The sequence below is a fragment of the Carassius carassius genome, chromosome 27, assembly GCF_963082965.1.
Source record: "Carassius carassius chromosome 27, fCarCar2.1, whole genome shotgun sequence".
NCBI classification, from domain to species: domain Eukaryota; kingdom Metazoa; phylum Chordata; class Actinopteri; order Cypriniformes; family Cyprinidae; genus Carassius; species Carassius carassius.
The window spans coordinates 24,689,089-25,265,804 of NC_081781.1; the positions used below are offsets into that span (position 1 = coordinate 24,689,089).

The 576,716-nt window shown below is 39.0% G+C and overlaps 13 protein-coding genes, 1 non-coding gene and 1 pseudogene across 27 annotated transcripts; 4 read left to right on the forward strand and 11 right to left on the reverse strand.

Moving 5' to 3' along the window:
- Positions 1-11,140: 11,140 nt before the first annotated feature.
- On the reverse strand, positions 11,141-33,435 carry LOC132107064 (poly(A) polymerase type 3-like). 5 transcript variants are annotated; one of them, XM_059513216.1, is made up of 23 exons: positions 33,275-33,435; positions 32,199-32,369; positions 30,888-30,954; positions 30,711-30,792; positions 30,505-30,614; positions 30,354-30,407; positions 30,135-30,246; positions 29,006-29,095; positions 28,494-28,632; positions 28,299-28,371; positions 27,601-27,721; positions 26,021-26,105; positions 24,412-24,465; positions 24,183-24,302; positions 23,948-24,057; positions 23,698-23,822; positions 22,142-22,275; positions 21,923-21,999; positions 16,374-16,600; positions 16,177-16,239; positions 16,015-16,071; positions 15,885-15,920; positions 11,141-12,421 (listed from the first exon to the last, which is right to left on the reverse strand). In XM_059513216.1, exons 1-23 carry the CDS (start codon positions 33,280-33,282, stop codon positions 12,326-12,328), a joined length of 2,211 nt encoding a protein of 736 aa, XP_059369199.1. In that variant the 5' UTR covers positions 33,283-33,435; the 3' UTR covers positions 11,141-12,325. The 5 variants fall into 5 exon arrangements, with proteins under 5 accessions (XP_059369199.1, XP_059369197.1, XP_059369196.1 ...); XM_059513214.1 differs by having other exon boundaries at positions 16,374-16,603; XM_059513213.1 differs by having other exon boundaries at positions 21,920-21,999.
- A 38-nt stretch (positions 33,436-33,473) lies between these two features.
- Positions 33,474-40,368, reverse strand: LOC132107162 (adenylate kinase 7-like; annotated as a pseudogene).
- A 104-nt stretch (positions 40,369-40,472) lies between these two features.
- Positions 40,473-50,708, reverse strand: galca (galactosylceramidase a). Its single transcript, XM_059513218.1, has 17 exons — positions 50,267-50,708; positions 50,106-50,174; positions 49,944-50,007; positions 46,617-46,730; positions 46,370-46,509; positions 46,244-46,282; positions 46,041-46,168; positions 45,791-45,946; positions 45,581-45,705; positions 43,166-43,293; positions 42,984-43,073; positions 42,811-42,900; positions 42,572-42,716; positions 42,308-42,488; positions 42,041-42,204; positions 41,009-41,085; positions 40,473-40,932 (listed from the first exon to the last, which is right to left on the reverse strand). Exons 1-17 carry the CDS (start codon positions 50,393-50,395, stop codon positions 40,789-40,791), a joined length of 1,983 nt encoding a protein of 660 aa, XP_059369201.1. The 5' UTR covers positions 50,396-50,708; the 3' UTR covers positions 40,473-40,788.
- Positions 50,709-50,846: 138 nt separating this feature from the next.
- LOC132107066 (galectin-8-like) lies at positions 50,847-57,104 on the forward strand. 2 transcript variants are annotated; one of them, XM_059513219.1, is made up of 9 exons: positions 50,847-50,974; positions 51,143-51,231; positions 52,537-52,747; positions 53,719-53,847; positions 54,196-54,246; positions 54,447-54,473; positions 55,930-56,018; positions 56,149-56,314; positions 56,834-57,104. In XM_059513219.1, exons 1-9 carry the CDS (start codon positions 50,936-50,938, stop codon positions 56,981-56,983), a joined length of 951 nt encoding a protein of 316 aa, XP_059369202.1. In that variant the 5' UTR covers positions 50,847-50,935; the 3' UTR covers positions 56,984-57,104. The 2 variants fall into 2 exon arrangements, with proteins under 2 accessions (XP_059369202.1, XP_059369203.1); XM_059513220.1 differs by having other exon boundaries at positions 56,782-57,001.
- Positions 57,105-60,333: 3,229 nt separating this feature from the next.
- On the reverse strand, positions 60,334-96,484 carry LOC132107076 (palmitoyltransferase ZDHHC14-like). Its single transcript, XM_059513236.1, has 9 exons — positions 95,436-96,484; positions 89,469-89,629; positions 80,396-80,554; positions 80,171-80,308; positions 67,630-67,678; positions 65,938-66,040; positions 64,826-64,935; positions 62,759-62,861; positions 60,334-60,985 (listed from the first exon to the last, which is right to left on the reverse strand). Exons 1-9 carry the CDS (start codon positions 95,687-95,689, stop codon positions 60,569-60,571), a joined length of 1,494 nt encoding a protein of 497 aa, XP_059369219.1. The 5' UTR covers positions 95,690-96,484; the 3' UTR covers positions 60,334-60,568.
- Positions 96,485-108,280: 11,796 nt separating this feature from the next.
- LOC132107067 (AT-rich interactive domain-containing protein 1B-like) lies at positions 108,281-192,315 on the reverse strand. 6 transcript variants are annotated; one of them, XM_059513222.1, is made up of 22 exons: positions 191,113-192,315; positions 186,978-187,166; positions 170,774-170,911; positions 164,636-164,734; positions 141,105-141,348; positions 137,668-137,757; positions 137,101-137,271; positions 130,182-130,524; positions 129,449-129,589; positions 128,024-128,151; positions 125,482-125,573; positions 124,065-124,205; positions 119,250-119,459; positions 115,926-116,139; positions 112,866-113,004; positions 112,598-112,749; positions 111,894-112,026; positions 111,694-111,813; positions 111,531-111,609; positions 110,649-111,417; positions 110,440-110,570; positions 108,281-110,268 (listed from the first exon to the last, which is right to left on the reverse strand). In XM_059513222.1, the coding sequence occupies exons 1-22, from the start codon at positions 192,103-192,105 to the stop codon at positions 108,517-108,519; spliced, it is 6,468 nt and encodes a 2,155-aa protein (XP_059369205.1). In that variant the 5' UTR covers positions 192,106-192,315; the 3' UTR covers positions 108,281-108,516. The 6 variants fall into 6 exon arrangements, with proteins under 6 accessions (XP_059369205.1, XP_059369206.1, XP_059369204.1 ...); XM_059513223.1 differs by having other exon boundaries at positions 164,636-164,731; positions 170,774-170,914; XM_059513221.1 differs by having other exon boundaries at positions 170,774-170,914; positions 191,113-192,314.
- Positions 192,316-198,666: 6,351 nt separating this feature from the next.
- Positions 198,667-204,965, forward strand: LOC132107069 (cyclin-K-like). Of its 2 annotated transcripts, none has more exons than XM_059513227.1 (11): positions 198,667-198,820; positions 199,523-199,792; positions 199,896-199,977; positions 200,517-200,648; positions 200,724-200,829; positions 201,376-201,433; positions 201,849-202,018; positions 202,162-202,352; positions 203,097-203,130; positions 203,235-203,303; positions 203,924-204,965. In XM_059513227.1, exons 2-11 carry the CDS (start codon positions 199,590-199,592, stop codon positions 204,490-204,492), a joined length of 1,614 nt encoding a protein of 537 aa, XP_059369210.1. In that variant the 5' UTR covers positions 198,667-198,820; positions 199,523-199,589; the 3' UTR covers positions 204,493-204,965. The 2 variants fall into 2 exon arrangements, with proteins under 2 accessions (XP_059369210.1, XP_059369211.1); XM_059513228.1 differs by having other exon boundaries at positions 198,669-198,820; positions 199,538-199,792.
- Positions 204,966-209,371: 4,406 nt separating this feature from the next.
- LOC132107075 (coiled-coil domain-containing protein 85C-B) lies at positions 209,372-249,234 on the reverse strand. 2 transcript variants are annotated; one of them, XM_059513234.1, is made up of 7 exons: positions 248,003-249,234; positions 222,645-222,724; positions 218,937-218,975; positions 216,196-216,297; positions 211,072-211,164; positions 210,290-210,388; positions 209,372-209,521 (listed from the first exon to the last, which is right to left on the reverse strand). In XM_059513234.1, exons 1-7 carry the CDS (start codon positions 248,700-248,702, stop codon positions 209,432-209,434), a joined length of 1,203 nt encoding a protein of 400 aa, XP_059369217.1. In that variant the 5' UTR covers positions 248,703-249,234; the 3' UTR covers positions 209,372-209,431. The 2 variants fall into 2 exon arrangements, with proteins under 2 accessions (XP_059369217.1, XP_059369218.1); XM_059513235.1 differs by lacking the exon at positions 218,937-218,975.
- Positions 249,235-251,081: 1,847 nt separating this feature from the next.
- On the forward strand, positions 251,082-251,154 carry trnat-ugu (transfer RNA threonine (anticodon UGU)). Its single transcript has one exon. It is a non-coding gene; the product is annotated as a tRNA-Thr (tRNA).
- Positions 251,155-251,261: 107 nt separating this feature from the next.
- Positions 251,262-273,809, reverse strand: LOC132107073 (cholesterol 24-hydroxylase-like). Of its 2 annotated transcripts, XR_009424221.1 has the most exons (16): positions 273,639-273,809; positions 273,419-273,496; positions 272,986-273,067; positions 272,789-272,862; positions 256,712-256,798; positions 256,499-256,637; positions 256,290-256,403; positions 256,063-256,219; positions 253,334-253,405; positions 253,189-253,261; positions 253,013-253,097; positions 252,808-252,918; positions 252,474-252,562; positions 251,983-252,049; positions 251,423-251,789; positions 251,262-251,379 (listed from the first exon to the last, which is right to left on the reverse strand). XR_009424221.1 is itself a non-coding variant. In XM_059513233.1 (15 exons), the coding sequence occupies exons 1-15, from the start codon at positions 273,770-273,772 to the stop codon at positions 251,649-251,651; spliced, it is 1,503 nt and encodes a 500-aa protein (XP_059369216.1). In that variant the 5' UTR covers positions 273,773-273,809; the 3' UTR covers positions 251,262-251,648. The 2 variants fall into 2 exon arrangements, 1 of the variants encoding a protein (XP_059369216.1); XM_059513233.1 differs by having other exon boundaries at positions 251,262-251,789.
- A 21,230-nt stretch (positions 273,810-295,039) lies between these two features.
- Positions 295,040-315,969, reverse strand: LOC132107072 (cholesterol 24-hydroxylase-like). The gene is made up of 15 exons (XM_059513232.1): positions 315,748-315,969; positions 315,529-315,606; positions 314,897-314,978; positions 314,223-314,296; positions 305,257-305,343; positions 305,044-305,182; positions 304,835-304,948; positions 304,575-304,731; positions 304,066-304,137; positions 303,921-303,993; positions 303,748-303,832; positions 303,542-303,652; positions 295,800-295,888; positions 295,367-295,433; positions 295,040-295,186 (listed from the first exon to the last, which is right to left on the reverse strand). The coding sequence occupies exons 1-15, from the start codon at positions 315,879-315,881 to the stop codon at positions 295,046-295,048; spliced, it is 1,503 nt and encodes a 500-aa protein (XP_059369215.1). The 5' UTR covers positions 315,882-315,969; the 3' UTR covers positions 295,040-295,045.
- Positions 315,970-327,636: 11,667 nt separating this feature from the next.
- LOC132107336 (isthmin-2-like) lies at positions 327,637-336,803 on the reverse strand. The gene is made up of 6 exons (XM_059513569.1): positions 336,193-336,803; positions 332,603-332,785; positions 331,834-332,134; positions 329,700-329,837; positions 329,523-329,591; positions 327,637-328,687 (listed from the first exon to the last, which is right to left on the reverse strand). The coding sequence occupies exons 1-6, from the start codon at positions 336,313-336,315 to the stop codon at positions 328,170-328,172; spliced, it is 1,332 nt and encodes a 443-aa protein (XP_059369552.1). The 5' UTR covers positions 336,316-336,803; the 3' UTR covers positions 327,637-328,169.
- Positions 336,804-339,352: 2,549 nt separating this feature from the next.
- On the reverse strand, positions 339,353-354,282 carry sptlc2b (serine palmitoyltransferase, long chain base subunit 2b). Its single transcript, XM_059513230.1, has 12 exons — positions 354,060-354,282; positions 351,269-351,460; positions 350,176-350,330; positions 348,454-348,602; positions 347,940-348,064; positions 345,589-345,682; positions 345,163-345,268; positions 344,267-344,486; positions 343,864-343,990; positions 340,370-340,505; positions 340,075-340,204; positions 339,353-339,712 (listed from the first exon to the last, which is right to left on the reverse strand). Exons 1-12 carry the CDS (start codon positions 354,198-354,200, stop codon positions 339,596-339,598), a joined length of 1,692 nt encoding a protein of 563 aa, XP_059369213.1. The 5' UTR covers positions 354,201-354,282; the 3' UTR covers positions 339,353-339,595.
- An 8,496-nt stretch (positions 354,283-362,778) lies between these two features.
- snw1 (SNW domain containing 1) lies at positions 362,779-369,116 on the reverse strand. Its single transcript, XM_059513231.1, has 14 exons — positions 368,994-369,116; positions 368,286-368,439; positions 367,807-367,968; positions 367,608-367,703; positions 367,190-367,296; positions 366,607-366,711; positions 366,458-366,527; positions 366,238-366,303; positions 366,019-366,135; positions 365,481-365,622; positions 364,658-364,760; positions 364,172-364,289; positions 363,368-363,531; positions 362,779-363,176 (listed from the first exon to the last, which is right to left on the reverse strand). Exons 1-14 carry the CDS (start codon positions 369,110-369,112, stop codon positions 362,984-362,986), a joined length of 1,716 nt encoding a protein of 571 aa, XP_059369214.1. The 5' UTR covers positions 369,113-369,116; the 3' UTR covers positions 362,779-362,983.
- Positions 369,117-433,377: 64,261 nt separating this feature from the next.
- Positions 433,378-435,726, forward strand: LOC132107369 (uncharacterized). Its single transcript, XM_059513593.1, has 7 exons — positions 433,378-433,605; positions 433,696-433,779; positions 433,900-433,962; positions 434,042-434,182; positions 434,265-434,601; positions 434,713-434,998; positions 435,485-435,726. Exons 1-7 carry the CDS (start codon positions 433,556-433,558, stop codon positions 435,724-435,726), a joined length of 1,203 nt encoding a protein of 400 aa, XP_059369576.1. The 5' UTR covers positions 433,378-433,555.
- Positions 435,727-576,716: the final 140,990 nt, after the last annotated feature.

Sequence of the window (576,716 nt, forward strand, 5' to 3'; positions counted from 1 at the left end):
TATCTCTTAAATTGTGTAGTTGCATCTGCAATTTTATTCTTTAGCTTGGGTTAAACTAATTTTACTTTGTTGGATCAACAGCTATGCTAATGATGTCTCTATTTGTTTCTATGTTTTGCTAGGATTAACTAGGATTCACACAAGCTCCAGTCTGGATCCAGAACACCTGAGAAGAGATGATGCTGACCCTCAGAGGACCTCAGATGATCCTAACCCTGAATCAACAAACAGAACTAACAATTATTGCTACATGTGTGACTGCATCATATAATTACTATTAATTAATAATATTGATAGTTCATCGTCTAGCTGACTACGTCTTGTATTATTATTATTATTATTTTATTTTTTCTAAAATCCTGTCAAACGTGCACAAACTACTAGCTACTACTAAATATTGTAGAAACATAATTTTCTAAGTTGCTTTGTAACGATTTGTATTGTAAAAAGCGCTTATACAAATAAACTTGAATTGAATTGAATTGAATCGTGCAAAAGCGAATAGGTTTTCAAATACCAATGCAATTGCAGAAACACTTTATTGACACTCAGCTGTGATTAATTTGTTCCACGGATGAAATTGGATAATAACAGGGCAGTTACTTAGATAAAGCAAGTCACTGGACATGTCAAGTCAACATGGTGGCCCTAATGGCTTAATGTAAATGCAACTGATACCATCTCGCGCCTTAGATATCAGTTGTATTGAAAATTAAACTGGAGGACTTCGGTGTTAATATTACTGTAATTGTTTTAGTGTAGTGAGTTTTTCTTTGCAGGAGCTTTGAGTTACAAGTGAGTGAACTCAAATCAGTATTTTGTTTCCTGTTAGGTTACTTATGTGGCAAGAAAACATGTAATAAATGGAATAATGTGCAGCCAGATGGTTTTTATCACAAAATAAACCCCTTCAGGGCCATACAAGATCCTGATCACCCTATCTAGGTTTATTTTGCAATAACGCCTGGACGGTTGTACATTGTCCCTCATATGCCTGCTTTATGTGATAAAGTAGAACAGTAAACGGGTAGTTGATACAACAGAAATATTTCATCTGAAACTATCGTACATACAGGTTTTATGACCTCATATTTGTTGCGAGGCTTCATTTAATGTTTGTCGCAAGATGAAATTCATGTCACACTAAAACTGAACCTAATATTTATGCCCATCTTATTTGACACCTACCACAAAACAAACTCTGGATAATGAGAACTGCATGTATTATATCACAGTGTGTAATTACATAGTAATATGTTTTATTCCAATATTATTTCAAGACTGTCAACAGTACAACATAGAAACAAACAAGCCCTTTATAATCATAAAGGGATTAAAATCAGCCCATAACACTTTAATAATCCAAAGCTTTGCAAGGGCAAGGATTATAACTCTTAACAAAGTACATTAATGAAAAGTGAAAAATACCAGATTTGAATGGAAGAATACAGTACAAACAGAGCCTAAGATTAATATGTGTTTGAAGTGTTTTGCAATCATTTGAAAATTCCTCAGTCCCAAAGGGTTTAGCATATTTACAATGCAAGTCTTTACATTTAAACACTTAACGTTTGAATGCTTCAGTGTTAAGAGCTGTACATGGCATTATTATTGATTGTGGGGCCCACTGTCAAGTGCTGAGGAAGCTTCTCGTCTGTGGTCTGAATAGTGACCATCATTATTCTGTCTACAAGCCTTGTGAAAGGCTGCATACCTTAGCATATGCAAATCTGCAACCCTGAGATTTCAGACTTTTCTATTGGCTATTGAAATCTCTAAGCAAATATTATAGAAGGAAAACGGTCAAATGATTTTTTTATGTGACCTTCTGATCTGTCTTTAAAAAAATGCCGCATTTGTCAGACCAGCTGATCCAAAACATTTCAAAAAGTCACTTTGTTCAACAAAACATTTGTGTCCCATCGTTATTTTTCAAATGCAAAAATAAGTTGCTAATTTTGTCAGTGCTCTTTCTAGACAGTGCAGGTTTAATTGCTAATTGTTAACTGGGAATGAATGCATTTGCATATTAATTAGGAAGGCCATTTACATTTTTAATTTGCTGCCTTCAAAGGGGGTGAGATAAAAGGTCGCACAATTTTAAATAATTTATGCTTCACTGCTGAAAAGAATCTGAAAAGAAGTGCTCAGCTGATTTTAACCCCTGAGAGCTTTTACAGAATAAAGCTCTCCAAAAATTGTTTTTACAAATCTAATTAAACGGAAGAAAGCTCTGAGCGGACAGGAACAGAGAGATGCCCAGCAAGAGCAGGACAGTGTGCATTTAAGATCTCTGTCTTTTATTTGTAGGACCTTTTATTTATTTCGGTTTACTTAGATGTGTGGAAAGTGTGCAGTCACTTTAAATCTCACAGACCAGTACAAATATGCCTGACAGATTTTAATGTAGGAAAGAATTAAATACAAGTCGTAACAGACAAATGTAATGCTTGAAAAATATGTAATGTAACAGTAATAGCACGTGTTAAACATCTCTGAATTTTATAGTTTTTGTACTATTATGCAATATTTAGTTGTTAACATGCACAACAATCTCCTGCATTACACTGATATAAAAGGAGTTAAATAAGGAAATGTTAATCAGCTGATAAGACCAGTTCTTTTTAGTTTGAAGATTTAGTTTCAGTTCAGTCACACATTTTTAAGTTTTAAGTTTCATAACATGTTGAAACTACTCCTGACCTCATGTGGTAGCAAGTGTTTGCATGCTGCATTAATGTTCAATCATCAGCAACCTAGACATAACATAGATATTAGTTTAAAATCAAAAGCGTCAAAGCTGCACAGTACTTCGCAGAAACATGTAATACCTCACAACCGATACGTGGAAATGTATCAAAGTGAAATGATCACACTTGATGTGCTGAATAAATGTCATCTCACTTAACTTATTTGTGATTGAAAAACTTTAGCAGTTGCCCTTTTCTTGTTTTTCCAAACTTGCTCAAGTACAATTGCAGTTACATGATGAAGTGTGTTTGCTTCTTAATATCAAATACAAACGTGAACCTAAACAAGCGCCGTCAGATCATGAAGATATGCTGTTTCCAAGACTACCTCTAATGTAATCATTTTTTTTTTCAACTATATTCAAATTCACTGGATTTTCTATGTGTGCATTTAATGGGCCAGGTTTTAACTCAACCACTTTATCTGCGACGCTAACCTCAGCGGCCCGCAGCGGGTTCACATCCTTTCATTTGCCCTGATCATGTGTCTAAAGCACATTGTGATTTTTTGACTCTTTTCTGTAACACTGAGCCTAATTACACACCCCAAACGAACCGAGAGCGGCTACATTTAAAGCCGAACACATCGTCATTGTCTGTTTGGCATTTGGTCTTTTGTGCCTATGCACTTAAATTACATCCTGACAATCCCAGCATGCATTAGAGGACAGAGAGAGAGAGAGAGAGAATGTGTGCAAGAAAGTGTAACTTGTCTGACATCCCTCCAACACGCTTACTCGCGTTTAAAAAACGTCCTGTTCACTGATCGTGTGAATAAAAAAAGTTAACATTCCATTGAACGTCTGAAATTAAAGGTCTCTGCAGTCAGGCTTATTCTCTGAGGACCTGAAATCAAGTGAACCAACTCCTTTAAGCCACTATTGAATAGAGTGAAGGAAGGGTACCCTCTTGATTGAATAATTGATTTTCTGGCACGCTCTATGTTTAAGAAGGATATAACCACATCCTTTGGCTGTAATGATTGTTATTACTGCAATGACTGGTCATGTCAAATATGACTTTGAAAGGACTGTTATTAACCTTTATTATCCAGCAAGAGAAATTTGAAAAAGGCGACAAGAGGCTTCGGCTTCGGCCCACCACAGCTAAACGCATGGATGAACTGATCCGAGATCAGCTCCCTGTTGCAGCTGGTTAATTGACTGTGTAGTCTGATTCACTGAGCTATTGATTCTTAATGCTCTCTTCGTCCTTTAATCAAGCGTCATCGACATTCGGCCGGGCAGAGTTTCAGGAACGAGTTCACTATGATTCAGACGTCAATATGTTCCGATATTTATTTGAACAGAGAGGTCTGGTGACGTGGCTGCATGTCAAATAAAACAAATAAATCTACAGATTTTTATGTCAGGGGGAACTTTTGAGTCACAAATACTAATAAAATACTAATTTGAATTACATGACACTCAATATTAGACCAAAAGAATACGCCCAAATGTTGACCCAATCTGTCAGTCTGAAAAAAAAGATATATATTTTAACTAAGTTGTGGATCATCCAGGAAACAACACACAGTATTAAGTATGTCGACTTTTGAATGGGGTCATTTTTATAAATTGAGTTTTTTCTTGTGAAGTACATGTAAACATCTGACATCTGTTACATATGTGAAATAGCTTGTTCAGGACAGTGCTAAATAAAAATAAAAAATAACATACAACTTTCATGATCCCTCATATTTTGTTTCAATTATTAACATTTTGCACATTCTGCAAGGGGTGTGTAAACTTATGAGCACAGCTGTATATTATATATTATATATGCATACGATTTAATTAAATATATAGAATATGTAAAGAATATATTGAATATAGAAAAACTTAAATAGTATTTTCCTGAAAAATTATAATATTATTTACAACTTGTAAAAGGTGTGTACATATATATTAAATTCATTGTGATACCGAATAGTTTTTGTCAACCCAAAAATCTGAATAGAATTTGAAGTTTTCTTAATTTTATTTATATATATTTTTAAAGCTGTTTCACCACTGAACCAAAGCACCATTTGAACTCCTGACGCATTTCAGTAAAAAAGTGCCACGCTTTGACAGCTGTGCTTATTTGCATATTCAGCCACTAATTAGCCCTTTGAGCAGAGAGCGACCGGGGGGCATTGGGCTGGGCACTCATCCAGAAATGGGTTGTGGGTAAGGTGGGTCAGAGTATTGTGTAACTTAACAAATATGTCTGTTTTGCAATGGAAGGATCTACAATTATAAAAAGATACAGTCAAGCTCAGGCTTAAATGTAATTAATTAGGCTACAATTTCTTTATTTGCACCAGTGTTCCCCAAACTGGGGTTTGTGAAAGACTAAAGGGGGTATATGAGTTTACAGGAAAGTTATTAAATGCAAAAAGAAATAAAAAATCTATAGCTAAAACAATTAAAAAAATAACAATTAGCAAAATGTGTGTGTGTGTGTGTGTGTGTGTGTGTGTGTGTGTGTGTGTGTGTGTGTGTGTGTGTGTGTGTGTGTGTGTGTGTGTGTGTGTGTGTGTGTAAAATGTTAACCTGCATGAATCTTCACTGACATCAGAGAGATGTGAGCAAATGTGTTGTTAAATTATTGAAATATTAACTTAATATCTCAGGGGTATTGCAAGTATTTTAGACCAATGACAAAAAGTTTGGGAAAACCTGATTTATACAATGACAAGAAAAATGAAAATAAAGAACTCAAGTTATCCATTGTTTGGTGAGAGTTTGTCATTTGCATGTCCATTTTAATTTTGATATTTATTAATAATTTCTTGACATTTTCAAATTCTAATTTCTGTCATTTTGTCAAATGCATTAGTTTGAAAATCCTACAAATCAGTTCAAGCAATATTTCCAAGAAATCATGTTTTGTTTGAAGCACTTCAGTTAGAAAAGGAACCAGTGAAGACATGCCTGGGTTATGTTTTAATAAACTGGGGAAATGGCAACATCTGCTAAAATCAGAATGATTTAAAATTCACCCCCGTGTTTAATTAATTGGATTTTCTCATAAAAAAAAATGTATATCATGCCTATCTTTATAAAATGTGGCTTTATTCAGTAGTTATGCCTAGCTACTGGGGTATGAACAAGTACAGCATGGCGAAAATGACCCAGGTAAAATCAAAAAGGTGCCATAAACAGTACTTTCATTGCAGTCAATACATATGAATTCAGTGCAGCAAGGCTTGGCACACATGCCATTTTTAATTGACAAACAAACACTTTGAGAAGAGTTGATTCTGCAGCAGTGGCAGTGGAGGTTTGGTAAACCAGACTAGTGGTGTTTCTGGGGTGTTTTTGTGCCAAAAACTCTAATTATTCTTCCTCATAAAGCCCTGCCATGCACAGAAACACCTGAAGAGCAGACGTCACCACACTCAGGATATTGTTATTCAAATGATTCCTCATCAGCAGCTAACAAAGGCCAATTCGCATGTCATTTTTAAATAATATCCAGCACTTAGCAGGTGCTTGCCACTAACAGAAAACCACTCAAAAAGCAAACGTCTAGTCATTTTTGGTTACTAGGAATTATTTAGGTGTTATAAACATTGTTTAATTTATTAAAGATATAGAACGTCCATTTTTCTTTTGAATTTCACGTGAACTTGAAAAGGGCGCATTGCCTGAGGATAAAAAAAAGCAGTACCTCAACAAAACTGACTATGAGAACAACAGCGACACCTACCGGTTATTTTGTTAAAACACGGCCAGTGCACACTGATCGCTAATCAATAAAACGATCATTTTATCGATCTATCCAGCACTGTGAGCTAGTAGAGCTGCTGAAATGATAAAGAAAAGAAAAACCTCGTAGTAACGTAAAGTATCAGTTCATGAAAATAAATAAATACGGCTATAGCCACCTCATTTTGTTCCAACTTTCTTTCCACGCTTTCTTCTGTGGTGAAGAAGTCTGACGTGTCTTCATCCGGCCTTTTGAACAAAAACGAAATGGCTCGTTTTTGACTCGTGTTTAATTTTGAGTGAACTATTCTACAGATAAAGCGGTATAAACACAGCATTTGAACCAATTCACAACTTTATGTTTAGTTAAAGAGCGATTCTGAAAATCAGTGATAGCATGCATTTATCTAAACAACACAAAATTGAGCTAAATGTAAAAAAAAATATCTCCACATAGAGGCCTTTGTTGGAGTAACTTAATCAAACGAGTCCTTCCTCTACCCATAGTGCTTTGCTCTCATTACAAGCCTGGATGTCTCAGTGAAATGATAACTCCAATGTGTTTTTAACTTCTGAAGGTTTTGATCTGAATGAGACCGTCAGACAGCCCTTTCATTTCATGAACATGGCATCGCACTTTGAACATAGCAATGTTTTAGCGTGAGTACTTCATTAACGTGAAGGTTATGCTTTTATCACCTCCGCTGGAGCCGTCAGCGAAGAACAGAACAATAGCGTAGATATAGACAGCCTTACTGAAAAAGGAAACAACAAAACAGCAAGCAGCAGACAGAGTGAAGCATTGAGGCTCATAACAACTCTTCAGAGGATGAGAACGAAAGCATGGGATTACAAGAACACACACATCCCACGCATGAGTTGGTCCTGCTGTATAATATAGCCTATATACTACTAAAAAGCATTGTCTCATTGGGTCGATCAGTGAAGATCCTATCTGTTTTGTTGACCGCTGGATAGTAACTACATGACTTAAAGAGCTAGTAGTCGAGCAAACTGCCCTCAATCTACTGTACATCTAGGCTATAGATAATATTATTAGGCCTAATAGTTAATAGGGCAAATAAATTGTTCCAATTGATTTGTTTTTATTTCCTTATAAAATTATATTAAATACTACACCAAAGCCTAACATTAAATTGATCGTAAGCACATGTTGCTAATTACTTATTTGTGTAATTTTACCAAATTGTGAGCAATTTAAACATTTCCACTGCCCAGAACAAAAAGTACAATTAATTCAACAAACCATGGGTCCAATACGAACTCGAAACGGAAAAAAAAGGCAACATATTTAATGTTTATTAGTTTTAGTGAACCAGGTGTGAATTTAGAAAGATAGGATTGAATATACCAGAATTTCCTTAATGTTCTGTGATGATAATTTAATGAAGGTAGAAATTAAAATCATTGACAATATTTTTACACTGAAAGTTCATTTAATCTCTAAAAAGTTAAAGAAATTTAATAAAATTAAAGAAATTAAAAATACAAATGATTAAATAATAAGATATATATATGTTACAGCTTACAGTATATTGCATAGACCACTCAGATTCACACACAATGGAAATGGTATTTGGTTTTTAACAGAAATTCATCACAGACATGTCAAACGTTCAAATAATCTCAAATGATTAATGAAATTTCATAAAATGTCTTACATTTACCCTTTCAGAATGCTTTCAATTCCATTATATATAATAGTATTATTCAATAAAGCTTAAGATGCTTTTTCTATCAAGTGACATATGAATGTAGAGTATGATTGGACATAAATATGGGAAACATATTGTGCTGGACACAAAGGTTTGGTTTAAGTTTTAAAAGCAGGATAAGAGACAAACTCATCCTTCTCTGGTTCAAGAACACTTGTAGACAAATACACACTGAGAAAGGATCGCAACGCTTTCTGTTTTTGTAGAATAGGTAAGCCATCATCATTACGCTCAGCTGACCACAATGATTACTGATCAATCAACAACAAGAGCTGAACAAAGTGAAGTGTGTAACTGGGTACTTGTACTTCCAAATAACAATTAAGAAAATGAGAAAAAAATGTGCCTGAATCTTCCTGTTGTAGCAATTTATTGAACTGGCTAGCAATCAAAAAACAATGAAAGCGAACTAAAAAATACGGTCACATTTTATTTTTATGTACAATTCTTGCTATTAACAAACCATTGACTGTGACTTTTGCCTCAATAAATTTCTAATTTGGTGCTTATTAACAGTTAGTATGGTAGTTGTTAAGTTGAAGTATTGGGTTGGATTATGTGCTTTTAAAAGCTCTGGCAGCTGTGGCCTAATGGTTAGAGTTGAGCTAGTTACCAGAAGGTTGCAGGTTCGAGTCTCGGTGCTGGCAGGAGTTGTAGGTGGAGGGGAGTGAATGAACAGCGCTCTCTTCCTCCCTCAATACCCATGACTGAAGTGCCCTTGAGCAAGGCACTGAACCCCCAGTTGCTCCCCGGGCGCTGGATCTATAGCTGCCCACTGCTCTGGGTGTGTGTTCACGGTGTGTGTGTGTTCACTGCTCCGGGGGTGTGTTCACGGTGTGTTCACTTCTCACTGCTGTGTGTGTGCACTTGGATGGGTTAAATGCAGAGCACCAATTCTAAATATGGGCTACTGTACTTTCAAAAGTATGAATAAACAGCCAATATGTTTATAATATGCATGCTAATAAGCAAGATAATAGTGAGAATTGGTCTCACTTTTATGCATTGAAAACATTTGACATGCTTAGGACTTTAAGATAATCTGATTTATTCAATATATCTTAATATATTCAATATATATCTTAGTTTAACAGTTATGAGCCATTGGGAATCTACTTGTTTGAACTTCTGGTTAGACCATCAGCATGAATTTGCGGCAATACTTACTGTTTGTTGAATGACTAAACAGTGGGAAAAGTTTGGGAAACAGATTGCGTAGTGAAGCATCACTGCATTGCTCATACCATCTTTTGAAGAAGCACAGTAGATCCCAGAAATCGAGAAGTTTTGCAGTGCATGGGATAAAACAGAGTATGCCTGTCAGGACCATTGGTGTTCAAGTGGTTTACTTCAATCAACTAAAGTTAAAGATTATTTGTGTAGAAAACATTTTTATTTTTTTTTATTTTGAGTATTTGTAAAAGTCAGTCACTAATTATAAGTAATATATAGGCAGTATACACTTGACTAAAAAGACTTTATTTGAATGTGTCCTGTGTAGTAATAAGATTAAATTATGCATAATTACAAGCAAATAACACTACACCAAACCCTAACCTTAAATAAAAAATAAGGTCATGTTGCTAATTACCGCTGTGCTTTAGTTATTTGTGTAATTACACTGTAATAACAAAAGAATGGAACCAAAAACTTGTTTGAACATTTCGACAAAAGGTTCAGTTAATTCAACAAACCTTGGTCCAAAATGAACACCTGTCAAGCAAGCAAAGTGAAGACTGACAATTAAATGATATAAATACGTAGCCTGATTTGCTGTCCAAATTCACACACCATGCCTGTATGAGAGCATACTGATATAACAATACCTTTGTCTGAAATATTAGCTAAGAAAACTGAATATAAGCACTATCAGTATGACATGGTTAAAATGTATAAATACTGTCAGAGCAGAAGGCCTCGTGTGCAGCACCATACAGTGCCATTGTGTTTCGGGCGTCACGAGTTCGAGTCCCGGCTCGCACACCTTTCATGATCTCATCCCCCTCTCTCTCACCCACATCGCTTCCTGTCAATCTATACTGTCCTATCCAAATTAAGGCATGAAACGCCATAAATCTTTAAAGTGTTTATATTGTCTTTTTAAATATGCCAATTTAATGTGTGGTTGGTCTATTTAAGGGCTTTCAGATAAATTGAATTTTTTTTTTGTAAAAAATCTTGTTTTTTTTTTTGTTATTTATCTTCATGTTTATTTTACTTTCTTTCATGTAAAGCACTTTGAACTACCATTGTGTATGAAATATGCTATATAAAAAAACTTGCCTTGCATTAAATTACAACACATACACACACACACAGATATCCCAGCTGAAGACCTTTTAAATGCAGACTTTGAGCCAAAAACTCATCACCAAACTCTAATGACTTGTACATACACTATATTTGGACAAAAGTATTGGGACACACCCTTCTTTAGAACAGAAAAGGGTACTTCCAAAACTGTGGCAACAAAGATGGAAACAATTCACGCGTTTAAAAAAACAAATACAAAATCTCTGTTGCAAACAGTTCTGGAAGAGTCTAAAATGACTGTACCCATCTGTACAAGTCACTGGTATTTGGTGATGGTTTTTTGGCTCAAGATCTGTATTTAAATTCACACCAGTCCAGTCCAGTCCAGTTCTTTCACTCGGAATCATTTCTTTTTGAAACTTACCTTAATTCACAGAGAATAGAAAATGGTCCCGTCCTAACAACTGAAATAAAATTAGAAGCACACAATTCCCCAGAATATCGTTATATGCTTTAACATTACGATTTGTATAGTAATGTGGAAATTAGTAAAGTAGTCAAACCTGTTCATTACAAGGGGGGTGTCCCAATACTTCTGCCCATATTGTGATTTTTTTTATTTTACGCGTGTAATGTGAAGAATAAACCACTGCATCAGAACAATGATGCTGCTGTTAAGAGATGACTCGAATAAACCAATCAGTGATTTCTCTTTGCAACAATGTAGACTTTTATTTGTGAAAAAGTACAATACCTTGTCCTTACAAATAAGCGTATGAAAGAACTGAAAGGACATCGCAAGGCCATAGGAGGCGTTTGACAGGAGTGAATCTGTGCGGTGACAACAGTGCTCCTGGGGTGGAAGCTTTACCGTGACACGAATCCACAGTCAACACAAAACACAGTAAGAAACGTTTGTACAGATTTCAAAAATGAACAAAATCACTCTCCTGCCCAGATAAACCATCATTCGTTTGAAACTCAAATCAATCTTTTATATTTTCACATCCGCATCCACAAAATCAGATCAACAGCGACAAGCTGACCAATAGTCATTCGAAACGCAACTTAGGAAAATCCCAGCATATAATAGGAAAACTAAGCTGCTCAAAGCAAATAAAAGTTTCAATATTGTAGTCTGTATATATCTATATATATATACACAAACACACACACACACACATGGTAAAACAATCCTAAATGAACTGCTAGCACTGGTCTCCTCAGAGCATGCTGGGAATACAAGCTACTCCACTCCTAATAACACCCATAATTAATGCCCTGCGAAGACGGCGGAGCAAAACGAGGGTGTTTACACTAATCTGAGACTGATTTGGTTCAATTACAGCTGCATTAGTGAGCTCGAATCATCTGGATGAGCTAGCCATGTCCTCCGCTGTGCATTTTCCATGTCAGATTAGTACTGTCATTAGCTCACGTGGATTCAGTGCATCTCCAACTACTGAGCACGCTTAGATGCTCATCTACACCTTCAGCTCTGTACAATATGGTGGACTGGTCTGCAACGGACCAACTGTACCCTGGAATACAATTACATGCCTCTTTACTGATTTACAAAGAAGAAAAAAAAAAGAACAAAAAGAGAAAAGGAAAAAAAAAAAGCATAAAGCGTCACTGTCTTTCAGGTCAAAACAGAAGGATGTGATGAGATTCACCAAATCACACGAACACATTAAATCACATTGAGGTTTTTGGGTATGACATCTCGTTTTTTTTGTTGGTTTTTTTTGCATTGTAGGGAGGGAAAGGGCACAGGGAAGTTTGTGGAAGAACAGAGCTGCCCCCTTGTGGAGAGCCGTGTTGCACATGGGCAGGAAACGAAGGGACTTTGACCTCCTGAGTACGAGACTGGCCAAAGACTGAGCCGCTTCTACCTGCTGAGTCTCAGCTTGATCGAGTTCTTGACCACGGCGATGGGGTTGGTCGGGAGGAGCGGGACATCCGACAGATCGGCGTTAGACATTTTCTGCAGAACATAAGACAGAACATCAGATTGATGAGATGAATGGGAATAATCTTGAGCGTGTCCTAACCAAGTGATACAAACTAATAAATCATCTCTTCTATGATAAGTGTTTCTGTTTGAACAAGCTGTGACTGCAAAGATATTAAAGATATACGCTGCACAGCCCTGGGCAATTTCACTGGAATAAAATTCACCACAGACTAAGTAGAATATGACCTAATTACCTAAATATGTGTTCCTTCATTTGCATTTTGGTTTTTTATAGATTACTTTCTGCAACACCTATATCAGGGCATACTGAAACTAAATAGATGCACCTACTTTTTTTTTAAACTTAAGACTTCTCTAATCAAAGTATAGTTGGGCCATTTAAGCTAAATTTAAACAGTAAATCTAAAAAAAAAATGTTTTAAATCAGACCATTGTTTTGGCTTATATATAAATGGCCTGGCTTGTGTACAATACAATAACTTTTACACAGACTTTTGTGAAAATGTTTTCCACAACTGAAAATGTATTAAAGGGTTAGTTCACCCAAAAATGAAAATGTCGTCATTAACAACTCACCCTCATGTCGTTCCAAACCAGTGAGACCTCTGTTCATCTTCAGGACACAGTTTAAGATATTTTAGATTTAATCCGAGAGCTCTCAGTCCCTCCATTGAAACTGTGTGTACGGTATACTGTCCATGTCCAGAAAGGTAAGAACAACATCATCAAAGTAGTCCATGTGACATCAGAGGGTCAGTTAGAATATTTTGAAGCATCGAAAATACATTTTGGTCCAAAAATAACAAAAACTACGACTTTATTCAGCATTGTCTTCTCTTCCATGTCTGTTGTGAGAGAGAGTTAAAATAAAAGCAGTTTGTGATATTCAGTTCGCGAACGAATCATTCGATGTAACCGGATCTTCTTGAACCAGTTCACCAAATCGAACTGAATCGTTTTAAACTGTAAGCGTCTCCAATACGCATTAATCCACAAATGACTTAAGCTGTTAATTTGTTTAATGTGGCTGACACTCCCTCTGAGTTAAAACAAACCAATATCCCGGAGTAATTCATTTACTCAAACAGTACACTGACTGAACTGCTGTGAAGAGAGAGATGAAGATGAACAGCGAGCCGAGCCAAATAACGAACGAACGATTGACTCGATCATTCCCGAGTCAAGATCTGGTTGCATCGTTTTTTGGGATCACCAGTAGTGATGGGAAGTTAGGTTCTTTTCTGCGAATCAGTTCTCTCTGACAGTTCGATTCAATAAACCGGTTGAAGAAAACGGTTCACCTGTTCTTTTGCGCTCGACGTAATGGCGTCATTGGCGATGATTGCCCTTGATTCAAGCCTTCGGGTTACCTGGGCTCATAAGATTAGCACAGAATCAGTTCAGAATCAATCACCAAAAGAACCAGTTCGGTTCAGACGCTCTGTGACCAAATAATCGGTCTGCTTCACCCTGAATCACACATGCGCAGTATCATCAGCTCCTTGGTTCTCAAATCGGATGTGTCTGACAGAAACGGTGCTTGACTCGAGAACAAGTCAGTCTGTTGTTCGTTATCTGGCCCGGTGTTCATCTTCAGTTCTCTCTTCACAGCAGTTCAGTCAGTGTACTGTTTGAGTAAATGAATTACTCCGGGATATTGGTTTGTTTTGGTTTGTTTGTCAGTGTCAGCCACATTAAAAAAGTTAACAGCTTAAGTCATTTGTGGATTAATGCTTATGCGAACCGTTTCAAATGATTCAGTTCGATTCGGTGAACTGGTTGAAGAAGATCCGGTTACATCGAGTGATTCGTTCGAGAACCAGATATCACTAAACTGCAGTGAATGTGCTCACAACAGACACGGAAGAGAAGACAATGCTGAATAAAGTCGTAGTTTTTGCTATTTTTGGACCAAAATGTATTTTCGATGCTTCAAAAAATTCTAACTGACCCTCTGATGTCACATGGACTACTTTGATGATGTTTTTCTTACCTTTCTGGACATGGACAGTATACCGTACACACAGCTTCAATGGAGGGACTGAGAGCTCTCGGACTAAATATAAAATATCTTAAACTGTGTCCCGAAGATAAACGGAGGTCTCATGGGTTTGGAACGACATGGGGGTGAATTATTAATGAAATAATTTTCCTTTTTGGCTGAACTAACCCTTTAATCCAAGGAAATGGCCACCATACATTTATTCATTGGCCATTTTGATAGTATTTAGTAGAGCTGAATGGAAATTTCTATTTCAAATACAACATTGATTATCAAATGAATGATATTTGGAATAAACTTTCATATAGACTGTTTCAACGGCAAAAACATAAACGTTACTTTGCATGCGCGCTTTTGTGGACCTAACTTAACTTCCGGTAGACTTCCAAATAGTAACAACTCAATAACAACAGCCAAGTCCCTCTAGAGTAGATATTTTTTGATAAACAAACAAAATATGTTTGCTGCGTGGATCAGGCCGACTTAATGAAAATGCAAATTCATTCTTTGCCAGCAGGAGATGTTTTAAAGCATAGACATAAAGCGTGAGAAATAGAGGTTTCCCCAGTACAGCTGTAAACAAAGCAGAGCTGGTACGCTCACAGGCTGCTTTATCAGGCATATAACATGCAAGTCTTCCTTCAGAAATACAGCGATATAAAAACACCTGTGCCTCGTTTTGATATTTAAACATATAAATGTAAGGAATTATTATTATTAAACGTGCAGTACATAACGTTACTCATGTTTATTCAACGAAGCCTTTTTGAAAATCGATCAGTTTTAAAATTGTGGCGAGTCTCCAAAAATAAATAAATGTATGGGAAACACATCCCGCAGCACAACCACCTGACCCCAACTTCAGTCTACTCATCACATTGACTTTAACTGCGTTTGTAGAAGGCACTGCAGCCAGACCGATATACACAACACAGACCGGAAGTTAACTTAGGTCCAAGGCGTGTGCGCCCGATGAAACCATCTATACACAATTATATATTAAAGCCTAACATCAGTTCTTCAAACACCTTAGACACTGATTGAATCTGTAAAAAAAATAAAAAGGTAAAAAGCTCTTGAAATCATAATTAGCTACTACTCAAATATTTAGTCTAAAATTTTTTGGTTTCTGAAAAGCCATGAAGTCAACCAAGACTGCACTTAATCAAAGACACAGTAAAAACTGTGATTTTGAGAGACATCACAATTTAAAGTTACTTTTCTATTATATTTTAAAATGCAATTAAAAGCAGCATCATTTTTCCAGTCTTCAGTGTCACATGATTCTTCAAAAATCATTCTAATATGCTGATTTGGTTCTTATTAAATATTTCTTAGCAATGTTGAAAACAGTTGTGCTGCTGAAAATAGAGCTATTTTATTAAAACAACAGAGATTAGAAATAGAAATTGACTTGCACATGAATATGATAAAGATTACGGTGTAATTTTCAATTGCTCATGTCCTTACCCGGGCAGGCGGGATCACCTCTGCTGTATCCACCACCTGAGAATGACGGGAAACATCAGCATTTTGCCTTCTCACATATTTCCTCCATTTATCATTATAACTAGCATACCCTTTTTCACCATTGGTTTACCGTTAATTCTGTCTCTGTTTTAGATTCACCCTCTGAAGGAACCACTTCAACGCTCGGCTGGGAAAAAAACATGACAAAAACAATGAAATTGAGTGAACAACTACAACATGAAGATTACTGCCTCTTCTAGTTCAGGGGATGGATGCAAAGAAAGATTTTTACCGCTGGATCCACAGCTACTCGACTGTCAGTTTCACCTGAGGACTCTGCTTCTGGGCTTGAGAGCTGGAAGAGACACCATCCACACTTAATATGTAACGTTAATGATTGGATTGAATAAGGTGCACAAGACAAAATTAAAAAACCTGAAAATAAAGACTGAAAAAAAAAGCATCTGACATGAAAGTGTTTTCTTTTACCTCCTCTGCTTTGGCTTTCTTGGACATCTCATTCTCAAGGGGTGAGGCAGGTCTTTTTATGGCAGGGTCAGCAGGACTGGGAAGAGGGTTCTGTTGTACACAGTCCACTTTGGCTTTCTTCTCCGAGTCATGCTGAACGGGTGAGGTGGGCCGCTTTATTGGAGAGGCACCCTTTTGCGAGGCATTGTTGCTGGAAGTCCCAACAGTATCTGGCTTAGTGGTGTCCACTGCAATGATTAGAAAACAAAAACAATATAAGCATTAAGCAGCACTAAAAACAAACTAATTAAATACACTTTAAAAGTTATTTTTAAAATACAAAAAAGGAAAGGTCTGTCATCACACACTGCCCCTCATGTTGTTTCAAACCCATATAACTTTTTTTTTTTCCCGGTGGAACACAAAAGGGAAAATTTTGAAGAATGTTCAAGCTGTTCTTTTTGATTGTGTCATTTAAATTACTTTTCTTTTGCCATGTAACACCAGGGGCCGGATTCACAAAACATTCTTAGTTTTTAACTTAAAAAGTTAATAATATTAAAAGTCTTGAATATAATCTTAAAAATTCATAGTAAATGTTCTTAAAGTTAGGATAGCCCCAGACTTGTCTTAAAGTGCCTCTATTATGGATTTTAAAAAATCCCTTTCATGCAGTGTGTAACACAGCTCTTAAGTGAATGAAAACATCCTGCAAAGTTTTACATCTGAAAGTGCAACGTGTATAAAATCATTGTCTCTCAAAAGAAAGTAGACTCTGAATCATTGAAAGGAGTCGTTTTTAAAACGAATCCCAAGCCGTTTCATGTTGACGTCAACATGAAACATTAGCATATTGCCCGCCCACTTGATGGTCTTTTTGCTTTGATGTGAAAGGAAATGTAAAATCATTCTTTGCCACTAGGTGCCACTGTTGGAGCAGAAAAAATAGCTGTTTCCCTGGTAACGCTGTACACAAAGTAGCACTGGCTTTAGGCTCATGATGAAATGAAAATAAGACCAATCAGACCAATTACCGCAGATTAGCATCAGGCAAAAGAGGGGTTTGGAACAATGAATCGTTAAACGTTTGAGCAAATATGTAAAAATAAACGCATATTATAAGTGTTACGTCCGGAGACGAAGTCTTTATTGATATATAGTTTCTCTTAATGTGTGTTTTCTTTCCATGTTTTTTCTTGACCTCTCCTACTCAAACTGTCTGGCAGGTAGTTGATTGCACCCAGCTGTACCTGTCCTGCCTACCAATCAAGAGTGAGTCCGAATAAAAGCAGAGCTCCAGCTACCAGAGAGGAGAGGACGTTTCCCCAAGAGCTTTCTCCAGAGCGTTGCCTGTGTTCTGCCCAGCCTGTTGGTGGTTGTTGAGCTGCTTTGTGTTCTGCTTTGGTATCGTAGTAGTTTTGTTTCTTTATTCATTCTGATATTCTTTAATACTTACCTTTTGTTATTTTAGTTTAAGAGATTTGTATTATCCTTCACTTTTTAGTTTGTTGCTTAGTTGGTAGCTGCTATTATTAACATCTCTCTTAGTGGCTACTTTAATATTTGCCTACTTGTGTTTTGTCTACTATTTTTGATTTGGAAGCTGTAGGGAGGTGGATGCCATTTCTGTTTTCGGGCTAGGAAGGGAGCTAGGGTACAAACCTGTTATTTTTCTCTTTCTTTGTTAGTATAGTTATAGGTCACTAATTCCAGTTAGCTTGTTTTGTTTGTTGTTTTGGCCTTATCCTCTCCTGAAGTTAATGCTTCCTTTTTTTTTTTGTACGTGTTCCACGAGCTGTAAAATAATAAAACCTTTTTCTGGACAACTGGTTGCTTGTGGTGCTGTGGCAGGACTCAGAGCAACAATTTAATAGGGATGTCCATTTTGACCAGTCAAGCGGCCATTAAGAATTTTGACTGATTGAAACAATCAATTAAACGGTTTAAAAAAAATGATATTCATTAATTTATCAAAATATTTATTTTAACTGCATTGTTACAATATGCTACACGTATTTGAAAAAAAAACTGCTTTTTAGAGAGAGAATAAAAACATAAGTCATTTCATACAGAAATAGGCCCAATGCCGCAAAATCCTTATAAACATTATAACACTGTAAACATAGCTAGGCTATTTTAGTTCCTCTCACTCCACAACAAATCCTGTCAATGAACAATATTTAGAAAAGAACAAGAATTAAAAATAGGCATTTAAGAAGTTCATTCCTTTAAGAACAAATTAATTTAGGCTAAAACAAAACTGAAACCAACTTTGGGTCTCTAAAGCCCTATTCGGACGGGACTAGTTTTCACAGGGGGTCGTTAGAGAAATCGGTGTTTCACAGACGTACTTGGTGATTTTAATCCCGTCCGAATCTGCCACGTCTGTGTTTTTCTCACACAACCAGAGAAAATTACCTACTGTTTTTCAGCAAACTCAGTGATCCTCTGAGAAAACTAATCCTGTCCGAATGCGAATGTCTGTGATTGCCGGCGATATTTTATTTCACAACGTGTATCCTTGTGTGTTTTGGCCAAAGTGAATTACCGCGCGCATGTTTGATATATTTGCTTCCTGGCAAAGAAATAATAAATATTAAAAAATAATAACAATAAAATCAAGAGCCAGATCACGTAAACTGTTAATTCTGGCTATTGTAATATCAGCATCAGGTAAGATTACTCATTCATTTATTCACTCAGTTACATAATGTTTTAATTGCAGATGTACCTTTATGAAAATTAAACATGGGTTTAGCCTACTACTAAAAAAATTAAAAAATATACTCAAGTTATTGGTATTTAGTATTTGTGTAATAATACTAATGGTAATCAATCCGAATGACTATATGCAATGCACGAATACAGAGCGCGTGATCTCTGTGCAGTGTTGGGAAGGTTACTTTGGAAATGTAATAGGTTACAGATTACAAGTTACCCTGTTTAAAATGTAATAGTAGTGTAACTTTTTCAATTACTTTATTAAAGTAATGTAACTAATTACTTTTGAGTACTTTTTGATTACTTTTCTAAATTTGTGAAAATTAAAGAATAATAAATAAAAGCATATACATCAACTTAAATACAGTTATCTAATAAGCATGTGACGTATTCTGTGTACTAAACTCCTGAAACATTGGTGTTTTTTTGAAACTGATGTCTCTGTATATGATGATAGTTTTCTCAAAATAAGTAAAATGCACATGAAGTGACACAGAGCAGTTCTAGAAATTATGTTTATGTGCTCGTGTACTCCTATATTGAGGCGGCAGGGGTTGAAAACACTGCGAGCTTCAGTAGGCCTATGTGTAGTAAATGAAACCATGTCTTTGCCATTAATTTACAGGAGGGGCGGACTGGGAAAAAAATCAGACTGGAAAATTCAAACTCATACAAACAAATTCATGGACAAAACTATTTTTTGTATGGACCTGACATAAAAAAGGTTTAAATCTTTAATTTGGGGACATGCTAAATAATTAAAAGTTCTCTCCTGAACTGCACCTTCACTTCCATTTTTCTCTTCAGTCTCTTTATTTTGCCCTGTTATCCATCTCTCTCAAGATTGAACAAAACTATACTTTACAATACAATACTCTACAATACTACAATATCTTTATAGAAAAATCCTAATACTGTACACGAGTCATATTTTTCCCTTACAAAAGTTAAACATGCTTTTATTAGCCTATATAAAAGTCAAATAACCTTTTTTTTGCAAATGGATTTGTATTTATTTTAAAATAAATACATTCGTAAAATAATTTTACATTTTTGGTTACCACAGTTAAACAATAGTAACCATTTTCTCTGGATTTATAGTTAAATATTAAAATGTTAATTTTCGTAAGGGTTGTGTTGTTGTCTGTCGTAGCTCCCCCTAAACCTATGAAAAAATCGGATTTTTTTTCAGCTAAATTCCTACTGTAACATTACAACAGATAATAATGATGTCCTTTATATAGTATTTTGAGTGATGACTGATGAGCAACGTGCTGCTGCTTGATTAAATAAATAAAAAAACAAAGACAAAAAAGCATCTTTACAGATGAAACTGACCTGAAACCCTGAACAGTAGTTCTGCTTCTCTGCTCCAGCTGTCCACTCTATTTTCTTTCTTTCTTTCTCTTTCTCTTTCTCTTTCTCTTTCTCTCTCTCTCTCTCTCTCTCTCTCTCTCTCGCATTGATTACTCTGAGTCTGATCCAAACCGTTTGGCGGAGGCGCGGAGAGCGCGCGAGTCATAACTAACAATTCATGACTTATTAGAGATTTAATTATCAAATGGCGGATTCGCAAATGATCGCTTTAGTACATTCGGCAGGCAATTATACAATAATTATATTAAATAGTGGGGCAAAATCTGCTGCGAGGTCACCGGGAATTGTCCTGGTTCTCCCGGTGTCCAGTCCGCGCCTGATTTCCACAGACACGCAGAACGTGCAGGAGTCATATATTGCATTTTTGGGGCTTAATATTCACAGACACTAGTCGATGTCATGTTTTGATTCAAGTGTACTGACCTACTTTTGATTTAGTCATCCAAAATGTGGCATATTCCGTCCGCGTTAGGCATTCCGTTTTTATGACTGGATTCTACGAACCAGACTGTATTTCCGCATCCCGGAAATTATTAGGGCGGTATGTCTCAGAATAGTCAGTGCAATCTGGGAAAGAAATCAGTTAAACCTGTATGTGGATGTGTGTAAATATTCAAATGTAATCCCCTTTGTAATCGTTAAAATTTTCATAAGTAACTGTAATTTAATTACTCATTTTTTCTTAGTAACTGTAACTAATTACAGTTACAATAATTTTGTAATTAAATTACGTAACGCCGTTACATGTAACTAGTTACTCCCCAACACTGTCTCTGTGTCACCCAGATGCACAAAACAGACCCTCCCACCTCTGTAATAAACACGGAGATGTTAGTCAAGTCCGAATTGGTACATGAAAAAAAATCACAGACGTCAGGTGGTAAGAATTGAAACTCAAACGTAGTTTAGAAAACTAGTCACGTCCGAATAGGGCTTAATAAAACACAAAATCAAATGTTTCCATTTCGCAATGCATTTGAATGCCTAATTAATATTTAGCATAGTTTATCCAATATCCATGTAAAACAAAATGTTTCGCATATCACGACGGTACGGTGATGACAGATTTCATTACAAAAACACAGAATAAATGTCATTCAACAGATCGCTGCAGCTTGAGACAGGCTCTTTAAAAGTAACTGTTCAAAAACACGGCACATTAAAAACGTGAAGCCAAGTGCCAGTCAAGCTGATCACGTCAAAAATAGTGCACGCTTATTATGATTATTTGGCGTAAAAAGAGGCCTGGATATGACTTATGAAAAATTAAAAATATTTTGGGAAAAAAAAAAAACAGCATCAACATCCTTCAAAACAATCTTTTAGTGTCATAGAAAGTCATACAAGTTTGGAACGATGAGGTAAGAGATTAACAAAAATTTTAATTCAATGAACCATTCCATCAAATGACAAAATTACGGAATAAAAATATGTACTTTAAAGTGACTTAATGACCCCAGTAGACATACCACCTGCCAGGAGCGAGCTTCCTCTTGAAGTGTCTGTTTTTCCCTGCAAATCTGAGGTGTTTGTAGCAGTCCCAGTGGAGCTACAGTCAGAGAGAGAGGAGGGGAGGGAAAAGGAAGAAAAAGACATGTGTACCAGTACTCCAAAAAGATATGAATTACAGAAAGTTAAGCAAATAACATTAGGGCAACAGGTGACCAGGTGAAAATAGTTTTATTTTTTACCCCTGAGGGCTGGGGGCACGGGCGACCTTTGCAGCTGAAGGGCCCGTGGGGGACGGCACTGACATGCTGTTGTCACTGTCAACTGATAGGTCGAGACTGCCATCATTCATCGCACGGAGACCATCAGATGAAAGCTACAGGATAACAGAGACAAAAACAAGACCGTTAACAAAATAGGTCACTATCGAGGCCCCGTTTACCCGACAACGATGTAGTCAAAAACTTTTTTTCAAGGTTTCACGCATACACTACAACGTTTTCAAAGCGATTCATGTTAAACATCCGCAAAAACGGACAACAGCGCTGTATTACGTAAGGCCATTAGTTGGAGCTGTCACCTTGTTAGTAAAACACGCCTGTAGGGAAGTGATGATTGTATGATGCGTCTCCGCTGTTGGTTGTAATATTGGTGAAGTAAATCTACACTTTGCTGAAGAAGCGTTAAACTCAAACAGCAAAAACAACAGTACTGTACTCCGCCATTGTTGTGTATGTTTGTTCGCGCTTGCCTTTAAAATTAACACGTATTGCACATGTCTACATACCGAACACGTACTACGCACATGCATGACGTCACCGTTTTCAAAGATTTCCGTATTGGGTGTTTACATGAAAATGATAACGGTGACGTTTTCATAAACATGCACTTTGAAACTAGTCTTCAGTCCCCAAAACGCCTTTGCCATGTAAACAAACAGGCAAAACCCATAAAAAGCCCCCCTTTTTTGGCTGAAAACGTTGTTGTGTAAACATGCCCCGAGTGAGAAAGTTCTCATTATTGATGTTGCTAGTCACTACAATGATGAAATGTCTAAATATCAATAAAACTTTGTTGGGATAATGTATTCAAAATTAAAAAGGTAAAATAAGTAAATAAATAATAAAGCACTTAAAACACTGGTCCTAAACTTCACCACATAAAGTATTTAAATATTAAGAAAGAAAACAAAATGTAAAAACAAAAATTCATATGAACGGAGATCCATCAATAACTACTGTTTTTTGTTTGTATAGTGACAGAGAATATTCTATAAATCAGTGGATAAGACACATGCCTTTGGTGTGAGAGACCCGGGTTCGAATCCACTGTGAGACACCAATGAGTCCCTGAGCAAGACACTTAACCCCTAGTTACTCGAGAGGCATGCGACCTCCGACATATATAGCAACTGTAAGTCATTTGCGTCAGCTAAATGAATAATGTAATGTAAATATCAACTGTCCGAGTTTATTTTTTTGATATATAACAAATATGGGGGCCTTCAAATATTGTGTTGGGAATCAAAAAGTGTCAACAACCCGTGTAGTCCTTCAACAGTTTGTGTCAAGGTCAATACATTTACGGATGTCAAATGACAAAACTTTAAAACCTTTAAAAAAATAACTGGAAAATAATTTGCAAGACATTCTCTAGACACATTGAAAACAATGTATTACTTGAAATCTCTTCCAAAAATACATTAAAATACAATATTTTTTATGAACCTGGCACATGCATTTTTAACTACATTATGAAATAGTTCAGTGTGTTTGCAAAGTAACAGATGAACGCTTGCCTTTCTCTTGCTCCTCTGAATGGTCATTTTGGGCAGCAGTTGTTGCAGTTGCTTCCTCTTCACGTGCATGGCTGTGATTTTCATATCTTGCTCAAACATTTTACTAGAGATCGCCTGCCGGTAAACTACAGCCATTCAGAGAACACATGTTGATTACTGAGAGAAGTTTAATCATAGCACAACGTCCAGAGAACCAAAGCAATGCCGACACTTCCTGTGTGTGCTCTTCCCGAGATAAACCAAATCGTACCTGTATCTGTGAAGGTCTGGATGTCAAACGTCAGATCCACGTTAAGATTTTCTGATCCCTCCATTTTTTTGAACACAATACCTATTACCCACATTGTGCTGAACTCCTCCCTGTTCGTACACAAAGGAAAGAGCGAGTAAAGAGTCTTCCTATCGCCATCCCTTCATTTCTTAGGACGGTTTCAGGCCTTTGTTAAAGTTGAGTGAAAGAAAGGACAAAAGCATTTGAAACTCACTTGTCAGTTCCCTCTTTTGGTCCCGGGAATGACTGTGGATTCACATGAGCGAGTGTGATAAACTCATTCTTCTCCAGGTTTCCCACCAGGATTCGGATCTTTGATTCCACGAGGCCCACCCTTTAAGCCAAACAGCATATTTAGTCCTAGTCCACAACGTTTTTAAACAGATGCAGGGGACATGAGCAGAACATGGGTCCGATAAAGCGTGTGACAGTGCTGTACTCACCACTCTAAGTGCTGCTTCTCTGCCTGTGCGCTTGCTAGCAACACTATATAATGCCTTGGGACATAAAAGACAGAACAATGCCATTACATCCTTTAGACGAAGTGTTGTTCAACCAAACCCGGCAAAACCTACAGGGCCGCACCGATATCACTGACACTTCTCTCCAAAGACAAATACATCTTCCCACAACATAGCAGGGATCACTCGTGTCCAGCCAAAAACACACTTCACACTCTACAACACGTTTGCAACTTCAACAGCATCGAAACAAGATCGAAATGCTGATCACATATATCAATCAAGCTGAAAAATAATGTTCGCACAAAAATAAAAACTTTGTTATTTAATCTCCTCTTACTTACTTGAGGGTAAGTACATGAATTTTGTTTTTTTTTCGGTTAACTAGCCCATCTTTAGTCCCACTAAAACTTTACAAAATCCATTTATTTGAAACATAACTGCGTAACTTTGTCCTATAAAAGTGACTCAATACTGGTTACTTGTTATTTGAATAGATGGTCTTTCTGTGGAAAATCTCATATCTCAAATAAATAGAGACCAAAGCAAAAGCGAGATATTCTGTATTTTGCCATTTAAAAGTTAATCATGTTTGTGGATGGATTCTTTGTATTTTTCTGCAAAGCAACACACTTTGGACATTTTTCCCACTCTGATTACATATTAGCGGCTTGTGTCAGACAGAACATAATGAGATAATGCAAATCAATCATAATCTCTTCTTTGAAACCCGCTAATTGCTACATTGTTTTGAAGGAAGAAATAATGCTGATTATGAATTGAGCACCATATTGAAGCGTCGCTGCATTCTCATGTGGGGTGAGAAGATCGTCGTACAGTGAAAGGTTTTCAGACAGGTTCAAATAAGATAAAATAGGTAAGAATCTGACCCACTAAAACCCCCACTAACAAAAAAACCTGTTGACCGAAATAAAGCAATGTGTGGCTTTAGACCGCTATTAACCATTTAAAATATCCAAAAGTCTTATTTCTTTAGTTTGAATTTGGTTTCTTTTGACTGAAACATTGACTTTAAGCCATTAGGATGAACCTCACACCACACTAATAAAAATAAAACAAGCACAGACGAGGCTAAATGCTAAACATTGACGGAAATCGCAAGCAAAACTAGAAAAATTTGAAACACTATGAAAACACAGACTAACAAGAAATACATTGTACAAATTGTGAACTAAAACATTTTATTTTTGAATTGTATACAAATTAATATAGCACAAGAAAACCAGTAAAACTTTTTTTTTCTTAAATAGAAAAGCATTTTAAACTTAAAATACCTACCTTTTAAAAATATATCTCTAAAAAAAAAGTTGCTTACATTTCAGGCATGCTCTACAATCGTAATGTTTACACATTTTAATTGTCAAAAATGTTGGCGTACCATGAAAGCCACTGTGTGCATAAACTGATAGTAAGCAAAATTCTTTTATTTCAAACTGATGACACATTACATAAAATAATAATTGTGAAAGGGCTATGAATGTGTGTGGGTGCAGTTTTGAGAAATAAATCTTTATTGAAATGATTAAATCTCACCATGAGTGTCCAACAGGATAAGCAGCTTAATACATACTTGTATTTCTGAAAGAAGTTTGGTGCTTCAAATAGTTTGGACCAATCTGCTTTATTCTGCAATATTTCATCCGTGATCGCAAGACCTGTGAGGAGTTAAACAATTGAAATGCGGGTCAAACACGTGTAATATCAGTATCAAACATACCACGCAAACAAAAATGAAATTTCCATCATTATTCCAATGCTGCCTGACTTGGTTTTTAATCAGTGGAACTCAAAAGGAGATGTTGAAATAAAACCGCACCATGAAAGAAGTTTATACACCCCTTAGATCCATGTTTGGATGTACCCGAACACAAATGAGATTTAAGAGCTTTTGCAGAGGAGAGGATTCTCAGCCAATTTAAATGTTGGTCTGTTCCTCACACAAAGCGTCAGAAGACTTAAATATAGTTAGATAATAAGTAATATAGACTTAAGTTATACATAATATTCATAGTCCTTTTTAATGGTCATTTTGGGGGAACTTCAGACCACGTATCCACTCACTTTCACAGTCTTGAAAAATTTAAGAAGACCTATGTAAAATGTTTTATTTTGTGTTAGGGCTGCACGATAGGGTTGTGCCGATAGACGATAGTATCATGTATCGAGAACAGTAGATATATATGTCGAGCGTCAAGCTGATATTAGGCTCATTCTCCTATTAACGTATTAAATTATAATAATAATAATTTGTATTTCTATTGGGCAGCCTATTATAATTTGGCTATCAAATTGCCCAGCTATTTCACTTCAGCACCGCATTTCACACACACATGCACGCACTCACGTCCGACAATATATGAACTAGCGGATATAAATACTGCATTTTTATATTTAACATTAGTTTATCAGTATGTTTGAAAGTATATTTTTTCTATTATTGGTGATTCCATAGGCTCTCTCTCGCGCACATGCGCGGTTTAAGACACTAAATAGTTATGCTATGAAAAGAACAGAGTCTCTCTCTTGCTCCACACATGCACGATAATATCGTGTATCGTCGATCTCACGGGCTGACGATATGACATATCGCCCATATCTGCACGATTATGACAAAAATCATAATTGACAATTCCCCTGAAATTGTAATTGCGACTAATTATGATCACAATTTACACTGAATGATGTTTATACCTTTGTTTGACGCAACGCCATGCCGTATTTTTATATGAATATAAACAAACTGAAAACACTTAACTGAAAAACGTTGTGCTTTTCTATAGTATTAAGCCTTAAATGTCAACTATACATCGGATTGCTTTCTTTAAATTATAAAAAAGCAAAAATATGAATGGTATTATAATGTTATACTAAAAATAAAAATAAAATGAGAAAAACCTTTAAGATAACGTAGAAAGAAAAAAAATCTTGAGCACACCGAATAACATAAGTGGACTTTGAACGATTACGTAATTGTGGCATCCATAATTGTAAAGACAATTGGAAATTTGATTAATTGTGCAGCCCTATTTTGTGTTACACTGCAGAAAGTCAGTCATGCAAGATGAGAAAATTTAGACATTTCAATTTTGAAATGATTATTTTCATTATTCTATGAGAATATTTCTAGGAATCTTCAGAACGGAGACTGACCCCGCTTGAACTCTTCCACCATGATGGCCCGAGTAGAAGCGGACACATTGTAAGTGGAGTTTTGTTGAGGGTAAGCTGGTGTGATGATCGGCATGAGGTGGTACCGGTCACTGGGGGTTACCTAGGAGGAAAAAGACAAACATTAGCAGTGCAATAGATCCCAACTCATTCACATAGCCTGAAGTGAATAATCTGAGACAGCACAGGAAAATCATTGTACCTTTTAAATTAAAATTAAAAATTAAATGTATGCATTTAGCAGACGCTTTTGTCCAAAGCGACTTACAGTGCATTCAGGCTATCAATTTTTATCTATCATGTGTTCCCGGGGAATCGAACCCCCCAACCTTGCGCTTGATATGCAATGCTCTACCACTTGAGCTACAGGAACACTCATTTTATTTTAGTAAAATACATGCTAAATGTGACGTCTGTGTAGAGAGTTTGAAAATATTTTGCAATATTACGAACATTTACAATATATTTAATATTATTTTCATACAAAATTACCCAGCACCATGAATATATATTTATGCATTGCATGGATATGCCTTGATTATTCGAACTACATTATTTGAACTTCTAACAATTGATTTTTTGGTTTAAATGTTTAATCTTGGCAATAAAAATACTCAATGCTCTCAAAATATATTTTAATATCATAGACTCATAACATAAATCAATCAATGAATAAGTACCCTGGGATCCCAAACTGGGAGGTTGAGATTACAGTCTTCAGGCTGCTTCAGAAGGACTGGGTTTGGCCATTCCCTGAAAACACAAAATAACTAATAAATTAATCTAAAGAGAACGAATCTCTGAAAACAAAGACCATAGGTTTGTATTCATATTCTCATTGACCAGTGGTGTCGAGAGCAGTTTGAAAAACTCACCACTTTGAGAAAACCAAGAAGAACTTATGGACCAGTGTGGATGCCACAGCATTGGGGTAGAGTTGGCAGGTTCTTGCAACCAACATGGCCCACGATACGCCCCCCAGAAAACCCAGGATATTTGAGTAGATGTTATGACCTGTTAAGAGATTCAAATAATCACATTTATTTCTTAATTTCTGTAAAACTTCGACTGGAGTAAAGATGCGAATTTTGTAACATCCTGACTAAGTTCAAAGGAAGCAATATAAAAGCCAAATGGCAATCAAGGATTGACTGTTTTTCAGTAAAGTGCAAACATGAGCATGTACTGGTTGTTAGGCAGCAAATGCAAGCCAAACGAATCTCCTGAGGAACAATGCTGCAGTGTTGCTTTTCACTGACTGCACTAAAACCCACAAACACAACAGGTCATTTAAGGTCAGAGTGGGGTTGGTTTTCACATGAGACCAGCTGTGACATGTTCCACAAACAGAGTACAATGCAAAGCTGACACACAAGCAACTACTCACGTTTGGCCCACATTTTGATGGCTCTAAGAGTCAGTCTGAAATTCTCTATGTTGGGCACCAAGTGAAGAATTTCATCAGTAACTCTGCAACCTGTAAATCAGCAGATTGTTTAAAAAAATAAAAATACAGAAATCAAGATTACCAAGTGAAACCTTAAACAAGCAAACAAAACTTGGGGCTGGGTCGACAATATCAATTAATCAACTTTAATCAACCTTCATTTTGATGAACTGATACAGATTCTTAAATTCCAAAATCAATCTTTTTGTCTCTGCTGTTTTCTGTTGATGCGTGGTTTACTAAACATTACTTGTAGTGCAGAGTGCAACTAAAAGTCACAATCTTTGCAAATTACTACTTTTGACAGAAAAAAAGACTCAGCTTTGAAACAGGCAATTATTATTATTTTTTTTTTGCAAAATGCAAACAATCCTCTTCTCGTTCTCTTTACTATTAGTTATAGCACAAAATAAACATGAATGAACATCAGGTGTTCTATCTATCATGTTTTGTGAAATCACTCAATGTTTCAACTGCGGAAAGACGTCAATAAATTAGCTTGTAAACAATATCATGTAAGATATTTTTACCTCAGGAAAGACATTTAAGGTTCATATCTAAAAAAAAAAAAAAAGGTTTTTGCTAGACATGCACCAGCTTACTGTACATTATAAAATTACATTATTACTTTACCTGCAAAGGACCTCTCATATATTGTGTTTATATTAACCTGTGATAAAAGAATTAATAAATATAATTTAAATGTATGTATTTCTACAATAATTTAGGGTAGAACAATTACCGGTACATCATTAAAGTTTTACAAACTGCCTTTTGAGCAATTTAAATGTTTGCGTGCAACTTTAAGTGTTTATTATATCTAAAAATGAACAGAAACTATTTGTTGGACTCTGTGATTAACTTTTAAAATAAGGTCATGTATAAACTGACAGGGTTCCCTCTACAGTGTACAGATTTGTTGAGAGATTTTTTCTTTAGATAAACTGACGTGATATAATATATCCAAACAATTTGATATTGAATCAAAATCAAGATCTTGTGAATCAGAATCAATTCTGAAGATGTCGATACTCAGCCCCAACATAATTAATCAATTATGACCAACTACCGTTCAAACTCCGGATGCAGCGAATGTCAAGGTTCTTCAGCAAGCCATCATCTCGCAAATCCAGGTTCTCTGGAATGGCTTGTAGCGCCAGTCGGGCAAATAGTATGTCAATCTAGAATCAAAAGATTATACTTAAAACAACATTAAGAGGAAAAAAAAAATAGCAATTTTGGCATGAACTATTCCTTTATATCTAAGGACATTAAAAAGAATAATAACCTCAATCCCATCAAAAGACAGCTTTATCACTGGCACAAACGCTTCCTCCACCGCCTAAAGAAGGCAGATGCAAAAATCAATCATTAAGCCTAACAGATACTGCAGGGAAGATGTATACCGTCTATGTACACCAATCATATAAGCAGGATACCCTTAGGTCTTTGACTTCCTCCTGCTCCTTTAATTTCTCATAGAACGAGGAGAAGAAGTCTGATCTCTCCACATGACGGGGCACAACGCAGAGAGCATCAATATCAGCACCTACACAATTAGGTTAGTGAATGAGATATTGCAGACACACAGAGACCATGTGAAGTACACGTGTCAATCGATCTAGAACTAGTGTAGAAAATATACCCTTAGTATGAACTCCAAGTCTGTAGGATCCAAACGTGAAGATTTTTCCACCAACATTATCAATCACTGATGCTGGAATATTCTGTAATTATATGAAAATATATAACGGTTAGAATCTGTGAGCAGTTATTCAGAGATTTGTGTGCGTGTATAATAATTAAAAGGCCAATAGGATACCTTAACTTCACTGACTTCACGGATCCACACCTTAACCAACGTATTTAGCTTCCCAAGCACTAGGATTCTGTGGGCAAAAGAAACATCTTAAAACAAAAGCAAGATGACAAAGACTAAAGCTGTGTCAAGAGTATGCTGTACACATTTATGGAAAAGTGTGTCCTGAAAAATATATTAAACAAAAAAAACTTGGGATTTATGAAATTTCATATTAAGTGAACATACACAGAAGTTTCAAAAGTTAAAAGGCCAGTCAGGTCTTTAAAATTTTAGAAATAAGTATTTTATGCTTATTTATTTAATGAAAATACAATAAAAACTAAATATTATTTGAAGTACAACAGTTAAATAATGTTAATCAAATAACTTCTTTTTTAATAGATTTTTTTTTTTTTTTTCGAGTCTTCAGTGTCACATGTCAAGAATAATAATTTATTACAATCATGGCTAAAAAACAGTTAGACTGCTTAATATTGTTTGTGGAAACATTTTGTGATAAACTTTTAACACCAATCTTTGATGAATGTCTATTCATTTATTTCAAATAGATTTTTTGTAACACTGTAATATGTCTCTCTGCTGTCACTTTTGAGCTAAATGTATCCTTGTTATTTTTTTACTGATAAAATTAACAACCCCAAACTTTTGAACAGAAGTCAGAGTTAATCATTTTTCTACTTTGTTTTCAGTGTCTGTTGCCATTGGATACTGCGGTAACTTCTAATATCACCTGGTAAAATACAATTATTTTAATTGTTTCGTCATTTTGTAATGTTTCAAACAAAACATACTTTCTTGGTAACGCTGTTACAATTACCAAATATTTAGTGACATCAATTTGGTGGGAAAACCCAAGAAATGGATTTGATGAACTTTGTGCATGTTCTTTGGCGTATATAGTCAGTCGGATTGATTACCATTTGTATTATATCACACAAATACCATGGTGAAGCTAAACGGCTAGTATAGCAAAACCATGTTAATGTGTGGCTAGTTTAGTTTAACTTTTTTTTAATTATTTGTAGTAAACCAATGTTTAATTTTCATAAAGGTACATCTGTAATCAAAACAGCAATTTAGAGTTTTTGGATGCAGCCATTCGCATTCGGACGGGATTAAAATCACCAAGTATGTCTGTGGAACAAATTTCTCTAATGACCCCCTGTAAAACTAGTCCAGTCCGAATAGGGCTTAAAGTCTCAAAATGCATAGAACACATAAGCCCTATTCAGACGGGACTAGTTTAGAGATATCAATATATATATATATTTTTTTTTTTTACCAAGCCTTAGTGAATAGAATCTCATTCACCTCCGCTGCAGCTCCAGCTCCTCCTCAAAGACGCCGAAAGGTCGGAGCGTCTCGGTCAGCTTCCGCGTGAGAACCAGATCGGCCTCTTTAGGCTGCGCCAAGCTGATAGGAGACGTGATCCCATAATGCTTTGGGGTCTGCTGGGCTGGTTGCACCTGACTGGTAATTGGGCTGTGAAAAGGTCAAACATGAATTGTCAGACTCAACAGAAACATAACGTGATCACAGGAGCTATTCACTTCCCTGTCATCTCAATTATTATTACTATTATAAATGACTGGGATGTTATGAAAACACCGCATTCAAACATCTGACCACGGTGACGTAAAAAAATACAAAAATCATTTAAAATAAGGAAAAGAAAGTTAGGAAGCTACCTTTACACATACTATGAATTCTTTAACACTTTGCAAGAGAATGTAGAAATCCATTTGTTTTGATTTCTGTATTCAAAACTCCGTTTGGTGGAGACATTTCCACGTGAACGAGCACTTTGCGAGTACTAAGTGAACAGAGCATGACAAATATTTTTAATAACAGATTGTATGACCGTTGTCTTTTGGGCGTTCACACGTGACGAGTCAAATTTTAATTGTGTCACGCCTCGCGGTTTTTCTTAGGATAGCGCGCAATCCGCGTCCGCCAGATCATGATATAAAGTGGTTCAGCTTTAATAAACGCTTTTGCTGTGCCTCGTCTAATGTTAATTGCTCAGTACGTCTTCTATGAACGCCTCCTTGAAGGGTATTAGTATGTGCTAAGTCATATATCAGAACAAAGTTCAGCAACCACTCAATGTTACAGATTTAAAGTCCATAACGTACAAACAAACCGGCGGGCTTACTATGAGCCCGATTTCTATTTCTGATAGCCCGTTGATCGTTTTATCTCATTACCTGCTGCTCACTGACGAGTTAATTTCGAAATGAATGCAATGTAAACTAGTTCAACCACTAAACAGTATCATTACGTGGTTTGATAAACGTGTCGAGTTTGCGACTGATTCGTGACATAGGGCCCAGGACCTCGCGTTTGCTTTGATCACGCTTCTCTTCAAACTCCGACGAGATACTTACAAAGGCATTATGAAAATCTCCGGCTTATGATAAGCTGAGAAGCAGGTTATATTCCGCCATTGCGTTCCAGCCCGTCATGAACTGTTATGAAGGCAATGAAGTTTCTTTTGTTTGAACCAACATGGCGCTCCGGCAACAGTAACTGCGAATTGGAACGGGAAGTGACGCCATGACGCATTGCACGCTGACGCTGGTTGACCTAACCTATTTTGAGAAATTTATGTTTAAAGGGACAGCAACTAGCTAAAATCTTATATATATATTTTCCAATAACATTATCACGAACACTTCGAAACATTTCTCCATTAAATTACATTTAATATTTTATTCCTTATAGCATAGCTGAACCTTAAACTATTTTAATGCTTTTCATGATTTATTCATAAGACATCAGTTTGAAAGGGAAAATAACTATTTTTATACAGCATACCATTTAAGCATTAAGTGTTTCCACTGTTTCACGTATTATTATGTTTTTGCAATACTTTCTATATTAGTGATGTCAAACGATTAATCGCAATTAATAACATCCAAAATAAAAGTTTTTGTTTACATAATGTGTGTACTGTATACATTTATTATTTATATAAATATACATATATTATGTATATAAAGTCATGACGTATTTCATTAGGTAGTGTCTCTAATAGCTCAATTTCCTGCTTCTTCACCTCAGCCATGTCTCTGTTCTGAAAATATATATCAACAGACTGAACAATGTATTCGTTACTTCGGTAACAGAAGACTATTGCTTGTGTGAGGTCAGATTTATTTATTTATTTTTTTGAATAAATTAATAATTTTATTTAGCAAGGATGCATTAAATGAATCAAAAAAATTACAGAAAATACTTTTACATTGTTACAAATATATAAAATACATTTCAATAAAATATATTTCAAATGAACGTTGTTCTTTTTAACTTTCTATTTATCAAAGAATCCTGAAAAAAAAGCATCCGTTTCCCTGAACCCTAAAATAAATGCATCATGGTTTCACCCAAAAACAGTTAAGCAACACAAGTTTCACTGAAAATAGTAAGACATGTTTTTGAGCAATGAATCAGCATATTAAAATGATTTCAAGAATTATGTGATACTGAAGACTGGACTAAATAGTCTCAAATTTAGCTTTGCATTAGGAATAAATTACATTTTAAAAGTTATTAAAATAAAAATGTATTTTAAATTGTAGTAATATTTCACAATATTACTTTTTTATTGTTTTAAATTAATTAATTAAAGCCAATGTGAGCATAAGAGACTTTGCTCCAAAACATTATAGCTTTTCCCACTTTTCTACTATATTTGTGGGTCACCTGTAGCGTTAGGGTGAGAGCAAAGGATTGATGTTTTGTTTTAACATTAGGTCAAATTTACCCATTCCTCCAAAAGAGCAGTCATTTTATCTTTCTCCAATCTCTGCCTGAGTTCCTTCTCCACTTCCTCCTGTTTCAGTTGCAGATGCTGTTCATCTTCTTTCCTCTTCCTCTCTTACCGTAGTTCTTTGGACGCCTCACTGTCTTAATGATCTTCTCCACTGCATTCACATTCTCACAGTCTGAAAATGACAATATGAAAATACTATTCTCAATAACAATAGCGCCCTGCTTCATAACAATCAGCTTATCTGTCAGTGCATTTAACAATTTGATACAGTACTATTTTCTGATGTGAGAACAAAAGGAAGTGTGATAGTTTGGGTTCTAACCAATGTGTTCAGGGTGGATTTCCAGGTAATCGAAACAATCAAGCACGGACTCATCCTCTGCCAAAGTCTCCCTAAATTTGGCAAAACTCTCTGTAAACTCATCTTGAGTGTAATGCATCTCTTCTGCCACATTCTGTGGAAAAATCTGAACATAATCAGAAACTCAGCAGTGGCATCCAGTGAGATGACGAACACTGTAGGTGAAAAGACCTGTGGTTGTTAAGTAGTTGTTAAGCTTTCTAACCTGGAACCAACTCTTTGCGATTGGGTTTTTGTTTCAAAGAATATAGCTGACCATGGAAAAGCTCTTTAGCCTGTGTGTAGGTCTTTGGGTAACCATCCAGTACAAATCCTTGACTTCTGCAAGGCTTTGAGTTTAGCTTCTCTCTTATGATATGCATCACATGTTGACCGTCCAACTGGCCTGTCAGAAAACATAATAAAAACTGGAATAAGTAACCCTGGCTATATCTCAGATTTACTTCATATATGTCCTTTAGAGTTTTAAGCTGTGCTTCAGCACCATGGAGCATTTCCTCGTTCTCACTTGTCTTCTCATTTCCCTCAAGCAATTCCTCCTGAAAAACACATACTGTACACTCAGAAGACAGCTTCATAGACGGGGGCCAAAAGGTTTGTGCTAGTGCAGATAGTTCTGTTTTCGACAAAGCATTTTTAAGTCCTGCAACTGTCGAACAATATTTTTAATACAATATACACTACTGTTCAAAAGCTTTTTAAATGTTTTTGCAAAGAAGTCTCTTAAGCTCATAAAGGCAGCATTTATTTGATTAACAATACAAGTAAAATCAGTAAAACTGTTAAATATTACTCAAATTGGAAACATATGATTTCTATTTTAACATATTTAAAGATGCAATTCTTCACTGTCACTTGATTTTTCAGAAATCTTTCTAATATGCGTTTATAAATATTTTGTGCTCAAGAAGTCCTTGTTATTATCAATAAAATCACTTGAAATCAGAAATCAGTCATTATCAATTGAAAACACATCTAAACAAACCTTTATGCGTACTTGTTGAATAGAAAATCTTCCAGAGCCCAATTTTGAAAGGTTATGCAGATGTCACTCACCAACTGTCTGACTTTCTCATTGATGGTTTCACTGACTTCAATATGATGAAGTTTGTAATATCTGCACAACTTTACTGCAACATACAGTATCTTTACCCAACAGCAGGGGGCCCAAGAAGACAGCTTTTTATTGGCTGAAGAAATTCAATGCAAAATAGATGTAAGAATGTTTTGTAAACCTATATAAAAAAAGTGGACGTTTAATCTGTCCTTTAAGAAAACAGACTCAGGTTGACACTGAGGTAAATCAGGTCAGTTACCTGTGAAAGTACAGAGTAATCTGATATATTACCTTCGTACATTATTTTATGACATGGGATGTTTTCTGTTTTTCCAGACCCCGGGGTAGAAGCAATGGCCTAAGGAAATAGACAGCTGCATGTTTACGAATAATTTTCAGTACTGTTTTCTCAAAACTAAGTGAGAGCATTACATTCAGTATAACAGAATGCAATCACACAGACGTAAAGATGTGTGATGAATTATTACTTTCACGATGTCTTCAGACGTGTTCTTGGGATCATCCACAGCGATTAAATAATCTGTTTTTGGTTTGTGATCAATGATGTTTTGGACCACTCTAAAAATGACAAATGATGACAAAATATAGGATGGAAATGAAACTAAAAATTTAAAGGAAAAACACCAATCAATCAACAACAATTTTTCAAACCTAGCAAGGACGTGGATGTGAATGGAAGGGATGACATCTGTCCCAGGCCCAAAAACAGGAATGCTGCTAAGCTCTCCGAGCCAAGTCGTCTCGAGGGAAATGAAGACGTTTTAAATTAAATAGTTCAAACAAAAATTTAAATTTGGTACAAATTTACTGAACCCCAGGCCAAGACGTAAATGAGTTTGTTTCTTTTTCGAAATGTAGCATTACATCACTTGCTCACCAGTGGATCCTCTGCAGTGAATGGGTGCCGTCTGCAGTGAATGGGTGAGAGTCCAAACAGCTGATTAAAACATCACAAAAATCCTCACGTTTTCCAGCAATCCAAACAATTCCAGCAAGGTGTCTTCGTTTTAAACCCTTGCTTCTGGCCAAAATATATAAAGTTAAGGATAATCGTTTTTGTAACACGGTTTAAGATATTTTGGATGAAAACTGGGAGGCTTGTGACTGTCCCATAGACTAATACACCAATACAGTGAAATACACTGTCAAGGTCCAGAAAATATGAAAAGCATCATTCAGCAGATAATCTCCAAAATGGCACTACGATGATGTGGAGAAACACAGATGAGACAAATTGTTGAATAAAGCCATTATATTTGTTTTCTTCGCATACAGACAGTATTCTCGTCACTTCATAACATTACGGTTGAACCACTGATGGCAGATGGACTATTCTGACGCATCCAAAATATAAAGTGATTAATGACCAACTTGTCATTTTTTTTGGGTGGAGTAAGCCTTTAAATATATTCCATTATCCATAACAATACTTCCTTCTGTAAAAATGTACATCCAATGTTGTCTTCTTACATCTAAATTCATATATATATATATTTGTTTGGAACTATTTTGGACTATGTTTGCATGTAAATGGTGCTTGATTTGAGCATATTGTTCTCCCGATTCAACTTTTTCGCTGGAGAAAGCAACATTATGGAAAGAGAGATTGTATTTTTGGCTAAAAGAATCTTAATTGTGCATTTGTTTAGTACAAACAGGCAGATTTCTCTTCGCAAGATGTTAATTGATAGATTGGAGTTGTGTGTATTACTTGGGGATTTTTGTGGTGTTTTTATCAGCTATTTGGACTCTCAGTCTGACGGCACCCATTCATCGCAGAGGGTCCATTGGTGAGCTAGTGATTTAATTAGTTTCTGAAAATCGGTTTTGATGAAGAAACAAACTAATCTAAATCATGGATCACCTGAGGGTGAGTATTCATTTCTGGGTAACCTTTTTCTTAAAACTTTATTTTAAATTCATATAGTCAATCAAGCTGCTCTCTTATATAGGATTTCAGTACTTTAAAGAAGAATTGGAAGATGTTACAACATAAGTAGCCAGCTTTAATTTTTTCTGAGAATAAATAAATAAAAGACAATGAAGTTTGTTTCATATGTTAAGCTAGGCTAAGTTTGTTTCATATAATATATGATATGCTTCATCAGTTTAAGCACTAGTTTCTCTGTGCTGGTGAGTTCCTTAAAGTTTGGATGTGGTCTTCTTCTTTTGTAGTCATCTTTAGTCCAAGGGATGTCAGGCTCATCCTTAAGATAAAACCAGAAAATGTAACAAGAGCATGATGTCTGGTAACTGTAATAGTCCAGGATAGATTGAGCTAGTATAATGTTTCTACTTTTGATTGTTTTCTAATACAAATCTTTTGCGTTCCAATTGATAATATCAGCATAATGATTTTTAAGTAATGAGCTGAACTGAATTATTAAGTATTCTGTGCTATCATTTTTTGTTTACTGATTTTTTTTCTGTATGTTCAAGATTCAAGATTTTTATGCATCACATACAAAATTATATATAGCATATATAACCAGCAGTGAAATGTGAGTCAGGTCAGCTCCATGGACAGTGCAATTATTAAAGAAAACAACAGATGAAAATATACATAAATATAGCTATGTAAGAATGAAATAAAAGTAAACAATCAAAATATATGAATAAAATATAAAAAAGATGTATATTGTAGTATTAAATATAGAACGCAAAATAATGTGCATGAAAGTAAACTGTAGTCTTAAATATTAAGATATGCACAATGTGCATATGTGCATTTTACTGTAGTCCTAAATATTAAGATACACAGGAATGTACAAGAGGCAAATGTGCAAACACGGTGACACTGTCAGTGTGTCTATGTGAGGTAGTGAATGATGAATATCTTACTGATAAAGTGAACATTAAGTGGAGACATGAAGATGTTAAGAGGCTGGTTTTGAGTTTAGGAGCCTGATGGCCTGAGGGAAGAAACTCCTCCTGAGTCTCTCGGTTTTTGCCATCAGTTTACGGAACCACTTACCAGATGGCAGCAAAGTGAAAAGATGGTTACTGGGGTGGATAGAGTCCTTGATGATTTTAACAGCTCTACTTCCGCAGCGTATGTATGTTGTATGTCGTGTATGTTGGTCACACCACATGACTTTGATTTGGTAGACTAAAGTTTTTCAAATATTCATAATTGTTTAACAAAACTGCTTAAGGCCACAGTTTATTTCTTATGTTCTACTAACGTTAAATAAAACATATAAATAAAAAGATACCAAAAGTAGCCTTCTTTAAATGATTTGTCTTCAGTGTTACGCTTCCAATAATATCAAAATGAATTTTAAAATGAGTTTTAGTTCAGAAATTAAAAACACACACCAATTATACAAAAAAATGATAAATTATAAACTAACCCAATATTCATCAGATGCGAAACATAGTTTTTTTTGCATCTTTATTCGTGGATGTTCCTACTCTCTGAAAGCGAGTTCGTGTTTGTCCTCCTCCTCTCCATCATCAAGTGACTCTCCGACGACACAAGAGGACAAGAACTAAACAAAGCCACATTAAACCACACCGTTTATGATAATCAATGCAACTCATCTAACAGACTAGTAGTCTCTATTACCTGGGCGATATAATTGGAAGAAAATGAGTCTATGTTCTTGAGAAAGACTTTTGTTAAATTTCATAAATATTTGAATCATAGGCTCCACAGCGTCTTAAAAAAATTGTGTCATACTTAAAACGAAATACATGTTTTTAAACAACTGTAACTGATATGTTTACAATTTACTTCTAAGATATTTCACAACTAACCTAATTTAATGATTGTTTCGGATATTTTTAATAATTATATGCAATAGTTTATGTTTTGAGTTTGGGGATACGTGTAATTTTGGATATTCCCTTATACAATTATAAACTAGTTTCTTCTTGTACTTTACATCCACTGATCCATTAACAAAGCTCCGAGTGTAATTTCTGAATCTGAGAATGACTGACAGTTCTTGCAAGCCTGAATATATCATTCAGAGCTATTCATTTGGTGAGGGTCTCCAGGAAGAACCAGGGCTGGAGTCTAAAAATACATTTCAGTAATATTTTACATCATTAAAATGTATTCCCAGTGTCAGCACTGTATCTTATTTCTATTATCAGCTTCAATTCACAAATTTGAGCATTGGAAAGAGTAATGCAAGTAAGCTGTTATTTCACAAATAGAGAAGTCAGCACTCAGCAGGTATGTGTTTGTTATTTGATAAATGCTTATTTATGATTAAAGATCATTAAGAATCAGTATTTTTTTTTTAGTTACGGTATGCATGAAATTTTCAGTGTTAGGTTGAAGATACTTTTTGAAATATCATCTAGAACATTGATGTTTCTATGCATTAAAACAGTATTGAAGGAGTCATTTCTATTCATTCATTATTTCTCACAACTTTAGCTCTGTTTATTATTAAACAATTTCATATAAAACATTAACTCCATCAAATATGTCCAAACTGGTAGTTTGTCTTTAATTTTTTCCTTCACAAACAGCCCAGTTACAGTAATTGGCATAAAGCATCCCTTTTTGAAGAAGATAAACATTTCAGACTTACACTCCTTAATCATAAACCCCAAAGTAAAGTAAAAAAAAAAAACGGTAAAAAGACCAATGATCAAATTAAAATAAAACATCCATCACAGTATGTTTCTTCTGCATTAAAAAAGACATTATGAAACGGTTGAAAGGCATAAATTATTCGGCATTCAATTGAAAATTATCAAACTGTGCGTATTCATAAGAGAGAGTTCCTAGTGCAGTCCAGCCATTCTTGGGTTGAAGAACAACAGCGTTCTTCCACAGCGGAAAGCCATTCAGCTTCCCAGAGGCAAAATATCCCTGCAGACCAAAACATGCCCATTTAAAACCAAAGACAACTGATAGTTAAAAAGATACCATTTAATGTATATGTTACCTTGACTCTAAGGGTTAAGGTATACCATACACCTTCCCTCGTTCCTGACAGTCCTTCAGCAAGAACTCTGTGTCCACCTTTAATATGAAAAAAGATTTGTCATAATACAATAAAAATAGTTCATTGAGGTATGTACTAAAAGATTGGAATCAGATAAAAAAGGACTTCTCATATCCCCGAAAATTCCCAGCCCACAACTATTACATGGTCCAACAGCAGATCCAATCTAACAGTTGGCTAGTAGTTTCAAAGCAGCAGAACAAACTCCATCTTGGCCAGGTTTAGTTTGAACGTACAAAGCAATTTATTTTATCACTAAAATGCCTGACTACTGTAAAATTTACTCGGTCCTGGAGTGGATGCAGAGTTTAGCTCCAACTCCAATTAAATACACCTGAACTAGCTAATAAAGGTCTTACTAGGTATACTTGAAACTTCCATACAGTAGTGCTGGACCCGGGCCCTCCAGGATCAGGTTTGGTGACCCCTGATCTAGTTTATGTCTGATATTTTGGTTTTAACTTCTAAAGTATACAAATTTGGCATAATTTGGTTTATAATGGTATGTGACCCTGGATCACATAACTTCTTAATTGTACATTTTTCGAAATTTAGATGTATACATAATCTGACAGCTGAATAAATTAGCTTTATTAGGATCCGACAACATTTGGCCGAGATACAACTATTTGAAAATCTGGAATCTGAGGGTGCAAAAAATCTAAATACTGAGAAAATCGCCTTTGAAGATGTCCAAACAAATTCTTAGCTATGCATATTACTAATCAAAAATTAAGTTGACATATTTACAGTAGGGAATTTACAAAATATCTTCATGGAACATGATCTTTACTTAATATCCTAATGATTTTTGGCATAAAAGACAAATCAATCATTTTGACCCATACAATGTTTTTTTTGGGCTATTGCTACAAATATACCCCAGAGACTCAAGACTGGTTTTGTGGTCCAGGGTCACATTTAACGCAACATGAACAAATTGTTTAAAAAATATATATATAAAATGGTTACCTATATCATTTGTCACTTTATAGGTTCCATTTGCATAAATCCAATAAAAGACACCCTTTGCTTCTCTGACGGACTCTCCACCTTGATCAACCCGGGCCGCCAGGAACACTCCTCCAGTGACGGGAGTTTCGATTAGGACGTCACAGGACACACTGAGGTCGGTCCTAGTTTTTTTTACATGTGATTAATTGTGAGACAGAATATAATTTACTGTAAGTATTGATTAAAACATCTCTGCAAAATGTATGTTTTCCAATATATTGCTACCAGCTGTGGTCTCCTATGATGCTGATGGTCTGGTCGGCATCTCTAGCCCAGGTGACCGGCCGTTCGGTGACCACCTGTCGTAATGTAAAGGCATGCAAACCATTATCGGTGCTATTTCTGAAGTACTCAAACACACCGGTTTGATCAGCAAAATACGGGGCCTCAGAGAACGGAGGGTTATCTAAGAATGAGAAGAAATGCCACTGTGAACATCATTTGAGTCAGTGCTTCCGATAGTTTCCTGTTGACACTAATATCCATTACCGATAGTGAAGTCATCGGAGTAATTTTTTGGAAATGGCTGGGACTTGGGGGGCTCTGGGTAGGCGCCTTTTTGTCCAGTGTTGACTGTTGTGATTGTGTAAACCTCATCGACATCTAGTTTTAAAGTGAACGAACCATTATAGACCTGTGTGGAAATGGGAAGGTTCCTTTACTGCCTATTCCTTCCACAGTGTGTACAGACAAGAAATATGGAGTGGACTGATTGAAATATACTGGACCTTAATAGGACTGCTCCGCTGAAACAGTGTATCATTTTTGGTCTCAAAATCCAATTTTGAATACCACACTTGAAGGTCAGTGAGATGTGCCTGGAAAAAAGATAAATTCACAAGCAAGATAATATTAAGCCTTAAGTATAAGAAATAGCAAGTACAGAAAGAACTGCACTTACAAAAGAACCTTTGAGTTGAAATGTGGCTTTCTGAGGGGAGACGTCAAAATGCGGCAGAGGAGGCCGAATGCATTGAGAGTGACTGTGTTTCTATAAAAAAAGGAAGGAAGGAGTGTTCATAGTCTGCACAGAGATCAAAATCAATGATTCACTAAAACTTGTGACATTCACAAGACACCCACCATGGTTTGAATAACAACTGTGAGGTTCCCTTTACGATCCGTTAAAGCAACATAACTTCCACCATGGGTGAGATTCCCTACAGTCTGCAGATAAAACCAGCCTGGCTGTGTAAATTGAGTAGTGTGTGCTACAAGAAAAAGAAATACAATTTATCAACATTCATTAAATAACTTGCATTCATTCGCTCATTGACTACAACAACCATTCTCATTCCAACATGCTAGCTTGACACGTGAGAACCAATGAGGTTTGTTCTCGCATCAAGCCTGTGTGCCTGATGTTCCATTTACCATATTTAATGTGCTTGATGTACACAGTGTTCCAAATTATTATGCAAGTGACAATAGGATTTTAGTACGATAAAGAGTCATTTTTCACATCATTTCAGGTTACTGGTATCAATCTCAGACTGGTTTGGTCAATAGTTTGCCAGGTCTTCTTAAGTAAACCCTACTTAAAGTGGTTGTTCTACATTATGAAGCAAGTAACAGTTTTCATGAAATATGGTGAGGAAGAAAGATCTTTCTGAAGATGAAAAGTATGAAACAATGCAATGTCTTGCAAAATGCATTAAAACAATATTTTGCTAAAAACAAATAGAGATTATTGAATCGTCAAAAGATTTGTGAGTGACTTACAGCACACAAGATCTTGGTCAGATGAAGATTTTTTTTAAGGAAATTTCTGTCAAACAAATGAACTGTGTTGTAATGCCAGATGTTAAAAAGCCACTGCTGAGCAGCAGACAGGTGTTTGAAGCCACTGGAGTCTCAAGATCCTCTGCATGCAGACTGGCAGTTGTGTGTAAAGAAAAACCTGCACAGTGGCTGTAGAAACACATGAAGACTTGTTTTTAAATAGTTTTATTCACTTACGAATGCTTCAGTACAACGATGGTCAGAATAAATGGATTTCTAATAGTTGATGAATGGCCATCCTATTCCAGTGAGACTGCAACATCAGCAAGGAGTCGGTGGGTGTTGATTTGGGTTGGAATCTGGGACGTAAGATGTAAGGTCATTTTAGGGCATCAAAATGACTTCTGCAAGATATGTGGAGTTCATAAATGACCATTTTCTGCTGTGGTATAAAATGAAGAATAGCGTTCTCGGAAATAAAAGATTTTCATGCAGGATAACACACTATCTCATGCTGCATAAATACTGTGGTGCTAAACAGTTTAAAAATGTATTTCTACAGCCACTGTGCAGGTTTCTCTTTGTGAGCTTTGGTTAGCAGTGACTAAAACACAGCTTTACACATAACTGTGAGTCTGAATGTAAAGGATCTTGAGACTCCAGTGGCTTCAAACATCTGTCTGCTGCTCAGCAGTGGCTTTTTTACAGCTGGCATTACAATATATTAGCAAAATAGTGTTTGTTTTGATGCCTTTTGCAAGACATTGCATTGTTTCATACTTTTCATCTTCAGAAAGATCTTTCTTCCTGACCATATTTAATCAGAACTGGGACTTGCTTAATAATGTGGAACAACCTCTTTAACTAGGGTTTCCATTTAACTAAGAGGACCTGGCAATATTGACCAAACTAGTCTGAGATTTATACCAGTAACCTGAAATGATGTTGGAAAACAACACAAACTAAAATCTGACTCTTTATTGTACCGTAATCCTATAGATATGTCACTTGGATAATAATTTGTAACACGGTGTATTTGCATTGATCAATCTTGTCATTGATCATTGATCAAAACAAATATAATTTATTCATCATATAACACAAATGCATCACTCGAGAAGGCTTGTTGTATTAAACAGCTTAATTCATACAGAATGGACTTTAAATGAAGGGAAAGAAATATCAATAAGATTTCTTGTTTCAATAAGAACTTTTTCCATTTGTGTTTTGAAGACAAAGTCAATCTGTTATCTGGAATAATATGAGGGTGAGTCAATGGAGACATAATTTTCCTTTCGGGTGAACTATTCCTTTAAAATGTTTAAAGAAACGAATAAAAGTCTATTTCTGCTTAATTCATACTGTATATCTACTGTATATTATAATTGGAAAAGAAAGCAAGATGGCAAGAGGCAGTAATTTAGATGCCTAAAAATTGGTAATATACCTAGTAATTGGTACATCAAGAAACATAATCTGCAAACAGTAGGGCAAAAAAAAAAAAAGGAAAATCTAAAATTGAAGTAGAAGCTTTGAAAGGTTGACTGCAAAACTCAGTAGCCCCGTTATGCAGAACACAAGATCCAGGGGGAGTGGTTGGATCCATATCTACGGGTGGAGATTGGTAGATTTAGAGGGGGAGCTCTGTGAGATGGGTGGGTTTAGGGATCTGGGGGTGGAGATGGGTAGGTTTATGTATATGAAAGGTGGGAGGATCTTGTGTTCTGCAGTGTGGACCATCTCCCAAAACTGGCCAGACTGTTAGGAACATGTTACCGGTCATCCATATTGGAGATTCCACTACATAATGTCCACTCCAGGGCTCATCAGCTGTCATCAGGCCATCTCCACCAAAGGACAGATTCTCATAGTAACTTGCTATCAAATTCCAGGATATAGTCCTAAAAGAAAGCAGTCCTACTCTGAGCACATTAGCATAAGGATGTATATTGCAGAGAAAGTGACAGGTGTCTGTAAACAGCTCACGAGGTCATTCTGCCGTTCACGTAGTTCTGGTTTAAGATACGAGCCCAGCATCCGGCGCCGATGTCATCATTGAAGGTGCTGTAATCTTCAGACGACCAAAGCTTCTTCTCCGTTAAAAGAGCTTCTTTCACTGTTTTGGTGCCTGGGTAGTGGACACTGTAAAGACTTTAAACTCTTAACTATACTTTAGTTCACACAGGAATTTGGTTAATTATATGGGTTTTAAGGGCAAAGAAAGCAAACTGCTCACCCTATCACCTGAACAGCATCATTCAGATATGGATCGTCCAGCATGGCTGCTGCAATGGACCAGTCTCCATCTGCAGCAATGATGCCAACATTTGTATAACCAACTCTGTCCAAAGTTTCTCTCAGCACCTAGGTAAAGGACAGACAAACACATCTTATCTAGTTAGCTGTTTAAAATGAAGATGACAGAATTAACTCATTTACCTTAATGTATACTGGATCATATTTTCTTTCATTCCATATCTGAAAAAAAATGAAAAAGAGAAGTTCAAATAAAGTTTCCCTCTTAAACATCATAATTATTTGCACTATTAGCTAGTGCATACATACTCCAATATAATCAATGTCAAGGTTATGATGCTGCTTTGCTCCATAGATCCATGTAACAACATAGTCGGCAGTAACATTTGGAAAGAAGTAAGGCCATTGGGTTCCTACTCCAACCCATCCCGGAAATGCCCAGGGAAGACCTTCAAAATCAAAGCTTTGAATCAAGTCAAATATCTGTCATCGTCTCTAGATTATTTCTGTCATTCAATATATAAATGGCAAATGGAGTGTGGAACAAACCAATTACCAATCAGCTTGATGTCTGGATTTCTCTTCTTGGCTTCTTTCATAAGCCACCACTCATATCCACGGAAAAAATTGCCATCATCCTTACTGTGCATGTGAGAGGGTTCTGTGCCATCTGTCAAAAATACAAGTAAATAACCTTTAGTAACCAGTAGCAACCCAATTTTTTTAAAAATAAGTTTTATAGTTAATACATATTATTTCTGGGAAATTTAAATTGCTTAGACTGGTCACTTTAAAACTGGTCTAAAATATTTTTAATTTAAATATAAAAATATCTTTTTTTGCATTATATTTGTTTGTATTTTTCTATTTTAATGTTTTATTTTACATTAATAACTCCCACACTACTATACAAATGGAGAAGGACCTCACAAGTTCCAGGGGGCGTGGTTGGATCCAGATTCAACTCCTTTCACCTTACATACTTAAACCTACCAATCTCCACCCCTGATCGCTAAACCCACCCATCTCCACCCCTAAACCTATGCGTCTCCACCTCTGATCGCTAAACCCACCCATCTCCACCCCTAAACCTATGCGTCTCCACCTCTGATCGCTAAACCCACCCATCTCCACCCATAAGCCTACCTGTCTCCACCCCTGATCGCTAAACCCACCCATCTCCACCCATAAGCCTACCTGTCTCCACCCCTGATCGCTAAACCCACCAATCTCCATCCCTAAACTTACCCGTCTCCACCCCCGATCACTAAAAGTGCATTCAACTTGAAGAACGGCTACAGATGGCGGTCAACGAGAGCAGCCCCTTGCAGCTGGGGGCGGAGTTGAAAACAAACAAGTCAAGCCGGACACTTTCTTGTCCCATTAGTGACACTCATGCGGTGTTTGCATACTTTACCACAGATGAAGTTAATTTAATACAATATATGTCAAATACACAGACGTTTTAGAAACGTTTTCATGATGCTACACGAGATGTCATGTGGCGTCGGTGCCGTCCCAAATCGGACAAAATTTCTAACTGGCATGCACTGCATCAAGTCAGATTGCGATCTTTTTGTGCGCTGCTGCATGAAGTCGAAGACACCTTATACCTACACGTCTCCACCCCATGATCCCTAAACATACCCGTCACCACGCCTTGATCCTGAAACCTACCTGTCTCCACCCCCTGATCACTAAACCTACCAGTCTCCACCCCGGTTGCTAAAACCAACCCAACTTCACCCCAAACCTACCCGTCTCCAACACCTGATCCCTAAAACCAACCCAATTTTACCCCTAAACCAATCCAACTTCACCCCTAAACTTACCCAACTCCACCACTAAACCTACCGTCTCCAACCCTTGATCCCTAAACCTAGCTGTCTCCACCGCTAAACCTACTAGTCTCCACACCCCGATCCCTAAACCCACCCAACACCACCCCTAAACCTACCCATCTCCACCACGTGATCCCTAAACCTACCTGTCTCCACCACGTGATCCCTAAACCTACCTGTCTCCACCCCTGATCCCTAAATCCCCAACTCCACCTCTAAACCTACCTAATCTCCAACCCCGGATCCCTAAAACCAACCAAATTCTACCCTTAAAACAATCCAACTTCACCTCTAAACCTACCCATCTCCACCCCTAAACCCACCCATCTCCACCCCTTGATCCCTAAACCTACCCGTCTCCACCCCTTGATCCCTAAACCTACCCGTCTCCACCCCTTGATCCCTAAACCTACCCGTCTCCACCCCTTGATCCCTAAACCTACCTGTCTCCACCCCTGATCCCAAAATCCCCCCAACTCCACCTCTAAACCTACCCGTCTCCACCCCCTGATCCCTAAAACCAACCCAATTCTACCCCTAAACCCTCCCAACTCCACCCCTGAACCTACCCGTCTCCACCCCCTGATCACTAAAACCAACACAATTCTACCCCTAAACCCACCCAACTCCACCCCTAAACTTTCCCGTCTTCACCCCCGATCCCTAAACCCACCCAACTCCACTCCCAAACCTACCAATCGCCACCCCCTATATGTGTATCCAACCACGCCTCCTGGATCTTGTGTTCTGCAGTGAGGGGTTGCTGTAAAAATAGGTTGACACTGCTAGTGATTCGCTATGACAGCAAGCTGACAGCTTTTTTTTTCTCTATGAGTTGGCAATCTCCTGGAACATGAGGATCAGCTATTGTTGGCAATGTTTCATATTTGCACAGAGCTCAACTTTATGCAAATGATTGGCTACTACCAATGGTCCACCACAGGATACATTAAGATAATGTGGCAAAGCAACTGGCAGACCACCTACTAGAAGACCACATTTAGAGACTTGCGACCTCAAGTAATTTAATCAATGTCGGTATGAATATTAATACTGTCCAAAATACATATTACATATACACAAGGGGGAAAATCAGTCATACGTAAAGCAGAGGGTATTTTTTGTGAAAACAGCTGTATTTTCTTTTTCTTTAAGTGTAAGAAGTGTTAAATACAATTTGTTCCTCAATATAAAATGCAATAGTAGGAATATATGAACCCCTAAAGCCCACCTACTCCTAACCCTAAACATACTGAACCTGCTTATCTGTAAAGAATCCTTGAAGTTCTGAGACAAAACACACAGTTTTGAATGTTTATGCACATGTTGTTTTCCCATTTTTGGAATACTGTTTTCATTTTCTCTCCTGCTCCTGTTACAGGATGGGCTTCTTTTGTAAGTTCGCTTGGCTCAGCTAAACAATGGTGGAGTTTATGTAAAACGCCTTTGCCCACAATGCTATTTGCACTTCCTGTAAACAGACACTTCTTAAAAAGTGTACACATCAAAAAAAAATTTTTTCACATTTTTAAGTAAAACAAGGATTTTGCAATTATTAATTATTATTTCATTTGAGGTTTTCGGGGAGTCACACCACATTAAATTTTACAGTCTGAATTAACCTTGTCTTGTCATTAAAAGGTAACATAAATTAGATTTCTTGGGATTGAAGAGGTCATCTTTACAATATCTCTTCCTGTGTTTTAAAATGTGTGTATCACATGACTCACACCATGCGACTCTTGATTCCAGAATTTTTTTTTTTTAAATAACCAGTGAACAGGTTTTGTTAAACTATTGTTTTCTATGAAATACTATGCAATCTTTTCAGGCATATATTTATTTTGGTAAGGATTTCTTTGAATGAGAATTTTTTTTTTTTTTTTACTTTATCTGAATTAAATGTTATTAATTCAGAAACATCTTAGAAGGGTGTATTGAATGTATTAACTGCGTTTGAATGTATTAGTAAATATATGAATAGATGCAGACAATATAGACAGACGCAGAAAAGAAAGAGAAACAAAGTCACTTAGCATTACCTGTGGTTTGAGAATCGCCTCCTATTTCTACTTTTAGGATGTGCAATGAAGCTCCGAAGTTGGGCTAAATAAAACCAAAGCCACATTATAACAACACATCCGCTTATTCAACGCATGTCCATAATTAAAAGCCACACATCTTAAACTCATGTGACCCAATACCTTGAACAAGAAATCCAATATCTGACTCCGATACGGTTCTTCATAGTTGACGAGAAGTCGTGAAGTGGCCTGTGAACGCAAGCAAGTTAGTCACCCGCAACCACCGACACAACTTTTGACAGTTTGCAAACAGTAAAATTGAAAAAGTTAACATAACTTACTCCTCCTCCACTTAATCCACCTATTCCATCATATTCTCTCCCTAACCCAAACCGATCATCTATAACATAAAACTCAGCAGAGCACCCGAGCAAGCAGCAGATCGTGCACAGCAGATTGTGTGTTAGCATGTTCAGATGGGTGTTTGTATGAACGACTGATGATAAAGTTTGTCATGGGTATGTTTAGAATTTGCAGATAACGTTAACGTTACTTCCGCGTCATGTGCTCCGATTCAACTTCACGTGAAACACGTATTAATCTGTCACTATATCATTAAATCCTCTCTTCTTTATAAAACATGCAAGAGGTAAAAAGTTATATCATTCATTCAAGAACTACGCATGCAAACATTTACAAATATTAAATTTCTATTACGTATTCACTGCATTTCTCTCATTCCTGCTAAAGATATCTTCCATCTTCGAATGAAAAACAGTACAAAACGTCACTATACAAATAGCGCCGTGATAGGTCAGTAAATACATAGCGCTCTGATTGGCCAAAGTGTCACGCGTCGCGCTCATGTAGCGCATTGATTGGTTTGGTTATTGAATGCGTCATTCTCGCATGCGGAAGCGAAATTACTTGAAAGCGTTTATATTTTCTTCCTAAACTGGTGATTAACTCGTAATAACATATTAAAAGATTTAATTTACAGCACCGCCAATATGTCTGTCGGAAACCCGAAACAAACAATAATGAATCCAGTAAGATTTATTCTATTTACACTTGTTTGTAATGGGACAGTGCTTCTAGTACATAGACTGTCACTGACAAGTTCAGTGAAGACTTCACCTGTTTCTCTGTTAATGCTTTATCTGTTTTGCGGAGATTGAAAGCGTAAGTGGTCTCATGGTTGTATTTTCTGCCCGTAGACGGTTCCTTATGCTGGGACCATCCTGGGAGGACTTCATCCCGGAGAGATGGTGCTCATCCAGGGCAGTGTTCCCACTGATTCAGACAGGTGAGTCAGGTTTGATTTGCTTTCATATTAGAATCATCATTTCCACCTTAAAATGTCACGGCATTCCCCAGACAGGTAACATTACTGTAACATCTGAGGTCAAGTCACCCCTTTTTCTATAGCGCTTTAAACAATACAAGTTGAGTCAAACAAAGCATGGAGATAAACAGGAAAACATCAGGATCAGTTAAGGAAACAGACTGTAAGCAGCTTTAAAAGACAATAGTGTCATTATTTGGCTCAAGTCAACTCAATGTTGGTTCAAGGAAGAGATCATGATCATGGGAAGCGGAAGAAATCATTTCAATAACAAGCCAGTTTCAGCCTTACATAAACATGAAGGAATTACTCAAGCAGGAAATATGATATCAATAGAATAAAAAAATGATAGAATAATCAGACTTTCTTTATGGGCAATCTTGACCCTTAAAACACTATTGGCATACACATTAGTAGTAATAAAAAAAAAGTGTCTACTTACAGTGTTTTGCAGTACACATAAATGCATCACCAGAATTGTCTTTTCTTTTTCTTTTTTTTGGAACATGATGAAAACAACAAATTGACCATTTTTCTCAAAACTCAAATTATACATTTCTTAATTTTTTTTTATCTGTAATGTTTACAAACATTTAAACATTTTATAATAAAGTTTCTCATTTGCCTAATTCATGTCTAACATTTTATGTATCTTAAATATAGACAATTAGATAATATTATGTTTATATTAACTTTCCACTTTTTGCATGACTTAAAGATATGTATTAAAATATGTATTATTATTATTATTATTATTAACAAACACAGTTTTATTTTCTTCATACAATATATGTCTGATTTCCCATCTCCAGCATGATCATCTTTAGTAGTGTGGTCTCTCTGTTAACCAAACAAAATACTATTTGTGAAATGCTTGTCAAAATTGTTACAGTAAATTAGGACAGTAAACATTTTGCGAAAATTGAAAATAATTTTCACACACAAATACATAAAATAAGTTTCTTTCAATCTTTGTTTAGATCATTCACGGATAAAGGACAAAAACAAAAAACTGCCTTACTGCCTTAAACCTTTAAAAGTAAAAGTTGCAAAAATAAAAATGAATGAAGGCATGGTGAAAAATTGCAAGATGGTTAGCAACCCCATAACAAAAACAATAGATGAAAGTGAAAAGATGAAATGTGTTTCATGAAAGATGAAATGTGTTAGTGTAAGTTGAAGAAACACCCTGCTCTATATTTATATCACATTGAAATATGTCCCTCATCCAGTCCGGACAGTGAGAAACAGTAAAGTGTCTTGTAGATTTCAGGTTGACCTGACCTGCGGGAGCAGCATGAAGCCTCGGGCAGACGTGGCCTTTCACTTCAATCCTCGCTTCAAGCGCTCTCCCTACATCACCTGTAACACACTGCAGAAGGAGCGCTGGGGCAAAGAGGAGACACACTACCTGATGCCCTTCAGACACGGAGCTGCCTTCGAGATCATCTTACTCGTGCAGAAAGATGTGTTCAAGGTTATAAACAACTTCTATCAGTCTGGCTCTTGTTTATTAGCATCTATCACCGTTGTCAACTTGAATCTCATTCTCTTGCTTAAAATGATACAACATAAGTGATGTTATGTAAGCATCTTTATTTTTTTAGTTAAAGGTGAAGTGTGTAATTTTTTGGATGTTGAAATAATTTCAGTTTAATATGCTGTAAGCATGCTGCACTCAGGGGAGGAATCGAAGAAAACAAAAAACTTCATTGTATAGAGATCCAAGCAGATATTTCATTTATGTTCTTTTTTTTTTTTTGCAGATGATATAGATGCATTTGAAAAACTGCTGCTTTTGTACCTAATGCAGTGTAAGCAATATTTCATCCCAAGGATGTGAAGGAGTTTAACTCTGTAATGATCTTGATCTTGAATCATGTCTTGACCATTATTTTGTTTCCAAAATATGATGCACAATTGCGTTCTTGCATACGAAAACAAAACTGGTGTTGGAGCTTGGAGAAGAAAATCGGTTTCAGTGTTTTTGTGGGCTCTCAGGGGAACACAATACTTTTGTGAGAGAGCATAAAAGGTTTGTGAGCCAGTGCAGTGTTTCTTGAGGAAGTGTTGAAGTATAATGTTTCCCATTATCTTATATTTTGTCCATCAATTTGTCCCTGTAGGTACTAAAGATAAATAGATTTAGTTTTAAGAACAAAATGTTAGTGAGATCTGTGATGTCAGGAAGTCATTTCCCACTGTCTTTTTAATGCACATGCTTTTAGTTGAAGCCACATTAAGCATGAGTTGGTCTGAGTTTATCCATTAAATGCACACAAGAGCAAGTGCTCTGAAAAAAAGGTTTGCAAATCTGTTTCTTGATGCAGCTTGGAGCAGAAATTACACACTCTGACTTCAGTTGATCCTCCAAGTTTGGATCATTTCATAAGATACTTCCTCTTGTTGTTATACTGTGTAAGATATAGATTGTTTTACTCCCTCCAGGTGGCGGTGAATGGTTCTCACCTGCTGGAGTACAGGCACAGGATCGAGCTCAAGAAGGTGGACACACTGGCCATATCAGGGAAGGTTCAGATTCAAGCCATTGGGTTCATTCCCAGTTCAGTGAGCAAGGTAACTGTTCATCTATTAAATGTTTAAAACATGTTAAGCACGATATTGGATTTGCATTTAAATGTAAAAAGTAGCCTGAAACTGAATCTTTAACGGGACTGACAGATATATGTATAAAAACTGTCAATATAGGAAAGGTATATGTAGGGATCAATTGTTTTACAGGTCAGAGGTTTACAGTACATGATCAGGGCTGTGTTTCCGAAGAGATTAAGTACATTGTAGACCCATTAGAACCAATGGAGGTACAATCAACTGATGATGCTTTTGGGAAACGCAGCCCAGTATGTTTACTTTTTGTTATTATGCATTTTGTGAGACAAACGTTTTCATCTGATATTTTTTTAGTGCTCCATAACGCCTTCGAATGCAGTTGCAAGCAAAAGATCACAGCCTTATGTAAGTGACTATTCTGAGATTGCTTTTTCTATATTCAGTATACGCATACTATTATTGACTATATGAAAAATACAGTTCTGTTCAAAATGTTTACCATTCAGAATTATATATATTGTTAGCGAACTGATGTGTATCTATATTTTGCAGTAAAATAGATAAAGCTGTTTAATTATAACATTGCTTCCTCTTTCGTTTACTAGTCAGTCATGTCGGAGTCAGGTGACATGGTGAGTACATGAACAATTTCCTAAAGGGCAAACATGGGTCAACTGTTTTCAAATGCGACACCAGTTTTTTTTTTTTTGTGGCAGCATTACTTTTAACTGCAGATAATATTGCTGGATAACTCGATTTCAGAATCATTTAAATCAAATTGACGTGGGTGCCTCACAGTCTGGACAGAAACCAGGACAGACATTGGCATTATTTGGTCACTTTGACCCATAAATCAGGTCTTTACAGCAAGCACCTTACTGATTAGAGACCTGTAGGTATAGACTACAAGAAGAAATAGTGTATAGTATAAGTACATATTAGTATAAAGTACCCTGATTTATTTCCCTGTTAATTTCTTCTTTGAAACATAAAAGAAGATATTTTAAGAATATATCTCAGTGTTTATTTTATCTATACATTGAAAGTCAATGGTAATCGAACCTATTGGTTTCCAACCTTCTTCTTTTGTGTTATGCAGAGGAAAGTCTTGTTAGCAGTGTTGGGCAGTGACACATTACTTAGTAATGCGTTACTGTAATTTGATTAATTTTTTAGTAACAGAGTAGTTTAACGTGTTACGCGAATCGTTTTCGCAGCAGCCTGTGTTTGCTTTAGTTAAAATAACAGTGTTTTGTGAATGTTGATGCTTTAATAACGAATATTTATCAGGAGCATTTATGTTGTTGGGATTTCATGGAGGCAGCCACAGAAAAAGTACCGTAACTAGTAATGTAACTAATTACTTTTGAAATAAAGTAATCTGATCAGTGGCTTAGTTACATCGTTTCTCTGGGTTTATTCACTTGTTATAAAATCCTTATCTGACTACTCTAACAAGCAGCTAACAATGCCCTGGGAGCCACCTCTAACACCCTAACAGCTGGCTTAGCAACACCTTGGCAATCATACTGTAGTGCTATGCATTCGGAGCACCTTAATGCTGGAATACACCTCACAACTTTTGCACAGATTTTTGCCCTGATTTGCCATCTGGATGAGTCGATGTCAAATTTGGGCAGTTGGAGCTTGACAGATTTCACAGAAAATGACATTGTGTATGATTGGCACAGACTCAGCCTGTGATTCTATCCAGTTGGAGGATTTCAAGTATGTTTGATATTTTAAGTCAATTTTAGAACAAACATTGTTTTCATTTTTTTTTTCATGCATCTCCTAGTAACGAGTTGCACAATTTTTTTTTTTTTCCCCTTCAGGAATGATTTGAAAAGTCTGTTAGTGTGTGATCCTCAGTCATTTAGTGTGTAATGCCCAGATTTTCTTTGTAACCATTTACAGAGTCAGCAAGTGCCTGATGCCTAGTGGTTTAAAATCTGTCCCGATTTAAAAAGACGTGTAGTGTATACCAGCCTTAAATGACTGCATAGCAGTACCATAGCTGGGAATTATTATTGTGGTTGTCGTGCTGAATTTGAAACCATTGTCAGATGGGTTTCTTTTTCATTCCAGAGTCTTCCATTTAAGAGCAAACTTGCAAAAGGATTGATTCCAGGAGATTCCATTATGGTGAAGGGGCAGATCTCTGGTTCCCCAGAGAGGTAAGAGAAGAAAACAACCATCAGGAATACCACTGGAATATTCTAGATATATAAAACACAATGCTTTTTGTCATTTTTAACCCTATTAATAATGTATTGATGTCTTTAATGTCTTCCTTTATCCCCACAGTTTCGCTGTAAACCTGCGCATCAGTAACTCGGAGGATATTGCTTTTCACTTAAACACTCGTTTCAAAACAGCTTCCATCGTTAGAAACTCTTTCCTGTCTGGTTGTTGGGGGGATCAGGAGACCTCCGTCCACAGCTTTCCATTTTCACCCGGGCAATACTTTGAGGTACAGTTGACACTAAATGAGAGCATTTGTTGAAATTTAAAGTCAACATGAAATCGTATTTCCTTAATTCCATTAATTTTAATGTAAAATGTTAATTAATTACAGTAATAGAAGTGTATGTTACAGCATTGTTAGATTTACTTCGTATCATGCTGTAAAAAATATCCAGTGGTTATTTTATTGGTTTTAACAAGGAATGTTTCAGGAATGCTCGATTTTTACTGATTCAAATTAGTAATACCTGGTGTGGAGACCAGAATAACCATTTTAATTGGCAGCTTTTAAATATTTTGATTAAAACTGAGCCTATGTCAATTAAGTGAAATGGCTTACAAATGCAGATTCATGTTGACTTTAGAGAACGATGGCTTGGTTTTAGTGCGTTTCTCTAAAGATTCAGGATGGAGGACAAGATTGGGTTGAATATTTCATCAGTTCCTGCATGTGCATCTAATTCATTCTTGCAGTGTTTTCGAGTGGTATCTGCTGTGACCTCTGACCTCATGTTTTCCATGGCAGATGATCTTCCTGTGTGAGGCTCAGGAGTATAAAGTGGCAGTAAACGGGTTCCATCAGCTGAATTACAAGCACCGTGCGCAGGATCTAAGTTGTGTGGATGTGATAGAGATTGTGGGAGATCTAGAGCTTAAGGATGTGAAGATTTGGTGAGCAGCTCCAGCTTGATGACCATTCCCAACGCGTTTCCTCCAACCAAGTATATTTAATCAACCCGAGACTCCTGCAGCTGCAAGCAAATCGGAACTATTTTTACTTACTCAAGTTCTCATTTGAATTTGGACTGAAATGCTAGACCTGGTGTGGCATTATACTCCTCCATTTTTTCTAACAGTTAGCACATTTAAACTTTTATTCTGTTGTGTTTGGGTGTTAAATCTCAGTTTATTATAATATTGATAAGGTATGATCTGAATGAAAAGTTCCACTGCATATGTAGGCAGAAGTTACCCATGATGACTAAGATAAATCCCATTTGCTGATTATTAGATGAGGAGATCTGGAGATGATTTGAACTTAAACCTCCATGACTTCTTGTGTGGAACATGAAAACTAAACATGGTTGCAATGGGTCAAAATAGGCTGCAGACCCCAGACATAACAGATGGCAGGATGTTAATGGACGTGCAACAGTAATTGTACTGTCTGTCTAGCCATTTGTTTTCCCAATCATCCCAAGCTAATTCCAGGCATTTGGAAAATTACATATTGCTGCAGATTCAATTTGACACTTAGGGCAAAAACAGGGCTGAAAAACATACCCATCCATGAACCATCTCAATAATGAGGATAATAACTGAAGTTGAGTTTCTTAAAACAATTCAATTTCCTTTCTGCAGGAGATGTAATGTTCACATCAGACAAGCAAATGACTTGCTAATGCAAGGCCTGCACTATTGCATTTGACTTGGCATGATAGCCTTATAGGAATAGCAAATCAATAACAATGTTCACCACTAATGATAAGCACTTTTTTGTTTGTTTATATTTATGGTTAACGACAGAACTATGCAACATTCTGTAGCCTTCTACTTTTAAGAATTATCTGGTAATTTGTGATATATATATATTATTTGTGTTTTGTTCCTCTGATATCTGTTGATCAATGCATTAAAATTAGCAATATATCATTCACATTGTCTAATAATTATGGTTGTGTTTTGTGAGTTATTATCATTTATACATTACATTGAAAGGTAACACTTTCCAATAATACTTTAGTTAACATGAACTAAGAATAAGCAATAGTTCTTCAGGACTCGTTAAGCTTAATGTTAATTTCTAACATTTACTAATGCATTATTAAAATCAACAGTTGTGCACTCTGAATTAACATGAACAACTATTATTATTAACTAATATTAAAATAAGATTAATAAATACTGCATTAAATGAGTTGTTCATTGTTTAGTACATTATAAATTAAAATAACTAAAACATTTATTTTATCTTTTATGAATTTTAATGACACTTAAACAAAGACAATCATAAAGAGCTTTTTTAAAAAGTTGTGAATTTATTAACATCCACAATTAATCCACTTTGTTTTTTGTTTTTTTTACCAGTAAACTGCTTTTTGGCACAATCACATGACCATAATGTGTTGGCACCTGGTTTAAATTTGATGCAATATATAACCAAAGCATAATTATCATAGATAATACCAGTAATATCATCGACATAACCCCCAGAGAGAGAGATAAAGGCAGTGACGTCGCATTAAAGTGTTCTGTCTCTATCACTGTATGAGCACACATGTCAGACTTTGGGACAGATGAGTTTGTGAGAGTCTGAATCGCAGGCTGTACAAACAGACGAACACTGAACTGATTTTCTGTCATCTCACCAGCTCAGCTAATACGACTGGAGGTCAACAAATGAACACTGTTCATATGAAATGATCCCATTTATTGGCTGACTGACAGCTTAAAAAAAAAAACCAAAGCCCACTTCTAGAGCACAACAGTCAGCTTCCATAAGTAAAACTCCCATTTACTTTCTCCAAAGATTAATTGAATTTTAACCCCAATAGCTTCTAAACCTTTTAAGAGGCTTCTGAACTTTGAGACGATATGTGCTGCTGTAGAAACCATTAAGTTTGTGATTTCAAGGTCTTTTTTAAAATATATTTTTAATAGCTGAATTCTCCTACACCATAATCTCAACTATAAAGAAACAAGAGGACTTGTTACTATGGAAACATAAATCACTGCAAAAGAGCTCAGCTATGACCGACCACTGCAATGCAGCACTGTGAATGACACAGTCACAATATTTTGTAATATAAATAAAACATTTAGTTTTATATTGAGCTGTAGTTTCTTATTTGATAGCGTCATTCACAGTGCTTCACTGGATGAGCAGTTCATGTCTTATATTTTTTTCTTCAAATCTGAGTTTATGATGATTCATATTAGAGCTGGTTGGTTCGGTTTAAGGCTTTGATTTCTTTACTGGAGAACATTTATGAAATCTTTATGGAGAAATAAAATCCTTGGCCACTGTTGTGCTCTATAGAGCTGCTTTTAAGAAAGGTAATTGTGACTTTCTATCTTACAATTGCGAGTTCATATCTCATAATACTAATTTAGAATTCAGAATTACAAATTTATATCTGAAAATTCTACCTTTTTAAAGAATTGTTAGTTATAGACTAGCAATTGTGAGTTTATATCTCACAAGTCTGACTTTATTTTGAAAATGTCAGTTTATATCTGACACTTCTTTTTTTTTTTTTTTTTTGAATTGTGAGATTATCTCATAATTTGAGATTTTTCTTAGAATTGTTAGTTATAAACTTGCAATAGTGAGTTTACATCACACAATTTTATTTTTCCCCCTAGAATTAAAAGTTCAAATCTCACAATTTTGTATTTATTCTAAGAATTGTGTTATAAATTTGCAATTGTGAGTTTATACCTGACACTTATGACTTTTTTTTTTAATATGCAAGATTATATCTCATAATTCCGAGTTTTTTCTAAGAATTGTTAGTTATAAACTTGCAATTGTGAGCTTACATCTCACAATTGAGATTTTTTTTTTTCTAGAATTACAAGTTTAAAACTTACAATTCTAGTTTTTTTCCTCAGAATTCTGAGCTTGTATCTTGACTTTTTTTCTTAGAATTGTGAATTACACATTGGCAGTTGTGATTTGTATCTCACAAATCTGACCATTCTTCTCAGAATTCTGATTTAGTACTTCACAATTCTATATACTCTAATTCTATACTCCATAGTTCTGATTTTTCTCCATAGGATTGAGTTACAAACTTACAATTATGAGTTTATATCTCACATTTCTGACCTTTTTCTTTCTTTCTCTGAATTCTGAGTTTACATCTTTACAGTTTTTTTTCACCTGGCCTGACCTGACAACATGCACATGCAGAATTCTGAGGGGGAAAAAGTCAGAATTGTGAGATCTATTCTCGCAATTGCAAAATATAAAAAAGCAATTCTGAGAAAACAATTCCTAATTGTGAGATACAAATTCTCAATCGCAGTTACCTTTTTTAAATATTTTTAATCCGTAGTGGAAACAAGCTTGCATAAAAGAAAAAAATATATAGCTTGGGTAATAACAGAGCTGGGAGACTAGCTTTGGTCCCTAACCTGGTACTCCAGAAACTGTTCGGGGCAGCTGCCTCCATTAAATATCAGCAGAGGCTGTTATATGTGTGTAAAGTACCGAATGGCTTATGGTCCAGTTCAGCAGGACGGCACTAAAAACAGCTCACACTGAACTCAGCTTCACCAAACCCCGCACAGAGTCTTCATGGAGCGAGTCCTGGCTGGCGGGGTTGAAGAGCTGCGCCGGGTGAACGTTGTGACCCAGGTGGGTGGCGCAGGGCAGGGCTGCAGGCGGGGAGGGCGTCTCTTCAGGACTGATGAAATGTTGATGGTGTAGGTGATGGTGACAGTGGATCTCAGAGTCTCGCAGGGCCATCAGCTCTCCTCCGCAGCTGAGGCCAGGGATAGAGGAGGGCAGCGAGGCCTGAGAGGGGCCCAGAGTGGAGCACGGCCCACCCAGAGAGGTCTTGGCCTGGAGGGGAGCGCCTCCGCCCAGAATGATGGGCTGACTGTGGAGCAGCGGGTTGGTGGCGGCCTGCAAAACGAATTTGGTGCTCTGAATGCACTGGTCTTGAGCACACTGGGTTGAAGGATGAAGGACAGAGAGAAAAGGGAAAGCCAGGAAGAAGTCAGACCCAACAAAGAATCAAATGTTACAGAAAAACACGTCACAGGGCTCCAAACTGCTGATGACTGTTGTGCTTGCTTGTGATTACTACAGTTTTCACCTGGCAGTTGACAGAGTATCATCGGTCACCAGCATATGTTGTGTTTTAGATGCTGGCATGGTCATGTCAAGCAACCTGCCCATGTTGGCATCTGTGTTATTTAAAAACTTTCTAAGTGACAAATGAATTTGCGCAAAAATGGGCATCTATGTACTAATGGCAATTGCATTTTGAATTCTTGTCACAAATGTGTAGGGTTTTATGTTGTTTTGGAGCCCTGGTTTAGATGAGACCAGTGTCTGTCGGTTAGAATGACAAAACAATTATTAGAAGGTTATGATTATAAAGATTAGAGAGTGTGTTGATCAAAAGAATAAAGAAAGACAGAAAAAGAAGTTAGGCGTTAATAATATCTGGGTAAATGTCACCAAACCTGTAAAGAACGTGTTGAGGACATATTTCACTTTTCTTAATGGAAAAAGCCATTCTTGGACTATTGAGATGAATGTTTTTTCATTAAGCACCCCCATTCTCATATTGTAAAACAATATGTAATTTAATTTTTTAAGCTGTGAAATATAACTAAATATTATTATTGTCAAAATAACTTTGAATTTATTGTAATATATATTAAAATGTAATTTATTCCTGAGATGGAAGAACTGAATTTCTTCAGTGTCACATGAATCTTCAGAAATCATTGACTCATGTAATATTCCTTATCAATGTTTTTGTTTTTTGATGAAAATACATTTCTAAAGAACAGAACAAAAGTCTCCACTGCCATTTTTGACCAATCTAATGCAATATCATTATAGATTTAAAAATGAATATAAAAATATGAATTCAATGCATAATTATTATGAAAAAAAAAAAAGAATGGTCCATACTTTGGCTTTGTTTTCATTCTTCATGTATGCATGCATGTATTTGTTCACTTGTTTAAGGTGAAATGTGACCTGGATACTTCTGTGTGAGATTCATCCATTTAACCTAATGGATTGGTGAATCGAAATATTATGTTAAGTAATGCCACAAAGATTTTAAAACCTATTTGAAAGCTTACATAACACAATCATCACTAAAAAACATCTGGATCCCTTAAGGGACTGAATAATTGGCATCAAATCAGCGGCTGATGTGTTTCGCTGAATCCAGACAGTGTGCATCAGTATTCATGATCTGATCATGAGCTGATTTGTTCACACAGCCCACGCCGTCTGCCAATCACACCAATGACATCACTGACCACGTCTGTCCAATTATATTTCACAAGATTTTCACCAGTTTATACTGGTTTTTTGATCAAATAAATCTGGCTTTGGGGAGTATGAGACTTATCTTACTTGAGATATCTTACCCACCCCCAAACATTTGAATGGTATTGTACTTTTTTTCATTATTTAAAAATAGAATATGTATTTTTATTGCGTCCTCCTTTACCGACAGCAGCATTCCGTCTGGGAAATGTGTCTAAAACTCTGAATTCCGGATTTGCAGTGTGTGTCGCAGACTTCTGGACTCCACTATATAGCTCAAATCACTGTTTAACCTTGAAGTGCTTTGAACATAAATGGCTTCATTACAATGGCTCAAGCACAACAGACTGGACACACACACACACACACACACACACACACACACACACAGACAGTCGGTGAGAGGACAGAGTACGGCCGTCTTACCATGTGACTCTGGACTTGATTGGAGGGGCAGGCGCCGGTGCCGTTTGTCTGGGCTGCAGGCTGCGGAGTGTCTGGTTGGACAAAACCTCTTCTGTCAATCAAACTGCAAAGAGAAAGAAGTGGATGATAGATTCCAACCATGAGTCAGGGAATGTAGGTGAGGGAGGCGGAGAGAAGAGGATCTGTGTGTGTGTGTGTGTGTGTGTGTGTGCACGGAGTCCTCCTCCAACTCAACATGCCCACACACAGAGCAGATGGCAGCCAGTGATGCTGTTCCTGCTTCTGCTTTGTGTTCCTGGCTCCGTGAGAAAGTCATTAATGGCGTGCTGAACTCTTGTGTGAGTGTGTAAGCAGGTTTTGACGTCAGCAAGCCTCCTCTGAAGCGATTCAGGAATGTTCCTCCGTTATCTAAGATACTCCCGGAGTGAGAACGCTGATTGGTTTTTGCCTGAATGAGTGAGAAACCTGCTGAGATCGCCAATCTTTCTACAAGATCAGCATGAATCTCTTGGCTGATAACGTGCCTGGATAATGATTTTTCAAGGAAGCTGATTCATATCTTATTTGAAATGGACTTTTTATGTAGACTGGAATTAAATTCTCTGATTCGGAGTTATGAATGATGTAAAGGACAAAGCTTTGTTGGGCAAACAGAGGCTAATTGTTTTCTCATTTTTGCTGGAGGTTTAGATTTACTTTTCTGTATGCATATAAGATAACCTGCTACATTTGCCAACAAGAGCAGACTACATGAGATTATTTGCTTAAATTGAGTAACCAATTTAAGTGAGATTAACATATTTAATATTTCTGCTAGAGACATGAAAGGAACAGTTCACCCAAAAAAGACAATTCTGTCATCATTCACTCACCCTCGTATCATCCCAAACCCATAAAATTTGAATTCATCTTCAAAACAGAAATTCAAATATTTTGAATGAAACCTGAAGGACTTCTGTTCCTCTGATGAGAGTCCATAATAAAGACATTGTAGAAGTAATTTATTCATGTAACCTCACTGGTTCTTACATGTCCAGCAAGCATATTTGAGCCTCTGTTCTAACCCTTAAATCACACATCATGAGTGTTGAGGAAAAAGCGTGCAATGGCTTTTTGGATTTTTTGAACTTTGACTTGGTTGACAAAAAAACTGGCAAAACAGACTTGCATTCAAGAACTTGAGGTACATCTGAGCCAAGTCTTAAAGGTGGCCTCTTTTAACACGGTGGGCCTGAAAGCAGCCATCCGGAACATCCTAGAAACCAATCAGCAAAGTCCTGGCAAGCATCTATAACAACATAATTTTGCATTATGGCGGTGAGTTTTGAACAAGAAAAACCATTCAAATTCCCTAACAATTTATCATCATTTAAAAAAAGTATTAAAACTGTTACATTTGGGGATCCAATGATTTAAAAATTCCAACAAGCCAATAATTACATGTACATTTAGTCATTTAGCAGATTATTTTTTCCAAACCGACTTACAAATGAGGACAATAGAAGCAATCAAAATCAACAAAAGAGCAATGATATACAAGTGCTATAACAAGCCTCAGTTAGCTTACGGCAGTACACATAGCAAGGTTTTTTTTATTATGTAACATATAAAAAGAAAACAGATAGAATAGAAAAAGAATAGCACAAGCTAGTTTTAGAGGATTTTTTTGCTAATTGTATAATAAATAAAAAGACTAAGTCTAAAAGGGGCCCTTTTTTAAGAATAGAATTAGAATAGAGATTGCTAGAGTTAGATGGTCAAATAAAGATGGAAGAGATGAGTTTTAAGCCGATTCTTGAAGATGGCTAGCACTCAGCTGCTCGGATTGAGGTCATTCGTGGAGGGAACATTTCATTTAAAAGCAACATTATGGCCGATAACAAATATTTGTCCAATATTAAAAGGTTTTGGTAAAAATTAAAATAGCCTAAAGTCTGATTGAGAAGTTTGTCCCATTTAAATAAAGGTAGTACTCCGTATACAGTACATACTGTGCAGTATGCAGCACTGCGTTCAATCTGAACAGACACTGAACATAAGACACAACCATCAATGTGCTGCACTCACCTCGGCGGCAGAGGTCCACACAGTGCAGCGCAGCAGTTGGTGAGGAAGTTTCCGTAGCTGTAGGGGTTAAAGTTGCCTTTGCCTCGTTTGGATGACCATGAACCTTTGATCTGAAACAGTGATGTGACCGTTGAGAACTACAGTAGCTGAGAGGGACAAGCTGCCAACATCAACGAGACGCTCAGAGACGACAGGCTGCCTTAATAAACCCAGTGATGAACCAGGGTCACGGGGAAGAGAGTTATAGCCTGATTCTGTTTTGCGTTACGGTGAGAAACACCTGCAAACATACTGACCTTCAAAGCCAGTCTTTTGAAGTGCTCATTAATTGTCCTCCTGTTATGACTTGTCGTACTTTCCGAGTGTCTCTTTTGATCTTGGCTCACAGTCTTGACCCGAGGGACAAATTTAAATCAACTTTGTGTGCAGGGTGCAAAATTAACCTGCGGTCGGGTGATTTGAGGAAATTTACTGCTCGTAAAGATTTCTTAATGGCCGTGAAATATATATTTTTGTTCTTTTAAAAATGGGATTACATACTGTATCGGTTTCTTCCTTGCATATTTATAAAAGCAAAAAATATTCTATATACTGAGCTGATATTCAGATTTTCTGAAAAAAATAAAATGTTTCATATGCATTCAAATGCTTAGGGGTCGGTAATATGATTATTATTATTATTATTATATATTTATTTCCAAAAATATTTTTATTCAGCAAAAATTCATTGGATTGGTCAAAAGTGACTCAATTGTGTTTTCAATAAAATAAGTTCTCGTGAATTTATAATAATCTATGAAAAATAATCCTGAACAACAACAATTAAGCAGAACAAGCATCTTCAACTGTGATAACTAGAATGAATGTTTCTTGAGCACATCACAGGAATTCATTATATTTTAAAATATAGCATTGGTAAGCATAAAAGACTTCTCAAAAATATTCTCAACCCTAAACCTTTGAAGGGTAGTGTGCATAGAGTATTACATACAGTCCTGGGTGAATTTGTATAAAACACTGTTAATTACCACATCACGTCACTTTCATTAATTAAAGAATATTGTGTTCATATTCTAAGAGTTAGATTTTAATATTGAAAGGGAGGTACTCACGTCTTCATTGGTGGTCTGATTGGAGCTGATCAGGTAGGTATGGAATCCAGACAGTCCCACGATGGACCAGACGGAGAAAAAGCACACCACCACTTCCAGAACAGTACGACCGTCAAGGAAAATAGAAATCTGTACATGTATTACTGCATCCACTTATTATAAGAGCTGCCTGACAGCTTCAGAAAAAGGACTCAAGTATGCTAGTGTTACGATCATCAGCTGGAGTGCCCATGAACTCTTATATAGGGCATTCCTATTTCCATCAACCAACAGATGTCACCATATAATCACTTGGACACTAGCACCTTTCATTCTGTTACACCACACCCGAACTACATTCCCCATGAGTCACTGCATCACAATCTCCTTGCCACACCTGCACCTCATTCATCTGCCAATTAGACACACACACCTGCAGCTAATACAGAGACACATATTTAAGCAGCACAATCACTCTCACTCACTGCGAAGTCTTGTTTAGACCCGTCTAGCATTTCAGAGCGTTTTCCCTGTGTTTGTTCTTCCTGTGATTGATCTTGGATTGTTTAAACTGACTCTGATTCTCTGCTGCCTGCCCTGACCTCTGCTTGTTACCGTTTATGATTCTGGATATCCCTGACACCGTTCCTGATTTCTGCCTGTCTGACCATTCTCTTAATAAAGTTCTGCACATGGATCTGAACACCTCCGACTCCTCGTTACAGCTAGAGTTAAATCACTTTTTTATGCTTTTTGCATCATTCCAGCACTGCAATACAGACACCAGACTCTCATCTTTAAAATGCTGAAAGTGTGCTCGACTACACCGCACTTCTGGTTATGTGCCTGGTTAAAGCTCTGTTCTTTGTCATTTGTTGAATCACGGCTGCCAGAAAATTAATAAAAAACGTACACAAACCTTTAATAGACAAAAATCTGCTAACTGCCGGCTTTCCGCAAGTGCTAATAACAAACAGCGCTGATTTTAGTCAATAAGGCGCATCTGCGATGAGTTTAATTTATACTGCCATTCAAAAACCCGGGGTCGATATGATTTTTCATTATCATATCATTTGCAAATATATGAATTTAAAAGTACTTTTTTTGACTCACTTAAATTGGACTTAATATCTTTATATGTAATTTCTGTCTTATGCTTAAAGCAAAGGTTACTGTTAAATGTATACTTGCAAGCATTTACGATAAATTAAAATTAACTATTTTATGCAATTTGGCTGCACAACTCAAAGTCAAAAATACTGATTAAGAAAACAATTTGCAGTTTGTACCTTGCAAAGCGGGTTTTTGCTGGCACTAGCATGTGTTGACTTGCTTATGGGAGTAAGCCTATCATGAAGCAATAAATGATGCATGACAAGCTTATAATTGACCGTGAGCAGGAAGCCGGTCTCACTAATGAACACAACAGTGAATACAAATCACTCTTCTGCATATTTGTGCAGTCAGACAGAAGATCTTTCCTCGCTGTTTTCCTTTTCAAGCCAATCTCAGATATGCAAAGACTTCCCACAGTCCATATTTAATAACATACTTCTTTCCATTGAAAAGAGAGGGGTACAGACACATAGCAATGAAGATGTAGAGAAAGTCAGTGTGGGCTGCTTTTCTGCAATTGTGTTCCAGAGGTTAGAAAACCAGAAATAGACTCCTATTGCACCGCCTCTTCCCACACACACTTTAGTGAAAGGATATCTGGCAGGGCTGTCTTTGAGAGCATTAAGAAAGCCAGTCCTGTTGGATCCTGCAGGAAAAGCACTGGTTATGTAACAAAGAAATGCTGTCACAGAAAAATGAAACACAAGTCTCAAATGAAAAAGCAGGAAGCATATTGAGCAAAGAATCACTGGAATAAGAAATTAGCCAGCTGCTGTCTTACAGATGTTTACAGGCACTCGAAATCCTAGAGTTTTATGGAATTCATGGATGCCAACATTAGCAGATATTTGTTAATTAAAAAAAAAAACAGGCGAGCATTCCTTGTATCTTTGTTTAAAGAGTATACTTATTATGGAAATAGTATACTCTAAAATAATATACTTTAGTGTAAACTGAATGTAGTGTTTTTGGACACTGCACTGCATGTTATGTAAAATTTAATTATATAATTAAAATAGACTTTTCATAACACACATAATTAACTTAAGCAATTTTTTGACTCAGTTTAAACTGAACTACATCTTTATACGTAACTTCATATTTACTTCTCTCGTATGCTTAAAGTATACTGTTAAAAGTACTTAAAAGCATTTACATTAAATTAAAATAAACTTGTATGTCATGTATTTACATGTGTTTGTAATTACACATTTGTGATGAAGTTGCAGTTTAGTATATTTAATATTTAATTTAAACTTTAAATGCAATATTAAATAAATATTTCATATTAAATACAAAATGTATAGTATATATATATTTATATATATCTAAGTCACCTTTCAAGTCAAGTCAACTTTATTTAAATAGTGCTTTTAACAATACAGATTGTGTCAAAACAGCTTTACAGTATTAAACAAGAAAATTGTGTGTCGTTAACGCAAGAGGACGATAGTAAACACTCAATTTTCAGTTAAAGACTTAAAAGTTCATTATTAATTCAGTTATGTCATCATCTATGGAATGATATTGCGGACTTTATTCAAAAGGTATTGCAAATTGTATTTGCAATTGCGTTTTCAATTTGTGGACGCATAAAATGTGACATAATCCAAACGCAAATGCAAATCGCGCATTACCGTTTTCATTTTCGATTAAGTGAACGCACAGTGTCTGCCAAATTTAAAATGGAAATGCAAAGTCCGTTTGCAATTGTGTTTCCCATATCTTACGAGCTTTGAGCCTGTCATATTTAAATAGCAATATTAATTACCACATTTGCCTTTTCACTCTCTCTGCACTGTGCATGTAAACTGCCAAAACTCAAATGGAATCGCAATACCTTTTGCATTTGAATTTCCAACGTCTACACGGAAACCTGTCAATCAAGTGACAGGGTGGGGCCATTTTATTGGGCGTGTTTGCATTGGGAAGTGAAGATCGTACTTAAATGTACCATGTTTTTACTAGGGTAAATATGAGTTAACGATAGTGTTTATAATTAAGCCACAGTAGCCACAAATGTATTACAGTTGTCTGAGACGTTATGAAATGTTCTTTAACATCATGAACCATAAAATGTAGTCAGTGTTCTGCTATTGTTTATTTTCATAATAGGTAAACACAGGCCACAAGTTAACACGGTCACATTTCCTCAAGCAGCTGCACGATGTAAGGCCGAGAGTCCTGTCTTGAATCTAGAAATCTGGTGCTGATTCAGTGTAGCTTTGTAGCTCAGTGGTTAGTGACTGTTATCTCTCACGGCATACTGTCTTTTAGCGCGTGTTCGAAACCTGGGCCAACACAGACGTTCTTTATTTTTTTGTTTATCCTACTAACTTCAGCCGCCAAACGGGCGATCATACAGTGAGGAAAATTGCAGTAGTCAAGGCGAGCTGACATGTTAGTAGGATAAACAAAAAAATAAAGAACGTCTGTGTTGGCCCAGGTTTCGAACACGCGCTAAAAGACGGTATGCCGTGAGAGATAACAGTCACTAACCACTGAGCTACCAAGCTACACTGAATCAGCACCAGATCTCTAGATTCAAGACAGGACTCTCGGCCTTACATCGTTCAGCTGCTAAATCAAGGAAATGTGACCGTGTTAACTTGTGGCCTGTGTTTACCTATTATGAAAATAAACAATAGCAGAACACTGACTACATTTTATGGTTCATGATGTTAAAGAACATTTCATAACGTCTCAGACAACTGTACATTTGTGGCTACTGTGGCTTAATTATAAACACTATCGTTAACTCATATTTACCCTAGTAAAAACATGGTACATTTTAGTACGATCGTCACTTCCCAATGCAAACACGCCCAATAAAATGGCCCCACCCTGTCACTTGATTGACAGGTTTCCGTGTAGACGTTGGAAATTCAAATGCAAAAGGTATTGCGATTCCATTTGAGTTTTGGCAGTTTACATGCACAGTGCAGAGAGAGTGAAAAGGCAAATGTGGTAATTAATATTGCTATTTAAATATGACAGGCTCATAGCTCGTAAGATATGGGAAACACAATTGCAAACGGACTTTGCATTTCCATTTTAAATTTGGCAGACACTGTGCGTTCACTTAATCGAAAATGAAAACGGTAATGCGCGATTTGCATTTGCGTTTGGATTATGTCACATTTTACACATCAAATACAATTTGCAATGCCTTTTGAATAAAGTCCGCAATATCATTCCATAATCATCCAGCTCAGTTCAGTTCAAATAGTATCTGTGCAATCAAGTTGACAAAAATGCCAGAATTTAAGTTTTACTTTAGTATTGTCAGTCAACACAATCAAAATAAGGGCCAGATTTACTAAACCAGGCAAACTAGCATTAGAGCACAAATCCATAAAATTCTGCGGGTGATTTACTGACAACGTGCACATTATGACCATAATGACCAGCGCAATCTACCAAGAGCAGCGCAAATTACAGCCTGCTTTAAGATATGTTTTTTGGGCATTAAATAATGATGCAAATACCAGTAATTTGATGAGCGCATATGTTTTGTGATTAATTTTAATACTCTCCTCCCATAAACTTTGTGTCTGAAAGGAAGTCGCAAAAATAACTGTGATCACGCCTTTTCAGCACTAATTCTTCACTGCAATTCTTCACTAAATCCTGACAGTACTATTTAAATGCCAAAAGATGGTTTGCGCTGGTGCAAGATGTTAGTAAATCTGGCCCCAAGTGTCTTTTAAAAAATTAAAAAATTAAGTCATTGTCATGAAAGTGTACTTTCTGTAAGTGGCATTTATTTTATTAATATTATATTATCTGCAAGCACACGTAATATTTGTAAATATTCTTTTTAGAATTGACGTTCTCAATTGCACAATAAGTGTCACAAGCTTCCAGTAAACAGAGACAACAACAACACACAGATAGTAAAAATAAGAAATGAATAAAATACACATATATAAATATAATGTGTATATAATATTTATAATATTCTAGTATATGTATATATACAGTACAGACCAAAAGTTTGGACACACCTTCTCAATCAAAGGGTTTTCTTTATTTTCATGACTATGAAAATTGTAGGCTATTTGACCAAGAAGGAGAGTGATGGGGTGCTGCGCCAGATGACCTGGCCTCCACAGTCACCGGACCTGAACCCAATCGAGATGGTTTAGGGGTGAGCTGGACCGCAGACAGAAGGCAAAAGGGCCAACAAGTGCTAAGCATCTCTCGGGGAACTCCTTCAAGACTGTTGGAAGACCATTTCAGGTGACTACCTCTTGAAGCTCATCAAGAGAATGCCAAGAGTGTGCAAAGCAGTAATCAAAGCAAAAGGTGGCTACTTTGAAAAACTCTTTAAATGAGAAGGTGTATATATATTTGTATGTACAGGTGTGCTATAAATAAAATAGAGCAGGGATAGAATAAAAAATAAGTTGTAGGGATGTACGAGGATGTAGGGTGATAAATAAGGTTATTGCACATACTTTTATTGCACAATGGGAGAACATTTAACTGTTCATGAGTTAGATTGCCAGGGGAAAGACACTGTTCTTGTGCCTGGCAATAATCCTTTCAGTGGTCCAAACCATTCTCTGTAGTTTTCTGATTTTGTAGCTGAACCAAACCAGACAGTTATTGAAGTGCACAGGACAGACTCAGTGACGGCTGAGTAGAACTGTTTCAGCAGCTCCTGTGGCAGGTTGAATTTCCTCAGCTGGCGTAGGTAGTACAACCTCTGCTGGGCCTTTTTCACAATGGAGTTGCTGGATTGTCCCACTTCAGGTCCTGAGAGATGGTGGTGCAGGAATCTGAATGACTCCACTGCAGTCACAGTGCTGTTCATGATGGTGAGTGAGGGGAGAGCAGGGGGGTTTCTCCTTAAGTCCACTGTCATCGCCACTGTTTTGAGCGTGTTCAGCTCCAGATTGTTGTGAATGCAGTAGACAGCAAGCTCTTTAACCTCCTGTCTGTAAGCTGGCTTTTTGCCATCCTGGATGAGGCCGATGACTGTAGTGTTGTCTGCAAACTACAGGAGCTTGACAGACGGGTCTTTAGATGTGCAGTCGTTGGTGTACAGGGAGAAGAGCAGTGGAAAGAGAACACACCCCTGAGGGGCACCAGTGCTGGTGGTGCGGCTGATGGATGTCAATACACCAGTTGTCTCTAGCTGTTGCCCATCTATCAGAAAGCTGGTGATCCATTGACAGATAGAGCTAAGGACAGAGAGCAGGATTAGTTTGGTCTTGTTGGGATGATGGTGTTGAAAGCAGAGCTAAAGTGCACAAACAGGATCCTCACATAAGTCCCAGATGTTGCAGGATGAAGTGCAGTCCCATGTCCATCCACGGACCTGTTTGCTCGATAAGCAAACTTCAAGGGGTCCAGTGATGTCCTTCAGATACGCTAACACCAGCTTCTCAAATGTCTTCATGACCATAGACCTTAGAGCCACTGGTAGAGCGTTTGAAGCAGACAGGGAGTTTGCACAGCTCCAGTGATATGAAGATCTGTAGAAGAAGGGGGCCAGCTGGTCAGCACTGGTTTTCAGACATACTGGTGTCACACCGTCAGGGCCTGATACCTTTGTTCTTTATGAAGACCTGCCACACATCATCTTCACTGAACTGAAGTGCAAGAGTTGGGGAGAGGGGGGTTGCAGGAGGTGTTGATGGCTGTGTGGAGAGATGTTCGGAGCGGTTGTAGAGTGTTAGACTGGGAGTTTCAAATCTACAGTAAAACTCATGTAGGTCTTCAGCAAGTTGTTGGTAAGCCTGGCCTCAGTGCAGGGGGATGGTATCTTGCAGTTGATGGTGTCTTTCAGTCCTTTCCACACTGATGCAGGGTCATTGGCAGTAGGGATGCACCGAATATTCGCCCACCGAAAATTTTTCGGCCGATAGACTTTTATGAAGTGAAGTGACATTCAGCCAAGTATGGTGACCCATACTCGGAATTTGTGCTCTGCGTTTAACCCATCCAAAGTGCACACACACAGAGCAGTGAACACACACACACACTGTGAGCACACACCCGGAGCAGTGGGCAGCCATTTTATGCTGCGGCGCCCGGGGAGCAGTTGGGGGTTCGATGCCTTGCTCAAGGGCACCTAAGTCATGGTATTGAGGGCCGTGTTGTTATCACCGAAACAACACGGCCGAAATGTTGTGATGACGCAAACAGAAACCGCGACCTGCACGTGCACCTGCATAGCGCAGACCACGAGCTCCCCGCGACATTCACTTCACACCAGTGAGAACATTCTCTCTCTTCTTATTCCTTTATTCGCAGCACTAAAGCATCTCCTAACAAAGAGATTAAGACGGACCATGAAGTGAAAACAAAGAAAAGTACAGTCTGTTAGCACACGTCTCACTGAGATCTTTTCGGATCCTCTGCACTTCATCGCGAATGTGCTTGATCCACGTTATAAAGACCATTACTTGGATGCGGAAATAAGGCAGCGCGCACGAGAAATGATCCAGGCCGCGCTGGATGCGGAGAACCCGCGTGGAGACCGAGAAGCGCCAAGCGCCGGAGACTGAGATCAGAGCGCAGAAAAAAAGACTCTCGTGTCTGCACCAGATGAGGCGCATGCACCCTCGTTGTCTGATATGTTCAGTGGAATTCTGCAAGAAAGTGCCTCAAATAATAATAATACGTTGGCTATTTTGTTCTTAGGCTACTATATATGTGACATTATATATATATATATATATATATATGCACACACACACACACACACACACACACATACATATTATCAGATTGTAGCCATTTTTCTGCTAGATGTTCTGCTAAATTTCTGCTTTAATTTGAAAAAATTGTTTATTCATGCCCTGGCCCTATTTAAATACACTCTTTCAAATATTTCTTAAATGTCAGGTAGATGACAAGCTCAACTGCTCAACAGCTAGATGGTTATCTGTCTGAAGTCCCCATCCCCAGAAGTGATAACAGTCTTGCCTACTGGAGAAGTAATGCACTTCCTAGTCCTACAGAGAAAAATTTCAAATGCACTTCACCTAAATGCACTTTGTTTTTATGAGAGAACAGTTAATTTTAAAACCTTTCTGCAGGCCAGTAGGCCTGTACATTATTATTTAATATACACATGAGTGGGATAAATTTTTTAGTTTGAATTTTATTTTAATACTGTGCATTGTTGCAATGTGCTTAATAAATATTTGCATAATTTGTAATTATGTATTTTTATGTTTTTTTTTAAATAATTTATGTAATTGTAATTATCTTTGAAACTTTAATATTAATTTATGCAATTGCAATGTCTTAATTTGCAATGTCTTAATTTTAGTGAAGTTAGTACACGGTCATAGCAATAAATGCAATGGTACCAATAATTGGCATAATTTCTTTCGGTGTTTCGGCCTTGGTTTTCTCTTTTTCGGTTTTCGGTTTCGGCCAAGAATTTTCATTTCAGTGCATCCCTAATTGGCAGAAAACTGGAGTTCTAGCTTTTTAGTGTAGTTCCTCTTAGCCACTCTAATCAAATTTTTCTGTGTGCTTCTGGCCTGATTGTACAAGACTCTGTCCCCCTTTCTGTAGGCGTCCTCAATGAAACACATAGCAGTAGAGTGTGAAAAATCCTTATTTGTCCAGGAGAGCAGAAGCAGTTCGTCCGTTTTGTTATGTAGAGTGCGGAGATTCGCCAGATGGATGCTAGGCAGCACCATTCTAAATCTGCGCTGTCTAAGCTTCAGAAGCACGCCGGCTCGCTTCACCCATCTGCGTGTCCTAAAGCGTTTGATCAACATCGCTGCTCCACCAACTACTATATTCAGCAAAACGTCCGAATAATGAATGATGTGTACTGCCGAATGTTCAGCACTTCATCCCTGGTAAAACTGATTGTGTTTGGGAAACAAACAACAACAAACAAAAAAACAGGAAAAAAAAAATCTGTACAAAAACTGGAGAGCCAAAAACTGAGGCAGCCGTCTGTGGCTAGGGTTGGGTATCGAGAATCGAGTATCGAGTGGAACCGGGACTAGCTTTGCGATTTTCCCGGTATCGTTCAAAAGTTTTAATTTCGATTCCTAGTTTCGATTCCTAAAGCTTAAAAGAAAGAGAAAAAAAAGTTTTGATTCACAGTCGCCCGGCGCTGACCGGAAGAAGAAACCGCTTAACACCAACGAAGTAGCGTCCACCGGAAGTTTTGGTATAACCAGCGATCGAACATGGACAGCGTGCGTCGGCGGTCCAAAGTGTGGCTTCACTTTTCAAAACAAAACGAAATCTCGGCAAATTGCAACATTTGCAGCAAGATTGTTTCGTGCATAGGAGGGTGCACGTCAAACATGATAAAGCACCTCCGATGTCATGGAGAGCAAGTAAATGTGTGCCCTGTATTTGACGCGCTGCGTGTACCTGCTGCTAATCTGGACTGAGTTTAAAAGTTGTCTCTAATAGTTTATTTTCTGTTCTGCACCAGGTTAGCCCATCAGTGGGAGCAAGGTAATGTTTAAGTAACTGCAGTATCATACACTTACATGTGTAAATGTTTGTGAGGTTTTCAAAAATAAAGCTCTCTTGAGGAAAGTGTACCCCTGTGAAAATATATTCATAATTAATAATATTTATATAATATTCAAGTTCATAGATTTGATATTTATATTGTAGTTGAAAACAGCCCTGTGAGAAATTCATAGTAAAGTTAATAAAAAGTAAAAAGTTCATAGAATTCAAATTGATGAAGAAGGTCAGACTATTTTCTTCAGAAAGAAAGTTGGTTAGCTAAGCTCATTTAAAATATTTAATTTAAAAAGTTTAATACTTAAACTTTTTTTGACCCTGCCTCTTAAAAGAATCGTAATCAAGAATCGTTGGGAACCGGAATCGAAACAAGGAATCGGAATCGGACTCGGAATCGTTCAAATTTAAACGATACCCAACCCTATCTGTGGCGCCATCTTGTTCTATTAAAAACATAATACACACATTCATAAGACACACTGTTGAGACGCATGTTACTACCAAGTATAAATGCTGATCTGTTTCAGCTGACCACTTGTGATCAGATCACCCAAGAAGATATTAACATCCACTGTTGGGAAGGTCAGGATCGAGATGATGACCTCTCAAAGACTTCCATATTTATGCTCATACAATGGTCTAGTTATGAAACTGCTATGGAAAGTTTTCAGATTTTAAAAGAGTGACTTATTTGCTTGTGATTGTGTGGGTTCAATTCTTGAATGTGTTATTTTGCTTTAAAATGCGCCAGATCACAACTCACAACACTGCATTCTCAGCACTGAACAAGAACACCACAAGAAGCACAGTGACGGTTAACACAAACTGACTTTTATGGTCTTTTTTCTCTTTCAGGTCTACTACTGTGATGGCTGAGCAGCAGTTGAAAGATTATCTTCAAAATGTTGCTCTGCTATGTCAGTAGTTGACCTTTACGTAACAAAGTGTTTATGTAACTTGCTTACTTGTTCATCTTTTATATTCTTAAGTTCTCTTAAACTTAAAGTTACGGTCAGCATGTTTATAGCTAGCTACCTGAATCATAATGCATCAAGTTTAATGACACTGATATTAAGGGTACTCTATCGCCCCCTTGATTACTGGAGTATGTCAATGATACGCAAAAACGCACATTAAATGTGTACGTCAACATTGTTTGTAATGCATTAGCCAAACATTCGCATCAGTGTCTTCCCTTGTGAAAAATTCTGTTTAGTTGAACTGAATGTGCACTTAAAATCTCAACAATAATTAAAACAAATATACTTTCAGATAGTGTAATAGTAAGGAAATAAAAAGCCACTTAGTGTACTTAAAGAGAGTACACTTTCATTACTATGTTTCTTAACATACCTAAGCACACTCTGTAATAATGTCAAATTTTTTACATTTTAAAACGTCTTTAAATTTAAAACAATTTTAAACCATTGTTTAATAATCTTTTATCATAATATTCATCAAGTCCACTTAATTTGTTTACTAAAATACTAAATCCACGTAAAGTACTTGATTATAATATTAACTGTAGAGTGTTATTCAGTTCATATAGTACAACTTCATTGTTTCAAATATGTAATTGCAAATCTATTTTAATACATGACATACACATCTTAAAGTATATTTTAGTTAAGATGTTTGTCAGTACTTTCGGCAGTACACTTGAACCATACTTCGAAAACAATAGAATTTATTATGAAATTACAAATGATGAAAGATGATGAACTAAAAGATCTATTTACGCTTACTTGAGTTGGCCAAAACAATATTTTTAATAATAAATTTTAATTTAATTGTAATTACCATGCAATTAAATATTAAAAAACATTATATTCAATGCACTACTGTCACTATCCCATGATGCACCAATCCCCAAACCACTGTCCTGACACTCTCAATGCAATCACCTTCTGGACTGCTTCAAAGTCAGCCACTGTGTTTATGGCTAATGGTTTCTGGAGGGCATCTGAGGAGAGATTCACGGGTAAATAAAGCCGCACTGAGTGTGCCCTGTCCAATAAACATCTTACAGGAGCCATTTGTCACTGCAGCAACCCCAGAGTGCCCCTGCCCTCACGGCCCGATTGATCAGTTCTGTTCAGTAAACAGCGCTGAGCTCTCCATCACTTCGCCCAGGGAGCAAACTGCTTTGTCAGCAGCCTCATGGTTTCCTCCTGCCAGTCAACAGCTGAGAGGAGCTGAACCATACAGTGATGAACTAAGTCTTAAAGGTGCAATTCTGAAATGTTTTATAAGAGAAACAAGTTGAATATGACCAGTTTTGGGGAAGTTACTTTTAAAAGTAATGCATTACAATATTGTGTTACTCCCTACAAAGTAACTAATTGTGATTTTTTTATAGAAGGCAATGTGTTATGTTGCTTTTTCTCATGTGGGCTGACCTTCAAAGTTTTTTGTTGAAGGTCAGCACTAAAGACTTAAAGTTATTTACCGTATTTAATTATTTCTCGTAATGCATTACTCCCAACACTTAATATGACTGTTACATGGGAATCTGACCTTTAAAAGTTCTTTCTAGAAATAATTATTATATTTGATTATGTAAATAAACTTCATTTTGCCTAGTTGCACTGAGAAGACAAAAACTGCTGCCAGCCATATAAAATAAGCAAAAGGTTCTGCAATATGATCAAAATCTTGAGCCCTATATCATAATTGTCCCTACACCAAATCACAATCTCACAGGTTTCATCATTTTCAATATCATAACATAACAAATTAATAATTTAGTAAAGAAATTAATAATTAATAACAATTTATATAACTGCTTTAAGCATATCCAACCTTACCCAGATACATCCAGTTCACTTTCAGTACAGTAAAAGCTTCATGTTTTATATCATTGACAAATGTAACTATATTACTGCCCAACAATATATATATATATATATATATATATATATTATTATTATTATTATTATTATTATATATATATATATATATATATATATATATATATATATATATATATATATATATATATATTAAAAGTTATTGTTAAAGTTAAAGTTGGATACATAGTGCATCCTATTTTTCCTGTATTAATACAGTATACTCAGATAAAAGCAATGTATACTATACATCAAATCTAAGCTGCATGATTGTTTACATCGCTACGTATGATATCTCTGCTATGATATATAAAATTGCATACATATTTTATCCAACTTAACTTGTGTACTAAAATAAAGCAATGAATATTACAACTGGCAAATTTTTTATTATATAATTATATCCAACTTTATATGTAAACAGACAGTATGCCCAACATGTCCCATATAGCACATCTCAACAGCTTGATTAACGGTCACAAAATGCTAACTACTTTAACCAGCTAAATGCAACTATAATACATGAAGATATTAAGATATTATGAACAGTAAATTCCAGGGGTGACACCGAATAGTCGTTGATTCGATGCTTTGATTCGAGGAGCCTGATTCGACTACCAATCTAACAGCCGAATACTCGTGGGGTGTTATTGATTATGACATTCTGACTATATGGGGGAGCTCAAGTGTCTGATTACACATAGAACTACCGGTTTTATCCCAATTAGTTAATATGCAGCCTATTATGATAAAGCCGTGAATAACAATCTGAAAAGAAAGAAGCTTCAAATTAATATTTTAAAGTGCGTGAATAAAACCAACCACCCCTATAGATTTATTTTTCACTTTCCATAATCCGTGACCGACAGAGGAGCATCTTAGCGGCAGGGAATTAAAACTTTACCAAGACTCAAACTGACACAGAGCTGGATTTTTTCGAACAGGTAGGGCACAAGTGATTTCAAATCATTTCAGTCGGTGTATATGTATTGTGGATATAATATTTACCTGATATAAGATGCATTTGGTTTTGAGTCAAGCGCTTCATTGTAGTACTACGGTGATATCTATGACTTGGACTGTCATACACATACCATTATAATTAGAACACCATTATAATAAAACGATGTGAACGTTGTTGTGTGAAGAACGCGTCCACAAAATGAGTTCATTCAGACCCACGCAGACACGGTTATGTGCAGTCCGCCCCTTTTTGTAGATAGCTTATAATAAGTCCTAATATTAACGTTATGTAGTATAAATAACGAAGTGTATTCTATATGAAATTATGAGTTTAATCCCATTGATTAAAAACGTGCTATCAAATGCGCCACTCTACTGGTCATCTTCAGCTCACTCAGCTCAACAGAACAGAACATTAATAACTACTGTCATATAAGCTAACGTTGTAATAAGAGCGCTATTGAAAAAAAAATGTTGTGACGTTCAGTGTTAACTATCTTTTAATCAACACATAAAACACTATTTACCCCGTTTGTATCTGCAAGGTGTTCGTTACACATTTTCCCTGTGGGTTAACATCAGTAATTATGTTAGTCGAATGTCTGACTTCACTCTTGGTAATGTATTTTGCCCCTCCCCCAAACACATGATTCGACTATCAAATTCAGATTCGACTATGAAATCCTTAGTCGTGTACACCCCTACTAAAATAATGACTTTCTTTTAAAGCTGCTTTGAAACAATGTGTATGAAAAAATAAAAGAACACTGTTAAATAAGACCAGGTACGATAAGATCTGTCATGTGTTTGGGGACTGAAGGGTGAAGTTATATAAGACAGTAGGCGATCGGCACTCTTACTCAGTATTACGTGCGTGATGACGAAGGCGAAGATGAAGATGGTGAGGAAGGAGAGTGAGAGGATGAAGAGGTAGAAGAAGCGATAGTTCCTCCTCCCCACACAGTTGCCCACCCACGGGCAGTGATGATCAAATCTCTCTGAGGAGAAAATCATATGTTAACTCTTCTGTACATGATGCTGCTGACTATTATATAAACGTATTTGCAGTATACACAGACGCTTACCCACGCAGTTGTCACACAGGCTGCAGTGTGAGGCCCGCGGCGGTCGGAAGATCTTGCAGGTGAAACAGTATTTTAGTTTGACTGTTTGACCATTAATGACCACCTCTCTGGTCCGAGGGGGTGGTCTGTACCCTGGGCCGCTCGGGCCGTTGGTTGCATCTGTGAAATCAGAACAGACCGATTCAGACATCCAATCTTGCAGAAAATTGAAAACCAGATGGAAAAGGATGTCAGTTTAAAGATCTGTGTCATGCTGTTGTTTACAACAGAAAATAATGTAGACGTGTGCTTCAGTTTGTAAAAACAAAATCGGTATTTACAGAAGAGCACTTGCAATGGAAGAAGGCGTTTCAGAGGGTTTAAATGCTAGATGAGTTGTCTAAATCCTATTACTATATGCAAATATGTGTACAGCGTATGAGTGTGCATATAACTTGTGCATATGATGTTTTGTGGCTGTACTTTCAAAAAAGCAACATTTACCAATTGGCCTATAGAAATCCATTATACATGCATTAATATACATTATTGTTTGTACTAAATGAAGAATCAATTGGCAGCACGTCACAGATACTGAAACGGAACAATTCGCCTATTATTAACATTTTAGTTTTTTATTAGTACTTATTAAGCACATATTCTGCATGAGCATATTCTACATCCCTAAAACCTAAACTTAACAACTGCCTCACTAACTATTAATAAGCAGCAAATTAGGAGTTTATTGAGGTTTAGTTAATGGTTTGTTAATTGTGATAACTGGACCTTAAAGTGTGACCAAAATCCTGACCTGACCTTTGTCCAAACCGAAACAAAAACATATTAGACACAAAATGAAATAAAAAAAATTCAGTGTTAATGAATTATAAAACTATCAAAAGTAAGTTTTATAAAGCAAAAAAAAAAAAAGATAGCTTTGAGTTAAAAAAGATACTGTAGTTATTCACTGAAAATCTGAACTGCAGCTGTTTCATCAAGTATTGATTAACTTCATCAAAAGAGACAGAAACGTCTTTTGCATTGCTACAAAAAATATATATCTCAAATAGATCCTGAAAAAAAAGTTTCAGTTTTCACAAAAATATTAAGCAGCACAACTGCTTTCACCAATAATAATAAGAAGAAGAAGAAATGTGACCACCAAATCAGCATATTACAATCATTCCTGAACACCGAAGACTAGACTAATAACTGCTGAAAATCCAGCTTTGCCACTACAGGAATAAATATAACTATAAATAACAGTTATTTAACATTGTAACAATATTTTACAATATTACTGTTTTAACTGTACTTCTAATCAAATAAATACAGCCTTGGTGAGCATGATAGACTTATTTCAAAATATTAAAAAAAAGTATTTTAAACAGTAGTAAATGCATTATTGATGGCAATGATGTTTGGTCACAAGATACAAAAGAAGCAATGGAATTTGGCTTCAGTGGTGTCAATTTTTGCGGCCAGGAGGAAGCTGAAAAATATGAATATCCCATATTTCACTATGGGAATCGCTTTGGGCGTGACCAACTACGGAAGCTCCTATGCCACCACGTCTGTCTTTGACAGACAGGTCGACCTGAGATCAGGCTCCGCCCCCACCTATATTACTCAGGTCGACCCCTACGAAGTCATTCAGAGAGATTTCTTCCCGTTCCTATGCAAGGAGGGAAGTGTTGGTGAAACACCTCACTCTGTTATCAAAGAACCCGGGATTACGTTAAGTAACCCATCGTTCTTTTTCTAACTTCGCTCGGTGTTTCACTATGGGAGATATAGACCACTCCCGGATTGCAACGTACGCTATACCAATCATATGAGACTCAACGTGCTGGCTCCTAACACTGTATGAGCTAAGGATGGCTCAGACACATTCAGTCTATAAAATCGCACAAAAGTTTGTGGTGTGGCCCAGCTTGCTGCAGCACAGATCTCCTGGACCGAAACGCCCCTAAGTAAGGCCCATGACGTCGCCATGCCCCTAGTGGAGTGGGCCCTTAAGCCCTCGGGAGGTCGGGAACCTCTGCATTCATATGCTAAGGAAATAGCTTCTACAATCCAATGGGACAGTCGCTGACGTGACAATGGCTTCCCTTTGTGAGGAGTAGCCCATGACACAAACAGCTGATCATTTTTCCTGAAACCTGCTGTCCTTTCTACGTACACACGAAGTGCCCGTACAGGACACAAGGCATTCAACCTCCTATCCTCCGGAGAAGAGAATGGAGGAGGGTGAAAAGCTGCAAGATCCGTAATCTGACATCTATATGACGAATCCACTACTTTAGGTACGAAAGCAGGGTTAGGGTGAAAGGAAACCCTTGTCAACCCTGTAGAAAACTGCAGACAAGACGGGCTGACCGACAGCGCCTGTAAGTCACTCACCCTCTTAGCTGACACCAGCGCTAACAGTAGTGCTGTCTTAAGAGAGAGAAGCTTTAACCCTATAGCTTCCAACGGCTCAAAAGGGTGTTGAGAAAGGGCCTCTAAGACTGTAGACAAATCCCACAATGGGACCATTCGCCTGGCCACTGGCCTCTTACGTCGTGCCCCCTTCATAAATCGACTTATTAAAGGGTGCTGACCTGCTGTCTTGTCACCAAACCCCACATGACAAGCAGATATAGCCGCTAAGTATACCTTTATCGTAGAAAAGGCTTTCCCTTTATCTAACAGATCCTGCAGGAAACATAATATGTCCCTCACTGAACATTGAAAAGGGACAATATGACTCCGTCCACACCATTCTTCAAAGACTCGCCATTTATTACTATACAGTGAACGAGTGGAAGAGGCTCTTGCACTCTGTATAGTGTGTATTAGGGATGTCCAGATCCGATCACGTGATCGGAAATCGGGCCCGATCGCGTGGTTTCAGACTCGATCGGAATCGGACGTTACCTCCCGATCAGGACTCGGATATATATATATATATATATATATATTCTCATTAATTTTTAACACATCTTTTGTTATGCGGTGGCACAGAGTTAGACCCTTTTGACTCCACACAGAAACAGCGACGCGTGCGGCATGACATCACTTTGTTTTCAAGAGCTGGTGTGAATAAATATAGATTAAAAAACTCAAAGAGACATGATAGTTTGCGCATGACCTGATATTTCATTCGGACTCAGGATACAGCGAGATGAACATCACAGAGCGCTAAACTCTCATGCAGTGTGTGTTTCATTCATACTCGAAGCCGGAGCGCGCTCTCGCGCTGATATCAGGAAACTCCTAATATGGACAAAAGCATCCAGCTATCGCTGTGGTTTTCACAGGAAAACAGAAACTTATGCAAACACGAAGACGTTAATATACGATCACGACAATAAATTGTTCTTCAAGTCATCTCCAGCAGGTGATAAATAAAGTATGAGCAATGCAGTGCTGATTGACATAGTATTTATTACAGTATAGAAACTATTCTGCATTATTATGTGATAAACAGTGTTTGTAGTATATAAACAAATCATTATTATTTGTTATTGTCCAGCATTTATAGATTTCTAAGCCAATTAAAAGCTAGAAATTAGAGAAAAAATAAAGTTGCCTATACCACCAGTCACAAGTTTTTGAACAGTAAGCTTGTTAATGTTTTTTTTTTTTAAGAAGTCCCTTCTATTCACCAAGCCTGCATTTATTTGATCCAAAGTACAGCAAAACAGTAAGATTTTGAAATATTTATACTAGCCTATTAAAAATAGCTGTTTTATATTTGAATATATTTCAAAATGTAATTTATTGAACATCCTGGATCTGTTTTTTCGCTCTTCTTTATTCTTTTTTTATGTATTATAGAAGTATCGGATCGGGACTCGGTATCGGCAGATACTCAAAATCAAATGACTCGGACTCGAGGACAAAAAAACCTGATCGGGACATCCCTAGTGTGTATGTCTGATGGGGCCAGGCCTGCTGCATTTAAATTCCACCTCTCACGGGCCAGGCCCAGAGAGCTATCCTGTCTGGGTGAGGATGGTAGATTTCCCCCCCCGCTTGAGACAGGAGGTCCCTCCAGGGAGGGAGGGGCCACGGCTGACCCGATAGTAGTTGAACTATCTCGGCCACCCAAGGTCTGGATGGCCAACGCGGGGCTACCAGTATCAGTGACAATCCCATTTCCCTCACTCTGGCTAGAGTGGGTGAAATCAGGCTCAGAGGGGGAAATGCATACAGCAGAACATTTGGCCATGGGTGGGCTAAAGCATCCACACCCAACGGTGCATTTCCGTCTGCCAGAGAGAAGTACAGAGGACGTGGAGCGTTTTCCTCCGAGGCGAAGAGATCTACGATCGCCTGGCCGTATCTCTGCCATATCTGCTTCACCACCTGAGGATGAAGTTTCCACTCTCCGTATAGAGGATTTCCTCTGGACAATAAATCCGCCCCCCTGTTCAATATCCCTGGAACATGGGTTGCCCTGATGGATAAAAGCCTTATGTCGCACCACACAATTAGCTCTTTTGCCAGCTGGTGCAGCTGAAGGGAGCGTGTGCCTCCCTGTCGGTTGATATAAGCAACCACTGTGGAATTGTCTGTTTTCACTAAAACATGCTGACCCCTGATGAAGCTCAGAAAATGTTTCAGCGCTAGAAACACTGCCAATAATTCCAAGTAATTTATGTGTTTGTGAATCAGCTGAGGAGACCAAACACCGTTCACAGCTCTGCCCATCAGCGTCGCTCCCCAGCCCTTTAATGATGCGTCCGTCGTCATAGTGACTCTTGACGACACTGCCCTCAAGGGAATCCCCGATCTGAGGGTCGCGGGGCTTTCCCAATGTCTGAGCGCTCTGACGCACGCATAAGTCACTCTCATCTGTCGGCTGAGATGACGCTGAGAACACAGACGCAGACGCGCGACCCAGCGCCGAAAGTCTCTCATTATTAGTAGTCCCAGCCGTACTACAGATATCACTGAAGCCATTAAACCCAGGATTCGTAGGCACAGTCTGAACGGGACAATTTTCCCCGTCTGAAAACGGGAGAGACACTGAGTGAATGACGCGTTCCTCCTCTCTGTCAGAGTGACTCGATACGAGAGGGAGTTTATACTGAGCCCTAGATATTCTGTGTGCTGAGCTGGCTCTAAGCGGCTCTTTTCCATGTTTATTCTGAATCCCAAGCTGTCGAGATGCGATAACACCATGTCTGCGTCTTTGATTGCTTGCTCTTTTGACGAGGCGCATATCAGATAATCGTCTATGTACGACAGTATTCTTATCCCCTTGTTTCTCAACAGGAAAAGTGCTGCTTCCACACATTTGCTGAATACTCTTGGCGCTAGAGACAGACCAAAGGGCATCGTCTGAAATTCGTAAGCAGTGCCTCGAAAAGCAAACCTGAGATACTTCCTGTGAGACGGGTAAACATCTATGTGAAAATACGCGTCTGACAGGTCGACCGTCACAAACCAGTCGTTCTGGCGGATGGATCGACAAAGTGTTTTGTGTGTCAACATTTTGAATTAATATTTCCGTAGGTGCTTGTTTAACACACGTAGATCTGGAATTGGGCGCAGAGATGTGCTCCCCTTCTTTGGGATCACAAAGTAACGGGAATAAAAGCCCTGACAGCTCACTTCCTTTGGCACTACTCTGATGGCTCGTTTGTCTAAAAGAGTGTCTATCTCGGCCGTCAGGACGCGAGCTGATTCTCCCTTGGCCACTGAGGCTATTATACCATTGAATCTGGGTGGTTTCATGGCAAATTGAAGCCTGTATCCCCGTGAAATCGTGTTTACAACCCACGGATGAGCTGCGCATGTGCGCCAACTGAGTATGCGAGCCGAGAGAGGTCCCCTGTATACTTCCCCAACACAGGCGCGCTTTGATGACGTCATTACCGTCTCCGCGCTGACCCCTTCTTGAGACGCGCGCGCTCCCTCCAGCGGAGAGGCTAGGGATACACATCCCAATGTTTGGATTTTTTTGCAATCTATCGCCCTCGGCTGTCTGCCTGGCTGCGATAGTGAAACATTTATTGTGTTTAATGAGTTGGGGGAGCATATCGCCCTCAGCCTGTGGCCTGGATGCGATAATGCATTTTTTATTAAACATTCCCCTGAACTGATGGGCGTTTGAAAACCCTGTGTGAGTGCTTGGTGACACTAGAGAACATTTCGAACTTGATTGCTTATAGCTGGAGCCCTTACTGAACTGAGAACAACAGGGCTGGACCTCCTCTTTCTCTTTGCGGGCGGAGAGAGAAGTGAAGGGGAACATTTGTGTGTCAGGTCGCATGCCTTTTCTTCCAATACTCGGGGTGGGGTGGGCGGTTTCTCGCCGCGGCGGCCGCAAATGAATGTTTCCCCCAGGGTCCGGAGCCATCAGATCTCGGACGATAGCCAGATTGTTGTCCGCTGGGAGGCGGTCTCACACTCTTAGCTCCCGTCTGTCTCCCTCTCGCCGCAGCGGCTGCTGCAAAGCCTTGCCGTGCTGGCTGAGAGGGTGGTCGCGGTGTTTGTTTGCGCGGTAAACAGAGGTTAAAAGCCTCGTCCTCCTGTTTCCTGAGGGTGGTGGTTTCTCTCATTTTCTCGAGAGCTGGTCCGAAAAGGCCCTTAGTTGGGTCGAACGCAGCGTCCATCACCTCAGCTTTTTGAGCGTCACTTAATCCAGACAGGTTCAGCCATAACGCTCTCTCACCCGAAACAGCCAAGCCCATAACACGGCCACAGCCCTGAACAGCGCCACGAGAAGAGCGGAGAATCAGGTCGTTTACCACACATATCTCGTCCCAGAGAGCTGGGTTCGGCACTCCCGTATCTAATTGTCGCCCCATCTCCTCCAAAATCTCCGCCTGGTACGCTGACAGTAAAGTCACCACGTTCAGCGAGCACACTGACTGTGCCGCATACTTGTACATCCTCTGATAGACGGACGCGGTCAGACGCTCCATTTTGTTCGGCAGTGAAATTTGGGAAGAGGCAGAAATAGATCGGCGATTCGGATGGAGGTGATAGGCCACTGAAGACTCTATCGCTGGGGGTCCGGCCAGCCCCAGCTCTCCCATCCCTTGAATCTCAAGTTTAGAGCATCCCTTGGTTGGCAGTTTGCTCTTAAAGGGGCTACCCCAATGGCGGGACATCTCCTTCATGCACGCCGGCGCGGCGGGTAGGAGTTGTCTCGTTGTGGTTTGAGCAGGCGGAAGCCTTTTCCCGTCATAAAGGTCCCTCTCTGCTCCTTCTGAATCCTGGGCCGCAGGCCACGCTAGGCCCAGTTTAGCCGCGGCTCGCTTGCATACCTCGTGCAGGTTACTGTCTGCCTGAGAGCCAGCGTCAGTCGCGCTAGGAGGTCTCGACTGCTGGACGGGGAAGAGAGCGTTGTCTTCCTCCTCTTCTTCGTCCATGTCCAAGTCGAGAAGGTCAGAGTTAGCATCGCCCTCTGCGTCCTCGTCTCCCGGCTCCTCCTCCTCGTGTGCGAGAAGGCCATCGAACAGAGGAGGCATATCCGGGGATTCGGCTTCCATCATCTCAGCCCAGCTCGTCGTGGTAGCTCGCTGATGATCGTTAGCCTTAGTTTTCGCGATGGCTCCAGTCAGACATGGGACCTGCTGGCTAGCCACCACCACTCTCAACCTTCTCTCTAAAATTTTAACCGGCAATGACGCACAGTGAACGCACGTTTGTGGGTCCGCAAGCGACGTTTGAGCGTGCTTAGCGCCCATGCACACGATGCACATGGGATGGGGATCCCTGCCCGAGATGGTTGCTCCACATGATGATGGACACGGGCGGGTGCGGGTTCCTTCTTCGACTCATTCCCTTTGACGGGGGTAATGACTGTCTACATGATGGCTGGAGAGAGAAGGAGTGATTCGAAGACTCATCACAACACGTTAGTCCGATTGATGGCTTGACACCACTGAAAATCCTATCGTCGTGATAACACGCGATATTCCGAACAGAATAGCTCGCCTTGACGCGGACACTATTCGGTGTGACACTCAACACAGTCCCAATCCAATCCACTGATGTCGCGTTCGGTGGCGAAAACCAATGACGGCCCGCCTGTTGAACAGTTAAGCGAAATCAGCGACAAGGTCGGACGTGCTGAGAGAGCTTGTAGTCCCTCACGGGAAGAAAGCGAGAATGACTTCGTAGGGGTCGACCTGAGTAATATAGGTGGGGGCGGAGCCTGATCTCAGGTCGACCTGTCTGTCAGAGACAGACGTGGTGGCATAGGAGCTTCCGTAGTTGGTCACGCCCAAAGCGATTGCTTTGACACAATGCCATCATATGTCTTCAGAAGACTTGAAGACGACAGAATTTTCATTTTGAGTAAACTATTGTTTTAATGGGTTGACCCTCAACACGCTATGCATCTTCTAAGCAGCACACAGTGCCGCTGGGCCTCACAGCAGTGTTTACTTGCTACTGCATTATTCATACGAACAGCAGGGACACATAACTCCAAATCCCAAGCAGACAAACCTGAGCTAAAGGCCACTTCCTGGCTCAGGACCAGTCATTTCAATTTCTCACCAGTGGAGTCCACTAAATTCAGCCTCAATGAGAGACCAGAAAACTCATAGCAGTGACTCCATTCAATTATAACCAGCAAATTTATACGCGAGCGAATTAAATCAACATGCACATGTCCATGGAAAATGTCCACTAATTTGTAGTGTTATGACATAAAATGGCTTGGCCTGCAGTGATTTCACCGTTAAATTCTGAATGTAGTAAGAAATTGCTGTTAAATCTTAGGGTGCGTTCCTTGCTGGCCCTCTAATAATATCCAAACCAACCTATGAACAACCATTAACTCGTGACTGATTAAACTATCAGACAGCATAACATGAACAAATACTCTGAGAGACCGTGAATCTTTGCTAGGGATGAATATTTCAGCAGATTTGATATTACTCTGGGCAGACGGCAAACCTGAGAGAGCGAGCATGCATTATTCATGTCAGACGAGAGGAGAGAATAACATTGAATGTTCTCGGTCTCCTTTTACTCAGAGAATTCTCTGTCCCGCACTCCACAGACCTGCAACTGGAGGCTGCATATTCAGCTCAATGTGAAAAGAACAGAACGAGGAAAGTTCCATCTTGGCAGTTCCTCCCACCTATCTGCCTCTCAGTGTCGGCTGCTTCCTCTGGTGTGGCCCTGGGCAGGACGCCCGGGTCGCTGAAGCTCGCCCGGAGCAGCATTCCCATCACGAAGACGAATAGCACTCCTCCGATGGCCGGAATAGCAGGGGTCAGGTTTGATGCCAGGAATGGGCAGCTGGAAAAGAGGGAGTGAAGGTCATGTTGTGTAGCTAGTAAATCCCACCAGAAGTAAATACATGAGATATGAAGGGCTCATCGTCATGTAAAACTTTTATCATCCTGTCTTTTGGCTGTAGCAAAAACAAAAGCATTTACAGTCAGTCTGCTATGTAATGATTATACAAATGTTATTACAATGTAATACTTTAGTTGTGATGTATTGTAGATATATATGTAGATGTATTGTATAGTTGAGTGTTAGCTTCACCAAAACAGCACTGCAAAAAATAATGAAAGATTCAAAAATAGGAAACCTATTCTTCCCGTGTCTATACTGCAAGGCTGCTTCGAAACAATCTGTATTGTTATAAATAAAGGTGACTTGACTCTGCAAGTAGTTTGCTCACATATGCCCGATATACAAACCGGATTCCAAAAAAGTTGGGACACTGTACAAATTGTGAGTAAAAAGGAATGGAATAATTTACAAATCTCATAAACTCATATTTTATTCACAACAGAATATAGAAAACATATCAAATGTTGAAAGTGAGACATTTTGAAATGTCATGCCAAATATTGGCTATTTTGGATATCATGAGAGCTACACATTCCAAAAAAGTTGGGACAGGTAGCTATAAGAGGCCGGAAAAGTTAAATGTACATATAAGGAACAGCTGGAGGACCAATTTGCAACTTATTAGGTCAATTGGCAACATGATTGGGTATAAAAAGAGCCTCTCAGAGTGGCAGTGTCTCTCAGAAGTCAAGATGGGCAGAGGATCACCAATTCCCCCAATGCTGCGGCGAAAAATAATGGAGCAATATCAGAAAGGAGTTTCTCAGAGAAAAATTGCAAAGAGTTTGAAGTTTTCATCATCTACAGTGCATAGTATCATCCAAAGATTCAGAGAATCTGAAACAATCTCTGTGCGTAAGGGTCAAGTCCAGAAAACCTTACTGGATGCCCGTTATCTTCTGGTCCTTAGACGGCATTGCATCACATACAGGAATGCTGCTGTAATGAAGACAATCCACCATGCCATTCACCGTTGCCGGCTAAAAATCTATAGGTCAAAAAAGAAGCCATATCTAAACATGATCCAGAAGCGCAGGCGTTTTCTCTGGGCCAAGGCTCATTTAAAATGGACTGTGGCAAAGTGAAAAAAACTGTTCTGTGGTCAGACGAATCAAAATTTTAAGTTCTTTTTGGAAAACTGGGACGCCATGTCATCCAGAGTAAAGAGGACAAGGACAACCCAAGATGTTATCAGCGCTCAGTTCAGAAGCCTGCATCTCTGATGGTATGGGGTTGCATGAGTGTGTGTTGCATGGGCAGCTTACACATCTGGAAAGGCACCATCAATGCTGAAAGGTATATGCAAGTTCTAGAACAACATATGCTCCCATCCAGATGTCGTCTTTTTCAGGGAAGACCTTGCATTTTCCAACATGACAATGCCAGACCACATAATGCATCAATTACAACATCATGGCTGCGTAGAAGAAGGATCCAGGTACAGAAATGGCCTTCCTGTCTAGATCTTTCACCCATAGAAAACATTTGGTACATCATAAAGACGAAGATGTGACAAAGAAGACCTAAGACAGTTGAGCAACTAGAAGCCTGTATTAGACAAGAATGTAACAACATTCCTATTCCTAAACTTGAGCAACTTGTCTCCTCAGTCCCCAGACGTTTGCAGACTGTTATAAAAGGAATAGGGGATGCCACACAGTGGTAAACATGGCCTTGTCCCAACTTTTTTGAGATGTGTTGATGCCATGAAATTTAAAATCAACTTCTTTTTTCTCTTAAAATGTTACATTTGCTCAGTTTAAAAATTTGATATGTCATCTATGTTGTATTCTGAATAAAATATTGATATTTGAAACTTCCACATACTTGCATTCTGTTTTTATTCACAATTTGTACAGTGTCCCAACTTTTTTGGAATCGGGTTTGTATATGAGATACAGGCTAATGCAGTTTATTAAAACAATTGAGACTCATAGTTACAAACATTTTTATCTTACTTGTCTTGTCTTAAGACTGTTTTTCTGAAACATCACCAAAAATTTTCAAACAGAAATTGTGTGATTTATTAATTTACAAAACTGTTGGTAGATTCTGGATCTGACACAAAGAAAATCCAATGCCAATTTAAAACCAGCTGAGCAAACACTGTTTTTAGCCAATACTGATCATATAAAATTGGCCAAATATGGGCAGATTTATTACTCTGGCCAATATCATTAACACTAATTAAAATCATATTCGATTAAGCAAATGCATTCTTCACCTATAAATGTAGTCTTGGATGTGTACAGTTATTTTAATAGTTGTGCCGGGTGCCGTGGACATGAACATCTGTTGGCCACGCTTTATTTTAAGTAGCTCTGTCAAGCGATTAATCACGATTTGTCCAAAAATAAACGTTTTTGTTTACATTATATATGTAGGTGTGCCGTGTATATTTATTATGTATATATAAATACACACACATACAGTATATATTTCAAAAATATTTAAATTTATATATTCATTCTTATATTTTATATTATATAAATAATTATACTTAATATATAAACAACATATTTTTCTTAAATGCAAACATGCATGTGTTTGTATTTATACACAGTACATTTTTACAGTGTAATTACAAAATTAAGTACTGGTACTGAGGTCAGAAATAAATATCTGGGGCTCGGGGCCACCTAAATGAATAAAAACACCTCCCAAATTCAAGATAATGTCATTAATCAACCACATGTACTTATATAGGGTTAAGGTAATGCTTAGGGTTAGTTACTTGTAATTCTGCATAATTTACTGTTATAATAAAGGTAAGTGCATGTAACATGTAACTACGTCACTTTAAAATAAACGGTTACCCATATGTTATATAATAAATTATAAGACAATACATTTGCATTTATGCATTTAGCAGACGCTTTTATCCAAAGTGACAGTCAAACACAGGAGTGATAAAATAACAGGGTGTGAATATCACCAACGAATAAGCCACATGATAATAATCTAAACTGAATGCATTTTTGGTGGATTTGGGATAAAAATATAAAAAATTTAATCCAGATTGGCTGTTCTGTACACTTAAAAGTTAATGAAATGTACCACCATCTGTATCGAAGCTTAAGCAAATGGTCTGTGGTACAAGGCCCACAATCTGTCTGCCACAATGTCTAATGATATTCAGACTCCAAAACATAAACATTTAAAAATGGTCAGCACTGCAACCTGATGGCTGCTAGTTGGCTAAGCACAACTAAGAGCAACTGAATTAGCCAAAATGGTCAGACGCTATCGACTATAGCATGTTCAAATAGCCATCCCCTGAGGGACCTTATAAGAATACTATATTGTGTTTAGCACTGCTTCTATATCACTGTTCGCTTTACAGCTCTAAAGATTCCTTGTGAAGGGGTCTCCAAGGAACAGTTTTGAGGTTGTTATGACAGACTGAGAGGTTACAGGGTCGCTGCATCCTGACACACAAGGACTTTCACCACGGCAAGAGTTGCAGTCTATTATCAAGTCACATTGTATAAATGGAGACTGAGCTTTCTGAACTCCAAAGTCTGAAGTCTAGACTAAAGAAACTGTGCTGCTGAATTTAGAGATGTCAAGAAACTCAAAACTGATCTGTCTATCCATTTTCACATTGTTTGTTCTAGATGTATTTTATCTGCTTGTTTATCAAGAGACAAATGGGCAGATGATTACATAATATTTTCTCTTTAAAGGAATGTTCATGCATTTGAGATATTGATTACAACTTCTGTTACTACTGACAATGGAACAAACCGTTACACTGGGATAAAGAAAACAAAACTGCACATTTTTTTAAAGTATAGCCACATGACTAAAACATTATGCATTACTGTTCAAAAGTTTGGAATCTGTAAGTTATTTATTTATTTTTTTTTATCTATCCATCCATCCATCCATCATTTGTTTGATCAAAAATAGTCAAAAACCGTAATATTATTAAATATTATTTACATTTTAAATAACCATTTATACATTTTACAATGTAATTTATTCCTGTGATGCAAAGCTGAATTTCCAGCATAATTACTTTAGTCTTCAGTGTCACATGCTCAAAAAACATATCTTATTGTTATCAAATTTGAAAATTTTTCAGGATTATTGAACGAATACAAAGTTTACAAAGAGATTTACAAAGTTTACCTCTTTTTAATGTAATTTTGTATCATTTTAATGCATCTTGCTGAATAAAAGCATAAATGTCCTTTCAACTAATTTACATATAAGGCTAGTTTGATCAAATCGCTCAACTAATTGCTTGTACTGAAAAGTTATATATGAAATTTTCAACTTCATGAACATGTTAAGCTGGTAAACATGATAATTTTATGATGCATTTTATTAGCAGGGATACCAGAAAGAGACGTGATATAACTACCTGCAAAGTACAGTTTAAACTGCATACTGCTTTCATTTCAGTTAGTTCAGTTCTTTGCTTGTTCCTGCTTATGATACACGAGCTGAATGCATTCAAAAAGGTGCTTTGCATTCAATCTAACCATCATTCTTTGCTTGATATGATTTACGAGTAAACATTTTGTGCTGAACTGCGCAACAAACCAACTGCCTTTCACCAGCACGGTTAATGTGTTTCCGTCTGTGGTTTCAGCTATCCGTGTTTAATGGATCCCAAAACCTCTGTAATGACTTTATAATCATTTCAAAAAGCATGACAAGGCTAACCCTAGAGCAAAGAAAATACAACTGTGGGCTGGGTCCCCGTGCTGTTTCCTAGGAGACACGGGCTGTTCCAAAAGAACACAAAGATCGGGAAAGGGAAACCGTCGCCATGGAAACAGGGCCGCACCACGATGATGTTTTGGAAGTTGTGGTATGGAATGTATGGGGCTTGGTGATGGGGGATGGGACACTGGAAAACCTCCGCTCCACACGTCCCCTTCTCCAAAGAGATTCTCTTAACAACCAGTGGAGGCTTACGGGCAAACATGCTTCGAGTAATGCATTGCGTTTTTAACCCTGAAAACAAGGCTCTCTTGTCTGAAGCACCTTTCACAGCTTGTGTTTGTATATTTACACCATTAATGTCTAGTGTCTTTCATGAAAGTGGGATAGAGGTCATACAATTTTGAAAGCACTACCCACTTTTGGACTTTATCATCAGTAATCATAATGATCACTCCAAACTCAAAAACAAAACAGTACTGTGGTGTACAGTGATGGTATCAGTTGGTAATATTGGTATTGAATCATTTCTGTATTCATACCATGGTATTGCTCTGAGGTGCTGTCAAAAATACTAGGTATTTTCTCATGGGACACTTCTTTTTCACAGCTATGCCATCAAATAATGTTTTTTGGGCTCCCCAAGGAACGATATCTTGTTAGTGTGAAGAACTTTTAATAACCTTTTTTTCCACTTGTTCAATGCAAAGGCTCCATGGTTCTTCAAGGTTCTTCATTATTCCATACACTCTTAAAAATAAAGGTGCTTCACAATGCCATAGAAGAACTTTTTTTGTCTAAATGGTTCCATAAAGAACCTTTAACAGCTGAAGAACCTTTCTGTTTCTTTGTGGTGAAAAAAGGTTCTTCAGATTATAAAAGGTAAGAAAGAGGGGGTTCTTCAAAGAACCTTTGACTGAATGGTTCTTTGTGGAACCCAAAAATGGTTCTTCTATTGTATCTCTGTGAAGAACCCTTTAAGCACCTTTATTTTTAAGAGTGTACAAACGTTTCTGCTAATGTCTGGAGTAGAGAGAAGACACTGAATCTAGTGGTTCAATGTACTTACTCAAAGGCAAAGAAGAGGCCACTGGTCACCAAAATGAGAACCGTTGTAAGATAGAAGACCCCGGTCTGCTTTGCCATCATGATCCTGCCGTTGCAGTAAAACTTATTTCGGCCAGGAAAAACCTGCCATTTCCTTTTGATCTTCTTCTTCTTGGTGTGTGGAGTGTCCATGGGTGAGGAGTTGTGTGTGCAGATCTGATTGTACTGGCACTCTCGGATGGGCTCCTCTACTCCGAGATGCATGTTGCCTGTCATCTACCCACCAGTAATAAAACACAACTTTAAAGCAACACAAGTGAATCAGAATTCAAAAGTCCTCAAGGAACTAACGAGACAGCTGGATCTTGAAGAAACATCTCTGATCTGATGAAGGAAGCATTACATAGCCCAGTCAAAGAAAATTGTGGCACTGTAACCAAGAAACCATTTTCTTATCTCCATGTTTTCCATTGAAATCTTCAATGTTTTAAATGCATTGCTAATATGTGCATCCGAAACGATGGGAAAGAAATAAGATCCGCGTGTTTGGTTTACATGTTTGTTTGGAGAACTCCTTCATTGCAGATGTCTATCCTCAACACAACAGGATGCGCTCCAGGACACAGGGGCATGTGGACATCATGCCCAGAAATGTCGCTTTGTCCGCGGGCGTCTTGAAGCTTGTAACTCCGTTAATGCGATTCAGAAGCAACCAAATCCACTCCAAACATTTGGAACATAACGTTAAGAGCGTCCTTCCGATGTCCTCGTAAACCCGTTCACTGGGAGGTTTCTAAGCACGATACAAATCTAGTTCTGACGCCGCATGCACAATATCGCAACAGCAAACAAACAGAGGCGTCAGTTTAATCATCTGTATCGATGATGATGATGATGAAGGAGAGAGAGAGGAAGGATCGCTGTGCGCTGAATGTGGATGGAATGGATCCCAGCGTGAATAACACACGATGACCCTATAAACAGCGGCGCCGTCTCAAATCATAGCCAGCTGTCTACGTAGACAGCATATCTGGGTGTTACGGTTTAAAACCTAGTGATGTGTCAGTACAGCATTTCGAGTATGTGCCTTAAAACCCAGTGTGCTGCAAGACTAGACCACGTTTTTTGAGCATTTTTGAGCATGTCTCAAAAGAGTGAATTGCCATTATAGGCTACAAGCATAGGCTACACTCCTTTTAGGGGCATGTCACTCGGTTTTAAACATAGCCGATCTGAATCTCAGTCCTCCTCTCGTCGACACATATCTAGTTCCATCAAATTTCCCTTTATTATGAGTTTGAAGATGTCGTGTTGTCATGATGAAAAATAAAACACAATACAGAACTGCGGATATCCGCACAACACAAATCCTTACAGTCCTGTTGTTACTCTGCCATTATTTGAATTTAGTTTAATTTCATTCTTATAATCATGTCTCAATTATAAATACACTTTAAGAGTAAGAATATAACAGCAGGCACGCTTATAATGCTTATGCCCAGTGAAAGCTGTACGTCATTTCCACAATTTCTCTCTGTATTTTGAAACGTTCCGCCTGACGTGTTTCCGCCGGAAGTCTGTGTGAGTCGGACCCACTGATCGATCGATCTATCTATCTATCTATCTATCTATCTATCTATCTATCTATCTATCTATCTATCTATCTATCTATCTATCTATCTATCTATACTCGTTTGACGTGTTTTGATTGCATATTCGACCATTGGCGTTTATGAATGAAGCTTTAGGAATTATCTGTCAATATCACTCATTTGGATAACCGACCTTATTCTGATTAATCATACATTAAAGCAGAAACCTAGACCTAAATGTTAAAACCAGTCATACATTTTAATTGAGCTGAATAAATAAGATTTGCATTGATGTATAGTTTGTTAGGATAGGACAATATTTGGCTTAGATAACATTAACCATTTGAATGTCTGGAGTCGGAGGGTGATAAAAAAATACATAAATATTGAGAAAATCGCCTTTAAAGCTGTCCAAATACAGTTCCAAATGTCCTGGAGATACGATTGAGTTAAGATAACAAATTAAACATTTTCAATGAAATCAACGTTTTTTTGTGTGTATGTTGCTGCTGGCAGTTATGGAATGCCAAAGCTGCCAATTTTAAAAATAAATAAATACATAAATACATATACAAATAAATGTAAATAAGAATAAATAAATACATAAATATATAAATAAATATACATAGAAAAGCAAAAAAACGAAAATAAATAATTATTTATACATTTATTTCCATATTTATGTATATATTTATTTTTTTCCATATTTATTTATTTATTCTTTTATTTATTTATACATATATTCATTTCTACATTTATTTATTTATACATTTATTTATTTTTACATTTATTTATTTATACATTTATTTATTTCTTCATTTATTTCTTCCTACATTTCTTCCGTAGGGTAATGAGGAGGGCGTGGTTTACCTCAGACATAGCAATCGAGCTCAGAGTAAGCGAAGGCGAAGGGTTGAGGCCACAGTGACGCCTATTGTGTGGCGAAATTAGTATAGCTCACTGACGTTGATACGGTCTGTGACTGCGAGGTATATGGTCAAAATCCTAAATCTTACTGTGTGACATGGATAGGCTACTCTTTATTCCGGACATGGCCGTAGAACATCATTTGGTCTGGATTTGTAAAATGTCCTGGGCTAACAAACATGAAACAGGGACTCTGCAGTGCTTAATTTGTAAATTGCGAGGTCCCGGAACAAAGCAGGGTAACGGATGCCGGATGCATGTGATTACAGGACGGAGAGGTGACGGAGCACTCGCCCAATCACATTGGTCAGCAGTTTAAGTGATTGACTGCATGCATCAGTTGCTTTTAGGGTCTGTATGTTCATGAATAACATGGAAATGCCATGCAATTTTAAAACAACAATTTCTAGGCCTAAAAACGTTTTGAAAAAAGTTGTGGAATTTTATTTTACAAATCTCTGTATAATAGATTCTTAAATTTCGGTGGGGGACTGTGTAGCTATGCCGCATGGTTTTAATAATTCTCGCAGCTTTCAAGTTTATAATGAGGAAAATTCCTGCATTTATTCAACATAGCTTGTAGGTTTGAATAATAAAATTAATCCATGCAAAATGTAAGATTAAATAATTCATTCGAAACCAGTCTTCAAATCCATGAACTCTCTCGCGCGCTTCTCATCAGCGCATCTCGTCTGCACAGTGACCTGCAGCACGCGCCGACACAAGACTTCACTCGCATCTCGGGACAGCTGACAGAACAGTCACTTGACTAATCGGGTCATTGTTGCATTGTCACAAAAATGTATAATTTGCACACATTTTTAAGTATTTTAAGCCATGGTACTCGCGCGCTCCGAAGGCTGTATTATGTGCCCTCACAGTCACATCCAAAGTTCACGCGTATAAAGCCGCCTCGCGAGTAGCCTATTATATGAGTTATTTTTCGTAGTTTGTTGAGCTTAAGCAATCAAATACACACAATATGATGTCTGTTGTGGGTGTTGAAAAACAAAACAATTTCATGGCACACTCTATAGGCTACTTAAACACATGGGGAAAAAATAAAGAAAAGGGGAAAAAAAATCAATAATTAAACAACACTGAGTCGTCAGTGTTGGTATTGTATCGGACACTTGCACTTAACATGAGGCTATATGAAAAACAAGCTCAAATGGAGTAAACAGGTTTTTGCTGGCGAATGAGGAGATCGCATCTGAGGCAAGTGCATCGCATTATACGCTTTCATCAACTCTTACAGGTTATATAACATGTATTGTTGCTGCCATAGTTTGACCAAACTCCCCGCCACAATCATTCCCTTTAAATAGACTCCATAATGGTTTGCCAGCTGATGATGATGATGATAACAATAGCCTAATAATAATAATAATAATAATAATAAAAAGAAAGAAGAATAATAATAATAAAAAATTTAAAAGTTATGTAGGCTACTAGCTATTTTTTAGTTATGTTTTTGGCAGTTTTTGGCCTACAGAAATTTTTACAAAATTTAACAATAAATAGCTTCGATATTTGATCACTATGGTTGGTTACCAAGACTTTACTATTCTGAAAATAATAACGAGATACAAACCTGTAAATATTCAATCGACTTTTCTTAAATTCAAAACAAAATATTAATGCATTCGTTATTTCCATTTCTGAATAGTTGCTATATGGTCACGCAGGTTTGCGCATTAAACTCATGTCCCCGAAAAATAGTCTATCAACAATTATGTTGTTTCCCTGAACATGACCCATCTCTGCCAACTTTTTGAACATTTGGTCATTTATTTATTATTATTATTATTATTATTTAAATAACGCATAGGCCTAAATAGAAATGATCAGAAACAAATCCAAAGCTGATCCGCTTCAACACGTCGAGTTGTTTTTGATTCGGTGTATTTTAAGGAATCAAACGAGTGGATTGAACGCACGCATTAAGACAGTGTCTTTCTGCCACCTGGTGTCTGTTTTAGTTTCATATTAAACGTAGGCCTATCACTTCATTGATTCCATCATGTCATATTTATGTCTTCAAAATGTAAAACACTTCATAATATTTCTATGCACTTGTAGGCTAATTGCTGTGTAAATGCATTAAGATCTCTTCTGTATTGATGGCTCTGATGAAGCTCTGGTTGGATTTTAGTGGTAGGCTAACTGCCCTACATTCTTATCCTCTAACTGAATTTATCGATGTGGATTAACGTGACGTTCATACATTTAATAAGGTTGCCCCTGGACATGAGTTTATGGAGGTAGGCTAAAGATTACCACCGCTTAATAGAATAAAAAATTTTTTCAAAAGCATTGGTCAGCATGCTAGCGTCGACTTCACTGTAGCCTAAATCTGCCCTGCTTCCTTTCCGTGAGTTCTGACCGAAAAATGGAAAATATCAAGCGCTTCAGTCTCAGAGTCCCAGGGCTTAATTTGTGTGTTTGAAGACTGGTTTTTCGCAAGCCAATATAGCCTACTTTTGTACGTTTTAAATGTCCTGGGGTGCGTTCTCCTATAACGTTGTCTCTTAGCGCGCTACGAATACTCAAAAGGTACACCTTAACTACAGGTATACCTTTGCTACGTGTGTTCTCCGAACTATACCTTAGGATGTAGCTTAAGGTAAACCTTCTTAAGTTCGACCTTAGCAGTTGCTGTCCATGGTGGAGGCGCTGAATAGGTTGATATCGACACCTCGATGATCGATTGTGCGCTCTTTCCTTCACAGCGGTATAGGTAAAGTATTGAGAAAACAATGTTCTTTATAAAGAAGCGTTTTAGAAATAGTACAAACTGCATTTATCGGGGCTTATTGAAATACGTACATGCAGAAATAAATATGAGTATGTGTTTATAATTTAGCAAGTGTACAATCCCAAACCCTCACGGCCATAAGTGTGTTAATGTTCTCCACAACGTATGCTGATTATCCACCAGCCGTATCACATTATTGGCGTAAATCGCTCATTTGTGTAATTGGATGATTTCCTCAATAAAAGCGCAAACATGAGAGACATACCGACATTCACTATGTCGGGGAAAAAAGTCCGCAAAAAGAGATCGCCCAGCCACACTGAGGTCTTACTCAGCCCATATCCATCCCCAACAACGTCCAGAAAACTCCCCACAGCATAAAAACGAAGAGCCGCCAGCAGCTGAATTTCGGGGCTGAGGGGGTAGCTCCGTCGAGTTTGTCTTGACAAATCTGGGCCAACAAGATGCAAGAGCTGCAGAATTTGCTCCCGTGGCAGGCAAATTTTTTTTACAATGGTCTCTTCTGACGTGGTAGTCAGTGGACTAAAATGTTCTCTTATAAAGTAGTTGACATACACTAACTGGCTCCGCGGACGCCGCCGTCTTTGATTTAAAACAAGTACTCGCTGTCTCGCTGCCATAGCTATAAAGTTTGTGTAAACTCATCTTTCTTTATATAGACTCCTAAGCCTTTTCTGTCAAATGGTTCGCCAGCTGATGTGCCTTAGGATAGTAATTAAAAAAGCTAACAACCATTAGTGTATGGAAACTTTATTAATGAAAACACTTCCATACACTGGGTGTAGGCTATAACAACTTAAGTATTTTATGTGTATAATTTTAAAGTAAAGTAAAAATGTAATTTTAATTCTAAATCAGATTTTATATTAAAAGTTCATATAAAATTTTCTATGTGTAATTAAACTGCGATGTAAAAAATCTTTTTGCGTAGTGGTGGCCACTAGCGGTATGAACCGTAAGCAGCGATAAGGTATAGCTAAGAGTGCTCCAGACCAACCTTACGAACGCATGACTTACAGAAGGTATACTTAACTAAGAAGGTTTCGGAAACCACGTATTAACGATAAGGTACTTCTTAAGGTACAACTTAAGAACGACGTAGCGTTAAGGTAGTTTCGGAGAACGCACCCCTGTGCATAAACGCTTAATCGTTTATATCATGAGATTTTGGCCAAGTGAATTAAACAACAAGAAAAACAAATCGCCCATATATCAACAATACATGTTATATAACCTGTAAGAGTTGATGAAAGCGTATAATGCGATGCACTTGCCTCAGATGCGATCTCCTCATTCGCCAGCAAAAACCTGTTTACTCCATTTGAGCTTGTTTTTCATATAGCCTCATGTTAAGTGCAAGTGTCCGATACAATACCAACACTGACGACTCAGTGTTGTTTAATTATTGATTTTTTTTCCCCTTTTCTTTATTTTTTCCCCATGTGTTTAAGTAGCCTATAGAGTGTGCCATGAAATTGTTTTGTTTTTCAACACCCACAACAGACATCATATTGTGTGTATTTGATTGCTTAAGCTCAACAAACTACGAAAAATAACTCATATAATAGGCTACTCGCGAGGCGGCTTTATACGCGTGAACTTTGGATGTGACTGTGAGGGCACATAATACAGCCTTCGGAGCGCGCGAGTACCATGGCTTAAAATACTTAAAAATGTGTGCAAATTATACATTTTTGTGACAATGCAACAATGACCCGATTAGTCAAGTGACAGTTCTGTCAGCTGTCCCGAGATGCGAGTGAAGTCTTGTGTCGGCGCGTGCTGCAGGTCACTGTGCAGACGAGATGCGCTGATGAGAAGCGCGCGAGAGAGTTCATGGATTTGAAGACTGGTTTCGAATGAATTATTTAATCTTACATTTTGCGTGGATTAATTTTATTATTCAAACCTACAAGCTATGAATAAATGCAGGAATTTTCCTCATTATAAACTTGAAAGCTGCGAGAATTATTAAAACCATGCGGCATAGCTACACAGTCCCCCACCGAAATTTAAGAATCTATTATACAGAGATTTGTAAAATAAAATTCCACAACTTTTTCAAAACGTTTTTAGGCCTAGAAATTGTTGTTTTAAAATTTCATGGCATTTCCATGTTATTCATGAACATACAGACCCTAAAAGCAACTGATGCATGCAGTCAATCACTTAAACTGCTGACCAATGTGATTGGGCGAGTGCTCCGTCACCTCTCCGTCCTGTAATCACATGCATCCGGCATCCGTTACCCTGCTTTGTTCCGGGACCTCGCAATTTACAAATTAAGCACTGCAGAGTCCCTGTTTCATGTTTGTTAGCCCAGGACATTTTACAAATCCAGACCAAACGATGTTCTACGGCCATGTCCCGAATAAAGAGTAGCCTATCCATGTCACACAGTAAGATTTAGGATTTTGACCATATACCTCGCAGTCACAGACCGTATCAACGTCAGTGAGCTATACTAATTATATTTCGCCACACAATAGGCGTCACTGTGGCCTCAACCCTTCGCCTTCGCTTACTCTGAGCTCGATTGCTATGTCTGAGGTAAACCACGCCCTCCTCATTACCCTACGGAAGAAATGTAGGAAGAAATAAATGAAGAAATAAATAAATGTATAAATAAATAAATGTAAAAATAAATAAATGTATAAATAAATGTAGAAATGAATAAATAAATAAAAGAATAAATAAATAAATATGGAAATAAATAAATATATACATAAATATGGAAATAAATGTATAAATAATTATTTTCATTTTTTTGCTTTTCTATGTATATTTATTTATATATTTATGTATTTATTTATTCTTGTTTACATTTATATGTATATTTATTTATGTATTTATTTATTTTTAAAATTGGCAGCTTTGGCATTCCATAGGCAGTAACGATAATATATATATATATATATATATATAATTTGCATTTAGGTATTGCATTCATGAGGGCATTTTTATCCATTTAAAATGGTTTATTATCAGAATATTTGTAATTAATTCCTACAATGTTATATTGTTTGTATTATGTAAAATTCTAATGAATTCCAGGTAGGATTTTCAGTGCCTTGTTTAGTAAATTGTTGAATTGTTGACTTTTGGAAATGGCAATGCTTTTTAATTTATATATATATATATATATATATATATATATATATATATATATATATATATATATATATATATATATATATATATATATATATATATATATATATATATATATATAATTTAAAGTACACTCTTAACATCAGTCAATGAAGCATTATTATATGATAATCAAGTATCATTTAATGATAAAACTTTAGTAATTAGAATGCTAATATAATTAATGCATTACAACTACATTTATAATGCATTGTACTTAAAGGCTTTAAGTAAAGTGTTACCATCCTTTATTTTTATTATTATTATTTTTTATATCATCAAAGTCAATATTCAACTCAATAGTGTTCTAAAAAATAAAAATTATCCTGACACAGTGTCCTATTATTATTATTATTGGAGTAAGGAACCCTATTACTGTATTATTATTTGTATCATAATCATCTATAATATTCAACTTAACTATGACTAATACTAATAATTATATAAAACCCCTAATAATTATCATTATGATCAACAACAGTAGTAAATAATGCTACAAAAATGTACATGTGAAATGAAAAGTGACCGTCATGATTAAGTGGAGCAAAAAATCCCTTTCAGTTGCAGTGTGAATGGACAGAAAACTGTGATCTAAAACTCAGCTCAGAATGTGAGCAAATGTTTTTGTTGTTGTTTTCTTCAGTCCTATTTAGTTTGTTATATTAGTCCTAGTCCTTAAACATTTTGAAAATGTGACATCATCTTGCTCCTCTGCTTCCAGAACTCTTCTTCTTTCTTGGAAGCTGTTTTTGCTCTGGTTCTTCATCTAATCAGTAGAGCATTTCACAGAATTAGACATTGCGTAGATGCTGACATCGATTCCGTTTTATGACTTGTTTTGAACATAAACTCAGAAATAGAGGCCCCTTTGTTTTGTCTTTTTTTTTGCATTCCTATTTTTAGACCACTGTCTCAGATCAGTAAACACACGTCTTGCCAAAAATGCTTTTAAGGTGTCTAAATTCAGTACGAGGTCAGTGACGCGACGGATCATGTGTCCTGCCCGGTTGGTTCCATTAATGACTATTTAAATTATGATTGTATCAGTGTCTTTAGTTGTCATTTTTATAATTGTTCAACAAAAACGCTAAAATGTTTCTAGGGCACGTTCCTCGATGGCTGCACCATGCTCCGCTCTAATAACAGCAAATCTAATATGTAGAGCACTAAAAACAGTGAATTCGATGAAATCAGTTAATGTCATTAGCGATGGCTGCATACAAACCACTTAGACATGAAGTCAATATGGTCCTTGTTTAGTTTCTTAATAAATGATGTTCCTGGTCTTATTTTGCTCTTTATCATCTGAAACATGCTGCTGAACAAATAGTTTGACTCTCTGTACAATAGTTTGGCATTTATAATTAATGTTGTTTGTGATGAATCCCAGAATTAGGCTACGTTTGTTTTAGACCTACACTATATTTTTATATCTCTTCTGAATACTGTTGCATTTAAATTGTTGTGGAGCTCAAGTGTTTATATTTTTGATAATGTTTTTGCTTTATTTCAGAATATAATTAAATACAAACCTGTATGAGATACTTGATCTGTTTTTTCCCTCTCTAAAGAAACTTGTTTATTTTTTGGGCGGGGGAATATTAAGAGCGGTTTCAGATGTGTTTAATGCTTTTTACTCCTGAAATCTGAGAAATAACGGGGTTTTGTGAAGCTCCACCCTTTAAAGTCGAGATTAAACAAAACTGAACCCCATTTACTTTCTAATGGTGGTTTGGTTGTAAAAATTAAAACGATGTCTGTTATTGTAGCAAATTTTTTTTTAAATAAATAACATTATGATATACATTATTAGCTTATAAGCATAAGAATACTGAACACAATACCAGCTCTGCAGTACAATGTTTCGATGCGTTCAGGGTGTGATGGGAACTGCTGCGGTCCCAGAAAGCGGCGCGTCGTTAGCATCGCGGGCGTTGGGATGGAGTTCACTTTACGCCTGGTGTGGAGTCGGCCCAGGCTGTCCACAGCGTACATACCTGCTTAAAGTGATGCTTTTAAATACCATGTGCCCACTTTCATCTTTTTCTCACTCCAATCTGCAACTACTGTTTGATATATATGTGTAATTTCTCTATGGCAGCTGAAGGAATTTCGTCAGAAATTGCAGCCCATTTTCCCCGCCAAATGAAGAGAATTCCGTTCCAAGTCAAAATGAGAAGAATTTACTGTCTATTTTCAAAAATGGACCTCTTCAACTGACTGTCTGGGAAGAATATTTTTCATCTATTCAGCTTGGTCAAGTGTGAGCCAAATTCAGCCATTTAAGATCCAGCAACAAGTATCAAGTTTGTGGTCACAGCGCTGGAGAAAGCCTCATTGAAGGCCGTAAAGACTCAACTTGGTTGACTTCTTGTGCCATACTGGAATTGTGTATGTGCAGTCACAAGTGTGGAAGTATTATGTTTGTACACACTGTACTATCTGTTATTTCATTTATTTAACTTTTTTATTATTATTATTATTATTTTTGGTAACCATACATTTTGGACATTTGTGTGGGCTTAGTAAAGTGAAAGTGAAGTGACATTCAGCCAAGTATGGTGACCCATACTCAGAATTTGTGCTCTGCATTTAACCCATCCGAAATGCACACACACAGAGCAGTGAACACACACACACACTGTGAGCATACACCCGGAGCAGTGTGTGTGCTCTGTAAATAATAAGTGATAAATAATATCACTGCCTTTAGCTGGTGGTGTTTATACATTAAATATCTAACTAAAACAGTTATTGTGTTAAATTGTCATCATGTGATGACAAGGTCTAATAAAAGCATCTTGTAATACTCTGGAAGTTGTTTTCAAGATGTTCCTGAAAAACTGTTTACTAAAAAGAAAAAGGGACTGAGGATGAAAAGCGTGCCCTGAAGTGTCTAAAGAAAAGCTAGAGAACGACAGTGTGTGTCAGTGTTGGTGTTTTCTGTGCATTGAGAGTCATGTAATCTGGTTAAACTGTAGATGTGACAAGCAGCAGACAGAAAAAAAGTTACTGATCATCTTTAACTGTCAGTAAATTAACTTTTTTGCTTTTAAATAATACTATATTGAGGATATACATGGTTCGGTATTTTTTTGTAGGGCACACTAAAATAACACAACACTGAAAAACTACATTCACAGTGCTCGACCAAATTTCATGTACATTTACTTTTAACATGTGGAACATGTATAAAGACTTTATACTGAATAAACAATGGTCATCAAATCATATGGAGCAAAAAGAGCTTACATAACGAGTAGTACATATTTTCTGTTAAAATAGTCATTTTGGGGTAACTTTCACACTGAATTACATTTATGCCATCGGACTTCTTTCAGTTAGCCTGTATTATCCAAAATCTAAGGCCATTAGAGGGAGCCATTGCTATCTCTGTCTCACAGAACTCCATTATAGGACACACAGGAAAGTCTTCGGGGGGGCATTCACACAGGACAAATTCTTGCAACAGGTTACCATATACAGTTGCGTATATACATGCTTGATCCACTGGAGATGCTTTTCCAGCACCCGAATTCATCTGACTGGTCCACTGTTGTAAAACTGACATGTTTTCTGCACTGCAGTGTTTCAAAATATGCATTTCACCTTCAACGGCATCTTGTAAGACACCAAAAACAGCAAGGTGCATCACAAACACCCAGTAATATCTGTTGTGCACATATGACCAACAATTAAAATAGCGCAGGTCAAATGCAAGAACCCACCCTGTGTGAACGGCCCCTTACACGTTTTAAGACTCGCCTGAAAACAATGACTCACTTAGTATAATACCACATCTCTTGGAGGGGAAAAATAAAAATGTCAAAAAGGGGCCCATTTAATGTACAGTTCCTATATACAAATCGACCCGTGGATATAGAATAGAGAAGAGGGGTAACCGAAGCACTTTGAGTTCGCCGTCAGAGAGAGGCCCTCTGTGACTGCACTAATATGGAAGCAAGTCAGTTTAGACCCAACACTCGCTTGACCCTCAGATACTGGTGTGGTGAAACAGTGCAACACTGGGGGTCAGATCAGAACATCGCCTGTGGTCATTCACATTTCATCATCTCCCCTCTGAGCCAACTAAATCTATTGCACAATGCTTTTTTTCAGAGCTGTATACATGTATGTCTTAAAATCTGTGTATTTTTTTTCCCTTTTTTCTTCTTTTATCGCAACACATTGCAAGAGAAATTCTATCTACAACATGTCTCACAATTTAAATAAATCTGCATTCCCCGAATAAACAAAGTCCCACAAGAAAACAAACGAAACACTGCATCAAAACAATTCAAAACAGCCTGAGAGCAAAATACTCTAAAAACTAACGGTATCAGATGCCAACTTTGGTTAAAACAAACGAAAGAAAATACACAGATGAAACAAAACGAAACGTGAAAAAAAAAAAAGACCAAGTATTAAATATCCGTATTAAAATCATTTAAAAATCCAAAATGAAAACTGGGAAATGGGGCAGAGGAGCTATATATATTCTCTATATATTCATTTGTATGTAAAAACGATTTTTGTTTGTCTTTTTCCTTAAATAAAAATATAACACCAACAGTTCTGTGTGATCTCTGTGGCTCAGCTCAGCCGTACTGTACGTTCCCATGATGGCACTCTAGGCTCCCGCTCTTTTGTGCCTGTCACGAGCGGCCGAGTTTAAACAGTACCTCACACAAGATGGCCGCCACGCCAGAGTTCAGCGCGGAGGACAGCGAGATATCAAGAAGCCTGCTCTCGTAGAGCACAAACTCAGGCCTGTTCTCCTCCACTTGGGCCATGGCCAGCAGGGCTTTGGCGGCCCGGCACATCATGTTGATGCTAGGCGGCTCGGGATGGGTGGAGTGTCCCATGTGCAAGAGACTGTGAGGGCTCTGCTGATACTGTGCCATTGCAACACTGTCCTCTAGGAAGCTTATCAAGGCTCCGACGCTGCCCTTGTGCAGGGCAACGGCTCGGGCAGCTGTGGGGTCACCCTGTGCAAGATTGGAGAGAACGGCTACGGCCATCTCGCGGCACACCTGACTCTTTCGCTCACCGACATGCCGCACTAATGTGGCAAAGAGGTGCTCCTGTCTGCTAAAAGGAGGCGTGGCCAGCAGAAGGTCAACGTTTGAGTCTTGGATACTCAGTTTGCACAGACACTCCAGCACCAGCCTCTGCGGTGTGAGCGAAGAGAAGCCATTTGCTGTGCAAAAGGGGTCCTGGGCCTCCGCCGAAGGGCACACCATCCAGTGGAGAAGCCCGTCCAGAATTGGAAGGCAGATACTTTCTGGATAGATGGACAGGTCTAGCTGTCCTGAAATGTTGGCAAGGGTGACCAAGGTGTTCTCACGCAAGGCACCAAGGCAGTCCCACCACCATTCGTCCTTGCTGCAAGCCAGTCCTCGCTCTTCCTCTCGCTGGTAGGTAGGTGGCATCCTTTTCCTTTTAGGGTGCTCATGATGCAGAAGCACAAGTTTTCCGAGAATGAGCACTAAACCTGGGTGCCGAGCCATTTCGCTGTCATTGCCCGGGACGAACGAGAGTCCACGAATGATATTGGACACACAGATGCAGCGCTTTGCCAACTCATCCTGCCAGCCCTCGGCGACCGAAAGAGGTGCTTCATCCCAGCATCGGGGCTCATCCTCCAGCAAGGTAATGCTGCTCTGGTTCTCTCTGTTGCAGAAGGAGAATGATGTCTGAGTTTCACCTCCTGATAAGGTCCCTGGACGAGAACTTAGCATGTCATCCACAGTGGCTGTCAAGTTCTCCTCTGAGGGCCCTGGAAGCTCTCTTTTCAGTTCCTCTTCCCTCCCTTGCTCCTTTTCAACCGTTTCTTGTCCTGGTGCCTGTGCACCTTCTTTAATCTCTGAGGGCTTCTCTTCTTCTTCTTCTTCCCTACGTCTCTCGAAATGGGTCTGGATGTGGGCAGTGGAGTCCCCTCCACCAGCCGTCCAATGCAGAAGCCCGCTGGTGAAATCCCCGGCCAGGCCTAGCAGCTCTGATTGATCCTCCACACAATCAGCCACAGCCTCTCTCTCTTCAACTTTCACTGGGAGTTTGTCATACTTGCTGGCTTGCTTGGGTCTGGGCTCCACTGGTGGACATGGTTCTTTACCAGTGTCGACCTTACCCTCTGCAGAGTCTTCCCTTTTCTCCATATTGAGTGCTGCTTCTGAGCTGCTTGGCTGAGGTTTCTCAGGCTCCACATCTAATCTCTCCACCTGTTCTGAACTGGATTGGCTTTTTAAGTCTTGATTGGAAGGTTGCTCTGTTTCTGTGGGCTCCGAAGATGGACCAAGAAGAGTTTTCTGACCTTCTGTTCCAACTTCATATTCTTCAAGGATCCCAAAGATCTCTATTAAGCACCTTCTGAAATATTCAACAATGAGCTCCAAGAAACCGGGCATCTTGAAAAGGAAAGGAAAAGACACAAAATCCAATACATTCATTATCAAAGTATTTACACCTATCATTTCTTAGAAACCGCTGTTTAATAAGGCCAAAATAAGACTTTTGTTATCATTTCCTAACCTCTGAACACAAGCCTTACAGCCCATTAGTGCCTGGTACACACTTACCTGAGATAGGCCAAAGGAAGACACGGTGTTGTCATCATAAAGCAGGATGTTTATAGTATCCAGGGCCCATGTGCTCTCAGCAAGCAAACCAGACTTCAGGGACATCATCACACGCCAAGCCTCTGGTGTGCCTTAAGATACACAATCATGGTTAAAACCTTGTCAAAAACATTCCATTCAAAAGTTATTACAGGAAGAGGGTTTCTCACCAATTTCTTTGGATGTTAACCTTCGGCGAGGTTTAAGCTGAGGCTGCGTAGCTTCCACAGAGTCCAGTGGGTAAGTGACTTCCCGATGGATTGTCGGGAAGCCTTGCCCAGGAAGACCACTACTTTGAGAGTTTGGCATCAACCCTGGGCCACCTGGCTTTTGCATCTGCTTCATAGAGGCCATCATATGAGCCTTATTGGGTGACATAGAGCCCCCCACAGACCGAGGGAATGGTGAAGGGCTTGGGACTCGAGAGATATGGTTTGGCATCGCTGGAGGAGATTGATAGGAAGAAGGTGGTTGCCGGCTAGCCATGGGGGTTATGGAGCTGGAAGAGGACGAAGAGTGTGGTGGTGGGTAGGGGGATTGACGCTGACCAGGCCACTGACTGTCCTGACTGGCCCTGACTTCTGGATCATCTCCACGGCTCATGGAGGGGTAGGGCGCCCCATGAGCCTGCCGGCCGGGGTAAGGGTAGCTCATGTCATGCCTGGTGTGCCACATGTTCCCTTGAGGACCACCGCTGGAGTTGGAGGATGGAGGTGTTCCACCACTCATCATGCTGTGCTGAGGAGGTCCCTGCCCACCTGGCTGCATGCGATCGCGTCCATATGGATAGGGGAAAGGGCTTTGCATGGGTCTGCGCTCTGGGTAACCATATTGGCTATACATGTCAGGCTGCTGGCCACCAAACTGCAAACCATAGGCTTCACTCTCATGGCGCTTAGCAGGAGGGCCATACATCCCTTCCCCAGGCCGCTTATAACCCTGTAAAAATAGATAAATAAGGTGTCTAAAGTTTGAATTACAGCGGTAAACACAAATATAAACTACAATATTATCACAAAAGGGATGGAATTCGATCACATTTGATGACTGACCTGCTGTTGGGGATACATCCCATGTGCACTATATGGCATACTGTGAGGGTACTGCTGTCCATAGCCGTCATGTCCATGTCTACAGGAAAACGGAAATTACTGTACTCTAGCTCCACACACCAAATACATTCATATACACTTGTCAACTACAATCACTTTATACCTTTGATGAGAAGCGTATCTATTGCCTGAGAACATGCTGGGATCACTATTGGAAGGCACCATGCTGTTCTGATTTCCAGGGGGAACAATTCCCCCCTCTGGACCCATGACATGGTCCGGCCTGTGAACATAAACATTAAATAATGTTAACATGTTGATTTTTTTGAGTTCATGAACTGATGTTAAAGTGTTCTGGCCTACCTCCTCTCAAAGCCAGGGTTGTAGGGGTACTGGGGTCGTGGGCCCATCCCCATCCCTGAGGGCGGTCCACGTGGATACATCTCCTGCATGCCACTGCCTGGCATCTGCCCTGGAATGAAGGGCTCAGAGCCACCTGAAAACAAATTACATTACAAACTTAACAAAAGAAAAAGGATTTGAGTCATGGTATAAATGTATTCGTTTTTTTAAAGTAGAACAGATTAAAGAGTAAATGCATTCATTTATTCAATTTAAACATATTTAAATGTATCAAATTAATAATGTTAGTCGTAAAATACTAAAATTAAGATAAATATACTAACAAAAATGTGACTGACTAAACTAACTCATAGTGAAAAGAAATGTAAGATAAAGTAGCAATAAAAGCTCAATTAAATATTACAAATTTAATCCAGCTCAATTTTGGAGGTGATCAAAATTTTGACCTAGGATTCAGGTCATATTTCCCTGGAATTATTTTCACTGATGACTTGATAATTCTAGCAACATGCATTATAAAGACCATAAACTAGGTCAATTTTGATTTCATGCTGGCTTCAACCTGCAGACACTAGATGGCAGCAGTGTCCAAGCAAATAATTTATATGCACCTCTAAAAAAAAGAAGACACAAGGAGGCAGCAGTGAGCAGACAGAGGAAACGTGGAACCAGCACCATATGGGGTAATTCTTATAGCAACACACCTTTCCTAGCAGCTCCATAGGGATCCTTACTGGTGTCAAACTGCATTCTAGAGGAGGCATCTCCACTGCTTCCCCCATGCATGGGGCCCCGCTTTTGAAAGGCTGGGTCACTGCTTTCAGAGAACGGGTCTTGCACACTAACACCACTGTTTCTAAAGATGTGGGGTAAAACAAGGACAACAAATTAATACAGACACACACACTTACATGAGTAAGGGACACTAAAATACAATGCATCTTCTATATAATATAATGCAATTCAGCCCACCTGCCAGTTTGCTGAGGGGTCACTTGTCCGTGGGGTGTGGACGCTGGTGTTGGTGGCTTTATGTCCCCTGGCATCTCTGTCATAGTGCTGCTGCCTGTAGATTGAGGTGTCTGTGGCCCTTGAAGAGAGCCTGAGTTTGCTGTTGAACAGAGCAAAAATGGAGTACATTACATGAAGGAATTATTATATGCAAAAAATGTGGATGAACTTCTGGGGTGAAAAGTAAGGCTTGGAAAAAAGCTTTTAGCATATTGATGCTTTCTTAATGTTGCAATGCAATAAATTCATATACAGATTTTCATTGAACAGTAAATTGAGATGCACTGAAAACATTTGTAACTGCTTTGCAAAATCAAAACTGATTCTTAGTGATACAATGAACTGCATATTGCCTCAATTTAAATAATGTAAAAGCCTCATTAAAACATAAAACAGCTCATGTGCTATTTTAAAATATATACCCCCACCCCCTTTTTTAAGAAATAATATTCTGATTCTGCTTAAATGGTGTTTTATAAATCTACAAGCAAATGACAATGTCCTAATCGCTTCTTGCAAGCTCGAGGGAAAGAAACCAAAATCTTACAATCCCCAGACTGCATTTCCATAATCCAATAACATTTGAATACAGTAGTTATTAATTTCCATAGAAATGCAATGGCATAAAAGGACGCCATCCTAATAACGTCTGAAATTTCTACGGCTCAGTTGATGCAAAGTAATAAAACCAATTTGCATTTTCCTCCGCACCTCAGAGCAGTAAAAGGTACTTCAAAAGATTTCAGCACGGGGAACAAAAAGAATCGGGGCAGAATGAAAGAACAAGGGAATGAAAGACTGTCTGCTTTACATGTCCTTGATCTGCTGCCAGCCACGAAATCGTCTTTCAGCACTGAAAGTAAACAATACGCGGTGCTACGCTGTAACACTTCCAGCCTGTGTGACCGCCAATGACCTTACGCATGTTTAGAGAGTCGGAGAGGGCGGTAGAGAGAGAAAGTGCTGGCTCACTGGTCTGCATTGAGCGAGGGGTCAGGCTGAGGTCACCTTTGTTTTTATCCCACACTCCTCCCACATTAATCTTCTCGGAGGGAATCCCTCCCCTGCTGTTTGACAGCTCTCTCTCCCTTTTCCTGTGACATCATCAGTCATTAGCCTTAGGAAGAGGGGGACGGGAATCCTTAACCCAGCAGCCTGACGGCTCGGTTTCTCAGCTCTTCCCCCCGTCTGTCTCACTTTGACTCCGTCACCTGTCAGATTTTTAGAGCTCTGTCTAAAGCCGCTCTGCACTCATTATAGGGCAGGCAGACCAGAGCCACATGCAAGTGATGCCGAAAAATCTAAGAATGGCATAAAAATATGACTTCACATTACTTAATTCTACTGCTGTCAAATGATTAATCGCGATTAATCGCATCCAAAGTAAGTTTTTGTAAACATATATATATATATATATATATATATATATATATATATATATATATATATACATACAGACCAAATGTTTGGACACACCTTCTCATTCAAAGAGTTTTCTTTATTTTCATGACTATGAAAATTGTAGTCACACTTGTAGAGCTTACTGTGTATATTTTTCATGTATATATAAATACACATCCATGCATGTACTGTATATATTTAGGAAATACTTGTATTTACATGCATATATGTAGATTAATATAAATTATATTTATAAATATATTTAATATATAAACACTTTTTTATAAAATATATACATGCATGTGTGTGTATTATTTATATATACATAATAAATATACAGTACACACACATATGTTGTGCAGACGAAAACTTTTATTTTGAATGCGATTAATCAATTATTGTTTGACAGCACTACTTAAAGGTCCTGTGACGTGGATTATTTTCTTTTTTTAAATGCTTTTTTAATGTTTCCTGAGGTGTGCTTATATTGTTAGTATGATTTTTACATTTAAAACGTAGAAATAGAAGGGATTTTTCTATCCTGACTTTAGTCCTCTGGCTTGAATGCTCTGTTTGAAGGGGCGTGTCTGCTGTGCAACTGTTGTGATTGGCTGACATCTTCGCATTCGAAATGCGTATTACAAGTGGAACCCCTCTCAAATACTTTTACTACATTTTTTTTACTATTACAGCTGTCGAGATTAACAAATCGTGGAAGTGTTGATTATAGCATTATTTTTTTTTAATCTTTTCCCATCACATGAATTGCTGTAGCAATGAGCATTGAGTAGACAGAGTCTGTTTATCGCGTGAATGCAGTGATCTCGTCATTATTGCAACACGTTTTTTCCCATAAAATGTTTTCACCACAACTAACGGCAAACACAATATCGACATGAATACAGTAAGAGCTGGTCTGACAAATACTCCAGGACATCACTATAACTAATGTTAACTAATGAGCCTTATTGTACAAGGTTACCACATTTTCAAAGACTGGAGGAGCTCTGTATGATATACCGTTCTCTAGAAAACAGCTCCGCTCTGTGAATGTAAGTCTACAGGATTTTTTCTTTAGGAGTTTTGTTGTCTGTAATAGTTATAATCGAAAAATTGTCCTCAACAACCATGCAATTTGATGTCTCACATTCAAGTTTGTCAAAGTTCAATACTAAAGCTAAAATAAAGTTGATCTCAGGGTGCTACGAGAACAGACTATTATAAAACAAATGCTTCTGGTCCTTGATTAAGATTGGCTGAACATAATTTAAGCCTCTGTGAAATACTCTATAAACACACCTGCGACCTAATTACAGCAGTTAATCATCAATATAATTTTGTTGCTGTGTGTTTATTTTATGAAACTTTGCCAAATATATAGTAGTTTATTCTAAAAGCAATTAACCCACGAAACTAGTGAGTTTGAAACAACTAAGGGCCTTTTAGCTCTGCTCTGTGTCATGCTTAGCTACTTTAAAATCACTGTAAATTATGACTTCATGGGCTTTATTGCTTTAGTACATAAATCACGAAGCCTAGCTAGTGATTTGATGGATATAAGCTGTCTTTCTAAAGTCTAACAGTTTGTTCTCTCAATAGCAATGCAGTAAAGTTGTTCACCGGGTGATGGTGGCTGGATCTTGGCCTGCTGCGGCTGCTTCTTGCCGTCTCCCGTAGTGAACACATCGGGTGGGGGTTCCTCTCCGCGCTCCACCTTGCACTCATAGGCGAACAGGTATTGGATGTACTGCTTCTTGAGGGAACTGGCAGAGCTGCTGGATGTCCCCACATTCAGGTGGGTGGACAGCTCTCTCCATTTCTTGTTTTTATTGACCTATTCAAGGAGAGATTTTCAATCAGAAGTTCACGAAGCTGTTCCGCCATCTAACCCTGTGACTGATTCATGAGCCACCAGCAGTTTAACTTAACCAGGCGCTGTATGCATCTTTTTGGATAGCATTTCACTATTACCGCCCACAGAAAACTTGCGGTAAACAAAAGCTTTATTTAAAGTACAGGTCTTTAACATGGGTCTGTTGGAGCTTCTTCTACATATTTTTTGATCTCTTTGAAACTTTTTTTTTTTTTGTTAAAAAATGCATTCGTAAATTTTAAAGCTAAAGCTAAAGAAGCTTAAAGGGTTAGTTCACCCAAATATTAAAATAATGTCATTAATAACTTACCCTCATGTCGTTCCAAACCAGTGAGACCTCCGTTCATCTTCCGGACACAGTTTAAGATATTTTAAATTTAGTCTGAGAGCTCTCAGTCCCTCCATTGAAGCTGTGTGTACGGTCTACTGTCCATGTCCAGAAAGGTAAGAAAAACATCATCAAAGTAGTCCATGTGACATCAGAGGGTCAGTTAGAACATTTTGAAGCATCGAAAATACATTTTGGTCCGAAAATAACAAAAACTACGACTTTATTCAGCATTGTCTTCTCTTCCGTGTCTGTTGTGAGAGAGAGTTAAAAAAAAAAGCAGTTTGTGATATCCAGTTCGCGAACGAGACATTCGATGTAACCGGATCTTTTTGAACCAGTTAACCAAATCGAACTGAATCATTTGAAATGGTTTGCGTCTCCAATACGCATTAATCCACAAATGACTTAAGCTGTTAACTTTTTTAATGTGGCTGACACTCCCTCTGAGTTAAAACAAACCAATATCCTGGAGTAATTCATTTACTCAAACAGTACACTGACTGAACAGCTGTGAAGAGAGAGATGAAGATGAACACCGAGCCGAGCCAAATAATGACTCGTTCACCAGTCGTTCAGATCACCAGTAGTGATGGGAAGTTCAGTTCTTTTCCATGAAACGGTTCTTTCGGACAGTATGATTCAATAAACCGGTTGAAGAAAACCGGTTTCACTGGTTCTTTTGTGCTCGACGTAATGCCTTCTTTGGCGAGGATTGCCCTTGATTCAAGCCTTCGATTTCCCCGCGCTCATAACATTAGCACAGAATCAGTTCAGAATCTATCACCAAAAGAACCAGTTTGGTTCAGACGCTCTGTGTGTCGGTCTGCTTCACGCTGAATCACACATGTGCAGTATCATCAGCTCCTCGGTTATCGAATCGGACGCGTCTGACAGAAATGGTTCTTGACTCGAGAACGAGTCATTATCTGGCTCGGCTCGCTGTTCATCTTCATCTCTCTCTTCACAGCAGTTCAGTCAGTGTACTGTTTGAGTACATTAATTACTCCAGGATATTGGTTTGTTTTAACTCAGAGGGAGTGTCAGCCACATTACACAAATTAACAGCTTAAGTCATTTGTGGATTAATGCGTATTAGAGATGTGAACCGTTTCAAATGATTCAGTTCGATTTGGTGAACTGGTTCAAAAAGATCCAGTTACATCGAATGATTCGTTCGCGAACCGGATATCACAAACTGCTTTTATTTTAACTCTCTCTCACAACAGACATGGAAGAGAAGACAATGCTGAATAAAGTCGTAGTTTTTGTTATTTTCGGACCAAAATGTATTTTTGATGCTTCAAAATGTTCTAACTGACCCTCTGATGTCACATGGACTACTTTGATGATGTTTTTCTTACCTTTCTGGACATGGACAGTATACCGTGCACACAGTTTCAATGGAGGGACTGAGAGCTCTCAGACTAAATCTAAAATATCTTAAACTGTGTCCTGAAGATGAACAGAGGTCTCACTGGTTTGGAACGACATGAGGGTGAGTCATTAATGACATTATTTTAATATATGGGTGCACTAACCCTTTAAGTTTAGCTAAATAGTCAAAGAGCTAAAGAGTCACTGCCCCTAAACTAAAATAAAACAGTAAATAGTACTTTTAAGATGTAAGATTGGTTTAATGCTTTTGTAAGTTAAACATCATAAATAATATAAATTACTGATGCAGATATTTAAATTATTTCCAAAGCTGGTAATTATTAACAAGTTCAAATTTCAAACTAATATTCATATTTAAGATTACATTTGAGTTTACATTTTAATAGTGTTATAAAAATCTTTCAATTTAAAAAGTTCAATTTAACAGCAATAAATACTTCTAAATGTAAAAACAGAGGAAATTAGCATAATTAAAAGTGCTGTCAAGCGATTAATCGCGATAAATCACATCCAAAATGAAAGTGATTGCATAACGTGTATGTTCTGTGTATATTTATTACGTAAATATTTATTTTGGATGCGATAAATCGCGATTAATCGTTTGACAGCACTATTAATAAATATTCAAAATCAGCCAGTATGGTCCTTATACATTTGTGCATCAATAATATAAATTTGTAATGTGGTTGCATTTGATTATAATGTGTCCTTGTCACAATGTAATTAAATAAACTGAGTATTATTAATTAATTTACCTACTATTTAATCGAAAATGGGTAGCACTATAGTAACAATGTTACATGTACTTACTATTATAATAACAATACATTATGCATAATAGAGATTAGACAAACCCTAATACTAACTATATAATAAATAGATATAGTTTATTAATATTACTCAGTACCTAAATGTATAATTACATTCTAACAAGGACACCTTGAAATAAAGTGTAACACTCACAACCTGAAAAAGGTTGCAAACCCGATATAAAGGAAAGTTTGTGTATTTTATGATCTTGGCAGCAGTCACTGTATCCAGGCCAATTTTCTTTTTTTTATAATATTGTTCTTTCACAAACCCTGGGTGAGATCCAGGGTGCTAAAAAAATGCAGAAAGCACGTGCAAATAAATATCACCATCAGCAAGTGCAATGCATTCTCAGTTAACCCCCCTCTGTTTCTTTGATGTCTGTGATTGATGCTTGAGACAGATCTGAGGAAGGATATGAGAGGTTTCGCCATTCTTTTAACATGCATTTCAAAGCTCTGCTCCTTTAAAACCCCAGCACGATCACACAGAGCCCAAAAGAGCTGCAGCATCAGCCTTTCTGGACTTCACTCACCATAGCCAAGCCTCCGATTTCTCGAACACAGAGGTAGAGACGGCACAGATCCAGCGGCTTCTTGCCTACAGAGGGCAGGTTGGGGACAGGCGTGCCCCTCTCCTCCATGAAGGCGATGTAGCCATCCACCCATGCCCTCCTCTCCGGCTCACAGCCCATGTCGTACAGTCGTGTTATCCTCTCGTTTGTCATGTTCCCCGAGCTGTGCTTCTAGAGTGGATGGGTACAGAAGAGAGTAAGATGTATCGCCATCGACACACCCATACTGCACGCATACTGTGAGCCCATCATTCTTTGTCCTAAGAGTAAATGCTATCCACATTGCTCAATATGTCCCATTTTGACAGCTACCTAGAAAGCACAGATTGTGATGCACAGAGACTGGCATGAGTATTTTGCATGGCACCGTTGGCACGAAAATTGCATGTATGCTATTAGCCAATGGTATCTTGTGCTAAAGTACAAGTAAACAAGCAGGTGATTTCATTGATTTAGGATGTCTATACAATAGAGACAGCTCTGATGGATATAGACTGCTGAAATTATCACTGGTTAACCTGCTTACAACAGAGTGCATAGTCACAAGATATATATTTTTTTTAAGGTTTTGGTTGCATGATGGAAGATCAAAAACTCTTTTCTGTCCTTGTGATGCACCATGTTCACTGAGATCAATGCATTTGCAATTTTTGCTGGTGAAGCGTAAAGTCTAGTATGTTGGCGCCATTATATTACTCAGCAGGGTAAAGTATCACTACATTAACCCTAACTCTGCACCAGCACTGTGACTGGAACTACTGTTACTGTGAACACTTTGCAAAATGCTTAAAACTGTAAACACATTTCAAGGGTTAGTTCTCACAAAAATAAATCTACGCAATGATACATTCAAAATTTGTGTCGCTTAATTGAAAGTCATTGAAAGTGGTTTTCATGATTAAAGCAAACAGAGCTGAACTTAAGTTTACCATTTATGATGTATGTGCACTGATCAATGTTTATATGTAAATAAACGCCTATTAATTGAATATGTTCACCATATCTTAGATTAAACCCCATAAATCATATGGATCACTGTTATTTTGTCTTATGTCAACTTTATTGAAGCGTTAATGTATTGGTTGAATGGACTGTCAACTAAGGGACTGAAATCTCTAAGGTTTAATTAAAATATCTTTCATTTTGTTTCACTTTTCAAGTCTGTAACAGTGTAGGCTGATTATTTTAATTTGTTCTTACATGCTCTTACTAAATTATAACAAATAAATTATGCATTATTACATGCAAGTAACCCTAAACCAAACCCTAAATCCTAACCCTACCCATATAGTATGGCTGGACGATATGGCCACAATTTATATCACGATATATTTCTTAATTTCGGTCGATACGATATAATTCCGATATTGATATGAACATTATTAAAAAAGCCTCATAAAACTGCCAAGAATGGCCACAACAGATGTCTGTGACTACAAACTTATGAAAATTCATTTGCCAAGTCTATGAAACCTACTCCTATAAAACTATATAATATTTTAGGGGGGTGGCACAAATGAATAAATGTTCACCTTTTATTTGTATTTAGCCTTCATACAAACAATAAATATGAAATCACTATCAAATAAACATCTCATACTCACCTTATTAATATTAATATCTTTAGGCTATAACTATAGGCGAACATACACTACCAGTCAAAGGTTTTTGAAAAGTAACAATTTGAAATATTTTTATTATTTAAAATAACTGTTTTCTATTTGAAAATATAATTTATTCCTGTGATTTCAAAGCTATATTTTTAGCATCATTACTCCAGTCACATGATCCTTCAGAAATCATTCTATGATTATTATTATTATGTTGAAAACAGCGGAGTGGAATTTTTTTGGCTTCTTTGATGAATAGAAAGTTCAGAAGAACAGCAGAAATAAAAATCTTTTGTAACATTATAAATGTCTTTATCATAACTCTTGATCAATATAAAGCATCTTTACTAAATGTAAGTACTAATTACAACAACTAAAATGTCTTTAGAATTTTTTTTACAAAATCTTTTTATTTCAAATAAATGCTATTCTTTGGATCTTTCTATTCATCAAAGAATCCTGAAAAAATGTACTCAACTGTTAAAAATATTGATAATCAGCAAATTATATAAGAATGATTTCTGAAGGATCATGTGACACTGAAGACTCGAGTAATGATACTGAAAATGAGCTTTGATCACAAATAAATTACATTCTTAAATATATTCAAATAGAAAGCAGTTAAAAATATTGCAGAATTGTACCGCTTTTGGTGTATTATACATCAAATAAATGCATGCTTAGTGAGCAGAAGATAATTCTTTAAACAAAAAAAAATTGTACTGTGCAAAAACCTTTGCCTGGTAGTGTAGACTGATTATTCTTCTAGATTGAAACGTGCTTCAACCAGGATAAAGAGTATGAAATGTACTCCGAGTTGCTTCAGAAAACAAAAAAATGAGCAACAACAAAGCATGTTGCTGGAATATATATTGATATTGAATTATTGTCCAGCCCTACCATATCATAAATTAATATTACTCAGTACTTAAATGTATAATTGCACTGTAACAAAGAAACCTTTAAATAAAGTGTAACCCAAAAGTTTAATGGGTTTGGAAAAGGGATTTAATGATTAACCGCAAGCCGCTTGAAAATCGATTCAAATATGTGACTATTCAAATCAGTTGAGATGCTAATCAAATCTTGATTCATTTAGGGGTTGAAGTTTATATGACTGCATGTCTGAGGGGAACTTACTGTCTTTAGAAAGGGTTAGATGGCATTTTTTATTTTTATCTTGCCTCTGTATAATGCATATTAAAGTTCATAAGTGCAGTGCTGCTTTGTTAACAGTGCAAACCAAGGTAACGCTTAAAGTCCCACCTGCTTGCAGAGAGTGAATCTGCATCCCATTCAACTCGTCTGCTGTTTCTGTTTCATGCTGATCTTCTTTATGTATAGTTTCACAAAACTGAAGCAAAGTCCTTTTAAGACGTCGTGTCACTCGCCGGCCATCTTTGAAACGCCTCTTGGGCATGCAAGTGTTATCTCTTTGAATGGGGAAACATTAAATTTTCCAAAACTGTTCACTAAGCTTGTGATTAAATTTCATATTTAAAATGACCAATTAAATTTGACAACAACGGTGTCATAAATGTTGTTACTTTTGCTCAAATAGCGTTATAAAAAGCTTATTTTTCACGCACGTCTCAGAGCACTGACTGTTCTATAGCAACCGGGATGACTTTACCAATCAGTGATTGGCTCTTTCATTCAGAAGGCGGTGCTTCCTCTGACTGAGCGGCCAGATTAAGCGCTTCTTTTTTTTTTTCATTCAAAACTCTATGAGTGATATGTCTTGGGTATTCTAGTCTTTGACTGAAGTCAAACTATTCTGTTTTTGCTTCAAATTTCGATATTATACAATCTAATTTAGATTAAAAACTGTTCATACTGAATGTATGCAGCATCTTTGTTTGGATCATGATTAAAATGCAGTAGTTGCCTCTTGTTTTAAGTGGAAAGAGCACATACAAAGCCTTATTTTGTTTATATGAAGAGATTTCTTTTATTTGTGTTATTTATTTGATTTGGGGCTTGTTTTAAAATTCAATTTAGTTTTGTTATTTACACTTACATTATATTTAAATTTGGTCATTTAGCAGATGCTTTTCTCCAAAGCGACTTACAAATGAGGACAACAAGAAGAAATCAAAACCAATAAAAGAGCAATAATATGCAAGTGCTATATAAGTATATTATTATAGTGTTATATTTCAATTTCACAAAGAAACATGCAGCATTTTGTCCAAGCAATAATAAAAGGACACATTTAATTTATAATTGGTCATCTTATATATAAGAAGAAAAAAAAATGAATCAAAACCGTGAATCGATTCAAATCGTGACTTCTTTGTGTATTGTTTTATCCCTAGTTTGGAATGACATGATGATGAGAAATGGATTTGTAATTTAGTAACAGAATTTTCATTTTTGGTAGGACTATCCCTTACAATCAAGAGACTCAAAAAAGACACCCTTTAATGTGGCTTGTGGAAAGGTGGTACTAGCCAAGTTACATGTTATGCAAACTGTCTAATAATCCCTGGCTGTTCTTTGAAAAGTCAGCAGCGAACAGTGTCCATGTTGAAAGTGTTTTAACTTTACATTGCAAAGCTTGACTAATGCACAATTTGGCAGAGCATGCATCACTTTCGAGTCACCACATTGCTGAACATTTCTATGATTCGGGGCTTAAATCCTCACAAAACAATAAGAACTGATTTCTCATTCAAACTTTCCTGAAAATCTGATCCACCATGTACAAGTTATCTGTGAAGTCATCCCCAAACCCTCCTCTCGAATGCATTTCATAAGGATGATATTTCCTTTTACCAGGGTATCTAGCGTCAACCCCAAAATTAATTGCATTTGAATAAACTTTCATTTAAAGTTAAAAACATTGGCAGTAATATTACAAGAATTTTTTTTACCAGTGTTAGAGACACAACAAAAAACTAATAACTACACTGATGTATCTCAGCAGTTTTTTTTTCTTCTTTTTTTAATTTTTGTACAGTTTTAAAATAGCTTCTATGACACAGGATATTACTGAAAAAAGAAACTAGGAAGTGGATAACAATCTTAAAGAGAAAAGTCTCATTACATCATATCTGAGGTCAAAACAGCTCACACCATCAAACAGGGGACTTAAATAACCACAGAAGGAGGAGGAAAGCCAGGAAAATCCAGAGAAGATAGTAAAGGAGCATGAGGCACTTACAGGGCTGCTGGGGTTCTTTGGCCAGGCAGGGCTGCTAATGCTATCGCTGTCGTCCCCCTGATAAGAGGACAGACTAGCTGGGCTGGGGGACAGAGGGGACGGGGTGGGGGGCTGGGACAAACACTGAGAACCGTAGTTGTCCTGTGATGGAGAACGCATTGGGGAACAAAAAACACATTTAATGGAGGGACAGCTTTCAGATCACCTTTTCACCTTGACCACATAATTGATGCGCGATACAGCTGCCTTTGATGTAATGTAAAAATTAACACAAATTTATAGCAGGAAATTTACCAACAGCATGATTATGAGTTTTATAAAACAGCTCAAATAAAGGCACTTCTGTTTTTGTGATGTTTTCTACATTTCATTAAAAGCCATCCTCTGCCATGAGAAAAAAAAAAAAAACTAAAACGTATAGAGATTATTGTGAACCAGGATGAAAACTGAGGGAGTTCTTTGAGAATTATTTCAAGTGACAGAACTACTTTCCTCTAATCAGTAAGGGGACAAAACAAAACATCACGTTGAATTACAGATGAAACAAAACCACAGGAAAAAAAAAAAAGACATCCAGACGCGAGAATGGAAAGCTATGCCAGTGCGCCATATTTCAACCAATCAAATGAAAGCTGAACTTAATGACACAATGAAGTTCTGATGAAAGTAAGGGCAATGACTGAGAAAGAACGAGTTATACAGAAGAACATTTTGAAATAAGGTCTTCCGGAGCTTACGTGAGCTCTCATTAGGACACATGAGAGAATTATACTCCTTTGCTTACTGAATAACACACTGAAAAGGAACACTATTGAAGAACTACATGCTTTCGGCGCTCATTTTAGGGCGTATAAATAAAAAAATGATACATTAGAAGAGCTACAAGCAGTGTGTGTTAAATATTTCCTCTCACATAATCTGAAATTTGGTCACATTCTGACATTCCGTTTCAATTTATTCAATTTCCTGCGTATGCTCGATTAAACATGTTTGTGCTTATAAATTGGGGATCTAAATTTAGTAGATTTTGGTAATGAGTATTATTATAGCAATTAGGCCATAACAACCAGTATAATTAAAGTGTTTAAATTCCAGTGGCAAGTAATTTGTTTGTACAACTCTACACAATCACAGCCAATCAGAAGACAGTCGATATTTAATATACAAGTACTAGAAGCAGATTAGACCAACAAGATTTCAGTGTAGACTGGACTACATTTACATTTTATCACACCGCTGCTCCTTGTTAGGACTGACTGATGCAGTTTTTTCATCTTCACTAAGCATGTATTAACAAAGTCATGGGTAAAGTAAAGATCAGAGGGTGTGTATATAATTCAACAAAGAAGGTTTAAGAGTAGTGCTATAATTCAGTTATCTGTGAGCATCTTAAAGAGGGAGAAAGATCTGTTCATACCTTTGGTTTAGGAGGCTCTGTGGTGGGTGTGCTGCCCTCCTCCTTTTTGGGATCGGTGGGCATCATGCTGTCCCCTGAGCCTGTCATGGGCCCTACAGAAGACTCTGACACTTAGACTGCGCCATCCATTTTCCACAAAAATATTAGGCGGCACAAAAAAAACATTTTTTGAGCACCAAATTCGCATATTAGACTTTCTGAAGGATCATGTGACACTGAAGACTGGGTTAATGATGCTGAGAAATTCAGCTTTGCTATTACAGGAATATATTACATTTTAAAATAGTTTTTTCAGATTATAATATCATTTAACAATATTAATGTTTTTACTATATTTTTTATATAACGTTTTATAAATAACATTCTTATGCAACCACAATGAGACAACATTAAAGGGGTCATATGTGGTGTATTAGGTGTGACAGAATATGTTGACATGCTTTAATGTTCAAAAAACACATTAATTTTCAAATACTGTACATTACTGTAGGTCCTCTATGCCCCGCCTCTCTCAAACGTTTTCTACAAATTCGCTCCTTCTGGCAAGCATAGTCTGCTCTGATTGGCCAACTGACCAAGTGCATTGTGATTGGCTGAACACCGCAAGCACTCGTCGGAAATGTAACGCCTTTTTCCATAATTGCGAGCTTCATATTTCAAATAAAAGACAGTTAATAATGTCCTTAGTTTTACCATAAGTTCAAGCCTGAAAGGGGAACAGAGCTGTGTGACAGACACAGTGATGAAGCTCGTATGTGTTTGCAGTAGTGTTTTCACGGTACCAAAATTTCAGTACTCGGTACCGATACCAGTGAAAATCCATGGTTCCCGGTACCAAAGCAAAACACAAAAATATGCTAAAAAAAAAAAACTTTTTATCACTAAAAATAAAACCAATGCCATTCTTTATACTTATTTACGGTTGTGTTTAAAGTTTTTCTACAAGTAATATAATTATGAAAACAGTAAACAAGTTTCACCCAAATTTAATTTCTCTTTTAATGAAGTTTAAACACTTATTAAACATTTATTTTTTGGTAAATAAAGGGGATTTGCTATTAAAATTAAAACATATCAGTAAGTTTCCATACTATATACGGTGAATAACTGTAATTACATTTAATGTAATTTTTCAGTAAAATAACGTTAAAATTACAGTTTTTGGAAGTGAAAAAGAAAAAGTCATTGTTGAATTTACAGTGAACAACTGTAAATTGACACTCCCAGAATTCCCTGCATGACACTTCATAATTTCTTTTTTTTAATTGAAATAACTAGGTTTCTTTTTTTCTTATCAGTTGTGTACATTAGGGTTTTATCTTTCATCTAAAGTTGTTAAATTAATGTTTATTGCATTATTTCAGTATCATGTGTGTGTTTGTCACAGAATATGTTTTACCCTGAAATGGTAAAATGTTTGTGAAGTGACTCAGAACAGTTCTGGTGATGTTGTTGATGTATTTGTCCTCATTGAGACGGCAGATGCGGAAATCACTGCAAGCATCTAGCGATTCAGTCTATGTAGTAAACAAACCCGCACGTCTCTGCCATTCATTCAATCACACAGAGATGCGCAGAACATGCAGGATTCAGATTTCAACCAACTTTTGCGGCTTAACATTTACAGATACTGGTCCATATGGATATTTGATCTGATTAATTTATGCTAACTTTGACAAATTCCGTGACTGTCCACATTAAAATGTAAGTTTCATTTTCATGACTGGATTTAGAGATTCCGTCCACGTTTTCTGCTTCTTAAAGAAACCTGGTGAGATTTTCATTTTTTTAGTACCGACTTGGTACCGGAGTACCAGGTCTTTTGACAACACTAACTCTCTCTCTCGCACGCACACACACACACATACACAATGCGATGCGATGCACAAAACTCAGCATTTGAACATTCAATAGCAAATACTTAAACTAATAACAAAACAAACATACAGTATCTGATTCAGACGCACCAGATTGTCATAGCAAAGTCAGAATGACCTCCTCTCCTAGGTTCATGAAACGGTCGTTCATAAAATGCGTTGCTGTTCTGTTGTAAGTAATCTTAAAGATTCCTATATGCATCTACTTTCAGAAGGCAAATAAAGTGCTTTTGCTTTTGCACAGATATACACAGCATCTCCCTGACATGACTGCTTCAACACTAACTGCGGTTACTGAAACCACGCCTTCTTTCTTTGTGTGAACTTTTGCCACACAGTGATGTAGACATGTGGGGGCGTGTCTGAATGAGCCGTTTTAGACACAGTCTTAAATTTGATAAAGATTATCTCTTTGGATTTCAGACTTCAGTCTTTACAACTTTACAGATCTTCTTTATGCACCAAGAGCTTGTAACACTCCAAAGAGAAAGGAAAAATTGAAAACGCATCATATGACCCCTTTAAAAAAGATCTTACTGACCCCAAACTCTTGAGCTATAGTGTCAAATGATTAATCATTATTCATTTTCTTTATTAATGAAAAACTGTGCAAGATTTGTACTTCTTGTCACATGAATATATCAGTGAAAACTCTAAACACGCACCTGTGGGCATTGTGTTGTAGGACGGTCCTTGAGGGATCATCCTGGCTGAGCTGTTGCTCGGTGGATGGTTGTAGGGGCCTCCAGGACCCATCCCAAGCATGTGGGGCCCACCCTGATACCCGCCTGGCCTATGGACAACAGCACACAAACATAAGGACACCAACAAAGCTTAAGAGCCTGTTTAAGATGTGAAGAGTTCATTGGTGAGGTGTTAGTACACTTCTTTTCTTCTTTGTTTTCTTTTAGCTGGCAAGCAACACATATGCAGGTACAGTAGAGAGGGTTAAGACATTCAGAATTAATACGCAAAGTTAAAAGAAGTGAATCCTGTGTTGTCTATACACTATGCTAAATAGCCATACACCATGTTAATGTGAAATAAAAATAAATAATCAGTTTTGATTATATCTTAAGGGTCAAGTACACACAAAAATCAGTTCATGTTGCTCCAAACTCATATGCTGTTATATTTTTTATGGAAAACACAGCAAACATTTAAAGCATCTTCACACAGCTTTTCTTGTGAAATTTAATGTGACAACTTTTTGTGAAAACAGACTGAAATATAAGTCATTATTCAGTGAAAATATTCTGTTCTGCTACATCTCTCAAATCCTATTCTCCATTTCTCTACATATGTGAGAACCAATGCTGTTTTGGCAGAAATTATGTCAATTCTGTGACCTGATGTGCCTGCCAATGAACCAATTTTATATCTTAATGCAAAAAATGAAGATTTCAAAACAACAGAGGCCAGCTGTTAAGTTGTTTAATGTTAATGGGTCATATGATGATGCTAAAAAGAACATTATTTTGTGTATTTGGTGTAACGCAATGTGTTGACGCAGTTTAAGGTAAAAAAAAAAAAAAAAAACATTTTCCACGTACTGTACAGTATTGTTGCTCCTCTATGCCCCGCCTTTCTGAAACACTTCGATTTTTACAAAGCTCATCGTTCTGAAAAGCAAGGTGTGATCTGATTGGCCAGCTATCTAGTGCGTTGTGATTGGCTGAATACCTCAAATCCTAGAATCACATCATATGACCCCAAGTTGTTTGATGATTACTGTATAGTACTTTAATGCCCTTTTCTGCCCATTTTGGAAAGAGACAGTGTACAAAAAATAAATGCAAAAATTCCCCTTTTGTTTTCAACAGGAAAAAATAACAGCATACAGGTTTGGAAAGACACAATCTATGAATTTCTATTCACTTTAACTCTTAGCGTTTTGCCGTTCTCTTCTCCTGTCCGTGTAAAAACTATATGCTTAAATTTCTTAAATGCTCAGAGTAGAACACAGCCACGGTGAAAGGAGGAGAAAGGAGAGGCTTATGCAGAGCGCTTGGCTTGTGTCATTTCTAGCGGATGCCAGGAGTCTCAAGCAGAGTAAAGCCATCCAGCCAGGGGTCCGAATTTGAACCTACCCATACAGCTCAGCGTGAGGCTGGCCCTGGCTTTGCCCAGAACTGTAGTGAGGGTGATGGGGTTGAGGGATAGGGAAGGAGGCTGGACGTCCTCCAGGCCCAGACAGGCCCAGGTATACAGGGGACCTGCCAAAGGAAGGCCTGAACCAGGGGAAGAGCATAAACGTCTCCTTGGTGCTTATTCACTTTCAACAGAAATGACAACTCAAAGATGCGCTGAGTAATTCCATGTTTGGCCCTGTCCCAAATGCCGCCTTCAGCATTATTTGGAGACATACAGCCGAATAGACTGCTGAGTAGTAGCCAACCAGTGAGGCATAAGCAAAATGACTTAATGCACGTGCATAAAAGTTACAAATGGGGACTGTTGACCAGTGCTTCATGGTATGGTCAATATGACAACATAGTAATATTTGAGTTAAAAAGGTGTGGCTTAATTCAAATATCTTTATTAAATATCAATCTGAATAAATGTCATTAAAGGGATTGTTCACTCAAAAATGAAAATGAAAACCAATGAAGCCTGTTTGGTCACCAACATTCTTTAAAATGTCATCTTTTGCATTTCACTGGAAAATGAAAACCATAATCATAGCATACAATTACATTTAAATAACGCCTGGCAGAATTTTCATTTTTAACTGAACTATCCCTTTAACTATTTTATGCAATCTAGACCAAACATAGCATCTTGTTCTAGCTAAGCAGGAGGAGACATCAGGTTCTGATTTACCTGGGCTGTCCAGAGGGGACTGGGTTCTGCTGGCCTGATGCAGGGCCACTTTCATGGGGTTTGCGACTGACGTTGAGAGGAGGTGGACCCATTCCTGGGCCAGCAGACTGAGGCATATTGGGTGAGGCTGCAGCCACACTGCTGGAGCCTGCTGGGTACGGCCGGCCACCGGCTGCATGCCCTGGTCCACGAGCCGTGGTCACAGAGCCACAGGGTTGCCCTGGACCCTGCCCGTGCATTGGACTGCTGGCATTCATGGCAAGACTGTTGGCCATGCCTGGGCCGGGGCCGCTGTAGTTGGCACCTGGTGCCCCGCCATAGTTAGGAGGGCGTGGGTAGTTACCTAGAGATAAACAAGACTAATGTAAAGCCATAATAATATAAGTGCAACTCAAGAAACATAAAAAAAAATGCATGACCCCTTTAAGAGTTAAAAACTGTGCAACTTTTTAACAAAACATGCCAAGACCCCTGCACTCTGTTCCATTCCATCATATTTGCTTCCTCTTGATGAAAAAAAACAAAAACAATAATTGTTAATTGTTTCCAAACAATTATAAACACAACCCAGAAAAAAAGCATTTACAATGAAATCAATGTTGCAATGTTACTCAATTTTCAAACCTTGATTATGGCCGTGTTAACTTTATTTTATTTTTTATTTGATTGATGCATAGGATGGTGCAAAAGGAGAAAACTCAAAAGCAGTCACAATTTTAGTCAAAACTGCTTAAATATCTGAAAACAAATACTTTGTATATGTTACCCTTGGGAGATATCATCAGGAAACATGGTGTTAGCTTTCACTGTTATGCTGATGATACTCAGCTCTATATTTCTTCGCAGCCCGGTGAAACACACCAATTTGAAAAACTAATGGATTGCATAGTCGATATAAAAAACTGGATGACGAGTAATTTCTTACTGCTAAATTCTGAAAAAACAGAGGTGTTAATTATAGGACCTAAAAACTCTGCTTGTAATAACCTAGAACACTGTCTAAGACTTGATGGTTGCTCTGTCAATTCTTCGTCATCAGTTAGGAACCTAGGTGTGCTATTTGATCGCAATCTTTCCTTAGAAAGCCACGTTTCTAGCATTTGTAAAACTGCATTTTTCCATCTCAAAAATATATCTAAATTACGGCCTATGCTCTTAATGTCAAATGCAGAAATGTTAATCCATGCATTTATGACCTCAAGGTTAGATTATTGTAATGCTTTATTGGGTGGTTGTTCTGCACGCTTAGTAAACAAACTACAGCTAGTCCAAAATGCAGCAGCAAGAGTTCTTACTAGAACCAGGAAGTATGACCATATTAGCCCGGTCCTGTCAACACTGCACTGGCTCCCTATCAAGCATCGCATAGATTTTAAAATATTGCTTATTACTTATAAAGCCCTGAATGGTTTAGCACCTCAGTATTTGAATGAGCTCCTTTTACATTATAATCCTCTACGTCCGCTACGTTCTCAAAACTCAGGCAATTTGATAATACCTAGAATATCAAAATCAACTGCAGGCGGCAGATCCTTTTCCTATTTGGCGCCTAAAACTCTGGAATAACCTACCTAACATTGTTCGGGAGGCAGACACACTCTTGCAGTTTAAATCTAGATTAAAGACCCATCTCTTTAACCTGGCATACACATAACATACTAATATGCTTTTATTATCCAAATCCGTTAAAGGATTTTTAGGCTGCATTAATTAGGTAAACCGGAACCGGAAACACTTCCCATAACAACCTATGTACTTGCTACATCATTAGAAGAATGGCATCTACGCTAATATTAGTCTGTTTCTCTCTTATTCCGAGGTCACCATAGCCACCAGATCCAGTCTGTATCCAGATCAGAGGGTCACTGCAGTCACCCGGATCCAGTACGTATCCAGACCAGATGCTGGATCAGCACCTAGAAAGGACCTCTACATCCCCGAAAGACAGCGGAGACCAGGACAACTAGAGCCCCAGATACAGATCCCCTGTAAAGACCTTGTCTCAGGGGAGCACCAGGACAAGACCACAGGAAACAGATGATTCTGCTGCACAATCTGACTTTGCTGCAGCCTGGAATTGAACTACTGGTTTCGTCTGGTCAGAGGAGAACTGGCCCCCCAACTGAGCCTGGTTTCTCCCAAGGTTTTTTTCTCCATTCTGTCACCGATGGAGTTTCAGTTCCTTGCCGCTGTCGCCTCTGGCTTGCTTAGTTGGGGACACTTCATCTACAGCGATATCGTTGACTTGATTGCAAATAAATGCACAGACACTATTTAACTGAACAGAGATGACATAACTGAATCCAATGATGAACTGCCTTTAACTATCATTTTTGCATTATTGACACTGTTTTCCTAATGAATGTTGTTCAGTTGCTTTGACGCAATGTATTTTGTTTAAAGCGCTATATAAATAAAGGTGACATTGACATTGACATTGAAATGATCAGTGGGCCATAAGTAGTTTTATGCTGACACTCTTGGGAGCGTCTACGTTTACATGCACAATTTTTGGTTCAATCGGACTGAATTCTTTCTGATTGATGAATCTGATTGTAGTGTTTACATAAATGCTAAATAAAGTGATCAGGTTGTTGTGTGCATTTATATGTCACAAGCTTCAAATCAGAATTGATTTTCTTTTACATGCACACACAGCACAAACAGAGTTTCTCACTGTTTGCACATAATAACAACTTTCCTAGATGGTTTCTTTGTATGTTTTTAACAGCAGAATAGATATTTATACATTAATGGATAAATATACTGTACATATAAACCACTGTGCCATGCTGCTCATATTTATCATGCAAAAAAATTTAATTAATTTTTTAATTTTTAATATTTTTATAATGACAGAACAGCATTTATACAACACTTTATTCAAAAGAAGAGCTGCTCGTTCGGCGCGTCATACGTCATTACGTTATTTCTGCGTCATTGCACATGCGCACTCCTTTCAGTTTCGTGGTTCAATCTGATCGAGTGTTTACATGCACTCTCAATCAAAGAAGGAATAAACCACCCCCTTCAATCCGATCGAAATGTAATTCGGATTGAGCTCAATCGGATCAATTAAAGTGTTTACATTAAGGCTTTTCAGTCCGATTGAGCCATCAATCCAATTACAAATGGATTATTTGGTTGCATGTAAACGTAGCCATTGTAATGGATATTCATGAAATGACCAGAAGGATGTTATACATGCCTGAAACAATGTTAATTTTTGGAAAAAAAAAATAAGGGTCCATTTTGATCTAAAAGAAAGTCTAAATTCTGCATACATCGTTCTTTTCTTTATCTGTTTCTTCTCAGGCAGTCAAATGATCAGATCTTTGTGGGAGAACATTGGAAGGCAGTGAAGTCTGGACACATTTCAGCCAAATTTTTTCAAAACTAGTGTTCAACCACAGCCCCAGCAATTATGTCTCCTCATGACATGTTTCAAGGGCAACCATCTGAGGACATTCAGCCTGACAACCACTGGACGCCAAGTTTCTCAGGGGACGAGACATCATGTTCACTACGTGACCGAGTTTCGTCTAACATGCTGATGTGCATAATGGGCATAAATTTAATTGTGCCCGGATCGCTGCTTGGCAGGAAGTTTGCCAAGCAGCATTTTAGTCACAATTAGAACTGGGATTTCTACTCCTCAAGCTGTCGAAACGTTGAGATCTCTGGCTCATTCAGGTTTCAAGAGTTCCCTGTGGAAATCAGAGAGTCTTGGCATGTTTTCCGCTTTCCCAGTGTAAAAATGTATTCCAAAATCACATGAAGAAGGTTGGTTGGATGCTGGCTTTTTGCCCCCGTTCTGTAGTTACACTGAATCGAGACCCTTAACAAGCTCCTTCACGGTGGGGAGGATGGGCACTCCAGCCTGCACGGATGTAGACATGGACCTGGAGCAATGCCAATTACACACTCTGTGGTGACTTTCCTCCAGACCTGTTAATCCCAACATTCCCTCAGGTGAAAAAGAGGGAAAGGTGCCATGAATGTGAAGGATGCAGCCGGCTGCCCTTCTGACAGTGCTGTGAGCGATGCATAGATGACAGAGGGTTTGGGACACGGGAACACAATTTGATGCCTACTGTGAGCTAGAAAGATGTGTACCTCATCTTGTTTCAGTGACCCCCATGTTTCTGTAATTCAGCTACACGAAACGCCAAAGCTTGTTCTGATATAACAGGACTCAAAGGCTTCCCACTTTCCCTGCCTTCCAATTCAACTCGATTCACATCAACAACTAAGCTTTGAGTCAAAGACAATTCTCTGTTTAAAGGGAATATATATCACAGAAAATGGGATTTTCTTTGCTCATTTGAAACTCTGCAGATCAAAAACACTTTATATTAATCAAAAAATGCTTTTATTTTATCCACAAATTTACCCCTTAATGACAAATAAATTAATATATTTTTGCTAACTTTGCAGATCTTCTAAAAAAAGATAAAACTGAAATAAAATCGTTGAGATGTTCCTGCACTTTTAGATTCCACCTACATATATCTGTATAAATGAGTCTAACAGCTAAAAAAAATACATAGGAATATTATAACAAAAACCAAGCCACGAGATCCAAGGAACTGCCTTGCAGAGCTCAACGATCTGGGGAATGTTACAAAAACATTCATCTGAACTGAAGGGTTCCCAAAAGCACAGTAGTCTCCATAATTCGTAAATTGAAGTAGTTTGGAAGTCTTCCTAGAGCTGGCTATTCAGCCAAAAGAAATCAGGGGAGAAGGGACGACTGTGAATTCCATTGAGTCATCCAGAAAGAGCCGAACTTGAACCAGATAGAAGATCTCTCAAGAAACCAAAAATTGGCTGTTCATTGACAGTATCCATCCAACCTGAGAGAGCTTGAGAGGATCTTCAGTGAAGAATGGCAGAAATCCCCCAAATCCAGATGTGAAAATCTTGTTGCCTCATAACCAAAAAGACTTGAGGATATAATTGCTACAAAAGGTGCTTGAACGAAGTACTGAGTACATATGCAATGTGATATTCTAATTTTTTTTCTTTGTAATAATTATCAGAAAAATGCTTTTCGTTTTCAGTATTTGGAGCCTGGAGTGTAGATTGAAAAAAATAAAATAAAAAATCTGAGTGCACTGCATGTTTTTTCTGCAGATTTTCAATCATAATCCTCATTTACATAGTGGATGGAGAATCAGATCTCAGCAGGGAAGCCTTAACAGCCACAATGACTCAACTCCCTGCTGAGTTAATAGCCTTACTGACTAGAAATCAACTTCTGTCTAGTTCCAAATGAACGTTCATTTGGTGGGATGATCATTTGGCTGTGGCTGTGACCACTGATCAATGAGCTTCTGAAGAAGCATCAAGCCATTGTCCTGCTTGAAACTCAAAGACTTTCATCTCTCTGCCATTCTTGAAAAAAAAAAGATTTCATCAAAAACAGCTGGCAGGAGAGACAATAATGATCAAAATAATTGTTTTGGGTCAACTAGTGAGACATTTTTACATATCACCCCCCATTAAAACCCCTATTAAAATTGGTAACCCCTACTAAAACTGGTGGCCCTGATGAATGGCAGTGTCATGTACAATGGTCAGATTCATATGCAAACATGTTAGCCAATCAAAAAAAGCTACTTAAAGGTACATTGGATAAACCATTGTGTAACATGGATAGCCGAAGTATACTTTGGGCTTAATGTGCAGCAAAACTAGTCTCAGAATTGAATCTTTTGTCACTCAACTAATCGTGTGACCCATGTTACCTGTTAATATGGGCATTTAAATGAATCAATGTAAAACAAGATGTATGAGACAAGTGTAGAGTCAGAGAGAGTGTGGAAAATTGTCCAAAAAACTGAATTATGAATGTCTGTATGGTAAGTAGACTTCAGGAAACAATAAAATGCTGCATTTTATGCTGTTCCAAACTATGAATTGACTGAGGTATCTATTCATGGATCCAATCAATCTGTGTACACAATTCTGTGGTTGACTGCCACTATATCTCAATGGAGGCTGCTCCCCTGTTGTCTTGAGCCGGCTGTCAGTCATTTGAATGAGAGTACAGGACAACAGGGACTATCAATCAGGCAGAGTGGAGGCCATGACATTATAAAGGCAAGCTATTCATTTATTACACCAGCACGCCATAACATTCATGATGAATTGCTGCTGAGACCTGTTAATGGGGTCTCCATCACAGATGCACACAGCTGAAACAACAACGGACACTTTAAGTATTAATTCACCAAAAAACATAAACTCTCATTTACTCACACTTCCAAACCCAGATTACTTTCTTATTCTGAGAACACTAAAGGAGATGCATGTGTTTTCATTTGATGCTTAAAACTATTGCACTAGGCTTGACTGACATGACAGGTTCTTGCATGTCTGATCGTACACAACACAGTGTATGTGCATGATCAAAATTGAGAGGTATAGCAGAGGGAACATTTTTGTGTCCTTAAAGTTATAGTATGACTTGCATATGGAAATGATTCTTGCAATAATGACAGAGTTATTGAATTGAATGAACATTGAACTGACACACTGATTGATATTGCTGCATCAGCCATAGAACAGCCTATAGCTAAATTTAACTTGTTTCAAATTGAAGATGATTTCACACTGTGAAGCTTCAAATGCTCAAGCTTTTAGTGTTGGGTGGATTCTCATTGGCTGTCAATGTTTGTATCGTTCTTCAGTTCTTCTCATTACAACAATACCCTTCCCTTTGTGTGGTTATAGTTTTGTCAACATAAAAACATTTTTTTTTATTGTTATAAGTTATCATCCACGGTGTAAACAGGCCTTCAGGCAAAATGGTTTGGAACAACTCAAGAATGAGGGGTCTATAGTGTTATAACAACTTGGAGCATAAAAGATCCAAATAGAAGTAGAATAGAAGAGCTTGGGATGTGCGTGTTACCTGAAGGACCATACTGGCCACTCTGGGGCCCGTAAGAGGTGCCCAGCTGATAGGAGCTCACACTATGGTGCATAGGGCCAGTGGGACAGGAGTGTGGAGACATAGAAGGTCCAGGCTGCTGGCCTCCAAACTGGGGACCAGGTGCATTGCGTTGCATGTTGGGTGCAAATCCTACAAAGTAAAAAAAGAGATTACCCATAACAACCAGGTAATGGTTAGGAGGTAATTGGTTAAAGGATGATGTAAGATTAAGTGCTGAAATTCAAACTTTTGTGTGTATTTGTCTATTGTGTGAACTATAGAGTATTCTTCAGTACTATTCGGTGTATTCTGTATATACCTTTTTCCAGAATGAATTGATTACCCATACAAAGTTTGCTTTCATACAATATATGAGGCAGTCCCAATTAATATATAAACATATATTAATAATTAATGTCCAAGGGTTTCCAAGAGCTCATACATTGCATGGGACAGATGAAAAATACAGCCGTCAGATTTCCCTTTCCTGATAGCTGTAAATAGAGGCAGTGTGAGTCCCAATGTTACTGCGGGAAATCAGCTCACCTCTCTCCTGAGACATGGGCGACTGACTGTGAGTGGAATGGGAGCCCACGTCTGGAACGTTCCCTGGGGTCTGAGGGGCCATCTGTGCACCTGTGTGTAAGAAAAACATGTACATGTGTGCACAAACCCACAGTCTTTCACTGTACAAACATTCGTTTTTTGTTCACCAGTAAAACGTCCAACTATGGATAAGTAAAATTCTGAGTTGTTTTCAGATTCAGATTCGTTTTTTTAGTTTAATTAAATATTATTTAATATATTATTTATATCTATTAATGGATGATTAATATTTATTTATTATTTAATTATATGAATTACAATTATATTGTAATAGTGTTACATTTACTGCATGTCTAAAAAAATAAAAAAATGCAACTCATATTCTGTGAAAAATAATTTCATCATCTTCATCTTGTTTTAAGGACATTTAGATATTTTACTGGAAAGCAAGAAAGCAATAATGATTATAAAAAAATATATTTTTGCAGTGCACAAGCACAAAACCACAAACGCAGTTAATGGTCTCATACAAGAGCTACATTTCATGATAAATATCTGACAAATTAGCCTAGAGGGCAGAATATCTAACCACACGTCCCATGGGAGGTGTTTAAGGCTCATTGTTTCTCTCCCAGGGGCAACTTTGTGTGCTTGTATGTACAGAACGTGTATATTTGTAAAAGCGGAGATATTCATTCTCCAGTAATGGCACACAGATCACATGTCAGGGCCAGCCCTGTATGCAGCTAATGGCCGTCGGTGCTCCCAGTAGGGATGAGGCAGTTTTGTGTGCAGCAGGGTAAACGGTCTCCTGTGGACCTTGTTAGTGACATTCCGAACGGAAAGGAAAAACAGCAGTTTCAGCTCCACAAAGCCCTCTGCTGCCCGGCTATCAAAGAAGCCTGGCTAACAATGCAGCACACAGCAGGACAGTAATTGTGTCAAAGTGACTCCAAACTGCTAACAGACTTTCAAAACTATTTTAATGATAGAGTGACTTGTTTTAAAGTCAGCTTGAATCCTGCCGCTGACCCACTGCTGTCTGGAGCTCAAACACTTTAGCCTCCGACTGCTCCACGGTGGCACGATTAAATGACATACATGTGACGGCTGTGGCTAATGGGTATGTCAAAGTTAGCATAAGAATAATAATCTTTTTTTTTTTTTTTTTCAAAATATTCACAACAGAATATCAAGAATATGTGCCTAGTTAGAGAGAATTTCAGTCTGTGTTTAAAATGTTTTTAGCAGCTACATTTCAGCAGACTTAACCGAGTAAATGTTAGCAAACCCAAAACATGTACAATGACTGATAGGGCGAAAATAATGATGACAATAATCATTTTATTTTGATTAATATATGCAATGTAAAACGATTTGGTCATACAAATTATACATACATACATATATATATATATATATATATATATATATATATGAGGAGTATGTATACATGTATGTATATATGGAGTGCCCTCCATAAGTTTTGAAGCTGTAAAGGAAAAATTGCTTTCTCTGTTGTGGAGTCAAGACATTTGCAAATATGATTAAAAGAAGAATATGCAAAAAAACTACAGAATGTCACATTTTATTACTAGGTCTTTCGACGCATACATGTTTTACCAAATAAAAAGGACAGCACTTTTAGAGGTTATGCCACTATTTGATGTGAACATAAGTATTTGAAGAGTTGAAATAAAGGCAGATGTAAAAGATTAAAAGCTAATATTAAGTTGCAGATCTCTTGCAGACATCACCAGACTCTTGGTCTTATGCTTTGAAATGCTTTTCTCCAGCCTTTAATGCAGCCAATTCCAACTGTTTTGGGGAGTTTCTGTCTTTAGTCTCCTCTTCAGCTGGTAAAATTAATGTTCAATCGGATTTAAATCTGGAGATTGATTTGGGCAATCTAAGACTTTACATTTCTTTGCCCTGATAAAGTCCTTGACTGAACTGGCAGGGTGTTTTGGGTCATTGTCCTGATCCAATATGAAGTGCTTTCTAATGAGTTTGGTGGCATTTTTCTTGAATATTGGTAGCCAAGACGATTTTGTACCCTTCCAAATTCATTCTGCTACTGCCATCATACATTAAGTCATCATCTTTTTTTTTCTTCTTTTTTTTTAATCATTAAAATGAAGAGTTGTTCCTGTTCTAGAGACAGCTATGCATGCCCATACCATGACACCACCTCCACCAAGCTTTACAGATGAGGTTGTGTGCTTAGGATCATTTGTAGTTCCCTTTTTTCTCCACATTTTTTCTTTCCAATCACTTAGATAAAGGTTAATCTTTGTTTCATCAGCACATCAACTCAGTTCCAAAACTCTACTGGCTCACATCTGTGAAGAATCTTGCCTTTTGTTTGCTGCTGATCAGAGCTTTGCATCTTGCTGTGTAGCTTCTGTAATTCTGTGTCAATTTTTACTGTGGACTGTAGATTGATAGATATCTCCCCAGCTTTCTGGAGGTTGTTGATGATTTTACAGACATGTATTTTAGGGTTAATTTTCACAGCTTCTATGATTTGTCTGTCAACTACTGTTGTTTTTCTCAGCCAATCAGGTCATCTTTGGTTGCTGATGTCACCGGTAGTTTCCAAACTCTTGATTTCTCATGTTCTTTGTTTTTCCTATAGTTTTGATTGACTTCCTCTTTTCTTTTAGCATCCAAATTGCTTGCTTTTCTTTCAGAGTCAGCTTCCTCATCTTCATCCTGGTTTATGTGTGTCATTATTGAATGCAAGACTTAGAATGCAGAAACAATGGATAAAACTGAGAAGACACATTCCCTGCTTTTAATATCTGAAGAATTAATGCAACAGGACACAGCTGAACACTTAGAAAGACCTGTGAGGCAACTGTTCCAGTACTTCTGCTCACATCAGATAGGGATATGAAACTCTAAAAGTGCTGATCTTCTTATCTGGTAAAACATCTTTGTGTTGAATCACCCAATAATAAAATGTGACATTTTGTAGTTTTGTCTTATATTCATCTTTTAATCATATTTACAGATTTCCTGACTCCACAGCAAACAGAACAATTTTGTCTTTTCTGTTTCAATACCTATGGATGGCACTGTATATAGCAGATATACAGTGCCATCTATATATATATATATATATATATATTAAAGATAATGAATTTTATTTAAAATATTTATTAATTTATTAGTTCATTAATTTGGCATTAATAATTTAATTGATTAAATTATTGATTGAAGATAAATCAATTTGACATTCTATGTCTAATTTTAATGGATCTTATAAATATTCCTGAAAACTCCCATCCCTATTACATAATATTCTTATCCAGTTCAACATAAATGCATAAATACTATTTAAAATTATTAAAATAAATGAAACAGCACATACATATTCAATTTCTCATTGTAAAAATAAATCAAAAAGTTATATCTCACACAGAATCTTTTACCTGGCCCACTGGCAGGTGATATGGGCCCAGATCGTGATTGGCTGGAGCCCACAGGTGATCCAACCGGTGAGGGCGAGGGCCCGCTTCGCATGCTGGGGACCCGGGGCGAGGCGTGGGGCGAGAAGGGTGACTGGGCGGGGTTACTCTGTTCTCCCTGGCTACTGGTGGAACCCGAAGCACTGACGGCCGAACTGAGACCCGCCTCTGTTCCGGTGGGGAGGTCGTCTATTGAGCCAGAAAGATCCTGAAGTACACAAGCACAAGAAACTTGAGTTGAAGATTGAGCCATTATCCAATTTTCAAGACTCCAAAAGAGCCAAGCAGCACAGCAGGCTATACATAAGAACATATTTTGGGAGTAGGTAATATAAAGTATATTTTGTTAATGGACTTGATGTCACTCTGAAAGAAAGCAAATCAACGGACAAAAGCAGTTCTGAAGCAGCAAACCTGGAAAGACTGTAGGTCAGTCTGAACATAGTGCATTCATTCTAAGTGTGTGCTGCCAAAATTACAACCAGTGCCAATCTAAACCCTATAAATAAACCACTTAGTGGGCCTGGGGCCTTTTTACCCCACAAGTGATCCTGCATGCAGCCAACAGTCTCTGAATTCATGTCTGCAAATAATCATAATCAACCTTGCAACCGAAATTAGTTTGCAATTGCTGAGGTGATAACAACTCCTGGCCTGAACTGCAGCAAATGAACTTTAGTAGACGTTTTTTTTTTGAGCTCCTGCCCGTTGTCGAATCTCAATGATCGCTCATTGTTATTCCCCATGGGCTCAAAAGCAACACTGATGATACTGGAAGACAGGCCATCAGAAGTACTACCAGTTTTTTGTAACTAATAATAAGGGAAAAATAAGACCAATTTCCTTTGGCGTGTATTACATCAGGCCAAATTTGCTGGAAGACTATGAAACAAAACTTTCCAATGAGGCCTTAAATTCCACGACACATGAGCCAGTGGTTCCAGCACGGAGCGCAATGAATGATTGTGATGGAAACTCAGCCGGTCTTCAGAAGAGACTAACTTCACGTTGCAGGCTTAATGGTGATGACCTAGTTGAGGATGAAGAGGAACATATGCTCAGCTTTGTGCAATCCCACATATCGGCCTCGATGACAGAGAGTCGTGAAGACTGTGGGTCAACAACTTCCAGCGGTAACTTCCTCCGCTGGAAAGTCTCTGCTTTTCCAGTTACGCTAGACAGCTTGTTAATGTTATAGTGGATTATTTTTCCAGATGACTCAAAAAAGAGCATAGTCACAATTCACATTTCATAAGAAGTTCACTGTATAGGGGACAGAGAGCGCAGACATCTTCAGTCTCAATGAATTTCAGTACTTTTAAAATGATAAAATGTCACCATTAATGATGACTTCTCTTTCTTGATGGTCATGAGTGAATGATGAGTCATTTTTCAGTCATGACCATCAAAAAGGAGATGTTTAAACTGCTCTCTTTCATCGTGACCAGGGTCTCCAACAACAGATCATCACTAGCCGAATGACTAATGAACTGTATTCCAAGTCATCTCAAAGGGTTAGTTCACCCAAAAATGAAAATTAGCCCATGTTTTACTCATGCATATGTCCTACGTCATCCACCCAGAATTACTTGAGTGTCAATATTACAAAGTCTGTTAACAGGACATTAACAGAGGCCAAAAACGCTATATACGCCGAGTTTGTGTCCCACCTTATGGACATTTCCCAAAACAACAAATACATTTGATTAAAAAAAAAAAAATCTATCAATACAAAATCAGCCAATATGCTGAAAAAAATTTGAAATTGGTCATGAAAAATGTCTAATCTCAAGCAATATGGAGCAAATTTGTAGTTGTCTTTTGTAGTTGTCCGCGATGCAGAAAATGCGGAGGGAATCGCGGAATCCAGTCATAAAAACGGAATTTACAGTTTAACGCGGAATGGCAAGGAATTTGCCAAATTTTGAATGAAATAATCAAAAATATGTCATTGCACTTACATCAAATCACGATATGGACTAATATATGTAAATATTCAGCCGGAACAGTCTATTTAAATATGAATCCTGCATGTTCTGCATGTCTCTGTTAATGAATGGTGCAGAAGCGCTTCTTCGTTTATTAACACACACTGAAGCGCGCGTGACGCTCCGGTGATTTCAGCGTCTGCTGTCTCACTAAATAAGGACATGAACACATGAACAACATCTCCAGAACTGCTCTGACAGTCTCTTCATGAGCATCTGACCGTTTGATTTGAGTAAAACTAGCTTCACATCACATACACAGAACTGTAAAGGTACGTCAACCCGTCAAAATAAAAGTCCTGTTTAGTTTAAAGACAAGTATTTGCCAGAGATGTATTACTATTGTTTAGCAGAATGTACATAGCCTACTACTAAAAAAAAATCAAACATTATTTTTTTAAGGTTTAATCACACAACATTTCTTCCATGTTTTATTTTTAATAGTAAATCCCCTTTGTTTACCAAAAAGTTAAATTTGCTTAATTTTCAATAATTAAAAGGTAAATTAAATTAATGTTTTATGTGTTTAATGTTTAATGTGCATCTCAGAAAATGCTTTATTTAAAACCCCAACTGAATGGCACTTAAATGCACTTAATTCAACTTTATTGTCATTGTTCACAGTACAAGTACAAACAGAGAAACAATGGGTAATAATTAAATGTTTATTTTTGATGTATGCATTGCATTCTATGCATTTAAAAAATAAAAATATTTTTTTTCTAAAAAAGGAAACTTAGTTGTTCATTTTAAGAGACCCAGGAGTTTTATTTTCTCTTGCATAATTAATATTGCACTTTAATTAAGCAAAAACACATTTTATCTGATTACTTGATTAATCGATGGAATTTTTGGTAGAATACTCGATTACTAAAATATTCGATAGCTACAGCCCTACACAGAAGAAAGTAATTTGGGTTTGGAAAGGCAAATAAATGATGACAGAATTTTTGGGGTGATCTCAAACTGTACGATAAATGACTTCTGTTGTTTTCATTTTGGTGACATGTTGTATTCATCTCTGCAAGCTTTTCTTGCAAAACTCCTAGTGGTGGAAGTCAAACCACTTCAACCTTGTACAAATTAGTCGAGGCTGGAGCTTGCTTGATTTATGTCCATAATTAGTTATATTCGTTACGTCTCTGACTTCTTTAATTGATGAACGCAATTATTCAGGCTCATTGGCCATTCAAAGCTCCTCTCTTTCCATCTCTCACCCTCAAACCTCAGCAGAGGAGAGAAGACGGAGAAAAAAAAAAGAGAAAAGAATGCAGCATCACTCTCTTCTGATTGGTGAGATTGAGTAATGCAGCCCACTCAACGCTCATCCTTCATCATTTCACATGACAGCCTCCGTACAAGCCAATTAAAACATGAAGGAATTATGAGAAGATAATTGGGGAGCCAGGCATGGCCATCTGAAGCCTGGTCTCTTTAAAACAGCTCAGAATTCAAAACCTGGATATAAGGGCTTTGTTAAAGTGGAGGGCCAAAAATAAATGAATTGTAATAATTAAAAATGTTTTATATTATATTATCGAAGAGTGTATTTATCTTCGATAAATACAATCTTCGATAAATACAATAAGCAGAGCTTATTGTCCAATAAGGTATCATCCATTTAATAATATTTATTAAAATTATAATTTACACTCAATACGTTACAATTGCATACTGTTTTATAATGTACTACAATACTGAGGTGCAGATAATTGCCACTATTTGCAATGAGTAGTATAAATAAAAAAATAAAAAATAAAATATTTTAGTGTAAATAGAATCTAGCTATCTAGCATCTATAACTAACGAAATTTGCTATTTCCACTTAGTGCAAATAGCTGCTGCCATTATATTATATTTTATTGTATTATATTTTTTAAATAACTAATATAACGCCTGCAATTTTAATTTAAAACTATCCAAACACACAAGAATAACCTAGACATACTGTAAGTAAAAGCTTGTCAGACAATATGGTGGACTGTACCACATGATAAGGTCAGTACAATTGGTTGATAACATCTTTCAGGCAGGGCATAATGTAGATTCAATTAATTATGGGAAGATTTTATTTCTTTTATAGCAAAAAAAAATATATAAATGTCTTCTGACTATGTTGAAACCCTAGGAGAAGAAATCCAAAAAATGGATGCTAGAGCACTTAAGGGCTTTTGTGCTCCAGCCAGTCATACGAAGAGACAATAGATAGTCACACATCAGTGAGGGAGAGGGGCCGTAAGGCAATACGAGTACACACGACACACACACATACAATGCGCTGACGGAGGAATTCTCTTCCCCTGTTGTGATGCCTGACAATCTGAAAAGAGGCTGACATATTGGGTTTGACGAAAGCGTTCCCCAGACACAGAGAGCGAGCTGGAGCCGGGAGTGGAGGTGGATTAAGCAACCGCAAGAGAGATGGAGGGAAAATATGTATCTTTCTGACAGGAGAAGGCAACAATAATAAGTCTTCATACCAAAAAAATCACTGTAACACAGATAGGCTCTATACTTCTGATGTAAAAAGGTCTATATTTCACACAGCTGGTAGGCTGGTAGATGAACTCTGTAGTTACTCAGTGCTTGAAAAAAAAACAAGTGACGCATGCCTAAGCGTGAATGGCAAAGACTTTAACCACAGTGGGTGTGATCACACCAACAGAGCAAAACAGTGGGGTTCTGGAAATAAAAAGGTCATTCAAAATCTCCATAGTGAAATAGATTTTTACTGATAAAGTTTAAACCTTTCAAGATAGACCTTCCATGATGATACACTACCAAAGGTTTAGGTTGCTCACTAAGGCTGCATTTATTTGATGAATGTACAGTAAAAAAAATTAATACTATATATATATATATATATATATATATATACATATATATATATATATATATATATATATATATACACCCTAAATTACCTTAAAAATAGTATCCATTAACAGTGTTTTTCAGCCAATACTAATTTGGGAGATGACCTGATAATAGATCAAAGCTAATGGTAACATTGTCTTTTTTTTCTCTATATATGTCATCTTCAAGCAATGGAACATGTTTATCATTTGACGTCATGGATATAAAGTGTCCAATGGAATATATAATTATGTATGGAACCAAAAAGCATAAAAAGTGAAAATCATTTGTGCTTTATGGTATATAAGAACTTCATTCATTCTCTCATACACTAGGTACATAGTTTAGTTCCTTTGTTTCTAATGAAATGTTGTAATGTTGTGATTAATCTTGAAGTTGGTTGGGTTGAGTTCAACTCTTTACTGATTGTTTTGAAATACTCACAGAAAAAATGAGTGAGAAAAATACTCCCAGAACCAAGTGTGTGGTCACTGATGAACTTCATTCAATGTTTACTTTAAAAAGCGTCTTTAAACAAATCATTGCAGTATAATCAAACATTTGACATGTTCAATGACACGATAAAGGCACTGGCTGAACACTGCATGACTCCATTAACATTCTGGAGCAGATCTACTTTATTACATAATAGGGATGTGCAATTCAACATATTGTATCAACAAAGAAAGAGAAGAAAGAGACCAATTGTCTAACTGGTTTTGGGTTCACCTGACCAGATTGTACATGTTTCTTAGTGGGTACTTACATAGGACATGCTGCATAAAAAAGAAAAAGAAAAAAACGGACAGGATGAGAATGCAAGTCACTTTTTTTTCTTAAAAATAAGTAAAATCGAGTTAAACTACTTTTTACTTGAAAACATCTAAAAATGCAACACTCATGGTGGGATACTCAAGAAACAACAAAAGATAGGATGCATGAAAGGGGCTTTGTAATTTGCAAATAAAAATTTTCCGAAGAGGGTTTAACTGTACAAACTGTCTAACATCTAAAGCAGAGCATGCAGATGAAACGCTAATTAAAGCACCACTGCTTAAAACATCAAAACCCCCCAAAAAACTAGTCAAACTTACTAATCTATTAGAAGTCTGTTGGACGAATAGTAATGGCGACAATCCCAAATACATAATGGAAAAACTATAAAGGAGATCAATAGGACAGTAGAGACTGAGACAGACAGATCATTACAGCAAGAGTGTGTGCATCTGTGTGTGCGTGTGTGTGTTTATAGGGAGAAATGAATGAAGCTGCATCCCTTTTAAGACACACAGATAAAACTAAACAACAAAAAAGAATGGACAACAAAAGATTACTTTATCCGCACTGCGTGATAATGAGAAAATTCTCTGTCTTTGTACGAGGAACCAAACTGACAGAGCTGTGAGAGAGAGAGAGGATGTCAGATCTCCCGTCACCTCATCATATCTCATCTTGTCAGTGGTAGCATCAAAGAGCTGTCTGATAGAGCATGTAAAATTGCTACCATCACATATACACACGTCACTGTGTGCAGCTCCCATTCACAGCCTATTAAACACTGAAGTGTGACAGTGGCTTTCTGTTGTGGCTGATGTCAGTGCTTCAGTCGACAGCAGTGATAGGAGATGTCTATGGCAGATCAGACTCGCTCAGCAGGTGGCCTGTCAAAGTCATCCCAGCCATCATATCTCACCAGAACCCAGGGCTTCAACCTGCACACTGAGCTCTGTGCTAAAGAAAATGGGTTTTAAAAACTGCACTCCTCCATTTCAGTTTTATTTCTGTTCCACTACTGGCACAAACTGAAATTGCAATTGCACTTGTTTCAACTGCCCTAGTGGGCTAGGCATTACATCATGCTGGCAAGACTATCAGTCCAATACTGTTTAGACATCTTTATATATACCTCATCTCTTGTCTTTCACAGAAGAAAATCAGCCTTATAGGATTAAAGTTGTTATAAGGGCAAATAAATGAAGGCAGACAGACACATTTAAGGCTATATTTTACACAAAATTCACTTTTACATGTTGTTTGAACATGAATGTGTGTTGGCAGCGTGTGTACACAATCACCCTATAATTATAAAAGTCCACCCGCTCCTTTTATTAATCCCCCGTAAAACATAAGCTGTGTCTCAGAACAAGCCTTTTGCAGAATCTGTACAATGTGATGTCACATTTTACAAGCCCCGCCTACAACTGTTGACGGACACTTCTGTATTAGCAGAGACCCCGCACTGAGTGAGCAATCAGCCATGTTTATCTTTCAGGATAGAGCATTTAAATGCGGACTGATGACAGATCAATCAGGGTGTGTCTGTGCTTAAAAACTAAAGACTGACAGCACTGTCAATTAACAATCGTGGGAGGGGCCTGTGCAGAACTACGTCATTCTGCCAAGTATCTGAGAACCCCTTGATATGAGAAAGAGGTTTATATTTATCGGGATTTATATCGGGAAAACTGTGTGAATATCGGATATTTCAAATTCAAGCATACTTTCCAAAAAGAACGAACCAAACGTCCAAAAGGGAACATGATATTGTGGACTGCTCTACACTCCTCTACTACACAAACTCTCATGGGTGCAGTTGGCAGATATCAAGATTTATCAGTGTTTTGCTTATTTTAAGCAATCTGGCAACCATGCGCACGCAAACGCTCGCTCCTCATTGCGGAAGCACTGCCGCAGATGATCTGAAAAAACAGACAGGCTGGAGTTTAGAGATCAAAAATCAAGCATCATTTGTATTGTTTGTGATTGTGGTCACTGTATAAATGCACTAACTCAATCGCTGTTGTGTGAATAGAAAAACATAGGCTATGGCAGTGTGGAATTAATAATAGGAATTTAACTTTTATAATATTTTTCATTTGTTTTACCAGTTTTCATAATATAGACAGAGAGAGTGTATTAGTCTTTGGTATTGATATATATATATATATATATATATATATATACAACCCGAATTCCGGAAAAGTTGGGACGTTTTTTAAATTTTAATAAAATGAAAACTAAAAGACTTTCAAATCACATGAGCCAATATTTTATTCACAATAGAACATAGATAACGTAGCAAATGTTTAAACTGAGAAATTTTACACTTTTATCCACTTAATTAGCTCATTTAAAATTTAATGCCTGCTACAGGTCTCAAAAAAGTTGGCACGGGGGCAACAAATGGCTAAAAAAGCAAGCCGTTTTGAAAAGATTCAGCTGGGAGAACATCTAGTGATTAATTAGGTTAATTGATATCAGGTCTGTAACATGATTAGCTATAAAAGCTTTGTCTTAGAGAAGCAGAGTCTCTCAGAAGTAAAGATGGGCAGAGGCTCTCCAATCTGTGAAAAACTTTAAAAACAATGTTCCTCAACATCAAATTGCAAAGGCTTTGCAAATCTCATCATCTACAGTGAATAACATCATCAAAAGATTCAGAGAAACTGGAGAAATCTCTCCAGTGCGTAAGGGACAAGGCCGGAGACCTTTATTGGATGCCCGTGGTCTTCGGGCTCTCAGACGACACTGCATCACTCATCGGCATGATTGTGTCAATGACATTACTAAATGGGCCCAGGAATACTTTCAGAAACCACTGTCGGTAAACACAATCCGCCGTGCCATCAGCAGATGCCAACTAAAGCTCTATCATGCAAAAAAGAAGCCATATATGAACATGGTCCAGAAGCGCCGTCGTGTCCTGTGGGCCAAGGCTCATTTAAAATGGACTATTTCAAAGTGGAATAGTGTTTTATGGTCAGACGAGTCCAAATTTGGCATTCTTGTTGGAAATCACGGACGCCGTGTCCTCCGGGCTAAAGAGGAGGGAGACCTTCCAGCATGTTATCAGCGTTCAGTTCAAAAGCCAGCATCTCTGATGGTATGGGGGTGCATAAGTGCATACGGTATGGGCAGGTTGCATGTTTTGGAAGGCTCTGTGAATGCTGAAAGGTATATAAAGGTTTTAGAGCAACATATGCTTCCCTCCAAACAACGTCTATTTCAGGGAAGGCCTTGTTTATTTCAGCAGGACAATGCAAAACCACATACTGCAGCTATAACAACAGCATGGCTTCGTCGTAGAAGAGTCCGGGTGCTAACCTGGCCTGCCTGCAGTCCAGATCTTTCACCTATAGAGAACATTTGGCGCATCATTAAACGAAAAATACGTCAAAGACGACCACGAACTCTTCAGCAGCTGGAAATCTATATAAGGCAAGAATGGGACCAAATTCCAACAGCAAAACTCCAGCAACTCATAGCCTCAATGCCCAGACGTCTTCAAACTGTTTTGAAAAGAAAAGGAGATGCTACACCATGGTAAACATGCCCCGTCCCAACTATTTTGAGACCTGTAGCAGAAATCAAAATTGAAATGAGCTCATTTTGTGCATAAAATTGTAAACTTTCTTAGTTTAAACATTTGCTACGTTATCTATGTTCTATTGTGAATAAAATATTGGCTCATGTGATTTGAAAGTCTTTTAGTTTTCATTTTATTAAAATGTAAAAAACGTCCCAACTTTTCCGGAATTCGGGTTGTATATATATAGAAATACCTATGTGCATCAGCAAATAGCTCCCCATCTGAGAGTGTTTTTAGTGGCAGTGGGAACATAGTTTCATGCCACAGAGCTTCTCTTAAACCAGAGACAGTAGACAGACATGTGTTCTTAGCTAAAAACTTGTATATAAAAAAAAAATATATATATTAATTTCCGCCAGTTTTTTTTTTTTATTTAAATGCAAATGCAAACATATAGAGATATATATCGAATATCGTAAAAAAAAAAATATCGGACAATATAGAGATATATTTTTTTTCATCTATCGCCCAGCCCTAGTACAAGAACGTTTAAGCGCAGTAAGAAATGAAAGAGAACTTTAGTACTTATATGCAGAGTAACCGACGCTTTATTTCAGTGTGATATATATGATAATCAAAACCAAACAGATGGTTTTTAGCAGAGGGTCTTAGTTAGTGAAACGGTAATTTTCTAAGAAAAATAGAAATGTATTTCCTTTTTTACCACAAATGCTCTTCTTGCACTAGCTCTTTGATGTGCATCTACGACTTCACGCATTACATTTCCTGTTGGAAAGATCACACGCGGCGTAGGTGGAAGTACCAACCCAGTGTTCACAAGAGTGGAGAAGGAGGGCCATTCAAAAATTGTTGTATGTTGAATGAAACATATTTATATGTCTTTGTATCAGTTTATTGTTTAAAATGGTTTGTTTGTGTGCATATCCTGGATGTTTAAATCTTTTCAAACCTAAAAGATTTCTTCTACTAGAAACTTCACCTTTCCAACGTGACTACATAATGCCTGAAGTCATGGACGCACATCGCAGAGACGAGCGATTGTGGTAATGGTTGTGGAAAATGACTGAACCCCTTTAAAATATCTGCAAACCTTTTCACTACCTGTCCAATCTGAAAACATTTTTTGACTACTGAATGACAGAATGTATTTTTGCTTGTAAAAAAATATGTGAACTGCCCAAGAGTGAGGAAGAACTGCAAAGCTGATGAACAAAAAAGAGCCTGTGAAATGTGTCACAATGGTCAGACAGATCAGCTTGGTTCATACATAGCATCATAAGGTCTACTGGTAATGTTATAAGTTCACATAATGGAAAATTGACAGAACTGATTTACCTGTATATCTGAGTCCTGTTCACACATCATATCTAAATGGTAATTTACCACTAAAGAGTGTGTGAAAGAGCTATCAACAATTTAACATGGTATCTGCATTGTTGAGTTGGAACGGCATAGAGGTTTTTTTTTTGTATGTTTGTGTTTTTTTTTTTAACTGCATTTGCTCTTAAATAAAAACCACTGATCAGTCCCACACTCCACAGTATAAGGTGGCATCATGCCAGCTGTGGGCGTCGTCTGCTGTCTGCTAACAATTGCCGGGAGTCTAGCGATGGGAGACAGTGCTGATGAACTACATCCTGGGGTGCACATGTTCCATTCTTCACCCAAATCAAAGGTGGAAGCACCATCTGTCTTCAAAATATGTTTTCTCTTGCACACACATAACGACCGTATTCTAGGTTTGTATTCCAAAGAGTCAAGAGCTTTAGTAGGCAGAGTATACTTCGTTTTCCATGTTGTTGTGAATGGTTGTGCATTCTAGCCATTCAAAGTGTACCCTATAGATCATGAGCATGTTTGGACAATTGTGGACCTATGGATGTTTTCGAGCATTTAAATTATTCACTCAAAAAGCTGTATGCAATCGGAAAAATGATGGATAACTTTCAGACTGAGTCTGAGTGGAAAGTATAATTTCAGCTTTAATACTGGATAAATAAACATCAGTTAGAGCAGGTTCCTCTGATATCTAAAGAAAATATGTTGAATGAATGTAAAATTTTATCATTGAGACAATGCTTTTTTCAAAGCATGATGTGGATCAGTAAAGTACAAATTTGCGCACTCAAACACTAAAGGATTTGAGGTGAACTTAGGTTCAAAATGGCTTGATGCTCTTTTTTTTGTATATATAAATTTTTCGCAACAATTTGCAATTCATACATAAAATTACTAGAAATATCATTTCTTTATTTATTTTATTGATCTATTTTATTTTTTGAGACATTTAAGGTGTTCTCCGTGCTGATATCTAATAAAAAGGCCTAATTAAAAGGGTGACAAAAGTAATCTGGCATAATCTTTTTTTTATACATATTTTCTAATAAACAATAAAGCATATTTAAAAATACAAATAAAAAAATACTTTTGTCCATATCAAATTCATGTAGTACAACCTACAAATTCCTGTGGTACAACAAATGTGCATGAAAAAATTACAAAAAATAACTGATTATGATTGCGTGGTTCTGCACACTTCGTGACGTTTTAAGATCATGTTTTAAGACATTCAATTTTTATATATTATATAATTTATATATAATATATACTGTATAATATAAAGATATTATATTAAAACATCAGATAATTGGATTTTTTTTGACATGACATGGTTATTTTAGTTTTTTTTTTTTTTTATCATATGCATAAGTTTTAAATGTTTTTCTACATGGTTTCATCAAGGCTTTGTGCGGAGAAAGGCCCACTAAGGAGCTAGATGGCAGTGGTTCCTAACTCTGTTACTGAAACCCCCAAACAATGCACACTGTCAATGTCTCCTCTATCTGACACACCCACTCCAGGACTTGGAGTCGCTACTAACGAGCTGATGACCTGAATAAGGAGTTTTTGAATAGGAAGGCGTAAAAAATATACACTGTTGGAGGCGCTTCATGAACAGGTTTGGGAACCACTGTTCTATGGTAGACCCCACTAATCGGGCTTAGGGGAAAAGGGGCCAACTCAAACCAATTTTGGGCTTTGTGAATTTTAGCGACAGTACTGTATATCATAGTCATCTGAAGCACATGCATATTCCTGAGAGGCCACATTTTATTCTGCCCCAGAGCAACAAAGACATAAACGGATGAAAGAAAACAGAGATGGAGACGAACCCACTTTACCTCAACTGCATGGCGCACTCCAGCTCGGCTGCTCTGAGACTCAGAACTACAACGAAAGGGGGCTTCTATGTGCACACTAACATTCAAAAGCTTCCCCTCTGTGATCCTCAAATCCAATCTTTGTTAAAAGCAGACATTAATCTTTCATTTCCTGTCAAAATTCAAGAGGTCCGCAGAGTAAAGCTACAGCGAGACAAAGCTCCAATGTCTCGCTAGCTGAACGACTTCCTTGTCAAGGTCTTGGCTTGAGCGAACGGCTAGGGTTTGGGGTTCAAGTGACCATACAAGGAATGATGGCCCGTTGGTTTTATATCTCCCCAGACAGTCTGAAGGAGGTCACAAATGGAGCATGTTTCTACTGGCATTTTAGCTTTAGTGGCGCTTTCTTTGACAGAGAGTCATCCATCTAAGGCGGACCACAATTCCCTTATCATCGATTAACAAAACAAGACTGTTTGAAACCCAAATTAAAAAAAGGATTGGATCCACTAAACCAATTAGCATTGTTAATATGGGCAATGAGAGCGCCTGAAGGCACGAAACAGCTTTCAGATTATCTTTCCTTATTGACAAGCAGTAATGGGACAGCTTGTCATTTTCGCGGAAACACAGGGATGGCTCAACGAATAGTTGATTAGTGAGGTTGACTAGTTTTTGTCTTACATTTTCATTTTGATATTTAACCAAAGCGTGTGGTTGCTACAACCATACACGTTCATATTCAGCAACTGTCCATCATTTATTTGACACCAGGCATGTCGAGAAAATTCAGCATTTAGCACCATTTCATTGTGCTCCACCTAACTAGTTTTAAATGCAAAGCTTGCTAAGAAAAGTGGGGTTGAAGTGGAAGGAGAATTATTTAAGACGAATGGGTTGACTAGCTGTTGACTAGTTGATTTTGTAGCTCGTTTCGCACGTCTCTAATGAAGGAGAATAAAAGGACAGATAAAAGATTCCGACAAAACATAAAAGGGCTTGGGGTGTTTCGTCTCTCACGCAAGCAGTGACTAATGTGTGCGTCTGCCGAGCGAGTGAGACACAGAAGACAACGGCAAGGCTGTGCTTGATTTGATGAGCTGTTGATGAGAGCAGCCTGGATCCCTGTAGAGGCTTCAGAAAGAAAACGAGCGCGAGACGCACACACACACCCGAGTTAGGCCTCGATCTATCCTTCACTTCCTCCCCGAAGAGCAGCTTCAGCCAATGGCGTCGCAGATTCCCATCCCCCCTTATGTCCCCTGCCAACGGCTCAGCCAATCAGACGGCTCTCTTGTCTGCTTCATCAGCACGGCGCCTCTCTCCCCTCCCTCATTTTCCATCCCCTCCGTGCTCGTTCTAATTATGGAGAACAAGTTGTGGAGAGAGGGAGTGGAATCAAAGGAGCACGGGAAGACAGAGTGGAACGAAGGAGAGGAACGTCGGAATGGTGGGGGAGAGGGCCGCATTGACAGGATACAGATCAGCCTGCAGGGCTTGGGGATAAACAACGATTCTTTCAAGCTCTCAGTAAATTAGAGCGCTGCAGAATGACGGTGAGAGTGAGTCGGCCGTGTCTGTCTCACTGCAGCAGTGTTATTGCGGGAAAGACACAATCCTCTCCTTCTGGCCAGTCTGTGACGAGAGGACAGGCAAAAACGAATGAAGGGTAGACACTAATATGAGAGATTGGGTAAAGCAAGAAGGGATAGAAAGTGGGCTGCTTTTTTGGAGTGGAAATGATCAAACCAAACAGAGATCAGTGAAGCACCACAGTGATACAGCAAAAGCCTTTGTGAACCCCCAAAAACCTAGCTGCCTACGTAGGCAGAATTTTAAGGCATCGGTCATGCCCCACAATACCAAGTATGTTACAAAAAGAAGATGCTTTTCTTCAGGACAAATTGTAAGACAGCTTAACATGAATCCTTTGTGAAGGAGGCAATCAAAGAATGCACTGCGTCCAGCTCGGTAAAAAAAAAAAAACTGTTCAAGATGGCAGAAGTGAGAAAAAGATATATTATACATATTTGTTTTGTGTTTTTAGTTTAGCTACATGCTAAATTGTACATTAATTAGCTGATTTGCTGGTGCAGGCTTGTCTAGATTTAGATTAATTGTAAGGGTGAGTCCCAGCTTAAACAACTCCAGCAAACCATCTTAATGGTCCCGATTTATGACCATTTCCATATGACGTGTCTCAAAATGGTCACCTATGAAGTCATATTTCAATTTGGATGCAGCCATAGAAGACAGCTCACAATGTTTTAGAACATAGAACATTTAGAACACTGTCCACACGAATGCAGGTATTTTCAAAACCGATGCTTTTTCTGTTTGTTTTGGCCGTTCATCCACATGCAAAAGCAGCACCAGGTAACTGAAAAAGATTTTCAAAAACTCCAGTTGTGGTGTTTGGCTTGTGTTGTAAGAGCATGTGCTGTTATCTCCGCCTACTGAAAACTTTTTCAGGCTTCTGACTGGCCAACATGGCTTTACGGTTAAGATTATATCGCCACCGGTTGGCTTGGCATGTTTTTGACAGTCATTCATTATCATGCGTTTGTGTTTTTTATGTGGACAGAGATTTTTTTAAACAAAAATAAAAACTTGGTTTATAAAAATACCTGTGTACGTGTGGACATGGCCTAATACAAGCGCCTGCAATAATGCAGTTTAACCAGTGTGGCACTATAGAACAATAATGTAATTCAGCCCTCCTAGATAAAATTCAAGAGAAGAAGACACAGCACTTTAAAGTAAATGCTGCTGAGCGGTGAGAAAGCAGCAGTTAAGAAAGCATCTCATTACAGTGATGTGGATGTTTGCACAAACTCTCCATAAGGATACTTAAATGTTAAGGAGGTGAATTTACTAAGCAAAACCTTTACTGAAGCCATTCCTTGAGATAAATAAAAAAGTATTTCTGTGCTGGAAATAAACAGGAAGACTTTAGGAATTGTATATGATAAGAGAGTGTACAATGCAGTGACGAACATGACACTAACAAGGAACCTTAAAAAAAAAAAAAAAAAAAACACCCAATTTTTTACAATCTTGGGCATTTATGGCTGTGGAACAGGATGAAAGCCATCATCTGAAAAACTAAATCCACAACAAAAATGCATTCATTAAAATTCCCACCCACTGTTCCTTGTGAGATGAAGCAGGCTAAGATTTTAAATAAATCTGACTACCACAAAGGAAGCAAAATATATTTACTACAAAATCCACATGGTTAATGATTTTTACTGTTACTATGGTGAAACGACTCCAAAAAAGGCACACCATATGTGTAATAAGAGGTGTTTCCTGTCAATGCTTTAGTGCAACCAGGCTATGAGATAAATATTACAAAAGTGTACAACAATATAGTCTAGTCAATTAGTCTATGGCAGGTTTTTCCTCTCTAACTATTTACGAAGTCTGCAAGTTTATGATCCATAGTGTTTTAAAATTGGTTCATATTTGAAAAGTCGTGTAGTGTGTGCCGCCTGGTCACTTCACCTGGGTCAACTTACAGATTTACAATTCGAAAGTTAAAAAAGCCACCCAACTCCTCGGTGACCTTCAGTAAACCAGCTGTCATTGTGAATAGAGGGGGAAAAAACGGTGATCCCATGATTCTACAAGTTAGAGAAGAGCATTCATCATCCTTGAGAGCTTTTCCTAAACCCAATTTCTCTAATAGAAAAGGCAAAAAAGTAGGAAGAATTGACTAGGAGAGACCAAAAGGGGTCTAATTACGTCTGCAAGGTCCAGCACATGTTTATTTGATTCGTCTTTTAAAGGAAGTGCTTGATTAAATAAATAGAGGCCAGGAAGCGCATTTCAAATTCTCTTTAATGGAAGATGATGAAAAAGCTCACGGCTCGAGGCAGAGCGCGCAAAACCCACCACGAGAGAAACGCAGGCCATCAATCTCGCTCTTGCTCATACGCATTTCAGCTCTTAATGTTTTCCCCAACTGCAATGCATTGAAGATCTGAACACAAACACATAGAGAGGCTTGGAAAGCGTCAGGTAAAAAGGGATAAACTGTACAGAGATTCCCACCAGCCCATAATACCCAAGGCATGTAAAAGAGGTTTAAAAAATAACGCAGAACACCAAAGCAATATTTGTTCAGAAAGATGACACAGGGGGAGACATGAATAAAATGTGTGTGAGAGTGTGTGCGAACGGCTTCGCTGTTGAGACAAAAGTATTTACGATTACATCAACACAAGGGCTGCCAAAGAAACAGCGTTTTACCCTTCACAGAGGTGAGCGTTGAGCAAACTGCAGGTGACAGAAGCTTTGATACACAGATAAACAGCACTGAGGTTGTTCCTATAACCTCCCCCTCTCTCCAACACAAAGAAAAGCCAGCTGTGATGATCTTACAGAGGTGTAATACTTCTCTCACAGACACATCTTGGCCGACACACTTCATCATACTAACAGAGAGGGGTTGTGTGTAGATGGCCATGTATGAGTTTCCTTCATAGCAATATTCACAATGAACAGCTATATCAACAGTATTCATAGGTAAAGTAACACACTTATGTATTGTTTCAATAATGACTTTTTTACTCGTGTAGAAGATGTTTTTATCCAACGTGACATCATCAGCTATGTTTAAATAACATTTAAGTCTAATCAGTTATACTTATTCAGTTCTTTTCACATTGGACAGAGTTGCAAATCAACTTCACAGAAACATAATGCTGTAGTAATGTCTTAAACGACCATTCTGATGGTTAGTTCAAATAAAGTTATGCTGTAGTGTATGTGTCTGTAAAATTCATAGGAAAATCTAGCCACTTACTTAAAACAAAGACTGAAACAAAAAAACACATTACAATAATGGCATTAGAGCTGAAACAACGAATCGATTTAATCGATAAAAATCGATTATTAAAATAGTTGTCAACTAATTTAGTCATCGATTCGTTGCTAAATAACTTTTATTGGACGTAAGCGGCTCATTTCGTGCATATTTCAAATCTGCGGTGACCAAAGTGTGGCAGTAATGAGCCACCGGAGGTTTTACTCAGCCAGTACAGCAGGAGAAGTAGCGAATAGCCAATAGCTGGCCTCGTTTTATGTCACGTGCTTCCCGAACAGCGTCTCTGCAGCATTTAGCGGGATGTGGGAGACTGGGAGTACTTTACTTTGAGCCTTCAAAAAAGAAGAGTAACCTGTAAACTCTGCACTACTGAACTGTTTAAGGGGACGTTCACATATCGCGTCTTTTGCGCGCTCAAGTTCGTTATTTCCAACACCGCACCGCGTCGAGTTAAAAACATCTCAACTTTTCAGAATGCTGCAAGCGCATCGCGGGTCATGTGACAAGAACTAACCAATCAGCTTCATCCTTTCCCGTAACAACGTTAAAAGCTCAGTCAAGATGAAAGGAACAGCTGATCATAGTTGTATATGGATTTCCATTTGGAAATAAATTTAGTAGCAGAGCTACTGCAAGCGATTTTTTGAGCTGCAAATCCATTTATCCTTTGCTGAAATTTCCGCGTCTTCAAGGAGAGAGCACGTCATGGTTGCTTATCAAAGGCAGACGCCTCAGGGGCGCTTCTGCCCGAGCGCTTTGGAAAGAAGGAGAAAGCGGTGCGCCTAGCGTTCTCCACGCGTTTTTAGGCACGATATGTGAACGGCCCCTAAGACTTTTATTTGTGCAGATTCTCCAGTACAATGTTGTTTGCAAATGTTTAGTCGTAAAAGCTGATAACATTGCTTTTTAACAGTTAACATTTAAAGCTTTACAAACATGTTCTGTGATCAGTTTGTAGTTTTCCAGTTCAAAATTCAGTCGTGCAGCCTAATTATGACTGAATGAGAGAGGTAAATGTTTAAAGATATTTGAAATGCACTTTTTTTCTAAGTATTCACTGCTCTTTTTCACACAGCAGGTTTTTTGTGTGTGTCCAATTTTTTTTTCTGGACAACCTTCTGATGGATTTTACTTTAAATTGTGAGTTCCATTCAGGTTTCATGCCATTGGCACTTTATTCGAAGGATTGTTTACAATTTCACAGCAAAAGCTATAAAGCTGTTTCCCAGTAAATAATAAAATACAATGCACTGCAATTTTATTCTGTTTTATCCTTATTCTTCGTGAAAATATGTTCTGAAAGATTCCTTAATAAGCTTCGTTCGGGATGTTAAACTACTTAAGGAGCTCCAAAGACTGCCATGGTGAAAACATTATTTTAAATCTCCTTGTGAAATTTGCTAGAGTATGGGTCAGTGTTCTGATTGCAGAAGAGTTCGACAAAGGATTACTAACACAATAAAACAACTCCAGGTATATTTTTGATTAGGATATGACAGTGCAAAATGGTTAAAATCTCTTAAAAATCTATGCTGAAGGATAAAGACCATTTATTAATAATTTACTTGGGGGGAAAAATGGAAAAAACTAAAATATAAGTACATAAACCGATTAATCGTAAAAATAATCGACAGATTAATCGATTATCAAAATAATCGTTAGTTGCAGCCCTAAATGGCATAAATGACAAGAATAACACTAGCAAATTATAAATAATATTACAAATAATTAGCGTTTTAGAATTGTTATAAAGTAGGATTACAAGTGATATTACGAAAATGTGTTTTTTTAAATATAGAATGTGTCTAAAAGCAATGATAAAACAAAGATTGGTTTTAAGTTTTTTCTCTCAACCATCAGCATGGAATCAATAATAAAAGAACTGTTGACTGTCTTCTACTAAACATGTTTTTAACAATTTTAGGAACCAACTCGTTTTATCATCATTGGCTTTGTATTTACCAAAACTCAACATTTCTCAAAATATCTTTTATGTTTGACAAACAAAAAAGTCAGACAGGTTTGGAACAACATGAGGGTGAGTAAATGATAACAGACATTTCATTTTTGGGTGAACTGTCCCTTTATTTGTTTTAGACCTGATAAATATCCACTGAAGACTATGCAAACCATTTAAGTAGTTTTATAATTAATTCTTTTTGTATTATTTTTCATCTATTTTTTCACATTTGCTTGAACTCCTGATGCTGTCTGTTAAAAACCTCAAGCACTACTATTTTCATCTGTGTCTTTTTGTTTTATTTTTTCTTTATGAATTCAATACTTGAAAAAAAGGTCATAATATGCTAACAATTACATTTAACTGTAAAATGACAAATAGAGATAGATATCTTTCTCTCGTTATCTAATAAATTCTTTGGAAGTAGAAAATCGCGCTATGTTTTTCATGTATGGGATATCGCAACGTCCACCCTAAGCATGTATAATCAGACACAATATTTGACAGGATGTGAAGTAAACAGTTCAAATAAAACCTTTGAAAGACTGAGAAGTTCGGACAAGCGATATTGAATAATCTCTCCTGGACACAGTTTTTGACACATTTGTCTGGTCTCTAAAATTCAAATTACATTAAGACATATCTAATTGTGTTTCTTAGGCTTGAGATTTACATGTCAGTCAGACTAGCAGATATCAGATACATACTGGATTTGCAAATTATATTTGAAAGCCATATGTTGACAGAGTAAATGTGGCCGACGGGGTTCAGTGCTAAAGCCTCCCTGTGTCCAAAAGTTTGATGTATCAATCAAAACAAAAAACAAAGGAAAACCGCAGCTCCTTCATGTACAAATGATCCAGGAGTATCTGGACGTGTTTACCCCAGCAGCAGTGCCGCAATGTGATACAGCCATCACAATTAATATCATCAAAGAGATGACTCGAACAGCCACTCACGACTCATCTGTCGTTGCACAGTGAGTGAAAAGGTTAAGATTAGCAGAAGACTGTGTATAATGCATATATTCTGCAGTCTGTGGGTTAGTGGTCAGTGCAGGCAACATTAATATTCGAGTGAGTCATTGAATCATTCACTCAACCAGTTTGTTCAAAAACACTGATTTGAGACCAAAATAAATGACTGCCTTTACAAGCGAGTCATTGAATTATTCACTCAAGAAATTCCTTCAGGAACAAAACACATCTGCGGTTGATTCAGTTTGGAACTATTTTTATCAGCGGAGAAAGAAATGGTCAAAAGTAACTTGCGTCTAAAATGTATGTTACTTAGTATTCACTTCCTGCTTATTGATATTGTAAAAACAGTATCACATTCACAATCATCTTTGATTTTATGGGATCTTTCAAATACATAACGCATAAACTACACTGTTCATCCACATGTGAGATGTTTTTACAGTTCTGCCTGTAGCACAGTTTCCCATTTCAAAAGGGTACTTTATATGAGATGTCAGGAGCTCTAGATCTCCAAGGGTAAATGTAGCCACATTGAAGGCCACGTCGACATCCACTATCATACCTTGCTTCAAAAATGTTTGCTTCAAAAATCATTTTCAAGGACTTTTTGCAGCAGGAAGCATGACAGCGGATTATGCCGTGCAAAGCGCACACTGTTTTTGGTGCCAGTAAGGTGGATTACTTATAATTTCATAAATAAAGAGACAATGAGCAGATGTGTTTAAAAATCACGTCAGATTTCATGGGGATTCCACAATTTGAAGCGCGACCAGGTGGAGAAGAACAAAGGGCAAATTTCCTCCAGCCATTGACATAAAGCTCCAAAACTTGCTTCATTCATGACAGATTGTATTTTTTCTTATTGCCATCATGCTGATCCTACTTCTATTCTTAATTTAATTGTAGGAATACTTTAGTAAAACATCAGTTCATATCTTCCTTTGTTATGCCAAACCGTTTTTAAGGCAAAAATGGACTTGTGGTGATACAAGTACAGCTAAGGCTGAAAAATAGGTTCTCTGTGGTCTTCAACCCATGTTTTCTAAAGGTTTTTCCACAAGTTTTTTTTTTATTATTATTATTTCATTTGTGTAGTTCATGCTACATGAACATCTGGTGTTTCTTTGTACTTTTCTTCCACTGATCTGGTGCAGTACTTTACTGTGTGAGAGAAGCTTTGAGATAATTATCCGAACACATTGCAGACTGGCCGTTCCTTCTGCTGTTATTCTCTTTGTCGTTGGCTGAGAGTTCACTGGGCCATTGTGTCAGACACATCTAAAAATAGGTTTGCCGGCATGATACCAGCAGCCGCTGGGGCTTTTAAACAACATTACCTCAGTCATCAAACCCCTGCGGGAAACCCATCATGACAGCACCAGGGACTGCCGTTCTACTCGTTTAAATACCCATGCAGTGTCTTCTGACTCTCTGCTCACTGGAAACACAGGGAGCTTTATGAGTGCAGCAGGTTGAAGGACTATTTTTAGGAAATGGATGGTAACTGGAATTCCTTAAGCAACTCGGAAATCCTCATAAATCAACTGAGCCTTGAGAAAAACTTTACGGATCAGTGAAGAAAGGATAATATCATACTGTAAGAAATAGTTTACCTTATGTTGTTCCCAACCCATCTGACCTCATTCTTCCGTGGAACAAAAACTGAAGTGGTTCCTATTTGTCAAGTGAAGTTACATATCACCAAATATAACTGACAAGCCACTCGTTCCTGTGAAATCACGTAACGTAATCACAGTGAAGATGACTTTTATAGTATTTTATGGCTTTTTATTTTGTTGATTTTGGAACAGCCAGTGGCCTCTAAATGTGTTCATTGTACGAAAAAGAGCAAGATGAACATTATGCATAACATCTCTTTTCATGTTCCTAAAAGAAAAGAAAGTCTTGGTTTAGGACCATTCGTTTTTTACAGTGCTTTTTTTTTTTCATTTTTGAAACTTGATAGCCACTGGCCACTAACTGTATTCACTGTATGAACTTTCTGCTTAACATCTCTTTTCATGTTCCAAAGAGAAAAAGTCTCAATAAAGAGGAAATTATGACATAACCTTCTTTTTGGGTGAACTTTTTGTTCAATAGAAGGTAAAATGCTGCTAATATATATACATATATACACACATACACACACACATATATATATATATATGTATGTATGTATGTATGTATTCATCTTAACATTTAAAACAAAATATTTAATAAATAAATAAAAAAATCTAAATTAAAATGTAATAAATATCTGCCTGTTGATAATCCAGTGAAAAAGAGTTTGTTTGTCAACAGCATATGTTATGGAAAACATTTTCTCCTCCTTTTTATAAGATGACAAGCCAATTTATTTTTCTTTTCCAACTATGCACTATTATATGGTGAGCTTAATTTTATTAGGCTACGTTTACACGACAACGATGTAGTCAAAAACAGTAAAATTTTCACCTTGTGTTTTTAAAAAGTTTCATGTATACACAACAACGTTTTCAAAATGATTATCATTTACACACATCCACGAAAACGGCCAAAAACGCTTTATAACGTATGCCAGGCCAATAGTTGGCGCTATCACCTTGTAAGTATGTTGCATATAATGCGTCTCTGCTGTTGGCTGTAATACTGGTGAAGTAAATCGACACTTTGCTGAAGAAGCGTTAGCAAACTTTTGACCAGCAACAACAGTACCATGTACTCTGCCACTGTTGTGTATGTTTGTTCGCGCTTGCCTTTAAAATCCAAACATACTTCGCACGTCTACATACCTAACACAGCTACGTATGGAAACGATAATGGTGCCATTTCAAAAACTTGCACTTTGAAACCCATTTTCAAAAATATGAGTTTTCAGTCCCCAAAACGTCATTGTCATGCAAGCGAACAGGCAAAACGCATAAGTTTGCCGTTTTTGGCTGAAAATGTTGTCGTGTAAACGACCCCTTAGTTGCGTTTAGCATTGTTTTTCCCCACTGTCCAGGACTCCATCAGAACAGACCTGCAATTCATTTTTGGTCAAGACCCACCAGTTGAGAACAACTAGTGCAGACAATTTGGTTGCAACAGAGCGCAAAAGAAAGTTTTGAAAAAGTATCCAATTCTGATTAATAGCCACAACTAGAGCACTGGAAAATACAGCCCTGAAAAGGCAAACAACAGTGCAACTTACAACCAGAAATCTTTGTACGTGCGAGTGGAGGCAGAAATGGCATTTTCTGTTTTTTTGATCTGGTGTTGGTGATATCGTTATACTATACTACTATATCCACTTGAAAAATACATATACAGAACTCGTAAAAGTATTTCTAGAAAAATAAGTCATTATTAAACACCTAGGTCAAACAGTCTTTAAAATCTCAGACTAATTTTGGACTGTAATGTCTCACCGGGAGGCTGGACGGGCGATCCTGCTGAGTAAGACTCATGTCATCGTGGTTTGGTTTCCCAGACTGGCCCCTGCTACCATATCCCTCCTGCAGAGTCTCCTATGGAGAAAAGAGAGGAAGACTCATGGAAAAAAAAAACAAGAAAAATAAAATAATAACGCAGCTACTGAAGGACTCAAACCGCCCAGATAGTTGTGTCATGGTACTGTACATTAGCAGGCCTTGATTCACACAGAATAAGGTAATTAGACAGTTGCAGACAGCATGATGACACCAGCCCATAATTTTGCTTTATCCACAGACTTGTGATTCACACAACGGCTGTTCACGCAGAAATGCTGAGTTATATCTAACGGCTGAAACGCAGGCTGTGCACTGAATTCAACAGTAAAAGTATGCTGAAAAAATGCATTACAGCAATAGCCCTCATGCCAATTCTGAATTCTGAAGGCTGAATGTCCAAATAACTGGCTAACAGTTCTATGAGACGTAATACTACAGAACTGCAAGAAATATATTAGAACATGTAGTAAAAATAGTAAAAATGTGAAATATTATTAAGTTAAAACAACTATTTCAATTTTAACACACTTTAAAAATTTAGTCAGGTCTTTGGCGTTGCATGATCCTTCAAAAATCTTTCTATTAAACTGATATGGTGCTCAAGAAACATTATCAAATGTTGAAAACAATGCACAGCTTAATATTTTTGTGGGAACCATGATAAATTTTTTCAAGATTCTCTGATTAACAAAGTTCATTGAACAGCATTATTTATTTGAATCAGAAATGTTTGTAACATTATAAATGTCTTTCTGAGGGTTTGTCCACCAGATTGTTTATAATTCATTTGTTTAGCTCAAGCTACATGAACATCTGTGTTCCTTTGTACCTTTTCTTCCACAGATCTGGAGCGGTACTTTACTGTACATTTTGTATGTAACAAAAAAACTGTTGTTAACATTCATTGATAAGAGGAAATATGTCTTGATCAGCAAATCAGCATATTAGAATGCAAGTTAAGTGACTTAAGTGAGTATAAGAGACTTCTTTTAACTTCCTAATTATTCCAAAAGTTTGGTATTAAAACCATAACAGCCATAAATTCCAAAACACTTTTGCTTTAAAATGATGGCCAATATGGTAGACATTACTGACAAAACCTGTGTCAGCCAATCAATTTACTGACAAGCAGAACTTACAACTAAAGAAAAAAACCAATACAAATCTACTGTGTTCTACAAGAGGAGAAAAAAGGTATCCCTTTAAAGTCTGCAGCAATCTGGGCCTAAAATCCCAACAACTATTGGTATCACGCCAAAAGAAAATTAATAACAGCATCTTTTGAGGAAAAGTGGATACTTGACTTCCCTCAGCAAATACACTTCAGAAAAGAAAACCGACTTGAAAAAAAGGGGGTTGAAAGTGTGCCAATTAAGGTCGCCCTGCCCGCAATTCACTCATGTATACAAACATCAGCAGAACGCCTTCCCTGCTCACTTCATTCAACAGTGGAAAAAACACTGGACAGAGAAAAAAAAAGGGAAAAAAAGGAATGGGGCATTCCCGAGCCAAACGGAGCTGTGTGTGTGTGTGTGTGTATTGACTCTGGGTCATGGCCAGGCCACACACACAGACGGCTGTTTACAGTTGGGCCATTACATCACCGCTCAGGCATGTGCTGATTCAGAACCACAACAGCTGCTCCACTCCGATAACGGACAGCGAGACCTCCGAGATTCACAGAGTTACAGGAAAACTATGTGATACCTCCCGTGTGACACATGCTTTTTCTCTCAAATTCAAAAAATTCCCTTTCACTATGGCATGTAGCGCTGTCACATTAACAAAAAATTCCAGTAGTCAATAAAACTGTTGGGGGAATTTTACTACAATTGATTTATAGATTTAAATATCACCCCAAAATGACCATTAAACATACTCCTAGTTAAATATTAATACGTTGCATTAAATTTAAACATTTCATGAAACCTTCATCTGACTGAATGCTAAATATGGGTGTAAAAAACAAGGGTCCAAAACATAAAATTTGCCCAGTTTAACCACACATCAAAAACACATGTGACATCACCAGACTAAGCGGCAACCTCCGACGCTCTCTCGTGAAGCCAACACGGAAGAACACGGACTCAACTGTGAGGAGGGTAATGCTATTTTTTTTAACTAATCCATTTAAATTATATTAAGAGTAATTAAGGGAGTGGCCACTTGAGTGACAGGTGGATTGCCGCTGCTGACACAGCCGTCGAGCTAGGTGGGCGTGGCTTCAGCAACTAGTTCCCACCTTTTTCTATTACCAATATTCATAATAAACTAAAAATAATGAGAAGAGTAAAGAAAATTCATAGATTTTTCCCTTCATTCCCTCTTTTTTCTGTTTATGGATGTTTGATAGGCAAACAAAATAAAAACAAAACAAATCGAGTGGAGGAGCTCCAATTGCTTTAGGAAGGAGTTTTGAGGTCAATATGTTCTGATCTGAGTCAAAGCTTTCTGCTTCATTTCTTCATATAGTACATGTTTTCGTTAAACCGAGGGTTTGTGTTGAACGAAATGTGTTTACACATGGTGTTTCTAGATAAAAACGTCACTGTAAGCAGACAAACGCATCTGAGACTCGTAAAACTCAACATGTCCATGAAAACATCAAATCCATCTTTTTATGGTTTTTGAGTCCCTTGTGGCTCCACGGTTTCAGCACAATGATTAATGGATCGTTCTTTGAGCTACAGATAAAGCGGAAAACATCCCTTCAGTGTGATTAATGCTCTATTGTAATGGCTTGTCTGAAATTGCATCATCCCTGAGCAGTTTGATGTTTAGTCAGCGCGTGAGGGACATATTGTCTCTTTTAAGACAACATGAAACCAAATTTGACAGTATTTGCTTTCTTAATAAACGTCCCTGGTCTTATTTGTGTCTGATTCATCAGTGTGTGTTATTGTAAAGAATTTTTTTTTTCTGTTGTCACCAAGGCAATGAGGGAAGAGAACAATAAAATTACAGAATAATATCATAGTCATCTAACAGGGATCCTTTAAATCACAAATTGGTCTACCAGTAATTGTGAATGCTGTTTTTATGTTGTCTTGCCTTTTAATTACACACACAAAAAGCCTTGTCCTGAAACCAGCCAGACTTTTATAAATGGTATGGTCAGCAGATGTGAGACTGGGTCAGCTAGGTGTACCTTTCATGGCCAGTACATGGTGCTAAATGACGATATAAGGCAAGTAGAGGAGAACGTCAGGCTGGGGGTCAGTATGAGACCAGCTCATAAAGCTCTAATGAAAGCCAGCGCTTTGATTTAACAGCTGAGTAAGGACAGTAACTCCGGGGATGATGAGGAGAGCTTGTTTAGCAGCTAACATTAAACAGCCTTCAGGTGATTCGGTGATGAACTATCATTTCCAGAATAGAACATCCTAGAGTAGTATGTCAGATAAAAATGTGTATCACAAATCACATTATGTTGAAAAATGTATGCAAACTTGGCCAGATGGTTTCTTTTTGAGTCGCCTTTGAGTAAAGGGCATTTAATCTAACTGAGTATTTAACCACTACAAAAAGCTAAAAGCTTGGTCAGTTTGAAATCAAGGTGTAATACAGTTATTTCTGAAACCATGACTGGACTCGTCTGTATGAAATTCTCATTGGTCTACAGGGATTGGTTACATCAGCCGTTCTTAAATTATTACTTATGAACAAAAAATATTTTGGTATGTGTGAATATATATATAACAGCGGAAAAAAAAAAAATATATATATATATATATATATATATATATATATATATATATATATATATATATATATATATATATATATAGATGTGTTCTCTTGTCTGACCTCCATAGAATGAGAAACGAACGGCGGAAAAATGTACAAATGTAAAAAATAAAAATAAATAAAATAGAGTTCCAGAACACACCCACCGACTGCGTAATCGCCATGGACCAACGGTAGCTCAAAAGTGTTTAGAAACCAAAACAAACTTCCCCTAAAAAGTTTGCTTTTGTGAGCGGTTTCGAACTGCCAAAACGAATCTAAACAAACTGTGTTTTGGCCGTGATTTTGTATGAAATGACGTCATTTCAGTTCATTCTATGATTTCGTTTGAAGTATATCGTGGCCTTTACATCAAGTTGTAACCTATGCACAGCTGGTGCAACCGGCTCCAGATGTATATAAGTGCATTGCAGCAAAAGTTTCCTCAACTACTGGCTGCAGGTTGGAGTGTTACTTTTGCAAACCTTTGCGTTTTTTCTCTACGTCCTTGTAGACCTCCAATAAAATCAATGGACTGGCACCATTCCCTGGCATAACCTCCAGGATGAAAGCATCCTAATACTACTCCTTAATATAGTGACAGTTCACACAGTTCACCCACTAAGTCAATAATTAATAAACTGAAATAAAATGAATTTAAATTAATTTAAATCTGAAATAAAATTAATTTAGCTAGTTTTGGAATTTTGTGATGAAAAACGGAATTTGTATATTATGATGGCAGTTTTGTTTGATATTATAAAATGATCAATAAAATGCGTTTGGAAAGCGGTTATTTAGGGTTGGTTCATGTGCTAGCTGGCAGAATAGCTTTATTATGTTGCAGGATGTTTATTATTCATTATATCCTCTCTACTCCAATATTCCATTCATCGCATTTTGTCAAGCCCAGTTGTGCTTTCTTTCACCTGCAAAATCTTGAAGAGCAACGGTGAATGTAACCACAGCTTAAAAGAATGTACTTTCCCTTCATCAGTGGATAACAGCTTGTTGTATTAGTATGCAAATTGGGCCAAGTTCTTAACACTTTGGAGTTCAAAGTTCTGCCTGAAGAAAAAGACCTGAAAATACAGCAGCTCCAAAAGTCTGAGACCACTAGTTAAAAGGCTTCTGTATTGCATTCTATTCCAACTGAATACAAAATTTTCTGTTACAAATTGTTTTCAGTGTAACGATTTGAATAAAAAGTTTTTCCATTTTTGCTTCACTGAAAGCTGCATTAACTTCCTTTTGCCAAAGTTGTTCACATGATCAGTGCCACAAATTTTTTTATTTTTATTAGCACTAAATAGTGTTTATTTCGTCTTCAAGTTAAGTAACTTTTTTCAGTTTCAACTGAAAATTCCAAAACTTTCTGAGTGTTCTCTCAGACATAGAGCCCAATGTATCTCCCACTTGCTGCAGTGTTTCTCCTCCCCACAATCTCTTTTGTCAGAGATACTGGAAGCAACGGCACAGAGGAAGAAAATGAAACCGTTTTTCTCAATCAGCCTCAGTGTCATATAAGAGAAAATGAAAATAATGCCTTTAAGGTCCAGGGAGTAAACAGAGAATGTGATAGCAATATGAGGCGCACGGCAGTGCTGTCCTCACTGATATTACACACACACCTCTGAGACATCCACTCAAGGCCAGTTTCTTATTACTGCTTTCTCCAAACTGTTGGAGTGTGTGTGCTGCAGCCTGTTAAGAACAAGCTATGTGTAAAAGAAAAAAGCTGTGTTTCTGTAGATGCTTAACCATGTGAGCAAGAGAGAATGAGAGAGTAAAAGGGGTGGAGCTAATTGCTATATTGTGCAGACTTCAAGAAATATAAATGTATTTTTTTTATTACTTTAATACAGACAAATATCATTCTTGACGCAATACAGAAAAATTGCATCCTCATTATGCATTACAAAAATATATTTACATTTATATTTAAATATAGCAGTATGGGTTGTACTGCCTTATGTTAGTATTCATTAAAAAATAAAAAATAAAGTGTGTGATTTTTTCATATTACAGTAATGAGAATTTGGGGCTGAAATTAATTGTCATGAAAATACTTAATGTTCCTAAAAGATAGTCTTCATTTTCTTAATGCTACATTTTTCTGTCTTTCTTTGTTTCTTTCTTTCTATGACATCCAGGAAATGCTATCAATAATATCCGAAGCCCAGCATGTGTCAGGAAAATTGTTGTGGCACACATGACTCAAAAGGTCTCATAGGTCAGATAGTTTTTTCCCAACAACTAAAAAATTATTTAGTGAAAATCCTTCTTCTTCAGGGTCTTCAGATGAGGACAAGGACACTTTAGTACTGATTTAGCAGCCTAAATGCTTACCTGTTGTGCTGGAGCACGCTGCTGCATGTAAGGGGGTTGAGAGGGGGCTGCAGACTGATGCTGTGGAGGACTGAAGTACGGGGGCTGACCCTGCTGACAGTAGCCACCCATTCCCTGGGGCCCATATTGAGCCGGCATCTGCTGAGAAAGACAAGGACAAAAACATGAGTCTAAGCACACACTCACAGACAAACATTCTCAAATGCTTCACATGTCACGGCAGGAAGGACGATTATTATTAATCTGTGAAGTATTTTAAATGGTGACCCGCCCCGGAACATTAACTGCCTACTTGACAATGCTAATCCCATCTGAAACTTCTCTATCTGGGGCGTGACATCTCAACTCAAGAATAAAAGATTCTCACAGTGCTGGAACAGGCGGTGCTTGGGACTGACAACCATATTTATCAACAGGTGTGTGTGACTACCAAATTACCCTGTACTACATACAGGACAGAAGCAGATCGCATTACACCTGAACAGACAGTCAACTCTTAGGTTATGTTTACACGACAACTATGTAGTCAAAAACGGAAATGTTTTTCTCTTGTACCATGTACTGCATTGCTGTGTATGTTTGTTCGCGCTTGACTTTAAAATCAACACGTACTGCGCATGTTAACATACCGAATGCACACGCATGACGTCACCGTTTTCAGATTCCCGTATTGCGTGTTAACACGGAAACAGTGACATATTCAAAAACGTGCAATTTGAAACACGCTATCAAAAATATGCATTTCCAGTATACAAAAACGCCACTGTCATGTAAACGAACAGGCAAAACGCACAAAAAGTTTCCAGTTTTTGGCTGAAAATGTTGTATTGTAAACATCCACTTGATTGGCATCAATGGATCTATAAAAAAATAAAAAAATAAATTATATATATATCTCCATGGAACCTTTCAAATGCAGAAAAAGGTTCTTTATAGTCAAAAAAGTTTCTTTAGATTTCTAAAATGTTCTTTAAATTTGTTATTTTACGAACTGTTTACTGAAAGGTTAATTGGGGAACCAAAAATGGTTCTTCCATGGCATCACTGCAAAAACACCCTTTTGGAACCTTTAATTTTAAGGTTGTAGAGCTGTCAATGTAGCTTTAAAAAACATTTACAATATTCATGTGCCTTTTGATGATATTCAATATATTGCTCAGTGTCTAAAAAAATTTCACCCTGAGGAATCATCATTTTTACAAAAAAAGCCACTGTAGCTAATTCAAATTAAAATGTTTAATACTTAAAACTTTTTAATAAATCAAATATAGTATAATTCTAGTTAAAAATAAATCAGTGCATCTCAGGGATTTCCATGAACACACCTGAGATGATGCAAACTAATGAATTGATTGAAAACTCTGATTCAGTGACAATGACAGTTTGAAGGTGACAGTTTTAAAACATCTGATCACTCGTGAGTCATAAGACAAGGAGGTTGACTGTGAATCGAGATGCTGAAATACCATATATCATGATTTGCATGTGTGTTAAATAGGAAGACAGCGACGTGTTTCACTCTGAAACCATCAGTGCACATATTTATGTGCCTGTGAATTGCCAAAATTGAAGCTGGATAGTTTAATGTTAGAAAATGAAGAAATTAAAATGTAATTACTACTATTGTAATTTTACAGTTGTACTATAAATTAAAACGGTATATTTGATTAAATACAAATTTTGTTTACAATAATAGTATTATTGCATTTTAATTATGATTATAATTTTAAAAATCCATTGTTTTACAGTCAGTCTGATTAATTGACCAAAAAACTGGAAATGTGAACTATCAAAATTTCCTCATATTTTTCATGTCACAGAAAAATAAAATATGACGTCAGGTTTTCCAATATCATTGAGCTCTACTGTGCAGCACTTTGTATTGTGTCTTTAAGGAGTTAAATTTTATTCCGTTGTTTTTTAGTAACTCTTCCTGCTTTTTATTCTCTCAAATATCTGGTCAAATATATTTCTTTGGATTTTTACAGCCAGACACTTAGGTGTTTGGTCTTGCTTTCCAATCACAATATGCTGCTATTTTCTGTCATTTTTTCTGTTATTTTTCTCTCGCGGCTGTAGACGGTAATGTTTTCTCTTGGTTCATGGTTCTAAATAAATGCGACTTATAGTCCGGTGCGACTTATATATGTTTTTTTCCTCGTCATGACGTATTTTTGGACTGATGCGACACATACTCAGGTGCGACTTATAGTCCGAAAAATACAGTATTTGTCGACAGCATTGCTGTTGATACAGCCCATATGAGTTGTGCATCCTGTTGAGAGTAGGTCTACAACAGGGGTGCCCAAACTCAGTCCTGGAGGGCCAGTGTCCTGCAGAGTTTAGCTCCAACCCTAAGAGAACACACCTGAACCAGATAATCAAGCTTTTACTGGGCATACTAGAGACTTCAAGTCCGGTGTGTTGAGGCAAGTTGGATCTAAACTCTGCAGGACACCGGCCCTCCAGGACCGAGTTTGGTCATCCCTGGTCTACAATAGGGCTGTGCGATATGGACATAAAAAACCTATAGCGATTTATTTGATTAATTTTGCAATCTTGATTTTAATCATGATTTTGACACACACACAGACATGCTTTACAGTCATAAATTGCATTCAGTATGAATTGGAAACATATTTCCAAAAGAAAACCAATTAGAGCTTTATCAAAAAGTTGTAACATGTCTCTAGAACAGACTTAAGTCAAAATAATCACTAAGGTGTGACAAAATGTCTAGACATATGGCAAAAAAAAAAACAAAAAACAAAAAAAACAAATCCTGTCTAGGTTTTTTGCCATGCATTGTTCATAGAGCTCATTGTTGTTGTGCCAGGTTCACACGTACTCCATCTGCAGTGCGTATACAGTATGTGTATGCGGTGCAGAAGCAGCAACGAGAGCGCATTATTGTAACGCGAAAGCACATTAATATAAATATATTATATATATTGCACATTATATGTGCAAGCGTAAATCTCTCCGTTCGCACGCAAATTTCCTTTGCTCTCGCATAAAACCAGATACTTAAAACTCGTTCAAACTATGTCCCGTGCACTCACAAATATCTCTATGCTCATGCGCTAAATATTAATTATTCTCAGCACCTTAAAACATTCAATAAGATGTTTCTTAATCAGCATTCAGTATTTGTTTTTAAATTTGTTTTTAAATAAAAAAAGGTCTTTACCAGTGAGACTAAATAAAAGTATGCTATATAAATAAATTATTCCAAAATGTTAAAATCAAATAATGTTGGTGCGAATAAAACAAAGATGCAAAGAGTTTCATTTATCCAATTAAAAAAAAAATTAGGGTAATGATTCACTATATATCTATTTTTTTTTTACTTGAGCCAATGAAAAATAAAAAACTATAGGCTCAAGTTAAAAAATATAGATGTGAATCATTACCCTAAAATGTTTTAATTGGATGAATGAAACACTTATTTTCAGTGTGCACAGCAGGTGATTTTAAAATCAAATTAATTCAATGTAATTTTAAGGTAAAATAAAAATAATCATCATATACAGAACTGATGTTTACTTCTGGCTTTTCAGACGGGTATGCAAGTTCTACTTTACAAAAAGAAAGCATTTCAGTTTTGTCACAGTTTAGTCCATTTCATTTCTCATCCAACACGTGAGAAGTTGAGCTGAACATCCCTTCACTGTCTCTGCTTTGTGCAGGGCGTGGACAGGTACAGTACACTCGCGCAAAAACCGGCCGATTGCCGATCACTTATTGTAAGCAAAAACTGTCCGGTTCTGATTCATGGCCGGTCAACTGGTGCATTTCTTTCCCTATTATTTGCAAACATTTATTTATTTTAGCACTCCAAACAGGATTGACAACTGTATTCTGCTGCTGTGTGAACGTAGCCAGTGAGGGATGATGGGAGACATCTGATCACCGAGGGTCCCCATGGGTGTGTTAGTGCTTTAGTAATCCACAACTGTTCCCCCTCCTATGATTAACAACAAGCTGTTATTGTGACACTCTTATGTAAGAGCTTTTCAAGGCAACAGCTGCCATTGGCACGCTGTCCTCCCATCTGAGCCCCCGTTACCCACTCCCTTCATTCGCTGTAATTCTCATTTGTCATTCATACCAAACAGAAAACAAATCCACGAACCACGATGATGTGTTTTTCACGCTCATCTCTCTAATACATGCAGAAGTATGTCAGCGACGGTACGTGCACATACACTCACAAGGCTCAGATGGGAATTGTATTGAGATCTGTGTTCTCCGAGCTTCTTTAATGGGGAACCGTAAGTCAAGCAAGGACAAACCCTAATCTACACTGCAAAAATAATTTCTCAAATAAGGTCCCAGTCCTGCTCCCTTTTCTCTTTTCCCATAAATATATATTAGAGCTGTGTATCAGCAAGAATCTATAAAAAAATAAACACATACCAGACTTGACAACTCTGCATCCAACACAAGCTACAGGAGTCAGATTTGATTGATCATAGGTTGAGAGGAGAGGAGAGATGGATGGCAGGCCATGCTGGAGGATTTGCTGCTCAACTGATCCTGAACTCAGTGAAACATATTAGATCTTCCTTTACACAGAGTGTGCGTGATCACGAAATTGAACATGAAAGTGAACAGCAAGCACTCATTTTAAAGAGATTAACTGTCATAGGATCATCAGAATTGAATGAGAGGTAGAGTTGAGTAAAATCACCATAGTAGTGGTATGAAAAGTCATGTTTCTGAAAAACATGCCATGTAGACAGAGAAGAGAAGTGGTACAAGAACTGAGCCCTGAGGCACCCCAGTAGTTAGATGTTGCCACTTGGACACCTGACCTCTCCAAGATACCTTGAAGGAACCATCTGAGAGGTAAGACTCAAACTACTGAAGTGTGGTTATTGAGACAGCCTTTGCCAATAAGGTTGACAGGAGGATCTGGTGGTTAACCTTGTCAAACGCAGCATACAGATCCAGCAAGATAAGTATTGAAAATTTGGAATCCGCTCTTTCTTGACAGTCTTAGGGCTTCAACAACTGAGAGCAATGCAGTCTCGGTTGAATGTCTACTTCTGAAACCAGACTGGTTGCTGTCGAGGAGGTTAATCTGTGGGAGAAAGGCAGAGACATGGTTGAACACAGCTTGTTCAAGTGTTTTTTGCCATGAAAGGAAGAAGGTAAACTTTTAGGTAGTTCTCTAAAAGAGATGGCTTAAGGATGGATTTCTTAAGTAGTGGGGTTTTACAAGCCTGTATAAATGCTGAGGGAAAGACAACAGTGTAAGGGATGTGTTAAATATGTGAGTGCAAGTACAACTGCAGGAGAAATGGCTTGACGGAGATGATATATATATATATATATATATATATATATATATATATGTATGTGTGTGTGTGTGTGTGTGTGTGTGTGTGTGTGTGTGTGTGTGTGTGCGTTGAAATGTAAAATATATGTTGAGAACAGTTTTTAATAACAGCATAATATTTTTGTAGAAACTGAGATACAATCATTTGAACATTTGTGGTAAGATCTAAATAAATTATTAAAAGTAGTAGTAAGAACATTCATAACACTAAAAGATTTCTATTCCAAATAAAAAGGCTATTTTTTTAATTCAAAGAATCCTGAAGAAAAAAAAAATGTATCATGGCTTTTGGAAAAAAAGCACAACCATTCTCAACATATAACATTCACTTTTTTTTTAATTAGTTTTTACTTGTAATAATATTTCACAATATTACTGTTTACTGTATACACACACACAAAATTGATAAATTGAGATTTCTCCAGTAAATTATTTGTTTTAATTTGTTTCTAGGAAAATTATCTAAACAAGACTATGATACTAAGAAAAAAAAAAATTTGCAGTGTAGGCCTAACTAATACACGTAAAAGGATAACTGCGGTGCATTTCCAGTCTTTCCATCACTGATTTAAACAAAAAGGGATTTAAGAGGACAGCATGCAATTGCTTTAAAATCCCACAAAGAGATTGTGTCCAATCACAAACGGCACATTTAATCCATTTCTCTGCCATGTATTGTGCTTGTCAGTAGTGTGGACAGCAGGGCAGGTGAGAGGCGGTCAGGATGGTCAGCAGCAGTGCCTCATGGGGGTTGATGGCTTCTGCTGATTGTGTTGTGATAAGACCTTCAAAACACCTGTCAGGACCTGTGGCCCCCTGCCACGCACCTGATCCGCATCCACCTGAGCTCACACAAGCTCATTAACCACACCTAACGCCATCAAAGAGCAAACACAGAGGTAAAATGCAGGGGCAAATTAGTTTGATGCCGCAAGTGGAGAATAAATTCAAATTTAAAGGTACATTCAGTAGTTAATGTGCAAATCTGAAAAGTTTTATGCTTTAAGAAATAGTGAAATAGTGCTTTTGGTGTACACATGAGATCGATACATTACTTATAACAGTCTATAAAAAGTGTTTTAATTATGTATGGTGTAGGTCACCCCCTCTTGATTTGGATTTGGCCTTGCTGAAATGATGTGACATTGGAGAGATCGTCATTTGCTTTGATCTACGGTCACCTCCACAGTGTTGTTTGGTGATGCAAAGAAGGAAAATTTGGGACTATATAAACATTTTATTGGTCTGAAAAGGTCTGAATACAGACAAAGACAAAAACAAGCTTAAACACTGGTAAGACATACACAAGTTAGAAAAAATTTATAATGGAGAGACAACACTGACTAGCGATACCCATGTGGCTACTGTTTTGATAAAAACTAATCTTAAACGGTGTAATATCAGTGTAATTTACATAAAAATCAGGGATGTACAGTTTTTAACAACACTGTGGTATCCATAATAGTAGTGATGCTAATGCTAACGAGAGAACTACTGAATGCGGTTTTTAAAAAGGTTAGGTGATTTGGCTTAAACACATTATTTGTCATGCTGGTTTAACGTCTCTTCACATCCTGATAGCAATCACTAAATTAAGTGGTCTAAATGTATTTATATCATCTTTGGAAACCATAAAATGTTTGTCCAATCATATGACTCGGTCTGAGGGCTACGATAGGCTTTTGCATTATTTGCACAACTCTGAGCACCATGTTCACGCAGACATGATATGTCATCAGCGCACTCCATTACATTATTTCGGACTGAGCGAGAATGGAAGATGTTTTTAACGTAGTATTATGTGCTGTGTGTACTGTAATGTTTTCTCACCAGTGAATGAGGTAATCGGACAGCATTGCATTCAACCCTCCACTAACACTGTTTCTCATTGTGTCGCTGGTTAGCCTCTGCTCCGCCTGTGTGCGTTCTTGTGTTTTGAAGGAGAAGTGTCTATGGATAGTGATTTGCAGAAAGGATGGAAGCTTATGCTTTCAGAGCTAGCTTGCAATTGCTAGACGCTCTGAAATAGGCCACCTTTTCGATAGTAAATACCCCATACCTGCAAACTGTTAACTTAAAAAGTACAGTTAGTACGGTTTTGACAAAAGTTTTATAAAATGCTAAAACTCTACTTTCAGCCTGAAAAATGACGTATGTATATGTAGCAAATTAGCTCAAAAGGGAAAGGTAAATAATTACAATTAATTATGATTAATTAAATTTATATACTGAGCTTCCAGTAGTACCTATAGCAGAATTAAATTGTCATCAACTAATCTGTTCATCCAGCAAACATTCAGTGTAAGTTCCTTTCAACTCAACTGGCCACAAAAAAACATTTTTCCTTCAGTATCAATGCATTAGAGCATGTAGCTGGATCAGAATAGTAAAGGGACATTATTCACAAGCAGTGACAGAATCAGTAATTCATACACAAAAGTTTTAACAAAAAACTAACACATAACTAGTCTAAGCAAATAAAGGAATAAACATACACTCACTGAGGCATACATAACAAGGGGAGCTTAAAGTGGATGATTGAAGCCATTAGAGAAACCAGAGAACCACACGAATTAAAAACCATTAGTGCCGTTTTACAACAGGGTCTACAGCTTGTACTAAACTTTTGTTTTTTGTACAATACTTGCATTTCCTTGGTCGTTGAACAAGTGTCTTGATGCAGTATGAGATGAAAGTTTTGATGGTTTGTTCTGGTTTTGTCTGTTCTGGTTCTGTTTATACTGGCTCGGTGGTGATTGGGAGAGTTTTCTCCCAGATGAAGGTGATGAGAGAAGAGAGCAGAGTTTGAGAGACGACAGCTGGAATCCGAGGATTTTTGGTGAATGAAAAGAAGAGGCTGCAGCCTGGCATAAAGCTTTGGGGTTGAGAAAAAAACTTCTAGCTCAGCATCCTCATTTTCTCAGTATCTAAAATAGCTTTAGACTGAGCTGTGTCGAGGCCTCTGGGACTTAGCAACCAGAAGATGGAAAGGTGATGAGAGACGAGTGAAGAGACTAAAAAAGCGAAGCGGGTCACTGAAGTGAGGCCTTGTAAGTTCTGTGGAGGTCACACCTCTCAGGGGTCAAAGAGTCAATGGTGACTTGCACTTCTGGAGGGAAAGTTTACGACTCTGTCTCTGAACATGGTCATTTGCATGTCTTACTGGATTGGATGTTGATGCAAAACTACTAAAGATTCTTAGAACACATATCTTGGCTGGGGAAGTTGTGGCCTAGTGGTTAGAGAGTTTGACTCTTAACCCTACGGTTGTGGGTTTGTATCTCGGGCTGGCAATAACACGACTTAGGTGCCCTTGGGCAAGGCATTAAACCCCCAACTGCTCCCCGGGCACCGCAGCATAAATGGCTGCCCACTGCTCCGGGTGTGTGTTCACAGTGTGTGTGTGTGTGTGTGTTCACTGCTCTGTGTGTGTGCACTTTGGATGAGTTAAATGCAGAGCACAAATTCTGAGTATGGGTCACCATACTTGCCTGAATGTCACGTCACTTCACTCACATAGGTATAAACATGCAATATACACTCTTAATTAAATCATCATAAGACAAATAAATAGAGACCAAACATGGTATAGGTGAGTTTACATTAACGTGTTTTATCATAAGCATGCATAAAACAGTATACAATACACAAGACCATATACAAGGAGGTAGTAATCATACACAAAAACCTGTGGATATGTATGATAGGAAAGTCAGAGAAAAAGGTGTCTATAAATTCATGAAAGAAGTCATTTACTATAGCAGTATGTGTCTGTTTTAGAGAGAACTGTGTAGGGAGGAAGATTCTCTCTAAATACTTTTATGCCGCATTTCCACTGCAGGAACTTTCCCCAGGAACTAGGGACTTTGGCCTGGTACTGGGTGTGTTTCCACCGCAGGAACCAGGAACTAAAAGTTCCGGGTACAAAAATGCCCCTCAGAAAGTCTCTGCTGGCGAGGTGGTACTTTTTCAAAGTTCCGGAACTTTCGGGGGCAGGACATAGGCGCTAAACATCCTGATTGGTTGAGTTCACGCAGCATTGGTTGAGTTCAACCACCATTTATTCGGATAATTTTCAAAATATTACTGTTATTGTGTCATGAAATGTAATTTTTAAAGTATTTCAGGCGAGAATGTAGTTGTTTAAAACTCAAATCTGTGGTTTATTTATAAAGACAGCGCCTATTTAAAAATGTATTTCGCCGATCTCGGAGACGTGAGCTCCACGCGATCAGCGGGAGCTCAGTGATCATGTATCCGCCAAGAAGCAGCCTCACCTCGGCTAGACCTTCTGATATGTGCTGCTTGCTCTGATGTCTCTTTAGTGGTTAAGCAGAGATTGCAATTCTTGTATCAACAAATGCTCTCGTTCTGGTTTTGTAGAATTGGATACTATGCCTTTAAACATAAGATATAATTCGTTTTGGGTAAATCTAACAGGTTGTCTTTGATCTGTATTCAATTTATCTATATGTTAAAATGAAAATAAAAAGGCAAATTTATAATTCATTGTAATGACTGTATATACACATTTCCCTGAACTAAGTAAATTTCTGCAGCTGTTATTATGTTTAAATGAAAACGAAAGGAGACAGTGGTATTTGATATCCTATTTCGTTTTATTGTAAATATACAGAGAGGAAAATTGCAGTAACCATGGTCAGCTGACTGAAGTTATCAAGTACGCTGCTGTTTGCAGATTTACCAGATTTGCGTCGTCGCGGACATCACACTCCCGAGACAAATGCACATTGTATTGAGAAACGCGCGCAGACCTACGTCACCAGTCTATTTGCCTAATCTTCCCCGTACTTTACACCGTGGTGGAAACGCAGAAAGCAACAGGTCTGGGGGGGAAAATTTCCTGGGAAAAAAAGTTCCTGGTACAAATGTTCCGGGTAATTTTGGTGGAAACGCGGCATTAGGTTGTAAAGTTGAGGTGTCCTGGCTTGGAGATCGTACACAGACATATAGGCACGGAGTCTGGTGTTGGGTGAGGGGTCTGTGATTGTTTGTTATTCTAATGAAAAATTGATTTGTTAAATCTAATGAACAATTATGTCTGATTGGTCCAAAATGGTAGATCGCTGAACAAAAATGCTAACTTACTTCCTGACCAAAGAGAAAAATGCAGAATGAAGTTCTTCGGATTTCAACGCCAGAATGGAGAATTTTGCATTAAGTCGATAAAATAATTATTCATAAGTATATTTAACATTGGGTATTTTTCCTCTGCCTAAAAATGGTGCTTTCCCCTGGGATTTAAGCTTTGTCTTCTATTTTTTTATAAAAATGTTATGTGACCAAAACAGAGGTAGCCAGCAGATCAATAGAAATAACACAGCAGGATTCCCTTGGTATGAGACCAGATGAAACATCCAATTTCAGGTAAGGTTGTAAAAATCCTCTGGTCATTTAAGGTCTCCTGGTAGATACAAGTCATTATATTGTCACTCTCGACTGAGATTGGTGACAACTAACAGCTGCAGAAATGCACCGCACACCCCTTCAGGGTAGAGTTACCCCGAAACTCTCTCCTGTAATGATCTCATTATGTGCTGGCCGCGTCCAGTGATGTCTTTCTTGATTAGTGCCTCTCCTACATTCCACCATGCCAGGAGGAGATTGCTGATTCTGATCTTTCTTTCTATAAAGGTCACGTCCGTACCCTGGGGCAATCACAGGAGGAAACTGCACACGGCTGCTGTCCTGCTGATCTCCTGTCAGTATAGCTGACCAAAGTTCAGTGTAATGGAATCTGGAGGTAATGAAAAGAAAGTGGCTGATGGCCGAAATACCAGTTTGTGTTTCTAAGGTCCAAAACACAGTTAAGTATGTGAACCCAAACGTTTCCAGCCACGCAGACTCTATTTCACGCGTCGCTGTTTCCAAAATGTGTCAGAACAAGGTCTACAGTAGCTGGAGAAGTCTATCTGTTAGCAATCCCATTTATCTCATTGGTAGTTGCTGAGCTAGCACAGCAGTTAAAGCTGAAGTCCGTAAATTTTTGGGTTCAAAACTGACAAGATGTATATAATAAGCAAGTACACCATGAATCCATTTTCCAAACCGTGTTTTCGGCTTGTCTTGAATCACTATGGTACACCTGTAATAAGTTTTTATATTCTGAATATTTAGACTGGTTGGGGTAGGTACCGCTGTGGAGTACCCGCGTGATTCGCCATTGACATAAACATAGAGAAGTAGCTCCAGCTACAATGTTCTTCCGCAAGACACACACAGTTCTGTTTATTAACCACTAGAGCGCCAAAAGTTACAGACTGCAGCTTTAAACTGCCAACATTTTAACAACCAGCTACTTAAATCATAGCACAATTTTTCATTTAACTAATACTGATTAGCAAACTTTTTGTGAAATCTGCATTTGACCTCACAAAAACTGAATCCAAAATTGTGTGGATTCTAAAGAAATTGCTAGATTTTACCTGCAAAAATTCACACACACAAACAAAGCACCAACAAAATTAATTCAAATGGTTTGGAAGTCATTTCAACCAAATTATTAAAACAATCACCTTTAAAGAGCCATTTGTTCATAAAACGGACTATACGCTGGTTGTTATATAAATTTATGAATGCAGCCAATAAAAAATGTGTTGCTTTGATTTACTTTGAGGTTTCCAGTCCTTTTATCTCAGTACATCTGTATCTGGCTGCAATCTTAAAGATGAATTCTTCTGGCATGTCATTATAGATTCAGCAGCTGGCTAATCATTCACATCTGCGTTTACATAAAGTATTTTTCTAGCCTAAGCCTTCATATTTTGTCGAAGCTACACTCAGTCCAATATGCTATGTTAATATCAAGGAATTTTCCATATTGATTTTTCACCATATAATACTATTTTGAATCAACGTATAGCTTTGTATTGTGTTTTAGGGCTGAAGGAAAATATACTGGTAATTTTCTTCCAGGACATTATCCAATAACAGTGTAGGTTAGATTAAAGACAATATTGAAACTGCACTCGCATTGAATTTAATCTAGGTAATGTGGTAGAAAGTGAATCATGTTTGGTTTCAGTATTATCGGCTTAATTTTTCTTTTGTCCCTCCCATGAGGCCTTGGTTTCATCAGCAGAACAGTTATTTCAGAGGCTGTGGCACTTAACACAGTCCAGCTTTCGAATCTAAATTTAGTAGGGCAGTCTGTACCCAGAATAAGACGGCCCAGCCCAACCAGACTGCCTGCCAAGCTCTTCTGACAGACATGCGGCGCATTAGACTGTCAACATCTCTGGTGATCTGGGAGTACTGTCGCTCCACGCTGACAGGCACAACAGAGTAGTTCCTTCTGCACCACACTCTGTGTTCCCCCTCGGGCTGTCACTGTTCAGACCACTGGCCTGTGGGACATTTCAGTTTCCTGTGGACTCAACACCATGAAGAGCACCGCTGCTATCTCTGTTTGAGAGCTATGAGTCAGTGTTGCTAATTCTGATAGTCTAAGGTAGATGTGCTTAGAAAGTAGATATCGTAGGAGGATAGTCCCCCGTGTGGCAGCCAGCTGGGGTAGGTAAAAACAGTCTGGCATGGTAAAAAGTGAGCACATCCACCAGACAAGTAACACAACTAGGCCCACACACATTTCTTTTAGTACCGAATATGTGAGGAAAATGTGTGAAATTCTGCAAAATAGATTTAAAAGTGTGGAAATGTGTTAAATGGAGCTGGGAGCACTTTCAAATCAAGTGATTTGGTGATTTTGGAATCTAAAAGCAAATTCGGATTTCTTTAAAGCCCCCATGATATCTAATTAGGGCTGGGCGATAATTCGATAATGATAATTATCACGATATAAGAGTTCGATAAATGATTGTTATAATGTTTAAGCAGCAAAAGTGTAATGAAACAGCGCAACTTATTTAAATTGTGCCACAGGGACCATTTATCCGCTTGGATCAAAATTCAAATGGCTGGCGCAAGCTCACTAGAGCAGATGCGTTTACTCGTGAGTATGAAGCAGCGCTGTGAGAAACAGTGTGAAGCGCTTGAATTCAGTGATTTAATGGCTCAGTGATTTAAACTAGTTTAAAGCCAAACAGGAGAAAAACTGTGTGCAACAAGACAGTCGGAAGGCTTTTCAATCTACAAATCGCCATCATTTACCATGGATTTACTGTAAAAAATTTACCTCTGCATCATAAATCAAGCTACTATCAAATATGCATTTCTAAGAGACAAAAAGTGATATTATTATTATTAATATTATCAGGCAACCCAAACCTGTTTCTTGATTTGAAACAATATCCCTCATTAGAGCATGCAGAAACTAAGAAATTAATTTATTTTGTAAAGGAAAATTAATGGTCTGGTTTCTACAACTTTCACTTTGGAGCAAAAATCTGGCTTTAAAGTTTAAACTTGAAAGAAATAAAGATTTGACATTTATAGTAATACTTATCGATATTGACTAATTTTTTTGGCCATATCACCCAGCCCTATATCAAATCATGAAATGAAAGCTGATGACTCTTCTTGTACTCATGAATATATCAATTTATTTTGTCCAATTAAATTTAGTCTAGAATGGAGTCCACTTTTTCCAGAAGTATCTTTCCTATTCATTTTCCCATAGGGATTTTTGGAAGTCTTTGTTTAAGTGGTAGTTGACTGGGTTTTTTCTAGGCTTGATTGTGTTTATGGGGGAAAGTCTAACATGTGTTCATGCTTCGTTATTTTAAAATTTTTTTACTTTGTTCTACACCGTTCTGTCCAACCTCTCACAGACGCCTCAATTATTTCCTGTTATTATGAAGCCCCTCCCTCAAAAATACGCGATGGGCTGAGATTGGTCAGCTGGCTCAGTGTGTTGTGATTCGCTAAAGCATCTCTAGATCGCGTCTGAAAATCCCGCCCCTCAAGCTCAAAATGTGCTCTGGTTGTATTGTAAACAATGAGGTACTCTATATTGCTTATCAATTTGAGCACGATTGAGACACAGAGAATATTAATGAAGAGGATTGCAAAGAACCTGTGCAAGTACAGCTCTTAATGGTATGTTTGTTGGTTGTTGCCTCATACTTTTAGATAGGCTGTTGTTTGTCACGCCTTTGTTGCGTGTTTCCGGGCACTGGGGTTTTGTGACGTAAAGGACCTGGGAAGAAGCTCACTGTTGTCCCTTACCGGCCGTTTTTGTAGGCATTAAACTAAAAGAATTTGAAAAGATGATATCTCTGTTTGCATTGAACTTTCAGTGCTGCAACTTTGCAGATATTGTTTATGTTCAAACAGCAATATTACACACTAACTAACGTTAAAAAAGTGAAATCACAATCAACCACCCCTTTAAAGAGTTACAAGCCAACCACACGGTGAATCACAACATCACCAACTTTGAATTGAAGCAATAATATTTCAAATCATTATACGGTATAAGGCTGTGTATTTAATGTCTTTAATGTAGGAACCAAAAAACAATCCAATGAAGCACTACAAATGATAATTGAATTAACCTAAAAAAGGACAAATAATTATAAAACCACTCAAAGCATGTTTAATGTATATATAACAGAAAGATTTTACGTTTGTTACAAAATATGTAGAGACAAATATTTAAGCAGTTTGAGAGCAAAGAGAAACTGACTATAAAGTCGTTCACAGTTCTTCAAGGGAGTAAGCATCTTGTTTTGATTCTCTGATTGGTGGAAATTTCTTTGAAAATTTGGGTTTTATTCAGCGCTGATAGCCTTATGGACCGTTGCGCTACGGGCGTCCCGAATTCAAATCACAACTCAAGGAGCTTACATATCAGGGACTAGACCTATATTATTGGAATCATGAATTTGTTTAATAAATTATCCTTCTGAATATTTGTGTATTTAATATTTGTGTTAAATATGTAGTAACCATTTTATAAAGCAAGAAAACACTCCGCAATAATGAAATCTGATGGCTTCAACAACTATCAATAAAAAATATGCAGGTCAAAGTAAGTCTTTCTTTAAATATTTGTTGTACTTTAAAAATCTATTCCCTATGGAGAAAATTCATGGAATTTTCATAGGAATGCACCAAATGTTCGCAAACCGAAACTGTTCGGCCAAAAATAGCAGAATAAGCTCTGACTTATTCATTTTAAGTTAAATTGTGCTAATGTCTGCTAGAATGTGAAAAATGTTCAGTGTTAATTTATGCAATGGTGAAAAAAATGCCAAAAAACACAAAAACCGTGTTTAAGTTTTCGGCCTTCAGCCCAGTGCTCATTTTGTTCGACTTCGGGCGAGAATTTTCATTTCGGTGCATCCCAAAAATTTCTACTGCTGGAACCTGGCTGTTGCTATGTATAAGAACATGCCTCCCACTATTATTAAACACCTTTGACTAGAAATAACAAACCATAGGTTAAAGAATGTGATGTAGATTAAAGTTGAAACGTGATGTAAATTAATATCACCCCTACTTCCTGCTTCAATAGAAATTCTGTCAACACACAGGACTGAAAACTGCATCCATCAAGCAATTTTTATGGGGTTTTTAATAAACGAACACCCAAGGGGCATGTTAATATATGTGAATTCTGTGAAATTTGTGGCACATTCAGTAGAATTTAGCACAAGCCTGGTTATAAGTGATTTATTGTGCATTTAAAAATTATAACAAAGACTCTTTCACATGATTCGTTTTAACATTTCCCAATGCACTGAGTTCTACAGACTGAAGCGTCAAGCACATGACATTACCAGGGTTGTGCCTGGCTAAAATCCAACCATTTGCTGCTTTCATGCTATCAACCATGTAAAATTGCCTTTCCATGATGGTATCTGCAAATCAAAGCTGCATGTGACCCTTCCATTTGAAGGGGACTTTTTCCGCAACACTGAAAATTATTAGCTCTACCTGTTGCTGAGGGTACTGCATCCCTCCCATGCCCACTTGGCCACGCCCCTGCATTCCCATTGGGTATCGGTGAGGAGTGGGTGATCCGTATGGCTGCCCTGGATATGTTCCGCCCGACTGAGAGTAGGGACTGTTGCCCATCGCATACATCTGAGAACGCTTCATGGCCATAGGGTCCATGGGTGCCACCTGTTTAGAGGAGTATCAACATGTAAGCACAAAGAACAGCAATAGCAGTGATTTCCAACGTATGGCAGTCTGTGTGTGAACACATTTATACAACTATTATACCTGAGCAGACTGGAATACAAATAGCAATCATAAGGTTGAGCAGCTCAGTAAATGGAGAGATTCAGGGCAATTTGCCATCGACTGATATGGGGTGGGGTGGTTGGATGGGGGGGTCAGGTTTTCTCTCAAGTGTCTCATCTTTGCCAGAAAGACTGAGAGCCATCCAAGCTAATCTTCTCATGTCACTGCCAAATTCAAGCCAATTGAAGCAGCACTTACAGAAAATGTGACCAATTTGAGAAAGCCTGGGAGGCCACTATAAATGAACATTTTAAGCGTCAGCAGTCATGCCAGAGTGCTCTGCTGTCTCTCTCTTTTACACACACACACACACACACACACAAACACACACACGTTTTCTCTGACTAGACAACTATACTGTCAATCGAGGGTTTAGAGCAAACAGAGTTTGTGCACCATTAGGCCATGCCTGGAGAATTTGTAGTGGAACATTGTTGGAAGTTTCCATGACATTCTTACTCAAGGAAGAATTGAAGTCAACCATGACGAGTCTACTGTTTTAGAAGCATAAGTCATTTCCACCTATAATTTATTCCTAACACTCCTCGTTGATGCGCTACGATCAAGTCCATCATTAAATCGCCAATTAGGTACACAAGGTCATGCTGTGCTGTGAAAATATTGTATTATGTGCAGCAGAGTGACTATATTCACAAACTAGAACAGTCCAGAGTGTTTTCTTTCTTCATAGAATGGTTACTACATACATAACACAAATATTAATAACACAAATATCCAATAGGGTATTTTATTAAATACCGAAAGATTAGATTCCGAAAATATAGGTCTAGTCCCTGATATGTAAATTATCTAGGGAAGTGAGCGATGCGGGATTTCATTTTTCATAATGTCTTACTTTATTTACTTACGTTCTTTTATTAATATCTAATGTACAACTAAAGTTTGTAAGCAACTCAGAACTTCAGTTGAAGTTACTAGTCAACAAAGAAATTTGGAACTTGGAAGAGTTTTCTTACAACCAGCATAAATTGGATACTTAAACGTAAATAATACAGATTCAGGGTTTTTTAAGTAACAAAACATTTTCTTGCATCTTTTAACAAAATGTAGCATTTAATTTAACATCTGTGTATATAATGTACCATTCAAATGTTTGGGGTCTGCAAGATTTATTTTTATTTTATTTTACTTTTATTTACCACGGGTGCACTGAATTGATCAAAAGTGACACTATTCAAGATTAAAGACATTTATAATGTAATTTTTTATTGTAATAGTTACTGTTGTTACTGTATTTTTGATCACATAAATGCAGCCTTGGTCAGCATGAAAGACTCTCAAAAACATCCAAATATTTCACCATCCTCAAACTTTTACAAGGGAGTGAAACGTTTTACATACACAAAATATAATAAATTGGTGAATTTTTGCCACTAATTACATTTTGCGTGGAGCCAGAGTGGTTGAGCAATGCACACTTGGAGGCCTGGGGAAAGTGGACCACTTAAATGGGTTTCATGCTGAAGATAAGCCATTAACAACTCAAGTTATTCTTATAATAGCCTTTTTCTAAAAATGCAAATGAGCATAAATGTCAACATCATCTTTGTGTATGTCTAAAGAATTGAAATCTGTCCCACTCAGCCTAACACAAACTCATTGATGTAATTCAACCCATCTGCAATTTTATTCCAACCATTATTTCTAAAAAAAGGCACCTCTAAATGTTTATTTATATGTGGGGCTCCATTTTTTTTAATTTCCAGTGCAACATACATATAATTATTATTATAGTGTTATAATATTGTGTCATTTAATACAAATAGAAGGGGATTATAACTATTTTATCCAGATTCCTTTAAAAATAATCAAACAATTCCAGTCAGTATAGCAAAAAATATAATAAAATGTATCTAATAAAAACCAAATGGGGTGCAGGGGTAAGCATGGAAGAATGCGGCTGCATTTCTTTAGTTTATGTGATGAGGACACCACAAGAGTGATGAGAGAGTCCAACTGAGTTTTGTTTTTCTATAAAAAACTATAAACTAACATATTTTAATGTTGTTAACTGACTTCGTAACTCATGAATATGGTAAGGTACATCCAAAATGCTCTCAAGGCATCGTACAAAATTTGTCAAGAATGAATGGAAGGTGTGAGGGCTGCCAGGTGTCTTGGCATCTCTTCCAGTCATGTTCACTGGGCAGGCCTTGGGATTACCTTGGCCAATCCAGCACAAATGTTCTTCACATGCCACTATGAAAGCATGGCTAATCTGCATGTGTAAAGGTCAGGACTGCTCATCCATTCAGAGAAGGACCAGGGCCAAAAAGCATCTGGTCGCACGGATGCAGAACTGGAGAACTGAAAGCAGGCCATAGAAGGAAAAATTTTAAATTTGTATTTTACCAGTTTTTTTTTTTTTTTTTTTGTCTACAAATGCAGATTTACAACTCAAAGTAGACAAAGCATAATTGTGCACATACTAAAAAAAAATTGACAAAACATTGTTACACCAAATTGTTACACTATCAGCGTTTATTGTTTAACAAAGACAAAACCTAGAGCATTTGTCTGGCTGCATATTAATATATGCTAAACTATTCCAATAGATTCATCAGCTTTCCCCCCTGGACCTGCATAAAAAAATATTAAGCAGCAAGTCGATCGAACTTGAAAGCTCTGCCAGCTGGACTGTGACATCCAAGGTTGTATCTCAAAATCAAGTACGCTGCCTATCTATACAGAATTTTTCAACATTATAGTCTCAAAATTTAGTGAGCTGGCAACCAATATAGGATTTTCTGGAATTACATTTTTTAAACCCAGTGGGCTTCCTACCTAGAAAGCAATTTTGGGTATCACGGTCTCAAAGGCTAAGGCACAGCCTACCTAGACAGCATTTGGGATATCTAGTGCCAAAACCTAGCGTGTCACCTACCAAGTCAAATGTTTGGTATTTAATGGTCTCAAAACCTTGTAAACCTCCTAGGTTTTGGAATAACGTACAGCTTTAGTAACAACCTCACCTTATAATTTCTTTCTATTTTAATGTTGTGTTTAAGACAGATAATATTTAAAAATATAGCTAGTAAATGTGAGGTGAATGTGAAAACATTAATTACTGCATTATGAAGCCAGACGGGCGCAATGGCGCTAACGCCTGCTAACAATGCTAATCAGTAGCGCTGTTGTACTGAAAACACAGTCCAGCCCTTCGTTTCAGAAAGACGGTTCTTAACTGGTGACCAAACGTTGAAAACGGAATCGAAATTTCGAAATAGAGCACAAAATCGCTTTATGCCTTTTTTCAGTAGATCTCGGATGACGAAACACACAAGCAGCGAATTTTATTTAGCAGCAGCGCAATGCTAGAATGTTCCATAATTTGAATGGCACCGAACGAACAAGCTCTTTATCTTATTAACAACAACCGATCATTTATTCAATAACAATGACACTGACTTTTTGGTAATAATGCTTTATTATTATACGGTCTATAAGAATATAAGCATCCCAGCATATCTAATCGCTGTATTAGGCATCTCTTAAAGCAGAAATAAAAGTCTCAGCGCAGGCTAACTCTCATGCTAACACCGTTAGCACAGTCACCTTGGACAGAACTTGACATGTTCTCCTATCAGTCAATCCGCACACAAGCCCAAACCCCGGAAAAATGAAAACTTCAACAGAAGGAAACAAACTATATTCTATTCTATTCCACCATTTACACAGATCATTTGCATTGGATAAATATAAAAGCTGCACACTGTAAGCTAGTAATACGAGTAGCATCAGGCCACGGCTAGACCTGCATGCGAAGCTTGACACACACACATACGCAAGCTAAAATGTTCACCTGAGCTCTGCTGTTCCCGTTATTCCCGGGGCTCATGGCCGGGTGGTTTCTTTGTTGTGCTCCCCAACCGTGGCTGGCAGCGGGGCTGTACGGGGAGCTCATGTCTTTGCCCAGACCCACGCCGGGCTGCTGCTGCTGCTGCTGCGGGGTGCTGTAGTCCTGATAACCGCTGCCATACCCGCGCATCATCGGACTCGGAGAGGTCAGGAGCTGGTTTAGAGTGGGTGTAGCTCCAGAGGGGTGCTGTTGGTTTTGTCCGGGGAACCTCGGAAAACCCCTAACGTTGGCACCGGGAGCTGGGGTATTGGAGGCCATAGCAGCCTTGCCATGACTAGGAGCAGCGGCATTAGGCGAGTTGGTAACTGGGCCCATCATGTTCCCCTGCCGCGACGGGCTCATCATACCGTATCCAGCGCCACCGTACCCCGGCCGGTAGTTGGGATAGTGGTTGTACGGATTATTATGGTACCCTTCGTGGGAGTTTTGCACTTGATCCATGCTGCCCTGTGCTTGATGCATTAAAGCCGTCCTAGGGCTTTGTTGTCCGCCATGTTGATCAAAGCAAGGCCCTCCTCTTCCATTCCCGTAATAATGATTAAACTCAGAAACGGAGCTGTTCCCGCTTTGGGACGCGCTGCCGCCGCCGCCGCCGCTGTTGTTGTTGTTGTTATTGTTGCTCGTTGGTCCAAAGTGTGAGTGCTCGTACCTGCTGCCCATCCGATCCCCCCCGGTTGTGGACGAGCGCTCTTCCTCGTCGCTTGTGTTCAGCAAACGCGGATGGCGATCGACCTGCGTCTCCAGAGCGTTTTCTTTCCCTCCATGCTGCTGTGGGTTGATGTTGTTGTTGTTGTGCACGGCTCGCTGCTGTGGCTGCTGCTGATGGAGTGATGCTTGCGACTGTTGCTGTGGAGGTGTGCGATGATGAGGCGAAGGAGGAGGATCTCCGCTAACAACATTTTTCACTTGATGATTCGCGACCAGACCCGTTTCCATACTCGAAGACGCGGTTAAATGAGCAGAAAAGGCTGTGTGCGTTGATTCTCAGCGTCTGTGTTTTCACAGAGACTATAGACGCATGCTGATGCCCCTCTACATTATTCATTGAGGCAGCGCACAGCCCCACATCACCCGTCCTCAGTCACACCATTAGATTTGGGATCGTGGATGGAGCCCTTGCCAGCGCTGTCCTGTCAGGGGATGGCTGTGTCGCATGGGCACGATCTGTGAAAACAATTACTGAGGCGTTGAAACAGAATATATATATATATATATAAATATATATATATATATATATATATATATATATATATATATATATATATATATGTGTATGTATGTGATGAAATATTTGTTTAACTGGGGGTGTTTTGGGTGTAGCAGAGGCGTTGATATATTTTCACATATTCAGAAGTTTATTTGCAATACCAAACTTCTAATTCCCACAGAGGCAAATGTGAACATGTATAAATGTGCCTCAGACCCCTGCCGGAGCCCCTTTGCTCCTCCAGCGTGGCTTTATCAAGCATCTCCTCCAGCTCTTCACTGCTCTGCGCTGAGACCGCTGGAAAACACGGACCGGGTGATTCGGAATCTTCGGATCTCTGTATTTACATGTTAATTCATTCCATTTTAAATAGTTAACCCTTGAATTATGTTCCGGGCCAGTCTGACCCATTTTGATTTTCGAGCTGTCGGAAATACCAGTTACTCTGTGATTTGATTCTCGATATTTTGTGACTCTTTCTCATTAAGGGTCATGAACATGCATGCAAACTGAGGATAAACTGATGTGTTTTGAAGTGCACACATCATTTTCTGACGATTTTGACCCCCCCCCCCCTTTCCCCAAAGCAAACTGTACAGACCCAAATTAAATATATTTCTTGGGTATAAGTTGATATGTCAGTGTTTTGCTATCCTGGAAAGGGGGAAAAATAGTTTTAAAAGATTTATACATCATCTGGAAGCAGAATAAATAAGCTTTCCATTGGTGTTTGTTAGGATAGGATAATATTTGGCAGAGATACAACTATTTATAAATCTGTAATCTGAAGGTACAAAAAAATCTGAATACTGAGAAAATGGCCTTTAAAGTTGTCCAAGTTCTTAGCAATGCATATTACTAATAAAAAAATAAGCTGATATATTTACGGTAGGTAATTACCAAATATCTTCATGGAACATGAGCTTTACTTAATATCCTAATGATTTTTGGCATAAAATAAAAAAATATAATTTTGGACTATTCAATGTTTTTTTGGCTATTGCTAAAAATATAACGCAGCGACTTAAGACTGGTTTTGTGGTCCAGGGTCACATTTATGACTTGCACCAGGCCTATTCTTTCCCCCAACTGCTGATCCATATGCACAGGAGGACTGTTGGTATTGGCTACATGGAACGGCTACACATTGCCTTCAAAAACCAACTCGTCGTAATAGAAACATGTTACACAGACATTGCATTCTGACTTTCATTGCTGCATTTTTCAGATTTCTAACACAGTCATCAACTTTAAATCATGTTAAATCATGAGCTCATGTCTTTGCCCAGACCCACGCCGGGCTGCTGCTGCTGCTGCTGCGGGGTGCTGTAGTCCTGATAACCGCTGCCATACCCGCGCATCATCGGACTCGGAGAGGTCAGGAGCTGGTTTAGAGTGGGTCTGCTGATCCATATGCACAGGAGGACTGTTGGTATTGGCTACATGGAACGGCTACACATTGCCTTCAAAAACCAACTCGTCGTAATAGAAACATGTTACACAGACATTGCATTCTGACTTTCATTGCTGCATTTTTCAGATTTCTAACACAGTCATCAACTTTAAATCAGCAATCGGCAACCCACTCTCTAAATATCAACAATTCCATGCCAGATTTTCTTCAGTGCAGTGGAATTGGTCTCAATCCATTTCTCACAGCCCAACACATCACACAGATATGGACTGAATCACAGGATATATCATTCCGCGCTCTAGAAAACTCACAAAAAAAATAATGATATTGTGTTTTCGCTATATTACTCAGCTGTAAATTAAGTTTTATGCTGTTTTAAGCAGCAAGATTAGCTCATTTCATGCAGTCACCTATGCTGTTACTTGCAGATTTGTATCTCGCCATTAACAATACATACTGGAGGCTTCTCCCTCAAGCAACAAATTGTTGGAATTCTGCTTAAACTGCTGTATCTCTAAAACGACAGCTCTTAATGGTGTGATATGTGTATGTTGGAGAGGTAGGCCTGCTCTGGGGATGGCTCGGCCCGTTCAGCTTGAGCAGGATGTGAAAGGACCTCCCCCAGCAGCAGCGGCAGCAGCTCAAGCACAGAAACTGGGTCAGGCAAAAAAAAAAAAAAAAAACCGTTCAGGCTTAGCTCCAGAGTGATGCTGTGACACTGCAAGCCTTTTCTCTAACATAGAAAAGCAACACATTCTAATACAAAGTAGTAAAAGACAGAAAATCTTACGCCTTCAAGGTCAAGCAAATGATGGACTGAATTATTCAGCATGGACTGGAGACAGCCATCTAATAGAAATTATTTGTACTATTACTCGTCATGGCAGTTTAAATAAAAAGGTCTTTTTTTGTATCATTATCAATTTGGCTGCACTTGTCACTATTAAATATGAACTAAATCGAGCCAGATAATGACACTGTTACTGAACTGAATCAACACTATACAGAGATGTAATATATTATTGCCTTATATCATAAGTGATATTGCCTGTAAGGTGACATAAGTTTTATGTAAGTTCACATTACATAAGATTATAACATATAGGTTTATATAAAATCCCTATAGTAAAACTTGTATACATATGTTAATAACATCTATTTGATGATTTTATATGGTATTATAACTTGCAACCATACATGTCAACAATAAATTATATATATACGACTTTATTAAAACAACATATATCCAAAAAATGTTTGCTTATACCATAGACTGGGCTTATACTGAATTTTTTTTAAACACTGCTTTAAATACATGTCTGTCTTTTATATTTAGCTATATGATATCAGCATGTATTGACCGATGAATAATTATATACATTACATACCTTTTTTATACCTTTTTTTTTACACACCACAACTATAACGATAAAGGCACAGATAAACGATATCGTTGGAATCACTTTCAGAACGATTTTTTTTTCTGATGAACGATAAAAACATTGCCAACCAATCAGAATCAATCCTGCTGTAATGAGCTCGAGGATTTAAAGCGGCAGACGCACGTGCGCTCAGAATACACAGACTATATCGTTCGCCGATGTGGACGCTAATATCGTTATCTTTATAGTTATCTTTATAGTTATCATTCTTGGTGTGAACGGGCCTTTAAAGTCTTAAAAATAGCTGGTACAATTAAAAAGTCATTTTCATAAAGAGCATTATACATATTGCTACTATTTTTCCTTTCGTATTATAAGAAAAGTTGAAAAAAGTACCATATAAGCGCAATACTTCTTTCATACAGTACAACGGTCCACTGTGATTCAAGTCTTTTAAAGTCCTGTGATTTTTGCTAGTAACAGATGTGTAGCCCTCTGCAGTGGCTCTAGAAATGCCTGGGGTGATTCAACAACATTTGGTCATGACATAAACACAAACCAGTGGCGTTTGATGCCCGTTCACACCAAGCACGATAACTATAAAGACAACGATAAAGGCATAGAGAAACGGTATAGTTGGAATCATTTTCAGAACGATTTTTCCAGCTGATGAAGGATACATTGACATCCAATCAGAATCAATCCTGCTATAACGAGCTCGAGGATTTAAAGCGGCAGACGCACGTGCGCTCAGAATAATCGGACGATATCGTTCGCTGTTGTGGACGCTAATATCATTATCTTTATAGTTATCTTTATAGTTATCGTTCTTGGTGTGAACGGGGCTTAATGCTTCAAACTTTATGCCACTCAAAACACGACAAATGCGGTCCAATACCACCCCCCCCCACCAAAAACTTTGCACAAAAATAACCTATTTTGTAATTATTTTTTCCCCCCAGTTTTTTATTGGAATAAAAGTACATTAGCTTTAGAATATATAATCCTTTTAATATTGCTAAACTTGCATGTGAACATGATATTGTCCTTCAGCGGTCTTCTCAAACTTTTGTGGCAGCTGGTGTTTTATTTTCTTACTTTGTAAATGTGTCAATTCATGATATTTTTTTTGCAATGTTCGGCAGAGAAGTGAATCAAACGGTTTCATGTGACTGACTGTTTACTGCAGATGCCACACATTTGTTTTGTATTTTATTGTATTTTATTGTATTTTATATTCGTGTTCACCTTCTATATATTGGCATTCACCTCCTCTTATAGAAAAGCTGCTGCTTGTAATCAATTTTTGGTGGTTGTAAGAGTATCATTACCTACTGGTAAAAAAATAAATAAAAAAATAATTATATATATATATATATATATATATATATATATATATAGCCTGAATGCACTGTAAGTCGCTTTGGATAAAAGCGTCTGCTAAATGCATATATTTAAAATGTACATGTATTAAAAAGGTAAAAACAGACTTCAGTGTGTTGGAATATTAACGTTATATCGGTTTATCAAATATAAGTTTTATTTTCCACAACATTAAAGTTTAATTCATAAAACCTAAAATGGTTGCTATCAAATTTTTATGGTAAAGTTCTGGCAAACACAGCTGCGATATTTTACCTTAAATAAATGTGTAATAAATGTGTAATAAATGTTTTCATGGGAGAAAGCAGAGTGAACATTCCTCCCGACTGCACATCTTTTGTGTTCAATGGAAAAAGTCATAAAGGTTTAAATTGACACTGAGGTTTATGTATTTAATGTAATGTTTTGTGATGTTTCCTCTGTTCACTTCCCATCATGGCTTCACTTCAGCCGGCGGCACAAGATGGCAACCGTCCTTTATTAAACACTGTGTCTTGAGCTGAAGCTGGCACTGGCCCAAACTGCATTTAGAACAAGGCACGGTGTCGCTGATTGCATTTTTCCTAATTAAGCCTCGTCTGACCTTGGCAGAGGCAAATCATTAGATTCTCATTTTAATAATCACACCGCAGCGGTTCTATTCCACCGGGTCTCTGACAGCACTGGAGCAGTCTTTAAGCTCTTCTTAATTTTCTTGTTTACAAGAGGACCAGCTTTATAGCGAGCGTAAGTAATTGTGTTGGTGGATGTGAAGACATAAATGACTCTCTAATTTAGGCCCTCTGTGTATGTTTGAAGAACACTATTGCTTTGACTATAAAAGCTACTTATGTTCTCATAAGCGTTTGATGTAAGTGCACATTTTAGCCAGTCTTATGGTATATTTTGGCTGTTTTGTTCAGTTGCTGCAGTAATGATAACATAATCACTAAATTACCTGATCATTATGAATGATTTAAGTAATAACTTGGTCTTCTTTAGTTGTGCTAATGAATGGTTGCCTAGCAGCCGGTGTTACACATTCAAGCCACGATTCAAGGCATGGATCTATTTTAAAATGAACTCAAGCTGATTTCTGATAGTTTGGAAATTCATACAAAAATATAATACAGGTCTATTTATGTCTAGTAACATAGTCCACCATGAGAAAAGCGATGTTTCCACATTTCTTTCACAATGCAAATCTAATATATGCATTTAAAGTAAGTGTAGTCCAGAACAACACGGGACTTCCATGTGCGTTAGTAACTGATGTGTATATGGTGGTGTGATCTGTGGTGTTTGCATTAAACTGTTTGCTGATTGGCTGATCAGAAGTGCTCAGGGGTGTGATGTGGAGATCAGTCAGCAAACTACTGAGCAGTACTGCCCTCTGCTGACAGCATAAGACACTTTGTTCTTAAATATGATTTTGTTGCATGCATTTGTATTAGATCAATAACCCACAGGACACATTGCAGTGTTAAAATATCTGATATTTGTCTAATATTAGTTGGTGTTATCAGCATGGCTTGCTATGAGAGTATAGTCTTTTCCCTCAAAGTTAACATAATGCAATACATATTCATGTAAATGTGTAAAACAAAACATACAATCATCCTTAGTAATCTTCCCAACACTGATTGCGAACAACTAGGTTGTAGGGAAATCTAGGGAACCGGAAAGAGAAATAGTCTATGGGAAGATTAAAGGTACATTTTAATATTGCACCATACACAGGCTACAGTATAATCCCACGAACAAGCTTTTGTGTCTTCAGATAAAGCCAGCACCCTAACTGCAGAAACAGGCTGGATGCTTAAAGAGGTTGAAAAACCAGATCAAACATAACTTACTTTTGCAGTATTGTGACAAAGGCAAGTTCACACACAACAAAAAGCGTTACTAACTACCTGCACGCATTCAGAAAGCACTATCTAGCAAATATTAACCATAACACTTACTCCATAAATTGAGGATGGCGTATAGTCAGGTGGTTACTGTACATTATGTTTTTAATTACTACATAATTCATTGCACAAATGGAGCTGCATATTGAGGTTCGTGTGGTTTTATGTATTTTAGTGTGTATGTCCTCCAAGCCTGCAGGGGGCGCCCATGCTCCAGTGGGTTTAATCACACAAGAGCGCTGCTGAGAAGAGCCCAAAGAAGACGCGCTGTTAATGGCCGCTTCCATGTTGTGAATGTGAAGACTGAAAATTGTAGAATTTTATCTAACTGCTCAACTGCTCATCGAGATCATAATCGAAATCATACACCACAACGGTAAGATTACCGATTAGTTATGTTTTATAAAACTAAGGATGAGTAATTAATCTGACCTTCCGTGAGCGGGTTTAACGTTACTCTCACTGTCAAAATGAATTGAGGGATAAAAAAATCAAACTGCGCTTTTCACATAAACATCAGATTTACTGGATAATCGACTGCCTTCATTTGTGATCAGCGATATCTGACAGATTTAGTGTTTCAGTCTGGGCTGTAGCCGATGACACTTGAGCTCGCGATACAAATGATTCACATAATATTAAACAGAGCTTTAAATATGGCACATGTGATTAACGCTGTTTATTTGTATTTGAGTATTTGAATCCAGAGGTGTGCTGAGTGTTAATTGTAGCTTTATAAATTCTTTACTAATTTATATATATATACATACAATACATACATATATTATATATATATATATATATATATATATATATATATATATATATATATAGCGCTTCAACTGTTTTTTTAAAGCACCTTTACAGTAATAAACAGTAAAATAACTGTTGTAAAATGTATTAATTATAAAACGAACTTCAACCTCAGCTTTAAAATAGCTCTGCAGAAGCTCAATTTAGTTCATGTTCATCCAGTCATGTCAGTACAGTCAAACTGATGATGTTTTCTAGTGTATAGTGATTGTCTTTTAAGCAGATGTGTGGGGTAAACCAGTAATGAACTAACTGATATGTTCAGTGTTTTGCTGTACAGACCCCCACAGCTGTTGCTGTCCAGTTTGGCATCCGCTGTCACTTCCTCCCAAATGAAGGACGGTAAGGAGAACTCTACCGCCACTGCTGGAAGTTTTACCACAAATCTGGACCACACAAAGCCATGCTGGTACTGGGACAAGAAGGATCTGGCCCACACGCCGTCCCAGTCCGATGGGCTTGATCCCGCCACAGAAGCCCGCTACAGACGAGAGGGAGCCCGCTTCATATTCGACGTCGGGACACGTCTGGGACTGTATCCTTCTAACGCTGCCATGTACAACTTATTATCAGTTCTGTGTGGGAACGGTTTTGAAATATCGCGAGGATTTTTATATGATCCTTAACCAACGTTTAAGACATTATGACACTCTGGCAACTGGAATAACATACTTTCATCGGTTTTACATGTTTCATTCATTCAAACAGTTTCCCAGATATGTAAGTGTTGTACTTGTGCTCTTAAAAATCTGATAATTTTTACATTCAATGCATTTTGGCAGATTATTTCATCCGTAGCGTTTTCTTTTTATCCTACCATATAAAGCCTAATAGTTTACAGTGTTTAGAGGCAAAGTACTGCTTCGTTCAATATATCATTTATATATTTTAATATAATTTTTTTTTTTTTTTTTTTTCTTTTTTACGAATCCTGTATATTTGGTTTTAGATTAATTCAAAGAATAGGGCCTTTTAATGATTATTATTACTGTTTATATGTTTTACTCTAGGTGAACATATCATTGTTTGTTAATATTCGATAATATTTAATTTAGGGTTAAAAACTGTCTGTTTTATAATTTTGATGGCTTTCAAAGAAAAAGTTTTCAAATGTTTAAAAAGTTTTCTGTTGTGCCAAGAAGAAAACAAAACAAAAGGGACTGAGTTAACACAGTGTCTATGTTACAATGTTTGTTGCTGTAGCATGTAGCTCACTCTACATTTAGTCGTGTTAAAAAGCTTTATGTTTCTCTGTACAGGTGACTGGGGCTTGTTGTCTTTTCCTGGCTGGCAAAGTGGAAGAAACCCCCAAGAAGTGTAAAGACATCATTAAAACGGCTCGGAGTCTGCTTAATGATGTGCAGTTCGCACAGTTTGGAGATGATCCAAAGGTTTGCACAATTTCTCATTCTTATAATTTTTCTGCTGTATTAAACGTCACTGTGTTTCATGGAATGTCTCCACAGGAAGAGGTCATGGTCCTGGAAAGAATTTTACTCCAGACAATCAAGTTTGATTTACAACTTGAGCACCCCTACCAGTTTCTGCTGCGCTATGCTAAACAGCTCAAAGGTATTAATAGGTTTAAACGAATAGTTCACCCAAAAATGTAAATGATGTCATTAAACACTCATCCTCATGTCGTTCCAAACCCGTAAGACCTTCGTTCATCCTCGAAACACAAATTAAGATATTTGGGATGGAATCCATGAGCTGTCAGACCCTCCTATAGACATAAAGGTCCTGAAAACACTGTCAAAACATTTCATGCGACTTCAGTTGTTCAGCCGTAATTTTATGAAGCTACGAGAAAGTTACGAGAAAAAAAACTGAAATAATGAATTTATGTGACAATTTGTTCAGGACGCACTTTTTGTTTCGCACAAAAGTATTCTCGTAGCTTTATAAAATTACGGTTGTACCACTGAAGTCTTTGAAAGGTTTGTGACCCTTGCTGTCTATGGGAGGGACAGAGAGCTCTCGGATTTCATCCAAAATATCTTTATTTGTGTTTCGAAGATGAACGAAGGGTGAGTAATTTTTAGGTGTATTATCCCTTTAATAAAATATATAATATTGCTTTGTTGTGATGTTAATCATGATGGTTTGATTTTTCAGGTGACAAGAACAAAGTTCAGAAGCTTGTGCAGATGGCGTGGACCTTTGTCAATGACAGGTTGGACTGTAATTCATTCATTCATTTCTTAATTTGCAACAATGGTACTGTATTTCATTTTTTATTTTTTTGTGTGTGTGTGTTTTTTTTTTTTTTGTCCCCACGATTCTGTGATTATTCAGTTGTTACCATACATGCATATCAGTGTTATTATAGTTAACTAAAACCACACATATGTGTATGTGTGTATGGAGAACTTGAGGCTTCTAATGTTTAATTTGTGTGATAGAAGTTGTTCTGGGATGCGATATTTAATAATTTGAACTTTTAGGCATTTAAACCTAGTTAATTTTGGACACAGCTCTTTTGCACCAAAACAAAAGAATGTTTAAAGGCGTCTTTTTACAAGTAATCTGCCTAACGTGTCATCATTGCTTCTTCTGCAGTTCTTAACATGTTCGTGTGTATTTTACAGCCTCTGCACAATGTTGTCCCTTCAGTGGGAGCCAGAGATCATAGCGGTGGCGGTCATGTACCTCGCTGGGCGGCTGTGTAAGTTTGACATTCAGGAGTGGACGTCTAAGCAGTCGTCTCGCCGCTGGTGGGAGCAGTTTGTCCAAGATGTGCCGGTGGAGCTGCTGGAGGGTAATCACACCAATGATTGACAGTGTGCATTTCAAACTTTCTCCCCGCCAAAGTAATCATTTGGGTATAGGAAAAATAACCCTAGTTTTTCATGTAATGATGCATGATGATGCATCTCTATACACATGGCTTGTGTTCTTCAGACATCTGCCACCAGATTCTGGATTTGTACTCTCAGGGCAAGCAGCCGATACCCCAGCAGCCTCAAATACTGGAGAAAGAGAAACCGCCCCCCCCTCCTGCTGCCCTGCCCGGCCAGAACCCACCAGCTCAACCTCCCTCCAAAAAAAACTCCCCCCAGGCCAGCCCACCTGCCAAGATTAAACGCCAACATGTAAGTAAATGATTTCAAGTCACTACCCTGGCACACATCCGTTCATCCCTGACTTTTATTTGTGAGGTAGCTTTGTGCTTCAGGATTATGGATAGTGTAGTTCTTTGCCAGGGTTTTTCCTGATGAAACTGGTTTGATTTGTAAAAAAACCCGGCAATAAAGCATCATCTTTTCTAGATTTTGGCCAAATTATAGGCAACTAAACAAAATGTAAAAATCTGTTAGCGCTATAAAGACATTCAAGTGTTTTTTTAAGATATTAAAAAATGTTTGCTGCATTGCTAAAATAAATGCTAGTCGTATAAAATAGCGTTTTGAAAGTAAAAAAAAAAAAAAAAAATCTCGTAGGCTCACGTTGCATTTTACTATTAGGCTACATTCAGAGATGATTTCCTAAAATGTTGGTAAAGCTAAATGTTTACAAACATTATAAACATACTAGAACATTATAAACCGTTATTAGTTTCCTTCTCTCCACAACAAATCCTCTACAGTTAAGGCTATGTGTTTAGGATATAAAAACGTCAATCCAAAAAAACGAATGAATTTAAGGTGAATCTGATGCCTTCCTCTCTCATTCGGCACATATTCGGCACCAAATGTTTCCATATTTGCGACATAACTGGATGCTAAAATAGCCTCTTATTTATTATGTAAATAACGATCTTGCAAGTAAAGGTAGAATTATTACATTCCTACAGTAATTGTGAAGTATTTTAAGGCTCATGTTTTTTTATTTTGTAGGTCTCTCCTAAAGATGATCCTAAAGCCCCACCAGGTAAGCCCTTCAGGAGGTTTGTATAGTGTTATTATAATGAATATCGAGAAGATGATGAATGTCCTACTGTATGCAGTGCTAATTTCTCTCTGTCTCTGAAACAGAGCAAGTTGGGTCTAAGATACCACGCCTGGAGAGCCCTATGCCCCCTCTCCCTGTGTCCCAACCCCCAGGTGAGGATTTCTGTCTTAGGAAATAGGCAGCAAAATAAATCTTTTGGTAAACGTACATAGCTCATCATCTACAAAATGAAAAAAAAATCTTATTTTATTGTTTACATACATTTTCTAGTGGGGTTATTGGAAAAATGTTAAATTTATCTTGGTATTTCACAATATATGACTGTGCTTCCTGCTACTTCAGACTAATTTTAGTAATACACACAGAGACTGACAACTGTTATTTTATATGTATAAATAATACTTATATTTTTATTAGAAATTGATATTTTATTTTTAGCAAGAACTAATTAAATCGATCGAAATTATCAGTAAAGACATTTATCATGTTACAGTGATTTCTTTCTATTCATCACAGAATTCTGAAAAATGATCTGTTTTCAAAATTATAAAAAAAAAATATATATATTATTATTGAGTGCCAAATTAGCATATTAACATTTCGACAGTTAAGACTGGAGTGGAAATCAAATTATCATATTGGAATCATATTTCACAATGTGGTATTATGATTGACTATCTTTGAACAAATAAATGCTGCTCTGAGTATTTTGTGTAAACATGTGTGTAATTGATACTATAGTGGCCTGTCTATGACTTCTGTGCACACACAGACCGCAAGGCTCCGTCTGTGATCCCAGCTCCTCCCGCTGAAGCAGAACCGGCCACATCAGCTGACATGGATCCAGCACAGGGCCCGGCTCCTCCCCTGCCCCACGGGGCCCCGCCCCCCCTACCTCACCGCCCGCCCCCCCCTCCTCCCTCCAGCTATATCATGGGAATGTCCACGTCCAGTTCGTACATGTCGGGCGAGGGATTTCAGAGTCTGCAGTCCATGATGAAGACTGAAGCGCCCTCTTATGCACCCATGCCCCCGTCGTTCGGCCTGCCGTACCACCATGTCTATCCACATGCAAACCCCCCGCCTCCCGGTCCTCCGCCCCCAAACTCTTACCCTCCTCCCAATCTGCCCCCACCCACCCCATCTTACCCCCCTCCAGGCTACAACCCCAGCTACCCCCCTCCGCCCCCGCGTATGCCACCAGGGCACAATGTGCCCCCTCCGGTGATGGGCTTACCACCCGCTGGGTACCCACCTCCACCCGGCCAGCCTCAGGTGCCCCTGCCGCCCCACGGCATGCCGCCTGTGGCAGGAATGAACAGAGGGGCGTGGATGAGATGAGGTGTGATTAAATCAGTCATGTGCCTGTACACAGTCTGTCCTGGGTTTATGTGTTTTCTGATGCAGGTTTCACAGGAAGGTACAGACATATTTCAGCTGCAGAGATCAGCGCTGGTTGAATTGGGGTGTCTGGGAGTCCATGAAATACCACAGACTTCTGCTTGGGTCCAGGGTTTCACCGTTCTGTGGACTTTAAATCCACTGATGCGATTTGAAGGGATAGTTCACCCCGGATTAAAAAAACTGATGTGTTGACTCTCCCTCATGTTGTTCTAAACTTTTCCATACAGTTTCACGTTGGCCATGGTTGGTCAATCTACAAAATGGACCGTACAACTTGATGTTTTTGAGGTCTTATGAATAAAGCGGTTTTCATCTTTTTTCAAAATTATTACGTGGTTTCTGATCTCAAGTAGCAAGGATTATTTCATATTGTTTGTTCTGGTCAATATGAATGGTTTAAACGTGAAGAGAGATCCGACAAGATTCAGTTTGAATCTGAAGAGTTTTTCAGTTTGGGGGAAACTGTCCCTTTAAATGCGTTCACATCACCTCTTACATTCCAAACCCATTTCTGTGAATGAGTTATGAATTCTTGGTTGTACATATGATTTATTCTGTATTATCTTTAGAGAACTCTTTTCAGTGTTATGTATTCACTCTCCTTTGGCTTTGCTTTTTTAGTTGCTGTGTTGAAGTATTCATATTATTTTCTTGGGGGAAAATATCCCACAAATCATCCTTAGCAGTCCTTTTATTCAGATGCGTTTCTGGCATCTTTGACTGACCTGAGATCAAGTGCATTGATTGATAGGCATGTTCGTTCTATAGTTTCCCGTATGTGCCTTAGTTTGGTTAGTATTTAATCAGCAAAGGACTTGCTAAGCTCAACCACCTTGTGTTTGCCTGGTGATTTTTTTTTAGGCAGATAATAAAAGTATTTTTCCCCTTGTGCATTTACTTGGTTGTGTCTTGTTTTAAATTGCATCACTGTCAGGCTATGAATTATCTGAGAAAATAATGTCTTTAATTAAAAGTACACATTGTGTTAAAAATACGGTTTAACACGAGAAAATTGTGTTCTGTGCAGTTTCAAAAGGATACAAACAAGCTCCTGGCTGGAAAGATTAAATAAAGTTTCACAAGATATACCCCAGTATACGTTTCTAAAAATAATACTTTATTAAAACTTGAAATACACTAGTAAACAACATTACATTTTGTAATGGTAATCATGTCATCGTGTAAAATGTATTAGTGTTTAAGTTTTATTCTTATTTATTTTATTCAAACTTTCTATGTTGTTCGCTTAAAATATTAAATTACTTTTTCAGAAAACATGTTGTCTTTTCCATATTGATATTCGATTGTGTGACATTAACCTACACACATACAAAATACAAACAAGCCCTGCAACTAGAAAACTTTACAAGCTCAAATGACTTATTTTTGTACTAAATAAAATGCGCTTACAAGATTTAAATCGCATGGAATGTCTTTAGTGCATTGCTGTAAATTATATATATATTTTTTATTTTACAATGTATGCGTTTACTAAGCGTATTGCATGTAAAGCTAAGTATTCATGTATATTATAAATAAAAGTGGTATCACAAAACATTGAACCGTTGATTCGGTTTTTATATTGTGAGGTTGTCGATTAGATGAAATGAGTGTAAACAGGAGTAATTCCCTTCATTACCATTAGGGAGCACAATTCTCAACATTTATTATTTTGCATTTTGTGAAGCTGCTTTGACACAATCTGCATTTTAAAGATGAAACAAAACAAACAAACAAAAAAAAAAACCTACATAAATAATGGTGACTTGACTTGGCATGTTTACTGGAATTGGGTTTTATATAGGCCATCAAGTTGGGACCCACACTAAAATAGCTCCGAAATGGCTGTCTGCATCCAATAATTCACAGCGAAAGTTAAACATTTTTTTTAACCAATTGCCATTAAACCGGTATTTAGCATGTTTTGTTCATGTGTTTTGAGATGTTAACATTGCCTAATTTAGCAAGTGTTATGAATTTGCACCTAAATCACATAAATGAAACATAAGGTTAGTTTCATTTAGCACTGTTCTTCCCCCTGCTCTTGGCAACCCCATAAGATCAGCCTTGTGACCTACTTTCAGGGTCACAACCCACCATTTGAGAACAACTGAACAAAATATCCCAAAGTACAGGTTTAGCATAGTTGAACTTCAAATTATTGCACTAGGTTCTATACATCAGTTACTATACAATAATAGAAATATAGAAATGCCGGTATTTCACAATAGTGAAAAGCTAACAGATAGTTTATGATACGTTTTATTTATATGAAGGATGTATGTTTCAAAATGGAATTAAACCAACACTGAACTAAACTGAACTAAATAGAAACAGGGATGCATTTAAATCGATATTTAAGTTGTTTTATAATTGATTAATTTTGTAACATTTGTTACACAAGTTATTCTCCTGTTCATTGCTACAAAGCTGCTTTAAAACAATCAGCATAAAGTGCTATATAAATAAGTGTGACGACATAAAGCAATAGTTTGTTTATTGACAGAATTTTCTGGTTCACTTTGTACACTTTTTTTTTTTTTTTTTACATCTTCACCATAAAATGTATCCTGCGGTCATGCTCGCAGCTATTAACACTGAAGACAGGATAAACCTCAGAGGTTTTACACAATAAAACAAAACAGGGAGTAGGTGCATAGGTTCCAAATAAAACCCCGTGCACAAAAGAGGCAGCACATGCCAAATAATATCATCCCCGAAAAATCATGGCTTTGTGTTAAGACCGCTTAGGATCTGCTTGCAACTCCTTTCATTAACAACAATAGCAACTTCTCATGTTTGTAACAGGTGGGTCAAAACTCATTGCCAGCCAATCGAATGCACTCTTACTAATAAAGAAAACACCTCTGGTTAATTCATGTTTAAACTCTTTCTTTAGCTGTTACCCGTTTACAATTACATCTTTTGGCTATGTTTGGAATACAACAAAATGCAGCATACAACATATGCTCGACCTTCCATTGTCAGTATGAAGATCGAACTGAATTAGATGCAATTTATTTGAATATGAAATATTTCTAGACTTTTTAATGTCAATGCTACTGTTTATGGTTGTAAAATGTGTGCTGTTTTACATACCATTTTTTTTGCATTCTGAACACAGCCATAGTATTTCATTTACCTGAATTTGAGCTGAGCGGTTTATTTGACATTGAAAAGAATATCAGGAAAAAGAGACTCACATACATTAAACTATTGCTGACATGCATTTAAATGAACTGAATGTCACTTGCTATATCCAGACCTTGATCACTATTTAAGTTTAATGGTAACAATAGTTGTCTGCTGAATAGCAGGCCCTGCAGACTTCTGAGGGAAAATGTGAGGAATTAAAACATAAGATGTGTTAAATGGTGCTGAAAGTGCTTTTTGGTAACCGAAAGCATTATTAAACTAGCCAAAATATATAATAAATGAACAAGCCTTGGATGGGAAATATGCAGAACTTCTAATGGATTCCATGAGGGCTTGTGATAATTTTTCATCCAAAACAAACTATAATAATAGTAACTGACAGTGACAGAGAATCCCCCTGCAACAACTACTTAAACGTCCATGAAAATTGATGCACAGTTTTCCTTCATGGACTGAAATATTTAGTTGGGGCAGGAGACATTGATGGACTTGTCTACTTTTTGAGACACAAAGCTGCTTTAATTTAAACTGAGCATTGCATGTTTTTTCTTTTTTTTACTTGAATCATAAGAAAGGACATTCAGGAGTTTTAGATATCTAGATACACTCCTAGGGGTGAAACAGATAGCATAGACCTTTAAAACATTAGGTTAGCTCAATTATTTCTGCCAATGCATCGGTCGTGACTGTTAACGGGTCAATCAAGGACTTAAAAAGGCTGGAAAAGGACAAAACTACTGTTTCAGACATGATGTACTGTATACTTGCCATTTCCATAGACCTGAGAGATGCGATTGTCTAGCATGCACAGCACACCGTTTTAAAATTTGACATCTTAAATATACAAAAACAATGATTTTCAGTTGTGACCGCTTTTTTTTCACACAGGAAGAGGGAAAAATCTAATTCAGCCTGTTTTGTGCTGCTTTTGTGTCTGAGTTGCATTGATCAAAAATTGTTGCACTGTTAAGAAACCCCATATGCTGTTAAGTTGGAACTTATTAAAACAGCTTCTAGAAAAAGTAAAAACACTTAAAAAGACAACATAATAAAGTAGTTTTTGTACATATCTTACATTGTCTTTCAGAGTCATTAGTGTAGATTACTTGCACAGGAAGGGGACCAGAACAGAGTGGAGTGAGTGAGCATGATCTGGTATCACTCTGAAAGGAGTAAACCACAGTTCGGTGGACCCAACTTTGTCAAAAAGGGTGAAAGCAAACAATAATGAGTTTTCTGACATCACTGGTATGTAAAAACAATATTATGAGGTAAAAAAAAAAAAAAAGAGGAAAGCTGACTAAACATCACTTGCTGCCAGTCATAAACACTTCATGGGTCCAGTCCCAAACCACACTGTCCTTTTAGTGTTTCTTCTCTAAATCTAAATTCGGTCAAATTGACCGTTGGGTCATTGTCAACTGAGCAGTCCAGAGTTGGTAAATTCATACCAAATCCATTTCATCAATAAAGAAAATATATAATTAACAGTCAAAAAATGTCATTTCAATGTGGATTATTGCTTGTTTACAGATTAACTGAAAATTGGAGTGTAGCGGTCCAATGTTAATGGCAATAGTCGGACACCAAATTATTTGACGTGGATGATGGTAGTGGACAGAACCGTTTGTGTGTGCTGTTGATGCCGTGAGCAGTCTCTCAGTTTGGTGCTGCTGGAGTTTAATGGTGGCTGAACAGAAGGAGAGATGTTCCTCATGTGTTAGAGCTGACCTTTAAACTGATTCCCAGAGAGCTGCTGTCGGATGGACGGCTTTGATCCTGCTGCGTCACCGAGCTTTCGCCACACAACCTGAACACAAAGGGACCAAGTAAAAAAAAACATCCCTGCCATCCTTCTGTCAGTGCAAAACCTTCATTTGGTATGTTCTGTAATATTTTGTCTAAATAACAAAAACAATAAAATGTAAAATAAATAAAGTAGATTTATTTCATAAGTGTTTAAATCTTAGGGCCAGATTTACAAATTAGTGTGAGACCACAATAAAGCATTGATGGGAGTGGGAAGTTCTGTTGGTCTACTAACAATGTGCAAATGAAAGACCGGAGCAATCTACCAAGAGGAGTGCAAATTACCAACTATTATTGAACTGTTATTCAATTGGCGTATTTAACATTATGTTTAAATCCCCTATAGAAAGTGCAAACCAGCCAAAACATCCAACAAGAACTCAAATGAGCAGAGTTCACAATGGTGTGGAACAGGCCAGGTGTTTCCAGGTGAGAAGGACAGAGGTGTTATTGTGCTCAGAGCTGGATTTCTTCATTCCCAAATTCCACTGAGGGGCCCAACAAACAGATCAAACTATCATGAGCTTCACCCACTTGGTGACACTTCCTCGTGAACCGAAGCTTTCCCAAATGTTCCATAAACTAACCAGACATTTCTGTGATCAGTGTGACATTTTTGGAAATGAAGTGTGATATTGTAATGCATTTTATCTGCCATTGTTCTAAAGCTGAACTAACAAAGGGTCAACTGAGTGGATGGAGCATCACATTTTTGGATCGTTTTACATAGCATGACAGACTTATCTCAAAAATCAAAATAAATACTCACGTTGCACATCTCTCGCACTATGGCTTTCTCTTTCTCACTCAGGTCTTCTTCACTTTCTTCTGGAAGCTGCTTGTCCAGATTATCACGGACCTCCTGAACCTGTTAATACAGTACATGGTCAAGAGCATATTTTGTGTCTCTTCAGAAGACTTGGATTAAACTGGTTTCATAACTGACAGTTCATCAGTTAACAGAGGTGTCCTAGCAGAGATGTAGTTCATCACAATGACTATGAAAATATTCCACTGACATTTGAGCAGAACAAATATAAAATTAGTGCTGTCAAATGATTAATCGCATCCAAAATAAATGTTTTTGTTTGCATAATATATGAGTGTGTACTGTGTTTATTTATTATGTGTATATAAATACAAACAAATGCAAATGTATATTTAAGAAAAATATGTTGTTTATATATTAAACATTTATATATAACGTATAATAATATACATTTATAAATGTATATAAATGTATATACTTATTTTCGAAATATATAATGAATGTGTGTGTGTGTGTGTGTGTGTGTGTATATATATAATAAATAAACACAATGCACATACATATATAATGTAAACAAAAACTTTTATTTTGCATGTGATTAATTGTTTGACAGCACTAGTCTAAAAGCTTAGTTTTGAACAATATATCTGCTGTTTTATCAATGGTAACCTGTTTTGTTCAACGTTTTGATAAAAAAGCTTTATATAAAGTTCTATATGGTGGTTTTTCTATATTTAAATAAATTCCATTTGGTTTGATAATGTGTGTGAAAATGCGTGTACCTTTATGGCATGAACCACAGCTTCAGGTTTCTGTACAGATGAGACAAACCCGGTGGAAGGAGAAGACTCACTGGTCTGTAGCCTTCCAGTCCCCTGGAGAAGAAAACACATGTTAGTTTGCTCCTGCCCAGGAGGACATTTTTGGGGAATATAGTATTATGGAAGTATACACTACTCGGTCAGTAAGATTTTTTTTTTTGAAAGAAATTAATACTTTTATTCAGCAAGGGTGAATGATCAAAAGTGACAGTAAAGATTTTATATTAACACACAAAAAAAAGTTTTCTTAATATGATCCAGGTTCTGTGACTCACTGATTTAATTGCTGGTTTGTTGAAAAATTATAATTTCAGGGTTGTCTCCTGCCTCCCTGTAACCACTTTTCAAACCAAACCTACGCCTTGTTGTAAAAGCTAAGTTAAAAACATAAAAACATCCTGCTGAAAACATCACCTCAAACCATTGAAACATAGCAGCTGGTTTATAACTGGTCATTACTGGGTCCAGTTTGGTTTAAATGGTCAACCAGCGGAAGGACAGTAAATGTTACCAAGAGTTTAGTAGAAATTTGATGATTGCCCATTCATGTACATAAAAGCCAAGATGACTCTCCTAAAAGATATTTTCCCATCACCACCTTAGCTTAGCTTTTTAGATTAGCAGCTATCAGATAACTAGCTGAGCTGGTAGTGTCAGGGTTTTGCACTGTCACTTTGTTTTATGTTTGTTTCTTGTGTCTAGTGTCAGCACATGGCCTTGTTAGTTACTTTCTCGGCCATGTGCTCCTTTAGCCCCTCCTCCTTGTTTCCTCTTTACCACACCCTCTTGTTACCCTAGTTGGTCTAATTGTGCTCACCTGTCCCTCATGTACTTTCCTCCCTATTTATAGTGCACCTTACCCTTTTGTGTTAGCTGTTCTGTTTATTGTGTTCCTGTTGTGATATCTGTTGTGCACTTCACTACCTCTTGTATCAGTCTGTCTTGTCAATAAAACCTTGTTATCTCACTGCAATTGGGTCCTCCTTCCCAGATCCCTGACAGGTAGATCATTGTGCACCAAAAAACAAACCAGCTCATATGCATTATCATCATGCAGTCTTGTTCTCATTGGTGATACATCAACTAATTCATCATTGATAATGATCTGTCTTAACTCAGAGCTATGAGGATCATTCATAATAAAAACTACGTTCCATCTAAAACATTCATCTTTGCTCAACATCGCACACAGCAGCCCAGACAGCTGCGGAGGACAAAAACCCCTGGTTGTGTTTAATCATTCATACCGCATGAAGAGAGCCGGACATGATCCGCATACATTCATGCTGATGATGACTGCAAAACACCCCATTTAAAAAACACTTGGTGGTGGCCTAAAAAGCATCTAATACACCTCTCTAAGTCTTTTGTAAGATAGCTTGACAATCAAAGCTTCTGAAAGGAAGAACTCTCCATAATTTGAGATTGTTCCCATTGAAACACCATGCACAAATCCATTTATAAATGGTTAAAGAAAGACATTCTCACTCTGTTTAGACTAATAAGTGCTGACTAAAGCGGACCGACTATAGTGTCAACTCTGGGATTGAACACAATTTGCATGGTTCTAATACGTGGAAAATTATGTACTTTTCAATGTACATGTCATCAAGTAATTTGAAAATGAATGTCAGTTGTCAGATTGTCAACAAAGAGTTCTGGATTCTGATAATGATGACGGAATGTAATGGGGAAGAGACTATTCAATGAATTCAAGTAAACCATACTGTTGATAAAAATATGACAATAAAAAACAACACTGCAAGAACTAAGCATTAAAAATGGTTTTAGAAGAAGAAAATGCAAACAAATGAATGGAACATCATTTTGGTAACAGTGCGATTTATGTTTGGTATTGCGTGAGATTTATCAGCTATATTTACAACATCAACATTTTATGATCTACATTATGCAGTATTACTACAAGTCTCTAAATCGTGAAAAACTAAGTCTCTTAAAGTACTCAAACTCATTTCTAAAAAGCCAGTACTTCTGTATACTTGCCACATGCAATTAATAAAACAGCCAATGTTGTATGATAAATATATTCATAAATTTTCCATATATTTAACATGTAAATTAATACACCTCGACATGTTAAAAGATTTCATTAAAGTTTGGTCTGTTGTACTGGTGTTTTTTTATTTTATTGATTTATTAAAAATAAATTATGTAGTCAAATAAAAATGTAACACTTTAGTATAGGGACCAATTCTCACTAGTAACTAGTTTATTATAATGCCTATTAATAAAATATTAGTAGTTTATTAGTACTTATAAAGCACATGTTCTACAGGACCATATTAAACATTCCTAATCCTACCCAATACTTAAATTTAACAACTATCATACTGATTAGTAATAAGCAGAAAATTAGGAGTTTACGTCGAAGTTAATGATTTGTGAAAATAAAGTGTGTGACCTGTTGACCTGTTTTCTCAAAGGAGATGCTGAGTCAAAACAATTGAAGGAATTTCAATTCAAGCTCTGCATTAATGCTGTAAAGACTTTCGACTGACAATGGCAAGATTCTCAAGCAAGCATGCAACATGAAACACACGGTGGTGAGACTTCCTGTGCACTGGCTGAAGGCTACATGTTCAAAGGCGCATTTGCTTTTCCATTTATTCATTCGTCGTATTTTCAGTAAGTCTGGTAATTTTCCAAGGGCAAACAAAAGGAAAAAGTTTTCAAAGGTAGGAAAAAGTGCCTCCAGGTCTGTACAGGAAAAGCCTATAGCAGTCTATACCAGATGAAAGATTTGATGCACCAAGGATCTCCTTTTCCCCCACATTGTTGCTGAATAGAGCTAAACTGATTAGGCTGAGCTTTCATTTTGGAATAATATCCCATGATATCTAGTTTGAGCTTCTTCTTCTTTTTTTAATCGGGCTGTCAACTGATTACAAATTTAATTACGAATTAATTTAATGATTATACATGCTGATTAATTAACTGAATTAAACAATAGAAATATTTACTGACAAAAGTATCTGAAGACATTTGAGACAAATGGCAAAAAGTTTGTTTATTATTAAACAGAATCCAATCACTGTCCAGCAGGATTTTATTCTTGTATATATATCAAGCGTATGCACATATGTAAACTGACTTGACTAATTATGTACATTAGTTATATATATATATATATATATATATATATATATATATATATATTTAAAGATCGGATTACCTTATTTTCTGGGGAAAAAAGATAAGTTGCATCGGTGTAGGTCACAGAAATTAGGTAAAATACTGAATGGTCACACTTTATTTTAAGGTCCAATTCTCGCCATTAACATACCATTAACTATGACCTTTGCCTAAATAAACTCCTAATTACTGCTTATTAATAGTTAGTAAATTAGTTGTATATTATTATAACGATCAACAAGATTAGTATTATGGGGCATACACGCCAAACGCGGGGGATCGCGTTTCTAGACCTGCGTGTCTGATCCATAGTCTGATCGCGTCTTTGCATTGACCTTTTATGTAATCTACTCGCGCAAATCGTTGAACTCGCGTTACATCCATGATTTATCTTTCTGTCTGATTGATGGCTGTCAGCGGTTGGGTAGAAGACAACAAATCCCATCATCCCACGCTCCTTCTTATGCCGCGTTTCCACCGAAATTACCCGGAACATTTGTACCAGGAACTTTTTTCCCCTCAGACCTGTTGCTTTCTGCGTTTCCACCGCGGTGTAAAGTACCAGGAAGATTAGGCAAATAGACTGGTGACGTAGGTCTGCGCGCGTTTCTCAATACAAAGTACGCTGATTTTGGATGTGCATCCTCCTCGGTAGTTTAGACTTTGTGCATTCGTCTCGGGAGTGTGATGTCCGCGACGAGCAAGTCCGGAAAATCTGTAAACAGCAACGTACTTGATAACTTCAGTCAGCTGACCATGGCTACTGCAATTTTCCTCTCTGTATATTTACAATAAAACAAAATAGGATATCAAATACCACTGTCTCCTTTCGTTTTCATTTAAACATAATAACAGCTGCAGAAATGTACTTAGTTCAGGGATATGTGTATATATATATATATATATATATATATATATATACATACAGCCATTACAATGAAACGAAATATTATATAAATTTGCCTTTTTTATTTTCATTTGTAACATATAGATAAATTGAATACAGACCAAAGAAAACCTGTTAGATTTACCCCGCAGCTGAATTATATTTTATGTTTAACCACTAAAGAGACATCAGAGCAAGCAACACATATCAGAAGGTCTAGCCGAGGAGAGGCTGCTTCTTGGCGGATACATGATCACTGAGCTCCTGCTGATCGCGTGGAGATGACCGTCTCTGAGATCGGCGAAAATAGGCGCTGTCTTTATAAATAAACCACAGATTTAAGTTTTAAACAACTACATTCTCGCCTGAAATACTTTTAAAATTACATTTCATGACACAATAACAGTAATATTTTGAAAATGTTGATCCGAATAAATGGTGGTTGAACTCAACCAATGCTGCGTGAACTCAACCAATAATCAGCATGTTTAGCGCCCAAGTCCCGCCCCTCGAAAGTTCTGAACTTTGAAAAAGTACCACCCCGCCAGAAGGGACTTTCTGAGGGGCATTTTTTTACCCGTAACTTTATTTAGTTCCTGGTTCCTGCGGTGGAAACACACCGAGTACCAGGCCAAAGTCCCTGGTTCCTGGGTAAAGTTCCTGCGGTGGAAACGGGGCATTAGTGTCATCAAACCACGCGATTGTTATTGTTTTGACATTTTAGTTCCCTTCACTCCACGAAAAAATCCTTTAAATTTAAATTACATTTTTAAAATGAATAAAAAATCTAAGTATAAAACAAACTTTAATATAATATAATACAAATGTTATAAACAGCTAAAAAAAATTATTTAAAGCAAAACTAGAAATCTATCCTTTCAAATATATGTGCGCACTTTTGTCTCAATTTGTGTTATAGGACTAAATCGCTTTGTAATATTAGTCGCAACAAATTTCAGACAATTAAAAAATGAAAAATACGGCAAATGAATATGCTAAAATATGGTACGATTGATTTGTATGTAGAGTTTCTGAGGGTCACTCACATTCAGTAGGGCCTCCTGCCTCTGGGGGAGGGAAGACAGCTGTGATTCGGAGTGGTAGAGGTTCATGCCCTTCCGCAGGACTCGCAGGTCTCCAGGATTAGACTGCCGAATGACACGAGAGGGAAAGAGAGGCGTTATGACTCGGTCCATATTAAACATCCCATTGAACTAAACACGCTTTACTGTTCTCAAAGAAAAATAAAAGTGGCAAGAACCAGTTGTGAAAAAAAGTGTGCGCAAGAAGTCTGGAGATCACAGCCCGTATGAAAAAAAGAGGGGAAAAGCTGCTTTAAAGGGATAGTACACCCTAAAAAAGATAAATCTGTCATTTCAGTTGTCACTTAAGTTCTTTCAGATCTGTGTGAGTTTCTTTCGGTTGACGGTAGCCATTGACTTTCATAGTAGTTTATGGAAGTCAGCAGCTACCGTCAACTGTGTGGTTACCAACATTCTTCATAATATCTTCTTTTGTTTGTGTAATGACACATACCTACATTGCGATAAAATCAGATCAACTTTCGAAATAGGAAGTATGACTTCAAAGTTGCGTTCTGTTGCACTTTCAGCTCAGGACCAAAACAAACCCCCACAAAGCATATCCTGCACCTCCTTCAAGTATTCTTGTCCATCCAAAAAGTGAGCTGGAATCTCTTCATGCTGTTATAATAAAGACACCCACGGGCTCCAGCTGGCATCATCTTTAATCACCAGTGATCCTTATGACATTTCAATTTCTTGCTTTCATGTTCCCTGAATGCATGTGATTACTGTAAGAAAGACCTATAAATAACTGTCACTCTCTTTTAGAAGAGAAACTGTGTTTAAGGGTGCTGCGAGGAAGACGTGAACTTCACATCCGCCTGCAACCTTAACATACTGTATCACCCACTAACCATCTATGGTATTTAGGACACCTTGATCAAGGACTGATGTACTTGTGTAGAAACAAGTAGTACAATTTATTTTATTTCATTTTTTTTTTTGCATTTTCTGCAGAATTTGATGAAGAATGGAGACATTCCATAGGCGTAATGGTTTTTATAATGTACAAACTGTTTTTTTTTCTTCTTTTTCTAACCCAGCGGTTTCCAATTCCAGTCCTCGCGCCCCACTGCTCTGCATATTTTGCACATTTCTCACCTGATTCAGATAATCAGCTTGTTAGAAGTGAGCTCCATGCATGAACTGTGTTCCCATTGTTCATTGCTCCCTACTCCCTGAGCAGGGGAAATCTGTTGATGTTTCTGTTGATGAATCTGTTGACCTCACTTCAAAACATTCATTCACTGATTTGTGCTGCACAGTGTCTTTACACACGGACAACTGTGACATCATATACCTCTGTAAATCAATACAATTTAAATTCACGTCTCGCACACTTCAATGCACTCTAATTGGAACATATACTTTCGCTTCTAACTGGAATCATGGCTGAATATCCTGTGATGTCCACTTCGCAGGGCACTTACGTTCGAATAGAACAAACGTCTGAAGCGCTAAGAGAAACGTACAAAATGTACAGAGGACTGCAATTGAGAACCGCTGCTCTAACCCCATCCCTAAACCTACCCCTCACATAAACTCTCCGCATTTTCACATTTCCAGTAAACTTCATTCTGTATGAGGACACTTGTTTGACTTTATGAAATGGCAGATGATCCACATAGGTCTGGGGCAGGGCAAGGGTTAAATGCGATAATAATTTTAACGCGTTATTTCTCTCCATAATTAATTCATCTAATTAATGTTTTAAATTATCACCCCTAATTTTAACACATATTTTCATTATTTTACAAACATACTGTATAATTTGACTCTTGATCAGGGGCCCAGAGCCCACCAGAGTGCCTTGGCAAATTTCGGGGGTCCAAAGGATGACTTAAAAAGTATTTTAATTAAAGAATTATTATCATATAATGATATTATAAAATGTACGATTTACTTTGTTTTATATAATGTAATTATATACAATGGGTTGCAGAAGTCAAAAGTGCTTATGTGTAGTTATGTTATCTTTATTTTCAAATGAAACTGAAAGCACTGAGGGAGTGTGAGAATTCCTGTGGACTGACGGTATTTTCCATCACTGAGGCAACAGGAACTGCTGGAATGTAGCCTGTTTAAAGGGCCAAAATTCCTCACCTGACCGCTTTGTTGCTCTGACAACATCAGAAAAATTAATTAGTGAAATATATGACTGAGCAAGTGTTTCGCACATGTAATTACCAGAATGGATATGATCAATTAAAAAAATAAATAAAAAACCATTAACAATTTATTCTAACCTTATTTTGCTGGACAGCTGAATATGATTTTAAGCAATTTGACTGGATTTAAACACAACAGACAGTGCTAAAACACAGAGTGGTGCATTTTCTTAGAAAATTTATGAAGACAGATAAGTGGGTGTTTATTAAATATTGAAACATGTTCGCATTCATCTTTACATCCATCAGTTTGTCAGACATGAAAAATTGACACTGCACTACCTGTGCTGCTTGAATAAATGATAAGATCGCAAAGACGTTTCAACACAGAGGGACAAGCATATGAGCTCATGCGCCAGAAGCCCCGAGCACAGCCCAGCATGTTGGCACAAGCGCTTAGCCTAGCATGCCATTGTACACACCTGCTTTTGAAGTCACAAAGAATGTGAAAGTAAAGATAAGGAACAAGCAAGAAGACAGCTATAGGAGGAAATAGAGCTACGCCATCACTGAGCAAATGTGTGATAAAATTACCTTCATGGACAGCTTTGATAAGCTATAACGGCTACAGGGCTGGAGAACACAAAACACATTTCACAAACCAATTAAACAAATACAAGAACATGTTCATACAGTTTCTTCACTAGAGCTATCATAACCAGGGCTGCGTTTCCCAAAAGCATCGTAAGCAATGAAACCACTGAAACCAATGGAGCTACGATCAACTTAAACTTAGGATTCTTTTGGGAAACACAGGTCTAATTAACTAGTCAGATAATAATAATTGGACTTTTTATGTGTGGTTTTGCAGGACATTCAACATTAGATTGCCATCTGATATCACCAGACTCAAATTTAGACACTTGAATGAAACGCAAATCCTTTCGTCTTAATTTTGTGAAATGTCACCATTATTACAGTACAGTCACCTGTTGAATTTCCTTTAATGTAAACAAAGCCAGTGGATTTTACTACAAGAAAAGATAGAAAAAGGTTTTTATTCATGGAGGTTCTGGCTTTAGAGTCTTTGATTCTGCCTTGTAGTGTACTTGCTTAAAACCGACCACAGCATTTTTTAAATAAAGTAATAAAATAAAATAATATTCTTTTAAATGCCATTTGGACATTAAAGGGATAGTTCACCTAGTAATGAAAATCAATCCATGATTTACTCTCCCTCAAGCCATCCTAACTGTATGTGACTTTCACCTTTCAGATGAATACAGTTGGAGGTATATAAAAAAATATCCTGGCTCCTCCAAGATTTATAATGGCAGTGAATGGGGGTTGAGATTCTGAAGGCCAAAAAGGTACATCCATCCATCATAAAAAGTGCCCCACATTGTTCCGGGGGGGTTGATACATGCCTTCTGAATTGATGATGTGTTTGTGTTAGAAAAATATCCATGTTCAATACTTTATAAACCATAATCTAGATTTCACTGTCATCACTTCAGTTAACTTATTAACCACACTGAGCCATGTGGGGCATGTTTTATGATGGATGGATGCACTTTTTAGGGGCTTCAAAATCTCAACCCAAAATTCACTGCCATTAGAAAGCTCGGAAAAGCAATGACATTATTATTTTTTTTTTCAATAGGACTCTGTATTTTGTCTGAAGGAAATCACAGGGTAATTGACATTTTTGGGTGAACTATCCCAAAATTTATTTTGCTGATTTCATGAGGTCTTTTAATGCAAAATGTTAGCCTATTATTGTGCTCCTAGTTAAAACTTAATTAATCATACAAGTACAATGTTCTTTGTGTTTGCAGCTATCCTTCTGTTTCAGTTTCTGCTGATCAAAATGAAAGTCAGTGCTGAAATGCTGAAAACCTTCCAGCTATTGCAGAACAACACTTCCATTTCAAACGCACTGCTACTCCTGCACTGCACATTGTATTAGCTGAAGCATTTCCCAAAACTAGATCCGAATCAGGTGTGTGACCAGTTCATCCGCAAAATAAAGACTTTCTGGACCTTTCCATGAAAACAGACCTGTCGTTCTCAGGGTCATGTGAGTTTAAAGTAAGCTGTACACCAAAGTGTTATTTATCACAACAGTTGAAATGGCTTTTAGGAAAAGCTTAGCGTAGGTATCCTGGGAAATCAAGAGTTCAGCTCGGTTCATGTGCGCTCAGGACAGTGTTCTCTGAAGGACTGAGCTCTCCTCTGAATTAATCATGCTTCAAGTGAATTCACTCATTCTCAGAGGCCTGCAGCGATGAGACGCAAACCGTTTTCTCTTATTTGACCAGAGGGAGAAAGTCACTCTCTTGCATTTTAATCATGGCTTTATAAAGTGCTTTCCATCCTGGGGATAAAATGTGTAAAAAGTGATAAAAAGTGTACCGCCGTCTGGTACACCCACATCCACTGCAAGACAGAGGGGGACTGGCAATGAAAACGTTATGAGGATATATCATTAAAAGAGAGAATTATTGCAGAAACAAGGACTCTTTCAAGCCAACACTCTCCGCTTGTTTTCTATGAATACTGTGTGATGAATGTTACCAACAAAGGCCTTCATAAGAACTGCTTTGTAGTCAGAATTTCCCGTGCCCACACAGTTTTTATTTTCACTGGAGAATGAAAATTCAATCACTTAAGCATCACCATGTCATTCTGAACCAATGTGTCCAAGGAACACAAAAGGTTAAATGCTAAAAATGATTTAGCTGCTCTTTTACATATGATGACAGTGAAAAGGGATCTGGAATGTCTTGTGCAGTATATTGCAAGCTTAATGAATCCACAACAAAGCAGTGCAGGACACATTTATGTTCTGATGTCACTGAGGACAAACCTGAGATCTAATAGCAACATGTCTTAATCGATGTGGCACACAAAGCACATAAGAGAACATGATATAGATTCATTTTAATAAAATATTATTAAGTCTTAACATGCTAATTATTTCCCTGAATTATATAATTACTGTAATATATTATTACATAATAATGACGTTCCTTCCAAAAATAAACGACAGTATGCACACTTCTGTTCTGGATTTAAACTTTTTTTTTTTTAAAGAAGTGTCTGTAGTAGGTCACCAAAGCTGCTTTTATGAGTTAAAAAATACAGTAACAGTGTTACCAGTAATATATTTAACAAGTATAAGTAAGTAAGTAATACTGTCATAATATTATAACAATTTAAAATAATTGTTTTCTATTTTATTCCCGTGCTCAGCTCATTACGCCAGGCTTTAGGGTCACATGATCCTTCAGAAATGCTCATTTGATGTGTTCAGTTATCAGTAATGGTTCTTGAAAACCGTTCTTTTGTAACATTATAAATGTCTTTACATTCTCTTTATAATTATTTACTTTCACAGTATTTTCTTGCTGAATGAAAGTATAATTTTTTGTAATCTTACCTCAAACTTTTGAATGGTACCGTATCACAGTTTCCACAAATATTATGCAGCCATTTTCAGTGTTGGAAATAATTATAATAATAATTAAGAAATCATCAAATAAATGCAGCCTTGGTAAGTTGACCAGTTATTGATTGATTAAAGAAATAATCAACAGATGACCTGATTCTCACAACAATTATTAAGTAGTCGCAACCCTTGTCATCAGACTACTGTTAAGTTTGAGATTTTTGGGTAAACTATCCTTTTAGCTGCGAGTACAGTGAGCTTTAAAATAGGAACCTCTGTGAAGCTATGAAGATGTAATTGCCCCTCACTTTTCCAAACATGAACGTTTTATTCCTACCTACACATCTACACAAGCTGGAGAGGGTGAGAGAACTAGCGAAATCCTATTCAAGTGCTGAGGAGAGTGGGCTGTAATGCTGTTCTGCTGGATGGGTTCACGGTAAGTGTTTTGTTGTAGATGTCTGTACTATGGTGGCGGGTTAATACATTTGTGACATTCGGTGATAGGCAGATTGATTGTGGTGCCTTCAGGATAAATAGGTGAGTTTGAAATGCTCTTTCGGTTGGTAAAACCCACTCATTCTCCACAAGGGAGGTTAAATTGAGGCCACAGACGCGCAGAAAAGCCCACACAATCCCGGTGTGACGGTAAGCTGTTCCTTCTTGCTGCTGGAGGGGATGCTATGTGCCAATTTAACACATTTTGACCCACCATGAATTAAAGATTGGTTGCCTCTTTCGTAACCCCAATCTGCCACCACTAATATTGGCACCCAATGGCATTGGTAAATGTAGATTACTCATTTTTCAAGAGCTTTAGAAAAAAAGCACGTTGTTAACTCAGTCCTTACTTGTGAGAGCAGTTTGTTGTTATTGTCTTCTAGAATCCGGACCTTGGTTTCTAGCTGGCGAATGTAGTTTGAGGATGCATCTGCAAGACAAAGACAAAAATTAGATCAATTGATCTACAGTGTTAGTTCTAGTGATTTTCTGTTGTCAATGAATGAATTGGTTTTTCGTGTTAAATTCCATCCCAACTTATTTTTCAGCCCTAAACAACCCTAATTGGCACATCAGGTGCAGCATTCTGAAGTCACTTTGGCCCAAAATGCATATACCTTTGATATTTTGGACCACTAACTCTCACAAGGTGAAATTTCAGCTTAATTAAAGACTTGAGAATACAGCCTGTGATCTATTTTGGGGTTTGTTTTGATTCAGTTTACTTGATTTCTCATACATATGTGATTTTAATTTAATCCCACAGTGCTTTAATCTTAAAATTAGCTTCCCTTCAGATAACACAGTTGAGATCATTTCTGTTTCCTCACTGTCAAAGAATTCAAATGACTTGAAGCATCATTCATGGTTTGATGTGGTCTGTACCGAGCCAGTAACTTTGGACACTAGCAATCAATGTGTAATGCTACTCGTTTAATTCTGGTCTGGCGTCAAGGTTCAAGCCAAGAATGCATGGAAAACTCATCTCATCACAGACTTCATAACATGCAAGACTAAAACAAAAATCAAAAAGCAATATTGAATTATAAGGTCACATATGAAAACTATTGTACTGCAGTATATAACTCAAAAAAGGAGGGGAAAATGTTTGTGTAATGAAGAAAACAAATTGTTAAATTATAGTTTTGAATAGATTCATTGAAAATGACCAACTGGTTTATGGAAACACATAAGAGCAATGCAACAGGCCCTTAGATGAGGGAGCCCAAACTAAATATGACTTTACGCTGCCATAAAATATTTCCTGTGTGAAAATATATTACACTGCAAATTTACATTTGACCAACTGAGACACCTGGCTTTCCGGCCTCCTTGAGTTTCCTACCAGACACAATGGAGACCATGAAATAAAGCACTTATCCTTTTGAAACTTTTTTAAAGCATGCATGCATTTGATTGATTTGGTTATCCAAAGAGCAAAAACATGTGCTGAGTTAGCCGGGAAACTGTTACAGTTCTTTATGAAGCAAGAAATCTTTATGTGCACTGAAATCCTTTGTGGCTGATTTTAATCATTTAATCCAAGAATTTATGTTCAATATTTATGAAAATAGCAACAATTAAAGCCATGCAAAAATGTGGTTCACATTTCCTCTGATATAAAAGAGTAACTTTAAGACATGACTGTGTTGGCATAGTGTAGACAATGGGTGGCACTAGTTATTAGCCTAATAGATAATGTCTGAGTAAAGCCCTTAGCAGTGGACAGTGAGGCAGTGCAGGGCGGCTGCAAATCCCCAATGACGCTCTAATCTAACTTCATCTGGCTGACTGAATGATGATGGGCACGGGCAAAGCCGATTAAGAATCAACTCTGATACACAAACCCCCTGGACCAGCCCAGATCCACCCACTACCAAAAATCATTTCAGCCAGGACCAGCTATTAGAAATATGACTCCACTACCCCAAAGCAATTCAGTTTTCATCATTCCAGGCAGCTAAATGTTCTTGTCAGCATAACTGGCCACACAAGAGACTCACACTCAACTATAGTCATCAGATCAGGTGGTGTGAGGACAACATAGCTGACCTTTAGCTGTAAAACACAGCTCACAGGACAACATCCACAGAAACACCTCTAGGACTCAAATTTCAACAAGCCTTATCCTACATGACATCCAGTGCTTGTCTTAAAATGAACACAGTAGTTTTGCATATACATTATATAGTACCGCATACAATAGGGCTACAACAACAAATTGCTAAAAAGTAAACTTTTTTTTTTTAATGAAATTCTCAATGACATAGCACGCAGATCCAGCAAATTGTTCAAAACTGATAATAAAACAGCTTTTAAGTAATACAGGACATTTTTATATTTTGAATTTTAAAATGAATACATTTTAGGATTCAATGCCATAAATAATAGTTCACATGAATACAATTAACTGTTATTTCTACCTCATTTTTAATGTCATTTGCTTCCAGTTATTTTACCGGTACAAGAACAGTCATTCATGTTGCTTCATATTGCACACTGGCATTTGTTATGTTATTTTTAATTCATCATAATTATAAACAGTTTGTAGCATAATTTTTTAGTTTAGTGCACTTTATTATTCTTCACGTTATTTATCTATATTGGCAAATGCATCAGAATTTTAGCACTAGCTTTCTTAATGGAATAGCTTACTTCTGCATTGTAAATGAAGGTGGATGTGTCCCAAATTGTGATGCGAGTATTTTTTAAATACTTTATATAAAATGCGTCAAATTCAAAAACTGTAATACATTTTTGGGGGCATTATTTAAACTCTTCTGCATTTGTAAAACATCTAAATAGTTGTTTTATGGTTGTTTTTGTTTGGTTTGGCGTGTATGTGTTTATTATTGCACTTTACATAGTAAAAAGTATATTTAATTCCTTTCTAGTCAAGTCGATGTTATTTGTATAGTGCTTTTTACAATGCAGATTGTGTCAAAGCAGCTTTACAGTAGTAAAAAAGGGAAATAGTGTGTCATTCTCCTTTCTAGCACACATTGTAGACCTACAACATATTGTAGTTTGGTTTACTGTCTCCTAGACTCCAATTCTTCAGTTAAGAGTCCGTTCCGATTGTATTCAGACACAACACTGCACAGTAATCAAATAAATCTGCTGTGCTGATCAGCTATTTGTGCACGTTAGCTCAGTGAACTGACATGGATGTTTTTATGTGTGGTGGCACGACGTGGATAAGCGTGTGGGGGTGGGGTAGCAAGTCTGTCCCTCTCGCTTTGTCGCTTCCAATCGCATCAGCAATGCCATGACCCACTTCTATAGCCGCCACTGCGGCACAAGGCTCCATGGGAATCTTCAGCGTAGGCCACATGGGCAGCGACTGTTAAGCAGTCTTCATGACATCACAAGCAGCCCCTTCCAACAGCAGTCCCACCCAAAACCCACAAACGCAGCAGGGTTTGTTCAGAGAGAATTGAGATGAATTCTGACTTCTTGGAAACACGCTGATAAGCCTACAGAAACGCTGTCATTCAGTTTCCTTTGAACATCTGTTGCAACACACTGGGCGCTGCCTACTGCGTGCGAGCATGTGTTTTAAATACAAATCAAAAGCTGTGTGTGTGTGCATGTATGTGTGTGAATGACTCGTGAAGGAGAGAAGCGGAAAAGAAAAACTAGCATGAAAAAACTCCAAGCGAAAGCTTTAAATGGGTGTGTGCACGAAGTTGCTGGATCAATTGCTGCAAGATGTGGCAGTCCAAGCCGAAACAACAGTCCCTACAATAATTCATTCCATACAGCCTGACCTCATTCTGTTAGAAAACTACAGCACGGCAGACAATGAAACTTCAATTAAAGAGAGGCGGGAAAGCTACAGACCAGAGATATATGGGGGGAAAAAACCATTCAGTTTAGAATTAAGAATTCAAACTTGGCTAAAAAGAAAGTCAGAAAAAAAAAACTTGTTTAAAAGTCTGAAAAACCTTTCTTGTCTCACCAGAGGATAGAGGAAGTAAGAAAAGATGAGAAGTGAAAAGAATGTCAGAGAAAGACTGGAATAGATAGACTGCGAGAAGTCATGTTTGGATAGTGAGTTCATGTTCAGGCTCTAGATTGGACTCCTATTGGTAGCATTTGCTGTCACTACTGCTCTGTTAGGGATTTATTTTGTATACTAGAACATGTACAATACATATAATTTGTGGTACTTTTTAAGGAGAGTTGTAATATCACTTTTCTGTTTAACAATTTTTACCTGACAAATGATAAAACAAATGAAAATCCCATAAGGTCCAGACACACCGAATCTCAAATGAACTAGCAGCCAATTATGGATTCGTCTCACATCGGCTGGTTAAAAAAGTTGCACTTCAAAACCACACAAAGCCAACAACAAACTAGCGGGTGCATTAAATGTATTCCCAATCCAGATGATGGCAGTAGTCTGTATGCATTGTTCATAAAGTGAAACCGGAGGAGCTAGGATTACGTATACCATACAAACTCTAAACAAAATAATGCTTAGGTAAAAATGCCTTGCCAATATCCCTATGCAATTTTTTACTGATGAGATGAAGATAAAACTAAAGTGTGCCCTCTTGGCTTTGCTGTTTGATCACTTGCATCACTTCTGTTTTTCTTTTCTTCTCGTGTACTCGTGTTCAACAGTGATCTGGCTCATGGGCAGGCTTGGCTTGAAGGGCAACCACCATGGTCCAACTATATCAAACACACCACCAGAGGTGGGTAGTAACGAGTTACATTTACTTCGTTACGTTTACTTGAGTAATTTTTTGGGGTAACTAATACTTTTCGGAGTATATTTAAAGATGGGTACTTTATACTCTTACTTGAGTAAATTTTTTGGGGAAAATCTGTACTTTTACTTCGTTACTGTGGGCGACGCTCCTCTCGTTACTTTATCTTAATGCAATAAATGTTATAACTGCTTCAGTTTATTCCAAACGCTCTGTCTACTTTTCTCTGGGCAATGAGCGATGCCCATTCGCGAATGATTCATTCTTTTGAGTCAATTCTGTTCAAAGGCTTGATCAAACCAATTGGCAAACGAGTGAATTGGTTCATGAATCAGTTTGAATGAGTCGTTCAGTTCCCTGCCGCACGCGCTGAGCTACTGAAGCGGTTCACTCAGAGTTGTAACGTTTAACATCAGCAGCGTTGAAAACGTGGCTGGAACTGCACTGAATTGAAAGCAGATCTGCAAAGGCTATTATTTGCTTGCGATGGAGATCCTTATTAGATGAACACCGCGTGTGTTGTCTACTGTTTAACAGGTAATAACTTGGGCTACATTCGATTACAGTACACAATACCACTGTGACATTAGTTTGATGTACGTGTGTGGCTTATAACAGAGGGGAGTCAAGTTGAATGCAGCTTCCAAAAGACAAAAAATAGCCGATTAAGATTTTATTAATTTTAATACAATAACACCGGCGTGAGAACGTTCAGCAAGTCATATCATCAGCTGCTAAATTCAGATCTGTGATCGCTTGCTGGCGCTGAGCCAGAGATAGATGTGTTTTTACAGCGCTGTGCATTATAACCAATCACACACGATTCTGTTGAGCTTATTAAAGCATTGACCAATCAGAGGTGTTCAGATGAGTCATCGCTGAAATGCCGGTGCTTCCTTCACTCGCTCCTGACTGAATACCTCTTTCTGGCGAATTCTCTCGTCAGAAACAACAAAGTGCAGATGGGTGTACGAATCTTTAATTAATATATTGATTTCACAGTGTTAACAGTTTCAGTGATTTTAATGGGAGTTTCTGAGAGTGATTGAAATCTAGACTGTCAGTGAAAATTATCTTTAATAATGTAAATGTTATTTGCTCTCTTTCTGAACAATGAAAGATTAGTATTTATATCACATTAACTTTCAATGTTAAATTCACATTTAATATAAAGTCAGTCATATTAAAAATATGTTATGGCATGACACCTGTATCTGTTACTTAAGTAAACAGACAGGGTTTTATAATAAATTACATAAATTGGAGTAAAGGCTGATGAAATATATACATTTATACATACATTACATACATTTTATCTATATATCTAAATAAAAATAGGCTCAGTATATATGACCCAAAGTGACTAGTAACTAACTACTTGAGTAGATTTTTTATCCAATACTCTTTTACTCTTACTCAAGTAACTATTCAAGACTAGTACTTTTACTTTTACTTGAGTAAATATTTCTAGAAGTACTTTTACTTTTACTTGAGTACAGTTTTTGGGTACTCTACCCACCTCTGCACACCACAAAAACTAGGCCAATGGACGACAACAAAAACAACAACAACCCAATACTGACTGACCATTGTCTTTGTGTGTCAATGCCTTATAGACTTACACGGAAGGTGAAGGTAGCAACCACCAGTTTAAAGCACTGGATTTAAAAACACTTTAAACTATAGCCTGCCAGATAGCTAATTCAAATTATTTCCAGTTTATGGATGATTTGTTTTTTGAACCAGCACTATTTTAATCTGTTTACTTTCCACATGACTTAACAGAAATACTACATCATTTCAAAATATTTTTTCTGAACACTCCCTTGCCTGCTATTCATCAGGCCTTAACAAGTAAACACATCCCAATTCTCAATAACCTCACACCTTCGGTTGCCATGTTGTTCTTGGTATTCAACCAAACAAAGCATCATGTTAAAACCACAAACATTATGACATTTAACATAATTCTATGAAACTTCATTGAAAACAGCTGAACTCCAATCAAAGCAATACAATGAAAGTCAATGGGGTTCAAAACAACACTGGACTCATTGTATGGACAAAAACTGAAGAAAGTAAGTCATTACTGTTCACCTTCAATCATTACCTCAACTTGGAGAGTGGTTTTTAGTTTAAAGAGTAACTAAACCCTAAACCAACTTTTTTTAGTTAATGATCTATAAGAATGGGGCTTTATTAGTGCTGTTCATTGATTCGAGTAACTTTTTTGACATTTGAGTATAAAGTGTTTTAATTCTACAATATATGGTGTAAAAATGTGTGAGTGCTGCCCTCTTCAGGTTGAACGGTGGCTACTGCAGTTGATTTTTCCTATTGGATGTTGCGGTGGCAAGTGACGTAAGCGGTGGCAGGTGACGTAAGCAGTTTCCAGCTCACCACGCCCCTTGGTACGAGCTACCACGCCCTTGGCAGTATAAAACCATCAAAATCACTGTAGTGAGTCAGGAGCTGGAATTGCGAGTATTGGTAACGACCAGGATAGACTAATATAGCATCTATTTAGCATAGCAATTATATAGTTATTTAGATCTTCAAGTTAGCGTAGATTTGCAAGATTTTTAATCTTTATTTAGTATACAGTGGTCAGGATGGTACGGAGGTGTGTTGCTGTTTGCGACAGCACTGCTGGACTGCATAGTTTACCAGCAGACTTTAAAATTAAGCGCCAGTGGTTGCATGCATTTGGCCTGGAAGACCGCAAGTTCCCGCCTAGAGCTCGAGTGTGCAAACTGCGTTTTACACGGGATTGCTTCTCCAACGCAATGGAGGTGGAAATGGGCTTCTCCACACAGCTCGCGCTGAAAAGCGACGCGGTGCGGGAGTTAAGACCGCAGTTTGAGCCAGCGGCTCGAATTGATATGAACAGACACCTCGACACCCTCCACTTCAGGTAAAAGTGGGGGAGAAAAGTCCTCTACTTCAAATGATCGCTCTGTTGCAAAGCTACTTGCGTCATTACAGTCACTCTCCATTTTAGCGTCTCTGACAGCAGCTGTCAATCAATCCGTCACTGCGAGTCTCAGGATCACGCCGCACTCGCTCAGCCCCGCCCTAGGTTCGTCCCCTCTGTCTCCGCTGTGATCTGCCCACTTTTCAGCATTTTTCAAATATTGTCAGTGGGTGGAGTCAGGCTCTGAGCAGGGGTTTAGTTACACTTTAATCATTGACTGCAACAGCGACCTTGATCCTCACTTTAACGCACAACTACAAATGAAGTCATTTACTTCAGCCGAGTCACCTCCTCAGGGAGACAAAAGTGTTGTTTATTTACTCTAGTAAACTGAGGAGGTTTTTTAAAGGCTATTTCTGTCTTTAGTTTACAGTTGAAGTTTGTAAAATGCTGGAAGATGTTTTGAGGTTAAAATACATTTTCTTATCCCATTCTAATATTCAAAGACAACTGTACAGTCATTTGCTGGTTGATTTTCAAGAGCAATTTTACAAAGTAGCTTCACAGCAATAAACAGGAAAATAACAGTGTTGCTAAACAACAATTTCAGTTGTAAAGCAGCTCCATTTTGTTCAATGTGGATTCAGTTTATATCAATAACAATGTTAATGATGCAAAGTTCATCAATTATAAAACTACTTAAAAGGCAGCTCCGTGTCACTATCTAGCTCAGTTCAGTTGAAGTTTTGCTCTTATGGTCGAATGGATAATATTACTTATTTTTATTTTTTATTTTAAATCACTGCTGTTTGTCCAGACCATCATCAGTTTTTTTTACAGCAAATGGCAGATGGGTGGAGTTTGAGGAGTCATTATTTTTGTCATTCCCTTCTCAGCCCCTAATTGATACAGAAATAATACACTCAACACTTTCCCTTTAAGATGTGTGTGGCCAAGTCTTCAAACTGTTAAACTAATCTGTTTTACGAGCTTGAGCTCCCAGACATGTTTAATTATATAGTGCCTTCAGAAAATACACCCTCCTGTTCTCATTGCCTTGTGCTGAAGTCAAGCCAAATGTACTTTTTAAATGTAACATGACATGTTTATTGTTAATCTATCTGTGTTGGACGGCTTATAGCTGACTGCCTAAGAATGCATTTAATATGTGGGGTCACTGACACTGTTGTCTTGAAGATCAAGTTGTTAGGAGGACCAAAGATTATACAAACATTGGTAAAGCTCTGATCTTTCCAAGAAGCAATGAGAAATCAACTGTGAAAACATGATGCAACCAGGAAGAAACTATTAAGACCAGGCCATCCAATCCCAAACTGCAACTGGACAAAAATTCTAAAGAAGTGTGTATTTTTTGGAACTTGCAGAAACTGTTTTCACACTAGGGACCCTATTTTAATGATCTAAGTGCATGGTCTAAATCGTAAGGCGCTGGTGCACTTTTGGTAGTTTAATGGCGCGGAGGGGGGGCGCCCAGTTGCAAAGGGATCTCATCATCATATTACCACCCCTGGCTGGACAAACGAGCACAGACTTAACACTGTTTAGAGTCCCAGCCTCAGAGGACACAACAGAACAGTGGATTTATTGATTTATTTACTGTATATTGCTGCTGTCACACAGATCTTAAATAAACATGTGATTTATTTCCCAGCTGTTTACCTTCACAGACATTACAGACTGTTTAGTACTCACATGCTTTGACAGCCATTTTCTTTCCATGTGCTTCGGATGTGTGGACTCAGAAAACCGTGTATCAGAAGTTTAAACTCATATGGTTTAAAACACATGATTTCGGCATGATAATAAGAATCAAAACAGATGTTTTTAGCAGGTCCGAGCTGTAATGGCACAGCTCTATTCTGGAAAAGGGGTGGGGAGCAGTGTCTCATTTGCATTTAAAGGGACATGCTCTAATACAGCGTGTTTCTGCTTCCCCTCAAAATAAGCGTTTTCAAAATTATATAATAAAAGATTTGTGGGGTATTTTGAGCTGACATTTCACAGATATATTCTGGGGACATCTGAGACTTATATAACATTTTGTAAAAAGGGGCATAATATGTCTCCTTTAAATAACCAAAAAATACTGCGGCATTGACTTTAGACCAGGTTTTATTTGGTCAATGGCGCAGTCTATTTCAGTTGCCTTAAAATAGCAAGATGCCAACAATGCGCCTGAACACACCTTGTTTTCAGACCAGCATGGCCATAGGCGCACAAATGGGCGCAAATGCATTTGCTATTTAAATAACATAGGGCAGAACGTGAAAATGATAACTGCGTTGGGCTGAAACTAGCAGAAAACACTTGCGTCGCACCTGGCGCATGATAAAGCTATATCATTTTACAAGGACCAGAATCAGTTTGATGTCAGAGTTTGGTTTGGTTGTTTAGCTGGTGTGAAGTTTTTTTTTTTGTGGCACTATTTTAAATCCCAAATCTGATCCCATTTAGGGTGTCTCTATGGCTACGTTCACACTGCAGGCTGAAACGACCCAATTCCGATTTTTTTTGCCCCTATGCGACCTGTATCTGATCTTTTCATGACAGTCTGAACGACACAGATCCGATTTTTTCAAATGCGACCCAGGCCACTTGGGTATGTGGTCCTGAATCCGATACGTATCCGATCTTTTGAAATGCGACCTCCGTCTGAACGGCCGGGTCACATGTATCCGACCTGTACGTCATTGATACGCTACAAACGTCATAATTCTGCATTGAAGTAGGCGGGAATGAGAAGATAAAGAACAACCATGGCGGACGATGCTGCTTAAATAACTTTAATATTGCTAAACGAGCTCCGCTGTTGACTACACTGTTGTTGACATCCATGTTTAGCTACTTCCGCAAACAACGAGTGACGTCGTTGGCCGTTGAGTACTCTTCTGCGCATGCGGATCACTTCTGGGTCATTTCATGTTCACACAGGAGATCACAAAAGGTCGCATTTAATTGGAAATGTGAACGGCCTTGCAAAAAAATCTAATTTTTTCAAAAAAATCATAATTGAGCATTAAGCCCTGCAGTGTGAACGTAGCCTATATCTCACATAACCATTGTTAATCACAGGAGCATCAACTGATAATGAGCTGAATCAAGTGTGTTTGATTAGGGAGTTTAATACATTTACTGTTTGTTGCCTTGTGCATTCCTCACACGTTCATTATTTCCATGATGCTTTAGCATCTTTTAAATGGTTGACCTTATGGAACTTGAAGACTTTGCCATTAGACGTTTCTCAAAGTCAATAATCTAACTGTCTTCCAAAAACATAGTGGTTAGGAAAATGAAATAAGATCCAACCTTTATCCCATTATCCCTCAGGCCTTCAATCTAAGTGTTGGTGACCACATTAGACCACAGCAAGAGGTACAACAACATATCCTCGGGGACAGAAGACACATCACATTATCAGATAGCCTTCAGAGGCACAGCTGAGCACATCACAACAACTACAAATGTCCAATAAATATTTAATTTACTACTAGATGCCAAGATCAACAAACGTAAAGAGATTCCTCTCCATTCAGGTTACATGAAACAAGTGTATGACTTTTGAAATCGGCAGGCAAACTACCTTAGATGCATAATCTGACACAGTTTCTGTCACCACTGTATAAACTAATATGGGATCTATGGGGTCAATCAGTCATTTGGTTTTATTTCTTGACAGTGGTGACTAATATTTTTTTTAGTATTAGTAGTAATTAGTATCGTATGATTACTGTAATAATAACCAGGATCATTTTAGCATGCTTTTATAGTGGAATTATAACAATTGTTTGCAACATTTTTATTAAGAATGATCATCAGCATAATATGTTCAGTTTAATTAGACATTTAATTGGAAAATTCCCATGAATTTCAGAATGTGATGGGATTTATAACCTCAAAATAGCTAAATACTAGACAATGAATTAGCCTGGATGACATATCAGTATATCACTAGTTCTAATGTATCACATAAAGTCTGACCAACCAGACACTGTCATTCGTTGAACATGGTAATTATGAAAAAAAACAATTCACCTGCCTATCCATTATGCTCACATGTAGATCATGTGTAGACTTGCCTTGCCTTCCACTTTTAATTATCTTGAGAGCAGACAAACAGACACACGCAGGGCAGGCTGGAGTGGTAGGTGGCAGGCAGAGCGCCTGCGGTACAATTCTAACGTACTCCACACAGTTTTAAGTAACGCTGACACCACAACCCTCAGAATTTCAGTGAATTGTGTGATCTCACCACTGGCAAGAGGAACCCTTATGTAACCCAAGACGCCAATGTATTTATCTAGGAAGACATGAACTTCAATTATCTGTGTTGTTTCTGGGCAAGTACAAATTTCTACTCCTCTGCCATAGACCACTAACATTACAGAGGTAGCTGGCGAAAAAGTGAAATATTTTACAATGTGGACGTGATGCAGCAAGTCAAAAAGACCCACAGAATCCATATGAGCTGATCTTACAGTTTGAGGTGGCAGGGAGATTGCTCGTGGGATATTTACTGAAAATCTGGCAATTTTGTTTGGTAGATTAGCACAACTGTTGTCTCCGTCAAAATCAACTGAACATATTTTCATTATGTACAAAGAGATTATTGACAATGTGGGATTTGTCTACTATTAGATATGTGAAAATCTCTTTCATTACCAGTTATGCAATATGAAAATAAATGTTGGTCTGGTCCTCACAAAATGATTGTATGGCTTCAAACTAAATTAATTATTAAATTCAATTTTAAGCAATTCAATTTTAAATCATATTGTTCAGACAGCATTTTCTACTGAGTGCAAAAATGATCATGTGAAGCATTGTGGTGATCTCCACCCACCCAAGTGTGAATAAACATAATCATGTCTTACGCTATATAAATATTCACTTTTCAACTGCCGAAAACCAACAAGGCATATTTCAACACCTCAGTGGCCTTCTATTTCTATCCATAAAAATAGATGAATACACTTAAGAATAAGAATAGAATTTATTGACACTGACTAATCCTAGTCTCAACACCATTCAGGTTTAGACTATATTTCTAAATCTCTGCTTAAATTAAGAACGAAACTTTTCCCTTTCTCAGCCTAAGCAGATGCCAATAGTCACAGGAATTTGACATTAAGGTGTCAGACAACATGTGTGAACCTGTACAGAAATGTCTTTTTTAGTTCTCGGTCAACACAATTCAGAGCATTTTGGTGTCTACTGTGGTTTTATATAACAGTCATAAGTGATATTTACAATGTATGGTGCTTGCAGTGGACTGAAGATGTTTCACAAGAAAGTTAAGGCAACTGGGGAATATTCAAGTTCTACCGCTCTTCTCATATCACTTGGCAGTGTGGTCTATGAAAGATATTTAAAGAAAGGAAGAAAGAAAAAAACTTTCACAAATGGAAAAAGTAAGAAAGTAAATAATTTTTATTTTGCAGAGGAACTGCTACTGAGAGTACAACTTGACACACCTGAAAGCTACAGAAGACGTACAATCCCATGGTCCTAAAATATGTAAATACATAAACCATACTTTAAGATAACTCAATATCAAATGCCGATAATCTTAAAATGGTCAAACAATGGGAATTTAATCAGTCTGCATGATATGCCACGTAAGATCTGAACAACCAGACAATGCCTTTTGTTGAACATGGTAACATGAAAACTCAAGTTATGTAAACTCAAAAAATCACCTGCCTCTATCCACTACGTGTGTTTCACTGAAAGCAGAAACAACATGTGTGTTTTGATGAAGTGCTGATTTCATTCTTGCCTGTCAATTCAGTTTTATTTAGAGGGTGTGTCTTTTACACAATCTGCAATCTTTTCAAAGAATTTAAAGTCTTAAACATTTTTATACAATGACGTAATAGAGTCTATATTGTCTTTCCATAAGGGCTGAAGGTCTATCGGAACATAAAAGTGCATGCATTAGTATGACTTCTGTTTCTGTAGTCTCCTTGTGGGATAGCAGAAGTGTGAATTTTGCATGGCTCTTGCCTACACCAGATTCATGTGACATTTCAAGACCTGTCTGCGAGTTCATATTCAAATGCATTCTCGCTGATCTCAGTACCTACCACTGAACCAGTGTCCTGTATTATCTCTGACCACCGAGAGTTCACTGGTCCCACTGGGCGCTGATGGAGCCAGAGATGAAACCGCAATGCAGTGACCTCAGGCAAGCTCTGACTTCATCTGATGGAAACAGCTTCAGTGCAGTTTTTGCAGAGCCCTGACTACACATTTGTGGTGAAAACACCCCCTCAAAACTCAAAGCTCAACCAGTGGTGATATCTTCCACTGGATTCACAATCTTTCCAATTAGTGAGGGTTATGTAACATCCTCATTCCTAGTATTCAGAACAGCAGGGACAGTGTCCCTGGTGTAAGGACAGTTTCTGGAAAAAAATTTAAAAAACATCTCACATGTGCTTCAGTGTCGTTTTCAGGCATGTTTCTAGCAAGAAATGTACTGTCGTTTGAGAGACAACTGTCGTTCTATTCATTGGTGAATGAGGGACTGATGGTGTTTTTTTTATGAGCCTTGAACTCCTTTGAAGTTAAAAAATAGCAAAGTGACAATACCACAGGAGAGGGTAGCACACACTCCAAAAACACAAAAATGGTATCCTAGCAACAGGAGACTGATGCTGGAGGGTTTCGCTTTATTCCAAAAATACATCTAGAACTTAATCTGCTCAGATCTTTCTCTGGTTTGTAAGCTACTTGACTAAAGCTGTTTGAAAAAACAGACTTCAGTCTACTTGATTGCAGAATTTTTTTTGTTGTTGTTGTTGTTGTTATTGTACTTCACCCTATTTTGCACACATATATAAGATATATAATAAAAATAAACTTTATTTTTTAAAGCGTTAATTAAATGTACAGTTGGTACAATATTTCAGTTGTCTTATTTAAAATCAACAGGCTAAAAACCTAAGAGCATTCAAGACCAGAAGCAAACAGTGTAAAGCCCAAAACACTGCACGATTTTAGCAATCCTATAAGATCACTGCACGTAACATCATGCGACATAGATCTAATAAACTTGGGTACGACATGTGTGTAGACTGTACGATGATGACACCTGTTGACAAAAGTTACTATAAATGAATAAAACTTCATCAGCATCCGCTAGTAGGAAACAAATAGAGCATGATAAATCCCACTAATCAGCAATTATATTTTTGTATGCTGAAAAAAGTGGCGAAAGAGGAAGGGATAAGAGCTTGAAGTAAGCAGTTTTATGTTTTAGCGCCACTTTGCATTGATTTCTTGTCGCAAATTGTATTAGTTGGTCAGTAAAAGTGAACCGTGCCAGTGAACACTGTGTGATGATCATGCAGTATCGTAGGCTATCTTTGGTCGAAGATCGTGACAACGGCTGTCTTTGAACCTCTCTCACTGTACGACACAGGACCACCAATTAGGAGCCTCGATCACAGAAACAGCCACGATTGTTTCACTATGCCAATCTTTTGTCTGGGACAGCTGAAAATCGTGCAGTGTGTTTAGGGCTTAAGGTAGCTTAAGAACATAATCATTCACAGATGAAGTTCTTTCAGGAATACACTTTGTAAAACCACTTGACTTTTAGATAAGCTCTTCAGGCTGCTGGAGACTGAATTCAGGATAAACCACAGCAAGACAGTGGTCAAGAAAATTTGAAGACAAGCAATATATAAATTTTCCAAACTATAAACAGTGGCTTGGCCTGTTTCTAAGCAGGATGCTTAAGCATTAAGGCAAGATAATATTTTAGGGAAGAAACCCTAAAAATAATTTGCGTCATGGCCGAATTGCAAGGTGGGCATTCATTTTAAACAATTTAGTGGTTCCACAATTCTGCAGAAAGCTCTGCAGATTTCCAGATCCCATGATTTGCTAAAATAAGACATTAGGAAAGATGTTAGGAAAAAAGATTGAGGCAATTACACACCACAATTTGGACAAAGTCATCAGAATAACATATGGGACACTGGGACAAAATGTCAAAGGTGAAAGACTGACACATTGTGTGAATTTGTTTAGAGAATACCCTGTCCTGACAGATTGCAGAAATGGCTGACGCTCACAGGAAAATCTCCCTCCAAATTTGCCTGGGATGACATTGGGGACACTTTAGTTAAGTTTTCCCTGACACAATATGAAGGTCACAGTTTGCATCAACATAATGGGATTGCTGATTGTGTTCTTTGGAGCAGCTAGTACCCTGCCAATGTGCCACCTGGTGGCTTCATTATCAACTTCATTACACAGTATTTCATTAGGCCGCAATAAATATACGGATAATCAGTGCATTCACACCTGGACAAAGCCTAGATTAATGCTGCAAATGGCTCTAAAAACTCCAGCCACAAACACTGCTTGAGGATATGCAAAACTATTTTCACAATCCATAAGCGGTGAGTAGCCTGAATGGCTAGTTGGTCTTAAGGAAACCCCAAATAAGAATTATAAGACTGGTTTTGGTTTCACCTGACCTGCAATTAAACATGTTTCTTTAGGAACAGTCACAGGAGAAGAAGACAAGTTCTTGTGTTCAAAAACAACTAGAATGGAACAGAACTTTTCAGACTCAGTGTGCAAGGACCTTTAAAACTAGAGGAGGTTTAAGGTTTTTGTTTTAGTCTTAGAAACTGAAAGGTGTAAAGGTGTAAGTGCATTAGATTTATAAATAATTTAGTAATATGTGAAACCAAGATCACACAAAATTCAAAAAGTGCAAAGTAACAAGTAGAAAAAAAAGACACCGGCGCAAGTGAAATGCAAAAAAACATGGTGACATTAATTTTTATGTAAATATAATGGGAAATTTATTGCGTTACCAAAAATGATTGAATTCATGTACATATATTGTGCGATAAGTCCATATATTGATTATTGCGACAGGCCTACATTACAAGTCTTGTGTGAGAACAGCACAAATATTTTAAACTTTTTATACTATAGATTATCACTTCAGACAACTGTCAGACTCAGGTTTTTAAAACATCATTTTTGAGGGACCATACACTTTATTACATTCACTTTGTGCATTATATGAACACACAGAGATAATAACAGATTATTTTTCAAATCATCTGAGGAAAGAAAATACATTTGGGACAGCAGGGTGAGCAAATGACCATTTTATTTTCCATATACTATGTCAAGACTTTAACAGCTGAAGCACAGCATGCTGTCAGTGCTACAGCTAATAAAAACGCTTAACAAAACCACTTCTGTTAATTTTCTTTTTTATAAACTTACAAATAAAATCTGAAAACTCAGCACTCCGTGTTGCCAACTCAAGGACTGGACATAACTCAAGCTAACGAGTTTCACACAGAACATTTACAGACATACTTCACTACTAAGAGAGCAGACCAATGGTTATTTAAACCATACGCTTATCTTATCTCAATTTCTATCATCTCACGTGGAGTTCAGTATGCGAGTCTTGCTCATGTCCCTTTATTCAGGTTGTTGAGAAAGGACTCACTATTGTTAAATAAGGAATGTGGGATTTCGTGACAGACGGCCTTTCTGTCTGACTAAAGCCAGTCGAGAGAGTTTCTGTGTGTAATCTCATGTCTGTTCTCCTGGGCCAAACAACCAAAACAGACAAGACCCGACACTGTTGCCAAGCCACACATAAAATGTAGAATATGGTCTCTTGTTGCATTTTCTTTGCCCTTTAATTCTGCCATGCCTACATGCTCTGACAGCACACATAGGACGTTTTGTTTAAGAATACCATGTTGTGATTAATTCATCTTGTGCATACCAGTAAAACAAGTTTTAAAAGAGCAACACTTCCTACGCTGGTCAGCAGAGTGGCACACCCTTTAAACTTGTAGAATATATTAAAGAAAAGAAAAGAAACAAGCCTGACTAAAGAACTCCATCAAGTTATAAGGTATTGCAATATTTGAACTTAAGGGGTGTCCAATCTTGTTTCTGGTAGGCCACATTCTTGCAAAGTTTAGGTCCAGCACATCTGGCTGGAAGTTTCTAGTGATCCTGAAGACCTTGATTAGCTCGATCAAGTGTGTTTATTTAAGTACAGTTAAACACAGGATTGGATACCCCTACTTTAAAAATAATAGAAAAGAACAAAAAGATGGAAATGATCTGGTCAAGGAATTTAAGTTTAGAATCTGAAATTCCATAAATGTTATACAGCGTCATCACACGAAGATGCATTCTTTGGGCTTGGCAAATGATTGAGTTGTGAAGAACTGGCTGAGCAAGTTTAACGGGTTCACCTTGACCCTCATTGGGTCACTGCCCTCATTCTTACACTGGGTTCTTTGATTTTACAACCCACTGACATAAGCTAAAAACATCCCTCATGAGGTATCTCAGGAACATACGTCCATAGACAGTAAAAAAAAACAGACGGAAAAAAAAGAGATTATTTAATGAAAATAAATAAGAAGACTTTCAATTATGGTTTTTTCACTTTTTAAAAACTGCATCTTTATAATCTGCATCCTTAAACTAAGCCAGTAGTGGCATATGCCACATCAAACTTGCCAAACTTAACCTGCTAGTATTAAACCTAATCTATCAAGATAAACCAAAACACCAAGTATCAGTCATAACACAACTCACACTAGATCTACTTCTAGTGCTGCATTAAAAAAAACTGATTTGAATTGCAATATGACAAATATTTGGATAAATCATTTAAATTTCTTTCTAGATATGATTTTGTAGTTTAATAACCGGACCAGGAATTTTGTTTTGGATTATTTGTACAGCCCTGATTGTATTTCTAAAGCTGTAGGATGCCATCGGTTATTTAAGAGATGTAGACATTTACTGCTTAAGTTTAATTTGGCATAATTTTAAACTAAAATCAAATTTGAGACCAAGATTAAGTTATCACGGGAATCCCATTAGGCAATGTTATCCAGGTTCCCACATCCATTCAGAAGGTAAACAATAACTCACATACTAGATGCCAGAAGATTGCCTGTCTTCATTTATCTCCCTAGAGTCTCAGAACAGATGGACCCCCACTGGTCATATAATACTCCCTCTGTGCTCCCATCCCATTGCCATTTTCTACCTTTGATCTGTCTTTTTTATTCATGCTCAAATTTAATATAAAGCACCCATAGTTTCTCCTTTACTGCTAATAACTGTAGTTGCTGTGTTTTGTTGTCAAAAGACCCAATAATGTCTATAAAATTAGGAATAATAAATCAACATTAATAAATAGCTGCAAGCAGCAGTTACTGGGTTGAAGTATTTTGAGAACCTTGAGTAATTCTGGATATTTTAAGATGATATTACCCAAAAAGGCTGATAAATCGTAAAATCACTACAAATATTATTTAATGCTTTATCACTTTTGAAATAATAGTGATTACAGCAGTTAAATTCATTTTCATGCTTTTTCTTGTTATAACCACAAAGAGGTCAACCTCCCCAATGTTTGTAATTTAGTCAAAGATTGAGCTCATTCACATGTGTTCTGAGTTTGGTGAAAATATCTCATTCCATTCAAGAGTTACAGCCATTTTAGTTAAAGTGGCCCCGCCTACTTCAAACGTTCAAACAGAAATTCTAATAACGGTGACATTTAGATGGAAACGCAAGTTACCATGGTAAGATTTAAGGCATTAAGGCAAGTTTAGGCATGTGGAATTCACGACTGTTGAACACAAACATAAATAATTAACTCAACATTGTCACATTTACTTTCTTAGAACATGTTCCCTAATGGTCCAAAATGAATAATTCCTGTATTTTTTAAATAATTACATGCATTATGATCAACAGGACACTTGTGGGTCATTGCTTCACAGGATCTTGTTTACTTTCAAAATCTGAATTACAATCAAAATGTCAATAATTTCAAACATGTAGCCCAAAGAAACCAGTGTTAGAATATGCTAACAATGTAGCACTACTTCCTGTCTGTGTAAAGGCTTCAACTCCATAGAGTTGTGAGCAGTTGTGCAACACAGCTTGGGATCGAACATTGCCATGAAATATGAACCTGTCTCTGATGATTACCGCAGCACCATCTGTGCATTGGGACGGCCAACGGCTCGACTGATTGATGAGACCCCTTAAGGAGGAAGGAGGAAAGAGAGCAGGGGACCTCATACACACACACTCTCCCCAACCCATCCACTCTCTGTTTGCCTTACCATTAGCCAATGTCTCCAGTAAAAACCTCCCCAGGTCCCTCTTCTCTCACTTATCACCTTCCTATACGGCTGTTAGCAGGTCTGAGGAATCAAGATACACACTCCGAACATCTATGCGCTCAACTTGGACCATCTTATCAAATGACACTGCACCACACATTGAATCCAGGCCACACAAATTGACCCCAAGGGATTTACCTATGATAAAATTCATTTGATTGATCGGACAAGCTCAAAGTAGACCGCTATGCATAAGTTTTTCAGAGTGGAAATCTGATCAAACCTGTGAAGGAAATGCTGTACCTTGATTTAATTATTGCAACTATTCATTTGTTTATTATTTACTTATTTATTTAGCACTCTGTCATTTTTTGGGTTGGGGTAAGATCATGTTTCACAAAAAAATATAATTGCACATTTAATTCAACGTGCTAGCGTTAGCTGAATGAAAATTGTTTCTACATCACATTTTATATTAATATGTGCATAAGTTACAAATTAGCCTAGCTGCAATGAAAAGGAGTAACATCACAGTTTATGCAGATTTAACTTATATACTAAATATTTTTGTGTTGCACCATTAAACTTGATTAGCTGTGTTTACATGGACCCTACTAATCCAATCGTAATAGGACTAGAAGCACCACCAGAATAAAAACAGTCACATGTAAACACAGATCCGAGATCCACAGAGCCAGATCCGACTAAAATTCATCAAATTGTAAGGAGTGGTTTATTCCTTTTGTAACCCGAGCGAGAGAACATGTAAACACTTGATCGTATTTAAAACAAAAACTGGAAAGTACTTCGCATGTGCAGTGACGTAAAAATAGTGTAATAATGTCAAGTCAAGTCACCTTTATTTATATAGCGCTTTAAACAAAATACATTGCATCAAAGCAACTGAACAACATTCATGTGTCATAAATTAGTATTTAATCATCATAAAACTCCCCTTTCACTCAACGTCTGTGAAGTGCAAGGACAATCTGATGCTTCTGACTCCAAGTCTGTAAGTACATTTTCATATTTAAAGAATTTGCCACAAATGCGAGTTTTGAGCAGTATAGAGTAGCACTTGTTGTTTGTCGTTTCTTCGATCACAAATGCAGACATGGTTATATGTTTAAACAGCGTGATACGCAACTCAATGCAACATGTAAAAAGACAGTATAAGTCATCATAATCAGTAATTACGTCCCCACTGGATGCAAAAAATGCCTCATCCATGCCTTTTGTCTCATTCGCGTTTTTTTTTCCCCTTGAGGAATCTGCTTAATTTTCACAATGCAAAAAAATCAAAATAGTCCAAAGAATAATCAATAAATACAAATAAAATAAGGCAAAATATAAATGTTATATTTTAGATAAAATAAATAAATAAAAAACAATTTTGATTTTGGGGTTAAATGTGACTTTACAGTCTATAAGTCTAAGACAGCAGGCGTGAGACCTAAAAATGATGCACTGTCAAACAATCGCTGAAGTTTTAAACACTGTTAAGTCACACTGTACTTCTAAACCATTGCCAATTGCCAGATATATTAACAGCAATGTGTGTATAAAAAAGCTAACAAACCCCTCATGAAGCATCTTCAGTTGTCACTTCAGAACTGAGAGTCAGGAGTCAGGACAGCCTGTGTCCAGCACAACACTACTGTCCTTTCATCTGAAATCCTAGTGCTGCTCAAGAGCAGCTAAAGCCAGGCTTAACATGCCATTTCATTACAGTTATCAGACAGTCAGCTCATGTGGGTTTTTAGGGCTTGAATAACTTGATCGCATTGATTTCTTTTTGCAAAGCATTTCATGGTACGAGAAAACAAAGGCCATCAGCAAATCCAAAATCCATACACACGATTTACTTGTAAGCGCAATTAACACGGGACCTTCACTCAAGGCCACACTCACATGCGTTACTGTTGTTATATTGATCTGAGGTTATTTAGGTAATTAGCACTGGGGTAATTAGCTACAAATTCAATAATATTGTAAGACCTAAACTCTTACGTTTACTGTTACCTGTTAAGTATATACAATTAGTACAATAATTTATATTTATACATAGCTCACCCTAGCTGGTTTTGCAAGTATCCTCCTTTAGTTTCATATCATGTACAGAAATTAAAACAAAAGCATCAGAAAATTATGATTACCCTTATAATCTTAGTATTAGTTAAATAAATTAATTCTTCCATTTGGCTGTTACAAGTGTTCTTAACTATAGTTTCACAGGAGCATTTTAAAACTGCTTAACCCTTAGGGTACTAAGCCCTTTTTGGTCCGTTTTCTCTATTTTTACATTTCGGCTTATAAACCATATGTAATGATGATGGACCACCATGTATTTGGTATCGATGGATTCAGAAGACCCTAAGCTACCATAAGCATGCATGCAATATGTTTATGAAGGAAGTATGAGTGAAAAATTGTACAATAAACTAGAGAATTTCAAAAACGAAAATAAGATTTTTGTCATTTATTACTGAAAATCCTACCTCACACAACAAAAGTGAAAAGTTTTTGACCCAAAAATATATTTTTCAAACCCTTTCCTTGACAGAAATGGGTTAATGTTCAATCAAATGTGTAAAGAACAATTCAATAATTAACTTTATTTACAAACGGTCCTAGGCGTTTTTTTTATTTTTGGGACTAAGCCCTTTTTGGTCTGTTTTCTCTATTTTTACATTTCGGCTTATAAACCATATGTAATGATGATGGACCACCATGTATTTGGTATCGATGGATTCAGAAGACCCTAAGCTACCATAAGCATGCATGCAATATGTTTATGAAGGAAGTATGAGTGAAAAATTGTACAATAAACTAGAGAATTTCAAAATCGAAAATAAGATTTTTGTCATTTATTACTGAAAATCCTACCTCACACAACAAAAGTGAAAAGTTTTTGACCCAAAAATATATTTTTCAAACCCTTTCCTTGACAGAAATGGGTTAATGTTCAATCAAATGTGTAAAGAACAATTCAATAATTAACTTTATTTACAAACGGTCCTAGGCGTTTTTTTTATTTTTGGGACTAAGCCCTTTTTGGTCTGTTTTCTCTATTTTTACATTTCGGCTTATAAACCATATGTAATGATGATGGACCACCATGTATTTGGTATCGATGGATTCAGAAGACCCTAAGCTACCATAAGCATGCATGCAATGTGTTTATAAAGGAAGTATGAGTGAAAAATTGTACAATAAACTAGAGAATTTCAAAAACGAAAATTAGATTTTTTTTTGTCATTTATTACTGAAAAACACACAATATAGAACAGTTTTTGAAAAAAAAATTTTTTTTCAAACTCTTTGCTTGACAGAAATGTGTTATTGTTTAATCAAATGTGTAAAGAACAATTAAATAATTAACTTTTTTTACAAACAGTCCTAGGCATGCCAGTGAGCAAAGCAAGGCCAGGAGGTCTTGTTGTACACTTTGCTTGCCTTGCAGTGCTCACAGTACTTTCTGACATCTGCAGGCTTGTGTGCAGGGTTTGCTGGGTCCAAGGGACAATGGGTAGGGGTGTGCGGCGAGTTGTCCTGTCTGCATCCTGCATCAGAGCAAATACACAATCAAACTGGAAGCTTTTTTTGTGTCAAAATTCAATGTAGAAAAAATAACTCCTATAAACTCATGTAACCCTATGAAACTCCACTGTACACTAAAAACACATTTCACCTCTCTTGACCTGAGCAGTTTACTTCGTTGAGTAAGTCAGTCTATTGAAACAAATTGCACACCACTCTTGAACTGAGTTTACAGGGAAAGAGTAGTATGGTACACTAAAACAAATATTTCATGCCTCAATCGCTATCTGACTAAAAATCCAAAACATATACATACTCAAGATGTATGATATAATAAATTATAATGATAAAGAGGTTATTTGAAGTTACATACCAGTCCTCAAATGGATCTTCCCCATCCTGGTAAAATACTTCGTCATCTGTGTAAAAGCAGTCTGCTCCAGATTTCCCCTCGTCACTTTCCAGTAATTGTTCCAGAGCTTGTTCTGCCCTAAATCTTTTACTGCTTGCAATTTTGATAAAACAATTCTGTAATAATGCTATATCTCTCTCGAATTTATCTCTTTGTGCTCGCTAATACTCCGATCGTTCTCTGTAACACTCCGATCGCTTTCTGCTTTCTCCACCTCATGCTGATTCTCCGATCGGTTATTGATTACACCTGGCTGGAGGTCGTTTTACTATAGTCCAGCCCAGCTTTTACAAGGCTACAGCAGAGCTACAGAGTCCTCTGAATGGCTAGAATAAATCATGGTAACCTTCCTCTGATTGGGTTAGAAAAATATTCCTCCCAGCGGTTTTTACATTGGTTGTTGCGTGTTGAATCTGCCTAACATAATAGTTTTCATTGGCCTGTTTACGCAGTGGTATTGCGCAATAAGGGAAGCGTGTTCAATATACAAACACTGTTTTCAGTGGAATCTGAGGAAGACGGCAAAAAAAACCGCATCTCTCTAGCATTAATAGTTTTTGAGATAACTACACATTTGTAAAAGTATGCCATTTTGGGCGGTACCGCCCAATCCGTCCCCAGAGGGTTAAACCTCCAATCTCAAACATATTAATGATTAGTAGCTTGACAAGTTCAGTTTTCTCTGTTTACATATTTCCGATGAAAACAGGAAATAATGTTTCAACTCACAGACGTTTAACTCAAATGATCTCTCTACTTAAGACTAGAGTGTGTGGGAATCCCAATATGGTGGAAGAGTAGCTTCATTTACCGGATGTTGTTCAATATGTGGGACATTCTCATTCTAAATAGAATTTGACTGAAGAAAAATTAATGTACATGCCCATTAGCACTAATCGGTATTTTGGTTTCACTCAAAAAAGAAAATGTGCTGTTAATTTACTCAACATCAGATCATCCAAGATGTAGATTACTTTTCTCTTAATTAGAACAGTGAGGAAATATTTTAGCTGAAACCATGATCCTTGGTGATTAATAAAAGGCCATAAAAAAGTCGACGGCAACCGTCATTTTAAACGTCGCAAAAGCATATTATGCAATATATAATTAATACTTGCAGCTCCTGATGATATATTGAGGTCTTATGAAGCGAAATGATCAGTCTGTGCAAGAAAATGAACATTATTTACAACATTACTGGCTGCAGTAGCCTAATGTGGCTTTGTCGACTCTCAAAGTGATGGAAACTATTGAATGATGGTTTTATGAATCATTAAGCACCATTGACTAAAAAAAATGTGTGTTAATTAGCAAAAGATCTCTTTAAATATGAATACCTAATAAAAATTAATTTCAGTTGAAGTCAAACGTTTACATATATATACCTTGCAGAATTTGCAAGATGTTAATTATTTGACCAAAATTATACGTTTTTGTTTATTTAGTACTGACCTGAATAAGATATTTCACATAAAAGATGTTAACATACAGCCCACAAGAGAAAATACTGCAGTACTAAAATTTATAAAAATGACCCCGTTCAAAAGTTTACATCCCCTTGATGTGCTGTTACCTGAACGATTCACAGCTGGGTTTTTTTTTTTTTTTTGTGATAGTTATTCATTAGTCCCTTGTTTGTTCTTGAACAGTTAAACTGTTCTTCAGAATAATCCTTCAGGTCCCACAAATCTTTGGTTTTCCAGCATTTTGTGTATTTTGAACCCTTTCCAACAATGACTTGAGATCCATCTTCTCTCGTTGAGGATAACTGAGGGACTCATATGCAACTATTACAGATTCTGCAAGGTGCATGTAGACTTCAACTGTATGTCACATTTTTAAGAACATAATAATATATCAACGGCCTTAAAAGCAACAAAACACCAATTTTGATTTCACAGTTTTTTTTAAACATCAATGGCAGCAAAAATGGTCATATACTCACCATTGAGTCCATTGGGAATGCTCCTGTGATGATGTGGAGCGGAGAGATCATCCATTGATCGTCGTATGGTGCCAATCTTGGTTTCTAAAGTCTTATGTATGTGATTATGATGATGGTCTGGGCTGCCAGCACTTCCACCGCTGGAGGTACTGCTCCCATCGCCAACATCTCTGACAATGCTCGAACCTCCATTCAGGTTGCTCAGACTAGACTGGCTGTCTATAGAGCTCCTAGATCCTGCGCCATTCCTATCTTCATCCAACATGAGAATGATCTCCTTTAGTTCTGCATTCTCCCGGAGGATGTTTTCCTGGTTGTCTTCCAGCTCCTTGAGTTTCTGCTGATAGGTGCTCACTTCTTTCCACACGGAGCTGGCCGTATACCTCCCAAACCTCTGCCATTCCCGAGACAGCTTCTTACCTTTCTGCCGATCATCATCGAGAAAGCAGCAGAGCTCCCTGAGCTCCTGGTTATCATCTTGCAGTTTTTGGTTGATCTCCTTTAGATTACGGATCTCATGGAGGTGCACCTGCAGTCTGCGGTTGATGTCCTTCATCATGTTCCCATGTTCCAGCATTAGGTTCATTTTCTCACTGTCAGCCCTTCTCAGTCTCTTGATCAAGTCCTCTTTGCTCCATCTGACCAGTTCATCATCAGAGATCTTACTTAGGTCATCATTAGGACAATGTTTTGCCATCATGATGCTTACAGAGGAACAGTCTCAGGGTTAAATATTTAACAAAGATCTAGCATAGCGCTGTGTTCCAATCCCACCAAAAAAAGCAATGTAAAAACGCATAAAAAATCAGATTCATAGATTATGCAAATAATTACGGGAATCCTTTTACAATGGAAGACTATGCATGAACTAATTTGTCTTGCACACACATTTATTTTCAAACCTTACGCCTCACTCACCGATAAATTCACAATCGTGCGTGTATTTAAAAATCCTACAATATGCGTGTCATACAAATCCACGAGCATCGTTGTAAATGTTTTTCTCAAGAAAAGAAATGCTTCACACACGCGTGATCTTACAGGTTTCAAGAGCTATAGTTAAAAAAATAACAACCATAAACGGTGCCTTCCCTTAAAGACATGCCTGCATTCACGTTAAAATTGATCGGAAGCTCCAGAGATCAGATAAGAAGGGGTTTGCCGTAGAGCTCCTCACGCGAGTCAACGCTCAGGGTCTCGGCTTCGGTTCTTCCTTTAGACTGGTGTGAAATGATCCGAGCGGATCTGAGCAGGTTCAGAGATGAGAGGCGAAAGGCAGGATCTGCCCTCTTAAAGAGACAGCGCCACATTCCCACAGACAGATTTTAATTCTATTTTGAAAATGTAAATTATAATAGACTATAATCATTCAAATTACGATTTAATTATTCATTTGTAATTTAAATAATTAAATGTAAATTTATTTTCACATTTTTTTAATGTTACTGGTGAAAGGTTATTTATTTATTCATGCGGAATGTATGTATTTTTAAGCGAAGGCAAAGTGTAAACACAGGTAAGTCTTCATATATATGTGTAGCCTACTTAAATGCAATGCAAGTTAATTTGGATAAAAGTGCCTGTCAAGAGTAGAAATATGGCAATTATCACAGTATCAGATCCACTTGGTCAGACTAGATATTTATTTCAGGACAGAGACTATTTTAACCTAGGAAAAAAAGTAGAAAGTAGAAATTAATTTAAATTAAATCATTAAATTAAATTGATTTCTTTAATATTAACCGCAGATTTACAGCACTAAAAAAATGACTGTATCAATTAATTATTTTGTATTAACAAATTAAATCTCATGCATCTATTTTCTCACAAAATTTGCTTTGTGAAAAATTATACAACGATAATATATTAAATATTTATAACTAAATGTTGGCAAATGTAGCATTTACATCAATGAACGAGAACATAGTATGGATTCAAACCAATAGTACAGCAGTGTCCAACGCCAGTCCTAGAGAGCCACAGAGTTTTGCTTCAACCTTGGCTGCAGGACTGGGGCTCTTCAGGACCGCATAAGCCACTGCATAGTCCCACGTTTAACTTTCAGTGAGACCTTAACATGGCATTTTGAGTAATTGTTCACATTTATTTAAAACCAGGATTACATTTACATTTAATTATTTAATAGACATTTTTATCCAAAGCGATTTACAAATGAGGACAATGGATATGCAAGTGCTATAACAAGTCTCAGTTAGCGTAACGCAGTCAGCAAGTTTTTTATATATATATAAAAGAGTGCAAGAGTTAGAGGGTCAAATAAAGATGTAACAGATGTGTTTTTATAAGATTCTTGTAGATGATTAAGAACTCAGCTGCTCGGATTGAGTTGGGCAGGTCATTCCACCAGGAGGGAACATTTCATTTAAAAGTCAGTGAAAGCGATTTTTTTGCCTATTTGGGATGACAAAAAAAAAAAAAAAAAAAAAAAAAAAAAAGCGACGTTAACTTGCAGAACGCAAACTTCTAGAGGCACAAGTCTCAAGTAATGAATTTAGGTAAAGGGGTGCCGAGCCAGTTGTGTTTTTTTAGGCAAACATTTAATGCCTTGAATAAATGATTTAATTTTTTTTAAGAATATCGATGTAGACCAGGGACGTCAATCTCAGCTTCTGGGGGCCACTGTCCTGCAGCAATAACACTTAATTCAGAATTAAAGACTAGCTTTTGCAGAACGTAATTGTGGAGCGTTTTGTTGGTGAAGTTCGCCCTCTAGTGTATAAAAGTATTCCATCCGGGTATTACTTATAGGCGACGAAAACGTCGACTAAAAATCCATAAAAATAATAATTTTAGGTTAGCTGGTAACGTTACATAAAATATTTCCAATTTTTTTTATAATAATTTGAAAACCTTAATAATTAATCTCAATTCATTCTTATATTAATAAAAGTTGTAAATTGTCATATTTGTAAATTGACGTTCATGCTTTTTGACTGAAAACGCGCGATATCAAATAAAGTATTATTATTATTATATTATTATATAATATTATATACATATTAGCTTATGTATTGCCATACGATCAAATAGTCTATTCTTCGAAATTTATCCCATAGCTGGCTCCATAGCTCAGTGGTTAGAGCACTGGTCTTGTAAACCAGGGGTCGCGAGTTCGATCCTCGCTGGGGCCTGCACGGAGGTTGTTTTTCTTCAGACATATTGGCAATGTAAAAAATCCGTTGTTTTAACTTAATAATAATATGAAATATTGTAATAAGACCAAACCAGCAGTTATATCTTATTGAAACTTTTATTAAATTAAAAGTGCATATGTACCATAAATTAAACAATTAACAAAAGAAAATAAAGACCTCTAACACGAGCTTGCTCTATTCTTTTTTTATTCTATCAGTTTTCTTTTTATTTATTAAATTATTTAAAAGCCCTTGCTATGTGTACTGCGTAAAGCTAACTGAGAGTTGTTATAGCACTTGTATATCATTGCTCTTTTGTTGATTTTGATTGCTTCCACTGTCCCCATTTGAAAGACGCTTTTGATAAAAGCATAAACTAAATGACTAAATGTAAACGTAAATGATTAGCATGTTAAACTTCTGTGCTCAGGTTGACGTTTGAAGGTGATGTTATTCACAGTTGTCACAAAACAAAGGGCCTTAAACATATCCTATGAGCGGTGTTTAATGTAGCAGATCACTCCACTTTTGGGCCGTAGAGTTCCTGTGTCTTTAATATCGAAAGACTGTCCAGGAACCAGACTGAACTCAAATCTCTGAAGCAGTTTGGCAAGCACAACTTTTGCCTCCATCTGAATGTAGAAAGACAACAGACTAGTCAAGATCACAGCAAATATGGCACTTTGGAAACAAGCATCAATCAAACATTTAAAGGAATCCAAAACATGAGTCTGTGTGTTCTGAAAGTTTAAAAATTCTGAAGAAGAAAGGGAGGAGCAAATGTGTGTGTGTGTGTGTGTGTGTGTGTGTGGTGTGCTATATCACCTGTGAGAAGACCTGCCCCAGACAGGTTCGTGGACCAAGTGTAAATGGATAGTAGCAGTAATAAGGCCTTTCAGATAAGAAGACAATTAGAGATCAGCAGATTTCATGCCAAAATCTCACAACATAAGGGTGTGTTCATGTAGTACATATCATAATTACGACTGTAAAAAGAGCGCATGTCATAGTTCAACTTGTAATTACAACTTGTATACTCTGAACCCTGAAATACCACTTAAAAAACCCTCACACTATACAAACAGATATACAGCACAGTTTAATGTAGCTGGCAAAGAGTGAAAAAGGTGCACAGGGTTGTTGTATTATAGATTTGTCTAATGACTATATAAATTACACAGATTCATTTCTTTGCCACAGAAATGAATAATTTGGAAACAAAGGCTGTGGTTGGCATCTCAGAATTAAGATCATTATGCCATGAATGTGGCATAAATGCTGAAACAGAGTAAAATGAGACTGTGATAATGACTTACTTTGGGGCATTCACATCAAATCTCTCTGGATCAAACTTTAACGGATCTTTAAAATACTTCTCCATTCTTTGGGAGACATAAGAACTGAACTGTATGGGAAGAGACAAAAATTATTCAAAATACAAATTTAATCATATACAATGAAATAAGTAAAAATTCGCTGACAGAATTTATTGCTAATTTAAGATGTTATTAAACCTAATTTTGAAAATGTCATTTTCCTAAACAATTATTTTTTTTTCTCCAATCTAATTAACAAGAGCTGTACTTGTATTACTAGAAATAGCTGCCCTGGGCTGGTACAGTGACGGCTACAGAATGAACCAATACTCACAGTAACAGCACAGCCCCCTGGGATTTTCAGTCCATTTATAACCATGTCCTCATGGAGCCAACGACTGGTCCCTGGAGCAGTTGAGTACAGACGCAGTGTTTCCTTTAACACCTGAAGCATTGGGTAAAAAACCAAGACCATTTAAAAAATGGATACAAAATGTTTTGTGTTTGCAGCATGTAAAAGAACATCTCAGCAGACCCACCTGAGACAAGTAGGTGAATTTTCCAAGATCTTCATATGAAATGTCTCTTTTCGTCCCAAGGATTTCATCCACCTCTGCTTTAGCCCTGGGAAGGAAAGGATATTCAAACTAGAAACCATTGTAAAGCAAGACGGATGAAATAGGTCCACATTTCTAATATATATATGTATTTTTACCTTTTATATATTTCTGGATGTCTCCCTAATTCCATGATTGCAAATGAGAGCTGATTGGCTGTTGTCTCTTGCCCTGCAACAAAAACAAGCACTGTTTATAACTGCAGGGGTTTATGAACAATAATCAAATGTAGCCATAACTCACCAGCAATGAAGAAAGTCACAAAATTGTCCAACATCTGCTCATGATCTTTTGCACTATTAACGTTTTCCTCCTCTGAAGCAAAAAACAAAAACATCCTGCAAAACATCCTGCAAGCTTACAACATTCAACAAACAAAGCATTTATTTAACCAAGCTTCATAATTGGCTCATTTGGATCTGAGATGGCATGTGACATCATAGGGGCAAAAAAACTTGGTCATACACAATGCCTCCAGAGCAAAACATAGACGAATAGTCATCGTCTCACCATATGCCCCGCCTACTGGCATTCAGTTACTCAATGGCTGACACTTGTACAGTATACAGATGCAAGTTCTCTTTCTGACACAGTCCATGTGCTTGAGTCTGTTGGCAATCGGATAAACTGAAGAGTGAACGCAATTATACGATTACTGACAAGCCAGAAAGGACTCACCCCAAAACCTGGTCATTTCAAACAGAGGGCCAAAATGAGAGCTGTCATTTTGCCACATATACAGTCATGTGAAAGAGTTAGGACACCCTTTTGAATTCCATGGTTTTCCATATCAGGACATAATAAAATAATAATCTGGTCCTAGGACTTAAAATTTGGAAAAGAAATCCTGAGATGAACAACATGATATGACATATCACACTGTGTCATTATTTATTTAACAAAAATAAAGCAAATAAAGCAAAGGTGGAAAAGCCATGTGTGACAAAGTTAGGACACCCTATGATTCACTTGCCTGTGGATCCGCTTTTAGCAGCAGTAGATAGAAGTAAACACTTCTTTATCAGTCTCTCACATCGTTCTGGAGGAATTTTAGCCCGCTCTTTGAATGAGGTCTGGACTTTGACTGTCTTTTGCCACGGACCTGTGACAATAACATCTCTCTACTGAATGAGCTGAACACCTTCTTTGCTCGCTTTGAGCAACAAAACAGCACCACTGCACTGAAGACTCCACCTCCTCCCGGTGACCAGGTGATGACGCTGACCCTAGACAGTGTGAGGAGATCCTTCAGCAGGATCAATGCACGCAAAGCTCCGGGTCCTGACAACATCCCTGGGCGTGTACTGCGAGACTGTGCAGCAGAACTCACCGATGTCTTCACAGACATTTTCAACATCTCACTGAGTCAGGCTGTTGTTCCCACATGTTTCAAAACTACCACCATCATTCCAGTTCCGAAGAAGCCATCTCTATCCTGCTTCAATGACTACGGTCCTGTTGCACTTACTCCCATCCTCATGAAGTGGAACTGCTAGTAATGCACAACACATCAAGTCTGCCTTCCCTCCCTCCCTCCCTGGACCCCTTCCAGTTTGCATATCGGTCCAACCGGTCGACCGATGATGCCATCTCCACTACCATCCACTCAGCACTCACACATCTGGACAAAAAGGACTCAGGTCAGAATGCGGTTCATAGACTTCAGTTCAGCATTCAACACAATCATCCCTCAACAGCTCATTTACAAACTGGTTCATCTGGGGCTCAACACTTCAACTGGCTGTTGGACTTTCTGACTGGAAGACCAAAGGCATTACGGGTCGGCGGCAAAACATCCAGCACCATCACACTGAACACTGGAGCCCCCCAAGGATGTGTGCTGAGCCCCCTCCTCTTCACTCTGCCGACCCATGACTGCACACCGTCATACAACTCCAACCTCTTCATTAAGTTCGCGGATGACACGACTATGTTGGGTGTCATTAGCAACAAAGATGAGATAAACTACAAGACCGAGTCGAGCCACCTGGCCGGATGGTGCAGTGACAACAATCTCTCTCTGAACGTGGAGAAGACGAAGGAGATTGTTGTTGACTTCAGGAGAGCACACACTCAGCACGTTCCTCTGACCATCAACGGTGTGACTGTGGAGAGAGTGAGCAGCACCAAGTTCCTGGGTGTGCACATCACAGAGGACCTCTCCTGGACTGAAAACACAGCAGCACTGGCCAAGAAATCACAACAGCTTCTCTACTTCCTCCACAAACTGAGGAGAGCCAGAGCCCCGCCCCCCATCATGTGCACCTTCTACAGAGGCACCAACGAGAGCATCCTGACAAGCTGCATCACTGTGTGGTATGGCGCCTACAACGCGTCCTGCCGAAAGACTCTGCAACACATAGTGAGAGCAGCTGAGAAGATCAATGGTGTCTCTCTCCCCTCCCTCCAGCACATTTACGGAATCCGTCTCACTTGCAAAGCCCTCTGCATCGCAGGTGATCCCACTCACACAGCTTCTTCAGTCTGCTGCCATCAGGGAGGAGACTGCAGAGTCTCCAGGCCAGGATCAGCAGACTGAAGGACAGCTTCATCCATCAGACTGTCTCTTCTGCCCCAGGCACCACTGAACTATGACCCCCCCCCCAGATCCTTCCACAAATGAACATTTTGTACCATATGAGCTGCATAAAGACAACGTGTCACATTTTCTCCACAGGTCCAAACTTTTCAAAATGTTAAAGTGTGTTCTAAGAATCTGTTCCTTTCGATTGCTCTTAACTTGTATTTGAACTATAATTGTTTAACTGCTTTAAGTATTTTACAGATTTTTTTAACAATCGTTAGGTTTAAATGTAGCAGTATGGCATGATTAAATCGATAATTTTATTTTTAAAAGACATTTAATTAAATGATTAATTACAATTTTTAAATGTGCACAATTTTGCAGCCCATTTAATTACTGTCTGCACAAACTTAACTTTTAATGTCTCAGGTGTTTGAGAGCCACATACCTGCCGTTTTGAGGATTTGTGTGAGAATGTCTTTGGGAATATCTTCTCCATTTTCTATTGCTGTCTTCCTGTCTTGTATCCATTTCTCTCCCGTTTTACGCAGGAGTTCAACTGCATCCTTAATTTGTTGCACTGTCTTCCAATTCTTGGGGAAAAGCTGAGAAAAAAAAAAGATTATACAGCATAAACACTACTACTCTGGAGTATCTTCTGATAAATTATCTTACCGCAAAGAATGGGTCTCTGAGATAGAATACCATGCCCCTTAAACACAGCTCAACTGCTTTCTGGAAAGGGCTGTTAGTTTGCTTCAAAAAATTTAAATCAACCCCAAAAGCCACCTGCAGATGAAAACATACTCAGTATTGATTAACAGCTAATTCGACATTCCTTGCATTAGACCTTCCTTTTGAATAAGCAGGAACAAGAGTGAAACCTTGCAAATGACGTCGAGTGTGACACAGTTGACCAGATTAAGCATGATGACAGGTGTTTTATTGTCAGCTATTTCCTCCAGATGGTCCATTAGGCGCTCAGACATCTCATTAAAAGTGCCCATCAAGCTTCGTAAGTATCTGATGGATAAGACCGCATCAGTTGTGTTGCATCTCTATCTCATTTCAGTATATCAGAGATGTTCTTAACTCACGTGCTGCTGAAAGCTGGATCCATGATGCGACGTTGCCTGTACCAGACGTCATGGTCCGCAGCCGTTATTAGCCCAGTTCCCAAGAACCTGAGAAGAGTTTCTTTTAATACAGCTAAAGTTACACCATGACCTACCATGCAATTGTTTTATTTTTATGAATTAATCAGGATATCATATAATTAATTTGACATTTAGTTAATTCATCTGTAATTAAAGGATAGCCCTATTATGTATACCAGTGGTTCCCAACCTTTTTCAACTTGCGGCCCACACAACCAAACACATATGTTTGCGTAGCTCACTGCAAAAAAAATTATTGACCCCGCTATTGTTGTGTTATAACTTTGTACTCAGAAGCTAGATTGTTAACTGTATTTAAAGGTGTAACAAAATGTATAGACTTGGGGCAAAAAAATATAAATAAATAAATCCCGTGTCCAGGGACCATTTTTTCTTTTTTGTCATGCATTGTTCATAAAGCTCATTAATTGTATGAACCAAGATGGCGGCGCGTCCACACGCAGCGGCTTCTCTCTGTCCCGACAGAACGGTGTTTTCTTGTTTTTTGCCTTATGAGTCGCAGTGTTATTGAACGTCGTCGTCACGTCTACCTGTCTGTAAGCGCAAATACAGTCGCGAGTTTCTGCTCGATGTCAGCAGAACCGCATTTTTACAGTTAAACTCCGCGCACGCAGAACAGCTGCAGGATCTCGGTCTGCTAAGGAGGTCTTCACCATCACCGACCCCCACTACTGCATCTCGCCCACAGCTAAGGCGCCACAAGCGGTGTGAGAGGAAGCAGAAGAGGGGTAAACGTGGAGGTATCCGGGCTAGGCTAACGGCTAACCCACACAAGCCATCTATCCCCACCATCGTACTCGCTAACGTACGCTCGTTGGACAATAAACTGAACTACATTCGATTACTACGCTCAACTCAGAGGACTGTAAGAGACTGTTGTGTTTTTGTGTTCACAGAAACATGGCTTAGCAACAGCGTTCCATACTGCGCTATTCAGCTCGACCAGCTGACGTGCTATCGAGCGGACAGAGCTCTCGTCGCGGGAGGAAAAACCCGCGGCGGCGGGCTTTGTGTTTACATCAATGACGCGTGGTTCCGCGATACTGTTGTGATCAGCAAACACTGCTCATCCCTGGTGGAGTTTATGATAATTAAGTGCCGACCGTTCTATCTGCCAAGGGAATATACTGCTATACTGCTCATTTCGGTGTATATTCCCCCGTTCAACATCATCAGCAACAGGAACGACGCACTAAATGAACTGTACCAGCACATCAGTGAGCAGCAGACAGCACACCCCGATGCTTTCCTCATCATAGCTGGGGATTTCAACCATGCTGACCTAAAGAGTGTGTTTCCAAAAATACACCAACACATTAACTTTCCAACACGAGGTAATAACATTTTGGACTTTGTTTACTCCACACAGAGAGGAGCTTACAAAGCCCTCCCCCTCCCCCACCTCGGAGCCTCAGACCACATCAGTGTCATGCTAATGCCTGCATACAGACCAATCATTAAAAGCGCCAAACCAGTTTACAAACAGATTAAAGTGTGGCCATAAGGATCATCAGAGGATCTTCAAGACTGCTTCAACACAACTGACTGGGACATGTTTAAGCAGGCTGCCACATGCAATAACACCACTGACCTCCAGGAGTACTCAGAGACTGTCACTGCCTACATCAACAAGCGTATTGATGATGTAACGGTCACAAAAACCATCACTGGCCGGGCCAACCAGAAGCCATGGATGACAGGGGAGGTCTACAGACTCCTGAAGACACGGAACGCTGCCTTCAGAGCTGGAGATGAGGTGGGCCTGAGAACAGCTAGGGCCAACCTGTCCCATGGCATCAGAGAGGCTAAGAAACAGCACTCCAGGAGGATAGCTCATCAATTCAGCGACAGCAGAGACACTAGGAACCTGTGGCAGGGGATACAGACCATTACGGACTACAAGCCCCCACCACGGACCTGTGACAGCAACATCTCTCTACTGAACTAGCTGAACACCTTCTTCGCTCGCTTTGAGCAACAAAACAGCACCACTGCACAGAGGACTCCACCTCCTCCCGGCGACCAGGTGTTGACGCTGACCTCAGACAGCGTGAGGAGATCCTTCAGTAGGATCAATGAACGCAAAGCTCCGGGTCCTGACAACATCCCAGGGCGTGTACTGAAAGACTGTGCAGCAGAACTCACTGATGTCTTCACAGACATTTTCAACATCTCACTGAGTCAGGCTGTTGTTCCCACTTGCTTCAAAACTACAACCATCATTCCAGTTCCGAAGAAGCCATCTCCATCCTGCTTCAATGACTACCGTCCTGTTGCACTTACCCCCATCCCCATGAAGTGCTTTGAACGGCTAGTCATGCACCACATCAAGTCTGCCCTCCCCCCCTCCCTGGACCCCTTCCAGTTTGCATATCGGTCCAACCAGTCGACCGATGATGCCATCGCCACTACCCTCCACTCAGCACTCACACATCTGGACAAAAAGGACTCATATGTCAGAATGCTGTTCATAGACTTCAGTTCAGCATTCAACACAATCATCCCTCAACAGCTCATTTACAAACTGATTCAGCTGGGGCTCAACACTTCGCTGTGCAACTGGCTGTCGGACATTCTGACTGGAAGACCTCAGGCAGTACGGGTCGGCAGCAACACATCCAGCACCATCACACTGAACACTGGAGCCCCCCAAGGATGTGTGCTGAGCCCCCTCCTCTTTACTCTGCTGACCCATGACTGCCCACCTTCACACAACTCCAACCTCTTTATTAAGTTTGCAGATGACACGACTGATGTGGGTCTTGTAAGGGGAACAGGTCAATTTAGCTCAAAGGGAATCATTTAAGATTTTAAAGGGAATTTGAACAGAATCACTGTTTCATGGCTGATCACTGAGATGCCCTGCGATTCACTGAACGAGCCATTTAACATCAAATCTGCGCTGGATATTAACATCCAAACTATAGTGAAAACACTATCAATTAGCACAGTAACAAGATCGGCAGTTTAAGACATTAACTTGTAAGCACAAAACACAAGATACTTCTCTTTTCAATATGAATAAGGCTTTATTAGATTAATCTAAGACCTATAAACTAATCTAACACACAAACGCACGCACTCACACATTCACACAAGTTGCAGGAAGATCGAAAGTTAGGGAAAGATGAGTTTAAGAGAATGGAAATGTGGAATCCCAAGTTTACAGCAATACGTGAAATTGCATAGACATGAACAACCATCAATCACGTAATTAGCCCTCGCATTGAGTTCCTCAATGAGGTTAAAATTATATTAGATACACCAGTAAAGGTCACAGTCTGGAGGTTACTTGCGTCTCCTGTGAAAAGGGAGTCCCCTTTGTTGTCGTTGAAAGGGGATTTTCGATGTCGCTGATTGGCTGGAAGTTCAGTAGTCGCTGAAGTGACGTCTTGGGAAGCCCTGGTTGGGCGTTGGCTGAAGACAGAGTTGTGTGCGGGTTGAAGTTGAAACTCGACGTTACAAAACTTAACTCAGAACACGAAACTCTCAAACGGAAAAAGAAAAGAAGTAAAGTTTGACGAGACTAGGATGTGTTTCTTCTCATCGTGGCTAAGTAGCAGCAGGCTTGCAGGCTGAAGCACGCTGGAACCGCGCTCAAAGAACAGTGATGACAAACAGCATGGCTAAAAGCTAAAGCTAAGAAGCAAAGCTAAAAGCAAACTAAAAGCAGGCATGACTAATAGCAGAAGCATAGCTAGAGACTAAAAGCAAGATTTTATGGTGTCCTAAGTATTTAAACTGGCCTGTTGGCCACACCTCAAATGTTGTCTTGACCAATCAGATATTGTCTTGGCTCGGGGTATCATAAATCATACGTTTATCTTACCAAGCATGTGGTCCGAATTTTCCCGCTCTTGCAGGGTATAATTTTGGACATGATTCCTATAACCAGAATATGATACATTTGACAAATAATTGATTGTCAGGACTATTTCAAGCAAGCAGATTCGATTACATAGATACTAGACATGATTATGTATCCTTAAGCTATCCCATAGTTATTAAAAGACATACACAATAAGTGATTATAACATGATAGTCAAATGTGTGGGTTACATATAAATGAATATGGAGTTAAGCGATGGACTGATATTCATTTAGAAGTCATTTTGGAGTTCATTTTGGTCCATATACATGTAGAAAAGACAGTTTCTTTGCCATTCTCTTGGCAAAGATTTCTGTGGAGACCAGAGGTTCAAAGCCCCTTCCCCTTTAGGAATTTCAGTCTGGTTCTGCTGGGTGGGGGAAGTCAAAAGATTTTGTTTAGTACTTTCATGGGTTTACACATGATGTCCGGCGTTGCTTATCAATTACGAACAACAAATTTGACAAATCTCTTCTCCGAATTGAAATTGTCAATAATTGTTCTAGTGGTGTTAATGTTGAAAGCTGTTCTGTGAAAGCTTTGGTTGGTTGGTTATCTTGCTTGGGACTTGTGGCACAGAATGTTTTATGACTTCCTGTTGCCTTACTGAGGAATTCAGCTCGTGTTTCAGCCACAGCCCTGATCGACTCTTTAATTTGTCTTGTTCGAGTCATTTCTGCTACAGTCTCATTAGCAACAAAGATGAGACAAACTACAGGAGTAAGGTGAGCCACCTGGCCAAATGGTGCAGTGACACCAATCTCTCTCTGAACGTGGAGAAGACAAAGGAGATTGTTGTTGACTTCAGGAGAGCACACACTCAGCACGTTCCTCTGACCATCAACGGTGTGACTGTGGAGAGAGGGAGCAGCACCAAGTTCCTGGGTGTGCACATCACAGAGGACATCTCCTGGACTGAATACACCGCAGCACTGGCCAAGAAATCACAACAGCGTCTCTACCTCCTCCTCAAACTGAGGAGAGCCAGAGCCCCGGTCCCCATCATGTACACCTTCTACAGAGGCACAATCGAGAGCAACCTGATGAGCTGCATCACTGTGTGGTATGGCGCCTGCAACGCGTCCTGCCGAAAGACTCTGCAACGCATAGTGAGAGCAGTGGAGAAGATCAATGGTGTATCTCTCCCCTCCCTCCAGGACATTTATGGAACCCGTCTCACCCGCAAAGCCCTCTGCATCACAGGTGATCCCACTCACCCATCACACAGCTTCTTCAGTCTGCTGCCATCAGGGAGGAGACTGCGGAGTGTCCAGGCCAGGACCAGCAGACTGAAGGACAGCTTCATCCACCAGGCTGTCAGGAAGCTGAACTTCCTCCCGAACTTGCCCCCCCTCCCGTCTTCTGCCCCAGGCACCACTGAACTATGACCCCCCCACACTAATTATATGATGGCATGCACTAATCACTTTGTGCAGCATTGGTCTGCTCACTACCTCATTCAGCATGGAACTGACGTCATTCCACTACCTCATCAGTCAGTTAAATAAAATAACTGCTCTTGAGCCCTTCGTCACTTGTCACTTTAATCAGACTTAATATGGGAATTTTAATAAGGGATTTTTTTGCACTAAAAATCTTTTATCTGCACTGTTGTTCACTTCATTGATTTGCACTATATCTGTCATTTGCCTTGCGCTGCTTTATTTAACTTTATTTTTAATTTTACTATATGCCTTTTTTTTACATTCCCTTATTGTATAGTTGTATCTACATTTTATATTTGATCTAGATTTTTAGGCTTTAATGTTAATTTTATCTGTATGCACCGGGGTCTGAGAGTAACGCAATTTCGATTCTCTGTATGTATGTACTGTACATGTGGAAATTGACAATAAAGCAGACTTGAACTTGAACTTGTAGCGGTGCCTCAGGTGTTGAAATAGATTTGTTATACATTATACAGGTTCACACATACTCCGTTTGCAGTGAGTATACAGTATGTGTAAGCGGTGCAGAAGCAGCAGCGAGAGCGTGTTATTGCAACGCGAAATAATGGACAAGCGCGAATCTCTCTTTTCGCATGCAGATTTCCTTTGCTCTGTCACAAAACCAGACGCATGTGCTTCAGATACACGCTGCTCTCACCCGGAGAGAGTGTACGCACTTAAAATGTGTCTCCTCTCACTCAAACTGCGTTCTGTGCACTCACAACTCTCTCTAAGCTCATGTGCTAGATATTCATTGTTTTCGCACTTTTTTATTTCTAGCCTTTTACCGCGTGCAGTGTGAACGCTCTGATCCGTTAACATGGGCTTGGAAAAAAGGCGCATCACAGACAGTGTGTGTGGCTTATGGCATATCGCCAGTCTGTTCTGTTCTCGCGCTAGGCGTGTTGCATTCTGATTTGATCAGACAGCATACTGCGGGAGGTCATGGCCGCGGAAAATCGTGCTATAAAGCGATTTAGAAATCGCGCACGCTCAAATCATTATTTTATGACGATTTCGATTAATCACACAGCCTTAGAATGGACTGGAAATTAACAGAAACTATCTCGGTCTAGCACCGCTCAGCAAAACGGGAACCAGATCCAGGCAGATTTCGGCAGCAGGTAGACATTCAGCAGAGCAGTAGTCAGGAGAGAACATGTTGACAGCCATTTAGGTTGACCGTGTTGACAGCCATTTATGCATGTTTGAATTTGTTGTTCTGTAGCATATGCAGCAAAAATATCTAAGATAAATTCGTGGTTTATTCTTAAACTCGAATACTCGAGCTCGAATAGTGGAAGCATAGTAACAGTTTAATATTTATTTTTTTGTCATTTATATGAAATGATATTATTATGTTATGACTTAGACATTTTTACATATTAACAATATTATTATTTATTTTAATAGTAATTGGCAATAATCGGCAATACCACCGGCCCACAGGTTGAAAACCACTGATGTATACAGTATGACTGCATCCAAAATCACACACATGATCCTGACTATATAGTAGTAAACAGAACATATCATATAGAACATACAGCACATTTTAGCAGTCATAAAATAATTACTTAATCAAAAGAGGCCCAAACTGGGGCCCAGGTCAGGAAGCAGACAAACTGGCTAAACCGACCGTCTGCTAGCTGCCTCACGTCACAGAGGTCAGTTAATTCTCAGCACATAGAAACTCTTTAACCTAGATATCACACTATAGAGACTGTGTCTGTTCCCCGAACTAGAAAATACAGAAAGCGTCCAAACCAAGTCAAGAGTAACAATTTAATAGAGGTTCAACAAACAAAAAACAGATGCAATACGGATAAACAAATGATAAAGATTGGCTTATTGAATATCAGATCCCTTTCTACGAAAACTCTTTTTTTTAAATAATATGACCACTGATCATAATCTAGATGTGCTCTGTTTGACAGAAACCTGGCTAAAACCTGATGATTACATTATTTTAAATGAGTCCACCCCCCAAGATTACTGTTATAAACATGAGCAGTGTCCAAAAGGCAAAGGGGGAGGTGTTGCTTCAATTTATAACAATGTTTTCAGGATTTTTTAGAGGGCAGGCTTCAAGTATAACTCATTTGAAGTAATGGTGCTTCATATAACATTATCCAGAGAAACAAATGTTATGTCCCCTGTAATGTTTGTACTGGCTACTGTATACAGACCACCAGGGCACCATACAGACTTTATTAAAGAGTTTGGTGATTTTACATCCGAGTTAGTTCTGGCTGCAGATAAAGTTTTAATAGTTGGTGATTTTAATATCCATGTTGATAATGAAAAAGATGCACTGGGATTAGCATCTATAGACATTCTGAACTCTATTGGGGTTAGACAACATGTTTCAGGACCTACTCATTGTCGAAATCATACTCTAGATTTAATACTGTCACATGAAATTGATGTTGATTGTGTTGAAATTATGCAGCCAAGTGATGATATCTCAGATCATTATTTAGTTTTGTTATTTACTTCATATAACCAAAATTGTAAATTCTACTTCTTGTTACAAGTATGGTAGAACCATCACTTCTACCACAAAAGACTGCTTTTTAAGTTATCTTCCTGATGTATCCGAATTCCTTAGTATATCCAAAACCTCAGAACAACTTAATGATGTAACAGAAACTATGGACTCTTTCTTTTCTAGCATTTTTAATACAGTTGCTCCTTTAAGCTTAAGGAAGGTTAAGGAAACTAGTATGACACCATGGTATAATGAGCATACTCGCACCCTAAAGAGAGCAGCCCGAAAGATGGAGTGCAGCTGGAGGAAAACAAAACTAGAGGTATTTCTTATTGCTTGGCAGGAAACTAACCTATCCTACCGAAAAGCATTAAAAACTGCTAGATCCGATTACTTTTCTTCTCTTTTAGAAGAAAACAAACATAACCCCAGGTATTTATTCAATACAGTGGCTAAATTAACGAAAAATAAAGCCTCAACAAGTGTTGACATTTCCCAACATCACAGCAGTAATGACTTTATGAACTAATTTACTTCTAAAATCGATACTATTAGAGATAAAATTGTAACCATTCAGTCGTCAGCTACAGTATCGCATCAGACAGTGCACAATAGACCCCCTGAGGAACAGTTCCACTCATTCTCTACTATAGGAGAGGAAGAATTGTATAAACTTGTTAAATCATCTAAACCAACAACATGTATGTTAGACCCTATACCAGGGATAGGCAACTCCGGTCCTGGAGAGCCACTATCCTGCAGAGTTTAGCTCCAACCCTGATTAAACACACCTAAACAAGGCAATCAGTGATTCGGGATTACTAGATAGATACAGGCAGGTGAGTTTTTATGAGGGCTGAAGCTAAACTGCAGGATAGTGGCCCTCCAGGACCGGAGTTGCCCTATACCATCTAAGCTCCTTAAAAGAGGGGCTTCCAGAAGTCATAGAGCCTCTTCTGACTATTATTAATTCCTTTTTGTCATTAGGATATGTCCCCAAAACCTTCAATCTGGCTGTTATTAAGCCTCTCATCAAAAAACCACAACTTGACCCCAAAAAACTAGTTAATTATAGACCAATCTCGAATCTCCCTTTTCTGTCCTAGATACTAGAAAAGGTGGTATCCTCACAATCATATTCCTTCTCAGAGAAAAATGGTATCTGTGAGGATATCCAGTCAGGATCTAGACCGTATCATAGTACTGAGACTGTCACGGTTCATGAATTCACTGTCTCTCTCTCGTCTAGTGTGCTGTTGTGTGTGTCTGTGGGCGTGGTCACTGATCAGCGGTGATCAGTAGCTGATTGTTTGTTCCCTTTATAAGTTCAGTAACCAGTGTCTCATGTTGTCAGATCGTTGTGCTTCCCGGTGTGTTTCCTGTACCTGTTCCTGTGTCTGTTCGTTGTATTGGATTCCCCGTGTCGTCGTCGTGTTCATTCCTGGATTCTATGCTCTGCACTGAATCACCGAGCACCGTCACGAGGGTTTACTGCACTGGACCAGAGTACCATTCACAAGGGATAATTACTGGACTGAGCACCTTCACCAGTTGTCCACCGAGGTCCCTGCGTCACAGTTTCTACCCTGCGTTGTGTCCGCCCGTCTGTTCTGCTGTGCAGATAGCCGTCTTTGTTCAGTGTTTCTGACCATTGTGCTGAGTACTAATAAAGAGCGTTTTTGCATTTACATCCTGTTTCTGTCTTACGCAACAGAACGATCTGAACTCATTATGGATGTAGCAGGCGCTACGACTTGGGACGAGTTCGCGGCTCGAAGCATCGCAAGAATGGACACCCAAGAAGAGAGCATCTCTATCACGGGACGGGCGGTCCAAGTGCTTGTGACGCAGGTGTCCGAGCTCACCCAACAACTACAACAGCTAAGAGTTCCCACTGCGCCGCCCACGCCGCCCGTTCAGCCCTTTCCACCAGAGCCGTGGCTGCGGCGAGAACCGAGACTGCCTACACCGGATGGGTATGCAGGTGAACCAGAGTTTTGCAGAGCATTTTTGACCCAATGTTCTATGCATTTTTCACTATGCACTACGAGTGGATGCTCGGCTGAGCAGAATGGGTTGCTTCCAACAGAACCATCCGTTTCGCGGCACGGAGACCCTGCGCTCTGACAACCTGGATACGGTCAGTCCCATTTGCGATCCTGAGCCCATGCAGGTGGGTAGAGCTCGGTTTTCCCGGGAGGAGAGAGAACGGCGGAGGTCCCAAGGACTGTGTTTATACTGCGGGAAGGCGGGCCACTTCATCCACTCATGCCCATTAAAAGATAGAGCCCGGTAGTAACTATGAGGCTACTATCGGGTGGGATCTCCGCCGAGAAGACCTCATCCTCCCCATCATCATCTACTCTCCTTCCGGTAAGACTAAGGTGAGCAACCAACACACGCGACATCAAGGCTTTACTGGATTCGGGGGCAGAAGGTAATTTTATGGACTCAGGACTGGCTCACCGTCTTCACATTCCTATCACCCCTCTCACGTACAAGATTTCTGTCAATGCTCTTAATGGACAACAGCTTCCCAACATTTCACACGCTACTGAACCCATCACTCTCATCACGTCTGGCAACCACACTGAGACAATAACATTCCTCCTCATGAACTCACCTCTTGCACCCATCGTACTCGGTCATCCTTGGTTCACACAGCATAATCCCAGAGTCGATTGGGGGCACAATTCTGTATCTATGTGGAGTAATACGTGTCATGAGTCATGTCTAGTGTCTGCGTGTTCGTTATATTCACAAGTTATATTCACTTTCTGTTCCAGAGAGGGAGGCTATGGAGAAATATATTTCTGATTCTCTAACATCCAAATTCATTAGACCTTCCTCATCTCCAGCGGGGGCGGGGTTCTTTTTTGTAGGGAAGAAGGATGGGTCTCTGCGACCGTGCATTGATTACTGAGGGTTGAACAACATCACGGTAAAGAATACTTATCCTTTACCGTTGATGTCTTCAGCCTTCGAGCGATTACAGGGAGCATCCATCTTCACAAAATTGGATTTACGTAACACTTATCATTTGGTTCGCATAAGGAAGGGTGATGAATGGAAGACCGCGTTTAATACCCCTAGGGGGCACTTTGAATACTTGGTTATGCCTTTCGAGCTGTCCAACTCCCCAGCGGTCTTCCAGGCACTCGTCAATGACGTGCTGAGAGATATGGTTGACCAATTCATATATGTCTACCTGGATGACATATTGATCTTTTCGTCTTCTCTCCAGGAACACGTTCAGCACGTAAGACGAGTGCTTCAGAGGTTGCTAGAGAATGGGCTTTTTGTCAAGGCGGAGAAATGCGTTTTTCATGCACAGTCTGTTCCTTTTCTAGGGTACATCATCTCGTCTGAGGGAATGCGTATGGATCCTGACAAGGTTAAGGCTGTGATAGATTGGCCAAGTCCAGATTCCCGTAAGGCCCTACAGAGGTTTCTGGGGTTTGGCAATTTTTATCTGCGTTTTATTCGCAACTTCAGCCAACTAGCAGGCCTTTGACTGCCTTGACCTCCCCCAGAATGACGTTCAGGTGGTCTGATACAGTGGAAGCTGTATTTGCCAAACTTAAGAGCCGCTTCGTTTCGGCTCCCATCCTCGTTGCCCCTGATCCATCACGTCAGTTCGGGATGGAGGTCGACGCGTCAGAGGTGGGGGTAGGAGCAGTTCTTTCCCAACGTTCTTCCACAGACGACAAGATGCATCATTGCGCGTAACTATGACATTGGTAACACAGAATTGTTGGCGGTCAAGTTAGCACTGGAGGAATGGCATCACTGGTTAGAAGGGTCAGGGGTACCTTTTATCGTTTGGACCGATCACAAGAACCTAGAAATTAGAACCGCTAAAAGACTCAACTCTAGGCAGGCTCGGTGGGCACTTTTTTTCTGACGTTTTGACTTTTCTCTTTCGTACCGCCTGGGTTCCAAAAACATCAAACCCGATTCTTTATCTCGTATTTTTGTCCATTCCGAATGCCCATCTACTCCCGAGTGTATTTTACCCGAGACATTAGTGGTCTCCACTCTCAGATGGGAGGTCGAATCGAAGGTCATGAAGGCCTTAGAAGGGGTAACGCCTCCGCCCGATTGCCCACCGAACCATTTGTTTGTGCCAGAGGAGTATCGGTCTGACGTCATTCAGTGGGGTCATTGTTCCAGTATAGCATGTCATCCAGGAGTAAATTGCACCAGTTTTTTGGTGAAGCAACGATTCTGGTTACCATTAATGGCTCGCGACATTCGCAGTATTGTTTTGATTTGCTCGGTTTGTGCCACTGGCAAGACTTCCAATCGACCCCCGGATGGGTTACTCCAACCGCTGTCAGTCCCTTCGAGACCCTGGTCCCACATTGCGCTAGATTTTATTACCACCCTCCCACCCTCCCAGGGCAAGACGGTTGTTTGACTGTCGTGGACCGGTTCTCGAAGGTGGCTCATTTTTCAACCAAGATCTGGAGAGAGTGTTGCGATGTTTGGTTTCCAAGAATCCTTCCTCCTGGAGCCAACAACTTTCTATGGTGGAGTATGCCCACAATTCATTACCAGTGTCATCCACGGGCCTTACTCAGTTTGAATGTAGTTTAGGTTACCAGACACCAGTTTTTGCTAGTACGGAATCCGAAGTCGCGGTCCCCTCCGCTCACGGCTTCGTCCAGAGGTGTCACCACACTTGGACTAGAGCCCGTGAGACTCTTCTCCAAGTGGGGGCGCGCACCAAGGCTAAGGCCGATCGCCACCGGTCAAAGCCTCCCGTATACATCGTTGGTCAAAAAGTGTGGCTTTCAACCAAGAACATTCCTCTCCGCTCCGTTTCTAATAAACTTGCTCCCAAATTCATCAGCACGTTTCCTGTCACCAAGATCATTAGTCCGGTGGCAGTCCGACTCAAACTTCCTCCTGCATACAGGAAAATCCATCCCGCCTTCCATGCGTCAAAGATTAAACCTGTGTTTTGGGCACGCATTAATCCGCCAGTCCCGGTCACAATTGTTTGTTCCCTTTATAAGTTCAGTAAAGAGTGTCTCATGTTGTCAGATCGTTGTGCTTCCCGGTGTGTTTCCTGTACCTGTTCCTGTGTCTGTTCGTTGAATTGGATTCCCTGTGTCGTCGTCGTGTTCATTCCTGGATTCTATGCTCTGCACTGAATCACCGAGCACCATCACGAGGGTTTACTGCACTGGACCAGAGTACTATTCACAAGGGATCATCACAGGACTGAGCACCTTCACCAGTTGTCCACCGAGGTCCCTGCGTCACAGTTTCCACCCTGCGTTGTGTCCGCCCGTCTGTTCTGCTGTGCAGACAGCCGTCTTTGTTCAGTGTTTCTGACCATTGTGCTGAGTACTAATAAAGAGTGTTATTGCATTTACATCCTGTTTCTGTCTTACGTAACAGAGACTGCTCTCCTTAGAGTTACAAATGACCTGCTCTTATCATCTGATCGTGGTTGTATCTCTATTAGTTCTATTGGATCTTAGTGCTGCGTTTGACACAATTGACCACAACATTCTTTTGCATAGACTTGAAAACTTTGTTGGCATTAATGTACGTGCATTAGCATGGTGTAAATCTACTTATATGACCACCATCAAATCGTAGCAGTGAATGACGAGGTATCATATCGATCACAAGTGCAGTATGGAGTACCTCAGGGCTCAGTACTAAGCCCGCTACTCTTTACGCTTTATATGTTACCCTTGGGAGATATCATCAGGAAACATGGTGTTAGCTTTCACTGTTATGCTGATGATACTCAGCTCTATATTTCTTTGCGGCCCAGTGAAAAACACCAATTTGAAAGACGAATGGAATGCATAGTCGATATAAAAAACTGGATGATGAGTAATTTCTTACTGCTAAATTCTGGAAAAAACAGATGTGTTAATTATAGGACCTAAAAACTCTGCATGTAATAACCTAGAACACTCTCTAAGACTTGATGGCTGCTCTGTCAACTCTTCGTCATCAGTTAGGAACCTAGGTGTGCTATTTGATAGCAATCTTTCCTTAGAAAGCCACGTTTCTAGCATTTGTAAAACTGCATTTGTCAAACTGGCTCCCTATCAAACATCGTATAGATTTTAAAATATTGCTTATTACTTATAAAGCCCTGAATGGTTTAGCACCTCAGTATTTGAATGAGCTCCTGTTACATTATAATCCTCCACATCCGCTACATTCTCAAAACTCAGGCAATTTGATAACACCTAGAATATCAAAATCAACTGCGGGCGGCAGATCCTTTTCCTATTTGGTGCCTAAACTCTTGAATAACCTACCTAACATTGTTCGGGAGGCAGACACACTCTTGCAGTTTAAATCTAGATTAAAGGTCCATCTCTTTAACCTGGCTTACACATAACATACTAATATGCTTTTAATATCCAAATCCGTTAAAGGATTTTTTAGGCTGCATTAATTAGGTAAACCGGAACTGGGAACACTTCCCATAACACCCGACGTACTTGCTACATCATTAGAAGAATGGCATCTACGCCAATATTAGTCTGTTTCTCTCTTATTCTGAGGTCACCGTAGCCACCAGATCCAGTCTGTATCCAGATCAGAGGGTCACTGCAGTCACCCGGATCCAGTACGTATTCAGACCAGATGGTGGATCAGCACCAAGAAAGGACCTCTACATCCCTAAAAGACTGCGGAGACCAGGACAACTAGAGCCCCAGATACAGATCCCCTGTAAAGACCTTGTCTCAGATGACCACCAGGACAAGACCACAGGAAACAGATGATTCTTCTGCACAATCTGACTTTGCTGCAGCCTGGAATTGAACTGCTGGTTTCGTCTGGTCAGAGGAGAACTGGCCCCCCAACTGAGCTTGGTTTCTCACAAGGTTTTTTCTCCATTTTGTCAGCGATGGAGTTTTGGTTCCTTGCCGCTGTCGCCTCTGGCTTGCTTAGTTGAGGTCACTTCATCTACAGCGATATCGTTGACTTGATTGCAAATAAATGCACAGACACTATTTAAACTGAACAGAGATGACATCACTGAATTTAATGATGAACTGCCTTTGTCATTTTGCATTATTGACACACTGTTTTCCTAATGAATGTTGTTCAGTTGCTTTGACACAATGTATTTTGTTTAAAGCGCTATATAAATAAAGGTGAATTGACTTGACATTCAGAGATTCTGCAACCTAGAAACTAATGAAAACATATCATTGTTCGCTTCACTGTGACAATAATATTTCTTTAAATTCATCACACTCTGTAAAACAAATGTTCAAGGTGGTTTACCATTTGTTAATGGAGATGATGATTTTGCAATTGTCTTAATTAATGCTTAATTTGCTATAAACAGATGTACTGTAACCTAAGTAGTAATAATACTTTTGCTTAAGTACAAATATGTAACCCTGTGATTAATGCTATATGGAAAATGTATTGTGTAACTTCACTAACATTAAGAAAACTGCTTATTTGCATGAATGATTTAGAGTAGAAACACTTATGTATTAGATATAGTTTTTATGATAAATGGACAATATAGTAGTTAAGGTGTATTTTACAGACGGTTAAGAGGAAAAAGAAGAGGAAAATGGCTAAAGCGATGCGACGTAAACAACTAAAAAAGCCTCAGCAGAGGAGTTAGCAGCACTCCAGGTGATGACATCAGAAGAGCCAGCATTCGACGTCTATGTATAAAAGACTGAGAGAGAGACTCGACAGATGGATACTGAATAGCGCAGTATCCCTCGATGACCTGATACCAGCTGATTATACCTTGATTTTGTAACTTTACTATTGTACTTTGATATAACTGTTGTTAACTTTAATAAAACTTATATTATATTGTCGACAAGTTATTGTCTACAAGAGTAGTAATTTAAGAGCCGTAAGCAAGAACTGACCACAGGGAAGTCTGCTGAGCAAATTGTAAGTACTTTTGGAATGCTTATAGTTTTGTCCAGAGTCGACTTTCCTTACCTACCTGAGAATAATAATATATATATATATATATCATGATACAGACTGAACTTTGGATGATTGCAAAATTCACTTTAGCTTATGTTTGTGTTCTCCTGCATGTGTATGCATGTGAATGGAAGTCAGTGGAATAAAAATCTCATAGCACCCCTTTTGATTTACTAAATGCATCTACATAGACTACACCTTGCAATGCCATTACATATCCAAAACAAATTAAAGCTTACCTTTTTCCAAACAAGTTAAAGAGGCGTTTGTAGACAAAGGGATCTTTGAGATACTTAGGTGACATAAGGATTGTCTACAATAACACAACAGATTATTATTATTATTATTATTATTTTTTTGTCATTGATTTATTTTTAGATTTTTTTGGGCTTCTGATTCTGAAATTAAATGAAATTAAATGAAATTAGACATTTACCTTTGTAGCCTCAGGGCAATGAACTGCGATCACCACTTGGTGAAAACTGTTCATTCTGTAGACAGGGCCATATTCTTCTCCCCTTGAAAAAAGAACACTCTATCAAATTCCCTTTATGGGATTAAAAGTATCCCTACATCTATATAGTTTCTATCTGAAGTGAGGAAATTCCATAACAACATTTTATTATAATGCAATAAATGAATATTTTGATGAACTTCTGAAAAAGAAAAGAAAATCAGAAGTTAAATTTTACAGCAGTTCCTCATAAGCTTACTGTACATGCCAGAAAAGTTTAATATTTCTATCTTAAGCAAAATCACTAGACGAGATATGATAACCCACTGTTGTGTAATAGTGACACGTTTTGTAGGTGCAAAGTCAAATCAACAACACACCGACACAAAAAATGGGGGAAAAAGTGCAATCTTACCATTTAACAAACAAGTCATGTATAAGGCTGTCTGACTTCATTGCTCTAGCAAAAGTTGATATATGTCCCAGCAGAAAACTGTCAGGATATCAGTTTTCATGTTAATTTTTCTGAGATTGTGTTTTATTGCAAAATAAATGTATGTAGTTGTATCAAACATAGTATAAAGTATAAACAGTATAAGTATAAAGAGTATAAACAAGTAGTTAAAGTTTATTACCTGTCTCTTGGCGGTCCAGGTAAATGATCATATTTCTGGTGAACATAATAAACATACAGACAATATGCAAGAAATGCAGCAAAAACAGCAGCAAGCAGGTAAAACATAATATATGAGACCCAGTCTAAGATCATGATGGTGCTGTAGAGTAGCTCAATGTAGAGTGTATGTCTGACTCTAGAAACTATGTATTTCCGGGTGTCTGGACATTGTTTTTGGACGATAGAGGGCAGTCTTCTTCCGTTCCTACATTCTATAACATAGGAATAAAATAAGACAATGGGTTTTTATAAAGGTATTGACTTTTTATCCTTATTATTATTTTTATTTGACCCTCTAACTCTAGCACTTTCTATTCTAATTATATTCTTTAAAAATAATAATTTCCCCCTATAAGATTTCCTCCCCATTCATTTTCCAACTGCTAACTTACTAAATGTAAATGTAATCTCAACACCAACTTTCCCTAAATCCTGGATTTCATTAAACAGCTGGGCGAGAAGTAACAGCTGTTTGGTTTTCTTTTACATTTGCATGTCTTACTATCAGACACGATTAATCTATTCGATTTAAAGGCTGTTTATATGCATATTCACTATTTATGAGAAGCATACATTCAATTAAATTCAATTCAAGTTTATTTGTAAATCAAGTTTATTTTCTTTACAGAAAATTAAGTTTCTACAATATTTAGTGTAGCTTATCAGTGGTGACTGTCAGTTTATGTACAAATGGCAGAAATGTACAGAAAAATCAATTAAAGGCATAATCAAACAGACAATGAACACTATTAACAGCAATTATTATATGATGCAATCAAACTTATAACTAAATTTGTTAGTTCTGTTTGTTGATTCAGGGTTAGCATCATCTGAGGTCCTCTGAGGGGTTGGCATCATTTCTTCTCAGGTGTTCTGGATCCAGACTGGAGCTTGTTTACATCCTGATTACATCCCGTGGCAAAACAGAGAAACAAATAAAGACATAATTAGCGTAGCTACTGTTCCAACCAAGTAAAATTAATTATTTTAACCCAAGCTAAAGAATAATAATGCGCATTTGAAGTTGAAGAAGCCCATCAGGAGGCCGGTTAGATGACTTACCACTGGCGCAAACTGAGCAAGCCAAAACAAAATCGTGGAAGTCACGAGCCATAAGACTATTTTCTCAGGTAAAATACACTCGGGAGTCACCGGGCGGGCGGAAGGATCAAAAAGACGTGACAAAGAATCGGGTTTGACATATTTGGAACCCGGGTGGTACGACATATTAAAATCAAAACGACCGAAAAAAAGTGCCCTCCGAGCCTGCCTGGAATTGAGTCTTTTGGCAGTTCTAATGTACTCTAAATTCTTGTGATCGGTCCAAACAATGAAAGGTACCCCTGACCCTTCCAACCAGTGATGCCACTCTTCTAAAGCTAATTTGACCGCCAACAATTCTCTGTTACCAATGTCATAATTGCGTTCAGCAGGAGATAAACGATGAGAGAAAAACGCGCAGGGATGCATCTTATCGTCCGAGGCAGCATGTTGGGAAAGAACTGCTCCTACCCCCACCTCTGACGCGTTGACCTCCACCACGAACTGCCGTGTGGGATCAGGGGCTTCAAAGATGGGAGCCGAAACGAAGTGGCTCTTGAGGTTGGTAATTGCAGTCTCGGCTGCATCCGACCACCTGAACGGAGTACTAGGGGAGGTCAAGGCCGTCAGAGGTGAGACTAGTTGGCTGAAATTACGAATGAAACGTCGATAAAAATTGGCGAACCCCAGAAACCGCTGTAGGGCCTTACTGGAATCTGGAGATGGCCAATCTATCACAGCCTTAACTTTGTCAGGATCCATACGTATTCTCTCGGACGAGACGATATACCCTAGGAAGGGGACAGACTGTGCATGGAATACGTATTTCTCCGCCTTGACAAAAAGCCCATTTTCGAGTAATCTCTGGAGCACTCATCTGACGTGTTGAACATGTTCCTGGAGAGATGAAGAAAAAATCAGTATGTCATCCAGGTAAACATATATAAACTGATCTACCATGTCTCTCAACACGTCATTAACGAATGCTTGGAAAACCCCTGGCGAGTTGGAGAGCCCGAACGGCATCACCAAATGCCCTCTAGGGGTGTTAAAGGCGGTTTTCCATTCATCCCCCTTCCTGATGCAGACCAAATGATAAGCGTTACGTAAATCCAATTTTGTGAATACGGATGCTCCCTGTAACCTCTCGAAAGCTGAAGACATCAACGGTAACGCATAGGTGTTCTTTATCGTGATGTTGTTCAGCTCTCGGTAGTCAATACAAGGTTGCAGAGAAACATCCTTCTTACCCACAAAAAAGAGTCCTGCCCCCGCTGGAGAAGAGGAAGGGCGGATGAACCTCGATGCCAAGGTATCAGAAATGTATTTCTCCATGGCCTCCCTCTCCGGAATAGAAAGAAAGTAAAGCTTGCCTTTAGGCGGAGACTTACCTGGCACTAAATCTATAGCACAGTCGTAGGGACGATGCGGAGGAAGAGAAGCAGCACGGGACTTACTGAACACCTCCTTCAGGTCCAAGTACTCTGTATGCACTTTTGATAACACCATGGTCTCTTTCTGAAAGACAGAAACAGGCACAACAGGACAAGCAGATACCAGACAGAAACCAGACAAGACAACTTTCACTCCACAAGGTGACCCTTTTGGAACCCCAATCCACTCGTGGATTATGTTTGATTAACCAGGGGTGACCTAAAACAATGGGAGCTACAGAGGAGTCCATGAGGTAAAAGGATATGGTTTCACTGTGGTTGCCTGAGGTGAGCAGAGTTATGGGTTCAGTGCAGTGGGTGACGTGTGGCAGTTCCTGGCCATTGAGTGTGGTGACATGGATGGGATGAGACACAGGAAGGACTGGAAGGTTCAAGTGACGTGCAAGGAAAGAGTCAATGAAATTACCTTCGGCCCCAGAGTCCAGAAGGGCGTGACAGTCGTGAGTGTGGTTCTCCCACCGCAGTTTCACCGGAAGGAGAGTCAATGATGTGGTTGAGGACTTCCCGGCGGAGATCCCACCCGATTGTAGCCTCAAACTTACTACCGGGCTGGCTCTTTTTACCGGGCAGGAATGGATGGAATGCTCCGAGCCACCACAATATAAGCATAGTCCTTGGGACCTCCGCCGCTCTCTCTCCCTCCGGGAAAACCGAGTTCTACCCACCTGCATGGGTTCGTGATCATAGACGGGACCGACCATGTTCTCGACTCGAGCGGCCCCTTTCCGGAGAGACGTAATGGCGTGTAGCACTGACTTGTCTACCCAGGCAGTTAATCCGAGCTTCCACCCGGAGTGCCAGGTTGATTAGGCCGTTGACTGTTGGGGGCAGCTCGAGGAGGTAGATCTCCTTCTGAACACGGTCGGCCAGCCCATGCAGGAATTGATCCCACTGCGCCGCCTCGTTCCATTGGCACGCGGGTGCGGAACTGAATGGAATAGTCCGCCACTGATGATTTTCCCTGTTTGAGGTCCGAGAGCTGGTGAGCGGCCTCCCTGCCGGCCGCGGCTCAATCGAACACCTGTTTCATCTCTTCGGAGAGGGCGTGGAACGAGGCGCAACACAGATTTTGATTGTCCCCACTGCCGTCCCCCATAAGGCGGCTCTGCCAGAGAGTAGGGTAAGAGCAAACGCAACCGTGGACTCCTCTGTCGCGAAGGTGCGGGCTGTAATGCAAAATGCATGGAACATTTGTTAAGGAAAGTCTTGCAAAAGTTTGGCTCACCGGAGTAACTCTCTGGCACCGGAAGTCACGGTTCTGGCCGGAAGTGGTCCTGGGAGGTCTCCCGGGGGACGGGCGGCGTAGGCGGTGCGGTGGGCGCGGTGGGAGAGGTGATTTAATGAATCTGCTGGGTGAACTTGGACACCTGTGTCACCAGCGCTTGGATCCCGCGTCCGGTGTTCACGCTGCTCTCCTGCTGCTGATCCATGCGGTTGACGCTGTGATGAATGAATTTAGACAGTGAATTGGTGCTCGCTGCTTCCATGTTTGGGTGAGAGCGTTCTGTAATGACTGGGTGAAGGAGTGGCAGGAAGCAAGTGCGAGATTAATGTAATTTAATGAAGACAATGATACAAGACAATACTGAGACACAAATAACGCTGGGAGGAATGCACAGTCCAAGATGGTGGTGATGAGTGACGAATCCGGAAGGCGGAGGTGAGTTGGCAGCAGGAGAGGGTGACACAGGAACTGCGGGGAAGCGAGCCGAAGGTAAGTGGTGTTGCTTGGTGGTGGGTTGCGTAGAGTGGACGGGGTTCCGGGGAGACACGGACATCCAACGCAGAAACACACAAGAAAGCAAAGCATAGGTCACAAACATGAAACAACGCTCTCATGAACACAAGACGCTAGACAAGCCAATATATAGGGATGAGTAATGAGTGACAGCTGTTGCTGATGACAATTAACGGAGACGCTCACAAACTAATCAGTGCTGACGCGTAACACACAGACTTCACCCACCCAGTGCAAAACCCAGAGATCACGGTTTACCAACTGTGACAGAACTCTGCATGGTAGACAGTCCTGTTGCCAGAAGCTTTCTCCAGACATTATGTACAACATATGGCTGGATTCTTTGGCTGCGGAAAAAGAGTGGCAGGACATGCAAATTATTGGACATTTAGAAGCAAACAGACGCACAGTGCAAACTTCGTTACATCAAGGCAAGTCAAGTCACCTTTATTTATATAGCGCTTTAAACAAAATACATTGTGTCAACGCAACTGAAGAACATTCATTAGGAAAACAGTGTGTCAATAATTCAAAATGATAGTTAAAAGCAGTTAATCATTGAATTCAGTGATGTCATCTCTGTTCAGTTAAATAGTGTCTGTGCATTTATTTGCAATCAAGTCAACGATATCGCTGAAGTGACCCCAACTAAGCAAGCCAGAGGCGACAGCGGCAAGGAACCGAAACTCCATCTGTGACAGAATGGGGAAAAAAACCTTGGGAGAAACCAGGCTCAGTTGGGGGGCCAGTTTTCCTCTGACCAGACAAAACCAGTAGTTCAATTCGTTATAAAGGTGTTTAAACAACAATACACTTCCACTTGCATATATTTGACAATCGGAATATCAGATATTTCATTCCATAGCTAACACATTTGTGAATATGGGCCTAATCTAGGCTATCCAGGGTTTTTTTTTTTATTGCATCTGAAAATGACTTTGTGCAGCTCATTCACATGTACGCTCTGGCACAGATCCGCCTCTCGTGATGCTCAGCTGTGAACGATTTAAAAATGGGAGTGTTTGACTTGAAGCACAACCTCAGACGGTGGTATGATTCGCTCTTTTGTTGTTCTGTTTTCTTTCAGGATTAAAAATACAACAAATGAAAGCGTTTATCTGTATTTCCGACTGATGAGAACTATGCATATACATTCATAAATCAGTCAATTTTGTATTTTATTATGAGATATTTTATTCTAATGTGATCAGTGACTCAAGCACTGATGGACCAAAGAGCACGTATTTCGACATTTGCAGTCAAAACGTGAAATATAAATTCTCAGAAAATGCATTTAATACCAATTGAAACGTCTGTTTATATACTCCATTAATAAAGGAGCCCAGACATTGGAAAAATATCAGTCCACATGCGTTTTATATTTAATATGAGGGAAATAGACATGCATGCATGCGTGACACAAAAAATCTTTAACTTTTAGGTAGCAAAATATTTTTTAGGGTCATTACATTGTCTGCTATATATTTGCTTCTTATTTATTAAATACGGGCAATTGATTGATAAAACATTGATCAAATTTAAGATAAAATTTATAAAAAAACTAATATCTTTTAAAAAGAGTTTTCCATAAAACAAAACTTAATGAAATCACGTTTTACCAAAAACAGCGCCGTTGCTAGGAAGGGCGCCAGCGCCTCGCGAGTGGATGATAGCCCTGAAGACGCCTAGCAATGATATACCTTTAGTGGTAGTATACCTTTAGTTAAGTTATACCTTAAGAGTCTTCGTATCACGTTAAGAGAAATGTTATCGGGAAACGCAGCCCAGGTATGTTGCGTTTCATGCGTAACAGAGATTCCAATAGCGCTCTTCTTTGGTCAGAACCATGGATAGCTATTGCCGATAGGTCCTATGCACCGAAATTTTTAACAATGCAACAAAATATTTAAAGAGCATCAAGCTATTAAAATCTATATTACGTTTACGCACAGATAATATAACAGTAGGCTATATTAGTCAATATTTATATTAGGTTAAGCAGTGATTGGATAATCTTTTTTTTATTTTTTATTTTTTACGTTTTTAATTTAAGGACCACCCACAATTGGTCTGGCCCATCCAAAACTGGAATCCTGGCGCCGTGCCTGGGCCACACTGAGCTGTGCGTAATGCCCACAGACATGAAGTGAATCAGACAGATGCTGTCCTGTAGTAGGCCTACTGTGTGAAATTGCTAACTCTGTGGCGAAGCATGTGCAAAACAGATTTAACTAATCATGAAGTCAATCAGGATGCATAACACAGCCTACTATAGGCCTACACCCAAAATTGTCAGATGTAGGCTAGACGAAATTGCGTTACTCAGTTTTGTGGTAACGTTAGCCATGTTCTTTATGTACCGGCTTTTTGACAGCTTCGGCTGAGGTTGCCCTTGTGTTAATGCCAAAGGCCGTGTAATAACTTCTGTATGAGCTGGCAATAAAATTTGAAAAAAGTGTGTCTAATGTGATTGGCTTAACTGATTTGATTTCGGGTGCGGGTCGGGTGTCGGTTCTATTTTAACCGGGTCGGGTCGGGTCGGGTGCGGATTTTAATTAGTGCTGCTGTCGGAAAACGGGTCGGATGCGGTTTTAAGCACTGTGGGTACGGGCGGGTGCGGATTTACAAAATCGGACCCGTGCAGCTCTCTGCAGTGCAGTGTTGACAGGACCGGGCTAATATGGTCATACTTCCTGGTTCTAGTAAGAACTCTTGCTGCTGCATTTTGGACTAGCTGTAGTTTGTTTACTAAGCATGCAGAACAACCACCCAATAAAGCATTACAATAATCTAACCTTGAGGTAATAAATGCATGGATTAACATTTCTGCATTTGACATTGAGGGCATAGGCCATAATTTAGATATATTTTTGAGATGGAAAAATGCATTTTTACAAATGCTAGAAACGTGGCTTTCTAAGGAAAGATTGTGATCAAATAGCACACCTAGGTTCCTAACAGATGACGAAGAATTGACAGAGCAACCATCAAGTCTTAGACAGTGTTCTAGGTTATTACATGCAGAGTTTTTAGGTCCTATAATTAACACCTCTGCTTTTTAAGAATTTAGCAATAAGAAATTACTCGTCATCCAGGTTTTTATATCGACTATGCATTCCATTAATTTTTCAAATTGGTGTGTTTCAACGGGCCGCGAAGAAATATAGAGCCGAGTATCATCAGCATAACAGTGAAAGCTAACACCATGTTTCCTGATGATATCTCCCAAGGGTAACATATAAAGTGTGAAGAGTAGAGCCCATAGTACTGAACCTTGAGGTACTCCATACTGCACTTGTGATTGATTGAATACATCTTCATTTACTTCTACGAACTGATGGCGGTCATATAAGTACGATTTAAACCATGCTAATGCACTTCCATTAATGCCAACAAAGTGTTCAAGTCTATGCAAAAGAATGTTGTGGTCAATTGTGTCAAATGCAGCACTAGAATCCAATAGAACTAATATAGAGATACAACCACGATCAGATGATAAGAGCAGGTCATTTGTAACTCTAAGGAGAGCAGTCTCAGTACTATGATACGGTCTAAATCCTGACTGGAAATCCTCACATATACCATTTTTCTCTAAGAAGGAATATAATTGTGAGGATACCACCTTTTCTAGTATCTTGGACAGAAAAGGGAGATTCGAGATTGGTCTATAATTAACTAGTTCTTTGGGGTCAAGTTGTGGTTTTTTGATGAGAGGCTTAATAACAGCCAGTTTGAAAGGTTTGGGGACATATCCTAATGACAATGAGGAATTAATAATAGTCAGAAGAGGATCTATGACTTCCGGAAGCACCTCTTTTAGGAGCTTAGATGGAATAGGGTCTAACATACATCTTGTTGGTTTAGATGTTTTTACAAGTTTATACAATTCTTCCTCTCCTACGGTAGAGAATGAGTGGAACTGTTCCTCAGGGTGTCTATAGTGCACTGTCTGATACGATACTGTAGCTGACGGCTGAATGGTTACAATTTTATCTCTAATAGTATCGATTTTAGAAGTAAAGTAGTTCATAAAGTCATTACTGCTGTGATGTTGGGAAATGTCAACACTTGTTGAGACTTTATTTTTCGTTAGTTTAGCCACTTTATTGAATAAATACCAGGGGTTATGTTTGTTTTCTTCTAAAAGAAAAGAAAAGTAATCGGATCTAGCAGTTTTTAATGCTTTTCTGTAGTATAGGTTATTTTCCTGCCAAGCAATTAGATATACTTCTAGTTTTGTTTTCCTCCAGCTGCACTCCATTTTTCAGGCTGCTCTATTTAGGGTGTGAGTATGCTCATTATACCATGGTGTCATACTGGTTTCCTTAACCTTCCTTAAGCTTAAAGGAGCAACTGTATTTAAAATGCTAGAAAAGAGAGAGTCCATAGTTTCTGTTACATCATCAAGTTGTTCTGAGGTTTTGGATATGCTAAGGAATTCGGATACATCAGGAAGATAACCCTGATTCTACCTTTTGTGGTAGAAGTGACGGTTCTTCTATACTTGTAACAAGTAGTAGAATTTACAATTTTGGCTATATGAAGTTTGCACAAAACTAAATAATGATCTGAGATATCATCACTTGGTTGCATAATTTCAACACTATCAACATCAATTCCATGTGACAGTATTAAATCTAGAGTATGATTTCGACAATGAGTAGGTCCTGAAACGTTTTGTCTAACCCCAATAGAGTTCAGAATGTCTATAAATGCTGATCCCAAATCTTTTTCATTATCAAAATGGATATTAAAATCACCAACTATTAAAACTTTATCTGCAGCCAGAACTTACTCGGATGTAAAATCACCAAACTCTTTAATAAAGTCTGTATGGTGCCCTGGTGGCCTGTATACAGTAGCCAGTACAAACATAACAGGGGATTTATCATTAACATTTGTTTCTTTGGATAATGTTATATGAAGCACCATAACTTCAAACGAGTTATACTTGAAGCCCGCCCTCTGAGAAATCCTGAAAACGTTGTCATAAATTGAAGCAACACCTCCCCCTTTGCCTTTTAGACACGGCTCATGTTTATAACAGTAATCTTGGGGGGTGGACTCGTTTATAATAATGTAATCATCAGGTTTTAGCCAGGTTTCTGTCAAACAGAGCACATCTAGATTATGATCAGTGATCATATTGTTTACAAAAAGTGTTTTCGTAGAAAGGGATCTGATATTCAATAAGCCAAGCTTTATCATTTGTTTATCGGTATTGCATCTGTTTTTTATTTGTTGAACCTCAATTAAATTGTTAATCTTAACTTGGTTTGGACATTTTTTGTATTTTCTAGTTCGGAGAACAGACACAGTCTCTATAGTGTGATATCTAGGTGAAAGAGTCAAGTCAAGTCAATTCAAGTAACCTTTATTTATATACAGTGTTGGGTGTAACGCGTTACTTTGTAACAATATTACTTTTTTCAGTAACTGGTAGTGTAAGGCATTACTCGTCTGAAAATGGTAATATTATTACAGTTTTTCCGAGCTAGTTACTTGCGTTACATTTGCCAGTAGCACCTTCATCACACACAAGGCACACAACACAGAGAACAGAAGGGAAGGGGAGGAGGGCGTGAATGGAACAGTGATTGGTCTGGGTTTGGCACGAGGTATCATTTACCATCACCGATTGGTCGACACCCGGCAGCCAGCAGCAGAGCGGCACCCTCAAAGACAGATGGGGGAAAATGGAAGAGTCAATAACGGCAAGCTCTTTTACAGAGGAAGGTTCCCAGCAACAGAAAGCTAGTTTCGACGGGTGGAGATTCAGTAATTATTTTGAATATGTTCAACGGAAGGAAAATAACTTGACGGTGAAGTACACACTCTGCCCGGGGAGAAAGCTGCTCTCCACCGCTTGTAACTCTACCTCCAACTTGAAGAAGCACCTGCAGCGACAGCACGGACACATCAAGCTCGTTGCGAAGCGACAGAGTGACATGAACGAGCAGCCCCACAAGCAGCAAAAACTTTCATTTGAACATAAAGTACTACCAACATCAAAATCCGAGATAAAAAAGCTTGTTGCCTCGTACGTAGTAGAAGAAATGTTACCTCTTTCTACCGTCGAATCGCTGTCTTTTAGAAAGATACTCTGCAAAATACCGATAGCAGGGACAGACCAGTTGTTTTCCAAAAGGAAAACCTTCACAATGTACCTAGATAAATGTTACGCCATGATGGAAAGTGAGCTGAAGAAAATGTTTGAGAGCATTGAGTATGTTTCAACGACCGCTGACATCTGGACTTGTCAAAACAAAAGCTACATAGGCATGACTGCCCATTGGATGGATCCAAGCAACTTCCATCGTGAAAAAGCAGCCCTTGCCTGCAAAAGAATCAAAGGACGACACACATATGACATTGTGGCCACTGAAATTGAGCAGGTTCACTCATCTTATGGACTGTCAGAGAAGGTCACAGCAACAGTCACAGACAATGGATCGAATTTTGTTAAGGCTTTCAGGTCAGTTGAATAATAGTTTACTTACTTGTACTTATTTGCAAATGTATAAGTTAATGAATTGTTTAATTTGATTGCATTAACCCTCTGATGGTCTTTATTTATGTCTACACTCGTGTTTTTTGGGGTCTCCAGAGACCCCAGACAATAACATTTAATTTTGTAACAAGATCAGATTTTTTTTTTTTTTTTTACAAATGTAATTTTATTCTGTTTGTTGATGTTTTTACTCAACATTTGCGCGGTTTTTGGAGAATTTATGATATCTTTTAAATTTCTATAAATAAATAAATACATATTTATTTAAATAAGCTTTTTACAAAAAAAACAGCATTTGATGTAAAATTCACTTTATTAAAGACCCAGATTTCTAACTTTCATTCATGGGGATAACATGGATAATTTTAGATGGTTTAATGTAACCTTTATGCCCATTTTTTGGAAAATGCAGTTTAAAAAAAAAAAAAAAATCACTTTAACCACTAAATGGCTATAGAGCTCCACTATATGCTATTTGCTATTTGAATACCTGAAAGATATCTTTTCACAAGTTGGATTCAGTTGGATTCATATCTAAATATTATAAAATCACAATTATAACAAAAATTACATTTGAATTGAATAGGCCACACATTATAATTTTTTCTTCTTCTTGCACTTCTCACATTCAGGGAGTATTAGCCCAAGCCAGCAGCAGCAGCAGCAGCAGCAGCATCCGATTCAGAGGACGAGGGATCAGGGGAGGATGAAGAAGTGTCATTTACCGATGTACAAGAAGTGCTCTCCACGAAACAAGAAGACCCGGGACACTTTACTCTAGCCCCTCACTTAAGATGTGCCTCGCACATACTTAATTTGATATCAACTGTTGATATTGAAAAATGGTTGACAGTGACAAACAAAACAATTTACAGAAGTGCCACTGCAAAGTGCTCTGCCCTCTGGACTAAGGCCAGCCGGTCTACAGTAGGTGCAGAGCTAGTGGAAAGCCTTTGTGGAAAAAAAGCTCATGGTGCCTACAGTGACGAGATGGAACTCTTTCCACAATGCAGTTGCATGAATAACTGAGATATCCAGACCACAGTTGACAACTCTCTGCAGTCAGTTAGGTGTACGAGCCTTTTCCGAGCGAGAGTACAAAATCCTTGTAGAGTACTGCACAGTCACAAAACCGCTTACAAAAGCTTTGGACCGTTTACAAGGTGAGATAAAGTATAGGTTAATGTAAACCTGTGGCTTCTTGCCTTTCCTTTTTTTGAATGTTAAACATTTGAATCAAACAAGTAATTCATTCATTGATTAATATTCATTCATTCCAGGGGAAAATGATTGTTATTATGGCAATCTATTACCGACACTGGAGTCTCTGATGTCAAAGACCTTGGCATTGCGTCCCGGCCTCTCCGAGATGATGGCAAATCTGCCTGATGTCATAGTGCAGGTAGGCTGTGAGTGTGTATTTAAGGCTTACTGACTGTAACTTTGTGTGATATGAGAGAAGCCTGTCATATGCACAATTGCACATCCCTCCACTATCACAGATGCTTCCATTATCACAGTCTTCTAAATTTCACACTGAAATAGGCTCTTAGAGAAAGTAAGAATTGTATACTGGTACTGTGTTTCTGAAGACCTGGTATAGTCAATATGCCTGTTGCATCATTTACATGTCAACTCCTTCCACAGGAAGGTATGTTTTTCCTCTTTAAGAGAAATATCTAATTTTAGAAATCTCTTTCTTACAGGCCATCAAAACCCGCTTTGCTTCTGTTTTGGACAGTAGGGAGGGTCTCCTGGCTGCTGTCACTCTGCCGAAGTTCAAGATGAGGTGGTTGAGGGAAGAGACCAGGAGAGAGGCCCTAAAGAATCTGCTGATAACAGAGTGTCGTGCTTCACCCCTGGCTGCCCCCCACAATGAGGAGCATGAGGTCAGGCCTCCACAGATTAGTCCAGCATCCAGCAGTAGTGAGGATGACTTTTTTGTGTTTGAGGAAGAGCAGGATTCAGGATCTTTTGGCCCAGACAGGGAGGTGATGGAGTACCTGAAGTCTGGGTCAGAGATGGGGGTCCTAGACAACTTCCCCAGAATTAAGAACTTATCTTTAAAATACAATACAGCACCAGCATCCAGTGCTCCAGTGGAGAGGCTATTCAGCCTGGGAAGCCTTGTTCTCACTCCAAGGAGGAACAGGTTAGGAGACAAGCGCTTTGAAAGACTCCTCCTTATGAGGTATAACCACTACTTTGACAAATAAGCTGACACATTCAGAAGCTCATATTTTGCACCAGAAAAATGCATTACAGTAAATGCCAACTGTATTTTTCCTTTTATTTACTTTGAGTCTTCTGTATTTGCTTTAACTCATTTCAACAACCTACCTCTCCTCTGCACTGTGTTTTGCTTTTTAACAATTTACCTCTCCTCTACACAGTGCTGGAAAGGCCAGTCTTTTTTATTTATGGATATATTTTTTTTGTTTGTACTTGTTAATCGACAATCAAATAGATTTTTTGCACTAGACAGTGTTTGTTAAACATTGAGGAAGTTAATATGTTCTTGTACTTGTCATAAATTGACAATCAAATTGATTGTTTGCACTAGACAGTGTTTGTTAAACATTGAGGAAGCTAATATATGTTTGGACTTGTTATAAATTGACAATCAAATTTATTGATTGTTTGCACCAGACGGTGTTTGTTAAATATTGAGGAAGTTAATACTTGTTTGTACTTGATTGCACAAGTACAGTTCTTTGTAGTTATTTGTGCTAGAGTGGTTCCCAAACCTGTCCTGGAGTACCCCCAACATTGCACGTTTTTTTTTGTCTCCCTAATCAATCACACCTGATTCAACTCATCAGCTCATTATCACATGGGTTAATGGGCTGATGAGTTGAATCAGATGTGTTTGATTAGGGAGAAAAAAAAAAAGTGCAGTGTTGGGGGTACTCCAGGACAGGTTTGGGAACCACAGTGCCAGTCTGTTGTTGGCGTAATAAAGACCCTAAAGAACACTCCTCCTTTGTATGTTCTCCCTCCATCTGATGCATCTCAGGCAATTATAGAGTAATTAAGAAAAAAAATGTAACTAGTAATATAACTAGTTACTTTCTCCAGGGAGTAATAAAGTAAATTAAGGCATTACTATTTTTGAGAGTAATTTGTAATATGTAATATATTACTTTTTTGAGTAACTAGCCCCAACACTGTTTATATAGCGCTTTAAACAAAATACATTGCGTCAAAGCAACTGAACAACATTCATTAGGAAAACAGTGTGTCAATAATGCTAAATGACAGTTAAAGGCAGTTCATCATTGGATTCAGTTATGTCATCTCTGTTCAGTTAAATAGTGTCTGTGCATTTATTTGCAATCAAGTCAACGATATCACTGTAGATGAAGTGACCCCAACTAAGCAAGCCAGAGGCGACAGCGGCAAGAAACCGAAACTCCATCGGTGACAGAATGGAGAAAAAAACCTTGGGAGAAACCAGGCTCAGTTGGGGGGCCAGTTCTCCTCGGACCAGACGAAACCAGCAGTTCAATTCCAGGCTGCAGCAAAGTCAGATTGTGCAGAAGAATCATCTGTTTCCTGTGGTCTTGTCCTGGTGCTCCTCTGAGACAAGGTCTTTACAGGGGATCTGTATCTGGGGCTCTAGTTGTCCTGGTCTCCACTGTCTTTCAGGGATGTAGAGGTCCTTTCTAGGTGCTGATCCAGCATCTGGTCTGGATACGTACTGGATCCGGGTGACTGCAGTGACCCTCTGATCTGGATACAGACTGGATCTGGTGGCTACGGTGACCTCGGAATAAGAGAGAAACAGACTAATATTAGCGTAGATGCTATTCTTCTAATGATGTAGCAAGTACATTATGTTATGGTAATTGTTTCCGGTTCCGGTTTACCTAATTAATGCAGCCTAAAAATCCTTTAACGGATTTGCATATTAAAAGCATATTAGTATGTTATGTGTAAGCCAGGTTAAAGAGATGGGTCTTTAATCTAGATTTAAACTGCAAGAGTGTGTCTGCCTCCCAAACAATGTTAGGTAGGTTATTCCAGAGTTTAGGCACCAAATAGGAAAAGGATCTGCCGCCTGCAGTTGATTTTGATATTCTAGGTATTATCAAATTGCCTGAGTTTTGAGAACGTAGCGGACGTAGAGGATTATAATGTAAAAGGAGCTCATTCAAATACTGAGGTGCTAAACCATTCAGGGCTTTATAAGTAATAAGCAATATTTTAAAATCTATATGATTTTATACGAAGAGTCTCTATGTGCTGAAAATTAACTGACCTCTGTGACATGAGGCAGCTAGCAGACGGTCGGTTTAGCCAGTCTGTCTGCTTCCTGACCTGGGCCCCAGTTAGTCCAGTATAAAAACTAAGACTATCTATATTTCTAGAGAGAAGAGTGGCGCCACCCCAGGAGGGATGAAGACCATCTCTTTTCAACAGGTCAGGTCTGCCCTCAAAAGCTCGTCCAATTGTCTATGAAACCTATGTTATTCTGTGGGCACCACTTAGACATCCAGCCATTGAGTGATGACAATCTGCTATGCATCTTATCACCACGGTAAGCAGGGACGGGCCCAGAGCATATTACAGTGTCTGACATCATGCTTGCAAATTCACAGAACTCTTTAATGTTATTTTTAGTGATCTCCGACTGGCGAAGTCGATCATCATTAGCGCCGGCATGAATAACGATCTTACTGTATTTACGTTTAGCATTAGCCAGCACTTTTAAATTTGCCAAGATGTCAGGCGCTCTGGCTCCCGGTAAACATTTGACTATGGTGGCTGGTGTCTCTATATTCACGTTCCATACAATAGAATCACCAATAACTAGAGCACTTTCATCAGGTTTCTCAGTGGGTGCATCACTGAGTGGGGAGAACCTGTTTAATATTTTGATCGGAACAGAAGAGCGGTGTTTTGACCCACAACTACGCTGCCTCACTGTCACCCAGTTGCCCTGCTGCATGGGGCTCTGTTTCCGGAACTGAACAATGTACAGGAATCCCTGAGCTAGACAAATCCAAAGCCGTATCTGGAGCCCTAACATTCTTACTGTCCTCAATTAAAGTTTGGATGCATGTCTCTAATTCTGAAATCTTCTCTGTCAGCCTAACTATTTCCCTGCATTTATCACATGTGAATCCCTCATCTGCGACAGAGATAGATAAACTGTACATGTGGCAAGAGGTGCAAATAACAATAGCAGGAGAAGCCACTACTAAACGTGCCTGATGAAATATTCTTGTGAAAAACTGGAGCGAGAGAGAGGAGAGGAGAAAGAAAACAGCGATAGGTTCGAATGAAAACGCTAATGACAAGCTAACGAGTGCTAATGCAATGCAGGTGTACTGCACTCACGGATATAAAATAAAAGTGAACGATCAAAATTAATCTAAGATTGATTGATAATATCAGAAATATGGTGTGAATTAAGTTATATTTAATCACTTAAAAAAACAGAGAGTGATAGTAAGATAAATATTATAGAGAGAGAGAAAAAAAACAGTTACAGGGAGCTACGATCAGCTACAGCAAGGCCAGCAGGCCAACAGGAAGCAGAGAAAACACTGTCCAACAGCGACACTTGCAGTCAGGGAGGGGTCGGATACTCCTGACTCAGAACCCAGCCTGCCATCACGCTAGAGACCACCGCAAATGGACAGCCCGTGTCCGCTACGACACAGGAGCCAGTGGTACAGAACCCACGACTGAGTCCATTATCGTCCCCGTTGCCTGACCCTCACAAAATTTGTCCAGGCATGTGGGAATGTAGTGGAGTACAAGGGCATGGAGGAAAGCCGTATCCATGTTCCCACCACTGAGGGTGTGCCTCTGAAGCATTTAAATATATGGATGAGGATATTTTCTCACATTTCCTGTGCCAGCTGGTTCCGTCCTATTCTCAATCTCCTATATCTCCTGTGTCTCTACTGGTTCCACTCAGTTTGTTCCATCCCAGCCACCCTCTCCTAAAACCAGCCAGTTCCTCAGCCATTTCCGTTTGTACCTGTTTGTACCTGTCAGTAACTCATTACCCTGGCTCTCTTTCTACTAATTTCCAGCTTGGGCCTTACCTCTATCGGCTCCACTCCATCAGTCAGTCTATTTTGGAAGATTTTCCTTCATCATGCATTTTATATAGAAAATTCCAAAACATCACAACATGGAAATGTGATACCCCATTTATCTACAATCAAAGTATACAGAAGAGCATCTCTGAACATGTTGAATATTTTATTGGTACACTTTAGGCCCCTTACCAATGAAACATTATTTAAACACCACAGCCTATTAATGAAGTTCTGAATGCATAAGGGGGTCCAACGGGGTACAAATAGGATGTACATATTAAAAGTACATGGTGTGTATTATTAAAAGGGTTAGTTCACCCAAAAATAAGAAAAATATTTATATTTCATGTTATAAACACTTTTCTCTCACTTTCACTAACTGATGTACGCATTTAATAGTGATGAAAGCTGAACTGCAGAGGAGAAACCGCAAAACAAAATGCCAGTCATGAATTAGAAGCACAAAATGAGGATTTGGAAAGATGATGTCGATATAAGCTAAGAGGATACTGTTTTTCATTTGGTAAAATAAGGAAACCTTGCTTCCTTTGCTCCTGAAAACAAACTTGCGAGACTAGCATTTAAAACATTTTAAATATGGATTTTTTTCTTACAAAAATGCATTGATTTGGTACAGGACGCCTTTATTCTTTATTAGGCCTCTATTATTCGGGAGCTGTGTGAGAATCTTCTTTTTTATTATGGATGGATGCGATTTATTGGAATTCTTTTGGACTGTTGAATAAATCCCCCACACAGTGCCATTATAAAGCTTGGAAGAGCAAGGACAGTTTTTAATGTAACTCCAATTGGATTTGTCTGAAAGAAGAAAGTCATATACACCTAGGATGCCTTGAGGATGAGTAAAACTTTGGTGAACTAACCCTTTAATACCAAACTCAAGAAAGTAAGTCTTGTGTTTTAAACTGTTTGTTTACTATTTAAGAACTTGTATTGGCCTTCCTTTCTGTCTCTTTCTGTAATTATTCTCAGTCGCCATCTCAAATATAAGAAAGTCATATCGTGTAACAGAATCCACATCTGTTCTCATTCTATCAGTTAAATAATTACGGAGTTGTTTTTCAAGTAAGATGTGCTGGAATGTTCCTGCAAGAAAGTTCAATTAAGATGCTAGACAGAGCAAAGAAATCATAAGCAGATTAAACTGTTGGTGAAATAAATATTTTGAATGGATCACTGAATTACTGGTTTACCCGATTCAAAAAAGCTGTATAGTTCAAGATGAAACAACACTATCTTGCTGAGAGACACATTCTTTGTTTGGAAATTTTCTTTGGCAAAATTGAGAAACACAATGTCAAAATTATCCAGTAACTATGCACTGACATGCTTTCTATACATGACAGAAATGTATTTATTAAAGAAAGAGAAAATTGAGAACATAACCATAGTTTTCTTTTTTTAAATTATTATTATAATTATTATTTCTTACATTTCATAATTAATTTAGATAAGCTTAGTGTTGAACCATTTCCCAACTTTCTAAATGTCAATTGGAATATGTGCAAAGGATTGTATAGAAGAAAACTAATAACAAATGTCTTTGAAAGAAAAAAAGCAGGTTGAATTGCACTAACTGAAAAAAAAATGCACTGAATTAAAAGTGCTTGCATTTTGATGCCTTGTATTTTCAGGGCTTGCATTCTTAGGTCCGGAAATTTAACATAGACTAGTTATTTATTCAGGCTGTGAATATTTCAATTTAAAATATTTCACACACATTTTCATAATTAAAAATTAAATAATTCATAATCACCTTCCAGAATTAACTTTCCAATATTTAATCGGTTTAAAAATACGATGTATGATTTGTACAATTTGGTCCATTTTATTTCACGTTCCAAATTCGCTTCCACAAATTGAGTTGTTTAAATACAGCAGAGAATTTGGAATTGCACATCCGGGAGCTGCAGGAATAGTGGTAGGGCACCGATGCATAATTTCCATGCAGAATTTTCAAGAAGTGTATAACTGCAGCCCGGAGATCTCCAAATGGGGGTGGGAACTACAAAATAAGGCGTGGCTTCCTCCCATTGACAGACAAGTGCATGGTGTTTTAGACAAGCGCAAAGTTTTTTATCCCAATCCGGTTCAGTGGAAACTCCACCCCACAGCTGATTTTAAAGATTTTATTGGTTGTGTCAATCACAGTGTTGCTTTCCTACACTATGCTACAACAAATGCTAACCCCTAAGCCTTCCCCACACCTGAGCACCTGACCCTAACCTTAACCAGTGCAATGAACTGCACAGAATAGCGTGGTAAATAAAGTTCAGGAGATAAGCAGTTAATAAGATCATGCAATATGAGATCCCGGAGCCGGGCTGTTCCCTAACTCCCCAACCAGATCTCACCAGACAATGGCACCTTTTTAGTAACACCCAGTGTCACTACCAGCTCCTACACTGCGGTTTTCAAGTTATCGACAGTATTCGGTGCAAAAAGATATTAAGTTGTTGAAAATTTCAAGTTATTTTATTACTGCTGGCCTTTAGAAACTGTATTAACGTTCTTTAGTCAAGAGCAGCGAGTTATTTTTCTCTTTGTGTTTTATTTTTATAACATTAAAGGAATAGTTTGCCCAAAAATGAAAATTGTATCATCATTTAATCACTCTCAAGTTGTTTTAAACCTGAATGAGTTTCTTCTTCTGAAACTTGACAATTGCTGCTCCCCAGTGACTTTCTTTTTTTTTCCTACTATCAAAGTCAGTGGGTACCAGCAACTGTTTGGTTACCCACATTCTTCAAAATATCTTCTTTTGTGTGAATACGTTGAATACGTTTAGTACAACATGACTGAGTAAATAATTAGAGAATTTTACTTGGTGAACTATCCCTTTAATGACAAGCGGCAGTATGTTTAGTACTGTCCCTTTATGAGATTACATTTACATTACATTAATGCATTTAGCAGATACTTTTATCCAAAGCAACTTACAGTACAATCAGGCTATCAATTTTTACTTATCATGTGTTCCCGGGGATTCGAACCCCCCACTTTGCGCTTGATAGCACAGTGCTCTACCAATTGAGCTACAGGAACACTATGAGATGCACGCACCCATATCTCTTACCTGTTAACTTTCACTTTAGACATAATTAACTGTGTTTATATGTAAACCTTGTGTGTTTTTGACAGTATTAGCACAATAAGATGATAACTAATAAAACTACTTGTAAGTAATCAGGTGCTGTTTGACTGGCATATAATGTGTATGGACGCATGGGGTCAATGTGCTTTGAATAAGCACGTGTTAGAAAAGCAAGCGAATAAAACGTTTCACCGGCAAGGCCTTAAAGCACACGCAAATAATGTACTTTTGTGATTGAAAATAAGTGCAATGTCTCATGATTGTAATTCTACCACTGAATTTACATTTGATGTGAATGTGTCTCGCAAGTTGCAGTTGGAGCTAGAGCTGCGAGACATAATACAGTGCATTGCTTGATGTAGATGTTGTGTTTTGTTAGTAAATGTTTCATTATATTATTTGTGTTGCCTCCTTTGTTCATTATTATACTACTACTACACTACATATATTGTATGTAGTGTATGTAGTATTGTATGTATATCTGACAATGGTGTCACTTATTTTTGTAACAAGAGCCCACACGTTCGAATGTTTCAATCTTGCCGCGATGACTGATTGCACGCACACACAGTGCACATGCGCATGGATATCACACTTGTGTCGAGCAAACGTCGGCCACTTAATTCAGTGAAGGGAAATGACAAGCAACAGCTTCTAATTCGTCATTAACATTGATTATCGATAACAGTATTGTTTGTCATGAAGCTTATCGGTACTCCAGTATTGACCCAATTACGTACCGGTCCAAAAAAATACCGGTTCTCGGTACCCATCCCGACCGGGACGCCCCTGTTGGCTAAAACAAAGCAATACAGTAAAATATTTCCTCAGCACTGGGCTGTGACAGCTTTTTTTTATTTTGAAATGTGAGTCAATAACAACTGGCCGAAGCCAGAGGCAATGGTGAAAGTCTTTGTGCGAAGAGACCCCACCCCATTTTGGAGTTTCTGCCCACTTTTGGAATTCACACGCCCCATTTTGGAGATCTCCGGTCTGCAGTTATACCTACTTGGAATTTTCTGCTGAATTTGTACCACTGAATTTGTGTAAGGGAATCTGGAAAATGAATTCCAAATTCAATTCAACATGCTTTTTTGCTTCAAAAACTTTTGTCAAAAATTTTCTTCCATAGGATTTTAGGTGATTTAAGGATGTGAAGGATGCAACCTTCAAAATACACAGGTAAAAGTCATGAAACAAAAGCTTACATCACTATGCAAGACCTTAAAAATTCCTATTAAAATGGTCTAGTGTCAATAAAGTTGAATGCAAATGGTTAAAAAATAGAAGTCACAGCATATACAGTAAGTTTAGACTTATTTAGACTTAGAGCAGCTATACAACTCTTGAGAGTTGATGAGACTCTTGTATTGGTTAAAGTTTGAATAATACATGTTGATGCAGGCATAAGTACACAAGAGTTGCCACAAAACAAGGGTCTTAAACATATGCTAAGAGCAGTGTTTAATGTAGCAGATCACTCCGCTTTTGGGCCGTAGAGTTCCCGTGTCTTTAATATCAAAAGACTGTCCAGGAACCAGACTGAACTCAAATCTCTGAAGCAGTTTGGCAAGCACAACTTTTGCCTCCATCTGAATGTAGAAAGACAACAGACTAGTTAAGGTCACAGCAAATTTGGAACTTGGAAAACAAGTTTTAAATAAAACATGAAATAATACAAAACATGAACCTGCATGTGCTTTAAGTCCAAAAATTCTGAAGGAGAAAGGGAGGTACAAATGTGTGTGTGTGTGTCATGTATGCTTAATCACCTGTGAGAATGCCTGCCCCAGACAGGTTCGTGGACCAAGTGCAAATGGATAGTAGCAGTAATAAGGCCTTTAAAATAGTAACACAATTAGAAATCAGCAGATTTCATGCCAAAATATCACAATATAAAGGTGTGTTCAAGTCGTAAATTCTGTAATTAAAAGAATATAAATCGCTCATGCCTCATTGAACTTACGCAGTAATTACAATTTGTAAATTCTTATTGCTGTAACATCATGCTAAAAGGCCAGTGGCTTTAGCAGTAAAATGATGTTAAAGGTAGAGTTCACCTTCAGTTGCTGGTCCCCAGCAACGACGTGAACTTAAAGTAAAATATTACAATTTATAATCTTGTAATTACCGTAATTATGGCATGAATGCAGCATTCTAAGATACTAAATTAGAGGGTAAAATGAGACTGTGATAATGACTTACTTAGGGGCATTCACATCAAATCTCTCTGGATCAAACTTCAATGGATCTTTAAAAAACTTTTCCAGTCTTTGGGAAACATAAGAACTGAACTGTATGGAAAGATATAGAATAAAATAATTCAAAATACTCATATATTCATGTAAAATGAGTTCCCTTTCAAGGTGTATTAAAGCATGTGTGAAATCAGTCCAATGGAGTGGCGAGATGTCATGGGTAGGATGATGTAAAGACCAGGAAGCTTAAAAGCACCTGGAACAAACAGTGTTATACAGCATCATCCCCAAAAGGCCCTAGGATTACCCACCAAGCCATGTAGAACAACCTTGGCTCTGGTGAGTAAGCGTATATCGAGACGTGCTGCGTTTGGTCTCGTACTCTAACGCATACGTTGTCATTGTTGTGCGCTTGCTTAGACCTTTGTTGTGATAAACAGTAAAGTGTCTTCAGCTGAATTCAATTTCTGGTTTGTCGGGTTTAAAAAAGATTAGTATACCGCGGCAGCCCTCCAGTTAAGCCCTCCTCGTGTAAAGACTGAAGAGTGTAAAGACCATCGACTCTAACGTGCGACTCCACCGGGCAGGGAATATAAGTATTGTTTCGATTAATCTTTTTCCTTCTTGTTTCATTTCTGTTTCAGTTGTTTTTTTTTTGTTTATAACCAAATGTGTTTCCAGATCCCTACTATCACTACCACTCGCAAACCACACATCACACAATGTAGACAGCGCAATCTTAACAACCTGCACACTTTGCCTATATCTGCTAATACACTACTTTCTTTTTCTATTGGTCTCTGGAATTGCCAGTCTGCTGTAAACAAAGCCGATTTCATTACTTCTATTATTAGTCATTCAAAGCTTAATCTCATGGCCCTAACAGAGACCTGGATCAAACCAGAGGACACTACTACATCTGCAGCACTCTCCAATAATTTCTCATTTTCCAACTCCCCCCGTTTGACTGGAAGAGGTGGAGGTACTGGTCTGCTCTAATGATTGGAAATTTAATCCTTTACCATCTTTGGGTATCAACAGCTCCTTTGAATCTCATTCAGTTACTGTTACCTACCCTTTTAAAATACATTTTGTAGTTGTCTATCGACCCCCAGGACCACTGGGTAACTTTTTGGATGAATTAGAAGTGTTGCTCTCAACATTTTCTGAGGATGGTACTCCCCTTGTTATGCTTGGAGATTTCAACATCCATCTAGATAAACCTCTGTATGCTGATTTCCACACTCTGCTTGCCTCTTTTGATCTCAACCGAGTGTCAACTACTTCTACTCACAAATCAGGCAACCAACTGGACCTTATTTATACACGACACTGCTCTACTGATCATGTTCTGGTTACTCCACTGCACACGTAGGATCACTTCCTCCTCACTCTTAACCTCAACATGGTCCCTGACACTTCACTTACCCCTCCACATGTCATCTTTCGACGTAACCAACGCACACTTTCACCCTCCCGGCTTTCTGCAATGGTTTCATCTTCACTTCCTTCCCCTAAACTGTTTGCATCTTTGGATGCTAACAGTGCTAATGATACTTTCTGCTCCACTCTTACATCTTGTTTAGACACTGTTTGCCCCTTATCTTCCGGGCCAGCCCGTAACACACCTTCTGCCCCTTGGTTATCTGATGTTCTATACGAACACCGTTCTAAGCATAGAGCTGCTGAAAGGGTGTGGTGCAAATCCAGAAATACTACTGACCTTAATATGTATCAGTCACTCCTATATTCTTTCTCTGCTAATGTCTCCACTGCTAAAATGACATACTACCATAACAAAATTAACAATTTGTCTAACTCTTGCATGCTTTTTAAAACATTTTCCTCACTTCTTTGTCCTCCTCCTCCCCCTCCTGCTTCATCTCTAATAGCTGACGACTTTGCAACGTTTTTCATTAATAAAATTAAACACATAAGTGCACAATTTTCCACACCACAATCAGTCAAGCTCATATCACCAGCAAACTTACACTCATTTACATCCTTCTCTTCACTCCCTGAGGCAGTAGTCTCAAAACTCATCCTTTCTAATCACCCTACAACTTGCCCGCTTGATCCTATTCCATCTCATCTCCTTCAAGCCATTTCTCCTGCAGTTGTACCTGCACTCACTCACATCATCAACACATCCCTCCACACTGGTGTTTTTCCCTCATCATTTAGACAGGCACGTATAACCCCACTACTTAAAAAACCCAACCTCAATCAATCTCTTTTAGAGAACTACAGACCAGTTTTCCTTCTTCCTTTCATTGCAAAAACACTTGAACGAGCTGTGTTCAACCAAGTCTCTACATTTCTCACACACAACAACCTCTTTGACAGCAACCAATCTGGCTTCAGAAGTGGACATTCAACTGAGACTGCCTTGCTCTCAGTTGTTGAAGCTCTAAGACTGGCAAGAGCGGAATCCAAATCTTCAGTACTTATCCTGCTTGATCTGTCCGCTGCTTTTGACTCGGTTAACCACCAGATCCTCCTATCAACCCTACTGGCAAAAGGCATCTCAGGAACCACACTTCAATGGTTTGAGTCTTACCTATCAGATAGGTCCTTCAAAGTATCTCGGAAGGGGTAGGTGTCCAAGTCACAACATCTAACTACTGGGGTGCCTCAGGGCTCAGTTCTTGGACCACTTCTCTTCTCTGTCTACATGGCATCATTAGGTTCTGTCATTCAGAAACATGGCTTTTCATACCACTGCTATGCTGATGACACTCAACTCTACCTCTCATTCCATCCTGATGATCCGACGGTAGCTATTCGCATCTCAGCTTGTCTAACAGACATTTCTTCCTGGATGATGGACCATCACCTTCAACTTTCCCAAGACAGAACTGCTTGTGATTCCAGCAAACCCATCGTTTCATCACAATTTCACCATCAAGTTAGGCACATCAACCATAACTCCTTCAAAAACAGCTAGAAGCCTTGGAGTTATGATTGATGATGAGCTGACTTTCTCAGACCACATTGCTAAAACTGTCCGATCCTGCAGATTTGCTTTATTCAACATCAAGAAGATCATGCCCTTTCTTTCGGAACATGCTGCACAACTCCTTGTTCAAGCTCTTGTTCTGTCCAGGCTGGACTATTGCAATGCCCTCTTGGCAGGTCTTCCAGCCAATTCTATCAAACTTTTACAATTAATTCAGAACGCGGCAGCAAGATTAATTTTTAATGAGCCAAAAAGAATACATGTCACACCTCTGTTTATCAATTTGCACTGGCTTCCAATAGCTGCTCGTATAAAATTCAAGGCATTGATGTTTGCCTACAAAACTACCACTGGCTCTGCACCCATTTACCTAAATTTGTTACTTCAGAGTTATGTGCCCTCTAGAAGCTTGCATTCTACAAGTGAACGTCGCTTGATTGTGCCATCCCAAAGAAGCACAAAGTCACTTTTATGGACTTTTAAATTAAATGTTCCCTCCTGGTGGAATGACCTCCCCAACTCTATCCGGACAGCTGAGTCCTTAGCCATCCTCAAGAATCGGCTTAAAACACATCTCTTCCATCTTTATTTGACCCTCTAACTTTAACACTCACTATTCTAATTCTATTCTTTAAAAAAATCGAATTACCTTTCTAATCTTTTTATATTCTATTTTCTTTTCATTAATTATGCAATTGTGTGTGTGTGTATGTGTAAAGACCTCTAACACTAGCTTGCTCTATTCTTTTTTATTCTATCTGTTTTCTTTTTTTTTATTATATTATTTAAAATTCCATGCTAAGTGTACTGTGTTAACCTAACTGAGACTTGTTATAGCACTTATATATCATTGCTCTTTTTGTTGTTTTTGATTGCTTCCACTGTCCTCATCTGTAAGTCGCTTTGGATAAAAGTGTCTGCTAAATGAATAAATGTATATTGGTGGCAGGCCAAGCTGCAGTGTGATAAAAAACAACACTAAAAGACCTTGATGAGACCGAGTGGGTTAATCTGAACACAAACTAGGGCTGTCACTTTTTATTCGATATTCGAATATGCATTCGAACATGACGTGAAATATCCGTAATCGAACTATAAATAAAATATCCGGTTTTTAAAATGCCATGTGTAGTGCATTTTTTACAGTCTATGATTAGACCATTTGTTTTTTATTTTATTCTTTGCCATCTTATCCAGTAGAGGGCACTCTAGACGTATTGTAGCGTAGGCCCATGACCAAATCAAGCGAAGATAGATAGCTTACGGTGTACATTTTAGGACATCCTCAGACCTCAGTCATTAAATGAAAAGGCATCATGTCTCAGACTAAAAGGGTTCAGTCATCGGACAAAACGGCATCGCGCCTCGGGACTGAAAAGCTTCAGGTCTCAGGAAAAACGACGTCAGGTGTCAGGTCTCATACAATTAGGCATCAGACGAAACGGACTCAGGTGGAGTGTCGCGTTGCCCTGCCCCATGTGACGTCACACTCACACTGTTCACAGGAAGTGGTATAATGGTTGATTGATGGCAAAAGGAGGTAAGCAGTGTCTGATATATTATATTTTAACAGTTTTATTCAAATGTTACACTAATTAAGTTATATAGGGAAGAGAACATGCATTTCGAGGGTCATGTATGCACGTTTAAAAAGTTAGTTAGCCATATTGCAACCAGCGAGCTTTTATTTGGGCAAAGTAGTAAAATTACCCTTACGAAAAATAACCATGGTTTTACTTTATATATATATATTTAAAACACCAGAACGCGATACTCCACCTGAGTCGGTTTCGTCTATTTCCTTTCTTTCTGAGTCCGTTTCATGCCTAATTGTATGAGACCTGAAGTCGTTTTTCCTGAGACCTGAAGCTTTCCAGTCCGAGGTGCAATGCCGTTTTGTCCGATGACTGAAGCCTTTTAGTCTGAGGCATGATGCCTTTTCATTAAATGACTGAGGTCTGAGGATGTCCTAAAATGTTCACCGTACTAGCTAGTAGCCAGGCACGTCTGTGCGCTCCGAACGTGTGTTTTTGGTCCAGATCAAGTTGATAGACTGGTATTTCTTGAAATACGAAATGAATATGTAGATATTCTAATATATTCGAATACATTGCATGATATTCGATATCCGTTCGAATTTGACTTTTCTTAAAAGTGACAGCTCTAACACAAACCAAGAACTGTGCCAGGCCACAGATTTGTCCCCTTTGTCCCACAGATTTGTCCCACTAAGGAGACGGCTAAGGCCATTTGTTATTCTATGGCAGCCCTGGGTGCTACAGAGAGGCATCTGTGGTTGAACTTGCCCAAAATCAAAGAGATGACACTCTCAGCTGAGGTCTTCTAAAAAGAAGGTGGATCTGTGTCATTCTCTCTAACTGGGCATCAGTGGAGTCCTGAGACTATGAGCTTTAGACTTCTGAAGACAAGACTCCTGTGGGGAGAAATGGTATACACTTCAGCATTCTGGCCAGACTGAGAGTGGTTCCCAGCCCTGGTGGCTCTCCTTAATGGAAGGAGGGACCTTCTGTCTCAATCCTTCATGGCCAGAGTTATGGAAGCTATGGGTGTGGCCTCTGAGAGGGTACAACTCATAAATTCCAGTCTCTCAATACTCCACTCCAAAGTTCCCTCCACAAGAAAACAGTATGCACCTTTAAGTTGGCTTCTGTTTAGTTCTTTGTGCGGAAATCGATAGCATGACTCTGGTTGGTTCAGTGCTGGAGTTTCTTCAGTAGTGATTCTCCGCAGGGTGATCTCCTTTCACCTTAAAGTTGTACGTGATGCCCATAGCTGCTTAGCATGCCACTTTGGGTGGTCAATCATTGGGAAGAAACCTGCTAGAGACTTGTTTCCTTTGTGGTGCCTTGAGGCTGAGGCCTGCAAGCCACAGTATGTTCCCGGCTTGGGATCTGGATGTTTTTTCCACAGAGCTGCCCTACAGAGAAAGACTGATATGTTGTTTGTCTGCTTTGGTCTCCCTTGCTTATGAACCCTCTGATCTTTTTTTGTCTTTGGGGGTCAGAGTAGGGTGTACGCCGATCTGATACTGCCATTCTTAGCCAGATTTGTGTATCAGTCAGATGTGCTATTGTTAAGCCCCACAAAATGTACAAAAACATTATAAAGCATCATAAAGTTTTCCTGCACTATATTTCAAGTGTTTTGAAGCTATTCCATAGTTTAATGTGAGTTACAGATTAATATTTAAGTCATTACATTTAAGTTCTTGTAAACTCTTCTCTCCACTGCGGCTGTCTGTTGTCCTCTATTCAGCATTCAAACTGTCTTTTCAAGATGACAAAACGTTCTCTAAGATTATTCAATGTTCCTGTTATTATTCTTGACCTTTAGATAAAGATCAGTTGGTTTTCCATGAAAATATTTTATCTTGCTGGAGTTTAGTTTCTAAAGCATGTTACTTTCTACCGGGTGTCTGTTCACTAAGATCATTATACTGGAGTACCGAGCACTATGAATTGTTCTTCACGCGCACAGTAACTGAAATGTAAAAATGTTAAAAGAAAAGGCTCAATAAACTATCACAAAGATATAATACACCACGCATCAGTATCTCTTCCCTTAGTGCTTTGAACTTTTCTATGCTGAGTGCTGCATGCTATAACGGAGTTATAACTACTTCAAGCACGTCATTCTGTGCATGGGATGCGCATAAGCGCTTTGTAGCGGCACCGTATAGGAGCCTTTTATATTATAAACTTTTGCACAATGAAAGATTATTAATTGCCTTTCTTGTTGTCTTATTTAAAATTTGATTGTGTGGGTAAAATTTAGCTTGGGCAGGTGGACAAAATTTGGGGTCAGTTTGGCGAGTTTCAAATATATAAATTGCATAGGCTAATTGTTTAACAAACAAGCACATGTATGCTTGTACTGCATGAATGTAAGCACATTATTGTTGTTATTTATTTATTTTAATGGTTGTATTATAATTCAGTATGTATCAATGAATGACACAGTTTTGACTGTCATGGTGTGTGCATGAACGAATGTGAAAAGCCTGCTAATTAGTTGCTTTTTTTCTATCACTTACATTGGGCAGTTTTTGCATTTAAATTGGATTATTCTGACTGACATTTAAAAATTATGCATGTGTTGCGTCGAGGGTATCAGTTAATTTCTCAATGCCGTTTTGTCTGTCTGCTTGCATATTTTATTCATGTTCGGTAGCCTGACACTCTTTAATGTAGGCTATTTGCCCCAATTTGATTCAAAATGTATCTTATATTTATATTATTTTGTCATAATTATTTTGGTTTAAGGAGTTTAAATGTCCCTTAATCAACCTTGATTTACATATTCCATCACATTATTTTGACAGTTAAAATTTGGGCAGTTTTTGGGCAAGTTTTTGTGAGCTATTGGGGTGGAAATTGAAATTGCACATTCATCAGATACTATAATTTAGACCAGGGAACTACGCCAAACTCTCAAGTTCTTCTGTCATATCTGTGCTTGCCATGATTTACACTAGACAGGCATTCATCAGCATGTACAAGTTCCCTTGAAGGGTAACGTCTCTGATTATGACTGTAACCATAATTCCCCGAGAGGGAACAAGGCGCTACTTCACCCTTACATACTTCCTGCATCCCTGTGAGTAACTTGTTTCACCCTTTCAGAATGCTTTTTTGTTTCTGGATGCGCTTCTAAGCATCCTACGTCACCCTGTCTTTGAAAGCTTGCCACTCCACTGGACTGATTTTACACATGCCATGACGGCCACATAATGAACGTACTAGCCTTACTGGGAATCTGGCAGTACTCACAATAACAGCACAGCCCCCTGGGATTTTCAGTCCATTTATAACCATGTCCTCATTTATCCAACGACTGGTCCCTGGAGCAGTTGGGTACAGACGCAGTGTTTCCTTTAACACCTGAAGCATCGAATCAATAACACAAAGACAATTGAAAGAAATTGATACAAAACCATTTGTGTTTGTTGCATGTAAAAACATCTCTGAGGACCCACCTGAGACAAGTAGGTGAATTTTCCAAGGTCTTCATATGAAATGTCTCTTTTCGTCCCAAGTATTTCATCCACCTCTGCTTTAGCCCTGGGTAGGAAAGGAAAATCACTAGAAAGCATTGTAATGCAAAATGAATGGAACATATCAACAAGAAGATTCCAAGAAGTGTTTTTACCGTTTATATATCTCAGGATATCTCCCTAATTCCATAATTGCAAATGAGAGCTGATTGGCTGTTGTCTCTTGCCCTGCAACAGAATCACACACTGTTTATAACTGCAGGGGTTTATGAACAATAATCAAGCAATACTGTAACTCACCAGCAATGAAGAAAGTCACAAAGTTGTCCAACATCTGTTCATGATCTTTAGTGTTATTAACGTTTTCCTCCTCTATAGCAAAAAATGGAAATTGTTAACTGTAAAAGTAACTATAAAAGGCACATATTAATATTTGTTGAAAAAAATTTTCAAAGTGATTCAGAAGTCAGTATATTGTTTGTTTTATTTCCATATAATTACAGCCTTTAAGCCATTTTGTAATGACCTTTGTAATGTTTTATAATTGATGATCAAAGCAAACATGTTGAATTAAACTGTTTAACTTAAAATGTGTCTTAAGACTCCTATAATTTGTTCATTCACAAACTTGTAATTTCACTTGAATTACGAAATTTTTCATACTCGCTGCAAACCTTTTCTGTTCCTTGTAATTGTACTTTTGCTAACTTGTATTTGAACTTTAATAGTTTAATTGCTATTCACCAAATTTTCCGAAAGGGAAAATACACTCTGCCCTTTAACACCTCAGCCATTTGCGAGCCACATACCTGCTGTTTTGAGGATTTGTGTCAGAATGTCTTTGGGAACGTCTTCTCCATTTTCGATTGCTGTCTTCCTTTTTTGGATCCATTTATCTCCCGTTTTACGCAGGAGTTCAGCTGCATCTTTAGTTTGTTGTACAGTCTTCCAATTCTTTGGAAAAAGCTGAGGATCCACAAATGAAAACACACACACAAAGAAACTGATTATATAGCAATGACCCTACTAATTTAAAGTGATATAAGCATATATGGATACATTCTCTTACTGTAAAAAATGGGTCTCTGAGATAGAATACCATGCCCTTTAAACAAAGCTCAACTGCATTCTGGAAGGAGCTGTCAGTTTGCTTGAACAAATTTAAATCAACACCGAAAGCCGCCTGCGGATGAAAACATACTAAATATTAATTAACAGCTAATTCTACCTTCCTTGCATTAGACCTTCCTTTTGAATAATCAGGAAAAAGTGTGAAACCTTGCAAATGACGTCGAGTGTGACACAGTTGACCAGATCATGCATGATGGCAGGTGTTTTAGTGTCGGCTACTTCCTCCAGATGGTCCATTAGGCGCTCAGACATCTCATTAAAAGTGCCCATCAAGCTTCGTAAGTATCTGATGGATAAGACCGCATCAGTTGTGGTGCATCTCTATCTCATTTCAATATATCAGAGATGTTCTTAACTCACGTGCTGCTGAAAGCTGGATCCATGATGCGACGTTGCCTGTACCAGACGTCATGGTCTGTAGCCGTCACTAATCCGGTTCCAAGGAACCTGAGAAAATTGATTCAGACTTTATATAATTCTCTGTTGCATTTTTTTTTTAAAACATCAACTTCAACATGACAAATAATAATAGATACAAAGGGCCCCATTTTAACGATCTAAACACAAAGTGTAAAGCGCACAACGCAGGTGCACTCATGGCGTGTCCAAATCCACTTTTGCTATTTTAACGACGGAAAAACAGTTGGTGCGCCCAGGCGCATGGTCTAAAAGGGTTGTCCCTATTCCTATTCCTATTAATATCCTATTAATGAGTAATGGGTGTTTTTTGGGCATAACGTGCAATAAACCAATCAGAGTGTCATTCTTCAATTCCCTTTAAGACGTCTTGCAACGCCTCGCTGAAGTGAGTATCCGCCAGCAGCAAATAGTGGAACACCTCGCCACTCGACTGGGCAGGACGGATGATGAACTCACCGCCGTCCGGGCCACAGTAGCCCAGCGCAATCCGCTACCTGAACCTCGGGAACAAGCCACCCGCCTGTTACCAAAAATGACAGCCGATGACGATGTGGAGGCCTTCCTACAGGTCTTCGAGAACACCGCCCACCGTGAGGAATGGCCCGAGGAGGAATGGGCAAGTGCGTTGGCACCCCTCCTCACTGGTGAAGCACAGAGGGCTTACTTCTCGCTCCCCTTGACGATCGCCGACAACTATGCCGAAGTCAAGCGAGAGATCCTGGCGAGACTCGGCCTCTCCCCCCTCTGCGCCGCCCAGCAGTTTCACAAATGGGAATACAAGCCCCGGGTGCCAGCCCATGCCCAGGCAGCCGAACTCGGTCGCATCGCCCAGCATTGGTTGCTGGAGGGAGACCCCACCCCAACACAGGTAGCGAAACGAGTGGTGGTCGATCGCCTCCTTCGCGCGCTACCTCGCGCCCACTGTCAAGCCGTCGAAATGAGGAGCCCGAGCAACGTCCGGGAACTTGTGGAGGCGATCGAGCTGGCGCATACTGTCCATCACAGCGGGGCAGGGGACCGGCTGCCGCCATTTCCCCGGAGGGTGGTCCAGGAGCAACGCCCGCTCGAAGGCACCGCGCGACCGGTCAGCAGGCTGACGGTTCCCACACCACGTGATGAGCCCATGCCTAGCGATGACCCACCATCACCCCCGCGAGCCTGGCTGGCAGGCTGCATTGTCCACCAGCGGGAGCCCCCTGAAGCAGAGGTGAAGGTGGATGGAAGACGGTTCCGGGCCCTGCTGGTCTCAGGCAGTGCGGTCACCCTCATCCAGTCACGGTTGTGCGGCCCCTGAAGCAGCCAGAAAAACTTCCTGCCGATTACATACGTGCACGGAGACACTCGCCAAGTACCGGCCCGTGAGATGGTCATTTCATCCCCCCAAGGCACCTGGCCGGTGGAGGTAGGCCTGGTGAAGGAACTGCCAGTGGCCGTATTGCTCGGAAGGGATTGGCCTGGCTTCGACAAGCTGCTCACCGCCTCTACGCAGCCTGCCAGCCCCAAGGGGAACCGTCGAAGGCCGAGGCGGCCGCCTGGACCCCGCCGCCGGCCGGCCCTGCTCGTCTCCGACAGTGGAAGAGAAGGTGAGTCCCCCACCCAATCTGCTAATCTCTTCTATGATGTGTACCAAGAGGCCGCTGGAGGGGGCTCTTTCGCCAAGGAACAGCGGGAGGACGACCGACTCAAGCACTGTTGGACTCAGGTGCGAGTCGTGGATGGAGAGGACGTCCTCCCCCGGCCCCACCCTCTCCCACATTTTGTCGTAGAGAATGTCCTGCTGTATTGTGTCGCCCAGCGGAGGGGGGAGGAGAAAAAGTTGCTAGTCGTGCCTCGAGCCAAGACAGAGACCATCCTGGAACTGGCACATTCCCACCCCATGGCAGGTCACCTCGTGGCAGCCAAGACCACCCAACGCATCCGCGACCGCATCCACTGGCCGGGCCTGGAGGCCGAAGTAAAGCGGTTCTGCCAAGCCTGCCCGACCTGTCAGGCCACGTCGCCCAGGGCCCCTCCCCCTAGCCCGCTCATCCCGCTGCCTATCATCGAGGTGCCATTCGAGCGGATTGGAATGGACATAGTGGGGCCGTTGCCGAAGTCTGCCCGTGGGCATGAGCACATCCTGGTCATTGTCGACTACGCCACCCGGTACCCAGAAGCAGTCCCCCTGCGAAAGGCTACCGCGAAGTCCATCGCCCAGGAGCTGTTTCTGTTGGCCAGCCGAGTCGGCCTCCCCTCAGAGATCCTGACTGACCGGGGAACCCCGTTCATGTCCCGGCTAATGGTGGACCTCTGCAGGCTGCTGCGGGTGAAGCAGTTGAGAACCACAGTCTATCACCCTCAGATGGATGGGCTCGTGGAGGGAAGCAAATGCTCAGACGCGTGGTGGCGGAGGACAAGCGGGATTGGGACCTCATGATCCCCTACGTGCTCTTTGGGATCCGCGAAGTTCCTCAGGCCTCAACTGGCTTCACCCCCTTCGAGCTCCTGTTCGGCCATCTACCACGGGGGCTCTTGGACATGACCCGGGAAGCGTGAGAGCAGCAGCCTGCCCCTCATCGCACCATCATCGAGTGGAGCAACTCTATCACATCAACCTCCTGAAAAAGTGGGTGGGGACCCGGACCAAGTAGCTGCCCTGAGCCTCACCGAACCCGTGGTGGTGGATGTCAACCCCCACCTCTCGGCTGCCCAGAAGACGGAGCTGCAGCACCTGGTCAGTCAGTTCCAGGATGTGACCGCCTAGGAAGGGCCCGGTACATCAGTACCCTGGACCTCACCAAGGGCTATTGGCAGGTACCGCTCTCTGAGGCCGCCAAGCCGAAGACTGCCTTTTCAACCCCCAGTGGCCATTGGCAGTACCGGACCCTTCCCTTCGGCTTACACGGGGCCCCTGCGACGTTCCAGCGAATGATGGACATCCTCCTGCGGCCCCACCAGGAATACACGGCCGCCTACCTGGATGACGTCGTGATCTACTCAGAGGCATGGGAAGAACATCTGGATCGTCTGCGGAGGGTGCTCTCGGAGCTCTGGCGGGCTGGACTCCCTGCCAACCCCCGAAAATGCCACCTAGCCCTCTCTGAGGCCAAGTACCTGGGCTTCCAAGTCGGCCGAGGTCTCATCCAGCCACAGGACAAAAAGGTTGAGGCCATCTGCACTGCCCCAAGGCCCCAAGGTTACTGTCTGGACAGTAAATCTGCTCCCACATTCAAATGCCCTGGAATGTAAACTGCCCTGAGTGACAGGAACTTGTCCTGGGCCCAAAGAAAAATCTGCCTCGCTATTTTCGCTCAGACCCCCCTGGTGATTTATATAAGAGACTGTTGCTGTGTTGTCCAACCATACTAGGACATGACAACCCCTAAATTGATGGAGGAAATATTTCAGAGCCAGAAATACGGCCATCAGCTCAAGGCAATTGATATGCCAATCGAGCTGATTACCCTCCCATTCCCCTTGAGCTGGATGGCCATCTAAGACCACTCCCCAGCCCATCACGAAGGCATTTGTCGTTAGCAGTCTGCAATGACACGGTGCCCCTAGAGTGGGACCCAAAACAAGGAACCGGGGTCTGAGCCAAAGAAATAGTGTACGTAGCCCGTGGCGCGTCAATTTTATTTGCTTTCGAGGATTGGGTCTTGGATGAAATCCTCTGTCTTTTACACACAACTGAAATGGTTCTCATGTGCAACAGCCCAAGAGGAATCACCGCGGATGCTGAAACCATGAAACCTAACATCTATTGGTACTGACGAGCAGTGCGATCTTGGACTAGCCTGACCTTGCTCATGGTCTGCCGAATGGTCTCGATTCGAGTGGGGGACAGTTGTGCCCGCATCGTGATCGAATCCCAAACGAACCCGAGATAAGTCGTTCTCTAGGCTGGATAAAAAACACTTTTCTTGGTGTTGAGTCTCAACCCTAGAGAAACTAGATGAGCTAACACGATGTCTCTGTGTTGTAGCACCATCTCTTGCGATAGTGCTAGTATCAGCCAATCTAATGTAATTCAAAATGCAAATGCCCTGGAGTCGTAATGGAGCCAGCGCTGCATCCATGAATTTTGTGTACATGCTGGGTGATAAGACTAGGCTGAATGGAAGAACCCGAAATTGGTACGCTTCGCCCCCGAAAGCGAACCTTAGGAATTTCCTGTGTTGTGGCAACATTTCTATGTGAAAATATGCATCCTTCAGATCGATTGTGATGAACCAATCGTGATGCTGGATTTGCGACACGACCGTCTTGACGGTTAACATCTTGAACTTGAGTGCTTTGACTGTACGGTTTAAGCCTCGAAGATCTAAGATTGGATGCACCCCCTCACCCTTTTTTGGAACCAGGAAGTATCTGCTGTAATAGCCCGATTCTCTCCTTGGAGGAGGAACATAATCTGTGGCCTTTTTGCTCAGAAGAGTTTGCAGCTCTTGTGACAGTACCTGCATCAGCTCCGTTTTCATGGAAGTGGAGACCACGCCGTTGAAACGTGGAGGATGACGAATAAATTGGATCCTGTATACTATCCGTACTGTGCTTAATACCCACGCAGAAATGCCCGGCAGAAGTTCTACGCTGCCAGACTCCCTTAGAGTGGTACCAATTTTAACACTTCCTTTTGAGGGGATGTTAGATGTTCTGTGCCCTGAATGGTGGCAGGAAACACTGGAAAATCTAATATATCGCTGGAAACCACTGCCCCCCAAAGCACGAGAGGTGGCATAGATGGAGGAGTTTTGTGAGGGTAACGGGATGGGGCGAAAAGCTCTCGAGTGCGCCCCATCCGTGAGGGACTACCCCCACCAGATCGGGCACCAGTCCGTCAGGACTTTCTCTTCTTGTTAATGATAGTCCTGAGGTCTGGCTTGGGAGGTTGCTGAGCACGGCAAACTTGTCCCCAATCCCTACGAGGGGGAACATGGACCACCAAGCTCTGCTTTTTAACCTCCCTGACTTTTGAAGGATCGGGGTGAGGCTGGTTGGCTGATGGCCCCTCCCCTTGAGTGCGGTGTGGAAGGAACTGAACAAATGCTTCTTCGTGTTTTTTTTACTTCCTTAAACCTGTTGACAACTGTATTAACCGAATCGCCAAACAGGCCAGATGGATATATAGGAGAGTCTAAAAGAAACAATCGATCTTTCTCTTTATTGCCCGTCAAATTAAGCCACAGATGCCTCTCTGTGCTGACTAAAGCTGACATAGAACGGCCGATGGCACGGGCCGTTTGCTTGGTAGCACAGAGAGACAATGTTTGACCTGACCTGCAGCTTAGTAAGCTTTACCCACTAGCGATGATGTTACTCTACAAGGTTTAGTGGGGAGAATAGGTTTTTTAATTTGAGAATGCTGATTCGGGCGAAAGATAGCTTGCGAGCATCTCTTCAACCCGAGGCACCTCCGAATTCCCCCGCGACGTTGCATTCACGATAGTCGAAAAAGTCAACGTCGAGGGCACAAAGATGCGAGAAGTATATGGTTTGCTCCATGACTTTGACAGCTCATCATGGAGGTCCTCGAAAAATGACTGTTCTGGTTTCTCTCCCCTACCACCGGACAGAAACCTATCCTCTAACTTACTACGTTTGGGGGTCTCTTGTTCGCATGGCAAAGCTGCAACCTGTCCACCGCCCGAGTAACCACCTCGAGCAGTTCCTCGACCGATTTTTTCTCGCGAGAGGAACGCTCAGAGGCGGGCTGCTCCTGGTCCGAAGACCCAAGAGATATATCATCCTCCTCGTAAACCAAAGAAGCACCGGAGCGAGCTTCAAGATCACGAGAAGGGATGCATTGATCTGGTGACACAGCAAGTGAAAGGGACTGGCCCATCGCTCGCTCGTCACGCAGATCCCCACGAGAGCCCCTTGATGAAAAGGTGGGTGTGGTCTGGAAATAGTTCAGATGAGAGCGAAGCATCTCTACTGAGAACAGTTCACAATGCTCGCACTCGTCTGTCTTTAAAGCCAAAACCGCATCCTTTTCCCCCAAACAAATAAAACAGTAATCATGTGTATCCAGCTCAGACATAGGACAAGAGCATGGAGGAACACAACACTAACCGTTTCGCTGGCTCATCCTACGAAGATCTGTAGCAGACAAAATAATTTTCCTGACGCACACATGCACAGAATGATCTGAAGACAAAAGACCTGTTGATGCACCTGTGGCTTATCTATTTATAGCCCCGTGTTGCCGGCGCGCTCCGATGACGTCATCAACCGAGGCTATATTACCTTTGGGTCAATTCTATCGACGTGTTACACACATTATTCACAGCTGGTCGCGATTAAGACGTTTCCCAATGCGCTGAGCAGTGCAGCATCGACTGTAGCTTTCGAAAGGGAACCCATGAAACAGTTGAGTGAATTTTCTTATTGTCAAAAAGACACTCCTCCCCTCATGTCTGTACTGTCTCCTTCAGTCAAATGCACACATACTGTAAAGGCACATGGATACAAACCTATTAAATATGGGGTCTCTACCATACAAACTTCTAGATGATGATGAGGGTGGAAATGTGTCTCAGTGTAACCCACTGTTATCAATGTAGAGATATTGAGACTAGAGGTCGACCGATATATCGGGCCGATATTTGTCATTTTGTAATATATCGGCATCGGCCGATATCCGTGTTTAGTAGCGCCGATTTAAAGTCAGGCACGTCGGCGGGCAGCCCCGTGTTATTGGTGCGGTGGAAAGTGCTGCTGCTGCCACTGCATGTGCAGCACCCCAAGCCAAAACTTTAGGAAGATTCAACAACAGTCCTGGGAAATAAAGGTAGTCAGAGAATTTCACTCTGTAAATGGGGTGGAGAAGTTGGCAGCTCTAACAAACACTGCAGCGTGACGTTACCAAAGTAAACTGTGTCTGACGTTACTCTGCCCCGCTCACAGACAGCACCGTGCTCGGAGAGACAGCTGTCCTGGAGTTGCCCAGAACGGTGAATGACATTTGTTCAGAAGCATGGTTTGATGCAGACAATAACCAGTTTTCCATCCAACTCATTTGTATTTAGGGATGTCAATATTCGATAATTTCCATGATCGATCGTCGTTTAAATTAACGATCAATTAATAACCTTAATGCTGCAAAACGTGTCTGCAACGGTATTATTATGTGCAAAAGCCACTTGGAAAAATAAGCTTTCTCACCCGAATTAAAGGGGTTTTAGTCTGAATAAAATGCTAGTAGCAGGACTGTAAAATGAATAGATGTGATTATGATCATTTGATAAAATTAAGAGAGCGCGCCATAAGTTGGAGATCATTTTACTTTGTTGACTGTTTCCCATCAAGGAGACCGCTGAATGCGCCTCTTTAAATGCGCCTCGTTTCGTGGTGCTCGTTGTTGTATTTAAGAACGCAACTGCAATGTTTTCAAATGACACTATAGTAGTGGTGCAACGGATCATCATTGATCCATGATCCATTCAGATCAATATCTTCGGTTCGGCACACACGTGACCCGCGGATTGATTTATGAAAAAAAAAATAAAAAGTTGCGCATGTTCAGTCCACACTCAGTGGTCATGGCGAGCGGAGGAACAGAGGAGCTTGAACGGCCCGCGCATTTTGGCTTCCCTGTCAGATATAATGATGAAGGAAAGAGGTTAGAGTGAAAAGATTATGCCAGATCTTTATGAACAGGAGAAGAAAAAAAGTTGTGGATGAACTATCCCGAGCATCCTCTGTTGCGCTCACGACAGACGGGTGGACATCCAGGGGGACGGAGAGCTATGTGATAACTGCTCACTTCATTACAGCAGACTGGAAGATGAGAAGTCGGGCTATTATGTTAAAAATAAGATATTATGCCATGTGCACTTTAAGTTGATTGCATATATTTTAATTTATTTTTAATTTTTATTTTAATTTAATTTTAATAATTTAATGTTAATTAAAAAAAAGACAAAACGTATGTTTATTTGTCTTGGCCTTTTTTTCTTCTTCTTTTTTTGCTGATCCGAAAAATGATCCGGTCCATAAGAGGACGAGCGAGCGCGGGTTTGACTATATGTATTTGGAGGTTATTGCTCACGTCTCGTTCTGCACATATCCAAGTGTTTCCATATTCGCAATATATCTGAACGTTAAACTATAATATTTTTTTATTTTTTTTATGTAAACTAGACGGAAAAGATCATCCTCTTCACATGAGCAAAAATGTCCTTGGCATCACAGTAGAGTGGACCGGTATACTACGGTCTATTTAAACTGACCAGTGTAACCTTTTATATGTTTGGTTGACTGTGCTTTATTTTAATAATGAACAGACTGCGATGTAATTTTGAAATTAGAATCCACTTTAGATGTTCTGTGTCATTTATACCAAACACAAATGTTGCTGGTTGCTAGTGTGTTTGCAGCACTACTGTTATTTATTTTTTATATATTCTTTTTTTTATATTTTTCAGTTTAATTGATTTTTATTTCTAAAATTGTATTTATTTAAATGTATATTTGAGTTTACATTTATGTTCCAACAAACTAGAAAAATTCTACTTGATAACTTATATATATATATATATATATATTGCCTGTTTTATATATTTAATACTTGGTCAGTTTATTGATTTGTGTGGTTAACTTTGTATACATTTTTTATTTTAATACTGTGCAGTGCACAAAATTAAGATTCGAGAGATGGTTCAAGTCAGTGCTCAATAAATGATGATAAGTTTAGAAATGTTGTGCATCCACTTATTATTAGTGTGACATTTTAGCATGCAAATGAAGGGGAAAACTTCAAGATATCCGCCCTAAAAATCGGCAGCACTTATCGGCCATCGGCTGACCCTGACCTCCAAACATTGGCATCGGCTAGAGAAAAACCCATATCGGTCGATCTCTAATTGAGACTAGACTATACCTAGCAATGCTATGGCATTTCCGCAACAAATATTAAAGCTTACCGTTTTCCAAACAAGTTAAAGAGGCGTTTGTAGACAAAGGGATCTTTAAGATACTTAGGTGACATCAGGATTGTCTACAATGACAGGATAGAGAATTTTATTTATTTGATTGTGAGGCATGTTAAGGGTTACTCCACCCTTAAATGAAAATTATGTCATTAATCACTTACCCCAATGTCATTCCAAACCCGTAAAAGCTTTGTTCGTCCTTGGAACACAATTTAAGATATTTTGGATGAAAACCGAGATGTTTGTGACTGACCCATAGACTGTACATAGAAGTAAATTACACTGTCAGCATCCAGGAAAATATGAAAGACATTATTAGAATAGTCCATCAGTGGTTCAACCGTAACATTATGAATTGACGAGAATACTTTTTGAATGTGAATAAAACAAAATTAACGACTTTATTCTACAATTCCTTTGTCAACAGTCTGATGATGTCTTTAATACTTTTCTGGATCTTGACAGTGTAATTTACTTGGCAGTCTATGGAACAGTCACAAGTCTGCCGGTTTTCATCGGAAATATCTTAAATTGTGTTCTGAAGACGAACAGAGATTTTAGAGGTTTGGAACAACATGGTGGTAAGTGATTAATGACAAGATTGTCATTTTGGGGTGAAGTCTCCCCTTAAATTATGAACATTAATGACATTTTTTTATATTTACCTTTGTAGCCTCGGGGCAATGGACTTCGATCACAATATAATGGAAACTGTTCAGCCTGTAGACAGGGCCATATTTTTCTGCCCTTAAAAACAAGAACACGTTCACATTACTGAGAACACTCTACTCAATGTGTGTGTGTGTGTGTGTGTGTGTGTGTGTGTGTGTGTGTGTGTGTGTGTGTGTGTGTGTGTGTGTGTGTACTTGTTTATGCTACATGGAGAGTAAAACATCATTTTTGACATACTAGGGGAAAAAATATATTATAAATAGTAAATCATGTTTATCTGGAAGTGTGACATTGCAAAAAGGTTTTCTGTATGGGGTAGGTTTAGGGGATAGAAAATACTGTTTGGTCAGTATAAAGAAGTCTATGAAAAGTCCCCACAATTCACAAACAAACGTGTGTGTGTGTGTGTGTGTGTGTGTGTGTGTGAAAGAAAGAGAGAGAGAGACCTATGCAATATCACTACAATCTGATCTGATAACACACTGTTACATAACACAAACATTGTTTTGTAGGTGCAAGTTCAAATCAAGACATTAGTCAAGGAAAACAAAACTGTACAAATAAAGAAACAAATTATAAATTACAAATATTCGGATGAATTTATACAAACATGTTTTGTTCTTACCACTCAAGAAATAAATCCTGTACAAGGTTATCCGATTTCGTCGCTCTGGAAAAAGTAGGTGTATGTCCCAGCAGAAAACTGTCAGGATATTAGATCTCATGTTATTTCATCTGAACTTTGATCATCATAACAAAGTTGGTCTTTTTACAATATCTTGTATGTAACTGTTAACTGTATTACTCACATTTATAAAGAAAACAAATTGTTAAAGTTTATTACCTGTCTCTTGGCGGTCCAGGTAAATGATCATATTTCTGGTGAACATAATGAACATACAGACAATATGCAAGAAATGCAGAGAAAACAGCAGCAAGCAGGTAAAACATCACAAATAAGATCCATTCTGAGATCATGATGACGGCGAGGAGTAGCTAGCTGTAAAGTACGTTTGCCTTACTGCTATCAAAATATCGCTTTAACAACGGCTTTATTTCCGGGTCTTGTCGTTGGGCGATAGAGGGCAGTGTTCTTTCTTTCTTTCTTTTTTTATTTCGAACAACAACCAGTAAAATAAGAAAAATAAAAATAAAGTTAAAAATAAACGCAATATCAAAAAAAAAATATATATATATATATATATATTTTTTACGTGTGTTCGAAAAGGAGCGGGATGAAGCAAAAAGCTTGTGATTTTCCCACCCCTTATATAACCATACAAAATTCCATCATATATGAATTATCCCACCACATCCAACATATCCTTATTGAACAACAACCATTAAACAAATACAATAAATAAATAAAAAATAAGAAAAAATGTCTTTTATCAATCTTTTAACCCACCCTTAATATTCTTGTTCCACCTCATAACCTTTTAGTAACTCGATTTTATACCAATTTTGAACTGTTTAAAGTTTGTACAGTATTTTAACACCTGTTCCAACTTATTCCACAACCTCCCCCGCATATAGTGATGCACATACTTTTCAGAGTAGTTCTTATACTGAGCTTTTTAAAGTTTAATTAATCTCTCAAATTATACCCACCCTGCCTCTCCATAAACGTTTTTTGTATATTTTCCGGAAGTAAATTATTTCTTGCTTTAAACATGACTTGTACCACCTTAAATTTAACCAAATCAATAAACTTTAGTATATATGATTTCAAGAATAGGGAATTTGTGTGTTCAAGATATCCTACATTATTTATAATTCTGATTGCTCTCTTTTGTACTATGCATAACGACTGTATAGGTTGGTTTTGTAGGTATTTCCCCAGATTTCCACACAATAACTTAAGTAAGGCACTATGAGTGTATTATACAGAGTATAGAGTGATTTATTATTCAAAATATATCTTGTTTTATTTAATATTGCTATAGTCTTTACCAGTTTTGCTTCAATGTGTTTTATATGTGGTTTCCAGCTAATTTTGTGGTCTAAAATAACACCAAGATATTTATTTTCGTATACTCTTTCTATACTAATATTATTAATTTTCAATTCTATTTCAGGTTTAATATAATTTCCAAATAACATAATCTTTGTTTAAGCTATATTTAGTGATAATTTATTTACATCAAACCAGCGTTTTGTCAGCATTTGCTATTGAATTTAAAAGCTGCTGTAAGTTGTCCCCTGAACAAAACATATTTGTATAATCAGCAAACAAGATAAATTTTAATATATTTGATACTCTACAAATATCATTAATATACATTATGAAGAGTTTTGGGCCAAGGACCGATCCCTGTGGTACTCCACAAATTATATCCATACATACAGATTTTTGATCACCGATTTCCACAAATTGTATCCTGCTTCTCAAATAGCTACTTACCCAGTTCAATCCAGCTCCTCTGATTCCATACCACTCTAGTTTAAGTATTAAAATATCATGATGTATGGTATCAAATGCTTTCTTTAAATCTATAAATATTCCTAACACATATTTTTTAGTATCTATACAATTTGTAATTTCCTCAATTAATTCCATTAAAGCTAAAGATGTTGATCTGTTTGTCCGGAATCTGTATTGACTCTCCTCAAGCAATTTGTGTGTTTCAATAAAATTATCTAATCTTTCTGTAAACAGTTTTTCTAGAATTTTGGAGAACTGTGGAAGTATAGAAACTGGCCTGTAATTTGTGAAAAGGTGTTTATCTCCTGTTTTATATAATGGTATTACTTTCGCTACTTTCATTTTGGCTGGAAATTTACCAAGTTGAAAAGACAAATTAGCAATATGAGTTAATGGTTCTGAAATTTCTTCAATCACTTTTTTTACTAAACTCATATCAATATTATTCCAGTCCACAGAAGATTTATTTTTGCACTTTCTTACAATGTCTACTATCTCCTTCCTTTCCACTTCTCTTAGAAAAATAGAGCTTGGGTTTCTATCCCAAAGATCCTCCACCACCCCTGCTGTCATTTCTGAATCATTTATTTTTTTGCTAAATTTGGTCCCACATTTACAAAAAAAATTATTGAAACCATTAACCACATCTTCTTTGTTTTTTATTATCTTATCATTATCAACAAAATAATCTGGGTAACTTATATTTGTATTTTTTGTTTCATTTCTAATTAGACCATTTAGAATGTTCCATAAACCTTTCATATTATTTTTATTAATCTCTAATATTTTATTATAATATTCTTTTTTACCCCTCTTCATAATACTAATTAATTTATTCTTATTAATTAAGAATAGTGTTCATCTTCTTCTGCGTACTGAGCTACTTCAAAAATGGCACTTTTTTTTCTAGTAGCATATTAATATACATTAATTGTTCACATTGTATAGGATGTAAAGCTGAATAGTTTACTATAAAGATTATTTCTTACAATACATAAAGCAGTGCGCAATGTACAAAATGATACAATAAGACAGTTATTTCTATTAAACTAGATAGACTTATAGGCCTCTTTGTAAACAGTGAACATGAAAAAATAAATAAAATACAACCATACCTTCCTGAGTCTATATTGTTGTGTGCATTTTCTATTTCACGTAACTATTTGTAACGGATAGCACTTGATAACCTTACTAACTATATAGACTATGCGTTGTCAAGTAAACAAAACTGCAAAAGAAAGATAAACAAAAGATTAAAAATTATATACGATTGCAAAGATGTAAAAACGTGTTTAACAGCAGAATAAAAAGTAATGAAATACTGTAAACATATAATGTAATATAACAGAATATAAAATAAAATGAATTAAGCATTAATTCTTGTCTTGTCAATATACCAGTACTACTTGTTATAAAATTATAGAATTGCCACATCAGAATAAAATGCTATTCATTCAAAATAAACTCAATTTCAATTACAATTTTTATTAGATTTCTATGCACGTTTGTTTGATCTAGTGCCATAGAAGCACTTATCTGAAACTGATGCCATCTTATTTTGTTACATGACAGTTCAGCACCAACTTTGGACTTACAACTTAATGGCTAGTCATTTTGTTCAGCATTTAATTAACATTTCACATGTCATCAGCAGCAAAGATGAAAATTAAACGGTTATTGATGTATTGGTATGAACTAAAAGATGCAATGGACTGGCTTTAACATTTTTGGTTAGATTTATCCTACTTCACAAGAAGCCCTCCAATGAGTTTGACGTAGAACAAAGCCTCTATCAGTGCTTGAAAAATCACCACAGTTCTCAGTCTTCAAACAACCAGTTAATTGAAAAGAAAAAAAAACGATGAATGCTATAATCAGGCCTCCACTCAGAGGGTTTATAGCATGTGTGGCATGTATCACTTACATCTGTGGTCTCAGTGGGTGGCAGACAGCACGGGAGTACTGAAGCCGCTCCACAGCCACACAAACGGAGGATATTTTAGATTCCCGTAGCTCTGAGAGAGCAAATAGCACTGCAGTCACCAAGCACTGGCAGGGTGCCTGATGAACCCAGACTTCTGACATGGATCTGAAATACTGGTGCATTTTGAGAGCAGCCTTTCAAAAATTGACCTTTGTGTGTATTATTTTGTTTTCATGGCTTAGAAACTGTTATAACCCTTTTATTTTAGACATGTCCATGTCAGGCCAACCCCTAAAGCTGTTGATAAAAATTTCTTGTAAGAATGACACTTTCACTCCTGACATGCTTCAAACTGCTGTATATCTTTTGTTGACCCATTTGCATTAGCCAATGTCAATGCATTTCTAAGATCTGTATATATATATATATATATAGAGAGAGAGAGAGAGAGAGAGAGAGAGAGAAGGACAATCAGAATCCTTGAGATTTCATTGGAGTCTTAATCCTATGGATTATTGTTACCTTGCTCTTTGACCTCCTAGTCGCTGTTATTTAATCCCTGCCTAAGAACTACTGACAGACATGACAGAATGCACAAACAGCCTGGCCCGTTCTATCTATCTATCTATCTATCTATCTGTCTGCCTGTCTGTCCAGCCCGATCTCACAATCAAAACGTACATATTTAGACGTAAATTAAAACTGTCCAATACGTATGTGCCTTTACGTATTTACAGTGTCGTTTACGTATTATCTGGACGTAATTACAGGTTCGATACGTATCTAAATTTACGTAAAAACAACCTCAAATACGTACAGATAGAATGTGTTCTGACCAGTCAGTTATCCATAGAAATTTGCTCATGAAGCTGCTTTTCAATGCGTATCTGATTATTTTTTTTTATATTTATGTATATTTTCCATTTTTATAATTATTTTTATAAATGTAAGATCCCTAAACCCCACCCGAACCTTAACCTACCCATTTTATAAAGAATGTTAAAAGAATAAAACATAATAAAATACAATTTTAGCAAAAATATAACATTAAAACGTTATTCTGAGCCACTAACGTTAATCCTACACCTAAACCTACCCATAACCATTTCTTAAAACCAGTGTTGGGGAGTAACTAGTTACATGTAACGGCGTTACGTAATTTAATTACAAAATTATTGTAACTGTAATTAGTTACAGTTACTAAGAAAAAATGAGTAATTAAATTACAGTTACTTATGAAATTTTTTACGATTACAAAGGGGATTACATTTGAATATTTACACACATCCACATACAGATTTAACTGATTTCTTTCCCAAATTGCACTGACTATTCTGAGACATACCGCCCTAATAATTTCCGGGATGCGGAAATACAGTCTGGTTCGTAGAATCCAGTCATAAAAACGAAATGCCTAATGCGGACGGAATATGCCACATTTTGAATGACTAAATCAAAAGTAGGTCAGTACACTTGAATCAAAACATGACATCGACTAGTGTCTGTGAATATAAAGCCCCAAAAATGCAATATATGACTTGCACATTCTGCGTGTCTGTGGAAATCAGGCGCGGACTGGACACCGGGAGAACCGGGACAATTCCCGGTGGCCTGGCAGCCGATTTTGCCCCACTATTTAATATCATTATTGTATAATTGCCTGCCGAATGTACTAAAGCGATCATTTGCGAATCCGCCATTTGATAATTAGATCTCTAATAAGTCATGAATTGTTAGTCATGACTCGCGCGCTCTCCGCGCCTCCGCCAAACGGTTTGGATCAGACTCAGAGTAATCAATGCGAGAGAGAGAGAGAGAGAGAGAGAGAGGGAATAGAGTGTACTGCTGGAGCAGAGAAGCAGAACTACTGTTCAGGGTTTCAGGTCAGTTTCATCTGTAAAGATGCTTTTTTGTCTTTGTTTTTTTATTTATTTAATCAAGCAGCAGCACGTTGCTCACCGGTCATCACTCAAAATACTATATAAAGGACATCATTATTATCTGTTGCAATGTTACAGTACTAATTTAGCTGAAAAAAATTCAGATTTTTTTTTATAGGTTTAGGGGGAGCTACGACAGACAACAACACAACCCTTACGAAAATTAACATTTTAATATTTAACTAAAAATCCAGAGAAAATGGCTACTATTGTTTAACTGTGATAACCAAAAATGTAAAATTATTTTACAAATGTATTTATTTAAAAATAAATACAAATCCATTTGCAAAAAAAAAAAAAAACAAGGTTATTTTACTTTTATATAGGCTAATAAAAGCATGGTAATTTTTTGTAAGGAAAAAACATGACTCGTGTACAGTATTAGGATTTTTCTATAAAGATATTGTAGTATTGTAAAGTATAGTTTTGTTCAATCTTGAGTATTAAAGTAATGAGAGAGATGGATAACAGGGCAAAATAAAGAGACTGAAGAGAAAAATGGAAGTGAAGGTGCAGTTCAGGACAGAACTTTTAATTATTTTGCATGTCCCCAAATTAAAGATTTAAACCTTTTTTATGTCCGGTCCATACAAAAAATTGTTTTGTCCATGAATTTGTTTGTATGAGTTTGAATTTTCCAGTCTGAATTTTTTTTCCCCTTCCGCCCCTCCTGTAAATTAATGGAGAAAATTGTTTTATTTACTACACATAGGACTGAAACTCGCAGTGTTTTCAACCTCTGCTGCCTCAATATAGGAGTACACGAGCACATAAACATAATTTCTAGAACTGCTCTGTGTCACTTTATGTGCATTTTACTTATTTTGAGAAAACTATCATCATATACAAAGAGACAGCAGTTTAAAAAAAAACACCAATGTTTCAGGAGTTAAGTACACAGAATACGTCACATGCTTATTAGATAACTGTATTGATAAGTTTATGTATATGCTTTTATTTATTATTCTTTAATTTTCACAAATTTAGGAAAGTAATCAAAAAGTACTCAAAAGTAATTAGTTACATTACTTTAATAAAGTAATTGAAAAAGTTACACTACTATTACATTTTAAACAGGGTAACTTGTAATCTGTAACCTATTACATTTCCAAAGTAACCTTCCCAACACTGCTTAAAACTAGATAACGTTACTGTTATAAATAAACAAATAACAGACAAGAAAATGTAATGTTAATCTTTTATTTTTTGCGAAAATATCAAAAGTGGTACCAAAAGTAGTTCAAATGATATTGAGTTCCATTCGCAGTCCTTTCTGGAGGTAAGTTTTTATAGGGTACAGAGCAGAATTTAATTTATTAATCCGTGAAATTATGAATCTGTCTTCTCTCCTTGAAGGCGCGCTGGCTTTCAAATGTCTATCAACTGAAACACGGCATGTCGCAATCTGTGACGAATTAGGTTAGAACCAATGAGATTTCGATATCAGTGTCGTAAACCATGTCGTAACGTTTCTCGAGGGTGGCGTACTGGCGCTATTTTCAAATTCGAATCATAACGAGCGCGGGCACCTCAGCCCTGTAGATGGCGGTAATGCACATTGATTGCAAACTGCCAATAAAAAATACAGAAGAAGAAGAAGAAGAACGAGCGCGGGCTTTGACTGTGACGGTCGCTGTTGCTGAGAATGAAGATGAAGATCGATTGATAAAGAGCTGAATTTGGATATGTTCCTTGCAAACATCTGGATTCTAAAGATATGGAGTACAGCAAACAAATAAAATGGATGTGATGTTTTATGCTGTGCTTTTGTGTATCTATGGTTGTATTGTCAGTCATTGGATAGGAGAAAACATTATGTAATCCCCTGAAAGGAGTTTGCAGCATTAAGTAGATGAGTAAACTGCTTTCAATAAATTAATTTTTTTTTTAATATTAATACACGGGAATTCATATACATTCACACTTTACGTTAGATTATTTACGTTTTTTAGCTGCTAACACGTTAGTATTTGTACGTTTTACTGCTATAAATAAGTCAAAGTTGTACGTTTTTATGTTCATGAAAACGTAAGGGAATGTACGTATGGTAGAACCACATTTAACGTAAAAATACACACGTATTCTCATGAGATCACGTTGGTCTGTCTGTCTATTTATCTATCTATCAAAGTCAAGTCAAGTCTGCTTTATTGTCAATTGAAATTGCATTACTATCAGACCCTTGGTGTATACAGATAACACTAACAGTAGAGCATAAAATTACAGATAGCTACAGATTAAATATAAAATACAACTATACAAATAAGGTCATGTTAAAATTAAAAATACAGTTACAGTTTTTCTCAGTCACTTTGGTACATTTCTCAGATCAGAATTGAAATTTTCAAAACTACCTGTTCAATTCTCACATCATTGTGTCACTTGTGCACATCAAAAAAGCAGTTTCTCATTTTGAACAAGTTGCAAATGCTTTGGTACATCCATGCAAATGATTATGTACAATTCTCTGTTGTTTCCTACATTATCAGTTGCTAATGTCATGTTGCTCAAAATGTATTATATAGTTTTCTGTGCAATAGTCTTACCCCCCAAAACATCGGGTCTTTAGTTCATTGTATAAGTCTTTAAATTCAAAATGGTTAATCTAGTTGTCATAAATTGCCAAGCACACTTTTTTTTTTTTGCTTTGGTACATTATCAGACTTTTTGTCAATTTGGCATGAATTGTGCAAGTGAATATTTACTAATGAGGAGAATGTAGATGATAAACCAATGATAAACCATTTCTCTGAAATAGCTCACAGGTTCATCTCATGAATCTTCAGTTGGAAAGCTTATACCTTATAGACAGAGGACAACACAAGAGTTACACATTCTGAAAATGGACTTATTTTCATCTTTGTGCCCATATTTCTTTTTCCTTTTCTATATCACAATGACATTGTTTTTTTTTTTGGCCAGACCACTAGTAAAAGTCTAACTGGGAATTCTATCCAGTCTCTTTCAATCAATATCCCACATACAGTAATGTGTAAATTTGTACTTTTGAAATGGATATATGGCATACATAAGCATATTGCATACTGTTCAATACAGTAACTGTCATCCAAAATGTTGCCATAGTTTACATCAGAACATCTCTCCAGAGTACACTGTTATATTGACAACATGACTAAGCAATTTGACTGTCTTATCCGTAAACTATGACACAAGGACTTGTCATTCGATGGCACTGACATGTTCATTGACACAGATATTTATTTTTGAGAGATGAACTAAGGATTTTAAACAAGAGACTGGCTTTTGCAGGTAATCCATGGTGTTTTGCTATTTGTACGAGTTGTTTTGAGAAATGCACTTACTGTTTTGCAAATTGTGAGTTTGATTCGAGAAATGTACCAAAGCGACTGAGAAAAACTGTAAATTTTAATGGCATCAACACATCTCAAAAAAGTTGGGACAAGGCCATGTTTACCACCGTCTGGCATCCCCTCTTCCTTTTATAACAGTCTGCAAACATCTGGGGACTGAGGACACAAGTTGCTCGAGTTTAGGAATAGGAATGTTGTTACATTCTTGTGTAATACAGGCTTCTAGTTGCTCAACTGTCTTAGGTCTTCATCTTCCTCTTTATGATGCACCAAATGTTTTCTATGGGTGAAAGATCTGGACTGCAGGCTGGACATTTCAGTACCCGGATCCTTCTTCTACGCAGCCAGGATGTTGTAATTGATGCATTATGTGGTCTGGCATCGTCATATTGGAAAATGCAAGGACTTCCCTGAAAAAGACGACATCTGGATGGGAGCATATGTTGTTCTAGAACTTGGATATACCTTTCAGCATTGATGGTGCCTTTCCAGATGTGTAAGTTGCCCATGCCACATGTACTCATGCAACACCATACCATCAGAGATGCAGGCATCTGGACAGATCGCTAATAACAACTTGGGTTGTCCTTGTCCTCTTTACTCTGGAAGACATGGCGTCCCAGTTTTCCAAAAAGAACTTCACATTTTTATTCGTCTGACCACAGAACAGTTTTCCACTTTGCCACAGTCCATTTTAAATGAGTCTTGGCCTAGAGTAAACGCCTGCGCTTCTGGATCATGTTTAGATATGGCTCCTTTTTTGACCCATAGTTTTAGCCGGCAACGGCGAATGGCACGGTGGATTGTGTTCCCCGTCAATGTTTTCTGGAAGTATTCCTGAGCCCATGTTGTGATTTTCATTACAGTAGCATTCCTGCATGTGATGCAGTGCCGTCTAAGGGCCCAAAGATCACAGGCATCCAGTATGGTTTTCCAGCCTTGACCCTTACGCACAGAGATTGTTCAGAGTCTTTGGATGATATTATTCACTTTAGATGATGATAACTTCAAACTCTTTGCAATTTTTCTCTGAGAAACTCCTTTCTGATATTGCTCCACTATTTTTCGCCGCAGCATTGGAGGAATTGGTGATCCTCTGCCCATCTTGACTTCTGAGAGACACTGCCACTCTGAGAGGCTCTTTTTATACCCAATCATGTTGCCAATTGACCTAATAAGTTGCAAATTGGTCCTCCAGCTGTTCCTCATATGTGCATTTAACTTTTCCGGCCTCTTATAGCTACCTGTCCCAACTTTTTTGAAATGTGTAGCTCTCATGAAATCCAAAATGAGCTTATATTTGGCATGACATTTCAAAATGTCTCAGTTTCAACATTTGATATGTTAACTAAATTCTATTGTGAATAAAATATAAGTTTATGATATTTGTAAATTATTCCATTCCTTTTTTACTCACAATTTGTACAATGTCTCAACTTTTTTGGAATCGGGTTTGTAGTAACGTCTCTGATTTCAAGCAGAATTAGTATATTGTGATGTCATTCCTTACTGTTGTTGAAAACAATGTAGTTTAAACAGGAAGATGCTAAGAGTCAACATTGAGTTTTAACCCACCCAGTAAGCAAGCCAGAGACGGGAGTGCTAAGAAACAAAGAACTCTATCTATAACCTAATGGTCAGCCCTGTTCTAAATTAAAATTACAATTCTACATTGTGTTTGCTACTGTAATTTAAATCCAATTCAAATTCAGAAATTTAAAAGGCATTCTCAAGTTGCGCACAACTCTGCTCATCACTCGAGAAACAAGATCTTCTAACTAACAGCAGATTTCCACAAATACAAAAAGCAGATATAGCCAAGGGAGATGAGTTTCCAGTTGTTGGATGTTTCTAGTTAAAACCGAACAAATGAAAAAACAGAGTAATCAAAGACATGAGCCCTGATGAGTCTCTCACTGATGGGTATTGATTGTTGTTCATAAAAAGGGATGACAGGTATCTGCATTGCAGTGCCAAAAAAATCGCCATGGAGTGTTCTTGCTTAGCATCAGTTAGTCCAGATGTTACAATTCATAACTAAACAACCTGATGTATTTTATTGAAAGAAACAAGCAAGAGATTTTTATTTTTTCAAACACATCTTTGTATTTGTTTTAATAGAACTTGCAACTTGCAAAATCATTATAAAGTACACATAATAAACAGCGAATATTGACTTGTTTTGTTGTTAAAGAGGTGTTTGAGAACATGATTTCCCTTTTCAGGTCAGTGTGTCCTGGAGGACTCTGGGTAGTGCACCATCTGAATGGATGATCAGTTGAAAGCGTCAGGAAATGTGCGATAAAAATACAATAAATACTGTTCAACACATGCTAACACAGAAATACTGTTCTTGCCATTAATGTAGCAATGACCACAGGAAGCAATCCATTCACAATAAATGTTTCATCATGCAAATATACATTTCAATAAATGTTAAATAAAGTGCCAGCCGTAGCATGTGCATACACAGACTGCATACTCTTAAGAGCAATATTTCAAATTAGAGGTCTGGAGCAATATTAAGTAGTTACCCTGAAACAGTTTCCAACAACACATGAAAAGCAACAGCAATAACAACACAGCAAATGCACATTTGCAGAACAATTAAACAGCAAATTTGTACATACACATAAATGATATATCAATATACATATTATAATATTCTCTTTATGTCTGTCAGCTCGTTCCCTTTCTGAAATTTTGACTCTATTAAAGAACTAAGTGAACATTGTTATGGAATGGTTTCCCCTGAGTTGGCAGTGAAAGTGTGCCCATGTACTCTCAAAACATACCTGCAAGTCTATAGCAGAGTTTTTTTTTTATTTATTTTTTTTTTACTCATTTTGCTTCAGGACCCAAATTTTACATTGGATGGCACTGATATCAAAGTAAATACAGTGGGATCCAAAGGTCTGAGACCACACTCAATATAGGATTCAAGATATATTAGGAATAAATGTTACTGTTAAAGCAAATAATAAATAATTATTTAAACAATTAATTCAAATGAATGAGGAAAAAAAAATCTAATAAACAAATTACATTGACCATGTGAGTAAGGTGACCCCTTACTCACATGGTCAATGTAATTTGTTTATTAGGGGAATGAAGCACTTAAGATGCTCTTTGGAAAATTCTCAAATCATGCTGGATAACATGATCATTATAGGTTTTGAACAAATGTGGAATTGTTAGATCCAGTTCTGCTGTCCATTAAGAGAAAGGTAGACATGTACATAAAATCATGTACATGATTTAGTACAACTTTATTATGCTGATAATCTATAGTTTGGGGTGTCAGACCTTTGCATCCCACTCTATGTGATTGCAGCAGCAACAACACCAACCTGTATTGACCTGTATTGGTCATTTACACAAATACAAGAGTTACAAGATTCACATATCAAAAGAGAGATTATCAACAGATTGATTATAATCCATTTTTAAACATTTCTTACATTTTCCACAATATTCCAAACACAGGAAAAGCAAGAGGCCATGCTTTGCGAACACAGTTACGATAATGCATCCCACAACATAAGACTGGCTCTATACTGCACACATGCGGCTGGCTGGTATTTTGTGTTGGGTTAAGCACCACAGCAGGATGGTGTGTCAGAGGAGGGACAGTAATTTGGTGACTTAATATTCTCTGGCCTCCTCCAATTCATTCATGAAAATGTCCTGTTGGGGGTTTTCTGTGCAATGCAGGCCATTATTGGGTGGGCGGACAGAATGAAACCTACTCCAGTCTCCTTTGCACAGAATCCAAGGCATTACATCCACCTTAAAATGCAGCTCTGGAGAGAACTCTGTGCTTATTAGGTTGGGAGTACCTGCACCCTTGCCCCTTGTAATTAGAAGCTTGTTGTCATCATAGCAACAATGCTGTGCGGCCAGAGTGGTGCCATCTGTTGAGAGGCCAGAACGCAAGCAAGAGCGTGCCGAGGGCTTGTAGATGTCCAGCCGCTCTTTTGGGTCGCTAGCATCCCTCCATCGGAAGGTCTGGTCATGTCCTGCATCCAGCAGACTGACTATATTGGTGGAGGCTTCTGAAGGATAGGTGCATGGACAGCTGGGTAAATCAGTCAATACCTGCTGCAGGTAACGTTGGAGAAACTCACTCTTACAATTCAACCACTTCTCACAGCTGTCAACATCTGCAGAACAACCAAACCCAAACAGATTACATATTAGCCACATCAGTTTATAGCAGAGTGTCATTTGCCTAATAGTGGTTTAAAAAGTAGTGTGATAGTTTCATGCATTTTAAAATAAAAATTCACATATTCATGCATTGTTGTCCCTGTTGAAAAATCCAGCAAATGCTGGTTAGGTATGTTTTGAAGCTGCTGGTTTGAACTGGTTTAAACTGGTCATGTGCTGATCCTTAGCAACTAGCTCCTGCTCAGGACCAGCACATGACCAGCTTAAACCAGCTAAGGACCAGTTTAAACCAATTCAAACCAGCAGCCATGCTTCAAAACATACCTAACCAACATATGCTGCTTTTTTCAACAGGGGTGTGTAAAGTTCATATAGACTATACGTTGTAAAAAGCATTAACTAATACAACTAATACAAGTTAACACATTTATCTGATTTTACATTGCAACTGCTCAATTCAGTTCTGTCTTTTTTATGATGGAGCAATAGCTTCTCAATGGCAATGGCTTCTCAATACAATTATAAATCTTAATCAAATGGGACATTAAACAAAAATCATGCCAATTGTCATCTTTGTAGGCCAGAATTTTATTATTATTAGGACTCAACAACATGCTTAAAATATCACCTACAAACTGAATGTTCATTTTCAACCTCTGCTGGTGTCAAGGTGATTTTTTTGTGGATGTAGAGTCAGTTCAGCCACTCCACTGGTGTACATTTACACTAACATTTAACAATCAGTGTCTGAATGCTTATTATTATTATTATTATTTATTTTTTTACAATTCATCATGAATTGAATACTGATAGCTTTAAAGCACTCACCAGTGCCAAAGGGTTCTGTACCATTTTCCATCTCAAATGGAAAGACGTGAGCCACACTGTTCCAATCATCTGGAAAGAAGAAGAAGAAAAAAGAAAACTCTTAGTTTGACATAATATAACATGAAATGGTTTAGAATTTTATTACAAACAGATAAATTTTTTGAGAACTGAAATAACCTGGGCATGGCACAAGGTCACAGCTTCGGGATTCGGTGGAGATGCAGAAATCTCCACATGAACGTGAGCGGGTCTGGTTGCCATTTCCACAAGTGACACTACAGGGACCCCATGCGCTCCATTCTTCCTCTTTTTTGTCTAAAAGCACAAGAATAATCAGTTAAAACATTAATTTAGGTTTTTTTTGTGGTACCCATCACCATTCATCATATAGGGTGAATGAAAATTTGAAGAAAATCCTTAACCTCAAATACTTTTCAGTGAATGGATAACAAGTGGTCCTTTGGGATGTATTACAATTACTATTTTCGATTGGTATTAGCATGAGCTTTAAATGCATGCCTGCAACCACTTGTGCTGTTAATACAAAAGCTCTTATGTTGTTTCTGACTACCTCCATACATGGGGTTTTATTGATCTAATCACAAAATATTTCAGACCCTGTTTACATTGACAACTTAATGCAAGGCTTAGCAGTTAGAAATCATCTAGCAGACACTCCAGCAACATCTCAGCAACAAACCCAGTAAATGCATAGAAACATAATAACAACCACTCATCACTGAGTGAGGAAAAGCTTTGCAATAGTATAGTAGCACCCTGGAAACCGCCAACAAAAACACTCTAACACCTGTAACTTTTGCAGACAAAAACAAGGGTAAGCTGAAAGAGTGAGCATTTGCCAAGCCTTATATCCTCCAAAAAAAAAAAAACAACAAGACTGATTAGCTTTTAGCTTTTGGAGGAGATTTCAACACTCTTTACAAAAAAAAAATTGTTTCGTTAAACAAAAACAACAGATGTCTTCTTCTTTCTTCTGTAATACAGAGTATAGATTACAGACTAGCATTTTTAAATATTTAACTTGAATTTGGGTGGGGTGCCAGTGACATTGCAGACACAGTGATGGTGTCCTGATTACAGACAGACTAGTGAATGATGAAAAGGAGGCGTTGGCACAGCGGCTACTCTTGCTGGCTTTGTAGAACTGCCAAACTGTGAAACCCTCAACAGCCACAGGGCTTGTCGTTTAGCAGAAGCAGGAATGGGCACTAAATCCACAAGGTCGAGATTTGGGTGGCTAACATTACCCATGCTAAAAGATGCTGGTGTCAAGAACATTTTGGACGGTCTGTTAAATCTCTTTGCTGATTTCTTTGGCTGAACGAATCATAATTGTTACTCGAAATCATCAGCATAAACCAATGAAGCATTATTTCAATAAAACATTATCTTCCTGTCCAGTTAAGGGCCCAGAAATCCATTTAAAAAATGAAGTGATCCTACATAGTAGAATAGGCATCATCTTCTGGTCTAGATTGGGTCCATCCTTAATGTCTAAATTTAGTACTCAATCACTGTATCTTTTCTTGACCACTCCAATTAAACCCCCATCCCATTTCATCCTTGTCTCCAATGAAAGACTGCACAGCCAAAATGCACAATTCCCACCATAAAACAGACATGGCCTGGAGAGAAAAACAAAAAATGAACAGAGGCGTAATGTTATGCATGGCTTTGAAAAGCCTAGGATTCTTGAACAGGCTTAAAAGGTCTAGCCGCTCTGGGCTGGAGGGGGTGGTGGGGAGATTTAGGGTCTGGGGCCCAACTCGCGGGACATAAAAAGTAAACGGATGACCCCTCTCACTCTGTGTTCCCGATCTGCACTCTAATTGAACACAAGCATGGGCTTATTTGTCCAAGAGAACGTACTCATGCTGCCATTAGTGAGCGGATCGGGCTCGTCTTCAAACAGCTTCTCTCGTCTTCTCCGCCGAGTGGAACTAGTCTCTACATCAAAGGTCCGGCACTCACAAATACCCTGCTGATGGCTGCGAGCTTAGTCTGAATCAGTGCTTTGGAACAGTCTTTACTCACTCTACCCTTTCTCTCCAGTCTCTACATCTCTCTCCTCTCCTACATACCTCTCCAAATCGCCTTCATCTGACTGCTGCCAATCCAGCTTTTTTGAATTCTCCCACTGATTTCGCTTTCTTAAATTCTGATGTTACCAATTCTGACCACTTTCTTCATTCCAATGTTTTTATACATCACACTGGTTGAAGGTTCAAATACTCTTATTTCTAAATTCTCAAGACCTGCATGTAGAAACAGCTAAAAAGAGAGCACTCACCATAATGGCGTTGAGTCCATGGGCTTTCCCAAATGCCACCTGTCTTGTCCAGTCCACTAGGAAGGGCCTCCCCACTGTCATACTCCAGTGCATAATCATCCTCTTCCTCCACTGCTTGGCCAGTACCATCCTCGCCCGAATCTACATCTGTGTAGCCCCAAAATAAAGGCCAGAAAAGCTTCTTTCCGCCCAGCCATTCTACAGTGGAGGAGGGAGAAGATGTGGGCCAGTCATTGCTCCATTCTTTAACCAGGTCCTTGTCCATTTCCATGGGGGGGTCATCCAACACCTCAATGGTCACCTACAACCAAGGATGCCAAATACATAGGGATTAAATAGGATGGAACACTGGGTGTTATTTTAAGAACTTAAAGCATGCAGTGAATGAAGACAAATCATACTGTAATAAGTCTGGAGAAAAGTCAGTAGCAGTAAGTTTAAGTGGTGAGTCACTGATCGAGTTTTTTGATTTGAGCAAAGGCTCAATATCAAATCAAGCAGAATTACTTCCTCCTCATCTCAAGATAAGATAACTTATTACACTTAATTACATCCTATCAGGAGAGATGACTCACTATGGATGCTGATGAATCCACTTTGGCTTAGACAGGATTAGACATTAGCCTCAGAGTAGAGAAACACAGTTATGGCTTATTATATCTTGGCTGGCATATTATGACTTGCTCAGGTCAATCATTGAAAGTCACATCACAAAGCATTTCACAGAGATGACTACTAACTTGAGATGTGTGCTCTTGCATGTGCTCACCTGAATGTTTGGGTTTTGGGAGTCAGTGTCAGCATTTGCCAGGTCTGGAAAGTTTTTGAGGTCTAGGACAAAGGGTTTTGATTCTTCCTCGGGCTCAGGCTGTGGTAGGACACCTGTTGAGTGATGCTGGAGCCACCTGTGTTGGTGGGGACGAGGGTCTGCCAGCTCGTTCTGGACTTGGTTCTGTTGGTGCAAGAGATGATGTCAGTGTCTCTCAAAGATGTCTGAGGATGTGTCTGTTGAAAAACTAACATTGCATGAAACAATAAGTGCTAGCTTGCATAGAGTAGTGTAGGTGTGAAGTCAGAACCAGGAAGACTTATTCGCCACTGGTTCCTCAAGATTTTATATTGGGGTTTTTCAATTTATAATAAAGCCTTTGTTCCTCTTCAGAACACAATTAAAGATATTTTGGATAAAATCCGGGAGGCTTGTGACTGTCCCATTGAGTCCCTAGTAAATTACACCGTCAAAGTCCAGAAAAGTATGAAAGACATCATTAAAATAGTCCATCTGCCATCAGTGGTTCAACCGTAATGTTATGAAGCGACGAGAATCCAATAGCACTAGAGAGACACGACCACGATCAGATGATAAGAGCAGGTCATTTGTAACTCTCATGAGAGCCGTCTCAGTACTATGAAACGGTCTAAATCCTGACTGGAAATCCTCACAGATATCATTTTTCTCTAAGAAGGCATATAATTGTGAGGATACCACCTTTTCTAGTATCTTGGACAGAAAAGGGAGATTCGAGATCGGTCTATAATTAACTAGTTCTTTGGGGTCTAGTTTTGTTTTTTTGATGAGAGGCTTAATAACATCAAGTTTGAAGGTTTTTGGGACTTATTCTAATGATAATGGTGAATTTATAATAGTCAGAAGAGGATCTTCGAAAAAAGCTTTTATGGGTTTGGAATGACGTTGGTAAGTGATTAATGACAAAATTTTCATTTCTGGGTGGAGTAATCCTTTAAGGAAAAGATTATAAAAGGTCGACTTGTACCATTTTCCACTGAAATGTGCTGATGTTCTTGCTCACTTTTTAAAGCAGAGTTTATACTGGCTTGAGAGTTGAACAATGAAGTAACTGTCCATGTTACTGCATAACCTGTCACAGCCTGAGAACACATTCAAACCAGCAAAGCAATTTTATTCAGCAATGACTTTTGTAAGTAAAATAGTTTAATTACTATTTACACTATTTACAATTTTTTTCAACAGTGGAACAATCAGTTAAATATCAAATGTATTCAGCTGTGAATCAGAGGTGTCTTATGTCTTTTTGGCCCAAGCTGTATGCTACTTGATCTGCAGATAAGACACTCAGGGGTATGTGAATCTTTTCTTCCTGGAAGTCTCAACAAGAGAGGCTGAAGGACTAGTCACTGTTACTCAGTAAAGACTCATAACATGGCCTAACAGGGCAAGTAATGTTCCTACATGTTCGGAATAGAAACCCAGTCTCTCCTTACATCCTTTGTCTCCCCGAGGCCATCTCTTGTCTTTCTCTGTATTGTTAATTCATTGTAAAATCATCTTTCCTCCCAGTGGAATGTGGCCTGTCCTACCAGTGGGCTTTCTCACCATGACAAACATATGGCATGAATTCCAGAACCCGAAACAAAGCCTTATACGCTAGCTGGAGACCATGGGATACACACACAGCTCCTATTGAGCTCTCTGGTGAGACACATGGACGCAATCAGCTCACACAATTTATGTTAGGGCATTTGGGAGAGCAGTCTGCAGTGCAGCCTAGATTTATCTGACCTCCAATATCAAAGTCCCAGGACCATGCCATTTCCAAACCAGTGAAGAAAAACAATAATCTAAGACCCCCCATTCCCTTTCCCTTTGACGACCCCTGCCCCACATGTAAAAACAAAAGAGACATTTAGTAATGCAAAGCTGAGTAGCAGGACCTTTCTTGGAGAGGTTAGACATGGCCCCCTTGTGCAGAAACACAGGATCAAGGAGACCAGAATGCAGGAAATTCCACATTAACACAGAAGAGGGGCTAAAAAAACAATTTATAAGCTGAACTATGACCCTGTGAGAGAGAGTGAAACTAAGTATTTTTTGACCACTGTTATGTAAGGCTTCACTATTTTACTGATCTACTGTATGAGGCCTCTATCCATTAATGAAAACAGTTAATTCCAAAAGGCACAGTGACATTTTAACCACTCAACCCATTTACCATTTTGTGGTAAACAAGTGATTATTGAAAGCTGGATATATAACATTAAATTATAATAAACCCCTATTATCACCATTAATAGCAGTATTAACTGTAACACTGTCAAACATGTTACCTCTGACTCTTACTTTTCTGAAGCCAAAGTTAAGTCATCAGTAAATTATTAATGTACATTTAAAATTTTTTAAAACTGAAATGCTTAGAACGTGGACTGTTTGTGCTTTTGGATCTTCCAGAGTAACTTCTATGTTCCACGGTACAGAAGAGTTTCTTCATTAAGTTTCAGTTTCACAGACATTTTTTTTTCTCTTCCTTTTTTCTCTCTCTCTGAATTAATCTGAAATTATGCATTACGTTAGGAAATGTGAAGTGTAATTTTTTACATTTTGAAATATAAAAAGGCAGACGCTGTTTAAAAACACTTTAAATACACACAAATAAAATATTCACACATTCTGAAACTTGAAGTACAGAACTAAAAGCTTATTTGGCAATTATGCAAAACAACAGCACTCAGTTAACAAGTGATATTTTTCTTTAATATTACATGCGTTATTTAGTATAGTCTGTGTCTGACACATATGAAATATATTGACAAAGCATATGAAATATAACAAAAATAAATCATGGAGGCATGGTTTCTAATCAATTACCAGTGTTGGAAGGTTACTTTGGAAATGTAGATTACAGATTACAGTAATGTAACGGATTACATTTGATAACTTTTATACATTTCTTATGTTTTTAACTGTTAATCATTTTCAAACATTTAAAGCAGGCAGGTTTAACCAGTACCATTCAGCACTGATTACTGTAAACATCCTTCATCATTTCAATTTAGATTATAATAATTTAATTTAAAAGCACAGCCACCACAAAATCAGACTCTAGCACCTCTTTACATTGAGATCATTAGAGGTTAAATACAGATTTTAAATCATAACAAGAAATAGTTTAGTAGCTATGATGTTGTTTTAAGAATCAAATCTTTGCATATGAAAGGAAACACTGGAAAAAAACAGTTCATCTTAAAAATAAAACAACCCAAATAGTAGGCTAAATAAGACATGGAATAAGCATCCCAAACTCCTGAAATGTTGGTGCAGTCAATGCAATTTATGAAAGAAATCAATCAAATCTGTATGTGTGAAAAAATAATCAGATGTAACCCCACTTGCAATCGTTTACATTTTCATAAATACCCTAACTCTAATTTAATTACACGTTTTCTCAGTAACTGATTAGTTACATTTATTTTGTAATTAAATTACGTAATTTAGTTACATATAACTAGTTACTTCCCAACACTGTCAATTACTGTGACGCATATGTTCTGGATGAAAAAGAATAAAGAAAACCACGCCACGAGATTTCGATCCATACTCACCCCTGTAGAGTCGCCGTGTCTGGGTCTCTTGTGATGCCTCACAGGGAAGCTGATCGCGCGCTGCATCAAGGCAGCCAGCAGCACAGTTAAAAGCACCCATACACTTTTACGCGCTGTTATCATTTTGCACCGTTGCGTATCTGTCCGCTAAATACCGCTAAAACATGAAATGTTCAATAGTTGTTTAGGAAGCTGTGTGCGTTTCCCTCTTGAAAAAGATCTTGAATGCGCTGTTCCTCATCTTCATCCAAACTTCATTAAAACTGTCACATGTAATGGCATTTTATGAGTTCAGGCAGATAATCCTCACCACTTCAATCCATTCACAAATACACTAAATGTGACTGGAATGTGGGCTGATCGTTTCTCAGTTTACTGCAGGTTTAGCGCTGCTCTTCAGTCCGCACCAGTGCATCCTTGTTCAACTTTTACAAAACTTTCTCTTCTCTCCTTCTTCAGGATGTCGGAGCACAGAATCATTGGTGACACGTTACTATGATGATGGGAGTCTCAGATACATGCCTTAAGGAAGCTTAGCGCGCAGCAGAGAAGCAACAGCAGGATGCTCTGATCTCTGTGGGGTCAGCATGGGAGGAGAATATGACTTTTTTTTTTTTTTTCAGGGCTAGTGATGATTATGTATCTGACTGCCAGGTGTGTGCGATGACTCGTTTCCGCTCAGGAAAGAATCCTTCAGAACTGATATCAGAAAGCCTTCTAAGTTTTATTTCCAATTCAATTCCTGAACTTGATAAAGGATGCATAACGAATATTTGAATTTAAGAAAGTAGAAGTGAATAAACTGAAATGTAAAGAAATTAACAAAATAAAGCGCATTTTTAATAATCTCATGGTTCAGTTTGAATCTGTGACATATGTATCGTTAAATATTTATGGCATATATATATATATATATATATATATATATGCACACACACACACACACATATATATAAATATATATACAATCATATACATATACACACACACATTTTTTTTTTATAAACCGTTCAATATAATTCAAGTCAAAATGACCTGTAACATGCCAACTAAATTTAAGGCAGCAGCTAAACTTATGTTTTTAATCTAAAGTTTTTAATGAAATCATTTAAATTGAACTCAACTTTAAACTTTTGACTGAATATACACTATACCTTAGATAAATGTTCATCATACAGTCTGAATATGACTACGGAGTAAAAGATTGGTCTTTGATTATAAAAACAACGAGAGTAATGTTTGCTCTGCTTTTTCTGAGATATCTGATGATGACAATGAACTCGATTCTGGATAAAAAGAAAATGTTCAGGATAATTTATTTCATTATTTTTTAGAAACAAATGATCAGTCACATTCAAAGAATTTCAATTTCTTGCATGTGACAAATGTGACTGTATATTTGATGAAAACTGCAACTCAGAATGAACAAGAAACAAACAGAAATTGTGGAATGCCTTTTGGTTTCACAGTCAAATGCAGCTCAGTAGCATTACTTACATTTATACAGGCTGCTTAAAGCCAACGTCATATCTGCATCTCTTAACAGTCATTAGTAGCTCTGAAGTCACTTACATACGTCTGCACTCAGAGACATATTCAGAGCTGCCTCTCCGATTAAGAACAAGACTTAAGAACACAAAAGGGAATGGAGGAAAAACACAATGTACATCCGACAGGCATTCATAAGCCACATCATCATACATACAGACAAGAGCTCTTCATATCATATCAGTGACCCAAATTTAGCACTTTTGTTAGAAGAACACAAGTCCTTAAAAAAGATTTAACTTAAAAAGAGCAAATCAAAAGCAACAATATAACAATACAAAAGGCAGCACAAACATTTTTCACTTCTGTCTGTTAACAGCTGATATAAAGAATGAAACATTGAGTGAAAAACATCAGTCGATTTCTGTTGGCTCAATGAAAGACCTCTGCCTTTGTGAAATGCCCATTAGACATTATACTTTTAGTAAGTGTAGATATCATACTTAGTCGTGAGATATGCAAACTGTCAGCAAGTAACAGATATTCAAGTAAGACATAAAGGCACCTTCCACAAATAGAGTACAAATTGTGTCTTGAAACTCTCTCTCTCTCTCTCTCTCAAAAAAAAAAGATTAATCAGATGGCCAGTGTAAGGCTTTTAACCTTTAGAAAATGTTTATTATCAACCCAGGAATGTCAAACTAAATATTATAGAGAATTTTATGAGGTTTTGCAAAACATGTCTATATAGAGTTTAATAGCCCAGAATTTGTTATTTTCTAGCAATAAATATTAATGGAAAAAAAAAAAAATCTCTCTATATGTATATATAATTTGGGTAACAATTTGTGTAAAAAGTGTCCAAATAATGTTTGGAGATTTCTCTTTACAAGCTTTGTTCATCTAGTGCTTAAAAAAGGATAAAGAGAAGGGACACCAAACTGTACCCTATTCATGGAAAGTCCCATAACTCAAATTGAAATACAGAAAGCTCTGATGAAACCAAACAGAGAATGTTGTCAGTATTCTTCTGTACAAGTTCATTAAGACCTCGCTAATTTACCTATACAATCATATATGCATTGTGAAAAAGATTAAAATGAGATATTGGAAGATTTGTGGACCTTTGCAAAGCTAGTATGTGAATGCAGATAAATGCAGACACTGCAATGTGCATTAATAAATATGTGTCAATATTTTTATGTATATTAAGTCACTTATTCACGATTTAACTAAAATAAATTATCTCCTTCATAAGTAGATTTCTGTTTTTTAGATATATTTTTGAGCTTATTTCTCATTAAAAGATGACACTTACTGTACAAGTATACAGCCAGTGTGTGTCAGTTTTCTTCTACACAAAACAAAACAAAATATTTTCTTTATCAGGATTTCTGTCTTGTTTTCTAGTAAAAATCTACATTTCCTTAAAGAGTTACTAAACTGTATAATATAATAAGACTTTAACAATACATGTCTTGAATAACCTTTATTGTCCTCCATTGGCATATTGTTTTTTTTTTCTTGTTTAAAGCATAAATCGTACTAAATTTTGTACGAATTCTACTGTATTTATTAAAAACATTAATTGCAAATGGACAAAAGACAAAACCCTCTCATTTGTTTCAGACTGTGTAGAAGGTTGGATAAATTAGGCCTGACACCAAAGCGTCAAATTTTCTCCTGTGCCATTTGTGATGCTGAACACAGTGATGTGAATTCTTTACTACAGTTGATAGTGCACGATGAAATGAATATTGGTTACTGAACCCAGAAGTAAGACTTGAAATTTGGTCAGCTGGTGGACTTCAGTGAGTGTCCACTGAAATGAATCAACATGAAAATGACACTTAAGTTAGACATTAATTTCCCTGGGGTGGAAAAAAAGACACATTCAGTCCATCATGAGAAAGTGCTAATCCTGGCGGCTCTCCAGAAATGAAAAACTGTCAGTTCCTTCACTCCCGTGTCTGTTTTTTCTTGAGTATTTCAGCTGGAGTAGATCTCCAACTTCACTGATGGCATTTAAAGCCTGAGAGAGTCAAGAAGAGGCACTGGGGTTATTAATGCTGAGTAATCGCAAAATGATAACAGGATGTTTATTTTTGGAGAGAAGTTATGTACTCTGGTTAACTGTGAGGTGAGTCAGAGATTCATAGATGAATAACTGAAGTGTAGGAACACTTATTTTTGGTCTCAGCCGCTTCATTTGTTTTGATATCATTAGCGGTGATGTTAAATAGGGACAGATCTTACATAAAAGCACCTATGAGAGCTAATAGGTAAAGTTTAGAAACGGAAAGCCACAAGTAAACTACTTGGTTCTTTTACGTTTTCTTCTTATCTTATCTAATACATTAATAGATTTATTGGTGATGTTCATGTGATACTCACTTTGTCAAGCATTTCTCTGGTGTGGGCAGCAGAAACACAAAACCGTGCTCGGGACTCAATGATGGGTGTGGCGGGGAACCCAACCACCACTGTCCCAATGTTCCTCTTCAGCATCTCTCGCCCAAATGCTCTGAACAACAGTATACAAAATAAATTAACGATTCTGCAAAATCAGAGTCAAGTAGAATTTTTTTTCTTTTTTTAAATCATTCAAAAAATAATAATCCATATCCTCTGGCTAGCATATCACCAAATACAATAGCCATGATTCAGTCAAACAAAATGTGAGACTGACCCGATTTTAGCTGGCATGTAGAGCATCAAGGGTACAACAGGGGAGTCATTGTTCCCATAGATGATAAAGCCCATCTCATGTAATTTCCTGCGAAAGTAGGTTGTGTTTTCTGACAGCTGACGGAGTCTTTCCTGACCTGCATAAAAGAGAATATTCATATTGTCATCCCTGCAAACCAGCTTCTGACCCTTTCTAAGACACTGTGTCCTTGATTTTTATTCATTAGTGGTGCTTGCTTGAAGAAACTATATTACTCATACTTCGGTCTGTAACTCATCCCACACCATTTGTGGTGTGGACATGATTCAGATCTCTAATTGTGTGGCTTGTTAAGAGAAAGGCGTGGGTTCAGAAATACTGAACCTGCACAGCGACACACACAAAAAAACAAAAAAACCACTGAACACTACAGAAACCACAGAGCTATGCCCTGATGACTTTTGCACAGGCAAGTCTTATTCTTGACCCAGTGGTTAACACGCATGTTAAAGCCCAAAGCAGGTTTTTTTCCCTTGTCGTTTTGTTGTGTCATTCATACGTTCTTCATATCCAACAACAGGAACGACCAAAAGCTAAATTGCAAACATCTCCGCAAGTTCCATGCCAGCACATGGCAAATGAAAATCGGGAGGCCGTTTTATCTGAAGCCAAAGGAATTCAAATCCACTTTGAACAGTGCACAATGATCCTTTGGGCAGAGGTAGAGATATACTCTCCAGTATTAGTTTTCACTTGTTTGACATTCCATTCATAGTGAGGGGCTCCTGGGAAGGCAAAGCTCTTTCTCACAATATTCAGTATTGAGAATATCGTTAAAGACTTGAGGAGAAAACAGTCCAACCAACAGCTACGAGGAAATGCAAGTTAGTTCGGTGCTTTATAAATTCAGCTTAAACTGAAATTAAACTACTTTTTTTATGTAGCAGAAACAAACATTTCGTCTTGTTCTAAAACCAAAATGGCACGACTGCTCTAAACTGTATTCAACATGTAGTTCAATAGCATATTTCTTGAGTGATTTTCCACTAGAGTATACGGTCCCTGAGATGTAAACTGTAAGTCATCATGAAATCAAAATGATAATTTAATAGCTGTTCCTCTCTAGTTCTTCTTATTTTTTTATGAAATGCTGAAGTTTATTGTACATAAAGTGACATGCATGTATCTTTCATCAAAAACGTTAATGTGCTCGGCCCCTTGCAACAACATCTCCTCTCTGATGAGGGATGGGTAATAAAAGTTACATTTACATAGTCAGGCGCTGCCCTTCAGAAAGCTGTCACTCAGATGTTTGTCACGTCACGTAATCCAGAGTGGCTAATTAATCCGTTCCTTAAATTATTTCTCCATTAATTAAACAGACTCTATTGATAATATCGGTCTACTATTGTCTTTTCAGAGTCACTTTACAACAGAATTGAATTCTGTTTGAATCATTGATATATATATATATATATATTTTAATCTGTATTGTATAAAGTGCTATATAAATAAATAAAGGTGAGTAAATTATAAATTGGGCCCCAGTACACAATCCACAGTCCCTGATGGACAAAATCAAGTCCCGCCCTAAATTGTTTTTCTTGTTCAAGAAGCTGATTTACTCACTTTAAAACACAATTAAAATTGCTGTTTTGTGCCGACTTTAATAGTTGTTCTCTGTGGTTGCTGTGCAGTGATATGAGGAACAGGTTTGCCACGTCTAACGTTACTATATTGTGCATGTACTAGGAGGATCCTCTAGGGTTGCACATTAAATGCCAAAGGTGCTTAAATCAGTCTCTGTGCAGAAGTAATCTGCTCAAAACATTTGTTCAGTGTGAGCTCATTGACTGAGTACACGTTCATGACTAAGTGAAACAAAGTAACCAACAAAGTGTAGACATGATGTAAATAAGAAAGTTATCATGCAGTGTAGTTAGCTGCTTTGATTATAACAGTTTTTCACAAGAGTGCAAGACTCAGTGAGCTTGTGCTGAACAGCTACTGAGTGCTATTTGCTTGCTTTCTGCATATAAATCAATTCACAATTTGAATAAAAGTCGTTTTTTCATGCTGCTAAGAAAACCAATTGAGCTTAGTCAGGGTAGTTCCATTTTTTATTTTTGGCAGGAATGAAAACAAGGTTGTAAGGGAAAGAATACAATGCATTCAGTGGATTTTACAGTTGTTTAACAACATACTCACTGTTCAGCTGACAACATATTTGAAAAAAAATAGAAAAATTGTAGACAGAAACTTTGTTATTATGGTGAAATCTAAGCGATCTAGAACCTTAAGTGCATGAAATAAGTCTGTCCCTCAGAGCCTCATTTTCATCTGCGTTAAATTCAATATTCACCAAACCTAGGTCTATAGGTAGCAGACATAGGCTCTTTGATTCAAACTAATACATTATCTGTATGCGAGTTCCCTGGGAATTGAACCCATGACTTCAGTGTTGCTAGTGCTGGGTTCTAAAAGTTAAGCTACAGAAATCAGCAGAAGGTGAGAGGTTTCTTCAAGATTCAATGCCAGAATTATAACATAAGGCGTCTCCTATACATTTGAGAACCCAACAGTGAAAGAGTTTCCTAAGTCTATAAGGTCCGTCAGCATCCATTATCCCAACAGAGAGAAACATTCAGCCTTCTTTCTCTCACGCTAAAGCCTCACAAGGGCTCGAAGAGCTTCCAGATGCGGCGTGTGTGTGTGTTTTGGGTATAGATGTGGTTTTCCAAACGAACGCCCTGCTAAATCAATCAGGGGTGAAGCTGAGTTTGCTGCCTCAAACTGTCAGCGGAGATGGAGTTAGCATGTGTAACCAATCGCTGAGTCATCGAGTTTACTTTTCCTAAACAAACTCAAAGCCCGATGTCTGATTCCCCTGCATTTCGAAATGTATTAAGAGTTGTGCACTGTATTCTATAACTTCATCTTTTCTTTCGAGTTAACTACTCTTGTGGCAGAGCAGATTATTTCTCGTTTTCTGAATAAAAACACGTTTAATAGCACAGACATGGGAAGGTTTCTCCTTTTACAGACATTTGTTACCATCACAGTAACACTGGTGTGCACTTGCAATGCATTGCCAAAGCATTTTTATCTGAATTTGCAAACATGCGAGGAGAATATTTCTGACTACAAAAGAGCTCAATAGTTCTCAACTGATTAAAATGTTTTAATCAGGTCAAAGTCTTGTGTAATATACATAGAAACACACAAGAAAGCACACAGGGGAGCAGCATGGAAGTCAAAGTACAGGTTACATTATGCAACAACGTTTGTTATATTATAAATAACCACTGGGCTTCATTTCATAACAGTATTCCTTAAGTTAATGCTGCCATCTTGTGGCTCTTTTTTACATCACACGATTTGTTTACAAATATTACAATATTGCTACTTTATTAGGCATTACAGTAAAAATAGTAGTTGTGATAGATGTCACACACAGATTATTCCACTTAAGTAATCTTTATTAGAAATGATCCAGGATAAAATTCTAAACTCACCTAATGTGGTGCCATCCTCTCCCATAATGCACTTCATAGAAGTGATAATCTGCTGAATGATGGGTGGGGACATTGAGGTAGCATAAACTGCACTGTGAGAATGTAAGCGGAGGTAATCAATCAGCTCCTACAGAGAGAAAACTAAAAGTTAATTATTACACAAGAACTGCTACTTAAGCCAAATGTAAACTGCAATACTAAATTACAATCGTATATGTTATTTGTAACTGAAAAGCACATTTTTTGGAAGAGTCACTTTGTCTCATTATTAAATATTGGAATTGGGGGAGAGAGAGCTGGAAATGACAGGCTGCAGTCCAGACTCAAACCAGCATGTGTGATTTGTATGTATGTGTAGTAATTCATATTTGATATGCCATTGACAGCAAAATTGTACACAAACCTTCTTTCCTCCAATGTATCCTCCAGCAGCACCAAAGCTCTTGGTGAAAGTGCCCATCATGATGTCAACATCAGATGGATCCAGGCCAAAGTAGTCCACCACACCTCTGCCTCGTGGTCCTAGTGCCCCGATACTGTGGGCCTCATCCAGGTACAGGTAAGCTTTATATTTCTTCTTTAGGGCAATGACCTCAGGAAGTCGCACTATTGAGCCTTCCATACTAAAAAGAAAAATGCAGGTATACTTTTAATGCATTTTTTTAGAGGCCTAGATATTTCAATATGTGAATGTAGAGGAGTACCTCTAATTGATAACCAGGAAGTAAAAGTTTGATCTTTTTATTTACATTTTTTATTAAATATTAGTGCTGTCAAACGATTAATCACGATATATATACATACATATACATACATATATATATATATATATATATATATATATATACACACACACACACACAAACACGTACAGTTTATATATTAAATTTTTTTTATCATATATTTATATTTATATTCATATAATTTAAACTATATATTCATAGTTAATATATAAACAACATATTTCTCTTAAATATATACATACAAGTAACAAAAACTTTTATTTTAGAGGCGATTAATCTCTCTGTCTCTGTATAGGCCTATATTTCTACTTTCATTTCTTATCCTCCTCTGCATTAAAATGAATGTGCATGTGGTAAATATATACGATATCATCATTATTGCTCTCCTCTTTATGCCTTGAAATAAAGAATGAAATGACCTCCAAACCAGAAAACAGTATGCAAATCAGCCTCCCTTTGCATAAATGCGTTGCACAAAACATGAGGTTTCAGCTCAAATAAGAAAAAAACATGTAGTATACATAATGAAAAAGCTAGAAAAAGATTTCTCCTATACCTGTAAATTCCTTCAACGAGGATGAGGATCTTCTTCCAGGGCCGGTGGGTTCTAGGTTGGCCATGAACGATAGCATCCCGGAGTAACTTTTCCAGACTTTCCATATCTGAGAGTTATGGTTGGAAAGTAGAATTTATGAATATACATCTTAACGTATTACTGCGGATGCTGTTCTTAGGTTCACTTATATATATATATATATTTTTTTTTTGTGGCCAAATGCCTATTCAGGTACATTAATCACACAAATATTAATTTATTCTACAAATAAATGCGTTCAGTAATGGAGTTTCTATTGTCTGGCCACCCACTGGGAACTCATTTGGGTCCTTAATCTTCTATATTAAACATCAAATATTACCTGGCTGTGATTGTTTTGCACAGCATTTTTATTTTCCATGTGGGCTAAAAATAACATGAACTTACTGTTGTGTTTGAATACACGGATGGTAGAGCCAGAGAGACGGGCACCCAGAACCAGAGATGCATGATTGAGCTCATCACTTAAGATCAGACAGCCCTAAGAGAAATACAAATATATGAAGCAAAAAAAGCATGTAAAATAATATTAAACCTGTTGGCTAAAGAGTTCATAAGATACAAAGCAACTTTTCAAACGTAAGGAGCCTTTGCAGAGTTGTAGGTGCTACACACAGTCAATAAGAGAACAAGGTTTTACATATTTAATAATATCATTATTTCTCATGGTGTTTAGGAAAAAGGGTATTTGTACCTTCTCATGACCATGACAATGTGTTAATGTATTTGGGTTTCTAACAAGGAATTTCAAAGAAAAAAGGGTTTGTAACAAGGAATTTTAAACTATGTTTTCCAAGGAAGCACTTTCAAATAAAGCTCTTTCAAATTTTCATTGAAATTACCTTACATTTACATTTAGAAACCACTTTGAATTAATCCTGGTACAAAACAGAATATTCTTATACATATATATATATATATATATATATATATTTATATATGGGTTTTATTAACAAAGTTTGGGAGGAGCATGATCAGATAATCATCCAATTTGACACAGGTGCATCTCGTTTAGCTAACCATCTTAACTAGCACAACAAGTGTATATATATCCAGCCTTCTTACCTCCTGTCCTACGACAGTTTTTCGGCATCCCTCCTCCACCCCAACTCCTCACTTCTAATCTATTTTATCCCAAATTAGGGATAGGGGGAGTTCTTTGGGTTCGGTCTATGCTCCGGGCCCGGACCCCTCCCCCAGGACAGCACACCAAAATATGCTTACTATTCGCTTTAAGATTAGATGTAAGGGTGAACTCGTGAAATAAATATATATATATATATATATATATAGATATATATATGAAGAGTTTGGTTCCAAAACACAATAAATCCTTTTTGGATTAATTTGAGTAATTTTTTTTTTTTTAGATTAAAGCCACTATTTTCTGTTTTAAACTTTAACATAGTATCTTTAGGTTATAATAACATTAAAAGTTCAAATCCAATGTTATGTTATTAAAAATGTTATTAATTTTTTCCCCTAAAATGCAATAAATCCATGACCCTTTTTTTTCCTCACAATGCAATAAATCCGTTGAATCAATATGAAAGTTATTCTTCATATAAGAAAATACACAACATAGTAAGTTGATCCACATATGACAGCCTCTGAACTTGGTCAATAATAACCTTATTTACAGGCACTGGACTTTCATCCGGCACTGGACTTTTCATCTTTCATCATACTTTCATCAGTCATCACTTCCAAAATGAATTCAATGGGTCATCGTGTTAATGCTGTAAATTAATTACAGCAGTAAAATAAAATTTCATCATGAAAAAGAACATGAACAACAATAACACATTAGATCACAGAAATTCTGAAAGGGCATTTCCCTTACATTCAACTTCCAAAAGAGCATTCATCTTTGCCATGTTACATTCATTTAGTTGACTAGTGCTATCTGCTGTATTAACAAAAAAATAAATGACAATAATAAAAATACTAACACTGAGAAGCTAAGCAATATCGCATTCATAATCAAATGCGATTGATTTAATGAATGTGATATAGCGTAGCTTGTCGCTCTGTGTATTAAAAGCATCTGAATAATTTCCATCTAAAAGCACGTGATGGAGATTTACCAGTACTATTGATCACAGACCACACAGCCCTTGTTTGTTGATCACAAAGTACAAAGTAGATGAGGAAACTAGGATGCCGGTTGTTTTCAAAGCGCCACCATTAAAGAGCGTGGAATGGTGTGCTGTGACTGGTTGTTACTGTTTAAAGTGCATTGAATGGTGCACTGTGATTGGTTGAGCGGATATATTACATTCTGTAAAAAAGGAAACTGGCGTTTGTTGCAGTTTGGAAAAAAAGGGAGAAAACGTGACCTAATAACTCTGTGATTATCGCATTTTGCGTAAAATGTAAAATTAATTTTTCAATACGGACCAGATACAATACTGATTTTGGTGGAAACATTATATATATAAAAAAGGCATTCATTATTGTGGGCAGCCATTTATGTTGCCTTGCTCAAGGGCACCTCAGTCATGCTATTGAGGGTGGAGAGAGAGCACTGTACATTCACTCCCCTCACTTACAATTCCTGCCGGCCCGACACTCAAACTCACAACCTATGGATTACGAGTCCGGATCTCTAACCATTAGGCCAATACTTCCCTACATAACTACTGATCCCCAATGTTCTTCCCCACCCTACCTGGCTCAGACAAAACATTTCTTAGCATTCCATTTGACTTAAAGTTTGTTAATAGTAAAACTCTTACTTTTCCTGTGAGCGCAGGAATATTCATGGAATTTGTAGCAAAGCCCATTCCAAAGGCCATGGATGACTCAACCCCTAAAAACCTGGCCACCAGAATCTCTAGCTCCTCATGCTTGTCAAGATTTCCTGCAAGAGAACAAATATCTTAACAATAGATTTGTATAATAATAGAACTGTTTCCTTCTTTTTGAGTAAACATCAGACTCCAGGGACACAATGATAAAGGTTAGATAAGAACTAGGAGTTTGTCATAGTGCCGCACATTTCTTTTCCACCATAAAACAAATCCTCATCCGGTGGGATGAATTACTTAACAAGAACTTAATATATAAATAAGTATTCTAAGTTTCAGTGAGAGGGTGGAAAATCATAATGACAAGGTCATTCATTATAAGAGGACCAAGTTATGATACTTTATAAATTTACTAAAACCTACATAAAGTGTCTTATCATTATTTGACCCCTTTTATACCACAGAAGTGGCTGTAAAGCATGAGAGAGTGAGTATTTATTACCTATCTCTTGCCTGGTGCTGCTCACCCCCACGCCGAATTTCACAGTGCACTCAGAGGCAGCATCAGCGCATGTGCCGGTATTCTCAGCAAAGCCGAGGTAATTATATGAGCCCATATTAATAACATCCTTCAGAACATTCCCTGTGTGTCTGCAGGAAAATATAAAGAAAAAACATGGAATAAATTAAACATATGCAACCCTTGGTAAACTTGGGTAAATTAAGCCTTTACATGAGTTTGTTACCGTGTTTATTTTTAACAGTGATCATCTATATTCATAACCTTCAGTAAGCAAATAAGGGTAAGCAACATCATTTGTCTTTATTGGTTTGTAAATGTAATGGTGGGACCCCCTTAACTGGATGGTGTGTTCTGATTGGTGGAATAAGATCCATGTAGCGCCGTTTCGCTTCGGGCGTCCCAAGTTTGAGTCCCACCCCCCTCTCTCTCACCCACTTCGCTTCCTGTCGACCTTCTGACCTATCTAAATAAAAGGCATAAAAAAAGGATCCTTTTTAAGAAGGACCATTGAATGACAGGAGGAGAAGAGAGAGAAGACTCAAGCTTCATTTGATCCGCGATTGTTACAGTAGCTGCATTTACATGGACCCTACTTATCCAATCATAATAAGAATAGAAGCACAATCAGAATAAAGAAAGTCACATGTAATCATGTCAATCGGACTGAATTGGATGGATCCGATTCAGATTTTCGATCGGATCGTAAGGGGTGGTTTATTCCTTTGGCAATCCGAGCGAGAAGACATAAACGCTTGATTGTATTGAAAACCGTAAATTGAAAGAACTGCGCATGTGCAGTGATTTAAAAATAGCGCGATGATGTATGACGAGCGGCACGAGCTGTTCTTTCTGGTGAATATACCCTGCGTCCCAGTGTTCATACTATCCATACTAAATGGTATGCGAGATTACAATAAGTGTGTCCCAAAGCAAAGTATGTTGAAAAGAGTATGCCAAAAGTCCCCAGACGGTCTATTTCAGGTCAATTCTTGATGTGTGGTTCCATGCACACGCTAATGGCTAATATTACCCACAATCCAGTGTTCTTTGACGAAAGATTCAGTTGAGAACTACAAACACAAATAAAAAGCATTAAGAAACTACAAACATGATTAATGCGTGGAAACAATGGTTAAGTAGAGGTTTAGATAAAGGGGTTTGAGTTATTAATAATCAAAATTTTATTAATCTGCAATAGCAATGTAAACTTTTATAAATATCCGTTTGTTCGTTAACTTTTAAATGCATCATTATGCAGAAAATATGAGCAGAGTTCTCTGCATGAAGACCCACGGCTCGCAGATCATCATGCAATTTTTTTCTCTCCGATAGGGTATTAAGTTAAATGAAATTAAATGTGGAGGATTTTAACAGTAAAAAGATGATTGACAGGTCAGTTTACAGTGATAGGGTGCGTGTTACTATGTGACAGAGCGGTCTGTTAAAGATGCAACTTTATGACGTTATAATATGTCCCAAACCTTGCCTACTCTTCTACTGAACACTCAAAAGTGTGTACTTTTTCTTCACCAAAAGAGTACATACTTTAAGGGTGCAGTATAGGTAGAGAAAGATGCAACAATTTTTCAATAAACAAATCTCTATGAATTAGTTTGGTTATCAGTCAAAACAGACATCTTCTGGCGGGATCTGGTACGCTGGATCCAACATCCTGGTGTGTCGGCACAATGTGACACTCACTCAAAGGTCCAGTTATAGTCAGGTGTCACCCGCTCCACGAGGTCCATCTTGGCTCCAGGGACGCTGCATATGGGCCTGTTCCAGTTGTCTCTGATCCTCATGTACAGATTCCTGGTGTAGAAATTCTCAAAGTCCTGGTACAGTGGAACAAAATCCTGGGAACAGAGCATCAAAAGCGAAAACATAACACTACATTTAAAATATTTATGACAATAACATGACTAATGATGCAAACACAAATGTGTTTTCCATTGAAGAACTGGCCCTCTGACTGGGCCGGTTTTTTTCTCTCTCCATTTCTTGCCACTAATTGCCTTTGGCTTGCTTAGTTGGGGTTTAAAAGACACTTTGACTGCACTGACACCATCAGATTTGAGTACAAAACGTAAACTGACTTAAACTGGATGATAGATGGTACTATCAGCTTCTGAAGAACTGCTTTAACTTGACTTAAATTGACTTATTAATTTAATGAATTTTGTGACTTTTGACTCATAACTGATTCATTTTGCAACATAACTGGAACTGAATAATAACATTTATACTACGGGTCCGTTAAATGCTTGAATCTGATCGGCTGACGAACATATTCTGAGGTGTGCAATTGTTTTCAGGGAAAATCTCTCTTGACTGCATTACAGTTCCACATAACTTTGCACAGTTAACTTTAATAACGGTCATGCAGTTTGCACATAAAGGTGTTGTCAGCACTGCCCTCACGATTTTATCAGTTAGCCTATATAGTTTTAGCAACTTAAAAGCTACACATGACATTTCTCACTAGCGAGGAGACAGCGCTGTTTAGAGACGCACAGAGGTAGCCTAATTCACACAAGCTCTCTCTATCAATTTCTTTCTCTTCCTCTGTCTGTCTCTCTCTCTCACTCTCTTAATAATAACTTCATTAGAATGCTATCAATGGCTCAAGCCTCTATTACCATCTTTAAAATTATGGTTTGGGACTAGCAAAAGTGGCATTGGATGAGATGCATGATTGGATTACATGTAAACATCTGATATGCAAAACGTTACCCAGGGAAGCATGACATAAATAAAAAAAGTCAGGCAAGCACCACAGATATGTTAACCGTACCTTCTGTTCTTCTCTCTCTCTGGCCACATGACACTGCTCAAACTTCCAGTCCCTCAGGAAATCTCGCAGATAGCCAAAAATGGTAAGGATGCCATAGCCCATGTAGGTAAGGACGGCAACCAGCAGTGGCGTCTCCTCAAACGACTCCACAAATGGCTTTTTATAAAGCGAAGTGCATGAAGCATGATGGTTCTGTGGGGGAAAAGATGAATATGCAGTGAATTTACATTGAAAAATGGATATCTTAACACAAATCAATCCATGATAGGTGGAGCACTGAAAGAATACACAGAGATACCAGAATAATACTGAAATTTAGGGATGGACTCATTTAAGTTGGGCTAGAAAGCAATGATCTAACAACACCCTAAAGGTTGTCACCCTTACTCACATTCTCTATGGAAACTTTACAACTATAGTTAGGACTGAAACAGCTAACAGCTTCAAGCATGAGGTAACAGATACCATATATGATCAGAAGAGCAAAACTCCATTTATCACTCTGTCCATGAACATGAACCAGAGTTAGTCCTTACACTGCTTAACCTCAGCATGTGATCAAACTCATGTTTCTCTTAACTGCATCCCCTCTAAAACCTGCCCTTCCTGTCAGGAACGGATTGGTCCCACTGTTCCAGATCCCCGAATCAGCCTTCTTACGTAAAGCTAAGTTAAGTCAGGGTTAACGGTTTGTGTCAGTGCTGAGTGAGAAAGCATTTACGGGAAAACTTGGATTGCTAAATACAGGAAAGCCTTATATTTGTTCAGTTTCTAAAGTCAGCCAGTAAACGTTGCTTCCTGAAACAAGGCAGACAAACCTTCTTTTAATAAGGATTGGAAATGTTAACTCAAACTACAGAAACTGCTTACAGTAGACCTGGATGGGATATTTTCATGATGATGAAAAATATGTATAATGATGATTCATTATACATCCCTATGTTTATATACTTTTTCAGAAATGGCTTGAGAGATGAATCCTTTTCTTTATAACATTAGAAACACCACAAACTACAAGTAATCTGGTCATTTCTGATTTGGGCCACTTCCATATGTATCTAACATTGGCCACATTGATTAAAAGTGCATACAGCCTAAATAAATAAATAAATAAATAAAGTGATTATGTGGTAATTATATTTACTGATCACAGATCATTTGACCAGATTCACAGAAAATAATCTTATTAACTTTTTATATCAAATTAAAAATTACATTTATGCATTTAGCAGACGCTTTTATCCGAAGCGACTTACAGTGCATTCAGGCTATCAATTTTTACCTATCGTGTGTTCCCAGGGAATCGAACCCCCCAACCTTGCGCTTGATAACACAATGCTCTACATTAATAATTTCAATAATAAACATACTGGCAAGACCTACTTTGCATGCCTCGCTTGTTATGTTTACTGTAAGCTTAAAAAAAAAACAAAAAAAAAAAACAATACTGCACACCTGACCAATAGGTCCATTTTGATGATAAGGACATAGTACAAGAAAAACTAGCTTGACAACACGCTCAAATCCTTGGAAAGGTTGTTTCTCCCATGGAGCTCAGAAGTGCGCTTGGGAAACATCCTCAGGTTGCAAAGAACAAAGCGTTGCTCTCCAGTTACATGACAGAATACTACACTGTTATTTTCCACGCTTGTGTCAATACAAATGGAGACAACCAAACACTAACAGCAAACAATTCATTTGATCACATAACCATTCATCTCAAAGCAATGGGCTGCTGATGCTTTTCATTGTTGAGCATTAAAAGTGGGCATTATATAATAACCTCAACTTTTGTTATTAAGTCATGAACAAACATTATGTAATGTTTAACATATCAGTAATTATTTACATATGAATATTAAAATGATGGAAGATCTAAAGTTTCAGTACACGTCCAACTACATGATAGCACATTAACAAATTACTTGTTTTATAGTTCTGGATTCTGACCCAGTCAACAAAGAGATCTAACTGTGGTAAAATTCACAATAAAGTATCAGCTATGACATGAAACAACAGTTCACCATATGTGCACAACACCCATAGAGAACAAACACTAACTTCAGTTTGCAGGTAGGGACGGTTTCTTTTAGCAGCGTGACACTAACCGAATTTGCTTGAAAATTAACAATAGTCTGAATTTTTGAATGAATATCAGGCACTTTAATGAGGAGGCCATGGGCTTGTTGCCACAAGGACTATATTTCATTAAATAACTATAAAGGTTGAGTCAAAAGTCCAATTTGACAAATGTTCTATAGCAGTGGTGTTAAATGTTGCATCTTCAATTAGCATCATTCTGTGACTCATAATCTGATGAACAAAAATTGCAATATCATCATATCATTCTTATTTTACCATGATAATTTGATTGCTGCGGAGATAAATAAATAAAAACCAACAAACATAGGATTAACTGTAAAACAAACAAACAAACAAAAAAAGTAAATGGGGCATTTTTAATAAATAATGTAATTATTTAAATTAAGTGAATGACATTAAATAGCATTTCGTACATTTAGAATATAGGTGGAAGATGCTATATATAACGGTTAACGTTACATGTTTGAACACATGAAAACTTCACAGAGAACACACCCAGCCTCCCCCTCTCTACACACAAATACAAACTAGATGAACTCTCCTTTCCTAAATCCTAAACTCGGAACAGTAATATAAACCCAGAGTGAAACGTCGCCATACTCATTTAACTCAAAGTAACAGCATAAACAGCTCCGGTGTGTGCACTGTGCGTGTTTCAGTGTGTGTGTAGCGCAGGAGGCGGACTCACTTTCTCCGACGGGCGGCGGCTTCTCTTCTGTTGGAACAAGCAGTGGTTCTTCACGAACCCATTTCCGCATGTTTTCTTGTCTTGTTTCGTTCGGTGTAAGGCATCTCCGTTTATAATCTTACTAGTGGAGTTTTGCGTCATGGCAGGCCGGCGATGTGTGCTGGGTCTCTGGCTTCACTTGTGTAATCTGGATTTCCCGTATCCTCAAAACCGTCGAATGACAAAACTACGCCCACTCCAAGATTACAGGAAAGCCCCGCCTTCCACACGAACTCACAGCCAATGAGCTGCATCGTGCGGGAGTGGCTTAAAAATAAATATTCATCGTAAACTGACGTCATTGACCTATAGTAACCCAGGGCGTAAACCACCTAACCTTCTGTCTGTACGTCACAGAAATTACGCTTTTTATAATTGGATGCTAGATAAACCCTAGAGTAATGGAAACTTTGACTTATATGTTAACTCTCTACCTTAATGTAAACATTTGTGAGATCTGTTTTTATGAATAATTTTTCCCTTGACAATCACAAAATAAGAGCATGTGCTAAATACAAATATAGCCTAAGAAAATAAGATTTTCAGAGTTTCACGCTACACACTTTTTTTTTTTTTTTTACAAATAAGGTACATAATTTAAAAGTTAAAAATAGTTGAGAGTTGAAAATAGTTGAAAGTTGTATTTTTATTTAAACAACAACAACAACAAAAGCCAACTTTTCTGTTCTTTCATTGAAAGAAAGCCCTTAGCATTGGGAAAACTATTCTAAAGAGATAAAACTAAATATTGTAGGGTGAATACTGGTAAAGTGGGACACTTTCTGATAATTTATATTCTGCATACTTTTTTATTATGATCCAAATGTCTTAGCCGCTCATATGATACTATTCTAAATAGCTTAGGAGCTCTACTATACTATAGACAATAAAAAAGAAAGAAACATTAAACACCGGATGGATGACTCTTCCTCAAACACACAATGACCCCAAAACACAATTTTCAAGGCGCTACTGTCAAACTGGGACACCTTTATTGGCAAACTGGGACACTTAAAACACATTCAATTGTTATTCAAGTGTAGGCCTTATAAATTAAATACACAATAACAATATAAACAACAATATAAACACCAACAACAATAATATAAACATCACTTTTTTAAGAAGGGGTGCAGGTACAGCAGATTCAACCCACCCCCTCCCTCGCCTGCCCACAAAATTTTATATTGGGTTAAATTTATTTCATACAAATTTAATAATAAAAAAAGTAACCTTCATTAACATCTCTTCTTGTAAGAATTAATTGATTGCACACAGGCTTAATTTCATTTCTGTCTAGTCTGTCAGTCTCCATGTCCTCTTTGCTTCACGATTTTTCTGTGCGTGAGAAAATGGATGTGTGGCGTGAGAGCGTGTGAAAAGTGTTAATTGCGTGAGTCTCACTGTGAATGCGTGAGAGTTGGCGTAGTTTAAGTCAGTCTTTGTTGAAATATCTAGCTAACTAACTATATGTATGAGGGACATATAAAAAGGGAACTCAATTCCTCCATTAGAATGACTTGAATGGCTGTCCCAGTTTGCCAGTATTACCCTGTCCCAGTTTAACAATATGCTACTGGCAAACTGGGACAGTGTCAAAATCACATAAAAAAAAACCAAGAAGATTAATATGAATGTGATTTTTAAAAATTCTGATTCACCATTACATCCTATAACAAAATATATAACAATTACAAATGATCCATGAGTTGTTTTATTTTTATAACCTTAACATTATTTACCTCAGAATGCTATGTCATTTTACTTACCATCACAGTTCACTGCAATGTTGTTAAATATGATGTGCCACACCCCGGAAGTGATGTCATAGCCACAGAATTTTTTATTTATTTATCAAATACTTGCTACTGATGAGCTCAGTGTTGATTTTTTGTAAAAAAAAAAAAAAACATATCCATGTAAAGATATATATTATTAAGCTTAACTGTCCCACTTTACCCATTGTCCCACTTTACCAGTATTCACCCTATATGTTTTTGTTTTTAGCTAAAGACAATTTGGGACATATCTGGTTAAGTTAAAAACATTTATTTGTGTAAATTCGCTAGATTGTAGCAATAAACGTAATAAATAAATAAATAAATAAAATTAAGCACTCCTATTGGTTAAAGCTAAAAAAGTAAAAACGTCGGACTCAGAATGGATAACTGCTCGTCGAGTGCACCCAGTGGCGTAGTTTGTAGGATGTGTTGGAAATAACCAACCGTGATAACCACAACTAGCATATACAACCCCTCCCCTCATTTTTATACCATGGTTAATGAAAACCAAGAACAAGGCTACTGATTAATTATAGCGAAAGGTGAACATTATCTTAGAAAGGCAAATAAACTAAAAGACTGAAAAAAGAGAAAACAAAATCTTGCACCAGCACTAACATATAATATATTATTTTTAAGATAGCCTACTTAATTTATCACATTTTATTGTAGCTTATTTATTGTGGTAAATGTTGTCTAACTTGTTGTAAAATATATAATAGATAGCCTAATCGGAATTTAAAATAGATAACCGGTGATTAGATTTTTCCAATAGACTTATATTACAACTGTTGCATGTTGTAGCTATTGTTTCTTAATGTGCAGGCTGTTTTTTTACATAACAAATGCTATAGATTAATACTATATTATAATTAATAAAAATTAAGATTAAGAACAATGGTACACTTTTAAATAAGAGCAAGTACAAGTCAGAATCGAGAGCCATGTGTAAAACGGTGATGGAAAAGCCTGCCATTAAGATATTCCAAGAGATGGCATAGATTAAATCATTAAGAGCCTGATGAACTGTTGGAGTTATAAATAAACAATAATAAAATGGTAAGTTAGATTTTCCCATGGCATGCTGAATTGAGAACATGAAAACATGTAGTGCCTAAATAATATAAAATACATTATATATCCTATGTAGGCTAAACAAGTCATTTTAACTCGGCTATTAGGCTATTACTTTATTGCAATATGTTATCAAACAACTTTGCTTGTGTGGATGATTTTACAAAAATAAACACATAGCCTAAGCAAACAAACCAATAAATGAAGCTTATGAGGGAACATAACCCAGGACTCCACTAAAACATTTCACACTTCAATGTTCACAATGTTCAAACCAAAACTACGTCATTGCACACACATTATCATAATTTATATTCATTTAATAAGACCTGTTTTATTTTGGAGTGGGTTGCCTCATATGGGGGCTGCCATATTAAATGAATATTACTGAATATTACTGTTACCTTGATAAGTCTGATGTAACACATCACAGTTTCTGGGTTCAAATGCTCTATTAGTTGATAAACAATGCTTATATACTCTGACGATCTGCTGTAATACTACAGAAAATATAACCTTTATATACATACTGAAATCTCAGTTGTTCAGAGAGTAATCAGAATCATCTTTTATAAATCATTAAAATACTGGTATCTGAGATGCCGAGCATGGAGACTGTAGTGTGCACTAGGATTTTTTGTGAGTATTATAAAGAAATAGTGCTCAAGTGTCGGACTTGTATCCCAAAGATTCTCGGTTCAAGTCTTGTAGCGGCAGGGATTGTCGGTGGGGGGGTTTTGAATGTACAGCACTCTCTCCCACCTTTAAGACCACGACTGAGGTGCCCTTGAGCAAGGCGCTGCTGTGATTAAAAAATAAATAAATAAAAAATGGCTGCCCACTGCTCTGAGTGTGTGTTCACTGCTGTGTGTGCACTTAGGATGGGATAAATGCAAAGCACTAATTACTAAATGTCACGTCATAAATGTCTGTTTGCAGATTGAAAATTTCTACAGTGGCTTCTGCAAGGAAAACTATTTCATAATCCGTCATCCAGTATAATCTAAAATGACTTCATGCTGTAATTCTGCCATGGGGGTGGAGCTGACTGTCATATAAATTGGCCCGGAGCTCCATTTCATCAGAATCTTCTCCTTCAGCGACAAGACCATCTCTTCGCTGACTCTGTGATGCAACAAGAAGCCAAGCAAAAAGCACAGCCTACTCTTCTGCCGGCGGCCCCTCCATCTCAGTCTAAGTTGCCCAGCGTAGACTCAGAGCTGATTTGTGTTCTCACGTGCCCTGTGGAGGAACTTTGCCTTGAGTGGTTGGCCCCAGAAGAGCCCGTCCTCAGACTCCTTGATGAATGGTTCCTGAAAGGACAAAGTCATGCTTCCTCCTGTCAGCGTCCAGCTCCTCTCATGCCTGCGGTGCATGACGTGCTCAGCAAAACATGGCAGGCTCCGTATTCAGCGCGTTAACCCCTTTACTGCTGCAGCATACACTGTCTGTGCTTCAAGTGTTTCAGGCCAAACTTTTCCGGGACATGGACGAGTCTGGTAAGGATCAAGGGGCCTTCTTGAAACTGCATACGCCGACAGATCTGGCCCTGCACGTCACCAAGGCGATGACGCTGGCTGCATAATTGGCCGTGCTATAGTTGCACTCAAATCGATGGCTGTTGCTTCAGAGTTTAATTCAGGGAACTGAGGTTATGTGAGTAACTGGAGAGATAGCACGGCCCTTTTAGCCCCTACTTATAAAGGCCAAAGCTATAACTACACGTTCTGTGGATGATTTTCTTCAGTGCCTTTTAAAATAATTAACTGAAAGTGTATTCTGACAAAATGATTTTTTTTTCTCTGAATCCTTGAATGCATTACCCATGACAGTTGCAGTTAAAGGGCTTGGGACTTTGTATTCTCATGGTGCCATTAGCCAGTCAGAATCGCTATGACACAATTTCCTGTTCAGTGATTAGTCATACTCACCTTTATGCTTTAGGTGGTATGGCTCATAAACAAGTGTGTCCAGAACTGAGGGCAAGAACACATACGTTTTACATCACACACATCTTACACAGAGATGAATGGACAACTAACAGCTTTTTTTCATGTATTATAGACCTCCTTGGTCTAGCTTTGGCACCAAAGTTGGTTTTTAATTATTATTAATAATTAATTAACAAAATCGTATTTCTCAATAATTAAAGAAAAAATGTATGCTTTTATGGTTTATGTTTTTATGCTTTTATGGTTGGTGCTGCAGTGATGGTGTATTTTTGTAGGGCAACTCAGAAGTTAGCATCACCCTGGTTCCTTCGGCAATATAACGGAATTGATTACTCCACTGGCTTTTGGATTATTGCAGAAAATAAACTATTTGACTAACAACAGTTTATGATTCTCAGATGTTTTGTTCATTATGAAAATCTTCAGTAATTAACACAACCTTTATGAATTTTGTGGTCCAAATTCCATTACCACATTTTTCAAGACAAGTATAAGGATTATAATATTTATTTTTTAAATCACAAGGTGTGTTACTGATGTAGAATGAAATGTGAAAACGTGTTGACCTTAAGGATGCTCGCATGCATCCTCTTATTGCACATTTCTTGTCAAGCTTGTGTTGAGCTGGGACTCTCAATGAATCTTTCTGAGGCATTTTTAACCAGATGTTTATGTAATTTTCCCCCTTGTTTTTGGAAGAGTTATAGGAATATTTGGACAGGCCCTCTTTCTATGGAAGAGTTTAGTGAACATCAGTTTCTGTGAAAGCATACAGCATTACATTCATCATAGCTGAACACCCCACACACAGACACCATGACAAATGATGCAATAAGCCAACAATAAAAGCAAGTCTGCCAACTGATCTTGTTCATATCAGTCCATTTGCAGTCTGAATTCCCTCCTTTATAGATGCAACGATTAATGGTTTCATCTTACTTTTGCAAGTGTGTTTACAACCCAAACCAAGAGAACTGGCTCTGATTTACAGCTGAGATTAAAATAAAATATCCTGTAGTTATTCTTTCTGAGACATGAAATTCTCTATTTTTCTTTTACCAGATATATATATATATATATATATATATATATATATATATACTTATAGGAAGAGAAGGGGAGGGAGACCAAATAAAATTACAGTGTTGTGACAAATGTTACATAGTCCTTCATTCTGAAGTTGTCACAATATTGCTAGATATCAGTAAATGCAATTTCGGAGGATTTATGCTGGTATTTGTATTGGATCTCACAAACAATATTTATACATTGCATATAAGGGTGTTTGGGCCCTACTGTGGTGCCTCATGGGTTGTTAAAAACAGAATTTCTTCCTTTATAAAAACCTTTTTTCATTTATGCATGTAATTTATTTAATTTTAAAGGTATATATATATATATATATATATATATATATATATATATATATATATATATATATGTGTGTGTGTGTGTGTGTGTGTTTTACCCTTCTTCTAGACCGAGACATATAATCCTAAATTATGAAAACTGTAACAAATAGTAGTTTTGGTAGTAGTTAAATGGTTAACATTTGAAATGTTACATTATAATAATCCAAACAAACAGATGAAAAACGTCCCTCTGTTGTGGCATGATTTCCACCCCAACCATTTTTTTTCTTTTCAAATGTCTCAAACATAATTTCCAATGCATTGTAAATTTCACAAAATGAGTGAGGATTTGTGAAATTGAGTTATATTTTTCTAGCACTTTTTACAAAAGTTAGTGGAAAAGTGAACAGGGCCAAAAGTGGCCATAGAATCACCAATAATCACAGAGTAAAGTTTTCTTAGTAAAGATATAATTGACTATTTACTGGTTAATTTTAAAAAGGCTCTGTTTGACTGACACAACCTTTACTTTCTTTTCTGAAGCTTTCTGGAGCTCTAGACGTGCAGCCGAATGCTATTTTGGTCTCTGTTCTAAAAGAACAAAAAGCTTTTTGCTCAATGGACTGAAACAACCAGCCTGGAATATTGCTGGTTGTTCCTCCATGGACAGCAGATAAGAACCTATCAATCTTAGCTTTTGTCTGCTCGCCAAAGTTTCCGTTATGACACAAAACAATGTGCTGGTTGTTTGGTCTTCAAACCATACAAAAGCTTGCAGAAGAACCAATTTCCGTAGACTGTCATCAATGAGGAACTCATTTTTTCTTGCTCTATTCATTTGGAAATACAAACAACAGAAGAGGGAGGACTCATTATCTGCCTGTCTTGAATTAAATACACCTGAAAACCTGGACAATGCTGAACTGAAATAAGAAAACAAAACAAGAAAGAATATTTTGGCTGTAACAAGACATAGATTATGCCTTGATGTATTAAGCTTGACTGGATTCTAAAGAGCTTCATAAAAGAGACATTTACAGTATATAATAACACTTCCTCCAGATTTCCTCCACAAAATGCATTGCAGAAACAAATATTTCTAGAATCTGCTTACAAAGAAAATCTTTCTAAAAAGAGTAAAACTAAGCTCTTATTGGTAGCTTATAATAAACTTCACATTGTCAATGCTTTACACTTAGCAGTTTAAGGGATATTTTTAAGAAATGACAAATTTCAGGCCTGATCACTACGCCCCCCACAAGTGCTATGCACTTTTAAAATTAGCCAATGAATGAAATGTGTGCAATAAAATGTCAGCTTATTTAACAGTGGACCATGTGATTGCTAAATTTCCAGTGATATATTACTAGTAATCAAAGGAAATAAATGGGACTGACATTCCTTTAAGCAAAACATGAATCCCAGTACAGTTTTGAGCAAAGGAGTTGCTGTTATTTATTTGCCCTCTTTCAATTCTGTTGGGATACTTAATCATTAAGTAAATTGGGCTCATTTTTCAAGAAATATTTCAAACGTAGGGAAAAACAAACTAAAAACAAATATCATACAAGTCCAGGCATTTAAAATTACTTTAAATTACTCAAGCATAGAATGTTTCAATTAGGAAACCTAAAGCATATTAGCACCTTTTATATTGGACATTTCCAATGTGCAATCCATGGCAAAATCAAAGATGACCTTTGAGTTAGATTGGCCTCATGACTCTAAATGTGATCTGTACCATACCATGCAGTGGAAAAGCACCATTAGAGTTTTTTGCATCCTGGCATACAAATATAGCACTGCATAATGGCAGATGGCATTGTTACTGTATATAAAGAAATCATTCAGTGTTAGGAAGATACAATCTGCAGCTTCAGATACATTAGGGACACTTTTACTATTTGAAAGTTTGAAGGAAACATCTTTAAACTATGCAACTGACTACTTACTGTGAAAACAATACATACATTTTTAGTCTTTCTACTTCAAAACATCATATTCAATGTGTTACTTACCAATTCTTTGTAATAACTTGTTAAATTCACTAGCAATTTCTGAATTCTGAACATTTCTGATCCAATCTACTTTCAATGTAAAATAAAAATGAAATTAAATTCCATATAAAATTGATGTCCTTATTTTTATGTTTGAAAAATCTTAGGGGACAGAAAATTATTTAAAGAATGTCAACCCATGTCTTAAGACCAAGTAGAAGATTATTTTTTGCATAAAACGATAGCAATGCATTCTCTATAAGGCTCTAAAACTAACTAAACAATACTAATCTTCCCTCCCTTGAACAAACTCAAGGAAAACATTTTTAGAGAGGCTTAATTCACTCTTGGATATAAAGAGCAGACTAAGCAGCTGAAACCACTGTGGACTGGATTTATAAGACTATTGAAGAAAGCCATTTCAAATTAAATTCACCTTGCACCAAAGTAGTTGTAGCACTGTTAAGACATTACTATAGACAAATCTTACACCCACCATAAACAATCTTTAAAATTCAATGTAATTCTCTACAAGAAATTTATTAGGATGGCTTTGCAGTACAACAGGTTTATGTTCACACTTTTGAATTAAAGAAAGTAGATTTAAGAGGATACAAAAAAAAAAAAAAAAGGATCATATACCATATGGCTAATGTTTCATAATTCAATTCAAATCTAAAAAAAGAAGGGGGGGCTGTTAACAATGCAGCTGTGGACAAAGGAAGTGTCTCACTCCTTCCTGCGCTTCTTCTCATGGTCATAGTCCTTGGAGCGCCCACTAGTGGACGCCCTTTTGGAGCCCCCGTGCTGTTTGGCTTCTTCCAAGAACTTGTCCAAACCGAAAGGATCCTCCTCAAACTGCACAGGCCCATCCCGGCGGGGGCCGTGGTCAGCACCTGAGAACTCCCGATCAGGAACAAACCTAGAGAAGGACAGGACATGGTTAAATTGTGTGCACCAGAAGTAAAGGTATTAGTATTTAGTAATGATCACAATAGCTTCTTACCTAGAATGTTACTCAAATCATTAATTTCTTTAAAAATGTTTTTTTTTTGATCTGATGTTTTTTATTCTTTTTATGCATGCAAATATTCAGTTCAGGTGTCTCCATACCTGTTGGTCTGCATGAGTGTGTCCAGGTCATCTCCATACATGTCCTTATCTGCACTCTTAGTGGGCCTGTAAATATTCTGTGCCATGTCTCTGCCACCTCTGAAGGGCTGATCATACACATTATACATCTCATCCTCTCCACCAGCAAAACCACTGTCCATCCCCTGTAAAACAAGCATAGAATGAGTTTCATACCTATAGAAAACAAGGCAAACTTACAACTAAAAAGTATGCATCTAACAGACATTTCTGATTACTGGACTTGGATTTTTTTTACATTTCAACTTTAAAAATGTTTATGCAATGACTTAATTTCCCAGTTTAAAAAACATTGATTTTTTTCCCATTTAGACCATTAATTGGCATAAGTCATGCATTGGCAAGTACTTCAGATTTAAACCAAATCGTAATATTTTGTGGTGAATGATGATGAGCAGGACTCTAGGAATTCAATATTTGATTAGATATTAAATGATTTTCTGCTCATAAGTTCTTAGACTGATCAACAGAAATGTTAGGGGCAGATCAATTTCTTACATTGAAGAAAGTTAATATATTCTCCAAAAGGCTAGGAGCATTTATAAGAGAATCATAGATAGGTTCCAAAAGGTCTTTGTCTTAAACACAGATAAATCATGCACAGTAAGATCAACATTATTACCATTAAAAGTTTAGTTTTATTTCATGTCAAATGCACACCTAACTAATCTAAACCAAAAGGCAAAAGTACCTTCCCATCTTAATGATCTCCTTACTGACCTAAAATCAGTAATCTGAGATCAGCAAAGCCCAAGGGTTGATTACCTTGTTTTGATTGAAGAGTCTCTGGTCATACTGAGCCTCACTGGAGGTACGGGGGTTCGGCTGGCCCAGGGCAATGAGCTCACTGATGTCCCTGTCCTGATCTCTTTGTAGTTTCGACCTGAACAGACCAAAATCACACTGACATCAGTTAAACTCACACTTATCACACTACATTAAACAAGTCTCAAACTGGGAGTTTGGGGAATTGTCACACGAACATCTTTTGAGGAAAAAACATGAATAATTAAAGCGATTACAACTACAGGTTAAATACATTTTAAGAAGCATGACAAGCTTGTTCTGAACAGAGGATGCATCAGTTTGTTTCACTAAAAGGTGCCGGATGTAAAATTTAACACCTGCGGGACTCGTGTGAGATCACAGGACAGAAAATAACGCTAAATCATGCAAGTTAAAGTGGAATGTGTGCACCAGTTCTACCAGAACATAAATGATTTAGGGCAAAAGTATAAAAAATGCATGCACCTCTTATCAGGGGCGGCTCTGGAGATGTTCCTGTCGTGCTGCCTATCTTTTCTCCTCTCGTGACGGATCTCATCACGCTCCCTGACTTCTGTGTCCTCACCACCTGAGAGGAAATCAAAGACACAGATGGTGATCTCGCCAACACATCTGACAGCACACTCGTGACCTGACATGAGGGTTCAGTCAAAACCAGGGTCAAGACCAAAATTCTTTTACTTTTTCTATTAATAACATATTCAATATGAAATGTTATGAATTTTAAATGATAAAATGCATGCAGCAATAACTATTTAATTCATTGTTATACATAAATTTATAATATTGTGTTAGATAAGATGTAAAAGGATGATTTATACTGAATCATTCATTTTAAATGGATTACATGTTATGCTACTTAAACTTAAACTCAAATTTAAATAACTCAATCCAGTTTGATACCAAGTTGCTATGGATGCACGATAAATATCAGCTGATATTTATTGCGCATCTTGTCAGTAAAGCTGGTTCGGTAATCAGTGGTAAATCTCTACACGTGCGTGATTTTACACGGAGCAGCATTTACTGCAGAGCCGTAAATCACTGACAAGCTGTGCCAGACCACGATCATACTTTGCGCAGCTTGTCAGAGAACAAAGGCTCCGTGTAGTAAATGCTGTAGAGATTTACAGCTGATTACAGAACCAGCTTTACGGACAAGATGCGCATTAAATATCAGCCGATATTTAACGTGCATACCTACAAGTTGCCTAAGGATTCAATTAAAATGTAAAAAGCAATCCCAATTATCACTGTAGACATTCAGTGATGTTGTATGTTTTTCTACCTTTGTCACCGTGGGCTTTGATACCAGCTCTCCTGTCCCTGGCCATTTTAGCCAATTCTCTTAGCTTCTCCTCTTTCTTTTCTTTCTCCTTCTGGGCCATCTTCTTTTCTACCTGAGCTCTCATTTCCACAGCCTCTCTGGCCTGCACACATCACACATCAAAAATATCAGTAACAGTCTTGCACACACATCAATAAAAACTAAACAGAGTTAAACAAATACTGGCCAACACACAAAATAATTGTATTTATTAATTTTGTATTCATCGGGAACTGTTTACATTGTAAAAAGTGAGCATTTCCACCAGGAAGAAGCTAGAACGGTAAATTAATTAGTCTCCAAATTGATCACAGAAGCCATATGACTATTCTTTTACAGATGTCACCCTGATATAAGAGTTAACTCTATATAGTGCTGCAGACATCATTTTGGTCTGTGAAACTGTTCTCTAATATTAAGTCCTAAAGATTTCTTAACTTTCTAAAATTCAGCAAACTAAGCAACACAGGATTCAGAGTGTTAAAGGAAGGTGTTATACCTTTCTGTCTGCAATGTACAAAGCCTCAGCCAGCTTGGCAAAGTTCTCATTGATGTGGACGGTTTGAAGTCCTCGTCCGTCAGCAGCCAAACGCTTGTCCAGCGGAATGGTATAACCCTGAGAAACAACAATGGGAGATGTAAGAAAGCAACATATTCATTGTCAATATATTTAACCAACAATAAAAAAAATGAATAATTGATGGAGGCTCAGTGATACCTTTGCATTCTTCCAGTTGGATATACAAGGTGGAATCTTCCACTCCTGCTGTTCTTTCACGGTCATCTTAAAAAAAAAAACAAAAGGAGGAAAAACTCTTTGAGGTTAGTTAAGATCTCAGAAATATTTCCTCCAGACAGGTTTCTGTCGATTCTGAGAGTAAACAAAGCGGGTGACTATCGATGCTGGAATCAATAGTTGGCAGAAGCCAAACTCCTACCTTTCTGCTTGGAGAGTGCATGACTGGAGCAGGAGGGGATGGAGGTCCACGAGGAATTTTCTTATTGATTCTGTTAGCAAAAACACAAACATTGAGTTTCCTACACAGCTCACACTCACCCTCTTAAAACTAAGATTAAGGCGACATACTTGAACCGCGGAGGTTCCATTGGATCCTTCTGCATTTCCACCATACGGATGACTCTCTGTTTTGCTCCGGAGTTAAATGCGAGTCCTTGCTGTGAAGGGGTGTACCTTTATAAAAAATAACTATATATTAGGGCTGTGCAATATTGAAGAAAAATGTGATACCTTGTTAATAAATGCAATATTCAATTGCTTAAAGTGTGTAAAATCTATTTCAATTAAATAAAAAAAAAAAAAAAAAAAAAAAAAAAAATAATAATAATAATAAATAAATATATATATATATATATAAATTATACAACCAAATTGTTTCACATTCTTACTTGGAAAAGAAAGAAACAGTATAATTTCTGAAACATCTTGCAATGCAAAAACAGCTGCATCTATTCCTACCTTATAAAGAATGATTGCACTGAATAATTCACGTATAAGCTCCACTTTTCTTTTTCTTAAATCAACGGAGCAGTTTAAATAATTTGCTGTGGTAATCAACAACAAAATGTGTATAGTTTCAGATAGTTTATTGATCCCAATACATTTATTTATACTCCAAAGGCAAGGTCATTTGCAGTCGAACTGCTCTTACCTGATATATTGTGCTGGGGCCAGTTTGTCTGCAGCACGTACCGGCATGGCGGCAGCAATTTTCTGTGAGACCTGTTTCTCCAGAGCTGATCTGGTCTTTTCTGTAAGCTACAGCAAGATGGAAAAGGGAGAGTTGTATCATGCTGGCTTGACTTCATAAGTGTGAGAAATTCACGAGGATTATTGCTTGATTAAAACCAATTTAAAGCGACTACAATAGTACCAATAATGTTTATACTGTTTAACACCAATCAAGAAAAACCCACAGTTTTAAAGTTAGTGATTTCAGACCAGGATTTGTCAGACACTCCTGTTTAAATGAAGCCTAACAGATTTGCTTCTGTTTACTATGTCATTACTCAAACTACAATATTGAGAGAATTTATTTTAATTAACTTTTTGTTCTTTGTTGACCTCACCTCTTGCACAGCCTCTTCATCGGGTTTCTGCAGCTCAGGATCATCTTCGTTCAGCACTTCCTTAGGAAGCATGTCTGTGTATTTACTGAATACGACCTGTTCCAAAAATTTTTTAAAAAAAAAGGTATGATATCATATCCTCTTCAGCTTTGAACCACTGAAAATATGAACAATTTAACAACACAAGAAGATGATGCACCTTGTCTTTGTTTTGACCTTGCCTAGCAATGGCATCATATTTGATCTTGCCCTCTGCATCCACCTGCACTGCCAGAGCGTTGGAGGTCCTTTTCTTCCTTCCCATTTCCAGAGGAAACTGGGCCACGTGGATCTCTGGAAAAGCTCCTCCATCTCCAAAGTCCTTTAAAACAATATCAAACATAAGATTAGCAAAGAAATTTACATGATTTCAGCAGAATAGGAAACATAACACCTGCCACCAGCCAAATAAAGGTGCTTTTTTCACAGCGGCAGATAATTTTGACTCATTTACCTATCACTATAATAAAATGTAAATACATTTAAACATTTTCAAAAATATATACTGTATGTGTGTGTCTTTATATATACACAACAAATGTACACACTGAACACACATTATATAACAAAAACCTTTTATTTTGGATGTGATTAATCATTACCCAGCACTAATTTATATAAATATCGCCTGTGCAGTACCTCTAGCGATCGGGGCACCCATGATTTTCTGAAGCCGTAAGGAGGTGGTTCTCTGCGGGTGGAGACCAAAGCAGTGGACTGGGACCTCTGAAGACGAGACCTCTCCTCTGCCTCCAGCTGGTCCTGGGACAGTTGGGTGGGTGCAGGGAGAAAACTAGAAGTGAGGAAAATAGAAAATATTAAATCATCGTGTGATCCCTATATATTGGATGTAAGTTTACATCCACACAAATTAGCATATGGCGTATGATATAGAAAATTTGAACTCCGCGTTTTTCAACCAGAGGAAAAAAGATTTCAAAGGCTTAACGTTAGTTATAACAAACGTCGAACTGCTACGTACAAGAGGTACCTACTTCCTCTACGAATGGAGACGTAACAAATATTTAAAACCTTTTATAAATAATTTTATAAGCATCGATGTGGATGAAACAGACATTTTTCACGTATTTGATATTTATCTTTGTATCAAAAATGTTATTTCATTGCTTCGCTGTTGACGTAGCATTAGCTTCTTAGCATCGCTGTTATACAAAGAGCCCAAGGCCGCAGGCCTCAGCGTCAAATAAGAAAACTAAGCTAATGAAGAACGTAAATTAACTACAAAAATCATATGTGGATAAATGAAAACACGTTAACCTCTTTATATTTACCTTTAATGCAAAAGCACAAACATAAAACCATAAAAAGAAATCCAGTACGACTTACCTCGCTAGCGACATGTTGACTGTTTCTGTGCGCTCTGACGTCACGCCACTGAAATACCGTCTCGCGGTGTTTGGGGAAGAGAGGGATAATTCACTGGATAAATTAAAAGAGTACAGCATATAATTATTTTATAGACATACTTACATGCAGGATGGTAGGATGATGATGCATCAGTCAATGTTTTATTAATATTTATTTAATATATATATATATATATATATAGTACAGACCAAAAGTTTGGAAACACTGCTCATCAAGCCTGCATTTATTTGATCAAAATACAGAAAAAACTGTTATATTATTACAACTTAAAATAGTTTCTATTTGAATATACTTTAAAAATATAATTTATTCCTGTGATGCAAAGCTGAATTTTCAGCATCATCACTCCAGCCTTCAATGTCACATGTAACATCCAGTCTATCACATGATCATTTAGAAATCATTCTAATATTCTGATTTATTATGAGTGTTGGAAACAGTTCTGCTGTCTAATATATTTGATGAATAAAATGTTAAAAAGAACTGTATTTATTCAAAATAAAAATTCTAATAATATATATTCTAATAATATATTTTCTTTACAATCACTTTTATCAATTTAACACATCCTTGCTGAATAAAAGTATTGATTTTATTAAAAAAAAAGAAAGAAAAAAAATTACTGACCCCAAATTACTGACCAGTAGTGTATATTGTTATTACAAAATATTTATATTTTAAAAACATAGCTTCTTTTTTTTTTTTTTTTTTTTTTTTACTTTTTATTCATCAAAGTATCCTAAAAAAGTATCACATGTTCTGAAAAAATATTAAGCAGCAGAACTGTTTCCAACTTTGATAATGAATCATCATATTAGAATGATTTCTAAAGGATCATGTGATAATGATCCTAAAAATTCAGCTTTGCATCACAGAAATAAATGATAATTTAAAGTATAATTAATTTAAAAACAGTTATTTTAAATTGTAATAATATATCACAATATTACTTTTTTTCTGTATTTTTGATCAAATAAATGCAGGCTTGATGAGCAGAAGAAACTTCTTTCAAAAACATTAAAAATAGTAATGTTGGTCTGTACTGTATGTATGTATATATATATATATATATATATATATATATATGTGTGTGTGTGTGTGTGTGTGTGTGTGTATATATATTTATATATATATAATTATTATTATTATTTTTTTTTTAATGTCATTGATATAAAATACTAAATCAGCTATTCTGCTTAAATTATATTTTGACAAATTAGTTAAGTATAAGTTTAAATATTCAAACCATGCCACTTAATTCCTTCTGTGCCAGTTCTGCATATTACTAAAAGGATTTAAACGGAACCTTACGCTTACATTATTATTATTTTTTATTATTATTATTTTTTTTACAATGTTACATTTAACCTTTTTTTCTTCTTTTTTTGACAGAAAATTTGAATTAGAATTAGAAAATTATACCCAAAACAATGTCTCACAATTTTTTATATTTAAATGAAACAACAAAATTAAGAAAATCACAGCTATTCATTATACCATACAAATTTTATTTTTTTACCAGCACAATGATTTAAATACTAAGTAACACCACTATAACTTTTCTTCTATAAAAATAACGTGTTATCGTTTTACACAAATTATTTGACATAAGATAAAACTGAGAAAACAGACATTGTCATCAGTCCACACCAACTTCAACAATCACATCTTGTTCGTCCTCCTGTCAATACATCACTTCCTCAGCTAATGTCTCTTTCCCATCCGTCTGCATTAGCCTTCCTGGATATTTCACTGGTTGCAGATGACAGATTGAGGGTTAATTCACAGGGCTGCCGAGCTGTGTGTACCCCCAGGATACTGATGTGTTGGACTCCTACACCCTGTGGTAGCACTGAGAAATGAGGCAGTTTAACTTAAGAAGACAGTTACCATTATCTCAGCAAAAGGGCCACAAGGGACTCCTCCAGCCATGCCAAATGTGAGTTTCCATTTAAAACTACCCACGTATTCTGCCCTCAGTAAGACGCCCTGTTCTTCAGATAGACAGATAGCTTCCTTCTTCCAACGCTTTGGGTCATTTGTAAATGTTGCCTTTATTGCACACCAGTGTATTGAAAGAGACAGTAACTAGATCTAATAGAATATAGTAATGGTAATTATTGTGAATTCAATCCCTCCACTCATCAGTCATCTGCCCCAGTAGCATGAAAGTATATACAACAGACAGGTGAGCAAACAAAATGAAACTAGCCCAAACCTGATAACCAAATTAAGTTTTTGGAATTTTCTGATTACTAATGATACTCATCCCTTCTTTCAGAGCTCACTAATCTGACGCCCCATTACTGTTTCTTTGGTTTCTGATAAATTTATGCTTCTTTATTCCCCTTCTGTATTGGTGGAAAATTCTGTCAGAAAATCCACCAAAATGGAAAAAGTACAGCAGTCTGGCCACCTAAAACGATCTGGCAAAAAAATAGTTGATAGAGTGCACCGACTGTGACTGTGAGTTAGTGGGGCTCAGTCAGAATACTGTGAGAAGCATTTCTCAGCCTGATCAACAACAGGTAGCCTATTAAGTTCTGATCATGCTGTTTTAACAGAATAATATAGAGGTGTAATGCCACTCCTTCAAGTTATCAACTGAGCAAGATCGTTAGGATACAGAAGAGTGGACCTGCATCTTGGCACTGATCCTAATGCTGTTAGGAGTTATCGTGCATGTCATGCCCTGGCTTTTTATTATTGACACAAAGCCCAGTTTGCAGTTTATTCTTGCCAAGAACCAGCCACTGAGACAGAAAAGTTCTGACTGCATAAAATTGGATTGTTATATAAAAGTATCTGAAATATTAAATAAAGCAATATTAAACTTCTATGAATAAAACTCATGCAATCAATTTTAGCAGCAGTGTCAGTCCACAATAAAACAAAAAACAAATGTTTTGTATGTTTTGAAGCATGGCAGCTGGTTTGTGCTGGTTTAAGCTGATCCTTAGTTGGTTATGAGCTGGTTTAAGATAGTCCTGAGCAGGAGCTAGTTGCTAAGGACCATCTTTGCACAAGAACATAACCAGCTTAAAAAAGCCAATGACCAACTAATAACCACTTTAAACCAGCTCAAAAAAGCTGTCATGCTTCAAAATATACCTAACCAGCATATGTGTTTTTTTTTCTACAGGGTTGACAATTGACATACAGTAACATCATGCACAGGTGACCAGTGCTTTATGCAACAGTACCATTCAGCCTTGAAACAATTCAGGTGGGACATTGCTTTCTTTGCTTTAATGGTGTTTGTGTTGCACATAAGTAAACTTTCTTTAAAGGTACATTAATTTATGCGAAAAGCAAGTCGGACAAATATATTATTTGATGGCAAAAACCTTGTAAACCTTTTCTCTGATGCATCTTTCCACAGATACAATGAGAAAACATCTTTAACCAAGTATCGGTTTTGGACAATCTGTGTTATTGCTGGGGACAGTTCTGAAGCTCTGTCAGTTAGGTCCTTGCCCTGGTCACCATGTCGTCTCAATATAACAAGATCAGACAGGAATTTTGTGGAAGCCAGGCATGATAAAAGGAAAAGCAGTTTCATTTCTTTCTGACCAGACATTTATTTTTGTGTTGGGGCAATATTGGGATCCCTTTGCGAAATGAATCTTCCAAAAATTGATAGTTGATAAGGCAGGATGAAATACCAATTAAAAATGCTCAAAGCTGTGTTCACTCCAATCAGTAAGCTTATAGTTTTTGACTTTTCAGTAGAGGCAGTTCATGTATTAATGAAGTATCTATATTTTCCTTATTGAGGAAGGATTAACTGTGGATTAACACTAAGTCTACACCAAGTGCCTACTATTGGGGCAGTTTCCCGGACAGGGTTTAAATAGACAAGAGTAGGCTTAAAAGGTTAGTTCACACGAGAATGAAAATTCAGCCATTTTCTAAACACCCTCGAAGCATCCTAGGTGTATATGACTTTCCTCTTTCAGAATAATCCAATCGAAGTTATATTAAAAATTGTCCTTGCTCTTCCAAGCCTTTCAATGGAGGTAAGAGTGTGTTTATTGTCAGCAGTTCAGAAGACATGAAATAAAGTTCACGCATCTGTAATAAAACGTCCCTCACACTGCTCTGGGGGGGTGAATAAAAGCCCCCTGTAGTGAATCCATGCATTTTTGTAAGATAAATATCCAGATTTCAAACATAATAAACACTTTTTTATCACTTCTGACTAACCAGAAGATGTGCAGACTGATGTCATAGTTCGTCAGCACTGCATGGTTAGTGACGAGCACGGAGAGAGAACAAAACAAAATGCTGGTCACGAATTAGAAGCACAAAATGAATATTTGTAAAGAAAATAAGCCATTTCGAAATAAGCCAAGAGACTGATTTTCCTTTACTTTGTTTCCTTTACTCCTACATTTCCCAGAGTCAGTAGAAGTGAGAAAAAAAGTGTTTATTATGTTTGAAATCTGGATATTTATCTTAAAAAAACACAAGGATTTGCTAAAGGGGGCCTTTATTCACCTCCCCCGAGCCACGTGAGGGACATTTTATTACAGATACGCGCAATTTATTTTATGTTTTCTGAACTGTTGACAACAAACACCCTCTTACCTCCATTGAAAGGCTTGGAAGAGCAAGGACAATTTTTTTATAACTTCGATTGGATTATTTTGAAAGAAGAAAATCACCTACACCTAGGATGCTTCGAGGGTGAGCAGAAGATGGACAAATTTTCACTATGAATAGTTAATCATAGTTTGAAAAATGATTTACTGAAACACAATCAAGTCACCTTTATTTATATAGCGCTTTTAACAATATAGATTGTAACAAAGCAACTGAACAACATTAAATAGGAAAATAGTGAGTCAATACAGCAAAAAGGCAGTTCATCATTGAATTCAATGATGTCAACATCCAGCTCAGTTCAGCTTAAATATTATCTGTGTGTATCGAGTAGGACTTCTCTTTTACCGGCAACGCCACCCGGGGAATTTCACCCCGAGAATAGGATTTGACTAACTCAATAGTTAAACCACCAAAATACAAAAAGCACACAGGTTTGAATTATACATGAAGCCAGAGACGTAGTTCCATTAAAAGACAATTTTATTCATACAATGACTAAAAAAACAAGCATAAACCATACACCCTAAAATAGGGGAAATGAGTGCTGAGGCCTTACCAGTGGAGATGTAAGGTCAAGGGGTGTGGGATCTCAGGGGAGGATTCCCCAATCACACGTGAACACTCACACACTGTAATAAAAACCCCCCAAAATAAGCAAACAAGGGAAAACACAGCACACAAGAAGAGACACCACCACCGAGGACACCGACACCACCACTTTCGGCACTCAGCACTGTGGGAGAGAGAACAGTCAATTATTGGGGGGACTTAATAGCAGCCTAGAGCCTAACAAAAAGAACCAAAGTTTAATAAATCAAAGTTTCAGCAAAAATGACAGTCTTTATCAAAACTTAAAGAAATATAAATTAACCAAAAGAATCACTTAATCATAAATGTAACAAAAACCCATAAACATAGACGGCAATCTCCACACACATTAAGGAGCACAGTCAGTCCATCTGTGTCACAAATCACTCAAATTCAGCCCTCCTAGATACCCAATTGGGCAACAGGTCCTGGTGCTGGAAGGCACGTAGTGGCGTTCAGAGCTTGGAGTAAGCTCCTCTAGCTATAACTGGATAAACAGTCTACAGTTAAAACAATAGTTGAGACAAAACAGCAGCGTGACAGGGAAAGGAGGGGCTGGTGCAGATACCAGTGCAAGCGAAGCGGTTTACAACCCTGACGTACACAAACAAACCAAAGTCAGTAACGATTTGTGATTAAAATATACACGCAATGACAACTAGTATACAGTTGTGGCCAAAAGTTTTGAGAATTACATAAATATTAGTTTTCAAAAAGTTTGCTGCTAAACTGCTTTTAGATCTTTGTTTCAGTTGTTTCTGTGATGTACTGAAATATAATTACAAGCACTTCTTACGTTTCAAAGGCTTTTATCGACAATTACATGACATTTATGCAAAGAGTCAGTATTTGCAGTGTTGGCCCTTCTTTTTCAGGACCTCTGCAATTCGACTGGGCATGCTCTCAATCAACTTCTGGGCCAAATCCTGACTGATAGCAACCCATTCTTTCATAATCACTTCTTGGAGTTTGTCAGAATTAGTGGGTTTTTGTTTGTCCACCCGCCTCTTGAGGATTGACCACAAGTTCTCAATGGGATTAAGATCTGGGGAGTTTCCAGGCCATGGACCCAAAATTTCAACATTCTGGTCCCCGAGCCACTTAGTTCTCACTTTTGCCTTATGGCACGGTGCTCCATCGTGCTGGAAAAGGCATTGTTCTTCACCAAACTGTTGTTGGATTGTTGGAAGAAGTTGCTGTTGGAGGGTGTTTTGGTACCATTCTTTATTCATGGCTTTGTTTTTGGGCAGAATTGTGAGTGAGTCCACTCCCTTGGATGAGAAGCAACCCCACACATGAATGGTTTCTTTACTGTTGGCATGACACAGGACTGATGGTAGCGCTCACCTTTTCTTCTCTGGACAAGCCTTTTTCCAGATGCCCCACACAATCGGAAAGGGGCTTCATCGGAGAATATGACTTTGCCCCAGTCCTCAGCAGTCCATTCACTATACTTTCTGCAGAAGATAAATCTGTCCCTGATGTTTTTTTGGAGAGAAGTGGCTTCTTTGCTGCCCTTCATGACACCAGGCCATGTTCCAAAAGTCTTCGTCTCACTGTGCGTGCAGATGCACTCACACCTGCCTGCTGCCATTCCTGAGCAAGCTCTGCACTATTGGCACTCCGATCCCGCAGCTGAATCCTCTTTAGGAGACGATCCTGGCGCTTGCTGGACTTTCTTGGACGCCCTGAAGCCTTCTTTACAAGAGTTTAACCTCTGTCCTTGAAGTTCTTGATGATCCTATAAATTGTTGATTTAGGTGTAATCTTAGTAGCCACAATATCCTTGCCTGTGAAGCCATTTTTATGCAACGCAATGATGGCTGCACACGTTTCTTTGCAGGTCACCATGGTTAACAATGGAAGAACAATGATTTCAAGCATCACCCTCCTTTTAACATGTCAAGTCTGCCATTCTAACCCAATCAGCCTGACATAATGATCTCCAGCATTGTGCTCGTCAACATTCTCACCTGAGTTAACAAGACAATTACTGAAATGATCTCAGCAGGTCCTTTAATGACAGCAATGAAATGCAGTGGAAAGGTTTTTTTGGGATTAAGTTAATTTTCATGGCAAAGAAGGACTATGCAATTCATCTGATCACTCTTCATAACATTCTTGAGTATATGCAAATTGCTATTATAAAAACTTAAGCAGCAACTTTTCCAATTTCCAATATTTATGTAATTCTCAAAACTTTTGGCCACGACTGTACATGCATACCCATCAAGGAGCTTCACACCAATAGTGATGATAGTACAGCTACACCAAGCCAGCAGCAAAACTCAACCCGGTTCCGTCACAGGAATGATCGGGTTTATAACAGGGAGACACTGCAAAAGACACTGCACACTGTAACGCCCATCCTAACGTAAAAAAGGCCTATAGATGAATAAAATTAGCCCATTGCATTACCTGTCGAATTACCGTGACTGCACAGCGGCCTCAAAAGAGTCAAGAGCTGAAATGTGCCTCCGGCAACAAAAAGTAAGGAGTGTCAATAGGGAACCCCTGTCTATATAGCATGCAGCTAAGTCCTGATTGGTCCAGAGAGAGTGTGAGTGTGATTGAAACCACTGCGACCTATCAACCTGTTACAATCAGTGTGATTGAAACCATTGCGACCAATCAACCTGCTACAATCTACCCTAACTTTTTGATCGTCGCCCCGACGATGGAGCAACACAACAGGTTTGGCCTCAACTACTTCCACGGTCTAAAGAGGGCCGACACAGAATTAGCCAGAGGGTCCGGAAGGTTTACTGCACCACCCGCCGTTCCCCCCACAGCCCTTGGGAGGCGATTGATATTAGAATGGTGGCCTGCTGTTGGCCGGGCTGTCCGACGGACCACAACTTCACTGGTGTCAGAATAGGAAGTTGATGAAACTACGTGCGCAGTGCTGGGAGCCCCAACAGGGGACACTGGGTTGGTTTGAGTTTGTACTACCAAAGGAGGCTGCTGTCTGAGAACCAGCAGATCACAGTCACCAAAGTACTCCTCCAATTCAGAGTAATCTAAGGGGGGTGACAGAGAGGTAGCAGGACCACCAGAAAGGTCTATCCTGACCACAGCCTTCAACAGGGCACGATTAACATGCCTGGACTTAGTCGGATTGTCTACAGGTGCTATGGTATATACAGCTCCACCTTCGGCTGGTGCCCTCAGAACTCTATATGAAACAGGATCATACAGATCTTGGATCTTATGATGACCTCGGGTACTGAAGTTCCGTAACCACACCAACTGGCCTACTTTCAGAGGGTGGTCTTGAACATGCTGATCAAAATTCCTCTTGCGACGCTCGGCCGCACCCCTTAACCTTTCCCCAGCCCCTCACAGGCTATCCTTAAGCGGGTCTGATGTTCCTGGATCCATTCATGGGTGCTGCCACAGAGAGGATCTTGTACTCTACCTAGCAGGAAATCAACTGGGAGCCTGGGCTCTTGCCCAAGCATCAACAGAAAAGGGGACTCCCCAGTGGCCTGATGAGGGGTGGTGTTATAAGAATACAGCACCTGCGGAAGACAGGAAATCCAGTCCCGCTTCTGAGACACTGGAAAGGTGCGTAACAAGTTGTGCAGGGTCCGATTAAAGCATTCACACTGACCATTACCAGCTGGATGATATGGAGTGGTATGGGACTTCTCGATGCCATAGAACCCACAGAGCTGCTGGATCAGAGAACTCTCAAAGTTGTGGCCCTGGTCTGAGTGTATACGAGCAGGAACACCAAACTTTGAGAACCATTCCATCACCAAAACCTGAGCCACAGTGGAGGCTCTCTGGTCAAGGGTGGGGACCGCAAGCGTATACTTGCTAAACACATCGGTCATAACGAGGACATTTTCCAACCCATTATAAGTCGGTTCTAACATTGTGAAATCCATAGCTACGATCTCATTTGACCTTGAAGCCAGTAAATGCCCCATGAAGCTGCGAGCAGCTGGCTGGGTGTTCTTAGCCACTTGGCACCTCTCGCAGGCCCGACACCGTTGTGCAACTGCAGAGGACATACCCGGCCAGTAACATCGCCGACGCAAAAGCTCCAATATTCTTTCCACACCCTGATGACCATGGTCTTGGTGAACCTTGGTCAACACCTCTTCCCTTAAGGAAGCTGGCAAGATTAGCAGGGACACTGCCTCAAGGCCATCAGGGCGAAAGGCCTGGCGATACAAGACCCGTCCCTTTCCATCAACCGGTCCCACTGGCGGAGCAATGCCAAGGCAGGCTGTGAGACTGCCTTTTGCTCCTCACCACTGGGACGATTACCTTTCCGCCAGAAGACCAGAGCCTCTTTAATGACTGGATCGGCCTGTTGCAAAACACTGAGATCTAAAGGTGTATATTCTGGTAATGCAACAATAGCAGATTGAACTGCTTCAACTTGGTTTACTTGGGCATGCTGTAAGGAATCTGGGGAGTAATGTACCAGGGACCATGGCCTCTAGATCCTGAATGCCGGGTGGGTGTTGACGGGACAGATAATCTGCATTTCCATTGCTCCTCCCTGATCGATATTTGATTTCAAAATCGAAGGACGACAGCTGTGCTGCCCAACGTTGTTCAGTAGCACCAAGCTTTGCCGAGGACAAATGGCTAAGGGGGTTGTTGTCTGTAAAGTCAACACATTTGTGGCCCAGCAGGTATTCCCTAAACTTCTCAGTCATTGCCCACTTGAGCGCCAAAAACTCCTCTAACCTTGCCTGACTGCTCCTGGGAGAGCACTGCCCCAAGCCCCCCATAGCTTGCATCAACCTCAAGGATGAATGGCAAAGAGAAGTCGGCATAAGCAAGCACTGGTGCAGTAATGAGTTTGATCTTAAGTGCCTCAAAATTACACTGGCACTGATCCGTCCAATGTCCCCTCACAGACAGCTCTGCTCTTCTCTTCAACCTTGAGCCTCCCAGTTCAGCAACCAGCCTATTCAACGGGGCTGCCAACTTGGCAAACCCTTCTACAAAGCGGCGATAGTAACTGGCAAAACCAAGGAACGACCACAACTCTGGGATGGTGGTAGGTGGCGGCCAGTTCGCTACTACCTGCCCCTTACTGGGATCTGTGGAGACACCTTTTTCCGAAATGAGATGGCCCAAGTAGCGCACTTCCTGTTGGAAAAATGCACATTTACTAAGCTTTGCCTTCAGGCCCTGCTGCTGAAGCCTCCCCAACACTACATTTAACCTCTCTAGATGCTGTTCGACCGTGGAAGAGAAGACCACAATGTCGTCAAGATACAAAAGCAATGACTGGCACTGCTGGTCACCAAATATGCGTTGCATCAGCCTCTGAAAAGTGCTTGGGGCATTGCAAAGCCTAAAACGGCATACGATTCCATTTGAAGAGGCCAAATGGGGTGCAAAATGCCATTTTGGATCGATCTGCCTCAGCAACAGGGACCTAGTTATAGCCACTGGTCAAATCTAAAGTGGAAAACCAGAAGGCACCCATCAAGGCATCCAGAGACTCATCAATACGGGGAAGAGGAAAAGCAGCTTTCCTCGTTTTGTTGTTAAGTTGCCTGTAATCAACACACATATACGCAAGCTCCCATCTTTTTTCTTTACCAACACAATGGGACTGGCATAGGGACTGCTGCTCTCCCTTATTACCTGTGCCTCCAAGAGTTGGTTGATGTGGTCCTTGACCAGCTCATACTCTGAAGGAGGGATGCGCCTATGACGTTGCCAGACAGGGACATCATCCAAAAGAGGGATGTCATGAGAAATCAGGTTTGTACAACCCAGCTCCCCATCATGAGTGGCAAAGACAGGGGTGTAGTTATCCAAAAAGGACCGAACCCGGCTCTGCTCTTCAGCAGGCAGTGAGGACAAGTCCATGGCCTCAATCTGGTCTTGCACCCCAGGAGGAACAGCATGGGACCTTACCGCAGCAACAACAAATGGTACTTTGGTGACCCCTGCAGGCAAGCTGACAACACGGACCTTATCCAGGGTACCCACAACAGTACGAGGGTACAATACCACATCGATGGCCCCAACATTCACAATGGGTATATAAGCAGTACCCCCGACCACCTGAACCAGGGCCGGAGAAGCCAGAAGTCCAGCAGGCAAACCAGAGTCCAAAGGCTCGAACAGTACAGTACATCCAGAATACTGCACTGAACAGGTTGCAGTGATGGTCTTTATCATGCCACCAGGGATGCGGCAGGACTTCCAACCCCGAACCTTCACCTTGCTTAAAACTTCCTGGGGAGCCTTCTCGCTGGCCTGGTGACACCGTTGCAGTGCCTTCACAACAGGCTCTGGAGCCCTAGATACTGAGGGCAGATTGAACAAGGCCAAGCCAAGCTGGCCGAAAAGCTCTCTATAGCACCTGTGGATGATATTCATTCCCAATACACCGGGGACATGAAGTGACATATCACCGGGGGGATCTTTAATCATCAGTACACCGCACCTTGCCACGGACTTATCACAAAGTTTAACATCCAGCTCCAGATAGCCAATATAAGGGATGGCCAGCCCATTGGCTGCTCTCAGCTGCAGCCAGTGGCAAGATTGGAGTTTCTCTCTACCCCACGGCTCAAAATGCTGGAGGAAAAAACTCTCTGTAACTGTAGACACCATGGATCCAGTGTCAAGTCAAGTCATGTCACCTTTATTTATATAGCACTTTAAACAAAATACATTGCGTCAAAGCAACTGAACAACATTCATTAGGAAAACAGTGTTTCAATATTGCAAAATGATAGTTAAAGGCAGTTCATCATTGAATTCAGTGATGTCATCTCTGTTCAGTAATATAGTGTCATATAGTGTGCATTTATTTGCAATCAAGTCAACGATATCGCTGTAGATGAAGTCACCCCAATTAAGCAAGCCAAAGGCGACAGCGGCAAGTAACCGAAACTCCATCGGTGACAGAATGGAGAAAAAAACCTTGGTAGAAGCCAGGCTCAGTTGGGGGGCCAGTTCTCCTCTGACCAGACGAAACCAGTAGTTCAATTCCAGGCTGCAGCAAAGTCAGATTGTGCAGAAGAATCATCTGTTTCCTGTGGTCTTGTCCTTGTCGTCCTCTGAGACAAGGTCTTTACAGGGGATCTGTATCTGGGGCTCTAGTTGTCCTGGTCTCCGCTGTCTTTCAGGGCAATAGAGGTCCTTTCTAGGTTCTGATCCACCATCTGGTCTAGATACGTACTGGATCCGGGTGACTGCAGTGACCCTCTGATCTGGATACAGACTGGATCTGGTGGCTACGGTGACCTCGGAATAAGAGAGAAACAGACAAATATTAGCGTAGATGCCATTCTTCTAATGATGTAGCAAGTACATAGGGTGTTATGGGAAGTGTTTCCGGTTTACCTAATTAATGCAGCCTAAAAATCCTTTAACGGATTTGGATATTAAAAGCATATTAGTATGTTATGTGTAAGCCAGGTTAAAGAGATGGGTCTTTAATCTAGATTTAAACTGCAAGAGTGTGTCTGCCTCCCGAACAATGTTAGGTAGGTTATTCCAGAGTTTAGGCGCCAAATAGGAAAAGGATCTGCCGCCCGCAGTTGATTTTGATATTCTAGGTATTATCAAACTGCCTGAGTTTTGAGAACGTAGCGGACGTAGAGGATTATAATGTAAAAGGAGCTCATTCAAATACTGAGGAGCTAAATGATTCAGGGCTTAATAAGTAATAAGCAATATTTTAAAATCTATACGATGTTTGATAGGGAGCCAGTGCAGGGTTGACAGGACTGAGCTAATATGGTCATACTTCCTGGTTCTAGTAAGAACTCTTGCTGCTGCATTTTGGACTAGCTGTAGTTTGTTTACGAAGCGTGCAGAACAACCACCCAATAAAACATAACAATAATCTAACCTTGAGGTCATAAATGCATGGATTAACATTTCTGCATTTGACATTGAGAGCATAGGCCGTAATTTAGATATATTTTTGAGATGGAAAAATGCAGTTTTACAAATGCTAGAAACGTGGCTTTCTAAGGGAAGATTGCGATCAAATAGCACACCTAGGTTCCTAACTGATGACGAAGAATTGACAAAGCAACCATCAAGTATTAGACAGTGTTCTAGGTTATTACAAGCGGAGTTTTTAGGTCCTATAATTTCTCTGTTTCTCCTCTGAATCTCCTCTGTTTTTTCAGAATTCAGCAGTAAGAAATTACTCGTCATCCAGTTTTTTTATATCGACTAAGCATTCCATTCGTTTTTCAAATTGGTGTGTTTCACCGGGCCGCAAAGAAATATAGAGAGGAGTATCATCAGCATAACAGTGAAAGCTAACATCATGTTTCCTGATGATATCTCCCAAGGGTAACATATAAAGCGTGAAGAGTAGCGGCCCTAGTACTGAGCCTTGAGGTACTTCATACTGCACTTGTGATCGATATGATACATCTTCATTCACTGCTACGAACTGATGGCGGTTATATGAGTACGATTTAAACCATGCTAATGCACTTCCACTGATGCCAACAAAGTGTTCAAGTCTATGCAAAAGAATGTTGTGGTCAATTGTGTCAAACGCAGCACTAAGATCCAATAAAACTAATAGAGAGATACACCCACGATCAGATGATAAGAGCAGATCATTTGTAACTCTAAGAAGAGCAGACTGCTCTCAGTACTATGATACGGTCTAAATCCTGACTGGAAATCCTCACGTATACCACTTTTCTCTAAGAAGGAATATGATTGTGAGGATACCACCTTTTCTAGTATCTTAGACAGAAAAGGGAGATTCGAGATTGGTCTATAATTAACTAGTTTTTTGGGGTCAAGTTGTGGTTTTGTTGATGAGAGGCTTAATAACAGCCAGTTTGAAGGTTTTGGGGACATATCCTAATGACAATGAGGAATTAATATTAGTCAGAAGAGGATCTATGACTTCTGGAAGCACCTCTTTTAGGAGCTTAGATGGTATAGGGTCTAACATACATGTTGTTGGTTTAGATGATTTAACAAGTTTATACAATTCTTCCTCTCCTATAGTAGAAAATGAGTGGAACTATTCCTCAGGGGGTCTATAGTGCACTGTCTGATGTGATATTGTAGCTGACGGCTGAATGGTTGCAATTTTATCTCTAATAATATCGATTTATTAGTCGATTAATTAGTATTAGTGGGATAGTCGTGGCCTAATGGTTAGAGAATCGGACTCCCAATCGAAAGGTTGTGAGTTCGAGTCCTGGGCCGGCAGGAATTGTGGGTGGGGGGAGTGCATGTACAGTTCTCTCTCCACCTTCAATACCACGACTTAGGTGCCCTTGAGCAAGGCATCGAACCTCCAACTGCTCCCCGGGCGCCGCAGCATAAATGGCTGCCCACTGCTCCGGGTGTGTGCTCACAGTGTGTGTGTGTGTGTTCACTGCTCTGTGTGTGTGCATTTCGGATGGGTTAAATGCAGAGCACAATTTCTGAGTATGGGTCACCATACTTGGCTGAATGTCACTTCACTTTTTTTTTTTTTTTCACTCACTCACTTTATTTTTCGTTAATTTAGCCACTGTATTGAATAAATACCTGGGGTTATGTTTGTTTTCTTCTAAAAGAGAAGAAAAGTAATCGGATCTAGCAGTTTTTAATGCTTTTCTGTAGGATAGGTTACTTTCCCGCCAAGCAATATGAAATACCTCTAGTTTTGTTTTCCTCCAGCTGCGCTCCATTTTTCGGGCTGCTCTCTTTAGGGTGTGAGTATGCTCATTATACCATGGTGTCAATCTGTTTTCTTTAACCTTCCTTAAGCATAAAGGAGCAACTTTATTTAAAGTGCTAAAAAACAGAGAATCCATGGTTTCTGTTACATCATCAAGTTGTTCTGAGGTTTTGGATATGCTAAGGAATTTGGATACACCAGCAAGATAACTTAAAAAGCAATCTTTTGTGGTAGAAGTGATGGTTCTTCCATACTTGTAACAAGTAGAATTTACAATTTTGGCTATATGAAGTTTGCACAGAACTAAATAATGATCTGAGATATCATCACTTGGCTGAATAATTTCAACACTATCAACATCAATTCCATGTGACAGTATTAAAAATCTAGAGTATGATTTCGACAATGAGTAGGTCCTGAAACGTGTTGTCTAACCCCAATAGAGTTCAGAATGTCTATAAATGCTGATTGTGACGAGTGGGGCGGGGCCGAGGGATGTGGGAACACGAGTGAGGCCGGTGGAGTGATTGGGAAATCCGCGACACCTGCGACCCACCACCGGTCTTGAGTCCCACAGAGGAGATGGAAGGATATAAAACTGGAGCGACGACAGTGAAGGACGAGAGAGGACCAGGCCTGGGCTTTTAGTTGTGTTTTGGTTTTTATTTGAGCGCACCAGTCGTCCGTGAGGGGCTGGTGCGCTGTTTTGTGTTTATTTTGTATTATTAAAATGTTATTTGATTGTCCGCCGGTTCCCGCCTCCTTCTTCCCGATGACTAGGAAGTCTTTTATCATTACAGTGGTGCCGAAACCCGGGAGAAGGAGGGACGCGCTGCTGAAGATCCCTCGCCGCAGTGGTGAATCCGCGGTGCCATTGAGCAGGCGAGGAGGATGCCGCCATGGACGCTCGAGGCGGTGGACTGGAGCGAGTTGCCGGGGACGGGCGAGCTTGCTGCCGGCCGCCCGTGATGTGGAGGGACGGCTGCCGTCCGAGAGGGAGCGGAGGAGTCGGCGCCGTTCGCCAGGGGGCCGGAGCCTGCTGCCCCCGTGAAGGAATCCGGAGGAGCAGGGAACGGGGGACTCCTGCCGGCTGCCCAAAACCGGAGGAGCCGTCGCCGTCCACCGGGCGGCGGAGGAGTGTCGTGCCGTCCGCCGAGGGCCGTCTAGTGCCACCGCCAGGCACCGCGGAGGAGATCACCCAGCTGGTGGAGGGCCGAGCAGCAGTGCGTCTGGGAACCGGATTTTTTTTTTTTTCTCCCCTCTCTCATCTCTGTCGCTCCTCCTTCCATCTCCTTTTCTCTCGCCTCGTCTGTCCTACCCCAAGGTTCCCGCAGGTCCCCGTGAGCAGTCCCCCCCGGAGGGAGCGGGGGGGTAGAGCGCAGTCTCGAGGGTACCCCCCGGCCTGCGAGGGGCGATGGGGGTATGTGACGAGTGGGGCGGGGCCGAGGGATGTGGGAACACGGGTGAGGCCGGTGGAGTGATTGGGAAATCCGCGACACCTGCGACCCACCACCGGTCTTGAGTCCCACAGAGGAGATGGAAGGATATAAAACTGGAGCGACGACAGTGAAGGACGAGAGAGGACCAGGCCTGGGCTTTTAGTTGTGTTTTGGTTTTTATTTGAGCGCACCAGTCGTCCGTGAGGGGCTGGTGTGCTGTTTTGTGTTTATTTTGTATTATTAAAATGTTATTTGATTGTCTGTCGGTTCCCGCCTCCTTCTTCCCGATGACTAGGAAGTCTTTTATCATTACACTGATCCCAATGCATATTTTTCATTATCAACATGGATATTAAAATCACCAACTATTAAAACTTTATCTGCAGCCAGAACTAACTCGGATGTAGAATCACCAAACTGTTTAATACAGTCTGTATGGTGCCCAGGTGGCCTGTATACAGTAGCTAGTACAAACATAACAGGGGATTTATCATTAACATTTGTTTCTCTGGATAATGTTATATGAAGCACCATTACTTCAAACAAGAAGCCTGCCCTCTGAGAAATCCTGAAAACGTTGTTATAAATTGAAGCAACACCTCCACCTTTGCCTTTTAGACGCGGCTCATGTTTATAACAGTAATCTTGGGGGGTGGACTCATTTAAAATAATGTAATCATCAGGTTTTAGCCAGGTTTCTTGTTCCCTGGCAAAGTGATCCGGTTGCTCAATCAACCTGCTACATGTGCAATAAAGTCAACGAAAACGGTGGTAATTAAGTGTCCCCAACTAAGCAAGCCAGAGGCAACAGCTGCAAGCAACTAAAACTCCATCGGTGAAAGAATGAAAAAAAAAAAAACCTTTGGAGAAACGAGCTGGATACGTACCTGATCTGGGTGACTGCAGTAAGCATCTGACCTGGATACAGACTGAATCTGGTGGCAACAGTGACCTCGGAATAAGAGAGAAAAAGACTAGCGTAGATGCCATTCTTCTAACAATGTAGCAAGTACTTCGGGTGTTATGGGAAGTGTTCCCGTTTCCGGTTTTCCTAATTAATGCAACCTAAAAATCCTTTAACGGATTTGGATATTAGAAGTATATTAGTGTGTTATGTGTAAGACAGGTTAAAGAGGTGGGTCTTTAATCTAGATTTAAACTGACAGAGTGTGTCTGCCTCCCAAACAATGTTAGAAAGGTTATTCCAGAGTTCGGGCGCTAAATAGGAAAAGGATCTTGCGCCCGCAGTTGATTTTGATATTCACTGTATTATCAAATTGCCAAAGTTTTGAGAACACTGCTGATGTGTAGGACTATTGCGCAATAATAGCTCATACAAATACTGAGGTACTAAACCATTCACTGTAAAAACTGATCTGATCAAAAAGTTATGATAATTTATATATGTCATTAAATCAGACATAAAAAAATGTGTTTTGAAATTTCAACTCAATTGTTTGAGTTTTCAATCTTCCAATTTAGGTTCATAAGTTACTTCAATGAATCACAAATTGCAGGTGCTTGAATGAACTTGCCATTTTAAACTGAGTGGAGGACAGCTCTTTGCGCATGTTAGGGGAACTACCGACAAAGCCAGGCCTCGATACGAACAATACTGTTGAGTGTTAATAGTCACATCCGGGACATTTGCTTGTGTGCGAGCGCCTGACCCATCTGAAATATTTTTCACAGACGCCATTTTCTTTGCTCGCAATGAGGATGAGGATGGAAAATGGTGAAATAAAGTATTTAATCTTATTCATAAAATGTCGTTTACATGTATTTTTAATATAATTTTACTTTATGACGATATTTAAATGCTGTGCGCGCCTAACGAGCCTAACCGTCTCTCACTGCTATTTGAACTGCTGTGCAGAAGGCGGAGGCTGCTCAGAGAAGGGAGAGACCAGAAATAAGTTAAGCGTTTACGTTACCTCATTTAAAATATCTATCTGATAACATCATATTGATTTATAGCGACATTAATATGTTATGTGCTCCTATACTTTCCTCAGAGAAATATTTTCTTTCACTCGAAGCGGAGGAGAAGGGGAAGTTGGTTTTAAAAAGGAAAACACCGAAAGTAAGTGTTTTATTTCATTTACTATATGTTTTTCATAAAATAATATTATGTAATGATATTTGTATGCTGTGCGTGTCTAGACGATCTGAAATGTTTCTCACAGATTAAATTTGATGTCAATTCAAACCACTGTAAACGGCCCAAATCTAAAATAGCAATATCATTAACGTAACTTAAGTTAATTGTTTCTTGTATGTCTGTCTTGTGACCAAATTTTGTGATTACATTAAGCATTCATTTAATAAGTTGATTAAATTCATTAAATGTTGATGTGTCTGTATATTGGATTTGTGTGATTTTTACACACACACACAGACACACACATATATATATATATATACATATATATATATATATATATATACATATGTGTGTTTGTTTCATATATTCATACATTTTCATATATTCATTTGTATATATTTGTAAATAACTTTTCAATATACGGTACTCAAACTCTCTATACGAGTGGTTTTCAACCTGTGGTCCGCGGCCCCCTAGTGGGTCGCAGTGGTATTGCAAGTGGGCCGCCAATTACTATTAAAAGAAATAATAATATTGTTAATATATGTAAAAATGTCTAAGTCATAACATAATAACATTATTTCATATATAATTAAATAACAAACAATTAACTGTTTTAAACTGTATTAAACTGTTACTATGCTTCCACTATTCGAGCTCGCTGATTGGTTTAAGAATAAACCACCAATTTATCTTAGATATTTTTGCTTCATATGCTACAGAACAACAAATTCAAACGTGCATAAATGGCTGCCAACATGTTCCCTCCTGACTGCTTGCTCCACTGACTGTCTACCCGCTGCCGAGCTCTGCCTGGATCTGGTTTTCCAGTTCAGCTGAGCGGTGCCACCCCGAGATATTTTCTGTTCATTTCCAGTCCTTTCTAGGGCTGTGTGATTAATCGAAATCATCATAAAATCACAATTTGAGCGTCGTAATTCCTAAACCGCTTTTTAGCAAGATTTTCCGCGGCCCTGACAGAACAGAACAGACTGGGCATATGCCTAACTCCAGGTTCCTTTTTTTCCGAGCCCATGTTAACGGATCAGAGCGTTCACACTGCACGCGGTAAAATGCTAGAAATAAAAATGTGCGAAAATAATTAATATCTAACACATGAGCATAGAGAGAATTACACTTACAGTTTAAGTGAGAGGAGACACGTTTTAAATGCGTGCACTCTCTCCGGGCAAGCACGTCTGATTTTGTGACAGAGCAAAGGAAATCTGCGTGTGAACAGCGATTTGCGCTCGTGCATTATTTTAATGTGCTTTCGCGTTACAATAACGTGCTCTCGCTGCTGCTTCTGCACCCCTTACACATATTGTATACACATGCAATCGGAGTATGTGTGAACCTGTATAATGTATAACAAATCTATTTCAACACCTGAGGCACCGCTACAATTAATGAGCTCTATGAACAATGCATGGCAAATAGGAAAAAAAGTCCCTGGACACAGAGATAGAACCTTATTGTTTTTTAAATAAAAATCCCATAATGTATACAACATAAAAAATCTATCACATTATTTAAAAAAGTTGTCACAGAATAACAATATGGGAATAACTCAATTTTGACAAAAATGTCAGATAGAACCTTATAATTCCAAGGGGACGTTATGTCTGTTCTAGAGACATTACAACTTTTTGATAAAGCTCTAAAATGTTTAAAATTCATCCTGAATGCATTTATGTAAAGCATATAAGTGTGTGTCAAAATCGTGATTAAAATCGAAATCGCAAAATTGATCAAAGAAATCGCGATAGCACAGCCCTAGTTCATTAAATAAATACAGTTAACAATCTAGCTTCTGAGTAGCCTACTAAGTTATTAACCCAACAATAGCGGGGTCGGTTAATTTTTTTTTTGCAGTGGGCCGCGCAAACATGTGTGTTTGGTTGTGTGGGCCGCGTGTTGAAAAAAGTTGGGAACCACTGCTCTATACTGCATGATTTAAATTGTTCACCATTCAAAGTGAATTTGTGCCCTCACAAGACTTGGCGTATGACACATGGGTAGCATGAACTACAAATTAGATACGATTTTTTTGGTATGCTTGTACTGTCATTTATTTATGTGCTGTCCCATATGTGTGCATTCATTTTGACAGACGGAGCCCTGCCTCAGCCCAATGAGATCAACATGGAATTCAGGAATCACAACCTATTTTCCAGTAAGACAGACTTCTTTTTATAACAAAAATATATACTTTTACAGTGAGTTAAATGCTTTTCCTTAAAGGGTTATAGTTTACCCAAAAATTTAAATAATCATCTACTTACCCTTGAATTTTGTCTTCTGTCATATCACAAAAGGAGATTTAAATAAAATGTCCCAAATATGCTTGTCCATATAATGTCAGTCTATGGCGAATAACATCAAGCTGTTAAAATAGAAACCAAAGTATAATAAAGTGGTCTTATGTATCATGTGATGTATAGTCGCTGTTGGACAGTGTTTTCTCTACTTCCTGTTGGCCTTCTGTAGCTAATCGTAGCTCTGTGTAGCTGTTTTTATTTTATTTTTCTCTAGAATCTTTATCTTACTATCACTCTCTGTTTTTTAAAGTGATAAAATATAACTTAATTCACACCATATTTCTGATATTATCGATCAATCTTATCAGATAAATTTTGATCGTTCACTTTTATGTTATATCCGTGATTGCAGTACACCTGCAAAGCGTTAGCACTCGTTAGCTTGTCATTAGCGTTTTCATTTGAACCTCTCTGTTTTCTTTTCTCCTCTCCTCTCTCTCGCTCCAGTTTTTCACAAGTTCATCAAACAACCGCAGTAAAAATATTTAATCAAGCACGGTGAGTAATGGCTTCTCCTGCTATTGTTATTTGCACCTCTTGCCACATGTACAGTTTATCTATCTCTGTCGCAGATGAGGGATTCACATGTGATAAATGCAGGGAAATAGTTAGGCTGACAGAGAAGATTTCAGAATTAGAGACACACATCCAAACTTTAATTGAGGACAGTAAGAATGTTAGGGCTCTAGATACGGCTTTGGATGCGTCTAGCTCAGGGATTCCTGTACATTGTTCGGTTCCGGCAACAGAGCCCCTGCAGCAGGGCAACTGGGTGACACTGAGGCAGCGTAGTCGAGGGTCAAAACACAGCTCTTCTGTTCCGATTAAAACATTAAACAGGTTCTCCCCACTCTGAGATGCACCCACTGAGAAACCTGATGAAAGTGCTCTAGTTATTGGTGATTCTATTGTACGGAACGTGAATATAGAGACACCAGCCACCATAGTCAAATGTTTACCGGGAGCCAGAGCGCCTGACATCTTGGCAAATTTAAAAGTGCTGGCTAATGCTAAACGTAAATACAGTAAGATTGTTATCCATGCCGGCGCTAATGATGTTCGACTTCACCAGTCGGAGATCACTAAAAATAACATTAAAGAGGTGTGTGAACTTGCAAGCACGATGTCAGACACTGTAATATGCTCTGGGCCCCTCCCTGCTTACCGTGGTGGCGAGATGCATAGCAGATTGTCATCACTCAATGGCTGGATGTCTAAGTGGTGCCCACAAAATAACATAGGTTTCATAGACAATTGGACAAGCTTTTGGGGCAGACCTGACCTGTTGAAAAGAGATGGTCTTCATCCCTCCTGGGGTGGCGCCACTCTTCTCTCTAGAAATATGGCAAATAGTCTTAGTGTTTATACTTGACTAACTGGGGCCCAGGTCAGGAAGCAGACAGACTGGCTAAACCGACCGTCTGCTAGCTGCCTCACGTCACAGAGGTCAGCTAATTCTCAGCACATAGAGACTCTTTCACCTAGATATCACACTATAGAGACTGTGTCTGTTCCCCGAACTAGAAAATACAAAAAAACGTCCAAAACAAGTTAAGATTAACAATTTAATTGAGGTTCAACAAATAAAAAACAGATGCAATATGGATAAACAAATGATAAAGCTTGACTTATTGAATATCAGATCCCTTTCTACGAAAACACTTTTTGTAAATAATATGATCACTGATCATAATATAGATGTGCTCTGTTTGACAGAAACCTGGCTAAAACCTGATGATTACATTATTTTAAATGAGTCCACCCCCCAAAATTACTGTTATAAACATGAGCCACGTCTAAAAGGCAAAGGGGGAGGTGTTGCTTCAATTTATAACAACGTTTTTAGGGTTTCTCAGAGGGCAGGCTTCAAGTATAACTCGTTTGAAGTAATGGTGCTTCATATAACATTATCCAGAGAAACAAATGTTAATGATAAATCCCCTGTTATGTTTGTACTGGCTACTGTATACAGGCCCCCAGGGCACCATACAGACTTTATTAAAGAGTTTGGTGATTTTACATCCGAGTTAGTTCTGGCTGCAGATAAAGTTTTAATAGTTGGTGATTTTAATTTCCATGTTGATAATGAAAAAGATGCATTGGGATCAGCATTTATAGACATTCTGAACTCTATTGGGGTTAGACAACACGTTTCAGGACCTACTCATTGTCGAAATCATACTCTAGATTTAATCCTGTCACATGGAATTGATGTTGATAGTGTTGAAATTATGCAGCCAAGTGATGATATCTCAGATCATTATTTATTTTTGAGCAAACTTCATATAGCCAAAATTGTAAATTCTACTTCTTGTTACAAGTATGGAAGAACCATCACTTCTACCACAAAAGACTGCTTTTTAAGTTATCTTCCTGATGTATCCAAATTCCTTAGCATATCCAAAACCTCAGAACAACTTGATGATGTAACAGAAACTAGGGATGGCCCGATAACGATATTGGCATCGGGTATCGGGTCGATACTGTCCTCATATACTCGTACTCGTACTCATAAAAATGAGCCGATACCACGCACCGATACCACGTACGTTTTGTGAAATTAAACTGGCCGCCGCTTTGTCTAGGTGAACACCATAGGAATGTAAAATGTCGGCAAGATTAGGGATGATGACAGCAGCAAGGCAGACTGTAAGTTATGTTCAGCTAAGGTGTCGAGAGGAGGAAAAGAAAGTACATCGTTTAACACCAGCAATCTAATTAAACATCTGAAGACGCATCATAGCGCTGAATACACACACTTTAGTCAAGCTAAGCAAGCAACTCAGCAGCCAACATTAACACAGGTTTTCCAGATGCGCGAGAAGATGTCCAGAGATAATCCACGGGCACTAAAAATAACAGAGAATTGCATACTTTATTGCACTTGATGACCAGCCATTGTCGGCTGTTGAAAATATAGGATTTTGACATCTTCTTGGCATACTGGAGCCGCGACACGAAATTCCGAGTCGTCATCACATTACAACCACCATGCTACCGAAAATGTTTCATGACATGAAAAAGCACGTTAGTGGCCTGTTGCGTGACGTTTCGTTCGTCAGTTTTACAACCGATATTTGGTCAAGCAGTGTCTGCCCAATGTCTCTGCTCAGTTTAACTGTACAGTGGATTGATGACAACTTTACTCTTCGCCAAGCCACCTTACAAGCAAAGCCGTTTCAGGGTTCGCACACCAGCAAAGCCATAATAGACGTGTTCGATGGGATGCTTCAGACCTGGTGCATTCTGAAAACCTCTGTCCACGTTGTTCTACGAGACAATGCTAAAAATATGATTAAGGGCATGAATGATGCTGGACTCCCCAGCCTACCTTGTGCCGCTCACACTCTCCAGCTGGTGGTCCACGAAGGACTTTTGTCACAGAGAAGTGTTGCTGATGCATTGACAGCTGCAGCTGTCAGGAAGCGATTTTCTGATGTGGAAGAACAACCCCTCAACAGCATCGCTACTCTACTCGACCTCAGGTAGTGTGTGTGTGTGCGTGTGCGTGTGTGTGTGTGTGTCTATCTATGTGCGTGTATGTGTGTGTCTGTCTGTCTGTGTGCGTGTGTGTCTGTCTGTGTGCGTGTGTGTCTGTATCTGTGTGCGTCTGTGTGTCTGTGTGTGTATCTGTGTCTGTGTGCGTGTGTGTGCTAGATAGCGAGTTAAAAGTTGCCAATGTCTTGCTGAAAAGTACATTTTAGTATTTTATTTTCATTTAATAAATTATTTGATTAGGCTATGTTATTTTAATAAATACCTATTGTCAGATGCCTCATTTTTTTCTCTCTCTGTTATAGGTATAAAAATATATATTTTTTCTAACACCAACACTGCTCCAAATGCCAAGGAGATGCTGATGCGTGAGCTGTTGAGGTCGTCTAGAGAAGAGGAGAATCATGACGTGCACGAACCTCCTGCCAGAAAACCACGCTGGGACCAGGCAAGCAGCAGCCTGGACAGTATATTTGATAAAATAGTAGATGAGCAAGCACCAGTCTCTCTAAACAGAGCTCAAGTAGGTTCAACTGCACAATTAGAGACATACCTAGGGGAGACCACAATTTCTCGAAGACAAACCACTACAATACTGGGCAGTTAACAAAGTGCGGTTCCCTACTCTGGCCAAAATGGCATCCAGATACCTCTCAGCACCATGCAGTAGTGTTGACAGTAGTGTTGCACGGTGCACTGATACTTCAAAAGTATCGCGATTCTCAGAAATAAAAAAACGTCACGATTCCTAAATTTATTAGTATCGATACTTCAAAGAATGACTGCGTTCCAGATTTGTAAGAGACGTATTTCATGTTGGTGTGTGCAACGCACGCTTCCAGTGCCTCCCTATGGACGGCTGTGTATTTTTCTCCTCACACAAGCAGCAAAAAAGCACTACAGCGAGATGGCTGCATTAGTGGCTTTCCTAACTGATTTGGCTTTACTAAAATGTGTGCATAATCGCTTTAAATAGTTTAAATAATTTGTTCAGATGAACAAAGCACGCGGTTTTCTTGCATAATTAACATTTTAATTGTTTGGTCAGACAGTTCATATATAATATTCACATTAATCGGGGATTAAACGTGGAGTTATGTTCTGTATGCTAAATATGAAAACGAGCGTAACTGCACAGCACTTATAACTGCGCTTTGTATCTGCTGATTGCTGATCGAGATTTACTTGCTTGGCTCACTGACCCTGCCTGTATACTCATTCATTTCGTTCATAAACGAGATGTGTCAGTTCATTCGACTCGTTCACGAATGAGAAGATCTCTCGATCTCGTTCAGTGAAGGGCGGATTCGTTCACTACATTCAACAAATCACATGCTCTGTCACATCTTAAGTAACTCTTTGGCTAAGTTCACACTGCAGGCTGAAACGACCCAATTCCGATTTTTTTTGCCCGTATGCGACCTGTATCTGATCTTTTCATGACAGTCTGAACGACACAGATCTGTTCTTTTCAAATGCGACCCAGGCCACTTGGGTATGTGGTCCTGAATCTGATACGTATCCGATCTTTTGAAATGCGACCTCCGTCTGAACGGCCAGGTCACATGTATCCGACCCGTACGTCATTGATACGCTACAAACGTCATAATTCTGCATTGAAGTAGGCGGGAATGAGAAGATAAACAACAACCATGGTGGACGATGCTGCTTAAATAACTTTAATATTGCTAAACGAGCTCCGCTGTTGACTACACTGTTGTTGACATCCATGTTTAGCTACTTCCGCAAACAACGAGTGACGTCGTTGGCCGTTGAGTACTCTTCTGCGCATGCGGATCACTTCTGGGTCATTTCACGTTCACACAGGAGATCACAAAAGGTCGCATTTAATTGGAAATGAAATAATAGCCTATATTAAATATTTGGAATACATATTTTCATATTTTATTAGGTTCTTTGATAAGGTTACAATACGAAGGTCTAAGCAGCAATGTATCTTCCGTGATGTCCTCGATGCACGGGTCGGGGCGGGTAAAGAAATGTTACTTTATTTGCGGGCTGGGGCGGGCCAAATAATTTCATAAAAGCGGGGCATCACCAGGCTCCACGACTGGTAAAAAAAGATGACGCTCATTAAAGCTCACTGGCTGAGTTTTCTCCTCTGAAAGAAAAGGTTGCACAACTGACAGAATAAGTTACAATATCTGAGATATTGCTGCTAAATTTTATTAGCTTTTTTTTTTTTACTTGAATGCCATTGCTTAAATTTATATTATTTATCTTTTGACATTTAATCTTCTGAGTTCAGAAGCATCGTTTAATATAATCGCTGTTCATATTTTTATTCAAAGTTCAGAATCAAGATACATTTATTACTCTTATGTTTATGATAACTGAGATAATGCTGCTAAATTTATTCTTTCTTTACCTTGAATGTCATTGCTCTAATTTTTTTATATTTTGATATTTCATATTTTGTTCACATGTTTAATATATCTGCTGTTCATATGTTCATTTATTAGTGTGTTATATGATTAGAATGTTGTCCTGGTTTTAAAATAAAGCATAGCAATGATATTTGAGTGTATTTTCCCTTTCAGGAAAAGTATCGAAATCGCAATTCTTGACTAGGTATTGGTATCGAAACAATAATTTTGGTATCATGACAACACTAGTTGACAGTAAAAGGCTGTTCAGCTCAGTGTCACATATTGTGCATGACAACAGAAACAGAATCACAGCTGATCATGCAGAGAGGATTTTGTTCATCAAAAAGAACCTGCCTCTCATTCTCCCTAAAAGTACCTAAGCTAGTTCAGATCACATTGCTGACTGAAATGTTTGTTTAATTGAAACAAGGGAGCTGTCACTGTTCCACATAGTTTAATTGTTGTTTAATTGAAATATGCAGTAGTTTAATTGAGACTTGCAATAGTTACATTGATGTTTTGTTTAATTGAAATATGTAAGTGTTTAATTGAGACTACACAACAGTTACATTGAAATTGAGTTAAATTGAAAGCTGGAGACGGTGTCAAATATTTCATTGATATATTGTTGAGTTGATGGTGTTAACTGTAAAATACGTTTTATTTATATTTAGTCAGTTGTGAAGACAGTGCCAGTATTGAGACTTTTTGTTTACACAGAAATATATATAATTTATTTTTTATTTAAAATTGCCTACATTTATTATTTTACTAATTTATTTTAGATTTGTTAAAACAAGCAGAGAAAATAAAACAGTCTTCTAACCTGTGTTCTAAAATAGTTTTCTGTCTTCTTTTCTGGGAGCCTGTAATTACTTTTGCGGTAGAAATATCGGTATCGGTACTCGTTATCGGCAAGTACACAAATGTAAATACTCGTACTCGTATCGGTTTGGGAAAATATGGTATCGGGCCATCCCTAACAGACACTATGGACTCTCTCTTTTCCAGCACTTTAAATACAGTTGCTCCTTTACGCTTAAGGAAGGTTAAGGAAAACAGATTGACACCATGGTATAATGAGCATACTCGCACCCTAAAGAGAGCAGCCCGAAAAATGGAGCGCAGCTGGAGGAAAACAAAACTAGAGGTATTTCGTATTGCTTGACAGGAAAGTAACCTATCCTACAGAAAAGCATTAAAAACTGCTAGATCCGATTCCTTTTCTTCTCTTTTAGAAGAAAACTAACATAACCCCAGGTATTTATTCAATACAGTGGCTAAATTAACGAAAAATAAAGCCTCAACAAGTGTTGACATTTCCCAACACCACAGCAGTAATGACTTTATGAACTACTTTACTTCTAAAATCGATACTATTAGAGATAAAATTGCAACCATTCAGCCGTCAGCTACAGTATCGCATCAGACAGTGCACTATAGACCCCCTGAGGAACAGTTCCACTCATTCTCTACTATAGGAGAGGAAGAATTGTATAAACTTGTTAAATCATCTAAACCAACAACATGTATGTTAGACCCTATTCCATCTAAGCTCCTAAAAGAGGTGCTTTCAGAAGTCATAGATCCTCTTCTGACTATTATTAATTCCTCATTGTCATTAGGATATGTCCCCAAAACCTTCAAACTGGCTGTTATTAAGCCTCTCGTCAAAAAACCACAACTTGACCCCAAAGACCTAGTTAATTATAGACAATCTCGAATCTCCCTTTTCTGTCCAAGATACTAGAAAATGTGGTTTCCTCACAATTATATTACTTCTTAGAGGAAAATGGTATACGTGAGGATTTCCCGTCAGGATTTAGATCGTATCATAGTACTGAGACTGCTCTCCTTAGAGTTACAAATGATCTGCTCTTATCATCTGATCGTGGGTGTATCTCTCTATTAGTTTTATTGGATCTTAGTGCTGGGTTTGACACAATTGACCACAACATTCTTTTGCATAGACTTGAACACTTTGTTGGCATTAATGGAAGTGCATTAGCATGGTTTAAATCGTACTTATATGACCGCCATCAGTTCGTAGCAGTGAATGAAGATGTATCATATCGATCACAAGTGCAGTATGGAGTACCTCAAGGCTCAGTACTAGGGCCGCTACTCTTCACGCTTTATATGTTACCCTTGGGAGATATCATCAGGAAACATGGTGTTAGCTTTCACTGTTATGCTGATGATACTCACCTCTATATTTCTTCGCGGCCCGGTGAAACACACCAATTTGAAAAACTAATGAAATGCATAGTCGATATAAAAAACTGGATGACGAGTAATTTCTTACTGCTAAATTCTGAAAAAACAGAGGTGTTAATTATAGGACCTAAAAACTGCTTGTAATAACCTAGAACACTGTCTAAGACTTGATGATTGCTCTGTCAATTCTTCGTCATCAGTTAGGAACCTAGGTGTGCTATTTGATCGCAATCTTTCCTTAGAAAGCAACGTTTCATTTAGAAAGCATTTGTAAAACTGCATTTTTCCATCTCAAAAATGTCAAATGCAGAAATGTTAATCCATGCATTTATGACCTCAAGGTTAGATTATTGTAATGCTTTATTGGGTGGTTGTTCTGCACGCTTAGTAAACAAACTACAGCTAGTCCAAAATGCAGCAGCAAGAGTTCTTACTAGAACCAGGAAGTATGACCATATTAGCCCGGTCCTGTCAACACTGCACTGGCTCCCTATCAAACATCGTATAGATTTTAAAATATTGCTTATTACTTATAAAGCCCTGAATGGTTTAGCACCTCAGTATTTGAATGAGCTCCTTTTACATTATAATACTCTACGGCCGCTACGTTAAACCGGAACTGGGAACACTTCCCATAACACCCTATGTACTTGCAACATCATTAGAAGAATGGCATCTACGCTAATATTTGTCTGTTTCTCTCTTATTCCGAGGTCACCGTAGCCACCAGATCCAGTCTGTATCCAGATCAGAAGGTCACTGCAGTCACCCGGATCCAGTACGCAGAGCCGGCCCTAGACCTTTGGGGGCCCTAAGCAAAATTCGGTTGGAGGCCCCTTTGACCGTTTTAAGTAAGGCCTAAAGAAAAGCAATGACTACCTTATAACTATACTGTACATATTACATCTACTATGTTATTTTTACATTTTTTAGTCTATTAAATTATGTTTAAATTATTCTATGTATGCTGTATGTTAATTATCTTTTTTACGCTGCTGGTCCTGAGTAAGTATTTTGTTCTTATGTGGCAACATGTACAGAATGACAATAAAAGACCTTGAGTTCTTGAGTTGAGTTCCATGTTTGATGTCTAAAAGGAAAATTATGATACCACTGAGCTGAATGGCAGTGCAGTTCAACGAACACACACTGATGAACTTGCTTAATAAGAAGACTGATAAAGTGATTTTCACTGACCTTCAAAGAAACATTTTTAATTGACACCAGAGTTTATGAGGCACAAACAACAGCCTATATATAATTTAAATAAAATCGAGCAAATAGAATAACATTTAAATAAAATATTATATATAATAATAAATAGAACATTTAAATGTTTGAATTTTTCAAATAAACAAAATTAACAATAACATCTAAAACACCACAAACAAGATTAATAGTAACAATAATAAGAATTAGGTAATATTTCAATAGAACTATTAAAATCCATATTTGTGCAGAATGATGTGCTCAAAGCAACATGGAGTCACAGTGTGCAGCGCTGCGCTGCTCAAGTGGGCATTTAAAAGTTCACGGCAAAAAAGCGAAGAAATGTCGAGCGCACAAATCCTAATGTATATTTGTCCAACAGTTTATTGATCATGTGTTTCTTCACAGTTTTAAATTCCCGTTATTGTGCGTTTGATGCCGATTCATAGCCTAGTCCTTGTGATGTGTGTGTGATCTAACAGGCAGACGGTAGCGAGTCGTTTAAAAACAGCAACAAACATAAAATACAAATACACAAAATAAAGTCATTTTATGCAAATCAACAGCCTTTTATCTAGAGATCATGCATTATAATGTAAATATATCATATGATATATTGGAGAGAGTTTTACCGTGCACGAGACGCGCCCTTTTTGAATAACGTTTATGAATGGAGAATGATTGACGAGGAAAAACGAGTAAACTTTAATTTAATGATGTAAATAGTAGGCCTGTCGTGATAGTCGATAAATCAATTAATCGCACTATAAAAAAAATGAGCTCGATAATTTTTTCGGCCGCGATAATTTCTTTTTTCAATTTTTATTTGCAACATGTCACGATGTATAGTCAGTCTGGAGCGCAGCCTGTGGACAGCCCGTGGCAGACACACCCTTTCCGATGGCAAAGTTGTCCCAGGAATAAAGAGATAACGACTTCACTTGTCTCCATTGAATCCAATGGGGTCGCAGTCCATTTCTTTTACTGTCTATGGTGTCAACGCGCCCAGCACACACACACACACACACACACACACACACACACACACACACACACACCTACACACACACCTACACACTTAAAACATAACCGACTGTGTTTATGAGAATACTTGCAGAAACAATTATTTTTAGAGTGACTCTAGGGGGCCCCCTGCTGGCTACGGGGCCCTTTGCAATTGCAAGGGTCGCTTAGTGGCTTGGCCGGCTCTGCCAGTACGTATCCAGACCAGATGGTGGATCAGCACCTAGAAAGGACCTCTACTGCCCTGAAAAACAGCGGAGACCAGGACAACTACAGCTTCCTTGTAAAGACCTTGTCTCAGAGTACCACCAGGACAAGACCACAGGAAACAGATGATTCTTCTGCACAATCTGACTTTGCTGCAGCCTGGGATTGAACTAGTGGTTTCGTCTGGTCAGAGGAGAACTGGCCCCCCAACTGAGCCTGGTTTCTCCCAAGGTTTTTTTCTCCATTCTGTCACCGATGGAGTTTCGGTTCCTTGCCGCTGTCGCCTCTGGCTTGCTTAGTTGGGGTCACTTCATCTACAGCGATATCGTGGACTTGATTGCAAATAAATGCACAGACACTATTTAACTGAACAGAGATGACATCACTGAATTCAATGATGAACTGCCTTTAACTATCATTTTGCATTATTGACACAGTGTTTTCCTAATGAATGTTGTTCAGTTGCTTTGTCGCAATTAGTTCAGTTCACACTGAATTGCACACACGTTCTGAAAAAAATCAAGATTAATAAAAATATTATATAAATACTAAGCATGGAAATCCCCCCAAAATGTGTAATTTCTTCACTGACTCCGGACTGGAGCTTTGGTTGTCATGACAGTTAAAATGACAGCTGACAGATGAACGTGATCCCTTCCTGTTGCAATGAGCACAACGGATATATTTACTTCAGAGAAAAAAGCACATAGATTGTATTTTATTTTGTGTTTTTATTCATCTTGATTGTTCACAATGCACATTCATGCACAGAGACCAGCAGTCAGGTAAATAAAGATGACATCATTTTAATTTTTGGGGGCGAAATAACCCTTAAAATAAATTGTTCACCTGAATTGTTATTTACTTATACTCATGCCATTCCACAGACATGTAAGACATGTATGTCATACAGGATTGGAATCACATGAAGAAAAAAAAATATGACAGAATTTTTGGGTAAATGTTTTGAGTAAACTATTATTGTATTGTAATTGATACTTGTCTCTGACATTTCACTTGTTAATAATAGCTTTGATAAATAGATGTGAAATGATTCTGTTTCCCCCCCCCCCATTTTTACAGAAGCACTTTTGTGATGCTGCAAGTGGGAGTGGATTTCTTGCTTAGCTGGAAACTGCAGAGAATCACGTCTTGTTGTCCTAAAAAAAAGAAAGAGACTACTTCCTCCAAGGAGGTCCAAACGCCATTGGCACAGACTTTGTTCAGTGATCAGTAACATATATTCAGCCAGGGCCATCCTTATGGGGGTGCAACTGGTGCCGACGCACCGGACTCCACACTTGAGGGTTAAACGGACTGAATGCCACCCCAGGAACGCTCTCTACTTTGCACCTACGCATCAGCTAAGTATGACCCTGCATTCAGCTTTGATGGTAATGAATGAGATGCTGTGGTTTAAGCAGATAAATGTAAGCACTATAAACCTAATAAAATTCAAAATACATATTGACAAAATAAGAATTTGCACTGATTTGCTTTGACTTGCCTTTATACTGATTTGCTTTGACTATATGTTTTAATTTTTTAAGAATATGTTGTTTAAATGTATTGGAAACACTGAATGTGAAGACATTTTTGTGCAGGGATAAAGAGTTACAATGTTTCAATTTAAATAAATAATTGTAAACACGCATTAATTTGAGGATTATTTTATATATGTATTATTTTTTAACACCTGAACCTGAACACCACACAATGAACTCAATTTTAACACTCCTGAAATGTATATATGACTCCCTCTGTTTCGTAGTTAGAATAACACTTTCAGAAGTGTGAAATATGTACATTACGCACAGAGTACATTTTAACACCATGCTGGATTTACAAATAAACTCTTTCAGTGTTAAAATGTACTCTGTGAGTAATGTACATATTTCACACTTCTGAAAGTGTTATTCTAACTCCGAAACGGAGGGAGTCATATATACATTCAAGAGTGTTAAATTTGACCCAAATTGAGTTAAATGTACACTGGTGTTTTTGCTGTGCCGGGTGCCTCATTTTTCCGTCAGACAAGATGAATCAGGTTGGCGTGAACACGTTTCTTTGGCAATGAATGTTTGGGGCTTATCCTCCTTGTGAAGGGTGTCAATGATTGTCTTCTGGCCAACTGTCAGATCAGCAGTCATCCCCATGATTGTGCACAACCCTTCTATTTATCTTAGCCTCATTATGTGACCTGCACCCAACTGAAGTTTGGTACCAAAAAAAGGATTGATTGCAAGTTTGAGATGATTGAAGTGTTTATGTATAGCTTGTATTGGCTTAACATTGGTTTTAATAAACAAAAAAGTTTTGTAATCAAATTTATCTGTTTTTATAATTAAGTTAAAACAAGACATTCTTGTAGATCACCTTAACTTGATACCCTAATTCAAAGATTACTTAATTGAAATTACTAAGTTGAACCCACTAATGGGGATAAGTTAACAGAATGCTCATTAATGAGTTCACTTTATTTTGAACTTGCATAGCAAAGTTGAAACAACAATAATTGTATAGTCATGTTGACTCACAGAAGGCAATTCACAGCTTAACAAGACTCAAAATAATGAGTTAAAACAATTCATTAATCAATTTAATTTAATTGAAATTTTGAGGCAGCTGCTTAACTTATGATTTTAAGTAGAACCAAGCAGATATTTTTTACAGTGTTCAGGGCTTTATAAGTAATAAGCAAGATTTTAAAATCTATACGATGTTTGATAGGGAGCCAGTGCAGAGTTGACAGAATCTGGCAAATTTAGTCATATTGGTTCTAGTAAGAACTCTTGCTGCTGCATTTTGGACTAACTGGAGTTTGTTTATTAAGCATGCAGAACAACCACCCAATAAAGCACTACAATAATCTAACCTTCAGTTGAATGAATTTACGTTTCTGCATTTGATATTGACAGTTTAGGTCATAATTTAGATATATTTATGAAATGGAAAAATGCAGTTTTACAAATGCTAGAATATGTCTTTCAAAGGAAATATTGATATCAAGTAATAAACCTAGATTCCTAACTGATGATCAAGAATTGAAAGAGCAGCCATCAAGTCTTAAACATCATTCTAGGTTATTATAAGCACAGTTTTTAGGTCCAATAATTAACTCATCATCCAGGTTTTTATGTCGACTATGCAGTCTGTTTTTTTATTTCAACTATGTATTCGGTATGGTTCTCCAGGTCTCGAAGAAATATAGAGCTGAGTATCATCAGCATAACAGTGAAAGCTAACACCGTGCTTCCTGATGGTATCTCCCAAGGGTAACATGTAAAGCATGGAAAGTAACGGCCCTAGTACTGAGCCTTGAGGTACTCCATACTGCACTTCTGATCGATATGTTACCTCTTCATTCACTGCAACAAACTGATGGTGGTCAGATAAGTAAGATCTAAATCATGCTAATGCACTTCCATTAATGCCAACAAAGGTAAAATTCCCTTTACTATCCATCACAAAGAGAAAACAACTAAGAATACAGTTCTGATGTGCATCAACAGATTGTTGAGCTTCACAAAATATAAAGTCAAGAAAAAAGCACAAATTAGAAAGTAAAAAAGAAAGCTAAAGCATTAAGCATTTCCATTTCCTTTCTTTAGGACAATAATTACAGTTCCAATCAACAGGAACTGTTACAAATCTGCCTACATTATATTGTCTGTGTCTATATTGTCTTAAAACAATGTGAGGAGCCTATTATAGAGCCTCTTACTATGTCATCAACACAAGGAAGACACATGGTTGACAAAATACATTTTATAAATAAAAAGTTAAAACGAGTAAAAATGAATACCATGAATAAAATGAATGAATAAATGAATAAAGTGTACAAAATGCAAATTATTGCGTTGGATGTTGCTATGTTAGAGTAACAATATCTTGTTGAAAGTTATTATTATTATTTTTTTATTGTTTCTATGAAACTAATATGGTGAAGAAACTTTTTATACATCAATCAAATAAATGAAAGATCAATTGTTATTAACTGACGTCAGCTATATAATGTAAAGTAAATTGGAAAATCATACTGATAATATACAACGATGCAAAGGTCTAGGTGTCTGGTTAGGGCATTTGTTCAGTGTAGTCAAGTAACCAGTCCAACTGTGTCTTATTCCTGGATAACAATGCAATGGGAAACCATAATCCATTAACAACAGCCTTGAACATCAAGCATTGTGAGATGTTGATCTCCTGGAGCACAAAAATGGTCCTAGATTTTGAAGCACACAGATAAAGCCCTAAAGTAGGTACAGAAGGTCCTTAACAATCTGGAACATGCAGATGAAAGTACTTAAAAGTACTAGGTATGTAAAAAAAGTAAAATATGAAAAAAAAAAAAAAAAGTAACATATGAATACTTATTGCTCAGTGTTCAAGTTCAGTGTGCAATAGATCAGCCACCATAGTGTTTCTGTAGAATGAGGAAGGAAAATTGCATGCTCTGCTGCGTTTAGCGACACTTGGGCTCTTGATTTGTGATGAGCGAGCTCTCTAGCCTTGAGCATCCTACAGCGTGTTCTCCCAGGACTGAGCAGTCTGTCATTCTCATGAAAGACACCAAGTTATTAATGTGACAGTGGGTAAAAGGACATGTCAGCTGAGATTAATCACACAGCCTCGGCAGGGATAAGCACACCTTTAATACACCCAATCATCTCCAGACCACATTTTCAGTGGTAAGGCCACACACAGAGTTTAAAAATCATAACCATTTGACTAAAGTATTACAGTATCAGTGAAAAAATAAATGAAATTGCATTTTCTCTGTGTAATGCTGTATTCACAAAGGGGAGATAAAGTTTAACAAAACAAAATAAAAGAAAAGCAAACACGGTAACACAATAAACACTGGAACAAAGCTGAAACAAACTAGAAACCAAGACAAGAGCATCTACAGGGAAACAATAGCCCCTTTCACATATACAGGGCCCTATCATGCACCCGGCTTAATGCAACCCAAGGCGCAGCGCAAGTGTGTTTGATAGTTTCAGTCCGGCGCTCTTCGCATTTTCCCGTTCAGCGCCACGCCGTTTAATTAGCAAATGCATTTTTGCCCATTTGTGCACCCATGGGCATGCTGCTTTAAAAAAAGTGTGTTCAGGCACATTGCTGGCCCATTGCTATTTTAAGGAGCTGAAAATAGACTTCGCCATAGACCAACTCAAACCTGGTCTAAAGTCTAAAGTCAATGGCGCAAGATTTTTTTGTTATTTAAAGAGCACATTGGTAGAAAATGCGCCTCTGGGCGGGTCCACAGTGCGCGTTGACTTTGCTTATTACACACAGGGATGCGCATCACACAAACATGGCAAATATTAAAAACATAAGGATTACAGTGTAAAAGAATATTATTGTGTAGGCTACATAAATATAAAAATGTAATGATGGATAGTCATTGCATATATTAGAATTAGGCTACCTATTTGCAATTCAGCCTATTACTACTTATAATGATGAATTAAATTAGTGAATTAATTGAACAATCATGCCAATACACACACATATATATTAACTGACTCAACGCGCGGCGCTTTGGTGGATTCCTGCTTGCCCCATAGATGATCTGCTCGCGCGCTTTAACTTCGCACAAGAGCAGATCAGTTTCTTCGCTTGAGAAGCTTTTAGACACACCCTGGTTGCACCTGCACCGTACGCTTTACACTTTGCGTTTAAATCGTTAAAATAGGGCCCATAGTCTTTACTGGTAAATTACCATTAAGAGATCATGTGTGAACAAGATCTTTTAAAAAATACCAGTAAATAAGTTCCGGCAATTTACCAGCAAGGAAAGTTGTAACATTACCAGTGAATTATCTGTATTGTGAATGCAGAATGAAGATTACCATTATGAGCACATACGAGTTCAGAACACACTGATATAAAAGAAGAGAATACAAAGCTGAAGACCCTTTCGGCAGTGGTGCTGAGGTCCACCAAGGTGGAGCAAATGAGGCAGGAGACCACCAAGGCCAATCAGATAGTTAAGGGTTGGCCTCCTTGACTGTGACAGGGAAGGCAGGGTACTCAGAGATGGCCTCCTTTGCCATGATAAGACAGCCTCCCCTGCTGAAAAATCCAGTATACACCTGAAAAGATTCCAAGCTGGTCCATGCTGGTTTATGCTGGTTAGTGCTGGTACAGAACTGGTCCAGGCTGGTTTATGCCAGTAGTGCTGGTTTAGGTTGATTTATGCAAGTATAGTACTGTTTTATGCTGGTTAGTTCTAGTATAGTGCTGGTTTATGTTGGTTAGTGCTGGTCCTGGCTGGTTTATGCTGGTATGGTGCTGGTATAGTCACTGATTTAAAAAAGTGCACATAGTAAAAGGTATGTCAGTGCAGTCAGAACCATGAAATATTATTGAAACAATTTGCTGAAACAGTTAATTCATCCAAAGTATATTGCCAAGTGCCCAACAAAAGGGAACACTAATCACCATAATGGTAACAGACATGCGCATGTACCATATGAAAGAAAAAAGCCAAACTTGTTTTGCAATAAGTGAATATAGTAATTCAGTTTTTGCAGTTGTTTACTCATCCTCTGGTGAAATATTGATTTAATCTAAGGCTTTATGACTGTAAGTAGTTGTTGTGTTTTTACTCACTTCATTTTTCTCTTATATCAGTGTGCTCTAGGGGGATGTCATGGATTAATGGGTAGAGAGTCAGACTCGTAACCCAAAGGTTGCGGGTTCAAGTCTCGTGCCGGCAAGGATTGTAGATGGGGGGAATGAATGGACAGCGCTCTCTCCCACCTTCAATACCATGACTGAGGTGACCTTGAGCAAGGCACCGAACCCCCAGCTGCTCTCTGGGCGCAGCAGCATAAATGGCTGTCCACTGACTGTGTGTGTGTGTGTGTGTGTGTGTGTGTGTGCGTGCACTTAGGGTGGGTTAAATACAGAGCACTAATTCCAAGTATGGGTAACCATACTTGGCCACATGTCACTGTTCCTCTTATCCCCACTGATTCTGTTTGTGAACTGCAGGTGACTCAGTTATCACTTATAGGGTGAAACGACTTTATTTCACTTACTACAACACTGCTTCAGTGTTAATTTTACTGTCTATAGATCAGGACCTATATGTATAAAACTTCTCAGAAATAGTCTTAAGCTTGGACTTAAGTGTCAAAACATTCTTAGTAAGAAGTAGGAATTTACTAAGAGTAGGAGACTTTTATAAAGGAGCTAAAAGCAACTTTCAGTAAAGTCTAAGATTCTTAAGTGTTGACTGAGGTGACAGTTCAGTGTTGTGAACTAAGGACTACAATGGTGTCAACACGAAATGGCTCACCTCGATCTCTGAAACAGCCAATAGGGAGCCTGCTCATGTGAAGTCACAGCAGCACAACACCAATCATTTAATTTAGTTACAATAAAATAATTTCATTAAGACACTGAAATATTTTAATATTATAAAAAAAAATTATACTTTGCATTGTGCAAAATTATAATTAATTATTACTGATGCTCCATTTTCTATTGGTATGTCTCCTCGTTTACAGTTGGAGCAATGATGTGAACATGAATTCCATCAGTGGCTCCAACAACTCCAAGAAAGTCCACAGTCCTCATAAAAGTGGCTTTTTTTGGAGCGTGGTTTTGCGATTAGTTGGAAAGTCAATGAACTGCCATATAGTAGTGGTCAAAAGTGATGTCTGACATCTTTAAATTTGACATCTTCACCCCAATAATAATAATAAAAAAGTGCAAGATTTTGTAAGCAAAATCCCTGTTTCCTGTGTCATCACTGGTGCACTGCTGCAATTTTCCAGCCAAAATTTATTCACTAACCCCCATGTCGTTCCAACCCCGTAAAAGCTTTGTTCCTCTTCAGAACACATTTTAAGATATTTTGGATGAAATCCAGGAGTCTTTTTACTGTCCCATAGACTGCCATGTAAGTTACACTGTCAAAGTCCAAAAAAGTATGAAAGTCCAGAATAGTCCATCTGCCATCAGTGGTTCAACCGCAACATTATGAAGCGACAAGAATACTTTTTGTACATGAAGAAAACAAAAATAACTACTTTATTCAACAATTTCTCTCCTCTATTTCTCTCCACATCACTTTAGCGCCATTTTGGAGATTATGAGCTGAACGCAGGCAGCGTATGCTCTTCTGAGTCAGCCTCGCTACAAGGTTGCACTGTTTTTTTTTTTCAAATCAAAGTGTAAATATTAGGGGTTACCACAAAAAGGGCGATGAATCAATGCTTTGATTCGAGGAGCCTGATTCGACTACCAATCTAACAGTCTAATATTCGCGGGGTGTTACTGATTATGCCATTCTGATTATGCCATTTTCATATAAGGGGGAGCTCAAATGTCTGATTACACATAGAACTACCGGATTTATCCCAATAAGTTAATATACAGCCTATTATGATAAAGCTGTAAAAATCTGAAAAGAAAGAAGCTTCAAAATAATATTTTAAAGTGCGTAAATAAATCCAACCACCCCTATAGATTTATGTTTCACTTTCCATAATCCGTGACCGACGGAGGAGCATCTTGGTGGCAGGGATTTAAAACTTTACCAAGACTCAAATTGACACAGGCAGAGACCAGGATTTTTGTGATCAGGTAGGGTACAAGTCATTTCAAAACATTTCAGCCGGTGAATATATATCGTGGATATATTATTTACCTGATATAAGATGCATTTGGTTTTGAGTCCAAAGTGCTTCATTGTAGTACTATGGTGATAACTCTTCAGCGCACAGCGCGAGCAGGTCAAACTACAATGCAGAATATTAATAATTATGACTGGGACTGTTATATACCTATTATTATAATGAGAAGACCATTAAACTAAAACGCTATGAATTTTTTTAGATTAGCTGCCTTGTTTCTGCCTTGTTTTGTGAAGAACGCGTCCACAAAAGGATTTCACATTCAGAGCCCCGCAGATATGTTCATGTGCATTCGGGCCCTTTTTGCAAATAGCCTATAAGTCTTAATATTAACATTATATTGTATGAATAACGAAGCATATTCTATATGAAATTATGAGTTGAATCCCATTGATTAAAAACTTGCTATCAAATGCGTCACTCTACTGGTCATCTTCAGCGCATGCAGCTCAAATATCAGCTATATCAGCTATCTGTTAATAAAAACATAAAACATTATTTACCCAGTTTATATCTGCAAGGTGTTCATTACACATTTTCCCTGTGGGTTAACATCAGTAATTATGTTAGTCGAATGTCTGACTTGACTCTTGGTAATGTATTTTGCCCCACCCCCAAATATATGATTAGACTATCAGTCGAATATCGGCAAGATTCAAAAATTCCGATTTGACTATGAAAATCCTTAGTCGGGGACACTAAATGGTGCATGTAAGAGGCTGACAATTATCTGAACATATACTTATTCAGACACACTTAGCCTGCATTTTTAAATCTTAATTTGAATGTGGCAACATTTTTTTATTTTTAAACCTTTAATTGAATATGGCAACATAAGATCACACTCTACAATAATTTTATAAATAAATCTCTAACAGAGACCCCTGCTCTCCCAGCCAATCACTGTGTGCATAGTTACACTGAACAAATTTATAAATGCAATTATAAATACTTTTGTTTTTGCCCCCATTTTTCATGAACTGAACTCAAAGATCTAAAACTTTTGATATGTACACAAAAGGCCTATTTCTCTCAAATCTTGTTCACAAATCTGTTAAAACTTGAAGCAGCCCTGGCAGCAGCTCAGCTTGACAAACAACATGCAAAGGCTGCCTAGAAAGACCTGGTAAACAAACTCCAGAATGACGAACAGCTACTACAGAATGCCAATAATGACATCAGAGAATTCTGCAATCAGTGCTTTGGAAGACCACATTGAAAGGTACAGAACTGAAATGGACAATCTGACACAACAACTAGACGATACAAACACTCTACATGGTCAGAAAATAACTCAAATATGTTTACGAGCAGAAACAAGAGCCAAGAAATGAGAAAAATTTCTTAGTCTCATCACTGCTGAGCAGAGCAGAATCCCACATCCAAGAACTGGTATATGATGAAAGGCGCGAAGGGCCACAACCCAAAACCTCACCTGCCTTCGCCACACAACCCTTTCCTGCCAACGAAAGAAAACCTCCTATCCAAGCAGACCTTGGAGCTGCACATGGGATGACCATCAAATACCTCAACATGCTGTCTAAAAACATCAGCAGGTTCAACCCGGACTCCAAAGAGGGCCGTGACATCCAAGGTTACCTGGAAGATATAGAATTAATCTGGAAATGAGACCTCATGTGACTGACAGAGACTGGTTATACCTCCTTAGAGCTACATCCAGTCGAGGTACGAAACTTCTTAGATCGACAGCCCATTAAAACAAAGTCAAACTACCAGCGACTTTCTGAGGTCTTGATTAAAGAGTTTAAAGACTCTGAGTCTGAACATGGACTGTTAACTGCCTTGGAAACCAAACATGGTGGACAAGAGGATCCACAAGCTTACTACAAACCGACTCAGACAAGCATACTTCTCTGCACTCAACAAACCTGACCTTGAAGAGGATGTGAACTTCAAATGCCTCTCCTGAAGAATCTGCACCCTGGAGTCAGCCACCATCTAGGCATCATCTAGTTTACACAACAGCTTCACACAGTCATGCCAAACTACATCTGTCTGCTAAAGAACTTCCTGCCTTGCTGGACTGACCCCCATTAGATCATGGACACGCCCTCATCCAAGCCAAGGGTGCAAAAAGCCAGTCTTCACTGACTGGGTGAAAGGACTGAACACAGACTGAAACAGATCTGACCACACATACACAACACAATTAACACATACAGCATTACCTAAACCAAGAGGTAACCAGATCTACTGATAACACATTCAGCAAACATTTTCTTCCCACAAGTCGAATATCCTAATTTTAGCGTAACATAATTTTACATATATCCACCATGAAGAAACATTCAACCATCCTTACAATAAGTAGAATACCTGACACTAAGTATTCTTACATGACACACTGGCTGCACATGAGTTCCTAGCTCAACAGTAGTTATAAGCCATGCTAGGAACACCCACAGCAACTTTGTTTTGTTTTGTTCTTCTTTTACCTGTAATTTTCCTTCCCATCTTTCCTTAGTAGGTGAAACACCTAGACATTCTGCAAGGGTCAAAGGTCTGATATTAGGATTGATTCGCCACACCTAATATCCGCCAGCCACTCAAAACTGAATGGAAGCCAGAGAGCTCCATGTACATTAAGTCAATTCAATTCATTGCAAATAAGTTACTAGAAAAAAATAAACGTTAAACGTTTTAAATTAAGACAACCTAGAAGAAAAAAACAAAGTTAACCACTAGTGTTGTCAAAAGACCCGGTACTTCGGTACCAAGTCGGTACTAGAAAAATGAAAATATCACGATACCAGGTTTCTTTAAGTACCGGTGGTACCGAGGACCCGGTCAAACTGGTTCTTGACGCATACATCGCTATCATTTCCGCAAACGGAAAACGTGGACGGAATATCAAAATCCAGTCATGAAAATGAAACTTACATTTAAATATGGACAGTCACGGAGTTTGTCAAAGTTAGCATAAATTAATCAAATCAAATCTCCATATGCACCAGTATCTGTAAATGTTAAGCCGCAAAAGTTGGTTGAAATCTGAATCCTGCATGTTCTGCGCGTCTCTGTGTGAATGAATGAATGGCAGAGACGTGCGGGTTTGTTTAATACATAGACTGAAGCACGTAACGTAATTGCGACTTGCAGTAATTTCAGCATTTGCCATCTCAATGAGGACATAAGTACGTAAACAATACTGTATCACCAGAACTGTTCTGAGTCACTTCACAAGCATTTTACCATTTCATTTGAGTAAAACCAGTGTCAAAATAAAAGTAGCCCGTCAAAATAAAAATTCATTTTTACATAAATGCAAGTAATTGCAAGTAAATTTGGGGCAAGTAATCAAGATTAATGGTCAAAGAGATGCACAGCATGACCCTCACATGTAAATGCATGATAGTAATCACAATCACTAGCGCTTTGGATTGACCTCCCCCCACCTAGAGGACAAGAACCAGTCTGAAATTCCTTAGAAAACCCTTTAACCTCTCTGGTCTTCACAGAACATATCCTTACCCTACAAAACATGTCATTATGTTCAAAGAATGGTACATAAGGTTTACAGATTTAGATCATATATGTAACCCACACATTTGGCTATCATGTTTCTAATCACTTATTATGTATGACTTTTTAATAACTATTGAACTATTGAAGGGTTCATATTCATGCTTAGTATGTGTGCGTTTCAATCTTCTTGCTTGAAATTTTTCTGCCAATCAATTATTTGTCAAATGTATAATATACATGGAATCATGTCCAAAATGATACTTTGCAAGAGCGGGAAAATTTGGACCATGTAACTGATAAGATCAAATATTGATTTATGAATGGGGAGGAGAAATATACAACGCCCGAGCAAAGACAATATCTAACTGGTTAAAACACCATTTGGGAGGTGTCCCACAGCCCGGTTTAAATACTCAGGACACCATCAAATTTTGCCTTTTAGCTTTTTGGTCATGGCTTGAAGCTGTGCTTTTAGCTTTTCACTTTTAGTCATCGCTTTCAGCCATGTTTTTTTACATTACTTTTTACATTCTTTGAGTGCCGTTCCAGCGTGCTTGGCCTGCATGGCTACTGCTACTTAGCCATGATGAGAAGAAACGCCTACTAGTCTCGTCAAACTTTACTTCTATTCTTTACTTCAGTTTATTTTCTTTTCTTACCTCAAGAAACATAATAGATTTTTAACTTCATTGAGAAGTGATTGATGGTTGTTCATGTCTAAGCAATTTCATGTATTGCTATGAACTTGGGATTTCACATTTTCATTCTCTTAAACTCATTCTTTCATTACTTTCTCTCTTCCTGCAACTGTGTGAATGCATGTTCATGTGTAGCAAACCAGCAACCAGCATCCCATGCTGGGATCCAGCAAACCAGAAATCAGCAACCAAAACATACCTTATGCTGGTTACCATCAATACTAGATTTTTCAGCAGGGTCCTTGGAACACTGGGCTAGAGAGCTCTGAGGCCATGGTGCTTGCCCTTGAGCTTCAGGTGCAACATTCATGATGGATGGAAACACTGGTGTCCCTGTAGAAAAACAAAGCAAAAAAAAAAAAAAAAAAAAACAGCATATGCTGCTTAGGTATGTTTTGAAGCATAGCAGCTGGTTTAAACTAGTTTAAGCTGGTCCTTAGTTGGTCATGGGCTGATTTAAGTTAGTTATAAGCTGGTCCTGAGCTGGTTCTGAGACATCCAGAGTTTGTTACGTAAGACAGAAACAGGATGTAAATGCAAAACGCTGTTTATTAAATCAGCACAAAGATCAGAAAGACAATGACGAAGTAACACAGAAGCACAGGCGGGCGGACACAAGGCAGGGTGGAACAGTGACGCAGGGACTTTCGATGGACAATTGGTGGTGGTGCTCAATCCAGTGATGATCCCTCTAATAATTCCCGGTCAGTGTAGTAATCCTCGTGACGGTGCTTGGTGATCCAGTGCTGAGTGGTAATCCAGGGAAGAACGACGACAACACGGGGAATCGGACTTACCTGACGATTGTAATCATCGATAAGAGAGTGATCCAGAATGTCTCTAGCAGGAACCCAACTTCTCTCCTCCGGACCGTAACCCTCCCAGTCCACCAGGTACTGAAATCCGCGTCCCCTCCTTCTCAAGTCCAGAATACGGTTAACCGAATAAGTTGGTTCCCTATCTACGAGACGCGGCAGGGGGGGGGGGGGGGGGGTTGTGTGGTTGACTGGCGGATTAATGGCTGCCCAAAACACGGGTTTGATCTTAGATACATGGAAGGCGGGATGGATTCTCCTGTACGTAGGAGGAAGTTTGAGGCGGACTGCCACCGGACTAATGATCTTGGTGACAGGAAACGGGCCGGTGAATTTGGGAGCAAGTTTATTAGACACGGAGCGGAGAGGAATGTTCTTGGTAGAAAGCCACACTTTTTGACCAATGACGTATACGGGAGGCTTTGACCGGTGGCGATCGGCCTTGGCCTTGGTGCGCGCACCCAATTGGAGAAGAGTCTCACGGGCTCTAGTCCAAGCGTGATGACACCTCTGGACGAAGGCGTGAGCGGAGGGGACCGCGACTTCGGATTCCGTATTAGCAAAAACTGGTGGCTGGTAACCTAAACTACATTCAAACGGAGTAAGGCCCGTGGATGACACTGGTAATGAATTGTGGGCGTACTCCACCATAGAAAGTTGTTGACTCCAAGAGGAAGGATTCTTGGAAACCAAACATCGCAACGCTCTCTCCAGATCTTGGTTGGCCCTCTCAGTTTGACCATTGCTTTGGGGATGAAACCCCGAAGAGAGACTGACAGTCGCCCCCAATAATCTACAAAATTCTTGCCAAAATTTGGACACAAATTGGGGACCCCTGTCGGAAACCACGTCCATCGGGAGGCCATGTAAGCGAAAGATGTGACCTACGACAGCAACCGCTTTTTCCTTGGCTGAAGGTAATTTGGGCAAGGGGATAAAATGCGCCGCCTTCGAGAACCGGTCCACGACAGTCAAAACGACAGTCTTGCCCTGGGAGGGCGGGAGGGCGGTAATAAAATCTAGCGCAATGTGGGACCAGGGTCTTGAAGGGATTGACAGTGGTTGGAGTAATCCATCTGGGGGTCGGTTGGAAGTCTTACCAGTGGCACAAACCGAGCAAGCCAAAACAAAACTGCGGATGTCGCGAGCCGTTACCCCTTCTAAGGCCTTCATGACCTTCGATTCGACCTCCCATCTAAGAGTGGAGACCACTAATGTCTTGGGTAAAATACACTCGGGAGTGGACGGGCGTTCGGAATGGTCAAAAATACGAGATAAAGAATCGGGTTTGATGTTTTTGGAACCCGGGCAGTATGAAAGAGAAAAGTCAAAACGTCCGAAAAAAAGTGCCCACCGAGCCTGCCTAGAGTTGAGTCTTTTAGCGGTTCTAATATATTATAGGTTCTTGTGATCGGTCCAAACGATAAAAGGTACCCCTGACCCTTCTAACCAGTGACGCCATTCCTCAAGTGCTAACTTGACTGCCAACAACTCTCTGTTACCAATGTCATAATTACGTTCGGCAGGTGATAAACGATGAGACAAAAACGCGCAAGGGTGAATCTTGTCATCTGTGGCAGAACGTTGGCAAGAACTGCTCCTACCCCCACCTCTGACGCGTCGACCTCCACCACGAACTGACGTGATGGATCAGGGGCAACAAGGATGGGAGCCAAAACGAAGCGGCTCTTAAGTTTGGCAAATACAGCTTCCCCTGTATCAGACCACCTGAACGTCGTTCTGGGGGAGGTCAAGGCAGTCAGAGGCGCGACTAGTTGGCTGAAGTTACGAATAAAACGTCGATAAAAATTGGCAAATCCCAGAAACCTCTGTAGGGCCTTACGGGAATCTGGACTTGGCCAATCTATCACAGCCTTAACCTTGTCAGGATCCATACGCATTCCCTCAGACGAGACGATGTACCCTAGAAAGGGAACGGACTGTGCATGAAAAACGCATTTCTCCGCCTTGACAAAAAGCCCATTCTCTAGCAACCTCTGAAGCACTCGTCTGACGTGCTGAACGTATTCCTGAAGAGAAGAGGAAAAGATCAATATGTCATCCAGGTAAACATATATGAATTGATCAACCATATCTCTCAGCACGTCATTGACGAGTGCTTGGAAGACCGCGGGCTAGTTGGATAGCCCGAAGGGCATAACCAAGTATTCAAAGTGCCCCCTGGGGGTATTAAATGCGGTCTTCCATTCATCCCCCTTCCTTATGCGAACCAAATGATAAGCGTTACGTAAATCCAATTTTGTGAAGATGGATGCTCCCTGTAATCGTTCGAAAGCTGAAGACATCAATGGCAAAGGATAAGTATTTTTTACCGTGATGTTGTTCAACCCTCGATAATCAATGCATGGTCGCAGAGACCCATCCTTCTTCCCCACAAGAAAGAACCCCGCCCCCGCTGGAGATGAGGAAGGTCTAATGAATTTGGATGCTAGAGAATCAGAAATATATTTCTCCATAGCCTCCCTCTCTGGAACAGAAAGTGAATATAACTTGCCCTTAGGCGGAGACTCACCTGGTACTAAGTCTATGGCACAGTCGTAGGGACGATGTGGAGGAAGAGAAGCAGCACGAGACTTACTGAACACTTCTCTCAGGTCCTGGTACTCTTCGGGCACGTTAGATAAATTCACTGCCTCCTCCTGAAAAACAGACACAGGTACAAACGAACACGCAGACACTAGACATGACTCATGACACGTATTACTCCACATGGATACAGAATTGTGCCCCCAATCGACTCTAGGATTATGCTGTGTGAACCAAGGATGACCAAGTACGATGTGTGCCAAAGGTGAGTTCATGAGGAGGAATGTTATAGTCTTGGTGTGGTTGCCAGACATGATGAGAGTGATGGGTTCAGTGGCGTGTGAAATGCTGGGAAGCTGTTGTCCATTGAGAGCATTGACAGAAATCTTGTACGTGAGGGGGGTGGTAGGAATGTGAAGACAGTGAGCCAGTTCTAAATCCATAAAATTACCTTCTGCCCCCGAATCCAGTAAGGCCTGGATGTGTGTGTTGGTTGCCCACCTAAGTCTTACCGGAAGGAGAGTAGATGATGATGGTGAGGATGAGGTCTTCTCGGCGGAGATCCCACCCGATAGTAGCCTCATAGTTACTACCGGGCTTGATCTTTTAACGGGCACGAGTGGATGAAGTGGCCCGCCCTCCTGCAGTATAGGCACAGTCCTTGGGACCTCCGCCGTTCTCTCTCCTCCCGAGCTCTACCCACCTGCATGGGCTCAGGGTCGCAAAGGGGACTGACCGTATTCAGGTTCTCAGAGCGTCTGGTCTCCGTGCCGTGAAACGGATGGTCCTGTTGGAAACGACCCATTCTGCTCAGCCGAGCATCCACTCGTAGTGCTAACTCGATCAGTCCATTGAGACTGGTGTGAAGGTCCAGCATATAAATCTCCCTCTGGACACGGTCAGCCAACCCATGCAGGAATCTGTCCCACTGCGCCTCCTCGTTCCACCGGCACTCTGCAGCCAGGGTGCGGAACTGGATCGAATATTCCGACACCGAACCGTGGCCTTTGTATATTGAATGTGTAGATTTAGAAAAAAAAATAAAACAAAAATAATAATCTTATATTATTTCTTTCAACAGACTGATGCATCTGTAATACCCTTGATGCCAGAGAAAGATTTAGACAAGTATATTCTTTGTCATGGAGACAGAGTGGCAATTGTGGCCTTTTGTCTGAAGAAAACAGTGTTTCATTGAAAATACCAGTGGTGTATAAATTACCTGAAAAGTCATACTCAAGTAAAAGTACATATATCTTACCAGAAAATTATTTTGGTGAAGTTGAAGTCGCGTTTAGAATATTACTTGAGTAATAGTCTTAACGTAAGTTGATACTTATTGTACTTAAGTGCAAAAAGTATAAACTTTTCTAAATGGTAAATCCAAACATCTAGATCTTAAAAGTTTGGACTGTGAGATTCAAGATTTCTCCCACAGAATAATAGAATCAGAATGTACCATTGGAGATTTGTATGAAGCAAGTAAGGTTAAAATTCTCAGACTTTATATTTTTAAATGTGCATCAGTACACAGAAGAATACAGAAAACTCGAATTCTACGAATCCTAAAGCAGATGTCATGTTGAATGAAAGTGGCCAAGATGACAAGAACAGGACAAGTTCTGTGTGATCTTTTGCAAGCTGAATGGCAAGCTATTGCAAGAGTATTGGTCAAAGGATGTAATGTAAACAGAATACATTTATCATAGTCTTTACACAAATTCCAAGTTTCCAAGTTATTGTGAAATTTCATTTCAGAAAATTATTTTTTTCTTTATATGTTTGTTTTAGCCCCAGATAGCTTTGCTTTAAGTTTGCTACTGATTGATGCTAAAATAGCATAAACTTGCATTTGTGCAATGAAACAAAAAGATCTCAGGATAAGTAGAAAGACATGTTAACTATGGCTAAGAAATGTTTAAAATATTTGTATGTATACATTCAGAGTTTTATTAAAACTTTTTCTAATGTTTACTAAAATATAAATCAATCAGACATGCTCTTATTGGCTCGTTTATTTAATATCCATCTATACATCTCATCTCGACGGCCCGTTCTTCTGACCTCTACTACTTTACTCTCTATTCCAGTTGGTCTCTGGAACTGCCAGTCTGCTGTTAACAAAGCGGATTTAATTTCTTCCATTGCTACTCATTCCGGTCTCAACCTCATGGCCCTAACTGAGAGTTGAATCAAACCTGAAGACACTGCCACTCCCGCAGCCCTCTTCACTATTTCAATTGTTACCACATCCCTCGCACGACCAGGAGGGGTGGAGGTACTGGAACCTATGCTCACTCTCTCCATCTCGCCTATCTTCTATGGTTTCATCTTCACTTTCTTGACTCTCTCAGTTTTTCAGCTCTGGACACGAACAGTGCTACTGACACTCTTTGCTCCACTCTAACCTCTTGCTTGGACAACTTTTGCCCACTGTCATCCAGACCAGCACGCACTACTCCATCTGCCCCCTGGCTATCTGATGTTCTCCTTGAACTTCGCTCTAAACTCAGGGCTGCAGAGAGGAAATGGCATAAATCAAGAAACTCTACCGACCTCAGTGTGTACTGTATTAGTCTCTCCTCTCTTCCTTCTCTGCAAATATCTTCAATGCTAAAACATCATACTACCACAACAAAATTAACAGCTGTAAATCTTTTTCTTCTCTTCTTAGTCCACCTCCACCTCCTCCTTCATCGACTCTTACAGCTCATGACTTTGCAGTTTTCTTCACAAATAAGATTATAACGATCAGTGACCAATTTTCCACACCGCAGATTGATGATAACTTCATAACGACTAATACACACTCTCTCACCTCTTTCTCTCCACTCTTGTTCACTTGATCCTATCCCCACACACCTCCTTCAAGCAATTTCCTCTTCAGTCATACCTTCACTTACACACATTATCAACACCTCTCTTTACTCTAGTACATTTCCCTCAGCATTTAAGCATGCTCGGGTAAGCTTACTGCTTAAGAAACCATCTTTAAATCCAGCACTTCTAGAAAACTACAGACCGGTATCTCTTCTTACATTCATTGCAAAGACACAGTTGTGTTCAACCAACTCTCTGTTTCTTGTACAGAACAACCACCTGGACAGCAACCAATCTGGTTACAAAAGTGGCCACTCAACTGAGACTGCCCTGCTCTCGGTTACTGAAGTTACTGACACAGTTCATCACCAGATTCTACTGTCCACGCTCAGAAAGATGGCCATCTCTGGAACTGCACTCCTGTGGTTTAAGTCCTACCTCTCAGATAGGCTCAGTACTTGGACCACTTCTCTTCTCCATCTACATGACTTCATTAGGATCTGTCATTCAGAAGCATGGCTTTTCCTATCACTGCTATGCTGATAACACTCAACTCTACTTCTCATTCAGCTCAGCCTTACTAAGACAGAACTGCTGGTGGTACCAGCTAACCCATCAATTTATCACAACTACTCTATACAGCTGGGTTCATCAACCATAACTCCTTCCAGGACAGTCAGAAACCTAGGAGTTGTGATGGATCATCAGTTAACCTTCTCAGACCATATTGCTACAACATCCCGGTCCTGCAGATTTTTGGAATTAGGAACATTAGGAAGATTAGGCCCTTCCTGTCAGAGCAAGCCACCCAACTTCTTGTCCGAGCTCTTGTTCTCCAGACTGGACTATTGTAATGCTCTCCTGGTGGGCCTTCCTGTATGTACTATCAAGCCTCTACAACTGATCCAGAATGCAGCAGTGAGGGTTGTCTTCAATGAGTCAAAAAAAGCTCACGTTACTTCTCTCCTCATCAGGTTACAATGGCTACGGGTTCTGTGCTAGACTAACTGAGACTTGTCATGGCACTTGTATACTGTTGTTGTTCTCTCGTTGGTCTGATTGCTTCTATTGTTCTCATTTGTAAGTTGCTTTGAATAAAAGCGTCTGCTAAATTATTAAATATAAATATAAATGAACCCATATAATTATTAATTAGCCAATCATTATTGTCTCACCGTTTTTATATAATGCATTATAAGTCATTTTAAATGCTGTTGTCTTAGGTCTGTTTTTATAACCCCCCCCCAAAATATAATCTTAATACTTCTTTGTAAATTATTATTTAAAGTAACAAAACCATGATTCATCTGCAGTTACCATGGCTACAAGAACCATGATTTTTGGTTTTATTAAATTGGTTTTATTAAAAACATGGCAAATTTTCGTAATGTCGACAACACCAAAGCTCCTTTTGCTGACTTAACATTCAAATATTTTTCTGCTTGTTTTTTGGTCAAGCACCCAGTTTAGCTTGATGTGTGTGCTTTTGTCTGCTTTTTTTTGTTCATTTTTGTAAAGGAACATGGAAATTGCTCATTGGCGCCGCAGCATAAATGGCTGCCCACTGCTCCGGGTGTGTGCTCACAGTGTGTGTGTGTGTTCACTGCTCTGTGTGTGTGCATTTCGGATGGGTTAAATGCAGAGCACAAATTCTGAGTATGGGTCACCATACTTGGCTGAATGTCACGTCGTCACTTTTTATTATAACCTAGATCTGCTGTGTTCGACAGAAAGCTGGCTAAAACCAGATGATTACATTATATTAACAAGTGTACCCCACAAGATTACTGTTAAAAACATGAGCTACGTTCAAAAAGTAAAGGGGGAGGTGTTGCTTTAGTTTATAACAATATTTTCAGTATTTCTAAGAGGATGGGCTTCAAATATAACTTGTTTGAAATAATGGTGCTTCATATAACATTAACAAAAGAAACAATTGTCTATGATAAATCCCCTGTGATGTTTGCACTGGCTACCGTATACAGGCCACCATACAGAATGTATTAAAGAATTTGCTGATTTTCTATCCGAGTTAGTACTGACTGCAGATGAAGTTTTAATTGTTGGTGATTTTAATATCAATGTTGATAATGATAAAAATGCATTGGGATTAGCATTTCTAGACATTCTGAGCACTATTGGGATTAGACAACATTTGTCTGTTCATACACATTGTCAGAATCATACCCTAGATTTAATACTGTCACATGGAATTGATGTAAATGGTGTTGAAATTCTGCAGCAAAGCGATGAAATCTCAGATCATTATCTAGTCTTGTGCATACTCCATATAGCTAAAACTGTAAATTCTAGTTCTTGTTACAATTATGGAGAACCATCACTTCTACCACAAAAGAATGCCTTGTAAGTAATCTAGAGGTATTTTGTATTGCATCTCGGGAAAGTACCCTATCCAACAGAAATGGGTTCTGATGAACCCAAAAATTTAGTTAATGACAGACCTATCTCAAATCTTACTTCACTGTCGAAGATACTAGAAAAGGTAGTATCCTCACAATTATATTCTTCTTAGAGAAAAAAATGGTATCTGTCAGGATTTCGACCATATTATAGTAATGAAATTGCTGTCATTAGAGTTACAAATTACCTACTCTGATGAGTTTCAGCGATGACTCATCTGAAGGCCTCTGATTGGTCCATGCATTCCTAAGCTCAACAGAATTGTGTGTGATTGGTTAAAAAGCACAACACTTTAAAAACACCTAAAATGAAATATGATGCAACATGATCAAATCTTAATTTAATGCCACAATCGACACTGTCTATTAATTTTCCATTTTTTAATGACAGACATAATAGATATAGCCTAAAACTGTTCCTGTGTTGCAAACATGCCAAAAAGTGGGAACTTCCACCAATAGTTCTAAGAACTTTCAAAAGGTTCCTCAGGCATAAAACCCCTCATGTCACAACTGCAACTTGAGGCCCATAGCCGCCTCCAAAAATTGTGAAAGGGGATCCACCCAACAAACAGACACAGTACAAATACTGTTCCAAAGTAGGGTGACCACCTGCTAATAAGCCCAAGGGGGGACAAGGGGTATGTTTCTGAGGGACAATGTGGGAGACTGCCTTGTGCGGCGGTGCCCCCACACCATGGGCAGACTAACTGATAGTGGTTTACCCATTTCTAGCACATACCACCTTACACGGTATATTAATAATGCCCTATTCCCCTAAACGTGTAACTGCTGATGTTTGCTCATGACAGAATTGACAGAGGCACTTCCACTTATGATTTACTTTAGCTATTTAATTGTATTTATTTTTCATTACAATTTATTCACTTTAAATAAATAATAAAATAAAATTATAGGATTAAAATGAATTGTAGTTGCTCAACACCACAGGAACAGTTAAAAAAAAAAGTCTAAACTCACAACTCCAGAGGTTCACGGGGAGGAAGGATGGTGAACTTGCATGTTAGTAAAGGCAGGCGCATAAAAAAAAGTTTGAAACAGGACACACTTCTCTTTTTTAATTGATGATGGCGGTGCCTCAGAGTCTCTTTCTCCATTTTTCGAATTGCACGTGCGTGCGCTGCCATGACAACAACGAAAAAGTTGACAACAACCTAATCAGCAGTTCAACTGAGGGGTGGGTGTGGAAAAAGTAGCGTTCTGAACTGTCAAGTAATGTTCGTTTGGCTGCCTGGGGCTCGAGGATATAGAGTGACCAACTTTTTTTGAGCAAGCATTGATTATGCGTGACACAGTCTCAATTTGCGGGACGCATGAATTGGGTTTAAAACGCTGTGCGCGCACGCGCTACGCGGGACGGGTGGTCACCCTATTCCAAAGTCAGTTAATTTCTTCCACTAGGTATGCGAGAGCTTAAAGGTTTGTTTAAGACATAACAGTACATGTCTTTAAAAACGGCATCTACGGCATTCCAGTCTAAACAGTTAGCCAAAGCACAGAACTGGGCAGTATAATTCTCAATGGTATTAATTCTTGTCTTAGGAACAGAATTTCTTCTTCTGGATCCATGTCTGGTTAGTTGTTCTACAGAATTACAATGCTGGGTTAACAAAGGCAAGATGAGGTGGATTTTAATGCAGTATGCAGTGGAGCTGGAACAAAAAAGAAACCAAGACAAGAGCATCTGCAGGGAAACAACTACTGTTGTAGTCTTGATTTGACTTCTCACATCTTTACTGACCTTGTGTAACACTACTCCAGTGCATATGTACTTTACCGGGGTTTTTGCCTTTAGTCTAAAGGTTTGAAAGCACATTTTGTACAGGCACAGTTTTGCACAGTTCCTGTATGTCAGCTCTGATTAATTTCTCATTGATTCACAGGTAAATGCTCCCAGGCTTTAGATTGCAAAGAGATTAATGAAGAATGAAGCGTTAGTACAAAATTGGGTTATACCTGCTGTCTGGGGAGCATTTTACCCAGGCATGTGCTTAGAGTGTTACAGCAAGAACTGGCTGCATCCAGTGGAGAGTTTATTTAAAAAAGATCTGAAGAAACAGGCAGCTTAACCAATAACGTTGCCTCGTTATCAAGTCAAGTCAAGTCACCTTTATTTATATATTGCTTTTAACAAAACAGATTGTGTCAAAGCAACTTTACAATATTAAGTAGGATGTATAATGAAACATACATGTAAACACTCAATTTTCAGTTAAAGACAGTTCATCATTGAATTCAGTTATATCAACATCCAGCTCAGTTCAGTTTAATAGTATATGTGTCAACGATATTGCAAGAAATTAAATGTCCCCAACTAAGCTAGCCAGAGACGACAGCGGCAAGGAACCAAAACTTCATCTTTGACAGAATGGAGAAAGGTGGATCTGGTGGCTACGGTGACCTCGGAATAAGAAAGAAACAGACTAATATTAGTATAGGTGCCATTCTTCTAACGATGTAACAAGTATACCAGGTGTTATGGGAAGTGTTCCCAGTTCCAGTTGTCCTTATTAATGCAACCTAAAAATCCTTTAATGGATTTGAATATTAGAAATGTGTTAGTGTGTTATGTGTAAGCCAGGTTAAAGAGATGGGTCTTTAATCTAAATTTAAACTGACAGAGTGTGCCTCCCGAACAATGTAAGGTGTCAATATGATAAAGCTGTATAGGTGATGTCTTCACTTGGTATAAGGTCCATTTTGATTTAGTTAATGGTCCATACTAGGGCAAGTATTAATGTTTGGTGTATAACTCTATAATTGTACTATGGACTAGAGGTGTACTGCAAAGGCAATATTTGTATGTACAGTATGTCCTTGTTTTCATCACGCACTGCAACACATCTCCTTCGCATAAAGTTGATCAGGTTGTTGATTGTGGCCTGTGGAATGTTGGTCCACTCCTCTTCAATGGCTATGTGAAGTTGCTGGATATTGGCAGGAACTGGAACACGCTGTCATATATGGTGATCCAGAGCATCCCAAACATGCTCAATGGGTAACATGTCCGGTGAGTATGCTGGCCATGCAAGAACTGGGATGTTTTCAGCTTCCAGGAATTGTGTACAGATCCTTGCAACATGGGGCTGTGCATTATCATGCTGCAACATGAGGTGATGGTCGTGGATGAATGGCACAACAATGGGCCTCAGGATCTCATCACGGTATCTCTGTGCATTCAAAATTTCATCAATAAAATGCGCCTGTGTTTGTTGTCCATAACGTATGCCTGCCTATACCATAACCCCACCGCCACCATGGGCCACTCAATCCACAACGTTGACATCAGCAAACTGCTCACCCACACGACGCCACACACACTGTCTGCCATCTGTCCTGTACAGTGAAAAACAGGATTCATCTGTGAAGAGAACACCTCTCCGAAGTGCCAGATGCCAAAAAAAAATGTGAGCAATTGCCCACTCAAGTCGGTTACGATGACGAACTGCAGTCAGGTCGAGACCCTGATGAGGATGACGAGCATGCAGATGAGCTTCCCTGAGAAGGTTTCTGACAGTTTGTGCAGAAATGATTTGGTTATGCAAACCGATTGTTGCAGCAGCTGTCCGGACGGCTAGTCTCAGACAATCTTGGAGGTGAAGATGCTGGATGCGGAGGTCCTGGGCTGGTGTGGTTACACATGGTCTGCGGTTGTGAGGCTGGTTGGATGAACTGCCAAATTCTCTGAAATGCCTTTGGAGATGGCTCATGGTAGAGAAATTTAATTCTCGGGCAACAGCTCTGGTGGACATTACTGTGGTTAGCATGCCAATTGTATGCTCCCTCAAAACTTGCGACATCTGTGGCATTGTTGTCACGGTGTCTGGTCTGTGTTTCCCTGGGTCTCCACTAGTGGTCTCACTTCCCCATAGGCTACATTTCCCACAAAGCCTTATCCCTTCATCACGGTAATCACACACCTGTTAATTGCACTCAGGTGTCTTCACTTTCATAGTCATTATCCTGTCTATTTACACCGTTCTGTTTTCATGGAGTCCTTGCTTTCCATCACCTGGTTTCCTCGCATTCCTAGTATTTTGAGTTCCTGTTCCTCTTTGTTTGTTTGTTTGTTTGTGTTTTGGACTGATTTTGGTTATGACCCCCTTGTGACGGTCACGGAAAGACCGCACGTTCAGCCTGGACTTTAATACGCACACATACGCACCAACACACACAGAGACTGTTTGGTGATACAGGAGTTTATTGTAATTGTTGATCGGAGAGTGAGTGAAATACCTGTAAACTATGTGTATTGTTCCCATGTAGTGTTTGTCCCGTGATTTTTAGAGTCCTGGTAGGAAACAATGGCAGGATTTATTGGTTCCGCTTAGGGTGGGAATCTACCATGTATTAAATTGAGCGTGGGGGGTTTCAGGGGCAACGTGGCCGAGTTGTTGCTGTTATTTCCTGTTTAACGTGAATGACTTAATAACATCAAAGTAGATTTATTAATTAGAACATCATGCCAATATGTTTCTTTCAGACTCTGTATATTTAAGGGAACATGTGTAAAGTGTTGTATGTGAGTTTGTCCCTCCCCATGGAGTAATGGTGCTGGCCACCAGTATAAATGTGAATGTCTTTCTAACAGAAGGTAGTCTGTGTTTGTTGCTGCAGTGGAGAGTGTGGCCTGAGGGTTGCAGGTATTTTGTTTAGTTATTTTGAAATTGACCTTTTTGGTTAAATAATTTATTTTTGGAAACTTTATATTTTGCATTATTGTTTTGAATTTAGTTTGGATTTTTCTTTTTGTTTAACCCCTGCTTGTTTGATTCTGATTTTGGATTACCCAAAAAACTCACACTGCTCTTGGATCTCTCGTCTCCCGTGTCCCAGTCGTTACAGAAGGACTTCATTGGATCAAATCCAGCAGTGTGGGATTTTGTCTCCATTCCCCAGCCAGCATGGAGGAGCGGAGGAGAAGATTCATGAAATCAACCACCCTCCGTCAAAGGGGGAATGAGGTGGGTGGTGTGGCACAAGAGTTCTGGACCTTGGTGGTGGGGCTGGGATATAATGATGCGGCCTTGAAAGACTTTTTTAATGTCTGTTTAGACAACCCCCGTGCCGGAGAGGGAAATGGATGAGCTGGAGGCCTTTGATTTTTGGGGGTTCATTCTGTACCTACAACATCGGCCTCACCTCACCCCAGCCACACCTGTCTCTCCCGGTGGGATGGCCGACTCTAGACCGGGGTCTACAGTCAGGAGGACCGCCAGCCCAGCACCACAGCACAATATGGCCGCCAGCCCAGCGCCACGGTGCAAGATGGACGCCAGCCCAGTGCCACTGCGCAAGGTGGCCGCCAGCCCAGTGCCACTGAGAAGGTGGCCGCCAGCCCAGTGCCACAGCACAAGTTGGCCACCGGCCCAGCGCTACTGCACAAGATGACAGCCACAGGTGACCCTCCAGAGTCGAGTCAAGTTCCCGTTGACCCTCCAGAGTCGAGTCAGGTTCCCGTGGACCCTCCAGAGTCAAGTCAGGTTCCAGTGGACCCTCCAGAGTCAAGTCAGGTTCCCGTGGACCCTCCAGAGTCGAGTCAGGTTCCCGTGGACCCTCCATAGTCGAGTCAGGTTCCCGTTGACCTTCCAGAGCCGGGTCAGGTTCCCGTTGACCCTCCAGAGCCGGGTCAGGTCACCGTTTAAGGCCAATTTATACTTCTGCGTCGGGTGCGCGTAGAAGGTACGGCGTAGCATACGCATTGACGTGTACCATACGTCGTACCCTACGCCGTACCCTGACGCGCACCTCCTCAAAAATGTAACTACGCGTCGCGGCGACGCGGACCGCAAGATCTGTGATTGGTCGGCTTGGTAGCATCGCATTTCCGCCTACGCATTTCCGGCGTGTTCTTCTTCACCGCCCGCCATTTTTAAATTCAGAAGTTCAGGTGAAAGTTCAGTGAAGAAAATGGAAATGGACCAAGTGACCGAGCGATTAGTTGAAGAAGTGTGGAAATACAGCCATCTGTATGACTCGTCTTCTGCAGAATACAAAGACTGCCAGATGGCAGCGAATTCGTGGAGAGAGATTTCCTCCAACGTCGGTTTGGATGTAGCGGATTGTATGAAGAGATGGAAGAACTGTCGAGACAAGTACGTTCGCCTCCGTAAAAAGCTCGCCACAAGGAGCGGGGATCCAGGAGGGAAAAAAGTCCCAGCGTTTTATTTATTCCTGTCTTGGCTGGCACCTCATGTGAAACACCGGCTTACGGAGTCAAACTTTGACGATAAGGTAAATAATGCACGTCCTTTATGAACCTCTGTTGTTTTTAGGTTAGCTAACTTAACTAGCAATGCTACCACGCCGTAACGTTATTGATTAGTGCAAAAATAATATACCTGGGAAACAAAAAGCATGTGTAATGGGTTTTAATTATATTGTATTTATATTATATGTAATAGATTGTAATTATATTGGGCTTGCAGATAATACAAACGCAACAACGTAGCATTTGCAATGTAGGAATATGCAGTATTCATAGCTCTGTTTATCTGTGAATTAACACTGGATGCATCAGCTTTTATATATAAAAGACTAACTTACACTATTTGCTATTTCTTTCATAATCGCAGGATGGGAGTGATTCAAGCTCAAACTCCAATGGTTCGGCTGTTGTGAGACCTTCAGCCAATAACGACCAACTAGCATGTCCACCGTCCCCCCAGACATCTCTTCAGTCCCCCCAGACATCTCTTCAGTCCCCCCAGCCATCTCTTCAGTCCCCCCAGACATCTCTTCAGTCCCCCCAGACATCGCTTCAGTCCCCCCAGACATCGCTTCAGTCCCCCCAGACATCGCTTCAGTCCCCCCAGACATCTCTTCAGTCCCCCAGTCCAAGGATGGCACAGAAAAGGAAGAGGAAGGAACAAGAGGACTGGGTCCAAATGCAAATTGCTCGGTTGGAGGCTCAGTTGGAGGAACGGCGGGTCGAGCTGCAACAGAGAATGAGTCATGGAAATGACGAGAGCGACCGGTTTGGGCACACTGTTGCCGACATGCTGCGAAGGGTGCCGGAGGAGCACAGGGCGCAGGCAATGTTTGATGTGTCCAAGGTCCTGTTTGAGTGGCAGCAGAAAAAATAAACAATTGTGCCTACTTCTACAACATTGCACCTTTTAATTCTGTGCACTATCTTTATATAGTTTGCACTTTTGCATCTTTTAGTAAGTTGTCTGTTAGCACATTTGTGTATATAGTTTGCACTTTTGCATTTATTCATATTTTGCTTGTTTGCACTTATTTGTGCAGGTTTTATTGTTTGCACATTTTTGTAAATAGTATGCACTTTAGCATTTTGTTTTTTAATAATTTTGTCTGTTTGCACCTTTTTGTGCAGGTTATACTATATAGTTTGTAGCTTTTGTGTACAGTTTTCTCGTGCATTTTTATTGTTAATAGTGTATCATTGCACCTTAATACTTTGTACTAACTTGTACATAGTATGCCCGTTTGTGTATATAGTTTGCATACAAAAAATTGCCTGTTCCTGCTGTTTGCACATTGTTTTGTGCAGGTTACTGCAAATAAAGATTAATGTATAGTTTACCCATTTGTGTGTGTTTGCTCTTTAGCATCTATTTTTAATCTACAATTCTAGACCATTGCACCTTTATACATTGCACTTTTACATATTTTAACCTATTTGTATATATAGTTTGAAACCAATTATGTCATTTCCTGCTGTATGCATATTGTATGGTTCAGGTTACAGCAAATTAAGATCAATAACAGTATTTATTTGTGTATAGTTTGCTCTTTTGCATCTATATTTAATATAAACAATTCTAGACCATTGCACTTTTACATGTTACATTATTTTATACATAGTTTGCACATTGTATTGTGCAGGTTACTGTAATTACTGTAATTATTTATTGGTGTATATATTTTACACCAGTACAATTTACTGACCAAGTTGACCACGACACACTATGTTGTTCTGCCATGGCACAATTCCGTGGGGTGACTGAAAGAAGGCCATCAGGTCATTCCGTACACCAACTGCAGCTCTGGTGGAGCGGGCCCTTGAAAGGTGACGTGGATCTAGTGGTTCCAAAAGATTTGTGTCCCCTGACACCACTCTGCGCCACTCCCCGAGCTGAGGTGAACCTGTAGTGTCAGTGTCTGTGAAATTAGCAGGGATGTATCTGCTAACAGGTGTGCTGACCTCATCTGTGTAGGCCAGGAAGTTGTGTAAAACAGAACAAGCTTTCACAATATCAACTGCTTTGTCTGGCAGACATTCTAGAGGTCGTCCAAGGATTCGCCACCTTGCAACCAAAATGCCAAATGCATTCTCAATCACGCGTCTGGCTCTGGAGTGACGGTAATTGTAGGTCTGCTTATCCATTGGTAGGTTCATCCCTATGTAGAAAAATAAAACAGTATTAATTGATAGGCAATCATTGAGTGTCAATGTAGCTGTGATCAGGAATGAATATATATATATATATATATATATATATATATATATATATATATATAGAGAGAATTCAGGTTGATTGGGACACTTTTTCCAAGTTATCTCAATGGCAAAAAGTGTCCCACTCAACCTGAATTCACCACCATATATACACATACATGAAGTACTATTACATTAAATAAATCTTGTCTGTGACATACCTGGAAAGGGACGCATGAGGTTGTTGTGTAGGGGAAATGCAGCATCACCAATGATCACATGTGGGATTTTGACTCCTGTTCCAGGCAGATTGGCTGGTGGGGGCAGGTTCAGTTTGTGTTCAAGAAGCCTAGAACCAAATCGGCTCTCCTTGAAGACACCACCGTCACTTTCCCGTCCGTATCCCCCCACATCCACCATGGTGAAGCGATATCTGGTGTCACAGGTAGCCATCAGAACAATGGAGTGTGCACCCTTGTAGTTGTAGTAGTCGCCACCTGCGTGCGCTGGTGCTTTTATGTTGACATGCTTTCCGTCTATGCTGCCAACACAGTTCGGAAAGTTCCACAGTCGCCAAAAATCGGCAGCAATAGTTTCCCATTGGGCGACTGAAGGGCAGGGAAGAAACTCTGGCTGCAGTGCTTTCCACAAAGCTTTACATACCTCGGCGACTATGGAAGACACTGTGCTGGACCACAGTTTGTAGCTAGCTGCTACAGCCTGTTGGCTTCCACCTGAAGCTAAAACTCGAAGGGTGATTGCCAGTCTCTGCGTAATGTCTACAGGCATACTGTGCGTCCACTGATGTACGATAAATGGCTGCACACGACGAACTAAATCGTCGAATCTACCTGCAGACATTTGGAAATATCTGAAGTGCATTTCCTCGTCCATGTCTCTCAGTGGCCGGACAAGCACAGAAAATTCACCCTCCTTCTGCCTCATCAGGTTCACGGGTCGCACGTACCATCTCCTCCGACGCCTTCTCTCGTTTCTGCCTTTTAATTTGAGTAATTTCACTAAAATTAACTGTTTTTCAACCTCAATAAGCTCCAACTCCAACATGATCTGCTCTCTTTCAGTCGCCATTGCTTGTTGTAGTAGCCTAAACTCAAAACACCCGCGAGGAATCTAAACATCTAAACAATCTAAACACAGTGGAAAATTAAAACCCGCCCCCGCCAACTAGCGTTTCGGCGGTGCAACTGCAGAGCAACGCAGACATAACGCAGAAGTATAAATGCTCACGACGGCGTCACCTACGTGCGTAGCCTACGACGTACACTATGGCGTACCCTCGACGCAGAAGTATAAATTGGCCTTTACACTCCAGAGTCAGGTCAAGTCACCGTTTACACTCCAGAGTCAGGTCAAGTCACCATTAACACTCATGAGTTAAGCACTACCACAGTTAGACATCAGGAGTCAAGTCAAGTCACCGTTGATCTTCATGGACAAAGTCAAGTCACCAGTGTTGATTTTGAATTACCCAATAAACTCACACTGCTCTTGGATCTCTCGTCTCCCGTGTCCCAGTCGTTACAATTGTGCTGTGTGATAAAACTGCACATTTTAGAGTGGCCTTTTATCGCGGTGTTCACACTGGACGATGGATCGGCGACAGAAGGTTTCACACTGCATGACTTTACAATAGGAAGAATCGCCGACAACTCTGTCTGGCACACAAACTATGTTTCACAACCAAACACATGCGAGATGTGACAAGGAAACAACGCGATATCACACGTGCAAGACCAGAGTTTTCACGTGAGACTGGGATAACTCAGATGAAATGTCAAACAGACACGGGTGCTCCTGCTAAATTTATACTAATTTATCTTCCATTTCATGGGTCCAAATAGACAGAGAAGAAAGACGTTTTCTGAAATGAAGCCATGCTTGCTGATATTGTGGTCTATAAGTCCTCCACGAACTCCCCACTGCTCTGTAACTTGCTCTCTCATTGGCTGTCGGTCATCGCCGATGTAGTTTTCAGTCAGAACACTTTTCAGACAGCATGATTTTGAATCGCCGACAGGTCCAGATATTTAGCATGCCAAATATCTCACGGGCATCGGCGACTTGTCGGCGATTCTCTCAGATCGTGTCTTTGCTCATTCACACTGCGTGATTGTCACTCACATGAACGAGCACAGATTTGCCTGTGATTTCGGGCATTTGTCGACGATTTCTCAAAACCTGTCAGCGAGCCAAAAACTGGGCTAAAATCGTGCAGTCTGAACACGGCTTAAAGGCAGGGTAGGTAGAAAATGTATAAACAACTTTCTTCCAAATTTGTTTAAACTTTCTATATATATCAATGCATAATTAAAATGTAAGTACTCTGATAAAAAGAGTATAAAAATCGAGTGACTCTAGACCGTTTAATCTGTATTAAACACAGCTCATTTTTCCATTTCGGGACGAAACATAGGATTGGCTTAGGCGACTGTCACTCTCTCGCAACCATGGCAACCACCCTTTTGCTACACATGACCTGCCCTCTTGCGCGCGCAAGTTTGATTTGAGGAATTCAAGAGGCACGGAACCTAGGAATACCAAAACAATGGCAGAGAAACAGCAAGCAAAATTTATAGTACCGGCCTATGCAGTTAGTGAAGGCAAACCAGGCAAAAAAGGAAGACAGTAACAGTCCAAGAAAAGGCAATGAACAAAAAGTCTTTGGATAAACAAAGAAATAAAACGCGAATTAACATCGGCGTGGCTTTCCAGCGATGGCGAGAACTGAGGGAGCTCAAGGGGCTGAAAAGTGACTCCTTGATGGCTTTATTTCTGCTGGACAGGTAAATCTTTCTTTTTGTATTTTGATCATACATATTTTTTTGTTTATTTTTTTCATGAAGCATGTGTCATTAGCACTCGTAGCTGCGTAATATAGCTAACATAACATTACTTAGCGAGCCGTAGTAGAGACGATAAATAATCTATAGGCCTAGCTCAAGATGATAGCTGTAGTGTTGAATTGTGCATAATTTTGCTTTAGATAACTAAATACATGTTTAACAGATAGTAGGCCTAACGTTACTCCGCATCTAGGAACTTTTCTTAGAACTATATTTACCCTCTGTCTAACTCTTTTTACCATGTTCACCTGTAAGTTTACCTGCACATTTTTTCGCCTTTGTTTTGTTTTTATATTCTCTACCTATGTTTACTGATGTCTTTATCTTGTATCTGTGTGTGTCCTACACACTTTGTTGTATGTGTGTGTTATTATTTTGTGTCTGCAATGCAGTTGTGAGTTGATATTTGAGTGTATGTTACTCTGTTTATCTGTAATCAAGACATTTTATAAACGTGATGTAATTGTTGTGTTGATTTGTTTATTTATTTTTTATTAGTTATGAGAAAGACATATCAACGTCCACACCATCGAAAAGTGGATTTACAATGCCACCACCACCTGTATCCACTATTGTCTCTGAGTCGCTTTCTGACCGGTGAGAGTTGTATGTTGTGTCGTTCAGTGAACGAGTGACAGTTTTTATAACAATCAACATGTTTATCTGTTTTTATTGTCATTTTTCCAGAGATGATGACTTCTCAGTCCCTGGAGTTGAAGAGTTGGATAGTAGCAGCGTACAGGATAAAAACATTCAGGAATTAGATGCAAGGTATTGATTAGTGAGACATTTGTATATATTTTTTATCAAACTTCACTTTATAGTTATTGTCTCCATCATTACTTCAACCAGTGATGGTGACATAAAATCTTCTTTTTTATCTCTCTTTAGTATGTCATCACTGGATCTGGATGTCATCAGTGAAGATGAATTTAACAACATTAAAAACTCAATGTAAGTTGTTGTGTTGACTGAATAGATGTTTTAAATTATATTGTTAGATTGAATATAATTTTCCAATTTTATTACATAGTATCGAGTGGGAAGATGACACCTGGTGTCCTGATATGGAGACAAAGTCTGTGTCATCATTTGAAGAAGACGAAACAAAGGAAATAGATACAGACTATGATGACAGTGATGATGAGGACTATATGCCACATATTTGTGTGCGGTAGGTTCAATACTGTATGACTATTATATTGAAGTTATTCATATGTTTGCTAGATATTTTTTAAATATTTGTGTTACAACAGGACTGGCGGTGCTCTGAAGACTCCGATTTGTCTGGATTCCCTTCAAACAATTAGTATGGAGGACACTGTGCACGATGCTGAAGACAACTCCCAAGACCCTTCTATTGCAGACATACATCCAATCCCAGAGACTGCTAAAATCATGGTTGAGGATGACATAATTGGCCAGCCAGCATCTATAACATACCAAAGTTGTCTGAAGCTGCTTGCTGAATATCTTGTTCTACCTGTGAACATGTGTACTGCTAAGGACACAAACACAAATGCAGAGTGTGGGGCACATAAACCATTTGAGGTCAACATGCATTCCAGGGGTACAGCTGCAATTGTGGAATGGGTGAGTCTGAACTTTGTGTGACTGTATTGATAACATGTTTTGAACAATTTAAAATGTTTTTGATGTGTAATATAGGTTAAATATATATTTTTAATTGTCTTTCTTTTTCAGATATGTTGTAATGGTCACACTGTTTGGAAATGGTCTTCACAGCCCAATTTTAAATATGGAATGCTTGCTGGGGACTTTATGTTGGCGTGTAACATACTGCTGTCTGGCAACAACTATGCCAAGATTTTTCTTCTCTTTAAATTTATGAATATGGGGATGGTGGAGAAGTCATCTTTTTTCCGAATACAAGACTCATACTGTGTGGACACCATAAAGGAATTCTGGAAGGAGAAGAGAGCTGAAATCATTGCCCAAATACAGTCCAAAGGGCCTATTGTGGCCTTAGGTAAATTCACATACACACACAAATAAACAGGATATCTATTAAAAGAGAGTACAGAATATTTCAAAAGATGCATTTACAAGAGGCAAGGTGTGAATGATGGCTAAACCACATGTGGTCATGTGAATGTGATCCTCAGATTTGTATGTATAACCCTCTTTTTACACCTTGCCTCATGTGACCCTATTGACTCAAAGGATGACAGTGTGGGTCAACGACAATCAGCACCACTGTCAAGGTGACAACCCCACTATAGGTGAAATACCAGTAACTAAACATCACTTGGTAAAATGGAAACAGACACTTTGATGTATAAATGTTTGTGTTGTTTGTTTTACAAAATCTTCCATTAGTAAAAGATACCGGCCTTATACAGAGCTAATCTCATCTACGGTTGCCCAGTGATTTTATGCAGTTATATACTGTATGTATAAAATGAGTATGTCATTGTTGAACAGTATTTAGCTCTTTTGCTTTCCCTTATAAAAGGTGATGCTCGGATGGACAGTCCTGGATTCTGTGCACAGTATTGCACATATTCAACAATGGAAAATGAAACTAAACATATAATCAGTATGGTCAACATCGACAAGAGGGAGACCATGAGGAACTCTGTTGTAATGGAGAAAGATGCCTTTCAACAGACCTTCGAGGCACTCTGCAAAGAAATAAACTTGACTGAAATTTGTACTGATGCTCATTCTCAAATATCAGCTCTCTTCAGTAAGTAGCTTTACTATAGTCTTTATGGTTTTTGTAAAGCACCCCAAATTTCTGCACTCATTACAGACAAAATACATCACTCTGATTATGACATGATATTGTTTTGGGTTATTTTGGGTGAGTATGCATTAAATTCCTAGCTTTTGTCCTCCAGAAAAAGGGAAATACAGAGACAGCGGAGTCTACCACACTCTGGACGTCTGGCATGGGTCCAAAAACTTGAGCAAAAAAATTCATGCAGTAAGTATAATAAATCCGCATCAGTAATCAATTTCATCTGATCACAATAAAAACTTACATAACAGCACCCTTACATACCTTTTTATTTATTTTTTTACATATATTATTGTATCTTTAATCCTGTTGACATAATCATAGTTTACCTAACACAAAAGAATAATTGTTTATGCATCCAGGCAGGGCAGCAAAAGGGGTGTGCCATTCACTAGATGTGGAATAAAGACATCTGCAATCACTTCTGGTACTGCTGTAAGACTGCAGATACCTATGAAGAGTTGATTGTGAGTATTTTCTTCTTTGATATATTTTTTCATTTTCAATATTTAGAAAGAGAAGAAATTGAAGCATCTCTTTTCATAAACTAAACTAACTTATATAATCACCCGTTTTGGTTTATAGGTTTAAAAATGAAATAACTGATATAGTGGGTATTTATTGTACAAATGTTGTGACATATTATGTGTATTTGTTATTACTTTTGGCATTCAATTACATTTATAATGCTTTAGTCCATCACTTTTTAAATCTAAAAATTACAAGTTTTTATGCTGTTTGTGTAAAATCTTGTTGTGGCTTGTTTATTAGAATTTGAAATCAGTTTGTAAATGTTTTACCACAGGACATGTGGGTGGGAGTCCTGCACCATGTCACAGGAGAACACACGTGGGCTCTTGGTGAGTGTAAACATGGCCCCTTGCTGGACGACAGAGATAAAGAATTGATTGAGAGTGGTTCAGTGGCACATGAGAGGCTGGCTGAAATTATTCTCGATGAACGCTGGCTGAAGGTCGTCCCCAAGTATCTGAATTTCAGGTACGTAAGCAACTTTATATAGCTCTATATTGTAAATGGTCAAATCAACTGTGTGAAAGACATTTTACTGTAATTGACGTCGATATTACATGAACAAGATTATTATAAAAAAAAATATATTGTATGTATTTTTATCTAATGTGCACTCAGGTCAACTGCAGATTTGGAGTCGTTTCACAACCACATACTGATGTATGCCAGCAAGCGCTTCAGCTTTTCCCCACCAGTTTATGCTGCTCGTACCATGCTGGCTGGCCTCGATTACAACCATCATCTCCATAGACCAGTCAGGAGAAAAGCTGATGGCACAATTCAGTAAGTTTTGAATTCTTTTTATAAAATAAATGTTACATTGTAAACTTTTCACTAAGCTGATACACTTCTCTATATTGTCAGGTATGGCAAGGTGTACAACAAAAAGTCCAGGAAGTGGAGGTTATACTCATTGAAGGTGGAGAAGGACTACAGCTACATCTCTGACCTACAGCGTGCCATCCTCCTTCGACAGATATCAGCTAATAAGGGGATGCCTAGAAGCAGAACCAGGAGACCTGATGATCCCCGTCAACATGGCGTACTGTCTGGTGCACCTGCTCCATCAACATAGGAGCTATTGCAAATTCAAGTCAGCAGAGGGTTAGGTGAGTTCTTTAAATACTTGTACCTCTAGTAGTACCAGCTATTTTATGAGCTATATGGATTTATTGAAATTTTTTTTAAATGTGAATTTAAATTTCAACAATACATATTACACAATTTTAACTGTAACATATCAAACTCATAAACTGTTATTATAATCTAAAGTGGTTATATAAAAGTCATGATACAATCCAAATATCACGTCGGTGACTTTATCATCCAAGACAAATGTAGTAGTAAATATGATTTTGGCAAACTAAGTAAAAAAAAAAAAAAGGTGTAGAATAACGATCATTTATGGCCAAGATAAACACACAATCAAATAAAACTCTTCTCCCATAATAGATTATATATATAACGTTATAATATTTAACAGTAATGTGTTTGTTTTTGAAATGTGGTAATCATGTCAGAGAGATAATTATTATATTCTTAGTATAGGTCAATCGCTGCCGAAACAATGAATAATCTCCACAGGACCATAGCTGATGTGATGCTACGTCCCAAGTCTGACCCATCTACCAGTCAAGATACCTCTGGAAACCCAATGTCTTATATGTGTTATTGTTGATTGTGCTAATGTTTTTTATATTTGTGATTATAGTTTCTAGCTTTAGTAATACAGAAATAAAAAAGTGACATTCTACATTTGGTTGTCCTTATTGCAGAAATAATACATACATTTAGTTTTGTAATCAAATGTGGTTTCTATTGCAAGTGTAAAGAATTAATTTATCATTTTCATTAAATTATTTTATTTAAAAATAAACGAAGAAAATAGTATACCACACAAAAAAAATAATTTTAATATTGTAGAATGTAAAACACGGAAACTATGTATATGTATTCATCCACACAATAGATGGACAGTTCTTTAAAGCACTCTAGACTCTTAGACTCTACTAGGAATAAAACCTCTGTACTGTTGCAGTGGATCAGGATAACGATCGCGTATCTTCCAGACGCAGCAACTTGGTATCACGACTCTGTGACCCTGTCCCAATGCTCCATACTGCCACACTACAAATTGCCTGTATGCTGCATGACGAAACTGTCTATTACTCTGTCCTGGTTCTGGATTATCAGTCAATGCACGAATGTCATTCCAGATACGTCTGGCAAGGCGCAGAACACCCTCTTCCAAAATGTAGGCTTCCATGTGTGGCAGTATGGAAATACAATAATCGGGATATTGTCCACAGCACTTTTGTTCTACAAATGTGGCCATTCCTCTGCACCGCTGGCAGACACACCAAGCGGGTTGCCCTGACACAAGAGGGCCTGGTGGAGGAGCATTTTCTGACATCCTTTCCAGAACATCAAACATAAGACTTGGGTAACGCGTCAGGCAGAGCTCCAGGACTTGATGTGCTTGTTCCAGGCTCAGTCCTCGAATTCTGGCCTGCAATGGAATATATAATTTCAAATTATATAAAAAAATGTAAATATTGGTGTGATTACACAGAACATTTGTCAACATGATTCAATTTTTTTATTTTATTTTTATATAGCTTCGTGTTCTCTGAGATGACTTGTGTGCACATTACACTCCAGATCATATATACCTGTTCACATGCCCTTGTTTGAGCTTGAAGATCCAAAACTCGACACAGGTCCTCTTGTCCAAGAAGTGCTCCTTGCCCTGCACTTCGACCACCCCGTCCTCGGCCTCTACTTCCTCGGACCCTAGTTGCACGGCCTCTTGCACGACCTCCTCTGCTTCGCCCTCGACCCCGGACCTGTCCTCGAGCTGACGATGCGGTACTTGTCTCTGGAGTGTAGTCCTCATCAGAGTCAACAATGCCTTCATCATGGAAACTCTTACATGCAGAACAACGTATATGTAATGAATCTTACACGAAATTCATCTTCATCACAGTGTAAATGATGGTAATGGAAAAACTTGTATCATGCAACCTGTTTTTAGCTTTGCCTTATAGATAACTAGCTCGTTAGCGAATCAAAAAATATATATTTTAAACTTTACCAATATCAATATGCTAGCTTGATAGTGAGTACTAATATAATTGGCATGATATCATAATTATAAAGTTATTTTTATTACATGTGATTCTGACATGATGTCACTACATGCACTGTGCTCCTTCTTCTCCGCTCGTCTCAGGTAAATAATGCGTCTTCCAGCTCAGTGGTCGGAGTCGCGCGTTCATGTGTTTTGGGGGCGTGGCTTTGGAAGGAGCCCAGAAGGGAGGGGGTGGAGTGAATGGAAATAATGAGCTGTCTTTAAAACAGTCGTAAGAGGTCTACAGACACTCAATTTTTGTACTTTCTTTTTCAGAGTACTTACATTTTAATTATGTATTGATATATAAATAAAGATTAAACAAATTTGGAAAAAATGTTTTTAATACATTTTTTACCTACCCTGCCTTTAAGGCACACCTGTGCAATAATCATGCTGTCTAATCACCATCCTGACATGCCACACCTGTGAGGTGGATGGATCATCTCAGCAAAGGAGAAGTGCTCACTAACACAGATTTGTGAACAATATTTGAGAGAAATAGGCCTTTTGTGTACATAGAAAAAGTCTTAGATCTTTGAGTTCAGCTCATGAAAAATGGGGGCAAAAACTAAAGTTTTGTTCATATATATATATAAGATGCATTCAAATGTGCCAAAAGTTACATGTGTATCTTTAACATATTTATATATAACCTATATATTAGGGATGGGAGAAAAAAAATGTATGTATTGTGATTCTGGATCGATCATGAGAATTTCAGAATCAATTCTGAGCTTAGTTTTTAACCAGATGCACGATGACCATAGACTGTATAAAAACATGGACGTAGTGTCCGAGACATCACCCATAGGTTTCCGAAGAGAGTTTTTGAAACCAAAGGTAGGCGAAGCGGGTCGTCACCATCTTGGCAGTGCGTCACCGTCCGTCACTCTGGGGTAATCAAAAATAGGCAAAAAGAAGGGAGCTGGTTGCTGAAACTACGACCACCTAGCGCGACGGCGGTGACAGCAGTAGAAATCCACCTGTCACTCAAGTGGCCACGCCCTTAATTATGCAGAACTTTAAGGCTTAATATAATTTAAACAGATGAGTTATAAAAAATTCACCCCCTCACAGTTGTCATGAAGGGTAAAATTAGCTATATAGACCAAAATAATTTTTTGCCTCAGGCTGTAAACATGTTTTTCTGCTGTAAAGTTGAGCATTTTAAAATGGGGAGTCTAAGGGCCTGACTCCCTTTTGCAGCCAGCTGAGCGACGATGCCGCTGAGTTTGCTTTAGAAACACCCATACCCTGCCTGCTTCCAATTCTTCACACACATACACCACTTGAACCATCTGTAAAATGATCTTTCATAAAGTTCAGAAAGGTTAAAGTGAATTACAAGGACATTCACGGACTTCATTGCACAGGATGCGCAATGAGAGATGCGCACTTTACACTTGAAGTGTGCGGTCTCATTCATCGGTATTTTCCTTACAAATGCTCTATGAAGCCATAATTTAGGTGGTATGCAGTGGTCTGTATATTTAAACAGATGGCTGCTTTTTCAAATTTCAAATGCTGTTGTGCGCTTTGTTTGTGAAGACCACTGTTTGGACTCAGTGTAAGTGGTTTGATGCACTTGCATCTCAATTTTTTTTTTATGATGCAAAATTCATGTAAACACAGCCAGTTATCAGGGTTGCCACCCGTCCCTTAAAATATGGAATCGTCCTGTATTTAAGGTAAAATGATTTGTCCCATATTTTACAAAGGCCAACACATATTTGAATAAACAAAAAAGTATTTTGCCATGTTTATTATACCAATAGCAATTATAATAAAATAAATTAGAAGTAGGCTATTAGAGAAGCTCATTTACGCGTGATTTTGGTGTCTTTGTTTTCATAGCGACGGAGTCTCCAGGGGCCGTTTGCATAAAAGGTTAAGACTAGTCTTAAAAGTTAATCAACTATTTTCTTTTTAATACTGGTCATATTTATTTATTTATTATTTATTTTTATTATTCAGTTACATGTAATGTAGATTAGTCTGAGTTGAATCCAAAAATAAGCCTGATTACCCTTTGGTTAACTCCTAGTTGGTCAGAATAGTGCTTAGGTCACAGTCTTAACATAGAGGCTAAGTTTATGCAACTGGCCCCAGAACACACGGCATTAAAGCCATTTCACACAAGCGCAGCATGCAGTAAACAAACCTGCTTGGTTTAAAATATCTAGGAGCTCACATCTGCCCTTTGAACACAAGAGTCTCCAGATGTAGCACTGAATGGGAAAGTTATCGACACGTTGATAACTTTCCCATTCAGCGCTACATCTGGAGAATGTCCAGTAACTAGTGCATTATTTTCGGCTCATTAAAAATATATATTGCTGCTGTGTTCTGGATTAATTGTAAGGGTTAAAAGAACTGGCTGGAAGACCTGCCAAGAGAGCATTGCAATAGTCCAGCCTGAACAAGAGCTTGAACATGTGAAGCATGTTCCGAAAGAAAGTGCCTGATCTGCTTGATGTTAAATAAAGCAAATCTGCAGGACCGAGTCGTCAATCATAACTCCAAGATTTCTGGCTGTTTTGAGTTATGGTTGACGTGCTATTTATATATATATATATGACAAATAACAGGTATTGTGCTAGTCTAAAATTAAAAAAATAATTAATTATATAGAGGTGAAAAGTGTAAACATTATGTTACAAATCAGAATCAGTATAAATAGAACATTGGTGATGATTCCAATATCAATAGACATCGATGTGTCACTAATATTTGACTTTCTTGCCCTTCTACACTGCACTGCTCTGTATGTTGTAAAAAAAGGAAAGGAAAATATATACATTTTGTGATTCATTTAATTTATAATTGAATCTGATGAGACTAGAAACATTAATGGAACTGCTTTTAGCATATAAGGCATGTATTATTTATTAAAATAAATAACATTTGCAAATAAAACATTATTTGCAAATAGTTCAAATGCATTAAAATAATTATAATATTTTTTTTTTATTCCATTCAACCCTTCTTAAATGAGCCCCCCTTAAGTGCAAGGTCCTTTGAGACTTTGCACAGCCTTTGCATCAGTTCTGGTTCTGCCCTATAATGCATCAATGCAAATGGGCCAACATTCCACTTTGCTTTAGTTGCCTACTGTCACTGATGTAATAGCATTTTTTTTTTTTTTTTACATATTTTTTCTTTAACATTCCATTTCACACTTCAATTTTTTATTTATCCTTCCTGAATTTACCCATTAAAAAACTGGCATTTCGCTCCTCAACCCACATCTTGTGCAGAATACTAAGCAGGGGCAAATGCCACCCTAAAAGAAAGCCTTGCCACCCCTGCTGCCACCCCAGTTGGCAGCAACAAATTAAAAGTTATGGCCAATTTGAAAATTTACGAGAGCGAATCTCCAATGTCTGACTGCAGTGAATGCAGCCAGCACGAGAGGACGCCAGAGCGAAAGACACAGGAGGAAAGAGGTAAAAATTTATTATCTATCCATCAAGAAATTAAGCTATAATGAAAGCATAGTGCTAGCATAGTTGTAATGTTGACTTTGAGATGATACATATCAGGTTGAAGAATGTTATTTCACTAACTAGTGGTGTAGTCTACTATGTGATACGTTACCCACTTTTAAAAAGCGTGAGGATACATAACAACTTCGTTTTGTGAACTTTCCCACTTTCATTTATAAATTCACCCCGTCTGCGTTTGCAATGCGACAGGTATTGAATCGCGGTATTCAGTCACAAATGCAACTTGCTGTATAAAGCAGAACATCACAGAATTCGGCCATTTTTGAATGAATAAATCAAAAGTAGGGCTGTACATTTAATCAAATTTCGATATGGACTAGAGTCTGTGAATATTAAAGGTGTTGTTCTACATGTCTCTGGGAATGAGCGCTCAATGTGTCCTCTACTACACACACACACACTGAAGCATGTGTGGTGTTTTCAGCTCTTTCACATATTGACACATGATGTAGGCTACACGTGCACGCCAGCACGCTATGAGAGTATTTCACCATTTCATTTGATAAAACTATCGTCATTCATTCGTATCGTATACACAGACAGAAACTGTAATGTCTTTACGACAACCTGTCAAAATAAAATTTCGGTATAACTTGAAGAAATGTAAACAGAAATATAGTACTATTTCACAGTAGAGTATGCTATACTTCAAGTAGGCCTAATAGCTAATAAACTCTGTCTACAACCCACCAAAATAAAAGTTTGGTCTAACTCAAAGAAATTATGTAAGAAATTGCACAGTAAAATATACTTAAAAAAGATCTACTAAAACGTTATTTTAAAGGGATATCATAGTTTTCATAGATTGTTTAATTTAAACTTGCCAAAACAATAGCACCATATTTTTCAAAAACAATTTCTAAAAGTACATTTGTATTTGTGCCTATAATGTTTATTTATGTATTATTATTGTCAGCTAATAAAACCTATGCTTCAGGTACCATATTCATATAACATCTAAGGCTAAATGTAGCTCTTGACTGGTTGAGTTAGATGGTTTGATTTAAATTTCTGTGTTTATATCTGGTTTTGGCAACTGAGAACCTTTAATAAAACCAAAATTGTGAGAAACAAAGTTTAAAATGTGACACTGGTGTAAATCCTGCTGAATATGAATGGACTGCATTTATATAGCACTCTCAACAGACCCATGGCCATCCAAAGCGCTTTACAAGTTGCCTCACATTCACCCATACACCGACAGCGCCATCCAGCTCATCGAAAGACGCTGGGGTTAGGTGTCTTGCTCAAGGACACCTTGACACTTGGTCAGGTGGAGCCGGGGATTGAACCACCAACCTTCTGGTTTGTAGACAACCTACAGTACATGAACCACTGAGCCACTGCCGCCCCACAGAAGCAGTATTGTTATTGTTTACAGTTTGCTTCCCCTCTCACACATCTGCCACTCATCACCTGTGTATTAACCTTAATGCCTTTCCTTTCCTAACTTCTATCACACTTCTATGTCCTATTAAGTGAGATCACATTGTATGGTCACTTACTCCTTATACGAACTGTTTCAAATGCAAGACATTGATTGCATGAGATTAAGTTTGTAAATGGCAGCCTGTGCCCTTTTGTAGTGTGTAAATATACTATCAATATATATCAAACAGTGATAACTGTGTCTAAATTCAGTATATATACGTCTGCCATATGTTGCCACCCCTCAAAAATTCCTGCCCCTTCTCGCCACCCCATCAATATTTTTCTAGATCCGCCCCTGATACTAAGGCTTGGATTTTTTAACATTGGATTACACCTTGTACCATGTTTAGCTCTGCCCACATTTCAAGGAGGGGAGACTTTGACTCCTTATCTTTGTTTTTACATCCACATGCATTTGTATTCTCCTGGTGTCTGCTTCTCTGGTTTGATCTAGTTTAAACACACGTCAGGGAGTCTGCCGAAAGCAAACACCACAGCCCTTGCACTTCATAAATCTAAAGGACAGATGAGGAGGAGAACTATACACACAGTAATACAGCTAAAACACTCTCTCCCTGAGCCAGGGGCGGAGCTTTGGTGTTCTGCTCTCATCAGAGCCGGCAGATGTCTGCTTGTGGGTCTGGTAAGGTAAAGTCAGATAAGAAAAGAGAAATGACTGGGTCAAAACTAACATCCTCTATTGTTTCAGCTTCAGACTGACTAGATATATCCAGGAAATATGACTATGGAGTGAAAGATCCTATTAAATTGCTTGACTACTGAAAAAATAAGTTGATGTGGGACATATTAAAAGGGATAAATAAAGGCCAATCAGCTTTAACTTATGTCACAGGTGCAAACCATGATATGTACTATTGCTACTGGTTGCACTAAAGCCACATTTTCACTTTATTTGACAAATGACAAGCTGGACGTATTTGAAATACAGTGGAGAATAGCTCAGGAGCTGCACAGAATTCCAACCATATGCATTTGTGGAAAATGACGTATCTGCTTTGAGGTTTAGGTGCACTGATTTGAATTTTTGCGACTAGACTGTATGCCATGGCCTGAACAAATGTAATGAATTCTAATTCTGAGATGAGAGTTTGAAAAAGATGAAAAATACTTTAAATGCTATTTCTGTAAAGTGGCCAGTAATCAATAATTGTATCCAAAATAATTATTCTATACATTTTATATCATTATCGTTATTGACTTTTACTAAAACACCTATTATGATTTCTTTCAGTATTTTTATTTATTTATTTTATTTTATTTTTTGTGGAAGATCATACATTCATTATTGCAATGTTTTGCGATGTAGCACAATCAGAATGAGAAGATATCTGATGTACAACATGAATTTTGGGCTCAGCTACTCCAGTGAGCAATAAAATATCCAGCTGCTTGGTTAGATAAAAACTTTCACGAAGTGTTGCATTTTTAGCTTGGAAGGGGGATGATGAATCAATATATATATATATATATATATATATATATATATATATATATATATATTAAAGATGAAGGGATTATAAATGTGCATATTTTGCTAAAGTTCATGAATTTTAATTCATTTGTGTTTTCCCACACTGTAAAAACTTGTGCCGTTAAATAGCAGTAATTTACTGGCAGCAGGGGTGCCAGTAAAGTACTGTTAATTTACAGCTTTCAACCTTTAATTTACCACTCTTATTTTTTTTACAGTATTTTATCGTAAATTCTACCATGGAAATTAACTCCACTCCCACTGCTTCTAACAGTTCGAGTTTAAAAGCTAGCATTCCTACGATGTTAGTACTATGAACTTTTTTCATCTGAGTCCACTGAGAAGGAATATTTCTTAATATAAAAATGGAAACACTTAATGTGAAGTAGTAAAGTAACTAAATACATGACTTTTACTCAAATCGCTGCAGTTCATTGTCAGCTATAGCACACATGTATCTGCTGAAGTACTTAACACAGAGATCACCACTGTATCAGCGACTCCACATTTACTGTCTTTATATAAAGCAGCAGAAGATCAGAATTTGTGACTCATCATTGACTGAAGCACAGGCTCTACTCTCCAGCACAATGGTGAACAACAAAACTACATTAAACTAACAGATCTCTCTTGAGCAAACACACATTAATACAGTTGAGTTCAGTATTTACTCTCATTATCAGTGTATGACTTTGCATAATTTTTTTTCTATGGATGTTCACAAATATTTTAGTTAAATTAACTTTTTTTCATTTGGAAAATCTGACATTTACATTTTACAGTATATTACTGTTTTTTAACAAACTGTAGAAAAAAACTTTTTTTGCTGGCAACCATTAATTTACGGCAAAAAAACTAGAAAAACAGTTATTTACTGGCAGCAGGGGTGCCAGTAAATAACTGTTTTTCTACAGTTTGTTTCCTGTAAATTAATTACAGTTTATCACTGTTAAATTATGTTTCATGCTGTTTTTTCTTCATCTTAAATCTTTAACCCTTTAAACCCCACAACAAAATCTTCAGTTTTAAATGAACACGTATAATGTGTGCACACTGCAGAGTGTTTGAGTAACACTGAATCAGTGAAGTTAATGAGATAATTCTGTGATTAATTGATGATTGAGCATTAGTGATGAACACCTGCTATTAGCAAACAGAATCACTAAAGGAAAGAGAAACACAAGAACTACAAATGAGTTCAGCCACAGCCTTAGATGAAATCAATTGAAATAAAATAATTCATCAAATCTCTCAAGATCTGATTAAACAACTCCTAAAACAGCTTCACCAGATTCACATTAATAACCAGACTGACTTTATTTCTGTCAGATGTCTACAGAAGATCTTATTGAGAGTTAAATAGGTTTAGGTGGGTTTTTTTTCACTACAGTACCATGATGGAGATCAGTGTTTAATTTAGTTGGGCTCTTGAGCGTGACTTTTCAACAACTAAGGTTTTATTTTACATGCTGTAGCAATGCATCTTCAGAACTTGTTATAGCAAAAAAAAAAAGGTCAACAGAAGAAAAAAACCTGGTATTGTTGTTTATAGACTGACAAGAACAAACACTCTAGTATTTCTGATCCAATCCCATGTCCCTCCTCTTATTGAATACTGATACTACAGCAAAAGAAGGAACACTGCTGAGCCATAAGTTGACTGTTAAGAAAATTTCACTCATAAAAACCTTTTCTCAAATTTAGACAGAAACATCTATAATCAGTGTATGAATCACAACAATGGTGACAATCCTAAAACTTAAGACAAAAGCAAAATTATAAGCACATAAGAATTCAAGAAATAAGTGGACAATCCAGGGGCATAATTTATTCATGCCGCAATGCATGCTGGGAGTCATGGATGAGTTTTATCCTGTGCTGGTACCCAGCATGCATTGTATCATGAACCTTTTGATTGTCACCATTGTTGAGATTCATATGCTGATTGCTGATGTCTCTCTGAGTATTGCAGACACTGCTGCCCAAAGTATTTAAAACTAAAACTGTCGTTAAATCCATATGTTCTGGTTATCACATTACTGTTCAATCTTATAAAATTGAAGGAACAAAAAAATTGTGTAATTCACTCACATATTTCAAAAACCAAATTAATATTTGATTACTATAGCAACACTTTAAGTCAGTCTACTAGATCATGCCTGATAGAAACAGCCAGTCACTTGACTATCAAAATTAATATTGCTGTAACAGATGTATCATAAAGATACAAATATAGCAATGAAACAAAATTTAAAGTACAAAAGTCAAGGGTCAGAAGCCCAACTAAAACAAACACTGATCTCCACAATGGTGACGTCAAACGAAACAGTAACATTATTATCTAAATCTCTGTAATTCTCAATAAGATCTTTTGATCTCTGATCTGATAGAAATAAAGTCAGTCTGGTTAGTAATGAGTGAAGTTGGTAAAGCTGTTTGTTGATTGTTTAAATCTTCAGTTGATTTCATCTAAAGCTGTGGCTGAAGTCAGTTGTAGTTCTTGTGTTTGTCTTGTTTCTCTTTTCTTCAGTGATTCTGCTCGTTAACAGCATCTGTTGATCAGTGTCTGAATTCACTCATAAGTTTTCATTCTCTCTGTCAGGTGGACTAAATTAGTAAACTCATGTAGGGAATAGTGGATGAGGGTGTAGGGTGTGATTTGAAACACAGACGCTGATGTCGACTTTGAACTTTGTTAATTTACGATATATAGCAGCAGGCTACCTTCTCGAAAATGATGAATATTACCCAGAATGCACTGTTTTAATGAAAAACAGTATGTTACTGTCGAAATTTGGCAGTTTTTTTACAGCGATTTTTAACAGTGCAGATTTGGAGTTCAAATGACTGGAAAGTTATTTCTGAATGTGGCATTTATATTATTGTTATTGTTTTGTATTTAACCCTCTTAATTAATCTTTTTCCACGAGAAATTTTAAATTTAACAGCTAGTGGAATGTAAATCATTCAACTGTGCTCTGTGATTAAGACCCTGTATCTGGCATCAGTTCAAACTATTAACATGCCGACTCATGGAGTAAACATGGAGATTTTAACCTGGCTAATGAGAGCGTTCCTTTTATTTTCTGTCTTCTGGGCTGCGAAGGGACCTCCAAGATTAAAAAAAAAAAAAAAAAGACTAAAGATCTCTCCACGTTTTCCATCATGAAAGTAAGCAGGTCAGTTCAGTCAATCCTGTGAACACCCACCTTATGAAAAGAAGTGCTAGGCATGTAAGAGAGGTAGGAAAGATCAGGAATGGCCTGTAAAAGCTTACAAGGGTAAATAAACCTAAGCTGGCTAGAGCTGGTCTTTAAAAGTCAGAGCAACTCAACAGAATGCCAGGAAGAAGTCTTTGTTTTCTGTGTTTTCTCTTATGCTAGTGCTCTTTAAAATTGCATTTGTTTTCATTCTGTTTCCTGCAAGTGTAATAATCAAGTTTGTCTTTGTATTCAAGAACAAATTCCTTGAAGGTTACTGTTTGCTACTGCAATAGCATACGGACAGTGGCGGATCCTGGCATATGCGATACACACAGATGTCTAGGGCAGTATTTACCTTTTTTTTTGTGTGTGTGTGTCTGTGTATAGGTCACAAGTGTCAGGCTTTTAGCTTTCATTTTTGAGAGTCTAAGTGCATAGGCTTGTAGTGATAACAGTTAGCAAGATACTGGTCTGTAAAAGCTATTTTTAGTAGAACCAATGCGTTCTCTTTGCGGGAAACCTTGTTAACTTTTAGTTTTTTGTAACATATACATTCATAGTATTAATGTCTGTAAAACTTTTTTGGGGTTCATTGATAAATAAAAGGTTAAAAAGAACAGCATTTATTCAAAATAGAGATGTTTTCTAAAATCATGTTTTGCAAATCTTGACACAATTTTAATATTAACCATAATATAATGTCATACATTGCTTATAAAACCAAATTTAGACCATTTAACCTCAAAGCTGTTTCGTCTGACTAAATCTCTCAAATGTTGTCATTCAGAGGAAATTAAAAAAAAATTACAAGACAATAGCCATTAATTAAATTTATTGCCATTATATGATCAAGAGAAAATAAATAAATTGGAGAGTGTAAAATTTGTATATAAAATCCATAGTTTAAAAGAGGTTGGGGGTGGACTACTACTGCATATAGATGTGTTTCATACCTTCTATTACCTCCTGACCTTGTAGAAATGTGAGCAACTAGGAAGCAATTCCTGGCTTAGTAAGGCACTCAGCATAGTAAGAATTGCTTACATTACTTGAAAAATACCTTGATTTGCCAGTCATTTATTAAGCTACTGAAAATTACATTCGCAAAAATGTTTAGCAAATGTTTTCATCAGTCTTTAGGCAATGTTGATACACCAGCAGATGGCAGCACCGACTGAGGTCTGACGGCCTACTTGGGTCAAATGACACTTTTCATTTGCTCTCACTGTCTCTCTGTCAGTAGTAAACATCCGGGAGGCATTTTGCAGGTATCTCACCACACAGCAATTTCTTTAAGGAAGGAAGCCCAGGAATCCTAATCTTATCAAAGCCAAAAATGAAATTACAGCCGGAAGGAAGGATGAATGCCAGCGATAGCGAGGAATAAAAAGAATGCATGGGGCTGTAGTGTTTTACTCAGAGTCCATTTCACATACTCGCTAATCGCCTAAACACCTACACAGAGCAGGCACTCCACAAAACAAGCCCTCCAAGAACCAATCTGCTACCAATGTGATGAATGCTTAGCCCTTGTATGGAGAAATTACTCATTTCCTAATTGACTCAAAATTGCTTCATCACTTTACGAGTGCTCATTTGGATGTAGCGAGACGGCTAATTAAAATGCTCTTAGCAAACATCGACAGGCTTTTCCTTCAATTACTTGGAGGCAGATCACACTCAAATAAACAAGTGTAACTGCTGCCAATGAAAGTCCATTTGGTTTATGTCTCTGTATTAGAACTGAGCTGTGAGCTGAGAAGGGCATCTTGACCTTGGGGGTTCTTGCATGAACCTCATTTAATGTGCTTGAAGCACACGCTGAAGCTCATCTCCGCCTCATAGTCACGGACTGCTCACAGACCATCTGATGCATATTACCCACAACACTGGCAATTGCTATCTCAAAAGGGCAATCTTCATTTCACCAATTTTCAGGCTGTACAGGTTTTAGCTGTTTGCTGCAGAAGTTTATAAAGATGTGTATAGAATGATATTATATGTAAAACACTGAGAAATGATAATCCTACAAATACTACAAGCTATTTATAAAATGTCTATATGCACAAAATGTTTTCTAAATGGATGAATTTGTTTATATAGATTACATTTCACAATGTGTATACTCTCAGAAAAAAAGGTACAAAAGCTGTAATTGGGGCGGTACCCTTTGAAAAGATACTTGTACCTTATTTACCCCAAAAGGGTTTATATTAATAACTTAAAGATAAGTCACAAAATATATTATTACCCAAATGATACATAGCAGTACTTTTTTTTTTTTTTTACTTATCACTCTTTTTTTTTTAAAGGTGCCACACCACTGATAGCTTTTGTACATTTATTTCTGTAATCGGACAAGATGGACATTTCACTTCCCACATGCATCACTGAGCCTTGGGTGACATGACCCTGACGCTGTTTCACTGGTGGTCCTTCCTTGCACAACTTTTGTTAGATACTAACCATTGCATACTGGCAAAACCCCACAAGGCTTGTTGTTTTGGAAATGCTCTGACCCAGTCATAGCCATTGCTAATTGACCCTTGTTTTGCTTGCTAATTTTTCCTGCTTATTACTCATTTTTAAGTTTAAAAATGGAATAACTGACTAACAATTATGTTAAAGGTTCTTTATCGAACCATAAATAGCAGTAAAGAGCCTATATTTTTTAAAGTGTAGGATGAAATTAACAAAAATAAATGATCAATTCTGAACATGCATGTTTTTTTTTTTTTAAATGGGGTCCTTGTGTGTATGTGTGGGTGTGTTTTTGTGACATATGAGGACACAACTTTGTATAATGACATGGGTATGACACAGGTATTACAAGGAGAGGGTGACTTATGAGGACATAACCCATACAGAATTAGTTTTTTTGAGAAAGTAAAAATGCACAAAGTTTCCTGTGAGGGTTAATGTTAGGTGTAGGGTTGGTGTAGGGCCATAGAATATACAGTTTGTACAGTATAAAAACCATAACACCTATGGGATGTCCCCACTTTTCACAAAAACAAATGTGTGTTTGTGATTTAATTAGTAATTATAATTAGTAACAATTCAATGAGACATCCCTGGGTTCACCTGTATATTCTCCTAGACTTAGATCTTACTGGGTTATAGTTCTTGTCCAGAACAATCTACAGTGTGTGCAGGTCCTTTTCAAATTTGTGGCTGTGCAATACTTCAGAGAAGCAGACAGCACTCTGACTGCAAATGTGATCAAGTAATGGATCTTGAAAAAAGACAAATATTGCGAGCGGCAAACCACCTGAATGCCAGATGACAGTAGCTACAGCTCATGTTCTTTCACTGTATTGAGTTTAATAGGTTAGAGAAGAAGCAGCAGTTGGCAAATAAAGAAGTCAGCAGTTCCCTGGTGCCTAGGCCCCCCATTGTTTCATTACAAAGGAGAATAAAATTCATGCATTTTCTCATAAAAAATGGAAACCAGTACTACTACCTATTTAAAATGTCTATAGATTAATGATGTTTGTTTTGGTCACCAAAGATGAAAAAAAAAAAAAAAAAAAAGATACAAGATGATGATTTCATTGTGACGTACTGGTTATTAATAATTAAAATCACACTGCAAGACATTAATTAGAATATTTAAAAAGTTGTAATAAAAACAGCATGTTGATTTAACAGAACAGAACACTGTTAAACAGTTTTGCTGATTCACATCCCTACTGTAAAATGGGCTAAGTGAATGTTCTCAGATCTTTGGGTAACATTAATAAACATTAAACATTATTAATAGTTTCAAAAGTAACATTCCCTTAATATGGAGTGCCCTTTCACCTATATGCAGATGATACTGCAGATGATATTTTGCTTTACAGCATAAATGTAAAGAACTCTTAGGACCTCTGGGGTGTATTCCAGAAAGTAGATTTTGTTGGAAACTCAGAGTCTGTGAACTCCTGAAAAGGGAAATTCAGAGTTTTCGGTTCCAATAAAAGACAAAACTAAACCTCTTGGTAAGTTACCATAGTAACTTAGTCTGTGAAACTAACTGGTCGGGAGCAGGTTTTCTTCAGTAAACCCAGAGTTTCTTTTAGTCTCCTCTCCCTTTTTAAAGCATATACAATGTTTAAATACCTCATTCATTCATTTATGCTGCATAAATGGCTTTTATTGCTAAAATGTTTGTCTTTATTTGATGTAATTATTTCATCTATAAAATTCTATATAAGAAAAACAAAAAAATATACAATGTTTATTCTTGTTTCCTTGGGTAAACAAGTAAAATTAATTTACAGCAGTGTAAGAAAAATAATCTTAATGAAAATGGAAACAAGATTATTTTTCTTAGCAGACCACACTCATTTTCAACATGCAGACATGGTAAATGTGACACAAATGGCATGTCTTTTTATAAAGGATCCTGTAGGCTGCATTAATTCATGGGTAGTTGAATCAGGAGAGGATTTAATTTAATTTGATCTAATTTATTTATTTTGCCATATCCATGTGCATATTTATTTGAAAGGTCCAGCATTTTAGCGCTCACTTTATAACATAATTTTCGACCTCTATGTAACCTAATAATTTAAATTTCCTTTAGGATTTCCAGTGTGGGTGCATGCATTGATTACACATGTATTCTCACCATTACACCTTCTGAAAATGAAGCTGATTAGGCTACTGAATGGAATGAAAGGATGCCAGATGGAAGGGAGGGTAGTGCAAAATATATGATGTAGCCACCACCACAGCTGTTAAATAAACACAAATTATTCACAATTTATTTGGTCATCTTTATGTTCTACAAATACAAATGCAACAAATTATTATTTTCCCTTTTGGATTTTAATATTGGTATTGTGGCAATCTTCTCTTCATCTGTCAGTGATCCTGTGCAGGTTCTCACACCATTTTACAAGTCTCTGCCTTCTTGCTGTTGGCTTCTGAATAGAAGTCAAATGTTTTTTCATTACCCTAATTAATATATATATATATATATATATATATATATATATATATATATATATATATATATATATATATATATATATATATATATATTTAATTATAATAAGAAATAAGAAATAGCATGTTGGATTAGAGAACATTTGATTATGTGAAAAAGACTGTGGGAAAGGCTGTTGCACACTGAAATAGATACTGAATTATATTTATTGAATGTATATTTGTAAAGTCATGCAACGTTAGCCTACACCCATTTTACTCTTGAAGCTTTACATGATTGAATTATGTTTTTATGTTCTGTATTTACATTTACATTTTCCAATACATTTGTGCAACGTTTGGTGCAAAATGAAAATGAAAATTAAATGACATAATTTTCATTTGCCATTTCATACACCAGTTTTAATATGTAAAATGAATACTAATTGTAACGCTTTATAAGTTGCAAAATTAAAATGAAAATGTTTTACAGAAATGATAAGATATGTATAACATGTTCAAGCAAAAACTGTGGCTAAATGATCATTTAAATGCTTTTTTTCTTAAATGCATTAACACTCACAGTCAAGACACTTACGATTGCATTTTCATTCAGTGTCCCGCAATGAATGTAGCAAAATTCAATGTGCACATTGAAAATGCATTCCGAGCCGATCACGTCTCCGCCCCCTCCCGCCATGTCAGGCGGGGCTTGCAGAAGGTCAGAGACTCAAATCTCAAGAAGAGGATTCAAGTGAGAGAACATGGACAAGACCGTTGGTCCGTGTACGTTTTGATCATTTCGGTTTATGGCTTCAATATTTCATTCGCACTTGTGGGCGGAGCTGAAACGCTGCTTTCATCTGATTGGTCGAATCGCTCCAGCTTCAGCTCGGTCTTTTCATTCTTTCAGGCAGAATAAGAGTCAGTGCGAGCTAAGCACTGTAATGTCTGAGACTACACTCACTGTTAATTAGCATAATATTTGAATCAGATGTAGCTGGGCACATAATTCGTGCTGCTGAGACCTGCAAATTATTTCTAGGTTGTAGTATTGTTTGAATATTGTCCCACTGATAAATACAGTGCAAATAGTTCTCTCTCTTTGGATAAAAGTGAAGTGGAAATAAAAATCAATAATAGACTGAACAGTTCCATGTCTGTAACATTTACCACTCTCATATTTTAAGTCATAAAGCACTAGGTATGTTTGTGTGACATTAATAAATAATTGTAAAAAATAATATAGTTACATTTCTAAATAAAAATAGTAAAATTAGCTCTGTGCTGCTCAGTGCTCCTGTAGCCTACCCTAGAGCGCCCTCTCGCGGCTGTAGAGGGTAATGTTTTTTCTTGGTTCTGAATAAATGCGACTTAATAGTCTAGTGCGACTTACATATGTTTTTTTCCTCGTCATGACGTATTTTTGGACTGATGCATCTTATACCGAAAAATACGGTTAACATTATTATTATTATTTATTATGAGAGTAATTGACACAGACTAGAACTTTAATGTTTCACCAAATTCAGCTCAGATCATCAGACTCGTCTGACTCGTGTTGCTGTATAACTGGCCAGACTTACCTTCCCAAAAAATCCTATTTAATTTAATTTAATAAATTTAACTATATTTATTTCCACTTCACTGTTATCCAATGAGACAGAACTATTCGCACTGTTTTTATCAGTGGGACAATATTTATACAATACTATAACCTAAAAATAATTTAATTTAACTGGCCAGACTTACCTTCCCAAGAAATCCTATTTAATTTTATTTCATAAATTTAACTATATTTATTTCCACTTCATTGTTATCCAAGGAGACAGAACTATTTGCACTGTTTTTATCAGTGGGACAATATTTATACAATACAGTATACAACCTAGAAATAATTTAACGGGGTCTCTTGCAAGTCGCAGCAGCACGAATTATGTGCCCAGCTACATCTGATTAAAATATTATGCTAATTAACAGTGAGTGTAGTTTCAGACATTACAGTGCTTCACTCGCACTGATTCTTTTTCTGCCTGAAAGAATGAAAAGACCGAGCTGAAGCTGGAGCGATTCGACCAATCAGATGAAAGCAGCGTTTCAGCTCCTCCCACAAGTGCGAATGAAATATTGAAGCCATAAACCGAAATGATCAAACCGTAGACGGACCAACTGTCTTGTCCATGTTCTCTCACTTGAATCCTCTTCTTGAGATTTGAGTCTCTGACCTTCTGCAAGCCCCGCCTTGTTCACGCAGTGATTGACATGGCGGGAGGGGGCGGAGACGTGATCGGCTCGGAATGCATTTTCAATGTGCAATGTGAATTTTGCTACATTCATTGCGGGACATTGAATGAAAATGCAATCGTAAGTGTCTTGACTGTGAGTGTTAATGCATTTAAGAAAAATAGCATTTAAATGATAATTTTGCCACAGTTTTTGCTTGAACATGTTAGACATATCTAATTATTTCTGTAATACATTTTCATTTAATTTTGCAACTTATAAAGCGTTAAAATTAGTATTCATTTTACATATTAAAACTGGTGTATGAAATGGCAAATGAAAATTATGTAATTTAATTTTCATTTTCATTTTGCACCAAACGTTGCACAAATGTATTGGAAAATGTAAATGTAAATACAGAAATGCATTGTCATTTTACATATTGCATTGTCATTTTGCATATTACATCCCAAATTGAATAATGCTACCCATATGCTTCCATACGTTTTCACCTCTGTTAACATTGATTTAGAATTAAAGTTACGGATTCTGTAGTGTGCTGAAGTCTTTTTTTCTTGGAGCTGTTGGCATGGTGAATCGTAGTATCGGAGCTCCACTGATCATGGCTTTTCATAGTCGTGCTAAACTCAAGAGTCAGCATATTCAGAGTGGATTAAACTACCTCTGATCAGCTGTTCAGAAAATGAAAACTCAGATTTTCCAATCTCAGGGTAATCAACTCAGAGTTTAAGTTTCAACTCTGAGTTTGTTTAACCTCCTTTCTGGAATACACCCCAGTTGGGTGGTTCCTGCCTGTGTGCCTTGTGTGGAGTTATTAAAGACTCCTAAAGCATTTCCTTTGTGTGTTTATCCATTGTATTGTCTAAACGAATTACAAATATTGTTAAAGCAGAATCTTTAAGTGTTGAACGAGAACAAAACAGAAATAATTTTCTTTGGTTTAAAGTCATCTGAAAACTGTACCCTTCATTTTGGTCATCTCTCTACTTATATTACACCCTGTGCTAAAAATCTTGGTGTTCTAAATTTTTGGGTTTTGAGAAACAGATTAGTGCTGTGATAAAATAAGGTTCCCCTTCAGGAACTCGAGCTGCATCCGAAAATGCTATGGGAATGCCCTTCAGAGTGATCGGCTCTGAATAACGTATAATTGTCACAGTTGGACTCAGTACTTTTTACCTTTTAATTAGCAGAGACATTAGGGCCTTAATGTATGATGGTGTTTACTGTGTGCATGAACATATTTACACTCTGAATTGTAGCGGTTATTCACCGTGTGTTTGCATCAAATTTGTAGTGGGTTTTATTGTTGCTATTACTTAATCTGCCCTACTTGACTCTTTTTAGAGACCCGTTCAGGGACAAACCTGGCAACCCGCTTCTTGTTTTATTACTATGCCCATATTTGGACTGTGTTTCCTGCCCTGCTAATGTGACTTAATCGGTTATTAGAACTCATCATCATGCACTTCCTTTCTGCCCATATTTGGGCAATACTTCCTGTCATTGAGGCATTTTATTGGCTCTTTGGAAGAGAGAGGGGACTTGCCTGGTGGCTGTTGATCTGCTGCCATTGTGTTCAATGTACTCTCCTGCTCTGCAAAAGAAGCCCAGGTTCCCAGGCAGCTCTGTTTGAACACCGGTGTACTGCAGCTGGATTTTTTTTTAATGCTCGCTAATGTCACCTGAAGGATCCATCAGCAATACCCATCTTGTGGTTCCAGTGCCTGGCGCTGTCCTGAAGACTATCTTTGAACCTCACTTAATGCTCACTATTGTTGCCTGAAGGGCCGTAACTATATTTTACTACCACACAGTGTGAATGTGTTCCATTTGCTATCTGTGGTGTCGGTGTTCATTGTGGTTGCTTGCATCTGCTTGAGGGAGGACAGCTGAAGTGAACTACCGAGGAGCCACCCAATCACTGAACCTTAACCTCTCTAAAGGGTTTCAGAGACTTTATTTTAGTAAACTTCCCCTACGTATCATTATTTTCTATTTAGTGCTTGCTGGCCCATTAATAGTGTTTTGTATTCAAACTTGACTGTCTGTTTGGTTTCTGTGGCTGGGATCTGAGTCAATTAATATTTAACGTTGGTCACTAGGTGACATAATCAGTCCCATGGATGGGCGAGACATCATAGGCGGGTGACGTAGTGACCAGGAAGTTATAAAAGCATGTGAGGTGGAGCGAGTGTCAGCTTTGTCATTCCGCAACACTCTGTGTCAGTCGCTATTTGTTTGTGAGTATTATTTTAGTGTTGTTTTGGCTAAAGCAGGCAGTGTTCAGGCTGTGTGTTTTCCCTGCCAGCGAGAGAAAAATATACTGAGGTGGGAACACAGGCAGTGTGTTGTCTGCTTGAGATCAAAGCACGCAGAATCAGCTCTCGAGGGAGCTGATGGCCCACGATGCAACCATTTGTTACTGCTTTGTTTTACTCTCAGAAGGCTCTTTTTGAGGAGGGAGTTTTCACTAGCGTTTCGCCGGGCATGCTCAAAGGAGTGTGTCCGTGCTTGTAATCTTGCGATTCCGGTCCTGCGGTTGCTGAGGCACAGCGGCGACTAAGTTCGTGGGGATTGCACATGATCTGGCGCACAGGTTGGAGACGGTTCTTCCTATCTCCACCCGCATTCCATAGATCTAGAGCTCGTTTTCGTGGCTCGGAAGCCCACACTAAAAAGAAAAAGCAGTTTCTTCCCCCTCTGACTGTGAACTCACTGCTGCAGCTATTTATCTCAGAGGAGATTAATATTGTTTGTGTGACTAAGCGGCTCGCGCGCTGCCGAGGCAACGCATGTATTACATCATTTTCAGTTTGATGTGATTCTTAACACACCAGACCATGTTTACTCATTTGGTTGTTTGGCTCCAGTTAATAATAAGGAATTAAATGAGGCATTTATCTCACTTTGAGAAGTTAGATATACAGGAGCTCTTGGGATAAAAAAACTGAGTAAGATCACATGTTTACCTCTCTTCCTCTGAGGAGGTTGAGGCAGTCAGCAGGGGCTGCTGTGCAGAGCAGTCCCAACCTATCGTGTTCCAGCTCCTCATTCTGGGTGTGTCACTTCTCATGCTCTGCAGAGTCTAGAGTCAGAATGGCACTCCCAGGCCGAAGGCTTCTAGCAGAAAGCAGTTCTGCGGACCGTCATTTTTGCTGGATAGCCTTTGTCGTAACGTCCTGACACCTAAGGCCTAGGACTTTTTGAGGGCCTGCTCCTTCTGGTGAAGAGCAGTGTACTCTGCATTACATGGTGTCTATCCTGCATCCTGCTTCATTGGGTCCTGCCCGAGCAGGATCTGGTTGAGTCTTCCTAGCAGACAACGTCTGAGGACCGTCATTTTTAATAGGAGTCTTCAGCTTTGAGGTCCCGGTGCCCGTCTCTCCTCAGTGCCTTTAGGAGATCGATCTGCCAACCCTGCCGGTGTTCCAGGGTGCAGCGTTCTCTGGCGAGTGCTTCTCTCAGTTACTGCCTGGTAACGTAGCGGTGCTTAGAGGCTTGTGACCTCCACGGAGGTCTCTTGAGCAGCTAGTTCAGCTGTCCCCTGCTGGTTCGCTGCTTTAGGGCACCGAGCCAGCAGCTCTGATTACAACAGAGGTCAGTCTCGAGAGACTGGTTCCCTTAGTAGACTATTTAGCAGAGTAAAAACTACTACCAAACATCTCTCAGTGGGTCCTGAACACTGTAGTGAAAGGCCACAGAATCCAGTTCAGTTCACCTCTGCCTCAATTCACTGGGACTTTTTCCACACTGGTGGGCCCCAAGCAGGCTCTGGAAGTGGAACAGAAGTAGACACTCTCCGAGGATGGAGGCCATCGAGGTGGTAGCAGTAGCAGTGTCCGGGTCCTACAGCCAATACTCCACCGTTCCGAGGAAGGATGAAGGGTTGCGTCCTATTTTAGATCTGTGTCTTTTGAACCGCTCCATCGGGGGACTGAAGTTCAGCTCTCAAACAGGTTGCATCTCAGATCAAGTCTGATCATGCATACTCCATCCTTCCCCATCATAGGAAGTTCCTGAAGTTGGCTTTTGGCCTGCTGTACATGAGACCCCTATAGTGGTGGCTCAAGACCAAGGGGTGGCCTCACCGGCTGGGGTGCGGTCATGAGTGGCCACCTGCCCGTGTGCCCGATGGGGTCTGTCTTCCATTAGTAGACCGGTTCTGGCCGGGCCGAGTATGTTTCTCGGATCTGATTTCTCTCCTCGACGGTGCTCCATGGGAGTTTCCTGCAGGAGGGATCTCCTCTCAAAGGCTGAGGGCATGATATTCTACCCCCGCCCAGAGCTATGGAAGTTATGGGTGTGGCCCCTAAGGGGGCACATCTCGTAGCTTCTGGTCTATCAACCGAGGTTGCTGAGACCATCCTCCAATCCAAAGTCAAAGTCAAAGTCACCTTTATTTATATAGCGCTTTAAACAAAATACATTGCGTCAAAGCAACTGAACAACATTCATTAGGAAAACAGTGTCAATAATGCAAAAATGATTGTTAAAGGCAGTTCATCACTGGATTCAGTTATGTCATCTTTGTTCAGTTAAATAGTGTCTGTGCATTTATTTGCAATCAAGTCAACGATATCGCTGTAGATGAAGTGTCCCCAACTAAGCAAGCCAGAGGCGACAGCGGCAAGGAACCGAAACTCCATCGGTGACAGAATGGAGAAAAAAACCTTGGGAGAAACCAGGCTCAGTTGGGGGGCCAGTTCTCCTCTGACCAGACGAAACCAGTAGTTCAATTCCAGGCTGCAGCAAAGTCAGATTGTGCAGAAGAATCATCTGTTTCCTGTGGTCTTGTCCTGGTGCTCCTCTGAGACAAGGTCTTTACAGGGGATCTGTATCTGGGGCTCTAGTTGTCCTGGTCTCCGCTGTCTTTCAGGGATGTAGAGGTCCTTTCTAGGTGCTGATCCAGCATCTGGTCTGGATACGTACTGGATCCGGGTGACTGCAGTGACCCTCTGATCTGGACACAGACTGGATCTGGTGGCCACGGTGACCTCGGAACAAGAGAGAAACAGACAAATATTAGCGTAGATGCCATTCTTCTAATGATGTAGCAAGTACATAGGGTGTTATGGGAAGTGTTTCCAGTTCCGGTTTACCTAATTAATGCAGCCTAAAAATCCTTTAACGGATTTGGATAATAAAAGCATATTAGTATGTTATGTGTATGCCAGGTTAAAGAGATGGGTCTTTAATCTAGATTTAAACTGCAAGAGTGTGTCTGCCTCCCGAACAATGTTAGTTAGGTTATTCCAGAGTTTAGGCGCCAAATAGGAAAAGGATCTGCTGCCCGCAGTTGATTTTGATATTCTAGGTATTATCAAATTGCCTGAGTTTTGAGAACGTAGCGGACGTAGAGGATTATAATGTAAAAGGAGCTCATTCAAATACTGAGGTGCTAAACCATTCAGGGCTTTATAAGTAATAAGCAATATTTTAAAATCTATACGATGTTTGATAGGGAGCCAGTGCAGTGTTGACAGGACCGGGCTAATATGGTCATACTTCCTGGTTCTAGTAAGAACTCTTGCTGCTGCATTTTGGACTAGCTGTGCAGAACAACCACCCAATAAAGCATTACAATAATCTAACCTTGAGGTCATAAATGCATGGATTAACATTTCTGCATTTGACATTGAGAGCATAGGCCGTAATTTAGATATATTTTTGAGATGGAAAAATGCAGTTTTACAAATGCTAGAAACGTGGCGTTCTAAGGAAAGATTGCGATCAAATAGCACACCTAGGTTCCTAACTGATGACGAAGAATTGACAGAGCAACCATCAAGTCTTAGACGGTGTTCTAGGTTATTACAAGCGAAGTTTTTAGGTCCTATAATTAACACCTCTGTTTTTTCAGAATTTAGCAGTAAGAAATTACTCGTCATCCAGTTTTTTATATCGACTATGCAATCCATTAGTTTTTCAAATTGGTGTGTTTCACCGGGCTGCGAAGAAATATAGAGCTGAGTATCATCAGCATAACAGTGAAAGCTAACACCATGTTTCCTGATGATATCTCCCAAGGGTAACATATAAAGCGTGAAGAGTAGCGGCCCTAGTACTGAGCCTTGAGGTACTCCATACTGCACTTGTGATCGATAGGATACATCTTCATTCACTGCTACGAACTGATGGCGGTCATATAAGTACGATTTAAACCATGCTAATGCACTTCCACTGATGCCAACAAAGTGTTCAAGTCTATGCAAAAGAATGTTGTGGTCAATTGTGTCAAACGCAGCACTAAGAATAAAACTAATAGAGAGATACGCCCACGATCAGATGATAAGAGCAGATCATTTGTAACTCTAAGGAGAGCAGTCTCAGTACTATGATACGGTCTAAATCCTGACTGGAAATCCTCACATATACAATTTTCTCTAAGAAGGAATATAATTGTGAGGATACCACCTTTTCTAGTATCTTGGACAGAAAAGGGAGATTCGAGATTGGTCTATAATTAACTAGTTCTTTGGGGTCAAGTTGTGGTTTTTTGATGAGAGGCTTAATAACAGCCAGTTTGAAGGTTCTGGGGACATGTCCTAATGACAATGAGGAATTAATAATAGTCAGAAGAGGATCTATGACTTCTGGAAGCACCTCTTTTAGGAGCTTAGATGGTATAGGGTCTAACATACATGTTGTTGGTTTAGATGATTTAACAAGTTTATACAATTCTTTCTCTCCTATAGTAGAGAATGAGTGGAACTGTTCCTCAGGGAGTCTATAGTGCACTGTCTGATGTGATACAGTAGCTGACGGCTGAATGGTTGCAATTTTATCTCTAATAGTATCAATTTTAGAAGTAAAGTAGTTCATAAAGTCATTACTGCTGTGGTGTTGGGAAATGTCAACACTTGTTGAGGCTTCATTTTTCGTTAATTTAGCCACTGTATTGAATAATTACCTGGGGTTATGTTTGTTTTCTTCTAAAAGAGAAGAAAAGTAATCGGATCTCGCAGTTTTTAATGCTTTTCTGTAGGATATGTTACTTTCCCGCCAAGCAATACGAAATACCTCTAGTTTTGTTTTCCTCCAGCTGCGCTCCATTTTTCGGGCTGCTCTCTTTAGGGTGCGAGTATGCTCATTATACCATGGTGTCAAACTGTTTTCCTTAACCTTCCTTAAGCGTAAAGGAGCAACTTTATTTATAGTGCTAGAAAAGAGAGAGTCCATAGTTTCTGTTACATCATCAAGTTGTTCTGAGGTTTTGGATATGCTAAGGAATTTGGTTACATCAGGAAGATAACTTACAAAGCAGTCTTTTGTGTTAGAAGTGATGGTTCTTCCATACTTGTAACAAGAAGTAGAATTTACAATTTTGGCTATATGAAGTTTGCACAGAACTAAATAATGATCTGAGATATCATCACTTGGCTGAATAATTTCAACACTATCAACATCAATTCCATGTGACAGTATTAAATCTAGAGTATGATTTCGACAATGAGTAGGTCCTGAAACGTGTTGTCTAACACCACTAGAGTTCAGAATGTCTATAAATGCTGATCCCAATGCATCTTTTTCATTATCAACATGGATATTAAAATCACCAACTATTAAGACTTTATCTGCAGCCAGAACTAACTCGGATGTAAAATCACCAAACTCTTTAATAAAGTCTGTATGGTGCCCTGGTGGCCTGTATACAGTAGCCATTACAAACATAACAGGGGATTTATCATTAACATTTGTTTCTCTGGATAATGTTATATGAAGCACCATTACTTCAAACGAGTTATACTTGAAGCCTGCCCTCTGAGAAATCCTGAAAACGTTGTTATAAATTGAAGCAACACCTCCACCTTTGCCTTTTAGACGCGGCTCATGTTTATAACAGTAATCTTGGGGGGTGGACTCATTTAAAATAATGTAATCATCAGGTTTTAGCCAGGTTTCTGTCAAACAGAGTACATCTATATTATGATCAGTGATCATATTATTTACAAAAAGTGTTTTCGTAGAAAGGGATCTGATATTCAATAAGCCAAGCTTTATCATTTGTTTATCCATATTGCTTCTGTTTTTTATTTGTTGAACCTCAATTAAATTGTTAATCTTAACTTGGTTTGGACGTTTTTTGTTTTTTCTAGTTCGGGGAACAGACACAGTCTCTATAGTGTGATATCTAGGTGAAAAAGTCTCTATGTGCTGAGAATTAACTGACCTCTGTGAGGGGAGGCAGCTAGCATACGGTCGGTTTAGCCAGTCTGTCTGCTTCCTGACCTGGGCCCCAGTTAGTCAAGTATAAACTCTAAGACTATTTGCCATATTTCTAGACAGAAGAGTGGCGCCACCCGAGGAGGGATGAAGGCCATCTCTTTTAAACAGGTCAGGTCTGCCCCAAAAGCTCTGCTATGCATCTCATCACCACAGTAAGCAGGGAGGGGACCAGAGCATATTACAGTGTCTGACATCATGCTTGCAAGTTCACACACCTCCTTAATGTTATTTTTAGTGATCTCCGACTGGCGAAGTCGAACATCATTAGCGCCGGCATGAATAACAATCTTACTGTATTTACGTTTAGCATTAGCCAGCACTTTTAAATTTACCAAGATGTCAGGCGCTCTGGCTCCCGGTAAACATTTGACTATGGTGGCTGGTGTCTCTATATTCACGTTCCGTACAATAGAATAACCAATAACTAGAGCACTTTCATCAGGTTTCTCAGTGGGTGCATCACTGAGTGGGGAGAACCTGTTTAATGTTTTAATTGGAACAGAGGAGCGGTGTTTTGACCCACGACTACGCTGCCTCACCGTCACCCAGTTGCCCTGCTGCAGGGGCTCTGTTTCCGGAACTGAACAATGTACAGGAATCCCTGAGCTAGACACATCCAAGGCCGTATCTAGAGCCCTAACATTCTTACTGTCCTCAATTAAAGTTTGGATGCGTGTCTCTAATTCTGAAATCTTCTCTGTCAGCCTAACTATTTCTCTGCATTTATCACATGTGAATCCCTCATCAGCGACAGAAATAGATAAACTGTACATGTGGCAAGAGGTGCAAGTAACAATGATGGGAGAAGCCATTACTCACCGTGCTTGATGGAAATTCTCACTGCGGTTGTTGTGAAAACTTGTGAAAAACTGGAGCTAGAGGAGAAAAGAAAACAGCGATAGGTTCGAATGAAAACGCTAATGACAAGCTAACGAGTGCTAACGCTTTGCAGGTGTACTGCAGTCACGGATATAAAATAAAAGTGAACGATCAAAGTTAATCTGATAAGATTGATCGATAATATCAGAAATATGGTGTGAATTAAGTTATATTTTACCACTTTAAAAAACAAGAGATTGATAGTAAGATAAAGATTCTAGAGAAAAAATAAAATAAAAACAGCTACACCGAGCTACGATTAGCTACAGAAGGCCAACAGGAAGTAGAGAAAACCTCCAATCCAGAACTCCCTCCAGGAGGAAACTGTACGCCTTGAGGTGGAAACCTTTCACCTCCTGGTGTGAAGACCACCAGCTCGACCCAGTTAATTGCCCAGTTGGTACAGTTCTGGAGTTCCTGCAGGCCCTCCTCTCTGCAGGGTTGACCCACTCCACCCTGACTGTCTAAGTGGTGGCCATTTGGGCATTCCGTGCCTCTCTTGGTGGCCATTCAGTGGGCAGACACCCTCTGGTAACATGTTTCCTCTGTGGTTCACTGAGGCTAAGGTTTCCGGCCAGAAGAAGATTATGCTAAGCGGTGATCAGGATGCTATCCTAATTCACTATACAATGGTGTAAGTCAGTCCTCTATAATGCGTCTACAGATGGTCTAAAAATGCTGCTGCAAGGGTGCTGACATGCGCACATATATATATATATATATATATGACACGCCCAGAATGCGCCAGATGCAACCATTTGTTACTGCTTTGTTTTACTCTCAGAAGGCTCTTTTGGAGGAGGGAGTTTTCACTAGCGTTTCGCCGGGCATGCTCAAAGGAGTGTGTCCATGCTTGTAATCTTGCGATTCCGGTCCTGCGGTTGCTGAGGCACAGCGGCCACTAAGTTCGTGGGGATTGCACATGGTCTGGCGCACAGATTGGAGACGGTTCTTCCTATCTCCACCCGCATTCCATAGATCTAGAGCTCGTTTTCGTGGCTCGGAAGCCCGCACTAAAAAGAAAAAGCAGTTTCTTCCCCCTCTGACTGTGAACTCACTGCTGCAGCTATTTATCTCAGAGGAGATTAATATTGTTTGTGTGACTAAGCGGCTCGCGCATGTATTACATCATTTTCAGTTTGATGTGATTAACACACCAGACCATATTTACTCATTTGGTTGTTTGGCTCCAGTTAATAATAAGGAATTAAATGAGGCATTTATCTCACTTTGAGAAGTTAGATATAAAGGAGCTCTTGGGATAAAAAAACTGAGTAAGATCACATGTTTACCTCTCTTCCTCTGAGGAGGTTGAGGCAGTCAGCAGGGGCTGCTGTGCAGAGCAGTCCCAACCTATCGTGTTCCAGCTCCTCATTCTGGGTGAGTCACTTCTCATGCTCTGCAGAGTCTAGAGTCAGAATGGCACTCCCAGGTCGAAGGCTTCTAGCAGAAAGCAGTTCTGCGGACCGTCATTTTTGCTGGATAGCCTTTGTCGTAACGTCCTGACACCTAAGGCCTAGGACTTTTTGAGGGCCTGCTCCTTCTGGTGAAGAGCAGTGTACTCTGCATTACATGGTGTCTATCCTGCATCCTGCTTCATTGGGTCCTGCCCGAGCAGGATCTGGTTGAGTCTTCCTAGCAGACCATGTCTGAGGACCGTCATTTTTAATAGGAGTCTTCAGCTTTGAGGTCCCGGTGCCCGTCTCTCCTCAGTGCCTTTAGGAGATCGATCTGCCAACCCTGCCGGTGTTCCAGGGTGCAGCGTTCTCTGGCGAGTGCTTCTCTCAGTTACTGCCTGGTAACGTAGCGGTGCTCAGAGGCTTGTGACCTCCACGGAGGTCTCTTGAGCAGCTAGTTCAGCTGTCCCCTGCTGGTTCGCCGCTTTAGGGCACCGAGCCAGCAGCTCTGATTACAACAGAGGTCAGTCTCGAGAGACTGGTTCCCTTAGTAGACTATTTAGCAGAGTAAAAACTACTACCAAACATGTCTCAGTGGGTCCTGAACACTGTAGTGAAAGGCCACAGAATCCAGTTCAGTTCACCTCTGCCTCAATTCACTGGGACTTTTTCCACACTGGTGGGCCCCAAGCAGGCTCTGGAAGTGGAACAGAAGTAGACACTCTCTGAGGATGGAGGCCATCGAGGTGGTAGCAGTAGCAGTGTCCGGGTCCTACAGCCAATACTCCACCGTTCCGAGGAAGGATGAAGGGTTGCGTCCTATTTTAGATCTGTGTCTTTTGAACCACTCCATCGGGGGACTGAAGTTCAGCTCTCAAACAGGTTGCATCTCAGATCAAGTCTGATCATGCATACTCCATCCTTCCCCATCATAGGAAGTTCCTGAAGTTGGCTTTTGGCCTGCTGTACATGAGACCCCTATAGTGGTGGCTCAAGACCAAGGGGTGGCCTCACCGGCTGGGGTGCGGTCATGAGTGGCCACCTGCCCGTGTGCCCGATGGGGTCTGTCTTCCATTAGTAGACCGGTTCTGGCCGGGCCGAGTATGTTTCTCGGATCTGATTTCTCTCCTCGACGGTGCTCCATGGGAGTTTCCTGCAGGAGGGATCTCCTCTCAAAGGCTGAGGGCACGATATTCCACCCCCGCCCAGAGCTATGGAAGTTATGGGTGTGGCCCCTAAGGGGGCACATCTCGTAGCTTCTGGTCTCTCAACCGAGGTTGCTGAGACCATCCTCCAATCCAGAACTCCCTCCAGGAGGAAACTGTACGCCTTGAGGTGGAAACCTTTCACCTCCTGGTGCGAAGACCACCAGCTCGACCCAGTTAATTGCCCAGTTGGTACAGTTCTGGAGTTCCTGCAGGCCCTCCTCTCTGCAGGGTTGACCCACTCCACCCTGACTGTCTAAGTGGTGGCCATTTGGGCATACCGTGCCTCTCTTGGTGGCCATTCAGTGGGCAGACACCCTTTGGTAACATGTTTCCTCTGTGGTTCACTGAGGCTAAGGCCTCCGGCCAGAAGAAGATTATGCTAAGCGGTGATCAGGATGCTATCCTAATTCTCTATACAATGGTGTAAGTCTGTCTTCTATAATGCGTCTACAGATGGTCTAAAATGCTGCTGCAAGGGTGCTGACATGCGCATATATATATATATATATATATATATATATATATATATATAAGAATACTATGTGTATAAGAAGAGATAATTTATAGAGATATATATATATATATATATATATAATTATATATATAATATTTTATCCGGTTACAGCTAATTCATAATTCTTCTGCCAGAAGGGTATACAAAAGCATTAATACGGGTCAGGTACACAAAAACACACACATGCATCCTATATTTGAATCTCTTCTATGGTTACTGGTCTGCAGCAGAAGTATTTGTAAATCACAAATTTTTTAACAATCTAGCTCCATCATATCTTATGGAGCTTCTTTCTGCTCACAATCACTAGAACTCTCCAGTATAATTTTCTTTCACTTTTTTTGGTAAACTTATTGCTATACAATTGAATAGTTAATCGGGACACTCACTTACATCATAAATGAATTAATAATGAATAAATTAAATATTACAACTTATTTGAAACTAATGGAGTTTTGAACTAGACTACAAATATAATATGACATTTTGAAATACTGACTAAATTTAAGCAAAAAAATCCTATTGCATGGAATGTTCATATAACACTCAATTTACTAAATTTACATGAGGTTACCTCCTAGGGTGGATACCCATCATGTTCCTGGAAGCCCACTATCCTGGAATTCCACACTGGAATAAAAGGTCTTGTGAAGAAATTGCTTCCACTTTGCATCAAATAAACTCTTACATTGCACAACCTTTATAAAGCTACAGTTTGAGCATGAATATTCATTCAAAGCACAATTAGTTTAGAACAATTAGAGAAATCATAACTACAGTAAATGCAGTCATTATCAAGGAAGAGCCAGTTTTCATAGTTACAGCCCTGGAAGATGGAATTTTTGTTCAATGATTATTTAAACTAACATTTGATACAGTTGTGCATTGAGTATTTAAAATTCACTGGATACATTTCGATTTCTCATCGTAAAATTTTGAAACAGAATTTATTCAGTGCTCAAACTAGCCAAAAAGTTTTAGAGGAAAACAGGAATCTATCATCCCAGTGAATGCTAATACATCCCATTTCCTACTCCAGGGAACTCAAGATTTTTTTTTTTATACTCTAATTGTAGCTCAAGTGACCAAACCGTTTTTCCAACCGAATACACTACAGGTTAGTCCAGCAGGAAATGCCAGACACCTCTTTTTCACTTTATATTAATTTTCTCTCTCTCTCTTTTTACTTCAAAAGTGAGGTTGACTAGTCTGTCATGAAATCATACTGTTGTCTTAGCTATTTTCTGGAATTTCAACAGCCTTTGCCCTTATTCTTATGTATACATGTACCCACGGTGCCTAAGCATGCTACCATAAGGCTGCACTGCTCTAGGAAAATAAGCTGATTTTCATAAACAGTGTTTTTCAACCCACCCAGAAACAGGGTCAAACTCTTGATAACGGCAAGGGGCGGCAGTGGCTCAGTGGTTCATGTAGGTTGTCTACAAACCGGAAGGTTGGTGGTTCGATCCCCGGCTCCACCTGACCAAGTGTTGAGGTGTCCTTGAGCAAGACACCTAACCCCAGCTGCTCCCAACGAGCTGGATGGCGCCTTGAATGGCTGACACCGCAGTCGGTGTGTGAATGAGTGTGTGAATGGGTGAATGTGAGGCAAATTGTAAAGCGCTTTGGATGGCCATGTGGTCTGTTGAAAGCGCTATATAAATGCAGTCCATTTACCATAACAGCCAGACAGATCTGTTGTAGCATGTCCTGTAACTGCCTTTGATAGATGATGAGGTGCTTGTTTTAACAAGCACTGTGGCTTGTTAAAACAGTGCTTTACAGTACGTACCAAGTCCAATTCAAATGGTGGGCCAGCCAAGCGAAATTACAATCTGTTTATCTCATAACTAATACCTGGAAAGACTTGCATGCCCATTCAGCTCAAAGGAACTTGTTTGTTCCGGTGCAGGATGAATGAAACCTGCCGTCTTAAATGCAATGTGACTAATCAGACAATAGCCATAGGATTACAATGTCCTGACAATGCGAATTGCCTGATAGCACCACAAGACTGTACACAGTCCAAAAACCAAAGTGACTATCCTGAGCTGAAATGAAATAATTTTATCCACAATAATCCGTTTTTATGTTCAAAACATCTACTTTATTATAGCTACTGAGATATTTGAGATTTACATTGTCACTGAAATCCAACCTATAAAAGTGTTTACGAAATTAATTCCCCTACCGATAGCAGGACATGACACAGAAACATTCATATTAATGGGCACCTATTAATCAAAATTCAGTTTTACATTTTGTTTGAAAATAAATGTGTGTTGGCAGTGTGTACACGATTACCCTATAATGAATAAAATCCACCGTCTTAAATAAATAAATAAATAAATAAATAATCCTCAGCTGTGTCTCAGAACAAGCAATTCAAAGAATGTGATGTCACATTTTACGGGCCCCACTCACAACTATTGACAGACACTGGCGTATTAGCAGAGACCCCGCCCTGATTGAGCATTTTGATTGGTTAGGAAGAAACACGAAACACGATGCTGCAATTATCTGCTGGAGGGTGCTTACCCTTAGGTCGTAATAAGCTGTTGGCACATACAATACAACCTGTGGGGTCATTCTTCGAAAGAGAAAAGAGAAATGAGAAATGAGTCATCACATATTATATTGTGTATGTATTTTTTCAAACTAGAGTTGCAGATTTCTCTAAATCCACTCAAACAAGATCTCATCAGCACCAGGGCGTCTATTGTTGTTCTCATCTTTAGTAGTTTGTTGTTGTTGTTGTTCTTTCTTATTGGAATGGCTCCATAAGTATTATAGGGGTTATTAAATTAGTAGGTACACACTGGAATAGTCTCGTAAATATTACAGGAGTTGAAACATGAAAACAAATTATAAGTTGGTAAAACGTCAACATGCATGTCCAATCCCTGACCAGGGGCATGTGCAAGGCTGTACGAAAATGTGTATGAATGAGATCATACAAATTCATACATATTTGGCACCAATTACCAATTACATTTCATTTCTCAAATTGGCATCTGTAGGAGTTTCACCTTACAGTTTAAATATATTCTTTTTTTATGCAGATGGACAGCATCAAATGCTTTGTTATTAACTAATGTGAAAATAAGCCAAAAAGATTAAGGGGCAGTTAACCAAGTCTATTGTTTTAGTAATGAAATATACATTTTCTAATCAGAACATATTTTTATTTCTGCTGATGGTGGCATGGTGCTAAAAAGAAGCCGCAAAAATCATCCCTTATTCCATTATTGGAAAATGTCCCAGGAAGGTGTTAATTAATTCAAGAAAAGTGAAGACTTGTACATATCTATGCATTTACACTCAGCTGTGCTATCAAACTCATGTTTAAGTGTCAGTCAAGAGCAACCGAAGCATTTGTGGCCAGCTGGCCTCTCTTTCTGGTCGCTGTGTGTTTATATTCCGCCTGTTTTAAACGGAAGCTTTCCTGCTGGTGTGCTAGTCAGGTCCGATTCTTTGAGAAACACCACCAGGGGCTCGCAGATGGAGTATTTCAGTACGTCTGCAGAACATGACAGAAATTACCCAGGCGTGACGGGAAAATATAGTGCGTGAAATTAACCGCAGCTCCTTGCCACTCATCTTCAATCACACATTGTGACGTTACCCACTGATGTATTCATTTGTATGTGTTTTCCTTTTTAATAAACACTAGAGTACAGATTCGTACATAATATTGTGCATTTCTTTGAAGGTTGTAGATGATTTTGTCATTCCGTCAAATCAGTACACATGCTGTATTAATAGTCTTCTTAACTATTTTTATGCTAGGGATATTTGGTCAATGGTTGCCATGTTCATTTTCAGGTCAAAAGCTAGTTGTATTCAGAACTCTGGGTTAGCCAAAGGTATAACAGTTGTATGATTAGCATCATTAGCATGATTATTCTCACCAGTCAGATCATCACAAAATTCACAACTACTTCACAGCTTTTAATTTTGTCATTTGCACACATGCTCACTTCTGTACTCATTTCAATGGTAAACCAAAATGAATTTGATATTTGATGTTAATTCTTAAATAGACTTTCTAGCCTTTCAGCCCTTTTTAAGGCTACAACAGCTCAGAATCCTTTCTCATTATGACCTTTTGACCTCCTCAGGCCTTTAATCGGGATAAATCTTCCCTAAAGAGAATGGGGCAAACAGTCATTAACCTCTCCAGAAGTCGCACACTGGTGCCTGGCAGGAATAATGATCAGGCAGGACTTGATTTAATTGGAGTATTGGCATTAATCTGAACATCCTTTAATAACATCACAGGGGACACATATACAGTATCTCTGCTCTGTTCTGGTGCCAAACAGTGGTCAACAATCTAGTCTGTTATCCTTCTTTTGTCCCTTATAAACCTTTATACAAATTATACATGTTGATGTTTCAGGCATTATGCTACACTGAACCAATGCAGAAAAAACGGTCAGGAGAGGAGTGTAGGAGTGCAAATCAGATTTAGGAAATACATCGATAATTATCCTCTTGATAATAGGTGTCTCATCTCAACACATTTATTGAATAGTTATGCTCTTACTCATTGTGACTTTTCAATTAAATATCAAGATTTGTAAGATCTCTCTGACTGAACAGTTTTAAGGTTAAGTGATGTAACTGTTATTGGTTAATTGTGATCAGTAAATTTATGTTGCCTATATTGTGTGTGTGTATCGGTTTGTTAATCAGACATTTGTGTACACAGAAATAGAGAGAGAGAGAGAGAGAGAGAGAGAGAGAGAGAGAGAGAGAGAGAGAGGGAGAGAGAGGGAAAGAGAAGCTGGACAGAAGGACCCCTATTTTTGATATTATGAATTTATGAAATAATATTATGAATATTATGAAATAATATGAACTTTATTTTAAACATTTAGATCAGCTTTTCATGTCAATTGATAAAGTCCTGACAAGAAAGTAGCACACTCTTCTGTCCCCCCCAACAACAAAAAAATAAAAATTTAATTAATAAAAAAATAAAAATTTGTTTTCCACTTGGCCTAACCCTAACTTGGGTTCTTCTAGAAATCGAACCCATGACCTATGTATTACTATAACCAAACATTAAAGTCCGGCTGAAGCTTTGGAACAGAGGAGGAAGTGTTGCTTCTGACATATGAAGAGAGGTTGTGTTTGCCTGAGCCTGTGTTATTTCCCAGTCATATTCCTGCACGTCCCATTTAATTAAATCAATCCATAAACTACTAAATAATGTCAGGTTCCAGTATTATTTAAGAGCATGCTGTATGTAACATAAAAGAGTCAGCTTCATTGTCAGTGCCTAGTTATTAGCATCTCCAAACCTTGAAATACAAATCATAACAGTCTCACATCAGTGAATGGTCAATACCTATCAAGAGGGCTTCTGAAATAGTTTTAATTACAATATGTACCATTTGCCAGTCAGATCATGCTCTGATACTCTGATACTCCTTATTCCATTTACATTCTTTCAAGACCCTTTTTTTCATTTGGATTTAATGTTCATAATGCTCTGCGGTGAACAGGGCCTGGGTGTATAGGCAATAAAATGATTCACCATCAGTGTGCCAGTTCCCCAAGTAAAACATCTCTGTTATCTGAGAAAATTAACATTACAGTAGGTGTAAGTTTGCGTTCCTGTAACAAACAAACCTCTGGCTATGATCACTCATTCTTTACTTGGTTATTTTTTGACTAAGGGTATGCACTTTGAAGAACATAGTGTAAGGTGTTCTGTGTAAAACCAAGAGTGTCAGCTTTGATGCTTCTAGAGTGAACATGGCCTATTGAGGCCTTTTTGAAGTTTTAACTGAGAGAACGTTCTCCACAAACTCAAGGTGACATGTAGTCAAGTGTAGCAGTCATGTCTTTGATGCCTGCATTTGTCTGCATGCAAGTCAGTCCGGGTTGTCGTGATTCCTGAGGGGAGGGAATAAGGGGAATGCTGTGACTGCACCCACAATGAATGATTCCCTCATATCCTCTCAGTTTGGCACTGTACACTAATAAAGACAGATTGTGGCATAGCTTCTCTCTCTTTTTCCATTTTGCATTATGGTTTCTAAAAAAAATGCTTGATATGTTTGTTATTTTCTGAAGGATAATGTGTTGCTTTTGCGTGGTATGGTAGTTTTTTCAGATTTGGTCTCAAGTCCAAGATGTCGTTACCTGTTCATTACATTTGGACACTTTACTATTACAGCAACAGAGACTTCATTGACACTGCTTTCTAAAAATATAGGGACCTTACTTTAAAATGGAGGTGGTCTCCCCTTTGCACCAATACCCGGCAGCCATATGCAGCAATTACCCGGCAGCCATATCACCCTGGAGCCCAAGACCGGTTTCCCACTGAAGCTAAGCAGGGCTGAGCCTGGTCAGTACCTGGATGGGAGACCTCCTGAGAAAACTAGGTTGCTGCTGGAAGAGGTGCTAGTGAGGCCAGCAGGGGGTGCTCACCCTGTGGTCTGTGTGGGTCCTAGCGCCCCAGTGTAGTGATGGGGACACTATACTGTCAACAAGCACCGTCCTTCGGATGAGACGTTAAACCGAGGTCCTGACTCTCTGTGGTCATTAAAAATCCCAGGAAGTCTTTCAAAAAGAGTAGAGGTGTGACCTCGGCATCCTGGCTAAATTTGCCCATTGGCCTCTGACCATCATGGTTTCCTAACAATCCCCATATCTGCTGATTGGCTTCATCACTCTGTCTCCTCTCCACAAGTAAGCTGGTGTGTGGTGGGCGTTCTGGCGCACTATGGCTGCCGTCGCATCATCCAGGTGGATGCTGCACACTGGTGGTGGATGAGGAGATACCCCCTGACAATGTAAGCACTTTGAGTGCCTAGAAAAGCGCTATATAAATTTAATTAATTATTAATTATTATTATTAATAATAGCTTCCACTCTTCAGGGATGGCTTTCCATAAGATTTGGAGCAATTCTGTGGGAATGTTTACACATTTATCTAGTAGATCATTTTTTAGGGTTAGGCACTGATGTTTGGTGAGAAGGACTGTCTCACAATCTCCATTCCAATTCACCCCAAAGGTGTTTGATGGGGTTGGGTTCTAGGCTCTGTGTGAGCTAGTTGAGTTCTTCCACACCAAACTCATCCAAACATTTCTTTATGGACCTTGCTTTTTGCACTGGCGAACAGTGATGTTGAAATAGGAAAGGGTTTTCCCCAAATATTTCATACAAATTTGGAAGTATAGCATTGGTATGAAAATACCCATAGATTATCCCTTTTCATCCAAACTTTACAATAGATTCTCATTCTCTTGGCATCTGCCAAGCTCATGATCATCCACCAGACTGCCAAATAGAGAAGCGTGATTCGTCACTCCACAGAACAGATTTCCACTGCGCCAGAGTCCATGCTTTACACCACTACATCTGACACTTGACATTGTATCGTAAAAAATGGAAGTAAGAAATGTTTGAGGACATTTCAGAGACTCATCTCAGAAAACCATCCCTATATAGCTCATTGATTTTCAATTCAGTTCACATTTATTTGTACAATGCTTTGTTGCAAAGCAACTTCACCAACTAATCTAATTTTCTCAAACAAAACTCTCAAATCTTTCAAATGTTTAAAACTATATATACTAAAAACCAGGGGTCGACAACCTTTTCGGCGTCAGGTGCCATTTTTTATTTTCTGGTTAACCACTGTGCCAACATACCCCCACCACCAATTCTGTATTTATAAATTCTGTATTTATACAGTACATACACATTTTTAAATGATACTGTTAGCGATCGCCCTCGCGATCAGAGGCATAATAAGACCAATGCGACAGGAAATCCCAATTAAGGTGAATTTATTGTGAAGACAGTGCAAATCCAACGGCAAAAACAACAAAAACAAAACACAACAGCAGTTGTATCGTTTGGTTAACAAACTTTCTGGAACAAGTTTCTATGGGTTTGCTTCCACTTCACACAACCAACCTGACCCTCCTACACCATGCTTTCTGGCAGCCATTTATAGTCTAGGTCACACCCTGGAATGTACCATTCTACAGGTAAGTTTTACTTTCTAACATATGTACTTCCAACCACCTAATGCATATTAAACAACATCCATAATTAAATTACACAGTACCAACAACATGCAACTATGAAGCAAAACAATGAATTAACAATTATAAACCTTGCTTTACAGGAACATTTGGAAACCCCCCAGTTACCCAACATGGTTTCTCCCAATCAGGCAGCATGTCCACCATGTTTAAATTCTCTGCTTTTAAAATAATACAGGTTTGGTAACAGGTGTTTTCCAAGCAGGTAAGTTAGATATGTAATAATGTGTTACACAATTTTCAATAAAGTTTTCGAATCAAACATATTTGTGTTGTAGTTCTCTATAAAGATGAATGAACAATGTTAGCGGCTAATGATACCCAAACACGTTGTACATATCCACTACACATAACAAACAAATACACATTGTACCCTTAAATATCTAAAACACATTATACACAATACATTCAAGCATTGGTGTACCTACATACAGTCCATTCATGATCACGGGTTTGCTCCGTGACATTTCCTCCCCCTTCCCCTGGACACCTCCTGTGTCCTAGAGAGAAAATCAGCCGCACAGTTCTCAGGACCAGTCCGATATAATACTTCAAAATCAAAGGGTTGTATAGCTAAAAACCAGCGTGTAATACAGGCATTAGTGTCTCTCATGCGGCCCTACCAAGCTAAGGCCCGATGATCAGTTTCTAGGGTGAATTTTCTACCCAACAGGTAATATCTAAAGGAATTCAAAGCCCATTTCACAGCTAGACATTCCTTTTCTACCGTTGAGTATCTTGATTCTCTGGCAAGAAGTTTCCTGCTAATGTAGGCAATGGGTTGTAACTCACCAGGTTGTCCTTGCAAAAGTACAGCCCCCAGACCGAACTCTGAAGCATCAGTCTGAACTGTAAATGCCTGATCAAAGTTTGGACTCTTCAAAACAGGCTCTTCACACAATGCATCTTTCAAATCCTTGAAAGCACTCTCACATTCTGCAGTCCAATCAATCTTATTTGGTTTATCCTTCTTTGCAAGGTTAGTAAGAGCTATGGCTCTTGCAGAGAAGTGAGGAATGAAACGTCTGTACCATCCAACTAGGCCCAGGAAAGATTGTACCTGCTTCTTTGGAGTAGGTTGTTCAGCATGTTTGATGGCTTCAATCTTCCCGACTTGAGGACGAATAACTCCATGTCCTAGCTTATATCCCAGGTAAGTAGTTTCCTTCTTGGCAATAGCACACTTATCCGGACGAATAGTAAGTCCTGCAGATTTTATTCTTGCCAGTACTTCTGTTAGATGTAGTAGATGCTCCTCCCATGTTTCACTGTAAATGACAATGTCATCCAGGTATGCTGCTGCAAATTTCTCAGTTCCCCGTAGAATCTGATCGATCATTCTCTGGAATGTTGCAGGTGCTCCGTGAAGCCCGAATGGTAAAACCCGGAAATGGTAGTGTCCAAAAGGCGTTTTAAAGGCTGTAAACTCCATGCAGTCTGAGCTCAATGGTATCTGCCAATAGCCTTTGCATAAATCCAGTGTTGTTAGAAATTTGGCACTTCCAAGTCTTTCTATTAAAACGTCAACTCTGGGCATGGGGTATGGGTCAAATTTACTAACTGCATTGAGTTTTCTGAAGTCCAAACATAATCTAAGTGTTCCATCCTTCTTTGGAACTAGTACGATGGGATTATTATTCCACTCACTGGAAGATGGTTCAATAATTCCCATTTCCTGCATTGTCTCAATCTCCTGCTTCATGGTGAGTACTAATTTCTCTGGCACTCTGTAAACACGTTGATGTATTGGTTTATTATCTTTCAGGTAAATGTGATGTTGGACAAGGTCTGTTTTTCCTGGTGTTTTCAGGAACAGTTGTTGAGGGATACTCTCTTGCAGTTGTCCCCTCTGTTCCGCATTCAGATGTTGCAAATTCAAGAAACAGTCATCCTGATGAACAGGCAAGTACTGCTCTTCCATTTCATCCTCCTCCTGAACCGCCCTCACCAGCAGATCATTTACAACATTTTCTGTCGTCTCCGGATGAGAAGCTTGTTCATGCCACTTTTTCAGCATGTTAATATGAAAGATCTGTAAAGGTTGTTGCCTCGATGGAACTTCGATCTCATATGTTACGGAACCAACTTTCCTCCTTACCTGGAATGGACCTTGCCATTTGGCTAGAAGTTTATTGTCTGATGTTGGAAGTAATAACAATACTTGCTCTCCTGGTTGAAAGGTTCGTGCCCTGGACTTCTTGTCATACCAAGCTTTCTGTTTAAGCTGTGCTTGTTGCAGATTATCTTGAGCTATGCTGGTAGTTTCCTGTAACTTTTCTCTCATTTTAAGCACATATGAGAGTATGTTCTGTTTATGCAACTTGTTATCTTCCCAACTGTCTCTCAGCATGTCCAGTGGTCCTCTGACTTGATGAGCAAAAAGCAGTTCGAAAGGTGAGAATCCAGTTGTTGCTTGAGGAACTTCCCGATAGGCAAATAAGAGATAGGGTAGCCATTTATCCCAGTCTTTGCCAGTACCAGACACAAATTTTTTCAACATGCTTTTCAAGGTCTGATTGAATCTCTCTACTAGACCATCAGTCTGGGGGTGGTAAGGGGTAGTACGCACTCTTTTAATACCCAACAATTGATAAACCTGATGTAAAGTATGACTCATGAAATTGGTGCCCTGATCCGTCAGTATTTCTTTAGGTATCCCTACATGTGAAAAGAAATGAAGTAGTGCAGTTGCAACTTGATTCGCAGTAACTTCTCTCATAGGATAAGCCTCAGGGTATCTGGTTGCATAGTCACAGATCACCAGAATAAATCTGTTCCCTTTCTGACTTTTTTCCAGAGGTCCCACAACATCCACACCTATTCTCTCAAATGGAATATTAATGGCAGGAATGGGTACAAGCGGTGCTACACTGGGTGTTCTGCTCGTTGCCAGTTGACATTCAGGACATGCTCTACAGTAATCCTTTATCTCGCTGTACATGCCAGGCCAATATAATCTTTTGCTATTCTCATTAAGGTCTTCATAAACCCCAAATGACCTGACCAAGGATTAGAATGGCCAAGTTCTACCACTTCCTTGCGATAAAGTTTTGGTACCACTAACTGTGTACCATCTTCCTTAGACTTTCTGTAAAGAAGACCTTGCTCAATCACAAATGTTTCATCATTTAACAAATTCACAGCAGCCTCTGTACTAATTTTGTAAAAGCAATCTGCCAATGTTGCATCTTCAGTCTGTAACCTAGCTATATCATTAGATATGCCTACATCCAATTCATAAACTTCAGGTTCTTCAAGTTCAACCGTCAACTGTTCTGAGGAATTAATTACATTGGCCACCCATTTTCTCCTCTTTTCTAGCCTTTCTTCCTTACTTGACTTTGTTTCCCCTATTATCTCATCAGCAAAGAACGGCATTTCCTGAAGGGTATTCTGGGCAAAATCTTTGGGTGATGACAATGGAGTCAACTTTTGAGCCTGTGCTCTAGTAACAACACCACACCACGCAGTTTCCTGCACCAAATCTGCTAATATGGGCATGTCTGTACCTAGTAAAACTGGATAGGGTAAGGTTGTAGTAATTCCTACTTTCATCAGGTAAGACTGCTCATTAATCTCAATGTATACCTCAGCCGTAGGCAATTCTGATTTATCCCCATGGACACAACATACTGTAACTGTACCATCCGTCCAGAAATCCCTTGGGACATACTGTGCTTGCACCAAAGTTCGTGCACAACCAGTGTCTACTAAAGCGGTTACTGGCTTACCGTTTAACAATACAGAAACTCTACGCATTAACGCTCTACGTCCATTTGGATTTGTGTGACCTGATGAGTAAGTACTTTAAACTGTTGTTCTCGTCGAGCCATGTCTCTTTCTTGCCTCTCATCTCTGTCCTTCTGATACTGCAAGAAAGTTTGAAACATACCCGCTAATGCAGTGAGGGCTGATCCTTCTGTGGTTGGTGGAGGTTCAGTAGCCAGGTGGGCATTTTCCTCTGTAATTCCACTTGCTGCTTGCTGTCCATCCTCAGCATCCATGTTCACCGTCTGCTGTCCTCTTGTTTTGGGTGGCATTTTAGTCTATTTTGGCCTCTTAATCCCACTTCTGACACCATCTGTTATCGATCGCCCTCGCGATCAGAGGCATAATAAGACCAATGCGACAGGAAATCCCAATTAAGGTGAATTTATTGTGAAGACAGTGCAAATCCAACGGCAAAAACAACAAAAACAAAAAAAAGAAAAAAAAAAAACGATATAAAAAATAACATAAATATTTACACGTTTTTGTGGGAAGGTAGCCACAACAGCAGTTGTATCGTTTGGTTAACAAACTTTCTGGAACAAGTTTCTATGGGTTTGCTTCCACTTCACACAACCAACCTGACCCTCCTACACCATGCTTTCTGGCAGCCATTTATAGTCTAGGTCACACCCTGGAATGTACCATTCTACAGGTAAGTTTTACTTTCTAACATATGTACTTCCAACCACCTAATGCATATTAAACAACATCCATAATTAAATTACACAGTACCAACAACATGCAACTATGAAGCAAAACAATGAATTAACAATTATAAACCTTGCTTTACAGGAACATTTGGAAACCCCCCAGTTACCCAACATGGTTTCTCCCAATCAGGCAGCATGTCCACCATGTTTAAATACTCTGCTTTTAAACTAATACAGGTTTGGTCACAGGTGTTTTCCAAGCAGGTAAGTTAGATATGTAATAATGTGTTACACAATTTTCAATAAAGTTTTCAAATCAAACATATTTGTGTTGTAGTTCTCTATAAAGATGAATGAACAATGTTAGCGGCTAATGATACCCAAACAGGTTGTACATATCCACTACACATAACAAACAAATACACATTGTACCCTTAAATATCTAAAACACATTATACACAATACATTCAAGCATTGCACAAACATTGCACATTCACAACACTGCAGTCTGAATATCCAGGATATCAGTGTCAGTAAACAGACTGCGTTAATGCTGCACATGTTTGTGTGTTTGATATGGTGTACCTACATACAGTCCATTCATGATCACGGGTTTGCTCCGTGGCAGATACGATAAAAAATATTAGATTTTCATGCAAATAGGCCTCATTCATAAATAGTTTTTCCACACTTTTCAAAAAGTTCTTGAATAACAGAATTACAGTGTGACCGTACTGAACACCACTGTATGTTTGTGTGTGTCTGTGTGTGACAAGGTCAATGCATTAAAACCATTCAGTTTAATCACCGTTCTATATTAATGTGCTGCTTTAATTGATGCAGGCGGACACCCACACACACACACACACACACACACACCACTCGCACACAGAGATCTGAGATCGTGCTGTGCAAAAAGTAACTCTAAGAAGCTCATAAATTTGTTTTCAGCACTGCTATGTGATTTTTATTAATCGATACTGAATCACTACATTATATTTCTCAGCATGGAGGGGGGTAAAATAGCTGTTTTTTAAGTTACTAAACTCAGCTTAATTGTTTGTAGAGAGACACAGACAGTTTTGTAGTGTTTATTATAAATCATTTATCTGTGCACTGTAATATTATTATTTTTATTATTCATGTACCCTCATAATCTTTTAAATGTTGTAAATCTTGTAAATCTTTACAATTATTATATTGTTGCTTTTGATAAAACAATCAAAAGATGGTCACAAGATAAATATTTGCATTTAGACACAGAAGAACTTTGCCTGTTGAATATAAAAAAAAAATGAACAAACAAAAAATCTGGATTTCCATGTCTGCCATGCAAATCAACTGTACATGCTCATCTCCAGACTGGATCTCTTCTCTCCAGTTTCCATAATTTCAGACTCAATTATTAGATCTGTCAATCTTTATACTTTATACTTAGATTTTTTGGGGATCAAACTGCAACATTATGTGTTCCAACAAGACGTGATGCAAAGTGATAAAAACCATCTTTCCCTTGCAGTTTTTGTCCTTACCACCCACAACAGTGACACATGACAAAGAAAAAAAATAATTCTATTTTAGAAATGGTTTTTATTTTCAACAATGTTACCGATATTGGTTTCTACAAACTGGGACATTGTTTTTTTTTACTCAGAGGGAGTGTCAGCCACTTAAAAAAAAGTTCACAGCTTAAGTCATTTGTTGATTAATGCGTATTGGAGATGCGAACCGTTTAAAACTATTCAGTTCGATTTGGTGAACTGGTTCAAAAAGATCCGGTTACATCGAATGATTCGTTTGCAGTGTGGTTTACAGTCGTGCAGATTGTTTACAGGCGTGCGGTCGAGAAAGAAACCCTCCAGGGCGGTGCAGAGGACCACCACAGCCGTGCGGTCGAGACAGAAGCCCACCAGGGCAGCGCAGAGAGCCACCACAGCCGAGCAGACAAGAGAGATGTCCACCAGGGTGGCGCAGAGGACCACCACCTCCGTGTAGTCGAGACAGAAGCCCACCAGGGTGGCGCAGAGAACCTCCACAGCCGAGCAGACGAAACAGAAGCCCACCAGGGCGGCGCAGAAGACCACCACAGCCATGCGGTTGAGACAGAAGCCCACTAGGGCGGCGCAGAAGACCACCACAGCCGTGCGGTCGTGACATAAGCCCCCCAGGGCGGCACAGAAAACCACCACAGCCATGCGGTCGAGACAGAAGCCCACCAGGGCGGCGCAGAAGACCACCACAGTGGGATCGATGGCACAGGTGAGCAAGTCTGGTGAGGTAAGCCTGAAATAGAGAACATGTACAGGTTAAGGGTGGCCTCCATGGCCCTGATGAGATGGTAGATGGTTTTCATGGCCATGACAGGGCGGGCAGTGAGTTCCTGGATGGCCTCCATGGCCATGACAGGATAGGACGAGCACTCAGGAAGTTCGGCTGAGACGTGACGAGGCTCTGGAAGTTCGGCAGAGACGTGAAGAAGCTCTGGTAGTCCAGCAGAGAGGTGAAGGGGCTCTGGTAGATCCATGGTGATTTGACTGGGTTCAGGAAGATCAACTGTGGCTTGACTTCTTTCAGGAAGATCAAGGGTGACTTGACTCAGGAAGATCGACGGTGACTTGACTTTGCCCATGAAGAACACTGGTGATGGGACCTTGCCCATGAAGAACACTGGTGACTTGACCTTGCCCATGAAGATCATTGGTGACTTGACTTGACTCCTGAGGTCTAACTGTGGTAGTGCTTGACTCATGAGTGTTAATGGTGACTTGACCTGACTCAGGACAGTCAACGGGGACCTGACTCGACTCTGGAGGGTGGTTAAGTTCGAGAGTCTCCCCATCCGGTCCTCTATGGTGGCTGGGAAACGGATACGAAATCCCACACTGCTGGATCTGGGCAAGATGGAGTCCTTCCGTCACGAATGCACACAGGAAACGAGAGATCCAAATGCAGTGTTTTAATGGGGTAATCCAAAATCAAATCCAAAAAACAGGCAAGAGGTCATAATCACAAAATCAGTCCAAAACAAGGAACAAGAAAAACACAAGGAAGCACGAGAAAGCCGGGTGATGGAAAAAAAAAGGACTCCATCAAACAGATAGAAACAGGCTATTTTATATGGACAGGTCAAAACGATGAAAATGGAGACAGCTGAGTACAATACCAGGTGTGCAATTAACAGTGATGAATGGGACAAAGGCTTGTGGGAAATGTAGTGCCTGGTATGGGGAATGGGTGCACAGGTAATCTGAATGGCACAAGGACATTTCACAAACTCTTCATCCCCTTTACAGTATTCATACCCCGGATCAACCACACAGACACTCTTCTTCTTCTATTTTTTTTAATGGTGGTTGACAACTATTGGTTGCATTACTTCCACCACTGGACTGGAGTGTATAACAATGGTTACATTTTCTCTATAAAATGTTATTATTTTTAAAAGTCCTGAATTCTTTAAAAAAAGAAAACAACAACAACAAAAAAATCTACCCAGCCCTACTTTGTAAAATATTTCTATATTCAAAGATAATTTCATTGGCCTCTACTTGACCAATAAGTCTCTGCCTATCTTGATGATATTTCTGACAATGAATTAATACATGCTATATTAAATGCTTTTATCCACTGGAACATTCGGCCCCCAATCCCCATTTGCTGCAACCTGATTAACAGGCCATAAGTCCACATCATGTTGTATGCTTTTTCAATATCAAAGAACACTGCCACCACTGATTCTCTATTTACTTTAGCTCTCCTTATAACATCTTCCAAGCATAATACAGGGTCCATTGTACCTCTACCTCTTCTAAAACCACTCTGGTAGCTATGCAGTAGCCCCATAGATTCCACCCAGTAAATCAACCTATCATTTATCATTTTATCCATAGTCTTTCCAACCCGAGAAGTTAAGGCTATAGGCCTGTAGCTACTTGGATTGTAAGGATCTTTACCAGGTTTCCTAATTGGTAAAATTATGTACTCTTTCCATTCCTTAGGAATCATTCCCTCTATCCATATCTTGTTAAATAGCTGCAAAGGCTTATCTTTCCCTATATCACTCAAATTATCCAATATCATAACAGAGCCCCTCCCTGGCGCAGATTTTCTTAACTTTCTCAGGGCAATATTTAGTTCAACTCTAGTGAAAAATGCATTAATTCTGCCTCCTTCCTCATTCACACTCTCATCTACATTAGAATATCTTAAAACTGTCTCTTCCCTTCCTTTCTTTTCCTCCAAACTTGCACTCTAGCTAATTTTTTAGCAATCACTTCTGCTTTATCTTTACTCGTAACCACAATATTCTTTCCATCTATGAGCATGGGATAACCATAGTTTCTGTCTATTCCTTTCATTTTCTTGATCATACCCCAAATCCTCTCCATAGGGGTAGTACGACCAACAGAGTCACACAATCTTCTCCAGTATTCCTTTTTTGCCTTCCTAACAGTTCTTCTCACCAGATCTTGAGTACTTCTTACATGTCCACGCTCCCGTTAAAGCACTGAGGTCATCCAATCAGGTGCTCCTCAATGTTCCAAGGATCAGGTTAAAAAATAAAGGTGACCGTGCTTTTTCAGTGGTGGCACCTAATTTGTGTAATACTTTACCTGTACACATAAGCACTGCTCAGACTGTTGGAATTGTTAAGTCATTACTTAAGACACACCTGTATTCCTTGGCTTTTATTTTGAGCTGAGCTGTGAGCTGTGATGTTTTTACTGTTTTTGTCTTATTTGTGTGTGACTTTTTATTTTTTGGGCATTGTTAAGCACTTTGGTTTGCCTTCTGACACTCTTTTGACCTCCAAGGTACTATCCTATTTAAAGGCCTGGATTCTGACTTTGGAATAGCTGCCCCTGCTGCATCCACTATACTTGAGCTAATTACCCTACATAGCTCTTCAGCACTCATACTTCCTCCAACAATTGACAACCACTAATTACCAAATTCTCTAAACTTCTCCTAATCAGCTTCTACTAATATCCATCTCCCTCCTCTCATTTCACCATCTTTTTGCACTTCCGCCCCTACCTGAAGTCTAATGGGGTAGTGGTCACTCCCAATTGTAGTATCCTTAAGAACGTCCCACTCACACTTATCAGCTACATTCCTGGAAACTAATGTCAAATCTATTGCTGACTCCATTCCTCTAGAAACATCTTCCATAGTGGCAGATCCATCAAGACAAACTAATCCCTCTTCCTTAATAAACTCTTCTAAGACAATCCCATTACCATCATCCCTATCACCCCACAGTGTGCTATGCACATTAAAATCCCCACACCATATTATGGGTTTTGACGTCACTGCTGCGCCATGCCGGCGCGATGCGATTGTAGTCTGATGAAACCATTGTTGTTTCTATGTGGGGAACTGTGTCATCTTTTCTGTGTGAAAAGAGAAAATATATTGAATGTTAATGATTTTTGTTATTAGTATTTGTTTTAATAATGGGTTAATGGTTTTTGTGTTATCGTGATTAATGTTTTATGTGAAGTTTGTGGGTTAAAATGAGAGTAAAAGATTAAATACTTACTTGCTAATGGTACCCAAGAAGGGAGGCAAGGCTTAGAACAAGTTACTTGAGCAAAACCAGACATATACTGTGGATACTCGTTTGTGCATTTTTTCATTGTTTATTGTTTTCTTTTCTTTTAGTTTTTTGTTTCTTTGCTGTTTTTTCTTGTGTTTGGACTGAGCACTGAGTAAATATTATATACTTGCACCACTGGAAATTTTTATGACGCACTGTACATAAAAGTAACTTTTCATATACTTCTACGGGTCAAGCACTAATTTATTTTATTTTATTTTATAATAAAGCCTGCATTTGGATCCTCACTTCTCTGCAGTTCAGAAATGAGGCAGTTTTATTCCTAATAAGATTATTTACTGTTGTTAGCCACTTTAACACAGTTTGAACATTAACACTGCACTGTGCTTACATACAGGTAAATGAAAAAAACTTAAACATGATACAGGTTTAACTCATTCAAAATACTTCTGCTTAATGTTACCCTGTCAGATATGCAAAATAAATCTATTGTATGTCTTGCTGTGGCCACTGTGTATAGACCACCAGAGCCGTATACAGAAATCCTAAATTAATTGGCAGCTTTCCTCTCAGACCTTTTGGTTACCGTTGATAAAGTGCTAATTGTCTGAGATTTTAATATTCACGTTGATAATACAAATGATGCATTAGGACTTGTGTTTACTGACCTAATAAACTCTTCTGGAGTCAAGCAAAATGTCACCGGGCTCACTCATCGTTTTAATCATACACTAGATTTAATTATATAAGATGGAATCGATCTTACTGATATAGATATCGTACTTCAAAGTGATGATGTTACCGACCATTTCCTTATATCTTGCATGCTGCGTATAACCGATATTAACTATTTGGCTCAGCATTACCATCTGGGCAGAACTATTGTTCCAGCCACCAAAGACTGATTCGCAAATAACCTGCCTGATTTATCTCAGCTGCTATGTATTCCCATAAATACACATGAACTAGACGAAATGACTGGCAAAATGGCCACTATTTTCTAATACATTAGAAGCTGTTGCCCCCATCAAACTGAGAAAGGTTAGAGAAAAACGTACTGGCCATGGTATAACAGTAATACCCACGCTCTCAAGAATGAAAGTCATAGTCTTGAGGGCAAATGGTGAAAAACTAACTTGGAAGATTTTAAAATTGCTTTGAAAAACAGTATGTCCAGCTATAGACAGGCCCTAAAAACTGCCAGGGCAGAGCATATATACAAACTCACTGAAAATAACCAGAACAAACCAAGGTTTTTATTTAGCACAGTAGCTAGATTAACAAATAACCAGATGCCACCTGATTCAAATATTCCATTAACCTTTAATAGTAATGACTTTTTTTTTAATTTCTTCACTGATAAAGTAGATAACATCAGAAATGTAGATTCTACAACGTCTAATATTCAGTTACATCGATCGCACCCAAAGATAAACTGCAGTGCTTTACAACTATAGGACAGGAAGAGCTAAATAAACTTATCACTGCATCTAAACCAACAACATGTTTATTAGATCCTGTACCCACTTAATTACTGAAAGAGTTGTTACCAGTAGCCGAATAAACGCTTCTTAATATTATTAACTCGTCGTTATCTTTAGGTCATGTCCCAAAACCATTCAAGCAGGCGGTTATTAAGCCTCTTATTAAGAAACCACAACTAGATCCTAGTGAACTGGCAAAATATAGGCCCATTTCAAATCTTCCATTTATGTCTAAAATTTTAGAAAAAGTTGTGTCTTCTCAATTGTGCTCCTTCCTGCAAAGAAAAAAAAAGAACTGTATGAAGATTTTCAGTCAGGTTTCAGGCCCCACCATAGCACAGAAACTGCACTTGTTCAAATAACAAATGACTTGCTTCTTGCGTCAGATCAAGGCTGCATTTCATTGCTAGTTTTACTTGATCTTAGTGCTGCGTTCGACACCATAGATCATGAAATACTCATAGATCGATTACAAAACTATACAGGTATTCGAGGTGTGGTGGATTTTTAATAAATAAGATAGTAAACCATTTTTCTGAATCTAACCTGTGTTAAACTTCTAACCTTAATTCAACTTGTTAAACTTTTAACCTGACTTCTCTTTTGAGTCTAACATTATGACAAACACTTACCTAACTTTCTCCTCTAGGTCTAACAAAAATAACCAAACTAAATTCTAATTCTTCTTTTCGGAACAGGTCTTACTAACCTTTCGTTTTTAGCCTGCATTATGTCATGATATATATTGAGTAATCAACTGACTGTTAACCCTGTACAATGTTTTTTGATGATTTTGCATATGCCAGTAACAGAGGGTAAAGAAGGGAGGGGCTTGCTTAATAAATTGAACCAATCATATTGATAAAAGGTGAAGTTATGTTAGTGATTTTAGTCATGCTGAGTTTATTTTCATGTGTCTGTATTTGTCCTATAAAACCTGATGTATTCTTTTTCTGGAGAGAGATTCTCTGAGAATTGCTCGAGTACTCTCCCGGCCGTAAATAAAGAACTCAAAGGACATTTGCTGAAGTCTGTCTGTCATTTTCTGCTGCGCAGCAGGTGAGATAGTTTAGATAAATAGGTATTTATCAAGTGTTGATTGGAGACGTTAGGGATCGTCGATTGGAGACGGCCCAGGGAGATCGTCGATAGGAGACGGCCCCGGTAGATTTAGGTCAGATGAGATAGGACTTAGTTAGATTTAAGAAAAATCTACGACAATTTTGGCGAGCCAGCCAGGAGCCCAAGGACATCCCTCCGTCGGCGAGGGACTTTCTTTGTTCTCATAATAGAGGAACTTTTATTTTTCATATCATTTGAATTCATTCTGCCAACTTGCAGCAGATCCTACACCGACGGAGGGACCATCCCGGACGGGCAGAAAAAAAAAGAACTTAGGTTGAGGTAAGGACCCACAGACTTCAGTTTTTCTCCTTTTGATGTGTGAAATTGAAATATTGAATTTTCTGTTTTTATCTGAAATCTATAAGAAGGATTTTAAAAGTGAAATTTTAGTATGTAAATACAAAGAGAAAAAGAGGAAAAAAGTAGGAGGATTGGGATTAAGTGGCCAGATACAACAAATAATTGAAGAAAGTTCTGCAGTGTTAGCAATTGGGTGCACTAGGGCGTGGCATCAATCTCACCCAGAACCAGAGTTAACAGTAGGGCAAACATGTCTATATTTGATTACCAAGCCAAACTTTAGACCTTATATAGATAGGGCCACAGGGGAATTGGGATTAACTCCTATTGCTACCATTTCACCAAGATATCCACAGATTTGGGCTTGGAGATATACATCTGATATACACCCAGCGAACTGAAATTATAAGATTGTTCTCTTGTATGCAACGAAGAACTTGCTTTTTCCTTGTTTGTATATTGCTGTTTTCTATTAAATTTCTTCTGCCAATTTTTCTGCAAGTGAAGAACTGCTTTTGACTAAAAAAATGGGGAACTGCTGTGGTAAAGAAAAAACAGATAAAACTGAAATTCACGGTCCGTTTAAAGAATTTATCAGGAAGTGGAATTTGGGAGAGGAGCAAATTGCTCAAATTAAACTGTGGTCTAAATTCACAAAGGGACAGTTTGCTGATTGTGGAACTCTGAGTGTGTCAATTTTAGGAGAGACGTAGCGTCTCCTTGAAAATTTGCCCCCAAAGAAACGAAAGAGGATTGACTGGACACTTTTCCGAAGATGGGAACGGGAGGCAGAGAGACGTTACGAAAGCCAAAAAGAAGGCGAGAAAGCTGCAGATTCTTAGATTGCTTTGCAGACAAAAAAGAGAAAGCAGGAATTGGACTACATGCAGCAGCCGCCCATCAAAAAGCCTCCTCCTTACACTGCGGATGCTGCTAAAGCTGAAGAAGGGGAAATTGACCAGGTGCCAAGAGCTGGAGGCTCTGCAGACCTGCTCCAAGAAAAAGAGGAGGTGGAAACCGAGTGTGAGAGTTCGGACGAGGGTGAATGTGGCATCTACAGAGAGGTTAGACAGCTGTTAGATGAAGGGATGACACCTGAGCTAAAACACCACTCAAAAAAGTGTTTAAAAGTGTTAAAAGAAAAGCAGCTGAAAAACCACCTCTCCCACACCCAATGAAAACTCGGCCAATCTCTGTGGTTGAGGGAAAACCCAAAGAAGCCTGTAATATGCCTATGCTTCAGTTTCCAGGTGCGGACGGCCCTGTGTGGCTGGAACGACCATGGGATCTGGAGGAACTATGGAATGTGACAGCTGCCCTTCCAAATCCGGAAAAGGGAGAAGAACGTTTTATAGTCGCAGTAACAAATGTTGATGTGACTTATAAACCAACAGGTCGAGACTGGGATGCCATTACCAAACTCAGTCCAACAACCAAAGGCCAAGAAACAACAATCAACTGCCAAGAAATGGAAGGTGGAATCAATGGCAAGAGAGAGGGCGTGGCCGAGCTAAGTCTGCGGACATGTGCAGAAACTGTGGCCAAAGAGGACACTGGGCTAAAGAATGTCCAAACAACTTTCCACAACAACAAAGTCACCCACAACAGCAGTACTCAAGTTACTACCCACAGCAACAGCAGAGCTATCCGCCAAGAAAGCAGAACTACAGAGAGCAGAGTGCTTCCTCATTTCACCCGCCCCCACCTGCGCTGTACAGGACTGCATAGGATAAGGAGGGAGACACTCAAACAGCATCTCAACTGATACAACTGACTAAAGACCCAAATTCAAACCCAATGATGACAATATCTGTACAAGGACTTTCAGTTTCATTTTTAATTGAAACCGGAGCCATTTTTTTTAACTCTCACAACAAAGACCGCATCCAGGTTTGACAAATTGCCACTTTCTGATCAGACTCGTACAACGTATGGTATATCCGGTTTAGCACAAATTGATAAATAGTCAACGCCATTAACAGTGGTAGATGGGAATAAAACATGTACACACCAATTTTTGATTTCTGAAACATGCCCTTTAAATTTATTAGGTAGAGATTTAATGTCTAAATTAGAAATGACAATTTATATTTCATTGGAAGGGATAACGGTGACACCAAAGAATGGAATTTTTGCTCAATTGTCACAAAATTGGTATTATAACTGGGCTATAACTCCTGCATTTAACCCATATTCAGAGTATGAGTTTTTACCAGCAGACCATGAAAAGCCATCTCATTTCCACTGTACCTCGTGGTTTGTTGGCCCCGAGAGAAATAGTGAGTATGAGGAGAAATGGTTTAATGAGCAGCTGGGTGAGAAATTAACTCTTGAATACCTGCTAATTTCTCTGCATTTACTGTAAAGCTAACGCACTCTCAATCTGCTTTATTCCAACAGTTGCAAGTCCAGCCTCATGTCTCAGTGGGAAAGAGGGGAAAAAGTTCTTGGGCGGAAGTAGGAGTGTGGCTCACAGAGCAAGTGGAGAAAGGGGGCTGGACTTGGCAAGATGATGGGTATTATCAAAATAAGCTGTAGAGAGAATTTCAAAAGTACACGCTGCACTTGTTGAAAAAGGTGCTATTGTGCCTTGTCAAAATTCACCAATAAATTCACCCATACTTCCTGTAAGGAAGGCATCGGGTTAATGGCGCTTTGTTCAGGATTTGCGATTGGTAAATGCGGCTATTCAACCACGTTCACCAATAGTACCTAATCCATCGACAATTTTATCTGAAATACCAAACAATGCTACCCATTTTACTGTGATCGATTTGGCAAACGCATTCTTTTCAATCCCAGTACATCCAGATAGTCAATATTGGCTGGCGTTCACATTCAAAAATAAACGCTGGACCTGGACTATCATGCCGCAGGGCTACACAGAATCTCCGACCGTTTTTACAGAAGAACTTTCTAGAAATTTGGAAAGTTTCGTCCCACCAAAGGGGAGTACATTAATTCAGTATGTTGATGATCTCTTGGTCTGTTCTCCAGACAAAGCCTCCTGTGAATGTGACACATATGCATTGTTGAATTTCTTGTCACAAAATTGACATAAAGTGTCTAAAAATAAGTTGCAATTAGTAAAAGAGGAAGTGAGATATCTTGGCCACCTTATCTCAGCAAATGGCCGAACTTTAGGCCTAGATCGAATTGAGGCGATAAGGAAAATTCCGAAACCAATTACAAAATCACAAATGATGTCATTCTTAGGGGTAACGGGATACTGTATGCCATGGATCCAAGATTATGCTGAGATCTCGAACCCTCTCCTCATGGCAGCACATGAGGTTCAAAAAATGACTGATCCAGTTACCTGGACAGATGAACGTCAAATTGCATTTGAGAGACTAAAGTTATCACTTACCACCGCGCCTAGCCTAGGGTTGGCTGATTATACAAAAGTGTTTGAATTATTCGTATCTGAAAAAAAGGGGTTCATGTCCGCCATCCTAACACAACCTCACGGTGACCGTCGACGTCCAATCGCATACAATTCGAAAAGATTAGACACTGTCGCACAGGGAATGCCACAGTGCCTACGGTCCGTAGCCTCTGCAGTCGAAGCAGTGTTGGCATGTTCAGATTTGGTGGCTTTCCATCAATTAACAGTGTATGTTCCCCATGCGGTACATGCTTTGTTAATGCAGTCAAGGACAGCTCATCTCACTGCTGCACGTTCACTGCATTGGCAAAATGTCCTGCTCACAATGTCAAATGTTACATTGAAAATGTGCACTGTATTGAATCCATCTACGCTGCTGCCGACTGAAGAAGATGGGGAACCCCATGATTGCATGCAGGTAGTAGAAATAATGACTAAACCGCGGCTTGATTTATTAGATACACCATTATCAAATCCTGAATTGGTTTATTATGTGGACGGATCGTGTCTCCGAAATCCACATACAGGATTGCTTTCAACTGCATATGCTATTTGCACAAAATTTGGGTTGGTTGAGACTGAATGCTTGCCACAGAATCATTCGGCTCAGGCAGCAGAACTTGCAGCACTCGCACGCGCATGTGAATTGGCCAGGGGTCACTCAGTCAATATATATACCGACTCACGTTATGCAGTTGGTGTATGTCATGACCATGGGTCAGTTTGAAAAAATCGAGGTTTCCTCACTGCGAACGGGACACCAGTGGCACATTCAAAATTGATTGATAAATTGCTTGAGAATTTGTTAATGCCAAAAGAAATTGCTATTTGCAAATGTGCAGCACATATGAGAACCGGTGATGAAGTATCAAAAGGAAATAATTTTGCTGACTCAGTAGCAAAAAACACAGCTCTGACTGGATGTAGACTGACTGACTTTATAGGTTTTGCATTCCTTTCTACCGATAGCACACAATTACCACCGACATTAAATGAAATTCAGAGATTGGGTACTAAACGGGAATTAAAAACCTGGTCAGAGAGGGGTATAAAAGACGACGAAGGTGTCTGGAAAGATACCAAAACAAACAAACCATTTCTACCTAAACAACTGTATCCTAATTTTGCAAATTGGGCTCATGGGTTAGACCATGCCTCAAAATTGGCTATGAATGATCTGATAAGTACATCCTGGGTGGCTCCAGGATTTATATCAGTGGCAGAAAGATTCTGCCAAAATTGCCATATCTGCGCTGCGAATAATGTGGGAAGACAGAGTAAAAAAGCTATTTACTCTGCCCATCCCACACCCAATCTTCCTTTCCAGCATCTACAAATGGATTTCATCGAGTTGACACCATGTCAAGGGTTTAAATATTGTCTTGTGATTGTTGATATGTTTTCAAAGTGGGTTGAGTGTTTCCCTAGTAGAAAAGCTAATGCTGCGGCTGTAGCAAAAGCTCTAGTAAGAGAGGTAATTCCCAGATGGGGAGTACCTGAGAAATTGTCTAGTGACAATGGAACTCATTTTGTAAATAAAGTAATAACTGAATTGGCAAGGGGACTACGAATCAATTTGAGACGATATTGCTCCTATAGACCACAAAGTGCTGGAACTGTAAAGAGAGCTAATCAAACAATAAAAAAACAAATTGTGTAAAGTAATGGCTGAAACTGGAATGACGTGGGTTCAAGCCCTGCCCATAGTTTTAATGGCCATGAGAGCCCGAAGAGGGGCAAGAACAACCCTCAGCCCACATGAAATTCTTACAGGTCGGGCCATGAGGGTAGGAATTGAACCTCCTCCCCAGGAGGGTTTGGCGGGGGTGGATGAGCAAATGAGAAAGTATATATTGTCCCTAACAAGAACCATTAAAACAATTCATTCACAGGTCAAAGCTGCCTTACCGGTTCCAGGTACAGAGCCGCAGGACTCTTACGAGCCAGGACAGTGGGTCTGGATCAAGGACCACAGACGTAAAGCGTGGAACAACCCAAGGTGGCTGGGTCCGTATGAAATCATTCTAACAACGAATACAGCAATCAAGGTTGCCGAGCGTGACACATGGGTTCACGTGTCACATTGTAAGCCCCACCAACCAACCCCCATCTAGTGGAAAGTAGGGGAAAACAGGGCGTACTGGTGACGTACCTCCTCTACCGACGAGGGAAGAACTTGCTACGGCTTGCAAAGAGTCATCGAGGTGAAAATGGAACGATTCAGACATCTGTGGGGCCAACGGGATGACCAGCGCACCTGGGAGCGAATGTGGTCTGACAGAATGTTTAAGTATAGAATATGTGTTGGTGTATTCATAAGTGTGTTGATTTTGATCATATTGCTGTTTCTGTTTGAATTTCCTCCAGGAAGTGTTCAGGATAGAAAGGAAAGAGAAGTGCCTGTTCATCATGACTACTCATCTGACACTGACAGAAATCACTATGGGTTAAATTTGTTTTGGAAGTATGCTAATTACACAGCTAAAAAACTTGCACCTAACAAAGATTGTTATGTTTGTGCTCATGCCTCCTTTTCTGCCACGTATCCGTATCCTCTGTTGCCAGAGCCAGTAGAGGGTCACCAACTAAAGTGTATTCTGTCTCACGTTGCTGGGCCGGGGTCAGAATGTTCCCGGAAAATTTTCTGTAAAAGATTTCCCCCTGAGTGTGATAATGTAACTATCCCGGCACCGATTCTTTCTCTCTCTACCGAGGGGAAAAAGAAGGTCTGGCCTTTGCCAGAGCAGAAATTTAAAGAGTGTTACAGGTCACGAAAGGGAAATAAATGTATGGGGATGCTTGAGGTATGTGAAACAATCCACAATGTTAGCTGTTATGATCCCACAGGTAAGAGTGACCACCTTGCAGGGGGGGGGGTGGGCTTACGTCCTATTGGACTATTACTGGTTGTGCGGTCAATTCAATTCAATTCAATTCAAGTTTATTTGTATAGCGCTTTTTACAATACAAATCGTTACAAAGCAACTTTACAGAAAATTATGTTTCTACAATATTTAGTAGTAGCTAGTAGTTTGTGCACGTTTGACAGGATTTTAGAAAAATAAAAATAATAATAATAATACAAGACGTAGTCAGCTAGATGATGAACTATCAATATTATTAATTAATAGTAATTATATGATGCAGTCACACATGTAGCAATAATTGTTAGTTCTGTTTGTTGATTCAAGGTTAGGATCATCTGGGGTCCTCTGAGGGTCAGCATCATCTCTTCTCAGGTGTTCTGGATCCAGACTGGAGCTTGTGTAAATCCTAGTTACCACGGGATGTAAATCCCGTGGCAAAACATAGAAACAAGATAGAGACATCATTAGCATAGCTGCTGATCCAACAAAGTAAAATTAGTTTAACCCAAGCTAAAGAATAAAAATGCAGATGCAACTACACTCACAATTTAAGAGATACATTATTCGAATGCTTGGCGAAAGAGATGCGTTTTTAATCTAGATTTAAACAGAGAGAGTGTGTCTGAACCCCGAACATTATCAGGAAGGCTATTCCAGAGTTTGGGAGCCAAATGTGAAAAAGCTCTACCTCCTTTAGTGGACTTTGCTATCCTAGGAACTACCAAAAGTCCAGCGTTTTGTGACCTTAGGGTGCGTGATGGGTTGTAGCGTGGTAGAAGGCTAGTTAGGTACGCAGGAGCTAAACCATTTAGGGCCTTATAGGTAAGTAATGATAATTTGTAACAGATACGGAACTTAATAGGTAGCCAGTGCAGAGACTGTAAAATTGGGGTAATATGATCATATTTTCTTGACCTGGTAAGGACTCTAGCTGCTGCATTTTGGACTACCTGTAGCTTGTTTATTGACGAAGCAGGACAACCACCTAGAAGTGCATTACAATAGTCCAGTCTAGAGGTCATGAATGCATGAACTAGCTTTTCTGCATCAGAAACAGATAACATGTTTCGTAGCTTGGCAATGTTTCTAAGATGGAAGAATGCAGTTTTTGTAACATTGGAAATATGATTTTCAAAAGACAAATTGCTGTCTAATATAACACCCAGATTTCTGACTGTAGAGGAAGTAACAGTACATCCGTCTAGTTGCAGATTGTAATCTACAAGATTCTGTGTGGTGTTTTTTGGTCCAATAATTAATATCTCTGTCTTATCCGAATTTAATTGGAGAAAATTATTTGTCATCCAATCTTTAAATTTTTAACACACTCTGTTAGCTTAGATAATTGGGAAGTTTCATCTGGTCTCGTTGAAATATATAGCTGAGTATCATCAGCATAACAGTGGAAGCTTATTCCGTATTTTCTAATAATATTACCAAGGGGCAACATGTATATTGAAAATAGAAGGGGACCTAGGACGGATCCTTGTGGCACTCCATATTTTACTGATGATAAATGAGATGACACCCCATTTAAGTAAACAAAATGGTAGCGATCGGACAGGTAGGATCTAAACCATCTTAGAGCCTGCCCTTGAATACCTGTATAGTTTTGTAATCGATCTATGAGTATGTCATGATCTATGGTGTCGAACGCAGCACTAAGATCAAGTAAGACTAGAAATGAGATGCAGCCTTGATCTGACGCAAGAAGCAGGTCATTTGTAATTTTAACAAGTGCAGTTTCTGTGCTATGGTGGGGCCTAAAACCTGACTGAAATTCTTCATACAGATCATTTTTTATGCAGGAAGGTGCTCAATTGAGCAGACACAACTTTTTCTAAAATTTTAGACATAAATGGAAGATTTGAAATAGGCCTATAATTTGCCAGTACACTAGGATCTAGTTTTGGTTTCTTAATAAGAGGCTTGATAACCGCCAGCTTGAATGGTTTTGGGACGTGACCTAAAGATAACGACGAGTTAATGATATTGAGAAGCGGTTCTTCGGCTACAGGTAACAGCTCTTTTAGTAATTTAGTGGGTACAGGATCTAATAAACATGTTGTTGGTTTAGATACAGTGATAAGTTTATTTAGCTCTTCCTGTCCTATATTTGTAAAGCACTGCAGTTTATCTTTGGGTGCGATGGATGAAACTGAAGTGTTAGACGCTGTAGAATCTACATTCGCTATTGTATTTCTAATGTTATCTATTTTATCAGTGAAGAAATTCATAAAGTCATTACTATTTAACGTTGGTGGAATATTTGAATCAGGTGGCGTCTGGTAATTTGTTAATTTAGCCACTGTGCTAAATAAAAACCTTGGATTGTTTTGGTTATTTTCAATGAGTTTGTGGATATGCTCTGCCCTAGCAGTTTTTAGAGCCTGTCTATAGCTGGACATACTGTTTTTCCATGCAATTTTAAAAACTTCCAAGTTAGTTTTTCTCCATTTGCGTTCAAGACTACGAGTTACTTTCTTGAGAGAGTGAGTATTACTGTTATACCATGGCACAGTACGTTTTTCTCTAACCTTTTTCAATTTGATGGGGGCAACAGCTTCTAATGTATTAGAGAAAATAGTGCCCATGTTGTCAGTAATTTCGTCTAATTCATGTGTATTTTTGGGTACAAATAGCAGTTGAGATAGATCAGGCAGGTTATTTGCGAATCTGTCTTTGGTGGCTGGAACAATAGTTCTGCCCAGACGGTAACGCTGAGACATATAGTTAATATCAGTTATACGCAGCATGCACGATACAAGGAAATGGTCTGTAATATCATCACATTGGGGTACAATATCTATAGCAGTAAGATCGATTCCATGCGATATAATTAGATCTAGTGTATGATTAAAACGATGAGTGGGCCCGGTGACATTTTGCTTGATTCCAAAGGAGTTTATTAGGTCAGTAAACGCAAGTCCTAATGTATCATTTGCATTATCAACGTGAATATTAAAATCTCCCATGATTAGCGCCTTATCAACTGTAACTAGAAGGTCTGAGAGGAAATCTGCAAATTCTTTTAGGAATTCTGTATACGGCCCTGGTGGTCTATACACAGTAGCCAGAGCAAGAGATACATTAGATTTCTTTTGCATGTCTGACAGTGTAACATTTAGCAGAAGTATTTCAAAAGAGTTAAACCTGTATCCTGTTTTCTGGGTAACATTGAGAATATCACTATATATTGTTGCAACACCTCCTCCACGACCAGTCTGACGGGGCTCATGCTTATAACAGTAGTTTGGTGGAGTAGACTCATTTAGACCAAAATAATCATTTGGTTTTAGCCAGGTTTCAGTCAAGCAGAGTACATCAAAACTATTTTCTGTGATCATTTCATTTACAATAACTGCTTTGGGTGTGAGTGATCTAATATTTATGAGCCCAAACTTTAAAAATTGTTTTTGTTCATTTACTTTACATTTTTCTGGTTTAATTACGATAAGATTTTTTCTAGATCCTACATTATATTTTGACCTCACTATCCGGGGAACAGACACAGTCTTAATAGTTTTTACAGCACAAGTACTTTTATCATTTAAGCGGGTGGAACAAAACTCATCATAATAGTTATTAGAGAATTGTCTTACTAGTCACATGGAGCGAAGTGTCCTGGAGATGTTGTCAGAGAGCAGCTCCGCTCCGATTCTGCTGGGGTGTAATCCATCAGCGCGAAACAGCCTAGGACGCTCCCAGAAAAGATTCCAGTTATTAACAAATAGCAGTTTCTGTTCTTTACACCATGACAACAACCATTCATTTAAAGCAAAAAGTCTACTGAACCTTTCGTGTCCTCGTCGATACGTGGGCAGTGGTCCTGACACGACGATCGTCGCCGCGGGCGTCGTGCTGCGAACCGTCTCTGTTGACCGTGCTCCGAACGGTCATACAGCATATCCCAGTCTGCCTGTTTCATGGCATGGTCTCTGTGCTTTAGTTCGGCTCAGAGCGAGAATTAGAGTTGGCTATGTGGGAACGAAAAAAAGAGGAACAAGGGCTTTGAAGAAAAAAGATGATGACACTTCGTGGAGACATGACATTTCTGACATCCCTGAAGAAAGCCGTGTAATTGCCAGAACATCTCAGTTCTGGAAAGCTTTCCTGATCCATAATGCTGTAACTGACTCAATGAATTGGATTAATAGAATCCATTATGAATTATATCGATTTGCAAATGACACCCAATTGGCTTTAGAATTATTGAAAAATGAAGTGGGGGCCCTCAGACGAATGACTCTGGAAAACAGAATGGTATTGGATACAATTCTTGCAGACAAGGGAGGTGTCTGTGTTAAAATTGGAAAAGAATGTTGTACTTTCATTCCAGCTTAAGATGCGGATGGGGGTACCATCTCAAAGGTGCTAGACGATATGACAAAGGTGCGGAATGATTTGTGGCAGGATGAACAGGCAAAGAATAAAGCAATGGAATGGGGATTAGATTGGGTGGCTGATGCCTTCCGCAATGCTTTTGGTAATATCTTCGGACCCATACTTAAGCTTTTGTTACCAGTAATTGCTACCTTGTTTATTGCAATGATTATGATTGGATGTTTGATCAAATGTATCCGAGCTTGTCTGAGGAAATTTATCAGGACTATTGTCTGGGGAGGCATTGGGAGAGAAAATAATGAGGAAGAAGAAGAAGAATCCCACTATGAGCGGTTGCACCCGATCAGATTGTGGTTGCCTGTAGCCTACAGGCTGCGTCCAATCGAGCGACCAGAGAGTCAGTACCGTAATATTCTTGTTGCACCTGATCAGCCAAATGCAGCTGTAGCCGAGTGGCCAATCAGAGAACCAATACCATAATGTTCTTTTTCATTAAACAATCCAGATATTGGTCGTTGTGGAAATTACGACCAGAGAGGGGAATCTGTGGTGGATTTTTAATAAATAAGATAGTAAACTATTTTTTCTGAATCTAACCTGTGTTAAACTTCTAACCTTAATTCAACTTGTTAAACTTTTAACCTGACTTCTCTTTTGAGTCTAACATTATGACAAACACTCACCTAACTTCCTCCTCTAGGTCTAACAAAAATAACAAACTAAATTCTACTTCTTCTTTTCGGAACAGGTCTTACTAACCTTTCGTTTTTAGCCTGCATCATGTCATGATATATATTGAGTAATCAACTGACTGTTAACCCTGTACAATGTTTTTTGATGATTTTGCATATGCCAGTAACAGAGGGTAAAGAAGGGAGGGGCTTGCTTTATAAATTGAACCAATCAAATTGATAAAAGGTGACGTTATGTTAGTGATTTTAGTCATGCTGATTTTATTTTGATGTGTCTGTATTTGTCCCATAAAACCTGATGTATTCTTTTTCTGGAGAGAGATTCTATGAGAATTGCTCGAGTACTCTCCCGGCCGTAAATAAAGAACTCAAAGGACATTTGCTGAAGTCTGTCTGTCATTTTCTGCTGCGCAGCAGGTGAGATAGTTTAGATAAATAGGTATTTATCAAGTGTTGATTGGAGACGTTAGGGATCGTCGATTGGAGACGGCCCAGGGAGATCGTCGATTGGAGACGGCCCCGGTAGATTTAGGTCAGATGAGATAGGACTTAGTTAGATTTAAGAAAAATCTACGACAGAGGGCAGGCTCTAAGATGGTTTAGATCCTACCTGTCCGATCGCTACCATTTCGTTTATTTAAATGGGGAGTCATCTTATTTATCACCAGTAAAATATGGAGTGCCACGAGGATCTGTCCTAGGTCCTCTGCTATTTTCAATATACATGTTGCCCATTGGTAATATTATTAGAAAATACGGGATTAGTTTCCACTTTTATGCTGATGATACTCAACTATATATCTCAACAAGACCAGATGAAACTTCTAAATAATCTAAGATTGTGTGTGTGTGATGATCAATAATTTTCTCCTATTAAATTTGGATAAGACAGAGATATTACTTATTGGACCAAAAAAAAAAAAAAAACAAAGTACACAGAATCTCGTAGACCAGTGGATCCCAACCGTTTTCAACTCGCAGCCCACACAACCAAACACATATGTTTGTGTGGCCCACTGCAAAAAAATTAACTGATGCTATTGTTGGGTTAATAACTTAGTACTCAGAAGCTAGATTGTTAACTGTATTTATTGAATGATCTAGGGCTGTGCAATATGGCAAAAAAAAAAAAAAAACCTATTGCGATTTCTTTGATCAATTTTTTTAATTTAGATTTTAATCACGATTTTGACAAACACAGATATGCTTTACAATCATAAATGCATTCAGGATGAATTTGAAACATATTTCCAAAAGAAAACCAATAGAGATGTATCAAAAAGTTGTAGCGTCTCTAAAACGTACATAAGTCAAAATAATCACTATAGTAAAGGTGTAACAAAATGTATAGACTTATGGAAAATAAATCTAAATAAATAAATCCTGTGTCCAGGGACTTTTTTTTCTTTTTTGCCATACATTGTTCATAGTGCTCATTAATTGTAGCGGTGCCTCAGGCGTTGAAATAGATTTGTTATACATTATACAGGTTCAGATGTCTACTCTGTCTACAGTGTGTATACAAGCGGTGCAGAAGCAGCAGAGAGAGCGCATTAATGTAACGCGAAAGCACATTAAAATAATGCGCGAACGCGAATCTCTCTGTTCGCACCAGATTTCCTTTGCTATGTTACAAAACCAGGAGTGCTTGCTCAGAAACACACTGCTCTCGCCTGGAGAGAGTGTGCACACTTAAAACGTGTCTCCTCTCACTCAAACTGCCTCCTGTGTACTCACAACTCTCTCTATGCTCATGTGCTAGATATGAATTATTTTCACACGTTTTTAATTCTAGCCTTTTACCACTGTTACAAACACGGCAGGTTCCACCTCCACTCACTCACAACGCACGCCCTCACCGGAATACTAATCACTTCCACCTGACCCTCATCACGATCCAATCACATCAGCACTATAAATACCAAACACACGCACTCTAACTCTAAGGACTAACTCTACCTCTACTTACCTCTCTCCAGCGATCCCCCGAAGATCCAAGTCTCCATCGTGCTTGTGTGTGTTACACCTCCCTCCTCTGACGTCTTCACCCAGCTATCACGGATCCATTCATCACTATCATTCATCACTCTACCCAGCACTACCCGCTCCTCTGCTTGTGCCTTTAATAAACTATCTATCTCAGCCTCCCGGGTATTCTGTTACACCCACGTGCAGTGTGAATGCTCTGATCCGTTAACATGGGCTTGGAAAAAAGGCGCATCACAGACAGAGTGTGTGAACCTGCAGTTAGGCATATGTCCAGTCTGTTCTGTTCTCGCGCTAGGCGCGTTGCATTCTGCTTGGAATGGATAGCATACGGCGGGAGGTCAGGGCCACGGAAAATGGTGCTATAAAGTGATTTAAAAATCGTGCACGCTCAAATTGTGATTTTATGACGATTTCGATTAATCGCACAGCCCTAGAATGAACTGGCAATGAACAGAAAAAAACTTGGGCTGGCACCGCTTAGCAAAATGGGAAAACCAGATCCAGGCAGAGCTCGGCAGCAGGTAGACAGTGGAGCAAGCAGTCAGGAGAAAAAAACATGTTGACAGCCATTTATGTTGACCGTGTTGACAACCATTTATGCATGTTTGAATTTGTTGTTCTGTAGCATATGCAGCAAAAATATCTAAGATAAATTGGTGGTTTATTCTTAAACGAATCAGCGAGCTCGAATAGTGGAAGCATAGTTACAGTTTAATATTTATTTCTTTGTTATTTTATTATATATATATATATATGAAATGATGTTATTATGTTATGACTTAAATATTTTTTACATATATTAACAATATTATTATTTATTTTAATAGTAATTGGCGGCCCACCTGCAATACCACCGCGACCCACAGGTTGAAAACCACTGTCGTAGACTATAGTTTGCAACTAGACAAATGTACTGTTACGTCCTCTGCAGTCAAAAATCTGGGTGTTATATTAGACAGCAACAAAAAAAGTCATATTTTCAGGTTGGTCATGTCGGCTGCCTGGGATACAGCCACATCCTGATATTTTTAAAGGTGAAATGCTTAATTTCAGTGCCACTAGTATCACCAAACCGAATGTAAAAAATAAATAAAGTTTCAAACCAAAAAATTCTGCACCAGTCACATAATGTTTGAGCCAGTGTCATTATGTCAGTGATCAAACAAACTGAGTGAAATTTGGTTTGGTTCCACTTGTGGTACAAAAATTACATCACCTTTAAACCACTGACCTGGGGCTTTAAAATCTGTATGTTAAAACCTTTGTAACCCCCACATTAAACAGATTCATTAGACCATTAAAGGTTGGAATTAACGGAGCAAGATGGTAAAATGCTTTCTCTCTGAAGAGCTCCTCTGCAGATCGTACGTGGAGAGCCTAGCTTTGAAAAACACAGGCTTTTGCTCTTCTAATCTTGACTCTTACCAGCTTTAATAACTCAGTGTTCTCTCAAAGACACAAATGTCACTGCTGCACATCTTGCGCCCTTATCTACCTCTGCACACAATGGAAAATAAATGATTAATCACACAGGCTCGTCATGGAGACGCCTCATCAAGCTACGTCATGATAAATGCCCCTCTCAAATATTAGTGGAATAAACTATAGTGCTCCATTCACATGGAAATAAATGTCCTTACTGATAAGACTGACTAACCGAAAGCTGGCACAAGAAGATGAAGTGGAACTGCATGGATAATGACTCACATTATAGATGAGATGAATTGAGCCAAATATCATGCATACTCTCAGGGTAATCCTCACTGGTGGCCTGAGTGATATTTCACACAACCATGCATGTTTCATTATTCATTTAATTTTATCGTAGATGCTGGACGGTATATTTGTATGCTTTATGCCACGCAGTTTAGTCAAATACTGCAGAGTGTGCTTTCTTGATGGACAGATCACTGACAAATAAATATTATGGATCAGTGCTGGCCTGATTTAGCATCAATACACATTAATACACAAACAAATCTTGCTTCGTCTTGAGATAAGTAAAATTTGCTAAGTAAAATCAAAGTAGTCTACACTGATTTTTGAGTCTTAATTTTTTTCATTGTTTCTCTGATTCTGAAACATTAATCACATTTGTCAAATCCCCATCCAGTTGCAGATGGGCCGCTCCACATGAGACCACTTCAGTACTGGCTGAAGCCACAAATTCCGCCCTATGCGTGGCATCACGGACTTATGCATGTCAGGGTGATCCAGGCTTACCTGGATCCACCTTTGGGCCACTACAGTTTGCAGACCTGAAAACCTTGTTGTTAAAAAACACTCTGCTACTGGCATTAGCACCGGTTAAACGAGTAATAAATCCATATATGTCATATTTGGAATAGAAATTCACTATGCATTCATATTCAGTCACAACTGCAGCGGTTTATTTGTGTTCACATGGCTTCACAGCGCCAATAAGTGCTTATAGTCCAATGATGCATGTACATGGAGATATATTTACTCATATTTACTTCATATTTATTCAGACAGAATCATAATTTCTATAAATTTTCAGCTGATTTATGCAATCTTATCATAATAGGGTTATGCGCAACAGACTTCCATATTCTGTTAACCTGGTCTCGCTGCTTCCGGTTCAAGTGTTTTGCAAATGCTTCATTAAATTTGAAGTAGTTTTACTCAAGATGCCTGCTCCAGCCCTTTACAGGCCCACTTAGGGCTCCCATTGGGCTGCCAGTGCAAGGCCTCTGTCCTACTGTATCTATCACATGTTGCTCTGAAAAGAAACGTTTTTTAGATTTCTATATAAATGTAGATACTTCATTTACTATTCATGAATGTATTTTACAACAATACAAAGAGCAATGTGTAACATTTTACCATATTTTAGACTTATTCACTTTTATTTGTAAATAAAATATTTCACTAGATTTTATAAAATTATTGTGCACCCGGGATTCTTCTAGAATCTAGAGTATTTTTTGCTGCTGAATTATGCTGAACTGCTGTGAAGAGAGAACTGAAGATGAACACATGCCGAGCAGCATATGTTGTACTAACTGTTCTCTTATCGAGTCGGTCTCTCGACATTACGTATGGGGAAATCCATTTCCTCAAAATTATGAAGTCTGATTGAATAACTCTTTTGCTTGCAAATAGCAAATGGTGCCCTCGCCCTCACCTGATTGGCTGACAGCCATCAATATAGGTGATGGAGGGCACCAAAAACCTCAGAATCTTTTTTTTTCACTTGAGTCTGGTTTCGCCGTGGATTCACGCATACAGAGCGGAAAATTTTGAAAAAATATCCCCTCTCATGTTCCGGTGATTTTAACTTTTAAAATGTCACTTTGCCGCATGTGTGGTGGGCCCATTGATTTCCCGAGCAGTGTGTGCTGTGCCTGGGTTGGGCTCATGCAGAGGCGGCATTCGAAGGATCGGGATGTCGTGCCTGTGAGGAGCTTTCCATCAAGATCCTTCGCGAAAGGCTGGCCGTTACCCGTAACGGTGGCCCTGTATCTCCTGCCTCTCCCCCGTCCGCCGCCGTCAAGCCGCGAACCAGGAGACTGCAGAGAGCTCAGTCGACGGATTCTGTCGAGGTACTGGCGTCGGCCCAACGCCTACGCCACCCTCACGTGGAAGATCCCCTCTCATACTCTGAGGCCAGTTACCGCCCTCCACTAGAAGCGCGGGAAATGGTCTCGATTGGATATGACGAGGACGACGCCATGTCTACTAATTCCTCAGACCCGGAAGCGTGGTCCGAGGCCCCGTTTGAAGCCGGAGAAGAGAAATTAGGATACGCGCGACCACATCGCGTCGAGGATGCTATCGTGGCCCACCTGGCATCTTCTCCTGGCTGGAAAACTGCCTCTTTGCCTTCTAGGCCATGTCGAGCTACTGCTCACATCGCCGAGAAGGCGTACATATCGGCTGGACATGCAGCATCTGCCCTCCACATGATGGCAATCCTACAGGTTTTCCAAACTCGGCTCCTGGGGTCCCTGGACGAGGGAAGCCCGGACCCAGAGTCGCTCAGGAAGCTGCGCACGGCGGCGGATCTCGATCTCGCGGCGTCGAAGAAGGTCACGCAGGGAATCAGTTGCAATATGAGCAGCCTTGTGGTCCTACATCGCCATCTGACGCTGTCCGGCATGCGCGATGCCGAAAAGAGACAGTTCCTGGATGCTTTTGCCAGGGGGAAGAGAGCGCGGGACGTGTTCGTCGGACCCGCGGCGAAGAGGGCGTGTTCCCGCCCAGAGTTTGTCAACAATGTAAATGTTGTGAGAATGAAACCGCTGTGTTCTGTTTTAATAAACATGCATTACATGCCTCAGCGAAAGAGCTTTCTTCCTCCCTCTACTATTACCCGCTACATAAGCGAAGCCTCTCACCCGAGAGACGCTTCACAAAGCGGAAGCTCGGGGAAACCCGAGGAGGTGACTATGTATGTTCCCGTGCAAGAAGCCGCGGACGAGTCACCTGCCATTCATATAGCGGTCAATGCTTCCCCGGTGGCTGGCGCACAGCCCCCGCCACAGCATGCATTAATACCCCCTGTATTGAGTCATCTGAGCGTGTGGGCAGCGCTCCCCGTGGCATCTTATTGGGTGATCAACACGATAAAACGTGGCCATACGCTCCAGTTCGCTCGCAGACCACCCCGCTTCGGCGGTGTGATTATGGCAGAAGTATCAGAACAGAGCGATTTTCTAGTTCCGAAAAAGGACGGAGGTATGCGCCCCATCTTAGACCTAAGATTACTGAACAAAGCGCTCGCGAAACACACGTTCAAGATGATAACTGTGAAGCAGATCCTCGCGCACATTCAGCCGGACGATTACTTCATTGCAGTAGATCTAAAGGATGCATACTTCCACATCCAGACAGCCCCACATCACAGGCGCTTCCTGCCTTTTGCATCCGAGGATGTGGCGTACCAGTTCAAAGTGTTGCCATTTGGGCTCGCTTTGGCTCCCCGTGTATTTACAATGTGCATGAATACAGCGCTCGCTCCCCTGAAGCTCAGTGGAATGCACATACTGAACTATCTCGACGACTGGTTAGTCATCGCACGGTAGAGAAGCGCTCTTGAGGAACACAAACACAGACTCCTCGCCCATCTGACAGGTTTGGGGCTGTCTGTGAACATTCAGAAGAGCACACTGCAGCTGTGCCAATATATCACATTCCTGGGTATGATACTGGACTTGCGCACTATGATCGGGAAGCTGTCAGAGCCGAGAATCCAGTCGATTCACAATACACTAGCCCTCTTCGTTCAAGGCAGATGTATCCCCTTAAGAACGTTTCAGAGGTTGCTCGGTCTGCAGACTGGGCTTGTTGCACATGAGACCGCTTCAACACTGGTTACAGAGCCGAGTGAAGCCGCGGGCGTGGAGAGTGGGAACGGAATGCCTTATCATAACGCGTTCATGTCTTGAGACTCTGGCGCCTTGGTTCGGCACGACCATATTCGAGCAGGGTGCTGCTATGGGCAGAGTGGTCAGATGTGTAGTGGTCACTACGGATGCTTCACTATCAGGCTGGGGAGCCCTATGCGATGGCAGACCAGCATTCGGTACGTGGACAGGGGACCAGACGCGCTGGCATATAAACTGCTTGGAGATGGAAGCGGTTCATCTAGCGCTGCAGAGTTTCCTTCCGTTTGTGAAACACCGTCATGTTCTCATCAGAACGGACAACACGGCGGTGGTGGCATACATCAATCGCCAGGGAGGTTTGCGTTCGCGATCCCTCAGGGATTAGCGAGACAGCTGCTCTTATTGACGGACAGGGTACTTCTGTCGATTCGAGCAGTGCACATACCTGGCAGTTTGAATTGTGGCACGGACGGCATTGTACACGGAGAATGGAGGCTCCATCTGCAAACGATAAATATGATCTGGAATCTGTTTGGCAAAGTAGAGATCGACCTCTTTGCGTCGCAAGAGAACGCCCACTGCCCTCTGTACTTCTCGCTGACAGCATCCCCCCTGGGGGGAGACGTGCTGTCGAGCCGCTGGCCCAAGTGACGGAAGTATGGTTTTCCCCCAGTCAAGTTAATGCCGCTGTGGCTGTAAAAGATCAGGGAGGAGAGATGTATGTTGATCCTGGTAGCACCCAAATGGCCCAACCAGCCGTGGTTCCCGGAACTGGTGAACATGTCGCGGCTTCCCCCGTGGCGGATCCCGCCGAGAAGGGACCTCTTATTCCAGGCGAGGGGCACCATATGGCACCCCAACCCAGAGCTTTGGGACCCGCATGTGTGGCAGATCAGCGTGGAGTATATCAGCGAGTGCTGCAGACAATAGCAGAGGCTAGAGCCCCTTCGACGAGGCGTTTATACACTCTGAAGTGGAAAGTATTTGCTAACTGGTGTGTTGACAAATATGAGGACCCCAGGAGTTGCGATATCTCCATTATTCTGACCTTCCTACAGGAATGGATGCTGGATGCTGGCAGTTTCCCATCTACAGTGAAAGTCTACGTGGCCGCTATCGCCATTTTTCGTGACTTGCTGGACGGCCATTCAGTGGGGAGGCACCCCCTGATAACGAGCTTTCTTCGGGGAGCTAGACAACTTAATCCACCACGCCTTCGTCAGATGCCGGTCTGGGACCTGTCGTTAGTGCTTAGTGGGCTGTCCGACCCACCTTTTGAACCAGCCGAGTTTAGCGACCTTAAAGTGCTCTCATTTAAGACGGCGCTACTGTTCACGCTAGCTTGCGGGAAACGAGGGGGAGACTTGTATGCCCTGTCAGTGAACAGCGCGTGTATGCAGTTTGGACCGGACGATTGTATGGTCAGGCTTTTACCCAAAGCGGTTATTCACTTAAAGTACTCTCAACGCCATTCAGAGCTCAGATAGTTACAATTCAAGCATTTTGCCCCGAGGAGGACAGTAATTCAGTGTCTCAGAAGTGCGCTTTGTGCCCCGTGCGTGCCCTGCGTGCATATGTGAACAGAACTAGCCAGGCTCGAACTTCAGAGCAGCTTTTCGTCTGCTACGCAGGTGCCAAGAAGGGCAGCGCGCTGTCGAAACAGAGGCTATCACACTGGATGGTGGAGGCTGTGCGACTAGCCCGGGGAACCACCTGCCCAATCGGGGTGCACGCCCACTCCACAAGGAGATTGGCGTCGTCATGGGGTTGGGTGAAAGGCATGTCTATTCAGGACATTTGTTTCGCAGCGGGCTGGTCGTCTCGCAACACGTTTGCGAGATTCTATAATTTGGACATTCCCTCTTTCGCATCTAGTGTTGTCACGATACCAAAATTATTGTTTCAATACCGATACATAGTCAAGAATTTCGATACTTTTTCGATACTTTTCCTGAAAAGGGAAAATACACTCTCAAATATCATTGCTGTGCTTTATTTTAAAACCGGGACAACATTCTAATCATATAACACACTAATAAATGAACATATGAACAGCAGATATATTAAACATTTGAACAAAATATAAAATATCAAATTAAAAAAAAATAATTAGAGCAATGACATTCAAGGTAAAGAAAGAATAAATTTAGCAGCATTATCTCAGTTATCATAAGAAACATGAGTAATAAATTTATCTTGTCTCTGAACTTTGAATAAAAATATGAACAGCGATTATATTAAACAATGTTTCTGAACTCAGAACATTAAATGTCAAAAGATAAATATCAATTTAAGCAATGGCATTCAAGTAAAAAAAAAAAGCTAATAAAATTTAGCAGCAATATCTCAGAAATTGTTACTTATTCTGTCAGTTGTGCAACCTTTTCTTTCAGAGGACAAAACTCAGCCAGTGAGCTTTAATGAGCGTCATCTTTATTGAGTGTCATCTTTTTCTACCAGTCGTGGACCGGCGGCCACAGTATCACTTATGCTTGCACATGCAGCCTAGTGATGCGCGGGTCGGGTTTTTTTCCAACCCGCGGGTCCCGACTCCCGCTTTTATGAAATTATTTGGACCGCCCCAGACCGCAAATAAAGTAAAATTTCTTTTCCCATTTCTCGTTCACTGAAGTTCCTCCCCCCCACAGCAGCGCGCGAGCACTGCGCTATTAGCAGCGCATGCGCAGCTCGTGAACAGCTCTGTGAACTGTTTCATCCTGTCAAAGAGTTACTCAAGATTTGACGGAGCATGTGCTTCGTTGAACGAGATCGAGAGATCTTCTCATTCGTGAATGAGTTGAATGAACTGATACATCTCGTTTATAAACGAAATGAATGAGTATACAGGGTCAGTGAGCCAAGCATGTAAATCTCGATCAGCAATCAGCAGATACATAGCGCAAAGCGGAGCTGTGCAGATACGCTCGTTTTCATATTTAGCATACAGAACATAACTCCACATTTAATCCCCGATTAATGTGAATATTATATATGAACTGTCTGACCAAACAATTAAAATGTTAACTATGCAAGAAAACCTCGTGCTTTGTTCATCTGAACAACTTATTTAAACTATTTAATGCGATTATGCACACATTTTAGTAAAGCTAAATCAGTTCAGTAAAGCCACTAATGCAGCCATCTTGCTGTAGTGTTTTTTTGCTGCTTGCGTGAGGAGAAAAATACACAAGCGTCCATAGGGAGGCACTGGAAGTGTGCGTTGCACACACCAACATGAAATACGTCTCTTACAAATCTGGAATGCAGTCATTTTTTGAAGTATAGATACTAATAAATTTAGGAATCGTGACGTTTTTAATTTCCGAGTGCACCGTGCAACACTATTCGCATCACATGTGCTGTCAGTGCAGGAGGAGGGAGTTGAGCAGACATTGGACTAGGCTATGGTCACGCCTTGCCTGGCGCATGCCCTAGCCATGGTTTCGACCAGGTCATATAGACAGCGTCAGTTATTTTAGTAATAGCTGCGGTTGAGGTATTCATTCACTATCTAATGTGGCCCCTTTATTATGCCCGCATTATAAGCCGGCAGTGTATTCCCAAGCACCAACATATTGCTGCATTTTCCCCATATCACACCAGTGTTGCTTATCTGGGTGCACTGGATTACGATGGTGTAGGAGCTGATTGGCTCTGTGCCAAGAGGTGTTTCAACCAGGTCCGGTACCCGACCTAGAGCTAATGCGCTGTAAGAACTAATGCTTATGCTCTTCTGTGGCTCGATGCGAGCTGGGCCAGACAGTAGTTCCCACACGGCGGGGGTTTTATTGTTCCCCATACGTAATGTTGAGAGACCGACTCGATAAGGGAACGTCTCCGGTTACTCACGTAACCTTAGTTCCCTGAGAGGAGGGAACAAGACATTACGTAACCTGCCGTGTGGAAAACCTTCCAGCCTCATAACTCTTGTTCAGTCGAAGATTCTGAGGTTTTTGGCGCCCGCCGTCACCTATATTGATGGCTGTCAGCCAATCAGGTGAGAGCGAGGGCGCCATTGGCTATTTGCAACCAAAAGAGTTATTCAATATGACTTCATAATTTTGAGGAAATGGATTTCCCCATACGTAATGTCTCGTTCCCTCCTCTCAGGGAACTAAGGTTACGTGAGTAACCGGAGACGTTCTATGTGGACTCAGAGGGCTGCACAGCCTGCACACTGTGACTCCATGTTGTTTCAAGCTCATCATTTTGTGCACAGGATGCGCATAAGTGCTCTGTGCTGCTCTGTATTGGCGCCTTTAGTATTATAATACTTTTCTGCGAAATCAAAGATTATGAATAGTCTTAGACTCTTAGCATCAGTCCAAACATAGGTCATACATACATGAACCATCTCTGCAAAAAACATAAGCAATGTACACTTTTAAATAATAAAAAATATTTTAGACTGGGCTTGAAATTACACATTTGACATTTCCTAACCACGATACAGCACAATGTGGCTACTGTAGGGATGGGCGAATATATCGATACTGATGCGAGTATCAAAAGTATCGATACTCAAATTTAAAATATTTTAAATAAAAGCACTTTAGTGCTTTAGGAAATAATTGTGTGGAAGGGATTTTTCTGCTCATCTGAACACACGCAAATGTTGCAAGAATCAATCAATTACATAGAGCATTCACTCACTTCTGACCGTGCATTTAAATAGAGCTGCATTTCCCAAGAGAAGCCTATAATAAGAAAGCATTTATGTTTTTGGAAAAGGCAGCCCAGAACAATGCAGAAAAAACATAGGCTATATGTTTGAGTTATTTCACTATAAACCTATTGAAATTGAAACTCCACATACAATGGAAAAGCACAGCAGTGGAATGAAAAATGCGTGAATCAGAGTGAATTAACCCATTAAAATCTACTTAGCAAATATAGATGGCAGAGTATTGAATAAAACAAAATGGCATAGACACCAAATTAAAAAATCTGACATCCAGGCAATAAAAATGTGAGCAGTTTTAGGCAGCAGTTTTACCACAAATATAGACAACTGATACCAAAAATACTTAATTGTGTCTGCTTTACAATGAAACACAAGCTAATTGAGATCAATTCCCTGACATAATACATTCATTGCGACCCATTTAACAGATGCATCGTTTTCAGTTAGAACAACTTGAAGAGCAACAAACAATAACAAAACAGCGAAATAATTAAACTATCATCATAGCCCTCTATTAAACATGAAAAAAATGTTTAACCATAGCTTACTCAGTAGTGCTACTTTCTTAGTTGCACCACTTGCTGTGGAAATTGTATCAGAGTAACGAGTAAAAAGTGACAACTGGATTGTTGCTATAGTAGCATCATATTTATGCTAGACAGTTTTTTAAATTAAAATTTATTTTCACACTCATCATGGGTGAGGGGGCGGGATAGTTCGAATGAGGGGGCAACGCCCCACCATGGCGCCGGCTCTATCCTGGATCAATATCTTTTGTTGAACCTGGGTCAACATTACTGTCCAAAAATACAGACTTTCTCCAATCCCCACCCCTAAACCTAACTTTACTCATAATTTTTTCCTAAACTCAGAGGGAAATGATAGCTGATTAACAAGACTGTAGAAGCACCTAACCCTGATTGTAAACCTAAAACTTACATTTCCTGAAATGTTATATCTCATTTCTGATTGGTTGATTGGAATCTTGTTCCAGGATCAACAAGGATGTTGATCCATGAAGATGTTGTACTTGGTGAAATCATGTTCACCTATTTATTACAGCTGTTCTCCGACAAGCAGAAGCGATGAGACATTTTTTTCTGGTTTTGGTAAGGTGACATTAGACATATACCTTATTAGCCACCTCCTTGGCTGTGTTGGTATGTTTAGTCTTCCGTGCTCATGCTCTGAGTCAAAGAAACCTCATTTGTCTGTCAACCTGTCAATCATATTACATCTCACACTCTTCCCTGCTCTTCCGTTTTCATATCTACCATAAAAAACATATACAAATGTCTATACCCATGAAATTTCAAAATAATAAACATGATTCCGATAGTATATGGTTTGTATGCGATTTTCTTGAGATTTGGGGTATTTTCATAACAATAAAGAATGTGTAAGAATGTGTATCTGAAATGCTAATTTGTGCAGTGATATAAAAGGCTAGAAATAGCATATTTTAACAACAAATTCCAAATTCCATATGAGTTTGCAAAAGCAAGTTATTACAAACACTCAATGGTGGTTTAAAGGGAGTTTTGAGTAAAAGTGTACTAATAATCTCATAAATTGTCTTATGTAGCATGCTGCTAATGTTAGCTCTAATTCAGCTGCAGTACAGGTGCCGTTCTTTTTCATAATGTATTTTGTCATAATAATTCAAGTAAAGTCATAAGAAAATGATTTGTTGTATTTTTTTAGAAAGACTTTTGATAATAAGTGGGTAAATGTATATTGGGATTGAAGTGATGTGGCTTGGGAAACATTGTAATGTCCGAAAAAAGGCTATGATTGTCACCGTTCATGAATGCATTGTTTCCTGCTCATCTCATGTTTCCGTTGTTTGCTGATTGTTTGATGTGGGCGTTACTGCTGATCATTAGTGATCAGCGGCAGCTGCATCTCATTCTATCTGCCTACTTAATGCCCTGTCTTTCGTCTCTTGCTTGTCAGATCGTTGTTTGAGGTCCTCCGTGCTGCATGTCTGTCTCCCTCCTGTTCAGCGTTCAGTCTTGTGTGTTCACTCCTTCCGGTAAGACTGAGATGGTCAGCACACACCCACGACGGTCAAGGACTTCTGGACTGCAGGGCTGAAGTTAATTTCATGGACCATGCACTTGCGAACAAACTTCAGATTCCCCTCAAACCAATCACACACAAGATCGCTGTACACGCTCTCTTCCTACCATTTCTCCTTTTATATATTAGTCTCTCCTCTTGCACCCATAGTTCTTGAACAACCCTGGCTCATCCATCACAACCCTAAAGTGGACTGGCAACTGTGATCTGTCTTGGCCTGGAGCAATAAGTGTCATGAGTCTTGTGTCTGTCTGTCCATCTGTTCTGTGTTTCAGGAGGAAGCAGTGGATTTGTCTAATGTGCCCGCGGAGTACCTCGACCTGAAGGAAGTGCTCAGTAAGTCTCGTGCTGCTTCCCTTCCTCCGCATCGCCCCTATGACTGTGCCATAGATTTACTGTCAGGTAAGTCTCCACCTACAGGCAAATTATATTCTCTTTCTGTTCCGGAAAGGGAGGCTATGGAGGAATATATTTCTGATTCTCATCCGCCCTTCCTCTTCTCCAGCGGGGACAGGGTTCTTTTTTGTGGGGAAGAAGGATGGATCTCTGCGACCTCTTATCGATTACCAGAGACTGAACCACATCACGGTAAAGAATACTTATCCTTTGACGTTGATGTCTTCAGCCTTTGAAAGGTTGCAGGGAGAGTCGATCTTCACGAAATTGGATTTATGTAATGCTTATCATTTGGTCCGCATTAGGGAGGGGCATGAATGGAAGACCGCTTTTCACACCCCCAAGGGGCACTTTGAATATTTGGTCATGCCTTTCGATTGTCCAACTCCCCAGCGAACTTCCAGGCATTTGTCAACGACTAGTCTTGGGCTGGCAATACCATGACTTAGGTGCCCTTGAGCAAGGCACCAAACCCCCAACTGCTTCCCGGGCGCCCCAGCATAAATTGCTGCCCACTGCTCCGGGTGGGTGTGTGTTCACTGCTGTGTGTGTGCACTTTGGATGGGTTAAATGCAGAGCACAAATTCTGAGTGGGTCACCATACTTGGCTGTATGTAACGTCACTTTCACCTTTTTTTATTTATTTATTTTTTTTTTTTACTTTTAGTTGACTTCACCACTGAGCTAACCTGCTCAAATGGCCATACTACCATCCTCACGGTTATAGACTATTTCTCCAAGGCTTGTCACCTCATTCCCCTACCTAAGTTTCCCACTGCACTAGAAACATCTGAGAATCTGTGTGAACTAGTCTTCTGCTTCTATGGTTTCCCCGAGGATATAGTTTCTAACTGGGGTCCTCAATTCACCTCTCAGTTATGGTCAGCATTCTTCTAGGCGTTGGGGGTAAATGTGAGCTTGACTTTAGGCTACCATCCAGAATCCAAGTTGAACAACTGAACCAGGAACTCGCCAGATTACTCTGTTCCTACTGCAGTCAGAACCAACAGGACTGAAGTCATTACCTGATGTGGGCAGAGTACACTCAAAATTCCCTTCTCAAACCCTCTACTGGTCTAACCCTGTTTCAATGCATTCTGGGATATCAACCACCCCTATTTCCCTGGTCAGGAGAACCAACAAAGGTCCCAGCAGTCAATGACTGGATTCAGAGGAGCGAGGATACATGGAACCAAGATCCTCATCTTCAGCGTGCAGTCAGACGACAGAAGGAACAGGCTAACCAGCTTCGTAGTTCCAGCCTGGAATACACCTCTGGCCAGTGGGTATGGCTGTCCACCCGTGACCTCCATCTCCACCTGCCATGTCGCAAGCTCGGTCCCAGGTACGTGGGCCCATTTAAAATAATTTGACCAATAACTCCTGTATCCTTTGAATTGGCATTACCTAACCAGTACTGTGTGTCTCCTACCTTTTATGTATCCCTGCTGAAGCCCTGAACCACACCATTTTTTTATTTGATTTTAACAAATTATTAATTAGATTAACAAATGATCACAGACTCCTCTAAACATACTGGGTGCCGGGATGTCTGCGAATGACTCCAGACCCCTGGTTACCATGGCAACCACAACACCTCAGCAAGACAAGAACATTTTTACTACCTAAAAGTATGTGGAGAATATCTTCCTCCTAAGTTCTCTCAGAAAAATACTGCTATAAAAATGGACTCCTCTCTAATTCATAGAAAAACATTTTTTTGAATGAACACGTACTTCAGGTCATTGTATATATTGTTACTGTTCTTGTATGTTGTCTTTTTGTCTTGTATCCTGTTTTTTGCATGCTTATGATATGAACCACTCGTTAATGTAATCTTAACATGTAATCTTACCATGTTTAGTATCTATGAATTCATCTAAACAAGAGTGTATATTATTTGTTGATACCTATGCAACCTATTAGTGTTCTAAGAATCCTTACTTCTGATTCAGTTACATATGCAAATTACCAGGCTTTCACACAAAGGGTGAACTCCCCAGTACTTCCAAACTCCCGCTTTGAATTTCAGCCTTTCTCATTGGACGATCCCTTCCTAAGAGGCCCACACACCGTTCCGCCGCCTCTCCATTTCCTTTTCTTCTGCTAAGAGTATGTGAGCTAGAACTTTCTTTATCTAGTCTATGCCAGGCCTCGTGCTTTTGACCTCGCATTCACCAAAGATCTTAGGATCTCAGCTGATGTCTCTCTTAGCTCTTTTCCACTGGGAAGAAATTCCCAATCACCATAGAGTCAGGACATCTTTGGAATTCATCTCTCTTCAAAACCGGAAGATCGTGATCGCGACTCCTACACCATCGAACCTCTAAACCATCAAGACTTTGCATCCAGACGCTCATTCCTGGACAAGGAAATGCAAGTATCCTACATTTAACTAAACGAAACCGATGTTTAGTATAAGGTGTAGACCCCATTATAAACCGCGCTGATGGTTTTACTCAGGTGGTTAACTGACTCTTTTCCTAGCTTCATTCTCTGGCTTTCCTGATGGTATCATCCATCAAATCTCTTTTGCCCTCTCCCCTGCATGCGTGATTGTGTGTATGTTTGTTCATCTGTTAGACTAGTTTGCATTAGTGTTTAGTTAATTAAACTCTCGTGCACAAATTACATGAGACAGAGTTTCTGATTCCGCCTTACAAGTCAATGTCCCTTTACGATTCCGATTTTGCTACATGCTCTAAGGCATTAATACTGTATGAAAGTATTTTCTGTGGCCACGAAAATATCCTTTCTTAGAGTATATATGAAATTATGCTAAATGTTTGCTGGATGAAAAGATTAGTTGATGGCAATTTAATTCTGCTACAGTTACTAGTGGCAGCTCATATAAATAATTGTAATTAATCATAATAAATTGTAATAATTTATATACATTTCTCATTTGAGCTAAATTTACTACAGCCCACTGTTGGTCCCCGTGAGAGGGAAAAGGAGGTGCCACGGGACCAGGGTCAGAGGTGGGTAGAGTACCCAAAAACTGTACTCAAGTAAAAGTACTTCTAGAATGTTTACTCGAGTAAAAATACTAGTCTGAATAGTTACTTGAGTAAGAGTAAAAGAGTATCGGATAAAAAGGTCTACTCGAGTAGTTAGTTACTAGTTACTTTGGGTCATATATACTCAGCCTATTTTTTTTTTTAGATCTACTGTATAGATAAAATGTATGTTATGTGTGTGTGTATAAATATATATATTTCATCAGCCTTTACTCCAGTCTTCAATGCCATATAATTACAATATGTTGATTTTACTATCAATGATGTTCTTTTTATCTTTCTATACATCAAATAATCCTAAACAAAATGTCACAGGTTCCAAAAAAATATTAAGCAGCAAAACTGTTTCCAGCACTGGTAATAAATCAATATATTAGAATTATATTTTGAAGAATCATAACTCTGAAAACTGGAGTAACAGCTGATGAAAATTCGGATTTGCATCACAAAATAAATTATATTTTAAAGTATGTATTATATATATATATATATATATATATATATATATATATATGTATAAATAACCTCTGACACAGAAGAGAGAAAACTCCTCACACTAACTTACCGAACATCTGAACATAACAAACCAAATGCACATTGATGGATCTTCTTCTGTCTGCACGCAGAAGTATATTTCTGCAAGCGTAAATATTGTGCAAATTTCATAATTAATTGTGTCTAGGCATATGGGGGTCGTCATGTGACACACAGCAGCCACAACAGCATATTGGCAAATTATTATTAAGCATTATTTATTTCATTTTTATCAGAAACATTCCCAGATGCATGAACCACATAATGAAATATCTCGATTCTCACATTTCATAGAATGTTAATAATGATAATATGCGATGGTCAAAGTAGCCTAATTATGTAATTTATTATAAAACCCTGTCTGTTTACTTAAGTAATAGATATAGGTGTCATGCCATAACATATTTTTAATATGACTGACTTTATATTAAATGTAAATTTAACATTGAAAGTTAATGTGACATAAAAATTGCCACTAATCTTTCATTGTTCAGAAAGAGAGCAAATAACATTTACATTATCAAAGATAATTTTCACTGACAGTCTAGAGTTCAATCACTCTCAGAAACTCCCATTGAAATCACTGAACCTGTTAACACTGTGAAATCAATATCTTATTTACCGATTCGTACACATCTGCACTTTGTTGTTTCTGACGAGAGAATTCGCCAGAAAGAGGTCTCCAGTCAGCGAGTGAAGAAAGCACCGGAATTTTAGCAATGAATCATCTGAACGCCTCTGATTGGCCATTGCAGCTCAACAGAATCGTGTGTGATTGGTTATAATGCGCAGCGCTGTAAAAACGCATCTATCTCTGGCTCAGCGCCAGCAAGCGATCACAGATCTGAATTTAGCAGCTGATGATATTACTCGCTGAATGTACTTGCGCCAGTGTAATTGTATTAATAAAATCTTAATCGGCTATTTTTTTGTCTTTTGGAAGGTGCATTCAACTTGACTCCCCTCTGTTATAAGCCACACGTACAACAAACTAATGTCACAGGTATCGTGTACTGTAATCGAATGTAGCCCAAGTTATTACCTGTTGAACAGTAGACAGCACACGCGGTGGTCATCTAATAAGGATCTCCATCGCAAGCAAATAATAGCCTTTGCAGATTTGCTTTCAATTCAGTGCAGTTTCATAGCCACTTTTTCGACGCTGCTGATGTTCTTAAACGTTACAACTCTCAGTGAACCGCTTCAGACGCTCAGCGCGTGCGGCAGAGAACTGAACGACTCATTCAAACTGATTCATGAACCAATTCACTCGTTTGCCAATTGGTTTGATCAAGCCTTTGAACAGAATTGACTCAAAAGAATGAATCATTCGAGAATGGGCATCGCTCATTGTCCAGAGATAAGTAGACGGCGCGTTTGGAAAAAACTGAAGCAGTTATAACATTTATTGCATTAAGATAAAGTAATGAGAGGAGCGTTGCCCACAGTAACGAAGTAAAAGTACATATTTTCCCCAAAAAATTTACTCAAGTAAAAGTACCCATCTTTAAATATACTCCAAAAAGTATTAGTTACCCCAAAAAATTACTCAAGTAAATGTATGGAAGTAAATGTAACTCGTTACTACCCACCTCTGACCAGGGTCCCCTGCCCACCTTGGTGGAAGGTGAGGAGGCCTATCAGGTTCGAGAGCTGCTCGACTCCAGGTGCTGGGGAAGAATTCTCCAATATTTGGTCGACTGGGAGGGTTACGGCTTGGAGGAAAGGACTTGGGTCAATGCGGACAACATTCTGGACCCCAATCTTGTGAAGGAATTCCACCACGACCATCCGGATAGGCCGGCCCTCATACCCCGTTGACCACCTCCTTGCTTCCAGAGCCGCTCGCAGGGAGGGGGCTCTGTCACAGAGATCGTTTATCATAACTCCCTCTTCGGGCCATCAGAGGGGTCCATCACCAGAGTTTTGATAATTCTCCCCGCACTACATTTCCCATAGGTCCCATACCTGGCACTAATCACATCTGACACCTGAACCTTATTAACTCTGCTATTTATAGCAGGCTCTTTGCGAAGTCTTGTTTTGCCTTGGTGAACATTTCTGAGCATTTGTTTCTTGTATTTTTGGAATGCCTATTATTACCCTGCCTCCCTTCGTTACCGATCTTTTGCTGCCTGCCCCTTGGACTGTTTACCCCTTACTGTAATCATTGGTGTGTGATTGCTGCCTGCCTCGACCTTAAGCCTGGTAACGGTTTATGATTCTGTCTGCCCTGCTCTACTGCCTTACCTGTGCACTGACCACTGTTTGTACAACCATGTTTTCTAATAAAGCTGCAAATGGAGCCTAGTCATTGTGATGAATCATTACAATTACAGATTATGTCCTGGAATTTGAAATGAATCATAAGCAGATTTGTGGTTTTAGCTTAATTGTGCTTCTAAAAGCATTTACCACAGCAACTTTTTTTTTTTTACACAATATATTATGTTTGAGGTTCTATATCTCTATTATAAAAGTCTGAGTAATTGTGATTCTTAAACAGTAAACTTTGAAGTGTCAGCTTTGTGAACCTGTTGATTTTTTTTTTAATCTAGTCAGAAAGACTCATGAACAGCAACCTTTCTAATTTTGGGTATCCATGCCGAAAATGGGGGATGACAACATGGGGATTAATTGTTTCTTGCTGTTACTTTGTATTTACTTATGAAATCTACTAGCATTCTGTGGGTGAAAATAGTTTCATAGCCATACATATTTTTTTTCAGTGTTGGCTTGGTGAGCTGTTGAGTCCCTCACAGACCGATGTTCAAAAGAAAGCTTTGACTGTTTTGCATTTGAAAACTTGCTCCATTGTTATGATTTATGTAGGTAAATCAAAGAAGAGCTCAGAAGTTTGCTGGAGGCAGATGCTAATCTGAGAAGACAAGAAAGGGGGAAAACAAAGTAGATTTTTCTGTTTTTGATTGAATAACAGAATGCTAATGAAACTGAATTCTCAGATCAAAGGCCTCATTTTTGTGCACGACTCAATTATCTTAGCCAAACTGTTACATTTTACTGTCATTCTCTAATGAATACATTAAGTTCCAAATACATATATTCATAATGGATGACAAAATTAGTGAAGAGGTCGATACTTCCTAATACTTACGTACTTGATCTGCATTGCAATTATTGCTGATGAATGAAGTAATTTACAAGAATTTTCAAGAATTCATAAAAAAACTGTTCTAAAAGTCCGTAATGCTTGCCTGCTGACCTAACCATCACAATGCCATTTTCTTTTCTTTTTTTTTTTTTTTTTTACATTTTGTGTAGTTGTGATGATTGCTAAGAAATACTTCATAAGTTAATGAATAGATGATAAAACATGCAACATAATGTAAAATGAGTAGATGAACACTTCTATGAATAAATATCTAATTATTTAGTTCAAAGGTTACACATTCCCTTTTATTCTGCAGGACCTTGTATTCTCTAGGGTTTTTAAAAGCCACATCGTATGTCTGTAAGATTTCTGTCAGAACACTGATTGTGTATTCATTTGAGAGTGTGGTTATAAAACAGATCAATGCTCACTGACTATCGTTCTTGAGTACAGTCTGTCTGTGAATAGCGCATTGATATCTACAACATTTATTGACATTTTATTGAATAGGACAGTGTTGAAAACGCAGCTGGCCTCCCATCCAAAAGAACAGCATGATCTCACATGGTGAGCATAATCTTGAACTCGCATTGCAAGAGATTTTAGATTTAGATTTAGATTTAGATTTAGATTTTTGGTGAACGCTTTCAAGAAAATCCTAAGTTAATCTTGGGACATTTGTGGAAATTTGACAAGCTACTGAATTAGAGGTAATATTAAACAGCATTCATACATGGTCAATAACTTTTAACCAGATACAGAAAAAGGGGAGAGAACCATAACAAGAATATAAAATTTTTCTCAAACTATGAATACATATTAGATCAAATCGATGGATATGTGCAACTAAAAGCAGAATAAAACAATATGTACTAGGGCTGTCAATTGAATAAATTATATCTAGAATAATCTCCCTCTGCTGTCTGTGAGTCATGTCTTTTTCTGGCTGCTTGTGATCAGTGTGATCAGTGCAATCAGTGCTGACCTAGCAGTGGGGCTGCGCTGATCACTGGGTGCCTCTACCCCACCTGTTACTGATTACCCTTTCCTTTATATTCTTCTTCCATCTAGTCCTTGTTGTGAGTAGATTCTGTAGTGTACTATGTGTGTTGTGTCCTGGTTGTTTCGCTCTCTGGTGTTACACTCACTCCTGTCTTCCCTGCTCCCAGGAAGCATAGGGAGAAGGACTGCTCATCTCTGCCTAAATCAACTCTCAGGTTGTTGATTCTGTGCAAGTGCTGAGTCTTGGGCTATCTTCCACTCCCTTGGTCCACATCACATTGCCGACTGAAGTTGGATTACCCCCAGAGACTGGCTCGCTTATTTTTTGTTACAGGGTGTTCTTCTGGGTCGACATCAGGAAGAGATTGCGGCCTCTCATCGCGCACACTCTGAGATCTCTCTCCAGCTTAACCAACTGGTTGAACGGTTGGATCAGCTACGCACCAGCCCTCCCATGGCTTCTATGGTAACCCCTCATCCAGACCCCGTTGGATCTAGTAGCTGTCGCACTGAACCATGGCTCAATCCTCCTGCTCCTTACTCGGGTGAGTCAAACACTTGACCTGCACAACCAACTTTGTCTCTACTGCGGAGAGGCCGGTCCCGTGGTTGCTGCAAGCCCAGTCACCATGCAGTGACTCAAGGGAGGGCAGAAGGTGAGCATTACTAGAGCTCGATTGCCCTCTGGTGGTTGGTCTGAGTTTCAAGCCTCAAGGCTGGTGAAGGGTTCTGCTAATCAAGTGCATTGATTGACTCTGGTGCAGAGGGCAATTTCATGGATGCCAGGTTAGCCAGGAACTTGGGGATCCCTTCCATTGCTCTGGCTGAGCCTATATTGGCTAAATCCCTTTGTGGCACCCTTATTTCCAGGATTACCCATGCTACTAAGTTCATTACACTCACGATCTCCGGCAACCATGTTGAGGAGATCCATTTTCTCCTCATTCACTCACCCACTGTCCAAATGGTTTTGGGGCACATCTGGCTGAGTCAAACATAATCCTCACATTGACTGGGCTCTCAACTCTGTTTTAACCTGGAGCCCTTTTTGTTTAGCTCACTGTTTGGGTTCTGTGTTCTCCTCTCTTATGTCTCGTTCTGTGTTGCAGGAGGAGCCGGTGAACCTGGCGGGTGTACCGGAGGCTTACCATGACTTGAGAGCGGTCTTCAGGAAGTCCCGAGCTTCATCTCTGCCTCCTATCCGCCCATATGACTGTACGATAGACCTGTTCCCTGGCACTTTTCCTCCTAAGGTGTGCCTTTACTCTCTGTCTGGTCCTGAGAGAGAGGCCATGACAAGGTATATTCCCGATTCTCAGATAGCTGGCATCATCGGACCCTCTTCCTCTCTGGGTGGGGCGGGGTTCTTCTTTGTGAGAAGGATGGTTCATTGCACCCCTGCATAGACTATCGGGGGTTGAATGACATCATGGTGAAGAATCGTTATCCTTTGCCACTGATGTCATCCGCAACGCTTATCACCTAGTTCGGATTAGGGAGGGGGATGAATGGAAGACCGCCTTTAACACCCCTACTGGGCATTTTGAATATTTGGTCATGCCATTTGGGCTTTCTAAATTGCCTCATCAATAACGTGCTCAGAGACATGGGTGACTTTTTTGTTTGAGTTTATCTGGACGATATTAAGATTTTCTCCGAGAACTAACGCGATCATGTCCAGCATATCAGGCGAGTGTTGCAGTGGCTACTTGAGAATCTGCTATTCGCCAAGGTAGAGAAGTGTGAGTTTCGCACACAGTCGCTTTTATTGTTTGGACTGACCACAATAACCTTGAATACATCCACACCGCTGAGAGACTAAATTCTCGGCAGGCTCGCTGGGCATTGTTTTTCGTGCAGTTTAGGTTTACCATCTCATACCGCCCGGGGTCCAAGAATGGTAAGACCAATGCATTGTTGCAGATCTTTAAGGCTGAAGCTAGTCCCACCCTTCCCATGCCCATACTGCCTCCCGAAAGTGTTGTGGTAGCGGTCACGTGGGGGGTGGAATCCAGGGTCTGTGCTGTGTTACGTAACACTGATATTCCCACGGGGTGCCCAGAGGGCCTGATGATTGTGCCGATTGTGTCCGAACTAGCTTGCCACCCGGGAGCAACTCGCACCTGTATGTTTATCAAAGAGTGGTTTTGGTGGCCGTCCATGGGGTGGGATGCTCATCAGTTTGTGTCAGCCTGTCCGGTTTGTCCAGTGGGTAAGTGCTCCAATCGACCCCCAGCAGGGCTAGTCCAGCCACTGTCAGTCCCTTCGCGGCCCTGGTCACACATAGCAATGGATTTTGTCACTGGCCTACCCCCATCTAGTGGCATAACGGTAGTCCTCAATGTGGTGGACAGGTTCTCTAAGGCGGCTCATTTAATCCCCCTCTCAAAAATAACCTCAGTGAGGGAGACAGTGACAGTTGTCTTAGACCACGTTTTCCGTATTCATGGCCTCCCAGTTTACATGGTTTCTGACAGGGGTTCCCAATTTGTATCTAGGTTTTGGACAGAATTCTGTCAACGGCTAGGGGCCACTGCGAGCTTATCCTTTGGTTATCACCTGCAACCTAATGGGCAGGCCGAGCATGCTATCCAGGATTTTTGTAGAAGGTCCTTCTCTGTGTGGCATGTGCCAAACCATCGTCTTGGAGTTCCAGATTAACCATGGTAAAGTAGGCATATAACTCCCTCCCAGTCTCGTCTATGGGTTTGTCTCCCTTCCAGTGCTGTTTAGGCTACCCGCCACCTTTATTCCCCTCCCAAGAAACAGACACTGTTGTTGTTCCTTCTGCGCATGCATTCATTCAGAGTTGCCTCCACACTTGGAGGATCACCTGAGAAGCCCTCACCCGGACTGGAGAGAGAAACAAGGCGTCGGCAGACCACCTCCGTACTAAGCCCCCACTTAGTGGTCTGGTTGTCATCTCAGGATCTTCAATTCAGATTCCCCTCATGTAAACTGGGACCCAGATTCATTGGACCGTTTATCATTTCTAAAGTGCTCAGTACTGTGTCGGTGAGACTAGAATTAACCCCACCTTCTAAGAATATTCTTCCGGTATTTCATGTATTTAAGATCATGCCCATTATTCGCTCGCCCCTTCAGCCCCAGGCCTCTGTCCCCCCGCCTCCCAGACTCATCGAGGGGTTGCTGGCTTAGGGGTAGAGGTCACCAATACCTGGTAGACTGGGAAGGTTATGGTCCGGAGGAGAAATGCTGGGTTCCGGCTCGCAAAATTCTGGATCGCACTCTTACCGAACAGTTTCATCGGCATCATGGTGAGTCCTCCGGGGATGCCAGGTGGCATCCCTGAGGGGAGGAGTACTGTCACGGGTCAGGGTGCCCTCCTGCTCCCTCTGCTGTCCATTTGTCATGTCTTTTTCCGGCTGCTTGTGATCAGTGTAATCAGAGCTGATCTAGCAGTGGGGCTGTGCTGATGACTGGCTGCCTCTACCCCACCTTACACTGAATACCCTTTCCTTTATATTCCTCTTCCATCTAGTCCTTGTTGTGAGTAGATTGTGTTGTGTTCACTCTCTGTTGTTACACTCACCCCTGTCTTCCCTGCTCCCAGGATGCATAGAGAGAAGGACCGCTCCTCTCTGCCTAACTCAACTCTCAGGTTGTTGGTTCTGTGCAAGCGCTGAGTCTTGGGCTAACTTCCACTTTTCTTGCACTTCCTGGGACCGCATCCCATTGCAGACTGAAGTTGGATTACCCCCAGAGAGTGGCCCGCTTATTTTTTGTTACAGTTTTATTGTTTTGATTCCATTTGAAGAATAAACTTTCATTGCTTCTAATCCTTTGCCTTTGAGTCTTCTGTCCTCATCATCCCATCACATAATCAAGTATAATTGTTACAAGAAAAATGAACAGGCCTACTAGAAAGCCTTTGTAATAATTAGTTTGTGTCAATAATACTTATATTGCAATGCAAAAACTGCACAAACACCCATCAAAATACACAACACATGCCAACACAGAAGTCATTGCAAATGTGCAACAATTCAACATTAATTACAACATAATGAAACATAAGATTTTGTTTTTGGTGTTGGCATGCTGGCTTTCATAGGAGATTGCATAAAAACATTTCTGCCAATGATTTTAACAAGCTATATATCATTCTGAAGTTTACAAGGACCTGCGATTGTTGTGCTTCTCTATTGTTTAAAAATCTGTCATGCTACTCCATGTAGTAACATGACATTTAGATAGATACTGGCGAGTCCTTAGTTATTAATTATCTAAGTTCAGATCTCAATAGGTTTTAATCACAAAGGTCATACAGCAAAATATTTTAATGAAAAGATTGGCCTTTTCAGCAAAGTCATACATACAAGGAGATGAGAAAAGAATTCCAGAAATTCATATCTTCCTTTGACCTCTTCTGCACTTCTGAAAAGCAATACTGTCTCATCTCTCTTTCTCTCTCTCTCTCTCTCTCTCTCTCTCTCTCTCTCTCTCTCTCTCTCTCTCATTCACTTTAGCATTGTGTTATCTCTGAAGTGACATGCCACAAGGCTTATTTTGACAGGCTTCTAAAGATGCCATTTCTCCAAAGGAAATTGAATGACTTAAGGTCTTTGCTATGAATGTCAAAAGTGATGTGTCTGGCAATGCAGATGATGAGTTGATCTAAAGCTACAATGTACAGGCTGCTGTTAACATTTTTCCTTTTTAAATTGACTTCTAGATTCATTTAAACACTGTGAAATTGCTCTAAAATGGATATAAAAAGCTATACAGTCAGAGATACATTCATTGATTAGCGGATCAACGTTTAATTGAAATACAATCTGTGTGACCACGCAGGGAAACAATTAACCTTCCTGTATATCCTGTTTTGACATTAATATTACTCTATCTGATGTAATATATCCAGTATATAAAAACAGCAGTGGTATAATGTTACAAAGTAATAATACTTTGTTACAGTACTTCAGTATTTTTTGGGGGGGAGTATATGTACTTTACTTGAGTTTTTTTATTTTCTAGCCAACTTTTATATCTGCGCTCACAACCGCGGCTGTTTAATTTTCCACTCAAGTCGAGTTTGAGTTGTGTGATACAGCATCGTCTGCGATAATATGGTAAGTGTTGTAATGATGTGCAAACGGACATTATCAACTAGGCTATATCACCAAATCACACACAGAGTGCATGCACATTGATTTATTATTTATTAAAACTAAAAATTACAGACATTCTAAATTGCAGACAGCAAAAATGCTTCTGTATGCTTTTTATATTTATATAATTTAATATAATTAACAATCTTTATAATGCTAAAGAATACAGTTTTTTCTGCAGATATCAGCATTAACATATTTAATAATCAGTTTATACAAGTTCAGTAAATCAATGGAGTGACTTACATTTTAGACATAATATTGCTTGTTTTTGCTCAATTTTGCCAACAAAAATGCTTCCAAACAAAGATCACAGTACTGTTTTGTGTCTCTGAGCAATGAACCATGTTTACTTATTGAATGAATCAGCTTTTTGAAAGAATTGGTTGAATAAATAATTCAGTGATTCACTTATGAAAATAGTCAAATGCTTTTTTTCTGAAAGAGTCAGTCATTTGAATTAATCGGTTGAATATCAATGACTCACCCATAACAGTTGCTGTCACCCATGTTTTTTTTTTTCAAGTTTTAAATGATTTCAAATATAAGTATTCAACATTTTATGTAAAAAACAAAACATTAGGCCTATTTATGTATCAGTGACTGCAGTTTAAATGCATCCACATCCCTTCTGAGATACATAAACTGTGTAAATACACAAGTCGTCCCCTTGGAATTATAAGGTTCTATCTGCATTCTGAATAGTTTTGAGATATTGAGCATCAAATCTTTTGTGTTCCATTCGACTGTGTAGATAGAACCTCATTGTTTTTAAAATAAAAAGTCCCATAATGTACACAACATTAAAAAATCTATCACATAATTTAAATACGTTGACACAGAATAAGAATATGTGAATAACTAAATTTTGACAAAAATGTCAGATAGAACCTTATTATTCCAAGGGGACGAAGTCTTGTAAATTGTAAGTCACTTTAGATAAAAGCGTCTGCTAAATGACTAAATGTACATGTAAATGTAAATACATCTAAATGCTTTCAGATGAAGATTCCAGAACTATTTTCTTTTGTTGGAATAAAAGACACTAAGTACCGGATGAAATGCTTCTTATCCCTACCCAAAAATAAAAAATGGAAGAAAAAGTTAAAACTGAACACAATCTTACTAATCAATCTGTGTATGAACATATTTAATATAAATATTTATTTGCTTCTTTTCCATTTTGCATTTACGTGTACTTTTACTTTCAGTACTTAAGTATGTTTAAGATAAAAAACAAATATATACTTTTTGTACTTAAGTACAATAAATATAACATAATTTAAGACTTTTTCTCAAGTAATGTTCTAATTGGTGACTTCAATTTCAGGTCATTTTCTAGTAATATATCTGTATTTTCACTTGAGTATGGCTTTCAGGTACTTTACACTGAAAAACAGGGGTAAAACAAGCAGCTTGCATACATGTGCTTAAGTGAATTTATTACAGTGGACATAATTTGGAAGATGGCTGTGCATCATCAAAAGAAGCGCTAATCTACGAAATCTCCGGTCTCTGGATTATACGAAGCCATTGATCATATCCCCTGAAGAAATTACTCATGTTACTAAACTGGCTATAGTAAACTCAAGATCTCTTCATAATAAAACTTTCATCTTAAATTAGTTTTTTAAGTCTCATGACCTGGATTGTTTATTTATAACTGAGTTCTGGCTTCACAGGAGTGAGTTGGATCCTTTAATTAAACTTTCCCCAAATGACTGTCAGTTTTAGTTCGCCAAGGACTATGGGGTGAAGTGGAGGTTTGGCGTCGTTTTTAGAAACACTTTTAAGTGCCGATTGCTGCCTACGGATCATTATAATAACTTTGAAGTTCAGCTACTCCAGTTACAGTTGCCTTGTCCAGTACTTTGTGCTCTAATTTACAGGCGACCAAATTACAATAAGGATTTTATTCAGGACTTTCCTAGTTTTCTGTCATACATTGTGCTTACTAGAGACAGTCTTATTATTCTCTGTGATTTTAATATCCATGTCTGCAGCCCCTCCAAGGCTTCATTCAGCTCATTGACTCTTTTAATCTTACACAGCATTTTCCGGTGCAACTCATGACCATGGCCACACACTGGATCTGATCTTATCCTGTGGCATTACAGTACATAATGTTGATATTTCAGATTTTTGTGTATCTGACCATAAGCCTATTCTTTTTAATATCACAATGTCTGGTCCAGTTCAGAAATCATTTTACTCACTGTGTTTCCTGTGTTGTCACCTCAGATACAGCCAGTCTTTTTTCTGAGGCCTTCTCTTCTCTGTCTGAAAGTGTGTTAAAACCTCCTGACTCAGATCTTGGAATAGAAGAGATAATAATGCCTTTTAATAATGCCTGCTCTTGTGTCTTAGATTCTGTTGCTCCTTTTAAAGTTTCAAAACCCAAACTAAGGTCAGAACCCTGGATAAATAGCAATATACGAGCTCTCAGACAGGAATGTAGGAATGCTGAGCACAAATGGAAGAAAGACAAACTGCAATGTCTTATGAACTTCACTTCTGGTCTGGTGCAGCATTACTGCATTATTTTATTGGAAAGGTGGACGCCATATACGGTCTACTGTTACTATGTGCAGTCATGACCGCTCTGAACCACTCACTTTTTTTGAATGGTTTGATCCAATATCCCTTTCTGAGCTTAGTTCACAAAATTAAGCCTACCACTTCTCCTGTGAATGTTATCCCCACCCGGCTCTTTAGAGAGGTCCTGGATACTATCAGCCCTAGTGTATTGGCTATTATAAACAGATCCTTAGACAGTGGCCGTGTTCCTATGCCTCAAACAAGCAGTGATCACACCTCTTCTTAAGAAGCCAAATTTAGACACAACCAATCTTAAACAATTCTAAGTTGCCATTCTTGTCTAAAATTTTAGAGAAAATAGTTTTTAATCATTTATCTTCATTTATCTCACAAAACAATATTTTAGATACATTTCAGTCTGGTTTTACAGCCCATCATAGCACAGAGTCTGCACTGCTGAAGGTGTCAAATGATCTACTCCTTGCTTTGGACTCTGGTAAATCTGCTATTTTAATACTGCTTGATCTTAGTTCTGCATTTGATTCAGTTGATCATGCTACCCTTCTTAATCGTCTAAGAGATAAACTTGGCATTAGGGGCACGGCATTGTAACGACTGGTGAAAGGAGTGGCAGGAAGCAAGTGCGAGTTAGTGGTTCTTTAATGAAATGAATAGCACAGTACATGAAGACAGGAACACAGGTGATACTTGGTTGGGGATACACAGTCCGGGAAGGTGCTGTTGAGCAGAGGATCCGAAGTGCGGTGGTGAGTTGGCAGCAGGAGAGGGTGACACAGGAATTGCGGGGAAGCGAGCCGAGAAGGTAAGTAAAGATTTTAACGGTGAGATGAGATGGACGGGGTTCCGGGAAGACAAGACAATCCAACGAAGAAAACAACACAAGGAGAGCAGAACATGAGACGAGGAACTGAAACAACGCTCTGACAAACACAAGATGCTAGACAGGGCAATATCTATGGGAAGAGTAATGAGTGACAGCTGCTGCTGATAACAATTAGCGGACATGCCCACATGAAACCGTGCTGACGCGAAACACACAGACTTCACCCTCATAGGGAAAAACCCTGAGATCACGGTTTACCAACCGTGACAGTACCCCCCTTCTCTAGGAACACCTCCTGGAGTTCCCAGACGGGCCTACCTGCTGATTGTAATCATCAATCAGGGAGAGATCCAGTATGTCCATAGCAGGTACCCAACTCCTCTCCTCCGGACCATAACCTTCCCAAACCACCAACTACTGGAATCCTCGTCCCCTCCGTCTCGAGTCCAGAATCCAATTAACCGAATAAGTTGGCTCCCCATCTACAAGACGCGGCGGTGGGGGAACCGGGATAGGTGGATTAATGCGTGAATTTGGGAGCTAATTTATTAGAAACGGAGCGGAGCGAAATGTTGTTAGTAGAAAGCCACAGTTTTTGACCCACAACGTATATGGGAGGCTTCGACCGGTGGCAATCGGCCTTGGCCTTAGTGCGCTCCCTCATCTGGAGCAGAGTCTCGCGGGCTCTGGTCCAGGTGCGGTGGCACCGCTGGACAAACGCATGAGCGGAGGGGACCGCGACTTCCGATTCCAGACTAGGAAAAACAGGTGGCTGGTATCCTATGCTACACTGAAACGGAGAGAAGTGGCTGACACTGGTAACGAGTTATGAGCGTACTTCACCATAGAGAGTTGTTGGCTCCAGGAAGAAGGATTCTTGGAGACTAAACATCGCAACGTTCTCTCTAAATCCTGGTTGGCTCGCTCAGATTGCCCGTTACTCTGAGGGTGATAACCCGAAGACAGACTAACCGTCGCTCCTAGCAATTTGCAAAATTCCTTCCAAAATTTGGATATAAATTGGGATCCCCTGTCAGAAACTACGTCTACTGGGAGGCCATGTAACTGTCAATGACAGTGACCGCTGTCTCCTTGGCTGTAGGTAATTTGGGAAAGAGAATGAAATGTGCCGCCTTCGAGAACCGGTCCACTACAGTCAAAACGACCGTCAAGCCATTAGAGGGCGGGAGGGCGGTAACAAAATCTAGAGTGATATGTGACCAGGGTCTCGAAGGGACAGACAGCGGTTGAAGAAGCCCATCTGGAGGTCGGTTAGATGACTTACCACTGGCGCAAACTGAGCAAGCCAAAACAAAATTGTGAACGTTGCAAGCCATAAGTGGCCACCAGAATCGTTGCTTAACTAAACCCTTGGTTCGGCTTATCCCTGGATGACAAGCTACATTAGAGCCATGGTCTCCTCCTGAAAGACAGAAACAGACACAGCAGGACAAGCAGAAACCAGACAAGACTCATAACAACTTTCACTTCACAAGGTGACGGTGTTGGAACCCCAATCCACTCGTGGATTGTGTTTGACCAACCAGGGATGACCTAAAACAATGGGTGCGACTGGGTAGTCCATGAGACAGGGCAATATATATGGGAAGAGTAATGAGTGACAGCTGCTGCTGATAACAATTAGCGGAGACGCCCACATGAAACAATCAGTGCTGACACGAAACACACAGACTTCACCCACATAGTGAAAAACCCCGAGATCACGGTTTACCTACCGTGACAGGCATTGGATTGGTTCTCATCATACCTCTCCGATAGATGAGTTAAGGTGATGATTGGACACTCGTCCTCTCCTTCTGCACCACTCACTTATGGGGTACCTAAGGGGACCCTTTTGGGGCCTATCTTATTTTGTGTGTACTGTATATGCTCCCCTTGGGTTCTATCATGAGGAAATATAATATTTCATATAATTGTTATGCTGACGATACTCATATCTACATTCCTCTTAGCTCTGATCACTGTGATTCTGAACTTTTTAATTGCTTTGAAGATATTAAGGGCTGGACTGGAAGAAACTTTCTACAACTAAATGAGAGCAAAACTGAGATTGTTGTCTTTGGACTCCCAGGTGCTGTCTCGGATATCAATATTAATCTAGAATATATGTCATCAAACGTTCATCCTTTTGCTAAATCCTCATGTGTGATTTTTGACACTGATCTGAATTTTGAAAAACAGATAAGTGCGCTGTGTTGAAGAGCAGCTCTTTTAAACTAAGGAAAATAGCCAAATTAAAATATATGCTCTCGTTTAAGGATTTAGAGAAAGTTACTCATGCCTTCATCACTTCCAGACTTGATTCCAGATTTGATTGGGGTGGTGTTGGCACAGTGGATAAGGCACATGCCTTTGGTGTGAGAGACCTGGGTTCGAATCCACTGTGAGACACCAATGTGTCCCTGAGCAAGACACTTAAAGGGTTAGTTCACCCAGATAGCAAATTGATGTAATTAATAACTTACCCTCATGTTGTTTCAAACCCGTAAGACCTCCGTTTATCTTTGGAACACAGTTTAAGATATTTTAGATTTAGTCCGAGAGCTCTCAGTCCCTCCATTGAAGCTGTGTGTACGGTATACTGTCCATGTCCAGAAAGGTAAGAAAATCATCATCAAAGTAGTCCATGTGACATCAGAGGGTCAGTTAGAATTTTTTGAAGCATCGAAAATACATTTTGGTCCAAAAATAGCAAAAACAACGACTTTATTCAGCATTGTCTTCTCTTCCGTGTCTGTTGTGAGAGAGAGTTCAAATCAAAGCAGTCTGGATATCCGGTTCGCGAACGAATCATTCAGTTCACCAAATCGAACTGAATCGTTTTAAACGGTTCGCATCTCTAATAGGCATTAATCCACAAATGACTTAAGCTGTTAACTTTTTTAATGTGGCAGACACTCCCTCTGAGTTCAAACAAACCAATATCCCGGAGTAATTCATGTACTCAAACAGTACACTGACTGAACTGCTGTGAAGAGAGAACTGAAGATGAACACCGAGCCGAGCCAGATAACGAACAAAACATTGACTCATTTACGAGTCAAGAACCGTTTCTGTCAGACGCGTGCGATTCGTGAACCGAGGAGCTGATGATACTGCGCATGTGTGATTCAGCGTGAAGCAGACCGACACACAGGGCGTCTGAACTGAACTGATTCTTTTGGTGATTGATTCTGAACTGATTCTGTGCTAGTGTTATGAGCGCGGGTAAACCGAAGGCTTGAATCAAAGGCAATCATCGCAAATGACGCCATTATATGCCGAGCGCAAAAGAACCGGTGAACCGTTTTCTTCAACCGGTTTACTGAATCGAACTGTCCGAAAGAACTACTGGTGATCCGAAAACCGATGCAACAGGTTCTTCACTCGTGAATGAGTCAGTCTATTGTTCGCTATCTGGCTCGACTCGGTGTTCATCTTCAGTTCTCTCTTCACAGCAGTTCAGTCAGTGTACTGTTTGAGTGCATGCATTACTCCGGGATATTGGTTTGTTTGAACTCAGAGGGAGCGTCAGCCACACACAACAAAAAAGTTAACAGCTTTAGTCATTTGTCGATTAATGTGTATTAGAGATGCGAACCGTTTAAAATGATTCAGTTCAATTTGGTGAACTGAATGATTCGTTCGCGAACCGGATATCCAGCTGCTTTGTTTTGAACTCTCTGTCACAACAGACACGGAAGAGAAGACAATGCTGAATAAAGTCGTCGTTTTTGCTATTTTTGGACCAAAATGTATTTTCGATGCTTCAAAAAATTCTAACCGACCCTCTGATGTCACATGGACTACTTTGATGATGTTTTTCTTACCTTTCTGGACATGGACTCTCGGACTAAATCTAAAATATCTTAAACTGTGTTCCAAAGATAAATGGAGGTTTTACGGGTTTGAAACAACATCAGGGTAAGTTATTAATTACATAAATTTGCTATCTGGGTGAACTAACCCTTTAACCCCTAGTTGCTCCAGAGACATGTGACCTCTGACATATATATATAGCAATTGTAAGTCGCTTTGGATAAAAGAATACAATGAATAAATGTAAATGATTTTTGCAATGAGCTTTATATGGGTATCAAGTGTAATAGAATGATGGTTAGTTTGGTCTGAGTGTATGACGTATATGAGGATGAAAGTAAAATGTGTGTATGGCGTGGCTACTGAATAGTTGTAAATGAGTTCACCAATAGCTTCGGTAAAAGTTCAAAGAACATAATCAAGACGCGTTCAACGTCCAGGAGAGAGAGCGGAATCTTTTATCCGCTCCCTTTATGAACTGTCAGAGCATTGCGAGTTTGGGGCTGCTCGTGAGGAGCACATTAGGGACCGAATCGTGGTTGGAATTCAAGACAAGGAGCTGTCGCCCAAGTTGCAGCTAATTTCAAATCTCACACTCGAAATGAAGGTGCAAGAAACCTGCCAATCAGAGGAAGTGAAAGCACAAGTTAGCACGTAAGGAGAAGCTGCTGCGTGCGCTATTCAAGAGGTAGCACATAAACGATACGCACATCGGAAGCAACAAACTCCAGGGCCAAAGTTCAAACAACATGCCAGAGGCAATGAAAGAGAGAAAATATGCAGCAGATGTGGAAAAGGAATGCACAAAAAAATCTGACTGTCCAGCGTTGAAATCCTCATGCAACACATGTAGGAAAATGGGACACTGGGAAAAGATGTGCTAGAGCAAAGTGGTGACTGAAGTAAGAAACTGTGTAGAGTATAACTACCACTTTCTGGGTTCAGTTAATAGCACAACTTCATGCAATGAATGGACTGTACAATTGGAAATTGGCAGTACACTGGTTAGCTTTAAAAGAGACACCGGTGCTGATGTGTGGATTATGAATGAAGAGGCATTTAGAATACTCAAGGCTGAGAAAACACTGCTCACTGCTAAGACTGTACTGAATAGCCCAGGTGGCCGTCTCGACTGTATCGGTCAGTTTACAGCACACACAGAGTAAAAAAAATAAGCGGTACTCATTCAAATTGTATGTTATCAGAGGAGAGACCCCTAGCAACGTACTTAGTCGAACAGTAGCTTAGCAGATGGGGCTGGTGAAGAGAATTCTGGAGGTGCACAGTGCTGTAATGGAGGTTGGCTTACTAAAAACAGAGCCTGTGAAGATTGCATTACAAGAAAATGTGCGGCTCTATGCAGTATATGCTGCTTGCAGGATTCCATTCCAAAATTATTTCTTTCAATTGAAGTATACCAGTTTAGTATTCCACACATATTGCAGGGAATTTTTAAGTACATAAATATCTAAATGTATTTGTAGTCTGCCTACCATAAAATAAATGTATTATAAAATACATTTTGTATATACTGTATATATATATATATATATATATATATATATATATATTACTTCATTTAACTAGAGATGCATTTAAGTAAAATATAAAAAGGAAATAGCATTCCTGTATTAAATAAATAGTTCAACCGAAAATTAAATTCTTTATAGAGGTTATAGGGCACTGGCCACACAAGAGAATCCGAAATGGGTACCGCCGTCCATCCCTGTTAGCCTGTCCTGAGAGGCCTACAGAGTGCCCACCCCTGTTGGTTATGAGGCATGTGTTCGCGCCTTCCAAGAGGGGGGAGTAATGTCAGCCCTGTGTTTCTGTATTTTCCTCCCCTCACATGCTCCATGACCCAGTTTTCCCTCATGTTAAATTATGACAATTTGTTCCAGGTGTGTCCAGTTAATTATCCTTGTTTCCCTGTGTACTAAAGTTTTAGTCGGTTCAGTCTATCTCTGTCAGGTTTTAGATGTCATCTACATGTGATATGTGGTTGTTCCCTCATGTTGAAGCAAATAAATTGTATTCTGGAACCCCTTTGTCTCCATGCTCCCTCGTCTCCTCGTTCCTACACAGTACATTGTGACACTCACTCAAGTAAAATTAAAATTAATGTGGAGTATTTCTTTATTGCAAAATGCATGTTTCTTAATGTGATGCCTAAAATGTGTTTTAATATCACTATTAATAAGGATTGTATAGTGTCTGTATAGTATTTCTTTTGACTTGCTGTATAAATCGTCTAGTCCTCTAGTAGTACCCTGACACTGATTTTTTTTGTTTTTTGAACTGATGTTAACACACACAGAAGGACTCCAAGGTGACACCATTTTGCAGGAATCCCAATAAAACCATCCAGTGTCTCTGAGGTTAATGCATTTATTTAACAGCTTTGTGGAGCCCTTATTGTGATTGTTATCCCTAATGCAACACATTTACCGCCTGTAATTCTCTCTCTCTATCTTCTCTGGACTGGGAGGCAGGAGAGGCAAAGATTACAAAAACAGGCATTACATAATGCATTATCCAGACCGGTCTGGTTTGGTTCAGGGGGAGGGGGAGGGGGAGGGGACACCTTCAGATGGTGGTTCTGACAGAGGAACAGAGTCTGAAAATGGTTGTGCAAAGCCTCATTGGTTTCAAAGAGAAAGGAAGAGAGAGACACATACAAAGAGAGAGAGAGAGAGAGAGAGAGAGAGATTTTCTCATCTCCCTGCAACTGGAAAGAGGGCGCAGTGCAGTGGTCAGTGAATAAAACACAAGATCACAGCTTCCTAAAAAAAAAGAAAATGCTTTTTAAAATTTTATGAATATACTTATTATTTCATCATTGATCATTATAATTATTTTTTGCTAAGGCAAGTAGCACTATTACCATTGCCCATGCTTAGGGATTTAAAAAAAAAAAAAAAAATATATATATATATATATATTTTTTTTTTTTTTGCCTGTCAGCGATAAAATGAGTGAAAGAATCACATAACATTACATTATAAGCTTGGGCCAGCAGGCAACCACTTAGTATATCCTAGTAATTATCTAGCAACCACCAAGAACTCACTTGCAACCACTAAGTAATACAGTGATAACCACCCAAAACACATTAGAAAAAGGTAAGCAGTGCCCTTGAATTCACTCTGAATATGCATTCAACCACAAGCTGTCTCATTTTATAGGTTGTGCCCTCCGTTGTTGCATTTGTCGGTCACATACATTACATTTCTGAAAAATAACCATTACAAAAATTACTATTATTCCTTGTGAAGTGTAAATTATCATAATTTCTTTCTTGTTTTGGAACATCATGGTTACTTGAGGCAATGAGGCAGTCTTAAATGACATATGCGAGCAACAAATGTGACCTCTGGAGGGCGCAACGTTAAAAAAGATAAACAGCACACAAATGCCTAGTAAACAGTCAGCTGCCAAACAAACATCTGAACCCTCTAGTTACCACCTTGTATTGCCTTGGCAGAAATCTATAACATTGTGGTGATCTGTTTTGCACTATAAAATGTGAAATTTTAGTCACTAATATTCCTAAAAACAATTACATGCTCCCACTCATATAAGCCATACGAAATGGGTTCATTTTATTTGTATAAAATACTACATTCAGATACATTCTTCAATGACAAGTGTTGCCTTTCATAGCAGACAACAATGCTAAATTATATTGTCACCATGATAATTCTTGTTCCTGATGTTATGTATGATGGCAGTAATTATTGTTTTCACACTTGAGATAGTGATAATGAACAAAATAATTTGTAAATTTTAAAGGAGTTTTCTTATATGCTGTCCTTTAGTATGCAGCTTGAGTGCTTTTATGGCTGGAAGAGATTCTCCGTTACTAAAATGTTTTCTAGGCTGTTAAACTGAATGGAGTCAGTTTCATTGTTTTCTTGTTCGACCTTGTTATTTCTGCAGGGATCACTGTGAGGCCATGTGCAGGAAACATGATCAGAGCCATCCATATTAAACAGACGTTCATTAATGCCTATTTTGAGCAAATTCAGAGTAAAGCCATTTCAGTAAATTCAAAAGAGTTGGACTAATAATAATTACATAACAACATTACATTAAAAATACATTACGTGTTTATTTAAATTCTTTATGCTTATTTTTGATATTTAAAAAAAACATTTTTTTTTCATACCTCAGTCCCAATGTATCACAGCCATAACAACCACAAACATGGGAAACCACTATAGGAGGACAAGTCTTTTTTAAGGGCTCATTCACTATTACTACCAAATCTGCAAATCCCAAATATGCAGTTATAAGCAAAGTACCAGGTCCCACTTTATATTGTGTCCGTAATTCCTGTGAACTCACATAGTAACTGTTTACATAGTATGTAACCAAAGTGTAAGTACACACTGGTACATAGTATCTACAGGTCTAATGTTTGTGTAACTACACATATGTAAAAACCCACTGAATGGTATGCACAAGTAAAAATGTGTAACAAGACATTGGTAACAATACTTTTTGGTAATGAGAGTACAAATGTGTAACAGGACTAACAGCACTTTTTGGTAAAGAAAGTGTTACACTTTATTTTAGATTTATCATTCTGTTACACAACAGCAGCCAGTAAGGTAGGCTTTACATATAAATTGTGGTTAGTGCCCAGAATGTTACACTATATATATATATATATATATTGAGGAGTTACCATGTAAGAACACTGGTGCAACTCCAACTCAAGATCCAACTCCTCCCAATGTACATATCCAATTACTCTTATACATATTGTTGTTACAAAATGTGCAGAAAAGTGCATATCCAGCTTCATATCTATGGGATTTCATAGACGGAAGGTTTGTTCGGTAGCTCACAGAGTACGGAGATGTACTTGAGAGGCGAGGAGCTCTGGTTCAAATTCAGTGTAACCACAGTTTGACAGAGCAGTTTAAAGCTGAAGTAGGTAACTTTTGTAAAAATGTATTTGTGAAACCTGTCATTATGTCCTGACAGTAGAATATGAGACAGATAATCTGTGAAAAAATCAAACTCCTCTGGCTCCTCCCAGTGGTCCTATTGCCATTTGCAGAAATTCACCGCTCCCGGTAAGAAACAACCAATCAGAGCTGCGGTCCGTAACTTTTTTTGTGTTCAAGATTTACACATTGTATATAATAAGCGAGTACACCGTGAATCCATTTTCCAAACCGTGTTTTTAGCCTGTCCTGAATCACTAGGGTATATCTATAATAAGTGTTTATATTCGGACTATTTTAGATTGCTTCGGGGGTACCGCGGCGGAGTAACCCGGTACCTTTGTGATTCTTCATAGACATAAACAGAGAGAAGTAGCTCCGGCTACAATGTTCTCCCGCAAGACGCAAGCAGTTCTGTTTATTAACGGCTAGAGCGTCAAAAGTTACGGACTGCAGCTAACAAACTAACAACTTAAATGAATTGGGTATATTGCAATAATACACACATATTTAAAAATACATTTTCTTTTGCATAACACAATACATCTATGAAATAGTATTCTTATATCAATACGTCCTGAGGACACTTATGGCACAGTTTGCTAAGAATGAACCTATAATTACCTGCACATTTGAGATTCAAGCTCTGTTACTTTTATAGTTTCTTTCCTCACATCCATGTTATTTTCCATCATCAAGATGATTAAACTGCATCACATTAAATGTGTCAATGGATTAATATTACACAATGAAAAAGTATAATTTGAATAAGATTATCACCTAATTTTCTGCTCTAATGTTAGATCATCATAAGACTAAAAATGAAATCTCAATTATATCATTTTCATTTTACTTTGCTGATTGAAATAGAAAGCTTTCTTAATATGTCAAGTTCCTGGTGTGTGGATGTGAGTATCTGTATCTGGCATGTGGCTGGAGTGTGTACAAAGTCTTTGCACTGGCCCCTTTCTTGTTTGTCAAGGAGTGTGCATTAAGTGTATGTTTACATGGCAGAGATTGTTCCAAAAACTTTGCATTTTTGAAAAGTTTTGTGTACAGATGATTTGTTGTATAAGGCTCAGACTGAAAGCATAAAAATTGCTCAAATTGAATTCATTGCTCAGATCTAATTTTTTTTTTTTAGCTGTTACCATTATGAATTTGGTGGTATATATAAGATTTCAGTGTGAACAAATTATGGTTCTGAACTGACCTGCATGAGTAAAAGAAGAATAACAAGACAGCATGACGCATGCTGTCAAGAATTTACACATTCATTTATAAGCTGATGTGCTGCAAAAACCAGTGAATTTGTGATCAGTCGATAGGCAGGATGAAAATAAGGAAATAAAAATGCTATGCGTCTGCACACATACACATTTCTATCTATGTAGCCCTGCCCGTTTTCAGCAATGTGCTTATGTTCTCTCTAACAGTTTCTATGTATAATCACAGCATGAAGGATAGGTCGTTCAATTTTATGAATGAACCACTAAACCACTAAAATTTTCCCAGTCTTCTGACATTTGTTATGACATCTGCTATGAATATTGGGTAACACTTTAGAATGTTGTTCCATCATTAATGAATAACTACACAGGAACAAATGACTAATGCACCATTAACATTCTAGTGCTCAGTTGAAAATTTTAGTTAGCTAGTTCACTATCATTACCTACTATCTCCCGGAGAACTCCTAAGAACTTGTCAGGAAAAGAAAGGAGGATTTAGTAGCGAGTGTAAATCTCAGTTCTTTATTAAGAAAACAATAAGAGTAGTAGCGGTGGGTCAGATGGGAGCAAGTGCACGAGGGTCCTCTTCTGATATTGTGTCCGTAATTCCTGTGAACTCACATAGTAACTGTTTACATAGTATGTAACCAAAGTGTAAGTACACATTGGTACATAGTATCTACAGGTCTAATGTTTATGTAACTACACATATGTAAAAACCCACTGAATGGTATGCACAAGTAAAAATGTGTAACAAGACATTGGAACAATACTTTTTGGTAATGAGAGTACAAATGTGTAACAGGACTAACAGCACTTTTTGGTAAAGAAAGTGTTACACTTTATTTTAGATTTATCATTCTGTTACACAACAGCAGCCAGTAAGGTAGGCTTTACATATAAATTGTGGTTAGTGCCCAGAATGTTACACTATATATATATATATATATATATTGAGGAGTTACCATGTAAGAACACTGGTGCAACTCCAACTCAAGATCCAACTCCTCCCAATGTACATATCCAATTACTCTTATACATATTGTTGTTACAAAATGTGCAGAAAAGTGCATATCCAGCTTCATATCTATGGGATTTCATAGACGGAAGGTTTGTTCGGTAGCTCACAGAGTACGGAGATGTACTTGAGAGGCGAGGAGCTCTGGTTCAAATTCAGTGTAACCACAGTTTGACAGAGCAGTTTAAAGCTGAAGTAGGTAACTTTTGTAAAAATGTATTTGTGAAACCTGTCATTATGTCCTGACAGTAGAATATGAGACAGATAATCTGTGAAAAAATCAAGCTCCTCTGGCTCCTCCCAGTGGTCCTATTGCCATTTGCAGAAATTCACCGCTCCCGGTAAGAAACAACCAATCAGAGCTGCGGTCCGTAACTTTTTTTGTGTTCAAGATTTACACATTGTATATAATAAGCGAGTACACCGTGAATCCATTTTCCAAACCGTGTTTTTAGCCTGTCCTGAATCACTAGGGTACATCTATAATAAGTGTTTATATTCGGACTATTTTAGATTGCTTCGGGGGTACCGCGGCGGAGTAACCCGGTACCTTTGTGATTCTTCATAGACATAAACAGAGAGAAGTAGCTCCGGCTACAATGTTCTCCCGCAAGACGCAAGCAGTTCTGTTTATTAACGGCTAGAGCGTCAAAAGTTACGGACTGCAGCTAACAAACTAACAACTTAAATGAATTGGGTATATTGCAATAATACACACATATTTAAAAATACATTTTCTTTTGCATAACACAATACATCTATGAAATAGTATTCTTATATCAATACGTCCTGAGGACACTTATGGCACAGTTTGCTAAGAATGAACCTATAATTACCTGCACATTTGAGATTCAAGCTCTGTTACTTTTATAGTTTCTTTCCTCACATCCATGTTATTTTCCATCATCAAGATGATTAAACTGCATCACATTAAATGTGTCAATGGATTAATATTACACAATGAAAAAGTATAATTTGAATAAGATTATCACCTCATTTTCTGCTCTAATGTTAGATCATCATAAGACTAAAAATGAAATCTCAATTATATCATTTTCATTTTACTTTGCTGATTGAAATAGAAAGCTTTCTTAATATGTCAAGTTCCTGGTGTGTGGATGTGAGTATCTGTATCTGGCATGTGGCTGGAGTGTGTACAAAGTCTTTGCACTGGCCCCTTTCTTGTTTGTCAAGGAGTGTGCATTAAGTGTATGTTTACATGGCAGAGATTGTTCCAAAAACTTTGCATTTTTGAAAAGTTTTGTGTACAGATGATTTGTTGTATAAGGCTCAGACTGAAAGCATAAAAATTGCTCAAATTGAATTCATTGCTCAGATCTAATTTTTTTTTTTAGCTGTTACCATTATGAATTTGGTGGTATATATAAGATTTCAGTGTGAACAAATTATGGTTCTGAACTGACCTGCATGAGTAAAAGAAGAATAACAAGACAGCATGACGCATGCTGTCAAGAATTTACACATTCATTTATAAGCTGATGTGCTGCAAAAACCAGTGAATTTGTGATCAGTCGATAGGCAGGATGAAAATAAGGAAATAAAAATGCTATGCGTCTGCACACATACACATTTCTATCTATGTAGCCCTGCCCGTTTTCAGCAATGTGCTTATGTTCTCTCTAACAGTTTCTATGTATAATCACAGCATGAAGGATAGGTCGTTCAATTTTATGAATGAACCACTAAACCACTAAAATTTTCCCAGTCTTCTGACATTTGTTATGACATCTGCTATGAATATTGGGTAACACTTTAGAATGTTGTTCCATCATTAATGAATAACTACACAGGAACAAATGACTAATGCACCATTAACATTCTAGTGCTCAGTTGAAAATTTTAGTTAGCTAGTTCACTATCATTACCTACTATCTCCCGGAGAACTCCTAAGAACTTGTCAGGAAAAGAAAGGAGGATTTAGTAGCGAGTGTAAATCTCAGTTCTTTATTAAGAAAACAATAAGAGTAGTAGCGGTGGGTCAGATGGGAGCAAGTGCACGAGGGTCCTCTTCTGACAGCACAAGGACGCAGATGGGCAACCAGTCTTCCGTGGAGCACGAGGAACGGAACGACCATTAAGACAACACAGGAACCAGAACAATCACGCAGGAACAAGACTCACAGTGAACTCCAAAAAGATCTGACAAAGACAGGAAGTGGGATGAGAAAATATATAGGCAGGTGAAAGTGACTGCAGCTGTCGGTGGTGATCAGGTGAGTGGTAATCAGTGGCCATGCCTCCAACATAACCAAACACACACAGAGAGCATGAGCCAGCAAATTCAAGAACCATGACAGTACCCCTCCCCCTAGGAGCACCTCCTGGTGCTCCCAGGAGAACCTACCTCTCGATTGTAATCATCGATAAGGGAATGATCCAGTACGTCCCTTGCAGGAACCCAACTCCTCTCCTCCGGACGGTAACCTTCCCAGTCCACCAAGTACTGGAATCCCCGTCCCCTCCGTCTAGAGTACAGAATACAATTTTGAAGTTGGTTCCCCATCTACGAGTCGCGGCGGGGAAGGAACCGGAGCAGGCAGATTAATGTGTGAATGAAATACTGGCTTTAATTTGGAAACATGAAACACGAGGTGAATCCTCCCATAAGCTGGAGGTAGTTTGAGGCAGACTGTTACTGGACTAAGGATTTTGGCAACAGGGAACCGACCAATGAATTTAGGAGCAAGCTTATTACACGCAGAGTGGAGAGGAATATTTCTTGAAGAAAGCCACACCTTTTGTCCTACAACGTAGATGGGAGGCCTAGACTGGTGGTGATTGGCTTGAGCCTTGGTGAGCGCCCCCACCTGGAGCAGAGTCTCACGGGCTTTATTCCATGTGTGACGACACCTCTGGACGAAGGCGTGAACGGAGGGGACCACGACTTCAGATTCCAGACTAGGAAAAATTGGTGGCTGGTAAATGGAGAGAGGCCCGTGGACGACACTGTTAACGAGTTATGTGCATACTCAACCCAAGAAAGCTGTTGGCTCCAAGAGGAAGGATTTTTGGACACCAAACATCGCAACACTCTCTCAAGATCTTGGTTGGCCTGCTCGGTTTGACCATTGCTCTGGGGATGGAAACCCGAGGACAGACTCACACTCGCCCCCAGTAATCTACAAAGCTCCCTCCAGAATTTGTATATAAATTGGGGCTCCCTATCGGAGACCAAGTCTATCGGGAGGCCATGTATACAAAAGACATGATCTACGACAGCCACCGCTCTCTCCCTAGCAGAAGGTAATTTGGGCAAGGGAATAAAATGAGCCGCTTCGAGAAACAGTCCACAACGGTTAAATGACCGTCTTGCCCTGGAAGGGTGGTAACAAAATAGAGCGCAATGTGGGACCAGGTTCTCGAAGGGACTGGCAGCGGTTGGAGCAACCCATCTGGAGGTCGATTGGAAGTCTTTCAATTCAATTCAATTCAAGTATATTTGTATATCGCTTTTTACAATACAAATCTTTACAAAGCAACTTTACAGAAAATTACATTTCTAAAATATTTAGTAGTAGCTTATAAGTGGTGACTATCAGTTTGTGCGTGTATGACAAGATTTTACAGAAAAAATTAATACAAGTCATAGTCAGCCAGACGATGAAAATTATTAACACCAATTATTATATGATGCAGTCACACTTGTAGCAATATTTGTTAGTTCTGTTTGTTGATTCAGGGTTAGCATCGTCTGGAGTCCTCTGAGGGGTCAGCATCATCTCTTCTCAGGTGTTCTGGATCCATTCTTACCACATGCACAAACCGAACAGGCCAAAACAAAATCCAGAATGTCGTGAGCCATACCAGGCCAACAAAATCGTTGCTTTACCAAAAGACTGGTTCGATTAACTCCTGGATGACATGCCATATTGGAGCAATGACCCCATTGAATGACGTCTGACCGTAATCTCTCAGGCATGAATAATCGACTCGGTGGACCGCTTGGCCGAGGCGTTACCTCTTCTAAGGTCGATTTGACCTTCGACTCAATCTCCCATGTGAGTGTGGAAACAATGAGTTTCTCAGGTAAAATGCACGCGGGAGTAGAGGGGCGATTGAAGCGGTCAAAAACATGGGTTAGATGTTCTTAGTCCATGGGCGGTACGATAGGGAAAAATCAAAGCGTCCGAAAAAAAGAGCCCACAGAGCCTGTCTGCCTTTTAGCTGATCTGATATATTCCAAGTTCTTATGGTCGGTCCAGATGATAAAGGGAACCCAGACCCCTCTAACCAATGATGCCACTTCTCCAATGCTAACTTGACTGCCAACAACTCTCTGTTACCAATGTTGTAGTTACGTTCAGCTGGCGACAGACAATGGGAATAAAATGCGCAGGGATGCATCTTGTCATCCGAAGGAGAGTGCTGAGAAAGAACTGCACCTATCCCCACCTCTGACGCGTCGAACTTCACCACGAACTGATGTGAGGAATCAGGGGCAATCAAAATGGGAGCCGAAAACAAAGCAACTCTTGAGTTTACTAAATGCAGCTTTGGCTGCACCAGACCACCTGAAAGTCGTTGCTCCCATCTGACCCACTGCCAGGTCAAGGTCATCATATATGCGGCTAGTTGGCTGAAATTACGAATAATTTCAAACTTGTCTGATGTGCTGAACATGCTCCTGGAGAGAAGAAGAAAATATCAATATGTCATCCAGGTAGATATAAATGAACTGATCAACCAAATCTCTCAGCATGCCATTGACGAGTGCTTGGAAGACTGCAGGGGAGTTGGACAGCCTAAAGGGCATGACCAAATATTCAAAATGGCCCCTGGGGGTATTAAACGCAGTCTTCCACTCATCCCCCTCCCTGATGCTGACCAAATGATATGCATTATGTAAATCCAGGTAGAGAAGCAGCCCAGGACTTACTGAACACTTCCTTCAGGTCGAAGTACTCCTGGGGCACGTTTGACAAATTCACTGGCTCATCCTGCAACACAGAACTAGACACAGACGAACAGGCAGACACAAGACAAGAGGCATAACACTGATTACTCCAGGCAGTGGCGGAGTTGTGACCCCAGTCAACCCTGGGATTGTGTCTGACCAGCCATGGATGACTGAGGACCACTGGAACAAGGGAAGAGTTGACAATTAAAAAGGCTAGCTCATCAGTGTGGTTCCCAGATATGACGAGGGTGCTGTTGCTGGTGGTGTGTGAGATGGCTGGAAGTTCTTGTCCGTTTAGTGCACTGACAGAAATCTTGTGAGAAAGGGGGGTGATAGGAATCTGAAGGTGAATCAGACCTTCCGCCTGATGAAACTTGGTTGGACATAGCAGTCTTACCGGGAGGACAGTTGATGATGAGGGTTTCTCAGTAGCCAGTCCACATGACAGTAACCTCAGTCCTACTGCTGTGCTTAGGAACCTGTCTCTCTCCTCCCGGGAAAGCCGAGCTCTACCGACCTGCATGGGTTCATGATCTAAGTAGTAGCGGTGGGTCAGATGGGAGCAAGTGCACGAGGGTCCTCTCCTGACAGCACAGGGATGCAGATGGGCAACCAGTCTTCCGTGGAGCACGAGGAACAGAAGGATAATTAAGAAACACAGTAACCAAAACAATCATGCAGGAACAAGACAGCCAGGAAAAGGACAACTCACAGTAAACTACAAAATGATCTGACAAAGACAGGAAGTGGGAAGAGAACATATATATGCAGGCGAAAGTGACTGCAGCGGTCGTTGGTGATCAGGTGAATGGTAATCAGTGGCCACGCCTCCAACACAACCAAACACACACAGAGAGCATGAGCCAGCAAATTCAAGAACCGTGACAGAACTACTAAGTATAAGTTCATAATAAATGTGAATATTGCAAAATTATACTCTAGTAATTCCTTCTGTAGATGTGGTAATACTTGAGTAATACTAATATGGTAATACTAGTAGATTACCATGACCTTAACTTCAATTCTATTATGGTAATGAAGAGATGAGGCAGAGAGAGCATCCACATGCATGCATGACTTTAATTAAGAAAAGACAAAAACTCAGATAATCCACACAAGAAGAGCCAGGAATAAGGAACATCCAGGAAACAAAACAAGGAGGCCTTTAAACAATGACCAGCAAACACAAGTGAAAACTAAGCAGTATATATACAGACAGACAGACAAGCTAAATGAGATAACAATGGGGCGTGAACAGTTGTCATGGGAACTGTTGGAAACTCAGAAACGAAGACCAGGAGACTCTTGGGTAATCTTCAGCAGAATTCTTTATTGAGAAAACGCTCTGCGTGGCGCTGTAGTCATCAGAAATCTCACCAAAGTAGTGATACTTTGGAGAGTTTATACATTTAAAGTGGGGGGTACATACAGTAGAGGTGGAGACAATTTAAACAAAGCATGCAAATGCAATACAGGGATCAGCCGACACTGGAAAACTCCCAGCTTTGATCTCATCAACATAACAGTGTCATTCAAATGCAGAGGTGTTTGATAATATAGCTCATACCTTCACATTATAGAGACAAAGGCACAGCTGTGCCTTGAGCTTAAAAAGCCAAATGGCAAGGAATAGCACAAAGACAAAAGGCCTTTATCTCAGACACCTGGGCTTTGATCCTTTTTTTACCTCAAAATGTACCTCAAAATGTTTTCAGTTTATATGCCATTATATTGGAACCTAGATTTAACATTTTATAAATTTGTAATCCCACAGAACACACAAGGGTAACTATGGGAACTAACAAACAGACTAAGTTAAAAGGAACTAAATATATAGGAAATGAAGACAAAAAACTGGGGAAGAGAAACACTTCAATATAAAAGTCTACAGCAAAACACAAGAGACAGAACAGGGATTGTGACAATTATGCATTATTCATAATAATAATTAATTATAATTAATATTATATATATATTAGGGCTGGTCAAGTTTAACGTAATATTATCACAGTTTTTATTATTAATTTTATGAAAGTGCCTTGCTCACTGACTCTGAATACACATACATACAAATCATTGGTCACAGGAGGGGATGCTCTCGATCAAATTATTTACTCTAAGCATCAGCATTCACAAACCTGCCATGGATTTGCCAGGTCCTCCTACACTCACAACCAATTATCCCTAAACACAATCACCTGACTTTTGATTTACAGTACCTGTCACCCCTCATCACACATTCACTACATAAGCCAGCCACAAACACCAAGACACTGTCGGGTGTCATCTATGCAACCTTGAGTACATGTGTGGACTAAACCTGACTCTCTCTATAGCCTCTTGGAGGATTATTTCATCGTCGTCAAGTGGATACTTTGGAAAACCAACTCCCTTTCTGCACCTGGTGGCTCTGGAGTGTGTCTGTGTGCCCGTGGCTTAATCCTGGACTGCCATTCATCCCTCATCTACCAAACACTATCATCCTTTCAATAAACTGTTCAGGTTTTAACACAACCTCTGTGTGTGACAGAAGACTGGGCCAACAAACTATTCATGTCTCAACCAGATTCGGATACATTCCAGAGTCTGGTGGACATGCTGCACCAAGAGCTGATACAGACACCCCACGAACTCACCAGCACCAAACTCTCCAGGACCAGAACCCATGCAGCTTGACTCCACACGGATCCCACTGTCAGAGCGTCATTGGCAGCTGACCCAGGGTCTATTTTTGTATTGCGCCAGCAAAGGGCATGGTATCGGAGAGTGCCCCATCCTTCCACCCAGAGCCTTGGTGAGTTCGGTTCAGCCGGAGAAATATATATACACTCCTCTAACTACTTAAGTTAAGTTATCATCACATAACTTCTCTGTTACAGTGTTTGCCCTTCTTGACTCTGGGTCAGCCGGGAACTTCATCTCAGCCCAGCTCTGCCGGCAGCTCAACATCTTGAAAAAGCACATCTCACAGAGACTAAGTGTGCAATCAGTGACAGGGAAACCCCTCAATCGCCCTTTGATCCAATATCGCACCAGTAAAATCACTCTGACAGTGGGTACTCTACATCAGGAGAGGATGAAGCTTCCGGTCCTGGAGAATTCCACCGCAGACATGATTCTTGGGAGGCCTTGGCTCATCGAACACCACGCGGAGCTCTCTTGGGACACTGGAGAAGTGAAATGTTGGAGTAATCACTGTTTCGCACATTGTTTCCCTGAAATGCCGAAACCTCATCGTCCTCCTCCCAAACTGGAGGTATGTAGTACCTCAACAGAAAGTCATAAGGATAACGTTTCTGTCTCTATTCCTCCAGAATATGCCGGATACAAAGACTTCTTCTGTGCCAAGAGAGCTTCCAAACTACCACCTCATCAGCCATGGGACTGTGCGATTGACCTCCTTCCGGGTGAACCAGTGCCCAAAGGAAAGATCTACCCACTCACTATCCCGGAACAAGATGCAATGGAGAAGTACATCGTAGAAGCTTTGGAACAAGGGTACATAAGACCATCAACTTCCCCTGCTGCTTCACCATTCTTCTTTGTGGCTAAGAAAGATGGAGGACTTCGACCCTACATGGAGTACAGAGGGTTGAATGCCATAACCAAGAGGTTTCGCTATCCTCTTCCCCTCATCCCAGCGGTGCTAGAACAGCTCCGTGGTGCTAACATCTTTACAAAGCTAGATTTACGCAGCATCTATAATCTGATCAGAATATGTGACGGTGACGAGTGGAAGACGGCTTTTGTAACCCCTACAGGCCACTGGGAGTATTTGGTGATGCTGTATGGCCTTGTCAACGCACCGTCCGTGTTTCAAGACTTCATGCACACCATATTTCGAGATCTGCTAAATCGCTTTGTAATTGTCTACATTGACAATATTCTTATTTATTCCAGTCACCCTGTTACTCACACCCAGCATGTGAAGGAAGTCTTGGAGCGGCTACGTCGACATTCCCTCTTCATCAAAGCTGAGAAATGTAAGTTCCATAAGCCCACCATCAAATTCTTTGGCTACGATGTGTCTAACCACAGAGTGAGGATGGACGAAGGGAAGGTTGATGCCATTAAGAACAGGCCGAAACCAACCACAGTGAAAGATCTTCAAAAATTCCTAGGGTTTGCCAACTTTTACCGTAGATTCATTCATCAAGAACTTCAGTGTCATTGTCGCCCCATTTACGTCTGCATTAAAGGCTAAGCCCAAACAGCCATGATAAAAAAGTTAACATCTTAAGTAATTTGTGGATTAATGCTTATTGGAGATGTGAACCATTTCAAACGATTCAGTTCGATTTGGTGAACTGGTCCAGGAAGAACCGGTTATATCAAATGATTAGTTCGCGAACCGGACATCACTACTCGGAAGAGAAGACATTGCTGAATAAAGTCGTAGAGTTTTGTTGTTTTTGGACCAAAATGTATTTTCGATGCTTCAACAAATTCTAAGTGACCCTCTGATGTCACATGGACTACTTTGATTATGTTTTTATTATCTTTCTGGAAATGGACAGTATACCGTACATACATTTTCAATGGAGGGACTGAAAGCTCTCGGACTAAATCTAAAATATATTAAACTGTGTTCCGAAGATCAACGGAGGTCTTACAGATTTGGAACGACATGTGGGTGAGTCATTAATGACACAATTTTCATTTTTGGGTGAACTAACTCTTTAAGGCATTATAATATGCATAATGCATTATAAAAAAAAACGTATATTATGTTATAACATCTCATGAATAATCATAACAACAATTATAATGCATCATAATACTTAAGTATTTGTGGTTATAAGTTTAAGAGTATAATTATTTATAACACACAATGAACAAAATATTAAATCTACTTTATTTAAGTATGCTGGATTGTATCAAGCGCTAGGCAGTGTTGGGAAGGTTACTTTGGAAATGTAATAGGTTACAGATTACAAGTTACCCTGTTTAAAATGTAATAGTAGCGTAACTTTTTCAATTACTTTATTAAAGTAATGTAACTAATTACTTTTGAGTACTTTTTGATTACTTTTCTAAATTTGTGAAAATTAAAGAATAATAAATAAAAGCATATACATCAACTTAAATACAGTTATCTAATAAGCATGTGACATATTCTGTGTAATAAACTCCTGAAACATTGGTGTTTTTTTTTAAACTGCTGTCTGTATATGATGATAGTTTTCTCAAAATAAGTAAAATGCACATTAAGTGACACAAAGCAGTTCTAGAAATTATGTGCTCGTGTACTCCTATATTGAGATGGCAGAGGTTGAAAACACTGCGAGCTTCAGTAGGCCTATGTGTAGTAAATGAAACCATGTCTTTGCCATTAATTTACAGGAAGGGCAGACTGGGAAAAAAATTCAGACTGGAAAATTCAAACTCATACAAACAAATTCATGGACAAAACTATTTTTTTTTGTATGGACCTGACATAAAAAAAGGTTTCAAAATCTTTAATTTGGGGACATGCAAAATAATTTAAAGTTCTCTCCTGAACTGCACCTTCACTTCTATTTTTCTCTTCAGTCTCTTTATTTTGCCCTGTTATCCATCTCTCTCATGACTTTAATACTCAAGATTGAACAAAACTATACTTTACAATACAATACTCTACAATACTACAATATCTTTATAGAAAAATCCTAATACTGTACACGAGTCATGTTTTTCCCTTACAAAAATTAACCATGCTTTTATTAGCCTATATAAAAGTCAAATAACCTTGTTTTGTTTTTGTTTTTTTACAAATGGATTTGTATTTATTTTTAAATAAATACATTTGTAAAATAATTTTACATTTTTGGTCACCACATTTAAACAATATTAACCATTTTCTCTGGATTTATAGTTAAATATTAAAATGTAAATTTTCGTAAGGGTTGTGTTGTCTGTCGTAGCTCCCCCTAAACCTATAAAAAAAATCTGTTTTTTTTCAGCTAAATTACTACTGTAACATTACAACAGATAATAATGATGTCCTTTATATAGTATTTTGAGTGATGACTGGTGAGCAACGTGCTGCTGCTTGATTAAATAAATAAAAAAACAAAGACAAAAAAGCATCTTTACAGATGAAACTGACCTGAAACCCTGAACAGTAGTTCTGCTTCTCTGCTCCAGCTGTGCGCTTCCACACTCCACTCTATTCTCTCTCTCTCTCTCTCTCTCTCTCTCTCTCTCGCATTGATTACTCTGAGTCTGATCCAAACCGTTTTGCGGAGGCGCGGAGAACGCGCGGAGAGCGCGCGAGTCATGACTAACACTTTATGACTTATTAGATATTTAATTATCAAATGGCGGATTCGCAAATGATCGCTTTAGTACATTCGGCAGGCAATTATACAATAATGATATTAAATAGTGGGGCAAAATCGGCTGCCACGCCACCGGGAATTGTCCTGGTTCTCCCGGTGTCCAGTCCGCGCCTGATTTCCACAGACACGCAGAATGTGCAAGTCATATAGGCTATTGCATTTTTGGGGCTTAATATTCACAGACACTAGTCCATGTCATGTTTTGATTCAAGTGTACTGACCTACTTTTGATTTAGTCATCCAAAATGTGGCATATTACCGTCCGCGTTAGGCATTTCGTTTTTATGACTGGATTCTACGAACCAGACTGTATTTCCGCATCCGGGAAATTATTAGGGCGGTATGTCTCAGAATAGTCAGTGCAGTTTGGGAAAGAAATCAGTTAAATCTGTATGTGGATGTGTGTAAATATTCAAATGTAATCCCCTTTGTAATCGTTAAAAATTTCATAAGTAACTGTAATTTAATTACTCATTTTTTCGTAGTAACTGTAACTAATTACAGTTACAATAATTTTGTAATTAAATTACGTAACGGCGTTACATGTAACTAGTTACTCCCCAACACTGGCGCTAGGTTGGGGGTTCAATTCCCCGGGAACACATGATAGGTAAAAACTGATAGCCTGAATGCACTGTAAGTCGCTTTGGATAAAAGCGTCTGCTAAATGCATAAATTGAAATTAAATGTAATTTTAATTTATATATTTATATATTTATATATATTATTAATTCTGTGATTACTGAGCAACATTAAGTATTTGATTATCTGGTTTCTCCCCTAAACCAAGCACCCCCCTCAGCCACCTCCCCCACCCTATCTTCTCTCTCTCCTCTCTCTCTCTCTGTCTCTCTCTCTGTATCTTGTTGGTTCTGGAATAACTAATCCTCTCCCACTCAAGAGTTCAAAATTAATAACATTACCAATTCCAAGTGAACATGCTGCAAAAGAATTATGAGTCACTTTGACCTCATCCCAACCTTTTTCACACAATCAGTCTGAAATATTTTCTTACCAGTACTACGCTTATACATGTAAAACCAATGCAGTCTTACCTGAATGCATTTCACTGCTGTAACCAAAATATATTTACTTAGAGTTTTATAGATAGAAAGCTGAAGTCCAAACTTTTAGGTATGTACTCACAGAACATCTTTCAGGAAGATGTTACTAATGCTTTTTAGTTGGTCAAACCTATAATCAGATTCTGGGAGGTGTGGAAATAGAAAGTGTCATGCCTTAACAGGTTTTCAAGGGCTTAATGGCCCAAAATGTATTAATAATAATGTAATTATTTACTCACCCACATTTCATTACAAACCGTCATGCTCAAACCTACAGCACATCTGTTACATACCTCACTCCAAAAATGTTTAACCTTTTCACATTCCCATATCATTTGGAAAAAGGAACCAAGTTGTTGGTCAGGACATTTATCACAAAAAGGACTGAAGGAGGAGTCAATAGGATGTCTTTTGAGTGGGGTCCAATAAGTTCTGTGACAGAAGTTATAGTGAATCAGTTGGTGATTAGGATTCCTAGTTGAAGTAAAAATGTTCTGCCATACTCTTCCCCAGTCGGTGACATCCTACTGTTGTTCACAATCTCTTTCCCATGCACGTTTTATAGTTAGGCGATTTGCTGAAGCCTCTAAGGCCTTCCCGTACATCCATGAAGTAAAGTGACTAGAAGAGGACGATTCAAACCAAGCAACGATCGGATGTATAGGAAGTGTTTCCCCCCAGGGGAATAGTATAGGTATAGTATATTTAGGTATAGTATAATTGTCTGGTCAAAAGAGTTCAAAAGTTCCTTGTAGCATAGTAGATAATCTATTCTAGAAAAAGAGAGTTGTCGTGCTGAAAAAAAGGTATAATTTCTACTCGAGGGGTTCCCCGATCTCCAAACTTCAACCAAATTCAGCATTTTTACGGAATTAAGCTGAACTTGACTACAGGAAGAAGATCTGTCCAGTACAGGGTCAATCACTGCATTCATATCCCCTCTTATAATCAGAGAATAGTCTATTTATGAAAGTAAATGATTAGTTACGTGTGGGAAAAATATTTGTCTCAAATATTGTAGGAGCATAGATTGATACAAAAGCTATTTTCCTGCCCTTAATGTTTGTACAAAAATATGCAAGCCTGCCAGATTGATCCTAAATTTCTCTGTTAATCTTGAGATTACAGTTACGTGCAATCAAAATTACTGTACCTTTAGTTTTAGTGTTATCAGTAGAAAAGGCTACAACTTTATACAATTTATTCTGTAATCTCTGAACATCTGCTCTCTTTAGATGAGTTTCCTGAATTAGAGCGATATCAATCACTTTCCTGCACAAGTAGATCAAGAATTTAGCTCGTTTATTTGGACTGTTAAGACCTCTAATATTAAGTAATATAAATTTAAATTTATCCATAATCTAATGAAACAAAGGTACGTATTTTAATACGATTTGCATAACCAAAATGTATCTGTTTAACCTGTGATGAAACCAAAACATTGTAAGAGGTAAATAGAAGTAACATGAACAGAAAAAAAACCCACTAGAGACCGCTGCTACGTTCATGGATTTCTGTTCCCTTATTTGGTCACCTTCCTTTTCTTGTTTTGGTTAATTGATTATTCCCCACCTGTCTCCAGTTCCCTCATTACCTCCTGTGTGTTTAAATACCCGGTCTGTTCAGTTCCTCCTGGTCCATGTTTGTATACTGCTGTATCTGTAACTTAACCTATTGTCTATGTTAATGCTACATCAGTATATGTATATTTGTGAGTGTTTTGTATTGTTGTAAATTGTATTGTAAATGTAGTATATTGTCTGTAATCTCCTTCGTCATCCAGTAAACTCCTCATTTGTTCCAGATCCTCCTCTAGCACTTTTTCCTTACATTAGCACACACCCTTATTTGTAACAACCGCAAATTCCCTCATCATTATAAGGGCCCGTGACAACATCAACCGCCGTTCAACAGAACGTCAAACACTCTCTTCCATTGAAACATGAAGTATGTAGTATATAACAAACGAAGTATACATAGTATAAACAGTAGTGACAGCCATATATTATATGTATAAAATAAATTAAATAAAATACAAATATTTGACTGATTTAGAGAGACAGAAAAAAAACAAAAAAGTAAACAAGACTCCTCTGAAATGAGTCGTTGACATTGCTAGCACTTTACATTATCGGCGTACTCACTTCTATCACAGTTGACTCATTATACTTATCCATAGACTCCGGAGGTGGCTCTAGACCATAAAAGGAAAATTTATGTCTGGTGCCTGATCCAGGAGTATTACGAGCTTCCACTAAGAAATCCTCTGCTTTTTTGACTGAATCAAAGGAGTGTTGATTACCATCAAAGCTGACACGAAGAGTGGCGGAGTATATGAGGAAGTTTGGAATTCCCAGGGTGTACAATTCCTTTTGAATGCTTCCGAAGGCCTGTCGTCTACGGGAGGTAAACCCACTGTAGTCTGCGGAAAAACGCAGTATGGACACTTGGACACGAATTGGTTCAGTTTTCGTCACTTCCCTGGCTCCCTGAAGAATTGCCTGTCGATCCTGGTACCGTAGCACGCGAAAGATCAAATTTTACAGGATTTACCAGAGCCATAGATTCTGTGCGCGCGGTCTATTTCAATCAATCCCTTCCTCTTCAGCGCGGGTATACAGATAGGGAGCATCTTTTGAAGGAAAAGAGTTGGATCATCCCCTTCATGGCCCTGCGGCAGCCCCACCAAACGTAAATTATTAAGACGAGACCTATCTTCTAACTCCGCAATTTTCAAGGCGAGGTTATGCTGCTCTGTTGTGCACGTTCAAATCCTTCATTATCTGTTGCGTCTCCCCTTGAATCTTGTCTACCTTCGAACCCAAGTCTCGTACTGTGTTGGTTTGGGATTGCACTTCTTGGCGGAGCTCAATCAAAGAGGATTTCACATCCTCCATAGCCATCCGAATTGCATTTTGAATCGTAGTTTCAAGCACTACTTGTTTTGAAAGCGCCTCTGCGATGGCGTCTGTCAGATTAGCCTGAGTGCTAGCTAGCTTCATCTTTTTCTTCCAGGAGGGAGTTCTTGATGACGAGGAGTCCTGTTTTTTGTTTCCGTACATTATACTGACAATATGCAGAGTAAAAAAAAAAAGCTGGCTGTCAATTCTATATATTGTTATTTAGGAAAAGGAAGGAGGTTTGGACGGAGCATCAGAGTCCTTCGACCATCGCACGCATGGGTCATGTGACCTCTCTTGTTAGTATACTATTTTATATCATTAAACAGATTATTCATTGAATCATACATCAACAGGAGAAAATAAATAACATTTTCAAGACAATAATTAATTTATCATTTATCAGATAACAAGTGCACATTCAGTACAATTAAGCCCAAAGGAACAATTATTATTATTATGCCATTTTTCTGTCAGGTACAGTAGTTGTAAAAAAAAATATTCTGTGATATTTATTTATTTTATTAAGTTTTAAAGGAAAATAAATAATATAAAAGCCTGTAAATTATATAAGAAGAAACCAGGGCCTAAAAATAATGAAAGAACACTGGCAAACAATTTTTAGTCAAGGAAGTTCTTTCCTTGAGGTCGCTCTGATCAACTTTAATTTAACTGTTCTTTTTCAGGGCATTTAATTCATTTTCATTTCCAGCATTTCACTCTGACCTTACTTAATTTCAGATCAGTCTTTCAGCAGACTGTTACTTTTACTGAACTGAATTTCATGTAATTGAATTAGTGAGTTCTTAATAGGCAACTACAGCTAACATTATTAACGTTGACTGAGGAGCAGATCTGAGGTGCTGCTTCATTGCTATGAGCATTTACATCCACACTGTCTATTTTGTGTTGGCTTCAAAAGAGTCTGCTTATTTACAGATTAATAGGCAATGGATTATTTTGACAAAAATGCATGACGTTGTTCTGAGAGGCATGTAGGTATACTAAGCAGCTAATTAAGCAGATGAGTTCGTGTTGACTCCCAAAAGTGTGTTTGTTCAGCCGTCTTGTACAAAATCTGAGGAGTACATTGAAAATACATCAGGTCTTAAGCCCAGCTCCTTCATTAAGGTTAAGATAGGATTTTGAGGAAAATGTGTCTGACCTTGATCAGAAGCTGATTTGTTTTTCTTTCAAAAAGCAGGGTCCTAAAATGGCTGATTGCTTTGTACTGAAGGCTAGCTCTTCTAAACCTTAGGTCTAGTGAATAGCTTTTAATTAAACCTCCATCTTTTGAGTTTGAAAGTAAAAAGGGTTCAGTTTTTGAGGAATACATGCCATTCCTGATTGATGGGTTGGTGTTTGCAGGTGACATTGAAAGTCATTGTTAAGATTTTACATTGAGATGAAGTTCTTTTTTAGTGTCTGGAGTTGCTGGGTCAGGCCTGAACTTCCTGTTGAGGGCGTGTCTTTTATTCTTAGTGGGAGACGTATTTCCTGCCTGTACCATTCCCCATTAATGCAGATGTCCAGCAAGTAAGTCTGTTTTAAAAGATTTTAAAGAAGCTGAATTGACTGCAACATATCTCTGATTTGGAGTCTCAAAAAAAAATTTAAGTTGTGTATTGGGTCTGTGTTGGAGTGTTTTTGTCCGGGAGCTTTTATAAAAATAGAGATATTATCATTCATTCTAAATGTGACGGCTATTGTGGCTACAAATAAACAGAAACAGACTCGACTGAATAAGCAGGCTATTTTCATAAGCGTTAAAAAAAAAAAAATAGAAATAAGTGTATTTATGTGTGATTAATTTTGATTTCTGATGAATTAAATCATTATGATCAATGTATCACTAATTCTAAAGTGATATATTTTGAATATTTGAATATATAACAAAGCATGCAAACCAATGGCCGCTTTTATCAAGTTCGTATTGTGATCACGCATGTTCCAGTGACTTATTTCTTAGTTTTCTGATAACTTCTCTTTGTTGGTGAAATGATGAGGTTGCATGACGTTGTTCTGAGAGGCATGTAAAGGGCGTGTTTTAGTGGTTGCGAAGGAAGTAAAGATGCTGCTGTGATTTCTTGGCCAGTGCTGGTGTGTCTTCAGTCCAGGAGAGGTCCTCTGTGATGGTCAGAGGATTGTGCTGAGTGTGTGTTCTCCTGAAGTCAACAACAATCTCCTTCATCTTCTCCACGTTCAGAGAGAGATTGTTGTTACTGCACCATCTGGCCAGGCGGCTCACCTCGCTCCTGTAGTTTGTCTCATCTTTGTTGCTAATGAGATCCACCACAGTCGTGTCATCCACAAACTTAATGAAGAGGTTGGAGCTGTGTGACGGTGTGCAGTCGTGGGTCAGCAGAGTGAAGAGGAGGGGGCTCAGCACACATCCTTGGGGGGGCCCCAGTGTTCAGTGTGATGGTGCTGGATGTGTTGTAGCCGACCCGTACTGCTTGAGGTCAGAAAGTCAGAAAGTCCAACTGCCAATTGCACAGCGAAGTGTTGAACCCCAGCTGGACCAGTTTGCAGTTTGTAAATGAGCTGTTGAGGGATGATTGTGTTGAATGATGAACTGAAGTCTATGAACAGCATTCTGACGTATGAGTCCTTTTTGTCCAGATGTGTGAGTGCTGAGTGGACGGCAGTGGAGATGGCATCATCGGTCGACCGGTTGGACCGATATGCAAACTGGAAGGGGTCCAGGGAAGGGGGGAGGGCAGACTTGATGTGGTGCATTACTAGCCGTTCAAATCACTTCATGAGGATGGGAATAAGTGCAACAGGACGGTGATCATTGAAGCAGGATGGAGATTGCTTCTTCGGAACTGGAATGATGGTGGTCGTTTTGAAACATGTTGGAACAACTGCCTGACTAAGTGAGATGTTGAAAATGTCTGTGAAGACATAAGTGAGTTCTGCTGCACAGTCTCTCAGTACACACCCAGAGATGTTGTCAGGACCCGGAGCTTTGGGTGCATTGATCCTGCTGAAGGATCTCCTCACACTGTCTAGGGTCAGCATCATCAGCTGGTCGCAGGGAGGAGGTGGAGTCTTCTGTGCAGTGGTGCTGTTTTGTTGCTCAAAGCGAGCGAAGAAGGTGTTCAGCTCATTCAGCAGAGCGATGTTGCTGTCACAGGTCCGTGGTGGGGGCTTGTAGTCCGTAATGGTCTGTATCCCCTGCCACAGGCTCCTAGTGTCTCTGCTGTTGCTGAATTGATGGGCTATCCTCCCACAGTGCTGTCTCTTAGCCTCTCTGATGCCGCGGGACAGGTTGGCCCTGGCTGTTCTCAGGCCCACCTCATTTCCAGCTCTGAAGGCAGCATTCCGTGTCTTCAGGAGTCTGTAGTCCTCCCCTGTCATCCACGGCTTCTGATTGGCCCGGACAGTGATGGTTTTTGTGACTGTTACATCATCAATACACTCGTTGATGTAGGCAATGACTGAATGATTCGTTCGCGAACCGGATATCCAGACTGCTTTGATTTGAACTCTCTCTCACAACAGACACGGAAGAGAAGACAATGCTGAATAAAGTCGTCGTTTTTGCTATTTTTGGACCAAAATGTATTTTCGATGCTTCAAAAAATTCTAACTGACCCTCTGATGTCACATGGACTACTTTGATGATGATTTTCTTACCTTTCTGGACATGGACAGTATACCGTACACACAGCTTCAATGGAGGGACTGAGAGCTCTCGGACTAAATCTAAAATATCTTAAACTGTGTTCCAAAGATAAACGGAGGTCTTACGGGTTTGAAACAACATGAGGGTAAGTTATTAATTACATAAATTTGCTATCTGGGTGAACTAACCCTTTAAGTGCAGTCCGCTTATTGAAAGATCTCCGGGATGGCATTTTAATATTTCTCTTTTGCAGAATACCCAGTTTCAAAGCTATGAATTTCTTTCATTTAATATTGGTTCTGTTGATTACCCTGTATTTGTTTGGGAAGCTACAAAAGGTTTCATTAAAGATTTCTCTATAGCCTTTGGCACCAATATGTAAAAGATGCAAAAATCTAATAATTTACTTTTTAGAAAAAGAATGTCAAAAGCTTGAATTGTAACTAAACTCTTCTTATTCTAATTTGGTATTCAAGACACTTCAGACCCTCAAGGCTGAACTGAATGATCTTTTAAGAAAGAAAGCTAAATTTGTGATTTTCAGGACCAGACAGACCTATTATTACAGAGGTGCTAAACCCAGCAAACTCTTAGCCCTAAGACTGAAACAAACTCAGGCGAAAGCCTGTATTGACATAATTAATCACCCATCTAAAGGGTTGGTCAGGGATGGAAAATAAATTAACTTAACATTTTCTAATTTATTTTCCAAACTTAACTCTTCAAGTTCAAGTTATACTGACTTTCTGCAGTTTCTCAATCTACCCTGTCTAAGTAATGAAGAAGCTGAACTTTTAGGGCAGCCTGTCACCTTAGAGGAGCTTAAAGAGGCTTTATAAGGCACTAAGAAAGGCAAAGTGTCAGGCATAGATGGAATCCCAGCAGAGCTATTTCTGAAATATTTTGATTTACTGGGTCTTCCTAACTTCGGTGCATGCTGCTGTAGAGACTGGCACTTTTCATCTGCAAATGAATACAGCACTGATTTCGTTGACACCTAAAAAAGGAAAAGATCATTCAGACTGTGCAAATTATAGACCCATTAGTTTGTTAAATACTGATATTAAAATGTATGCTAGAATCCTTGCCTTGCGATTACAGCGGTATATAAATAAACTTGTGCATCCAGACCAGACCGGCTTTATGCCAAACAGACTGGTTGCGGACAATATTCGGACACTTATGCATGTCATACATGAGACTTAGGGCTGTCCCACTCCAGCTGCAGTTCTTTCCTTGGATGCGGAGAAGGCATTTGATAGGCTGGAGTGGGACTACCTCTGGTCTGTTTTGGATGGATATGGACTTGGCGAAGGCTTCATGAATTTGATATAAGAACCACATGGCTTCTGTAATAACTAATGCGGTGCACTCTTTACCCCCAATGTTATTTGCATTGTAGCTCGAGCCTCTAGCACGACTGATAAGATAGGAAAAATTTGTTCAATCTCAGTTAGTTCTTATAAACAACATATATCTCTTTATGTGGATGATATACTACTTTTTTTCTGACCTGTAAGTTTCAATTCCGCAGCTTCTAGAGGTATTTGGAAAATTTTGCACTGTGTTTGGTTACAAAATTAACTGGGAAAAATCCTGCCTTGCTTCCACTTTAATAGTATGGCCAAAGCAGTCAGACTGCCATGTGATATTCCCATTCAGTCCTCAATTACATACCTGGACATTGTCGTTCATCCATCCATGCAAGTTATTCCAGATGCCAATTATCTACAAATTCTGGCCAGGGTGGAACAAGATCTCTAGAGATGAACTTTAATGCCATTATCAATACACGCTAGAATAGTGAGTGTCAAAATGACCGTGTTCCCGTGGATCATTTTCTCAGTTCCATGATTCCTTTATCTGCACCTAAAATATTTTGGCACAAACTTAAAACTTCATAAATTCATTTGGAATGGTAAACAACCAAGACTAAAATTTTAAACCCTGCAGCGGGTAAAACAAAATGGGTGTTTGTCACTTCCAAACTTTGAATAGTACCATAGGGCCTTTCAACTAAGATGTATTCAGGTCTAACTTAACCAGGGGTCTCATTTATAAAACTATGCGTAGGATCTTTACTAAAAGTTTACGTGCGCCCAAAAGCCAAAAATGGCGTACGCCAAAAAATATTCCGATTTATAAAACCGTGCGTACGCACACCTGTAAGCAATGTTCCCTTTATAAATCACAGATCACCCGCAGATGTGCGTACGTGAACCAGCCTCATATCCCGCCCTGTACACGCCCATTTTTAACCATAAATAGTCAATGCAAATCACCTCATGATTGCTGATCAGCATGTAAATGAGAGTGGAATCCCATATATACCTGGAAAACTGGCATGCGACCCGCCAATTAATTAATCCAAGAAAGTGAAAACGTGCATGTGGCAGGGGAGGTGTGGTTCAGCGAGGTCTGCGACGGGAGAGAGAGTGAGGAGATCAGCGGTGGTAAGTGAGTTAAGTGAGAAACAAGTGACACCTGCTTCTCATTGCAGTGATTGGCGTGGGGAAGCAGTATTTAAGCCGGCTGGGAACCAGAGGAAAGCGAGAGACCTGAGGACTCGTGGGAGAAACGACCGACGGAAAGCGAGAGCCTGAAAGGATCAATGTTGTGATTCATGCGCATGTGGCGCGACTGTGTGTTTCGTTCATTTTGATTTAGCGTAATAAAGTTCCCACGAGCCTCAGTACGCCGACCCTGGTCTCCTTCCTTCTCTGCCATACGAATCTTATCACACTGGTGCCGAAACCCGGGAAGGAAGGAGAACGACGCCGCCATGCAAACCCCGTCAGGAACATCGGGAACGCCGTTTGCGGAGCTCATTACATCGCTCGCGGGCCTGCATCAGGAACAACATCAAGCCCTGCTGGAGCTGCGAGCCGACCACGAACATCGGTTTCAGGCAATGATGCAGGTCCAGCGGGAGGACCGCGAGCTGTTCCGGAGCATGCTGGACCGGGAGGTTCGGACGAGGTCGGCCTCCCCCAGTTCCAGCCCTGCTGCCCACATGCCTCTTACGAAGATGGGGCCAACAGATGATCCGGAAGCGTTCCTCGATCTGTTTGAGAGGACGGCCGAGGCGTGTGGGTGGCCGGAGGACAGCTGGCCGGTCCGGATAATTCCGCTGCTGTCAGGGGAGGCCCAGAAGGCTGCTCAACAACTGCCCGTCCAGAACCTCCTGGTATACGCAGACTTAAAAAGAGCAGTGCTCCAAAGGGTCGGCCTCAGCCCCGAGCAGCACCGTCAACGCTTCCGGTCACTAGAACTGACCGAAGTGGGCCGGCCCTTTGTCTTAGCCCAGCAGCTCCGGGACTCCTGCCGCAAATGGCTGTTGGCCGGAGGAAGCGACGCCGAGACCATTATCAACACCGTGGTGCTGGAGCAGTTCATCTCACGACTCCCGAAGAGGACTGCTCAGTGGGTCCAGTGCCACCGGCCGGCGTCGCTGGATCTGGCCATCCAACTGGCGGAGGATCAGCTGGCGGCGTGTTCCGGGGTCGGCGAACCCCTTCCATCTGTCTCTCTCTCTCTCTCTTCCCCCCCCTCTCTCTCTCCTCTTCCTCCAAAGCCTGTCCCTTTACCCAGGTCTCGGTACACGGGGCCACCGAGGGCCGCCCCCCGTTGGAGAGCAGGGACGGAGCCGGCCGCCATGTCACGGGGTCCGGCCAGGGGAATGGGGCCGCCGCACGGGGAGGGTCTGGCTGAGCGACCAGCTGCTTCCCCACGTCAATCACCTGACCCACTTCCAACCACTAGGGTGGCGGGGGGGCCTGGGCCGGCCTGCTGGCGTTGCGGGGATCCGGGCCATTTTGTGGACCGGTGCCCGGTTATGGAAGTGGGGACGTGGGTCCGGATCCCGGACGACCCGCAGGCTGCCCCCGATCAAGCCGGGTTGTACCAAATACCCGTGAGTATTAAGGGGGGTACCTATCAGGCTTTGGTGGATTCAGGTTGTAACCAGACCTCCATCCATCAAAGCCTGATACAATCCGGGGCATTGGATACGGGCCGCGTGGTTAAGGTGAGGTGTGTGCACGGGGATATAGTGGAATACCCCATAAAAACCATAGGCATCAAATTTAGGGGACAAAAGCATTATGTGGAGGTGGCCGTTAGTCCGCGCCTCCGGCATCCACTAATCTTGGGTACCAATTGGCCAGCTTTTGAACAATTATTGGGGTGTTTAACAGTGGATGCCTCTGGGAAAAAGAGAGGCCCGGTTAGCGGGGCGTGCGCCCAGGTGGGAGAGTCTGTACCCGGACCCAGTGGGGAAGCTTCAGGGGAACCGAGCGAGTTGGTGAGGCTAAACCTTTCCAGCCGCGATGACTTTCCCCTGGAGCAGTCCCAGGATGAAACCCTTAAACATGCGTTCGAGCAGGTCCGTTCCATCGATGGGCAGGTCCTCCTTCCTGACCGCGCGCTCTCTTATCCGTATTTTGCCGTTATTAAGGACCGGTTGTATCGAGTGACCCATGACGCTCAGACAAAGGAAGATACGGCCCAATTATTAGTACCTAAGAGCCGTCGGGAAATGCTTTTCCAGGCGGCACATTGCAATCCAATGGCGGGGCATTTGGGTATGACAGCCACGCTAAATCGTCTAATGACCCGATTTTTTTGGCCGGGCATTCACGAGAACGTCCGCAGATGGTGCGCGTCGTGTCGGGAATGTCAGTTGGTGAACCCACCGGCCACCCCAAAAGCGCCGTTGCGCCCTCTACCTCTAGTGCAGGTCCCCTTCGAACGAATTGGTATGGACCTCATCGGGCCATTAGAACGATCCGCACGGGGACATCGTTTTGCGTTAGTCATAGTGGATTATGCAACACGATATCCCGAAGCAGTGGCGCTCCGCAATATCTCGGCGAAGAGTGTGGCGGACGCCCTGTTTCGTTTAATCTCCCGCGTGGGAATCCCAAAAGAGATTCTCACGGACCAAGGCACCGCGTTTATGTCACGCACGTTACGCGAATTATACGAATTATTGGGCATTAAAGCGGTACGGACCAGCGTCTATCACCCACAAACAGACGGACTGGTCGAACGATTTAATCGCACTTTGAAAACAATGATTCGTAAATTCGTACAAGAAGACGCGAAAAATTGGGATAGATGGCTAGAGCCCCTCTTATTCGCTGTGCGCGAGGTCCCCCAAGCCTCCACGGGGTTTTCCCCCTTTGAGCTTCTTTACGGACGCCAGCCCCGCGGGGTGCTGGACGTCCTAAAAGAAACTTGGGAGGACGGACATTCGGATAGCAAAAATGAAATTCAGTATGTCATGGACCTGAGAGCAAAACTCCATACACTGGGGCGGCTCTCAATGGAGAATTTGCTTCAGGCCCAGGGCAGACAAAGCCAGCTGTATAACAGGGGAGCTAAGCTCCGAGAATTTGCACCGGGAGATAGAGTGCTCGTATTACTGCCAACCTCCAGCTCCAAATTATTATCAAAGTGGCAAGGGCCCTTTGAGGTCACACAGCGAATAGGCGATCTCAATTATAAAGTAGTACGAACAGATAGAGGCGACTGCAGGCAAATTTATCACCTCAACCTCCTTAAAAAATGGAGCGAAGAGGAGTCAGTGTTGCTAGCGACGGCAGTGAGCGGAGAGGAGGATCTCGGGCCAGAGGCGATCATTAAAGAAAAATCCCTCGCCCTGGCCCCGGGAGGGGATCACCTCTCGCCCTCGCAGCTCACTGACATTGGACAATTACAGTCCGAATTTGCAGACGTGTTTTCGCCTCTACCTGGTCGTACTAATCTGATTCAGCACCATATTGAGACGGAGCCGGGCGTGGTGGTTCGCAGCCGGCCATATAGATTACCTGAACACAAGAAAAAGGTGGTTCAGACAGAATTAGAGGCGATGCTGGGGTTAGGAGTAATCGAGGAGTCCCACAGTGATTGGGCGAGCCCGATTGTTTTGGTCCCCAAAACGGACGGCTCGGTGCGATTTTGTGTGGACTATCGCAGGGTGAACGCAGTGTCAAAATTTGATGCTTATCCAATGCCACGGATTGACGAGTTGCTCGATCGGTTAGGTACGGCTCGCTTTTATTCGACATTGGACTTGACAAAAGGATATTGGCAGATCCCCTTATCTCCCATGTCTAGAGAAAAAACAGCCTTCACCACGCCGTTTGGTTTACACCAATTTGTGACGCTTCCGTTCGGCTTGTTCGGGGCCCCCGCTACGTTCCAGCGTCTCATGGATCGGGTGCTGCGCCCGCATGCTGCATATGCCGCCGCCTACCTGGATGATATTATCATTTATAGTGGCGACTGGCGGCGGCATATGGAGCATGTGAGGGCTGTCCTCGAGGCGCTGAGACGGGCGGGGCTAACGGCCAACCCGAAGAAGTGCGCGGTTGGGCGGGTGGAGGTAAGGTATCTGGGCTTCCACTTGGGTCACGGGCAAGTGCGTCCCCAAATTGACAAGACGGCAGCAATTGCGACTTGCCCCAGACCCAAGACCAAAAAGGAGGTGAGGCAGTTCCTGGGGCTGGCGGGATATTATAGGAGATTTATTCCTGGTTATTCGGACCTCACTAGCCCCCTGACTGACCTCACTAAAAAGGAGGTACCAGATACGGTCCAATGGACGGAGCGGTGCCAACAGGCCTTTACCCGAGTCAAGGCTGCCCTGTGTGGTGGACCGCTCCTGCACTCTCCTAACTTTTCTCTCCCCTTTTTGTTGCAGACTGACGCGTCGGACAGGGGGCTGGGCGCGGTCCTGTCCCAGGAGGTGGGGGGGGAGGATCGCCCGGTGCTGTACATTAGCCGGAAGCTCTCTAAGAGAGAGGCTAAGTACAGCACCATAGAAAAGGAGTGTTTGGCCATCAGGTGGGCGGTCCTCACCCTTCGTTACTACCTCCTGGGCCGGGAGTTCACCCTCTGCTCGGACCACGCGCCCCTCCAGTGGCTCCACCGCATGAAGGATACCAACGCGCGAATCACCCGTTGGTATCTAGCTTTACAGCCATTTAAGTTCAAGGTGATTCACAGGCCGGGGGCGCAGATGGCTGTGGCCGACTTCCTCTCCAGGAATGGGGGGGGGGGGGGGCTGCAGGCCGGATGGCTCCCCGGCCTGAGTCGGGCGGTGGGGGTATGTGGCAGGGGAGGTGTGGTTCAGCGAGGTCTGCGACGGGAGAGAGAGTGAGGAGATCAGCGGTGGTAAGTGAGTTAAGTGAGAAACAAGTGACACCTGCTTCTCATTGCAGTGATTGGCGTGGGGAAGCAGTATTTAAGCCGGCTGGGAACCAGAGGAAAGCGAGAGACCTGAGGACTCGTGGGAGAAACGACCGACGGAAAGCGAGAGCCTGAAAGGATCAATGTTGTGATTCATGCGCATGTGGCGCGACTGTGTGTTTCGTTCATTTTGATTTAGCGTAATAAAGTTCCCACGAGCCTCAGTACGCCGACCCTGGTCTCCTTCCTTCTCTGCCATACGAATCTTATCACAGTGCATTTCTGTTAGCCTAATTTTAATAATGGCGACAGGTGAGAAAAGAGGAAAAAAACGTAATTTCTCAGATACTGAGATTGAAACACTTGTAGGGGAGGTGGAGGCTCGGAAAACTGTGTTATTTGGTGGCCACAGCAGTGGGGTCACTAATAAAAAGAAGCAGTGCGAGTGGCAAAGTATTGCTTCTGCCGTCAATTGTGTCAGTGGGACAGAACGGACAGTTGCAGAATTAAAGAAAAATGGTCCGACCTGAAGGTATACAAATTTTTTTTTTACCAACATATTACATTTGTGTTTTATTAGGCTATATACCTATATAAATAGCAATATTGATTTTCAAAAAGTTTTATTTACATGTGCTTACAGTATGCAAAATATGTGAAATAAAGATTCTCATTCATTCAAGGTGGAGGCAAAGAGAAAACTGTCCTCCCACCGCCAGAGCGTGGCTGCAACTGGTGGGGGCCCATGTACAGCTGATCTCACATCAGTGGACAGCAAAATCGCGGCTATAATTGGGGAGGTCAGCGTGTGTGGTATTGTGTCGGAAAAGGAGGGAGACACTGACGTGACTGAAACCACAGAGGAGCAAGGTTAAACCGATTTTTAATCATTAACGCTGTACATTTGAGTGTGTGGGGTGATAAATGGATAAATGTTGCCAATTTTGTCCTCCAGTCCTTCCGGAGTCTGAAGCTGTAAATGAACAGGAGGTTCAGGGTGAGGGGTTCTCAGATGCAGATGCACAGCGTCCGGCTCAAAGCAGTGCCCCTTCTGCGTCTGGCACGTCCAAAAGTGGTCGGGTACTCACTGACGCAGTCCTGCAGTTACAGCGAGAGACAATAAACGCTGTCAACAGGGTTGCAGATGAGCTACGGCAGATGAGAGAAGTGATGCAAGAAATTGCACAATCATTAAAAGATGCAGTTAAAACATGAACCTTGAGTTTTGTCTTTCTTTACAAACGCCGCATGACATCCTCACGGATTCTTGCACCTCGTTGATATCCCTCTTGTCGGCCAGGGGGCTGTGGCTCGGGGTCGTAATGCTGGGGTAGAGGGAGATCAGGAGGGAGAGGAATACCGTTTCTCAGTGCTATATTGTGCAAAACACCACACGCCCTGACAATCTTGCACACTTTTGCTGGATGGTATAAAAGTCTGCCACCCGAGGCATCCAGAGCACGCCATCTGCATTTCAGGATGCCGATGGCACGCTCCACAACTGCGCGGGCACGAGAGTGGACCTCGTTATAATGAGTTTCCTCTGCGCTCTGCGGGTTTAAAAATGGGGTGAGGAGCCAGCGTCTCAGGGGGTAGCCACTGTCGCCTGCAGGTTATAATTATATTAAAAACAAAATTGTTACAGTTTCTACTTTTTAATATTGTTAAACTCACCAAGAAGCCAGCCATCACGTACTGCGCCTGCATTTAGTCTGTTCCCTACACTGCTATGTGTCAAGATAAAGGAATCATGTGTTGAACCAGGCCAGCGTGCCACAATGTTTGTGAGGGTCATGTTGGAGTCACATATGATTTGCACATTAATAGAATGCACATGCTTTCTATTAACATAAGCAAATTCATTTTCAGATGGTGCCCTTATAGCAACATGAGTGCAGTCAATTGCGCCGATTACATTTGGGAAACCAGACATTGCTGCAAATTGCGTTTTAATTTCGGCCTGTTCTCGCACAGTGTAGGGGAACCTGATGTATCGACTAACCATATTAAGTATACCATTTAAAACGACAGATATTATGGCACTCAGGGACGGCTGTGATATACCAGACCTATAGGGTGAGATGATAGATTCCAATAGAATAATTTCATATACAAAAAGGTCTTCGAGACAAATTTGAGGATTACTTATAGTTTTTTTATATTATTAATTTACCTGTCTGCCAATTCCCGCTGGAAACAGCCGGTTGCCAAGAACCCCAGAGTGGTGAGGACTTGTATTTGGACTGGGATGGCATGGTTCCGGCGTGTTGCCCTCTCTAATACTGGACCCAATTCAGCACATAGATCCAAGAGCACAGCTCTAGGGAATCTAAATCGGCTTATTAGCCAGTCATCATCATGGGCCAGGAAATCATCATGGTCCCTGAAAACTCGTTCTCTCCTTATTCTGCCATTAGCGTAATCCTCCAACAGTGCCAGGAGTGCCATCATGAAGCATTACATACCCGGGTCACCGGAGAATTTATATGTTTCTAGCAAATAGACTGATCGTTAACACCTTGACAAAATCACTTAATTAATTTGTGGGCGAAAATTTAAGACGAAAATGTTATAGTGAACACATGCTTCTTGACGGTTTTGTAATGAACACCGTAATAGTTAGGACCGATGATGAGTAGCGATTGTGCTTCATGACTGTATTTGCAGACTTTGACATTTTATGATATAGGCTATGTACATTAAGGAAAATATTTCCTTTTTACACTGTGTTCTGCAGTTCTCTAATAAAAGGGTATTTCATGCTATTCTGTAGGCTATCACATGTATCGCGCCATGTCCTCCTGTGCTCCCGTTGTGGACAATGTGACTGTAAGGCAGCGCTGATTATTATTTTATTTTACTTTTAATACATTTTGAATTACGTTTGGATTTTACTAGATGTATATAGCCTAAAACAATCGGCACAAATAACACTGTTGGATTTAATCTTCATGATAATGTGGATATAACGTATGAAATGGAGTGAAAATTAAATGTCATTCATTCTTATAATCGTTCTTCTCACATTTATTTTCTACAATCTAACTTCAGTTCACGACCTCACCATCGGTGTCGCCAATTCCCTTTGTCTCCAGAATGTGCGTACGCACGGCTCAAAGTTTGCTTAAAGGTGCGCACATTCTCCCGTCAAGTTTGTTTTTTATAGATCACAACCTTTGCGTGGGAACTGGCGTACGTACGTTTCCAGCCCCGTTTTGTGCGTACGCACGCTTTATAAATGAGGCCCCAGGTCTCTAATGTTCCCTGGAGGGAGATTGAGGAGAGTTTAGCTGGCAACCATCGATTACAATATGTACTGATCTTGGGGCTCAACCGATTCTACATTGAGTTTTTCTAAGTTGCAAAAAAATTATTTGGCTTGCTGGGTTGACATGTCAACACTGGCTCCCTTCACATAATTTGTGGCTAATGTTTGACTTGTTTGCTAATAAAAAAATTAATTCCATTTCTGGATGAAACAATTAAACTTTGAAAGGCTATGATTTCATTGAAAAAATATGAGCGCTGCAGTTTCAAAGAAACTGCTATATTTCTACCAGCACAACCTGCTGACAGAAAATGAAGTAGAATTTTCAATAAGCCTGTCTGGTGTATCAGACCAATGTGAAAATCAACTTATGTTTTTACGCAGCAGACATGCAGAGTTGTAAATGAACTGGTGGATGGCCAAGATAATGTATTATAAAAATGTAAACAATTAAGAGAGTAAACTATATTTATGCTATTAACTGTTTAAATTAATATAATAGATGATACTTTTGACTAAATTATCTTAAAAAAATGGTTTAAAGGCTGGAATCTGAAGTTTAGTGCATTTTATTAAACATTTTGTAAAACCGCACTGTAAATTGTGCTTTTTTACAGACATTTTTATTTGTGCAGATCTTAAAAAGGTCTTTAATAAACATGTTTGAGCTTAAATATCATGCAAATACACTGGTCTGGCAAAAAAAAAAAAAAAAAACATCAGTTCAGGTTTTTAGGTACATAATTGTCCCGACCTTGGCTGGTGAGAAGGGTTCATTACTGGCAATTTCAAGCAATTATAATTGAAGAACCCTGTTATAGAATGTTCACTTGAAGATTTCTGGGCTTGTCACTACAGAGAATTCAAATTTCATCCCCTGCTGTCTATCTGCCCCCATCAGTGGACTCATTATACAGTGAATGACCCCATTATATCACAGGGAAACTGCTATGCTCCTTTGATGACCCTGAAGCTTTGATACGAGTGATCCCTTAGGATTCAATTTAATTTGATGCCCTGTGTGGCCAGACCGCTCTTCAACCTGTTCTCTACAATTTCAACCACATTAAGAGGCCGAAAGCCTACATTGCATTTGTATGTGCCAGTTTGGGGTGAGAAGGTATTAATGGCAGTGTTTGATCACTGTTGCCACTCCAGCCATCTGGACTCATAACACATTAAGCTAGTAATAATGTGCAATAAAACTGTTCACTGTGAACAGAGGTCTGAGTATCATTTTTTTTGTATTTATGTTTTTATGTTTTTGATTTAAATTGCATGATTAAGGAACTGTGGAAACATATTTATGATTGTGAGATGACGATTTGTAAATGTGAGGTAGACGGCAAGATTAAGTGACATATTGCCATGAAACTGCAAATACAACAAACAAAGTTGCAGTTTGAGATGGTGAAAAACATGTACACTGAGTCATTTGTATTTTAAAAGAATCACTTTGGTACACTGTTTGAGTGTCTCAACTATTTTTATCTAAAAAAAAAAACATTTTCATTTCTATAACGGGTGAATTTATCCTCTACCGTATTCTACGCCAAAAACAATCAGAGCACCTTGTTATTACTAGTTTTATTTTTATCTTTGCAGAGTCCTCTATTTATAGCCCATTAGCATCGCCAGCTTGGTTGCCACTAATCTTGCATTGCTAATACTGTATTCACACACATTACCATTGCTTTACTGACTGTTACTTGCTTTAATGGCAGATGTATGTCTACCTTTGAGTGCAGGTGAGGACACGTTCGAGCTGCATTTGGGGCAGCTGGAGGACGTGGAGAAGCAGATTCGCGACCTGGAGGTGAGGCAGGCCCAGCTGAGAGAGCGGAGAGCTGTGCTGGAAACCTCCAGGGATGATGCTCACAAGTCCAAGGTAAGTATACAGCGTGCTGGTAAAAGTCCCACCACGTCTACTCCATGTGTTTTTCTGCACAGGCCCGGTGCACCCAGGATGAGATCTTCCCAGATGTCCTTCACTGCGGCGCCGGGACACCACAGACCCTGGGTGCATCCACAGTAGTGGATGCAAGTCAGACCCCGGGCGACAACTTCTCCCCCTCCGGTCTTCAAGATCTCCACCCAGAACCGCTTTGCTCCTTTCCGCAAGACAGAATGTGACGCTGTGATCATTGGAGACTCCGACACGTCCGTGCTACGTTAGCCGAAGGTAAAGCGCACACTCACTGTTTCCCTGGTGCTCGTGTTCTCAATGTTTCTGCGCAGATATCCATGATCCTGAAGGCCGATGAGAGCCCTGGAGTGGTCGTGCTTCACACCGAGGTTAACGACACCACACTGCGGCAGACAGAGAAACTGAAGGGACTTCAGGAGCCTGATCGAGACGGTGCACAGCACAATGCCCGCGGCGACGATTATCATGTCAGGACCACTCCGCACATATCAACGAGGACACGAAAGGTTAAGTAGACTTTTACCTTTAAATGAATGTTATTTGTCATGGTGTAAAGAACAGAAACTGTTCTTTGTTAATAATTGGAATCTTTTCTGTGAGCGTCCTAGTCTTTTTTGCATGAGCATTTTTTTTGTCATAAGCATGAGCTCCATCAGACTGGTTGTGGGGGATGTGTAGCAACAATATATAGTGTTATTCTCAATGTTACCCAGAAAACATGATACAGGCTTAACTCACTCAAAATACTTCTGCTTAATGTTACACTGTCAGATATGCAAAATAAATCTATTGTATATCTTTCTCTGTCTACTGTGTATAGACCACCAGGGCAGTATACAGGTGCATCTCAATAAATTAGAATGTCATGGAAAAGTTCATTTAATTTCGGTAGTACTCAAATTGTGAAACTTGTGTATTAAATAAATAAATTCAATGCACACAGACTGAAGTAGTTTAAGTCTTTGGTTTCTCAACAAATTAGAATATGGTGACATGTCAATTAGCTTATCAACTCAAAACACCTGCAAAGGTTTCCTGAGCCTTCAAAATGGTCTCTCAGTTTGGTTCACTAGGCTACACAATCATGGAGAAGACTGCTGATCTCACAGTTGTCCAGAAGACAATCATTGACACCCTTCACAAGGAGGGTAATTCACAAACATTCATTGCCAAAGAAGCTGGCTGTTCACAGAGTGCTGTATCCAAGTATGTTAACAGAAAGTTGAGTGGAAGGAAAAAGTGTGGAAGAAAAATTAGTAACACTTTAGTATAGGGTCCAATTCACAGTAATAAGTAGTTGCTTATTAGCATGTCTATTATTAACATATTGTCTGTTTATTAGTGCTTATAAAGTACATATAATATATGACATCCATAATCCTACCCAATAACCTAAACTTAACAACTACCTTATAAATAATTAATAAGCAGCAAATAAGGAGTTAATTGAGGCAAAAGTCATAGTTAATGGTTAGTTAATAGTGAGAATTGGACCCTTAAATAAAGTGTGACCGAAAAGAGAGCGAGTCTTGTATTTCATTTGGAAACCAAGGTCCAAAAGTCTGGAGGAAGGGTGGAGAAGCTCATAGCCCAAGTTGCTAGAAGTCCTGTGTTAAATTTCCACAGTTCCACAGTGATGATTTGGGGTGCAATTTCATCTGCTGGTGTTGGTCCATCGTGTTTTTTTGAAAATCAAGATCAGTGCACCCATTTACCAAGAAATTTTGGAGCACTTCATGCTTCCTTCTGCTAACCAGCTTTTTGAAGATGCTGATTTCATTTACCAGCAGGACTTGCTACCTGCCCACACTGCCAAAAGCACCAAGAGTTGGTTAAATTACCATGGTGTTGGTGTGCTTGACTGGCCAGCAAACTCACCAGACCTGAACCTATGGGGTATTGTCAAGAGGAAAATGAGAAACAAGAGTCCAAAAAATGCAGATGAGATGAAGACCACTGTCAAAGAAACCTGGGCTTCCATACCACCTCGGCAGTGCCACAAACTGATCACCTTCATGCCACGTGAATTGAGGCAGTAATTAAAGCAAAAGGATCCCCTACCAAGTATAAAGTACATGTACAGTTAATGAACATACTTTCCAGAAGGCCAACAATTCACTAAAAATGTTTTTTTTTTTTATTGAATGAATTAATTATTCTAATCTGTTGAGACAGTGAATTTGTGGGTTTTTGTTAAATGTGAGCCAAAATCATGACAATTGAAAGAAACAAAGACTTAAACTAATTCAGTCTGTGTGCACTGAATTAGAGACCTGCGCGGGATGGATTTTTCCGTCCCGCTCCCGCAAAAATATGTTATTTTCTCCCGCTCCCGCCCGCAAACGATCAAGTTTCGTCCCGCTCCCGCCCGCAATTGAAAAAATAATGTTTCCCGCGGGTAAACGTATCATTTTTTTTTAAATGCATTGCATATTCTGCCTGCTACTTTATTTTTTCAATTGCTCCCCTGCTGAATATAAATTTAAAAAAGAAACAAATGTTTCATTTTATTTGCGTTTAATTAAATGGATGAAAGGAACGAACAAGGAACTTAGAACATAGAACATAGAAATACAGTAAAAAAGTAAGAAATGTAAATAATATATAATAAAAAATATACCTATAATAATTAGGCTATAGTATAGCCTTATGAATTATATAATAATAATAAACCTGGATTTATTTCATGTTAAAAGGAAAATTAAAAAAAAAAATTTTAGACTACGACTTCTAATGTAGTCCGTGCAGGAATATCATGTCGTTTACTGATTAGGGCTTCAGATTAATCCGTCTCTGTGTCACGGTTCATGAATCGGCTGTCTCATTCTGATGTGTCTGCGTGAGTGTAATTGTGTGGGTGTGGTTACTCGTTGTGTTGATTAGTGTCACCAGCTGTCATTCATTTCAAGTTCCTTTATATCCCCAGTAATTTCCCTCTCATATTGTCAGATCGTTGTGGTTGTTCCTCGGTGTGTGTCCTGTTCTTCGTGTTGTTTGGATGTTCCACGGTTCCTGGGTTTTCGGAAGCACGCTATCACCTCACCACCACCGGATCGCCATCTCGTCCCTGCTTT

Excerpts from the sequence above, each read along its gene's own strand:
- LOC132107066 (XM_059513219.1), top strand. The coding sequence starts at position 50,936 with ATGTCTGTCGGAAACCCGAAACAAACAATAATGAATCCA. Across the intron at positions 52,748-53,718 it reads TGCAGAAAGATGTGTTCAAG|GTGGCGGTGAATGGTTCTCA; the intron begins GTTATAAACAAC and ends TACTCCCTCCAG. Across the intron at positions 54,247-54,446 it reads GCAAAAGATCACAGCCTTAT|TCAGTCATGTCGGAGTCAGG; the intron begins GTAAGTGACTAT and ends TTCGTTTACTAG.
- LOC132107075 (XM_059513234.1), bottom strand. The coding sequence starts at position 248,702 with ATGATGGCAAAACATTGTCCTAATGATGACCTAAGTAAGATCTCTGAT. Across the intron at positions 218,976-222,644 it reads ACAACAAACTGCTCTCACAA|CCCTGTAGCCGTTATAGCTT; the intron begins GTAAGGACTGAG and ends TGTGTTCTCCAG. Across the intron at positions 216,298-218,936 it reads TATCAAAGCTGTCCATGAAG|TCTAATCCTGGAGACCTGCG; the intron begins GTAATTTTATCA and ends GTCATTCGGCAG.
- LOC132107336 (XM_059513569.1), bottom strand. The coding sequence starts at position 336,315 with ATGATAACAGCGCGTAAAAGTGTATGGGTGCTTTTAACTGTGCTGCTG. Across the intron at positions 332,786-336,192 it reads GACACGGCGACTCTACAGGG|AACCAAGTCCAGAACGAGCT; the intron begins GTGAGTATGGAT and ends TTGCACCAACAG. Across the intron at positions 332,135-332,602 it reads CCCAAAACCCAAACATTCAG|GTGACCATTGAGGTGTTGGA; the intron begins GTGAGCACATGC and ends CCTTGGTTGTAG.
- LOC132107369 (XM_059513593.1), top strand. The coding sequence starts at position 433,556 with ATGCCACCACCACCTGTATCCACTATTGTCTCTGAGTCGCTTTCTGAC. Across the intron at positions 434,602-434,712 it reads CAGCTGCAATTGTGGAATGG|ATATGTTGTAATGGTCACAC; the intron begins GTGAGTCTGAAC and ends TTTCTTTTTCAG. Across the intron at positions 434,999-435,484 it reads AGGGCCTATTGTGGCCTTAG|GTGATGCTCGGATGGACAGT; the intron begins GTAAATTCACAT and ends CCCTTATAAAAG.
- LOC132107064 (XM_059513212.1), bottom strand. Across the intron at positions 30,247-30,353 it reads TGTCTTTTGATGGGATTGAG|ATTGACATACTATTTGCCCG; the intron begins GTTATTATTCTT and ends TTTTGATTCTAG. Across the intron at positions 24,466-26,020 it reads AACTTCTTTCAGAAATACAA|GCATTATATAGTGTTGCTAG; the intron begins GTATGTATTAAG and ends TTATGTCCCAAG.
- LOC132107067 (XM_059513221.1), bottom strand. The coding sequence starts at position 192,105 with ATGGAAACGGGTCTGGTCGCGAATCATCAAGTGAAAAATGTTGTTAGC. Across the intron at positions 116,140-119,249 it reads AAATCGGAGGCTTGGCTATG|GTCAATAAAAACAAGAAATG; the intron begins GTGAGTGAAGTC and ends CTCCTTGAATAG. Across the intron at positions 110,571-110,648 it reads GTTAACATCCAAAGAAATTG|GCACACCAGAGGCTTGGCGT; the intron begins GTGAGAAACCCT and ends GTGTATCTTAAG.
- LOC132107072 (XM_059513232.1), bottom strand. The coding sequence starts at position 315,881 with ATGATCTCAGAATGGATCTTATTTGTGATGTTTTACCTGCTTGCTGCT. Across the intron at positions 315,607-315,747 it reads CCTGGACCGCCAAGAGACAG|TTTTCTGCTGGGACATACAC; the intron begins GTAATAAACTTT and ends ATATCCTGACAG. Across the intron at positions 295,889-303,541 it reads CAGGGGGCTGTGCTGTTATT|TTCAGTTCTTATGTTTCCCA; the intron begins GTGAGTACTGCC and ends CTTTCCATACAG.
- snw1 (XM_059513231.1), bottom strand. The coding sequence starts at position 369,112 with ATGCTGTACTCTTTTAATTTATCCAGTGAATTATCCCTCTCTTCCCCA. Across the intron at positions 367,704-367,806 it reads AAGGTCAAAACAAAGACAAG|GTCGTATTCAGTAAATACAC; the intron begins GTGCATCATCTT and ends TTTTTGGAACAG. Across the intron at positions 366,304-366,457 it reads TGCACTCTCCAAGCAGAAAG|ATGACCGTGAAAGAACAGCA; the intron begins GTAGGAGTTTGG and ends TTTTTTTTTAAG.
- galca (XM_059513218.1), bottom strand. The coding sequence starts at position 50,395 with ATGCTAACACACAATCTGCTGTGCACGATCTGCTGCTTGCTCGGGTGC. Across the intron at positions 46,731-49,943 it reads AGGCGATTCTCAAACCACAG|ATGGCACAGAACCCTCTCAC; the intron begins GTAATGCTAAGT and ends TATTTTTGACAG. Across the intron at positions 42,489-42,571 it reads CTCCGATGACTTCACTATCG|ATAACCCTCCGTTCTCTGAG; the intron begins GTAATGGATATT and ends TCTCATTCTTAG.
- sptlc2b (XM_059513230.1), bottom strand. The coding sequence starts at position 354,200 with ATGACGCAAAACTCCACTAGTAAGATTATAAACGGAGATGCCTTACAC. Across the intron at positions 345,683-347,939 it reads TTCCTGCGCTCACAGGAAAA|GGCTGTCTGATCTTAAGTGA; the intron begins GTAAGAGTTTTA and ends TATTTCTCTTAG. Across the intron at positions 343,991-344,266 it reads GATACATTGGAGGAAAGAAG|GAGCTGATTGATTACCTCCG; the intron begins GTTTGTGTACAA and ends TTCTCTCTGTAG.
- LOC132107069 (XM_059513227.1), top strand. The coding sequence starts at position 199,590 with ATGAAGGACGGTAAGGAGAACTCTACCGCCACTGCTGGAAGTTTTACC. Across the intron at positions 200,830-201,375 it reads CTATGCTAAACAGCTCAAAG|GTGACAAGAACAAAGTTCAG; the intron begins GTATTAATAGGT and ends TTGATTTTTCAG. Across the intron at positions 201,434-201,848 it reads TGGACCTTTGTCAATGACAG|CCTCTGCACAATGTTGTCCC; the intron begins GTTGGACTGTAA and ends TGTATTTTACAG.
- LOC132107073 (XM_059513233.1), bottom strand. The coding sequence starts at position 273,772 with ATGATCTTAGACTGGGTCTCATATATTATGTTTTACCTGCTTGCTGCT. Across the intron at positions 256,638-256,711 it reads GATCCAGCTTTCAGCAGCAC|ATACTTACGAAGCTTGATGG; the intron begins GTGAGTTAAGAA and ends CTTATCCATCAG. Across the intron at positions 256,404-256,498 it reads CACTCGACGTCATTTGCAAG|GTGGCTTTTGGGGTTGATTT; the intron begins GTTTCACTCTTG and ends TTTCATCTGCAG.
- LOC132107076 (XM_059513236.1), bottom strand. The coding sequence starts at position 95,689 with ATGACAGGCAACATGCATCTCGGAGTAGAGGAGCCCATCCGAGAGTGC. Across the intron at positions 89,630-95,435 it reads GGCCTCTTCTTTGCCTTTGA|CTGCCCATTCCTGGCATCAA; the intron begins GTAAGTACATTG and ends CCTCTTTTCCAG. Across the intron at positions 80,555-89,468 it reads CGACACTGAGAGGCAGATAG|ATGCAACCAACGGCCCGAGC; the intron begins GTGGGAGGAACT and ends CTGATTTCACAG.